This window comes from Lepisosteus oculatus, chromosome 5 (genome assembly GCF_040954835.1).
Source record: "Lepisosteus oculatus isolate fLepOcu1 chromosome 5, fLepOcu1.hap2, whole genome shotgun sequence".
In the NCBI taxonomy this organism is placed as follows: Eukaryota; Metazoa; Chordata; class Actinopteri; order Semionotiformes; family Lepisosteidae; genus Lepisosteus; species Lepisosteus oculatus.
The window spans coordinates 14,525,973-15,102,688 of record NC_090700.1 but is presented as its reverse complement, the minus strand read 5'-3'; the positions used below and the strand labels follow the sequence as shown (position 1 = coordinate 15,102,688).

Sequence of the window (576,716 nt, the reverse complement as noted above, 5' to 3'; positions counted from 1 at the left end):
ATTTACAGACTTTTTCTCTGCACTGTAGGATATGGAATAAGGCAGTATTTTGAAAGAAAAAAGACAGAACTTATAACAATATTTAAGCCCAGTCCAAGAAGGTTGTGAATATATCTGTCTGATTCATTAGTTTTGGGTTTTGATCAAATAAAAAGATGTCTTTATTAAATGGCTAAGAAATGTGGCACAACATGCACTTTCTTGTACCTGGATGTCAATGTAAATAAATAAAATAAGTTGTATTAAGTACTAAAGAGGTTGCCTGAAAAACCCCAGGCTATTTGCTCAAGTTACACTTTAAAAATTACACTTTAAAAAAATTTAAAAATGTAAACTGCATACAAACAGCCTCCTTAATCTCCCATCTACCAGCATGACGTACATTTAGATTCAACACAACAGGGCCAGAGTACGTTCTTTTTTCAGATGGCAGAGTGAGCTTTATAAGGCTGAACTTGAGCACTTGTGACATGAGGAATGTGAAACATTTCATTATCACAGCATGAAATCGGCTCTGTTCTCCTGGTCTCCTGAGTTTGCTCACAGATCATCCTGGACAGCAAGTGGGAGACTAGGGCTGTGTTAGTATTAATATTTATATGACTCTGCCATGCTTAATACGGCTGATATGATCAGTCACGATTTCTCAGGTCCAAGGGCAAATTACATCAGGGAGTGTAATGAGGTGCTGTCAGTGCAGGGTAAACTGGGAAATCCCATGTGACTTCAGGGGAACTTTACAGCGTTCAGCAAAAATGTTGTCTAATCCATTCCCCAAAGTCTACTTCCCACTAACACATTACTTGACAACCAAATGAAAAATGCCATTGTGACAGAGGTTCTGTAAACTGGACAGAATATCTTACTGAGGACATTTTAATTAGAAACAATTCAAAGGTGTTGTTTACAAATTATGCAAGAACACACATAATGCATTATGAAGGAATCTTATTCACATTAAAGAAAAAGCTAACCAATGTGTAAAGTCTGCATTTTGTGGCAAATAAAGAATAGAGTTGGCAAACAGAGAGACAGTGGTCAGTGGTACACATTTGAAGTTTCCATTTCATATTATTAAAACTTTAAAAATCAAAAATGATAAAATTCCAATTTCTAATAAAAAAAGGTTTCTGTCACCACAATCCAAGTATAACACCACATTTGATGTTGAGCCTAATGAATATTGATTTTCTTTTTATTAACTCAAGTTTGAATACTCCAGTAATTTCAAACAATGCTCTGATCCATTTATTTTCATACATCCATAACTCATATGGATCTTATATAGAAGAAGAACGGCAGCACCTCACTATCAGTCATAGACACTAATTTATTCATTCATAGGGAAGGAAATCCTTTCTAACTAGTGTGAGGAACAGCTTTGGTGTGTTGTTGAATATTTTGTAAGTTAACTGAACAGGCAGAGTTACTAGGTTATCAAAAGGCAATCTGACAATACTGAGCTTAGAATATGGTAACATTGTTCCTATAATGGGGGTAAAAGGAGAAACCAGGCTTGGGACCAGTTCATTGGCTTTGTGGTTCCAGTTGGACATTTGTCAATGTGAGTGTTGTAATGACTGAGCTGGAAAATCCAAATTGTAGGTCACAGGATCAATAAATTAGAGATCCTGTGGGTATTTTCTCTAGAGGTCTTATGGGTTCCAATAAACAGCTGGCTCCTGAGCTAAAGAGTTTATAGGGATGTCAAAGATAGAGCAGTTATACATGATTACTGTGTGAATGTGATGTTAGCGCAGGCTGTATTGTGTAAAGATGTGGGCATAGATGTGAAATAGATAGCATAGAGAGGTACTACTGGAATCTCTTCTACTTCATATCCAACCACAGCAGAAACAAACTATGTGTGGATGAAAACAAATTTGGATAATGGATTGTTCTAATTCATACTGCACCATACCTTAATAGTTGTAACAATTTAAATAAGAACTTTGTATAGCTGTATAGTATATCAAGCTTGTCTACAAAGCCTGTAGAGTTTTGAGAAGAACATCTACAGCATGTTCAGCACTCTTTATACTAACTGTAGTACAGTATACAGTAAGCATTGTGCTGATGAAATTAAATGTACAGAGAAATATTGTTTTATCTATCAGTGATGCCAAATACATTTTTCATAAGATAAACACCTTTACCTGATGACTGCTTTTACTAATCAAGGTGGATATTTTTCAAGGGGAGTATGTCAGGGTTGGACATGTTGGATCCTTAGGCGTTTTAAAAAATTCCAGGAGCTGAAGTTGTGTTTCTATCACTTTCTCCGCAGAAAATGTCCAGGGTAGCAAAGGTAAAATCAAAATTCAATGTCCAGGCGCACCTATTCCAATAATAAAAGGGTCAACTCCACGTGCGTTTTCCCCCCAGCTTCACCCAGCGCTACAGTTCTGCTTCTTCCCAACAGAGGGCACCCTAGCCATGACTTAATCCTGCTAGATTTACCACACCAACGATAGTTTAAATCCTCAACCTACAATACTGTACAGTATTTTGTACAAGAGGACTAATGACCTCTGTAACTTCACTGCTTAAAAGAAACAGATATACACGGGCAAAAATCAATAATTTGCTCATTAACTCAAAGAACAATCGAAATATTAATGCGAGTTAAGACATTTCTCTCTTTGGTTCTCCCATTTGGGTTACATGCACTCGTCAAAGACATGTCACACCACTGTAGAAATGAAAATACTTTGCTATTGTTTCAGGATCTCTAGGTTACCCAAGTTCAGTTTATTCAGACGCCATTTGATTAAATATTGATTAGTTGCCCTGCTGAAACATCGGTAGTGTGTGTACACAATATCCCTTTTGTGAGACTAGAATATACAATGAGCCAACTGTGATTAAGGTGATCTGCAATCAAAATTATTTTTTACTATAGTGACAAAATAAAACGCATCAGTCTCCCTCTTTTTAATAATATACCTCACTGCTTGCTAACAAACTGCATTCTGCGTGCTCACGGCTGTGCACAGAGCTCTGGAGGTCAGCAATGCTGAATAGAGCCTTTACTAAATTCTGGCCTTGCGTGCTTTGTATGAAATAATTTATGTTATTCATTATAAAAATATTTTTCTATTTTGTGTACTTGCTGTATTTCCAAAAGGAAAACATATTTTTATCACAAATATTTGAAAATGGCCAGAATACTAAAATTCGATATAAAAGCCGCTTCTCTACCTTTTTGGAAAACGGTGCTTAAATAATTCACGAAAAGGGGGAAAAAACGTCTTTCCGGTTCAAGAGCTTAATGTTTTAGTTACATGGATTAACAGTGACATCTGGTGGATAATGACATAATTACATTCGTTTTGTTAAGACATCTGTCAGAAAGCATTACATAAACATAATTTAAAAACATTCTTCTAAAATTAACATAAAAGAAAATGACGAAAATGACGATTACAAGTCTCTTGACTGCACTGTCAGCTATCTCCTTTCCATAAAATTCTTTTGTCTTATGTTTAAAGCTCAACAAACTCTTTAATTTGTTTCATTTAGAGGTACAGTATTCACTAGTTTGGCATAAGCTTACTCACAAAGAAATAATCACTTGTTAGCATTGAGTGAATGCTACAATAGTTCCTACTCAGTTTTCAATCTAATCCACAAACAAAAAACTGCAGTAACATTGTATTACATAATCAAAACAATTTTGTCCTTTTAGATGCAATATACTGTACAGTACGTACAGCAAAATCATAATAATGAAATGATCTTGATTGCAGAGATAATAATTCACCATGACTAACCATCAACTATACCAACCAAATAGGATAATCAGCTAGCTGCTGGTTAAAGGGAATTTAATCTCTTCTCAACAAGTGCACAATTGTTGTCATTGTTTCCATTCAAAATCTGAACTCCTTGTTGAATTTTAAAATTAACATTAATTAAGAGTTCTCTTATTATGTACTGTAAATGATGAAATAGCACAATTCTGTGTTGCCATTTAACAATTGCAAATGTATTTGTTGAGGAATAAATCTATTTTTCCATACAAAATCCCCAAATTTAAACTGACTCTTGACCTAAGCTTAAAATCATCATACTGTCAGAGCTCAGAGCCATTCGTGACTGTTATTCAATAAGTAACAGAGAAACCAGAATGGAAGGCCAGAATAAGTTTTTAATTCGGTTGCAGCAGCCGTTATCAGGGTTTATATAGTAAAGCTTGTAATTTATAAGCCACAGGCCCTGGCTCATGTATTGATATGGGTTTTTGCTGGGAGAAGTATAAATGCAAATAATATTAGAAATGTTATCTCAAATGCAGCTGTGTACAGTTACCACTGGCCAGATTCAAGGAATGCAATATGACTCAGAAAGAACTGCATAAATACACTTACATGAAGAGAATTTTTATAATGTCTTGGAAAGATGTTATAGGGATGTGCAGTATTTCTTCACAATATTTTTTGAATCATTCTTCCTTGTATTGGGATTCACTCATATTGCAGACACTAGGAAGTAACTCCTCAGATGTTTACTTTTTGTAGCCTGAAATCGCATGCTCATTTCATGGGCAAAACATAAAAGTGTCTCTGGTTATACTGTATTAGGAGATATAAACTCCACATTTAAAACATTCTTCCATCTCAGAAATATCACCAGACTATGTCCTACAAGTATGTTGTCTGAGACTGTAGCTGAAAAGCTGATCAACGGAATTGTCATCTGTAGAATTGATTACTACAATACTTATCTGCATGATGCAAATTATTGGGAAGCCAGGGGGAGCTTAGCTCCCCTGAATAAGGCACGAGCCCCCCTGAAGAGACTATTTGCAAGATTTTGGGGGGTCTCAAAAATATGGAAACTGACAATTTATTAAATATAAATCCTATTTATGTGTCACTTTTTTCCGGTATAGACTACATTTACTGTAGGTTTCTGTTGTGAGCGTGTTGTTGACATAGAAATAGCTAAGCAACTTAATGCTAATACTGATCAAGGCCATGGAGGCGCTGCTGTAAAACTAGGCAACGTTTCTAAAATTCTGTAGATTTTCACCTGAGAAGCAGACAAGCGAACAAGTCACTCTTGGTTAAGATTTCTAAAAAAAAAGGCACACAGCGAATTTGCAGAGTAAATTTCCAGTGACATTCAGTTTTTTATATATTTTACTGAAAAGCGAAGATAATGCCCAAGAGAAAACATGGCAATTTACTTGCTTATTTTGGATTTAACCGTAAAACCGTGGGTTCAAAACGTAACCCATGGCCTTTCGTTAAGAATGAAAACTTGGGATGCACAATATGCAGAGGTGTAAAGAGCCTTCTGCTGTTAGAAAAACCACTTGCCATGCATTTATTTGAGGAGTGGATTAGTGGAGATGTTAGTAGCCCTTTGCAGAACCAGTTGCGGAAAAAATATATAAACATCCTGATAGCTTATCACATAAAAAGGCTGTTGATTTTGAAGAGACAAAGCAAAAAGAAATTCTCCCTAACAAAATGAATGCTAATTTAATCCAAGACACCGCAGTTTCATTCAGATCTGCCTATATGGTGGCCAAGGAAAGACTAGCATATAAAAAGTTCACTCCTCACTCTCCCCACTTCTTTTTGTGGATCTGAATGGACCTCCTTTGGAGAGATTTGATCCTATGCCTTTAGAGTCATCTTGGAATAAACCAGGCCACCGCTTGTCCACTTCATGGGCAACAGGACGGACACCAAAGACAGCTGAGCCTTGACCTCTGTGGTCACTTCTATTTTAAGGTAAGAGTAACTCCTGTTAAATTATAACTATATAATCCAATGCTCACTTTTTCAATGTGTTAGTTGACTGGCCCTTCATGTGTAATGTGCCCCCCCCCCACCTATCTTCCTACTCCCCCCTCTCAGCCTTCGTTCATCTGACTCTGGTCTCCAGTCTGATCCCTGAGCTGGGTGACCGGGCCTTCTCTTGCTATGCCCCTAATCTTTGGAATTATATCCCTTAGGATATCAGAGAATCACCTTTCCTTAGTATTTTCAAATCCAGACCCAGAACCTTCTTCTTTAGAAAGACTCTTATTTAATTGATGTCTGTGTCTGCCCCTTTGCATACAACATCTCCACTACTACCCTTCTGTCTCTTTGTGCTAATTTGTTTTCACTGTTTTTTGCTTTTAAAGGTACTATTTAAAATAAAGTTAATCATTAAATGAAACTCAGTAACTAAACCATACTGTCAGCATCTAGAATTGTAAGTTGGAGACCGTTTCTAGAAGTGAAAAGTCCTGATAATTCAGTCACTGAAACAAGAAATGCCAAAGCACTACAGATACAGTAAGTGCACAGTTTTTAGATATAAATATATCTGCTGATTTGAATTTTTGAACAAATCTTCATCACTATCATGTCTTCGAAGCAGAATTCACAAATTAGTTTTATCCTTATCCACACTATGTTCTTTTTTTCAATATTTAGAATGCCCAATTATTTTTGTTTTCTGTGCCTCATTGCTTTGGAGTCATGAATTCTTGATGATTTGAATGCATTACGATGGCCCACTTATTAGTGCAGAAGAGATGAAGATGAGACACAATAATTTTTTTTGATATGCACAGAGTAGCTTTGTCTTTTTCATGGTGTGAGCCTACTGTGCTGACAGTATACAGTAGTTAAGGCACTGGTGGATTAAGGTGTCACCTTTATTCAGCATGGAATAAACCTATTACTTGTTCCTTTGCAGCCTACGCATGCTGACGCAGCTAACCATCTAAACTACTTTGTTTATAACTGCTGCCTTTACTAATGTATCCACCCAGGAACCATCTTCCTTTCAAATTATTTACTTGCCAATTTTGTTTCATACCACAAGTATGGCAAGATAGACATACAATAGGAGCAGCCTAGTCTTCCTGCAACACAAATGGAAAGTCCTCAGAAAATTAGGCAGTGCTCTCAAAGCGTCAACTGGCACCATGCTTGAGAGCAGCATCATTTGTCGTCACCTTTCGGAAACGGCAGAAAGATTTTTCAGAATGCGCAACTTTAATCACTTTGAGACACAGGGCAGTGTGCAAATCAACCATCTCCATGAACAGGAAAGAAAGTGCATGATACTCACGGAAATTAGCAAATGAAATATATAAAGGTGGTTTCTTTGATAAACATGGAGACAAAAACAGAACAAAACCCATCTGTGCATGACAGTCTCCAAAACAAATGTGATAGTGGACTCCTTTTATATGGAGTTAAATTAAATTACTCTTGGAGCAGTACTGTGGAAATCTGTTCTCCAAAAACATTTTGCATGCCTTCAAAAAGGATAAGCATATGTGAATAGCTCTTGTAGTTGTGAATAGTGTTCAGATCCTCCCACTTAAGAGAGCTGTCTTTCAGGGTAGCAAGACAACGTGTGTTTGAGCCACAAGACTGGAGCACTTGGATACCATGATAGCACAATTAGCACAATATCACTTCTCAGAGCTGCTGCATATCAAATGCATGGATTTTCCTCCCTTTTGTAATTTAAAAACAGAGATCATGGATCAGTACTATAATAAAGTAGGTCCAACAACACCTCAAGGTACTGACACCACTGGCCCTCTCATTAGTGCCTGACCCGTTACCAGTCCTTACGGCCTTTAATCACTTCTTGTGTCAGCAGCTGTTGACAGGCAGGAGATGTTCTGCGTTCGAAATTTAAAAAGGAAAAGCGGAGGTAGGGATGAGGAGCCACCATTTTAAAATACATGTTGGATTTGCACATTTCTTTTGCACCAAATCCCAGAACAAAATCTGACCACGGAGCACCAGCAGAGAATTAAAGACAACAACAAAAACAGTCCCAAGATTACATGGTTAATTATGAGTGTAGTGTCTTCTTGACTAGAGAAGCCATTCCAGGAAAATATGACTATTTCTTTTATATAATCAGTATTCCTTCTAAGCTTTTCAAATATGTAGATAAGGGGTAGCCAACCTGGTCTTAGAGGGACCATGGAACACATGGATTTTTATTAATTTAGTGAGTCAATTGGTTCAATTAACTTAGTTGGAGAGCTAAAATGATTTCTTATTTACATAATTGAACAAATCACTTGCTTCAGTGGTCCAAGCATAATTGTTTTGGGAAATTGATGATATCAGGGTGAGTCATGAAAACTGTGAGTCGGGGGTTCCCCTGGACCAATCCTGGCTACCCCTGTCGTAGATTGATTGACAAGTCCCTGAATTGCATCTTCTGTTTGCTTTAATTTAATTGACAGTGGCTGCAGGGTCTCCAGACATGTACAGTAATTCGTCATCACTCCTGAACTATCACACTTAAAATCTGATTAATTTGAGCAATAGGAGTCATCAAACTCCTCATTTCATCTACTGTACTTATTGTGCAGAAATGGGAAAAGACATTGATTTTAGCTTTGATGTGTTTTAAAAAATTTTGTTGCTCACTTGAAATAACAAGTACTGTATTTGATTTTCCTGTCATAAATGGTATGGGATAATACAGTAAATGCAGTATAATTAATGTTTTAAATGAGCTACTAATTATTTCAATGGCCTTGGTAGATGTATAAAAATAATAATGAATGCCGAACAAATCCAGTATTGTGTTATTATGACTCATTTTCAGTAGAATACATTTAAATGTTTACATTGAGTAAGTGTGTGGTTCACTCTCTCACACCACCATCTGAGACTCCAGCAGTTATAATTACACTGTCCTGGAATGTGCACACGAGCTTTTATTTTTAGAGTCTGCTTCTTACAACTCTCTGTCTCTCTGAAACGGGAGAGAAAAAACTACCAAACGCTTCCAAAGCTCAGGACTTCTAAAACACCACAGGCTACAAATTGCTTTTACTCTGGCTAAAAGCAGGAGTGTGCAGGAGGCAGATTCACAAGCCTATTTAACAAAACATGAACTCTGAGCTAGACGCCATGGTGTGTATTTTGAACTTCACAGGGGAGCCCTTGCCTTTAGAAGCTGAAAGGATGAGTGTTTGTACAACCATCCTTTATAAAAGGATTAAAATTGAATAAAAACCGAGCAGTTTACGCTGTACTCCGCCAGAAACTAAGTGAAAATTGCCTACCCTCTTTTAAACCGAATGAATTCTGTAGGGTGTTTTCAGCGTGGAACATGAAACTAATTATAAACTAATACATTATAAATTCCCTGTTGAAAAAAATCTATTTAATTATTCATACGAATGGTAATACGGTATTGTTACCAAGCCGTGTGTGTAGAATTAACCATCCTTGCATAGAACTGACAGATTTTCGTGTTATACTGTAAAACATAAATCTGATGCGTTTGTATTGAAAGAGCTGTGTTCTAATGTTGATCTCAGTCATTTATATAAGGGCACATTGACAGGGGTGATTGTTTTTTGTTGTTGTTGTTCATCTACACGTGGTAATAATATTTTTGTAATGTTGTAACTGTCGATCGACACCCTGGTCTTTTTTGCTTCATAATATCAAGACTGGCTATAGCCCATTAAATAAACGAGGTACAGTAACAAAGGTTGTTATACTGACGGTGGTTTACTCTGCACATTTTTATTCGCATTTATATTGATTATTGCGAGTGTTTATATACCGCGTTTAATACCGAAAGATGCCAAAACGCTTCACATACAGGAGAGGACGCACTTCAACTACCCCACTGAAGAGCAGCACCCACCTGAGTAATGTACACCAGCTATTCTACGTCAACGCCAGAAGCCCCACTACACGGTAGATCAGTTCAAGTGAGGAATTGCTTCACTTAATTAAAAGCTACGTTTGCGAAATCCTAATTGTTCATGTCCATAGTGGAATTTAGCTGAAGTACCGAAGTTAACACCTTTCCGAAAAGTCCCATAGGATCCCACAATCCTATCAGAAAAAACACTATGTCTTACAGCACAGTGCCTACCGTTACAGACATCAGTTTTAAAAATCCAATTATTTTCACTTGTAGATCATCCAATGATCTTTCTCCGTACCTTGCAACCTTCAAACCGCTATCACCAGCAATGAATATTAGGGTAATCAGCCTGTTTTTTAGAGTAATTCTCTAATAAAACTTGCACTGTACCTTTTTTTGTTTACTCTGTGAAATTTTAAGTAGGGTGGCACAATGGCACAGTGTTGCAGCCTTGCAGTGCTGGGTCCTGAGTTCAATTCCCAGGCTGCACTCTGCGTGGCGTTTGCATGTTCTCTATCTGTTGTAGTCCACCCAAAGTCTAAAGAATTGCTAGCAGGTTAAGTGGTTATTCAAAGTGATGGCAAATGTTAAGTACTTCATTACATTTTATTACATATCCCCCAGAAAATAATAGCAATACATTCATTTTAGTATACATTTAAACAAAAAATGTTACAATTTCTAGTTCATAAGTCTCAGAGGACTGAATGTATTTTGAATTAATATTTTAAAGTACCCACAATTCAGTACTACAGTATATAATTGCATTCATGTTATTTGCTTAGAAAAAGCAGTCAAAACTTTGATACAGTTCAGTAAAATAAAACAGGCTTTCCCCCTGTGTATTCAAAGTGTTTGTCTGATTAAGTCACACAGAATATATTAACAATACCATTGAATTAACATTGTGTAATTTCCTTAAGGGAAACTGCTGTATTGTTAGTGATTAGGAAGCAACAACCAAATCATTTTTGCAACAGAGACAACATGAACTAAAACAGAGTTTGGGAGAAAACAGAACATAATACAGTGTATGCCTTGAACACAAAATCCTAGTTCTAAGATCTGATTTTCATATTTATGTTTCAAAATTTTCATTCATCTGTACCACATTTTGGGACTTATGAACACTTGTTGTGGTTACTGGAACATGTACCTGGAAAATAACAGCCAACCCAGGGCAGTCACTCTTTTGAACAGCCAGTCATTTGTATTTTTCTTTGCTGTAATTGGAAAATGCTGTCAAGCATGAACACGTAGGAGACAGAAATGTTTTACTTTCTGAGCATCTGACCTTTTGAATATCAACATTTTAAGGTTTACATTTAATGTCCCTTCCTGGAAATATTTACTCAAAAAAGAAAATATCCATTTTAAACTGGAATTGGTTTCCCACAATTTCATTTTCAACAGTTCTACTCCTTTGAAACTCCCTTTTATGAAACAGCACATAAGATGGACCAGGTTTGAAGGAAAAATTAAGTGTGACTTTAACTGGAATTCAAAATCTGTAATTCTGTGATACCTTGAAGCCATATAGAAGCTTACTTTTCAGAATATACAGTATTCTATCATAAAAGGAAGTAGCAAGTCTAGTTTTATTTCTTTATTTGCCAACAAGATGAAAACAGAAATACACTGAAGGCCAGTCAATATACATCAACAGAAGAACTGTGTCTAAGAAGGTTATAAAAAATAGTTTATGATGTGACAAAATAACTGATGTGAAAATTAAGGGGCAGAAAATATCATGTAATAATAAACTGATATGCTACAATGTAATAATACTGTATACAGATGTACTTCTAAAGAAATCTGCCAGATTGTTTTTGTCAGTAACACACTCTGTATCCAGTAAATATATGTACAGTATACATCCATTTATTTGAATCACTGTAAAGAGAACCTCTTAAAACATCAAACTATAAGTAACCTATAAATAGCAAAATGACAAGCGATAACACTTGTCAGAGGCACTTTACTGAATTGCTCATGCGTTTTGAGAGAAATAAGTATTCCTGAATGCATACACTTACACTAACACTTAATGGAAAAAGCTGGTGAATTTGGTCTATTCTTGGGCTCATCTTAAGCAGACTGCATCAACAATTTTGTGGGCCTGTCATAAATCTGTGTTTACTGGTGGTGGAACATAAAAGTCAGGTTTTCACCGAGAGATTGTTATCCACTCTGCACACGTTTCTTGGCAAAAAAATATAATCACAAGATATTTGTGATGTGTAGATGTGATGTGCACCTTAGACCCAAGGATGTCTTTGTTTTCAGGCAAGAAAACAAACAAATAGGATATGAACCAGAGGGCAAGATTCTTACATTGTTCCAGCATGTACTGTATGGTAATAGCTAACTGAAGTCACACTTTTCAGTACAGTCTGGCAGGAACATTGCTGTAATTTACAGTATAAATATAAAACTGAGCTGTCTGAGTCATACTGGTCGAGGTATCTTCAAGGTATCTTACATTTGGACAATAGCCATTTCACAACCCGCGACAATCCTTTAGGATGCCAAAACTACATTACTGACCTTCAGAGCTGTCAAGGTTTTAGTGCGGCAAAATTTGACTCATCCCTGAAATATTCTTCTATTTCATAGTGTAATGCTGAAGAACAAACATGTTGTACAGTATATGCAGTTTCTAACGAGGATGGTATAATGGCACTACTGCCTCCCAGTTTCACAGTCTTGGATTCATCTCAAGCCTCAGGTTTCTGTCCATGTAGAGTTTGCATGTTCGCCCCATGTTTGAGTGGATTTTCACTGAGTGTTCTGGATTATATTTTCCTTCTGTCTGAGGTCCTGCCTCAGGTCTACAAAAATGCAATGCTGTTCAGAAGAGGTGCTACATTCTCTTAGGCCCTACCTTGTGTCCTAGGCTCCAAATAGTGTGGGACCTTACCAGGAAAAATGACTTTCTGATAATGTACAGCTACCTTATTACTTTTGGGCTCTCTGTTTGAATTTCTATGCTCAATAAAAAGGCCTACTGACTGGGAACCTTATATTTCAAACATCAACTCCACTGCTCACAAAAAGGAAAAGAAAAATACGAAGTAAAGCTGTTTGCAACAATTTAATTCAGGTTTATAGATGAGTTTTTTCTTCTTGATGTCTAGGAGGAGCTGCAAATAGTTACTGTGAAAAGATTAGTTATACAACAGGGAGTAGTTTGTGAGCAGTAGGAAAGCAGAGTTTTCAAATGACTGAAAGACGATAAGTCCCTTGAAGACTTCTTTATGATAGTAATATTGCAACAGCTGTTTTAATGCCCACTGAGTGCCCCTGTTTAGAAGAATATGTATTATTCACTATAACAAAATTATTCTAAAGCCAACCATTTGAATAACAATCATTGCTTTCATTTCTGTTAGCTCTGCTGAAACGACTTTTTTTTTAAGATGACAAATGGGGGCAATGAATCTCCCAAATCATATCTCGCCCACAGATTACAGGACGTTGCTGAGACGACCTCAGGTGATATTTTTACAGTCTCCTTAGCAACAGAAGTACTGCTTATGACTAACATTCCATTCCATTGTTGGAATGGAAAAGTGACTGCATATCAAAGGAGATAGACAGAACTGCCAAGGGGATACTTCTTTGGAAGAGAAACTAAAGCATACAACATATGAAACAACTTTGGAACCCTTTAAAATCGTATCTGATTTCCTGTGCCTGGAAATAAACATTCTCAAGGCATTTTGTGCCATATCCACACAAACATTTACCACTTTATTGACTTGCCTTATCTTTGTTCCTCTTAACCAAACAAGAAAAGATTGTACCTATGTCATTTTGTCTATTGTGTCATGAATCTCGGCTACTTCATTTAACAAAGAAAAACACTAATGTCTCACTATGACTATCACTACTTTTTAATACCTTCAAACCCATAAACCTCTCTGGCTTTAAGGACAAGGTTTGGGATAAAGAGGGACATCTTCTATTTTCTTATAACAATTATACTACAGACAATTTGATTCCTGTGTCCTAGCAAGAAATGTTCAGTTACACCATTCTTATCTAAGTGATTAGTCCATCACTCCCAACAACCAGCCAGAAATACCTGCTTCAAGCTAACAGGCAGTGGTTGAGTGGTCCCTGCCTACAGTACAACAGCACTCACAATAGTTGGCTCCAGGCAGCAACCCCACCTCTCAAGACACACACTACTGTACAGAGCCTGACTTGTTAGTGCACAGAAATAAAAGAATGGCAATATACATACAAAAATATTACATATCAACAAATACAAGCCAGTTATCAGTTCTAAGTATGCCCCTAGGCAAATAAGGTGACCAGCCTGAGGGTGCCACTGGCCCACAGCTACAATACATTATTCTGCAAACACCTCTAATGGTGTTGCAGCAACAGTGGATAAACATTAATGTGCTATCTGACCTGAAGGTTTAGATTAATTTTAAAAAATTGCAGTACGAGAGATTTTAAATGTTGATACTGTAAAAACCATTGCCTGCAAATTAAATACTTCTACAGTAAATGCTTGTAAAGTACTATTTCAGTTAGCTGACCCTACTCCTCATTAGGGTCAATACAAACTAATTTGGGTGGGGGGTGGCTTAACCCTCTGTCCTGTAAAGCTTATTCTTAAGAATATATTCATCACAGAAGAAAACAGACAACAGAACTTTACAAACTCATATTCCTAAAAGGGTTTATAAGTACACATAACACTAAAAAAACAGAAATATATATTCTACTCCGTTTAATAAAAATATTTTGTATATTTGCTATTGACACACTCACAAGAACGTGGTTTGTCCTTTCACAAACTCTCTATTATTATGATAAAGCTTAAGCACTTGACTCTTCTAGTCTTCTTTTCCCACAGCTCATCCGCCCTCTCTCTACTCAGCTATTGTATTCTTTAATGATAGTCACAGCCATAATACCCGACTCCTCGACTGTGTAGTTAACAGTAGTTGGCATCTCAAAACTGAACTCGCAGGCATGCGTGTGCATGCCTTGTGATGGACTGCTGTCCGGTCCAGGATGTGCCAATTCTCTGCCGTGTTAGGATCCAGCTCGCCGTTAGACTGTACTGGAGGAAATTGGTGAAAACGGAGAGATACAGTACTTGTTTGTGTGTTTACTGCTTTAAAAATCCTAAAAAGCAGAAAGCTCTTAAAAGCTACAACCGGCAGGTGACAGGCAACTTCCTTCCTCATGCTTGCCTCAGTTCTTGGTGTCTGGGAGTCATGTGAGCGCGCTGCCCAATGAGAGCCGTCGAGGTGTCTGCCTGCTCTTGTGTTGGCTGCGCGTTAGCTGGAAGCTGCCGATGGCTGTTACATGTCCCCACTCTTTTAATTTCATAACGTGGCTGGGAGGCAGTCGAAAGGTAGCAAAATCAATAAGATGGAAGTTGATGGAAGAAAAAATGACTGTGTGCTTCATGTAGCAGCAGTGCTTTAAAGGAAAGACCACAGGGTCGTCTGCTTCGAAGGCGTCTAGCGCTGTTCCCTCGGTGTCCGTGCGCTGGTTGCCACAGCCCGTTGTGATGGAAATGCTTTGAAATGATGCTTGGTTGAGGCTGAAGGATAGAAAGTTTTTTTTTTACAAAAAAACAAAACAAAAATGACATAAGACCGCTGCGGGTGACTTCCTATTAAATGACATGGTGAGTATATGTATCTATTTCAATTATATGTTTAAAGTGAATTTTTGAAACGAGTTGCTTTTCGGTGTTTCAGGAATAAATATCAACTTTCCAAAATAATATACATTGCATTGACCGTAGCAAGAATTCCGGGAGATTTTTACGAAGTGTGCACTGGACTGCTGTATATTGGTATTGATTGATGAACCTCGCATGTCAAAACTCCAATAACAAACATCGGGGAAGTGGTGATAAAACACAGTTGTGACATTTTTTGTAATCAAAAGCATACGATTACATAATTTTTAGACTTTATTCATTAAATAAGAAGTAGTTATAAAACTTGAACATAAGTAAAAAATCAGATTTGTATTAAGCTAAGTGAATTATGGCTGTGATGGACAGCACTTCCTATTATGAACACGTGCCTTGTCATTGATTTCCATCGCTCAAAAAATAACTCCAGTAGCGTCGTAAAGACCAAACGGCAATGAAATGTGTTGAACAGTCTCCTGTTACCTGTAATTAAGTGAACAGGTCCAATAATGACTTTTTAAATCACACAATATTATCATTTATAGCGTAATTTATTCTGTGGGGAGTACCTCTACGTTATGTTGTATTTCTGTTGAGTAGATATCCTTGAGCAGGCTATCGATTGCAGGAATAATTCTTATACAAGTACAGTACGTTTCACGGTACACTTTTTTGGTGTTTCGACCCTCGGCTTTTTCACCAAAGAAAAAAATCCTTCTAAATGTCTCCTAAATAGTTTTATAATGACTTTTACTCATTTAAATCGCAATTGAGAGCTAAATGATACAAATGCATCAACGATTTCACGAGTCCCTGTATCCTGAAGTTCCCAACCAAATTATAAAATCGCAAGTGTTGCCGTTTCATAAATCAACAGTTTACATTTGCATGTATTTCCTAATGGGTGTACACTTAAAACCTGTCCACCCTGAAATCTATGTAAATATTCTAGTAAATTTTGTTCCAGTTCTGCAGCTGACCCTTCTACCTGCACAATAGTTGGTGTCAATGAATATCTTCAGATTCACCTCAAAGGGATTGTTTTTTTTATTTTTTAAAACCAAACCGTTCCAAAATGTTTGTTTATACCGAAGCTTTAAAAAGGCAACAAATCTGTCGATTTTAACATTTTTAAATGTCACCCAGTACCCAGAATATGAAGATACCATAATATCATAAGATACTGAAGGGGTGATTTCATTTATGTGGGTTCAGAGGCTAGTGGTTCTTAGATGGTCATTACCATTCTATTAAACAATTACACTTCTGTAGTTTTAATGTGATTCTCAGAAAAAGATAAACATATCTTACAGTATATGTACTATTATCTAAATAATCGGATTCCAACTCCACTCAGTTGAGGCGGGTCTTTTGCTCACTGTACCCAGGATTAAAGTTTTGTCTGTCCCATCTCCACTGTTATAGAATGCCCTTCCTCAGACTCTATGAGAGACAAATTCTTGGAGTCTCTTTAAATCCAAACTCAAAACTCACCTTTTCACCAAGGCCTTTATCTGTTTTCTCAACATTCTGTCTATATAAATCTGTATGCTCTTGTTTATTTGTCTCTTTTACTTTTTATTGTACTTTTTTTTTCTTTATCACTGTGTACAGCATCCTTGGGTCATGGAAAGGCACTTTATAAAAAACATGAATTAATAACATTTATTATTTAGAAATAACTTTAATAATAATAACAACACACTATGTTCCATTTCTCAGTTTGAAACAAAGAGTGTACCAAGATATTTTTACATTCACCTTTGTTAATTAAAAGATTCCTTATTTTCTTCCGTAGGTTCCATGAAAACCGTCTGTGGTCTTGTGGTTTGTAGTAAAGGGCAGCTCAGTGAAACGCCACACTTTCCACTGCAGGAAATCTCATTTGTCCATGTCCTTCAGAGGACGATAAGTGATGCACCTCACTGAATAAACTAATTGTTTTGTGGTGACTATAAACAACAGCTGAGCAACAGTGGGGATCCTGCAATGACCCATCTGTTGCTGCCAGGAGACGGAGTCTCATTGTGGTTTATCTTGTGATTTTTAGGGCATCATCTAGCTTTGACACAAGCTGGTATCACGTCAGTTCTGTGCTTTATCCTCAAGCTTGTTTAATTTTTTTTATTTCCCTTGATTAGAGGTTCAGTGGTGGACAGGGCCCAGATAGCAAAGTTAGATCTGAATGGCAGTGTAACTTATTGTTCCACAGCAGCCTGCCCAGTATGGACTGTCTTCCAAAACTCCAAGGCTTAAAGTGTATTATATCAGTATATAGTAATAAGATATACAAAGTACTGACAGTGCCTCCTTGGAGATTAATGTATTTCTCAATTTCTCAATCGTATTGAAAGTGAACAGAATATGAGAAATCCTAAGCCCAACCATAATGTTCCTTGCCCATGACCATTTGGGAGTCTTGATTGCAGTATTGATGTTACACAATCTTGTTTGTTGTCCATTTGTTTCTTTTTCTGTCTCTTCTTGTTATTCCAAGCATATGTCTTTCCACAATGCTGTGGTTCAGTTGTAGCTTACTGTATATATAGTTTTTGCATTCAGGGTCACCACAGTGTGTTATTAATTGGTTGTGTTAGTCCCTGGGATGTGTTTTGGCTCATTGTTTTAAACAGGAAAGGATACCACTGACCAGGAATGCAGAACGCTGGTTCTTGGGGGGAAAAAGGCACTGTTAAAGGGGTTTTGTAGATAAGAAATCTCTTCTCTCCTTCTACCTGCAGCCTTAAAAGGGTTTTGATCTGGAAAAAGTCAAGGCTAACAGGTTTAAAGTTCTAGTGTGGTTTTGTGTTGATTGTTCTCTGAAATATGAAACCTGACATCTCTTTCAAAATCACCATATCCACCTGCCATTAGTGAGGTCTTTTTAGTTACTGGAATTTATGCATTTTTAATGTGGAAACATTCCTATGCAAAACCTGTGGGTATGTAAATGCCTTAAATGGGGGTTACCCGAGAGATGGTCACGGAATTAAAACAGGCAATTTGTGATTGCTGTTTAACTCAAAATATTTTATAGGAGAAGTGTTCACCAAGGGTCTCCAACTCTTTTCCTGGATAGCTGTCGTGTCTGAAAGTTTAGGTTCATAAATTGTCCAATCGGCCATTGACTAGCTGATTCTGTTCACTAAAAACTTCAGCAAGACTGAAACCCTACAGAACGGAGGTCCTAACAAGTCTAGTTCCACTGCTTAAAGTTAACAGTCAATGTATTTTACCTGTAACCCTTATGTGCAGATAAAATGTTAAACTGTTTTAAACAATACTGAAATGTTTAATTGGAAAGAAAAGCTCAGGGGTAAACGTTAGGTTTGTTATATTGCATAAAATGAATCTTTGATGTTTCAACTGAGTACAAAATTGACTATTGCAAGGGACACTTCATAAAAAGAGCAAAGTGGGAGCTGTATAATTTCTTCTCATCACCTGCTCTCGTCAATGGTGTAGTCAGCTGGCCCAACTGGTCCTATCAGATGGTGCAATTGAACACCTGAACCTTTTCACTGCCACCCTCCCCCATTGACAGTGAATATCTTAAGACAAAGAAAATGTTGAAGGGATACTTTCAGCTCCATAGAGCTCAACTCTCTTAAGTAACTAAAAAGCTCAACTAATCCCTTCCATTGTGATATCAGCATAACAGTTCATAATGCTGTCTGCAAAGTCCCTAGAAGAAGCATTATTTTTACAGCGACTGTATGTACTGCTGGCCTGCACTTCGTTTTCTGCAGTGACTTGAAGTCACTGTTGATTTAAATGTCCATTTTCAATACCGATGGCAGGAAATCTCAGTAGCAGTGCTCAGCTGCATGCTGGTAAGACAATATTCCTGGCTTCTTTCAAGAAAAGATTTGATGAGATCTCAAGGTCAATAAGCTAACAACCAAATGGCCCCCTCTTGTTTGCAGTTTTTCTAATGCTCTTGTGTTAATGGAAGTGAAAAATATCAGCTCCAGATACAGTGCACCTGGTGGGGGGAATCTGATTGGTTTTTTTCCATTAGTGTCTCACAAAGAGATGTTTATATATATTTATATATTTAGATTTGTATATATTATTTCAGTACTAGTGAGGTCAGAGGTAGGAGCCAAAACTGCCATTTGGGTAACCTACAAACTTGTCAGTCATCAGTAGGTCAAATAAACCAAACCTCTTATGACCACTGTTTGCAGCACCATCACCTGAATTAAGAGCTACAAGAGAAGACGTGCTCTTTATGTATATACACTATGAACTAATGTCAAAAATAGGAATGTCAGGCTTCATTTTATGTGCTTATGTGTCATTTTATAATCCATCCACAAGCAAGAATGAGTAGAATAAGACATACTGGAACTGCATTTGTTAATAATCACCATCTCTGTTTTCCCTTTGTGCTAATAATTTGTAACTTGTCCGTGTCTTTGTTAATTTTGTTGGAATTTAATATGAGATGAGATTGTTATTCAACCTGCTTCACCCTACGCCCATGACTTCAGTGACATTCTTCAAGATACACTGGCTGTTATGCAGTAAATATGAAGCTGGACAGTGATGAATGAAAAGGCCCATTTATGTCTCAAAAGCACAGTTACTGTTTATAGTCTACCAGACCCAGTAGAAACATGGTTAGGTAACAATGACATTTTTAGATGTAACATTTCATTTTTCTGAAGAAAAACACTAAACAAGCACAGAGAAATTTGCAAACAAAAAGAAGGCTGGACAGGAGGTGTCACAGAATAAAAATGAGAAACGGGGCTAAACAGAAAGGTTGTATATGAAAAATGATCTGTTAGGGCTGAGAGTTTTTGCCATAGAACAATGAAGCCTTTCTGTATTTTCCAATTCTTGTGGTAAAGTCAAGAATGTTTCACTTTTAACAGATTTAAAAATGTGCTGTTTTTTATTTGTAATAATTGTGCCCTGTTTTTTTTCTACACTCCAAGATAAAAACATTGTGCCAAATTAATTCTGGCTTAGAAAAGGTCTTGTGACTGAAATAATGCGTCGCATTTTTGAGGGAGCCCTATTTAAGCATTATTTTATAGAGAGGCAGGGTGAAAGAAGTGTGAATCTCTTGACTTGCTCAAAGAGATGTGTGTCCTTTTACAGTAGATGTAGAGTGACATTCAGCCCATGACCGCTTGACTGCTTTGATAGAATTATAGACTGAAAAACCTTACCTTAATGCTCCTTGCCAGTTTGCCGTTTCTGCAAGGCAGATCATGGATCATAACAGTAACTATGAAACTTTGCTGAGGACAGCCCCTTCTCTGGAGGTAAAGCAACCTGACAAATGAGGAACGTCACAGAGTTCTGTCTCGGGGAAAAATTAGACAAAGCATTTCGCTTTTGAAGTTAAGGAATCTGACAGAAACCCTTTGGTTAAGTTCCATCTTCTTTGTAGCCGTTATTTGCTTCTTCTGAAAAAGGCCTGAATGTCCTTATCTTAATTCCATGCCTGGAATGAGATCCAAATAATCTTTCATTACACTATTGCCACAATCTCTATGTAAGCTGACACAAAGCCTGTCTTTTGGAGTATTAGTGATACTGATAATTTGACTTCCAGGGGCAGAAAAGGCAAGATGGGACAAATGGCCTACTTGTATTACTTCTCCTTACAATAACTCTTTACCTAAAAAGGTTGTGGGCCCGTGGAACTAGCTGTCCAGCCATGTGGTTGAAGGCAATACCTTGGCTCCTTTCAGGAAACAGCTGGATGAGATCCTTGGATAGGTTATAGGGGAACACTGCAACACTATTTTTATATTTTGGGTTTAGAAAATGTCAGCAATGATGAGTGCATTTCAAACCATAGCGAAAGTAAAATGTACACAGTAACTTATAATACCTCCAATTTACATCACAAAATAGACTTAATTTCCAGTTATGCACAGCGCCATCTTCTACGTTTCAGAACAAGGTGACAAAACTTCCAGTGAAGTACAGCGGCCCTCCTACATTGTAAACAAGAAGGGTTGTGAATACATCTCTTTATATCCAATAGAAATATTGCTGTCGACTTCAAGATGGCTTTTGCTGATAAATGGAACTTATTTGTTAACTCCGCATGCAGATCATGTTGGAAACTTTCTCTGGCAAATTGTCTGTCACTCGTGCTTTGCATTACATTTGCTATTACAGATACTAGCGAGCAGGAAGGGGTTCATCATGTAACAATTCATGGGAACTCTCGCTCTTCTTTGTGTTGCTGGCGTTAATATTGACTAGGACTAGGGTTCGAAACATCTCTATAAAGCCTAGAAAAAGGCATTTTTGAAAATGATGAGCTTTCAGACTTGGAAAAAAAAGACTCCTTTCAGCTCATCTTTTATAGTGTTCTAGTACACACTTCCTGTTTACCTTAAGGATTTTAAAAAGGCTTTGGACAGATTTATTAGAAAACATATATCTCTCTGTGGCTATAAGATGTTTTACAAGACATCAGACACACATACTGTAGCTGCTAAGTCATTTAACACTGCCCACTCCTCCGACTATTCCATTGGACTAGTTTGACAGACACCATTAAGAGATCTGTGGTAAAACAGACCCTTAAATTTCAGTAAAGCTGGGACTTCAAAGAGAGTCACTCTCAGCTGCTTTTTAATAAGGCTATTGGAGAGACCAGTTAGCAGTCACACCTTGTGGTTTGGTCTTTCTTGGCCTCCAACTGTTCATGAGCCATGAAAGAATTTCATTTACTTACTCCAGTTCCTTTTACCATGTGTGCAGTTATTGTAATTGAACAAAGCTACTTGTGTGTGTACAGTATATAGATTTAAATCCATTTCAGTACAAAAGCATATAATGGGGCCTGTAAATCCTGAAAAATATTTACTCCTAATACTCTGTATGAATTGCAAACCTATGTCTATTGGTGTCTATGTATTATGGTAGGTTGTATATTGGCAAATCACAGTATCAGGTGTGGTTATGATCCTTGCTACAGCAATTTATTATTAGCAGGATCAATATAGCAATTAAGTTGTTTGTTGTGTCAGACCAACCAAAGGACAGAAGTTGAGTGGGTTGAAAGGGAATGGTGACAATACTAATAATAAAACTGCAGAGCAAATTTCCTTTATTAAGATATGAACCTTATTCAGTTGAAATATTCTGTACTCAGTTGCTTTAATGGAATTGGAAAGAAATAAAATGAACACCTCTAAATGCATTTGGATTTCTTTTTAGAATTACTCTGATTTTCCACATTTCTGGCCCAGGCCGATGCAATGAAAAACCTCTATTACAGGTGTTTCAAAATGTAGGTGCAGCATTGTTTAGTGTTTCATTCTTTAAAAGCTTCATTAAAGCATTATGATTCTAACAAGCAAGTATTGGTTAATGAATACAATAATCAGAACCTGAAGGAACGGTAAGATTGCACACTGTCCCACCACATCATTAGAGAAAAGCTTTCTGAAAACAGATAAAAGGGCCAAGATAAAGGGAATGATCCATTACTTGGTATGTTTCTTGATTCCCAAGGACTGTAAAGTAGTAACAGACCAGGCCTTTTGCTGATGCGCAGTGATAAAGAAGGCTTATGTAAGTGACCTCACAAGAGGCATGATGATTAGTGTGCTTTTCCCTTCTGCATTGCTGAAAGCAAAATCAGAGCCTGCTAATATGTCAGTTCAGACGTTCTCCTTAAGAGAGAGTTTACTGGCTGTGGATGGTGAACAAAAAAAATACCAGCAGGTACCTTCTGTACCTCTGTCCACATCTCATACAGAGATGCTGTTCTCAGCTGTCTGGCCCAATATCTTCACAGATATCTGCAATGTGCTTCAGTTGTAATTGCTGCTGGAGGTGGGCTGACATGCTCTTCGGGATTTTCTTTGATATGTATGGGTTGGAAAGTTTATTCCTGTATTTCTTTAAGCACGAGACATATGCATGATAAAAGCTGGAAAAAAAGATTAACAATAATGTTACTTTTGCACCCATTAGAAGCATCCTCATTACCTGCAATACAGTCACAGAAAGACAGATTTAGGGTGACTGTGTTTTCTGCACAGTACTTTTTTTAGCTACAGCTATTTGGTAGCCTGTCATTTTGTGATCTGGTCACAATTACCGTTTGCCTAATCGTTCTAAAACAATACGGCAGCATGTTAAATTGAAGGTAGCGCTTTGCAGTCTAATATATTCGAGCTCTCTTTGTGAGGATGACATGCAAAGAGAAGCCGGCTTCAGAGGGAATAACAAAATTTCAAAGGAAGCCGGTTGTTCATCTGTTCATTTCCCAGTCTCAGACATTTTACAGTGAGACAGTGACTCAGGGCTGCAATTTAGATTCAGTAATGATGGGAGTCCCAAGTCACGTAGTTCTAAGTGCCACTGTGTTTGGCGTGTTCCTGTAGATAATGCAGACAGCAAACCTCATGTTTCAGGTAAGACAGTACTTCACTGCCTTGTACTTTATTCATCCTGACAGGAATGTGACTGCAGACCAGGAATAAATGAGACACTGTGCTCTGTAGCGTAGCTCATTAATGCAAATGATGGTCTCATTTTACCCAAGGCGCTAGCAAGGTTCCATAAATAAAATTAGGATGTGTCAGTACTGGTCTGAATGTTATTAATATTAACTCTTTTCTAGCAGTAGCAGCTATAGATAACAAGCCAGTTTAATCCAGTTACTCAAATGAGTCAAACCAGTAACTCGATAAATGAACTACTGTACCTTCAGCTTCCTTCTCAAGTTAATGGAGTTCTTAATGGTGTTATCAGGGACTGCTCGTTATTGTTAGGTATAGGATCATCCTTGCTTAAACCTGGACTCAATTCTGTAATCTGTGTTTGTTTTGTAGTTTTGCCTTTTTTATTTTGAGGAATTTGGTCATTTCCAAATATTTATTTCTAATTTTATACCCTCCTAATTGTGTTTGGGTTTGTGAATTGTTTATTTAGTTGGCTTAGAGATACACCCCTGTACCACAGCAGAAGAATAATGACTGTGAACTCACCCGTATCGTGTTTATCATTTGAAGGCAGATCAATAATGTTTCACAGCAGAGTTAGTTTTAACTGAAGGAGCAGTATCTCTCTCTGAGAGCACTGCAAGGTCACAAACCCCCTGACATCTCTCAATGGTAACTGCTGTATGGCACTTCTAGGGAGATGTCAGTCATTGTTGGGTAATGACTTAGCTCAGGGATGAACCAGCAACCTGTGAATTCGAGAGCAGAACCTGTGTTTTGATTGAGCACCTTTACTGATTGAGACACTCAGGAGACCCTTCCTAAGTATATCTGTATATCAACTAAATATATAGTTAAAATATGATTTTTGTCAGTGTTTGCCAAACTGTTTATTGTTTCCTGTCAGTTGCAAAAATGAGTTTGTTATTCAGATAAGTTCCTCAGGGGTCTCTTACTAACCCATTAATATTTGAATGAGCTATCTCACTATTAACAGTACCTAATATAGCAGGTGTGATTCTATGGTTTTGACAGTGTCTCAGGGTATGTATAGACCTCTTTGTTAAATCTTTTGTTTTACTCTGCCAACACATTAAATCCAAATAAGATTGGATGAGGGAAGAAATCTACATTATTTTTCCTGGACTGATGGAGATTTTAAGTATGCCAAAAATTCTGTCCTCTTTCACTGAAAGGCTAATGAAAAATTAGCCCATACAGATCTACTAAACTTAGCCTTGAGTTGTTGGCTGGCATAAATTGATTGAATAGTCAGTTCCTGCCACGTGTGTAAGCAGCAAGCTAACTAGAAACCAATGCCTCCTAAGAAGAACTGAGCATATTATATGCTTTGGCATCTAATTGATAATTGTTGCTTCCATTTTTACATTGTACTTTTCTCCTATCCTCTCCCATTTCTTCAGACAGCAATATAGTACGGTTTGACCAAACAAGCATTATGTGCTGAAAATGACTTTTTCTCTAGATATTCTTACATTAACATTGGTCTGCAGCCCACAGCTGACAACCCTCAAAAGCTCAGCAGATGTGAGCCTGGTCAGTACCTGGATGAGAGACCTCCTGGGAAAAACTAAGGTTGCTGCTGGAAGAGTTGTTAGTGGGGCTAGTAAGGGGCACTCACCCTGCGGTCTGTGTGGGTCCTAATGCCCCATTATAGTGTCGGGGACACTATACTGTTAAAAGGCGCCATCCTTCAGATGAGATGTAAAATCAATGTCCTGACTCTCTGTGGTCATTAAAAATTCCAGGGTCTACATTGAAAAGAGTAGGAGTGTTACCCTGGCATCCTAGGTAAATTTCCCATTGGCCCTTACCAATCATGGCCTCCTAATCACCCCTATCTATGAATTGCCTTCCTCACTCTGTTATCCTCCCCACTGATACCAGGTGCGTAGTGAGCTTTCTGGCGCACTATGGCTGTCGCCGCATCATCAAGGTGGATGCTGCACATCGGTAGTGGTGGAGGGGAGTCCCCATTACCTGTAAAGCACAGAAAAGCTCTATAGTATATGAGTATAAGCAATTATTTTTATTATTATTACATTTATCGGGAACCAGAATGTGTTGTATACAGTATATTGTACTCTGTTCATTAACAAATCTTGAATTTTGATTAAAGCTCAGAGTGCTAGCCTCTCGTGTTTAAAACATTGGGCCCAAATCTTATGCTGGTTGGACAGTGAATGTGTGATTTGGAAAGCAAGGAGAACTGAAGGCTGAACTTTCTTCTAGTTTAAATGTTCTCATAATTGTCGTCACAACGAGAATGCATAGAACTATACAAAGTACTGGAGGCCAGAACATAGAGCTTTCTTTTACATGTAGATCTGTCAGGGATTGTGAAATTCCAACCAGAAATGGAGAATCCATCCATTTTGTAACCGCTTCATCAAGTCCAGTTCACCAATCCATCTCAGGGCAGACAAACAGACATGGACACTTGCACACATTCGCACCAGGGTCAATTTTCCCAGATACCAGTATGCTTTTGGACTGTTGGAGGAAGTCGGAGACCACGGAGGAAACGTATGCAAAGATGTGGAAAGCACACAAACTCCACTCAGGTGATATGTCCACTGCACCACTGTTACTTTCACTTGAATTCCATTACAGGGATTACTTTCCATGAAGGGATTATGTTTAAAGGTAACCCATTACAGTAACAAGTAACTGGTGTTAGGGATTCCATTTTTAAATTAAAGGGGAGCTGTAGTCACAATTTCTCAGACCAAAATAAAATTTATTTAAATAAAATAAATGAAACGGCGGTATCTCAAAATTGTTCAATTAAGCACAAAATTGTGAACGTAGTGAAAGTACTGTGTGGTCGCCACATTGTCGATATCTGCTGGTCTTGCCATGGGTGAGTGTGAGACTTCCTGCAAATTGTGATGAAAAACGTCCCTTCCTGCTCACTAGTCTCTGAAATGACTAGTGTAATGTGATGATGAAGGAATAAGTTCATGGTGCGCGGCAGACATTTCACCACAGAAATATTCCAACACGATCTTCATGGAGAGTTAATGTAGTATTTGTCGCCAAAACCTTCTCATATTGAGAGCAATATTTCTATTGGATTAAAAGATGTATTCACAAGCCTGCTTCTTTACAATGTAGTAGGGTCTCTTTGAGCTTTTGCAGGTTTTACATGTTACTGTGTACAGTACATCTTTCTTTAATTGTGATTTTACTGACTTTAATTGTGATTGCACCGAGCAATGCCGATTCTTTCTAACCCAGAAATCTAGAAATAACATTGCAGTTCCCCTTTAACAAGAAGTTGGAAAATAATTTTGAAAACATTCAATTTTGAACAATGAAGTGTGTGTATTAGTATGTAACGTCATAGAGTACATTGCTTTGTAATAGCAATTTCCCCTGAGCTTCTTACTATCTTCATGCCAGTTCTGGAAACAAACAGCACCAAGCCAAAAAGTCTCAGTTTTTTTAATCCCTTTTGTTTTCCAGCTGTAATATTCTGGAAGACAGATCGATGATTGCAACAGGGGGTCGACAATGGATAAGGAGGCCAGCCGGCTGGAGAGGGATCACGTTCACAGTGTGTATGAAAAAATAGCTCCCTACTTCAGTGATACCCGCTACAAAGCCTGGCCCAGAGTGCGCCAGTTTCTTCTGGATCAAGAGCCAGGCAGCATCATTGCTGATGTCGGTATGTCCATTTTGCTTAGCTCTTTGTCCATCTTTGCACCATGGTCATTTTTGTTAGGAGCTAGCTTATAGCCTTTTTCCACGCCATGGGTCCCTCGTTCTCAAAACACTTACTGCAATATAAGTTAAAGCCATTTCTTATTATTGGTCAACAGCACAAGTAATTTCTGAAGCCCCACTGAAATGTTCCAGGGTGTGTAGTTCTTGGAGATACTGAGTCCTAAGGTTTTCATTAAAAACCAGACTTGTCTGTGAATTACTTGAACCAATTTTAGGAGAAACTAAGATTAAAGTGCTATTTAAAGTTTGGAAGATTGATATTCTCTATGATCAAAGTTGGAGATCACTACCCTTTAGGATGTTTAAGGGATCCTTTTTTTTTTAATGCTGCTAAAGGAAAGACACACAGTTAATCTAGCTTCCATCTATCTGTGCAGCTACCTGTCTCTCTGTTTATCCCTCTGTGTGTCTTTCTGTATATCCAGTCTTAACTCGCAGGCAAGTCATTCATTTGAGTGGCATGAAAAACTATATCCCAGATTGACCAAAAATGAACAGTCACAGTTGAAAATGGCACAGTTTTTGTTTGAAATTTACTGTACTTTCAGATCAAAAGCTGTTATCAGTCCAAGCCGATGGTTGATCTTTCGAGTTGATTCAGTTTCACAGCAACCTTGCTTTCCAAGATACTACATATGGTATACGTGAAGCAAGCACCAGCAAGTCCCAACATGTTCCTGTTTTAAATACTCAAAGAAAAAAGCCCTTGTAGTTATGAGCCTAATGTTTGTCAGTTTGCTGATGTTTGTTTGGTGCTTTGGAGTGGTGGGGGTGTTCCACCTATGGAAATGTCAACAGAGGAGTACTAGGTTAGGTCCAAGAAAAAGGTCCTTCTTTACTTTTTTTAAAACATTGAGGGATGCCTATTTGTTTTTTCAGTTGGGATCTAAAAAAGATTTTAATCGCCTTCATTAAAAGCGTCCCAGGTCCAATCAAATAGTAACATTGGCTAACACCGCCAGTGCTGCAGAAGTGTGTAGTTAATCATAAACCTCACTTTATCTTCTTTATTAAGTACTTCTTGAGTAGAAGTGTCCCAAATCTTTTAAAGCTTGTATGCCAAAAGCATCTATTCAGGTTTGCAGTGGGACGAAAGCAGACATGTATGTGAGAATTAAGCTACTGCGCAGCAAACCAGTCACATTTATGGTCAGCAGCCTTTAGGGGATTCATGTCTTGACTTGTCAGGAGGCCATGATGTCACGGCACAGGGTAAGTATGGCTTAAATAAGAAATGAGCAACAGTGGGACTTTTGTTTCAGGACTTGGCAAAACTTTCCTTTCATGGCTTACCTCTTGGGTGATGACTGTATGAGGCTGAAAAAACTATAAATGTTTCTATACTTTGGTTTAATTGAATTATTTTTTAATATTACTTTATTTTTTTATTACATTATGTATAAAAAACACTTTATATGGAAACTTCTTGATTCAAACATCATAATACAAGGATGATTTTAAAATCCCACCAACCAGAACTTTGGCTACAGCAGACATTTTCTCAAGTCTGAAGTTACATCTAAAACTCTTTCTGCAAGGAATAATAAATCACACAGGCGGCACAGTGGCTGGCATCACTGCCTCGCAGTGCTGAGGCCCTGGGATGTTAGCTGTGTGGAGTCTGTATGTTCTCTCTGTTTACATTTGAGTTTCCTCTGGGTGTTCCAGTTTCCTCCCACAGTCCAAATACATACTGGTGTGTGTGCGTGTTTGTGTCTGTGTCTGCCCTGCGATAGACTGGCATCCCATCTAGGGTGTATCCTGCCTTGTGCCCGTTGCTAGCCAGAATAGGCTGAAGCTGTTAGAAAATGGGTGGATGGATGATAAATTGCACTTCCAAGCCTTTTCCTTGAAAAGACTGTGACATTCTAACTTTATTGTTAGAATTGGGTTTCCCAGATCAGCTTTTTCACTGGGAAACTATGCTTCTGATATTTCAGTCACATTGAAAAATACATTTTGTAAAACTAAAAGTAAGAGCACTTCAGTGTGGTGGTTCATGCTGCTGTCTCATAGATCTTTGGTATTGGTTTTGATATCAGTCTGGAGTTTTTTTCCCATGAGGCGTTTGCATGTTCTCATGTTTCTCCGGCTTTGTGTTACTGGACTCTTAGCAGGCATAAGCTACTTTATAAAAAAGGTGTATATATATATATCACTATATGATATATTTAAATATTTTCAAATATCATTCTATTTTTACTTTTAAATGAATAGCTTCAAATATCACTATACTCTAAAAAACACAAGTTGCACTATGTGTTTTCATGATTTGATATAAAGGCTATGGTTTCAACAGAAGAAGCTTCTGTGAACTGTGTTAGTAGGACCAATAGGGGGTGCTCACCCCATGGTCTGTGTGGGTCCTAGTGCACCAGTATGCTCTCAGTGATAGGGACACTATACTGTAAAATATGTGCCGTCCTTTCGGATGAGACGTGAAACTGAGGTCCTGACTCTCATTGGTCATTAAAAATCCCAGGGCGTTTCTCTAAAACAGTGTGTTACCCTCATTGTCCTGGCCAAAATTCCCCCTGGCCTTTACCAATCATGGCCTCCACTAGCTAATTTGTGGTGAGCACATGGGCCTACACATTTGTGGTGATGGAGGGGAGTCCCCATTACCTGTAAAGAGTATTGAGTGGAGTGTGCAGAAAAGCGCCATATAAGTGTAAGGAATTATTATTATTATTAAAATAAAGAAAATAGCTCAATGTTTGCTGCATTCTTCTCTACAGCGCTGTATTACTAACCAAATTATTTTTCTCAGTACTTCTCCCATGAGGTACTTGACAAACTAATGTCTTTCCTTCTTGTTCGATGCTGCAGGCTGCGGTAATGGGAAATACCTCCATATCAACAGCGAGACCTTCAAGCTGGGCTGTGACTGCTGTCGCCCCCTGGTGGAGGCAGCCAGGAGCCACGGTCACGAGGTGCAGGTGTGCAATGGTCTTCGGCTGCCTTACCGGGATGGCTGCTTCGATGCTGTTCTCTCCATTGCAGGTACACAGCAGTGGTATGCTTCCTCACAGTATGCCTCACAGTAAGGGCAGTGGTCCTCTAGTCTGGCCCAAGGTATTCGCGTTCTCAATAAACTGCTGGCGGGTGGGGTGGCATGGTGGCTCAGTGGTGAACATTGCTGCCTCATAGCACTGGGTTCAACTCCAGACCTATCTGGGGTGCTATCTGCCTGGAGTCTGTGTGTTCTCCCCATGTTTGCGTGGGTTTCCTCTGGGTGCTCCAGTTTCCTCCAGCAGTCCAAAGACACACAGGTAGATTAATTGGATTCTGGCAAAACTGGCACTGGTGCGAGTGTGTGTGTGTTTCTGCCCTGCTGTGGACTGCCGTCCTGTCCAGGGTGTATCCTGCCCTGCGCTCTTTGCTTGCCAAGATAGACTCTGGCTCCCCTGTGAATGAATGAAGTGGTTAGAAAATAGATTGACAGATAAACTGCTGGCCACTAAGATCTGGGTTAAACCAGGCAGACTCTTGTGGCAGTGTGTGCTTTTCATTAAATTAGGTTTTCAGGTTTCTGTTCTACTTAAGGTCTGAATTTGTTGGAGTCCTATACGGATTAGTAATACTTCATGCCATACAATATTAATTTTCAAAAAGGTTTGGGATTTACAAAGAAAGCCAAAGTGCAGAATTCAATTCATGTTTTATATGTAGATAACAGACTGCTGCGGTAAATTTCCATCCTCCATGAAGTGAGCATGCAGTGCTTTCTGTTTCCGGGGTTGCTTGTTCATTATTCATTTCACACACACGTATGCCGCATGGCTGTTGAGTATCAATTTGCCACTCATCTGTTTGCAATTGAGAAGATAATGTCCCTTTATTAAAGAATGAAGTGAATGAGGCTGCGAGTTACCAGGCTACAAATGATAAGTTATCTCTTTCAGAAGCTGATGGTCATCAGGTTTTCAGGCAGTGAGTCACCAGGCAACGCAGACCACTTTTTGTGGAGTGCAAGTGGGTTGAAAAATATACGCCACTGACGCACGAAATCTGCATATTTATTTTAGCTTTTACTGTTAATGTACAATATGTAGGAGGAGGTTTTATGACGGGCTAGACAGGAAGCATAGAAAATGTGTTGGTGTGTATCTGTATCTCATTAGATTAGATTTATTTAAGGGTCCTGGAAATATGATTTTTTTTACAAAGGTGGTATGTTGTTATTCCATAAAATGTGATGTGCATACATAATGGCTGGTATTTAGTCATGCACTACTTAAATGTTAAGTTCATTGTCTTGCTGTACCATTGAAGTAAATGATATCTCTTTCTGCAGCTTTGTTCACAGTTGCATACGAAAAGCAATTCTCGTTTTTATTTAAGTGTGCTGTGGAGTTGTTCTGACTTCCAGTCATTATCAACTGTTGCAGTATTTAACACTTGCCAGAATGACAAATTTACAAAGAATTTATCAACTGTGTACCTTAGGTAATGGGTGAATTGCTGTGTTCCATGGATTAAATAGCATTTGTATGCATAAAAAAAGAACAGTATTGTAATTTTAGAAAGCAAATACATTTCCCTGTGTGTTTCCAGTGATAATTAGCATAAGACCTACTTGTCTAAGTGTCCTTGTGTGTAGAGCATTGTACATTGAACTTAAACCCCTTTACTAATGAGGAGAATTTGCGCTGAAAAAATAGAACATAAGTTTATTTACTGTAGGTCACTATGATAGTGATACTTGCATGTCTTGATCACATGTAACAAAGGATGTAACTTATATAAAAGTGCATAAAGGTGTATATGTGTTGGAGCACCAGGGACTTTTTTTTTCTTTTATTGACAACGACAAAATGATTTTGAGAAGATCAGAGGATTTTAGAGGCAGGAACCTCAGTACACGAGAGTATTAGTGTAGCTTCTTGGTGTGCCAGGACTGTTGTATATTTGATGGTGGCACCATAATGGCCTCCCTTCTGTTTTTCAGTCATCCACCATTTCTCCACTAAAGAGCGCCGCATCCGGGCCATAAAGGAGATGGCGCGCACCTTGCGAGTTGGCGGGCGGGTGATGATCTACGTGTGGGCCATGGAACAGAAGAGGCGCAGGTTTGAGAAGCAGGACATCTTCGTCCCCTGGAACCCTCACCCCCCGTCCTCTCCCGCCACTAGGGGCTATCCAGGCAAAGCCAGGCAGGACCGGAGAGGCTCCAGTACTGGAGACTGCGCTAGCTATGGCACTGATGGCAACGACAAGCACAGGAAGACAAAAAGCACATCCTCCGTCGCGGGCGAGGAGGAAACAGCATCCACTTCCCACGGGAAATCGAAAAAGCTCTGGTTTTTCTCCAGGTCGCTGGATTCAGTATTAGATTTTGGAGGTGCCGCCAATTCTAGGTCTACCAGGGAACTGAGCACGTCCTGTGATGACAGCACCCAGATGAAAGAAGCAAATGAGACTAAGGTCTTCGGGCTCAACAGAGGCATGGGTCTGATCAAGCAGGTCTCCAGCTTCTTCTCATCGAGGCACAGCTCTGACGAGGATGTCTTTGGGTCTGTGGTAGACCAGGACCCTCCAAAGCTCTCAAGGGTTGAGAGAAATGGCAACTCTGCCACTGAACAGCGGGGCCTGTCTGCTGCTATAGTCCACACGTGCGGCGCTGTGCCCTTGCCTGACCTCGTCACACATCAGAATATTGCTGTTGCCGACAAAGAGGCATGTGACCGTGCCTACAGCAACAGACTGCCCAGTGGAGAGCAGGAAGGCAGGCCTGAAAGAGAGGTACCACAGTTCTTTAACAGCACAGAAGGCACTCAGGACAGAGAGATGAATAAGCAGAACAAAATAAAGTCAGCAGACTCCTTCCTTCGTTACTATCACGTGTTCAAGGAAGGTGAGCTTCTGGAGCTCATCGAGAGGCATGTGGAGGAGCTACATGTGCTTCAGTCGTATTTTGATCATGCCAACTGGTGCGTCATCGCTGAGAAGGTCCAGGTTTGGCAAATTTAGATTATTTGTGAAGAATGCTGTGTTTTTAAAAGCCTGTTTCGAACCAAACTGCTTTCATTTCCCCAGCACTGGTCTCAAAAGTAATTATATAACACAGTAATATGTCTTTTCTTTTTGTTTTATATACTTGAAGAAACAGTGTCAGTGTAACTGATATACTGTACTGTACTGTACGCCTCAGTGTTTTAACAAGGTATTAATTTGAAGTACTGTAGTATGATGTGGAACTCATTACTCCCTAACGAGCTGGATGATTCTGTCTGATTTTAATGCAGATGTTTTGTATTGGAGTCTATGAAACAGTTGTTTCTGTTTATAATACACTAAATGTATTTACTAAAACATCTCAAGTAGCAAGTTCTAGAATTCACTTGTTCAATAAGCCCGCAATATACATTAACATGAACATATATTTGCATGTACATCTGTTTCTCTTCAGTACTGAATAGAGTCTAAATGTGCTGTCATACGGGTCATTATACTGATCTGTTTATTTTTAAACGCTTGTCTGATTTGTAATTGTCTATTGTCATGTGCAGCCAAAGAGTATCACTTCAATGCATAGTTTAATTCAAATATTGCTCAGGATGTGTTTTGTCCCCCTGAAGAATCCTCAATATTGTTTGCATGCTTTCACTCCAAACTTGAATATTTTTTCTTGACGCTAATTGTAGTCAGTTATCAATGCCTTGAACCCATTATGTTTTTAGTATTGCAAGGTGGTTTACTGGTGTTAAATTGCCTCTAATTTGTATTTGTTAGCTTTCCAGACATTTCATAAATATTTTTAATATTTATTGAGCAAACGTGCAGTGGCATGACAAATAGTTTTAGTAAAAAATAAATTACTTTTTAATATTTTTAACTGTTCTGTGCAAACTGGTTTTGTACATTAATTTTAATATTTGTGTGTTCACAATCGAATAAATATATTTTTGTCCTTGGAAAATAAATGACCTTTGGTGATGTTTATTGCTAACACAGCATGAAGACATGCATATCTTCTTAAATAGCATATAAGCAAGTGAAATCTTACTTTTGGTTGAGGAAAGTTGGATTTCCTCCAAGGCTCACACTAATAACAAGGGCAGTTTTCCATTAACATAAGGTTTCTTTTTCTTCAGAGTTCTAACCTGTTTTAATTGAGTTTGAACAGTGTGAGAGATTCTGTTGTTTTAAAGGCCTAGAGTACAAAACTGTGATTGCCGTCATTATGGAAGTCTTCCACTGTCTGCTGTTCTCCTAAACTGACAGCTGCTTTACTTCTTCAGTCATATGCAATTATTGATATTCATATTAATGTTTATGGTATACTAAACTTGGTACCAAATAAAGAAGAAAAATACCTTTATATTGCCCTTTGCCATTCGCTGAAAAATCCAATCAAAAGTTGCAAACGCACCTCAAAGAGGTAAAAATCAAATGCTTTCCATGCTCAGTGTTGTAGCTTTTTGAATATGATTAGAAATGGGAATCCACTTTATTTTTCTTTCAACATAGTATGGTATACTTTTTGAGTACTGAAATTTTAATGCAATAACCTTTTGTCATTGCAACCACATGGCATACATTATGCACGTATTAATTGGTTAAATCAGGACGCAACTCTCTATGAATGCACCTGTTCCTGATGAACAGGTTAATCAAAAGCCTGAAAGAAGGCAGCCTGTACAATCCAGTATACACAATGTCTAGGGCATCCTGAAGATATGCGAGGCTGCAGTTCTCATTAGTCGGTTTTGTACAAACAATTTGGAGGAGCATTACAATCTGGGGTTTTTGCAGCATTTAAAGGTTTTCCCTATCTGGCTTACCATCATTGTACAGTGCACAACAGCAATCTGCTAAAGATGGGTGTTTTTTAGAACAAGCATCAGACTTGCACTCTTGAGAACTCCCATCTACTCCTCCACCAGTGCAAATGCTGTATTTAAAGGTTCACTGCACTAAACACTTTTTGTTCATTAAGCATGAGTTCATGGAAAGGTGCTTTTAAATATTTAAGACTTTTGAGACAAAAGGAGAATGAATTAAAAATGACAAATTCAGGAAACTTCTAATAAAATCTGTGTGACCTAAAATAAAACGATACTCGGAACTTTATCGCAGGGTTTAAATTAATGATGGCCTTATAGTTTATTTAATGGATCATTGCAAACTTCCATTTGGTTCCCGATACTCCACTGCCTACTTAGCACACAGGCCTCACATTTTCAAAATGTTATAATGACAATAATCTGGTTTTGATAAAGTGTCACAAAACCAAATACCACAGCAGCCTGAGAAGCTTACAGCTGTGTCAGCGGGCAAGCTGCCCAGGAACAATCAGAAGTTAACTGATGCCACACCTAAAACGTTTTTATTTCTTTCATTTTTTATTTTCAGCGTTGAATTAACTTCTTGTTGCTAAACATTTCTCTGCCAGATTGCGTGCACAAGCACCACTCAAGGATGCAGGTTCAGCACTGTACATATGAACATTTGAAAAATGCACTATAAACAGGACAATTTTATACACTTAAACATCTCAAAACACCATGCCTTCAAGCCCATCCTCCATAAATTTCTTGTAGATGGCCATGAATTTGGCCACAAAGGCTTCCAGATGATAAATGGCTTTGTTTCCAAGCTGCAGCCGGTGCTCATAGTAAGCAGCCATCTGTGCAACGTCAGCTTTCAGATGTCCATCACAGTTGCTCAGGAGCTCCGAGACCAAGCCCTGAAACAAGAGGCAAAAACGAACTGTCAAGATTCAAGACATTTGCATATATAATGGTGCAGGAACAATCAAGAACAAAATCATACTTAAAAAAAAACGAGAGAGTTCATTCGTGAAGAAGCATCTCCTCTATAGACAGTATGATGTGGTACAAATTTTAACAGATACTTCTTTGGTTTTAATCGTGGGTTTCAATCTTACGTTAAATTGGGCTTAACAATACGGAAGGACTTAATCAGGATTTACCTTGACTTCATTTTACAACAAATGCATAATAACCTCTTCTACAACATTTGGTGCCTGTATGTTCTATTGGACACTGTGTCCAGTAACTGAACTGAAGTTTAGAAAAACAGAATTTAAAGAATGTCTTTTTTTACAGACAAATGCCTCAATCACAAGGGGTCTGAGAGCCACACATGCAGAAAATGGTAGAGAACAAAGAGCCACTGAGTGGCACGGTGGCTCAGTGGTTAGCACTGCTGTCTCACACAGCTCAGGCTCTGGGTTCAATTCCTGGGGTTCTATCTGTGCAGAGTTTGCATGATCGCCCGATGTTCATGTGGGTTTCCTTCGGGTGCTTCGGTTTCCTCTCACAGTCCAAAGACATAACTGGTAAGTTTTGTGGATTCGGGAAAAACGGGCCCCATTATGAGTGCCCTCCGATGGACTAGTGTCCTGTACAGGTTGTATCCTGTTTTATGCCCACTACTTGCCGGGATGGGCTCTAGCTCTGTACTGGATAAAGTGGTTAGAAAATGGATGGATGAGCAGCCTCTACTGACTTGTTGACCTAAAGAATACTCCTAGGTAAAGCAGAGCTCTACTTGGCTGAATTGGAGCTTAAGATGGCTGCCTGCTTTTCCACTCCATTTTCTAAAGCCAAAGTGGGATTCTAAGGAGAAGCTAACATTCCAAAAATTGAGCAACACTAATTAGTATGAATGCATGACACTTTTAATGAGGTGTGTCCACCAGATCTTTTTTGCTTGAGATTAGTCACTAGTATGTTTTACTCATGCTTGAATGTTTGCTCGTTGTCAGGAAATCTTGTATATCAAATGAATTAAAACCAGAAAAAAACATCAGACAGAAGGTAAACGAAAACTGTACCTTGATGATGATTTCTGGAGGAATGCAGTGAGTGAGAAGCTCATACAGTCTTGCCCGGACTTCAAACAGTCTGAAATGAAGAGTGAAAAAAGACGTGAAGTCAAAAGACAAACCCCTTCCTCACACAGTACGTAAGGACTCTGTTCCACATGTCTTTCTGTAATATGCTTTTTACACCAGTTGGTAGACACACTTTCTGTGCTGTGCATGATCAAGAAAGATCATTCACAACCTTTCTAAACAGAAATACTTTAAGAAAAACATTTTTGAATCCTATAGTCAAATTAAACACCAAATATAGCTTACACTTTAAAATATACAGAAATAAATGAAACACTGGAGTGAATTACCTTTTAAAGAGTGTATACTGTAGGGTACACTTAATTATCATATACCATACTGCTAAGTTGTTAAAACTTCAATGTGGGTTATTCGCAGTATTCAGCAAAAAAGCATGAGGTATAACAGCCTATGCATAAGAAGTCAATACTGGGCATAAAATGGTGCCCTAGTGAAAGCTGTTGGTGACCGCATTATGCTTACTCTAAGCTTTTCTATCTGTGGATGAACTCACTACTTGTTCTTTTATATCTACTGCATATCATTTGCTGTACTTCAAAAATGTTTGGGACTTACAGGGGATTTGATGGAAAGTCAACCTTATGTCAAGACAAATGTAACCCAGTGAGCGGATGTATGCTGTATGATTAATTGAAATTTAAAATGTGAAACACCTTTTGTTCCTTTGAATGTGCCTGCTTTTTGCAAATGTTAAAGGATGAGTGGAACCACCTTAAAATGGAAATAACTATTTTCAACCTCAGACACTGTTCTGTCCACCACAGTATGTATGAAGTACAGCCAAAATGAAGTGAAAAATAGAACATGATTTGATCTAGACATCGTCTAATCAAACCACATGCCCTTGCATCAGCTGATTTTTTCTTAAATGTTTCTGAAATGCGGTTACTGTAGGTCCACTGAGGGTGCCTCTGATTTGTCATGTTGCACACACAGCTTCAGAATGTGTTTTTCCTTAAAAATTCAGGATGGGGAAAAAAACTCTCAACTTGTAGATCTCCATGCTGCAGAAACAGAAATACTAAAATTTCACCATCACCATCTCCCTTGATGATTTCTAGTCATATTAAAGTAGGTTCACAGCTTGCACGAGAGAGAACAATTCCTAACAGTCTGTACCACTCTTTCCGTTTAGGCTGTGTAACTGGGATGTGCACTGAGCCATGGAAGGTAACAGATTAGGACCAGCATTAGAATAATCTGAAAGCCTACAGTATGTTTTCCAGCCAGTTGAATGTCCAGCCCAGCGCTCACCTCTGTGGACTCTGCAAGCTGACAATGGCGTTGGCTGTCTCTCTCAGATAAACCTCCCAGTCTGTCTCAGGAATTTCCTGGTCCACAGAGAAAGGATACCTACGCAAAACACAGGAGAGGTCAGCCTTTGCGTATCTTAATATTGTGAAGCAGCGGTTGTCCCAAGCAATCGGTTACATAGTAAAGCAGGAGGTTAGGTTAATTCTAGGCAAGTCCAACTGTATAGCTTGTGTCTTCAACTCAGGAGCCTTCGGGGTCTCCTAAATTCTGTTCTACATACAGTACCGGATCTCTTAATCACCTGTTTTACACAATAAACTGAACACCCTTTCTTAAAGACACATACTGCATCCAGACTGGCACTTCTGTGCCCAAAAACCCTGTTTCGACCAGCACAAACAACTGATAAGGGAAAAATAAGAATCAAATTGGGACTTTTAAACCTTTCCCTGGGGTTTCAAGTAGTTGAAGAGACCTTCTGTACTACACAGTGCCGAAAGACCCCCCGTCATTGTAAAACTGTGAAATTATTTTAATCTACAACAGTTTAGAATAAACAGGAAACAATAAACACTCACTCAAACTCCTGCACAAGATGCTAAACATCTATAATGTAAATGTAGAACCAAGGCTACAAAGCCCATTTTCTTTTACTCGGCTTTTGGAGCATATTTGACATAATCCATTACTTCAGATCACGCTACGAAAATACCAGCTGACCATACCGTCCATCCATCTGGAAAGAAGGCAATCAACACGAAGCAAAGATTTGATGACACACTCTAATGTGCTGTAATTTAATGAACTCAATCCATTCATCCATCAAGGACAGTCAGTTCTTTAAAGCAATCTGACACGGGGTTAAAGATAAAGAGGAAGACTTGCAGTCTGAAGATTCACTACAGGAACGCTTTTGTTTCTTTCAATTAAGATTAAGAACAGGGATGTTCCATTCCACCGAGTGCTTTCATGCAAGTCAAAGGCTGCGAACCGTTTAGAATGGATCTATTTTTCCGATAACAAAAACACAGTAGACGTATTGCACTCAACAATCAGATCTATCCTGGGATCAAGAAAACTGGTTTTAGCATTCTTCTACATTCCTTTAGCATTCTAAAAGCTCACAACCTTTAATCCATTAGTTTAGAAAAATCTTAAGTGGCAGTGTTAGGTTATGGTTTTTTTTTTCCCCCACTAAATAATAACTTGATATTCCAAAACTGCAAGATTCCTATATGAAATCATGTGTCATTTTGTTTTATAACTTCTAATACATCATATGCAATAATCAATTACATCTGAATGTATTCTCGGTTCTATAATTTATTTGTCGGGTTTCTTCATAGGCTTTCCATGATGGCAGGTCTTTCTACTAAGACTATTTTGGACGTGATTGAACAGTGCCATAAAAATAACATCTGAAGCAGGTTCTCAATACATACTACTGGGACACCTTCTGCAGAACCAAGTCAGCTACACATCATGCTTTATTGTCCATAAGTTAAATCACAACGGTGCTGCACTGATCTATTTCTGCCATTTCCCTTCCTCTGCTCCAGCATCCTGGAGCTCTTTCAGAAGCCGATGTTGAAAATGGACGTTACGTCAAAAATCAAGTGAAATAACAAAAACAAAGACATACTGCAATCCAGTAGTGACCAAAATGCAAATCTAAACGAACGCAGCAGAACACCAAAATCACAGGGGAAAACCATCATATCCCTCTGGACAGAGCTGTTTTTCTTAACCATTTAGCTTATTCCAGCAAAGTCCAGAATAAAGCTTCCAACGGACCGTCAACCGGTGAAATGACCTCTCGGAGAAGCTTTCTGGTCGTCATTGGGGAGCTGTTATGAATACATTAATTCGTGGCCGATCGCTACAGGCAGCTTTTAATTAAACCCCCCTGTGAACTAACGCAGACCTCTGCATGCCAAGCTAGGTTATGAGTCAGTGGCCCCGCATATTCATGCAGAAATTAATATTTATTCTGACATCCTCTATACGCCACACGATCAGGCCCCGGTCTCCCTGGTGAGCTCGTGTATCCGTGTTCCCTCTGAGAAAATCTGCACAAAAACGTTGCTACTAATTGGATTATCTTTTATGGAAATGACATTTATCACCCCCTCTGCAGGCATGCACAGACATTGATGGGCGTAACACACACAAAAAAATCATTCTGCGAGGACACTATGGCTAATATTCAGAACACAAACTCTCAGTCTCGCCGGTCCCACACAGCTCCACAGCCACAGTGGCAAACACCTTGGAGATACAGTAGATTGCGTTGTTTACCGAAATGAACATGCATATGAAACACTGATCTCCGATGTGTCTTGGTTTAATTTTCCAAACGTCACTTCTCACTAAAGTCCCTGAGTTACAGTCCGAGTACTTCATGAATGCTGATCCTCCTGGAAAGGATGTGTGGTGTACATACTGTGTGTGCACCACCTTGTGGATACACACAAGATGTTCAGAATTTTCCTTAACTGAGGACAGCTTTTATCATTCACTTACATTCTACACAGTTTTCAAATAATTTAACACTTTGCAATAAAGATAAACTGCACCTCTGAAGTACAGTTGTATTTTGTGTCTTAACCGCGGCTAGTAAGTAAAATTAGCAATGGTCCCATGCCTTGATCTTAAATTTTAATCCCCTTCAAAAATCGCCTTATGTGGTCCCTGACATGTCAAGAAAGACTAAAGTACTTCTGTATCAAGTTAGCAGCAACACGTGTTACCTCTGCGTATATAGTAATAATTGGTTATATAATAATAATAATAATAATAATAATAATAATAATAATAATAAAAGGAACAGGTGAAGGTTCATTTCATGCTGAAAGGGAAAGAAAGGAAATCCAATGTTTGGGCTGTGAAGCCAGCATTGGAAAACAAGTTTGTGAATGTTAACTTCGGGTTGAAATGTTAACCAATATTACATTTTTGATTTCAGACAACATTTGCATTTTGTGTCTTCCTGTTTAAATATTGAAGTAGGCTTCATAGCCACGTTATTTCTCTTCTTTACATATCTGCATGTGACCAAGCTCCTTACTCGACTGCCAAGATATATAAGAGGGAGCAAACTATGTGTGCAACCCGAGATGCTGTGTGTGCATTAAGATGGGCCAAAACAGTCGACTCTGAAATCCGAATCCATCTAAAAAGCAGTGTAAAAAAGCCTGAGATGTTGTTTAACCCCCCAAATTGGATACTCTGTAGATGCCAGGTCACGTGAACAGGTATTGCTCCCCATGAACTCACTGTTGCACTCTGCAGGCTTCGCACATCAGCAGAGCTTTGCGAAGATTGCGCCCCGACTTCTCAGCAATTTGCTTTGCAAGCTCCCCAGGAAGGATCAGGCCTTCTTTCCTGCACACGCTGGTCAGAACACTGCATACCTTAAAAGAGAGAGAGTCACTCATTTAAGCTGGTATATCACCTGCAGCTGACAACTGGCAGCCCACCATAGCTACGCAGGTGTGAATCTGGCCAGTTCCTGGATGGGAGACCTCCTGGGAAAAACTAAGGTGTTAATGGGACCAGCAGGGAGTGCTCACCCTGCAGCCTGTAAGGATCCTAAGGCCCTAGTGTAGTGATGGGGATACTATACCGTAAAATGTCCTTATGATGAGATGTAAAACTAAGGTCCTGATTCTCTGTGGTCATTAAAAATCCCAGCGTCCTGGCCACATTTCTCCCTGGCCTTTACCAATCAAGGCCTCCTAATAATCTTCATCACTCCGTTATCCCACTAATTGCTGATGTGTGGTGAGCGTTCTGGCACACTTTGGCTGCTGTCACATCATCCAGATGGTGGGGGATACACATTGGTGGTGGTGGAGGGATGTCCCCATTACCTGTAAAGCGCATTAAGGGATGTGTCCAGAAAAGCGCTACATAAGTGTAAGGAACTATTATTATTATTTTTGTTAGACCATTTAAAGCAGTGGTTCCCAATCCTGGTCCTGGTTCCTGAACTGAACTCTCAGTAACACAACCAAACCCTTCATTAAATTAATAATAATAAGATTAATTTGAACTGTTTGTTCCCAGCTCTTAAACATCTTGGGGCCGAGCTTTAACTTGTAATCTGTAAGTGAAATCAAATCCCCAGCTTGTGACTAGAAACAAAATGCAAAAATTCAACTGGACCTCTTAGATCAAGTCAGGCTCCAATGATCTAATGAAGTTGTGCTGGTGTGAAAACCAGCCGTAGATGTGTGGCTCTCCAGTACCACGATTGGGAATGACTGACTTACAGCCAGACCATGGGCAACGTGATAAAGAGAGGAAGCTCAACCTCATCCTTATTTATGTTTCAAAGAACAGACATCCAAACCAAAGAACTGAACAGAGTTAGGGAGAGTGGAGAAATTCTTACAACAGAATACAACAGATATGTTTGTGGAGTGTTCTTTCATTTAAAAAAAATCATTCTGTACAGTTATGAAAGACGTAACTGGAGATGTTTTGTAGAAAAGGGGGCATGCATGCAGAACTGAGGTTTGTGATATCTGTGGTGTTCTGTAGTGTGACAGTGAAAGTGTATGAAGATCCAGACTTTACACCCCCTATTTTATTTTGTTTTATAACAACTGCTTTTCTGACTGAGAAGAAATAAAACTCGTCACTGAAACCCCTCCCACAATCCAGCCAATATTAGTGCTTCGCGATGAATCAAATCTATTACAAAGATCCCAAACAACTCCCAATAACTTCAAAATAATGTATGTCCATACTGTAAATGCATCAAATTAGGCTCTGTAAACATCTCTGCTGGCAAAAAACTAGTAACATTAGAAAGTGTTATGTAACTGTACTTTGAAGGAGGATGGCATATTGAGAAGTCCGTCACACATAAAATTGCCAGTAAGTGAATCTCTCATAAAAACAGCCTCATCGTCTTTTTGACAGCATTCATAATAAGGAAGACTAAGTGAGAAATTGAGTCTATTGAATCTGCCAAATTAAACCCTCACAAAAGCACATGTACTTATCAATACAGCATACATGTTTCCTTTCAGAATTACTACTCCTTTTATAAGGAGAAAAGGACACATACAGTACAACACTGCTTAAGGCTTTTCTCCATCTATAAAATGTAAAGGTTAAAAGCAGCAGCCTTAAGCTAAATGCTTTTCTGTCTGTTTGAATGCAGTGTGATAAGGCCACAAACCGTGTCATAGCACACAGTTTGCCAAGTCTCTCTCAGTAATTATCCACGCTACACTAACACGGCCCTGTCAGGCTGAACTGAGCTGAAATGGCACAATAAATACAAGCGTGCTACTTTAGACATTTTATACACTTATATCATAAAATATATTGTAAAATAACACATTAGAGTTTAAAACGACCAAAGAACAAAAGGTTATTCTGTGTCACCAGGCACAGTTACTGCACACAACACATCACAATATGGTGTTACAACCCAAATTTTACTGATGAAAGAAACACCAAGTTCAGTTGGCACTCTGCTATTGAATTAAAAATGTGTCTGGCGAAGCACTTTTTCAAGTTCTAAACAAGACATTGTGTTAATACTTGTTCACTGTCATGGAAATTAGAATTAAAAAAATCAGAAAGGCCTTAACATAGAGATTATTTGGCCCATTACGAGAACTAGATGTACTGGAAACAACCCTCCCCCATATCAAGAGGGACCAAACTATTTGTGCGACCCAAGATGCTGTGTGTATTAAGAAGGGCTGAAACAGTCGACTGTGAATTTCTAATCCATCTATTCAATGAAATACCATTGAATCCCTGCAAATATTCAGGAGGCAGGTGGGAAAATTCGAGTACCCCAAGGCATAGACATTACACAGTGGGAACATGCAAACTCCACACAGACAGGCACCAGAAATGAAACCTGGAGCTGTGAGACAACGCTAACCACTGACTAGAGGTCCAGTGAAGTCAGGACAAGACGGCTCAGCTTAAAATAATAGCTATTTAATTTCTTCAGAGTTCGAAAGGCTCCCTTCCTTTTTATTAGGTTACAATACCCACTCAATCAAACAGACAGCACCTGAATCTAGGATCCTGGAGCTCTGGGGAAGTAATGGTTCACCACCAAGCTATCAAGCCCAAGAAGGCGAAGTGTACTTCTGCCCCCAATTAGGCTGCGGCACAAACACCGATTTCCTACAGGCCTCGTCTCACAGGCTATAGCACGGCACCCACCTCTTCCACGCTCGGTAATGGCACTCGCACAGCCAGGCATCTACTCCTGATGGGAGCAATGACTTTAGAGGTGGAGTTGCAGCACAGTATCAGCCGGCAGGTCGCCATATACTTCTCCATCGTCCTTCGCAAAGCATGCTGGGCATCCTTTGTTAGCCTGTCCACTTCAGTCAGGAGCACCACTGTCCAAAAGATACATTTCTTGAAGTGAATTTTCGATTTTGAAAGAGAGAGGGTTTCGTTTAAAAGCTCTGATCCTTAAAACTACGATGGGTCTGCTGTAATTCTGAATTTAACCTGTCAACCACTGATAAGACCTTACAACTAATTTAATAAACTGCTTTAGAGAAGATTGCATTAAATTGTGCTATTTTTTTTAACATCAAAGTGACAGAACTCGTCACCATCTCCGCTAACCAAGCACAGGCATCTCAATTCACCTTTGAATTCTCTTTGGGTGCTGGTCTGGATCTGCTGAGACTGTGCCACTGTTTTTATCAGTTCCTGGACAACCACACGGTCACTGTTCCCTGCGTCACTGCAAGACAACGTGTTTGGAGATTCAGGAAAGCACAGACATCTTTCTGGACTTTCTAAATTGGCACCAGTAGCAAACCTGAAAGCCTAACAAGAACACAGCGAGTTCACGAAGAGCCATCACTTAGGTACAAATCAATCTCGTTAAGACAGCTGTTCCTTCATTCGAGCAATTGAGATTACTCTAGTGATTATGGACAGCAACAAGAAAAATACCACATATTATAAAATACAACATTCCGAAATTGGTTTTAAAGCTATGTCTATATTCCCTTAAGCAATTGATGGGAAGAGAACATATGCAACGCTTTACTTGTCCTCTCATTAACAATACTATTTGAAATTCACTTGCACTACACAGCAACCAATCTTCAAATACCATCAACAAACTCCTCAAAGCTACTTTAACTTCTGTTTCATGTTCCCTGCTCTCCAGATGATTTACCTGGGATTGACCTCAAGGTGATAGTTGCTTGCTATTGTGTTGATCTCAATTTTCTTTTTTGAAGGAGCCTGCAAATGAAAGGGAAAAATAATTGGTCTGTCAGAACCAACCAGGAATATTTATGCACATGGATGTTTCTGTCATAACCATTAACATCTGGCATTAGAAAGACCCACTGCACACCATTTCTAATTAAGAATGGGACACAGCTTACTTCTGCTTTACATACAGTAGATGGCATGCCTGCAATCAGACTTTCAGATCAGGTCTAGAATTGCAGAAAGGTACTTTCCTGTCTGATCCAAAAGACTTTAATATGCTGAATCAAACACAGCATGCCAATTCACAACACTCCCTATTAACTTGTGAAGAACACTGCTGTGAAGTACAATTTATCTACCCTTAGAATTCTGACTGAATTACATTCACAACGCAGTAAAATTCCTTTTGGCAATCTCACATTTTCAATTTCCCGATCGAAGAAGTATTTGGAGACTAGAAATAAATTGTACAGTGGATTAATCAATTTTAGGCTAGGAAGCTGCAACTCGCTGCCCTACAGTCCCAATAAAGTTATTATTTTAGGTCACCTTAAATCACCTTCTATTTAAAGATGAGGACCACATATTTTAGGAACAGATAATTTAAGCAATCTGTGACCCTTAAGGGATCACTGGCCCCTGAAGGCACAAGGACGTGCTGGTTTTGGTTCCAAATGAACCCTAAATTACTAAATTGAACACATACCCTGTTTGACTGATCAGTTACATTTTTTGAGGTCTTTACAACTAATGATGTAAAGGTTACTCATATGCCTAGCCGGACCGGGTCTAAGACCAGGGTTAGAGATCTGTTTATACAAAAACATAGTTTAAATGCTTCCGACCCATTACTATGGATACTAAAACATGCAAGTTTTACAATCTCAGGACTGACCTATTTTTATTGGCATAAAAGGGTGTTGCCCTTCAGTACAGTATAAAAAGGTTTTATTGGTTTTTATTGTTAATTGTAAGAAAAGTCTATTTTTAATAGTTGTCCTTACTGTGATGCACTGATGTTCAATTCGGAGCTTTTCAACCCCGGCACCGTAGAGCTCTCTCAGCAAGCACATAATCCGTGTTTTCTTTCCAGCTCCGGAGGGACCGTACACCATCAAATGGGGAAAGTCTCCCCCTTGCACCTGAAAAACACGCATAAATGGGTAAATATTCGCCAAGACCAAAGAGTGCAAGAGAACATAGATTTATTCGAAATTGTGGTTTAAAGAGCTGCTCTCAAATACTATTTATTTTTTCCCTAAATTGTTCCAGATCCTGTCATATTCTTCGCACCCTATCCGACAGTGTAGGTAAAGAATTCTTAGGAAAATGCGTGCAACTTTTCACGGTACAAAACTACAAAAAACACCCCCCAAAACACAGGAGACTCACCAAGACTCACCAGGTTTTTAAACATGTTGGCCTGATCCTTGTGAAAATCCAACTTCGACAGAGAGGTCGGTCTGTATTTATCCACCCATAAACTCATTTCGCTGTAATTTATTAAGTAGTTTTCTTAATAGTTTTTATATACTGTATATATTCAAAGCACTGTAACTCACTTGCTTATAATTACAAATACAGCTCGTCTTCCCGCGAACTAAACACAACCCGCGCTGTCAAACGCAAGCCCACAACAAGAAGCGGATTGGGACAAACAGGACGAGGGAAACGCGAGTCCCAAAATGCGATAAAACCACCGCTTGAAGACCGTTTGTGAAGGGTGAAGAAAATGTACTTCAGATTTTAAGGATTTAAAGAATAAATTGGAAAATAATTATAATCTGTTCCTTCATGCCCACATTTCAGCAATAATTTAGCACAATAATTTGGGTTAATTACTATAATAATAATAATAATAATAATAATAATAATAATAATAATAATAATAATAGGTTTAGCAATCTCCTTTATTGAACATGGTGTATGAAGGTTGTTACTAAGGCATAACATGTATGGTATTAGCGTTGATTATGTTCGGGCTATTTGCTTTACAGAAAGCGTTTCGTAACTATTGTTAAATAGACTTAGCAATTTCAGTAGTTCAATTAGGTTCACAACCTATGCTTAACATGGTCAAATCTATATACATACAATTAAGGAATGAAAATATAAAAAAATACAAATTAAATGTGTAAGCAACAGTGATGGAAATGTAACATTTATTTTAAAATGCTATTAATCAAGTTGCAAGGGTCATCCAGTATTGTGCACCTATTTTGACTGTGAGGTAGACTTAATCTTCATTACAAAACTACTGCTGCAGTAGTTCTGATATTAACACAACTTTAAAATAAGCATTTTATATATAAAAACAAGTTTTTCATAGAAACATAAAAAAGGATATTCACTTTAACCTACTACAGACACTCCAAAGCAGACCAGAATGTTACATCTGTAGATAACTATGGATATATCTCAAAAGAAAAAATGGATGATGTCTAGATAGTGTCAACATTTTCAGCTTCAAAGCAAAGGCAATGTTTTCTAAGATGTAGGGAGTCCAGACTCAGTGGTCAAAAAAGCAATCATAAAGTCTACCTTGGTTTACCTTAGTAATTAGGCTTAGTTAATTAAGTTCTGGGTAAATGATTAAGTGTCAATCAACAGTCCAGAAAGACACCGTATAAGATCAGATCAAGACAGAACAGAGAAAAAGAACAGAGACCACGTGATAGGATACAAAACATAAAGCCTGTGCCAGGCAAGAGGTCTTAAGAAAGCTTGCTATTCTGTAGTTTTTTTAGGGAACTTGGAGTTCCTGAGTTAAGAAACAGGCCCTCCTGCTTAGTGAGTGCATTTTAGAATAGGGATATAGGGAGATTCCCATTTATTCTGTGTCATTCAGGTTTGCTGATAGAGAGATTTAACCACAGGTTGTATTCTATTTAGTTTAGAAAGCAGCTTATCTCTTATTCTGATCTTTGTAGGCTTTAAGAATTGCATACTGGGTAAGAGACTGGGATTTTCTGTGTGGTTAGGATGTTAGGCCTCTGAGACACCTTGTCTGTAAACTTCTGTATTGTCATTGTTAATATTTGCTTAATCGGGTGTCCCTGAATTATTGCTCTTTTCACAAAAACTGTGCCAGAGAACAAATAATTAATGTGGTATTCTTAGGTATATTCTTGGCAGAAATCATTTACAGTACAAGTTGGGAGTTATGATTATTTAATTTACTTTTTGATTAATCTGCTCGGTCATTTCCTGATGTTCTTTCTCAATGTTCATAACCCCCCGTTTATAACAGTATGTAAACATTCAAGTTGAAGAAAAAAGCAACATGCATAATTACCCTTAATAATATGACCCCTATGTGAAAATAATAGAAGAGAATTCACAACATGTCTCTTGACAGCACAGAAACACTTCTTAACAGTAAAAAGGCATAATAATGACATGGTTTCCATAAAATTAACTGAATTTAATTTAAAATAATCGTATATTTGTCTTGTAAAATAAAATGCACTTATTGCATGCATTAATAATGCAACTTTTGAGTATCAGCAATTTGTCTCATAGAACATACTGATGTTTTCTAACTTAATTGTCCATGTACATTAGTATGTTTGTCAGTGTTTCCTCATCTTTTACAAAACTTCAATGCAAATACAAAAATGTTTTCATCCAGAATAAGAAAAATATAAAAGGTCTTCAAGTAGGCAGACATTATAAATCTTTTTCTGTGGAACAACTGGAATGATCACACATTGTAGTCACAACCCCCTGGTTTCCCACACCTGCAATATACCAGAGAAAGAAAAACTCACTTAAGTATAAAATATGTGAAATTATGTATCTACACAACTTAAAACATCTAAACTTCAACAAATTTCCCTATAATGTATGTTCAAGTTTATTATTGTGTTGGATTGCACATAACACATTATTTGGCCTCAAGAGCAAAACTTTGAACAAAGCAGTCTATACAGTATACTGTATGAATAATTACAGTACATGGCACAATTACACAAAACAATGTAAAACACTGAACCCATTTGGTTGTAAGGCTACAGATCTCCATAACAACTATAAATATGTTGTCATTTCTTTAACACCAAGTTCCTATGATGTTAAAGCTTTGTGAAATTAATTTTTCTCTTAAATGTTCACACCTTGGTTTGTGAAACAAGAATTTCCTACCAAAGATGTGTACTTCAGTTCTTCTATTTGTTTCATTCTTCTTAATACTGTAATAAGACAACTAGAGTCTGATTACATCTCACTACAAAATTTTAAGGCATATGTTAGAATTCAAAGTAATGCTTTTGTCAATATATTTTTTTATAATAAAGGACCGTTACTGGTACAGTAGATATGCATTGTGTTACCTTTACAGCAGCTCTGTGGACTATAGTATGTCTGAGAGCCAGTCTATCAATGTCTCTGGAATAACCTCCACCAATAACTGTGGCAATGGGAATGCCCCTCCTTACAACAGCATCAATAACATACATGTCCCTCTGATACAGTCCTGTGAAAAATAAAATAAACAAGCACAGACATTTTATAAACTGAATGGAAAGTAATTTTTCACAGTGAACAATAACTGTAGGAAAAAAAAGCATAACTCAAAGAAAATATTGCAGAACTACTCAAACCATTGCACTGTTTATAATCTGATGATTAATCATTACATTATTACATTACATAGTAGGATGTTCTAACTAATAGGTTAGCGTTAATAAGAATCATATTTCCGGTGTCAATCAGAAAAAGTAAATAGTAGTTTCCAGGAAAAACAGTTCCTGGGTTACAAAGCATGACTGTCAAGAGACAGAAGTACTTTTTTTCCCAATAAAGAAATAGGACTTTACCCTCATCTGTTAAGCCAAGTTTCCCCAATTCATCCTCTCTGTGGGGGTCAACACCAGCATCGTAGAGCACCACATCGGGACGAAAGCTCTCCAGCACCCAGGGGAGATGTGTCTCGACTTAGAAAGAAGGAAAGAATGCTGAAAAATTATGATTAAGACCGCATGCTTCTGAGGAACTTGAGCGCTTACCTTTACCTGAAATAATTTAACAAGATTTTCAAATGCTAATTCTCTTAACAATATTAGTGCATAACTATTACAGGGTTCCCAAACTCAGTTCTATTCTGAACATTTAAGAGTTTTGAGGCACTTTGTGTTTTACCACTGAGTCTAATTACTCTTAGCAGCTTTTCCTATGGCCTAGCAGTGAACAATTCTTGGTTAGTCTGCTATAGGAACATTCGTTTTACTGAAAATGGCTGCATAAAAACGCTAAATATAATGAATTGTTCTGACGTTATTCATCAGTATGCAAAATTCTAGAGATGCATATTGCTCTAATACACTTTCTAAAATAAAAATGAATTGTGTGCTTCACCAGTGCATATGTTAAAGCACAGGAAGTGACCAGCTGGTGGAATATTCAGTATTTTTTCTTACAATAAAAAATAAAATTGCAGGGAAGAAAGAGTTTCCAGAGAGCTACACTTTAATTGTGAGTTTTTGGGGTAACTACAGTACAGTAGGTGGTAACTATAATTATGGAACTGGCTGCCCGGTGCAGTACTTCAAGAGGGATAGTAGTAACGTAAAGGGTCATTTCTAAAATTTAGATATTGCCAAGATTGGATTTAGCCAGTTCACGAAAAGAAAAAGTATATGTAGTAACAGGTTAAAGGTTCCTTTTTCCAAAAGCCTGTACAATACCTGTATTGAGGTAATCTTTATCCATCATTCCTTCGTCAATGCTAATATCCAGGTCACTCTGTTGTTTCTGAACCGGAAAGTTCTTCCCACAATGCACAGAAAAAGTGAAAACACCTGGCTCATCTCTGAAGATATAAGCAGTGCCATCTCCCTTAAATGAGATTAAAGCAATATCAAACCGACAAAGACCTTCCGTGACACAAGTTGTGACAGCATTGAATGCATGAAAACTGAGAACCCCAGCAGGCCAGTTCAGCTGCAAATGAATTTGTCATTGTGACATTGTCATATAAATATTCCTCCCCATCCTTTACAACCATGGTACCTGGTGCACATCCAGGTCAACGATGAGGATCTTCCTCTTGGGGTGAGAGCTGTCCATCCACTGCTTGGCCGCTACCGCCAGGTCATTGAGGAGACAGTATCCTGCACCAAAGCTGGGGAAGGCATGGTGAGTGCCCCCCGCCGTGCTGCTGGCCAGTCCTCTTTGGAGTGCAATCTCGGCCGCGAGTAGTGTGCCACCTACAACACAGCCAGCCCCATGCTTGAATTTTTCCTTCACAAGGATCACAGTTTGCTAAGCCTGTATTCACCTGAGACATGTGAATTACAACATTGCTTAATGTGACAGTAATAGGTATAGAACTGTTCAGTTTGTGACTGTAAAGCCCAGTAAGTGTAAAGTGTTGAATGAGATTCTGGGATCGGATAGTTACTAGAAACCAGAAGAGAAAGAAGGGCCAGATGACCTCATTATATCTATATATTAAGTTCTGAGAGTTTTTTTTCCTTGGAGACTAAACTGTCTCATTCATGGGGTACATTTCACGTGCTATGTTTTTAAAATAGTCTTCCTGTATTCGAACCATAATTCTTGTGTGTTGACATAACTGCTGCCTAGCTTTTCTTACAATGCACAACAGAAAAGGGCTGCTTGTTCCTTTTCAAGCACTATGACTGTGTTGAAGAGTGAAGCTGTTGGACAGGGCTTCTATCCTAGGTGAAATAGTACTGGACATGTACAGTAGTTATGGCTAATCTCATGACAGCTAGTTAACATTATCCCAATAATGTATAATTAGCCTCTAAATTGCTCCAACATTGTCAATCTTTTATTAAGCAAAAATGAGGGGATTAATATGGTAGAGCTTTTCTGTTGTTAAAATAAAATCACTGAAGAATCTGATATTTCATTCTTGAATGCATGCCACTGTGGGCAACATAAATAAATTAGAAGTCAGGCAAAATGTATTCACTATATGAATACAAAACCTCAAATTTTAACTTTTATTGAGATTTGTTAGAGGATAATACATCTTCACAGGAATATAACAGTGTTATGAAACTGAAAACCTAAAAAGACAGTAGCATCCTGGAAAATGTAGTATAATGTGTGCATTAAATAAGGAAGATCAGTATGAACTGTAAAGAAATTAAATGTATTTTAAACTCTACTAACCACCTTTCCTTTCTTTTGTACCTGTTTCATATAAGCAGCGATGTACTATGCCTTTACTCCAGACAAATCCAGTCCTTTTCTGTTCCTTCTGGCTGGTCTTCCCAGTTATGAAGTTTTCCACATACTCCTCTGTGTGCACACGGCAGAGAGCCTCTTGAGACACCGGTTCGGGGATGCACACCTTGAAGATACAAGCCAGGGTGGATAGTTCCAAAAAGGTCACTGCGTCCTCTTATTGTTTAGTTTTATATACAGGACCTTCACCTCCAAAGTGCAAGGAACTATCCTTTTTTCCTTTTGTTTTCATGGCAACAAGTGTTATTATCATAGCCTCATTTCACTCAGTACATCAAAATGCAAAGCAGTAAATGAATACAAAACAATTAAATAGGGTATTTTCATCAGTTTAACAAAAACTCACATACATACTGTACAGTATGTCCTAGAAAATTAACGTTTGGATTTTTTTAACAGCTACTGTATCCCTAGCTTCACACCACAATTAAGGGTCAAATAAAGTTTTTCCTCTTCAACTTTCTTCAGGTGTTCTTCACACTTCACAGTAGACAAGAATAGTTAATGCCTTTGACAACACTAAGATGTTCACTTTGAGGTTACAAACTTCGGTGTATAGTTATTTATAACTCAGGAGCACAAGGATATGTTTTTGTTCTTACTAGGATTACACAGTACAATACCAATCTTACCTGTTTCTCTGTTATTATTTGATCTTTAAGAAGAAAGTTCAGGACCTTGGGAAATTTTCTCATTGGAAATCTGTGATTGGGTGGAAGATCACAAACATATTTACTGTGATGGACAACAGGAAGACCTCTTGCTCCTTCTTCAATCTGTGAAAGGAAAAATATCAAGTTTGTGGCAAGATTTCTTTTTAAATAAAATAATGATAATGTTATAGGTGGGAAACAACTTTTAACATTTTAATTTTAATTTTACATTATTCATTTTAATTAAAAATACGTACTACCAACAAGACCTATTTCTGAAAGAGTTAATAGGTATATCAAAGCAACAGTCATTTGTAATTTGTCATATAAATGTCTGAAAAATACCTCATGTCCACAAAACTAAGCAACTCCATGTTCGTTGCAGAGAACAAGATACAAAGTCAGACAACAAGCACTTAATACACGAATATACAGTACGAATATACTCGAAGCAAAGAATTAGACCGTCGCATTAGGGAGTCGTATTGGTCATTTCCTACCAAACCATTAGACAACAGAAGCAGCACATACTTCGTATTTGCTATGTGTGGCTCTCTTCCACTTGAAGTTATGCTGGACAATTCTTCTGCGCAAAAGGAGATCCCCAAAGACTGTCACATGCTTAGAACGAAAAAGCTGTTTATAATATGCGTTTTGTGTAGCCGATATACATACAGGTATCATTTTTGTTTGTGTTTATGTTACTATGCCTTATTACGAAACCATCCCGATCAGAAATACTGTATCAGTTATAACAACACGTATTTTAAATGCACCGGTAGCAGTGACTTTTCCGACTTTCCAAATTAGTTGCCTTGTAATACTAGAAATCACTAAATCCAATTTTAAGGAAATGCTATACTTTGTAACATCTAGACGCCATGTTTCCCTTAAAGGTTGGGAGGTACAGTAGGAACTAAAATTCAGACGCTGACGTTTCCTTCGTACTGTATGTTTCTGGTGAAACGCTGGCAGCGTGTAGGTTATTTTACCACGTGTATTGTAGTAATTATTTTAACGTAGTATACTGCGTCTTTTCAATCAGCATTGTGTAGTGGATATTTGATATTTTAAAGTGAAATACCCCAATATTTCTTAGTGTGTGGTTTATAAATGATAAAAAAGTCTAGTGTTTGAGATTGAAACAATATAAAAAGTACGACCACTTGAGGGCAGCAGGACTCAAATTGATGATTTAAACAAACATGGATGTGCAGGTACTGTATCAAGAAGCATTACACGGGAAACACAGTGTAACATAGAAATTACATATAACCATATAAATTGGTTATATATAAACTTCCACGTATGAGTCTACTAGTCACTACTCCTTCAACGTGTCAATTAAATTGGATACTTTGATAGTAATGAACTTCCAAATCTGTAATTTCCGATCCTCAGCAGAGTCTTCATTATCCCCCAGGGGGGAAAGTTGTTTTACAACAGCAGTGTTGGTGTACAGACAGAAGACGAAGAAAAAAAGACAGAAACAACAATATACATACATATACTGTATATATATATACATTGCAGGTCAAGTGTTAAGTAAGGATATGGCTACAGGTATGAATGAGAACTTAAATCTGTTGGTTTTGGATTAGGGGTCAGTATCTGAGTTTTTATGGGCTGCATTTGGTTATAAGGCAGAACTTTTCTATTATAAGTTTAAGTAAAATTCTAAAACAAAACAAAACAAATGGCTAAATCCTCCAAAAGTACTTCAAGCTTTTGCTCCATAAATAATCAAGTCTAATTCTAGAAATCCCTGTAACACTACAGTGACTTTCAGGAAAGGAACCAACGCAGAACAAGCTGTCATCTGAATCAGAAGATATTATATGTACTCTGGTTGTATTGGAAAAACAGACTGATTTCAATTGCTCTAAAAGAGCAATGCATTTCATCTGCAGTGTTGTTTTGATTTCCATGATCATAACATGGGAGTTTGTATAAACAAAGCAATTTCCTTTTAAATTGTTTCTTTATTTCTATTGATATGGTTTGTATATATCAGTTTAATACTTGGAAAATGTTAATATATCAATAACATAACATCTTTCAATGTAAATGTAAGATGTAAAATGTAAAAACATTTAAAAAGACACATTGAAAGGGAATGGATGTTGGCTTATTGGAATGTAAAAATGTTACACAGTGAAACTTTCAAACAGTTAAATTTCTAAAAAGTAATGTTAAGTTAGTACTTTTTTTGTTTTATTTTTTCTGTACAACCTTTACAAGGACAATAATAATGTTGGGCTGAAGATGCTATGGTAAAACCAATATTGTCTTAGGTTCCCAGCTGGCTGTTTAAAATAAAGTAAAATGTGCAAATTAAAAAAGGTCTCTGTAGGTCCCAACTGTAGACAGCACCAAATGTTTAATATGCATTAAAAAAAAACATAATATTGCTTAAGACTGCTTTAAATGAGGTGGGGATTTGAGCTTATCAGTACAAGTTAAAACATGAATGCTATGTTGTCTCAACATCAGTGTTAAAACTGTTCAAGGTTATCAACAAATATCCAAAAGAACATGGACAAATATTAACCATGTTCTTGAATTATTCACTTATCGCTGAAAACTGCATTCTTGTTCTTTGCATGTTACACTTTGGGCTCTGGTTTATAGAGGCCTCAACATGTTTTGGTTGGCCAGACTTTGTACTTCTTCAGGCTCTGGCCATATATGATAGTCTATCATGTGTCTATCCCAGTGGTCATGGAGTGCAAGACAGGACTACACCCTAGATGGGACGCCGGCCTATTGCATGATATAAATGTGCACACATGTATAATTTAGAGACATAAGGTAATCTAGCCATCATATCTTTGGAATGTGGGAGGAAACCAGAGCACTTGGAAGAAATGCATGCTAACAGACAGAGAACATGCAAGCTCCGCATAGAAGGCACAGCAGTGTGGGTTTGAACACAGGATCCAAAAACTTTGAATCAGTTATACTAGCCACCATGTAGTGCTATTTTATTTATTATACTATATTACATTCTTATAGTTATAATAAACACCTATATGGAGTTGCAAAACCATTTTTGAAATGGTATTGTCAGTTAATTCTAATGCACCCAAAAGCAAGTGCTATCTTACTTTCTACGTATTTAAAAATATGAACCTGTTCCCTTAAAATGTTATCCTGACGCTAATGTAGAATTCCGTGCCTTCTCTAATCCCTTGAGCAGGGGAAATGCAATGCACTTATTGTATTATTACATTACCAGGAGAAAAATGGAGACGACTGCAGCTTTGGTTTGGGGTTGTACTGACATGTATTAAGAAATAGATTTGAAGGATAGCTTTATGTTACTGCTCTTTTTTTTTGGTTGTGTTTTTTCAGGTGCAGGAAATGTTGGAAACAAATGTTGTACCTGTAAAACAGAGAGCACAGAATGCCTTAAGGCTTGAATGCAAGAAAACATTTTGCAAAAATGAAATATTGAGGACACGCAATATCAGGTTCAAGTATCAGGTTCTTCTGAAGCAACGATAAACACAGTTCCGCTTCATTTTCATTTCATGAGCAAATATCCCAGAGTCCTGTTAGCATCATTAAATCAACGTTATAAATGAATTAAAGGCCTAATTAAAACCAAGCTAAACTCTGTGCTGCATTAAAATATTTCCCTGACACCTACAGTAAACACGTTTTGTAATGAAAATAGCATTTAGCACTGATGTTTGGCTATGGATTTTTCTCCAGTTTAGAACTAGTATAAACTGTCTGCTTCTAGCATAAGTTAATTAAATAAACGGGATTATTTTCTTGCACCGTGATTAAAATATCTAAAAATTAAGGCAAATCACATCCTGTAATTACTCAGGCTAACCAAAGCATGATGCAAAAACATGGCATTATTTGGGACCGAGAGGGATGCCAGCCTATCATTCCTGTACATACCTGTAGTTTAAAACTCAATGAATCTGCACTCTGGGGCTATTTGGTAATCTATTCAAAAATGCGTAAAGGAAAAAAGACTTTTGAAAAAAATCTTTGATTTGTTTACTGAAAAGCCTGAGATCTTTTTGCATGGCTAGCCCAAGGCTGTTGATTTAGATTCGCGGATCATTCTTCGGATAGTTTCGACATTATATCACTCAACCAGCTTGTGTGCGCTACATCTGTTCAAGCAAGCTTGAAAGATTCCACAGCCACAGCCATAACGGCTCAGTTATGTCAAAGGATCTTGGAAAGGCTGATTGTTGTTGAGTGGAGCAAAGATGCAGCTGCAGTGAGAAACTGCTATAATCCCAGAGTATGAAGTTTGTCAAACTGTGATGGCAAGGCCTCAGCATCACTTGTTTAATTGATGTAAGCGAAGCTGCGGTTGCCACGGTAGCAGACCCACAAGCAGAGCACAGCTGTGCCACAACTGTGTGTTCGCTTTCAAGACTGACTAGGGCAGGCTCGGGGAAGCAGAAAGCAGGGCTCTTCCCGTTCTCTGCAGCCTCCCGGGCGCTGGCAGGTATGCAGAGGTCCCATTGAGGGACGCGCCCTTATCTCATTGGCACTGGAGCTCCAGGACGAGGCAGTGTGTAGACCGGGAGAAGAGGACAGAAGTATTAACACACTCTTCTTTGTTCTCCCCTGTGTGCGGTCATAGCTGTGAACCTATAGTAAATGTTAAAACACACAGTGGACTATTCCAGATAGGGTGGGCATACAAAAATAAGTGGAGATTATAAATTTAAAAAATTGATTTGGCATATACTGTATGGGTCCTGTACCACTGCCAAACCCTCTATTATTGGCTCATCTTGGGTGAGGTGATAGGACTGTAAACTCTTACAACACCCTTTTCTATACTTGTTGTATGGGTTTGTAAAGAATTTGAGCAACTATTTTCTTCTTTACAGCATCATCTAGATGAATTATAGACATTCATCTAGCATTCTAATTGAACATTTCTGCTAGGGTTGCCCATATCACCAGGTTTATATTGTATTCTATATTTTGTTGGACCAGTGTGCACTTTGTCTTGAACTAGATGCAGTTATTTGTGATCTTGTATAGCTGCATTTTATTTCTGCAGTTATATTATTTACTGTGACTCACCTTGGTTGCAATGTATCTGGCAAACAAATAAGTAAAACTAGAAGTTAAGATGCAAATTTTAAAGTTCTCTATGTTCAAAAGTGAGTTTTAGCAGTGGAGGGAAAACTTGGTTTTCCTTTGATCCCTGGAGTTGGACCCTGATGGTATTTATCAGTTAAATGCTGAAATTTTGGTGGTCTGTGCAATGAATAAGAGTCTGTTTTTTTTTTTAAAACATACTGTTACGTAATCAAAAACACATAACAGGAGTTTAATTGTTCTACAGCTCTGAGCTACCATTCTTAGTTCTCCAAGTACAATATATACCAGTCCCTTCTCTTCTGTCTGTGACTTTATAATCTGTACTGTGGTGTATTTCACTGAATTTAAAGACAAAACCAGTTCTTTATTTCTGGTCTGATGAGAATTAGAATTTCGTTATTCAAAAAGTAGTCAGAAAGCTTAACAAGCACAAATCAGTGAATACGAAACCTAAATTGCCTAAACAAGCACAGATTTTTTTTTACATAGACACAAACAAATGTCGTCGCCTGAAAGGCTCATGTTAAAATAAAGCTTATCATGGAAAGTTCACTTTAATCCAGGACCAGCGTCTGGAAAATACAAGTATAAAGAAAAAACTACTTACTGTATCTCAGCCGCATGATGCACTTTTTAACCCTCTGTAGGATAAGAGAACTTCATTGTTAGCAGTAAGAAGGCAGTAAGAATATTAAAGCAAATCAATCACAGCTCATGCTGTTTTTGTAATCTTTATGCTTGTTGTTTATAACCCCAGTAATAGTGTTTTTTGTCACTTATTTGGTGGGTTAGCTGACATTTGTGGAGCATTCTAATTATTCCACATTGATCTCATTGTAAATGTCATTATGTAATAAATTATTTAATATGTATATCCACTCATTTAAAAAGCTGGAGAGTCTACAGTATTTTCATCTGTAAAGGTAGCATACTGTTCACAAAGGAACATTTAATAATGGATTTTTCCTTTCACATTTTTAGCATACAGTAAGACTGTCAACACCTACAAGAGATTATTTTTTTGTGAATAACAATCAATATTCACAATACAAAAATTGTGAGTTTTACACTATAATCTACGGGGATCAAACCAGATTACAGAATGATTCCCCTAATTCTTGAATTCCGAGTTGCCAATATTGTCAGCCTGTCCCTCAAACACAAAGATGTGGATGTTTTCCAGCTCCCGTTGATCAAATCTGAGTAACACAGGCCTCGGCATCATCTGTTCAGCTGTCACTATTTGCCTTCATCTGTTTCAGATGATATCTCTCCTTTAAAGCGCAGATGAGAGCTTTTGACTGTTTTCCATAATGCTTTTTGAGACTTCATTTGCTTTCTTGCTTTTTTTGTATTCTATTGAATTCCACTAAATTAATCAATCCCACAGGCGTTAGAATTTTAGGCTCTGAGGTTGTTTTTTTCTTGTTCTCTTAGATCCCAAGATTTTGGAAATATACATAGAGCAGCAGACATTGGAACTTCAAAGTTCTCCCTGTATCAGTGTGGGTTTCCTCCAGGTGCTTTGGCTTCCCTCTTCCAAACACAATTAATTGATATCTTTCTACAGTCCCAGTGTGTGTGTTGTCCAAAATGTTGCCGTATCTTACGCGGTTCTGGGATAGTCTCTGAGTCGTTCTGACATTTCCTAGGAATTGGCAGCTTTCCGATGACGGATATGTCCTAGGATAGAATATCCTTATATGAAAGTGTTATCCGCATAGAATGTAGAAAGCTCTTAAATGACAGATCTTTATTTACAAATCATTCCCTTACTGTGCAGAAGGGAGTTAATTAACTGCATGCCCCATTACAATACTTTCAAAGCTATTTAACACCATTGGTTTAAAAGAGAAAAAATATACCTCAGTGTGACACAGCTCGAAATTGTCATCTTTATCTTCCCAGTTTTAGCTACTGTTGGCTTTGTGCTTGGTCATGTGGAAGACATAACTTAAAACTGTTTTTTTTGTCAAATTGTCAATATTTCGAAAAATCTTTAAAGTAGGGCCTCAAAAGTTCTGCTTTTTCCTACAAATGCCCTGGCATTTTGGATGCTAGAATCCATTAATGGAATTTTTATTTTTTTTTGGCAATTCAGTCTTTCCTTTAACCTACTGCTATACCTGAAAAATGTGGAGCTCAAGTGAGTATCTGAGCACTTTGCTACTTTGCTGGGCCACTTAATCCATTTCAGCTAAATTGACGACTCACTGGCTTGATTTCGCCTCTCCAAGGCTGGTGCTCGAAGGCCGGGCTAACCCACCCACTCGCCCTGGCCCGGAGTCTCACAGGCTGATTTGCTGAGGCGGGGTGGTCCTGCACAAACTGTGACAGACACTGGGTTTGAATACAGCTTTACACAGAGAATGCAAGTGACGTGCAGTTTGATTTACTGCCTGCAAATCCACCACAGACAACCAGTTCTGGGTCCTAGGTAAGCAACAATTACACATTATTACACATTTCTGGTGTTCTCATTTATTGTTAATTTTCTTCTGAAAGGTTTTCTCAAAACTTGAGATTAGGTAGGGAGCTCTGTCTCAATATATATTTTATGCAAATGTGAAGGCCTGGTTTTAATTTTGATTTGTGATTGAAATACAAGAAATTCCTTTTGCATCCTTCCTTGTTCTCTTGCCATCATGACTCTCCACAGCTGTCTTTCTTATCTTTTCAGACCGACAGCTTGTAAGTTCAAGGCTGGTCTGGCTCAGTGTGGTTTTAGCTGGAGCTCTGTGGAAATGGCAGTCTGGTGAGGGCTTTTGTGAAGAGTAACACTGTGTGGTGTTTGACTGAACAGAAGGATTAGCAGTACCCCTGCTGGGGATGTCTTGTCTGTGAGGGGACAGATAGTACAAAATGTAGCTGCTGGTCTCAGGTGTTGGGCTGTTCAAGGAAGGCGAATAAATTAATTAAGGATAGAAAAGCCTGTGTCTAGAGTTTCAATTAATAGGCTTAAACCAGTCTACAACGTTATGAGAAAGGGCACCTGCTTTTAATTAGAATGTCCATCTGTAACTGTATTTCATTAGAGTGTTTAGATTAAATATATACACATTTTATTGGTCTCTATGTAGTGGCTGTTTTTTTTAATAACAGCTATCAAAGTCTTTGAAAAGAGAAATAAACAGGATTCTGAAGAAGTGTAGAATATGTCTTTTTTAATTTCTGGAATTAAAACATGCATAAAATATGTACAGTAGTAGTCCATTGGAGAGATGTCAAATTGCAATTCCCCATGGTGCTGCAGCGCATCTGGCCATGTTCCAACCTAAAATCACTTATTTGCACATACAATATAAAATTTCCAGGTCTTTGTGCACCTAATAATGTATTTATTTCAAACAATAAAACTAGAATCAAAGCCTGGATTGTTGTCTGAAGCTGTCTGATATATATATATACCCGTAGAATAGCATTTTTTCTTTAAGTGACAAAATAGTGCAGCATGTTGATAAAAACATGAAGTTATAATGAGCTGGTGATCTAATTTACATCCATAATGTGCACCAGGTAGGAATGAACTAAATCTATCTTCTGCCTTGACACTTAAATAGAATGGGAGAACAGAGCAGCCAAATTCTGGGCTAGTTTTGTTCATGATATGTAAAACAGTGGATTGGCATTCTGGGTTTTGCTGGGCTTTGGTCTAAGTGTTTATCAAAGCGCGATTGGCATCAGCATTCTCTGACTTCTCTGATTTACTGCTATTATATCTCTATTTTATATTATATATTACATACATACAGTATATTTGGAATATAATTGCACGTTATATATGATACATTATATATTTTGAATAGCATCAAAGAACCCCCACCCCTGCCCACACACACACAGAACAGTTTCATTTTTCCTAAGAGAAGATAATGGATGGAACCAGTATCCCTGTGTTTTTTTCCCATCTGGTGTTATTCCTGTTGGCAGGTTAATGACATTTTTCTTTTAGCATGGCTGAATTGCCAGATAAACTGTAGTGGCTATGTGTTTCTGTTACAGTACATTAAAGCGACGGGTTCAAGGACGACATCAGTAAGGTATGCAGCTGTCGGAATCGGTGCAGCTGATCTCAGAGTCTTAGAATTCGGAATTCAATCTAACGCTGAAAGCAATAAAAGGAAACAGGTGGCCACTCCAGCTATAAATTGTAGCTGTTGTTTTGGCTGAGAAATGACAATTTGACACAAGGCACACTTTAATGTCTTTCCCACACTATGATGAAAGGACTTCAATGTCCGAACATCATATGAGTTTCTCTCACTCAGTTTGCTGTGCCCTGAATTCACAGGTCTTTTTTGTCTCTGAATCTCCATCATTGTTGTTGGAGAAAGGTCAAAGTACAAAAATTACCGGCCTTTTCTGAGATAGAGTAGGTTAGTATACGAATGCCAAAATCATTCCTATGACAAAAGGATTTTTTTTTAATTTGATGCAAGTTTATTGTATTTCCAGTAAATAGCAATGTGACTTGATAAATGGTTAAAATGCACTAATGTTAATTATGACTTCATTAAAAATATATATGATTCAGTCTTGAATCTTGTGATGAAAATCAAAGTTGGCTTGGCAACTTGAAATTGTAGTACTCTCCATATACTGTACATTCTTTCTTGTTCGGGACAGCAATATTCCCTTTTGTAATGCTGTGCTTTCCTTCAGCATACGCGATTGACTTTAGAGAGCTAATTAGTGGTCTTTAAAGGTCTGCTGTGAATATTTTCTATTTTATTAAATGATGATGCAAAAAATCCTGTAAGCATTAGACTGTCAAGGCATACACAAATGCTGTCATTCTTATGGGCAGAAAGCATTGTTTACACATGTCTTAATATTATTGTGGGGAAGGAAACGTGCTGATGACTTATATAGTCTGAAGTAGAAGGTGGTGAAAATGTGAACATGTTGGGGAAAAAAACAGGGAACAGAAGAAATAGGAAAAACTGTTGTTGATGATGTGGCTGAGCAAATGGTGTGACTCCTCTACTTATTGAACATATCTACTGTAATTTAAAAGTACACAGCGTGTTTCACTTTACACCTGTACAGTAGAATCAATACCTTCAATATAACACCTCCTCTCACTCTGATGTTCAATAGGCTTTTATTCCCCAAATCTAAATCTAAGGAAGAATTTGAATATTTTTTTCTCAGCTGCAGTATTTGAGAGGCATCCTCTGCCATATCAATGCAATATTTAGATACACTCAACACATTTATATTATTTTCTGACAAGAGTAGCAGCAAAAGTTGGGTACAGGGCAGGTTTATCCCTTATCTAATTATGTTTCATAGAAATATTTGTTTACATTTAAATTTACAGAGGTCATGTGCCTGCAGGTAAATGGTAATGAAAATAGTATTCGTAAGATTAGAAGGTATGAAAATGTGTACTTTTCTTTGTAGCATTTTAAATAGTGAATTTAATCTCACCTACAGTATGTGAGCACTTGTAGTGTTTAGAATATAACGTGATGAATTATTTTGTTGACAAATTCAATTATTTTACTTCATCTTCAAAATGTTCGATTTCATTATTTGTTGTCTGAAGCTCTAGCCTGTGTTATTCTTCTGCACTGCTACGGATGAAGTGTTAATACAGTCTCATATCTGACATCCCAATGGAATCATAATACAGTACTGTATACAGTATGTTCTTACAATTTCTGCAGTCTTTGTTTTTGGTGAGCAAAAGCACCAAAGAGGATTGCAAAACTTACCAGAGGTAATTCAAAAGCATGGAGAGATTTTATCTCATACATTTGTTAAAGGCTTAGACAACTTGAGGCAATTGTTGGGAACTATAGTATATTTATACAAATATGGTTGCTTGTTTACCACAGGTTGCATCTTATTAGTTGAATTATTGTCAGCTGGTTATAACTTACTTAAGGTTTAAAAGCATAAATGTTTGTCACATGTATCTCACACAGAGAAAAGGTCTTTAATTTCTCAGTTATTATAAAAATGTAAAGTGTCTGTTCATTTGTGCAGAGTTTTCTTTTGTTTTCCAAAAAAAAATTCAGTGTCTTAGTGTAAACGAGTGTCATGACAGATTTACTATATCATCATTGGTATTTTTTCTCTTCTGTTTCTTTAATATAATTTTTAGTTCACTAAACAGGCTGTGACACCATGAGCTGTCTCTTAATAAATTAGTGAAACATAAAAACAAGAAGGTATGCCAATACCATTAGGATCTAGACTAGATTTCTTTTCTGTCTCCCATTTTGGAACGTAGCCCCTCGTTGTAAAATGCTAACATGCCACAAAGTGTTGTGGTCTGAGACAGGGTAAATTCTGTTATAACCAAACAACAGTGCACTTTTTAAATATATAAAAAAACATTTTTAATAAGTTGTTTAACTTTAATGATAGAAATGTTTCAGAAACTTTCCTGTAGTGTTGAGAAGGAATACAGTTGTGCTGTTGTTGCTCACATTTCAACATCAGTTTAATTCATTCACTGTTTTTGACCTTTTCGGTCTACATGTTTTGCTAAAGGTTGCAAGGGCAGCACGTAGAGTGAGAAGGATCAGAAATCCTTTAGCTCCACAAAAGATTCCAGGTCCTCTTAATCCTAACCTTGTTCCCAGGTTAAACAAGGGATGAATTCCCTCCACTGTGTTGTGAATTAACCTTAAGGACTCTGCCAAATGGAATGTCCCCAGTTAAACTCCAATGGAACCATTTCAGATGGCTCTTCCATCCAGATGAGTAACAACTATATTCTGCTTTTTTGTGCTTAATACTGACATGGAGACCTACAGTAATGCAAAAAAAAAAACTCATTTCCACCAATTGTATCCTAATCCTACCCTTTCAGCCTTTACCCAAATTTACCCCCCACTGTAATTGATCTGAGCATACTAACGCTGCCTTCTGTAAGACGCATTCTCCTGGTTGAGGAGTTCTTCAATGTGCCTCTACCACCTCTTCTTGATCTATATAGCCTCCTCAACTCCTCAAGTCCTTCCAGAGCTGAGAGTTGAAATCCCTGTATAAAGGGTGATGTCTGTGGCCCAGTCACTAGGTGCTCTCTGTGCCTGTAACGGACCATTCTTTCCAGACCCTATGCAGACGACAGAACCCGGGGTAGAGTGAGAAGAACACGGGGAAAAGCATGCAGGAGTCGGGAATGAAAACAGGGGGCGTGTCCATGGTGCGCTGATGTTTGGGGGAGGTGTGGCCGAGGCAAACAATCCAGAACTGAGTCCAAAAGGGGAATCCAAAACGGGGCAAAAGTCCAAAGCCAGGCGATCCATCCAAGACAGACGATTAAAACAAGAACCGGGTCGGGAACGGGAACCTTGACGGGACCAGACGCTTCCAGGTCTCGGACTTGCCTGGTACGGGAACCAATGCAGAGCCTGGAACAGAGTATGCGTCTGGCTTTTAAAGGGGACTGGAACAGGGAGCAGGTGCAGGAGATGAGTGAAAAACAAGGAAGGGCTGGAGCGTCCTTAAGAGGAGGGGTTTATGATCGTGACAGTGCCTCCTGGTATCCCTGGTGTGGCTAAGGTTTTTTCTGGTCTTGGTCTGAACCATCCTGATGGTTTTATCTGGCATTTGGGATAGAAGGACCCTGCCAGGTGCAGTAAGCTCCAGATGACACAGCTTCAGGGTTTAAAGCTGTCCTGAGAGGCATTCCATGGGTCTCTGTTTTAGCCTTTTTTGTGTATCATGAGATTAGGCCTTTTCAGACCTCAAATATGTAAACTATTGGAAACAGGAGATTATGAAATAGCTCTCATTTCTTGTTTTTGTTGTTTTTATTTTTCAGCTGTGTAGATTTGTTGTCATGTCCTTTTCATTTGAATTCTCAAAACACAGACTGACTCCACTAAATGATAGCTTTGGAGGGTTTGTCATCCTCCACAGAGCCAGAGGAGAACTTTGTTTGTGTTCAGCCCACGCAAGGATCACAAACAAACATTTTAGGTCATGGTTGCTGTAAAGAGTAAAGGGTTGTTGTCTGAAAAAATATTTGAAAAATTATTGCTTTTGATTCTGCAACTGGTGAATGTTTTTTTTTATAAACAATAAAATCCATTTACAAATCAGTTTCAAATCCTGTAAAATTTCAGTTGATGGATTTATACACAGTTCAGTCCTTTTGTGCTAGGTGACTCTTCCTTTTTCTACTGTAGATAAGAATATAAATCTTAAAAAACTTTAAAAGAGATTCTCAATATTGACTGTTATTCATCTTGTAATGAAGATAGAGACTGAAGATATGTTTTTAACTATATTCAGGAGATAATGGGGAAGGACTCTAGTGCTATTCCCTGGCCACATCGTCCTTAAGCCAGATAGGCTTTGAAGCTAGAGCTAAATGTATTGTCAAGAACACATTCCTGCAGATATTGGATGTTTAAACTGATGTACAGTGATTTAAGAGCTTTAAGCTCCTCCCTTGTCAAAAACATGATTAGCTCTGATCACCTGCAACAAACACAGGTAAAGATTGATTCATCTCATGAGCCTAGTTTAATTTATTTTGTAAACCAAAGAATTTCCAGTGAACAGACAGAAAAGGCATATGGTTCAAAACCTGTCCTCTCTATAATGCTTCTCAGAACATACTGTATAACTTGGGGGCAGTCCTAAAATGTAGGGAATTAAATGTGTGCTGGTGTTGTCTTGTATTGTTTGCTTTCCTTCAGATACCTGTAGACAGCAGATACAGTACTTATTTTATTTTTTTAATCCATTTTAAATCCAAAATGATATATTCCATGAACACATTTGTTAAGATTCATACAAATGTATGTTGACATTGTGAAGGAATTCAAGATCTCTTAGTGGTGTTCCCTGTCATCACTGAGTTATCTTTTTGCTACACACATTTCATCTAAGATAGTGCTGGTGAAGTGTTTCGGATATAATTACCCGTAGTGAATCAGACCAATGATTCTTCCAGCATGCCAGGGCCCACATGAGGTTTCTAATCCGTGGGTTTATAAACCTGGCATTATTATTTGTCAATATCATAGCTTTTTTAAAGTAATTTCTTGATTTATGTCAAAGTAAACCATATTCTGTTTTCAGACCTTTGCTTTTAATGCAGAAAAAATAAACATGCTTTGAATGTTTGAAATAGTATGCCTTTATTCTACCCGAATGAAGGGCAGCAATGTCTTTGGCATGTTCTAGGGGTCTTTTTTCATCTGTTGTTCATCCATGTTCTGTAACTGCTTTATGGTTGGAGAATTGCAGTGACTTCAGCCAAGCTCAATTTGCAAAACATGACCAACACCTTGAACAGAATGCCAAGCCTTTTATCAAGCACAAACACACATTTAGGGGGCAATTTAGAGACCCTTTTAAGTAGGACAGCACTTCTATAGACCGTGTGAGAAAACTGGAGTTAGAGAAAACCTCTTGGAATGCACAGAAAACATACAGTACAGTCCCTCACAGACAAAGACAAATTTGAACTTAAGGCCTAGGAAATAAGAAGGACTAGATCTGCTGCCTATTGGGGTGTTAAAGCTGTAATTTGTTAGAGAAACCTAAAAATCGCTTTATGTCATGTTCAAACTAGTTAGGTTTGGATCGACTGACTAGATAAAGAAAAAATGTAGATGAAAAGTAGGCAAGTTACATGTAAAACCTTTTTATGTGATGTCATTATTGCTCTGAAGTCAACCCATTACAAGGCCATAAATACACCGTCACGTATTCTTTGATTTATTTTATGTCTAATTCATTTGAATGTGCAGGGGACTGACTAGTCTGTCATCCCCAGCATATTTTTGATTTACACAATAATGGCCGTTGTTAAAACTACACCAAGCTGTGTGAACAACAGGTGAAATGAAGAGTCTCTTTGTTTATTACAAAACAAGAAATGCTGCCAGGCTTTTGTTCCTCTGGGTGGCGTGGATAGATGCAATCTGTTTCAAACTAAATTGTCCATGCTTTTCCAGTTTAGCTCAACGAATGTGCAGTTTAGAATCCTATTTAATGAAGGTGTTACAGTGGAAAACAAAACACAGATGGCATGATAGCCTTTATCCATCAACACAGACAGATCAACATCATGTGCAAACGAGGAACAACAGTATGACTCTGAGTTGATGCGTCTTTCATTTCACCTTCCGATTCTTGTTCGCTAATTTATCTAGGAGATTCTCCCACTGAGATCAAGGCCTCATTTCTTCAGGTGGGACCAGGCACATGTAAACAAATAGAAAAACTGTATGCACACCACGAGTGTACTATGCAAGATTGCCAGTGTAGGAAAACATTAAACAACCCAAAAAATTGAAGCCCAGTAACTCTTATGTAACATCTTAGTAACAGTTATGCAGTGAAGTCCTATACCAAAAATCTGTTGTGTGGCTCTCATAACACGGCAGAGGAATTTAGAGGTGAAAGAATATATGTGCTGTCATTTAGGTGCTAGAAAACTAGCTTTTTGGAGGGACCTGAAAATAGCTTTATGACACATTTAGCATAGTTAAGGTTGGACTGAACTAGTAAGTTGGACAGCATATCTATAGGCTGTGGGAGCAAACTGGAGTGGCCAGAGAACTAGTAAAGAAAGAATGTGGGCAATTACAATGTATTAATGATAAAATTTGCATGTTGCATTTTTAGACAGCGTGTGCTAAATATATAGTACCCATTTGTGCGATGTCATTATCCCTGTTAACTTGATCATTACAAGTGCATAAAATACTGTCATTTCTTCTTTGACTTTGATTTATTTAAAGATGTACAGTATATTTGTTGAGCTTCGCAGGGTGATGACTAGTCTGTCATCTCAGGTATGTTTTTGTTTTACACATTCTTGGAAACCTCTGTTTTTCTGTTTGTTTTTCAACCAAGGAAAGGGGAAAAAAGACACTTGCATAATGATGTACATCTTAACATACCCAGTAATTACGGGATGATCCCTATCTATCTCGCCTCTTGTCTCAGAAAAGGAATTTGCTGTTTGATTATGAGCAGTGTCGACGCATGTTACAGCACGCAAAGGTAGTGTTTGTTGTTCGGGTGAATTAATTTCAGTTGTAGTTGGTTTCCCATCCAGCTGAAAAGTCAGCTTGGTATCCCCTGTGTAAACCTTTTGACAGCAGAGAGATGTAGAGCAGATGAAAGGGCAAGAGACCAACTTTGTGTCTGATATTATCTGAGTCTAATCATGGTCAATCGTTGACAGAGAATTGAAGATGGTACTTTTTAGAATCCTTTTCTAACTGATTCTAAAACTCTTAATTTTTAAGTACATTTAAGTAAATTTTAAGTAAAACTCTAAACTATTAAATATGCTTATGTACTTATATTTCCATGTCAAAAACTAAGAAGAGCTAATAGCCATTTGTGGACAACAAACTACATATATATCATGTATATAGTGTATATCATCTACCATGAATCTTAGTTTAAGCCCCACTTTCATTTGAAGATGTTTTTTATGGACCATCTTGTGTGTTGTTCTAGAGGTAGCCATAATTCTGTTAATATCGTTTTTTCATTCAGATATCTCAAGAAAATATGTTGTTATGCAGAGTCTCACTGCTTTTAAATTTATATACAGCAATTTTAACATTGCTGTTCCTCGTGGTTTTAATTTTTTATGTACTGGTTTATAAGAATGGATGTGATAATACAACCATTATTAATAACATAATTAAATAAGGTTGAAGAAGGGTAAACATTAGTTGCAGAAAATAATGCAAAGCTTATTGTAAATAAATCAAGGAATTTGTGGAGGCATACTGTACATACTAGTTTCTGCCACAGAAATGGGAAACTTTCTTCCTTGCCATTGTTTCAGTGAAGACATGTGCAAGACATGTGCATTGAACCCTTGTGTTTCTGCATTTTTATTGCAAATATTTTTGCAGGTTATGGTTTTGATACAATGAATATGGCACCAGCCCAATCAGAGTCAAATTACCGGAGATAAAATTAAGAGGAATTATGACATTTCGGTATTGTACAGTACAAATATGAATGGCAAAAAAGAAGTGGTTTGTTGATTAACGGCACTGGTGTCTGCATTGACCCCAAAGCCATCTACTGTACTCATTTATTTTCCTCCCTAGTCCCTCCTTAGCAAAGGCTAATGGTAATGTCTATCTTGACCTGCCTGCTAAAACTGGTAACTTACTACAGTCAAGTACTGTATATTCACAGTCAAACCATAAAATTAATTCCAGGCTTTCATTGTTTTTTGAGAACAGCAACTGTGTAACAGAAAGTAGTCATCCTTATGGTTAGAACTTCTATTTTTTGAAAATACCCACTACATTCTCAGTCATTGCCCCCGTCTTAAATCTATGACTTTAAAACAATCCTGCCCATTTGGAATTTCTTGATGATAATTCAGGTAGGGGGTGGCTATGCTTGCACATTCATCTTCGTGATTAAAGCTCTGTGGACTACATAAGGAAAAAAAGCTGGAGGAGAACAGTATTTTTAATGCAATCCATCTGTTTGAGTTGTCACCACCAATCATTGTCTGTCTGATGTTGCCCCAGGTATTGCAATGAAGTTCAAATCGTTCCTAAATCAATTGAATCACAAAGACAGCAGGAGTGATGTATCAGGAAAATATGGATAACAGGAGTGGGAGATTGTAGATACGCAGAGCCCAAGAGTTTAGACTACACCATGCCTTCATTTATGGAAAAGCGTTTAAACTAAAAAAAACTTCAAAATTGAAGTCTGAACAGTTTTATTTTGTGTTATTTGCATTGTAAAAAGTGAAATGAACAGTGACAGATTTTAATTGTTTTGACATAATGATCCTGAAAACGATGTGCACCAGATCATGCTAATTATGATTAAGTAAGCTGCATTGACTAATTGTTCATTTACATGCAGTCTGAATATGAGAAAGGCTTTAGTCAACAACAACAACAACAATAATAATAATAATAATAATAATAATAATAATAATAATAATAATAATAATAATAATAATAATTACACTTGCACATACAGTATAGTGCTTTACTGGACTGTCCACTCAAAGTGCTTTCAAGGTAATGGGGACTCCACTTCCCAACCAGCATCATAATTGATAAAGATAAGGGGAAAAATCTGGCCAGGATACCAGAGGTTAACACCCCTACTCTTTTTAGTATCCTGATATTTTTAATGGCCACGGAGAGTCAGGACATCAGCTTTATGTCTAAACCGAAGGACAGTGTCGCTATAATGAGGCATCAGGGCACACACAGACTGCAGGGTGAAAGTTCCCTACTGGTCCTACTAACAGCTCTTCCAGCAGCGAACTTAACTTTCCAAGGAGATCTCCCATCCTGGTACTGAACAGGCTCACGTCTGCCTAGCGTCAGTGGGTTGCCAGCTCTGAGTTGCAGGGAGATATAGCTGCTTTTACAGTATATCCTCTTCTAACATAACATGATACCTGACTGTTCTTGCACAAGCAGTGCTTCTTGACCGTGGCTAATCTTATCTCCGTTGACACTGAAGGCTTTGCATTATTGGGATGTCGATTTTTTTTCTTTTTCTTAAAGTTCAGCTGGATATTCAAGAATCTTACACAGTGCATTTGCACTTTCCAGCTTTCTTCATGACTGTTTCTGTCATGAAAAAGAGACACAGAAGCAGTCACTACAGCCTGACATGTAATCGAAAGCAAAAGAGAAAAAACAATGCTAAGTACAACCAGGTTTTAACTGGGATAAAAACAGAATTAAATTTTCGTGAATCTGTTATTACCTACCAGCGACTAGTATGTGCTATAAATAGTGAGGACAGCAGGTGTTGTACAGTAACTTCATTTTCTGTAAAATAAAAAAGAATAATGGTGAGGTGAGTGTTTCTCTGCAGTTTTCTGAATGGTAATTAAGATACTGGAAGGACATGTCTAAGTCTGCTGGTATGGAAACAGTCAGTGAGGTGAGCAGTTGTGAAAGGCAGTGGTTAGCACACCTGCCGCAAACTGCGCTCAAGACAAGCCTGCACTGGTCTCCAGTCAGGGAAGAAATGACAGAATAGACACGGGCAGAGATTCATCACAGCAAGTGGCATGAAGGGCTTGAGATCTGCCAAATGGAGAAATCATTGCTACACCCTCTTGGAACTGAACTCTCTTTGCATTAAAAGCTTCTTTAAAATCACCAAAAAAAGCTCCCAATAAACTAGTCCAGCTTCCTTAAATGATGCTTCTGATTTGTCATATTAAAGAATCAGTCTTAAGATGCAGTGGAACAGGATTTTTTCTGAATCTTGGAGTCCAGGCCACCCTGTCAACGATACATTCACACCGTTGCCAGTGGTTGTTAGTACTCTGATTTTATTCCACTGAAACACAGGATTTCAGATCTGATCCAAAGGTGAGACTTTTAGACCTAAAGAGGCTGAGTGCAGAAAGCTCTGTCCTAAAAAGCTTTCAAAATATTAGATTGCAATGTCAGGTTCGAGCAGGCATTTACAGTTTTGCATTGTCGTTGTCCTGGCAGAACCAATGCAGAACATATTAGAACTGCAACATTACATTTAGGTATCATACTGTCATCAGTGGTCAATCTGTTAAGATTGTTGCAAACATAGTACCAGCTCATTAGGAACAAGTAAAGGTTAATTCCACGCTTAAAAATATAAAGGAGAAATGCAAAGTTTTGGCTGTAGAATCTTCTTTTTTTACTGAAAAATAGAAATGACTTTCAACTTTAGAGCATGTTTTACATGACACAGGTGTTCTGATGTCTATTTTTTTGCTGGAAAATTAGAAAGGAGGAGCACGGTGTTTTGGCTGAAGAGCCTTTTTCAGATGTGTCCTTTTTTAAGTGTGACATTAACCTTAACTTCTTTCTTTGCAGCCAGCGCACACTGACTCAGCTCCGGACTCTAACATCTGAGGTCAACACATCATGTTCATCTCTTGTTCTTATTGTTTTGTTATATAAACTTGCTCTAGGAAATAGATGATTGATCCAGATGCTTTCCTTCTGTAGGAGAACCTAAATCAAAGCTTTAATGGTGAGTGGTCCTTTTTCTTTAAAGGGCTAGACGTAAAGAGTGTTCTTTTATAAAAGTTTGGGCAGAACAAACAGCAGAGCTATCAGGAATGGCCAGATAATGTAGAACATCTGCACAGGGGCTGTGGAATGTGTGGAACCTGCAGGAGAATAAAAACAAATGGAGAATATTGAGACAAAGAACAAGGTATTACTGGAATGTTACGCAAATTAGCAGGATCTGTTGCCATGGAACTTTATTCTTCAGCATTGTCGACTTAGATGAATAACCTGTCTCACAAAATGACCCTAGAATCTACCTAACATCATCCATCTAGTGGGAAAATTCATTTCCAGGGCTAACTGTACACGTTACAAACAGGCTTACAATCTATGCAGCATATTTTAGATTATGATTGCATTTACTATTGCAAGTTTTTTTGTTCCTCTGTACAATTGTAGTACAAAACCAGTATTAGAAGATGTGCTTGCAGTAGAAAAAACTCACAATTCTACTCCATCTTTCTGACTCAAGCTGCTGGATAACACCGCTGTCTGGCTCTCCAGACATCGCACCTTTGAGCCACCAGAGTCACACTAGATGGCTGGGATTAGGATTTCCACAAGTGACAGTGCTTTACCATGAGAGGCTAAGATTAGTCAACCAGGGCTCTGCTAGCTATCCAGCCAACTTCCCTGTCCACTATAGGTTCAGTGAGACTGTTAGAAAATGAAGGGTTCAATGGTTAAGCGGCTCAGTGGAACAATTTCCTAGTGCAGCACAGAAGTTGGTGTAGTGCAATGAAGTGTAGAGAAACAATAAGCAATTCCAGATTTTGGTTGGTGTCAATGAAAAGAAAATTGTTTTTTGTTTCAGCCAAGCCGACAACAGAAATGTACTGACTGTCAAATGTAAATGAACCCATCGATAATAGCACAACGTAAAAAAGAAACACTTTCTGGACGACAAAGATTTTTCTAACTATACCACGAACATTCGCTTTAACTCTTCCTGGAGATAACTTGCTGGAGCTCCTTGTTCCTAAACTCCCAACTCCTAAACAACCCCTTCCCTAGAGTAGGTCACAGAAATATTCTAAGCAGTTTTAATGAGCCTGAGGTTAGCTTGGACTGGCACATAGTATTAAGAAAAGTCCTTGTTCACTGGCAGATATCTGAGGTTTGTCTTCATTCAGATTCCCTCCCCAAAGACTGAAAACATGTTTGAGAATGTTGTGGCAAGCCCTTGTGTTTGGAGTGAGGTGCTTCAGTGATAAAGTTGGCCCGATTCCCTCTCAACCTAATTTGTAATTTTTAAAAAGTCATTCAGCAACAGTCACCATAATTTTCTGACAGCGAGACAGACAGTAGTGATTAACAGGGCCATCAGCAATGACACAGCGCTTAATCTCCCCCAGTTTGACAGCACTGTGTTCAAGGGAGTCTGACCTTTGACTTGTTCAAAAACATCTTACAGAATCCTAAAATAATAGTACATTTCTGTGGTTTGAATGTCTTTCCACTTAAAACCTCTACAAAGGTTCTTACTCAAAGGCAAATTAAAAGAGAGGGCAAAACACATATCTGCAGTGCTTGTCATAAGTAGTTGCCACAACTGAGCTTTAGTTCCCTAGTCTAAGACAACAGTTAGTTGTATTTTAAATGACACAGCCCTCTTGTCAGCATGTTGTCAGAAAGGGTTTGACCCTCTCTTGACCCTTTGAATGTGAACAAGGTCCGGGTTTTTGAAGCCAAGCCTGAGTTGTACAAAGTAATGATACATTTGAAGGAGCAGGATATCCTGGGAAGATAGTGTTGGCTTGGCTGGCTTAGTCTCAAAGACGTGATGAGAAATGAAAAAAAAAGAAGGACACCCTCTGAACGCCTGAAAAGCTTATTTGTGCACATCAACTGGAGCAAAGACCAACTGAGTTTCAATTTAAAAGGCAGGAGTCTTGGCAAGTAAAGTGTAAGAAAAATGTAAAAAATGACAAGTTAAATTTAAGAAAATTAAAAATCACCCTAAAACTGTACGTAATGGGGACACCATAATGTAATACCAGAACTGGGCATTGACTGCTAAAGTTAGGTTTTGACTCTGTGTTGTTAATGCCAGCGTCTTCCCATTAAATACAGTTTGGCCTCTCCCACACAAACAATGCCAATTGTAAATTCTTGTAATTACATAGTAATCAGGGCTTTAATTTCATTGATTGATAGATTCCACAATGAACTCTGCAATTAGTTTGGTATTTAAAATCTTTAGATTTTAAGTCTTTTTTCTTTAAAGTGGTTGAGGGGATGTGTCTTGTGAAACCCTGCCTTTTATACCACGACATTCTTACTCCAATTTTCATGCTGGCTGTTTTGCTCGATTTCAGTATGTGTGTGTTTTGATATAAATTTCATTTGTCATACCCCAAGTGGTGAAACAATGAAAATGTTTCTAAATGTGCTCTTTCCATTCCTCCGCACTCCTGATATCAAATTTCTAAAGATGTTTGAGAAGTGAAGATGATGAAGGTGTGGATCATTTTGAACAATCTGAATTACTAGACACAAATGGATCCTTTTTAGCCATATAAATGACAACAAATCTGATAAGGCATCTTATCTGGGCAAACCTGGTTTCTCAGGTGTATATTTTTTTCTTTCTTTGTGACAAACTGTCAAGCAGGTAAAAAAAGGTGACTAAAGCAATAGTAATTTCGCTAGGGACTGAACTGAAATGGTTCTGTATCTCAGATTGGCATGTTTGTTTATTGTCAGAACTTTAATTGCCTGTTTACTGGAACATAGGACCTGATGTATTGCAACATGAGGGGTGAGGATTTATTTCCCATTGCAGGAAGACCTAAGCGGTGATAAACAGATTTATTATTCAGAAAAAACACCGTTTTTTTAAATTTGAAGTCTCTTTCTCACCACTATTTAAAGTTTGTTCCTTCCTGAAAGTTTAATTTTATGTTATATTCAGAGGATATTTTCACTTTTTCTATGAAAAGAAATGAAGTGCTACTGCATCTTACATTGAAATGATCTCTTGCACTGTTGTGGTGTTGCCAGCAGCATTCATAAAAGCATAAGAAAAGTTTCAAAAAAGAAAAGGCCATTTGGCACATCTGCGGAAGCTCATTTAGTCTTATTTAAGTGTCGCTGTTAAGACAAAACAAAGATGTTGACACAGCTTTGAACATTCTAGTAGATAATAACGTGCAAAGGATTTGTTATGGCTTTTGTTTCAGTGTTTCAATTGACAGGCTCCCGGTAAATCATACAGTACAATTGTCGGAGATTTTGAATAGCACTGGATACATGATGGCACAAGAAAGATTACAAAAAAGTGGAGACCATCAAACTGTTAAAAACTGTAAGTATCAAAACCTGGACCCTGCATTCATTTAATGGTACAGACTCAGAATTCAGCCCTTCTGGATGGTCATGGAGCTTGCGTTGGGCACCCAAGAAAGCTGGAATAACAAGGAAGACATATAAGAAAAGATACCAAACAGTTGGAGAGACTTTCTCTGACAGAGACAGAGGGTACTAGTATTACTTCACTGTGCCTTCAGGAATGTACATTTTAAGTGCAGATCTTTCTTGCCTTCAGGGGAGTCATATTTTATGAAAAGAATGAACATTGGGAAAAGCAGGGGAGGGGATGAAAATATGTTACCTAACCAGCAGACATGAATAGAACTGCTTGTGCGAAGAGCCTTCTACTGCAGAAAAGAGTGGAGTAAAGCAAAGGGGATTGGAAGCACAGCTAACAGGTCAGCTCTGATGGACAGGACCAGTGTCACCAGACCAGGATTATTCAGCCTGGGCCAGAGCCATTTACTACCATTTACAGGAATGAACATGCGTTAAGGAAGAATATGGATATACAATATCCACAAAGGTAAATTGTGTTTGCTGTTCTCAAGTGACAACAAGAAATTTAAGAAAAATAATGTAATGATACTGTGGCATATAATGTACAAAATCAAGCAAAATACCAAACTTATCAGTAATGCAAACTTATTTTGTGAACCTGTTCATGCCAAGTGTAGAACTTCTGACCCCAAAACTTCTTGTGTGCTTATATTTACTTGACCTCTGATTACTGATTACCCAGACAGCAGCAACTCAATTGATTCCTACCTATTTAATTTGTGCTGGACAATCTTAATTTATTGGTGTGTTTCTCTGAGTAATATTATAAACAAGCATTTGAATCCCTTTCCATTTCTGAGGAAAATGCTTATAAACCAAAATTAAGTCAGAAGGATATGCAATCAATGGGTGACCTTTGGTTGCAAAAACTATTGTTTAACAAGCAAAAAATATAATGCCTAATGAAAGCATCACTCCATCTGGCCCTACAGTATATTCTCCCACACACATGCCCCGCTGTTCTGAAATGTTAGTTATCCAGATGAGCTTTTGGGGGTTTCTGTTACTGGTAATTGTTTGCTTCTGTGCTCTGTGATGTACACCATAAACCACTTTCTGGCCAATTATGATATCCCTTGTTAAAGACATAGAAACAGAAAGGGAAGGAAGTGATCAGTCCAATAATATTCAGGGAAAGAAAAACACTGATAACTTCTTAGGCTTTCATTAGGAGCACTTAAATAGTTTCAGATTGAATTATGTTAACAGTCTGAAATTGTTCCTTTCCCTAGCCTTGGCATGCTGTTCATCTGATTCAGTTTTTTTTGGCATATTTCCCAAATCCCCCAGCCCAGTCTTGACATCCCTATCGGAATGATCACCATGTCAAGCAGAGAGGAACAGCCGCTCCTTCCAACACTTAACTCTGAGCTGCTGAGCCCCAGATAAACAGATACCGCTCAAGTACCTCAGCACCACCTACTACTTTAGTACTTCATTCAGTAGCTCAGGGATCTGGGAGCCACAGTCCTGCGAGTTTAATAGGTAGCCTTAAAAGTTGAGCAAGCAGAAATCTGAAAAGCATATTATCTCCTCCTAAGTAAGCGTCCGATTGATCCAATTAAGTTACTTTGGGATCAGCTGGAATGAGAATCAGGAGGCTCTCCCATGCCTGACCTTATTCAAGATTAGTTTTCAGAGGTTCTTCTCCAGATAATTGGAATAAATACATTCCTGTAATTTTACTCTTATGCCCCACTCATACACTGTACATGGTACAAGTGGTGCAATAACTTATAAGATTGTGGACGATGTTACACAGCACATTGTAAATCAATTCTTTTTTGTTAAACTTTGGCACAGCGATGCTACTTAAACATGGGGTTTTATTCTGATTTATTGAAAACAAAAACTGAAGTAAAAAAATCTGGTTATTTTTTTACGTCAGATTTTGCCCTGAAAGGTGTTTTGAAGGTTGTTTCAAGGAAGACAGATCTTCCCTGACCTCTGTATTTTATTCATTGTTATGTTGTTGCGGCTGTTGTTGTTTTATAAATGGACTTTATGGATAAGTGCATAACTTCACTGCACACATGTACTTGTCTATGATGAAATGATGACAGTTATGTTTAGAATTACAATTTGATTTCAACAGGTGTTTAATTTTCATGACAGCTGGGAAGATAGTGAGGAACACACCAGCTTTATGTGAGCCAAAATGAAAGTAATGGACTGTTTACTTGATAGCTTGTGATGCAGTTTATGCAGGCGCGTTATCAGAATTTCTTCACTTGTAACCAAATGAGTGTAACAACAGAAGTGAGCACACGGTTCCCTTAAGTCACTTCCTAAAAATGGATACTGTTTAATGAGTGTTTCTCTTACTGGCCCAGTAACCTCACAGAATGAATCTATAATGGCTGCTTTCGTCTGTTCAATTCACCCCATTATAAGGACTGTACTTTGAGCACCACATGATATTCTAACCAGTCAGGAAGATATCCAACCAGTTCACATTTCTATCTTAACAGAGATCTTTCTATGCATTCTGTAGCATTTGACTGCATGATCTTCGTTCATTTTTGGTCATTTTCATCACTTAGCGGCTCCTATCTGTACCTCCCATTCACTTACAAAAGTCAGCTTTGAAAGCTGTCTTAATGAAGCTTTTATTGGTCCATCAGAAATCTCAATTTCAGTTTTCATAATTACAATAATATGATATGCAAACATATTGTTAATGAACTCCATACTGTCATAAATTTGAAATCAGGGAGGCATGATCAATAAATGTAGCAGGAATAAGTATTTACTATTATAGCCTTACAATTTTGAGTTTAGTGAGTGAAACATTTAGGTGCCAATGCTATTGCACTTTTATTAATGTGATCTTTGCACCCAATCAATTAAATTAGCCCTAAGACAGCATTTAGGACTCTGTAATAAATCACTATTTGACAAACAGTAGACTTATGATTTATTGCATTCCACAGCACTATTTATGCTTCATTTAATCCAAGATGCTATTTAGTTTAACAATTAATCAAACAATTTCCTAAAAATGGTATCAAAAAGGTGTTTCAAATTGTTCTGTTAATGGTTGCATTTTGAAGAAGCTTCAACACAATTCTAAGAAGATTCATATATGGAGGCACTGAAAATCATTTTTTTTAAATAATTTATTTATTAGACTATTCCTGCTTCCTGTTATTATATTATATATTATATTACAACATAGACTTCGATTCTGACATTTCAGAATGACACCAGAAAGACACTGATTGAGAAACCACATGAGATCAATTAGGTCATCTTACTCTGTGAGCCGCTGAATTTCAAGACAACTTTAAAAAAGTACAAACTTCCCTTACGGACTTAAAAGATAATTAATCTGTTATTGATTAAATATTCAATTTCTTGTTTTCTAATGGAACTAAGGCCATAAATCCCAATTCCACTGTGGAATACTAACACAACCACAGAAATACTAACATTAATTGATTTTAACATTTTTAGAAGGTCGTCTTTGTAATATGAATGCTGTGGAAGCGTCTCAGAGTAAATATTAACTCTGTTAATGCTACTGTAGTACCCAGGGTTTAATCTGCATTGCTGTGATGCGGAAGCCATTAATGATAATAAAAAAATGTATCTAAATAATTAACTACAACACCCAAGGCAGCTGTGTGTACAGGTAGTTATGACTCTGGACTTCAGGCTGGAGGGTTATACAGTAGGTTCAAAACTCTAACAGAATTCTGCTGCTATACCCCAGAGGGATATTTTTCACTCTACTAAATGCCTGTCTGCACAAATGGGTGCTCTTCATTGTAATTGAGAATTTGTTCTGAATTGACTGATTGGGTTAAATAGAAGGATTAAAACATATAAGAGAGCATTTGCACTGTGCTGTTCTGTCTGAGTGAGACATTGGCATCCTTAGGAGCACTATTAAACATATTCTGAAGATGGGTATGTACTAAGTCATAATATAAAATAAAACTTGGTGTATTCAAAATCTAGTAGCCTCATTGCTGGGTGGCTGTTTATGAATCCGATTGGCTCCTAAGGATGTAATGGAGACCTGTTTAAAAAAAAGTATTTTTCATAAATGTATTAGCTGCAGAACCACTTCTTTTAAAGAAAATCTCCATGCAGTTGCTTAGTCCTTACCAGAATAGTGTGGAGCATTGTTGATGCAAATTGGAAACAAAAAGGGCACTATTATCCTATCACTTAGATAGTGGGGAAGTATGCTTTAGATTAAACTATTCCTCTGCTCTGAGAATTTCTATTGAACTGAATGCAGTCTTTTGATGTCCTTGCTTGGTATCAGTGTTTGCACTTCCATTGCCTTAATAACAGTGTGAATGAGCACATTCATTTGGTATAAAACATATGGCTGCTTTTTTCAGATTAAAGAGAATTCATCTAGAGCCTTAAATGTACAAGGCATTCCTATAGCTGCAAGAAAGAACACAAAAAACAGAAGGATCAATAACAAAGCAGTTTTCAAAGCAATATGATTAACAGACTAACGTTACAAACTCCTTTTTGTATGGAGTGGATTATCTGTTTAAGATCTGGAGTGATGTTGTCTTATAGTAATTAACACCTGCAAAAAAATCAAGTAAATGGCGTATAAACCTCACTAAACAGTCCAAAGACTACCCGATGAAAAAGATGATTGTTACTCCTGCAGAAAAAGATCAAAGAGGTCAATATGGGGCACCCAGGTTAAAGCCAGAGGTTAAATTGTTCAAATTTCTTTCATTGCATCTCAACCTGTCTCATTCATCCCTTGTCCTTCCTTTTACAATTGCCTTGCACAAAAACCAGGTACTGTACATACATTCCTGTTTTAACTGCATTCAGAAAACAAATAAAGGCAATATCAGCTTGATCAATGTATTCTTATGAACCATTTTTGATAATTCAGAATTGTAGCTTTGCTGGAGCCCTTCCAGAACAGCTTAAGGAGCACATTGGACAATTCACTCAGTTGTTTGAATGGCAGCCTTTATGTGAACAGATGGCTAATTTCAGCTGGGGCCGTAAACGCTCTGCTAACTATGAAAGTGGACACATTTCTCTTTATACATAGTTGTTTATTTGATAGAAAAACAGGCCCAGGGAATCTGCTGAATGAAAAACATAGTCATTTGTGAAAAAGTAAAAGATAGCTCCCCTCTTTTCTGACAGCATCAGCAGCTGTAAAAAAGCCTGGCACTTACAGTAGATGCACCATTATACAAATGTTAACTGTCCCTTTATAACAGTAGGATTTCACACAACTACACTGACAACCGGGGAGGGAAACATAGATTGGAGAAACCTGCATATTCAAAATAAACTCTCTGGATTTTTTAAATGGCTGATTATCATAGATAATAAATGAACATTGTCCTTGCTACAAAGAATATACATAACATTAATTTCTTATTCAAACATAAAGTTTTAATCTGTGTTGCATTCATTTCTAAATGTTTCTTATTCTAAATAGACTTCATTTTTTCCTGCTTATAAGTAACATTCATAAAGGTTATCTTTAGCTCTTAAAGCTGAAGTATAACCCAACACTTAATTTGTTTTTACTTGAACGAATTCACGTTTTTTTTTCTGCTTCCACTATGCTTTATGTTCTGTTCTATTGTGCAAAACTTTTGATTGTTTTGAAAAAGCAAACAAAAAAGACAAATATTTTGCTGGAAACCACTCGGTTTCCGTGTGATTGCACTGCAGATAAAGTATGATTGAAAACTACACTATTCTAGCATTTGTTTATCCAAACAGTAAGTCTGTTTCAGAAACTATAGCCCTGGGCTGATACATTCTTATCTTTCACTAAGAAAGACTTTTGTTTTGCACAGCGAAACCAAAGAATTCTGTTCTGAGACTTTTCTTTTGACTGTTTTTTTTTGTTTCGCCAAACCTCAGACTTGTCTTTTGACTCTGACCTCTACTTTGGAGCGCATGCAGGCGCTACAGGGGATAACAGGTGAAGCTCGTTACTCGGGAGTTGCCGTTGAAACTGAACCGAAAGGGTTACAAGGGAGAAAATAATTGCCGGCGGCAGAAACGCACCCACACTGACGGCAGCAACCTTTCTTCACTAATCAAAGCTTAGTCTTAAGGTTGACACCAGGTGCTTCAGGTGATGAAATGAGGCCGAATGAGGGCCCTCTGTACACCCAAAATTCAAGAGCTCAATCTGTATGTATAACATTTATTTTCTCACTGGAGGAAAAGCGTGTCTTTCTCCTGCACACTGCTTCGCTCTCTCTTCCAACCCCCCGCCTTTATATTTCTCATCCACACCCCCCCCCCTCCCTTCCTCACACACTCACACTCGCACATATTCTGAATGGTTTAGTCACTCCTAGCCAACGTCTGCACTGGGCTGGCCTCTAGGGATCTCTACGCATAGTTCTGGTGACAGCCCTCTCCTGCGGTAGGAAAGCTGCTTGAAACGCGCTCAACGAGAGAAGCGCTCAGCGCATTTTGACAGAGACAGTTTTTTTTCTGGTTCTTACTGACAGCAGAAGCTGTAACCAGAAAATCCCTTTTGACGGCTTGCCTTCAACAAAAAGCACAGCAATGCATGAAGGAGATTCATGAAAAATATTCTACGCAACAGGTTTTTTTTTTCTTTTTGCTACAGCACTGTTGTGCTGTTGTGTTGTAACTCTTCTATTTTTGCGTCTTAGGACTTGTTTATCATCACAGGTGTTTTTAGTCCTTAACGCAGTAAACAGATCCCTTAGAACAAATTTCTGACAGCTGTGGTCTTGTACAAATTGATTTTTTCCTGTACATTATTTATATTGTATATTTCTGTGGATTTTGGAGCCGACAATATAATTTGAAAGCGTTCAACTTAAACTAGACTTCTTTAATGAATGCCCCCTTTTTGTCGCTAATCCTCAGAAGAAGATTGAGCAGAGCAGGTAAGAATAAAGTATTTGAATTTTAACTGTCGTAAATTCAAGGCACATGCTTCTCATATTAATTAAAAAGGTTCTTGTTTTTTTGTTGCTAATTGTTATTTATATAGACCATTGAATTTTGATATTTTACTATTTAATTTGGGATATACCCTATAGACGTGTGCATTCGTTTTCAGATTCTATGCTTTCTGCATGTTTCAGAAATGCTTAGTGTGGGGAAACAATATCGTCATCAACTCAAGTATCAAGAAGTCAATATCGATTTTCAACAAACTACGATGGGTTTAAAATACTCAAAGGCTACAGGAGAACAATTTAACAGTTTGGTGCTCCAAAAAATGCATTGGATAGCTGCTAACTCACATTTTCTAATGTTAAAAAACGTTTAAATATGAACTGAAATTGCTTTTTGTAAGTAGTTATCAGTGGGTGCCCTGGTATGAGTGTGTGTGTGTGTGTGTGTTTGTGTGTCTACCCTGCGATGTCCCATCCAGGGTGTATCATGGCTTGTGCCAGTTGCTTGCTGGGATAGGCTCCGGCTCCCCCACAACTTGGAAGAAGTGGTTAGAAAATGAATAGATGGGTGGAGATCAATGGGTTGCTGGAGATGAGTTTAGAAAGGGAAGAAAGATATAACCGCAAAGATATTGTATTTCCATCTTTTGAGGGTGTACTTGTATATTTCTAGTTTAAATAGTTTAGTTTGGCTGCAATCAATGGCCAATGTTCTTTTCAATTAATTATTGTTTTAATGTGACTAAAAGTACATCTCACCCATTTCTTCTCATGCGTTTGTTTTAATTATAGATTATCAACATAAAAAATGCAGAAATTCTATTTTATTACACAAGAAAATAATATTACTTTCTAAGTAGTAATGGAACAATCAGTACAAATATTCCAGGAAAGCAAAGGTCAGCAGTCTGCAATTTGTTTTATAAAGTTAGATATATTTTTTATAAATATATATATATTTTAAGTAAAAAAGTCCTCCTTAATACTAAAATACTTGTATTAAAAAATAATAATGATTAGGATCACATTCTAACTGTATGTTTATAACATTGAAGCTGAATTAATAATTGTAGTAAATGTCTTATTTGAAAAATGTAAACTGTTCACCAAACTAAACCATGGATAAATCAAATTTCCATTTTCTTTTTTATCGCGTTTATACGCCTATTGTTACTGTACATATTTAATAGCTCCTCTCTTTCACAGCTGATTTAAAGAAATAAGAATGAAGAGTGAGAATGTCTTTTCCCAAGAAAACTGCTTCCCAACTTTATTCTATTTCTATTAGGAAATCTCCCTGATTCCCAACCTTCCCCCTCCTCAAAGTAACTCTGATCCATCAATAAACACCTCAGCTGCCATGAGTCTGTGCATCATGACCATTTCTTTTTTCTGTGCTTCTTTATGTTTATCCATTTGGCTTTGCTCTTTAGTCGTTTAGTGTTTTAAATTTAAATAAAATGTAATAGATAACAGATCTGAGAGAATGAGAATTGAACTGTTTAATTTCCCTTTGATGTCTGCTTATTATACCTTGAAAGAGTTTGGTGGTTAACCATAGAGTTTTGGTTAATTCTGAATTTTATTTTTTCTTCCTCACAGAGATATCCTAGGAAACTGGCTTTTGTTGTGCTCTCTTACCTGTTTCAATACCTGCAGGAAAGTTATAAACAGAACGGACGAGCCTGTATTTATTTAGACCAGTTTTATCACTTCTGAAAGGAGGGCATTTGATTTCTGAAAGCATACACAAAAATGACTCTTCTTTCATAAAGAACAATATTTTACCTTGTAAGATTACACACAATTAAAGAAAATACTTTATATTATTAATAATATATATATTATAATTATAATTATAATTAGTAATATTAATTATATTATTAATAAATCATCAATAGAGATTCTTTCATCACTAAGGCTTCCAAAGCTGTTTCAGAGGCTAAAAGACTGTATTTCTTATGAAGCTGAATGATAAACCTAAAGTTGTATACTGTATGTGGCTTTGACTGTTGTGGCAGTGGGGCATAATACGGTTGTCCCTAACACTTGTGTGTTTATTTTTATGATTGCAAATCCAAACTATATAATTCAAGAATTCAAGAAGATTCTAACTAATGCAACGAGCCATGTTTCTGGTGCTGTTACTTTTTCTGTTTTAACTGCATGTGTGTGTTTTTGTAAGAAAACATAATCCCTTAATAATGACTGTGTTTCTGTCCATCTTAAATGAAGAAAATTGTCTGTAATGTTGCAGTTGATACGTTGTTTTTCTTTTCGGCTTTCAAGAAAAGGGAAAAATCCTTGAATCGTGACTAAGATTATTCTTATCATGTTCTGAAGGTTAGCGCCAATTCTTATCATTAGTACAGGTGCACGTTTTCCTTTTTTCCCTCAAGCATTCACATATCTTAACTAGAAAGTGTGTTAATTTCACGGCATAGCTAAGCACCGAGGTGAATGAGCCCTGCACCACGCACGTTAAGGGTCAAGTGCTTGATAAAAATGTGCACATTTGTTACAACAAATGAGAAATCTCACGTTGTCTTTAACACCAAGCCAGTTTTTGTTCACCATTCCTCAGCATTTAAAGACTTTTTCACAAAGATATGTGGACACAAATGTTCCTTGTAAAAAAAAAAAGGCGCTGTATAACATGCAAAACTCTTTGCAGACGTGGAGTGAATGAAGTGTGTGAGAAATGTGCGAATTAAGGTTTTGTGAATGGTACCTCTGGGGAGAATTTTCTATTACAAAACAAGCTGCTGCAATTTTGCATGTCTCCTTTAACTAAAACTTTTCATTTGTGCTATCCTGTTGTCTTTAAGAGATACCTTCTAAGGGCCATGATGGGAACATTGCCTGAGGAAAGTGATTGTTTTTGTTCCTGTAAAAAAATAATAGTTCATGTTGTAGCTTCATTTGCAACGTGCAAAAGAATGCATCAGTTTTTCCATTTCAAGGGAAGAATCAAAAGCCAAATAAACGTGGGTTCTTAAATTCAGGGTTAATGACGGGGTGAGCCGACTTTAAACACAGTATGCACGGAACACTTTTGTGACTGATGAATAGCACAGCTAAAAGTAAATCACTGACCAGTGCTGTAGTTACAGATTCTTGTGTTCAGTGATGTCAGTGAGATTGTGTCTAAAACAGATCCAGACATGACAAGGCAGACCTTAACCAGGTGTCAAAATCTCACTGTCCTTTCAGTTGAGCATCAGTATACAGGAGGTGGTGGTGATGGGGGGGGGGGGGTTTAGACAGTCAACTTACAGCACTCTTTTTTGAAGCGAGAAGAAACAGAAACACAAACCTGCTGTGCGAATGACAGTCTTGCATCTCAAGCACATGCGCTCTCCCATTCCAAAGTCTAAAGCACCATGGGCTGTGAAATAAATCAGACTTTCCAAATTCAGTTTGGTAGTGGCAGGAGCAGTTCTGTGAATGTGTTAATGAAAGCATGTGAACCTAAAAAATGCTATAGGTCTAAAATGCATTCATGTAATATAAGATCTAACAGGTCTTTGAAATTCTTGCATTTTCAAGAAAATGTTGGTACTGTAGGTTGTGTTGCTCATTTTGTGCTGCTCATCAGATGTACAAATGATGTAATAGGTGATTTAGCCAGTATTGATTCAGTTTTTGTGTTTTCTTTCAGCACTTAGCTGGTGCTGGTAAAATGAATGGGGTGAAGTAATATGAACATGCCTGAGACTCTTCAGAAACAGTGGAACATCACGGAACCTTTTAACTGAAACCAAGAAAAAGATGGCTGAGCCAAGCCTCAGGAATAGAGGGCTATGGATTCACCTTGTGATTGTAGCCAAGATCTAGACAACGGGATGGAACCTACATCTGTTCGGGAGGATTCATTGTCATCACCATCCTTGTCACCCATGACCTTCAGTGCTCAGGAATTTGGAGACAGCAGGGTAGGTCATCATTTGTCCGAAAGTGGAACAATACTAGGGGAATATGACAACCAATGCAACGCTTGTCATCTCTCTGAAAATGAGGCAGGGAGTAATGCAGGTGTTGGCTTTCACACACCTAACCTGGAGCTGAGGGAGGGTACACCATGTGTGGATTCAGATGGAAGCAACTATAAGGACCTGCTGCCCGTTCCCAGCTGTGAAAAGGAGCCGGATTGCTCCTCAGTCCATGAAGGAAGCAGTTCTCCTGCATGCGGCTCTTCAAGCAAGCCAGGGGAACAGCCCAGGATTGTCAAGCACAAACCCAGCTCCATCACCTTCTCCGATTACAAATTCCCCAGCAGCTGCTTCTCCAGCAGCAGCAACGAGCTCTTCATCAATGAGGGCTCGGACGCCGAGTCCTGTTCCTCTGAAGATGACGACAACGATGATGTTTTCCCAGAGCTCCTGCACTACAGGGAGTTTCTCGTTAGCCGATACAGGAGGTCCGTGGGACGGAGCAGGGAGAAAAAGAAGGGTGTGGATGCTGTGTATGCAGAGACTTGGCAGCACTTGGATTTGACCAGAAAAAACAGCAGCAGTCCTGAAGCAGAACACAATGTCTCAGAGGTGAGAACCTAATTTTGAGTTACGGGACAGGTGAATGATACGGTAAAAGCTCACATTGATTGGTAAAAAGCAAATAAAGAACAAGTTTTTCTCCAAATTACATTGGTCAATTGCACATAACTGATAACTAGGATTTACATAAACCCTCTTCAAAGATCTCCTGAAATGGAAGCTTTGTTGGACTAACAGTACCAGAGTGTATGGGGAAAAATGGTTCCATTTTTATGCAGGAGCTTGTAATGCTGTGGGCTGAGTATATTTATTTCTAAGATGTACATTTAAAATGAAACATATTTTACAGTGAGGAAAAATATAAGATACCATAAAGTATTCTTATGGAAGGGAAAACTACTTATTTTCAACTGTTTTTTTTGGTCACTGATGTTCATTCCTTAGTATGAAGAATACTTGACTAAAACGTCAAGTATCAAGATGAGTAGCTGCACCTGTTTGTTGTTCCATACTCTGAGGACACTATTTATTTTTTCATAAAGTCATCTTCATCTGCATGGAATATTTTTTCCTCTATTCTGGAATATCAGTGATATTGTGGAAAGACAATCGTGATGTAAGCATGTTAATGTTCCAAATGTTAAATTACACAAATGACTGTCTTGTCACGGCTGTTTTCAAGTACCTACTGTTGATCTTCTTTCAAAAGGGGAACCACTACATATTTGTTTCTCCCCCTTTCACATACCAAATTGTGTTTGGACAAAGTGTGCTTCAGGGAGCCTTGGAGCACAGAACATACTGTTCCATTAAGGAGGATACACTTTTGTCAGACAAGTCAAACAAAGTAGATTTGTGACATCTTTCCATCCCCTAATAACCCCCACATGACCTTTTCACCACCTTTGTGCAGGTCACCCCCACAGCGCAGTGGTATGAGAAATGGAGAGCAAGCCTGTACTGCTGAGTTCACTCTTTTCAGTTTAGTTCTGTGAATTTTCTCTGTGAGAGTGCTAAAATTCCAGTAAAGCTATTTCTGATTCCCATAGTGTTCAATGTTGCAAGAGATCTTGTGATTCAGATAAACTATGAACTAAAGAAAAGAAAAAGAAAGAAAAGGGACAGTGTTTACGGTACGTACAGTACAAACAAACTTATTAAAAAAAACAATATTTGGGTAAGAGGTCTAGGAATTCAAGGAATCCCAGAAGCCTGTCTTAAGACAAAAAGCTGAACATTCAACAACCAAGACTATGCTTCTGCACACAATGCTGTTATCAACTAACTCTTGGACAGGGACCTTTGTGTTAGTTAATGATGGCGTTAACACTGACCCCTAGGTTGCAGTGTGGGGGGTTAACAACTAGACATAGAACATGTGCATGTGCTGTCCCTTATGAAAGCTCACTCTGGCATATCAAGATAAGAACTACTGAGTTATGGTCTAGTACAAGAGCAGAAAAATCGAAACAGGAGCATGCTAAGGCAGAGGTATTGAACAGCATGAGGTCTGGAGAACCATGCTAAAGCAAATTAAATTTTAAAAAAGCAGCGCAATCAGTGACATAACAGGGTTATATCTGGACATTAAGAATTGACATTCTCTGTCACTCTAGGTCTACATAGAGAGTTCTGGGTATCTGGTAACACTTTTCAGACACATTGTGGAATCTGATCCCTGGGGATCCTTGAAGAAAGAACTGGGTGGGATTCTTGGATCAATGTGCCTCCTCTTCCATGTGTAATCTAAGTTTATTAGCTGTTATATTGTGATCTTGTTAAAAAAAGAGTAGTTCATTTTCTCCTGCAGCAGAACACTGCACTCATGAAGCATACCCATATTAATTGTGTCATATCTTTCAGCTTTGTTAAACCACAATGCAAATACAGCAAAACAAGAGCAGAATCATATTTGTCTCCTCTCTGTCTGGGAAGACCCCTGTAGCTTCTGATTTTCATTCTTTATGAGCTGTCGATTTATTCACTTAATGGACACTTTAGTTGAAGTAACAACGTGCTTAACCAGATCTCTTCGACTACTCTCAGCAAAAAAAATGGCAACATGGTCTAGTAGAGCAAAGGTAACCTTAATTGAGAGCTTATTAGGTATTAAATCTCTGTTCTAGCTGACGACACCAAACCAGGTAACAAGTTTATTTTTTAAATAACCGCTTTTCCTTATTGATAACCTACATCAAGCTCCCCTCTATAGTGAACAAAAACAATTTCTTAAGGCAGAGGTGAGCCACATTAGAATTTAAATCAGTAATGTGATGAAGTTCTTCTCCATTAAATGTGAAATCATATCTAAGGAAAGAAAGATACAGTATGTTTTGTTTCAGATCAGCTGTTTAGGGCATAATCTGACTTTCAGGAATAATAAATTAGTTCATGTGTGAAAAGACAAAATACTCTGAGGCTGTGCTTTTCCTTTTGATAATTGTATTTTTGCATGTGCCCATCCTACTTTATTGATAAATTGCACAAGGTTCTGTTTTACAAAGGGCATATTTCTGCAATAAGCAAACAACCACATAGATAACATGTACTTCTCCCTGGAGCAAGCCAGTATCTGGAAAATGAATGCAATGTTTGTTCAGCTGACAAATATGACTGGAGCCTTTCCCATGTCCCGCTACTGAACAGAGTTTTAATTATATGAATAATATAATAAGAAGGAAGCCTGAGAGAAGTGACTTTTAATTGTGCCAGTGTCTTTAATGGAAGACTCATCCACATGTTTCCATTTGCACTTGTGTTGGTGCTTTGTTTTAGTTCAGAGAATTTTCCAGATGAACACTCTCTGCAGGTCCTGTGTTTTGATGGGGCCTGTATAATGATAGATACACCATATCCTCTGTCGTCAAGGTCTGACACAGCACACGTGCTGTGCTATTAAACAGGAGAAAGTGATCTGAAAGTGAACCATTAACCCACAACTTACAGACCAAAAATTAGTGCACAGTGATGAAACCATGTTCTTTGTTGTCGTCTGAGAGCCTATGCTAATGCTTCTTAGTAGTAGTAGTAGTAGTGGTAGTGGTAGTAGTAGTAGAAGTAGTAGTATTAGTAGTAGTAGTCATAGTATTAATAACTGGGAGTTTCAAAGGAACAAATGGTAATTAATTCAATGCTGAAAAGGAAAAAACAACATTTTAACTGTGGACCCACACAAGAAATAATCTACATACTGTAGCTATTTTTCATTAGAACACCTGAGAAATTACTTTTTGAACACAATATCCCTTAGATGTACAGTGTATAGAGTACTGTTTATTTTATTTTTATTTAATTTCGTAAAATGTCTGGATTTTTTTTTTCACTTTGACATTATAGAGTACTTTGCGTTGATGAGTAGCAAAAATTCTCAGTTAAATACATCATGGTTCCTTGCTGTAACACAATAAAATGTGAAAAGGGGGAGTGAATACTTTTGCAAGGCACTGAATAGGAACCACATAAACAGACAGATCAGGCTGACTAGAATAGCTGGAGGCACTTGAACCAGTGCTCAGTTTGTTCTTTGCCTTGATTCTCTTTCTCTTCTAAGAGAATGGCATTCCCTATTGGCAGGGCATCTCACAGAGGTTGGGCATGATTAGGCTACGAATGGGGCATCTTTGGGATGCTATCAGGACCTATTCCTTACATTAAGTTGTAACCCAGGGTACGCAAATAACACACATTCCTTCACCTTGGATATAACAAAATATAACAAGAATCGCCACCATGGGCACAGCAGAGCTGCACAACCCGGACGAGGTAAAACAACAGATTTCCAGAATTCTGCAGCTTGTGTGCTAATTAAAACTACACTGAATTTGCATTTAATTCCCATGCTCAGTAAATGGCACTGACTTCATGTGACATTTAGGATGGACCAAAAGGCTTTTTGCTCTAGGTTATCATAAAAGCTTATTGCATGAACTTGAGATCAATTAGTTCAGGCCTTCTTATAAAGACCAGACTCTACAGAACGGGTGACAGAGATTCTTCTTGTGTGGCACCACATCTGTGAATGTGAATTTCTCTGGAACTGTGGGCACTTCTAAAACTTTCCTCAGGGCCTAACCATTTTACTTGTATCTGATAATGTATAATGTAGTGTGGTTCTCTGAAGCAGTTTACTGTTTTTTAATGAAAAATATGACATGTGCATACAGGGCATTATTGTACAGCCTCTTGAGTTTGATCTAAGAAATAAAACTGAGTTGTATTATAGAGGCATTTGAACCAATGCAGTTTCATACATACTGCAGTGTATTCCCCCTGGGAAGCTTTTTAAGCCATTGGAGAATCTTTCCGATTTCAATTGGTTTGCTACAACATTTTATATCTGAGTTCATTCTACCTTCCAATAGATGGAAAACAGCAGTCCTAGCACCTTAATCTCAATGAGGTGGTGTTAAAAACAGGAGACTAAATTCTGTGCCTTTCTGTTTCATGTGGTCCACAGCCGTTTTATAAATAATTGACTCTATAGGTGATTTTATTTGAATCAGCATGAGATGATTCTTATTATAAACGTGGAATAAAATTAAAGTAAAACCTCTTTCAAAATCATGAAAGTGAAAAACAAAGTGGAAATATTTTACTAGTCCGAATTTTGACTTGAGTTGGACTTTAAACTGGCTTTAAGCACATCCCTGCTTGTACATTCATGCTTGTCTCTAGAATAAGCGGTCTCTTGTTTTCTGGGCTGGTCCTCTCTTCCCCAGTTGAAGACCTACTAGGTAGCAGTGCAGATCATCACAAATAATGCATATGAAAAAGTTTCATTCTGAAGTAATGGAATTATATTGCTTTCTTTACATCTGAATTTGTAGGAGAGGCTGTGTCTTGATGGATTTAACAGATTAACATAATCCAGCATTAATTAGCAAATTGTTCCCCCCAAGCCTGATGTACAGTAAAACCAGAAACTGAAGTGAACCCAGCACAAACCATTTCATATTTTCTCTCCTGGGTTGGCACTTTAATGCAAGAGAAAAACTTCTGCTCACCAGTTTCTTTTAACAGTCACCTTTCAGACTCCTTGTTTTTTACATTGCTACAGGAGCTGTCACATTTTCCAAATTGCCCATAATTACCCCCTTTTCATAAACAAATGGAGGTATGTTCTTTATAAATTCATCTTGTAGGGTTCTCAAAAGCTCAGCATTCCAAAGCTGTAAATCTTCTGTCACTCTTAAGGCCCCAGCGATGATAAACTAAATTTATAGCTTTGCGTGTTTCACAGCTGCCTAAGAGGAACATTGACAAGTTTACACGAATCAGAGAGAAAACAGCCCTTAGCTAATTAATACTTGTCCACTAATCGTTCTTGCTGTTTTTTATTGTGCACATATAGTTTAGGGTATCCTGTGTTTATCTATCCCACTTATCCGACCCAAGCATCAGTGTGTTTATTCATCCCATTTATACAAATGTGCTGAAAAGCCAATCAAAATGGCAAACCACAGGCTTGAATGGGTCAAAGAAAGCACGTGGACACGAGGAAGGAAACTCCAATTTTGTTAAATTAGCTCTGGCGTGCTTTGCATTTGAAGCTTTAAGCTGTCGCTAAGGAAAATTAATAGTTTGTTCTTTTAACTGTATGTCCCCAAAGTAACGTCTGATAAAGTGGAATCCTTGCTCTAATTTTAATCTTTGATTCTCTAATTTACATTCCATGAGTTCCTAAGAAAATATTTGCTGATTTTCTTTTGCCAGCAGTTTGTCTTACTGTATGTCTTGGCGGCTTTATGGCTTTCTGAACGAAGGTTCTCCCTGCTTTCTAAATATACAGATGGAAAAAAGAAACACAACATTTTCTGGAATGATAATACTATACAGTAGTTACAGCTTATGTACTTTCACAAAAAGTTGTCAATTGGTTTTAAGCCCTCCGACCAGCAATACAGCTTGTGCAGGCAGGCATTGCAGCTTGCCAATCACACGAAAGCTCGTTAGGTGCACTTTTACCCAACGAGCTCCAGGTAGAACAATGCCTGATCAGGTCACTTTTAAATTCAGAGCTTAGGTCACTGCAAGAAAAATGCCACACTTAGTTTTCTGTACATTCCATAATGCCTTGAATGTCACCAGAAGCAATGGAGAGGGCCATTGGCATGCTGCAGGCAAGTATGTCATGTGCCAGCGTTGCCTGACACTATGGAGTAAGCCACTACACTGTGTCCCAACTGCAGAGAAGGTTTCAGCAGACCAGCAGGACGGATGATCATCTAAGATCCGGTCGCCCTTGAGTGACCACACCAGAGCAGGACTGACACATCAGACTGGTCTGATCAGAGAGATTGTTTAGATCTGCCACCTGTACTGCTGCTGAAACTGCCACCAGACACAATGCCAGCATCAGTGACAGGACAGTAAGGCTCCATGTTGCTGGCCTTAGAGCAAGGTGACCTGTCAGAGGCCCTCTGCTCCCACCTTAGACGTCACACCCGACCACAGAGGCTGCGATGGAGTTGTCAACAGTGGCATCAGGTCCTCTTCATGGCTGAGTCATTCTTCAGCCTGTTCCACGCAGACGGGAGGGCCAGAGAGTGGAGGAGGTGTTGCATTTCTTTTTTCCATCAGTATATTTTGGAAACAAACTATGTTATAGTGACAAGACAATAATGTATGTCATTTCATTCATTGTAACTGTGATTGTGTGCTCCACATACACAGACGCACTTTGTAGATTAAATCAGGAACCTAAAAGGGAAAAATGGTACATTTTATTAATGTGAACCTCTTGTAACAGAGAGGTAACAAACGTACAGAATTAAAACACGAAAAAGGGTATTTCAGTGGCAATGCAGAACATTCCAGACACAGCTATCCGTGGTCGCCACCAGATGGCGACGTTGCTGCACGGCGTTACGCGAAACCTTTGTGGATGGAAACGGGGAAAAAAGACCCTTAAAAGTGACTTGTGCCGGCTAATGAATCAATGCTTTGCTTCTCCGTGGACATCAATTTGTCAGAGGCGCAGAGGCCGAAATACTGTCCTGCTAGGTTTTTTAATAACCTCATTTGTGTGTGAAGCATAACCCATCTAAAGATTTAACAAAACAGAGAACTGGCTGTGCGCGTATTTTGTTTGGAAGACATCTACTGTCGGTGAGCGAATTGTTGCTATCCCATTGTCTACTCTCTTGCCCTTGGGAATTAACAGAATAACCCGGCTAGACTCTTCCTGTGTGTCTGAACATTCAGCGTTGACAAAGAAGGCTTCATGAAGAGCAGGCGCACTGTGTGGGTGGCATGGCAGTCACTGAAGGGATAAACGTCACTTTGCCCAAAACAGTGACTTATTCTATTTAAAATAATTAGAAAGATTAAATGCAGGGGTGTAGCCTTGTGACAAATTTAGCCTGTTACATTTAGAATCTTTTTTGCTTCTATAAATACATATTAATTTATGAATCGCATAAGCTGACTCATACAAGTGATATTGTTATGGCAGTTATTTTCATATTTTCTTCAGAAACTAAAAGGGAAGTAAACCGGGGGACATGGCCTCATACTGAGCCAGTCTTATAACCGGTAAATTCCAGACATTCCGTTTAAGAGCACATGGGTTGTAAATTTTCAGTGCTGAGCACACAGATTATTCTGAAACAGCATCATGTGGACGCACATACCTTTGCTACTTGCCAAAACAGTGGCAGTACAGTCTTCATATGACTGCATCTCTGTACCTGCACTCAAAAATATACTGTATGGGAGAGGTGCTTTACGTGTACAAATACGAGCGACTCGTTACTTTGTAGAATTATTATGCAGCTTACGTTCCTGGTCTCGTAGTCTTGCTTTATTTCATACAGCTGTAATCAGCACAGATAACACTTTTACTGATCCCAATCATGCTTCTGTTCCCATTTTGATTTCTTTTGCATCCTAAAACTGTAACTGTAAGTCTTAATCTTAAACATTAGGAAAGGTGTTAAAAAAACAATCGGGCTTTCACGTCAGCTTTATCTAAAAATCCAGCCATCCTTGTCATTGAAGTGCTTTTGGCATAAATGTGCATTCCACGTTACTGCAGCATTAATGAAGAAGAAGGGACTTTCACATTCTATATCCAATTCTGAATTGTTATTGTTATCTGATCTACTCTGTAGTGGAACTGTTGGCGCATAATAGCTGTTACCCAGGTGGCTGCTGCACTTCAGTGGAGGATGAAGTGGCATCCCCCTCCTTTATGTACTTGGCTTTGGGATTCTTTGGAATGAAAAGTGCTGTACAAATGCAGGCAGTTATCCTTAGCTTGCATCACAGCACCTACCCCTTTCACTTGTCTAGTGAACAATTGCAGTGATGTCCGAGACAGCAATATTGCCCCATCAGCTGATCATACTTTTACTTTGGTTGTGTGCTAGGCCTGAGGTGAATAAGGAATAAATGCCTCTGACAGTGGATGTGTAAGAAGACAGTGTGCATGGTCCTCCACCCTTCCTTGTACTGCTAAGGAGGGATGATTTCAAGCTAGGTTGTGATGATTATGAGAAAAGCAAGACTTTTAAGTCTGTCACACCTAAAACCAAATTAATCACTGTTTTACTCATACACAACATTAAGAGCACCATTAAGTGGGCACCATAGCACTCTAATACCTACTGTAAAAGAAGCTCTGAAGGTCCAATGTGTACTCAGCAACATCTAGACGTACTGTACATAAAAAAGATTTTAAATTATTATATTCCAGCAGAAATAATGGGAATTAGAGAGGAGTATTAAGAACTCCAAACAGCTATTTGATTTCATTATAGGCCAAATACTGCATATATAAAAAGAAACAGTTTATGAGGCTTTCTCGTTCTGAAAGAGGCAGCTGTGATATCTGGAGCTTAATTGGTGCTGGAGCACTCAGTATTTCCACATTCCAGCAATTTCAGGAGCACAGCAGATAGCGATCACACCCATTGCATCGAGCCTTATGGCTAAGTTATTAAGACAAATGTGCCTTTCTCACAGATGACATTCATCAATAGGATTATTGTATAGGAATCAGTAGGAGCTTTGATGCAGTGGAAAAAAGTCTGTCCGGCCCTGAGGCACAAATAGTCACACTGAGCGCCTGGAATATATTTACTTCAGTTTGTTCCAGGAAATGAACAAATAGCTTTGTAGTCCCTATTTTGCGAAGCACTGTGAGAAATTCAGAGCTCTTGAGATTATAAACATCTTTTCAGTAATGGCTGTGGCTTTATTTTAATGGTCTTCTAGCTGACTGCGTATCCTGAAAATGTATGACCCTAAATTTCTGGATTTTCAAACAGGGCTTATGCCTGTGTATGAGTGATCTATTTATATATGTAGCAGTTTAGGCTGCAGTGAAAGCTAATGGCTACGAATTCCTTAAGCTGGGCATCTCACACATACCACAGTTTTGGGGTCAGTGTGCTATTGCTCTATCTGCTATTGTGTAAAGCTATCGCATTGCTGTTGTAGATTGTGTTAGTTTTTGCTGGGTAGGACAATCTGTAAGAGCTTCTTCTGATAACATACTGTAATCTTGTACTTCCAAGGGTACGGATAGTAGTTTCAGATTTTCCACTCTCACTTCCCGGGAATCATTTTAGCCACTCCTGCTGTAAAAACTGCTCATTTAAACCATGAAGAATAAAAGAGAACTTTATTGAGATAGCTTAAGACTCAGTTCATGATAATGCAGTTCAAAAAGTTTTTGCCCCTCTGTTAAATACTGTTATTACTTATAATTGCTAATGCTCATAAAGCCTATACATGGTGTAAAATCTAGAGAAGGAAGGTAGTGAATGTTCTTATTCAGTAACCCCTTCTTGAATTTTTATAGTGTAAGTTTCTCACTATATGCTTAATCTTTTTTAATCTTTTTTTCATGGCAAGCTGTGAGCCACAAGGAGAACTGGTGTGAATAGTTAAAGGGGGATTTCTCTGGGCTTTTTAGTAGATGACAACAAATAACCTGAGTAATGAGAAGCAACTTGAAAAGTCACACATCTAACTCAGTATCACAGTCTCTGCTAACCTTAAAACTAGCAATGTAATTATCTTCAAAAGCATTTAGAGAGCACCCAATTGATACCCAGCTGCAGTTGTTGTACTCACACTTTGCTGTTGTTGACACATTAATAAGAAATGAGCACCTCATCATGAAGAAAAGCTTGGTTTTGATACAAATGTCCATTTGCTCAGTACACTCCTTGTTGCATTATTCACATTCAGGAAAAAAAACAGTACCAACAAGTTTAGATCAATACCTACAGTATATAAGGCCATTGTACCTATGAGACGCATCAGAAAGGAAAAGCTGCAGAACAGAATCAATGCTATTGATGTAACAACGTATTTGACTCTAGAACTTCAAATCCTGAAAATCACACCAATAAATGCTTATTTTGAATCTTACACCAATGCTGAAAAGATGTTGTGTTCAATATTGTTTTTTTTTCACTGGGATGCCTGCTGTCAGATATTCTGCAAAAGGAATCCTAGAGGAGACACATGAAAAATGAGATATTATGATCTTTAGCAGTAATATACACTGCACTGAGGGAATATCTGATGCTGAATGATTAATGTCCAAATCAGATTTTACAGATAAAAATGTAATATTTTGAACATTATAATACCACCAAGCATCACTCTGACACTGTTGTGTTCAAGCTGTATTTCTGTGATAGGGCAGAGGTTAGGTTTTATATCTCTTCATCAGCTTGGAGAGTTCTGATATACAGGTAGGTGCTATACCTGTAGGTCAGGGGCTCCAACCTTGATCCTGGAGAGCCTCGGGATTGAAATGAGGCAGCAATGTTAACTACTGGGCCACGATGCCAGCTCTATTAAAAACCACTTCAGTTCAAATTAAAACTCGTTAACGGAAAACCCATTACCAAAAACAAAACTCTTTCAGAAATACTGTGGTAAGCGTATAGAATTCCAAATCCTTCAGAGCTGTATTGGGCATGTTTACTTAAAGGTGCTTTTACTGTTTTCAGGAGTCTCCAGTCATGTCCCCATGGTCAGAGTCGATGACACAGCTCATGAAGAAGCTAGACCAGCTAAATCTGGATATTGAAGAAGCCCTGAGTAGTAACTCCTCACCGTCTGACACTCCTGGAGTTCAGCGAAAGGAGATGGTAAGTTTGACATCATATTAAGGTCTGAGACTTTGGTGATTCTGTGCCTGAGTTCACTTTATACTCTGCCTTTAAGCACATACCCTATCATTTGTTTGCGTGTTTCATGGAAATCATTCGGTTTTTCTCCCACCCTCAGTTTCTTTCATCCTCCTTATTAATAATGACAACAGAAGCAATTCCTTTCACATGTACTGTAGGTTAATTACAGTACATCCTGGCAGCACACAAGTCACGTGTGAAACATAAGACTTGATCATACTGTGTAAAGTATTGTGTAGCCCTTAGCCAAACAATTAAATTTTGAATTTAGGAAGTGCTAAATATTATTCAGTATAATAAAAGTGAATAAATACATGACTATTAAGAGTTGGAGACTGTAAATGTTATTAATAAAAGATTAGTGTATTCCACCAGCTTGTATCTTCCTTTGATATGTAATTGAATGTTTAATGGGGTCTAGATTCCTAAAACAGAACTAGTAAAGTTGTCTCCGTTGAGACAAGACTTTCAAGTACAGGACATACAGTAGATGCAGATTTTCATAGCTTGATTCCTATTATTCAGACACAAAAACTATAAATCTACAACATAGACATTGCCATTTTGATTCTCAATTATTGATTTTCTCAATTATCACCTCTTCCTCATTGAGACCTTGCTGAAATACTTCAAATTATTTTTAAGCTCTGACATGAACTAGCTTTAGTTTTTTTTTAGTTTGTTAGTTTTCATAATGTATTTTGTCAGGCTTTGTATTTTTCAGTTGAATTTGAGGTATTTCTTTCTTCAGCAGTTGTAAAGATGTCGTCTAAAATGTGATTAGCATGGGTGTTTGCCAACCATTGGAATTAAGGACTCATTTTATGTTATTTTAATTTATCTGTTGTAGTGGTTCTGTTAAATTAGGTGATGTGACTCTTCCACATTTGTTTATTCTTTAATTTGCAATTCCAAGCAACACTGAAGTTATTCTTGAAAGTTTAGAGGTTTGTAATTGGAATCGAAGAAACAGGGAAATTGATCCAGGAAGAGAAGCAGATTTTATACTCACACTCCTTTTCATAGCCTCATTTTAACTCAGGTTATAAAATGTTATGAATGTCAATATGAACTGGGCTTTGTCCACATACAGAGTTCTCATGATGAATTACTCAAAAGATATGTAGATGTTCTGCGGTTGGTCCTGTGTACAAAATACTGTGTAGGATAAAACCTGGTACAGTAAATCTTCTGACACTGCAAAACAATCACAGCAGTTTTAAAAAAATGTTATGGAGGCTTTTAGATCAACATTTATAATGCAAGTAGTTCTAAGAAAGTGAAGTTCGTGACACAGAGATTTGATTTTCCCAATTCATATATAACAGGCGCACTGACTGTGACACGAACGCCTTGATTACTCATAGTATTATGTAATGGATATGGTAGAAACATCTCGAATAAGCCCTTTTATTTAGTTGATGAAGGCTCCCAATTTGCTGGATGTGCTAAGAGAGACATTACTGGCGGACATTCCTTCTACGCTACGCAGGAACAGCTGAGACAGACCTCCATTGTGCTACACGTTTCACTAGGACTGTGAAACATGTTGTTTACAGTAAGAGTTTCTCATGATGCCTTGCGTCATGCCTCCAACAGCACTATATTGGTACCAAGGGACAATAGTGTCCTTTTTGGTGTTCAGGGCAGGAGAGCACATATATCAGTATTCATGTGGAGATTTCAGTGCCATTACAAAGGTTGTGTGGTGTAGTCAGTTGGCAGGAGTAATGTACTTTCAGGCAAATCAGACCAGCTAAACCAGGCAAACTATCAAATAGTATTGAGTGAACAGTGCAAGAAATTCATGTTAAACCTGACTCTGGAGAGTCAGGAAAGAGTATGTATCCTGAGACATAAATATGTGTATAATACTGTACTGACCAGGAAGAAACTTCTAATGTTTGAACTTAAAAGTATTTTATAATGATAATAAAAGAGAACTACAGTAAATGTGAAGAAGTAGAAAAAGCTCTGCTTTTCAAGATTTTTGGCTCTGCTTCCCTTGTTTGATTTGCCACCACTACAGTCTCCGTCCTGTCGAGATTTTCCTTCAGCGATGGGCAGCCAGTTGACTTTTCATTACTTGCTGTTTTTTTTCAGTCTGCTGCCGTTCTGGGGACGGCAACAAACCAGGCCTTGGGCGAAAAAATCAATTTTGCAAAGCAAGACGGAAAATGCAGAAACCCGGATGATTTCTCCTTTTCCTTTTACCCTTTAGCGGGATCAGGAGCGACACTGAAACAAAATAAGGTAAGTACTGGATTCACCTCTCTGAGCTTGCTTGCTTTCTTCTCTTTGTGCTTCGTTTATGTTTTCTAAAGCCAAGCTAATCTGAAATGTTAAAGGTCGTTGACAGTGATGAAGTTGCTTCTACCATGGAATGCCACACAACTTATACAACAGACCATACAACTGGAAAAAAATACCTACATAGTGTGCTGTCAATTCAAAATAACTGAAGTGCCCATCTTTAACCATGAATGTAAAATTTTACATTAAATCTTTATAATTTTACCTATGATTTTTTAAAATGATTTCCACTTCTGTCCATTCTTTGTTACTACACCCAGAGTCCGTCCAACTCCCCATCTTGTAAAACTGTAAAAATTAGTTCACTTTTTTTACTGTGAAACAAAACAGTAAGAGAAAAGTGGAGCCTCAAAAAAATCTGTGGTGAGAAGAATATGAGAACATTGTATTAAGAAAAAAAGTTACGAAAGAAAAGAAGCCACTAGATCCATCTTTCTCATCCAGTAACTATTGAGTTATTAATCCCAGAATTCCATCAAACCTTCTTTCTTGAAGGTTCCTAGTGGCTCAGCTACATAATATAGTAATTTGATCCTCCCCTATAGAGCCGATATCTGTGGATACAGAGTTGGCTACTGTTGTTAGACCTCAATCTTACTCTACTGAGACCCTATCGCTGTTCCATCACTGTCCCCTGGGTCTGGCTTCTGTGTTGACATTTAAAAACTAGATTGGATTGACATTTTCAACACTTTCAGTCAGGTTAACAGCTCAGAAGTATCTTTGATTTTTCTTTTTTACTGTCTCAAATTATTCAGTGCTTTTAATGTGTCCATTTACAGTGTAGTAGGAGCAGGACAGGCAATGGGTAGCAGCCTACCTATAACCCTGTAATGTAAAAGCATCCCATCCTGGGGTCCTCTGAGCGCTGTTAATGCTGCAGAAATTCTGACCTCTTAAGCCTTAAGTCTCCGTTATCGACTTTACTTTTTAATGCACAGGACAGCAATCCTTCTTGTTCTAGAGTTACTCGCGGTGCCCTGCATTATTCCATGTCATGCACAGCACAGATCTGCAGTTTTCAGCCCATTTAATAGCATCAGATTGATTGAAAGCACACAGACCGTGGATGTGGAACACTACTAAATGATAGACAATGCATGGAAATACCTAAATGATACTCCATTCCATGATTGTTGCAATAGTCACAAACTGACCATTAGCATGCTGTAATGGACATTTCAGTATGGCATTTTTTTTAACACCACTTTTCACCAGCTTGAAACCACAAAACAACAATTTCCCATGGTGTGCTTGTATCTTGAAAATGATTTGTGTATCGGTAAATAAGTGGTTGCTGTTAAATCACTGTTTACTGTAGTTGAAGTTATCCATATATCCATCTATTTCACTCATAGAAAGTTTTCTTTCATTAAATGTGTTCACCCACGCATTCTTATGATATTCAACATCTGTACATCTTGTGTTTCTAGAACGAATTCAGCTCTTGAAGAAACAAAATGCATAACTGAAAGCTGCACGATTCGTAATGATAAATGTATTGTGATAAGACAGAATTTGAATGAGTAATTTCCTACATACTGCATAGACATTCCAGTAATTTGAAGTGTTTCAAGGAAGACTTCTTTTTTCTTTTTCATATTTCCCAGCATCAGCTTCTTGTGTTTATTTTGGGAGCCTAACCTGTTTCCATTGGTTTTTTTGTGACCAAATGTCCAAAAGCTCTCGAAGAGGGCAGGGAAATTCATTCTGGCCCATTTCTGTACTTTCTGTTAACATTCAAATTATGTTAGAAAACCCTGTTTCAAAAACCTGTTGTGGAGAAAATGAATCAGCAGTGATAATTGAAAAAAACCTCTTAATTTGCTGTCGAGGAATAGTCAGGCTTCACGCATGCCCAGTCTTTAAAAACATTACACAAACCCGTTCTTTAAAATACTCCTCAGTACAGTTAGATTTGGCATAAACACCATAGTACACAATGTCTAATATAAATATTAAACTTCAGATCATAAACTAACTGACTTGAACCCACTGGTGTGAAAGCTTCTTCTTCTGTAAGGATACTCACTGTGCAGCTGTGAACTGTTTTTCTGGAGAAATGCCAACAATTGCATTTGAAACAGGTTTTCCGCATCAGAGAAAGTAAATTAAACAGCTTTTTTTTGCAGTAATCCAAACAAGATACTCCTTAAGTAGAGTACTGTATTTAATTCATGAACTTTGAATGACTTCAAGAAGAACTGCTTTTGGTGTTTGTGAGAACCTGTACTTTGTACAGGATCCTGATCAGAAGTGCAGTAATTTCATTGTATCAGGAAATGCAAGATATAAATGTGGGGAAAAAAGGGAAAAAGACAAAAAGATCAAATAGATGCAATAATGTAAAGAATGTCTTAAGGTTTTTGATAATTTTTAAGGGTTATTTTAATAACTAGAAAAGGCAACACTTTTTAAGTAGGCTCTTGATAGATATTGTACAGAGATATGTGGAAAGAGAGCATTTATTAGATTAATGGCTTATAGTGAAAACTGCACCCTGGAACAATGGAATGTAGTACATATGCAAATGACACATTGCATAGACAGGCACTGTACAATTCACAAAGCACTATCTCAGTAGGAGTTCTGGTGATTTAAATATCCTAGTAGCACAATGCATGCCCCCTAGTGGACACTGGTAATGTTAATATCCTTTTTTTCTGTACAGTAGAGATGGTTGACCAGGATAACTAACACTGACCCCACTGTGCATCAGTATCTTGCATTTAAAAGATTAAGATTACATTGTTTGATGTACACATAGGTGAAAAATCACATCAGTTTCATAAATTTGGAAAACCAGCATATTTTTACTTACGAATTTGGCACAATTCCAATATGATACTATGGTACTGTGCACATAGTATTAAAAGAGATAATTTGAAATAATAATTACTGTACATCCTATGCATGCATTTAAACTGTAACTCATCTCTTGGGCAGCTCCTGTTGATTATCATTTTAGTAAGCAACCAGGGCATTTTGGCGAACTTGTACACAGATTTCTGATTTTTCATGTGTCTCAATAATTTTTTATCACCCTGTTATTTTGAATTGTGAAACGATCACTGGATTAACAAAATTAGACTCTCCAGAAAAAATGCCAAAAACATATACATATTTCAGTTTCCATCGCAGGATAAACAACTTTTGAAAGCATGGCTGGAATGTGTCTTTGGTAATTCAGAAGCTTAGATGAGGAGGGTAACTTATCACTGGCCTCTTACATAGTTTGCAACCCCTGTAAATATTTGAGGTTTGCATTAGGCTTAGAGCCAGGCAAAGCATTCGCAAACAAAGATTATAAAGCATTTAACAGGATTTGGAGGATAAAACTTTGTGTCAGGTGGAACTGGAGAAATGGGTAGCCATGGGATTTATTTAAACTTGAAAAGCACAGCAAATAAAAACAATATTTTTATTTAGAAGACGCTTCTGAGTTGTCTTCAAATTCATACCTGAAAACAGGGTTATAGCAAACACATTTTCTGAACTTTTGTTAAGTTGGAAAAATGTGATTTGGATCTTGACATTCCCTCTTGCAAAATGTCTTTTCCAGCTGTTCTTTGAGCTTGGGCAATTTACTGTAAAAGCTAAATAATCCAAGAAGCAAACTGATGACTTTAAGTGCTTTACTCCTTTACTAGTTATTTAGCATTTTTATTGCATTCCTGAAAAGTTACTTTCAAATAATGAAGAGCCCTTCCTTTTTAATTGGAAGATTATTACATTATGATTTTAAGGTTTCTAAGTTTAATACAGTACTGTATCTTCTTTTTCAGTTTTAGCCTGCAAGTCAGTGAGATATTCTGAAGATATTAAAGGTTATCCATTTATCCCAGGACCCAGATCCATTTTAGCACTGGGAATAAAAAACGGCTATTTCTTAGCGTTTACCTGAACGAAACTGAAGACATTCTAAAGATTTTAAATATTTAAAATAGATCAGCAAGCCCGAGTGCTCTATTCATTAACCAACAATCTTATCATATGGCTTGGAAATCGTAGGACTCTTTGTATTTTAGCTGAACACTTGTGGATGGGGACTAGGAGTGTTCTGTGTATCTTCATCACATGGTTTCTCAAAACCAGGATTCAGGGGACTCTGTTTGGAGATTTTGTTTAGATCTTGTTGACAAGCTCTAACGAAGAAAAATGAATGTGCCTGAGACAAAATCAGGACATAATGTAAATAGATTCGCCAAAGTTGAAAACTAACTTGAGAAAATGGAGAAATTAGAAAAGCTGGTCACGTATGCACGTGCATGTGATTCTTTCAATTTTGTGCTAGAATATGTAATACATGTTTATTTTATCTTCAAATAGCTCAAGGTAGGCAGACTGAGGTACATCTATAGCTGTTGTGTAGAGTTCACATAAAACTTCCAAGTGGGACTGGAGTCAGACAGTTGAATGGGTAATTGGATTGAGGGTAATGGAATGATTGAGCTTTGTGCACTCAAACAAAATGAAGTCTGGTTCTCAGGGAAGATTATGGAGTCAAAAAGCTGCTAAGGCATTTTGAGTCTTCAGAAAGCTAAGTCAAGGGTTCAGACCACAATGTAGGGAGCCAAACACACCGTAATGATGGATTTTTTTATAATCAATGAATCTAGAAAAATATTTTCAACAACACTAACTATAAAAATACACTGTTTCTTGTTGTATGTGTGATCTTCCAGATTCTTAAACAGAATAATATATAAATAATAAAATATGACATTAAATACATAAAGGAACTTAATTAAAATACAATGTTTGTCTTAAAACTGTTCAATAAAATTAGAATGCAGAGCCTTACTCTAGTCACGATGGCTAGGAAAATACCTCAGATGTTTTATGAAGAAAAGCTAGAATCAGCTGTCTTTCATTTGTCCTTCATACTTGAATCCTATTGAAATTTGGATTTTTTAACATTAAATTTATGTTCTTAATTGAGGTTCAAGAGGGATAACAACAGATAAAACCAATTACACCCAGAAATTTTAAATCACAATCATTACTGACTGTTGCTATATATACTGTATATACTGTACACACTACTTCTTGCATTTCCACCTTTGCAGCTACTCCCAGGTTAAGTCTTCATTCTGAATGGGGGGTCTACTCCCCTCATCCGGTGGCCAGGAAGCTACCCCTTAACCAAGCAGGTTAACTCAAAACGTATTCAACTTAAATACTCAATAAACATTTCAAAAGGCATGTGATTCTTGGATGTCATTATTTCTTGTGAAATGGATATAAGGTATTCCCCTGGGCAGCAATACCTGAGTTTAATGTTCTTTTCAATTAAGTTTTCAAACTGTCTTTCTAATGCTCTGTTAATAATGCTCTCCCCATCAGAAAGAGATCCTTTGTCATTACACTCATTAATATTGCCCCTGGGGGTTAATAGCTAGCCAGGCATTACTTCTTTAGCAGGCATTTGCTGACCTCCTGCTCAAGACGAGAACAAATTTGAAAACAAGTTAAGTATTGAACAGCCCTTTCCATGGCAGTTGAGATAAAAAATGGATTTTCAAGATATTGTTCTCAAGGAAATAACAACCTCTGTTTAAAGTGGTTTGTAATGGATTCACTCGAAGTGAATTACAAATAACATTATCTGTGACCAAGACAAAAAGGGAAGCTCTGGGAAGACAATATTGTCTTTTCCAGTGACTGTAACATAGGCAGGGGAGAAAGCATATGTATTTTTTAAATATTTCTGGTATGCATTAAAACTCTTGAATGTGTGCTCTTAACCTACCCCTAAATCTGTGCTCATAAAAACAGCACTAAAATATATTCACTGCACCTGTCTGCAAAATAGAGGCAAGTCTGTCTTTTTCAAGTACACTGGCTCAACTCACCTTATTAATGTAGATTACGTACAGGACATTGGTTGTCTGCTTTAATGATATCTTAGGTAACACTTAAAAACATCTCTAAACAAAGTGTGGAATTTTAAGAACTGTTTTATGGGGTTTTCTTTCACTTCAACTTGGATGTTAATTAAACCCCCTGTGGCACTGTACGTGCCGAGGCCCCCTATAAGAAATTGTAAATACTGTAATAATCTTAGAAGGGGTCCATTTTGTTTGTTTGTTTTGAAACCTAGGTTATTGTATAGCAATATCTAAGAAAAACATTCCCGGGTGACCATGAACAAGCTCGGTTGCTGAGACCTTGTGGACCAAAAGGAGCCATCACAAGAAACACAAGCAACGCTAATCAGAAAGAGAAGGGGTGGCCTGTGTATGGAGGACCATCTGTCGGAGCTGCTTCTCTGGTTCACCTTCCACCCAACAGGTGGCTTTGTTGCTCGTAAAGCGGGTTAAATAAAATAAGAGGCTCAATGGGATCAAGACAGATTACTAGCCAAAGCCAAGCTCATGAGAGAGAGATTTGTTCTGCTTCAAGGAAGGTTAAGCTGCTGGCTGTGCCCTGTGCAAGACATGCCGCCACAGAGTGTCAAAATATAGGCAAATCTGTAGGCCAGTGCTGCCTGTGGCTTTCCAGCTGTGGCAGAGCTGTGCAACTGCACTGTTTTTCTCTTTCACCTCAAAATCCAAATGGGCTTGTGTCTTGGAAAGGAACACAGGCATAAACAGAAGGAAGACAGTTCAAATAGAAAAGGCTGAGTCCAACCCATTGCTGGATGATTTAGAATCCAAAATATCTCAGGGAAACTGAGCTCCGCAATATCAGTAACGCTAGGCTAATGTTGCCTTCAGAAAAGTTGAGCTTGATAAATTGAACATATGGTTTTGTTCAAATGCCTAATTTAATTTTTCACTTAATTAAGATTTGCAACTGTTTTAACATGCCTTTATACCGTCGTTCTTTATTACACTTCTTAGAAAAAATTGACAGCAGCAAAGTAGTAGTAGTGTAGGAAAGGACAACGGAGGAATGTTGAAACCATAGAAAACTACAGCTTAAATATTGTTAGACTACAGTAAAACCTTATCAGAGGTGTGAAAAACCTAAGACTTTTTTACATTAAATCTAATATCTTGACATTTTTTCCCAGCAATTTGGTGCCATTGGAAAATGTTACTTCCTTTTCAAAATAGTTAAGCCGTCTGCTTGAAACCATACCTCTATGGTTTTAAGAACTTTATCACACTACATAATGTTTTTCAACAGATTTGTGAAGGGAGGTCAAATTATAATTTTGCCCATTTATTATAAATATCCCACCAACTGAGACCCTTTTGAGCATCTTCCATCGTGCTTTTGTAGCAGCTGCTGGGACCACTGTCTGTGATGAATGAGGAGATGGGGTCGTCCTGTAACCCTCGTCCTTATAGTCAGGTTCCTATTTGTTCAGCCGGGCCAGTTACACGAGTTACACTACACTATCCTAATGAAATCCATTACCTGATTGAATTAGATACTGCTGAAAAGGTGGAGAATGTATTGGGCAATCCAGGGGAAAATTTGGCATGGACACCCCTACTGTTTTAGAAACATCCTGGGATTTTTAATGACCATGGAGAGTCAGGAGGTCACTATAATGAGACAGGCTGGGGACCCTACTGGTCCCACTAACACCTCTTCCAGCAGCAATCTTAGCTTTCCCAGGTTTCTCCCATCCAGGTACTGGCCTGGCTCACATCTGCTTAGCTACAGTGGGTTTGCATTTGTAAGTTGCAGGGTGATATAGCTGCTGACAAACAAACTCAAGGCATTCTGGTTTCAGTTCTGGAAGAAAACAGAAATTGTCATGATCCTAGCACCAGCATTAAGAAATCTAATTTAAGCAAATAGACTTTCACTGCTTTAGAATGTGCTGGACTGTATCCTTGTATGTTCATATTTACAGTATATGACTGTGACATTTGTATTTGTATAGTTGCCCACTATATTTCTGAGGTCTATAACAGCTTTATTGTTACTTCTTGCACTCAGAGAGCACCCTGTTGTTTTTATGATTCAGTATCTGGTGACTCTTTCTGGACTGCTTTTCTTACTGGATTTTCAGTTAAGTTTTCAGCTATCATTGGAATTGCTGTTGTGTATTTCTCAGGTGAATGTGGTGTAGTTCCTACTAGATTTATATTGTTATAACAATCATGTCATCACCTAACAAACTGACTGACCTTTGAAATGAAGTAAAAAACGAATTATTTTTTTCCCTGGTATCTTTTTTACAAACTTTGATTTGAATTTTCTGCTGCAAGAGGAATTTGGGTGCACATGTGCTTAATTGGCACCACTGCGTGTATACCTCATTCTCCTCATTTAAAAGCCATAAGACATAAGACAATGCCCATGTTTCCATAGTTTTGCATTCACTATCTGGAATGTCAGCATTATTCCATCTTCTATAAATCTATTTTGTTGGCAGAAGCAGTGGAAATCTCAGTGCCGCAGAGATGCGTGAAATGGGTTTCTCTCTCTGTGCCTCTGTTTCTCTTTCTAGCACTGTGCCTTAATTCAAGTTGTTGAAAGAGCATACCAAAGATCTTTCATATATTGTGCTAAATCTGTGAATTTTGTGGTGGGGTCTTCTCCTACCTCTCAGCACATAGAATAACAATGATAAGAACAATACGTAGTGGTTTTCTCAGACAGTATAGAACTCTGCATCCTGTGTCAAGTGAAGCAAATCTAAGCAGAGGCCTTTTTGTTTTCGTCTGTACCATACTAGTTCAGCCTGAACACACCTGAAAGTGTTCCATTATGAAGCAAAGCACTAATCCATCAGAGCAGTTTAACCAAAAGGAGATGCTGGCTGACTGCCCAGAAGCTGTCCGAAAGTCCCAACTTCCCTTCTTTTTTAAAGGGAATAGAATGGCATCAGAAAACGATGACCTTTCATCTTCCATTGCACATTACCTGTACAGTTTAGATGTGTAGCAACATGCACTTTAAATTAAATTACATCACTTTGAAAGAGCACCATATCAGGTTTAGCAATGTCGTTCACACTTCAAATGTAATTTGTGGCAATTTCTTTAGCAGAAACTTAAACTCGATTTATTTAAATCCAGGCAATCCTGAAATTTTAAATTAAAACTCTTATGAGTAACTTTCTCATAGGTTTGAAAATATTTGCTTTTTTTGTCCAACGAATGCATACATTCATTATTATACAAAAAGCAGAAATCAATAAATCGGATCTATAACTTTTGTGTTATTGTCACTTGTTACCACCCATTAGAATTCACAAGATCAATTATTATCATAATCATTATCAACCACGTATACGGTGAATCTGACATCATAATTTAATTTATATTTCCATGCAGATGTGTAAAATCAAAGTAGTTCTATCATCTAGATACAATGGCAGCATTGCTTGGTTATTTTAAACATGTCAGAAGTAAACTTTTGTGCGTACATTAAAAAACAGTTATATTATGTGTAGTCTGATTTAGGCAGTCTTATTAAGATGTGAGATTTTATCATTTATTCATAGCCATCACTTTTATAAGTAAATCAGTGCTTGGACCACTCACTGCAAATCAAAATAAAAACTGAAAATTAAAGAACAAAATATTTCTACTACATATCTAATCAGCCACTAAGATTTAATTTTAATTTTTAATAATGATTTTATAAAATGTCTTTCAAGGAAAATAACCTTCACAAAACATTGTGCATTAAAAACCCAAACTATGATTTTGTAAAGACCTCTGTCCTCAACTGTTTACAACAGAAGACCAAATTTGGTCAGTACTGTCTAATTGCCCTAACAGCCGATCTGGATAACCATTCAAATAATACATTTTTCTTCAACTGAGAATAACAAAAAGTGATTGATAACTTGGTTTCCCCTGACATAATTGTGTGTCAGTTTTATGTATGTTTGATGGACATACTAAATATAGAAAGGAGCTTTCCTGTGGTAGAGTTCTATTTAAAAAAAAAACAGATGAGTCTGTGCTCTGGGGAATACATCTGTTCTAGCAAATATCTTTGGGCCACTTTGAAACTTCACACACGTAGTTTTTCTTGGATAGAAGTGAAAAATGAGAATTTTCCCATCACGTTGAGAACAAGAAGGCTTCACATCGGTATCTAGCTCTCTACAATTAAAGGAAGTAAAGTGCAAATTGTGCAATGTGAAGAATACAGGTGTCAATCCCTCCAAGAAAAAAGACCCCCAAGAAACAAATCTCCCCATAGACCATACACAAGCTATCTCTACCATGAATTACATTACTTCATGAAAGCTGTACTGTATGTCATATCTGTCCTGCACTGGAATATACGGTGTATAATAATCATGAATGGCAATTGAGCGTTTGTGCTTTTTGGCTATTGGAATTTCCATGCAGTTTTGGAGAACAATTGTCATAATAAAAGTAATAATATAAAAACCTGGACAGGAGAATAATAGAATGGAGATGTCTGAAAAATGGTACGATCAGGGACCTGAAAAGGTTCTTAACTAGATGGTATCACCATCTTGTAGGATGTTGATACCATCTACTTGTTGATCATACCACTAGCACGAGGATCTGGAGATTGATATGAGAAGGAAGCAGAGATTCACAGAAAACCACAAGTCCCTGCCCTTCCAAAGAAACAGAGCAGAGGTCCAGGCAGTAGGTCTTTTCAGCACGACTCAACTTCTTTGCCAAGTGCCATAAAGCAGACCATGCCTAAGGCATCAGGTTATGAACTGGTCTCATTGTGAAAGCCTCTAGTGTAGCCTGCAAAAAAATAAAAATGAGAATAATAGCATCAATATCTCATAAGACTAAGAATAATATTATTCTTAAACTAGTTAGTAAAATGAGCTATTAAGTGGGAGATGTTCAAGGAACATAGGCTTGAGATCATTTGAAAAGGCATTCTTAGAGTAGAAGCTGCTCACTTTACACTCAGCAAAGTTTTTGAAATGCTGTAACTGTTGTACATTTCAATAATACAGATGGAAGTATTCAGGCACAGAGCTCTGAAGGCGTGGAGGCCTGCCGAGGTTCATGTAATCCTCACTGGACATTGCATAACCATACGCATTCCTGGCTTTCGTGGTTTGCCATGCTAATTCACAATCGCCATCTGGCAAAGATGCAGAACCATAAAGATGTAATTTATAGCTATTGCTCTTTCATGTTATTGCATTTCTGAATCATTGCAGATTCTGTAATGAGTGGTTTGATTCTCTGTCGTTATTTCTACCTCACATGCCAGCTGACTCTTAAGGCTTGGGAGAAAGCTTTTCAAAGCGGAATTAAAGGAAAATGGTCTGTTTTAGTATTTCATGTTACATGATTGTCAATGGGCCAAACAATTATTTACATACCTTAAAAAAATGATCCCCCTGATATATTGGAATGTCGCACAGCGTACTAAATAACGTTATGAATATTTGAACTGCAGCTGAATTGTGTAAAATGATTTTTACCTTGGTTGAATATTCTGAATTGTTTTTGTGCTTATGTTTTTTTGAACATGCGTACTGTGCATAGAGTTTGTACAGTATGTTATTTATTCACTAATATAATTGAATTCATAAAGACTATTGTTGCAAAGGCATTTCTTTGTCAATCTTTGTGTTTGGTAACAAAGTTAAAATAATTGTATATTGAACATTGAAAGTGTCCCTTTGCATTCATCACAAAAAGTCAGTAAATGTGTACATACTTTCCTGAAAAGTATGTTTGCTTTTGCTATGGTTGACAATCCAAACAGAAAGAATAGTGGACTGAAAAAGTAAGCAGGGAATAAAAGCTGTGTAGGTTCTATGCTGATAATAGTTTTCTATTTTTTTCTATTTGTGAAGAAATCTATTAAAGCACGGAACAAGCCTCATAAGAACATAAGAACTGTTAACAAGAGAAGGCCATTTTGGTTGCTGTTACTTTATTGATCTGAGGCTCTCATACAGCCACAAATGAAATGATCTTGGGGAACATCCTTGAACAACATGGCAGGGCAATGTGCAGACATTCACAATCATTTGTGTAAAGCAATTTCTATTTGCAGTCTTCCGTGTACACGTACACCCTCTCAGTTTCCACTCTATCCTCATTTTACTGGGTTTTCAAGCAGTTTTGTTCAAACGTATCCTTACTGTGGATTACTCATGATATGACCAAGGCTTGGTTCAACGGTGTCTAGCCCATGGAGCTAGACCTATATCCTGAACATGCACCTTCAGTGACTGAACCACTCAGGTGTCCAGATTGTGTTCAGTTTAATATTGCAGATAAAATTGATTTGAAATGACCAATTTATTGTTGGTTACCACATGCTGAACAGCCTGTCCCCTGCAGCTCATTGTATTTATAGCAAAAAGAAGGGTAGGTTAAGGATAAAAAAAATGATAGTGCAGTTTGCAGAACATTCACCCAATTATTTGAATTAAGCAATTTACGGTCTCACTAAAGCAAGTTGCCATTTATGTATTTTTGTGACATTTACTTGAGTAAATCTCTGGCTGTCAATATCTACTACAGCATTTCCAGTTGAGAGACAACAAGTAACAGAATGTGTGACTTTCTTATACATTTTCTACAGACAGATATTTCCTGTTAAATTCTATCTATTTCACGATGAAAGGATCTAATTAAAGTCTTCCCACTGTCCTCCATGGTGATTTTAATTGTTTTCCTTTTGTAAGGAAAATTAAATAGGACAGGAATCCTGATTTTTGGGATATCAGAGCTTCGATCTGAGGTGTTTTAATGCTCATTACACATGTACTGACCATGACTGAAACAACAACATTATGGTTCACAGATAAGTGCCATTCCACTGCACTAAAATTAGTGTTGCCATTTAAAGTGCTTTTTGAGGCAGTACTGTATGTCCTGTTTATTCTCCCTGGCTAGAAGGATTTGAAGGATAATTGAATCATGACTTATCATGTCTGGGCTATGGCTGGCTTGAAGACTTTATTTGCGGTGATCATTTTACATTATGTTTCAGAAGAAATGCATTCCTAAAAAGAATACTCTGTCCAGAAACCTATTAAGACAACACAAATAAATATGGCATATACAGATGAGACTCAATCCAGAATGATCTGTATGTTTTTGAATTTCACCACAATCTGACCATACCAGATAATCAAAAGAAAATAACTGGTTAAAAAAACAATATACTGTATAATTGTGATTTTACTGTAACTAATGAACAGGAAAACCACTGCCCACCCATTCTGCATGTTTCCCTTATGATTGCCCGACAGCAGACAGTCATATTAACCAAAATTAGCAGTACACTTTGCTGTCTTCTTGAGTCTTGCATTCCTTGCAATCAAACAGAAAACCTTCATACCGATGAAAATTCGGTCTCCCATTCTGTTATGGATGATCACAAGGTAAGAGCCTTTGGTTTTCAGCCTTAATCATTTTAAAACTAAGACCACAAGATAAAAACATTCCCTGAATTAGAAAAATCAGTGTTTTGATAATGAAATGACAGAAAAGACAAACTGAGTTTAATGTTTACTTTGCTTTTGTCCTGAACGAGAGATATAGTCAGATCCTTAGATCACCAAATGCTTATCGTGAAAGAAGCTGCTTTGTTTACAAAACTCTTCCAGCCCTTACAAACTACCTTAATGCACTGTTCTCATTGATTAAGATATAAATTCAGTTGTTCTGTTAACTGTGCAGATGTTTGTATTCTTTTTAAATCCATTATCCATAAGAACATAAGAAGGGATGAGAGGGCACCATTCGGTCCATTTTGTGAATATAAAACTTTGTTCAGGTAATTATTAAAAGACGTCAGAGTTTCCTGTGCCAGCAACTTCACTATGAGGCTAATCAGGTTGGAGATGTGAGAAATTATTTCACCAGCTGCATTAAGGGGAAATATATTAATCAACTCCTATAGCACCATATTGGGGCATTGGTTTGGAAATTCCGGTCTACAGCTAAAACCAGATTTTAACTGGTCTGTCTGCACCACTTACAGTACAAATGCTTTCAGATTAATAACATAAGAAACACCATTCAGGATTATAATGATTTTAAGAGCAAAATCATTTCTGAATTATTTCTGAATTTCTGAATTATGGGGTATATAAATATCATTTATCTCTGACTGTTTTACAATGTGAGAAAGCAGAGCTCTTATTGAACTTCATCCACTGAAAATAAAAAAACATTTCCAAATTTGGTCCACTTTGCTGTTTGCTGCATTTCTAAAGACATAGGTTAACTGTACCTCTGCTGTCATTCACAGCTCAGGATGCTAGGATACTGGATAGACAGATATTATGTCAGAGTAACCTCTAGGTTTCATTTGGAATAATGGGCTAAAATGTTCCAGTGCAGGTGTTCTGGTTGTATTTAAGGAAGAGGACCTCTTTAAAGAGTCTTTGTTTTTTTTTAGCTTCTATGAAGGTCATGGACAGCCTCAGAAAGAACTGAAAATGTTTTTCCTGCACTGCGGCAGTGACAAAAGCAGTTTGTCACATGATCTTAAACATGTTTTCCATCTGGTGTAGGCAGCTTCAGAGTTGATGTGGCATTACTAAGCTAAACGAACTCAGCTATCCTGAGCTTTTGTCTCAATAACACAGCAAGGACACAGCAAAAGAGAGCTGTTACTATGAGCTTTTACTATGCTAAAAAACTGCCTTGGCCAGGGGCAAATTGAGGGACATTTAGTAAATGCTAAAGAACCTGGAAGCACAAATAGATACAGACAGTAAAGATGTATATGAATTCTGTACAAAACGGGGACTTAAAATGATTGTCACTTTAAATTCTCTTTTGCTGTAATATCAATTACATTACATTGGATTAGTTTAATATGATTATTGACTTTGAATCTTGGATCAGAATGGTTATTTCCAAATAAGATGAATTTGACATGGAGCACTCCAAACATCAATTCAAGACTCCTTTATGTTCATAACCCATGTTCTGGAGTAACAAAGAAAGAAAAAATACATTGAATAAAACAAACTGTCAAACGTAAAAATGTAACAGTCAGAATTCCTGCATCAAATATCTGACCTGTTGCATTAAGCTTTTTCACACTTTTTTAAAACTATTGCTTAAATGTTAAACGTTATTGAATCTATTGTGATGTGTAGTACCAGCAAACAAACAGAGTAATAAGTCTATCCAAAAATGTATTGGTTTCTTTTTTTCTTTTTATTGTTTGGTCATCAGATTTGAAATACCACACTCAAGCATGTGAAGTATTAAACAAAAATCTAAATATAAACAGATATCCCAGATAAAGGAAGGCAAAGTTCAAACCATGCTGTTTCTAAGATTCTGTTGTTCCAGACTATCTGTGTTGGTAATTAACACCTGGCCATGAAAGTTGCATTCATGCTATCAGTAATTAACACACGAGGCTGTCGTGCTTAGACATAGCAGGAGCAGGAGCCTAGTTCACTAGGCTCTTGAGTCACTGTGCCATTAATAGAGGATTAATTTGCCTTGTGTAATTGGCTTGACTGTCAAACCTGATGCCATTTCCAATAAGCAAAACCAGCACCTAATCTCTAGTCAGTACCTCAGTGCAAATGTGTTCAGGTCTTTGGTTTGGCCTGTGATTCAGTGGGCTTGTTCTCTCAGGTTTTGAGTCTGTGGGCTGACTGAGGATTGCAATGTGATTATATTAACGTCTACATTCATGCTTGTGGTTGGGTGGAGCAAATGTACAATTGTACAGTATGAATTAAACTTTTGACGGGAAAGAAAAAGACCATTATTCTCTTTGTGTTGGAAAATTAATTGCAAAAGCAGATTGTAAATCCATGCTTAATGCTGTGGCCTGATTGAGGCTCGGTAACAAAAATACTTTTAAATCAGTTCAAGAAGATTGACTATAAAAGAGCATGTTTTATATGGTTTCCCTTCAAGGAATTATTTTCTGATTTCACAAAATTAATTAAAATCTAAATATTGATGAAGTTCTCACTTAAATGGATAGATGGCCATTTCTAAAGAACCTTCCACACAAAACCCACAGGATCAGTACTGGGTAAGAATCTAGAGCTGAACAGTGCTCACCTTACTGCACCTGATTTCACACATCTTCTTACTTGAATAGCAGATAAAATATCCCATGATATTAATATATGATAAATGAATACATCCCATTATAATACATTTCCTTATGGACTTTTTTCTAGAAAAAGCAGCATGAAAACCTTTCCTTATCAAAAGAACTGTTTACTGTATTTTCCAGTGAAAACAGATGACTCTGCAAGTCTTGAAAACAGACAATAAATTATTCAGTCCCGGCATCAACGACAGATAAAAGCAACAAATGAAATATGGGAAATTGCTTAGTACATTTATTTTGAAAGGGATGGAATAGGTGTCTTTTCTGTGCTCTTCTACAACTCCATTGAAGCAAGAACCACATATTCTGGCTACACACTGAGAGTTAGGCCATGTCAAGAGCTGATTTAGAAAAAGAAGTACTGTTTCCTTGACATCTTCATTTTTTGACTATCAAGTGCTTTAAGCGCCTACTGCTTTTAGAAGCCCAGTCATCACAGCCCAGTGAACAGGGGTGAAAAAGAAAACAAAGTCACAGTCAGGGTCCAGTCTGTTATTTGACAACTTTATCAGAGCTTTCAGGCTTACTAGTGAAGAGATTTTCAGTTTTGTGTCAGTGGCAAAAAAGCCATCAATTATTTAGGAGAAAATAGAATTCCAAGTGAAAGAGTACTATTTCACTATCTTAAAAATGAAAAACTCAAAGATATATTATAGCAAATGTCACATTTTCAAATCATATCTTGAATTATTACCTTTTATGACAGAAACAACTAAGACGAAAATGTAGCATTTCAATCAATTTTAATCTAAATTGATTTTTCAGGAAAATAAATGACAGTGACAGAAGGGTGAAAGATAATGTATAAATGATAACTGTACAATAGAACAATTGATGTACAATTCCTTGCTAATGTATTCACTCCCTGCCAGTGAAATCCCTGACTCATTTATAAGGAGAGCAATCACAAGGACATTAAAGAGACGGGTGTACAGTATTTATTTTGAGATCATACTATATGAACTACTATTATTACACACAGAGGCCATTTAACTAATCCTGTGACTTCCTAAAGTAATTCGTCAACCTGAACTAATTTAAGTTGGATGATAAACTTAATAAAAGGGGATGAATACTTATGCAATCAGTATGTTTTAGTTTTTGATTTTCCATTGACGTTTATGCTGACATTTATCTTATTTCACCCTTAAAAGGTTTGAGCATTCAAATTGTGATTAAAAGCGTACAGTACATGAAGCCATGAAAAGTGTTTTGAAACATAGCTTAAAAGAGCAGATTATACTTGCTAGGTACTTTATACTACTCTGATTCTTATTTGTTAATAAATGTGCTTCACATCATCAATGAATAAGTATCTTCAGTCAGTCATGCTATGATCAAGCCTTCATGGCTGCCAAGAAGAAAAAATCCTTCATTTTGTTGCAAAATTGTATTGTTTTTGTGTGTTTTGAAATACATTTTTAGTTGTATATGTTCTAAAGATTTTGGAAGCTGCAGATGGTTAGAGTTCAGCTGCTGAGACCACAGTTTTCTGTTTCAGAATAGCATGTTAATTACCTTTCTAGCATTTATAATAAACAGAAGAGTGTTGGGGAAATGTATTGCAAGTCAGAGTCTCATTAAAAGCCACAACATTGGGGTCTGAGAACTACACATCACAAAGCAGCATCACTGTAAGAACTTCAAACAAGTTCATCTTCCATTTGAAAGCTGTACGGATCCATGTAGTCTTGTTTTTGAGTGTGGAGCAAACACCTATAGGGGACAAAATGTAGAATTGTCTTTAAAAGGCTAGGACTCATTTTTCTATGAAATCCAACCTTGTGTCTTATCTTTCAGCACAGTGGTATTCATAACAACACTCACCTTTAATTACCAATGCCCTGATGTGCCAGCAAATGGGAAACAGCTCCAGAATAGCAAAACCTAAATAATGAATGGTTTTTCCATTAGTAAGTATTGTGCCAGTGTATAAAAAAATGTACAGTACAGTACAGTAATCGAAAAAGTAATAGATGTCATCAAGGCAGTAAAAATGTTATTTGGAATGTTAGAAATGAAGCTGATAATTCAAATCCAAAAATGTCTGGTGTGATCTAATAAAAGAAAGGCAATTCATTTGTCCTTGTTTCTTTGTAAAAGATAACAAGCCTGATTTTGCCTCAGTTTAGATTGACCATTACATTCATTTACTATAGAGTGGGCAATTTGCTTACACTGTTGATGGGAATTGTTGATGTTTGCATACAACATGGAGAGTTCAACATTGTATTTTAGGAGGCCAACATAAAATTATTTTTTCTAGGAGAAAGTGACTTCTAATAATAATTAGAATAGATACAGACTGAGTACAATAAACTGTGAATTAGTTGATATTAACATAATTAATTTGAAGGGAGTAGACATTTCGAATCCTTGACATCTTTAAAATGCACAATTTGCTATTTATAGTAAATATACAATATACTATTTCACTATGGATAATAAATAAACTCAAAATCAAAAGTAGCACCCAGTTCTACATTATTAGCTGGACTTTTTCATTACTAGAGTAAAAACAGACAAATCTTTTTGGAAAAATGTTTTAGAATTTAGACGTTTTAGTTGTTAATACTGTTCTTAAAAATGCTTGTTTCTTCAGTCTTAACTCCGTTTTAACATAAGGTCATTGAAACTAGTCCAGAGGTATAGAGGTACAGACGTTTCTCAGTAACTCATTTCTGAGAGTGTCTAACCAAATATATGGTGATCCAAAGGAAAGGCTAGGAACTATGATAATGTGTTCCGGAATGTTAAACATGATCTTTTAAAGTAGTTAACTCATAATCAAGACTCAAAGAAGTAACATATTTACATCCAGAAATCTGAGGGTACCGCAAATCAAAGAAGCCTTTCTTTTTGTCAGACTTTTTAGCTTATTTTGATTTTCAGTGAACATTCTTCAATGCTACAGCCAATGCCACAACTTCTCTACATTTCCAGAATGTGTGGAGAATCTTTGCCAAGCTTCTGCCTTATCTATAGTTTGAGACAGCTGTGTGTGTGTGCATTTTAAAATGAATCCAGAGAGAGAACAGCCCACATGGCTGAATAAATCTGTTTATTGAGGTGTATACATTGTATAAATATTTATGCACATTCCATTATAGCCTTTGTAAATCTGATCCAAGGTATCGTCAAATAGGAGTTTTTAAACAAAACTGATTTGTACCATGTCATGTAAGCATGTAAAAGTAAAAATTTGGAAGATTAAAATGTTTTAACCAAGATCATAATGTACTACCTCTAAGAGTATGTACAGTATGTTTGCCCTGATATACAGTATGTGGTCTAGAATGCTGGCTATAAATAGATATTTTTAGTACTTTTAATTGGGTAAAGATGTAGATAATGCATCTATCCTAAAAGGAAAATTAAAAGTTTAAAGCACCTCGAAAAATTTTAGTCATGTAGTTTAACTTTAGCTGAAATGTGGCTTAGCTGCAATTTGAAATTCTACATTAATTTAATTTAAATAAACATATTATTTTTGTATAAATTAAAACTAAATGATTCATATATTGTTGAGCTTGGCAGTTTCCTTATGAGAATAGCCTTTCGCAGTCCAGTATGTTGCACAGTAAGTACAGTTCATAAAATCTTTAGCTATTCCGGTACAATGTTATGTCCATTTCCATCCTGCAGCAAATGTAGCTCTGTGTACTGTATATTCTGACTAATGTAGTTATTCAACATCTCTTGAACAACCAACCCCTAATTGCCTAAATGGGGATCCAAAGAGAATTATTGTCATAAGTAGCTCAGGTGGGTAGCTGCGTCAGCATGCGTAGGCTGCAAAGGAACAAGTAATACTGTAGGTTTATTCCATGCTGAAAAGAGAAGAAAGAAAACACCACAAAGAAGACTCCACAGCCGAAACCTTGTGTTTTCTTTCTTCTCTTTTCAGCATGGAATAAACCTATTACTTGTATCATTGTCATAAGACAATTTCCCATATTTTAGGCACTCTGTTCTGACAATTGTGCATTATTTATGCTTTCCCCTTTACACGCAAGCAAGTTCTTTTGGAAAATTAATGTTTTCTCATCTACCCTTTCTTATTGCAGAATAAAATACTACAGTGATTCCACTGAAGAAATTCTATCAAAATCAGAAATCAAGGAACTCTGAAACCAATGGAATATAATTATTTCGTTTAGAATTTGTTCTCCCTTATGTCTCATACGTTCATTTACTGCAATGTGGGTCAAAGCCTTGTCTATAGATAGGTGCTAGTACTGTATGTACAGTACTTAACTGTGCATCTATGAACCATATTACTGTACAGTATGTTTGATTGTAAGAACATAGCTTATTTACTGTTTCCAGCTGGTGTATGCTGTAGGTATTCTTTTTGTTCTCTAGCTTTTCAAATTCAGACTCACTTGTTCTTGGGCATTAGACAAACCGTGTTAAATGTCAAATGTTTTGCCGCTGATAGCATCTTCTCTTGAAAGAATACAATCAATTTATATTGGAATGGAAGAGGCTATAATAGTACAAAATCCATTCTGGGTTTCTAAAATCAGCAGAATTGACTACGGTTTTTCCCATCGTGTTAAATGAGATCTTGCAAAAAGCACCACTCTGTAATGTAATAATACAGATCGTTACACCCTTTTTGTAATGTTTGGCTTTTAGCTTGTCAAGGTTGTAGCAACCTTTTTGGTGGTTTTGAATAAGTCTTAGAAAAACAATAACGTTCTACTTGGATCAAGTGTGCTCTTGTGCCCTTCACCTCTTTTTTAATATTGCTAAATCAAGGGGTGCCAAACGGAGTCTTGCTGTGATTTCAACTGTGTAAAGCAATCAGTACTGCACAGAGCAGCTCACTAAAATAGCTGGTGGTGAAACAAACACATTAGTTACTTTTCTCTCTTGTGAAAAAAATGGAAAAGGAATTTTGTTACTGAAAATTTGAAAGTAACGCTCCAGCATGATTCATTCTGTTCTCTGAATCTTTTCTTACAGGTGTCTTTGAAGATGAGCAATGAAGGAGCAGGTAAGAAGGCTCCTGTGGGTTTTTGTTATGGAGAAATCTTATGATTATGTTGAGTTAAACCCAAACCCTTTTTTAGAGTTCGACTGGATCTCATGCCCACTAAGTAAAATCTTATTGTGGAAATTTGTTTTCATTTGTGCTTTGTGTGAAGGGTTATTGATTTGTTTGTGGGGTTTCCTTGGAGATTTTACTTTTATGTCAGCTTCAATTTTAATTTACAAAATCTTGATTTTGCTGTTGTGTGACTTGTACAGTAATTTGTTATCAGAAGTAATGCAAGCATTAATTCACACCCTACAAAATTGTTTTATCCCTGTCGTATAGGTTTTGCAGCAGTAATGGGGAACGATAGCTGGATATTAATATAACTGAACAGGGTTTTATAACTGTTGTGAACATCTGATGTTTATATACCAGGGGGTCTCTAAATCTGTTTAATGCTTCTAAAAACAAAATAAGATAATCACAACTGGTTAAGGTAAACATAAGGAAAAGTTTCAAGAGATTCTGACAGAAGATTGCATATATAAAGAAGTGACTTTGTTGATCTGGCAAATTATTTTGTCTGCCTTGACATATTTCAAGCACCCGTGAGAAAACCAGCAAATCCAAAAAAGAAGTTTGCTGTGCATCTGGAACACTTCCTCAATAAACACTTTCTGGGTGCAATAAGATTGTCTTAAATGCTTTTAATCATGCCTGCTTAACTTTAAAGTAAGCCTGGCAAGGTTAAAAATAAAACAAGAAGTTTGAGGACTAAAGGCCACAATGTTAATATCATCATGAAAAAGTAACTGTTGCACTGTTGCAAAAGCAGTATGGCAGTAAAACCCCAGAAGAGGGTTATATCAGCAGCCGAACACAAACACTCAACCATGAGAAGTTAAATCCACTGCTACAGTACATCATGTTAAATGCAGATCACTCAAATATACTTTTTGTTGGCTTTTTACATAAACTACCCAATTGACTGATGATATAATCCACTTACTGGGTATTTATATTGTAAGGATTTCTTGAAGTCTCTAAGAGTGAAAGCAATATTTAAGTTTAATCAGATCAAAGTTGATATAATGCATCCTTGCATACAGTACATTTTCCAAGATTATAAACTGTGTGCATACTACTACTGTTCGATTCAGGTTTCAGTTTGCAATGAAATAAAAGGGAGTTGCTCCTTTGTCTTCAGGTATTAAGAACAACAGAGTGATTACAAAAGAGAGGAGGCCATGTGATCCACCTGTTCATTTGTGTGTTAGTATCTTATTGTGTCACTTTCTCTCTGATCTTTCTTAGACATTCACATAAACATAAGCAGCTTTTCATGTGCACAATCCTAGTCACTCCTAAGGTGATACAGGAGCTGAAGTGGTAAAGCTCGGATGATTAATAGTTTTCAGTTCCAAAAAAAGGCAATTTATACAGTACATTTATATTAATAGACGCCCATGACACCATGTTTTCATCTAGTTATTCAATTTAATTTGAAATGTTGGGGTGTATCAATGGAAACACGAGGTAAAAAACAGGTTCCATATGCATCATTGTATCTACTGTATATTAAGTGAAAAAGTTGGAGATCATGATGGAGTTGACAGTTCTTCCTAAAGTTTGCATTTGCAGTAGAATCTTTCAGTTCCATTTCTTCTTGCCTGCATCATGTCAGTGCTTCTCCAGCCAACTTTATTCCCCCCTTTCAAATACAAGTCCCCAATTCTTAATTGTAACTAATGGTAATAGTAACTTCTATTACTCTTCAAGATAACATGTAAATGTTTGTCCAAAATCAGGTAGTATTATTGTCCATGTATTAAATTGAAGATTTCAATCAAAGCACTTTTAGTTTACACTCATACAGCATATACAGTGTTGTACTGTATCTGTTTATCTAAGAACCTTCTAGGTACATGTCCTAATACTATGCTATACTGCCACCTTCATGTATATTGGTAATACAATGACAGTATTATTGTGTGGACTGGGCCAATGTTATCCCAATGCACAGCAGGCTAAAGTTGGAAAGTCATAACAAATTGTTTTCCAGTATTGGACTGACAGTGACCTAGTACACTGAGCCTGGGCCGACACCTCTCATGGGACAGTATTGGACCAGACTCAGCATATTATTCCTACAGTACCTGGAGTATGCTGAAACAGTTAGGCAGAAGAGTGGCTTGTCTGCATTGCATTGTAGTGAGCTTTCAATATCATACTTGGATTTTCAGTTTGGCATTGGGATTACATTTGCAAAGACTTTGTGGAACTCTTTTTTGTGACTGTTTCAGGGAATTTCTAAATTTTGCTTATTTTTTTCCACTTATCTTTCTTTTCCTCAGGAACTACTAGTACATTGTAATTTGTGCCCCGTGCTAAAGTAAAATTTGACCTTTAAATACTTGTTTCTAATTAGTCGATATTCAACAGTCCTCTCCTAATTTATTAAGAATCCCGTTAAAGCAGTTATCGAGCTTCAGAACCTCTTTACTCTGACAGGAATTCCTTCTAATTAATTGCTTGTTAGATAGTTCTCCTTAACCATTTTAATTTTTGTAGACACAGAGCAATTAGTTAACTACACCATGCATAAACGAGGACGACACAGTGATTTATTATATAGCACTAGAAGAGTTAGGCTACAGACTCTGGGTATTTACTCCTGTTTTTACATTTTAGATTTATGGCTGATGTATGTGTAACAGCAATGTGTTTAACAGACTGTTACTGACTTGCTTTAGAGAGTTTTTCTCTGCTCTGGTAAATCTGTTGTACTTTGGAGATTTCGTTAAAGTACCAACAAATTCTCACAGACTGCAAAAAATGTCTAAAAATCGAAGCATCTTTCACTCTTAATCTCTCTCTCGCACTCTGTTTAAATACACGTAAATAGTGTTTTTCTCCTTTGGAAGGAGTTTCTCACACCATTAGTATTCCAGAGTGGATATTCTTAAGGGAATTGGTATATACAGTATGTCCATATATGTTTTCTATTTGCCATAATTTATATACACAATATAAAATAATGCAAATGCCATCTGGAAGCAGGTAAGACATGTTATTGTTCAAAGGCTACCTTTATCCTGTAAACAAGGAGCCATAAATAGATTTCCATGTGCCCTGTACACCTGGTGTCCGTCTGTTGCAGTCTCATGGCCACTGTTTGAACAAGCTAAGCCACGTGTGCTTCCTTAGATATATGATGTATATTTATAACTATACACAGAGGGGGGAAAGGGGGAGGGTAGAGGCTCTTGTTAAACTGAGTTACTTTCCTCTGGATGCCATTTAAAATGACATCATATTTCAGTAAACGCTACTCTACAATACAAAGTCCCTTGCATCAGCTACCAGTACTTCAGACGGTCATCTTTTACTTACGCAATGTAAAAAGCTTCTGCTTCTTAAAAGCTGAAGTGTTTAATGTGTGCTAGACAAAAGATTTGTTTGGCCATGAGAGGCACATCCATAAAGAGCCATATTCTGAAACATAATGATTAATTTTTATTCTGCCTTTGTATTTTTGTTGTTAAATACCATTCAAAGGAGCCGCTGGCAACAGTAGCTTGCTAGGGTGTTACGTAACCAAGTGGAAGCCACTATAGCGTCCTCAGTCAGAAACTACAACCCTTATGTCAAAAGTAAATTATAATTAATTTACAGAGGTCATTATTACCTCTGTTTGCTATACTATTCTTAATATTCGACAAATGAAGGAGCAGTTTACCTAATGTGTACTGTATGTTGTGATTTGGGCAATAAAAAGCATTGTTAAACATGTGTCACACTTTTACATGAAAGGATATTGTCACCTCAGCAGCAATAACATAGAAGACTGCAATATTTGTTCTAAAAAATAGCCATGTGGATAACTGGCATTCAAGCCAGACAACTTCCCATTTCACTGTAAGATCTGCTCCGTTGCTGAGAGGAAGGGTCCAAATATCTTCCTGCTTCCTGTTTACTTTGCTCCTGAGTCAGGCGTTTGTTTGTTGGGCCTGCAGCACAACGCTGTACACGCAGACAATGTCACTTTGAGTGACGAGGACAGATGCTTGGTGTGATTCCATTAAATCAGTGTCCAGGGAGAACTGTAGCGGACATGTATTTTTTCTGACCTTATATTTATGAGGGAAGCACTGTGGTCTCGTGGTTAAAATTAGGAAGTTTGCCAGATCATTGTTACCGATTTGTTGTTGGGAAATATTTTTGTTGGTGCGGTGTGACCCTTTCAGGGCAGCCTAGAAATTCACAAGGATGCCATTTCGGGCTCAGGTTCCAACTCCAAATTAGGTTTCACATGACTTTTACTGGACACAATGTCCATGTATGTGCCGAGAAAAGGGCATTTATTTGTGCTTGTCCAGTTCCTGAGAGATAATTTACAGGATTCCTGTAGATCCCTGTATTATACTGTACTATAATCTTTAAAGTGATAAATTCTTTAAGTGTCATGACTTAATAATGACATTCAATTGTGCTAATACCTGTACATGCTATGTGTGAATATATGTGTAGAATACCTGCTGCTCAGAACACAAAGCAGACGATAGGTGACATTACCTCTGTTAAATATTCTACATTTACATTACTCAGTGTCACTTGAGAGCCAATCAACTGTGTAGTTTATATGATTTTACTGCATTTGCACTGAGAGCACTCCCACCTTCAAGACTGGGTGCTAGAATAGTGTTTTTTTTCTAAACTGTCCCTGTGTATGAGTGTGCCCTGCAGTGGACTGGTGTCCCACTCAGAGTGTGGTGCCTCCTTACAGTACATGGTAATTCCAGGATAGGCTATGGGCTGCAGTTACCCTGACAGGGAGCAAGATTTGGAATAATAATGGACTTACACAATTCATATCTCATTTTGGTTTTGACAGTTTTTTTGCTTTTTTTTGGCGTATCACATAAATTCCATGTCAAATTGTACCTTGTTTCCTGCCTCCTGATTTAATAACATTGATGTGCATTATTTCCTTCACAGCACAATAAGGTCTTGTTTGATGGAACATGCCACGACGTATTTGCTGTATCATAACAGTATGAAGAAAAGTTTACAGTTCCATGGACTCAGTGCCCTCTGAAAATGTTCCTTTATTGTCTATCAGACACATTTTACACTACATCAACAGTTACACAGTGCTCTCTATTTTTATGAAATATGTTGGTGATAAACAACACCAGAAAAAGCTATTAACAGAGATCAATTATATCAGCAAGGACAATATTCAAGGACTCCTTCTATGAAGCAATGAAAGATGATACGTAAAGCACAGCATTGGTATAATTTAAGCTGGGTTTACATTTTTGGAAGTTACGTAGAAATTAATTTGTTAAGAGTTGGTTTGACTACGAAATATGAGGAGGACAATGAAGGCAGAGATTCTGCCAGCATAGCTCTGCATTAGATGTCATATTTTTTTCCTCTTCTCCTTTCCCTTTGAGATATAGTAGTGACCTTGGAATACAATTTTCAGATATACTGTACTGTACAGACTGTGTGCTTTGCATTATTGCAACTCTTTGAAGAGGAGAATCAGCATTTTTAAAAATATATATAGTGTTTGCTGTGATAATCTATACTATTAACCTACAGAACAGTAACCTGAGGATACTGATTCAGAATATCGGTGAAATGCATCAAAAATACATCCTGCCAAATTGATAATCCACATGACAGGATTAGAAAAGTATATAAGGTATCTGCTGAGTTTGCATTTGCCTTGGCATCTCTCAGTAAATTTAGCCCTATCTATGGATGAAAGAATGTAAATACCCTTGGAAGACATCTTGCATTCTGATGTGCACCTCAGGCAGGTATTTCAGTTTCTCTGGCTTCCAATTGGCAATGAACGCCTGCACTGCAACCCTATTTTACTGAAGCTGCACTGTTGTATTTTTGAATACACTACTATATTCCTAGTATATGTGCTGCTAACCTACCATAAAATGTGAAGTGGCTTATAAACACAAATAAAGTCCCCAAAATGTATTGCAAATACCTTTGGGTAATCTATTTAGCCATATTTTAATGGTGTCATAAACCAGATAAAAAAAGGTAAGGATCTCTATAGTAGAGTGGGCCAAAACTTTTGATTTCAGTGATTTATGTTCTGATTCATGCACTCTCATTAGCTAATTGAAGCTGAAGTCATTGGCTGCTGATTTATTTTCACTCCAGGGGCTATTAAGATTTTGCTGCATACAGTACGTTACGTATTTGAATTTATTGGCACTGCTACTGCCACTTCTTTGCAAGCTCTAAACAAACTTGTAATTTCCCCAGGTTAAGTCCCCAGATTTAGCCTGAAGAAGTCTGCAGAACCAGAAAAGGCATGTGGTAGCTTTTTTCAGGAAAGCTCAGAAGAACCTTTGGTATAGCATTCCTTTTCTGCTTTTAGTTTGTTTGTTTGATCTTCAAGGGCTCTGGTATTTAAGGCTCTTGTGATATTTTATCTACAGATAAGATACTCATTTAGAAATCAGTGTTATGGTGTTAAGGTTTGGTACCTTACTTTGTATGGTATGTTGGCAATGAGGATTCAAATGGGACACCTGCTGTATTATTCATTTTTCAAGCTTGGTTCTTTATTCAACACTACACTAGTCCCTATGTTTTTAGTATAGCAAAAGGATATCAGGATTATTATTATTAATTTCATGAAACAAGTGCTGTATCTTCTGTCACTAACTTCTATTCACTAAATGTACTAAATAGTGTAATTCACAGTGAACAGGAAGTTAAATTATTGATTAGAGCCTCAAATATCTAGTTTAAATCAATGGCTATATATGCAAGTCTGTGTATATATTGATTCATATCCATCTGTCATTTGGTTACTTTTGTGCTCCTTAATCCGAAGAAAGGAGGCAGAAAGATACTAGTATTGTGCTTTCTGTCATGTGTCACTTGTAGTCTTTTACATAGAGTAAAGCTTCTGAGTATTATGTCATACTATTATACATCCCCCATGCTCTACCTAGTAACCCAATGTGAAAAATCTTTAGTCAATTGGCATAAAACCATTTAAGCACAAACTACTACTGATAATCATCAAGGTCATTTGTAATATAGCAGAAACAGCTGAAAGCAGAATGATGTCCACAGTGTAATGGGATATCATATTCTTCTATATAAATGCTTATGTGTTGTGTATAATGCATTTCAGGCTTAAGCAAGACACTCTTATTGTAATTTGCCATTTTGCTACCCTCCTAAAGAAATCAGTTCTGTGTGAATATTATTATGCCAGGAAAAGTTTACAGATGCAACAGTGACAAGTGGAATTAATTGAAGGCAAATAATAAACATCTGCTGGTTGCCAATTCCTGGGAAAAATGTTTAAAGAAACTAAGTGAAGCAGTTATTGTGTGTTTTATACAAAGAAAGCAAATGTAGAAATGTCATATTTAACGAACTAGAAATAAGAGCAGCTGCAGGTAAGCAGGGGCAAATGTTTTACTTCGATGGCAAATTTAAACCCAACACTGCATTGCATTACAGGGCTACACCGCCAATGCTTTTTCTACACTTGTCAATTATAATGCATTCATTAATTATGCTGACTTGTAACTGGATTTTAATTAAAAGCAATTGCATTGTAAGATAGACTTGATGAGCACGGTGTGGTTCTGATTCATTGCATTAATTTTATTTGACTGCTTGGTCATTTTATTATCTTAAAGTATCTCAGTAAACATGGATTCCTGTGGTCACCTTATGGTATGTGAAATAAAGCATAGCTCAGTGATATGGCAATCACTGTAGAGTAACAGCAGAGACAACACGTTTTAGCTGTTATAGTGCAATATGAGACTTTCAGCACAGCTGGCACACAGTGCAATTTGTGGGGCTGTGGGAGGGTCCCAATTTCTTCACATCATTGTTTAACTCACTGTCAGGGACAGAACAAGATGATTTCAGGTAGAGCAACAGATGACCACATACCTTGAACATACCATATTTAGCAGACACAGCTGCAAAAGCTGAACAGTCTGTATCATAGTGCATTCATCTGCCCACTGGGCCATATAAACCATTACAGTATTGTATCATCCACTGTGACAGTTTCCTTTACAGAGGAGAATTTTGCAAAGGTTAAAAGCCTGAAAGGCAGTTTCTTTCATAACCTGCTAGATATGAAAAGGACATTCTTTTCAGCTCTAATAACACAACACAAATGATTTCCAGAAGCTAAAAAGGAAACCTAACTGTATTTGGAAATTATTAGATAATCTGAATTTCTTAGGCTTCAGTCTTTTCCATAGTTAAAATGAAAGATTATTTTCTGTTTTTATGCTATAGCAGAGATTTGTGGTATTACCTAGCATTACCTAGAAAAGCAATAGTGACCAGAACAAGTGAGGCATAGAAAGTCATATAATCGATTTAGGAATGACACAACCAAGATATCATCTCAAAAGAAGAAAAATAAAGGCAGTATGAAAGATGTTTTAGAGTGATTCTCCAGCACATTGAGAGGGACTCATTGTGGAGGAAATCTGGTTAATAGAAGGCAGTTCATTCCCTGAGGAGGTCATTAACGTGACCTCAGGTTAGCACCCAATACTCAGTGGTTTTACAGGCAAATGAAATTGAGAGCAGGTCAGGTTTCCCTTAGACTGTATAAGATGAAGGTCATTCCATGTCTCTGCAATTTGGCAGATTTAACTGATGTAGGCCAGTCAGCATAGCCAAGCAGAGCTCTGATTATTGAGTCACCTTGTTCCCAGACTTCCTCTGCTGCCAGCTGCAGTAAATTAATAATCACATCTGAGTCACCTTAAATGCAGCTTTATGGGAAGAATAGGTGAGCTGTCTGAAATATCTTATGGTGGAAATGCACTAGAGTACACATTGTAAAGCTCCACTGTACCATTGTAAAGCCTGAATAGATCCTGTAAACTGCAATACAAGTGAGCTTGTATAATGTCGTGCACATCACATAATAATACGGGATAGACAATGCATCTGGTTCCTGACATCAAAATTCTTTGTTTTTGTTTTTTCTGTGTACAATTTTTAACAAAATCTTGCCTTCCACTCCTTAAAACACATTTTTCTTTATCTGAAATGAGGATTTTGAAAATGCACCTCCATCTCCTCCAGTGTATTTAAAAATACTTTTGTGCAACATATATGTATATACATACTGTACACATGCACACTTTTGGTCAAACTCCCCCCTTTTCAGGCATAAATGTATAGAGAGGTACTGATATTTGTAGCCCTTATGTACTGTATATGTCCTGGAACTGATAACAAAAGACACAAGGAATATACCTTCAAATGTCCTTTATGCCTTAGAGGGTACAAATAGACATCCTTAAACTTTAAATGTTAAAATAGCAGCTGAAATGTTCCATGGGTAGCTGTTTTTATGAGGAACAAATGTCTGGCAGAGGCAGTAAAAGGTATGATGGCTCCACTTATCTCCCATGTCTGTTAATATATTCTGCCAGTTGTTGTTACTCAAGGAGATGTATTTTTGTTGTCAGTGAGTTGAATTTCCTGTTGCCAAAAGGAACTAATTAGAAACAATATTGAGCTGACAGATTGTCATGATACCGTAGGGCGTTCGTCAAATGCAAGTGCTAGACAGTGATTTTTCTTTTTAATATATTCTGACACAAAGGAGCGTCTTGACAGGAGCTACCTAGTCTTCACAAACACACTGTTTGTGGATTGCCTTCATTTCACTTCATACGCCCTAGGCTACGCATCCTCAATCCCATTATATTCTACTTCTCTAAAACCATTGCTGGATCCCACTCTAACCAATTTATCCAATGAGAACAGCATTCGCACAAAGCAGAAACTCAGCATAAAACTGTATTCAGAAGATTTTAGATAGCACTAAATCTAGCACGACCTTTAGTCGGTGGCTTATTTACCAAGAGCTGGTGAGGATCTTTCCATTACACTTCTAGTTCATCAGAACTAAAGTGCTCTCCTTCTTTGCATGTAATGTGCTTCATAAATGTGAAAAGTAAACATGTAAAAGAAATGTGTGGGTAAACTATATCAGGTCTTGTAAATGCTTTCTTGCAAATGAGACTCTGGAACTGGTGTTGGTCACTCCTGCTCTGTGTTGAACACTAGCCTTGTCAAAACCACATTGTGTTAAGAATGAATATGTGTATCTGGAATCATACTATGGCCTTTCACATTGACTATAGATTTGAGCTCAAATTGTAGGGGCACTTGGATTAAGGGGAAAATCTCTAGCTAAGTAACCAATAGAAAAGCATACTTTATGGTACTTTAAAGCCTGAAGGTTGAACTCTTTAATATATACTGATGGAAAAAAGAAATGCAACACTTCCTCCTCCACACTCTGTCCCTCCTGTCTGTGTGGAACAGGCTGAAGAGTGACTCATCTGTGAAGAGGACCTGATGCCACTGCTGACGAGTCCATCGCAGCCTCTGTCTGGCCCAAGTCAGTCAGATGTGTAGTGTGAGCAGAGAGCCTCTGACAAGTCACCTTGCTCTAAGGCCAGCAGCATGGAGCCTCACTGCCCTGTCACTGATGCGGGCACTGGGTCTGCCGGCAGTTTCAGCAGCAGTATAGGTGGTAGATCTAAAACAATCTCTCAGATGGACCAGTCTGATGTGTCGGTCCTGCTCTGGTGTGGTCACTCGAGGGCGACCGGATCTCAGATGATCATCTGTCCTCCTGGTCTGCTGAAACTTTCTCTGCAGTTGGGACACAGTGGAGTGGCTTACTCCATAGTGTCAGGGAATTCTGGACATGACATGCCTGCCTGCAACATGCCAATGGCCTTCTCCCTTTCGTCTGGTGACTTTTGAGAAATTATGGAATGCACAGAAAACTAAGTGTGGCCTTTTTCTTGCAGTGACCTAAGCTTTGAATTAAGGCACTTTTAAGGGTGACCTGATCAGGCATTGTTCCACCTGGACCTCATTGGGTAAAAGTGTACCTAACGAGCTTTCGTGTGATTGGCAAGCTGCAATGCTTCACTGCACAAGCTGTATTACTGGTCAGAGGGCTTAAAACCAATGGACAACTTTTTGTGAAAGTACATAAGCTATAGCTATAGTATTCTCATTCCAGAAAAAGTTGTGTTTCTTTTTTCCATCAGTATACATGCTGAAGATTAAATCTCGCACAATTCTGGATTCCAGGGGGAAAAAATTCTGAATATGAAGCTAATTAAAATTACAGTTATATATACTATAAAATATTATATGTATATAACATTATATATTAGAATACCAGTCCATATACAAACAACAAAATGCACATAGGGAGTATATAGCGCTGATCTCTTTCCACTCTCAGTCTTAATACTCTCTCTGACTCCCACATGAGAACTTTTTTAATCAAACTCTATTCTTTGCAAACACACACATTCAAACAGAAGAACAGCTCACAAACACGACAAGTCTCTGTCCTACATACACCCCCCTATTTCTAAATAAACATCCCTCTTTCCGTCTTTCATAACAATACTGAGATGTAAGAATGAAATATCAAAAGGAAATAGTTTGTTTTTTTTCAAACAAACAACAGCCCACAAACATTATACTGTACTGTAAATCTCAGTCCATACATTACACAGGTGTGATGGACAGATGCCCATACAGTATGTCTCTCTCTGGAAAGTTCCTGTAAAAGTAATTTATGACCTGTGTGGAAGTTAGAATATTTATACACATAGTTTCAACATTGTTCATTCTTGACAACTCAAATACTGTAACAGACCTTAGCAGAATCTTTGCAAATGCCTAAACTGACTTTGCTAAACTAGGAGAATATTAATTCTCAGCTGGCTTCTCAGAAAGCCAGAGAAGGATTTATTTTCAATACATTTTCTCTAGGAATTAATATGCAATAATTTTGTATTTTTATACATACTTAAAAGCTTATCACTGCCCCATTTAGATCCCATTTTCAATTTAATCAAAATCCCTGCAATCTGTCCACCACAAAGCCATTGAGTTCGTCATTGTTGTTTTTCCAGGATTTTTCTGCCCTTGATGCCTCAGTGCAGTGTGGTGTCTGAGCGTCATCTTTCAAAGGGAATTCAAGTTCCTGATTGTGCTATTAATCAATTGCTGCTTATTAGTCATTGCTGTTTGGTCCCTATTAATTGGGTTTTGCATCCTTATCCATGGTGTGGAAATAACAGATATCTGAAATTTAAAGGCCATTAAAGAAAACAGAAATGCATTCTATTTCTCCAGTAGTGGAAATATCATTTTCAAGACAATGGATGAAGGTTTTTTACATATGTGTCTGCAATCTGCTGCCTTTTCATTGCCAGTATAAATTATGCATGTATGTTTTGTTTCTGTACACAGATGCACAATCTGTCTGCTGTTAATGGACAATATGGAACCTGAGTCAGACTGTTAGGATTAATTTAGCTAATGAGTACAGAGCAAATGATGCATTGTGGATAAAAGCATTGAACAGACATTATTCAGTCAGACATTACGTTTTGTCTGCTTTTTTAGTTTTCTTATTTCCTAAGTGTTGCTGCCTGCTTAATTTCAGCTGGAAGACATTCAGTTAAAACATTAATATGATGTAAATGAATACCATTTGTGCGGCATAGATTAATGTGTAATTATTAATAAACGTTTAAGCAGATTATATATTCAGCATATCACTTTTTACGATTCTGATATATAATATCCTGTTCTTATTAATTATTACAGTATTCATAACTCTTATTACAGTATTCAGTACAGTATAAAACAGTGAGACTCTAGAAAATGAAAAAATTGGCAAAATATTTGCAAAACCACTGAAATATCTTTGCAAACTTATCAGCTGCCATGGTAACTATGGAAGTAAGCATGTGTCTGGGTGATCTCCAGCCCTGTTGAACTTGCAGGTGAGTGGTATTTCTGTTATAAAATCTCTCTTCCACTTTCAGTTGCCTTCAGGCAGTGGTCTTTAGTTAGTTAGTGATGTAATTGTGCACCTGCTGCACGCTATTTTCCATTGCAGCTGCAGAACTTCACGTAATTCTGTATCCCTAAACAAATGTAAACATATCAACCAGGCTTCCAAATGTGCAAAAATGACTTGTGCACATCAAAGTCTTCAGTAGTCTACTGAGTTGGCTGATATGCTAGTGATGGCATATAAAATTCCTCACCTGTAAGACCTTCAAGGACACTTTCATGAAAGACAGAAAGAGACCCTTTAGTGAAATTAAAATGAGACTTGTAATACCATAGCTTTTATCCCTTGATTTGAGGGGTGACATCCTGACCCTGAGGACGAGGCAGTGAGAGCCCCTCAACTACAAGAGCTGCTGGGTTAGGAGCCAAGGGCAGTGAGGACAGGGCTGGTGGCCGAGAGTACAGTGATGAATGATTATGAATTTACACAACGTGAGAGCAGGTGATCAGCAGGTGAACAGCCTCCCAGGTGTTCATTCTGAACTCTACCAGCAAAGGAGATTAAATATGCAGACTGAGGTAAATTACTTTTTAAATCAATCTCATCGCCCACATGTTATGTGTTTTTAAGTGATGTAATGTTTATCAGATTGGATATGGATTGGAGTTGATGAAAGGCAAACTAAATATGAAATAAGTGTTTTTGGCTTAATGGAATAATTGCGGCTAACATATGTAGATTTTAAATGTATATTTTCAGTATAAGCAATTGGAAATTATACTAGGTCATTCCGAAGTTTTTACAGAATTCGAGGACAAATATTAGATAGGACAAGAATAAATTGGACAGGAATAAGGCTGCTACGTTGACATAGTGGGTGCATTTGTCCGATTTGCACTTCGCTTGTTGACAATTTGAACATTCATGGGAGTATAAATATACTCTCATTAAATAAAGTCATATTATGAGAGTATAAATTAGTCCCTTTTTTGAAACATGGTTTCTTATAACCGCTTGGTGATATTCTGACTCCCATTTGTTTGGTTTGCTAAAACATTCCATTCTGTAGGGCGTCTTGACTTCTTCAATGGTACATCCCAGCTGGTTTCCCAAACCAAAATATCTGCAAAGTGTTTTTTTTCCTATCCAGGGTCATTAGTTTCCAGTGACTAGTGGATACTGACCTCAGACAGCTGCACTCATCCTGCTTTCTAAGAGAGCAGCTCCCTCTTAAGCTAGACAGCCTTTGCAGCCTGAGGTAGTCTATAATTAAATAAAAAATTCCACATGAGTCATTGCCTCATTCTATGAATGGACACTTAATTGCTATTCTCTGATCAATTTGGTTGGCGATGTTTAGTTTTTTTTTAAGATCAACACACACACACATATATATACAACTTTAATACAGTATGTGTGCATTCATTTCAGCCTAAATATGAAAAATTGTCATTGCTTTGCAGTTTTTAACTGTCAGAATATTTAAAAAAATAGTATGTTCACATCAACTTGCATTTTAAGGGCTATTTGCAAGTTTTGTCTCCTAGCCTTTACTGTACCTACTCACCTTAGGTCATTTTGTATAGCTTGCTATTTCCCAAGCTAATTTACCTTTTCTGGTAAGAGAAGGCTTTAAGAAAGGATTTTCAAGGCTTCTTGCAGGGAGGTGTCCTGGGGAAGCAAACAAGATTTGGACAAATGTTTGCAGCCCCAATGTGTATCATTATTCATTAAAACTAGGACAGCAGTAATGGATGTCCACATATCTGTTCCTCCCACGTACTTTTTAGACTAACGTCTCTTTTGTTTTCATACAAATAAAATGGCATCAGTCAAATCTGTAGTTCTCTCTAATCTTTTGTCCCTGGGGGTGTCCCATGCAAGAAGTGAGGCCTGACAATGACCAGGCCTTCTGAGACCTGGGGTGGGGGTAGGTGCTGTCTCCCCAGAAAAGGAAGGGCCTGCTCCAAAGAAAATGAATTAAGTGAGGGGGGGGGGAAGGGGGAAAAGGCTGGAAGGAGTTACAGGGGGGTGAACTGTTTGGTGAAACTTAGGAGAGATTAAAAGGTTAAGCTCAAACACGTTTGAAAAATTCATCTAGTGTTTTGGAGACAAGTACACTTTGGTAGCCCACACATGGTGAGGTGAACAACCATGTTCACCTTTCCTGCCTCTTTGGATGTTAATCCAGATTTCTTGTGTATTTGCTTTGTTCCATCTGTGACGAATTTGGGAAAAGATCTTTTTTCACACACACAAGCATATGCTACAACTTCAACATTTTGGTGTTCATGGACTGGCATTGTATGAAAACGTTTTTTCTTATTTTCATTTTGCTTTTTTAAAACTAGTCCAGATGAATGACATCATGAGTTAAATTTATAAGGAGTCGTCATCCGCAGATACAACACTGGCTCTAAGGTCTGCTACTGGCATGGCTAGCATATGAAAAATTCCACACATGGAAAGATGGAAAATTACTTGCGGTTTCCTGGATGCTGACGGGTAGGCTTGGTGCCATTGTGCAGTGTGAAGGAAATAGAATTGGCTGTGTCTGCAGAATATGGCCTTTTTTCTCAAAACGTAAAAAGTGAAAGCCGAAGGAGAGAGTAAAGGTATATGAGCCCCATTGTTCAAAATACACCATTAAAAAGGAAGCAGAATAATTTTATATGATGTGTAACTTTGGTATTAAACTGCCTTACATTTCAACAAGACTTATTCTTTCACCATAATTTTTGGTTGTTTTAGAAATTATAAATCTTTGTGATCTATTGAGTCTCTGTACAACTCTGGAGGGCAGGTTTACCACTTCAGTCCAGACACTGCCAGTTTGAGCCTGAATTATGTCATTAATTGACTGTGGCTGGGAGTATAACACCATATGAGTAGGTTGAGCTCACATCGTCTGTGTTATACCCAGCATGCCATGCAGCACCCCTGTGGCTTGTCTAGCTCCTATGGACAATGTGGTCAAAGCCACATCTTTCGTCCACCATGCTAGAGTTAATTCTGTGTCTCCATCCACTGGCCCACAGGCTGATTGACAGATGGTGATTCACAATGAGGGAAGTATACGTTATAAATAAAATGGCACTAACAAAATTAACAATAATTCATTTCATATACTTTTTCAGACTGAAGTCACTGAGAAAAGTCTTAGCATTTTACATAGTAATTCTAATTTGAGTTATTATTTTTCAAATCTCATTGCCCACTACTCAGGAATTGACTTTTATTCCAGAAGTCGGGCACTATTGAAATGCTAAGACATATAATACATAGGGTTCAGTATTGTCAACCCACCTCAAATACCCCCAACCTGGACTGTGGGTCCCTTGGGACTGTGTCAGTTAGCTTTCTGTGGTTTCATTGGGATTTGTGATTAAAAATATATATAATTCACCATAATTTCCACAAAAGCTTGAATAAAATCCAGCTGGGGCTTGTCCTGACAGCATACCACTTGACCAAATCAGTCTCCGAATCTGTTTTACATTGTGATGCATGACAAATGCCATATAATTTTGATGTAATAAATCTCTTTTAGTGACCTGTAGAGTGCACATTCTCAAACCTGTCATTCTGGAATTGTCCACAACATGCATGGAAAATCCTATAACACATTCACTGACCCTAAACGCAGGTAGTTTTGACAGTACTGACAGTGCCAGTCTCCACTGGAAGTGCTTCATGCTTCAGTAATCTGTCTTTGTCATTTAACGCAAAGGTCATACTGTATGTGAGATGTTTTAAAAATGCAGTTCTTGGAAAGAAAGAAACTGCGGATTCTCCCTCAAATGGCCCTCCTCTGTGCTCTGCCATGGTATGAGCTCCAATAGAAATATTTAGATCATATATATCTGAAGAAATTTCAAACAAAAAATGCTAAAAAGTCATAATGTGGAATGGATGTCTGTATTGTATGTATGTGTTAACAAATAAAACATGTTCAATATTAAGATCTAATAATCAGTATATTCATGGACTATGATTTATCAAGTCCCCCTTTCAACTTAATGTTGAAAGAAATAGTTTCCTGCCAGGAAAACCTGACATTTTAAGTAGTGTCACTTTGTTTCCTTTATTTAAAACATCGAAAAAGATTTTGTTCTGGGATCCGTGACATTAAATAGGAGTAAAGGAATTCTTAGAGGTCTCAAAAGGAAATAGCAGCTAATTATAAGAGCTCTGGTCCAATCTGTGTGAGGTACAACAGAGACTGCCAGGTTGGTCTAGGCCTCAGCTGTCACTGCATGAAGAAAAGTGCATAACAGACCCGAGCTGAGGCTTAATGAGGCAGGAAGTCAACCTGCATGCTGGAGTGCATTTAATAATCTTTAAAGGCATCAATATTTACACAGCTACCAAATTTGTTCCTGCTGTTATCTTTCATTTTGCTGTGATTGTTTGTTTGCCTTTCATCAGTTTTCAGCCAAGGTTTCATCAGTTATCAGTTCAAATCGACTGTCTGTAAAGGATTTATCACTAGCCTCCAGTTAACTTCATTGCTGCGGAAACAAACATCATGGCCCAGATTAAATAATCCCAAACACCCATAACAAATGAAAAACCCACTATTTCAGAGCAAGTTTCCATTCAAGGGAAGGACCAATCCTCTGGCAGACAAAAGGCCTGCATTAAGTACAGTATGTGCAGTTGGCCAGTGGCTTGAAGTTTTGATTTAATCTCAGCCTGAATCTTCCATCATTAAAAGCCAAACACTAAGCTCTCCACTCACTTAACCAGTAAGGGAAATCTTTCCGAGTGAAGGGGGAGCCCTGTTGTCCAGATGTTGTTGGTTCAAGCAAGGACCATTATTCATGTTATTAGCTGACTGTGACTGGAATTCTCCAACTGGAGCCTGACTGGCTCTATAGAACTGCTAGTGGATGAGTGGATGGGAGTTAGTCAGCCTTGGTTCTTTGGGTTAAACAGTTCCAAGCTGAGTGGGCATAAAATAGAAAAACAATAGGCGATTCCAGATTTGAAAATGTTTTCTTCCAAAATGGACTGGTTTCCGGTTTCTTCCAAAATTGACTCCTCGACGTATTTATTGGACATATTGAACCATACTTGAATGTATTACAGAATTTAATGCCAGTTTAAAAGTAAGAATGGATGGCCTCATGCTTTAATCTATCTTGGTTCCAGTTGTTTGTAGCCCATGTACAGCTACTTTGATAAAAACATGAGCTGCTGACTGTCTAATTCCTGTGTTCCTGAGCTTGAACTTTCAGTATGCCCGAACAGTTCTACGTGGGACTTAAAGGTGCCCCAACTCTTATAATATGACCAAAAGAGTCATGCGAAACTGTTATATCAAAGTCCTGTTATATCAAAGTGCCTGTTAAACACTTGACACTTAAACATGCTGAGGATTTTCGTTTCTGTAGGAATTCCTATCTGGAAAGTACTACTCTTGCCTTTTTGCAAGTCTACAACTGGGATATTCTCTGGAAACACTGCAATGTTGGTTTCCCATTCTTACATGTCTTGGTTTCATTTCTGTTTTGGATTTGAAGGCTTTTGGGTCTTTATTTTTCAAAATGGGACAAAATTTTGACTCAATATGAAGGTCATCATGCTCTTCCAAAGCCAAATTAAGACAGCTGCAGTCAAGCAAATGTTTGCCTTTTACAGACTGCATGACTTGGTTTCGTTTTGGAATAAATGTTCTATTCTCGAATATTAGACATATATATTTAATAAAAAAGTAAATGTACGAGAAGACCATTCAACATTTTTGTGGTAATTATTTGACAAGTAAAAACCACTAATGTTGATGGCTATACCTCAGCATACTTCAGTGTGCAACATTCTTTTGAGGATATTTTAAGCCAAATGAAACACTAGACAATTCCTGTATAAAACTGATTTTCCATTTCTTTTTTTCCCATCTGTTGAGGTACAGTAGGTATGAACTATATTTGCTTACTGTGAAGATGAGAATAAATTGCTACTGTTTTTTTTTTCTTGTGGCTTCCCTAAGGAATGGTTAAGATGCCTCAGCATACTGTAGTTTAGGCATCAATATTAGAAATGTACTTCAGCAGACAGTGGCATACCAGCATAATGAAAACTACTTAAAGAAGAATCAGCTCTGAGAGACACCTATAGATCTCTTTGATTCTGAATTCACCTTAACCTTCTCCTATTTATCAGGATTGGCATTATGAACTGTCTGGATTGACCCCCAGACTGTAAAGTTCAGTAGGCTGCAAAAAGAATATTAAATCTCTGTGATGTCTTCTGCCTTGAAAATAAAAATGAATTTATAGACCCAGTCTTGCTTAGAAAACGGTCAGTCTTCTTCAATCATTTTTGTTAATCATGCCAACCCAATTAAATACAATAATATTATGAATATAGAATGGAATATTTACCAAGCATTAAACACGAAATGATGCATGAAATAATTATATTCTGCTACAGTGCTATACATTACAAAGCTTTTAATAAACAGAATTCAACTTAAGTAAAAGCATAAAACATTTATTGTCTACAACAGTGTGTTTGGATGCCATAGTTTAAGTAAACTACATATACTGTATTATTTAAACTACAGTATCTATAACATCTTAATTTTTGTTCATAAGTATCCCTTAAGTCAATTATTTAGCAAGTAGGATTTATAATGGTTCTGAAATTGCCCTTGAGAAATAGTTAAAAAAACTTAGCAGATTTTTGTTTAGATAGCTGAATTTAAGATTCCCACTCAGAAGCTGTTTTTTTTTTCTTACATGCTTTTAACACAAGAAACCATCTGATTTTTATCGCCATGCTTTTTGTACGGCTCCGATGCCTTTAACAAAGCCCGACAGCTCTCATTGCATTAGTTTAAGTCCAGACACACTTTTGTTTGTAATAAAAAAGCTAATTACACAGTGATCCCAAGCATATTTATAATGAAAGCCGCAAGAAATGAATCTAGAGTTGTCACAACAGGCTTGCTAATGCAGTGCAGACATTGACATTTCCTGGGTCTGTGTGTGCATGTATGTGTGTTAGAATTCTTGCTGTTCTAATAGAAGGCAGGTGTTGCTTAATACTATGAGAGTTTTCCCATGGTTTTTGATGGGTTGCTTGGGTTTAATAGATTCAGGCTGAACATTTAGTGATATTCAGTAGGGTCCTTTTTTTTCTGCAGCGGAAACAAAATCAGGAAAATGTATGTATAATTTTTTGTTCACCTTTATCCAAGGAGGCTCAGTTAATAATTCAATTGGTTTGGAAACAACTAAATAATACATGATAAATGAAACGTAAAAAATATGTAATAAGACCTTTCTAGAAGGCTTTATCAACTATTTTATTCATTATACAATGACAACTTGGGTGTGCTATTTTGTCTTTTAGCTTCTGCAGTCTCTCATATATTATTTTATAAATTGGTCTAATAGAGGACTGTACCTATTCTAAAAACATTACCCTGCTAAGGACGTAGACTTGCACTGTTATTTATCTTTGCTTAACCACTATACACAGTAATTATGCTATAATTTGTATTAAAAAGATCAACATTTTCTCAAGAAAGAAAACATACAATTTGATATTACACACTGGCATCTACTCAGAGTAGGTTCCTATTGTTCTAATAAAAATTATTTTAAAGTTTAAGATATACAGTATTATTTAATTTTTGAAGATACTGTACCACTAGTCTAACAAGAGCATTCAGAGATACACAAAAATACATGACACGTATTACATTAAGTCAGACACATTTCTTAACTTTGAATTGTATTTCCTGTGATGTTTCCCAGGGACAGTGCATTAATCTATTTTGCCAAAGAACCAGAACACATGTTACTTTCCTTTCAGTAAACATGTTCAGTGCTAATTCTATGCTGTTTACTGAAATGTTTTTTTTCTCCAATTATTATACACTTAACCAAGTAATCCAAAAAAATCAACAACCAAAACCAGTGTAATATTTGACAGTTTACATTTTTACAGAAATCAGTGTTTTCAAATTGTGTTTTTTTTAACTGATATTGCTTACATTTAGTCTGCACTCAAATAATATGATGACTAATGAGAAAGAGTAAAGATGTCCTTCCAGCTCAAACTTAGGTTATCTTGAAAGTAACTTACAAAATGAAGGATTGGCATAAGTAATTGGCCCGTCTAAACCATTTGATAGTTAGTAACTAACTGATGCAAAAATTTATTTTATCAATTTCTTGAAGGAATCTAGAGTATCAGCTTGAATACATGGCTGGGTATTTCTTATACATGAACTTCAGTTGTTTGGCTTGGAAGGAAAAACATTACAGTACAGCCAGAATTCAGGATAAACAACAAGTAAATAAATTGCTTGGCCTAATGTCGCCTAATGGAACATATTTCTCAGAGGAAAACATGATGAACACATCTGCAATCTGCATTTATTTCCACTTCAAAAGAAATATTTACCGCCTGTGTGGCTTCTCTGGAAAAATCTAAACGCTTCTCGGGATTCTGTGATCTAAAATGTATAACATGAGCTTCTTAGAGTTTCTCGCTCCATCATGTGATGCAAGGCTGACAGCAGTAGTTCCCTCAGTCTGTGATTGCTTCTGGCCTGCTTCTAGTCAAAGAATTTCATGAAATCAGAAGGGAGAGATTTCTTGAACAGTAGTTCAGATCATCCCACTATGAGCTGTCTACTTCTGTCAATTGAAAATAAAGAGAAAGAAATTAAGATCTGTAGTTGCTAAGACCTTTAATTATACTGAGGACAATATCACAATACAGTATGTGGGTAGCAGAGACACTGGGAAGAATTAAAATAACTTTTTAATTGCTAAATCTCTGCGGCACTAGTAATTCTTGGTGTAAAAGGAGATGGACACTACTCATTCAACTGGCTGGGGTAAATCAACAACTGAGTGAGCATTCTTAGAGCTATTCCTGTTTTCTTTTAGTCTATCAACTGTTTTTTCCTGACTTAATGTTTCTGCAAAAGAGACAGGGGTTGAGACTGAACTGTGTATTGGTCCCATCAGGAGCAATGCATAAGAATGCATAAGAACAGCAGATAAGTGGACCACCACTCCTGGGTACCTATAGAGGTGTTTCTTTTTTATCTTAGTCACATTTGTATTCATGTTTAGGTATTAATCTTGTTTAAGGCTTTTTAGTATGCAAGTACCCTTTCTGATTTATTCTTACAGTATAGTATGGTCATGATATCAGGGCTTACCTCTTGTGATTGTACATTCATATCTCCAGCAGGTATTCTGAGAAATACAGGGGCCTTAATGATGTAGATATATGAGCTGAATTATTGAATTATCACTCTAGATATCCTTTCAAAGACTCCAAAGACTAATTTATTACTAATGTATATGAGGCTCCAATTAGTGTGATTTTTTTTTATAAGCAGTGATCTGGGGATAGCTTACATTAAGGCAGCCACATAATGTAAAACCTCTGCACATCCTAAAAATATCCCAAATATCCAACAATATACAGTACCCATGAAAAAGAAGAGCAGTATTGTTTTGGATACCTAAAAAATAATTACTATAGTGCTCAGCCTTTGTTTTATACAGAAATGTTAAATCTCTCTTGTTACCTCAGCTCCACTCCTACTTATTCAAGCTTTAATGAGCTTCTTGGTACTGAAAGAGCCTTAGGAGGTTGTGACACATTGACGCAGTTATTTCTCTTAATGTATGTACATTACTGAATGTACTAAGGTGTTCAGATTATAGCCATTGTGCCATTAGTTAATTCTTCTTTTTCAAATTGCGTGGGATAGGATTTCCACTGGAGAGTATTACAGTGGAAAGAAGAAATACTGACAGAAATGCTTTCAGAAATTCACTGTTTAGACTCACTCAGTCCTGGCTGAAACCTTAGTTCAAAATGGGCTTAAAAGGGTTCCTACCGTCTTTTGTGATTTATATTATTATAATAATTTCTGATGATAGTATTGACTTGTATATTACTTATGGATATTTTTCCATGAAAAACCTGAGTTAGAAACACTAACATTTTGGAGTGTAGAATTGACAAAACGAATATGATACCATGGCCGAAACAAACGTCCTCTGGCCCACACAGTATTTTATGACTGGATATTTTACAGGAGTACTGGAAAACATCCTCCAGGCCTTAAGGGAGATGACATTTCAAGACCGGGAAAACTGTAGGAGGAGAAAAAATTAAACAAAATCTCAAACCATAAAGGGCTTTGTGAAGCCCAGTTCAGGAATGTGTCTACAAAATGAACTGTGGTGCTATGTGATTGAACGAGACAGGTTTCTCAGACAGAACACCTGAGTGTGCACTTGGGTGCTGTGCAAAAAGACTTTAACAAGTGAGACTGAAAATAGAAACCTGTTCGTAGACAGTAAAAGCTGTCAGTATGTGACCAGGCATGAGTGCTGCTGCAAATTATTCAGCTCTGTACTTAAAAAGTCTCTTTAGAAGTGAATATGGTATTTAGGGGCATCATCCACATCAACAGGGGGTGCAAAAAAGGAGTTGATAATCTCCTTTTTAAAGCATCTGCAGCTGATACTGGAGTTCTGTCAAAAGCACTATTTTTTTCACCAGAGCATTGTGAAGTATTGTGAGCACTTGTGATTCAACCTGTAAACCTTTACACTTTAACCACAAGCCCATCTCTTCCTGGTTTCACCCTTGCGACCGTCCTCTTTGTAGGCCTACACCAATCATGATAAAACATCTGTGTGGGAAGGGTTCTAAATGAGATGGATCCAGGGAGGAAAATAAAACTTCTGTAACATTCAGATGCATAACATTCTCCTCACTCATTCCAAAACTTCCAAGTTCCCTGCTTATGCATTGTGTAAATGCTAAAATATCTTATTTTCTTTAAATTATGCACATATTGAAGTGGTATGTTTAGTTAAGGCGCAAGTCAGTGTCTGTGTTTGTTGTCCTAAATGTTGAGTTCAGCCCACTGAACCTCAGTGGTGTTTTTGTTGTATTTGTGGGTGGACACAGCCCAAGAGAATCTGGAAAACAATGTACACTTCTGAGAGGAAGAATGTCCCCAAAGAATGAATGTTGAATATGTATGTCGATATTTGTGCAGCCACAGGAAAACAAAAATGTGGCTCAGTTAACACCAGGATGAAAATCTAATTTCATCTGTCTAGAAGATAACCAGACCTTGACCAAGTCTAGAAAAATAAATGTACTGTATTTAAGTGTGTGCTTGTTGTTGAAAATGTCTGATAAATTATACATAGAAAAATGTTATTTTAGCTGTTCTGCCAAGTGTAAATTTATTGTGGGAAAGTTGCCCATACTTGTGAATCATGCACATCATTACCCCATCAATCTATACACTAAATACTTGAAATGATTAATTAAACAAATGTCACCTGCATGGATGGTAAAAGAAAACATAAGCCCCTGCATATATTCTCACATGTAGGTTAAAAATCGACAGCTGCTTTAATCTCTAAATCAAGGATATCAAACATGCCATCAGAACAATGTGTGAATTAATAAACTGCTAAAAGTGAATATAGAGAAAAGTGAATTGCTTGCTTCTCACCTGTTCCCTTAGGAGCACTATGGGAATAATTCTTGAAATGTCACCTACTGTAGTCACGTCAAACTATAGCACTAAAATACACTAGCAAGGGGCCATATATCACTAGCAAGGGATCCTCCAAACCAAAGAGTTCATACAGTACATTCATGCAGGCACTCTCACATTTCATTATCCTCTTACCACAGTCACAAGCAGACCAGAAGGAGTTTCCCATTTGCTGCTCATCTTACAAGAGCATCCTGTACATTTGTTTTAGTCAAGATCAGGCTATCTTGCAAGCCAGTTCAGCTTGATAATGCTTGTTACATTTCAGGGTATGCTGTTGAGTAGCCTTGTACGGTACCTGCTCCTAGCTATGAGTCTTTTGCAGTAAAGTGATACAACCCTGCAGTCTTTTACAGTAGGTTCTGACACTCCATATGAGCAGTTTCATGATGTTATTGCATTGCCCTGAAAAGGACCATACAGAGTATTAGTCATCTTATATGTTTGATTGTGATACAGTTTTGATATGCATATCCACAAAACATCTAGTCTAAGAGTTCTGAGTGTTTTATTGTGAGATTATCATCTCCATATTGGATTTCGTAAAGCCACATTTCACATCCACATGTTTAATAATGACACATGCAGCATCGTAAATTCTTCCCACTTTTTCAACCTAATTGTCAGTGCCCATGTTTTTTGTTTGTGATTATAGCGCTTTATCATCTTGTTTCTTCTGATGAGGTAATGCAGTATGCAGATCAACCATTTCATGAGCAGGAAAGTCTAGATGTTAATACTTTGGCTTGTTATATTTATTCATATAAACGAATATGTGCAGTATAAATGGCTTTATTTAAGGGTAGACATAATAATGCGATGAAACATCACAAACTATGTATCTCAGTCTTTCTCTTCTCTAAAATTGTGTATGTAACATATTCCATTTTGGTGCTTGCGTGTTTATGTTTATTAAACCTAGCACACAGCTGTGATTTTTTCATCAAATGTATATAATGTACAATTGGCACTTTATTTCAGGTCAACTTTCAGAGCTTTTTTTTTGCAAAAAAATATTTGTTTTAAATATCAGTATAGGTGATTTTATCATGAAAAATTATGTTAAGGTTTCCTGCTTTTTTGTACTGTTTAAATCAGCTCAAAACTTTCATTTACAGTAGGATTATACATGTTAACTGGAAAAGACCAGACCAATTTTTGACAAGTAATGAAAAACCACAGGTAACTTAAACAATAAACAGTACTACAGTAAAATAGTATAGGAATAGAAAGACACCACTGAGACAATTTTAGTAACTACATGATGCCATATTTTAATTTATGACACAAAATTTCCATTACCCTTTTACATTGCCTTAATGTTATGATTTCAAAGTACTCAGTGTCGTCTTGGGGTTTGCATTTTTAGTAGTCTTGACTGACGGAAAGTACTTCTTCAAGAAGTAAGAAAGTGGTGTAGGCAGAGGCATGCAGTCCTCCTAGGATATGGATATGGTTAACCAGCTCCTGACCTGGGATGAGGCGTTTTTCTGCAATTCCCAAGCGAGGGAAATTTTTAGCCTTGACCTTTCAACTATGACATATAAACAGAGGAGTCAATGACTTCAGGAACATTCCCATTGCTCCAACTGATCTTTCTCTCAACCCCCCTTGTCTGTTTTCTTTTCTCATCCTTGACTGTCTTCTAGCTTGGCAGATGAGACCTTTTTATTGTTAATATTTGGATACCCGTCCAAAACTGATCTTGAAGTAGGACTTTCTCCCTTCTCAAGAAGGGCAAGAGTGTCACAGCTTGTTACTCTATACAAACCTTCAAGCATCCTATTAGGAAATAAGGCGGATATTGAATTCAACTTGCTGTGTTTTGGTTGCCAATGCTTCAGTGTGTTTTCTGGGAGCTAATTTTGCAGAAAGGTCATTAGTTACCATTTATATTCTTCTCTCCGGTCTTAGTGAATATAATCCTAGTTGTTTTATGTCAATATTACTGATTACCCTTATTTTCTGAAGCAAGCATTGGGGACCTCTTACTGTATTATTTCGATATTGCTGCTTCTTCATCTAATTAAAATCTGTGAAAGCATGCCTATGCCTAAGCAATCTACTATAAAGAGTGTCAGAGCACCACTACTAAGTGTATGCACTTACAAAAGGAAGGGTAATTCAGTAAACAGCCTGCTACTTGCCTGCCTGGCCATTCATCACTTCAGGCTGATTTTAATTAAGTTTGTTTGCAATTATCACACTTGTCATACTTGTCAGTATGCAGTTAATTTTGCGGGTGTCTAGGAAGAAAACAAATTACTTCCAGAGTGCTGCTTTTTTACCCAATAAAATAAAATTATAGCTAATATATGATTAATGAAGGTTTTTGAAATGCCAAGAGGCCATTCACCCTTAATATATTCACCATACTAATCCTAGAATCAATAATAGCTGTGTCTTCATGTTTTCAAGCTTCTGCCTTTTTTAAAGTTGATATATGCTCACTGGCCAAATTAGGAATATTAGGATCCCATGTTATAAATAAGAAGCTAGCCTTCCGCAAATGACTAGAACAGCTACTGTATATAGGACAGAGCATGTAGTCCATGTAGTATGTATTCCAGAAGCTTTTGAAATGTGTGCAGCACTATCCCATGTTGTCCCTTGTAGAAGGATCACTTTCTGTTCAAGTTTTAGTCGCACTGCATTTCAATAAGAGAATGTGGATTTTCTTTTTGTTCTGAACAGGATGGAAATCTGTCTCAAGATCTTCAAGCTTTCCAGACATTAGCTGCTAATATAATGTTCCTTTAGCTAGGGATTTGTAATGTTTTGGCTGGAGAGTGTCAACACAGAAACACTTAATTCTGAAGTTTAATTTCAAATTAAACACTCATTACTTTGAAAGGATATATGCTTTGATTGTAGGATGCTTTAGACTTTTGTAGGTAATTATTAGTCTTCATTAAAGGTAGAGTCTTTTGAAAATTAGTTTTGTTCCAAATGTTTGTTGTTGGCAGGTTTAAACTTTCCTTAAACTCAAAGGTGTTGTGTGGATGTTCCTTTTTAGTTCTTGTGTCTTCATCAAGGTGTGAATGTTTCATAGGGAGTTTAAGAGTACAAGTGAAAGAAACTTGAACACAAAACTCTGACCTCAGAGCAAACAAAGAAATGTCAGTGCAGGAATTTTACTTACTCCATTCTGAGACTCCAGTAGGTTACCAGCCACCTCCTGTAAGCTGCATTACACCAGACACAAAGTAAAGCAGTTATAAACGTTTTAGTGGTTTATAATTTTAATGTTTTCAGACATCCAGGCAGCATCATATGGTCCTTTTTGCATCGAAAAAGTCCTATGTACCGTATGTACTGTATGATAACCTGTTCTCATTTCTCAATACCAGTACTTTAACTGCCAATTATTAACAGTAAAAGAAGTTACATGAATGCCTTTGTGATTAAAAATTTCACTTCATTCATTGAGTAGTTTCTGAATCATGAAAAGGTTATGATGACATAATTTTAGTTTTGATTTGAGTAGCTAGCCTGCTGAACAAGTGCTTAGAACGTTTTACAGTATGTTAAGTTTAAAAAAGAAAGATATTCTAAGAAAAAAATACAAGCCAGTTAAAGAGCATTTCTATTTAAAAATTGTGTCTGGAGGGTGAATGAAATATCTGTAATAACTCAGTTTATATTCAGTGGTCAGTAGGTCACTGACCTCTTGATCTTAGACTGGACAGCTGCAAAGTTAGTAGTATTTTCTTTTGAGTGCCAACAGACATGAGGTGAAAGTAAATACTGAAAGTAAAATATTTTATATTGATTTATGCGTACTTTTTAAACTGCCATCACATATTTGCAAAACTAAGGTTCCTATGAAAAAATGAGTTTTCATAGAACATAATCCACAATATCACTTGATATGATTTGAATATCATAACTTAGTTTCATGCTTTGCAGATTTGTCTTATACCTTTAAACATATCATTGTATCGATGTTTATATTTTTAGTGAAGGACAATAGCTGAACAAGGACTGTAGTTTGTACAGTAAATATTAAGATCTGAACGAAGAATAGCACGAATACAAATATCTATAACGTTTATTTTGTTAGCAGACAATATAAAACACTTCCAGAGTTTTTGTAAACAAACAATCTTTTGCTTGTCAAGCATAAACAGGTTTTCTTTGACTTGCCGTTATGGGAAGGCGAGAGTGAGAGAGAGAGAGAGCCCCCAGCGCTCTGCAAATGTAACATGCCGAAGTGGAAACTTCAAACAGCTGCACATCTGGTCCAAGCCTAGACGTGTACAGCGAGGTCCTGCTCAAGGGACGCTGTCCGTCTGTTTTGCGGAGGACAGAGTGAAAAATCCATCAAAACCTGGAGGACGCTTTCGCAGAGTTATGCGTTTGTTTTCCGACGAGAGCTGTTTTGTGTCGCACGCGCTGCAAGGTGACGCGGCTCTGTGATTCAGGTGGAGGGGTAGTATTTGCGATACGAGAGTTACACGGTGGACGAATAGCGTATTTTGGGTGCAAAGGGGAGATCGTTATGATTCCGGATTTACGATGACAACGAAGCGAAAGTCTACGAAACTCCAGTTAAGGCGATCTTTAAGTGAACAGTTGAGAGATTCCACGTCAAAGGCTTGGGATTTATTGTGGAAAAATGTCAGAGAAAAACGACTCGCAGGTCAGTACCACTGTAAAACAAACCATGCAGTCCAATTGATCGGCTCACTGCTCTGGCATTGGGAAAAATCTGCTTTTTACTTTGTATTTACTTTATTCTGTGGAGAGATTTTTGTTGGGAAAAGAGTGGGCTATATGATATAACACTACCCAATGCATTTAGCATCTAGCTGTCATCTGTAAAGTAGAAATGTAGTGTTCAAGACCGTTTCCTTCTCAGAAGTGCGAATAAGAAAAAAATCATCTCTTTACCCTTGCCTTGTTTAACTTTCTGTGATTACAGCATTTACTAACTTTCATAAAGTTTAAGTACTCAATTTGATTAAATAATTTGTTTAATCATATTGATGACGCTAAGATTTAAAAGATCCATCTTAACATGCACATTTTAATTTGCCAAATGAAATATCAGCATTGCATGTCCTCTTTGGCGAACCCGGTTTGAGAACAACTCGCATTACACCGCTGACGAAATTGTCCACAGCAGTGAGCCAATATTTGCCCATTTGTTTATGTTTAAAATAATTATTTAAAAACAGCTGGCTCTTACTCACATTTTTTCAAGTGTTTAACATTATTGCAAACACGCTTTAAAATAATTGGAGGAGGCAATACTGTAGGCTGAATAGCTATTTTTCCAGTTCATGGTGGAAATTATCGGGCTTTTTCCAACTGCGGGTTTTCACTGAGTTGTGACTGGGCATGACAAGTACAAAATAATAATTAAAGGTGCTCTTCTACCTATTAAAATGCCATTATTATGATGTTACGTCCGAGTATACAAAGAGGTTAAAACTTACATTTCGTTTAATTTTATTATATTTTCGATTTCTTACAATCAAAATATTTAATTATTTTGTATTTAAAGTATGTACATTTTATGGATTCGTTCCAAAAGTCAGTAATTTCATTTATTTAGATAGGAACCTAAAGTCTGAGAAGGTTGAAAGGCTGAAGTGTACTTGTTGTCTGAGCAGCAGAGCATCGTGTCTGTTTGGAGTGCAATCAGAGCGCCCTAGAGATGGGCATGCAGACAGACATACTGTACTGTATGAGCCGTCTCTTCCCCTAAACTTTAGGAGCATAGTACTATGCAGTAATTTAAAGCTGATTTGTTTAAGACTCAGCTGCCTAAGATGTCATTGCAGTACCGCTCGGCAATTTCTAGTAGTGTTTTAAAAAAGGCAACGTAGGACGGTTTGGCTGTCGTTGACAGTGACTCTGGCGATGTCAGATGGTGATGACAACCAACAGATTGCCACATGGAAGTACGTCATTATGACACTTTGAGAGCTATCAGAATTTTTGTTGTAAGATGTAAAATGTTTCATTTTCCTAATGTTTTTGAAGTCTTGGGAGGCCAGTAATGTTTTATGAGTCAAAGTAATGGTAATTGCAGCAACATTAGCTTTCACAGTGCAAGGAAATCAATCAATATTGGCATTTTAGATGGAACGTGTACCGCTAGCAATAAACGTCAAGTAGGAAAATGTGTTTACAAAGTGTCGCAACCGGTGACACAATCTGTGTTTTTTTTTTCAGAAATGATGGTACAGACACTCAGCGTTTGTGATGTTTTTCATGCGTTTTGTCCCTTACATAAACGCAATTGAGCTCATTCATTGCTCATGGTGGTAGTGGAAGAAAAGGTCGTCATCTCTCCTTGACTGTTTTTGGTCGAGTACTTTTAGTGTATTGCCTGTCTGCTTATATTCTCCTCAAGTCCAGTTTATTTTTTTCTCTTGGCGTTCGACACGTATTGCAGATTGTTTTCGTATGTACGTTGTTGTTAGTGGAACAAATTTTATTAAACTGTGAATTATCACAACAGCACCTTCAAGGATCAGCAAACGCGCCTCTACCCATTGCAAACCACTCTTTTCGAGCTGAAATCGCCTGCTTTTCTTTGGCATCTGTCTTTTAAATAATTTACATACACCCCCACATATTTTGGTATGTACAGACGGTACACATGTAAAGACGTACCGTATAAACATATACAAACATGTATATGTTTTAGTAGTAGGTGCTGCATGTCAATATGCTTAATTTGATGAAAGATAAAGGCTTTGTTTTTCCAGTTATTTGAAAAGGCAGCTCTGCTGCACTTTCCAGATTTGCTCCCAGCGCTTTTCAATTACTGGGCCACCATGTATTTTCGTACTGTAGCTGTGTATTGGGATTTGTCAGCTCAATTTGCTGTAAATTGCCACTAGGTGTCAGTCAATTCAAGATACTGCAAATACGCTCTCCTGTTTTTTTTTTTTGTGCCGTTATATAAAGGCTGAATAATCTTCAGTTTACTTGGCAAATATCATCATGTTTTATTTGTAATCCGTGGTATGCATAATAAAAAGCTTTTGTAGAAAATGGATTATGATGAGCAGAAATAAATTTGCATCAGTCTGTTTTCAAAGTATCTTATGAGTCATATTGTATCCTGTTTTAAAGTAATGAGCAGGGTATACTGCACAATGAAAACAAAAGGCATAGAAAAGTGTATGATTATTCATTTCTTTAATATTACATATTAAATAATATAATATAAACTTCTTATATAATACTTCTTGCTCGATGACCTTCCACTCCTGGCAGATTGAAGGTGAGACACTGATTAGGACGAAAATGAAAATGCACAACCCACAGTCGTAACAACAGTAAAACAGGTTGTTAATTGCCAGCTGCAGACCATATTGTTAGGATTGCTGACATATTAATCCCACATTCTATTCCATATATGTATTCCAGTTATGTGCTATGGCTCTGGCAAATAACCCAAGACCTTGTGCTGATGTTTACATGCACATAAAACACTGCAGGGCCTTATTTGGGTAGCATAATTATAGCTGAATGATACAAAAGAGTTGGCAGGAGAGTTGGGCACAACCCTATCTTAAATATCCATTAATGGCTTCTTTTTCATTTGAACTACTTTCCAATAGTGCAGGTTTTCTGAATCCTGTTCACTACCATCTATCACTTGATTTCGAATTTTATATCTCCCGATGGATTTTAAAAAGTAAGGCCTGTGTGTGGGTGTTACATTTTTGTAGCAAACAATAATGTAGCCACATGTACATTATGAATGTATTATATTCATTTTTAATGTATTCCATTAAAAATAAATGGTTGCCTGCTAGATTTGCCAAATGTCCCTGCTGCGAGGTCATTAACATGGCATTCAGAATGAAGTGTAATGAACAACAATCTTTTGCATATGGAGGGAGACCTCTCTTATTATTAAACTTTTAAAAATATGATTTCTGTGGCTTAACGGCAGGTGAAATCACTAAAAGTGTTTTCTGTGATTGTGGCCATAATCCACAGGGAGAGCATTAACTTGGAATGAATGAAGGTTCAGGGAGTCAAGAAGTTAAGACTGTAGATGAAGTGGGTGGGCGGCATGGTTGTGCCATGGATAGTGTTGCAGCCATGCAACACTGGGGCTCTGGGTTCAATTCCTGGGCTCCTATCTGCTTGGAGTTTGTATGTTCTCCCCATGTTCATGTGGGTTTCCTCCAGGAACTTTGGTTTCCTCCTACAGTCCATAAATATTCTAGTAGGTTAATTGGCTTCTGGGAAAAATGGCCCTGAGTGAGTGTGTGTTTTTGTGTCAGTGTTTGTGTCTGTGTGCAGTGGACTTGCCCTGCAGTGGACTGGTGGACTCGTCCAGGGTGTATCATGCTTTGTGCCCAATGCTTGCTGGGATAGATTGCTCCAGCTCCCCCGCAACCCTGTAGTGGATAAAACACTTAGAAAATGGATGGATGGATTAAGACATGAGGGCAGCACAGTGGTATATCCAGGCACTTCCATGTTCAGTGTAGTATGTGATGCAAAATCGAATTCAACGTTTATCTTGGAGGAAAATTAAGAGGGAAAGTGTGCAGCTTTTTTTTCCCCAGAGCTTAATGGATGTTTGGAAAAAGTAATCATACTATGTTGTATGTACAGTATACCATAAGTATACCATGCTTTCTTTTGAATCTTGCAGGAACGTTCCTAAGCAAAGTCCTAAAATCTGCGAGCTGTAAAAGAACTGGATAGACATCAAAGAGCATTTTTCCTTTTCATGTATGCAGTTTTTGTTTAAGTAATCAGCTCCGGTGCTAGTTAACTGAAAAGTGCAATTGTTGCTCAGTAGACTTTTTTGGTGTTAAAGGGGAACTGCAGTCCCGATTTCTCAGACCGGTTCTTAAATCTTGGTAACAAAATAATTAATTGATGGCATTGGAAAAATATTTCCGAATTAAGGATGAAATTGTGAAATTTGTTAAAGTACTGTATGGTCACCATGTTGTCGCAAAATGCTAGTCCTGCCACGGGTGAGAGCGAGAGTTCCCCAGAATTGTGATGTAAACTGGCCCTTCCTGCTCACTAGTCACTGTAATGACTAATCTAATGCGGTGTTTGAGTGAATGAGTACAGGTTGTGCCAGCTGACATTTCACTGCAATGTGATTCGCGTTAATAAGTAGTATTTGTCTACAAAACCATTGTGAAGTCGAGGGCAATATTGCACTCCTTTCTAACTCTGAAATATACAAATAGCATTTCAGTTCTCCTTTTAAAGATAGAAAAACAATAATAGCTGATGAGAACAGAGTAAACCATTTTTCTCTTTTATTACTGGAGGGAATATTTTCACCTCTAAGAAGGTGCTTCACCATGTTGTGTAAATGGAGGTTTTAACCTGAGCAGTGTTTGGATGACAGCTGATGATGTATCTCAGGAGCAGCTGCTACATTTAGGTCAGGCTCTGTACTTGTTACAAAAGCTTTCTTCCAGTGCTTTGAGTGTAGGCTGTAATAGCCTACAATATTTTCCACTGTGTTGTTGATGTGCAGCATGTGGTACTTAATAAATGAAAATAAATTACATAAATATCCCTCCCAGTATATAACATAATGTATGCCTGTTTAAAAGAACTTTTGTTTAAAAAGCTTTCAGCTATAATTGTAGTGCTATTCTAAATTATTCTGGATTGCCTTTTTTGCTTAGAGGTAACTGCGTTTTTAGTAGACATTTCCAGTATGGGTTCTTTACACATTAGAAGGGAGATATTTCACTGCAGTTCTTGCTTTAGAACTAAATTTGGGCCCGTTTTTTCCCAAAAAGACAAATATTTATAAAAGTAAAAAGGTATTGGCTTAAGATAAAACCAAGCTGTTTCACAGTACACAGGATACAGACTAGCATAAAGAACAAGACTCATTTATTACACCAAGATAAATACCCCAAGCTCCACCCCCAGCTCCTCCTGATTGGCAGGTAAGATTCCATTTAAGGTCTCAGGGTCTATAACCTGGCATAAATAGCTGAACAACAAAGAACAAGGACAAAACACATCCACAACAAGTAATACACTTACAAATTCAGACACAGCTAATATACCCATTAACAGTACAGGGTCACAATAACAAAATGGAAATGCACGAAAATACTGGCCTTCATTTTCATTCCAAAATGATGGTCATAAATACAGAAACAAAGATTACTGTATATATAATGTACAACTTACATCGTTAAACATTATGTATAATATTGTATCTCTCTGTTCAGTTGTCAATGAACATTAGAAGAACTACAAACAAATGGAGGTCATCCAATGGACATTAGAAGAACTACAAACAAATAGAGGTCATTCAACACATATTTTAACTAGATATTAATAGTTTATAGATCTGATAATCTCCTTCCTTGAAAGATTCCTGAGAAAGAGCATTTTCCCACCAGCAATTCAATGAGCTACATGTTAATTTTTAAATGTACTGTAGGTGCTCCACAGATGTAAAGAGAGATAAAGGAACATATTTGCTTCACCCAAAATGGTTGACTGTTTTAAACATTGTGGGAACTATGAAAATTGGGGGTCCTTTTTACAGAAGGCAGAAAGCTCAGATAGCCTCCACACTCTTGCCCTCAACAAGAGCCAGCATTTCAATGTGCGCAGAGGGAGTAGTGGTGAGGACCTGCAGTGGGGCATTGCACTGAAGGATGACATTACAAATCATGATTAAGTTATTTGTAATGCTTTTAACAAAAAAAAAGACATAAGGCTATAAAAGCAATATATCTGACAGCCACTTCTGACCTTCCCCCTGGCAGGAAAACAGTGTAACTTCAGTCATCACACATTGTCCAGTGACACTCCCTGAGTCATTTGCTATGCTGAATCCTGAAGCTGTTTCTAGCAGGTTGCCAGCATATCTTTCGCTCACATTGCTACCTCTACTCCTTCATATAATTGTTTTTTCTGTAACAGCTTTATCCTGAAAATAGTTAGAAAGAGACTAACCTGACAAATACAAGGCAAGAGCATGGCAAGCAAGTCTGGATGGAATGCCAGTCCATGAGAGGACATGCACACACGCGCAAGGGAGTGACGTTTAAGAAATGCTAATCAATCTCACCAGCATGTCTTTGAACAATGGGACCAGAGCACCGAAAGAAAAGTCATGCAGACACAGGATGAATGCACAAACTCCACACAAACATCATCACAGGCCAGAACTGGACCCAGGACCTGAGAGCAGTGAGGCAGGTTTGCTGACGGTCATGCCTCTGTACCACCCCTAACTGTATGTGTAAATAAATATCCTGTTAAACTACTCCTGTTAAACCCCCTGTCATTTCCCAACTTTTAACCTACAGTATGTGACGATAAATGACCTAAAATATACAATTACAATCACAATTAGAAGGGGAATTAGAGGAAGCTTGAAAGTCCTAAGGTACTTCGATCACGTGTGCCAAGCACCTCCTGAGTACTAAAAAGCAGACAAATTATGTATAACCACTTGTTTGTGTAATGGTGTGGCAGATCACGACTCTATATCAGGAGTCAGATCTACAAAAACATGTTATTTTCAATTAACATTATTGTTCATGCTGAATCCCTGGCTATATACTGCAATATAATAATATTTAGCATCTCTTTGGTAAATCTTGCTGAAATGTGTCAGTGATTTGCATTCTCAAGCTATTTTCATACTTGTTTACCCAACATGGTTTTGTCTATCAGCTTACAAAAATCTGAGGCATGGTTTTCATTGTTGGACATGTTACCCTGGTCTCTATATAAAGATACTGTGCTTGTTAGGACAGGCCTGACTTAGAAGAATTTCACTGCACAATAGCTACAGAACGGTACAATCACATCCCTGTAAAACCTAGTTTGTACAGCGATGACTTTGTCTTATTTTCTCTTCCATAGCTCATCTAAACATAAGTTACAAAAAGGGTGTTTGGGGGAATTACAGTATGAACATATTCCCTTCTCTACTGGGTAAATAACAAGCATGCTCTTTTATTTACTGTATGTTTTAGATACAAGCTTCTTAATTAATGGGAGTAAGAAACAGTGTTTCATGGACTCCATTTAGAATTAAGACAAATTAAGAACAGACTTTCAGGTGTAGTTCCAAAGGGAGGAAGAACTCAGCTCTACAATTCTCTACAGTTCTCTCTTAGTCTGGTAGACCCATAAAGCTCCCTTTACAAACTTGTGGAATGTGAGTGGGCATGGCCAGTGGCTCTGGTTGTCCTGAAAACTGCTAATAAGCTAGTGTCAGTCCTAAAAGTCCCATGGTGTTTAATAAGGAAACCAGAAGTGAAAGAATAATCATACATGCAGCCTCACAACGAAAATGTTAAATTATTAATAGCATTATACTTGGAGAGAGTGGTAACGTGTATTTCTCTCTTTTTTTAAACATTATGAAACTTTAAGGGAATAGAGATCTAAAATAACAAACCAGACCTGACTCAGAATCATCATCGTTCCTGCCTGATCCGCAATACAACACATAAAACGTGACACAACCCACATTAAAGGGGTTTTCTCATACTTACTGCAGTGTTCTCGACAGAGTTAAACAATGCTTATTGTCACAAAAAAGAGGAGTCACCTACTTACAGGTAAGTCATTTTAACTAGTGTATAGAGTTGTATTGTAGCCAGTGACAAAATTTGCTGGATGTAAACATTTTTGCTATTTATTTTATAGCTATTTTGTCTATGTATTACTATTTAACCATTGGACCAATCTGACCTGGTCCAATCTCCAGTTCAGGTAAACGTTCATGTTCACTGAAGACTTGAAGACTGCAAAGATTTTTATGTACACATTTGTCTCTAATCTAGTGTACAAGGGTGATTCATGGCAACAGTATGTATGTAATTGTAATGAATCTAGGACTTTACAAAATTGACATTGGGCTGCATATTAAGTTAAAAAAACATTGTTTGAGGGTATTTTAGGTGTGTTCACGTTGCTTAACTGCTTCATACCTGTAAATTGTTGCCTACCTTATTTTCACCAAGTAATCTCCTTACTGCAAGCATATATATATTCCACTTTTTAGATCAATAAGAAATGTGTGAATTGTAATTTTAGATGAGGTGGAGTATATGCAACATTAGTCTCAATGTAATGCGAGTATTGTTGCACCTCAGATGCAGTGTGGGCTAATTAAGCATGACCAAGTGGGAACGGGCAGTTTTATTTACATTAGGTGTTCAAGCTACACTTGTAGCAAAGATCTGGCCCCTCAGTATACTGTAAGCCCATGCCTCTTGAATAACTAGAAACTGTTTTTCTTCAGAGCTTTTCTGTGTGTGAAAGGGCCTTTACTAGACAGGCTAGAGTTTTGATTGCAAGCTGAAACAGTACCACCCCATACCTGAGCTAACAATTTTCAAATGCAAACAGCTTTACAAAAATACGACTCCCATCCTGGGAAAACAAGGGGGGTGTTTATTTAAAATGACCAGCATTAGACCGAAGCCTGCCATTGAATTGTGGCCTTTGTTTGTTTCACCTAGAGGAGCACAGCAGCTGGGGATCAGTGGAAGATTGCTGTTTATTTAGGTCACATGCCTGCCTGTTCTGTTCAGAGGCATAGCAAGGTTCCTACACTTTAAAATTCAACAATGTGATACATAGTATTTTGGAAAAGGTGTTTTGGATACATGTTTTTTTCTTTATGCTGTACTTTACACTGAGCACTATTACACTGAACAGTCCAACATACATGAAAGAGCACAATTTCATACATTGTTATGAGAATAAAAAGATGTTAACAGTCAGAAATCTGCATTTACTGAACCGAATAAACTATCACCTAACATTGTTACCTTCTAAATCATCACCTGCAGACTTCAATCTGAATTTACATCATGCTATTTTGTTTTTCTTTAAACATATTGGGGATTTTCAAGTTAAGTTTAAAAAGATGTTAGATTTTAAAAGGTCGGCATTTTAGGGATTTTAAAAGGTAGCGTTTGTAGATTGTCATTGGGCCCAAATTGAATGCCTTCATGGACTAAATAGTAGAGTTTTTGAAGGCTATTGTATGGACAGAGGACAGAGATAAAACTTGTGTAAATTGGGGAATGACTGTACAAACTCCACACTAATAGGAGGTTAAATCTAAAATTTAAAAATCCCAGGAAACTGGTGCCTATGAGGGATCAGTGCCAACCACTAAATCACTGTGCTGCCCTGGATGAAGAAATAGACAGATTCTTTTGTCCTGTTTATCAAATTAAAATTGAGATTGAGCTTTATTGGCATGGCCAATGAATAACAGTGTTGCCACAGCAGAAATTATTAACCCATTCTGCTCACCCTTCTGATGTAAGAACTGTGCTTTCTTTCTGTGAGTCTTAGGTCAGTGGAACCTGGTGTGAAGAAGATAATTGTAGGAACTGATCTGAAAGCATAGGAATGGTAAAGCTGGTAAATGTTATCTGTGTTAGTTATACTGAAACTCAGGGCTGCCTCTATTGTGTAAACCACTATTAGTCTTTAGATTGGATTTTTTAACTTAGAAGGAGGACAATCTACAATATCTATTAAACAGCCTTAATTATTTGTTAGACTGAGCCTCAGAAATTATGATGAAAATGATTAGCATTCCGCCTCAGCACTTCGCACTGTAATGAGCAGCAGTGTGAATTCCTTAGTGACGAGCCCAGAAAACTTGGCACCTGACTGTAGCATTACAGCGCTCAGGCTGTTTCTGCACTGGGTGGGTCTTAGGAGTGATGTTTTTTCTAACCCTCCCATCTCTCTGCCTCATTGCTTAGTCAGTTCGGAGGCATGCCTTTGGTATTTATATTTCCCTCCAGCCCAGGGACAACACTTGGGAGAGACTTTGGCTTTGGCTCGGGCAGGTGGGCAGTGCATTCTTTGCCTTTGTGTCATTGGTTTGCCCTGGTCACGTGACAGAGCACCGAAGAGTGAACTGTTGGCACTCCTCCTAAGACCAGACTCTCCACCTTATTTCACTCTTGTTGTTTTGCTTCTGTCTCAACCGTTTATTACTGTGGACCAGCCAGTCCGAGAACACAAGAAGGAGAAGGGGAGCTACAGAGATGTTTAGGGAGCCCCCTGAATCACCGGGCAAGATGTGTTTGAGCAGCATGCCCCCTGAAAGCCAGGACATGTACCTCAGGTTTGACCACCGCAGAAAACGCTCAGGCTATAGACTCAGCAGGATAATAGCAAGACAGCAACTTCTGAAGAAGATTGCTCAAGGTACGAGTCTTTCATCACATCAAGGGAAACTACTGTTTACTTAATTATCTTTTTACTTCTGTCTCCCAATCTGTTGTAACCGTTTTGATAGTTCAGTTGTTATACGACTTGTTTTTAAACATTAGACATTTAAACATTACAAGTACCTTCACATTTTAAAATTATATAGGCATGTTAATATGGTTTGACTGATGTAAGTGTTGTGAAATATGTTTAACTTGTTTCTACTGTGCCGCTGTGTAGGCATAAGGAGATCAGAAGCAGCAGTTTCTTATAATGCACCATGTCCTTAAAAAGTTAGATCCAAAAGTAGTTGGTGAGCAGCATTTAGGAATAATTTTATAAAACGTTTTTCTTTCAGTCATTAGGTTTTTTTAAAACTCAGTCAAATAAACTGCATTTCGCCTTGCTCTGAGTACTTTGGTGAAATCACCAAGCTACATGTTTCACCCAGAATTGGTATGTCATGCTGAAACGTTAAAAGAAGCAAACGTGCAGATTAAGTAAAAATACTGGAGCACAGTGTTTGGAAAAAAAAACTTTGGATTTTGAGAACCAGGAGAAGGAAATAATCAGCCATTCATTTACAATAATTTTATTCCCGCTTCATTATTTTTCTTGAAGTACTACAATAGCACTGGTACAATGGTAAAAAAAATTCACCTTAGATTTACCGACAAGGTTTTTCCTAGACTTGAGATTTTCTACATTTTACTGTTACAGTTGTTCTTTTGCTGGGACTTAACAATCTTTGTTTTAAATGCCATAAATTCATATTTACAGTTTGTACTGTTCAATCTATCCTAAAACAGAATTTAGGCAAGCTGGTGGTTATGTTACATTTTCACAATCTATTATTAGTTAGGTGTTCCCAGTGCTCACAAAGAAAGTGAGTGTCTAGGCAGTGTTAATATAAATCCTTCCAGCATTTGTGTGAGCATCTTTGGTAAGAAAATAGGCACAATGCAAACTGTATTAATGTATTAATACAAACTTAAGACAGAACAAATGTAATATTTACATGTCCTTTGTTACTTAGGTACTTGGAAAGTTTCTTTAAAAATCAGCAAGAGGGGTAAAATAACAGTAAAGATTTGCCTTTCTGCTGCAGTGTCAAGTTTATGTTTTTGATGGTGCAGCTCATCCCTTAAAAAGCATTGTTTTCTTAACCATTCTTCTAAGAAACAAGAATTTGGATCTTGTTCGCATATTCTCTGCCAGGTCAAGTAAATTGGGCGAATTAATTTAAATAGACTGCTGAAGTCATTTGTGAAGTGCTTTAACAGACTTTTACAAATACTGTAATCATTATAAGATTATATAAAATTATAATTTCAGTGGAAAAGTAATTCAGACTACACATGTTGTTCTATCTTTAGTTCTGTAAATACTAAATATCTGTACATACTGTAGTTGTGTGTATGATAACCTGAGTAATGGTGCAGGAGTGTAACACTACTCATGTAACATTGGCTTTGGGCGACTTTCTGTATTACTAATGACATTCCATACCCTGAAGAAACGCCTGGACGCGCCTGGGCTGGTCTCTCACTCAGAGTGGCACCTGCTGAGTTTCTTCAGGCCATGGGCAGATCATGGAAATGAATAAGGGAAAAGCACTATCTTTAGCTGCCTTTGGGGTAATACTGCAGTGGTTCAAAGAGTGACCATGGTAAAAATTATCTTTTTATCAAATGACTGTAAAAAATTAATCAAATTTTCACAAATGGTGTGTCCTCGCTGTGTTTGTTTGGGGTACAAAAACATACTGGTGGGTTGATTGTTTTCTAGGAAAATTGGCCCTGGTGTGTCTGTGTTTGTGTTTGTCCTGCTGTGGACTGGCGTCCCATCCAGGGTGTATCCTGCCATGTACCAGATACTGGGATAGGCTCTGGCTTCCCTGCGACCTGAATTCGAAGAAGCAGTTAGAAAACAGATGGATGGAACAATACTGTATACTTCCACATATTCTAAGTAGAAGTCATACTGTATATGAATTATATTTTATGTATACATAGATACTTGTGCTCACATCTTTGTAATGCATGTTTGCAATTAATGCTTCTTGTAGATATTTTCATTCACGTGTTCAGAGGTTTCGATATTTCTTTGACACTAGACGTGCAGATTGAAGTTCTTGCACACTACATGCTGCTCGTTAGAAGTAATGAATGAGGCAGCTCATTTATCTGCAGCTATGGCAAGGAGGAGGCATGTAGGATCTTGTAATCATTTTTTGCATGCTTTACAGCTTCCCTGGTTCATTTGTCAGCAAAAAAGTCTGTGCGAAAACAGTATAATGCTGGTTTAAAAAGCAAAGAGACAAGACAAGGGACTGTCTATAATTCTTTGACTTTGGAGGCTGCTGGCAGTGAATACTGATGCAGTCTTGTACGTATAGTGTAGTTTTTCACTATACAGCGTTATACAGCATTGACCTTCTTGTTTTACAACTTCTTTAACATACAGTATACAGAGTTTCAATCTGCATCTACAGTTTGGCACATGAGAATGAGGAAGTGCTTCTTAATTATACCATGCACTGTTCTTTATTCCTACAAATCAAAAATGATACTGTGAAGAAAGCATTATTTTAAGTAAATAAATGGTATCTCAGTGTATTCTGTGTAAATCAATAATTCTTAACATGTTTCCATTTTTGAACTGCAGTTTGTTTTTGCACTTTCCCAGTAGCATTACTTTATCATTAGATTAATTATGTTGAGCCGTGCAGAAATATGAAAGCTCACAGATCAAAGTAAGTAACCAAATGTTTTATATTTTATGTGGTTATCATTTAACTACAAAGCCTATGCAGAAATTCTTTAAAAACCTATAGTGTTTAACTAGAAATTCTGAAGGACTTCATGATTTACAGTAATTTTACTTTTTAACTTAAGTACTGTTATTCCTTTTTAAGGCATGCAGTGTTTCTGTTGGTGCTTAAACTTCTTCTCACTGTCCACACCACAGCAGATATATGGTGTTTGAAATCTGACCAGTGTGAAGGTACTCTATGAGTAATCTTTCTTTCACAACATTGTATATAAAACAGAATGGTGTGTTTTCTTACTAGTGTTGAAAAACAAAGAAAAGATGTGTAAATTGTGCTGTGTATCTAGGTAAAGCTTTATACAGTTTTCTCTGCTTGTCACTGTATTTTTAATTCTTACCCTGTATATTCTGTGTGAATAGCTACAATCTGTTGTGCTTTTGTATAGACAACAGCTGTTGTGTAGACCTGTTTAGTACTTAAAGTCTGATGCTGCTTTTAAAAATGTATTTTGGGCTCTATGCTCTTAGTCTCATAACTGCTATCAATAGAAGGAGCTCAGTGTAATGGAATGCATGTTAACAGTGTGTTGCCTTATACTGGTATTATTGTGGTATAGTTTATTAAGTGAATCTTAATATAATTATTAATATGAATACTGTACAAATAGCATAGCAATGGCAACAATTTGGTTTTATTATGAATCCTCAAATTTTCTCTTCTCCTCATCTTTGGAGCTGTTTTGTAAGACGTCTCTCATGAAACAAAAATGAATGCATAGACGTTCCTCATCGGTTACATTTGTATTATGCATTAGTGAAGTAAGCCCTCACCAAAACTGAGAAGAGCTATCCCTGCATTCCAGCTTCTGTGGTATGTTGACTTACCAAAGCGAAAGTGAATTGGTTAGTCATGTTCTGTTTCATTGCAACTCCCTGTGAGTGCTGGAGAAGTGTGGCATTGCTTTCAGTTGACTCCATATGGAAGGAAAATAGAGGTATGAGTAGAGAATGAGTCCTTTGCTTTCCAGAATCTTTAAGATGGAGGGTTTTTCATGGGGGTATAAGTGAGTTATAGAGCTAGGAACATTATTTTGGGGGGATATTGTCAACTTGGTTTTTTATCTGGTCTCTGCTATTTTCTTGTTTCAAATCAGTCAGACTTAGCAAGACAATAACTCTCAAATGGTGTCGGAAGTTGTAAAAGTGAAGTTGTAAAACCCATACAGGGCTCCCCTTGGTTTGTCTAGCAAAGGGGGTTATGGGGGTTATGTTCTGCATCTCTGTGTCTCACAAAAGGAGTGTGTTTAATCAGACCTAAAAGGATGTTAAGATGTGATCATTTAATCTGTAATAGTCTGGTGTCACAAGCCCAGCAAGTGTTGTGTAGAGGAATAGAAAAAACTTCAAAATACATGGTATTCTATCTTGGTTAATATAAACCATATTTGCTCCATCCTCTTTTATTATTTGTGAAGGTTTGGGAACAGGAAATCTCACTGGTCCTTTGGGACATGTATTTGTGTAACAGATCATCTGGTCATGCTAGTACCAGATCTTCACCAGCCCTCTGTATATTCAGCTACAAACTTAGCATTTGTTAATGGTTTAAGAGAAAAGATGCAATATTGGCATGCACAAATCAAACCTTTATAGAAGGCATTTTTGTATTTGTCCCATAGAAATATACATTTATCGTTTAATGGAAGATTTAGGTTTTTGCTTTTAAATGGTTACAATCTTGTTGTGGACTAGATGATTGACACATCAGAAGTCTTCTACCTGAAGTTACAGGTGTTGTTACGAAGGATTATTTTGATTCTGTTCAAGAATGCTATGCAGTTATACTGTATTGTTCACAAGGTCTAGGAGACTTAGTGATCTTCAGTATGACATTAAATCTGTTAATCTGCTCAAAATGAACAGAACAGTCTCAGTTTAAGACAGTGATTAAGTCCTAATGATATTAGCATAAAACAGGTATTCCACAGAATGGGAAGGTTTAATCAATCCACTAAAGTATTATAGTTTCTTTCCAAAACTCTACCTACTTTGTTTGAATTGCTTTATACAGTTCCAGCTGTATGTTTCTGCTTAAACTGATATTGAACTAATATTTAATTTAAAGGCTTGCTTGGTCTTTTCTTAAAGGTTTAGTCTTAAAACCTGTTTAATAAAATATTGAATGTAATTCACTATCATTTCAGGTTGCAAACGAAAGAAGAATAGCCCATCTAAACTATTTGATAGTTCGTAACTAATTAATTCTAATTTCTTGAAAGAAGCCAGGGTATCAGCTTTTACAACATGGCCCATTCTCACTTCCACATAGATTTGTGTTTCCTTTGATTTTATGTTTCTCTGTTAATTCTGAAGAAATCAGCTGGGCTGACTTTATCATAGAGTATTTTGAACAATTGCCTCAGGTCCCCATGTAGTCTTTGTTTAAGATAAAAAAAGTTCAGCTCCTTCAGCTTGTCAGTGCTGGATATTCACTTTAGCACCAGAATGTATCTGTTTGCTCTTCTCTGGACTGATTCCAGAGTAACAATGTCTCCTCTATAACATGGTGACCGAGATTGTACACACTATTCTAAATACGTTTAACCTGCCTTGATTAAAATTCTGTGCTTTTAACTACTGTATATATCCTAACATCTTGGACATTGTATAGAAGATGTGAATGATGTGTCGAAATGAACATCAAACTCTTTTTTGTAAGCAGCCTCTTCTATCTCAATGTTTTCCGTTTTGTATTTATAGTTTTATGTTTTTGCCACGTGGATGCAAAACACTGCACTTGTGTAGATTAAACATTATCTTCCAGTCTTGCCCAGTCTTGCATTTTACATGAATCACTTTGAAATTCATTTTCTGTGTCTGCAGTGTTTGATATTCCTCTTAATTTAGTATAATCTGATTAGTTTACTAAATACCAGAATCTAGATCATTGATAGAAATTAAGAGCAGTGACCCTGATACAGATCCCTATTGTATTCCATTAATTGTTTTATCCTAATTTAAGCAATCACCCCTTATCTGTTGCAGCTACCTTAGGTGTTGTATTAGAAGTCTGATTTATTGGTTTATTAGGTGCATGATTCAGTTTTCTCACCCTTATTATGGATGGGCACTATATTACCATTTCTCCAGTCCATTTGTCATAACCCTGCCTTTACCAACTGTTGGAAGAGTTACGTCAATGGATTATAAGTAACATCTGGTTCAGCTGTTAAGATATTATCGTGCCCAGGAGATTTATGCATCTTGAGTGCTTCTAGTACCCGAAAGACTCCTGCCTCTTCTATGCTAATATTATTTAATAGAGGAGTTTGTCCTTCTGTAATAAATATAAATGATTTATGAATATAAATAATTATGAAATCCATCTTTGCCTTCAGCCAGGTGCCCATCCCTCCCACTCTTAACCTTAAGCAATAGAAAAGTTGCATATGTAAACATCTCAAAACATTAAATATATCCATGACAAATTTTCTGGGAGGAATTTCGATGATAATACTTGGAAGAATTTGGGCATATTTTTAGGGGGGTTCATGCCAGATCACATTGTGACAGCTACTTCTTTCGTCATGCTGTAATTTTAACCTCAGCATGGTTAAAAAACATGTTTGGAAAGCCTGAGATTTTGACTTTAAAGTTATTCTGGTGGACATGAAAAAATGGTAAGAGTTAGTGAAGCAGCTATTGATTTGCTTTTGTCTTTGTCTGTTTTATTGCTTATGATCATGCATCTGGAAGCCAGATTCCCAGGTTCTAGGAGATACTTACCCATCTGTTTCTGCAGCTAACAGAGCTGACTTCACCAGGGAAAGAATTCCGACAATGAAACTTTGGTCTCACAGAAAAGCAGGAAATTTCTCCACACATACACAGGCTCACCCACTCGCACACTGCCACCTCTGTACAGATATCAATGTACTATTCATGACTTCATTTAAAAGAAATTTCCTGTATGATTCTCTCATTCCCTTCACAGATTTCTTTAAACATTTTTTTCCAAGAGAGTGTTAACCAAGAGTAGGTTTATAGAGTGATGTGCAATGTTTTTCTTATAATAGAGTGATGTGCAATGTTTTCTTATTTTTTTGTAATAGAATAATGTGCAATGTTTTTCTTATAATAGAGTGATGTGTAATGTGGTTCTAATTTTTTTTGTAATAGAATAATGTGCAATGTTTTTCTTTGCTTCTTTTTTTTTGTTTGCTTTCTATTTAAATGTACAGGAGTGCTGTGTGTCCATAATAAATTTCCCTCAGGGGACAATAAATCTTATCTTCTTATATCGATCACCTGATAAGGGGTTTAGATTGCTGTGAACTAATTTTTCTTACATGTTGCATGTATTGTATTTCCATATGGGTTACAAAAATCTATTATTGTCACGTCTGTCTTTCTTGTTGTCCTGTGTAATAGCATACTGTACTAGTAAACTAGTGTCCCAAAAAAAGAGCAAAAAACAGATTTTCTTATTTTTGCTTTTAAGGCTATTGTTTTTTTTTCATCATTGGTTACTATCAAGATTGTTGAGTGAAAGATGCTCTAACCATGACTAAAAGCTCTGTGTCTGACTGAGGGCATTTGTTCTGAGTAACTTGCTTGCGTTGAAGGTGATTAATCAGATGAGTTTAAGACAGGAGGTAGCTATAAGTGACCCTTATAAGGCCACAGGAGTCACTTTTCAATGACCTTGGGCTGACAAGTGCGCTGTTTTTCTCTGCAATGATCACTAACTCATGGCTGTGTTGTGTAATCTGGAGGTGAGAACTCTTGCTCTTCACAGCTCAGATCTATAGCATTACATGATAGTGATGGTGATATCCAGAGCTACAGTGTGTAGGAGTGCAAAGTGTGCAGCTGAACATTCTTGTGGGCTGTTCTTCTGGAGTGTTTCCACAAACCTTCCTCTTCTATAAGCTTCTTATACAGAGTACTCTTCTGTCAACTGAGGACACCTGGAAGTGCCTTCAGATTGCCTTGTTGTTTCTAATAAGATTTGCTCAAAGAAAGGAAAGACATATTTTGAAACGTTCACACGGCAGATTTAAAATTATTTCTGCGAGTTTTAGGGTCATTCATTTTTTGCAATAATCAAATTGCCTTTCTTCTTTTTATTTGGCTTTTCACATTAAGCATCCAGTTTTATACATTCAGTTAAATTCACTTTAATTTCTGCCAGAGAGGTTGGTTTATGGAGTGAATGCCTACAAAAATGAGGGGACCGTTCAGCACAGGTAGTTCATTAGGTTTTTCAGTAGGTAAGTGATCCAAAGATCTATCTAGCTGTTTCTTGAAAGGCGCCATCGTAATGGCTTTAGCAACATGGCTGGACAGCATTCTCTCAAAACCCTTTGTGTAAAGAAGTGCTGCCTGTTCTTAATTCTAAATGCATATTCCTGTATGTTTTTACCTGTACCATTTTTACTGTACTTGTTTGCTTGCTATGTACTGTATAACACATACAGTATATGTATAACTTTTATTTTTGCTCAATTTCCTTCGCAGATTTCTAATTCCAGTATTAGGTTTGCTGATCTAAAATTGTTCGTCTCATAATATCATTTTCTTTCATTTTTCTCAGTTATCTTAATTCCATCTTTACATATTTTTTCCTTTCCTGATTAAAATACACCAACATTACAAGACATCTGGCTGTCTGATCATTGGGTTAAAATTCTCACATTTTAACAGTATAAAAGTTGAAAATATCGTATGTGGAATAAAGTTCAAAGTCAGAATTGTTAGCCTGTTCTTTAATATAGGAAATGACGCTGAGAATTTTTTATATTAAGAAATCAAAACCTAAGAGACTGTTCATGATACATAACTGGTTTATGTAAAGTCTCTTTAATCACAGAAAGAGCAGAAATATGTCGGCAATTAAAAGGATGAAAAGAGGGCAGATGTCAGGGCATTGTGCCATAACTTCATGGCAGATGCGCAAAACAAAATAGCTTACTCTTTTGTGCCATGCTATTTAGCAATGGTAGATTCAACTTTTTAAATTCTTCCCTTATTTTAGTTTCTGTAGCTGCTGTTTGCTACAGTAGGTGGGCTGAATGCCCTTCTCTCATTTGTAATAGTTACTGGTATTTGCACATTCTTTTTTGTATTGTTCTTTGCAATCTTGATATGAGGTTGTAATTTTAACCTCAGCACTATATCACGGGATATTTTTTTCTGTAATTGTTTGGCAGGCCTTAATAATATTGCTTCATGCCACATTGCCCTTGGCAAAGGCATAGCCCAGAGCCAGGTATAGCTTCTGTACAATTCCCTACCCACTGATCTGGGACACCGTTGCTCTGATTGCAGTTGCTCTGATTGAGACTTGTAGTCTCCAGTCTTCTTAACAGAGCAAGGAATGTCTTGTCCTGTTGAGATATGCGTACGTTTTCCTTTAGAACACCTTGCCCGCTCAGTAGCATTCATGAATAAACAAATGTTGCACCAGCATATTCATGTGTGGTTACAGTATATATGTGCATTATACAATATACAGATGTCACCACTGTGACCCTGATGTGCACTAAAGTGATGAAGTTATAAATGGAAAATTTACTCAAGAATTCAGGTGGCCAAAAGGCAAGAGCTCAATGAACTGTTTCAATCAGTATTCTTCAGCTTGAGAATTGATTTAGAGTAAAGTTTAAACTGAAGGAAAGCAGACTTTTTTCCACTTTGGCACTAGTACTGTCCATTGAAGGGTTTCAAAGTAGAGCAAGGTGGGGTGCCTTCTTTCAGGTTTTTGTCAATTTTAACTAAAACGTGGAATATGAGATTTACATCAAATTTATTGCTTCAGTGCCATCAAAACCACTAGAGACTGTGAAAGGTTTTACGACTACACATACTGTATTTCTCCTGAGTAGAGGAAATGTAAAAATATCTGGAAAACATCAGCACTTTCTGGAGTAGTTCACACTGCTACTCAAGATTAAGGCTCACAATCTTCTTTCGGATATAAATTTTATTATTATGTGAGAGTCTAATTTTACATCTACAAAGAAAAGCAGGCAACAGTGATTGAACAAATACTTCATAACAGCTGGACTATGATGATATGGTCAATTTCCTGTTAGGTGTGATTAGTTCAATGGAACTTTATTTTGACCAAAGGAAGACATCAGAAATCATGAGTATAGTACCTTTGTATCACAACTGTACGGATACAACATGAATGTCATTAAACTGACATGATAACTTAATCGTACTGGTAGGTTATCTAAATCTGTCTGATAAAATTGGTTTAAGCAGAAACAACCATTGACACTTGTTATGAATGGATATTTGACAATGAATTTGTTATCTGCCTGAGGCTCAGAGTGGAACTGAGCCCCCCATACGACACAATGCAATGCTCTGGAAGCTGATATTGATGGCAGTGTGCGAAGAGCTTTTCTTCGTCAAAGAGAGTTTTTGATCGTTGAGTAAAAGTGGAGGCATTTTAAATTGCCACCATAATAGGACGCAATGTGGATTTATGACTGGCAACATTGTAAATATAGTCTTGAGCATCATTGCCTTTTAGCATAAAAGTTTAGACTGTAACAATCTCTTTTGCTACGTGTCTACATGTTCCTCAGAGTCTGCATATGTCTTTTTAGGCATTTGATCTCTTTACCGCTCCTTCTCTGAACTCTCTTTGAAAATGTATCGTCTATTCACAGGATGTTGAATTTCAGGGGTGAAGAATACACAAGGAGTTCACACACTCACTGAAGGGAAAAGTGCTGAATGTCACAGCCCTGTTGGAATGCATCCGATGCAAACATAGAGCAGAACAGATCATCACTCCCCTGCTGGTGTAGCTTAGCTTTACTAATGTTAGCATCAGCAATATGAAATATAGTTGTCTGCAAATACTTGATTTTGGTAAAAAATTCAAAAATGGTCTCAAGTGCTTGACAAACTGGACTTCCAGTTAACTACAAAAAGAGATTTTTTTGCATTGTGGAGATTTGCATCTTTATAATGAATAAAAATAAAAATCCATTAGAATTGTCTTTAACATGAAATAACATTGCATCGTGTGTCTACTGGACTTATAGTGTCCAAATGTTGTTTGTATACTGCATATTTTACAGAATGTCATTTCTTAGTATACCTTTCTTGCCAATTACAGTAACCTTGAATTGAGTCTTTGAGAAGGCAGATAAATTTCCAAGACAGAGTCTTAAATCTTATTTGCCATAGAGACTTTTATTTATATTCTAATATGCGTTAATGTTGTTCATTACTCAGTAATTGCTGTACATTCAGGCTCATTTCAGTTTTCAAAAGCAATAATAACCTTCATATATTGATTAATCAAGGTAGCAATATGGACTGAATTAGTATTCTCACAGTATGTCTGGATTTGAGGAAGGCCTGTTGTACACAAGCTTGTCTTGCGTTGTTGTGGCAGAAAGATCTACAGTACCATGCTTGAATAGCTCTCACTATTACAGTGATGTTTCTATTTGTAGGTTAATATGCTTAATTGTTTTCACACAAGAACACTAGGATGTGGATCCTGATGTAATGTCAGGAAGGAAAGGAGAGAAGAAGGAAATTGATTAAATTCGACCAACTAAAGCAAAATAAAGTAGGGCTTAAATTTCTCTCTTTCGTCTTTGTAGGTTTTAAACTGAAAGAGCAGATAAAGCCATTGAGAGCCATCTGTTTATAGCTCTTAAGGACCAAAGGTGGTGAAGAAGATCTGGTGAAGATTGTAGTCCCCTTTAATAAGTTTCAGGAGTATAAAAGCTTAACAGCAAAAGAATATGTTTTATTTAGCTTGACCAGATTAATAGAAGACATTTTATCCATTTTCAAAAAGCTGCTTCTTCATAGTAAGGGTAGTGGCAGCCTGGAGTCACAGAAGCATGGTGACCCATTTGTATTCCTTACAATTATGTATCAGTTTATATCTATATAACAGTTTATATAATTCAAAGGATACCAAAATCCTTTTCACGTGATTGACTAACCCCAGCCAGACACTCCCTTGGCAGCAACTACCAGTTGTGTACCAAGGGAGTACACAACTACCAACTGGGGTTTCCTGGTCACCAAGTTCTTTTGACATTAACCATGTGTGAGCTTAAGAAAAGAAAAATCACCACTGTCCTTCACATTTTGTTCTATTGATTTTGACCTTCAATTCTTTTTTCGAAGGTATTTGGTAGGTAGTCCATTTTCTAACCACTTCATCCCATTCAGTTCACAGGAGAGCTGGAGTCTATCCCAGAAAGCTACTGTATGGGCTCAAGGCAGGACACACCCTGGACGGGACTCCAGTCCCTCGCAGGGGACAACACTGACAAAGATGTGCACATACTCACACTCGAGCCATTTTTTCCAAAAATCACTAATCTTTTCATAAATACATGTGTTAAGAGGGGAGAGAAGGGAACGGTTTTAGCTTTTTTTGAATGCCAACAGTGTCAGATAAATTTTGCAGTACAGAACTGAGTATAACACTGGGAATGGTGTCACATGTTGATTAATCATTGACAGAATGGAAAGTTGGTAGATAACTGTGCTTACTGTAATTGTAGCTCTAAAGTAACTTATTAACAGAGCCAAGCTGAAAAATCAGACCTGTCTCTGATTTTTATACTCTGGTTGCAGGCAGCCTTAGAGACACAAATCAATTATTATAATGAATATAAGGTCAAATATAGGCTTTGAAAGTTCGTTATACTTTTAGAAGGATTCGGCAGCAAAAAAGAAGAATGCTTCTGCATTCCCATGTCTAATCAAACATCTTGCCATGTGCTCTTTGTCTAAAGTTCAGTAACGTTAAAAGTGATGACGCATCCATTATGATGCCTTATCCAATACAAGGCTCCACTGTGAGAGCAGAATGTATCTAGAGCCTAAACAGACGCTGATCTGAATCCATGTCACCACCCCTGCGTAAACTTGCCTGTACTCACCTTGTATTGGCCATATGACCTTGTTTGTAGCCTCTCAAAAGCATATTCCCTTTTTAAATGTGTTAAAATGACATTTTTTATGGTTTGCAGTAATACTTAGGTATTAGGTATGGGTAAGCAAACAATGATCATTGTGGTGCAGAGCAGAGATGAATATATGGGTTCATCTCGGACTGGATAGGGGTTTGGTGAGGGGGGAAACAGCAGGCGTTTCTGTTGATGGTCAAAAGCTTTTCTGGGTACCAGTGAGAGCTTCTTCTGCCCCCTGGCTGACATTTCCACATTAACTGTGTGAGCAACCTGGAAATACAGCTCAGATTATGTGTCTGCCTGTAGTTTATCTCAGTGCCATGAAACAGTAAACTGGGTCAAATGGTATATTAATAATTCCAGTCTCACTGTAAAGAAATACAGTAAGTAACATGAATCATGACTGTTTCTGAGAAAAGTACCCAATATAAAAAATATCTCAAATATAACCCAAATATAAAATTTGATAAAAGAACCCAATATTTTTCATTAAAGGTGAGGACAGCTAGAATTGAGACTTGAGCTTTTGATATTTTTACTTTATTATGCCAGGATTTTCTTTACCTTAATCTTACCCCATGAAAGTCAGATTGTTTCAAGACTGGGTACACTATGTCAGGAATATGATGAAGATACAGCAGCTAGTCAGCTTTGATTTGCTATAATGTTTATTTTCTGAAATTATCTAAGGAACAGTAGACTGGGGACTGTGACTCATATTCTTATAAATGTATTTCCTGTATATCATTTAATGATAGTTCTGATTGTCCCTCAGCTGGCTAGTCAAATTTATTAATGAAAATAATACTGGTAGGGAAATTATACATGACACTTGTACATACTGTACTTTTAATCAATAATCCCTTAAAATGCTGTTTGACCCATTCAATAAAACTATAGGTTTTGTTTTCAGTGTTTTTTATCCGATATTTGTCTTTGATGTAGGAAATAAGGTGTTACAAATTTTTACAGTGAACAAGTATGTATATTAACCAGAGGGCTCTGGGGGGGCGGGAAAGGCTAATTTTTGTAAACTGACAATTTTAGTTTAATTAAGCTGAAAGCGAAGTCTAATTACTTAACCTGAATTACTGGGGATGGAATATAATAATCAATTATTAGTTTGATGAAATATGTTCTCTAAAACAAGAAAAGCAAGGCACATTAAACAAAAGTGTACATACATAAAGCAAACAATATATGATGTGCATATTTTTTTTGCAGTGTTCTATGGTACTACCTCTTTGTTTCCCTCTAGTGGTTAAAATGAAAAACTACAAACGTGTGACAAAGCCAACTGCCTGCGTTCAGTAACATAGAGATTAATGTACTGTATGTTCAGTTAAAAGGTCTTCAGAGGAAAATGTACAGTATGTGAGGCTTTTAAATAATGTTATAAACCTGTTTGTTTGATGTACCTTTTCTGTGAAAAATGAAAGATGTTAAAAGTTGAAAAGCTGAAAGTCCTTTTTTATAAACCACTTCACACATCCTTCGTCCCTTTAAAGGACAGATGTGGCTTGGAAACTGAAGGAACCTTAGGGCAAATGAGCTGCGAAAACAGTTCCTAGCCTGCCAGCAGGCATGTTTGGTGTTTCGTCAGTGTGTATTTATGGAGTAGTGTAGAGGTATCGGGCCGCCTTCCAGATATTGTACTCACATATTTGAACACCTGGCAACTGTAACACCACCCTGCGGGCTGAGAAAAGCAGTCGTTCTGGTACAGTACACTCGCAGAAATGCTCAGTACTTCAGTCTACATTGTTTGGCTGATGACTAAGATCACAATAAAGACAGTAGCTCGTTTTGTTGCTTGGAACTGCTCATGTGCGGTTGGAATGGCCGAAGAAGTGTTCCACTCATATTAATGTCTTGGTGGAGCTGTGGGAGGCAGGAGTTTCCAGACTGTAATACAGTTAATTAGCTCCTTGAGTTCCCCAGAGCTGGGCCTTAGTGTCCTGTAGGTCCTCCCTAAAGAAAGATGTAGGCTTTCTCACGCTGGGGGCCCTGTGACTCTTGCCTGCTTGGCCTCAGAGGCCTGACCTCTCCAGGGCCTTTCACATCTGAGGGGAATCCCTGCAGGGACCTTGTGCCCCAGGCTCATCATTAAGCTGAAACAACCAGTTGAGTAGCCCCTAGCGTTTTAGATTACAGTTACCCTCTTTACTGTTTTTTTTTTTCATGAAGGCCTTGATTCTCAAGCTTCACTTGGCCTTCTTTGGACATCTTTCTCAGTATCTGTGACAAAAAAAAATCATCATTTTTGATTACTAATTTATTGGGTTGATGCTTTTAGCCTTACATTTGCGCCCATTTATACAGCTGGGTATTGAACTAGAGCTGCTTGGGTGAGGTGCCTGCTTTAGGGATACAACAGCAGTGTTGCACTGGGGTTTTGAACCCACAGCCTTGCAATTACAAGCTCAGAGCCCATATCACTTCTAACCCACATCATTGCTTTGTCTAATCATCATGAATATCATTCTTCAAATGTAATTGAAAATGAGGTATGTTCAATATATATATATACTCTATATGTGTGAAACTAAATGCCCAAGCTGTATAACAAGCATGTCATTTACTGACGGTATCAGTGTCAGGCCCAGTTTTCTGATTTCAAGCTGTTGATGCTGTGTGTATCAAATAACTTGACCTTGTGAAACTGTAAGCACGTGTGTTAAATTAAAAAATCAAAAGACCAAAATGTTTGTCTTTGATTGTTACAGATCTCACGCATCATATGGGATCCAGCATTGTTAACAAAACAGAGAATTCCAGAGTACTTTTGAAGAAGTGATGAGTGCAATATAATTTAGTTGGAGACAGCATTGAAGTTTTAATAATCAAAATATTCCTTATCCAAGGAATGCCAAAGCAAATCCCAGATTTGAATATTTTTAATGGATTTTGCAGTTTACTCATTTTCTGTATATTCTTAATTTAAAATAAGTTTCCTCAAGTTAGTAGGTTGAGCAAAAAAGAACTGAGAGAAATGGTCTCTCACTTCTAAGACTTTCATGAAATGATAGATGTCGTTGTTCTGGAATCAAATGAATTAATTTTTTTTTTCATCAAGAATTTACAACCAGTAGGAAACTGCGTGATTTGAAAACTTCAAAACTGGAAAAAAACAATGTGCTTGTAAAGGCAAGTTAATTTCTCATAATTAAAATGCCAGTGTAACTACTCATCAGTGTCAGGACTTGCAGTCCGTGAGTTAAGAAGTCGTTCCTTTGACAGCGGTGTTTAATTGCTTGTTGGAAAACAAAGTTACTGTACATACAAATTCATTATCGGAGTGGAAGGCAGGCTGTACAGATCCCAGCTGTGCTTTAGATGAGGGGGAGGGGTTAGGAGCACATCTGAAAAGAGACAGACCAAAGTCTGGCTGACAGAGGAGCCAGGGCATCGGACTGAAAAAGCCAGAAGCCGAAACACACTCCAATTTACATCTGATTTTTGCGGGGAACCTTCTCATTTCTTTTGAATGGTGATGAAATGGAGGGTGGAAGTCCAGAGGTACATTGTTTTTTGTGTTTTTAATTGCAGAAAGCACTAGATGTGCTACAGTGTCATTGAGTTTGTATAGCTACTTTTTGAATGAATGGTTTTGTAGTCTTATCGATGTGTATGGTGTGCTTTCACGACAGTCATTGCCAAGAATAACAGGAAAAATTAAAGTAGGTTTTAAGATCTTGAATGTTCTTTTTTACAATCAGACTTTTTAGAAATATCATAAAACCAGTTACTCCACTTGTCGTACAGTATGTATCCCAAAACTGTGCTCTTCACTTATTTTGGATTATTGTTTCTGCGTGTAAAACATAATGGCATTCTCAGAATGTCTTCAAATAGAAACATACTCTTAATCAGTTGATGACACACTGTGTATTGATAATGCTCTCAGGTAATCAGGACTGAAGCAAATTTAACATAAATATTAGAATACAGAGAATAAAAAGAATTTGACAGATGTGTTGTTAGCTGAAAATAAGAAGAAAAGAGAATGAGGTTAGACAGAAAAAAAAGAATTGCTGGCTCCAAAAGCTAAAGTTGATGTTTTTCTCACCAAAGAAAAAAAAAAACTACACTAGCCCCCAAGATGGATGTCAAAACATTTTAGCATGTGTGGGAAAATGGCTTCTGTCCAATGTCTGGAATCGTTTATCTTCTGTGTAAGTCTTGCAAGCAACTGCTTTATGTATTTTACAGAAAGGTCTGCTGATTGATTTTGGTTTTGTTCAGGGCTGCCTTGGCCACAGGATGGGGATGCTTAGAGATTTGGAGAATTGTACTGCAGCTTTCAGAGGCTAAAGAAGCTCTAGGTGTTGTGGTGGGGGGGGGGGGCTTTCTAGACCTCTGACAAGTAGACACCTGGGTGGGTTACTCTGAGGCCGAGCTAATAGAAGTCATGTGTGCCAGCCCCTTCTGTTCCCACCCCCAGCCCCAGCGGTGACGAATCGGGAATGCACCTGCACTTGAAAAGGTGGCGGAGGAATTCGTATCCATCTGTCACTGCGAACAGTCAAGCTGGCCTTGCTGCCACATGGGTTTCATTGGAGCAGTCTTTGTGTGATGGCCTTAGAGGTGAAAAATTAGCTTTCCTGCAAATGTCCGCAAGGTCTGGTAGAGCCATAACGTTCAAATGACTTTGATGTTAAGACTCACGGAATGGGTTTTTTCTTCTTTTTTACAGCACTGGAAGGTATTATGTTGTTATGCCTGCCATGTGGAGTGTTCCCAGTCCTGTATCATTTTACAGTTCTATATGCAGTACATGACTTAGATTCTTATGATCAAACTGATGTCAATTATATATTTCGGTCTGAACAGCAGGCGTATGTTTAACTGTTTTAACAGTTAGCTTGTCATGAGACATAACAAAAATGTGCTTTTCTTTATCAAAGCGAGCACTACTTCCCCACTTCCAGTCATCCATCAAAGGCAGTTTGTGCTGTAGTCTGTTGTTTACATGGTTTTTAGACAACATGGTTGGCTCTTTCTGAAAAAGAGTAATTTTCCACTTGGAGTTATCTCCAAATATTTACAGCATGTGAAGCATCAAATATTCTTCAATTTCTGCAAGAAAGCAAATCCTGGTCAGACCGGGAAATGCCATTCGCACAGATTTCACATCTAATTCCACATAAAGTAATGAAAAAAATGTACTTATTAATACTAAATTAATTGAAACAAAAAGCATTTTGTACATTCAGATGTAATATATATTTTATAATGTTTATAACTTGCATAGAAACTGTAAAAAATAAAAAAGATGTCTTCATTCATTGAAAGAGATACGTTCCCAGAAAAATGATTCAGCTACAAACAATGATTCAAGACTTCAATTAAGAGAAAAAACATTTTATTTATGTTTGGTAAAATGCAAAAAGTTATTTTTTTCATTCATGCAAAGAAAAACTTTGCAGAGTGTGCACTTTGAATGTGGCTGAGATTCATTTTTTTTGGTGGTGCACAGTTAACATCTGGCTCACTGAGAGATGAACTCTGGCCAATGTCCACCTCCATTCCGTAGTGTAACGTCTTTTGAGAGAAGCTGGCAGCCGCACAAAGCCCAGATTTATACTTCATAGACTTCTACTGGTGGTACCATCATATTAAGAACCTCATGTCTCTGCACACTGGATAGGTGAATTGAAAGAGGATGTCAGGGCTCAACCCATTACTTTTGTGTTGCTACTGTACAGCTCAACCAAATCAGTAACACAATCAACCAGTGTAAATGTGTGTATAAAAAATGTCCAGTCATGCTAATTTCTGCTTCTCTATACTACTGATTATCTCATCATTCAGGGAATTTGGGAATGAGTAAAGATGTCAAGAATATAAATTATTCCTCTTAACCAATATAGTCCCATCTTTCAGGTGGGTATCTGCGTCAGCATGCGTAGGCTGCAAAGGAACAAGTAATAGGTTTATTCCATGCTGAAAAGAGAAGAAAGAAAACACAACGTTTCGGCTGTGGAGCCTTCTTCAGGTGTCACCTTCTCAGGCTCCACAGCCGTAACGTTGTGTTTTCTTTCTTCTGTTTTCAGCATGGAACAAACCTACTACTTGTACCTTAGTCCCTTCTTTCATCTTTAAATTCCATTGACGTTCTTGAATAAGACATCATAATGAAATGGAGAATTCTAAAGTCTGGCAACAGCTGGTCAACCGGTGGACACAAAGTGAGAGTTGGCTCTGTCTCTGTTCTGAGGACTCTGACCTGGCTCTGCAGTTGTGCTTCAGCTCAGCAAACTGCCGTGCCAGATAGTAACTACAAAACTTCTCATTTGTACTAGACTATCACGTTCTTCCAAATTAATAAAGAGTGATGGAAGCTGGCAACATTGTTTTGGTTCAATAACGCGCCAGTGTTGTAATAAGTGCAACATTAATTCAAAAGTAAGTCTTTCATAGAGGGTTTTTACTTGAGATTTTGATGCTTTTGCTTTCATTGGCTTCAGTTAGTATTGAGATTGCTTTATTTTCTTTGAGAAAAAAATGGTTCACAGCTTCTGTTGACTGATATGTAACTACAGATCTCAGAGGCCTGTTTGCCAGAGGCACCAGGTGTAACTGTAGTACAGAATAGCACAGACATTTTTCTTGGAATTCTGTTCTTGGATGTGCTCTAGCAATCTCCCCAATCTATTCTGAAAACTGCTCCCTTTTCCTCAAAGATAAATGCAAAGGTTTTTTATTACTCTGGTAAAACTTTTTCTGTCTAAATCATCTCCCAACTTGCAAATTGAGAGTGAAAAAATATTTTTTAAAATTCTGAATAAAGGCTCAAATGTCCTTTTTCTATCCAAGTCAAATTTGAAACTTCTGTGAGTTAATCTAATGAGAAAAAAATCAAGTACCCCCTGCTTCCCTCTCCACTATTTCAATAGATTGGGCCAATTCTAATTACAGTGTAGAAGAGGCGTGATTTGAAAAAAAAACATTATTTGAGCTAACTTACCTGCTTGAGGAGAATGACAGCCCATTCTTAAGGATAGGACTGTTGGAACTTTTCCCTTTAATGTAGAATGAGAATGCTTCAAGGCTGAAGATGAGGTGGAGATAGTGAGATAGGAGATATGAAAAAAACGCATAAGCAAGTATGCAAAAAGTATGATAGTTCTACATAAGTAAGATGAAGTGGTAGAGATTAGGACTTGACCTTCTCCTGAACTTTATTAGATCAGCTTTTTGTATTCCATGACAGTCCTATCCTGTACATGTGTTAAGTTTAGCTGAATGCCATAAATTCTGTTCTCGAAAACCGTGTCTTGATCCTCTGGCATCCATTTACAGGGCGTGCAAAGAATGTGTTGACTGATGGGTAGTTTGTGTAAGAATAGTTTAGGTCATCCTTAAAGTCCATTCGTTTACATTGTAGTGTCTTTCAGAATAAAACACACGGGGACAATGTGCTGGGAAGTCGTTAACTTTTAGTTCACACTTGACACCTCTAACAGATTCAAAGGGTTGAAACAAGTGCTGGGGGCACAGTGGTTACCATTGCTGTGCTGTGGCCCCGGGTTCAATTCCAGACCCAGAGTGCTATCTGTGTCAAGTTTGTTTGTAATCCCTCTGTTAACCTGGGTTTCCTCCAGTTGCTCTGGTTTCCTCCCACGTTCCAAAAACATACTGAGTAGGCTTTTGAGAAAATGACCCCTGGTGCGCATGTGTGCACGTTTGTGTCTGGCTGTCCTGCAATGGACTGGCGTGTATTGCTCCTTGCAAACCCATTGATTGGGGGGGTAGGCTCCAGCTCCCCAGTGGCGCTAAATTGGAAGAAGAGATTATAAAATGGATAGATGGATGGAACAGCTGCTCTCCGTGTTCATCATCTCTTTGAATATGCCGTCAAGACAGAGCTGAGACCTACCCAGCTTTGTAAAGCAAGCCTGTTATGGTGGTGGAATCTCCTAAGAAGATTGTCTTTCGCTATAGTGGGGAGTACCACTCTCTGAACCTGCTGGGTGGCTCGGCACTGGAAGTATGCCTGCGATGCCTCAGCCTCAGCCTGGGCTGAGGACAAGCTGCAAGCACAGCAATTATTTCCCTTCTTCAGTTCTAACTCTCTCAGTACTGTTTTATCTCTGAATCCAGCTAGCACAAGGGATTGTGTATTGTTTGAAACAGAGAACATACACTTGGTGAAAACTTCACATAAAATATTAAGGACATTATTTTTTATATGCAGTGGTTTGGGCGGCACTGTTTGCGTGTAAGTTTTTTAACTATAGTCCACTCAAGTGACTCCAGTACCCCCAAATTTCTGCCAATCAGTTGTTCCCTGATTACCGTTTAGGCCCACCAGCTTGTCTTCAAGAGAGCTGGTTTTCTGCAGCAGCCAATTGTTCCCACAACATTTCTGTTTCTTCCTGACAAAGCAAGCATCAAATACCCATGATATAAAATAGTACGTAGTAAAAATACAGAACTTAACACAAATGTAAAACGCTTGGCTTTCCATTCTCAAGGCACAAGGCCTTGTGCCACTGCTTGCCAAAAAACAGGGACACCCCCTTCCATTCAGTAACACTCAGACTGTGGTTCAAAAAGGGTGTTGCACTCCAGCAATCCCAAAACCACAGAACTAAATCATACCCTGGATTTCTTATTTTAGGAAACTTCGGCCTGGTCCCCTAGCAACCCTGTGAGTCTGCATAGATTTTTTATTTTAGCAACGATTTTAAGGCAAGGTTTTGAGTACAAGTCAGGCTGGAAATGAGAATTGTGTGTAGGGCCTGACCTACTGGCCAGATTATGTCTTTTTAATTAGGTTTTTAATAAACAGTTATGTCTATGTTAAGATGTTTATTTAAGGGAACAGACTGAATCAGTGTCAAACAAAGATCTGAAGTCTATTAATAAAGGATAATAACGTTAAGGCTATGTTACACAACTCTCCGTATTGCTTTCCCTCACTTATTACCATGTGGACTACAGATGACAAGAAAAGCAATGAGAATACATTTGAATATCAGGAAAAACCAGATTATATAAACTGCTTTTTTAAAGTTCACTGAAAAACTTTATAACGAATCATGCAGGCTAGACATTATACACTAACTAGACTAAATGCATTTCCTTTTAAATGTCCCTTTTCTCTTATAGTATGCAGATTAAGAAGATGACAGAAAATACTAGAAAAAAATTAATTAAGGACATATGTTGACTATGGTGTTCAATGGCCAGCTCTTGCTGATTGTGTGGTATTGTGTTTAGACTTCTGCCTACTAGGGGTTAGACTGAGACTGGGGCCTACATTAATTAAACCCCCCCGCCCCCGTCTCAGACGCAGGAGTGCTTTATTCCCACGAGACTGGAAAAAAATGACTCGAGGCATTCCAGCATTTACTGTAGCTTTTTCCAACACCCACCAGTGTCTCTGCTGTTCAGAAGTGCTTTAATGTACTGCAAGTTCCTGTTTTATGTGCTTTAGTGAGGCGATCTATGCATACCCATTTTTGGTGTTTAAAAAAATCACTTTTTTTAACTCGCCACATTCAATTTAAGTATTTGTGGCTGGAGAAGTTAAGAAAACATGTAGACTGTTTAAAGAATGAGCCATAGGATGCTGTGGTTTATGATGGACTAGACTAGAAAGAGTCAGCCTTAGCAATATGCAACTCTCTGTGCTTGAGTTCAAACAATGGTTTAAAAATGAAAGAGCCTTAAGACAGGGGCTTTTCTCATTTAAGCACTTGCTCCTGATGTGAAGCAGTCAGCCTTAATTGTTTTTTAATCTAAACACTTTTTACATGTTATGACAACAATCTTTTTATTTATTTGAAGATAATCAAATTTTAAAAGCTCCAAATATTCATAGCAGTGTGGTGGATGACTCACTTGGCAAGGTGATTTAAATTCAGAGGTGAGCTTGCGCAGAGAGTAGGGCAATTTCAGAAACCTATTGTCTCCAAAATGCTGTCAATGCTGTTTCAGTAGAAAACCGAGTGGGAGTGCACAGTAGATAAGTCCAATATTTTTTTTACACAAAAGTTAATGTGAACCTCTAATTTTACTTAGACAATACATGGAAGAAATTGAAAATTCAATAATTATCCTCTTACCAGAAAAATAACCTAAACAAGCTCCCTGTGACTTCTTTAGTATCAGAGTTCAACTAGATGACCTGTTGGGAACAAAGAAGAAACTGATTTCAGGGAGATTTTAGAACTTTTGCTTTTTTTTTTCTTTGTTTTGTTAAAGTTATTTTCCTGAAGTGAATCAGGATGTAGTTACAAATCAGATAAACTGCAACATTCTAAAATTTCTATAAGTCAAGATTCCAGGTGTACTAATTTATTTAATTTTATGCTTAATATATTCACATTTACTGTAGTGATACAGATAGTTGACACTTTTTCAACAATAAAGACTCCTAAAGTACCATAGAAAGGATGACAAAAACACTGTTCTCGTATGTGTACTGTAGGTAACAAGAAATTGCATTATAATAGAGCGTACAGACGTCATCACATGTGCAGTGAAATCAGATATCTGTTGAGTCTCAAGTTTATGACGTTTGAAAGGGATTCTCCAGACAGGGCAATCCATTGTTTTGTTTTGGATACCTTCTTCTATTCTCGTTCAGTGGTTTCAGAGCCTCTACCCCTGTAATTACTTATTGCACCGCAACTGTCGTCATTAACAAGGACTGTTACACAAGGCTGATCTTCATGATTCATAAGGTTATATGCACAGTTTGGATTGGTCAAAATAGACACACAAAGATTGCCTGCTTACTTGATTCATTTTTTTAACCTTTGCACAGTTTGACTCATTCAGATAAGTCTTCACGCTCAGACAAAACTTAAGATGTCGATTCTTTTTAACAAAGCATGGCTTTGTTGAAAAAAAACCTGGTCTCCATAGGGTTACATTGTCTCAGAGACATTATGTATAATGTAGTACAGTACTTCAGCTTATAAAGTAAGCAATCCTAATATGACTCACAGCTCCATAGTTTCCAACTGTTTATGTTGTGTTTTTCCCACTACAGCTGCCTACGTTTTTCCATTCCTCAGCTCAGCTAGAACATCTGGAGTTCCCAGCCCCCCAAAGAAATAACATCTCCCAGGACTCTGCCATTATCGCAGTCAGGAGGGGTTTGTGATTCCTTTCAGCTACTGCACATGAACATGCGTTAAACTGTGTATCTTAAGAAAACACAAGGAGAATTTGCTGTCTAAACTCCTCACTGGAAGCTTTGTGAGTGATTAGAGCAGAAAGTCCCAGTGTATTTGCTGGAGTTTGATTACGTCTGATAAAAATTCCTATCTCGCAAGCTTCCGGCCCCCCCACCCCCAAACTCATACCCCTAGTGATTACATGCTTCACCAGAAGTTTGCTTACGAAGAAGAGCAGACAGATGGCAGTGCGAGGAAGTATATGAAGTCACTGCTGGGAGATCCTTGTGCAGGGATTAAGCCTAGAGCCGCGCTCGCCCTCCTCACAGGCTGTCGGAATGCGAACACTGTGGGAAACAAGATGTTGAGACGTGTGTAGGATTTGTGAATCCGCTAGAGAGACTCAGACACGTTAGGAAAAGACTCAAGGATGATAATCTCAAGTGAGTAACAAAAATGTTTTAAATATCTTTAATCCTAAAATGACAAAAGCAGAAAGGTTTACAAGGCTTAATCTGTAATTTAATAATGAATTGTAGAAAGTGCGGTAGTATTTTTTTGGAACTGCCTGTCAGAGGAATCGGTTTAATTGATGGGAAGATAAGGAAACTTAATAATAAAATGACCAACTGACATTTAATTTTGCAACTCAGGTTTTAAGCAGCAAAAGTTGAAAAGGGGTATCATTAATATTCCAAACCTCATATTTACCAAAAATACATTTCCTTTGTTTTTTTTTAGCTGGTAGATTTACAAAGCTTGGTAGATTTGTAAAGCTGACTTGAGCCAAAATCAAGCTGATATTTCTATAATATTGTTAAATATTTCTATTGTATGGGTGACAGGACCTTCTCCTGTTATGCCCCCAAGCTCTGGAACTCTCTCCCCAAGGATATCAGAGAGTCACCTTCTCTAAACTCCTTAAATAAAAATGCTTTTCTTAGTACCACCATCCACGGTCTCCTCTATATATTGTTATTGTGTTTTATCTTGTGTATTCCTCTTATTTATTGTTGTTGTCATCCTGTGAAGTGCTTTGAGAAGCCACCTTTAAAGGCGCTATATAAAATAAAGTTTATTATTATTATAAATTAAGTTCTATTTAGAAAATGCTACAGATACGTATATTTCAGAAAAATATTCTGAAAATGAAAAACGTTTCATGCAGTTTTCAAGTTTAAAGTCATGGGTAATATTGGATTTTTTCCAAAAAACATAAAACACTGAAAGGGAATGTGAAATTGCCTTTTAAAGCTACTATGCGGCCAATACTCCTTTTCGCCTTTGAACAGTAGAACCATGTGTATTCAAAAACAAGCCAGACAGACTGCCTACGTACAGCTGTCAGAAGTGTCTCCTTTGGTTGCTTCAGATCTTCAGTCAGAATGCATTAAGCATTAATTACGTAACACCGATTTCATAACATGAACTGAATTATAAAAGGAAAGGAAGGTGTCAGTCATAAGAGTAGGGATGTCTTACATTCATTATTACAACACTGTTAATCCTAAGGTATGTTATTAAGGGCTGTACTGTACTGTCTCGTCTTTGTGGTAGTGGAATCCTACACGTACACCTTCTACAAGAACTAGACTCCTCCTGGCATCATATACCAGCACACTCTTTCTGTACTGTACAAAAGACTCTGTATTGCGTTACAGAATGTAAAATGCATAGGAATTCCCAGCTCACATTTCATGCTCCACAAAGTAACACCTGCAGCTGTCATACAGCACTGATGCTGACGGCATTCCCGCTGTGGGGCAGGGATGATGAGGAACAATAGAGACTCACAGAGAATCAGGGTCTCGGCCAACTGGACGGGAAATCCTAAACTGCAGATAACACAGGTAGTGCTCCAGCTTGAGTATCTGAAGTATTTTCTTCTGTCAGAGAGGCAGGTGAGACGTTCTCAGGTGTTAATTGCTTTGCTGGCTTGCCTGTTAATCAAAATGTCCTGTCACTTTGGAGAAAGCTTTGATTTGGGGGTGCGGGTGGGGGAAACAGAGGGGAGGCAAAGGCAAGTGAAATTGTTGTAATTTACTTGGCAAGCTAAATTAATCAATGTCTTCTTTTAAAGATTAGGCAGTCGCTAGCAAAAAAAAAGTCTGAGCTTTGACTTGATAGTTGAGCCAAGCTGATTAGTTTAAAAGGTAATTGGTGAGTGCTGTTATTGTTGTTGCTCTGCTGTTTCTCACCTTTTCGTGTGTGGGATAAAGAAACACAGGTGGCCAGTAGGATGTCTGCTTTGTGTCTCATCCATTACCCCTGTCAGTTGTTTTGCCCAATGTTGTGTTGGGAGGTGGGGTAAGGGGCTGTTTTCTTACTGTGTTCCTGTACTCCAGGTTTAAATACTTTCCACAGTCTGCACCACGACTAGCAATAATGTGGTCACCTTGACACGTCACAGAATGCACCTCTCCCATACAGTACCAAGAGTGATTACTTAAAGGTTAGGCTTTCCTTTCTGTGACCAGCATGACAGAAGTTGCAATGCAAAGGATCTAAAGCCCACACAAGGCTTCTGTCTCTTCATGTGAGATTTGTCTCTGTGCTGATTCAGATTCAAGTGGGATCTTTTGCCCTCTCACATTGAGGTGCTTTTAGGAGTGAACTAGTGAACAGGATTTAAATACTCTACAGACAATTGCTTGGGTATGTCTTTTTTTCTGAACATTACCAAAATGTCTTTGTGCTGTATAACACTGATTATGTTAGTGCATGCAGAAAAATGTGAATCTCATAGAGCATTAGCTTTTGTTGATAATAGGTGTTAATATTTTTGTGCTTTAATTTTGTATTTAATGTATTACTGTTCATTGAATATCTTGTGTGCAGTACAAATACTCACATAAGAGGTGTTTAAAAATATTAGAAAACTGTAACTAAGCATTAGATGTTATTAAGATGTGCATCTATAGTGCTTATCAAAGAGAGCCCCTCTTTTGCAAAGCACAAAGGTAAAGTGATTTGCGCAGTGTTAAAGGTTAACTACAGTTTAGGGTACATTTCACATTGCCTTTTCACTTCAGAAAGGAAATGCGGTCATAAAGAAAGTGTAAGAGAGGGACACATTGTTTTGCTGTCTTGTCATTTATGCAATAAAGCTGCAATAACTTGACCAATGATCCAGCACTGGTTCTCAAATGACTGGGCAACTATCCCTCCTGATCCCAGAGTGCTTCTGGTGCACTGTGGCCTGGCATAGCCCTAACATTGTATGCAAACTATTACCATTAAATGACCAGACAGAAAAAGGCTTAATTGCCTGTTTCCTTTTCTGGTTAAGTGGCAGAGGAGCCTTGTGATCACAGAGGCTGGAGCCAGGAGAGGCGGATTCAGAGTTACCAGCAATGGTTAATTTGAGTCAGAGCACGACCCTGACCACTGGGTCACCTCTGCCGGGCACTAATCAGTCCAGCTGTAAAGTGACTTTAAACAGAATGGTACTGGGAAAAAAGTGGGTCCTTAGTTTGTTTTGTCCAGGGTCAACATAACTTTTATTTATTTAAAGCCTTCTGCTTCCTTTGGGTTGTGCTCCAATCTTGATTCTTTGGAGTTTCCATGTGCTTTTGTTCACAAATTGACCCCTTTTCTAACTTAATTGTCTCAGAATCACTGGCATAATAAAATTTAAACATTTTCTGGACTGTTAAGTCCCATGCTTTGTTTAGTAAAACATTACATTCTCTCTCACTCTTTGAATACTTCCCCAGGTATTTCACATTCTTGAGTACATTTAGCACCATAAGTGGTGACATTCAAATGGTAATTTTAAAATATATTTTAAATTATTTTTAATATTTGTTTACAATGAGCTTTTATAGAGCTGATCATCTCATATTTTAAATGTGTGTGAAACAATTGCATTGTGTCTGTACAGTCTGCTGTAACTTGTAATTACTGTTACTGCAATGGGATTCCTGTCCCTTGACAATTGTGTAACTGAGTACACCTTGTTTCTCAGCTGCGTGTTCCTTCTAATCCCCTTTATCTAATGTTATGTAATCTGTCTTCATAAATTCCTTAATTGTATTTTAACTATGTTCTATGCCAAGGATATGAGGAGGTCAGGAGTATTTACTGGGCTTTAATCTAAGAGATTCTAAAGTTGAATGTTGGCGTCTGCATTAATTTAATGTTAAATATAAATGTAACATGATTGCTTGATAGAATTAATTTATTTTACAAAACCCATGTGGGATATTCTTTTTCACTCCAGTTTTATTTTACTTGGATCTGCAGATATTAAGCCAGACAGCAGTGTTGTTATGTAATGACCACAGTGATGTTAAAAGTTAAGTACAGTATGTCCAAACATAGATTTAAGTAATTAATCAAATGTTGTTTCTGTTATTGTCAGAAGAACTTGGGAAGAACATCTTTGAGTAGGATACTAGCAGAAACAGAAACATCCATCCATTTTCTAACCTCTTTATCCAGTTCAGGGTTGTGGGGAACAGGAGCTTATCCTGGAAAGCAATGGGCGCAAGGCAGGGTGCAACCTTTTAGTTATTATATGAGAATATTCACGTCTGAAATATCAAATCAGAAGAACAAAAATGAGATGGCAGCATTCAGCTTGTTGTGCTAATTTGGTTCTGTCTATAGTCTATTTGTACTGTGAAGAAGCGTTCCAAGTTTGAAATCCCCCACCTAGAAATTTACCTGCAGCTTAAAATAGCTAGTGAAATCTAATCTGCACATCTTGGGCAACAGGAAAAAGCTGCAGTTCCCACTAAACACCCACATGAACACAGGGACAGCACACAAAGGTCGTGCAGACAGGTACGCCAAGCTAGAATCAAACCCAGGACCCTGCAGCTGTGAGAAAGAGGTGCTGACCACCATGCGACCTGTAAACGAGAAAAAACAAGGAGTCTGGCATTGAAAACCTGACGAAATACGAGCCGACTTCTCTTCATTTCATTCACAGTTTCTTGCAAGTTCTCGAGTTTTACTCCATTACCCAAATCTATTCGTTGGGTGTTTGGTAGTCCTCATTTTTTTGTGGTGTATTTTCCTTATGGTTGCCCCCTTTCACTTAAAAACCCTTTACATGGCAAACCCTAAATGTTCCAGTGCTATGTTAGTTTACAAAATGTGTGCTTAACAAGAATCTCAAGAAAGAACACTATAAATCACTATTAATCTTTTGCCGTATCATTTTATTTATCAAAGAGCGATCTGAGCCACACAACTCACTTGTTCTGGTTTTGTTTCAGAGATCGAAGCGAAGGAGGCATGTGACTGGTTACGGGCAGCAGGATTTCCTCAATATGCTCAGCTTTATGAAGGTAATTCATATTTTTATTTAAATTCTTCTAATATAGACAGAAATATCAAGTGTAACTCTTAAATAACTAAACACATTAGTGTAACTAAAAATACTGATAAGGGGATTTAAGTTTTCAGATTTATATGAAATGTATTTTTTTTGTTGTTAGCAATTTTGAGCTTGTGTTGCTTATTTAATGAGGAGGTAGAAAGTATGCTTCTGTAGCTGCACCACAGCAGAATAGCCTTAATGGTTTAGTTTCTTACGGCAGTTATTCACTGTAGCTCATTCATTGACAGTTGACCTGGATACTGTGAGATTTAATCTTATTTCAATTTGATTACGGAGAATCTGTTTGGCTCTTCTCTTCCTGATACAATGAAATTATCATTGGTGTACCATGAAAGGATTCATTTACACAGCTGTCTTCAAGCTCACTGCATGAAACATGGTCCTCCTTTCAACTCCTTCTAAAGTGGAGTGGTAAATTCTGTCTGGATATTTCCCAGCTTGAGTTACTATCCAAACATGGCCTGTGTAGTTAAAATAAGGGTCATGGGAAAAGCATCTTCTTTTTAAAAATATTTCATTCACACTTCAAGGTCTCCACTGAAGATTATGAAAGATGAGTTAATTTGTTTGCCTGGGTAATGTCAAATGCAGTACCTACTGTCATCCATAAACCTACTGTATTATCACCTCTATTACCTTTGTGTCTGAGAAATGTTTGATAACTGCAGTCACTGGAGCATAGATTTGTTTTTTCCTGCAGATAAACCTTTTCATACCATGGTTGAGACATTGCTGCAAAAGCATAGCTATCAATGTGCAAGGGATCATTCTGCACATTCCTCTGTGAGCAAGCAGATTCAAACTAAACCCCAGACTAAATCCATCTTCGACACACCCTGCCTCATGCAAACCCATTTACTGTTTATGATGGCAGGTTTCTGTTTGCTGTAAGCATCTTCCTTGTCATTAATGGAAACCTACTATCAAGTACTGGGTTTTGAAAACTGGAACTGACGGGCAGACATTCTTATTTATCTAGGCCTAATCCTGACAGGGAAATGAGCACCTTTAAAGAAATTCAAATTCTTTATGCTTGTATTAAAATTACTAGGATTTACATTCACACTTTCTGAAAATACCTTTTAATCTTTTAAAAACACCTTTTAACCTTTTAAAGTGCCAGCAGCTACAGTATGTCACCCTGCAACTCAAATCTGGGAATGCACTGAAGCTCAGCAGATGTGAGCCTGGCCAGTACCTGGATAGGAGACCTCCTGGTAAAGACTAAGGATCCTGCTGGAAGGGGTGTTACCTTTCCCACTGGGGGGACTAGTAGAGGTGCTCACACTGCAGTCTGTGTGGGTTCTAAAGCCCCAGTATAATGATGGGGACACTATACTGTAAAAAGGCGCCGTCCTTCGGATGAGACGTAAAACTGAGGTCATGACTCTTCGTGGTCATAAATCTTAGGGCGTTTCTCAAAAAGACCAGGGGTTTTAACCCTAGTGTCCTGGACAAATTTCCCCCTGGCTTTTACCAATCATGGCCTCGTAATAATCCCCATCAGTGAACAAGCTTCATCACTCTACTTTCCTCCCCACTGATAACTGATGTGTGGTTAGAGTACTGGCGCACTTTGGCTGACATTACCTTTAAAGCACTTTGAGTGGAGTTTCCAGAAAAGTACTACATAAGTGTTAAGAATTAATTATTGTTAATTAATCTTCTCAATTCGCCTTTAATAGTCGCAAAGGTATAGTAAAATTAGTCCAGCCCCCCATCTGGGTCATAACATTTGCTGTTTTAAAAGCTTTTCTTCATGTTTCCTTAGCTCCAGGCACTGGGTTTGTCTAGAAGAAAATGTTCATCATATCAAGTAAAGCCAAAAGTAATGTTAGTTTTAGGAGGCCCAGATCTAGCGTTACCTGTTACATAAGCACAGAGTAATGTGATATACAGTAATAGAACTACAATTCTGAAGTGGGTATTTTACGCAGTCTTGCCACTCCTCATTAAAATCCCGATGGACACAAGTTGCTATTCTAACAGTTCTTGGAAGTAACTAGGAAAATGGAGTGCTGGACTTTGGGAATATAAAATTCCCACAAAGAATTACTTTGAATTTGTGAGTTTCACAGTTTCTCTTAAGTGCCTGATTCTTTGGCTGAGCCCTGCTGGAAATCTCATTTGCAAGCATATTCATTGGGGAAGTGTATACTTGAGGTGTAAACAAAAGATTTCCCTTCTAATCCCCTAAAAAAAAACTTCAACATTTCACAGCACTTGTCTCACACTTTGGTTTTTGGTATTGTGCTACTCCAGTGTGTACAGTTTGTCAGCATCACCTGGGCCTCTGTTAAAACTGGCGAAGCCAACAAAGTGAAACGGTCAAGGAAATAATATCTAATTAAGTTCTTTATTTTAGTGTACAAGTCCCCATGTATAAATAATTGTACGGTTTAAGTCTCATTCATTTGTCTTATTTGGTTTCTACAGTTAAAGACCTTTGTTCGGGTTTGTTAATCCTTCTGTGGGTCGGCACCAGTATACTAGAAGACCTTTGTAGACTGAATACTGGGGTTTTGACCCTGCACATGAAAGACAATCAGCCCCCTCCCTGAATGCTGAGAAGGTCAAATGTGTTAGTTGCCAGTCAGTTTTGCTTGTGAGTCGTAAAAAAAATCAAACACAGTTGTACCCATTTCTTCTTTCAGACTCTCAGTTTCCCATTGACATATCTGCTGTGAAGAAGGATCATGATTTTCTTGACAAAGATCTTGTCGAACCTCTTTGCCGGTATGTACCAATCTAGGGTTATAGGCTTCATTAGTTCATGTTGATGATGGGGCTTTAACTATAGCTTCTTTGAATTTTACGTGTGTTCTATTCAAAAGCCCTAGATTCATGACTGTTACTTGTTGTAAATGAATGTTAATTGCTGTAAAGTGATAATTGTTTTATGCTATGAAGTGTGACACTGGACTTAGTTTTTAGTTTTAAAGATTGACTATATCAGAACGGTATATCAGTTTTGTTTCTCTTAAATGCACTGATGTTCATAAAGATGAAAGTCTATAAATAAGCCTATAAATGATTTTCCATTAGAATAATAATTTAAGTGATTAGTAAAACAATTGATTCAAGGAACTAAGTATTTTCTGATAAAAGCATTTTATTGCATTAATATACCATATTTATTTAAATACTGTGGATCATTTCTTTAACATTATATGATATTGCCTTTGAGCCAGAATGTAAATTGATGAGCCATGTGACATTGCCTTCTCTTCTTCCCTATTGCAATATAGCCCCGAAGTGTGGCAAATAGCATATTTTAGAGTCCTTTTTAATACCACAACTGAGACTGAATATTATCTACAGAATTAACCTAACAAAAGTAATAAGAAAACCTCTAATTTAACGCAAAACATCAGATAATTCAACGTAATTTGATCATATTTGAGTGGATTGGTTTATTTGTAAAAGACTTTTCCACATGGTTTACTGTATGTGCTATTTTCTTATGTAGGCACTGCAGGGGTAAATCGTACCTTCTTATTTGATTTATTTTCCAAATGGATATGATCCCTTAGAGAAATGGGCTAAAAATGTTGCTTGCTTTTCTTTATTGTCCCATTTTTGCTGTTGTTTTGAAATGGTTTGAAGTGACAGTTAGACACTCAAAAGAATGGAGAACAGCACTTCACCTCCTGGAGGTTGTTATGGAGACAGTGATGGGGGTGGGAAGGGGTAAGGGGGAGGGGGTTCATGGATAACTTAAGATACTGTGGCTCGAAACAACTCTTAACCAACTGATCTACATTCAGAACTGGCTTGGTGGGAAACACTGCGGGCCAGTAAATTCTCCCATTCCAGCTTTGTCTGTACTCTGTGCGGGAACAGCCCCCCTCAAAGGGCTTCTTTCCATCAGAAGTGCAATGTGACTCCCCCCTTCACGCAAACACATGAGTGGCTGATACAGTAATGTCACGGTCACCCACTTTCACTTTGATGTTTGATGATTTACTTTGTATCGTTATCGGATACTCAAAGGTTTCTGTGCCTCGGGGGGTCATGCGCTTGTCAGTCATGGCTAACAGATGTCTGTGTGCTGAATGAGCACACACCCCCTACATGTCCACACTGTACCTGGGCCTTGAAGATTTGCAGCAGGTTCTGGCACGGGGTGGGGAGTACTTGAGGTTGCGTGAAGTAATTACAGTATTAGGGGCTTTTGCAGCCTTTGTTGTCAAAGAATAAATGGCCTATACTTCATTGAAAATAGCACAAAGAGTCACGAAAAAAGGTAATTATGACACCACAGACAAGCCAGCTTCTCTTTGTGAAGCATAACTTTGTTTTCTTATATATAATTCATTTGGAATGTCAGCCCCTCCCCCTAGTATGGCCCTTTCTCATGCTTTTCTTTTGAATTGTTTTGATAACTATTTAAAGTGCACGTTACTGCTAGTTCTAATTTCACATCTCTTGGCATAGATTTTAGTAACATTTGTGGGGGAAATAATTTGAAGAGCTTTAGGTCTTTAGCTGGAACCATCTTAAATCCAGTGAGGCAATCACAATTGCAGGATGGTAAAGATTTGTGCTTAACTTGGAGGCATCAAAAACGCAACAAATGCTAATGCTGCATGTTTAAAATCTCTTTACATGAAAGAGATTGCTTTGGCTTTTGTCACTTATATTATTTTTACTTGGAAATGTGCTTGTTCTCTTGTTTTCTTATTTATTCATGGTAACAGTAGGGACAGTAAGGACCAGGGTTAGAATGATCACACTGTATGTTTTTTCGTACTCATCTGAAAACCTAAAGTGCAGCTGTATTAATGTGTTGTGTAAATAAATTCAAACTGCCCCCCGCACCTCCCATGCCTGAATGTAACTCAGACTGACTAGAATGTTAAGTGCTGAAGTGATGACATCAAAGGGAGGAGGGGATGATTAGCTCTCCTGTTTTTGTGGGCCTGTGGAAAAACACATTGTCACTCTGTGGAGCAACGGAGTCTGACGGTGGATACAGTTACTAAGGGACATGGCTACTGTACAGAATCATGTGCCACTATCTTGGGCTTCAGCAGTCAACAAGTCCCAGTGAGTTAGGTGGAAGTCACTATAGAGAAAACAGAATCCCTCTATTTAGGTTATTAGCTTAATTAGGTGTTTTAGTGAGGGGGGATCTGGTCTGTCTATATTAGACTAGGCTTCTGCTTACTCCTGGACACAGGTTGCCCTGAGTTTGAAATGCTCTTTAGTGCTTGGGAGATCAGGCTGATTCAGGGTGGACTGCTTTGGTCTGCTGAATTTCAATCAACTATGGTTTAATCCACGAGGAGATCATATGGCTGAGTTGGGTTCCGTTTCTCCCTTTCAGGAGGCTGAACACATTGAATAAGTGTGCCTCTATGAAACTTGACGTGAACCTTCCCAAGAAGAAAGTAAGTGCTATTTTTTTTCTGTTGATTGTAAAGACTTTAGCAGTATTTATTTTACTGTAGATGTACTTGACTTGCTTGTCAGGCATTGTGTAATTATTGTTCATTTGTTTTTGTGTAAGAACGATGTTACATTCCCTAAGGTTCAATATAATTGATTTTCACCAAAGTTAACATTTTGCAGAAAAAAAAAATATTTCAATTAAATGGATTCATAATTGCACCACAAACTCTTTCTAGTGTAAAGAGCATAGTGAAATTTAAAATCCATGTGCAGATTAAAATGAATTAAAACATTTCTGTAGTCTCACATTGATGATGTGAACTTTTTGTGACTTTTGTAAATCATTTGGTCAAAATTGTGGTTTCTTACCTTTTGGTTTATCAGTACAATTGGGATATAGTTATTTTTGCATACTAGTTTTCTCCAGAATCTCTTCCTAAACTATTCCGTTTCCAATAGCTGAATGCTACAGCAATGAAATTGCCTAACAATTACTTCTTAATTCAATTAAGAGGTAATTTAAGAATTGTTAGTTGTAGCATCCAAACCTGGCATATTGTACATTGTATTGCAATGTATTCTGTTAAAATAATAATGCCTTTCAGGATTACTTAAACGAAGTGGAGTGGGTTTATTTTAAGCAGTCTTTGCCTGCTCTCAGCACAAGGCCTCTGTTTTGCAGGACTCAGCGTTGCCTGATGAGCCTGACCTGTCCTACTAATTTGTTTTCCTTCAGTAGACTTTATATACCACACTGTTGCACTTCTGAATAGATAATGACAGCATGACAAACATGACATGATAAAATGACAAATCGTGTATTGTATTGTGTATTGTGTAGTGTATAAAATTTGTTTGGACACTCTGAATAGTAAAAATGCATTGGAACAAATGAAAAGTTGCATAAAAGATATGGCCTTTTAGCCCATATAGCCAATTTGGTAGTTATTAGCTTCCACACCAACAATGTTCTCTTTAAAATGCATTTCCACATAGTTTCCACTTACAGTACATCACAATATTCATTGTCAAAGTTGCACAAATGGGGAAAGAATATATTTGTTTTAAACTTGGAATAACAATTTCTAATGAAACGCCAAAAACATTCGGATAGTGTTGGCAATTTGTTCTTAGTCCTAAAGTTTTCTAAATTGATTGTGAATGATTGTGAATGCATATTTTAAATTGATTTCGTTGCAGGTTTTTTTTTCCCCCATTTAATTCAAAACAAATGAAATATGCTGTGGAGTAGTATAATGTGTATTTTCCTTTGGCTTAGGTTAAAAAAAAAACACCAGGGAAATTTATAAAAATCCCTCATCAAGAGAGGTTTTTGAAAATTGATGAACCTTTATTGATTGAGAGGACAAGGGAGAATGTATATGGATCGTTGAGAAAAAAATCATGTAATGGAAGTATGTTTCTTATATATATATTTGACTAATAATGTCTAAGACATGTATCAGTATACTGTGAGCGGTTCCAGTTCATTTTCTCTGCTTTCCCCCTAGAGCGAAGACTCCGATGAAGAAGACTTATTTGCAATCAGTGACAAATGGACTTTCGAGTGGAGCAGCAGGCGGTGGTCGCGGCTGGAGGACATTGACTCTTTCCTGGGCCGCGCGGACAGCCAGGCCCCAGCGGGAGGTGAGCCCCTGAAGAACACGACCAGCAGCGAGAGTGTGCTGACGGACCTGAGCGAGCCCGAGGTCTCGTCCCTGCACAGCGAGAGCAGCGGGGGCGGTGAGGGCCGGAGCCTGGCCGGCACCAGAGGCCTGGTCGCCGAGGAGCGGGAGGGCGCGAGGCGGAACTGCGCGGACGTCACCGCCATGCCCGACTCCACCTCCCCGGCTCTCCCGCAGGCCCCCAAAGACATCACCAACTACTCCTCGCTCTCCGCCAAGAATGGGAAGCACAGCAGGACCCGCGCCAAGGACTTCCTGCGGCGGATGGAGACGCTGAGAACTAAAGGCACATCTGTGAAAAATAAGAAAGTCCTGGTGATTAGCGGCCCCGTGCTGCAGCAGGAGCCCGAGTCCCTAAAGACTATGCACTGCGTTGAAATTGTGAACGGGGACTTAGGTGGCCTGGAAAAACCCCGGGGCAGCTTCCCCTCCCAATCGAGCAGCGAGAGCAGTGGCCACTCGGAGACGAGCGGCAGCGCCGTCAGCACCCCCAGCCTGAAGGAGCGCAAGCCCCACCGGGCCGCCCACAAGCGCAGTGGCATGTACCTGGAGGACATGGACATCTTCGCGGGGGCCCAGGTGAAGAAGGTGGCCGAGCAGAACCGCAGGAACGAGTTCCGCTCTTACGAGAACCTGGTGGTGCACATCCCTAAGGACCACAAGCCCGGCACCTTCCCCAAAGCACTGTCCATTGAGAGCCTGTCCCCCACCGATGCTGGGGCCTCCGTCAACTGGCGTACAGGTAGCATCTGCCTGGATGCTCAGAGGCAGCCCCAGAGCTCTAAAGAGCCCAGGCCCATCACCCAGTGTTGCCCCCGTGGAAGCCGGATCAGCGTGTATGACAATGTGCCCGGCTCCCACCTGTACGCCAGCACAGGTGACCTGATGGACCTAGAGAAGGAGGACCTCTTCCCCCATCTGGACGACATCCTGCAGCACGTCAACGGGCTGCAGCAGATTGTGGACCACTGGTCCAAAAACATCCTGCCAGAGATGCAAGGCGACAACCTAGAGCGCGAGGGATCAGGGCTGCAGTCCTCCAGTCAGATCACCCTGGACTTTGAGGGCAATTCTGTTCTGGAGGGACAGACCACCCCGAGTGACGGAGATAAGGATGGCATGTCCCTCAATGAGTCTGACTCCACTGGGATGAGGGAGAGGAGGGATTCTGGTGTGGGAGCATCACTAACCAGGCCGAATCGGTGTGTATTCTCCTCCTAGTTATCCTTTTAGTGACAAAAGGGTAACTTCTATGAAATAAGTTTTATATTGTAGCAATGGCAATGCTTGCTTATGTTATGCAACATCTAAAACTAAATGATGGTATATTGTGCATTCACTAAGGAATAATTAATCATATTAATAGTATTTGAGTGCCTTGGCTTTGGAAAGGAATTTAATTCTCTTTTTAGTAATATTTTAGAGGATGCTGTACAGTTTGCTTTTATTCTACATTGATAGGCAATGGAAAGATCAGCTGTAAGAGTAAGGATAGGCTTAATTGGGTTTTTAGTGAATTTAATCGTCAAAAAACACTGTTTAACTGTAGTTCACTGGAACCTGTAAATAGCTGTAGTCATGGTTTCAGCTCAGACAAAAGAGTCTGCAGATGCAGTTTTCCTCCTCAGGGTATTGTTATATAATTCAGTTATAATGTACATTTATCTTCTTCTCAGTTCTATAGTAATAATGAAGTTTGGCTATTCTGAAGATAATAGGAGAAAAACAGATTAACCTGAAAAAGGCTACCATGCCTTGCAGTAATATGTGTTTATAAAGTTCCATGATGTATAGCAAGTACAGTATATTGCTCTGTATTCATTAGGCATGTTGCAATACTCTTTTTGCACCTTTTTGTATGAAAAATGAATCCTTGCTAGTAAATTATGTAAAGAGGAAAAACAAAATAGTGTATGGATATAAACAAATATTGAAATTGCTTAGAAAAATAATTTTAAGTCATTCCTGTTTGAGGCAGGAGTAGCTATGGCTTTTAAATATTGCTCACATAGAATTTCATGGTGTCTGATAGAAGTAAGCTTATTTTAACAATAAAGAGAAAGCTAAGCATAATTTATATGTTTATTATATATACAATGAGAGGAGGCCTATCTTGCTTCAGAAGCCGGTCTTGCTTCCTTCCCAGTGATAGTGGCAACTATTTTATGAAAGATACTCGCTTTTGTCTCCCATCTTTAGGCTGCGGTGGCCCAGCTTCCAGATCTCCACTCGCCTGAGTCACTCCATGGCCTCTCTGCAGATCACCAACCAGTCCGCTGGCCAGCTCAGCCTGCTGCAGAAGTTCTCCCTCCTCCGCCTCACGGCCATCATGGAGAAGTACTCCATGTCAAACAAGCATGGCTGGACCTGGTGAGCACGGAACGGCAACACCTGCTCTTTCAAGATTAAATTTAAACAAAAACGGTCTTACTGGGAACTGATTTACCTTAACCACAGCCCTACCATTTACAGGTGGTCATCAATGACCATGCCTGGACAGGGCCTATTACAGACCAAGTAGTTGGATCGGTACAGATTAAACACAGTCCAAGCTCTGTTATGGAATGTTAAAAGTTGTCACGCAGAAGAAAAACAAAATCACAATTATTTCTCAGGTTTATTCTAAACACAGAGGATGCAGGGCAAGACACTGATTTCCAGTAAAAGGCTTTAAAATTCATATTCTAATTTAATCTTCTGACTGCTTTCACTTCCTTGCAAGCTTTACTAAGTTCCTCCTCATAACAAATGTATTTGACCTTGTAAAATGGCACAGCCCCACTATCTTTGTTGGCCATCTCTGTTTTCCAATTTCAATAACGGTGCTGGGATATGCACAAAAGTGAAAACAGACATCTCGTAGACATCTCTAGGAAGTTGAACCAAGCTTTTCTCCTTGACTGAGCAGAAAATGTGCAATGAAGACATTACTGACATCAAAATTCCCAGTGGAGGAAGTGAGCTGTTCTGTGACCTGTGACAGCCGGTTATTTTTCTCTGTATTTCTCACATCCTGTTTGACAGAATCCCTTTTCTTCATCTGCCTGCATTTTCCTTTTTTAACTAGAACATTTTCTGAGATGCCAAAGCTATTATCTCTAAAGCAATTTACTGTAAAATTAGAACAGCCCTGACCCAGGACATCTTAGCCATCTAGTTTCTTAGCAAGGGAAACAAAATCTCATGAGGGATCAACGAGCTACGTCTGAGTGGCGAAGCACAAAACATGCAAGTTTAATTAGCAAACAGAGGCCAGTAACTGACAGAGCATCTAGTCCTGCAGTCACCCAGCCAGCTACACGGGGTTACTGTTGTTCAGCAAAAATAGAAGGATATCTCTGCCTTCTCCATCTTGTGCTGCTTCTTCATGACCTGTAAATGGAACAGTTTTGAATTCACCCAGCCATGAGACAACTGCAGAGTACATCCTATTCAATAGTCATTAGCATCTATTACCTGTTTTGAGACTTGTAAGATAATAGAGGCATGAAAATTCTGTGACCTGTAACTATAAAACATGGGGGAATGGTGTAGTTTTTTTTTTTGTGGTTCATCATTAAAAAAAACCTAGAGGGAACAATAGTTTCAGACAAGTTTTGTGCCTGGTTACTTTCAGGTCTGTGCCAAAGTTTATGAAGAGGATGAAAGTTCCAGACTACAAGGACAAGAACGTCTTTGGCGTTCCTTTGATAGTTCACGTGCAGAGATCTGGGCAGCCCCTCCCACAGAGTGTCCAGCAGGCACTACGCTACTTGAGAAGCCAGTGTTTGGATCAGGTCAGTGCTTTTATCCTGGGTACTATGAATTGCGATGGCAGTCCCATATGTTATTCTAAGAGCATGTTTTGTGTATAGCACTGGTAAATGAGCTAAGAACGCACTTTTTTGTCTATTTAACTGTTGTATCTTGACTGCTCTATTACTTTATAAGCCCACCATTTCTTGATTTCATGTACATAGCTTGTCAGTAATTGAATTTGCATTGCAAGTCATGGCTCAGTCATTGGAATTGTTTTTGTAGGTTTTCAGGAAAGTACGAACTCTGTGACTTGTGTATCAGGCAAGCCAGCTATTTGAGCAATCTAACCTTTGTACCCAAAGAGCAGTTTTTGACTGCACATAGTTTAGCTTTAAACATTTTTCCAGTATTTAAATTTCTCAAACATTGGGAATTTCAAACATTACCATTAATTTGTCTAAGAATAATTACAATTTTTTCACATCATTTTACTTTTGCACATTTTGTTGAAAACAAAATTTGATATTATTTCTGCTGAATGTTTCTCCTTTTGGCTTCTTTTAAGAATTATATTGACCCATTTTACAAAGTATGTTTTTAATCTTTCACGACAGTAAAGATTCCATTCATTTTTGTAATCTTCCATAAATATTAATGTAACGCCTTTAAATTATAAATACTGTTCTGAATATGTGTTAATAATGCAACATATTTAATGGATAAGCATGTATTAAAAGACATTCAAAGAAATTCAAAATCAAATTGTTGAAGTGCACATTACTGGTCATCTCTAACTTTCAACAAACCTTTTAACTATCTAAAAACATTTACACATTGCTAGTAAACACACGTACAGTATGCAAATGTCATGTGTAACTCGCTCAAGTAAACATGATATAAACATCTTATGCAGTATACAAATTGACTATACTTATATTTTTAAGTTTAAATGGTTTCAGTTTTATAGCCATGTCATTCCACATTTCCAAAACTGAAATCTGTGACTTTGTAACCTCTCCAAATATGCCGAGTATAGTGCTTGCCACTATAACTAAGTTGTTTCACAATTTTATTTTATCACTGAAGCATTATCAAATTGGTCATGGAAATATGAAGTAATAATTATCAAAGGAAAAACCTGCAAACCATCCAAATTAAAATATCTTTATTTTTCTGGATTATTTTCTGGAATGTGGCATTCATCAAAAAGAGATTATGATTGCACTTCAGCTGATGGTGTGGCTCATTTTCTACAATGATGAAACACTGGCTTGTAACACTGATTCCTGTTGTGTTATTATTACCCCATATCCGCTCTCTTGTGAGGGGATGAAAGCTAGCCTGCTGCTTTTTCCGTTTTCAAAAAGACTGGGGCTCCTTTTAAAGTCTATGAATGGAAACAAGATGTTTAGAAGACACTGGCCATACAGACAAGATTGAAAGCTGGGCAGTTAAGGGGGAACTGTAAAGCCATTTGTATACTTTGGGCTTAGACAGAATCTGCATTGATCAGTACATTTCAAACCACAATGAAAGTAAAATGTACACAGTAATGTCTAAAGCCTGCAATTTACATCACAAAACAGACTAAATTTACAGGTATGCACAGACTTGTGAATACATCTCTTTTAATCCAACAGAAATATTACTTTTGACTTTGACACGGTTTTGTCAACAAATACAACTTACTTGTTAACTCTGCATTCAGATCATGTTAGAACATTACTGCAGTGAAATGTCTGCGTGCACAACCTGTACTTATTCACTCGTACATTGCATTAAATTAGCTGTTACAGTGACTAGTGAGCAGGAAGGGCCGATTTTACGTCACAATTTGTGCAAACTCTTGCTCTCACCCACGGCGACACCAGCAGTTTGTGACAACATCCAGCACTTTCACAAAGTTCGTGATTTGTGCTTAATTCTGAATTTGTAAAACTTTGCAATTCCATCAATTAAATTATTTTGTTACTGAGATTTAATCACCAGTCCGAGAAATTGAGACTGTAGCTCCCCTTTAAACAAAAGTACTGCCAAATCTATAACATAATGGCATCACAGGGGGAAGAAAGAATGAGACTAAAATACAACAGATTTTGTATGATGTTGTTCATCTGCAGAATCCTAACGCTGAAAAATTAAATTCAGTAATATTTTAAGTGAATCTAAAGAGCCTCCTTTTTATGTTCAGTGTACCTCCGAGGACTGTACAGCAGTGAAAATGGTCACAGCAGTATAGGTACAGTCCTACTTATTCACTTGCAAGAAAAATCCTTTACTGTCATGAATCCAGCAGCAATTTAAATACTTAAAACATAGCTGTATTAACTAACCAAGCCTTAAATTCTAATTTAAATAATCTCACTCTCCTGGCATAATCATACCCGACTCCTTGAAATGTTGTATTTACATAAACAAAGCTTCCATTCTCATGCTTCGCACAGAAGTGTTCATTCAATTCTGGTTAATGTTTTTCACCATATTATAAAAGAATCACTAATGAGTTGTTTTTTTGGTCATTGATCATAGTGCCTGCCTGATGCCTCAGCCTGCTTGTAGCTCTAACGTCTAACCCACTTCCTGGGTGGTTGAAAGTTACTGGGTGGCAGCTCCACAACCGAAACATGCTTCCTCTCTTCTCCTTTTCTTTCAGCATGGAATAAACCTTTACTTGTTCCCTTCTGGTTTTCTTTCAAGGTGGGATTATTCCGGAAGTCTGGAGTGAAGTCCCGGATACAGGCCCTGAGGCAGATGAATGAGAGCTCCCCAGACAACGTCAACTACGAGGACCAGTCAGCCTATGATGTGGCAGACATGGTGAAGCAGTTCTTCAGAGATCTCCCTGAGCCCCTCCTCACCAGCAAACTGGGGGAGACATTTCTCCACATCTATCAATGTAAGACTCACCTTAACAACGTCACAGTGGTCCTTCCGTCACAGAGAGAGTGCCTCAATAATTCCCTTGTTAGGATTCTAAAATGCCTCCTGTGTTAAGCACATACCTGCACAGTTTTTCAAAGTTTAATTAGAATTCTCTCTTGACCATCTCTTTGATATATATTATTTTTCCACAGTGTAACCCAATTGCTTTGTTTTAATATAATCTATGGTACATTGTTACAGACAGCCCACGGCTTTGAAATGAGTGCCTGTTTTTGTTGAAGGAAGATCTATTTTAAGGGCAGATTAAGGGATTAACTATAACGGCCTCTTTTTTTATGTGCCTCTGGTGTGGTCTGAAGCCCATGTATTTGTATCTTTAAGGCTTTGCATGCTTGAGTGAGTCAAATGATTTTATCCATTCTAACATCTGTCCAGATGGTGACCAAAAATAACAAACTAGCTGTCTCCCTCAAAGGACACAATATTGCCATTCACCAAAGGTTTTAGAATGAAGGAGTGGTATGTCAGTTCCCTGCTAACTGTAGGTTTTATTATAACGTATTCCTGAAATAATTTACCTCAGAAATATTGTCATTGCAACTACATTACCTTTGGGATAAGATTGATGACAATACTTTTATATATTAAGCGCATACATTTGAAGATTTATGGAATACTCAGATCTATTAAATTATTGTGAAACAATAAGGTGTGCAATACTATAGTTCTGGTGTACTATAATATACTAAAGCTCCAGTGTTTGCATGCTAAGCATGTTGAATTTCGCTTACTGGTTATTACAGTAATTTTTTTCTTCCCCTGAAGACGTTCCTAAAGACCAGCGACTTCAGGCTGTGCAGGCAGCCATCATGCTCATGTCGGACGAGAACAGGGAGGTGTTGCAGACACTGCTGTGTTTCCTTAGCGATGTGACCTCGGTGGAGGAGAACCAGATGACTCCCATGAACATCGCTGTGTGTCTGGCACCCTCATTGTTCCACCTCAACATTCTCAAGAAGGATAACCTGTCACCAAGGTATCTTTCCACTGTCTCAATGCAGTACTTGAGTAACTACAGTATATGTGCTGTACTGTATGGTCTTTTTCTTGGGGTTACCCCGTACTTAACAGTTCTTTACTAAATAGCACAGGGTTGTTTTCCCATTAACATTATACGAAACAGAAAATGATCAAATCATACATATGGTTCAACACACAAAATGTATTTTATTTCTCGTCAAATTTCACATTAAGCATCTTCTAGCTTCCATATGGTTGTGGTAGAAATTTAAATAGTAATCTAATTTCTTAACTGAATGACTGAGCATAGACACCCCACAGTTACAGTACACATTACTTAAAGAATACTTTTCTCAATGTATAGTAACTGCTCCTTTTATGTCTACTTGAGAATAAAAAAGTAATAAAGATTTAGCATATACAGAACTGGTGCCCTTGTTCCAGTACAGTTCCGTTTCATGTTTAAAGCTTTGGAAATGAAGGCATTTTGCTGTAAAGTACCAGTACATTTCAAGTGTGCACAATTTTATGAGAGCATGTTGCGTACAAATAACTCTCCTCTATAATTAAGCTACTAATTACTGCGTCTGTATTTTGTCAAATTTAAACCTACACACCTTGTTCTGTGTTCTGAAAGAGGACACATAGGGATGCTACACACATTCATGAGAGAGGTTTCCTTCCTGTTACCAATTCACCTCCAGGGCAGCGACATTTCTCAAGTCCTCATTTCCAGTTTCCCTTTCCCCTCCACAACAGAGCCATGCAAAAAAAATACGCAACAGGGAGGCCAGACCAGAAAGACCTTAATGAAAACCTGGCTGCAACTCAGGGCCTGGCTCACATGATCTTGGAGTGCAACCGGCTATTTGAGGTGAGCGACTGAAATTTTTTCCTGAAGGCAATGCACTATGATGAGGAAGGGCAAGACATGTCAAAAAGACAGTTTGTGAAAGATTGGCCAGGAAAAAGTTGAGTCAGAACCCCCCCTTCCTGCTTTTAAGAACGTAGCGCTTTTTTCTCCCTGCTCCAGATCCCCCATGAAATGGTGACACAATCCCGCAACTCGTACGTGGAGGCAGATGTCCAAGCCCTGACGCTGGAGGAGCTGTGCAAGCAGACAGAGGAAGATGATGGCACCTACCAGACTCACGTGGAGAATCTGATTCAGTCCCTGCTGAAGGAGGCCAGGGAAAAGTCCAAATACTGGGTGTCCTGTTCCAGCACAGACAACACCGAGCTGTTCTATAAGAAGGTGGGTTTGCCACCTGGCCTCTGCTTTCACCTCCATTCCTTTATGTATTTAATGAGCAAAGCACGTAATTATTTAGATCCCTACGATGTTAAAGAGAGCAGCCTAACAACATATAAAATGGCACCATGCAAACACTAGAGGAGGCACAAACACTACAAAAGCGACAGGCTTCGTTTTTTCATAGTCCGTTGATTTGCTGGTGTTTGGTTTACTTGTTATTATTGTTACCGTTCACCGTTTGCTGGGGCTTTTGTTCGAGAGGCCAGTTGTGATCGCGTTATTAAAGGCTGTGCCACTGTCCCCAGGTGGGTGATGGCAACCCCCTACGGCGGTGGAAGGTGTCAGTGGAGGTGGAAGCGCCTCCTTCAGTGGTGCTGAACCGGGTGCTGCGAGAGCGCCACCTGTGGGATATTGACCTGCTGCAGTGGAAAGTGATGGAGACTCTGGACAAGCAGACAGAAATCTACCAGTATGTGTTGAACAGAATGCCACCACATCCAAGCAGAGACTTTGTAGTGCTGAGGTGAGTCTGGCATTCAAGTCGACACTCCGATTATGAACAGACCAGGATTTTTCTTTAAAACCAATGGTTTAGACTAGAATATAGAAAATAAGTGTGTAGAGCTTTTAAGATCAAATATGCAGTTATCTGAAAAAGTGTTTTGTAAAATTTAAACTCAACCACAATTCTAGGTATACATCTAAAGCAGGTATAGGTTTGAAAATGAATACTTGCAAAAATCTTGATATAATGCCCCTAATTTGTACAGAATAAGCTGAAAGAGGGTCTTTTAAGAATTTGTCACTTATTTTTTGCCAAAGCGTTCAGGTGTGCATCTTGAAAAGCTCTGTAACTGTGCCTATTGCTCCTGTCCAGATCTTGGAGAACAGACTTGCCGAAGGGGACATGCGCACTGGTTTCGGTATCAGTGGACCATGAAGAAGCTCCACCAATGGGAGGGGTGAGAGCGATAGTGATGGACTCACAGTACTTACTGGAGCCTTGTGGTTCAGGAAAATCCAGACTCACACACATCTGCAGGATAGACCTCAAGTGAGTAAATATTTGGCCTACCATCTGGTACACATATTCATGTGGCTTTTGAGCAAAGTGTCTCTTTTTATAGCAGTGAACATTAAGCAATACAATCATTTAAAAACAGATGTGACAGTTTTCAACTACTTGCTATATGAAAACAGGAGGTATCGCATCACAAAGAACATTAAGGAATGTATTTGTTTTTTTAATCTACCACCTACATTAGTTCTTTGCTGGAAGCATGTACTGTAGCTGCCATTAACGAGGGAAATTCAGAATCAGTATGAAGTATCTACAGGAAAATATGAGCCAGAGGCAACAAGTAGCAACTAAGGGAGGGGGAATGCACTGAAAACTGAGAACAGGAAGCATTTTTTTACTTGAAGGTTTAAGGGAAGCAGTAATGAGGTACCCAGCTATGCTGTCAAAGCATATACTCTGGCTTATTTCAAGAAATGGATGGGATCCTCAGATCAATTAGCTACTAACAACCACATGAGCTAGACTGGCCAAAAGGTTTATAGCCTTTCTGGTGTTCTTATGTTCAAAATACTAATAAAGTAAAGATCTACTCTATACTTCCTCATCATTTACATTTTATAGTGGATAGCCCCAACATTAAAAATAAAAAGCATTTTATTATTATATGTTATTATTTTGCATACAGAGGCATTACAAATTCCACTGATAAATTGTAACCATCAGCATTTGTTGCTTTTTTAATTCCTCTCATTATAGTATTAATTTGTAAAAGTAAAGTAGTTATTTTACTTATACGTAGTTTACATATAGTTATTAAAATAGGTATTCACAGCTGATGGTTTTGTCCAAAGTCTGAACACTACTCTGGCGCTGCTGAACACTTAGAACATAATATTAGGACAAATCACATAGTGAAGCACAGAGTCACAAGTCACGTAACTCTCTGTATCCAAAGGTGTCTCCCAGACTACATCTTTCTGCCATATCCAGATTCCATGTCTGTAAAAGTCATGGAACATGAGGAAAACAAACAATGTTGAGCAACAATATTGTACTAAATGAAAGGGTAAGGATATGTATTTTTGTGTTGTGAGAAGTAATCATGGGGCTGTATAGTTTAAGAGAGAATTAGGTCCAGGAATATAGCCTTAAGGGATTGTAGGAATTCTGTGTAGGCAGCGATGGAAAACAACTGATGGAGCCCATCTTCTCAAAACTCCTAGGAACTGATGTCTAGACTTTTCCTTCTTTCAGAGGAAGAATGCCAGAGTGGTACAACAAAGCTTTTGGACATCTGTGTGCTGCTGAGGCCGCCAGGATCCGGAACTCATTTCAGCCTCTGGCGACAGAAGGGCCAGAAACAAAAATCTGAACACCTGAACTCCAACTGGATGAGGATAGGAAGAGCCAGGTGGATTTTTTTTTTTTAAGGGATCATCGTCTCAGAAAACAACTACAGCTGGGACTCCACTGATCGCAGTGGAAACAGAAAATAGTTTCAGCAAAGGTTGCTGGACGGTTTTATTTGAATTTGTCCTGTGAAGCACTCAGACTTAATGGACATTCTGGAAGTGAGACTCAGCTTCTCACTGGTGCTGGAATACTTTGTCCACTGGGAACACTAAACAGCCTGCCATTGTTCTGTCGGTACCATTCATATTATTATTAATTATTATTTTTATGTATTGTACAATGTCTAGGACATCAAATATTTAAAAGCTTCTGGGAAGCATGTGTATTTTATTTTAAATACAAATCTCTATATAAATATATGTATAAATAAAAGTATATATATGTACACTGTGTATATTTAAAGCTTATTTTGCAGATTTACCTGCATCTTTGCTTATTATATTGAATCTCTCTATCGCATTGATACCATGATATTACAGATTGTAAAAAAAACGTAAGCTGGTTTTACTAAGCTTATGCAGTACTGTTTGTGCCAAAATCAGTATAATTTAAATCAAGTTCTACCCTGGCGTTTTAAGGGGTTAAATATTGTGACTCAGGTTTGATGTCCTCATACCTGCTCTAATAGTACTGGACAATTCTAAAGAGGTGATAACAGGGTGCCCAAGAGTGCATTTTTGATGAAAATATTAAAATAATTTTCATGCATACTGCTGTGGACCAGTCTTTTTTTACAGCTGTATTTAGAATGAAAAAATTGCATTCATGCCTCTCCCTCAGTTATGATAACCCTTCTCATTTCTCTGCTGTAGCATACTTTATTTTCAGCCAAGACTTTACAACCAATCCCCAAAACACATTTGAATCATTTCAAGTTATAAGTCTTTAATCAGCAACATTTTAATGGTATTGCAGTCTTAGACAAAACACAAGGTTTCAAAAATCATTCCATCTTAACCTTTGAGAATTTCCAGTCTCAGAATAATCTGTTTCACAGTGAACAGAGATTTGGACCGTGAAAACGACGATTCATGTCAGCAAAATTACTAATGTGCTCCTTGTGACCAATATAATGTGGTCACAGAAGGCTATATAAATAGATCATAATGTAAAACATCACAGATGTCAAACATAATGTTATTATCCACCCACTCCTTTTTTTTTTCCTCAATTCAAACCTAGTATAAGTATGAGAACATTTTCTTAAATACAGACACTTGCGATCATGTTGACCTATTATTGTCCTGAGAACAGACTGAGAGAGCGTGAGGTTGTATAGTCTGTATATATTGCTGTTAGCATTTATTTATTTGGTTGTGTTTAGTCAGAGAGCTGCTTTTTTGTGGTTGGTCCAGCTGGGATAAAGGGCAGTAGAGCTGCGGGTTGAGGGATTGGGGGATGGATAGAAACGGAGGATTGGAACCAGCTGTTAAGAGCAGAAAGGCTGTGGTGTATGAGAGCTGCTGAAGAGGTCACTTCCTCTCTCAGAGAAAGCCTGAGAATACCCTCCCGCCTTTCCCAGGAAAGTCTGCTGGGGACGGGAGGGGGAAAGGGAATTGCTTTACCTAAAGACTCGTTGGTTAAAAAATGGCAAAAATGTAAGAAGTGAGAGGGGTTTTTTTTCCCCTCCAGAAAGCCACATGGAAAATATTTCAGTCAAGAGAAAATTAAATGCAGTGAATTCACAGAAATCCTCTACATGGGTATTCCAACTGGAAAACAAAAGTAAAATACAGGGCTTTAAAGCAAAGGCAAGGATATTTCTTGTACCTAATACAATTAAGAACTAAAGAAAATGTGTTCAATGTCATTTTGTTATGTGGAGAATTTCTAGTTCTACTGAAATGACTTCTTAAATGGCCTGAGGTGAAGAAACATTGGCAAATGCTACCTGTTTTTATTTTAAACATGGGGTAAAGTGATGCGTTTCATCTTTGCCACTGCATAGGACAAATTTTTAATAGTGATGTACGGAAGTTATGACTTCATTCCCCTGTTCTATCATAATGCATCTCCAAATTTAATATGAAGTGCCCAACAGGGTTTTACAGTTTTAGAGCTGCTGTAAAATTAGTATAGAACCTAAGAGCAGAAGCATTGGAACTTTTATTTCACACTTAAAACATTAACTTTTCCAGATAACTCTGCTTTACCACTAGATTTACTAGCCATACATCTTGCAGCCATATCACCCTGCAACTCACAACTGGCAGCCCACTGAAGCTCAGCAGGTGAGAGTTTAGTCAGTATCTGGATGAGAGACCTCCTGAGAAAAACCAAGGTTGCTGCTGGAAGAGGTGTTAGTTGGGCCAGCAGGGGGTGCTCACCCTGTGGTCTATGTGGGTCTTAATGCTCCAATATAGCGACAGGGACACTATACTGTAAAACGGCGCTATCCTTTGGATGAGACGTAAAACCGAGGTCCTAACCCTGTGGTCATTAAAAATCCCAGGGCGTTTCACTAAAAGAGTAGGGGTGTTACCCTGGCATTCTGGCCAAATTTCCCGTTGGCCCTTACCAATCATGGCCTCCTATTAATCCCTACCTATGAATTGGCTTCATTACTCTGCTCTCCTCCCCACTGATAGCTGATGTGTGGCAAGTGTTCTGGCACACTATGACTGCTGTCGCATCATCCAGGTGGATGCTGCCCATTGGTGGTGATGGAGGGTAGTCCCCTTTACCTGTAAAGCGCTTTGAGTGGAGTGTCCAGAAAAGCACTATGCAAGTGTAACCAATTATTATAATTATTATTGAACACTTAAAATTCAGATAAATGACTTTTTGAAGTCTGTGTTGTCAATATTATACCTAAGCATTGTGATAAAGAGGGGACACTTCCCATGAGACCCCACCCTTCAAATGTGCCAACGATCTGTTGCTCCGCCCCCAGCTGGTACAGGTGAGACCAAGATGGAGGTGAGGCAATGTCATTAATGCCCAGAGGCTGGTCGTACTGCTTCCATCACCTTTTTTACCTTTAATATGAAGATGCAGTGTTTAATACAGATGTGAAAAAAATTTGATTAATTATTTGGTATTTTCCCTCCATTGTTTTTTTAACCATTTGTTTCTCTTATTTCTATTACTGATTATATTTCTTATTGTATAAATGTGCATAACAGGCGACGTTAAATGGAGAGCTTTAGTTGAAATGCTTTTGTTTTCCCAAAGGATTACAAGGTATTCATGCTCTTGGCAGCATATTTTCATTTCATTTGGGTTTTTACTTTTTTTCTGACATAAAAAAAACTAACAATAAAAGCGTCAATGAATAAAATGTTTTGCTTTATAAAGGCTCAATAGAATTTGTGCAATGGTTAGGCTTTCAAGTTAAACGAGAACACTTATTGGAACATATTTTGCTCTTTAAAATAGTTACCAATTGTTTCATCGCAATGAAACTGGATATGCTGGATATGGATATGCAAATTGATAAATGCTAGAGTTGTAAGTAGGCGATTGTTTGAGTTAAAAACGGTTAATTTTATATGTAAATAACGTCAAAAAAATCGGAACTGTGCGTTTAAACGCCGCTCTGCGAGGTTACAAACTGTGTGGCCTGGCCTTGGATTATAATGTGTATTTTTTGCACTTCATTATAAGGACGTTATTATATGGGAACTCGATCCCTTCCAAGGACGTTGTGAAAACTAAAATCCAAAGGCAAAATCGTTAGGAGAGGCTCTCATTTTACATTTCACTTTCAGGTTGATGGGATTCTTAATAATAATAATAATAATTGCTTACACTTATATAGCGCTTTTTCTGGACACTCCACCCAAAGCGCTTTACAGGTAATGGGGACTCCCCTCCACCACCACCAATGTGCAGCATCCACCTGGATTCTTAGATTCTTGTTACGTAGGGGAGCTCAATGTCATTATTTAGACCTGCCGTAGATACACACTACTGGTATAATAAACCAAATATCAGGATATAGCTTAAGGCCATTCTCGAAATGGACACATTAGTAAAAGGAAAGACAGTATTGGGCTGTATTACGAGAAACATACACGGGCTAAATAGCATTTTCTCGCAATGTAATAGAATAACAGGTTATTGACACAGAACCCCGTAAGTTGTTGGTATCGTATTATTTTTAGGGTGGTGGTGTACAGTATGCGTTTGCTTCTTTTGACTCCAGATAAAAGAAAATAGTTGTAACGGGTGGTAATATAGCTTCCTTTGCCTTGGCAGTTTAGAGAGCGAGTACTCCAGGTTGCTTTTCGCTGTGCCTTTTTACATTTGTAACTGCGCCACTTCAAATAAAATATGAAGTTAGATTCTTCAGTCGTTTTTTTGCTGCTTTTGTGTGTTGTGTGGGAGCAGGTACACACATGCATCACGTAATGAAAATGCATGGTAAAGTCACGGAATTGAAAGCCTTTTCTATCGCGTCTAGATTCTAGTCCTAATTTTAGTGAACCTACCTGATCAAAGTTTTATCACCCTTTGTGTTTTACTCATTTTAATTGTTAAATAAAAATTAAAAAGTGTACTTTTGTATTTTCGACTTGGGTTTAGATATCCCTCACTCTTCAGTACGTACTGCATTTTAGTGGTGAATGACATGGGTCCCATTTATACTTATTGCGTTCTTGCATTCTTTTGGATGAAAAGTTCTATACTGTAAATACAAAGTTTTCACTTTTTTCGAGTAGAGGCCTGTAATATGATTTTTTTGTGTTGATTTTTAAAATTATTTTTGTCTTCGTCTGTTACAAAGGAGAACAAAATTTCATTTTGATTGCAAATCAAGATCTTTTAATTACACTGCATACGTGAATTTTACGCCTGCTTGACGACGATTTCCTTTTTTCCCCCACAGATCTAAATTAATGCGAACCGCTCCATTGAAACCATCCTACATCTTTGCGAAAGACAGATTAGTTCGTTCTAATAGGTAGTCACTTTTCCTATTAGAAGTTCTTGTAGCAATTATTTATTCTTTATCAAGTAAAGGTGTCCATATTTATTATGTCTTTGTAAGGACATGCATCTTAACGTTATTGGTGTTCCCTCCTTAAAATGAAGCTTTTGAAAATATCTCGTGTGTCTCCAACTCTATGTTTGTTGAATGCCTCTGTCATTTTTTTAAATCATAATCTTACTCTGGTTGCGCTTTACGATGTATTTCTAGGAAACGAGTCCGTTTTTAACTCTGTGCTCTAGACAAGAAACAAGAGGGATAGTGCACTGTTTCTCCAAAATGACATTTTCTGGCCCCCTAATAAATATGATGCCTGGCAGCCACACCCCCTATCTCTCCTGGTCTAGACCGTTCCCCTGCACCCAGCAGGCGGAAAGATCACTGTGAAAGCTCTATGTGTCCATTAACCTTCCACTGACCGCTGTGATACAGTGGCATCCACGGAAGACATGCAGGGACCAGCCTGGTCTGGGCTTCAATTTGATTGGGATGTCCGAGTCACAGCCTCTTTCAGCATGTTATTTTCTTGATGTGGCACGGTCATTAACATTGATTCCTCACGGCACTTGAGCCAGGGGTTCAATTCAATCAGCATGGAGTTTGCATGTTTTCTCTGGGTGCTCTGGTTTCCTCCCACACTCCACACACAAAAAAACAATTGGCTTCTGGGGAAATCGACCCTGGTGTGAGCGCGTGCGTCTGTGTGTGTGTGTGCCCTCCCATGGACTGGCGCCCCGCCCAGGGTGTACCCTGCCTTGCGAAGGTTGCTTGCCGGTATAGGCTTCAGCTTCCCCACCGGCCTGAATGGGAAGAAACGGTTAGAAAACAGATGAATTATCTTGGTGTTAAAGCGAAAAAAAATGCAATCGAGTGCCCCCTTGTGGTTAGTGATCCAAAAGATACACAGATCACTCGTGTGTTCCTTCGGTACCGTCAGAAATGCTGTACAAAGAGGAGTCGAAAGATTCTTCGGCTAACGGGCTTTCTTTAATTCTTCAAATTTGATTGTACGTCAATTCTGATACGACTGCATGCATACATACTTGAAGTGTATTCATACTAGTAAGTAATGTTAATTAAGTCAACAACATGGCAGTTAATGAATCGCCTGCACATTTCGCCATGGATAATTTACATGATTGAACAGGTTGCATGTCAAAAGGTTGTGAGGGTTTAAAAAGTATTTTTCAAGAATACGCAACCAACATCAAAGGAAAGGAGTAAGAAAAACCATGGACCCGAGGTAATCAAGTAGTAACGTTCACAGACTTGGATAAATATACATTAAAATACTGTACAGCACACGTTTTGCAGGAACAAGAACTGTCGTTTTGCGTTTTAAAAACTTACAAATTCCCCAAATCAGGTACTATCCATGGACGCTCTTAGCTGCATTTTTGTCATTGGCCCAGAGTACCAGTTTGTAAGAGTAAACGCAACACAACCTGTTTCTGCACTTATTAAAATGCAGGTGAGCAAAAGCACATATTTTTGCTTTAATGGACAACGTAAAACTTAACTACACACCTCTTGCAATCTATACGACTGACTAACATCTAGAACAGACTTTGTAAGACTTGTTTACAGTTTTAGACTGTACTTCCAATAAACACGGGAAAACGTCCCGTCGAGTACAAAACGGTCGACGCTGAAATAATCAAATTTACAGAAGGAAAATGGGCAACATCAAGCTCTTACAGTAGGTCAATCTAACTTATTTTAAAACCCCATGCTCTCTCATGCGAAAACGAACCAAATATCCGTAATTGTAAATAGGAAAGGTAAATGCATCTAAAACACTATGATACAAGCAATCCAAATGAGTTACACACTGATTCACGTAGTACTACCAGGACTGAAGGCTAGTCTCTAGACTTTATTTACGGGACACTGTTATATAAAATTAATGCAAAAAAAAACGACTATACATTACGACAAGTATAAGAATTTGCGTATAAGATGACCCCTCCAAACAAAATCAATTTACTCACCGCCACTCGTTCCTTGAAACTTCAGACTCAAGGTTAGCAATAGCACTACGGAAATTTTAATTGTATAATGTTAACGTTTAGCACCATAACACATTGTTTTGCATTTAATTAACTACACACTGAAACCTCTTCACGACTGCACCTGTGAAATGACGATTCCCGTGAAGATGTTAATTACATTCTTATTATTTTATTGCACGTGTAGTTAATTAAACGAACATCTGGGAAACTCAACTGGAGAGGTGGGGTCTCTCTAGAAAGAAAGCTAATCATCTCTTGAACACTGCATGCGCGCATGTTTTTGAAATCGGCACACTCTAAATGACACCCTATATCCATACAACATTTATGTTGCTTAAGATGCCTCATGAGTGAACGCCGTCAGTCTTTTAAGACCTTACATTTCTCTGCCTAATTAGCTAGTCGAATATGCTAGAGAGACCTTCAAACAATCGCAATTAAAACTGAGAAGAACCCAGGAAGCCAGAGAGGACAACTTTTCACACCTCTAATGGCCTAAACCCATTGTTTAGTAACTTATGATTGTAGCGTGTACCGTATGTACCGTATAGCAACACAGACACAGAATAACACAAGGACTAGTTTTCCTAGAACCCAATTAACGCACCAGTATGTCTTTGGACTGTGAGGAAACCAGAGCACCTGGAGGAAACCCATGCAGACACAGAGAGAACAGACAAATACCATGCAGATACTTTCCCAGGTAAGGAATTCTTACCTCTCCTCGGCCCCACTTATTTAAGGTTTTGTCCAAATAGTGTTTTTCGGGCTGCTCTGAACAGCTGATCAACTGTGTGCGTGTGTGTGTGTATAATTTTGGGAGTGTGGTGGGGGTTCAGAGATCTATACTACTGTGAACTAGGAGGGAATGGATCCCAAAATGTTTTACATATATAGGAGGAACCTTCTTCATCTACCATTGAGGTGCAGCATGCTCATGGGTTTCACATGGCATCCTTTATACCCCAGCAGGCAGAGAAGTGAGAATTTTGGGAGGTCACGTTGTGCAACCCCAAAGTAGTATTTCGCCCGGTCACCGCAGAAGAACCCTAGGGGTGCTGTGGAATAGGTATTTATTAATATATGAAGGAGATGGACAGGAGCTCTTACAGCATAGTGTCCTCAGTCATTATACTAGGATATTTGGTTTAGAAATCGTGGTTGAGAAGGAAGAGTGCCACCTACTGGTCCTCCAACACCACTTCAACCTGATTTTCCTCAGAGGTCCTCCATCCCCACACTGCCCAGCTTGGTTTAGGTTACATAAGCCCAGGCAGTAGTATTTCTTCAGGTGCCTAAAAATCCAGGACTAGACAATTAATCTACTGCTATCATTTAGTATCTTAAAACCGTTTAGTATCTACCAAAACTACCATGGCCCTGACTAGTGCTGTTGGTAGAGCATGAGACTCCGAATCTCAAGGTAGTGGGTTCGTGGCCCATGTTGGGCGCCAGATCCTCCATGTTGGAGGTTGGGCACAAGGCAAACAGCCCTGTCCTGTAAAAAACTAATCTTATAAAAACAGCAATAGGATTTTGCTGCCCCTACATTCCAGAAGCCATAACGCGCAAACTTCCATCCACAACTACCACAAAATAAATCCGATGAAGGTTATTTTTTCGTCAAAAAATACATTTTTATTATTCTATCACGTTAATGACAAATTTTGTCAGGCGTTTATTAGAGAGACCCATTTACACATGCAGACATTAAATTAAATATTAAATGTACATTTAAGAAACAAAAATAAACAATATCAGTCTAAAAATATATTAAAACAACCAGAAATAACACAAACATTTTTTTTAAATATATACTTTATATTAGAATTTAATGTCGTAACGCAATACAAAAAAAAAACATCTAGAATCCAGCAGTTTCTTGAGCAATCAAGGGTTTGCATTGATGAATTTAAAAACGTGTCCATGATTTTTTTTCTTCTAATGCGCAGGTCTGTATCACTTCATTTAAGCCTTCTCTACATTTCATATTTTCACAGCACACTCTTCCCCAGGCCAGAACTGTGATTTGTAGTAGTAGGTAGTGCAAGCGTTGCTGCAGTGATTATTGTGCTGGTCTTTAAGCTCACTCAGTTCCTGAAAAACAACTTTGGCATGCTGCCCTATTTGTATCTTTTCGAGTAGTAGATCATGAGTCCCACTGTGATCACAAACGCTGCGCCAACGAAGGAGACGAAAGCAATTGCTGGGCGCTTTGTGAGGAAGAGACACTCGGGGCAGTAATCGTTTTTTTCCAGGCACTCCTGCTGGCCGTCCGAAGTGCTGGGGAAGCCATTGTGGTCGATGATGTTCCTGTAGTGCATGAGGGACGATTTCACGACGAGCTCATCGTGGACGACCCCGTACAATCCGAAGCCAGGGTCACTTTGATCATTGAAGGCGTAGGCAAAGTAACCTTGGAGGTTCACCCCGTCCAGCAGGTGAGCTGAAAGAGTGGACACAGTGTTCGGTGAGTCAATAACCTGAGGTGTGGTATACATTTTTCTCAGTTATTGTACTAAATTTTGTTATTATGGTTGTCTGCTCCTCTTATTTGTGATTTTTGTGAACCTGTTCCAGATTTTGTTATCAGAACAACTCCAATAAAACATATTTCTTGATTGAGAGGATGTGTAAGGATTGAAGCAGACTAACAGGATTTATTATTTGTTCTGCCTTGACACATAAGGTATTTATTACAACTCTGGTCCTATACTAATTCAGCAACTTTTTTTATTTATTTCAGCTATCAGTCCATTCTCTAACCACTTCTTCTAATTCAGGGTCACCGAGGAACTGAAGCCTACACCAGCAAGCAATGGGCACAAGCCAGAGAACAACCTGGACAGGACACCAGTCCATCGCAGGGTACACACAGCCAGAGACACACACACACTCACACTGGGGCCAATTTTTCCGGAAGCCAATTAACCTACCAGTAAGTTTTTGGACAGTGGGAGGAAAAAGGAGCACCTAGAGGAAACCTATGCAAACATAGGGACACCGTACAAAATCCACGCAGCCAGCACCCCAGGGCCGCAGCACTGAGAGATAGTAATGCTAACCACTGGGTCACTGCTCTGTCCAATAGCAGTTATATTTAGGTAATAATGAAAAACAAATAATCAAATAAAAAACAAGAAGCTAAGCCATGACACAATGCAGTAGGGATGTTAACCCCAGAATCTGGCCTGTCCAAACCCCTTAATTCAATTATTCCTCAGTTCTCCACCTGATTTGCTATACAGTGTGGCTGTTCGTGCCTAACAGCCATGCTACATGCCATCTAAGTGGGTGCTGCACTTCAGTTTGGGATGAATTGACACCTGTCCTATATATGAAGCACTCTGGCATTTATATACCACTTTTCGTCCAAAAGGATTACAGTGCTTAGTAACTATTACAATCAGGGAAGATCCTGCAGTCCTAGCAGACAACGCGTAAGGGTTTATAGCGCCATCTCCTGGAAGATGCTGGAACTCATTTGCTATTTATGTAATGTCGTACACTTGAGGTAATGACTATCATATTTATGAGCCATAGCTTTGCAACGGAGCATTACAGTCATACCATACTTCACAAAAAATAATTTTACAGTCCTATCATTTTATATATAAGTTACAAGCAAGGACCCCATGATTAACAGAAAAATGAAAACTTAAAAATGGAAATATCCCAAACACGTTTGTTTATAAACTGCATTTGGTCCCATTTCCTTTGTCAGTTCCATTGCGTTGTTCTGTGGTTTTCTTCTAAAGAAACATTGTACAGTAGATCCTTTTAGGAAGGTGAATAGCAGGGATTTCAAAAGCTTCAGGTCCCCAAAGAAACCGTGCAGGTTCGTGAGAGTCCACTCTTGGCAAGCACGTCAAACAGCTTAATGATTAAGTTGTACTTTAGGGACGTTTGTGTTTTCCGTTCAAGCAGGAATGTGCAGGTTAGCTACTGGAAAGAGTCAGAGCCCCAAAGCAAATTATAAATGAGATCTCCACACAGTTCTTAACGCTATACAATTGTGTAGGTTATCTTGCCCAGATAGTATAGAAAGTGATGGGAAAATGCAATTATAGAAAAATATTTTAAAAAACAGCTTATTTCTACAACTTAAAATCATGTACACCACGCAGTGTAATAATCAACAAGGTAGCTGTTCCAAGTGTTTCCTAAGGAGCGAAGGCTCGACTTTACACAACAATAAAAAGTAAAACATTTAAAAACATATTCAACTTTTTTTTCGTTACAAGGCTCATTTTTTGTTGTAGCCTGTGACATCTACATCAAAAAGAGGCTCCTGGAAAATAACCGGCCTGCGAGTTTCAGGTACCACTTACCCTTGAGCGCTTCGTTGATGTAGTTGTAGATGTAGTAAATGCGGAGGTTATCTTGCAGCCGGGCCTGATCCTCATCCACTCCGTTGGCCATGATGTAGATGGGCACGTTTTTATACTTTGTCTTCACCCAGTTCAACACCTTCCGCAGGCCCCAGGGCACTACAGGAACTCTCCCCCGAGACCTCACCCAGGTATTGTCCAGTAAGTAGTGCACCTCGAGCTTGTCGTCATAATGTAACTTCTCCTCCACCCTTTCAAAGACCAGCGTGGTGGTGAAATGGCTTAAGGCAAAGAAGTCATAGGTCCCTCTCACAAGCTTCTTGTCTTTCTCACTGAAAACAGGGAGGTGGTAGCCGAACAAGTCTAGGGTATTGCGCTGCTGGAGCCATTTCCTCATTCCCTCTGGGTAATCCCCGTCCCCAAATATGGGCTCTGCAAACCAGCCAATGCGGAAATCCAGGACCCTGATGGCTGGCTCTACGTCATCCCGGGAGAAGGAATAGGCCGGCTCCACCCAGTCCATGTGCAAAGTGAGGGACACCTGCCCCTTCTGGGCTTCCCGAAACTCTTTGTCATACACGTGCCAAGCCAGGGCGTGGGCCTTCAAGAGATGATGGCCAACCATGTATTCAGGGTTTCCCATGTTGGGCTCGTTCAGGGTGATCCACATCTTAACATGATCCCCTAGATGTTTAAAACATAGCCTGGCGTATTTGACAAAGGCAAGCACTGTCTCCATGCTCTGCCACCCTTTCTTGGCATCCATTGAGGCAGGCAACCCAGAGTGCTTTGCAGTACGGTGCCACAAAGTGACAACAGGAGTCACATTTCCTTGGAGGAGCTCAGCGGCAAAGCACTTATAATAGCCCAGGAGGGTTGTGTTGGCCTCGGACACTTTGCCCGTGGGGAGGATGGATGACCAGTTGAGGAAGAAGTGGAAGTGAGAGACATGCATCCTGCGTATCTGAGAGACCTGGTACCGGATAGCTGCATAGTCTGAACAGTGTGTTTTGCGACGGGATGACACCCTGGCCTCGCTTAGCTTCTTCAACTCCCCATTCCCTGATACATTCCAGATATAAACATTAGGATCAATGAACTGAGAGGGGGTCACCTCCACCTGGAAAACAAAACCAGCACAAGACACAAAAAAAAACATATTCACATGCTTCTATATTTTTTATAAACTGGAAGTGATTATATACATGCTCAATTTGTACTAGGCAGTTGTCATTTTTGTCTCAGTGACTACCCTTGTAATGATAAAAGGAACAAAGAAGGGCTGACAGCACTGACACACACTCATTTACTTATTCTTCTTTTGATATACTACAAGCTCCACAAAGATTTCCAAAAATGTCAGTGCCGACTGGAGGAGAGGCACATCCCTCACTGCTGTGAGCCAGCAGTGGCCCAGTCCATGGGATCACTGTTTCAGTGTGAACCAAAGGAACTCTGGCCAACTTACTACGATAGAAATATCCAGCAGCATCACTGGCATATATTCTGGAACTGCTCTAAAATAAGGCTTTTCTGGAAGGAGTTACATGAGGCCCTGGAAACTATATTTGAAAGGAATGTACCCTTTACATTTGAGGCTTTATATTTTGTCAAACTGGACTTTGATTGGAGGGGATCTGATATTTGTTTGGAATCCTTATATCAGCAGGGTAGAAAGCTATAACAAGAAAGTGGCTTCTCCCAGATTTACCAACAATGAATGACTGGATTGAATTGATAAAGGAAATATATATTATGGAAAAAATAACATTTTCACTAAAAGTACAAATGAAAAAAAGTGTAAAAAATTGGTCTAGATGGGTTCAATACATTAAACCTTTAAGATCGGAGTTTGTTGAGATACAAAATAACTGAAAATTAATAAGGTACGTTTATATAGTCTCCTCCCTTTTCATATTCATAAATGTATACATCTTTCTCATTTTGAATGTATATAGTTTTGTTTAAAAGTTATATAATTGTAAACTACTAGGGGAAGAAACAGGAATAGACCATTTTTGCTTGTGATGTATAGTTGAAAGTATATTGTAAAAGTAAGGCTGAATAATTGTGGTTTATTTGTAAAATGGTTTTGTTTTGTTCTCCAAAATAAAAAATAAAAAACAGCAGCACTGAGTTAAATGTGAGTCCCCACCATGGGATTCTTGTCACTGTTAACACGTGGTATGATCCAGGCTGCAGCTAATGATGTCAGGGCTGAAGTCAGAGTCAGACATAACCTGAGCTCTGAGCTAGTCCCTCTATTGCTTGTATCTCAGGGAATGGCAATTTGTCTTTTACAAATAGTTACACCTTAAATTAATGCAACAACATCCAAAAAGTGTTTGGGGCACTGTATTCTACAGCAAGCTAATTTAAATGATGTTGCATATTTCTTACAAAAGAAATGAGATACATCACTTGGAAACATGCTCAATCCAGTGAAGTTCCAAATATAAAAGTTACAGGTAAAGGGAAAATCTTTGGATCTGTACACTGTGTGATCTTCATAGACCTCTACAATATGTTTCAGGTGGGCTGTTTAACTCTCCTCCTTTTACATCTCCACGCTGAGGTAAATGAACTCAGATACACACGAGTGCAGTCAAATCAAACAGAAAGATGCTCCTGTTTTTCGATTCTGCTGGGGTCATTCAGTTTATACAAAGAAAATAAAGTTATTCAGCAGCTTCTCTCTGATTCCACAGTTTGCGATAAAAAGGGATCGAAATGTGAGTGAGAGGGGTATTAAACCTTTTCTCTCCTGGGAAAAGTTTTAAACATACCAGCAAGGTTGTGGTAAAGGTCAGGTCATTATTATCTGTGATCAATCAGATAACACATTTTTCTCTACCTGCAGCTAAAGGGATAGATAACCCTGAATCATCCACAACACTAACACAATTGCCACAGCTGTATGCTGTTCATACAGTTCTCCAGATGTAAACTGCATTTATGTTGCAGTTATGGTATGTGCATCCAGCCTATTAATTAATTACCACAACTGTACCTCACTACATTACCATAATTTCAATATGGTAGAGTGCATTGCAGATGAGTACAATTGTTTGTGTTTTAAAAGGCATCATATATATTTTCACTAAACGTCTACCGAGAAAAAAAAAGTCTGTGTGAATGATATTTTTTTCCTTCAATTAGAACAATGTGTTTTGTTATCTTTGTGAGTCTTCTTAAAAAGAGACTAATCACAGACTTACTTGTATGAAGGTAATCAGAAGCCACTTTTTAACAGCCATCAATTGATGTGAATAACTGATCTGTGTTAAATTATGTTAAAGTCAGAAATGTACATTAAGTGTAACCTAACTTTCCTGATTATTATAAAGCTGACGTACTGCAGTCACAGAATACTACAAAAAGTTATAAGTGCTGAAGTTCTAAGAAACTGAGAGATGAAGTCAGATAAGAATTTGAGATTCCAAAAGTTCAAACCCAGAGAATATTTCGGTAAATTATTTCTCAATAGCTCTATTCATGACAGCAAAGTCTCACTATATGCAAATAAAGGCTTTTGCCCTTAACGCTCTTTGCATTTGACTGAGTAAGCTAAATTTTAGTGACTCAACAAAGTATCCTTGCCCATCCCATGCTTACCGACAGTGCTGTGATGAGCTGCTATTTATTTATTTTTAATTTTCAAACAACCAGGTCATGTTCTAACCTATTACAATATGTGTTAAATTGTATTACTATATGTTTTAAATCCTCCTGTAAAACCAATGCTTAACACATTCACAGCTGTTGTTGGTAATTGTATTTTGTTTGGAACATCAATACTGAACCTGAAGGTGAGTCTAACAACTTCCTACTTTATCTGTACTATAATGTTCCACAAGACCATAAAATTTAAAAATATGCTATTTTCAAGAGCCATCTAATTATCCATGAAGGTATAATTTCTGAAGCCTTGGCAAAGAGAGTACTCATATAAGCTTGCTTACTATGAGTAAAAGAACTAAACTTTTAAATAGCATTGTTATACTTATGGTATTATCCCATTACATTATTAAAAAATTGTCTTACTCTGGTATAAAGTAATGCCAAGTTCCAAATGATTTGTTCCAAGCTCCTTTTCAAATTTATCCCAGGACCAATGAACTAAAAGACCGCATTCATCACTCATTCCTCTTAGTACACTGTAGTTGGTGAGTCAATAAAGGAAATTTCATGCATGTTTTCCGCTAAAATACCGACTTTATTCAGCTGTGGGGGAGATCATATGTTAAAAGTGTTTATCTAGATTTTCAGCATTACACACACACTCAAAACTCCTGTTAATATCTACCTACCTGTATGGAGTTGGCAGCTACACCCCAGGCAAAGTTGCAGGGAAAAACTCCTGTGGCAGGCATGTTCTCCGGCAGCAGAGGGAAGCCATTTTTCTCAATCAGTTTCTGGTAGAATAAGGCTGAGGTCTTGGGCTCTCTTTTCAAATTTGGGCTGTCAAAATCCACATAGAATAAACCCCGGCGAATGCCATACTCCCTGGACCACTCAAAGCCATCTACCAGAGACCAGGCAGTGTAGCCCATCACTCGAACGTTGTCATACGTTATTGCTACAGAAAAAGAGAAACCATGTTTTGAGTCACAATAGCTAAGACGTAGGCCCTGTATCTGCAATAAAGGTTAAGTGATAATTAAGAATAGTGATGTAGTCCCAACAGGGCATATGAATGTCTGAACTTCTCATAATTCATAAAGAAATGCTAAATAACAATTCAAAATAGCAGATTACCTCCAACAATGTTTCTCTACTGTAAAGTTTCCCACACTTTATTGAACAAACCATAGAATTCTAATTCAGTCTTCATCTAGTCATTCCTATTTGCATCTAATGTATGGTATACTGAGCATCAAAAGAAATGCAGCACTTAGAACGGCAACAGATTCATGCTGTTATCAGGAAAATCACAGAATTGTTTTTGTAGCAGAAGAACCAACGTTTTATTGAACTGACATGACATGGGTAAGTTCATTATAATGCTTCTCATCAATAGGGGTCTGCTGTGAAGGTCACAGGCAAATAACACATGGCCACAAATAACACAGTTGGGCACAGTACAAGCTGGACCTCAAGATTTCCTGATGATATTCAACAGGATACCTCACCTCAGATCCTGTTCCCAACTGTCTTACTAACAAGGTAAATTAGTGCTTATGCAACAGAGTCACTCTAGTATATTACAGTCAGTCATGGACAACCATATGACACCATACACATTCAATCAATATCCAAAATCTATTTAGTTTACTTTCGTAAAAACTTACGTGCATGAAAAAAATTCTACATTTCATTTGATGCACTGTAATATATCACTTGTTTCTCAGCAGTGAAATAAAACACCTTCCTATGTTACCTAATCAATAAGAAAAATACTAGACTGGATGAAAATGACAACTACATTTTGTAAGGAAGTCTTTTTATACTGTAGATAATTACCACAGTTCAGAAACTGAATTTACGGCATTGCTGCTATGATATTCAGCAGGTCAGGTCATTTTCCCACTGGCTATCATGTTAAAGTTATGCTTTACAACAACCATGGTGTTGAATTAACTATGATTAGGTTCAAGTAGCTCAGATGGGTGGCTGCCAAGGAACAGGTAAAAGTTAATTCTATGCTGAAAAGAGAAGAAAAACACAAGCTGTGGACCCATCTTCAGGCTCTTCACACATCACACCTGAAGAAGACTCCACAGCCGAAACATGTTTCTTTCCTTCTTTTTTCAGCATGGAATAAACCTATTACTTGTTCCTATTGCCCCTTGGACTCACATTTTAGGGTCTCCATGATAAACCTTTTCAGGTAGTACATGTGTTTGGGGTCCTCCGTCTTGGTGTTGCCATTAACAAACCAGCCATTCTCCACGATGAAGATCCTGGGGTTGTCGTACTCAGCCTTTATCCAATAGAGCAGCCTGCGCAGGTCGAGATCCTCTGTCTGCCCGAACTTGAGGCTCTCGTTAATCAGATGGAAGCTCAGAACGGGTCCGAAAGAGAGGGCGAAGAAATCCGCGGTGCCGTTTATGGCGCGCTTCTCTTCTTCGGTGAAAGAGGGCAGCCTGGAGGACAGGTTGCTCTTCATGCACAGCGGGTAGTCGCCGTCTGTGAAGATGGGCTTGGCGAACCAGCCCAGGACAAAGTTGAGAGAGCACTGGCAGGCCTGGATACTCTCTCTTCGGGTCTTGATGGGTCTTATCCAGTGGGAGGCCAGAGCGATGGAGATCTGGCCGCCCTGTTTCGGCCTGTACTGCTCATCATAAAGGTGCCAGACAGCAGCATGTGCCTGCCATGAAAGAGAAAACACCACAAGAATTACACTAATTCCTATCATGCCCTAAAACAGTACGAAATAACTTGATCATGTACTGTACTTACTGGCTATAATGTCTTTAACATACTAAAAAAATCTATTGTATACATCGATCCATTTTCTAACCACTTTATCCAATTCAGGGTCAGGGGGCAGTCAGAGCCTACCCTGGAAACAAACAGGTGCAAGACAAGGTACACCCTGGATGGGATGCCAGTCCATTGTAGGGCACACACTCGAATAAACACACTGGCAATAGGGCCAAAATTAACCCACCCCTATGTGTTTGGACTGGGAGGAAATGTGAGCACTAGGGGAAACCCCATACAAACACAGGTAGAGCACAGCACAGGTGCTATAGCTGATAGCACCCCAGATCCAGAATCATTCCAAGGCCCCAGTGCTACAGTAGAAGGAGGCAATGCAAACCATTGCGTCACCGTGCTGTCCCAAATGTATACACAATATAAAAACCTTACTTGTACATTATATTTTAGGCATACACAAAAGTAATAATGAAGGCCTACTGTTTCTATAATATGAGTCCAAGCAAGGTGAAGATACTGTCTACGCTTATTACAGATGTGAAATATAGCCTTATTGAGAGCATGCATATTATGCCTAAATCAGTTTTAGACTTTTGCCTTGTGATCATAATCTCAAATGATCAAGCGCTGCCTTTGGGACAAAGTGCAGTTTGATGGGTCTCAGTCTATCTTGCCTGCTAACCTGATCAAATTCTGAGGCACGCAGCAGGATGTGTTGCTACCTTAATACGAGGTCGAATATGACTGACTGGATAGAGAGAATATTTAATGTGATTTCAAGCAGACATCTTGCACCAGGAGAGAGAATGGAAAAGGCTCGTTTCCCTCACTGATCACTCACATCATCAACAGCTAAGGTTCCTGGCATATTCGAGTGAGTCATGTCTTCAGGCAGAGAAGACTCCGGCATGCAGAACGATCAGTGTTTAGATGAAGCATCTATATGTAAACTAAAAATGAAATGAATGATACATAATAATGTCGAGAAGTAGTGTAATGTTTTATAAATCGCATAAAACGGCCATCATTCAGCTTCTAATAATAAATGTCGTTATTACTGAGGGGTCACATTCACATCTAATTTACAGATGTAGTTTAAACAAAAGCGGCCAACATTCGGAAGGCTCTTGTGTTAGGAGGATGGCATTTTTCCAATAATGAAACTACCAGTAACTCAGATGGCGCACATTTTTTGATTATCGGTTAATTTCCAAAAACAAATAATCTACATTTAAGCAACAACAGCATGGTTCTACAATTTTCGTACTTACCTAATTACAATAACGTTTCGCTAATTGATAACACCTCTTCATATGCAGTAAGTATGTCTATAACAGGTGACCTTTCTTTGCATCTTATGTGATTTGAGGGTTTGAGGGTTTTTTTAACATGTGACTCAGCAAGCAAAAGGTTTGCAGATTTCTTAATGTCATGACTTTCTAACAAATTTTGTTAAGTTTAAATTTGTTTCAATTTTTAAATTCGACTTCCTCTAGAATCGATTTACAGTACGCTCCCGTTGGTACTGATACTTTTACTAATTGTTTACCTTATCTGGATCGTGTTTTACATTCAGTAAGAAACCTCTTTCAATGTGATCCTAGTATATTTCCTCATCTGTTTCAGCTTGTCCGGCTGCTTTTTCAAGATTCACGCTTGGGAGCTATTTGAAAACCATCTCTTGTGTAGCCGCAGTCTTTGAAAGCAAAGTAGGTGTACAGTGCCCGAGGTTTGTAATTTACAATATGTATGGTTACTACTAAAAGAAACTAAATAATGCCATACAGTAAAGGCATCTCACACATTAATAATACATTAATATATAATGTGAAATAATTAAATAATGTAATACAATTTCTCGTTGCGTTCTGTAAGCCACTACAGTTCTCTTTAAGCATTTTATAAAACTGGATCTACAAAACGCTTGTATTTTCAATTCAGTGTTTAAGCAGGAATTTATTACTACGCCACAGTCATCATAACCCCTAAGTACTTTCAAAAAAGAAAATCAGAAATACTGAATGTGTGCATTACCTTCAGGAGGTTATGACCCACTCTGAAAGGCAGCCCTGGATCACCTTTGATGCCAGGAGCAACCAAACCGGTGCCATATCCGTGCCAAGCCACAACGAAAGGATTGTCTATAGTGATCCAATATTTAACATCGTCCCCGAATTCTCTGAAGCAAAAATCGGCGAAATCTTTAAAAAAGTCCACTACAACCGGATTGATCCATCCTTGGTAAGTACGTTGTAAACTCTCCGGAAGGTCCCAGTGGTACAGTGTAACAATTGGCTGAACTCCTATTTCCTTCAGTCTTTGAATAAGGTTTCTGTAGTAACTCACCCCGGCTTCATTAAAGCTGCTGCGAGTCCCATTGGGGAATATACGTGGCCAGGAAAACGAAAATCTGTAGTGCGAAACCCCCAGTTTTTGGAGGGCACGAATGTCTCCGTGGATGTTGTGGTAACTGTCACTGCCCACGTCTCCTGTAGCTATCCTGTTGCCACCCCGGGTGAAAGTGTCCCACACGGACAGACCTTTGCCGTCTTTTTCAAAAGCCCCCTCGCTCTGATAAGCTGCGCTTCCAACGGACCACATGAAACCCTCTGGAAAGGTGCTATAAAGAAAGGCTTCATCCTCTGGAAAGGGGAGTTTGTTAAACCTTTCCCAGGTGTTTTGTCCGGCGCCTGGACCTCCAGCGACTCTCAGGACTTCGAAAGAAAGGACAAGACAGTGCAAAAAACTTAACTTCATACTTAATGGCCTTCGGTATTTTGTCAAGAGATAGACAGTTATTTCTTTATATTCAAAGAAGAGGTGATCATCTAGGTAAGACCAGGCGTGTGGCTTGCTTTCTTACGCACTCGTTCAAGCCGCAGGACGAACTGTCATGTACTTGAATGGCAGTTTACCCTAGCAGAGCCATTCGTTTGTAGACCTGGGTAATCTATCAATCATTACCCAAGAGTGCCCTAGCAGCGGAGCCGTTTTTCAGTGGTACCCATTCGTGTTCCAAAATAAGAAAATTATCTTTGAAATTAAAATTATTCTTTGTTTTTTTTTTCCTGCGGAAGTAAAAACAATAAAAGCTTAAACCTTCCAATGATAACTGTACAACTGTACACTATAGCTAGGAAGTTATTTTTTATACATCTTTATAAAACATAATAAAACCTAAATCGATTCGTTTGTGATGCCTACCCGTGATGTTTATACAAAGACGAACCCTTCCCTGGGTACCATTGTAACAAGGTGATTATCCTTGCAAATGTTAACAGTTATTAACAGTTTTATTGATTCAAGGAAATAAATTAATATTGTGAACTTTCCCTAATGGATTATTTTGCAACATTCACTTTTTTAAAAAAAGAAATTTGTTCCGACGTTCTCGTAGTGCATCACTAATGCGTCAAAAGGAAGATCTATATTAATCTCACATTTTTGTTGCAACTTTTATAAGACATAGGCCATTTGTCAAGTGTTGTGTCATAGACTGTGGTTTGTGTCAAGACAGCAAACAGCAAGATACAAAAACGAAATCAACCATAAGCAATATTTGTGCACAGACCTTGGAAATAAACAGGAATCTTTCAAACGTAAGGCGAAATATCCCGACATAGTACAGATGTTATTAATCTGTTTTTATATATAGAAAAATAATAAGTGAAGTAAAATTAATTCTGAGATGGGTTCAGGGGTTTCAATTATTTTAAATTAAAATCATATGACACGTTTCAGAGCTGGATGATGTGTTAAGATGTAAACAGTATACCCGACTACCACTTTTAGAAAGAACACTGATATCCTGGTTGAGATATCATGAGATCAATGAGATATCAAATTGTACTTTTGCCATATAGGTTTTAAGGACGTTAGACTGAAACAGAAGGAATGCTTTGGCACAGATACCGTACATTTCTGAACAGCTGTATTTTCGTCTTTTTGTACAAATTATACATATGGCAGCTCTTTAACGTATCCATTTAACACACAGTAACATTATTCGGTGTGTTTTATAACTGCTGTTGTTCCGTTGAGCAAGCATCTCGGTCCCACTGCTCCAGTAAATACCCTTCTGTATAAGTGTCTCCATGTCGTCCCTGTTAATGAAAACGTGTTCTTAATTGACCTACCTTGTTTAAAAAGGAATACGTATATTTTAATAAAACTTCATACTTTTTTTCTGTATCCATATTTAATATAAAGAAATACACAAAGGATGTGTTCCTTGAAATGTGCCATGGGAAATAAAGTTTGAAACTGAAAAATAACAGCAGAACCTTACCATGAAGAGAAGCTATTTAATTGCTAGGGCATTCACCCACACATTTCTTTTTTCGTCAGTTCTTTCAGTCATCCTAACTAGCAACACAACTAATAACGGCAATCTAAAGTTGAAAATGTACATACAGTAAATATATTTTTAAAGGAAATTTATTACCTGACCTTGACATCTGTTGCGATAAACTTTGAGGATTATTATCAGGCAGACCGAAACTAGGCTGTTACGTCTCCTAGGATACCAATCATAAATCTACAGATAAGCTATCTGCAAACAGGAAGAAGCTTTCAAATGAACCTTTTAAATTTAAGGCAAACAAGCCTAATGCATATCAGAGGCTTAGTCCAAAAGGAGAGAAGATCGTATTAATTGCATTAATCGATTCGCTAACAACCTTACATCATTTTGGGCAATGAAAATGCATTAAAAAAAACATCGTTTCATAATTCGCTAATTATCAGGGTCCTTGTGCTTACTCCTATGAAGAAGAACCCTGATTCTGAAACGGTATTTTTTCTTTAATATGATATCTGGTTCAGTTTTTTTTTTTGTTAAAGCATCACGGCAAAGCAAATTGCAGCGCTTAAAATATTAAAAAGCTTTTTGAACATTTTATAACATTTGGTACGCTGCCTTTCAGTCTGTTTCACCTAGCCATCTGTCATACATGGGCAGGTTTTCTGAACATCATAGAAGCAACTGCACAAAGCTAAATAAATCGTTTCTCCGCCACGCACCAGAGAGCTAATTATTCTGTAAATGTGGTGTTCTGTTAAGCTTTACAGGCATAAACAAAGTTATTTATACTTTGTTTATGCCTGTAAAGCTTTTGAATGTTAAAATGAGGATATGTGCTTTTGTGTAAGTGAGCTTGTTATAAAGTGATATACAGGGTAGAGGTCTAGTTTCAGAGCCTGTACTGTCAACATCGTCAACTGTGAGTTAGATGGCTCTGGCTTTTATGTGAGAACAGAGCACAGGGAAGTCTTGTCAACAATAAGGAGCAAGTAACCTGACTCACAAGAACTGGTTGTCTTTCTTGTCTTGATGAAGCGAGAAAAGGGACGAGAGAGAATGATCTCCTTGTACAGTACCAGAAAAACAGAGAAGCCTATGAGCCGACATGTTCTAAACTAAAAAAATATGTATAATTTACTCAGACCTGAGACAAACATGAGGGATGAACTGAATAGCAAGGTTAGAGCTGCTAAAAGTTTTTTAAAAATTGTAATGAATGTACCATTCAGTAAGTGGCTGCAACTAAAAAAGACACTGTTATGTTATGGTAGGGGGTTAATAATTTTTGTAAGCCCCTATGCAAAGCAAGGCAAGGTATTGTGTGAGAAGACATGACTGCTGCATCACTTAAGTTACCTGAAGGAGTGACTGAGTTATGGCAAACATTTAACATGGAAAGCAGTTGCCTCATATCCTACTAGATAAAAAAACAGTATGTACATACTGGTTAGTATCAATGGTGGTCCTAGAATGAAATAATGTCCTATTGTATTTACTAATGAAAGTAGGTTTGAGATTGAGAAGCAGAAAAATAGGAAAAGAGGAAACCCGCACATCTACACTTGTCTTACTGCTGTTTATCGCGCGCTTCTCTTCCTCTCTTACTGTTGATGGAAAAATGAGATTCCAGTCTTATCTCAAGGGCAGATAACTCTTCCTCCAGAAAAGAGTATGGGATTCAAGCTCAGAGCTGTGCAGCCTCAGTCACAGTCCACTGATGCTCGAGATGTGGATCAAGCCGATTCATTATGTGAGGAAGAATTACATCAGTTTAAGACTTGTACATATTAAAGTCATTTCAGAAACTCTCGGGAATGTTTGATGACGTAGTGCACAACCACAGAAATGTATTATTTCCTAGAGTACAATAACCTGTCTTATGACCAGGTATCCAGTGCAGTGAAGTAGGGTTCCCATACACATACAACAAAGTGAATTCTTTACAAAAAAGGCTCTCAGGAGCAACCACCTTAAATCAGATTTTCTGTAGCTCACAGAAAAATCTGCTTATACGGAAATTTTAATTGTTGAATTAAATGGAAGGAGCTAGTGACCTCACTCATAAAACAGTGGAAACAGAAAACAAAATATCTCAGATGAAACTGTCTTAGGCCTTGTCAAGGTGATTATTTTTTCTCATTCTGTGACACTTAAGAGCTGTTCTGTGACCCCTTCAGAAAGTGTGCTTCTCTGTGCTGATCACAAAAGAAAAAGTGCTCAGCAATAAATTAAATGGAACAAAAAAAAAATCGACCACAGGTACAAGGTACTCTAATGAAAAGGAAAGGTTAATTATATTTGTTTCCAGAACAAATGTAACATTTGGAGGAGGAAACATTAAGAATGTCTAGTCCACATAAATTTTAACCCTGATATCAAAACCCATTGCTTCACTTCTTGAATATTTTCAACTCATTTATTAAAAAAAAACAGCACCCATTGTATTAGAATATGCTTAATCAAAGGAAATACTATTATGCTGGTAATATTGATACTGATATTATTTTTGTTTGTTTTGGATATTAAATGTGTCCCTTTAATTAATTTCAATGTAATACCCAGTGTTTAATTTTATCTCCAAATCATGTGCTCCGTACACATTAATCAATGTAATTATTCTCTTTATCTGGCAATATTTGGAATATTATAACAAAGTAGTTTAAAAACCCTTTTTACAGATTAATGGAAGATATATGATGGACCAGGTCATCAGAAAAGGAAATTACAACATGAGAAATGAAGCAAGATAACACAAGAACATCCTTCAAAATAAAGGGATTAAGACTTGAAATGTTGATGTTTTACTAATGGATTTGCTCTAGTTTGTATTGGTAATCTGTAAAGAAGGTGTAATAAAGACGATACAACTGTTGTTGGCTTTTCCTCATGACGAAAACAGTAATGAAGTAATTCAGTTGGTAATGAAAATGTATGTACTAAGACTAAGTGGCTAAGGGATAGTGTGTCTTAATCTAGGTGCAATTTATAAGATTTAATGAACCTTTTCAGATAAATAAACCCAGCAGGCAAGGACACCTAAACAAAGTCAAAGCCATAAATCAATTAGATAAACCCCCACACAAACTCACAAAAAGAGGATGAATCATAAGACCTTACTGTCATTTTCACCATCAAATCTGTGGGAGTTTTATAACAAAATTAACCCTTTAAGATCTGAATGAATATGTTGTGTGAAAGATTGCTTGACGTTTCCATATGAAGTCAAATCGAATTCACACGTGCATGGATACAGGGAACACAAATGATACCGTTTTTAATTTACCGTTTCAGCTGACTTGTTTATTTTTTCAGGTCAGATTTTACAAACATGTGGATAACGGTCACTTACTTAGTGCTCTCTCAGACTAATGTCCCTTCTAATATTCAAGGGATTCATAAAACTGAGCTTTGTTGAAATCCAAAAAGCAAACCTAGGCAAATCTTTGGTACTGTTAGGAAATTAACTGTCATTATTGTAACACTGTAATACCATTGGCCTTTTCCTTTTCCCTGGTTGAAAAAAAGCTGTTTTTTTATTAAGTTGTTTTACTTTATCTACATTTATTACGATTACATTTGCTTTCTGTAAGGGCTCCCTGCCTGAGTTTTGTATATACGCCATCTTACCCATTGTGGTGCCTATAAATTCAGGTCTAAGTTCTACTTGAAGAGAGAAGGAAAGTACTGTGGACAAGCCAGTTTAGAGAGATATTCCCATTGTCAAAAAAACACACCAAAGCTTTAACCGATAACAGGCGCCTCAAAATGAGAGTTTGAAGATTTTCCATTGTTGTAATGAAAATGAAGACACTTCAGCACTGGCATGTATTCAGTACCGACATGACATTGAACTTTCAAGACTAAAATGAAAGCCAGTCTCTTCTCTTTCACTGCTCAGAGGGCCAAACAGCCAACATATGAAAGGACTGACAACAAATCAGAGAAAGAAAACAAAGGAAAAAGTAACAATAAGTGACGCCGTTGGATAAATCAGAGCTACAAGACCACTAACTTAGAAATGCTGATATAAACCAGTGAAGTAGCAATTATAAATGCATTGGGAGCAACCCAGGCTCATTCCAGCCTGAATCATAAATTATATCCACTTGGCTCCAATTAATCTGCTTCAATAACAACTCAAAAAGATGATAAAATAAAACACCATCCCTGTGGAACAATCGTCTGTGCCTTTTGCTGTTGTTTTTCTATTTAAGTAGAAACAAAATTGCATGCCCACAAATGGCATACACACCAAAATGTCCTTTTTATCTCCCTGCTCCTGTCCTCAATACTGTTTTTTTTTTGTTAATTAAAGCTTTATTTTCTGTCAGTTTCATCACCTATGCACTTCAAGTACCATAATTCCAAGGCCGAGCAGTGAAAAACTAAATCTTTGCTTCATATTCATCACAACTAGATTTTGGATGTGTGTCAGCTCTGCATGATGAGCTTCTGGTCGTTAGGTTACGGCTTTCTGATTATCCCATGACAAGGCTCCATATGGTAGTTCCTCACCAATATGTAACTAGCATTAATTAACCTTAAAATAAAGAAGGTATTGCTAATTAAATGACCGAAAGTATTAACTCAGTGTCCAGGAGAGGTGTCATTGGAATAGATGCAGATGACATAAAAAATGTTGTTTCCTTTGCACATATACTTCTGAGAGCTTGAGAGCTTTCATTTTAATCCTGACACCCAGGTGCCTGTATTTGCCTGGCTTCAATCCTCAGGCCAGGTTTGCCCCTTTTTTTGAATACGTTTCTACGGGAAACACAAGTTAACTTTCCAGCAAAGAGAAACATGGTCAGAGTGGATTTATTACACCCTCCTTCGCTGAGCTATAGAAGGCAGGTGTGTCTAGTTGGAGGAAACTACTGCTGCTCTTGATGCAGTGTTGCTAGGGAGCTCTGACGCTGCCATATTTTAAACCTTTTATGGCACCACAGAATGTGGATGAGAAGTCTGCGCACACAAACGCTGATGTAGCTGTTACCCGGTTACATCATTGGTTACAACTTGGTGCTATGGCTACAGTCTTTTCTGAGGAGGCAGAGATACACTTATATTTATGTTTTTGTTGGCTAAAAACTAAAAACCGCTCTCAAGTGTAACTGTCCTTTCATACTCACACCTTAGTTTCACTAGCTGCGAAGGACTCGAATGAAATATTTTTTAAATTGAAAAATAATTTCCCCATTAGCTTGCATGGAAGTTTTTTTTACACGTCATGGGCAAAAAATACACCTACTGGCCTTTGAGGAAAACTGTGCTCTATTTCAAAGTCCAACTCATCTAAGAGTTTTAAGTACTGAAGTAAGTTTTTTTAGGAACCTTGCTTGTAAATTTTAACCGTTCATTTAAATGAGAGAACAATCCTAGCATAACCGGTGTTAATAGAACTGCAGCAGTGAATATACATGCCAGTAACACAATGTTCCGGAGAATATAATTTGATTAAATACCAGCTCCCTTCAGGGAGCTTACATGTGTCATGGTAAGACAATTCACTCAGTCTAGATGGACAGAAAGCATCAACAATTAGTCATGTCAGGCCTGCCAGCACAATTTACCTGAGATTTGGAATTCAGGTTCTGAAAAAGGGCATTTGGCTTATTTAAATACCAGGGTTATTCAGAAACAGCAAGTAGAGTAATCAAAGATCTGAGTGCACAGCTCCTTTAGTCAGGAACCTTGTTGGATTTCTTCAGACTGACAGCAGTGGGTCAGTCTTGCATTTATGTCCCTTTTGAAATGTGGTGACCAAAACACAGATCTACAAATGAGGTCCTACACTTGTTAAAGCCACCCACCATGTCTCACAGTCGTCACCATCAACCAGAGGAGAGAGATGTGGTTGTCACGGACAACACTGCAAACTCACAAGTACCAAGTTTGTTCCAAGGGTTTCTGCTTCAAAAGCAGGATACCCTGGCCAGTTTGAGCTCACTCAGCACCTGGCCTGACCTGAATTCAGGCCAGTCTTCTGATGACAGGCCGAAGTCTGGACTGGAGGGTATGTAGCTTTATAAGGTGAGCCACTCAGGAGACCCCTGGAAAAACTGCACGGTAATCCCTTGTTATACAAACTTAAATTGTTCTTTGAAAACCGGTAAAAACTCATGAACCAGAGATTAAATTCCCATTACTTACTTCGTTATAATCTCTGAATGGATCCAGAACTCAAAAATGTTCCCTCAAACACACAGTAAACTTTAAAACAGCCCATAATGGTACCTAACTAACATTCCTGGTTAATTATTAAAAAAAAACAAGTTTAAAGTTGTTAGTCAATGAAGAAAAAGATAGGAAAGAAAACAATAACACTCTTGCTTATTTACAGTAGTTAGCAAATGCATAATCATTAGGTACCATCCTGTATTATATGCACTTAACCCACAAGCGTTTATTATAAAAAAGTTAAAATGTAATAAAAAAAATCCTCATCTGAGAAAGATGCCAGAAAAGAAGAATCTTGGCAATGCTTTACGAGACCCCAGCTTGTAGGGAGTTAAAATCTGATCGTTGAATGAAAAAACAGGAATTACTACCAGTACATCTCATATATCCTAAAACTTGTGTAAATGAAAAATTTCATAGTGAGGGATTAAAAATCTCAACTTTACATCTACAGTAAATGGCAGCAGATTATAGTCCTATATGGTATAAACGTTTTAAAATATTTCCAACCCACAAATGTAAGCAGTCAATACACCAGATGACTGTTTTTATTCAACTTTCCTCAGGGTTACCTGTTACTTTCCAGTGCCAGCCCACTGGTAAATAACCCCCCCCCGAAGGCAGGGTTTCAACTTTGATAAAAATCTAACTGACACGGATCAAGAGAAAAACTGCAGAGACTTCCTCAGAAGCTGTGCAGAGTACTGTTTACAGCACAGGATTGATAGGTTGTGGGTTGTCATCCCAGATGGGACAATGCTGTACAATTAAGGTATTTCACTCAGATTGCTTTCGGAAAATGCCCAGTTGTGAAGGTGCAATTGGCAGTCACTTAAAACGAATGTGCCAGCCAAATAAACGTAACCTCTTACAAGGTTTAGATGACATCTGATATATTACATTTTCAAATCCGCTACAGGACTAGAACATTACAGAGAATGATCCAGTTAATAGTCAAAACGATTTACAATGCCATTAGTGTATATACACAACCCCTCTTCTTGAGAACCACATTTTTCATGGAAATTGCAGAGATGCCGAAATGCAATAATAGATTTTTCTATTCTTATATGATGAACATTTTCCACTATATTCTGGCCTTTGGGTTTGATATTTGAACTAATTTCTTTGACCCCTTTACCTGCAGGATTCTGAAGCATATTTAATTATGCAAATAATTTAAAAAAGCTTTTTCTTCAATTACCACCTATGTATTGCATCATATCTATAGTTGCATTATGGATTATTGGGATATCTTTAACCCCTGGATTTTTTCTTGAGAGTAAACACTATATATACCAAAGATCCTTACCTCAGTCACCTTGACATTGGCATTGAACAGTCCAGGTGTGTGGGTTTGTGCTGTTAAAAGGCTCAGACTTCACCTTGGAGGGCTGCATCCCTTCAGGGCTGGAAAAACTGGAGCCATTCTCCATGGCTGGTTAGTCACAGACTATGATGCACCCTTGGGTATCGAAATTCCTAAGTGATGATTAGCCTACACTTTCCTTATTAAGTACTTAACACGAGTATGCCTTGGAGCTCATGCAAGCTTTAAAAGACACAAGAAAGAGCAATAACACCTATTTTTAACAGCAGCTGGAAGATGAAATAGCAGTTTCCTGCTTAAAAGCTCATTTTATTCAATTTTACCTTTTCATAAACAGTGAAATTCTGACCTTTTTTTCCAACTCTCAAATTTGGCCCAATAAAAAAAAAGGTTTAAATGTTTTCTTTTTTTAAGACATCATGCTCAGCAACAGGTTTTCCAGTTTCTTATGCTTCAGTGACATAACATTTTCTCCTTTACAAACAAAATTGAGTTCTCTAGAACAGGGCATTTTGAAAAGCAGTGAACCCGCATCTCCTTCCAAACTAATGAAGCCACCGTGCAGATTCCTAAGTATTTTTTCTCGCCCAAAGGACCGAAGGTCAGCAGAAATGACAATGCTGACGTGAGAGGAGATACATTTCCTGATGGTAGCAACCAAGTAACATGGTTGTGATTTTCCATTTCCTACTTGGGGAGGCCTGGAGAGAGGAATGGCAGCTGAACTCAGTAAACTGGAACAAAAACAAATTACACTAGTTGAGCTCCGCTCTTAATAGTTACCATCTATTAAACTGCAGTCACGAGTGTGGTAACATACACAGGTTGGTTGATTGGAATGCCCTTTCTGTAAGGACCCCACACCCACATGACTGAGATGGCCAGCTAAGCCCTACAGTGTATTAGTGTGAAAATACTCTAACAGAGCTCTTTAATGGAATTAAGCCATCCATCCATTTTCTAACAACTTCACCCAATACAGAGTCGTGGCAGAGCTGGAGCCTCTTCAGGCAAGCGATGGGCGCGAGGTGGGGTACACCTTGGTCAGGATGCCAGTCAATGACGGGGCACTCGGACATAAACACAGACACGCACACACCCCTACCAGGGCTGGCCAATTTTCACAAAAGCCAATTAAGCTACTGGCATACCTTTGGACTGAGGGAGGAAACCCACATGACCACAGCATGAACGTATAAACTCCAATCAGACGGCACCCCAGGAATTCAACCCAGGGCCCCAGAGCCGTGAGGCTGCAATGCTAACCACTTTGCTGCTGGTGCAGCGCAAGTAACGTTAACATTATATTTATAATTCTCGAGACTATAACCCCCTCAACTAAGCCAATACCAGTAGCTCTATGTAGAAAGGAAAGTAAAAAAGTGCTTGAGTAGGAAAGCATAAAAAAGCTTCTGAAAATAAAATATAGACGTGGAAACATGCATAACCCATAATAATAAAAAAATCAGCACGTAACAAGAGTTCAAAATAGAAAAAGAAAACTGTCATTTCAAGTCCCTGAATGAATTCTGGAACTAAAAACACCGGATGCAGTCTGCTGCATCAAATACTGCTCCAGCAAACTTAACTTACAACAACCTTCAAAATCCGTGTTCAACCCATCAATCAGAATCGTAAAAGACCCTATGTGTGTTTTTAGCATTGTCAAGAGTTACACAAGAACTGACTTTATGCCTTGCTCTGGTTCAAATTGAGGATTTTTAAATGATTTTACTAAGCATGCCTTTTACAGAATGATCGCCCAAGCCAAAACAAGCAAGCTTTAGAGCCAGTCAATGGCATCGGGCTTTGCTGGAAAACCTGACACAGCAGTCACTAGTGCATGGCACACATAATATGCTCCTACCCACTGCCACCTTACAAAATTGTGGGAATACTAAATTACTCACCCCTTAGGACCCCCCAGTAAACTAATGGTACAGATTTGATTACAAAGCACAAATTCCCAGGGTGTTGGTATTCTCTATACTGAAATGATTTTCTACAAAGCTACTGTACCTGCGGACCTCATCATAAATATTGCAGCCGTCTGCCCCTGCTTTCCTTACCCATTGACCAGTGCATAGTAAGTGCTCCTTTGTATGAACTGTACCTATTTTACTACTGGAAATTCGTCAGCCTTTCCCCTACTGTTTGATGTATGTGCATGGTGAACTGCACCTTGTTTGGCTATGGTATAATCTGATGCGTCTCATCACCACTCCATGGATGTTTGCTGCTATTTCTCCTCACATGTTGCTCCCAGAGCAACACTTTGCTCACCTTAGCGAGAGAAAGGGAAGAACAGTTGCCCCAGTGCAAAGCAAATAAGGACGTTGTATAAATGGTGTTTAGTTGGTAGTCCCCAATTTTCAAACCAATGCCCAAGTATTGTAACCAGAGAAAATGTGCTGCATGGTTTGCTGTCTTTCAGATTAAATGGTAAACCAAGGTCCTGGCTACTTAATTAAAGCTGTCCCACCACAGGTTGCAAGAACAGAGATGTTTACCCTGATATTCTGGATAAATTCCCTTTTGGGCTTGCTCTGGCCAATTTGGTGGCTCGGCAATACATGTCTTAAATCTTTCTTTGGAGAAACTTTGTTGCACCTCTCTACTCAACCCCAAGAGTTAGTGCTTTCTATTGCACTTGTAACAACAAAACTCCTCATTACCTGATGCTCTCCACAGGACCAGTTTTGATGCCTTGTGTTGTTTCAGCAAAAACCCTGAAAACCCTGTGACCTACAAACTGTAGGACAGCGATACAACAAATTTATATAGAGAATTTTATTGGTACAGCAGACTGATAAAAACTGACTGGGGAAGTTAGTAAGCAATTCTTTAATGTACTGCCAATAACGAAATATTAGAAATTAAAATTTCTATGCATTAAGTTCACTTGAAATTCTGTTACCAATACCGAAGTGTAAAATGTAACAAATACTTTGATTTTTTTACCTTTTATCTTCAAACTGGTGTTCAGCATTTTTCTTTTTTAAGCAAAAGCACCTTAGCACCTACACATTTAATGTTCACAAGAGTAAACAAATTCATGGAAAAAGGAAAATACACAGTGTCACATATAAAAAGGAAAACCCTAAAATAAGTTTTTGTTTGATCTCATTTCACAGTAAAAGTAGGTACGGAAAAAACACTTGACATATATTGCTTAAGGTCCATCATTGAGTTTCAGTTTGACAGATAAATTGGGTGTTTACTTTAAAGCTGAAAGATAAAAGCTATACAATTTCCCCCCAAATCAGAAAATAAAACAATGAAAAAAAAAATTAAAGAGATTATTTACATTTTTTTTCTCTTTAGTTTAGATCTCTACATAGCCAGCGCACATCACAATGCACAACAAACCACAAATAATGATATTATAATGTGTGTGGTAAAAGCTTGTGACATTAAAGACTGCAATAAACAGTGTCAGCAGATGCAAGGCTGTTCATAGTCTTTCACCCTCTCCGTTCTGGGCTTTTGTGAAGCTTACAGCCCAAGTGCCAATAATTATTTTCCCCAATATCCCAGCGTTCATCTTCGGTCCCTCCTGGCTGTCTTTCGCCGCACCTGAAAAGTACAATGGACTGATGATTTTATGCAGGTTTTGGTATGTGCTCTGCTGTTAAAACACCTTTTTTTAGGATGTGGTGTGCAATTCCTACATCACAAGATCCGCAGGATCTATGTTTTCTTTTCCAAATGTTTTTATCTTTACATTAGTAGGTCATCTCTAGAAATTACGGATCAATTTAATATTGATACTAAGTGGTCCAACACACAATAACTTTACTGTTGCAATGAAATGTTACAGGGAACGGCTCTGACTGGAGGTTTTTCCTGGTCGAATCCACCATTTTTAGAATCAACAACATGAAAAAACAGTTGAATTCGAGGGTTTTGATGATCTGAAATTGCCATATTTACTCAATGACAAATCATGTCTGCTAACCATGTCAGTACCAAATACATAAAGAAAATAAGACTTTTCTCCCCATTTTATAACAGATGACACTCTTTTAGATCTTGATTTCTAAGACGGAAACACATTTATTATAATAATTTCAAAGACTGTTTTCATCTAGATGAATTCTCCGAACTCTACTTAAGGATGAAGTGCAGGAATAATAATAATCGGAAATAATTTATGTCAGACTCTAAAGTAGAACCCCTCCCTAAAGTGTTATCTGCTTATGAAGAAAATGCACCTTGGGCGATCCGGTGGTTTCCTCTTCCTCCTCTGCTTCCTCGTCCTCATCTTCCTCCTCTTCCTGTGCTGTGTCCTCTATGCTTGCTTGAGACACCTCCATCTCGTCAGCCGAGTCGTTCTCTTTACTGGCTGCTGCTCTGGAGCGAGACCCCCGACTGCAGCACAGAGTGAGAGCACCTCCTTAAGAGTCTGGAGAGTCCCCGCGCTCATTCCTCAGCCTAGCAACTAACAATGCATTTTGTGACACGGTACGTGCAACTAAAGCTACCTTTTAGATTTCCTTGCTCATGCGCTCCAAAATAAATCCAACACCTTAAAATAGGTAAAACGACAACATTTGTAATTAATGTTGTTTCTAGAGTCGTGCTGAAATTCATGTACAGAACAACTGCCAAAAAGGAAGAAAAAAATGTAAGTAAATCACATATGAATATTAATGAGCTGCAATGCAGCTCTTCGGCAACAGCATTCCACCCACCTCATCTTTAATCGATTACACTGTGTGGGTACCATGCAGTAAGCTGCAGTAAGAACATTTTGTTACCCAGGACCGGTCAAACACCAATAATCCTACTCTCGCTGTGACACATAATTCCCCATACTTAATATCAAACTCTTATAATATTATGAAAAAAAAACAAATCGCAGTACAAGTCGCCAAAATGACCTATGCTACTTATGGCTTTGGCAATTTCTGTGCAAGACTGAGCTTCACACTCTCAAACGATTCCAGTTTAAGACGGACAAAAAAATGTCATTCTTAGCATGTGAAACAAAAATCTACTTTTAGGTTCTGAGAAGACGAGAGGAGAGAAAAGGTGCCAATGCACTCACGCATTTTTCTTTGGCAGGGACTGTGCTGCTTTTGGAGGTCTTCCTCTTCTTTTCTGCGGGGTGGATTCGACTGCTTCGTCCGTGGCTTCAGAAGCTTCTACCCTGCAAAGAAACAGGGAGAAAAAAAAAGTCAGTCTTCAGGCAGTCAGTCTTCAATGAATTATTCATCCATTCCTTATTAGTTAAGCCATCATCGTTTGGCTTGACTCATAAGCATACAGACCTCTGCTGTGACCTCCGAGGTGTGCGGGCCTGCCGCCCCCCCTTCTGCTTGACCTCCATGTTCTCGCTGTTGCGGTCCTCCTCTTCTTCGTCCTCCTCCGCTTCCTCTTCGGCAGGGGCTGCCGCCTTCTTGCGGCCCCTCCGCCCCTTGCTGGGCGTTTCTTCTTTGGCCGCGCCGCCGCTGGCCGACTTCGGCGGCCGGCCTCTCCGGCCCTTCTTGGGGGGGCTGTTCTGCTCGTCCTCCGTCTCCAGGGTGCCGTCCTGTATCCTCTTCTCCTCCGCCCACTGCTGCTCCTCCGCCTCCCCCGCGCTGCTGTTGGCGGGCCTCTTGCGCCCCCGTTTGGGCTTCTGCTCCTGAGCTGAATCCTCCAGCCCTGAGCGGTCATCCTGACTGGAGGCCGCGGCTCGTTTTCGGCCCCGAGGTTTTTCACCGTCCTGCAGCGGAGTATCGATGAGAACAGAAATTATCCGGCTGGCTCAAGAGGTGGTGCACAGCACTTACGAAAAAACAACAAGCCACATTACAGGTGAGCTGGCCAGGGGTTAGGATTTGTCACGAGCATCGCTGCGCAGCTCAACTACTCATAGCTAGAAACAACCGTTGATTCTGAAGTGGGTGGGTAAAAAAGAATAAAATAATCAAAAAGTAAAAAAATTATAAAGGGCTTTTCTCAGATCAAGCAGTTGCACAATGATAAAAGAACATGTAATAAACGGTTGTAGAAACGGCCATAAAAAATATTCAAAACGCTGAAATTAAGAACACTGAGACCCCTGCTAAAGGCTTGGTTAAAAATACTTCTCCAGTGAACATTTCAGACTGGACCGAATACCTGAGCGCACTGGGAAGACTGGTACAGAATGCAGACACAACCTTTTTTGGGTGTGAACTGCAATTCAACGAGAAGCAAATTATCACAACCAAAGTTCCAAGTCTAATTGTTAGTACTTGCATAATTAAGAACTCATTCATAATTTTGTTATACTTTGCTTAAACATGGGCCAATGTCTGTAGCTGCATCTACACCCACCTTCAATTTAACAAAATAAATACCAAGAAATGTATATTTTTCTGATGTTTCAGTAGACTCCAGAAAGGGCACTTTTCAATTTCATATTGTTTTAAATCACAGGCAATTACATTTTAACTGGCCCTTGTGTTTTTCTCAATTATTACAAGAAATGAGCTTAACCAGCTGTCAATAATTCACCATGACTTTATACTTAAATAAAGCTCAATCATTAATCCACAAGTCGGAATCACTTTGAACGCTTCAGTTAGACAGAATTGTATATTTTGTAAGCTATGAATTAAACATCAAAAATATAAAATGTGGCAAAGAGCTGCTGAATGCCTTTGTAATTTCCTTTAAAATCTGATTAGGACTTCAAAAAAAAAGGGTAAGGATAGACACGTACAGGACAGTTTTATGCAAAGAGAATAAAAATGCATAAGGAGGGTGTTTTTTTAACACGTAATCCGTTTTAGGTACATGTTTTTTATGCTGGCGTGTACTTTCACAAGCACCCTGCCAGGGGCTGTATTTTCAAAACACCCCGTGGGAATCTGGTTACAACCCATGAAACGGGAAAACAAGAACAAATCCAGAATCTGAAGTGCACAGTTGCAAACTGCAAATCACAATTTCAATGGAACCCTGGGTAAGCTTTACTGTCAACACCTTACCCGAAGAGCTAATGTACTAATATGTGTCTTCACTGGTCAAGTGTTTAAATGCAACTTTTCTGGATAGATTCTCACTTTAAACATGCCCAATCCTCTGAAAAGTAAGACCATCAGGGGCTTTTCAACACCAGGGTACACAAATGCTGGGTTGTGGGAAGAAAAAGTATTTTCTTTCAGTTTTGTTTTTGCTAAATTTAGACACGATTGAGGCATATAATTTTGTTTACCTGGCTTATCTTTTTTGTGGAGTTTGAGCTTGAAAGTGAAGTCAAAGGTCAAACAAGTCAGAAGCAGTAAAAAGGGAGTTCAATGAATCTTAGAATCAAAATGATGGAAATAGAAAGATAAGCTAAGTTAAAATGAAGAAATAAAGAAATATTCCTATAATTAGATTTTATTTTTTTTTGCTCCAAAAACAATTGTACGAGGTCTCTTGATTTTCAGTATATATGTGTATGAAATTCAAACGAGGCACCATATTACTCTTCACAACTGTACTTAAAAAATCAGAACTTTATTACCCTTTATGCAGAACTCTTTTCAGCGTGGGAATGCTTTTCATTTTCATGTTAGTCATGTTCTCTGAAAAGAAATGACTCACCTGAAGATGAAAAAGTAGAACTAATAAGGTTTTAGTCCTTCTACACCAGGGAGTGAAGGAAAAGAATTTCGCAAACACTATCCGAACTGCTTGAAGGACATTTACACTTATTTGGCAGACAACTGCACTGCTGTATAGTATCACGACTTAAGGTTATACCTTAATAATAGAGCAAACCAGCAGGTGATTAAACAGAACTACTACCTGAGCAGAGGGACAACACTGTGGCATGTGATTAACTCTCAGACCCTTGGGATTACAAGGCAAGAAATAAACTAGTCATTTTAGAGATGGGACTTGATTCTAGAATACAGATCCTACAAGACATTTACAGAGTTAACGCAGAGGGACTATGGCACACTCAGGAGAGAAACAAGTACACTTTGGATGTGTGTGTATTTCATTTAGGATGGAGACTAGAACACTTTTCTTCACAGAAGGAGTTGTTGCACCTGGAACAGGCTTCCTAGCACGATGTCTGAGCCCCAAAGGTGAGGCAGATTTAAAAATTGGCAGGAAGAAATTCTAGTTTCACTTAGCAGTTAACAACCAAATGTGTAAGACTGCACTGTGACTTTATACACTAAGTTAGAAGTTTGCATTTTAAAAATAAATTTACAAAGCTTTTTAGAAGCCAGCTGCAATATTATATTTTGTCTTTCTGCCTATTGTCTAGATTGGAATAAGTAAAGGTTTATTCCATGCTTTACTCCAAGAAAAGAAAAGAGACATTTCAGCTGGGGAGCCTTCTTCAGGTGTCTGAAGAAGGCTCCACTGCCGAAATATTGTGTCTCTTCTTTTTTCAGCATGGAGTAAACCTTTACTCGTTCCTTTACTGCCTACGCAGGCTGACACAACTACCTACTTGAACTTCTATTCCCTGGTCTGCCAAGCTTCCCACGTTTGAGTAACACAATCCTGGGCCATTTTTAAGAGGTTAAAATACCATACCCTCAGGAGATCCGAGTCGTCACGCTTGTCATTCTTCTTCCCTGGCATCGGAGAGCTTTTCATTATCGTGATGTCTTCATTTTCACTGTGATCCATTTCTGTGCTGTCAAGCCTGAAGGAGGTCATACAAGACGAGTACTTTTTTAGATAAACACTTGCTCACTGACCAAGGTCTTGACTTGTAGTTTCAAAGGTGGACAAAAGGTTATTTTTGTACATAACAGCCGACATTTTTAGAAATACTTTGTAATAAGGGGCACACGCTGAGAATGAAATTTAACAGCACAGAACATGGATACCATGTACATAACTCCTCACTGAATTACCTGCTAACTATAATTTGCTATTTCAAGACATTCATGTCATATGCAAATTCAGTATAATCTAAAACAAATATAAATAACAATAACATGCTTATTAGCTTGGAAAATGCTTTCCAGATTCTGATTTGATGTTTGCTTAGAATGAGCACAAATTCTGAATTCACACTGACTTGCAACATAATGCATGAGGACATTCATACAGTATTCAAGAGTTTCTGAAATCATTAAGAATTCCAAAATGCACCAGGAATGTGTGTGATTACACAGAAACCTGACACAGAAATGACCTCTTTCTGAAAGAGAAAAACTGTTCTGGGTTTGTATATGATAAGTGTTTACATACTGAGGGGCACCAAAAATACAACAAATACTATTGGTTTCAGTAGTTATTTGTTGCCATTTTTAATGCCTTTCAGTATATGTGTGCCGCCACATTTCTCTTATGGCACCTGGGACACATCCTTACACACAATATCAATATATTGTGAACAATATCCTGGCTTTTGGAAATACAGTTGATGCCTTTCAGAGTCCATATGTTATAGTTCTAACAAAAGAAAATACAAGGAAGCTTCACAAGGATGGCTATATATGTTATATGAAGTAATAAGTTAAACTGATGTTATTTGTGGGTATGTACACTTATTAAATATTTATATATATATAAACATAAGACTTGAGAATAGCAAGTGAAAGAGAAATAAAATTACAATATTCAAAGTAATTGTATAAATAACTGATAAAGTATTATAATTTAAAGCTTAAAAAATAAGACCTAATAAACAGCTCTCTGCCTGCATCATTGCATACATGAAAACCAGCCCTCATTGTGACCTCAAACATAGCTTCAGGAATGCAATCTCTTTTTTTAAATGATAATTCCTCCCCTAATCTACACAGTAGCTAATCTCAAAGTTTTAGAAACCTACAACATACTGCAAGAGTCCAGACAATGCACAACTATGACCTCTTGAAATAAAAACAATGCATGTGTCTCATACATTTTTTAGAATATTTTTAAAGTTTTTTCTGCCTACAGAAAGCGATGGTAATAAACTAAGGAAATCTTGTCTTTAGCAGTTCTGGTGTAAAACCATCGTTAGTGGAATATAAGAAACCGGAACCCTCATAAAATAGTTCAACCATTTCACACAGAATATGATTTTTATGGGGGAGGAGGTGTGACAAGAGAAGAAAGATCTTTTTCCCCAGTGTCATGTGCTCAGTTACCTTCCTTTACTCCTTCCAGGAGAGCTGGGGTTGGAGTTGCTGCTGGCGTTGCTGATCGTCTCCATGCGGGACGACTTGGTCTGGGACTGCTTCCCTGCTGTTGACAGGGGCTTGTTTACAGCCCCCAGGACATTTGCTGCTTTAGGCTGCAGGAGTATCAACAACAGCAAAATTCACAATCTGACCTGCAGGGGTGTGCTGGGGGCCCAGCCAGCACACTAGGGCCCTTTAAAGGCTCGTTCCTGACTCTCCTGCAGCTCATTTCAATGACAAGTGTATGTGGGAGACTATGACAGCTGCATTTTCTGCCTTTTGGCTCAACTGACCTTGGAAAAGTGTGAGGTTTTTTTAAAGACATTAACTGACTATTTTGACTATTTTGAAACTTTTAAAAATAAAATTAATTACAATTTCAAAAATAAATCAAGGAGTCACAACTGTACTGATAACAAGAAGTGATTTAACGTCAACTGAATGCACTATAAAGCTGCGAGGGAGCAGTTGAAAAGTCCATGGTAACAAGCTCTCAGGCTTTTAAAATGAAACATTATTAGAATACCACCTTAAGGAAACTTGAAAAAAAAAATTCAATTGTTATGGCTTGGTCTTTTGGGGACCCTTAGTGTCAAATGGAGTATTTTTAAAATACATATTCTAGACAAGAAAATAAAAACAAATTGGTCGGTTTCCTCCAATTCATTTAAGTCGCAAATTTCTCAGAAGCCATGATCAATATAACACTGAAAATAAAAAAAAATGTGTAGTGTATTATTTACCATCTACATGTAGTTTTAACTCCTGAGCAATATTCCAATTATGGCTACAAAATAACAAATATTATAGAACTAGACATTAAACAACAAATATGATTTGGTAAGAAACAGTGAAGTCCAAGGGAGATCCAACTACACATTAGGTCTGGACAAAATTATGAGACTGTTTCTCAGTGTGACATCTATAGTCTTGGAAAGAGTTCCTGCTGCTAAGTTTGTTCAGAGTCCTTATGTTCAAGACATCCTTGGCAAAACAGAAATATACATTTTTAACACAGTGGTATGGTTTAAAGGTCTTACCTTTCCTGGGGTGAAAAAGGATTTCATTTCTGGAGGGAGATAATTTTTTGTATTGCTGAAATTCTGCAACAAAATAAGAAAGGATATTTCAAATTCATTAATGAGTTAAGATATCTCAGGATCCTCAAAACGATCCTGCTACTACTACTACTACAATATCTTCATCTGATACCACAACACTGACCTTGAATTATGTGTGCCAATTGCTCTAATTATGTGTGATATGATTCTATGCTCAGGCATAAAATCACTCTATTAAAGCAGCAAGATCCTGCATATCAAGAAAGGAGATTTAAGATGGTTACCACATTCTCTTCCACTGATTTTCATCCCTTAAGCAGAGGTTATTATGAATTACCTTGGAATAACAGAAATTTGCACATTTGGCTGAGCTGTTTGCAACCTATTACAGATACGTCCTCGCTGTTTTTAACCTTCTATTGTTATTATAGCTATCCTTTGTAATTTAAATTAAAAACACAGTGCGAGAAAACATGCACATTTCTGATAGTAGACTGGCAAATATGTTTGATAAAAACTCAAAACATAAGCACATGAATCAACAAGAGACATCTTTTCAGTGTGAACTGTGCCCCCTCTGCTGATGTGCACTCACTCCAAGCACCTCTGAGGAACACACTGGGCTGAATGAGAGGAGCTTACTTGAAAGACACACCTTGTCAGGCTGAGTGAAGAATCTAGCTGGGAGCACAGGGTCCTTAGGAGACTCTAAGCTGTATGTAGTACTCTTGGAAATGATGATGTTCATAGCCACATCACACACTGTGTAAAGTTTCTGGACAAAAAAGAAAAATGAAGATGCAAGTTGTGAAATGTACAGAAAACCCCCAATAACGCAACATAAAGCACCAGAAGGGTGGTTTCGTCTTAAAAAAGTGCTGTGAGCTGGAAGCTCTAAATTGATTGTTTGAACCGATTATGTCTGCGAAGTGAGGGCAAGTAATCAAAAATGAAATAGGGACTGAGGAAAGTGCCCAGTGATTGAAAATTAGACTTCAAATGCATATGTTTTGAATCGATATTAGTCTGAAAGCTAAAACAATGCACATACCTCATTTAACTTGGAATCATCCGGCCCCTGGGCATCTTTTGTCTGTTTAATGTTTTCTACCATTTTTCTAATGAATGCATGGCTATTATTCTCGTTTTTTGCCATTAGGATTTCTAAAACAAACCACAAACACCTGGGGATAAAAGGAAACAAGAAAAGGGGAAATAAATGAATGTTAATTCTGTAGAAGCACAGGTCATGGATAATAATCTTTCTTCGAGATTCGCAGATGTAATCAATGGTATCCTTTGCTCCTAAAATGTGCAGAATCTACAGTAGGTGTAAATCTAAATACATCTAAATTTACATCTGTGAAATATAATTTAAGAACACTTGTTTAAAAAATGAATTGCAATGAATATCTTTATACGTAATGGTTTTGTAGCATCTCAACCCCACCTTCACTCACTTCTCTTTGGCTCATACATTTTTCATTCTTCGGCTACATGATCATTATTTTTAAGCAAATGCTAAAACAGCAATAACATTTTAGATAGTGGATAAATTATTTTTTGCAGACCAGGAATCATCAAGAAAATAAAAACATTCAGGCACAACTTGACATAAATCCCTGTATTAATGTGACAAAAAAAAGCAGAGGTTGTCTGCAATCCAACTCACTCTTTGATGTCTTTAAGCTGCTCAATGTCTTGCACTTTGACATAATCAGGATCATGCACAAGGAGATGGATTGTATATGGGACCACATATTCTGGCAAGAGTGAGAATAACTTTTCTAAAAGTAACAAAAATGGGAAACAAAGGAAATTAGAAAAAAAATGAGCCCAAAACAGAATTCTAAAAAGGCTGGCGCTTTGTTATTTGACTTTTTTACTGGTAATTTTGCAAACTACAACAATTGTTATGTTAACAATCTCCTTGACAGACTTTTATAACAATGACAAGAGGTACTCTGCGATTCCCCAGTGCATTAATACCCTGGAAGAGTATCCTGACATTGTTTGCTCCTTTAAATTCAATTCTTGTTATATAATTTTTTCCCCCATTTTCAGACCTGTTTCTCAGAGTCTACTCAAACATTATTTTTAAATCATGGTAAATTTTGAGGACACAAAACCTTCTCTGTCGTGTTTTGTGCACCCACATCATTCACGACAGATAAGATACATTTTTGAGGGACTAGCTGACGGCACAGATGGTGAACCAATCCAGGACACAGCGCTAAGACTGTGTATTTGACACGTCCAAGTTCTATGAAGTTTCAAGCTCAGAATAACCGAATGACTACAAAAAGAAAGCCACCGCACACGAAGGCAGAGGGAGCAAGTGATTATTTTTTTCAGTTCTTACCACGGACAGCTGCATGCTGTTTCAGGTACTCTCTTCGGATGTTGATGTTCTTCACCAGGCACTGCCTGGCGTGGGCTCTTCTTTCCTTCATGGGGTCTTTGGCACACAGAGCAAATATCGCCAGGTACTCCAGGGGCAGCCGTAACCGGCACAGGCCTTTGTGCAGCTTCTGAGCAAAAGCTTGTCTTACCTGGTAGCACTCATCCTACAGAAAAAAAGAACGGCAAACACAAAGTCTAGCTACATCAGAAAGGGGGAGTGAGGAGCCGAGCTGTTTCAAGTGTTTTATCCTTCTGAAAGTTCCCCACAGTAAACTTGCTGGTTTCTTTATAATTTTCCCTAGGGCTTATATCATACAAAAATTTCAGAGTCTGTATCATGTATCACTACACTTCAGTATAATGATTTCTATATATATATATGTGCTATGTACTTTGCCGGCATATCACTTTTCTAATGGACAGCTTTTCTCTTTAGACCACTAAGTCAATACACCCGTAACTCATTTTACGAATCTATTTTCTTCCCAGAAAACGTTTCGCATAGCGAAAACTCACACAAGAAAAAACTAATTCCATTATGTCTTAAGGACAAACATTAAAATTCATTCTGGACCCCAAAAATGTCACCCCTACTATAACGTCTCACCAAAATTTGCCAAAAGGAAACAATAACTAACTTTCAGTGTGGCTTGTTTTTCTGTAATAAAAAACACTGCTTACCTAGTTAGACATCATTAATCATACCTAACTACAGTAGTGTAGAGTAACCACTTCGTTTGCTTTTTGTGCAAGTACACAATTTTCATTTTCATAACATCTTTCGGGTTCATGATGAAGTCTGAACCACAAATTGTCTTACGCGAAAAGAAACATTTTTGGATCAGATGCCGTTATAGGAGTGGGAGAAGAAGAAAAAAAACAAGCACATTTAACATGAGAGTAATGCATCAAGAGCCAGCATGTAGAAAAAAAGCCACCTGCTGCATCCTTACATTGATGACTAAAGCACACAACTGGTACTGCTCCAGGGTTATGATTTCATGATAACAGGGCTCCTGCGCTAGCTTGAGGATCGCACACCCTGCTGCCAGCCGCAGACGTGACATATCAGGCTTCCTGCAAGACACAGAGGCGTAGCGAGACGGGCAGGTCAGTCTACCGCACAACCTCATGCTGCGAGGCTCTGACAACAGGTGGAGAAGAATGTGCCAAGTTATCGCTCTGCGCTGAAGAAAAAACGGGGAATCCTGCAGCACACTTGACAGGAGGGAAGCATGTGGAGTCAATCTCTTGCCAGGCAGGGTGAGCTTTTAATGATTCTGATTGTTACAGACAGAGATCATGTTTTTTTCGATATCATTCCAAGCATGTGATTTATATCTCTGTTCAGCAAAACACTAAAGGACATCTGTAATCACACAGCAGAAAAGCAAGGCACAAACTTTTTTGTCAGAGATAATGGTGTACATAAAGTGATAATCTTGTTCCTATGAAGCTGATGTAATTTGTCAGAACCTCAATGTACCGATTATTTGCCCTGGGGCTCAAACTATCAAAGAGCCAAAGATTTCACTTCCATTGCATCCTGAATATAAAACACATACCCCATTTTTCCCTGCTCTGTCAAGTCTCCATCGCTGTGCAGTATAGCCGTGAGCATTCTCAATGTGGAGTTCCCCGACTTGCTTGAATTGTTTTTCACTCCTAGCAGCCATCTTACCATTAGCTTGATGCCCTGAATCTGGAACAGAACAGAAACCACCCACTAAAGAACAGCCAAAGTAGAAAAGGTCTTTGGGCATAAATAACCAGTTTGTATGAATTTATTATGAAGCAGGCCCCTCTCATCTGCTTCATGTGCAAGTAACCCTTGTTACCCCAGCGAGATTCTGGGACACTGTCCCTACAACACAGCTGAACAAATACAAAGCACAGCTGCACAAAAGTTTCAGGCACATCGCATTGTTCATCTCTTTTCATTTTTTCTTCTTTATGCAGAAACACTGTTCTGTGTTGATCTTTGCTGAAATTTAAAACAAATGTGTTTTTTGTTACCAGCCAATTAGTTTTTCCATCCATTCATTTTCTAACTGCTTCTTCCAGTCCCCGAGTGCTGAAGCCTATCAAAGCAAGCTTATCTGTATTTTATAGTCCAAAATTAGTCTTTTCGGTTTACAGCCATGATGACAGGAACCCAAGATGGATTGATGAGGAACTCCCTTTGATTTGGCTGGTAAACAGAATGGATTAACTACTACCACACTTGACTTTGTTAACAACAAATTATAACTTTTCATGAAGTTTACCCTTTTATATTTCTGAAGATCCTGATGAATGTGAACTAAACTAAATGTGAACCTGATGAATGTGAACATTGCTAAATGGCCAGCTTGCATTCTCCTCACTCAAAAAAAGTTGTAATAACATTAAAATTGTTATCATCTTTAGTGGAGGTTTGAGTAAATTATTGATTCTCATAGTACACCTTTATTGTTAATCCTGATTCTGCCTAAGTAAATCTATCTAAAAATCTTTGCACAGCAGTGTCGGTGACTTCAGGTACTCTGGACACCACATTAGCTTAATGAGAACAATGCAGGTGGATACAGTAATCACCAGAAGTGCCCTTGAGGCAGGAAGTGATACCTTACAGGTTTATTCTGTGAGGCACGAACACAGAACTTGAAGATTTAGAAAAATTATTAGGTTTAATTTTAAATTTAGAATAGGTCACACCAAGGAATGGAAAGGCTATGTTCCTGAAGTCTTAAATGCAAAACAACATAAAAATTGAAAGGCTATTCACTCTCAACATATTGAGATTATAATTATACTGTTTTTGCCGTTTAAACAATTAAACAATGTAGCTTTTCACAAGTACGCCCTATCGTACAGTTAAACCTTGCCTTTAAGAACTAATGTTTAACCTTTTTTTTAAGAAAATAAAAAAAAAAATCCTCAGGGAGATATGCATGCGACTACTGGGTTTGCCACTACTGCTGTGAATAATTTTGGATCCATCCTTAAGTGAGACTGCAAAAAAGAAGAATTAACACTTCATACACTGCTCATGCTGAATGGAAAATTACCTTCGCAAGTGTTTCTGGAGAGACCTCATCATCCGGCACCCAGAGCTTTGTCGTCTTTTTACCAGGGATCTTTGCAGAAAAATAGGTACATAAGAATGAATTTTACACACCACACGTCATTCTGCAACTTACTCAAACTTCAATCACAAATTTCTTTTAACCAAATGCTTTAAAGAAAGAACACTTTTGTTACTATTTATTTTTTTCCATTCTTACTATTATTTTTACTATTAGCTCTACGAAAAGCTTGTTCACACACCTTTATTATTTGCTTTTTATATGCTTTATTTATTATTATTATTATTATATATATTATTTATTATTTGCTTTTAGTTAGAACAGAATGTAGTAAACTACATTAACTGCATCTGAAGCAAATTAAAGAGTTTGGTGAAAAACAGACTGATTGTACTTAGCTATTTCATGCATTTTGTCTGAAACTACTGAATTTAAACAGTAAATTCACTTATTTTTAAACACTATTAAAAAATACCAACAATACTGAACAATGTCTGAAAATCTGCAAATTACCACACAAATCTTTGTTTTTTTATCAGTGTGATAGCAGAGAATGCCCTAACTTTTATCTGATGTTTAAACTTGGTCTAAAGCAAAACAATGTTAGTGATGATTAAGTCTCTTCCACTCTTTAAACTTACCCGATCATTCATTAATAAGTCCTTTACGATGAAATTTGCTACCAGTGATTTCAATGGACTTGCAAACTGCTCAGGAGCCAACATTGCCAGGTGTCCAATCGTTGTTAAAGGAGTGATAAGCTGCTCAGGATTAGCTGGGTCCAAACTCTTGTGAAGTGGCTTAAAAAGAAGATCTTAAATTAACTGAAATGCATAAATACATGCATTTTCTTTTTTTAAAAAAGGGCATTGCCTTGCTAATTACCTCAAATATCTGTGCAAACTGAGTGTCTCTGTTGGAAAAGATGGCATGGATGCAGTGGATAGCATACTTGGCCTGGCGCTGTGGACCCTTTTTAGCCTTGTGCTGAAGAACTGGCAACAGTACCCTGGAGGATTAAAGGGCAAGCATTTTAACAGAGCCACACCAAAGACATTTAACTACATTCCCTCTACCGCATTACAAACCACCTGCATAAGACAACAAAGGAAGCAACTGAGCTTTACAGCACCGCCACGCTACTGTGTGTCCATGAAGCTTTTGGAGAGATCGGCTGGTGGAGAAGTCCACTGAGGACTCCTGTTCACTGACTTCCCCAGCTGCCCGTTTCCTCCCCAAAATGGAACAAAAAAAAAAAAACAACCAACCACTCACCCATTAAAACAGGCAGCACACACTTTGTGGTCATCAAGACAGTGGGCTTGACTGCGACCATTCACGACAGGTTTAGGAGAGTGCTGTACAGTACCCATGCTCTGGTGCTGAATGCGATTTTATACCACTTACGATTTGATATGGGGAAAACTCTCTTCCATCTTGCTCCCAGTGTTCTTAAAAATCTGCAGCGCTGCTTCTGCCACCTTCTCGTCATCCATCTTCAGGCAGCCCAGAAGAGACTCAAAGGTTTCCGCGGAATGGAATGAAACAGGATGAGTGAACGAGAGCACCTGAAAAAATGCAGAAGAATCTTACTTTGCTCTTGCCCAGTTGCTAAATTGCCCAATTTGCCAATTGCTTTTTTGTAAGTTGCTAATGTGATTCCGCCAAGTGGCTTGAGTGCTGCTGAGGGTGAGGAGGTATTAGTCAACCAGAGCCTTTCAGAAGAAAGAGTACTTGCAGAAACGCAGTGCTATTAATGATGGATGTGCTTCTCCTTCAATCAGTGCTAAATCTCCAGTATGGGCCTGTGATACCCGAGACATGTTAAAGGAAGAAGCTCTCGAAGGAGTCTGCCTATACTTCGTTGGTCTCCAGTGTATGGTCTCAGGGTCATGCCTGCAAGCCAAGGTATGAAAAATCTGTCTGCTCGATTTGGAACAGCCAATTATACAACACAAATAACTGACGATTTTCAGCTTAAAAAATAAGATGAGGTTTTTGCTTCTATGACAGCCAGGTTAATATATTTTCCAGAAATATTTAAAGAAAAAAACAAAATGGATATTTCCAGAAAAATTAGTCCATTTTCAAATGGTGGATTTGCACTATGAAGGATACAGTGCAAAATTACTTATACTGGCAGAGTTCAGGTTTCTGCTGCAAACGCATATTTGGTTTTGAATAGGGCATTGTGAAGGTCAGGAAAGCACACTGGTGCTCTGAATCCCCGTGGAATTGCTTGTGAATCAGTGCTGTGTGTGTTTACCTTCAGCAGTTCCAGGCCAGCCCTAATGGCCTGCTCTGTAGGCACCCCTTCATCCTCGTCATCGGCAGTGCCATCAATGGACTTGTTGACTTGTTTTATGAGGGCACTGAAGTCAGAGAAAGAGAGAGACCATGTCTGAGCACAGATATGAGATCAGCAGAAAACAAAACAGACAAGTCAGTCAGTCCCAAGCGCAGTCAAAGTACCTGATGGATTCAGTGTCTATGTGAACTGGAGCAATTCTTTCCAGGAGAAACTTCACCATTTCCAGGAATGGGTTGCTTGGCTGTTTGGGACTTCCAAGTTTTTTTGTGATTTCCCTCTGGAAAAACAAAACAAATCTTACTTAATCCAAACATTAATCTAAATTATTTAAATTATTTTTTGAGCACAGAATGATTCCTCATGATAAATTAATAAAAGGAATTTTCTTATCTGCATGCAGTTAATACAGTGCATAACTGTCTCAAACAGTTTGCGGCATGTTGTTGAAACGCAGGATCTTCGAATACAGGTATGTAACGCAAAGAGTCCAACTTGTTTACTTTGCCGTATTCCATTTTTATTGTGCATCTGTTGATGTAATTAATGAGAATTCCATCTACAGCAAAAACTTACCACACAGCCTTCAGCTTGTTTACAGGAGCAGGTCGGACTGACCAGCGTCTCCAGGTGGTTCCGGATCCTCTCGTCCTCTTCTAGAACCTGGGCTAACTTCTTCACAAAGTCCTGGGCTTTCCCGGGATCTGGCAGGTTCCCTGTTGGAGCAATGCATTCAGTTATGTTCCGTACCAGGCTGGGAAGTGCAGTTGAGAAACCTCGCAAGAAAAAGATTTGTGCAAACAACTCACTTGTTATGACCATCACTTTGGAGAATACAGCCTTGCTGGAAGCTTCCGACTAAAAAAAGTAGAAAAAATATGATGCATTATTTTGTTTATGCCAACTGTCTTGAGATACGTAAGAAGCGACTTCAAGACTGACACACAAATAATTTCACACAAAGATCCTATGGCATCTGGGTGCATGTCTGGTTTGTCTATCAAATGCACCTAATGCACTTAAAAAGGACACTAATACAAAAGGTGACTACTCTTCAACACATGAGGTGAATATACAGTAATGTATTATGGATTGTCAATGACATTCTTTTTCATATAATTAATCAGATCCATTAACATTTTAAATGAAAGAGAAATATTTCAAAAGTGTTGTTTTTCCAGAGTTACTCTAAAGTAACCAAGAAAATTATACCTCAAGCAGTCAGGAAAAGTAAAAAAAACTAAAAACTTTAAATGATGGATGAATAATAAACACAAATTGTACAGTTCAGATGAAGTATTAAATGATATGAACATGTATTCTGAGATGCTTCCACACCTCTGCAATAAAACCTAAATAAAAATGAATTGTTCATTTTTATTTAGTGGAATTTAAAAACTACAGCTGTTTACAAGTCTATTCAACTTACTTTTGGCTGTTTTATTAAATCAAGCAGGTCTTTAACATGGTGCCTCAACATGTTCTGACATTTCCACATTTCATTCAAAGCTCTGTGTGAAACAGAAAAACTGAAAATGAATGTCTTATTCAAGAAGAAGCAAATAAAGACACAATTTTATTCAATATTACTGTAAAATACAAATTAAAAAAGTACAGTCTTCTCAGATTGTTTCAAGTTTTCAGAAGTAAATTTGTAAATAAGGAATGAGAAACAAAATGGGAATCACAAATATGGGAAAATACCATTCAAATATCTTAAGCTGACAGGGATTTATCTGTGAATGAGGCAATGATATCTAAACCTGAACTTACTTTACAGCATTGAAGTCTAGTGTTGCGTAAAGGTAATACAGACATTTCATCCTCTCCGCAGTTTCCAAGTTATGAGGAACCATATACTGAGCAAATATCCGTTCAACTAGCAACCTAAAAAAAAGCAAAGAATTCTGAGAAAACAAAATAGGACTAACACAGAACCTGGATAGAGTTCAACAATGGTGTCTCAAGTCAACATCGATGACTCAGCACTTAAAAGACATTAAACGTAAAGAGACCGATATTGCTTTAACATCCAAAATGTCTCTTTTCTTTTATAAAAACAAATTATTTGCTGTGCAGTGGTCCTGCTAGGTACTTCAGCAGTGGATAACGTGGATCCATTCCTTTATATGTAAAACTCTTTTGGGATTAAATGAGTTATACAAATCCAATTAATTATAAACTTAAAACATTGTTCTACACATAACTCACCTAATGGAATGTAAATTTAAAATTGGAAGCCAACGCCTTTACTGCAACTATTGAGAAATGACAAACCTTAGGTAATTCTATCTTGACAAACTATTTTCTCTTCTGATATCAATCAGTATCAACTGTAGCTGACAGAAATAGAGTCGACATATGTTTCTCTAAATTACAAAATGATTTAACTGGAAAATCATGCTCTTTACAATACTTTCTATAAATAGGTTTTATATTACTGACACATCTTAAATATGCAGAGATCTTGAGTAACCTAATGCCAACCACTCCCTCTGCATCCCACCCCAAATATCTGCTGTGTTAATTCCCTCAAGTTCTATTCAGTTGTGCATTAAGGACCTATTAAACATGACAGGTTGGTTAAGATCTTTCACTTTTTTCAAACATTCAGCCATCCTCGCTAAAGCTCTCCTCACTGTCATCAGGATCTTTAACACTCTAGGCATTTAATCTCTTGTTTAGACCAATTTAAAAAGGCTTATCCTCTTAATCTACAAAAGCAAAGGATTACAAATGTTTTATCAGTCTGCCAGTCCTAAACCTATAATCTTATCAACCTGAGGTGTTTGCTTTTTCTTCTGTGCTTTTAGCCTTAAGCAATACGCAAACCTGACAAAACCATAACCAACAGAGTGAGGAAGAAAATCAAGAGGTGGTCAGAAACAATCTTGTCATGTTCACATCTTGTCCTTCACATTACTGGTTCTTGGTTAAAACTGAGTTTTAATCATACAATAGTGTCTATCAATGATGAGTGAACTTTAATACAGATTATTTTAATTTGGTTATTCCTGTTTATGGATGTCATTCGTCACTCGGTTTGTAGGCTAGGCAGACGTTTGCTGAGCTGTAGTGACACAAACAAAATAGCTGTGTTGGCCTAATTTTATTTGGTGACAATACGTTTTAGAACAGGAAGTGACTAACAGTGGAAATCTAAAATTAATTCAAATGGCAAGAATTGCTTAACAAATATCTCAGAGCTTTATGCAATTGCTATTTTTCTTTTGTTGCCTTGTCTCAGTATGTAAAATTGAGTTTTAAAGTGGTTATTTATTTCTCTGTAAACTCAACACTTTGTTGGGATTGTGGGATTATATCAAATAGAATTCATTTTTAAATCAAAATGTTACCTTTCAGATATACTACTTAATGAACAACAGATTTCTTTCTCACCAGAACACAATTTTTCTCCACAACTGACAATGTAATAAAAGCCATTTCCACATGGCAGCAAGTCATGCAGTGAAAGATGAACAATCCTTCAGTATGTTCACTGCAAATAGAAAGAGAATTTGCAGGTTTCCTGGAGGTGTGTGGTAGCCACTAATCACATCAATCTACAAGTAACGTGTGAAGGGAAATCTATTGTCAGCTGTACATTGTGGAAGCTGAAAACACCCATAGAAAAATGCAAAGGCAACAATATGAATCATATCAAACCCGATTCTTGCTCCTCTATTCTACTGTATGGTTAAGGTTATAAAAAGAGTCTTGCAAGTTTGGTATGTGAGGCGAACAGTTTGATTCAAAGCTCCAATTTAGCCACCGCCCCACCCTGCTATAACCATAAATGCAGTTATAAACGAGAGGACGCCATTTGGCACATCAAGATGATCCATGGATCTCATCTAGCTTTTTCCCCGAAAGAAGGCAGGGAATCGGTTTTACAACACAGCTGGAGAGCTTTACCATACTGTCGCAACCCTATAGACAAGTAAATGCCTCCTGTAAGAGTAGTTAGACTGTAAGGAATCGGCTTCATTGGGCAATAAGCATGACAGGGAAAGTGAAAGCCCTTGTCGAAATGTGGACCTCTGGAGTTAAAAGAACGCCGGATTCTTTATTCAATGAGTGCACTCACCTGTCATCAATGCTGTTCTGATAATATATATGTAGTAGTTTATCTTTTATCCATGATATCTGTTTGGTAGCTTCTTTTCCTGCCTCTCCTTGCAAAGAATATTTTTTATAGATCTGGGCCAACCCCATCATCGCTTCCTTTCGGACCCTCCACTGGGAGAAATAGAAAAAGCACATACAGCATGCCAATGTAATCGACATTTCAAAACCAGAGAGAGAGCCTTCATCCACTTGGGGAAGTAACAAGCACAAACAACAATAACATATTCCTACACTAAACCAGGAGCATAAAAACCAAAGTGTGCTTCACTGGCAAATACTTTGAAAAGTCCTTTTTTGAATCCATAAAACGTTTAACAAGTTCAGTGATCCATTATTTCTTACAGTATATAGATTTTTCTCAGAGATGTCGAATTGAAGAAACCTAAGATAAAGCCACAGCTCTCTGATTCACATCTATCAAGTGTGCTCAATTAGATTTTTCTCTGTGTCTCCCTTGGGAGCACATGAAAACTGGTGCAGATGTGAATTATAGTCCAATTTATTTATTCCTTCCTTTTCTGTGCCTCTGAAGTCTGAAGCATGACTGCTCCCAGAAACTGACAAAATAAATAAATGTAAAGTGTCAATCAAGACAGTGGAGCAATGACTTATTTTAAGCGTGTCTTATTCAGGAATAATTTGACAAGAAACCTCAATTTCTTTGATATAAAGGGTAAAAGAAATTTCCTGTAATGTCTATTTTTCATGTCGGAGATGAAATACAATGAAAGCTAAAGAGCTAAAGATCAATCAATTTCATAAAAGACAGAAGGCAGAGAAGCATGGATGCATACTTCTCCTGTAAGTTGAAGACAATAGAAAATGTGATCACTCAAAAAAAACATATTGTGTATTCCATAGTGATCAGTCAGTCGTGATACAAATTGGAACAAAAGGGCTATGACTTACAGCACATGGCAATGTCTTCATATAAATCTTAACTAGTATCAAACAGACTAAATTCCAAATGTAAATGTTCCTTTTAGACAGAAGTGCCGTGTTGATATAATTCTGTGGTTACATATGTCCAAACATACATATTGATTATCAGGGATGTTCATTTTCCACCTGCCACTTCTTGTTAAGCAACAGACAATATTACTCACAGAAAGTGCAAAAAATGAAATTAACAGCTGCTTCCAAACCTACAAAAATATCTCTTAAGGGAGAATGTACCATGTCCCCATTTATTTCATAATACAAACATTTCACCCCAAGCATACTTGCAATCACAGTATACAAAGCACCATACTTTTAGTTAAAAATAATGTTTACCTTGGTTTTTATCTACTTTTTAACTACACTTTTTTATATTACTCTTAGTGAGAGGGGTCTGCTTTGCACTTTTGAATCCTGTCATGTATATATACAGGAAAAATGAATATATTAAGAAAAGAATCTCATCTGTTTTTGTCTATTACTATGTTTTACTTTGACTCATTAACATTCAAAAATAGGTGGACATAAAACAACACATTAATTAGCCATCATTATTTTAAGAGGTCTTACCCGTTTATCTAATGTTCTTTCTCTGACAAAATTAAGCAAGTGGTCATTGACGAGGGACAGGTCCTTTTTAGCAGCTGTTACAATGGACACAATCACATCATGCCTGATGGCTTCTTCGGGGTCATGTGACCTCACTTTTAAATACTCTGGAAGACATTAACATATTGTAATAAGTGTACATACAAAGGCAAAACCACATGGACTACAGCTCTGACACTATTCTTTATGCATTACTTGACACCTCTCCTTTCAGCTGTTTGACAATATTGCTAAAGTCAATATTTAACAAAGATAAACCATTTTGTAGAAAGTACAGACTTCAGCATGAACAAATGGAAAGCTGATGAACACAGGCCCTGGCTTTGAGTCTGGCTTTTGTATGGTCCCAAGGCTTGGCAAGAAATAAAGACATCTTAACAGTGTCTATTAACCTTTTCGTAGAAGATCCAACTTAATAGCAATTTTTGTTATTTGTTCTAAGTGTTAATGGATTCATGGATTACTTTTATTCATGAAATATGGTTAAAAAAAAGAGTAATGTAGTATCTAAGCTCTTCCAAAACAATGTACTGTACCCATTATCAGGAACAAATTATAAGAATTTAATATTAAGAGTTCAGAAAAACATTTTAGAAAAGTGGATATTGAACTAGTGCTACGCTTTACCAGACAGCATGTACCTATGTACCGAAAATAGCACATATCTTGTCGTCTTCCTTGATATTTAAAGACAGCGATTTACTGCAATACCTGTTAGGTCTTTGGCTAAATCTGGGTGGTTCATAAGGCAGTGGCTTGCAAACTTTACACACTCTAGGCGTATAGGGACATGGATATCATTGAACCTGAAACAGATAGGAAAAAAAAACACTGTCATCAATTCTGAAAGAATAGAATACATTAATATAAACTGCTACAAATGTATGTGCAAAAGTTTGCTATGTGTAATAAAGTTTAATATGGATCACAGAAATAAAACACCACTTAACTAATTCAGCTCTTAGTAAATTTGGAGGTGAGCTACATTTCTGACTAGTGCACTGCTTTCAGTGCCAGTCTACTATGAAACTATTATCTACACTGCATACCATCATTACATAATAATGATTAAACTATGGTTGTACTAGATTTAAGATGGAAATTTGAAGTCAACTGAGTAGTTCACCCACATTTAACTACTGTCAATAGGTAACTCTTCAACCCTTTCTTGAACGATTAACTTCTACTCACACATTCAAAGTGGGAATTTGTACTACACATAGACATTCAAGAATACAAAGGTTTTGAACAGTACTTCATGAGTGAGCGATCGAAGGTTTCATACCAGACCCAACATCATATCAAAGGCAGAATACAATTGGCCACATACAACTATGGATCACATGTCTGAATAATCTATATCAGCATTACAGTAAAATCAAAGTACTTTTTGCTTCCCAAATGAGTTTATGCAGCTATGTAAAGGTCTTATATTATTCTATCAAGATCACGATCCACAGGAAATGTAAATTATAACCACACCTTCCCAGGTAACACTGCCAAAGGGGTTTGTTCTGAGCTGCCAGTTCGGAATCCTTCACCCCAAACATTTTGGCCAGCAGCTTTACAACCTGCAAGCGCTCGTCATTATCATTGCTCTGCAAAGAGACAGTATTTCTGAAATTTTCAAAGTCCAGAGTGTAATTTTAACATACTACATTGACAGGTAACAAAACTAAGAAAATAAAATTTAGTTTCAACAAGCAAAGAAGGTTTACTATCTGACTTTACGCTCAGCCTCACACAGATACTACAGTGCTATTCTTTTGAAAACCCAGTATAAACTGGAGACATATCTAGCTTTTGTACCTGCTCATGAAATAAACTACATTTTATGAACTACTACTTTCTGTAACCCAGTTCCAGATGCAGTAAAAGTGTCTATCTTGTCCCTGTTGGGGAATGACTGCACTTATCACATAGAATTTGTGCAATCAGGTCATTCAGGCACACGGCCTTCGGACTGAAGTAACATACTGCTCTCTTCTTCCTTAAATTACACAACCAGAATTTAACAATTTAATTTAATTTTACTTTACAAAGTGTTTATGTATTTATTTATGGGGAAGGAATTAAAACATCTTTATATTCCAAATGAAATGCAGAAGTGGAAATTAAATAAATAAATGAAAAACAAAAAGATGTGTCCTTGTTACCAGCACTTTCATCATTCTAGAAAAGCATGTCAGTATTGTCCACTATAGTAATAAACCAAACAGCTCTAAATCTTAGCCAGTTAGAAGACAGCAGCAATTACCTTAAGTTTAAACTCCAATTGCGGCAGGACAGACAACAGCAGATGGCTGTCTATGTTGTATAGCTCCAGAATCAGATCAAAGACGTGCTCTGACAGATCACTGACAGATGTCTTCCCAAGCATCAACACCTGGTTGAAGAACTACAAAAGCAGAAAGGTAGCACGGTCACATTCATGAATACAGGACATTAAACCGCAGCATATACTTAATCACAGCTCCTTGGAAACAAAGGATGCAGATTGCTCTACTCACAGCCAAGCACATCCAAAAGTTTTTTTTTATTATAATTAGATCAAGTGCAGCCTCACCATTGCCATGAAGAGACTGTGCCTCCTGTGTAATAATGAAAACCCTCCATGTACAGAGGCTTTAATTGACACTGCTGGGAGCATTTGAAGCAAAAACATGAGGCATTTCCCAGCTTCCCTCGAGACCAGAGTTAAAATGATAAATTTGTCCAGGCAGGATTAACAACAGCATTGCTTTTAAAGGCTACAACGAGTCCTGCCAGCACAATTCCCCATATCATCCTTGGCAACGCAATGGCTCCTGAGTTCATGGAGAAAAGGCAACGTCTCGTCTGAACTCCTCACATTATGAAACAAAACTGTACCTCGGCACCATGAAAACTGAACTTTTATAAAAACCCTTATCAAACATTTCTGTATCTGTTTTAAATGTTATATGCACAAAAGGAATGTGTGAGGGAAAAATAGAACATTTAGAATTTAAAAAGAAACTTAGTCAATGTTATTTTACCTTTCTCTGAATTTAAGGATCTGGGTCTCATGGAATAGAATTGGTAACATTTGACAACATACATTATTGTTCTATTTATCTGGAGCACAAGATTGTTTTGCATTATTGTGGCGTACTGAATGTTTCAGAGTTAGGAACTGAACTGAGCTTAGAACTAATATTGTACATGTAACATAATTAAATATACACTTCAAGATCCACAGTTTTATCTATAATTAATTTAGAGACTAGGACAAGGGCTTCCAGGCTTTATAAGGCTTTACCAAATGACTTAATTGAGACACTGATTTACAGGCATACTTGTACTCGAATACCTATACTGGTTAAATTATCTATCCACCACTTCTGGTATAGAACAAGAGACTTACAGCATAGTCCTGAATAAGAGCACAATCATAAAAAGGCTTTCTTTGATCTCTTCCACGAAGGATTAACATATTCCCGAATGCCAACATGAAAAGGCTACAATAGAAAGCAGCTAAAAAGAGTTTCAGCTATTCACCTCTGGTCTGAACAGCAAACCAGCTGTACTTTCAAAGAAAGTATCAATTCTCACTTACATTAGTGATGTATGGTTCAATGGCCTGCGCTGTCCTCTTCAGCAGAGCTTTGGCCAGGTCATAAGCCTGTTTATTTAAATTCTGCACAGAGAAAATAAAAAAAAACAATTAACAAAACAATACCTTGTAAGGCGTGTCTAATTCTAATCTTCCATAATTGTAGGTCTTTTGAAAATAATAAAGTAATTATAATGCTTACAAATAACCCCCTTCATATGGATTAGACTTAATGCGAAAGACATCAAATGTGGCTTAATATGCATAAAATCAAACCAAATTAGAACAAAGTTACATTCAATTCTCATGTATGATAAGAAGTTATATCTGTAAATTTGGGGTGTAAAAGGATGGTTGTGTAATGGTTAAAATGGTTTTATCCATTTTCTAAAATAAAAAAAAAATCAAACCAATGTTGTATTAAATGCATTAAGCATCTTATGAATGTTCCTGTGGCACCTACAAATCACAAAGCAACTGTATTTACCTTATGCGCAGGTACCAGATTCACTAAAACAGTGTCCAACAGCTCCTGAGACACAGTATCCCCTTCACAAATAATGGAACCCATCAGATCCACCATGTGCATATGGACCTTCTGGTTGTGGCCATTGCTGAGGAGTTAAAATTAATTGTTGAAAATCCCTTCCAAGTCTGAAATCACCTAAACCATAAATTTGTAACCTTTCCCAAATGTTCATTAGGCATTTGCCTTATGTGGGCACACGCAGGGTAAAGAAGCAGGAATTAACAAAGTTAAAGGAAAACAAACGTGGAAATGTGCTCAGTGCAAATGAATAACAAAAACCTTTTCCCCTGTGTAATGCCATTAAAAATATACAGATCAAAACATGTTAGACATTATGTAACTGTTAAAGAAATGGGAGATAACAGATATTGATTTTAGGCACCCTGAAATATTTTGCACTTTAAAAAACTTTTTTTTTTTGGTACTTGCTTTATCACTTGAAACAGTGTTCTGTAGAGCTGTGTGAAGATCTCATTGCTGTCCTCCAGCTCAAAGCAGATATTGTACGACTTCACCCAGGCAATATTCTACAAAAATAATACAGTGTCATTGATAGCGTGTTTTCTGAGCTGCTACTCAAGGTCTTCATTACTTGTTTCATCTTCTAGCTAACAACAGTCTGCATCACCTCAGACTGTCACAAATTATTCACATTTAAAAAATGAGAGAGTGAATTTTAGCAGCTGCTAGTTCCTTGGAGAAACAAATTCTAAAGACTCCTTACAGCATCAAGCATAGACACAAGGAATACATTTGTCTTAAACAAAAGGAAACAAAAATACTTATCTTCTAACGTAAACTTAATGGGAAGTCTGGACCCAACATAAAACTTGACAGAAACATGTAAACTTACCTCAAGCAAATAAAAGTATCTGTTGAACTGTGCGCTTTTTGTGTCTTCTAGTCCCTTCAGCTGCCTTGTAATAAACATAAATATATCCTGAATCGCAAAAGAAAGAATACAGACACAGAGTCTTAGACCTGGTGCTGTAACAGAAGATAAAGACAATGCTTTTTCATCCTCCGAAAATGTGTTTTTCTCTCGGCGTGTCTGAGAGAATCAGGTTTGGACTGGCATTCTGAAACCGAGCAGAAGAACTGTACCTTCAGTTTGTCTGGCGATGTGTACGGAGCCTCTGGAGCGTAAATCCTGAAGATATCGGCCAAGCAGCAAGCCACAAGCAAGCGGACATCTTTATCGGGGTGCTTGAGGAAGAAATCGGAGGCCAAGTGCAGGGCCAGGTTGAGGTAGAGCTCCTTCTCCTCCTCTGAGTCCTGGTCCATGTCCATAAAGGTTTTCACAACCATCTAAAGGAAACAAAGAGATACCTCTAAGTATCAAATAAGGCAGAATGAACTCTGCTGACAGAGATTCCAGCAGCCAGCAGCCAGCAGCCAGCAGCCATGTCACCCTGCAACTCACAACTGGCAACCCACTGAAGCTCAGCAGGTGTGAGCAAGGTCAGTACCTGGATGGGAGACCTCCTGGGAAAAAACTAAGGTTGCTGCTGGAACAGGTGTTAGTGGGGCCAGCAGAGGGCGATCACTCTGCGGTCCATGTGGGTCCTAATGCCCCAGTATAGTGATGGGGACACTACACTGTAAACAGGCAACGTCCTTCGCATGAGACGTAAAACCGAGGTCCTGACTCTCTGTGGTCATTAAAAATCCCAGGGCATTTCTCGAAAAGAGTAGGGGTGTAACCCCGGTGTCCTGGCCAAATTTCCCATGCCTCCTAATAATCCCCCTCTATGAATTGGCTTCATTACTCTGCTCTCCTCCCCACTGATAGCTGATGTGTGGTGAGTGTTCTGGTGCACTATGGCTGCCGTCACATCATCCAGGTGGATGCTGCACATTGGTGGTGGTGGAGGGGAGTCCCCATTACCTGTAAAGTGCTTTGAGTGGAGTGTCCAGAAACGTGCTATATAAGTGTAAGCAATTATTATTATTATTATTATTATTCCACTGAGCAGCAGGGAAGCGGGTCAGTTCCCATGAGTCTTCAAACTTCTTCATCCTCCAGGGGGCAGCACAGTATCCTCTAACAGGCACTGGGACACAGGTCAGAAACAGGCCAGACACACTTTCTTCTACCTGGCCACTGTAGAAAAACACCTGATGACCTTGTTTTCACCATCATTCTCATTAACAAAGTCTTTAAAAAAGCCAAGCTTTACCTTTGTTAGAAATTAATAATCACAAAAATACATCAATGTTTTGTTATGTATATTTTAAGTACTGTCTAAACGAAAAGTGTCACCCATAAGAGGACGTAAACATCACATCATTTTAGTCCTTTTTCAAACTGCAACATCTGAGCTTTTGAAATTGCCTGTGAATATGAGTAATGAATAAAAATGATGGAAGGAACCAACATAATGATGAAACAGTAAGATAACGTTGAGGACCGTGAACATGGTGATCTAGAAATGCGTAAATTACACCCACGGCTAAAAGCGACTCCTCCGAGCCATAACATTAAGTATCACAGGAAAGGGGTCTTTCCTTCTGTGCAAATCATAGCAGAGACAGGATTCCTCTCAATGTAATGTAACAAAGCCCACAGCTCTATAAACAACAAAGGGCATCCTTGGAAGAACATTATGACTGTGAGAACTAATGAGAACAGGATATTTGGTTCTGGATGTTCGATAACTATTTTCCAAGGATCTCACTCAGCCTTAAATGAACCTAGGATACATTCATTTCTAGGATACAGGCTAAATAATAAAGCTAGATAGGAAGTTACAGACTCTCACCAATGTTAAAAAAGTGCTCCATTTGGTCTAAAACATTTTGTTTCAGTTTTTCTCCAGTGGTTTGCGTTTCACTGTTGATTCTGAAAACTTGCAATACGTTGCTTCTATTTATTTGCCTATGAAGATTTTTAATCAGACCCTCTCATAATGATGAGATGACTGCAGCATCCTACAGAGATGTGTTAAATGAATTCTACAATAAGAGGCAGAAGGGTGAGGAGGTAAAAGCTACTTTATGCTGTTACCTTCAAGGATACACTTACAAAAACTTTATATCAGCCTTTTTTTGTGGATTCAAAAGATGTTTGGATGGAGCAGAAAATGGTTTTTGTGACACCAGGATTTACAGGTTGTACAAGAAGCTGTAAAATAACCTCAGACTGAGAACTACCATTATTCCTTTTATTTTCTAGTTAATCAGTAAGCTCAATGGGGTTGGCAGCAGATGTTGCATGACTGATTTACCTTAAGTGAATCTTCTTGAGCTATGCATGCCTTCAGCAGTGATCATTTAGTATGACTATTATTCACTTGGTTAATAAATAATATCAAGTGGAACTTACAATACAGATCGCTGACATTAAGCACACACAATAAAGCTGCCACTAGCTGGAAGAGTTACACTTGTATCACCTAAGTAGAATGAAACAGCAAGCAATCAAACAGTAAACACTGCAGATACCAATGAGTGAACAGCCTGTTAGTATTCCATGTTTATAATTAGCACCTAATACTAGCAATTTGAGACTATAAAGAATGAGTGCAATGCTGTGATGACCAGCTGAGAGATCATGAGTCTAAGCAGGAGAACGTTGGGCAGGTACAGGGAGGTCGTCAGGAACTGAGCAGTTCTTATTTCTGTGGGAAGGTTTTTTCATATCGAGGAGTGAAGGTGGATACTGAACAGGATCTAGACGTGGGAGAAAAGAGGAGGCACATAACGTCTGTTGGAGAAGGGACAGAGAGGGAAAGAAGGCAGTAGGGGAAAGACCAGAGACTGAAGATGGACAGGAGCAAGAGAGGTGGAGACAAAAAGTAGATTTGAATCGTATGGGAGCAGCAATAGGAAGCCAGAGGAAGGACTAGAGACCTGGAACTGCATGAGAAAACCATCACTTTAGCAGCACTGCAGTGTGCAGCTCTTACACAATGGTGTCCTCCACTGCAAGGATGCGGTCAGACTCACCTTTAATCTCCGAACCATCTCTTCTTTGGAGATCTTGTCAGAGATCTCCTTGACCCCCGGCGGGTAGGTGATCTTGCCATCAGTGGCTCTGGCCTTGGAGTGAGCCATGGTCTCAGCTCAGTGCTCCCTGGAGAGACAGAGAGAGCAGGGCTACCGGTCAGTCCACAGTCACAACATAACGGCTGCACCTTTGTCCACCTCAAACCCTGCAAGCAGGTTTTAGTTTAACCAGGCATGGTTGATAAAAAGAACAGTAAACTGTCTATGATGTTCTTAGTTCAAGCGCTGGTATAACTATGGGCTCGACGCTCCAAGAGAGAAGAGAGGTTAGGTTCTGTTCTAGATGTTGTTACTTATCAAACTACTATACATAAGTAAATCTGTTAAATAGCTTCCCGATCTAAATATTCAAACAGAAAAGGTTAAACTCAAATACAAATACTGAAGTTCGATGATTAGATGCGCTGGAAGTGCAGTGGCAATCGATTTGAGGGGGCTGACAAAAAACGAAAACAAATTCATTCTAACAGCTTATCTTTTTGAATCTTATGCACCAGTCAAATTTATTGACTTCACAAATCCTTACTAGTCACAATAAAAAAAAAAGAAAAAATGTGGGCTTGGGCTTCTTCCCTCGTCACAGCTTGTAAAAAATTAAAGGGACTGCAATCAGAATGAAGCTTTCAGAGTCTGGTTTTGGAGCAGCCGTTTGCAGATAATTGCCTAATAGGCAAAATAATAAGACCAAGAAAAAGCAAAGTCAAACAGATTTCTTACTAAGATGTACAAAGGGACCATGAGTCACACAGAGTGTACAAATCACTCTTGGCAGGGGTTCCCAAATCTAGATCTCAAGGGTTTTTTATGACTTGGCAAATCGGCAACAACTGAAGGATGTGAGGAATGGACAAACTGGATCACTTTCAAACTTTTCCCAGGCAATGAACTGTCTAAAAAGAAAGAAGACACTGGAAGCCTGCTGGAGTCCAGACACTAAAGACAGGTGTTTTGAATCCCTGGTCTAGCAGCGCAATGTAACAGACTGCAGTGCCACCACTCTCCTCAAGGTGTCACTCCAGCACATGGATACTGTAAAGTGTTCAGTGTCCAAATTGCCCTTTTTTTTTACTGCACACATGAAACAATCCCTCAAGCTTTCATATGACCACATGCCAATTTTACCCACTCTAAATTTAAAAGATGGTCTTTCATTACAAGCCCATTTCTACTTGTATTGCATAGTGCTTTTCACAACTCAAAATCTCATATACCCTCTAGTCAAATAGCTACAGTGGACTCTAAAAATGAAACTTTAAAAAATTAGGTATAACAGAGATGTTGGAGAAATAATGAAGCTGAAGGCACTGCAATCATAAAGAGGACAAGAGCTTACTGGGGAAAGTCCATCTCTGACACAATCTGGACATAGTTCAATGTCAATCAGGGACAATGTCAATCTGGACAATCTGACATTGGCACAATGGTGTGGTGGCTCTGTGGCTAAGGATCTGCGCCTACGCCTGGAAGGTTGTCGATTCGTATCCTGTGGCCAGCAGAGCAATCCTACTCTGTTGGGTCCCTGAGCAAGGCCCTTAACCCCAACTGCTCCAGGGGTGTCGTGTAAATGGCTGATCCTGCGCTCTGACCCCAAGCTTCCCTCCCTGTCTGTGTGTCTCATGGAGAGCAAGTTGGGGTATGTGAAAAGACAAATTCCTAATACAAGAAATTGTATATGGCCTATTAAATGATCTTATCTTACATGCCTGCATGCCCCAGACCTGTTATGTGGACATGGTTCTCCATCTGGGCAGCATGATGGCACAGTCGTTAGCACCTGGGCTCTGGGTTCAATTCTGGATGAGAGGTGCTCTCTGGGTGGCGTTTGTGTGTTCTCCCCGTGTTCACATGGGGTGTGCCGGTTCTTTCCCCACAGTCCAAAGACATACTGGTAGGTTAACTGCCTTCTGGGAAACTGGCCCTAGGGGTGGGTGTGGGTGTGTGTGTGTGTTTGTGAGTGTCTGCCCTGCGATGGCCTACCCTGCCTCACACCTGCTGCTTGCAGAATAAGCTCTGGCTCCTCCACAACACAACTGAACTGGAAGAAACAGTCAGAAACCGGATGGATGGAATTTCCACTGAAATGAACAAACACCAGCAACAATAAAATATATAGATATGAATGCAGAGGCATTTCTGATGGGCTTAAAAGACTGACCTAAATTTCCTAATCATTAAAATACGAATTTTGTACAACCCTTTAAAAATATAATGTACCAATCACCACCCATTGGAGAGAATGTGTTTATCAGACGGTGGTAAACACCTGATATTCCAGCATCGGCTAACCCCCATGAACATGAAAGTCTCCCAGCAATCATTTCAGGCACCTGTACAACACTCTGAGGTTAACAGCAATCAATGCAAGAGCTGCTGTTGGTGAAAATGAGTTGGTATTCTAAAATGATTAAAGAGAACTTAGTGGAGAGACACCCCTGCACACTGACAGTGTCACTTCAAACAGGATATAAGATCCCTGGAGGCCTGGCTTTCTTCCTTCCTAGGGTCACTCTTTGAGGAATTTATCATGATCTGTGATTCTTAAAAAATCCATTCAACAGACAACGCAAGTGAAAAACAGTACTGTTTGATACGACTGTAGGACATCTTTTAACAGCTCCAGAAACTGCAAAGCAATCTAACGGACAGGCCTAATGCTTTTTATTTCTATTTTTCTAAAGAGCCACAAAAGCACGCTTTTGTGTTATTAAAGGGGAACAAAGGGTTAATTTAATAAGATGAATAAAAACCAGGCTCAGAATGTACCCTGAGCGTAAAAAAAAAAAGCTGAAATAAAATCTCCTTCTCTATTTCTGTTTCAGACCCGCTTTCCCAAGAGCGCCACATGCCAAGCTAGGGGCTCATTTCTTCTGCAAGAAAATAAAATTTATTGGGGCATTAACTTCTGTGGTGCAGCAGTCAAGGAGACTCTGGGAAACCCAGAACACACAGCGCAATGTTGCAGTCCTGCTCTAGCGGAGCTAGAGGCTATTCGGAAAACAACCCAAAAAAAGAATGCGCTTCTTTGAACAGGGTGCAGACAGGGTCATCAGTATTGCAGCTCCCCCTTTGCAAACACTGAAAAATGAGCCATGTGGCTCATCCTCACTTTTGCCACGAGGACGAGCACATCTGCTAAAGAAAGGGGATTGCAAACATCAATTTCACTTTTTTCCCCCCCAACGCTGCATCTCTTAAATATTTATGCGAGGAGACAAATTTACCGCGCGCTGTGTGGCAAATGCAATCCGAGTCCCCACAGGAGCCCGGGTGGATGGATGGGACCGAGCAGAGGCGACTGCTGACGTCTCTCCTGCTCAGCACATCTGCCAGACGGGCTCGCAGCTCATCTATCGCCTGCCTCTGCCTGCGCAGGCCGGGAGAGCGCAGAGAAGGAGCTTTGGCACACGCGGCAAAGGCAAAGACGTGCTGGATGTGAAATCTTGGACCCCACCCGAAGGCTACACCTCTGATGGAAGGGGAACTGCGACGCTAATTTTTAGATTCTGGGGTTAGAAAGAGTCGCCAATGAGCGCATTTCAAACCGCAATGAGGGTAAAATGTACACATTAGAGTGTAAAACCTCCATATTCTGTCATATTATTATTACAACCTGCCATATTCTGCCCTTCTGAATGAGGCAAAATCTCCCTATTACATTGTAAACAAACACAGTTGAAAATACATCTCTTTCAATCCTATAGACTTCGAGACTGTTTTGCTGACAAATACAACTTTCATTACAAGCCCATTTCTACTTGTATTGCATAGTGCTTTTCACAACTCAAAATCTCATATACCCTCTAGTCAAATAGCTACACAGTGGACTCTAAAAATGAAACTTTAAAAAATTAGGTATAACAGAGATGTTGGAGAAATAATGAAGCTGAAGGCACTGCAATCATAAAGAGGACAAGAGCTTACTGGGGACTTGCACGAAGGTCACGCTGAAGATTTATGTGGCAAAATGCACGACATGTACTTATTTGCTTGTACATCACGGAACATTAGTCATTACAGTGACTAGCGAGCAGGAAGGGCCGCTTCACGGCACAATTCGCGTGAACCCTCCCTCCTGCCCCTGGCGAGAGCAACAGTTTGCGACAAACATGGCGACCATACAGTATTTTCACAAAGTTCACGATTTTGTGCTTAATTCGGAATATGTAAAAAAAAATTCTATAACTTCAATGAATTTACTGTTATCGAGACTTAATAACCCAAGAAACTGGGTCTGAGACATTGGGACTGCGATTCCCCTTTAAACAGCTGTCTCTCGGACTGAAATTTAGAAAAATCAGCCCATGGAACCTTTAACATATTTGAGAAAAGGAATGGCAGAAACACCATTTTTTCCCCAGGGTAACAGTGAAGAACAACTTCCAAGTGATTTCCAGTCTACTAGACAATGCATTTTGGGCCCTACTGGACCTTGGTCACTATTTTGGTCAAAAATAGAACTCTTGTTTGCAGCAATTTCTGGGGCTTAGAAAATAAACATCAACTCTCCATATTTCCAACGCCAACATAGTTTAACAGTTTAAACTATTCGCTTTAAAGATGAATCATGAAAGTTATTAAATATTGAGGCACTACACTTTAACTATGAACATGAAAGGAATGAGACACAAAAGACCATCGCAGGAGTTTCGATACTTAGGGTTCTTCACTTAAAAGCCACATCAGCCTATGAGCTTGTTCCACTGCTCTTCTTCTGTTCTATATTTTTGGCTGTGAAAAGCTTATGCTTCAGTAGGTTTTTCTAACACTGAGACCCAGCAGAAAGGGCTGCGGTCCACTCCTCCCAGCAATGACCTCTGTTCTTTCCAACAAAGAAAAGCGCCCAGATCCATTTTCTTAAGTGGCCTGTCAACCAGCTGTGTCCTCATTCTTCAGCAGTCTGACCCACCTATCAAAATAGCGTTGATGCTCAGAACTAGAGGCCTTCCAATTTTCTCATCACTCTAGACCTCATTCATTCAGCTAATGGTTTCATCAACTTTGTTCCAAATCTGGAGCAGCTGATGATTTAAACATGGACTGCTATGGAAAGGGTCACAACTACGACCGAATAATACATCCAGCAATTGTCTTTCGGGGGTGTCGTTACTGGCACCTGCAACATAGTAAGAGCGCTGGGCTAAAAGCCCAAATAAAACACAGGAGCATCAACTACACGCATTGCTAAGATGAATAATCTTCCCAGTGGCACGAAATGAGCAAGGTGAAACTCTGCATGTCCTCACCCCACAAGAGAAAATGAGAAAAAAAGGACAGGCAAAAATTCCCTAAGTGATGCATTCTGAACCCCTATATCAGAAGTGGTTTGAAATGTTTGATCCAAGAGTCCACAGCTCCTTGGGGAAAAGAAGTTGGTTTTGGAGAACTGAAACATCACATGCAGAGAATCCCAAGATCTTTTTGTCTCTCGCAGAGTCAGAGGGCATCAGTAATGAGCCTCTTGACAGACTTTTATTCCATCCCGAAAGTCTGGAAAACCCGCAGAAACGATACAGCTCTTCCTCGATTGTGGAATCAGCCCAAGATTCTACTGCATTGCCAATGCTGCAGAATAAAATAACTGGGGCAGTAATGAAACGAAGAGTAGGAATTAATGGGGCTGTTCTGTCATTCTGCCTGATGAGAAGTTTCTGACGAGTCTGGACGTTAACTGGTGGGAAACAGACAGCGAGCTACACACCCCTCTTTTATATGCTCAGCCTTCAAACGCCTCGGCCAAACATTTAGCAGGGTTTGCACCACTGTTTTGTCTCTGGGATGTAGTGCTGCCATCGTCTGCTGAAACCATGACAAACCAGAGTTTCACTGCCAAATTATTCTTATCAAGCAGAGCAAACCTAATATCAGTGCGCAAGGGAACGGAGCCAGATACGGCAGTGCTGATCTCTTTAAAACCTCCAGCTGCACATGTAATTAAAAACCAAAATGCTGAAAAAACAGAAAGATTAAAAATGGCCCAATAAAAAAGAAATAATTAAAGACGCATGAAAAATGCATCATTTTCTATTTAAAGTATATAAGTCAATTTCAGATTTAATGATGTGCACTGAGCAGTTTTCTAGAGAACCGTTTATTTGAGCACATCCATTGTTTGAGTCTGAATCAATTAATCAGTCTCTTTTCATTGATCAGTTCATGACTTCAGTCACTCACACTGGCATGTGTTTCTCTAGGCCATTTCTTACACATTGGAATTGGCCTTACCCGAAAGGACAAAATTACTCAGTTTATTTTCCCCTCCAAACTAAGCGTATTTAAACCCCCTCTTGCTCCAATCTTCAACAAATCAAACAAATCACCCTTCTTCTTTTGCAAAACACTGTATTTGTTGAGACTGGACAAACCACATGAAAAGCAGAGCCTAAACCAGACAGTATTACTTGTACATGGAGATAACCAGCAGTTCATTAGCAAAGTGTCCCCGTTTTCTAACCTCTCAAAGGCAGGCAGGTTAGGTCTGACTACCAATTCTTAGCTGCCCCATTCATTGGGTGTGTTCAAGGGGATTTCATGCAAATCACTAAATAAAAACAGCTAAGCCATTAACACATAAACGCTTATCTAACATTCCAATGGAGGAGAAGTATAATGTGAAAACATTTTAATTGGGTGGATCATAAATAGGTCACTGCCTCCCACTGAATTTCCAACTAAACTGAGGAACCTGGGGGTGATACACGATTCAGCCTTGTAGTTTGACCCACATGTGCAAAACTTTGTAAAAACATAATTCTTCCACTTCAGAAATAACAGCAGAGTATGTCCCACGTTGTCTCTGACTGCAGCTGAAAAGCTGGTCTTTTCCAGAAGTGATGACTGCAATGCCCTACTCGCCGGGGTATCTAAATTCACACTAAAACAAACGTTGGTATGTCCAGAATTCAGAGCCAGAATACTGACCAGGTCATGTGCAAGTGATCACATTACTGCTGAAATCCTTTCACAGGCTTCCTATGAGCTTCGGTGTTGACCATCCTCATGGCTCTAGATGGCTTGGCACCTGGGCACCTATCTGATTTATTATCTTCCTACCACTCACCTCGTAACCATCGTTCACCTGACTCGTCTGTCCTCCAAGCCTGTCTACACTCTATGTCTGACAGGGCTTCCTCTCGCTATGGACCAAACCTCCAGAACTCCATCCTCAAGGATCCCAGAGAGTCAGCTTCCCTGAGCATTTTCAAACCAAATTCAAACCTTCTGCTTCAGAAAGGCTTTTACCAGTTGGCTCTTTGTATCTTCTATCTACTGCATTCAAAACCTTTGTTTAAAATGATCCTAGTTGTAGAAACGCCTAGATTTAACTTTTATTACTGTAAAGAAAAGCTCCTTTTAAAGGTTCTATGTAAACTCATTATTATTACTTGATGAACTGATGCTTCTAAATTGTCCCTGTGTGTGAGCACCATGCAAGAGTCTAATAGTTTTTCTGTTGGAACCTCGAAGGGAATAAGCAGCTTTCTACTGGTATGGATGGAGGGCAATATTTCACAAAAATCAAATTAACATCACTGGGAGTTTCAGTCTTTTCAGAGAATAATAAATTGCAGGTACATAGAAGTGCAAGAACAGATTACTAGGTTTTCAGGTAAACACGTTCCAGAATGTTTGAGCATTTTTTATGTGTGTTACAATGTGTAAATAAAGGATACAATAAATTCAGACTGGGTGTTTCTTGATTTCAAAATGTGTTACTTTAGAAAACACGCTTACACCTTCTACAGGCACTGTAAATGTGAAGGCTCTCATTTAACGCTCGACATCAATGCCAAGTAAGAACTAGATTAGAGATGAGCCTCTTGCTGTAAAAAAAAAAAATGTCTGCTCTTTATCCATTTTCTGCTCATCGCTCTTCATTTTCAAAGCTGCTGCCCTGATAATTACAGACTGCGGCTCAACTTTTATTAGGGCCGCTCTGGGCGCAAGATGCTGGGCAGTGGAGTATTCAGCTAATGTAATAAAATGATAAAGCAGAGGTCCACCTCCAGTTCCCATGGAAACGGAATTTGCAAACAATTCCACACTCAGCAAGCCCTGAAGATCAGCACATGAAAGTAGAACAACTATAAATAAGGGCCTGGCCAAGTACAGAGCTAATCAAGTATTCATTATGCTCCGCTCCCCCTGCGCTCCCCTAAATGAAAAATGCAAGGCGAGAGCAAGCTGAATTACAACGAGACGGGGACTTCTGTACCTGTGCTGATATTTAATATGCTTTACATCTTCCCGAGAGAAACGAACCGAAATTCTGAAACCTCTGAATTGTGCTCGCCAGGCCTACGTATCAAAGCAATGCTAACGTACCTGAATAAAACATGAGGACAAAAAAGGGTATAGAAATGCAATAAACTATATAACTAAGGGTAGATAGAATGCTTATTAATATAGCACTATTTAAGATTTGAAGTAACAGAAAACCGGTTTCCCTAGTTTTAAAAATCTGATCAGTCTTTTTAATACAGGACCGAACAGAATGGCAGGACACTTGAGGAATCACATTTTAACCAGTACTGAGAGACAGATGAGCTCTATTTACATATCGGCTCATTAGACACTCTGACATTCACTTTATCTCATTTGGAAACAACTTACAAAATCAGACTCCAGTGCCTTCTTGACATGACCTTGCTACAGGAAAGTCAGTGTAAAAAGGAATGGAAAACCAAACTCGCCAAACAGAACAAAACAAGAAACAAATTCTCATTTGTCCACTCAGTTTCTCCTTGAACAACTCCCAGTAGCCCAGCACTCAGTCCTCTGAGCATCTGCAGCTGTACTTTCTCACCGCCGGAGAGCAGGGATCTGACAAGCCAGTGTCTGAAAGGGAGCAGATTAATCCGTTTCAAGGGAAGCACAGAACAGCTTTGAAGCAACTGGGGTTTCAGGAACAAGCTCTCTAAGACTGCAGCTGCTGCAATTCTCCTATAATGCAGAATACAACATAACGTCTGTCAAATTACGCTTCACAAACCAGTCCATTTTTCATATTAAGTAATTTCTTTGAACATTCCACAAATATGTATCGGTAGTGAGAGCTTTCTTTGGAAGATGACATAAATACTTTATTACAAAGCACATCAGCTGCACTGGAACAGTGTCGGCTATGTAGGGTTAGGGTTCATCCACTCAAAATAAAACTGGCCTTTGGTCAGTTCTCCTTTGTTTTCCACTTAAGTGTCCCTTGACAAACATACTGCTATTCCCAATAAGTGGTTACTGCCGACAAATTCAAAATTCCAGCACAATAATATCTCTGCATTTACCAGACCCAGTCACTTTTAAAATAGGCCATTTTCTGAGAAAGCGCCCATCCATTTTACACTTGAGAATCATACATCATGCGGTTCGTTTCGAAAGGACATGACACAGCCTTCATGGACGTGTGAACACCAGAGACCACATTCATAAATGCCCTCACTTCAAGTCCTCTTAAATGTCTGGCGCATCACTAAGTTAAGTGATTCACTTGATCTGGTATTCCGAAACATTTCAAAGTGCTCGCTTTCCTGAGCGGAGAACCCAGTAACCTGTTTCGTCTGTTGCCAAGTTTCACGACCACGACTGCGCTGCAATTTGATATGTTGCTAAGGTGCCAGACTTCCTCTGGGAACTCAGATTTCATTATGTTCAAAATCAAAGCCCGAAAACAAAACCCATCTTTTCCTTTACACTAAATAAATCCAGCCAATGGAGTTTTCTGTTCAGAAGGGCATTTTTTGGAACTTCAATGAAAAAAACAAAACAAAGCTGATGTGTTTAGGTTTACCATATGTCGCAGTACCAGGGAATGTACCGATATTAGTCTACATTTTATTTTGATAAGGTAAAACACTTTGTTGATACCAGTGCAAGCAGATGAGTAATGCAAAAAAGAGATGGATGGAGTCTGAAATTGAAAGTGGTCTCGATCTCATTTTATTGTTTTTTTCCTTGAAAATAAACATTTTCAAAACATTGTCCGTTCAAAGACTACTTTTCTGCTTCTAACAGTTGCAAATTATTTATCTTTTAGCCCTGTCTGCAATCGCTTGCCCTGGACTATCCGCATGTTTTCTCGCTCCAATAAGAAGCTCCCACCAAACATCATAATTATCTACCCCCGCAAAATGTACTGTGTTCCCGGCTTAATAAGAATGCACTGTTGTGAACTAATGGCACTCTCAAATGTTTTTTTTGTTAGGTTTTTAAAAGCACATTGGTTTTGATTTATAAAGCTCTCTTATGTGACTGCATATACAAATCTGTCAGGGATTTATTTATGTCCCCAAGGGACCTGAGCCACTGGGCACACACGAGTGCAGCACACAGAGACAAAAACACATTACTTCTGCAGCCCAGATGAGTCGCATCTGATGAACCAACTAGGGGGCTGGGGAGAAACCTTCTCTCGGACAGTTCACCAGAATTACCTTTTTAACAGCCTGACATACTCAAGTTAGTTGGGTTTAGTTAGATTTCTGACTACATGGGTCAAGAATCCACCGGTTTTAATTCACCTTTCTTTACCGAATATCTCCTATTCGGTAAAGGAATGTAAATGTGAAAAGTAAATGTCAGATACAGCAGTTCCAACACATCTACAGGAGGCTATGGGAGTGTGCTTGGTAAACCCACATCAACAAACCTCTATGGAAATGTATTCTGAATTACCAACTTGTAGCTGCACTGGAATACACAATTAGACCCAAATAAAAGAGTCTCTAACTACCCAGATTCAATGGGGCAAATTTAGAAAGGAAGCTAATCTCCTTTCAAAGCTGTATTTAAATTTATTATTCCAATTCAATAATCTCATGTTGTCAGAAAGCCTTGACAATCTTTAGAACTCCCACTTAAATCCCTGGCTGAAAACAAATAATGGTGTTAAATCTCAAAAACATTCTGTGATGCCTACCTGTAACAGCACTCACCTTTGTAAAGAAACCAGATTCATCCCTGGCTATTTCATTGAGTTAAGCATCACAAACTTGTTTTTGTTTCAGGGGAACAAAAAGTGCCAAGGGACAAGGCCTTTCTGTGACACGAGAATTCTCTTTCACAAAAGAGACACAAATAAAATAACCACGTAACCCCCTTATTTTATTGGTGAGGCTGAAGGCCACAGTGTTGTGACAAGAAACAAAAGGGCTCAGGCTGTAGCAATTTGAAAGAACCGCCACCTCTAAATGAGAAAATAAAAATTGACCAACTTGGGTGACGTCACCAAGCCGTAGCAAACGCCAGAAATGCCCCTGACATTCAGATGCTAAGGACTCAAACCCTTCAATTTTATAATGAAAGCTTTTGAACACACCGGTTCAGAGCTTCAGATTTTGAACATGCGTATTGCTGCCTTCACTAAGAGTGCCCTTTGCATTTTGTTTTACTTGTGTCTACAAAAGCAAATACACTGAAATAACTGCAATGAAAATAATCCAGCAGCTTAGAATTGAACCTCAATTTCGAAACCACACTCTCCCCAGCACTGGCCTGGGAATGATGTTATAATGCGGTGCTGTGGTCAGTTAACGATTCAGGTAAACTTCGAGGTCTAACATCAGCTCTTCCAAAGCACCAGTATTAAGTGGTCAAATAGCTTTTAAAAAGGTGCACCCATGAATTCTGTTGCTTTTTCCCCCCATAAAACATACAGAATAACACATACATAATCAATGTCCTGCTTACTTTTATGTCGGGTTTTTTTCTTCTCATTCCGAATTGTCTGCAAATCAAAGTTGTTTGCATGAAGAATTGCCAGAGGATCCGTTTAAAGTGAGAGAGAGCCGGTGGAACACACCAGTGTTGCTGCCAACCCAAATGCCTCGTAGGGGTAAATGCTGGTTACTGCTTTATTCATCACAGTGTAAACTTTGTCTGAATGTTTCTTCACCAACACGAACGCAGTTGTACCTCTTTCTATAATGCTAGCAACAGTGCTGAAATATACAAAGAGAAAAGGCGAGGCTGAGAATAAATAAGAACCTCCGCTTGCTTTGGTCAAATTCCAAAAGGAAAGAGAGGACAGCAGAAGGCTAAAATAGTAAATGGATAAACAATACAAGACAACAGTTCAAACACAATGGAGAATAAGAAGCAAAAGCTGCTCACATGTGGAAGAAGGAATTAGGATACACAGCAAAATGTTCCAAAAAAGATCAATAATGCTAATGTGATTCAGTTTTGTTCAGTGATGTACTAATGTTTCACTCACTGTTGTACTCTAGGGTGTCAGAAAAACCCCTGATCTTTACCTCCAGGAAAATTCTGCTGGAGCCAGGGGATACAGAGTTCGGTTATTGGAACCTAAGGTTCTGTAAATCACTGTTTGAAAGAAAAAAAAATACACCAATCAAATCAAATCGGAGCAGGTTTTGGCACATTGCAGGTCGAAAAATCTCGGACACACGCTGTGCTCGTGGGCGCGCCGACTCGGCAGCCTTCCTCGCAGGAGAATGGAAGTGCTCAGGATCCAATCATCAAAAGCAACCCTCTTCGGCTTCCACGTACTCCGGCGTACTCAGGCAGCGGAGCATCAGAATTCAAATCAGAAGGGAGAGAAATGTCACCACCACCCAAAAAACATACTTACACAGGACAAAGGCACGATTTACTTCAACGTTCAGTTCCAATAGAACTGTACCTTGGTACACTAACGCTTTCTGTTCCAAAGACGGAACTGATGGGGTCAAAAGCCAAGCGATGTGTCGACAAAGAATGAGAAATCTGTGAAGACTCAGGGGGTTAGAGGCTGACCCCACAGTGCCCTGCCTAGGGAGACCACTGGGAAGAAATTAAACACCAGAGCAACCAGCAGGGTAGAATCATCTCCCTGATCATCTTTTCACTCCCTTTCCTCCTTTAATGTATTCTTCACCTGGTGTTTCTCTCTATGGGTTTGTCTCCTTTAGTGGGTGGGCTGGCACAGTCTCCACACTGTTAGCAGAGTCATGACGAGAGAGTGCCCTCTTGGGTGCTGAAGATGTTGAAGACACTCAGACAGAACCTCATTTGGTTCTAGACTGGCATGTCACGGATTTAATTAAAAGATATATCAAAAGCAGATTTTTTCCAGTCACCTACTTTCACGTGAAAACTCCACTAATAGACAGCACGTTATCAATGTCTGTGGGCGATATATACTCCTAAATATTGATATTTAACTACTTTCAGGAAAATGAAATGTGTGCACTTGTTATAAATTAACGTTTTAAATAATGTTGCATATAGCCACATTTAAGTAATTAGTTAAGCTTGAGTCGCTTTACTGTCAAACAAAATCCCTGAACATTTGACAGACCTGCTGCAGTCAATTATAATGATCCTCCGAAGTCATAGAAACGCACCATTCGCATAGTTACGCGGCTACACCTGCCGTCTGACAAGCCACAAACACAGCAAATATGCAGGTGCTGCACCCGAATTTCCAAAAGCACCCTCCACTACCTTTAAAAAAAAACGCCATTTGGACTTTTCTCCCTGTCTCCGGTGGTCTCCCATTACTGGAAACAATTTGTTTTCTCTATTCTGCACCAAATATCTTCCAATGAGCACCTGAGGTCTTGTTGGCACACAGAACAGGGAGGCGGGATATATGGTTTTCAGTGTGTTTGTGCCCAGGGCAAAACTGAAACACTGCATGCTCAGAGGATAACAAATGGAAACTGAATTGACAATTGGGTGAGAGGATTCCCCTCCCCACTTCGAGTGCACCACACAATCTTTAGCCAAGTAGGCCCTCAAAACCGGCTCACTGTGGAGCCCGGACCAGCCTGACTAGTCTTTGAAATTGAGGAATCAGAAAAGGCCTGTTTCTGTTTAGACTCCTCTACTGTTCTGCTGCAGCACAAAAACCTATAAGGCAACAGATAAAGGAGAAGAGCTCCTGCTGATTTCTCATCAGAAGGACATAAATCAGAGCTCGAGCACTGCAAGTGAAGTGTCATGAAAATAAAATACAACCATTCTATAAAGTAAGTGGCAATTCCTGCCATGAAGAGAAATACATCATGAGCACTGAAGAGAATTATTATGACTCGCTCTATAGTTTGGTAGCAAATGTAAGTATTTTAAGATAAGCCTGAACTATATATATATATTAAAGTGAGTCAAGATAAAGGTTTGAAACAATCAAGGACTAACACCCCCCACCCCTGTCCCAGTGGTGGGTCATTCCAGCAAGGTACTGACCAAGTCATGGTGCTTTGAGACGTTTCCTAAAGAAACTATAAATGCTGAGAGTCCAGCAAGGGTTTCAATGTTTTAATCTGCGCCATGTTTCCTCAGTTTGTGCTTTCTAACATCACTTTCCTTTATTCAGCCACGGTGATTTATGCTTCTTCAGCTTTACCCAGCAAGGCTGGTAGCTGCTGCTTTGCACACATAGCAATCAAGACGGAGAGCTTTTGAAGCCAGCAAAATGGATGGTTGTGCCTGCGAGGCTGAAGGTAGGCTTGCAGGAAAGGCGCCTGTCACAACACCAGATGATCATGGCCATTTCTTCACAACCGCTTTCATCTGAATACTGGAACAGCAGATTGATTAGTACACTGCAGGAAAATACAGATTTTTTTTTTTTGGTGGGGGAAGGTTACAGCTTCTAATGATGTAGTGAATCAGAACTCCCACTGCATAGCAGCTACGTTTCTCAGGGGAGTACCAGGTGTTGGATATTTTTCAGCCCCAGCATTTGCGTGGACAGATAGCTGCAGATTACATTTTCAAGTATGGATTATACTACTCACTTTGCAGCTAATGGTAACAATTTTCCAATTCATGGATCAAGCTGCGACACAAAGAGAATCTTTATTTCCATGCTGGTAATAAAGATGGATTTCCACTAAAGGCTGGAGGCCAGCAATGTGGCACAGTGGTTAGCATTGCTGCCTCGCAGTGCTGTGGCCCTGGGGTGCTATGTGGGTGGAGTTTGCATGTTCTCTACATGTCCATATGGGTTTCTTCAGAATGCTGCACTTTTCTTCCAAGTCCAAAGCCAAGCTGGAAGGTTTGCTGGCTTCTGAGATAACCGGCCCTGGTGTGAGGGCGAACGTGTGCCCTGTGATTGGCTGGTGTCCCGTCCAGGGTGTACCCTGTGCTCTTTGCTTGCTGTGGGAGGGTCTAACTCCATCGGGACCTTGGATTGGAAGAAGCAGTTCGAAAGTGGACCGTTCCCATGGAAACTGCTAATGCAGTTCAAGGAAGAAAACGGCAATATGCCCCTAGTGAAGGAATGTCAACTGATTTATCCGACTGACTACATCTACATCCACAGAGCCAGAGCACTGTCTGAAATGCCGTCACTAAAACAGAAGAGAACAGGAGGTTAGTTGTGGGGATGCCTGCTTAGACACCCACCCATCAACCCTAGTCATTGAGCTGATGATGGATTTAGAAATTAATCTGTACAGAAGGGTATTTCTATAGCCGGGAAGGACAATTTCTTCCCAGGAGTCAGAGTGCTCAGAGACTTTCATTCCACCTGGGACCTGAATTACCGAGCCAAAACTGATCTCCTGGATAACGTGTCATTTTTGGTTTTTCATCAGTTGCTAATTGTGTAAAACCTAAAGGGGACTAAAGAGACTCCGCCCCTTCAGGAATGGAGCTGGCCCAGCTGTTTCAGACATCACAAACTCACCGTCCACTGGGGCAGAAAGCCCAGACTGGCACATTTCCGGGGGACGCGCCTTCAGGGAGACCCTGAGAGTTACATCACCAAGCTGCCTGATCACAATACCCCAGTGGAAAGCGCAGTGTGACGACCTGCTAAAGCCCAGTGCAGTCAGAACGCAGTAGAGCCTGAAAGAATTAATAAGGGCACAGAAACACGAGGGAGCAAAGGCATAAAGCCAAATAAAACATTAACTGCTAATTAAGTCTTATTCCTGAGCTGTAATTTTCTTTTCTGGAGATATAAAGCCGCATTGTATAGCACTTGGAGTATTTTCTATGGTAAAATCAAACTGAACTAGATATTGGGAACAAAATCACAGAAATCAGAACTGTGCTGGGTGTCAAAACGGAAAAAAGAGCATTTTTTTAAAGTAACCACCTTCCTTTGCTCTGTTAATACACACGCACACGGTCTGCAGTTTCTAGGACCTTTACCTAGTCAGCAAAGCGACTGCTTGCTTCTCCGTTGAGACATTTCTAACTGCAGTGCTGTACAGCCTCTGCTGCAACTGACAAGATAAGCCCACCAACATCTTCCCACTAATGCGAAAATGAGCTTTTTTCATCTCGCCTGCAAACTGAAACTGACTGGCACATGTTTAATAGAAGAAAACGGCTTCCAGTCATAATTCCTCACTCAAGCGATCTTCTTCATGAGCACGGCCCGTTAAGCTGTGTGTATTGCGCACATTGGTCAAAAGGAGACCTGCCTTCTGACATTGGTTATCACAGATTCACAAACAGCTACAAAAACTGAAGTTGTAGGAACGCAGGGGACTGATAAAAGTCTCCACTATTTTTTTGACTCCAACTAAAAACCTTAAGACCCTATGTCTTACATTGGCCAATTTCTTTTACAGTGGTGGGGAGACTTAAAGGGGATAAAAACCAGTTCCAAGATATATAAATAACAATAATATCTTAAACACATATATAGCACTGTTCTGGACACTCCACTCAAAGTGCTTTATGGGTAATGTGGACTCCCCTCCACCACCACCGATGTACAGCCCCCACCTGGATGATGTGAGGGCAGCCACAGTGCACCAGTACACTCACCACACATTAGCACTCACTGTAGAGGAGAACAGAGTCATGAAGCCAGTTCAAAGATGGGGATTATTAGGAAGATATGATTGGTAAAGGCCACCAGGAAGTATGGCCAGGACACCAGGGTTAACACCCCTATTGTTTCTCAGACAAGTCCTGGGATTTTTAATGACCACAGAAAATCTGGACCTCAGTTTTGTCTCATCCGAAGGACAGCACCATTTGTTTTGCAGCATAGTGTCCCTGTCACTATACTGGGGCATTAGGACCAACACAGACCGCAGGGTGAGCACCCCCTACTGCCCCCACTAACAGCTCTTCCAGTGGCAAACTCAGCACAGCCAGGTACTGTCCAGGCTCACACCTCCTTAGCTTCAGTGGGTTGCCAGTTGTGAGTAGATAAATGGTAATAAATCTACTGGCTATCAGGGACCACACGTGAGGTATTGTGTGACTTATACGGATGCTCGGTAGTTTCATTTTTTGCTGTGCAAAAAGGAAGATGTTATTTATATACAGTAGTTGTAATTTTGGAAAGACTGACCACATTTCAGTAAGTCAAATAAAAAATACAGGACAAAGAGCTCCACTGTTCAAATGGGTCCCAACTAACAAGCAGGTGCTTAGGGTCCAGAGAGAACAACAAAAGGCATGTAACAGAGTCCCTGCCAATGCAGCCAGGCTAGCAGCAGATGAATGTCTCGTGGCCGTTCCTGCACTATACAGTCAAAACCTTAACCTAAACTATCTACTTAAAGGATTTTACTAACAATTAACTCAAGTCTAAAAAAAAAAAAATGTACAAGGCAAGGAATTTACATACAATAAATCTAAGCCCTCACCTTCAGACCATTGTTCATTCAAACCAGAAATGTTTAATGTTTTTCTACGTGCTGTTATCTTGATCATATGTACTGAAAATATCAATAGTGTCAAACTGAGATTTAAAATATTAATTTACATTATCCTTAATTTGACCTTTTGCAATTTTGAAAATTATGTTGTAAACTCTTTTCACATCAATTTGCTTCAGGCTCAAATGTTCTGTTCTTAAACAGAAAACTGATCTTCGAGAAATGGGCTGTTAACATCACGCTTTGCGCACCGATCAAAGCTGTGTAGCTAAGACTATGAGACTTGGGATACTCCAGGGACACTGTGCTTCAGGAGGTGTCACCCTTCAGAAGTGAACAGAATTCCTGACTACTCGGTCATTAAAAATCCCTTATCACCCGTAATCAAAGACTATGGATATTAACCAAGTCATCCCGGCTCATTTTCACTTTGAAACTGAACAATCCAGCCAAAACATGGATTATGGAAACATTTCCTTAATTCAACCAGTGAAGTAATTTCTCACTTCTCCACCTGAAATGCAATTCAAAGGTGAATGAATTGGGTCTCCTCCTAGACGCAAGTGCCTTTAGCATACTAAATGCTTTTTAAATTCAAGGCATCATCAGAATTAACACATCACTGTAGGACTCAACCAGCGATTTCAGCTAATTTTTTTTAACAGCGTCAAAATCTCCAGCCATCAACATCACTGTGCATCTGTTGTCTACACAGAATTAAGGCCATCAATTCACAAAGTGATTTAATAGGCAAATGGAAAAAAAAGGCAAAGATAATAGATTTCAGTACAGAACCACCAAGACTGCAAAAATTCATATCCCAGTTACTGTGAGCAAAATATTGTGAATGATATGCAAACATAGAGGTGCAATAACAATTAATATTTTAAAAAATTATATTTTAAATACTAATTTCCTAGTGTTAAAAAAATGCTGCAAAACTACTGTTCAGTAAATTAGCATGCCTTCTTCAAAGATGTTTTAGAAAATTAAGCATATTTTAGAAATACTTTAAAAGCACAGAAACAGTGAATACATAATACAACTTTATCCTCCTTAATGAACTCTCATAGGAAAATACAAAACCATGCTCATATCACAACCTGCTTTGTATATAATGAATTTGAATTGCTCAACAATCATGACTTAAAATGGATTTTTAAAACTTTATTTCAATGCTGCAACCAACTACATGATAAAAATACAGTACAAACCACCAACCGGCAGAGCTTCTTATACAGAAGTGAAGGAATTTTTCGTTTGTGTTGGTGCTCGTTTCCCAAGATTTTGCAGCAAAAGCACACATTGCAAAATGCCATGAAAGCACAGCTCCAAAAAAAGCAGATAATCTGTCTGGGAAATGAATCACTGTGACACCCAGCACTGAATCAGAACTTCCAGACTTCGTTTCTCCTCATCAAGGTGACTTAGACCAGGAACTCTATGGAGATATGTACGAGGAGCGGACGACATTACATTTTTCTTCAATCTGAACACCTACATTTTTCCCCAGCTGCAAATGTGGGCAAGGCAGCAACAAAAAAAGCAATGCTAGAACAGCAAATGATAAAGAATACTTTGTCCAAAAATTACGCACAAACTGCAGCAATCCTAAATTTTATCTACCACTGCAACTATTACACCCCCTGTAACGATAAGGCTATAGGCAGTGGATGAGTTTCCAAAATTCCAAAACTTGAAACCACAGTGACACTATTCCCTTTGGCGCTCAACTCAGAACGAGCAAAAATGCAGCATTCCAATATGTTCTGTTAACGAAAGCTTGATATTATCATGTACCTTTTAAAATCTGACCTCTTTCTTACTACAAAACAACAACAGAATACTGCAGTTATCTGTCCAAGCTGGGAATGACACTGTTTGATTAAAACACTTTAAGCCCTGAAACACTCAGACATAATGCTTCTCTTCTTGGCAATCAGAATTATTAGCAATGTAGGCAGTGAATTTGCTTTTTTTATTCACTGCACAAGTCTCCCCGTACTAACCTGGAAGTGAAAAAGTGCATCGTATTAACCAGAAGTGCTCTATTCCTTCTCAACATAGAGAGCAACTGCAAAATCTATTTCTGTTGCCAGGGCTCACGAGACATGTGCCTGGGTTCACAAAGCAATCTAAAGGTATTTACACATCTGTAGCTACTAGTGTTCAAGATCTGCTGCATTCTTACTTCCCGGATGAGGTAGCTGTTTCACAGTTCAAGACAGCAAAGCACAGCAAGGAGAACAATCATAAGGATGGCCAACTTCAGCCCTTTGTCTGCTGGTCTTTACTACACTTCTGATCTTACTTTCTTAATTCACCTGATGATTCAGCTAAAGGGTCAAGCCATCTGTGACCGGAATACACTGCTTGACACCCGCAGGACGCCAGCCTTTGAGGATAGACGGAAGTAGTGAGACAGTTAACTTACTTCCCGGTCAACACTGAAACATGGACATAGGGTCACACCTGACAACTAAAAATGAAGAGCACTGAGGATGGAAACCAGGAAGAGCATCTTTACACCAAGCGTAGTAAGGGTCTTGAACAAACTATGCAGCTAATATCCAGAAGCTACGCAGGTTTTCAAGAAACAAGCTGAGGTGATTTTTGGATTAACAAATATCAAGCAACCACATAAGCAAGAGTTTCTCAATGGAAACCTCTTGTCGTCGAACAGTTCAACAAAATGGGATCACAACTCAAATTATCCACTTGTACCATTATTAAATTGGCTGATATACACATCCAAAGAGGTAGATTTGTATTCGAGTGGCTGATCATTCAACAGAAGCAACCAGAGTGAATTATCTTACCCAAGGATACAACAGTACTGGCTAACCCAGGACTTTTAACTCAATTTGCTATTATGAGTTGTGAGAACAGGGTACTAACTACGACTGTCGTTTCCCTGGCTGCTATCCTGCAGAAGCCATACAGCTGGTCAATCACAATCCTCGCACACCATTTATGATGATCACCACTTTATACAAAATATATTTCTGAGGGAATTTTTAACACTATTCTCGGGTTCAAAACAGGGATCCTCAGTTTTGGTCCCAGAGGGCTGGTATATGTCTTTGGGGAAAAAAAAACAGTTAAACAGAAGGGAGAAGCTGTCAAACTGGTGCAGTTATGAGCCACTGATGAGCTGGTTCAAGTCCTAACAAGCCCATCTGGACTGAAAACCTGTTAACAACCTATATCACACTTTTGATCAGGAAACAAGACAAACTGGTGGACACCGACAAAAGCTATTACTTTGTCTTTCATAGACGAAGCGCCTTGATGGACCCCCTAAGCTTTTAAACAAAATATCAACGTGCAAACTAACGTTAAAAAGCCAAACAACAAGAGCTTAGGGGTTTAACTTCGAGAAAATGTAGACGTTACTGTTACCTCCACGTTTCAAGTGGCGAATCCGGAATCCCCCCCTCCGACACCGGCAAAGGAGAAGACAGGTCAAAGCAGAATACACGGAGCAACGCCTTGCAAAGCCAAACACCACATAGAGCAACAGCCTTCGTTCGGATAAAAACAAAACCTTTACGGTTGGTCACTCTGTCGAGTCGAGCATAAGGTCGGCGGATTGTACACGGCGGTGAGAAAAGACACCTGAACACCGCGCTCTGGCGTCGCAGGAACGGCAGGCTACACTCCCGCTTCACCGGGTCGCCACGCAGAGCTCCCGCACCGCACCGACTTCACTTGTGGGGTCGTGCTCTCGAAAGGCGCAAAACACCGTCCCAGCGGAAATACGGAGGGGTGGGCGCCTTTCATCTGCCGAAAAACGACCCCCCCAAAAAAAAGAACGGTGCAGCGAGCGAGGTGACACAAATGCAACCCCGTCGCGTTACGTAATCTCCCCGGAGCCCGGCTTGGTTTCGAGAGAGGGGCTGGCGGTCGCGTTTCAAAACAAAGTTTTGGCGAGCTCTCCCGCACCACCCCGCCCCCAGCCTGTGCTACACGGACCGCCAAAACCACGCAAATTCCCTCCCTGCGTGCGAGACGCGTGGACCTTTCCGGGAGCGGGGGGGGCACTGCGTTCCAAAAGACGGGACAACCCGTCGCGTATTTCCACCCGATGAAAGCAATCGCCGTCCAGCCCAATCGTGTAGCTTCACGGGCACCAACAACGTGTGTAGCAGCAGGCAGCCGTGGCAGCCGATGGCTTCCCGGAGACCTACCGGACCGTCACAATGCCAAGATTAACCCAAACAACTGATCATATTTTCACACGGCCGTGCCGCTGCTGCTGCTTCTTGGTTTGGGGGGGCTGGGGGGGATTTGAGTTTTTCTTTTGCCACACCGCTAAATCCAGGGACTCGGTCAATGAAGACAAAAAAAAAACCCAAAACAAAACATGCACCAGCTTATCATCAACCGGATTCCGGTCGAAATCAAACTACCGCGAAACGCGCCACCGTGAAAACCGGGTCTTGAGGAGATTGTTATTGCCAGTGTTCAGTGCGACTGAAGCAGGCAAGCGCTAATTAAGGAAAACACACTGTCGTGGTACGGACACCTCTCACCAGGCCAGCTCTCATACACACGAGCACCGTCAAAACCGCAATACAATCACACGTTCAGGGAGAAATATACATGTCAAAGAGCATGCACGGAGCCCACATATGAAGTCCCGTCCTAAATGCAAAAACTATGTTTGCGAAATAAACATATTTCACATTTAGAGGCGGGGGGGAGGTGAACCCGTGGAGTCTCTTTCTCTTCCCCGGTGCTGCAAGCACCATACAGGCAGGAAAAGCGGACAGCAGCCGCCAGACAACAAACGCTTCTTTTAACAGTCTTTCACGCACTATTCTTTGCACTTCTAAGCACCCCTGCGTGACCATTGTTGTTATACACCTTTTGATTTGAAATTTGCAGCATTTGGTGTTAATTAATCCTACCTAGTTTGATGAATAACAGCCAATCGTGTCTTCTTGCAGCTCTGATCCTCCTCCTGGCTTCAAAATGGCGCCAATTTGTCTCCGGCTGCACCAATCGAGCCACCGAGAACAGACAGTCGCGGAGGCACAGCGCCACCTAGGGGAAGATGTCCAACAGAGCGCAGCCCCAAGTTCTTTCACAGACCCACAGCGCCGCCTGCAAGACTCTCTCCTTTTGCAGTGAGATAAATATTCCGTCCCTCTCACTTGACACACACCTTGCACATAAATTAATTCCAATTTCAGTGAAGGTTTTCACCTCGGGTTACACAGTGACTACTCCAGCATCTTCCAGACACAAAATGAAATTCACACCGTGTGTAGTTGCGTATTGTCACATTAATCAATCTTGCACAATTGTTTCATTTTGACCTGCAGCTCTGTATAACGTATTTTATGATGAAGAGTCACACTTCACATAATGATCATATACTTACATTTTATGTCTAAATTGGGGGGGCTTACTGACAGGTATTTCTTGGAAAGGTGTTCATCACGATAGGCTAAAAATCCCATTGGTTAAATGTTTTGCTTTAATCGTCTTTCAATGTATGCAACCATTACGTGTTGTTCTTTTCCATACATAGTGCATTCGTAGTATTTAAGAAATTCTGTTTTAAAAATACTTTCATTAAATCTATGTTGTTCAGACCTGTGATGATTCAGAATACTGAACTACTTGATAACAGAGTGCATTTATCCCAGTACCTTTATTAATACCCTTCTGGCCGATTTGCTCCATTCCATTATCTCTTTGCTTGTTATTTATTACAAATGGTTTAGCCCTCGTTCACAACCAGTACTTGTTAATTAACTGGATTTGACTTAAGTGCCTAAATGACTAAATAAGAAGCAGAAGTGCCATATAGTAATGGTTAAAAATACATTCATTTTTTTGTAAAATTGTTAAATTCACCTTTGAATGGCGTTTAATTCATTGTTTTATTCAGCTATATGTGTTTTGTATTAAAAAAAACAGACATGGAAACAATAATTATTCTTGACTGGCAGCAAGAATGCGTGGCTCAGAGCAGGAAAGCAGAGGTCCCAAATTGGTCCGATCTGTGAAGTCGGAAAATATTCATCAATGTATTCGTAATATATTGCATGCAAAAAAATCTATTAGGATTCTCAAAAGCGAAAAGGCTGTGTTCATTTTAAAATATAAACTTTAATGTCAATGCGTTTTTAAAAAGTGATTTAACAAACCTTTGAAAGCCTGGGACTATTTCATGTCATTGCTCCTGTTTTAAAACATTGGTTTGTATTGGCTCTTAATTTGCAGGAACCTCTTCAACCTTTTCTTTAGGACACAGGCAGCCTTTACTTCCTGTGCTCTGCTTTCCAACTTTCTCCTGGATTCATGTGGCAGTAAACTGCCTTTGATGCATCTGAATAGATTTAGGTTTGCTTCGGTTTTGACCGGCGGTTTAAATATTATTACGTTCGAAAATAAATCCCTGGACAAAACAAGAAAAACGTATAAAATATTTGCCTTCAAGAAAGTTCAAAAATGTCGTCTCATGTCATTTGTCAAAGCCGCTTTATACCATACGGTGTCGGGGGAAGCCGGAGCCTACCCGGCAAGGAACGAGCGCAAGGCAGGGTACACCCTGGACAGGACACCAGTCCATCGCAGGGCAACTTCAAGCCAATCATACAGGGGGACAATTTGGAGGCCACGGTAAAGGCCGAGGGGGGGAATTTGGCCCCGACACCGGGATAACTCCCTACTCTTAACGAGAAATGCTCGGGGATCTTTAATGACCACTGAGAATCAGGACCTCGGTTTAACGTCTCGCCCGAAAGACGCAGTGCAAGAATGTACTTGTGAAAATGTTACAAAATTATTTGTTTTTATCCGAGGAACAGAATGACTCTGGAATCAGAATCATACATTAAAATAACGTGATGTATTTATGTAAATTGGTAAAATACTTAAATACTTAAAACTTTTAAAACAGTGTGAGCTACTGTACTTCCATTCATTAATAAAAATCTTTTTTATTTCTTTTAGGGTTTATTATGCCACTGACTGCAATAAACAGGTTTTCAGAAAGGCTTACTTGAGAGTCTGTCTTCACCATTTTCTAATGACCATGTTTCTAGTTCAGCACTTCTAACTTCCTGTGTTTCTAATATGTGTTCACTTTGTAAATTGCTGTCTTTATAACTTTTGTTTTACACCTAGTGCACAGCTCTTTGACATGCTACGTTTATAGGAAGTACATAAAAATGTTTATTATTATGTTACTGTGCAATAAACATTACTTAAACATTTCAGAAACACAAAACAAACAACAAAACTCCAAGTATTAATGGTGTATTTAATCTTAGAATTCTTGAAATTACTGTATTTTAAAATAATTTATCAAAAGAATTGATCATTTTTTTTAGTAGGACTTTATTTAACAGTAACAAACTGGTCAAAATATTCCAAGAGTACAAAAATGCAATATAAAACATGAATAAATGGGTTAATACTGGTAGCTCCTGCAGACTAAAAACAGTTGAAAAATATATAACCTAAAAGGAAAAATCAATGTATTGGAATGAGAAAAGTCTTTCACATAATACTGAAATTAACCAAATGGTTCCACATTAGAAGGTTCTTTTATATCACAGCTGTAATAAATAATAAAAAAAATAATTTTTTAAAATAATTAGAATTTCCAATGGTAGATCTGACATATTGAAACAGGCAACAACTCAGAACAGGACAGTATCTCAAGTTTAGTTTACACCTGTTAGCCTTCCAGTCTACTACAAAAAATAAAATCTACCAAACTGTTTTCTATGCATCAGATTTGTAATGCCTAAGAATTCTAGTGAAACTTATTTCAAGAACATCAGAAATCAGATTATCTTCTATGTTTTTTGTTTGTGTAAAAGAACAAAACTTTACCTGCATAATTAAAACTCCCTTTCATTTCCACACTTAAAACCCATTGCAAATACTGCAAATACTCAAAGTTGTTATATTTAACATAATCTGAAGAAAGAAATATTCAAAATTGTACTTTTCTGTGCCGATGTATTAAAAACATCCAGCATCTAACACATTAGCCAGAGGACAGCGTGGCAAAGCCTTGCTGCTATACTGAAGGTTTTTAATCGGATTTCAATCCTGACATTTCCAGGGCTCCTCGGAATTCAGCACTTGCCATTGTGATCTGACCATTTTGAACTTCTCCACCATGTTCCCTATGACCCTTTCTGGCACTCTGCAGCCGGATCTTCTGTTTCAATGAAAAATTGAAATGCTTCACAAAACCAGCATGATTTCCAAGTATCCTGGCATACCCACTGCCTCTCACGTGCACAAACACAAATGCATTGAAGCTGGAGTGCAGAAGATGGATAATGTTCAACACAAAGACATATCTGATTCCGTTCAAGGCTTTCTAAGTCAACGATACGTGCAGTTGACCTACATAAGCAACATTAAACCAGGAAATAAGACAGCATGACCCTCAGGCCTGACTTTGATAACCTGGCAGCAATGACTATCTCTGTAGTGGATGGCTTTTGTACCAAGAGTGATTCTGAAGAAAAGCAGCACACTTGTACAAACACGGAAAGAGCTTATACGAAAGCAATACTGGTACTGGAAATTCCGGTGTTTCATCAATTTTAGCAAAATAAGAGACTGTTCATTACTGTGATTGGTTGCTGAGTAACTATGAATTGGATGGAAGGAGCAGAATGTTCCTGGTACTGGGACAGGAGACTTCTAAGGAAAATGAGGTTGTTGCTCTAACTGGTGTAGGTGGCACTCTTGGATGAGAACGTCCAAACGAATGCACCAGAATGGCGACTAGGGACACAGCTTGAGTAGATGCTGTCTTTCAGACAAGCCAGAAATCTTGGCTACATGTTCCCATTAAGGATCCCATGACAAGCAGGGGTGTTAGCCTTAATATTCTGACTGCATCCCAATTAAAGTTTGTTCAATCTGGCCTAACTACATCTCCTCCTTTAATTCACTTGACCTGCTGTGTAGTGGGACAGCTGGCGCATAATGGGTGCTGCAATATAGGAGGGATAAATGGCCCCCCTTCTGCATGCAAAGCATTTTAGGATATCTTGGACTTCATTAATATTAATTATATCTATAATTAATTATAATATATCTATAACCACCTACAACAGTCAAGCCACTCAGAAGCCCCACATGTTATGTTAAAGAAGGCCAGTGTAAATTGCCAATCAATGCAAGAAATGTTTAGAAAGATTAGGTTTTCTGCATTATGAATCACTCAAGTGAACAGCATCAAATTCATATGATTCAAAATCAAAATAGAAAGCCATATCAGCTTTCTTTATTTTAGATCTGGAGCCTCTTAAATTAGGTAAATTAGAAGATAATTTGTGCAGTTAATCTACCTGTACAATTCCGAAGCATCCTGCTCACTGTTGCCTTCCGGTTCTTTAAAAATGACTTTATAATAATACTGAAGAGCCTGAAAGAAAATATCAATAAGAAATAATCAGCAACACAGCTTCTTCTGTATTTTAAGTCGTAACATTTAGATTAAACACAAATAAAATGAACCAAATAGATCACACTAAGTAATGCCATTAACCACAACTGAAATAAAACAAGAATTGTTTATAATTCAAGACAACTTTCATAACAAGATCAAACATTATGAATCAGAAAAGGCACAACTACAACAAAGCATCGAATAACTGGTGATCATCAGTGTAACTAAACAAAACAAAACAGAATACAGATTGGTATGCTTTGCTCAATTAAAATAAATTAAAACAATTTACAACACACAACAAACAATACAAATCTGGCGGTGTTAATTAGAGGACTGAAAATAAAACAACAACAACACACCCTACACAGTACTGGGTGTCTAAAATAGAATAATCCTAAATTATCCTGAAGTTGAAGCATGCCCCCACACCAGTGGAGTACACAGAAGAGGTGGAGCCCTTCAACACTGATCCATCAGAGACTGTCTAACATGGGCTCACCACTGGGAACACAAGGTCAAGACTAATTCAAGAACAAAGCGTGAGCACCCAGCAAAATCCATCCTTGAAAGAGGCTTCACACCTCAGCCACAACTGCTATAATAACAGCCAATAATGTCTGGGATTCAAAGTGGTAGTGCCAACTGAATAATTTTTCAATATTGGGTCAACCTGATGGTCCAACTCTGTAAGGTCATCTGCCCAAAAAATTGAAGTATTGATCCACCGGTGTCTGCTGCTACTTGACAACATTCCACCTCAAAAGGCCAGAACTGACAAGGCCAGCACTACCCCTTGTGGGTTTGAACAGTTAGACCATCCATTCTGCATGGTAGATACTGGACCTGAGAGACTTGATACACTGTTCCCAAGTCTGTCAGTGCTAAAGGATAAATGGGCTAGGTTCTATACAACAAAGGGTGATTACTTAGTAATGCTGAGACATGTTAAGTTGTGCTGCTACATAAATGAGCTGCACAACTTTCTCCCCTGATGACCTATTTTACAAAAAGTTCTATTTAATAAAATGACATCAACTGTAGGCTAGAAAGAAAATTTATATGACCACATTGTGTACATTATTTGTTGTTTGGCTATAAATATGTTCTGATAATGACACAATATTTTTAAATCACTCTCACTTACCATTTGAACATATGGTTTCATGTGCCAGAGAAGGACATTGGTGGTATCAATGATAACTGGTGAAATTCCAACCTTCATGGCCTTTTTAGCTGTAAAGGTTTTAACACTTTAAAAAAACTTCAATCCACATTGATCTTGCACGCTACTTTAGAAATACAGTATGGCAGGGTTTTATCTGTATAAAATCCTACTATTCTAACGAAGAAATTCACATTACCTCTAAAGTACAAGCCAGACGGTCCTTTGTTTGAATTGAAAATAACATCATAAAATTATTCCATTAAATAAAAATTTAAGTTAAAAAACAAAAAACTTTGGTAGGCCTTAGAGTAATACAGGTGGGTAGCTGCATCAGCATGCGTAAGCTGCAAAGGAACAAGTAATAGGTTTATTCCCTGCTGAAAAGAGAAGAAAGAAAACACAACATTTCGGCAGTGGAGCCTTCTTCAGATGACACCTTCTTGACACCTGAAGAAGGCTCCAAGGCCAAAACGTTGTGTTTTCTTTTTTCTCTTTTCAGCATGGAATAAACCTATTACTTGTTCCATTAGAGTAATACTACCTCTTCTTATAATCCATTCGTGTGCTTTTGGCAATAAATCAGGACGAAAGCGATAGACTCCATCTCTGCCGGTGAAATACGTGCGAGTGTTGATTATTACTCCACCAATATCTTTCTTTATCTTCCTGACAGAAGAATAAAGATAAAATTAAACAAAGCACATTTAAATTATTTATTGGCTTGTGCAAGGCAGGAACAAATTGCCCAGCCAAATGGTTGAAGCTGATTTCTTAGGATCCTCCAAGATGAGAAACATCGCAGGCTCTTTGCAACTAGTCCTTTCATTGTGTAACATATTTACCAGTCTTTTTATACTTTATACCAGTCTTGTTAAAATTAAAAATCAAATTAAAACATTAATCCAGGTTTCATGTGTCCTTTTGATCCTATGTTTCTTAACAACATGACCATTTTCTACATATATTGATTATATATAATTATATTAATAGGATAACATTCAATGTTACTGTTAAATAACTAAAGCAATAATTGTATGTTTTCATAACTATTTAAAAAATGTTAATAACTGGACTGCATATTTACAAAATGGATAAGTTAAATAGCACAGAAACCAGGCTGGTACAGACTGGAAACAGCACATCTATCATAGAATTAGGAATTAAAATAACATTTCTTAAGTCCGTTTATGTAAACGCTAAAACTTTCTCCTTACATTAAGTAATATATATTTTACATAACTGCTATACTATAAACTATAAATTTCACGGTTACCAGCATGATTGCTCACTACAGTTTTCTTAGAATACAATGTGAAAATTCACTAAACACGTTTATCTGAAGGTTCCCGTTTATCAAAGATAAAATCTTTGAATGTAACAATATGAACAAGTCACCACTGCAGCTAACATCTGATACATAAGCTCTGATACATTCTAGTGAACGTATTCTAACCATAACACTGTTTCAGCAGAAAAGCACAGAATAAATTTTAGAAAGTATATATCCTAGTAGACATCAGGATTTAATCAACACAGGACACTGATAAGGCTTAAATGTTTCAATTAGTTTAGACATGAGGAGTTAGAACCATGTTTAGCATACATGTGCATGCATGTGGGTAGGTGGATGTTCATCACATTTTAAGATTTAAGATCTTAAGATCTTACCCTGCTAGAGCTGCTCTTCCTGATCCTGGAACACCCCTCATGAGAAAGAGCTTCGGGATGTGGTCTCTGTCATTGGATTGCAAATTTAATGTTCCAGTGGACATCAAGAAAACAATCAGTCATAGCCTCCCCATTCACTGATTTCCAGGTGGCAGAAATATTCATGTGTAAGAGTGATATATGCAAATGAATATATCATCTCAAAATTAGTTCGTATTTTTTTTTCTTTATACCTAAGGCAATGTCAGAAAACTTTCCACAAGAATGTATTTGAGGCACACAACAAACACATGTACTGTACAGCTATGGGTTGAATGAAAGGCATAGAATACATTTTAGAAATGCACTTATCCTAATGGACATCAGGTTTTAATCAATGCAAGGCAATGATAAAGGTTTAATGTTTCAATCAGTTCAGATGTGAAAAGTTAGAACCAGATTTACATATGTGTCAGCCAATTTCATTTTAGATTAGGTTTGGTTCAGAAGCTGTGTTTTTGTGTACTGGGCTTCAAAGCACATATTAAAGGTTAATCCCACACTGAAAGAAGAAACATAGCATTTCAGCTGTCAAGCCTTTGCATGCTTCTTGTGATAGCAAGAACCTGAAGAAGGTTCAATTGCCAAAAGATGTGTTTCTTCTTCCTACTTTCCAGCGTGGATTTAACCTGTGTTTGCTCCATTTTAGATTATGCCCATCAGATAATGATAATGCTAACACATTTTTTTCTAACTCTTTTGATTTAGATGCGACATTTTTTATTGCAGAGGGAGTAAGAGACTAGGACAGACTAAACGGGAAAAAAAATCTTTGAATAAGAGTAAATGGTCAGGTATACAGTACATATTGTGTGCCCAACCCCCTCCCTCTTAAAGAGTAAGGGAAGATAATTTAACATGGTCTTTTACAACAGCTACTTTGTATCATTGAATCTATCAATGAGGATTTTGTTACAATTTAATTGGACATGGAACTGCCACAGGAGCTGAAACAGGAAAGTGTGTCTGACATGCCTACATTTTTTTGTCAAACTCAGTCTTTTTTTCTTGTCAATTATATTTCCTAGTTCTGGGCTATTTCTGGTTCAAACTCCTTTGAGATGTACCTTTCTTTAAAACAATTCTGTCAGTTTCAGTTCTACTCAAAGCTATTGTCAGCCTGGTCAGTATCATGGTCTGCTGCATATCTATTACCCATATACATATTTAGTACTATGACATTTCATGGAAAGATTTTTCTTAAAAACTCTAATCTTCCAATGTATTGTTTTTTTTTTCTTCTACTATGCTTTATCAGTTTGCCCAAAATATTTATCATGAAAAAATAATCTTGTCCAGTAATTATTTGGATTGTATCTGCTGCTGAAGACAGAACATGGGAAAACCGTTTGATCTGTTGTCCAAAAAAATTAGACATTAGCCATCTAGATAAAAACAGCATTAGCGGAACATCATCTATAAGTTAAGCAGATATGGAAAAATTATATCTTTTTAAAGATGTGAACCTTCACCTGTCAACATAAATAAAATCAATTTCAGTTTAGATTATTCCAAATGTTGATACCTGAAACAATAATATTCAATTCCTATTATTCAGGATAATATATCCAAATTCAGATATAGTCTACGCAAACATACATTACAAATTGTTAGCATATCTACAGTGTGTCTAGTGCAAGATATTTATTTCTGAAATGAATTTAAATACCTCCAGGGCTCCTTCGCATTTCGTATATCATCCACAGTTTCATATTCCTCAAAAGTATCCCGCATTGTCTGCAGCTTATCCATTGGTATAGTGCCTTTTGTTCTCCTATTAAGGATATATATATTAAAAAAGGGCAATAAATCTAGTTTCAACTACTTGCAGCCACCCATGCATTTCCAATTCATGTAATTGTGGAACGAATTATCTCAACGGAAGTGAGCATTAATCTGTGCTAATTGAATTTGGGTCTGTTAAGACCCCACCATCAAAACAAATGCAAGAGCACACAATGCAGTACATATAATGCACAGCACACAGCAAGACCCCATTTCCCAATTATGCAAAGTTTGGAACTTCTATATTCTCTATTCCTGGCATTGGAAATAGCAGGTGGAGTTTGGCTGGGTAGCCTCAGGGCATGCTCCTGTGATTAACAGGTACCTCGTGTCTTCGGATAGTTTTAGTTTAAGCTGAATCACTTATCCAGAGGATGTCAACACTCCTGTTGAAATGTAACAGTACACAGAGTGAGGAACAATCAATAGCTATGACTTTATTTCAACTATATGACAGCATCCATCCATTTTCTAACCACTTTATCCAATACAGGTTCAGGGGAGAGCTGGGGACCCAGAGCCTATCCCAGCCATCAACAGGCACAGGACAAGATATAATGTGCCTTGGATGGCAGACAGGGCACACACTAACAAAAGGACCAATTTTCCCAGAAGCCAATTAACATACCAGTATGTCTTTGGATTGTGGAAAGGAACCAGAGCACCTGGAGGAAACCAGTGTGAACATGGGGAGAACCTACTGTACAAAAATCACACAGATAGCACCAGAGGAGTCAAACTCAGGGTCCCAGCTCTTCGACGGAGCAGTGTTAACCACTGCCATTGTCCCGCCACTCTTATGACAACATTCAACATTATGCCTTTGATGAGAAAACGTCTGGTGTGTAATGCCCACATACATTAAAATTTGTATACCTGTTTGCCTATGATGAGAGCTCTGCAGGGTAATTAAGGCATCAATATTTAGCAAAGGTTTAAAGCTGCGCTTTGTAAAAGGTTTTGGATGCTGCCAACCTTGTATCTTGGGAGCTATAATACAAAAATTCAAACAATGCAATATTGTTGTTGTTTTTTAAAGGAAAGGTTGAAATAAATCACAACTTTGCATATTAAAAGAAGGTTCCATGACCTAGTAAGGGAAAAACAATGTATTCTTTATCTGAGCTAGAGAGGTCAAAATATTTTAGTTTACCTTGTGAATTATTTGGTTTTGGAGGGTAACCTGAACCTCCAGTGGATCATGTACATATTCTGAGAGAATAGCACATGTGACTAAACCTTAGATCCTTTTGTAATCACTTTTTGACCACAAGACCCAAAGCACATGTCCCTGGATTCTGAAATACCAAGAGCAGGTATAAAACAGGTGTTGTGATCTAGTGATTATCACCACACCAACCCTTATACGACCATGTCCTCTGAAAACATGGCCAGATTCATGTGATAATTAACACAATGCTTAACGACCCAAATTCAAGATAGCGGTGAGGATGATCTGTGTGAATTCAAATCAGAACTGCTTCTGTTGATTAAAAAGGGTGAGTTCATATCGTATTTGATACATAGCTGTGTTACCTACTGCTGGATGTGTAGCCTCAGACAGCTGTGGAATTGATGCTGTTATGTGCTGAAGCTGTAATTACAGGTACAAGTGGACATTCCTACTTTGAGAGGTATTCTCTTCTTGTTTTGCTGAGAATTGTATGTTTCCAATATTGTATAGACTCAAGTATAATGTTCCAAACTAGCCAGATTAGTTTTGTAATAATCTTGATCTGTAATAACAAGATATCCTCCTAGAATATTCCTCCGACATAAAAGCACAGGTGGAAAATACCAGTACAAAGTTAATTTTTAATTTTGGTAGGAAATACAGATAATTTTCACAGAGGAATGAGAAACTGAGAAGCAAAGACAGATTATTTTGTACCTGTATAATTCCTCAATACTACATTTTTTGTTGTCTTTTTGTTCGACGATCTCGATTGTATAATGCAACTCATCAGCCTGCAATAAAAAAAAATACAGAAAACCTTAGATTATCAATACTGTTATTAGGCCATGGAAGCCCTACAGCACATTCCATCTTAAAAGTAAGGTATTAAGCCTATACAAAGAAATGCAATGTTTGAGTACCTCATGTTGTTTCACATCTGGAGAAGAAGCTCTAAAGTATTAAGAAAGTGTAATTGATGGGACAATATGATGGAAGTAGTATATAATCTCCCACCACAGAAGCTTTAGCAAGCACAGACTTGTTTTAAGAATCTCCAAAGATTAATTCAGGCACTCCTTCGATCAGGTAGTACAGTAAAAATGCAAATTGTACTCAGTACCAAATAATAATAATAATAATAATAATAATAATAATAATAATAATAATAAAAAACTGTATTTTATATAGCGCCTTTAAAGGTGACTTCTCAAAGCGCTTTACAGGATGACAATAACAATAAATAAGAAGACTACAACAATAATTAAGAGGATTTCACAAGATAGGACACAATTATAATTACAACAATACACCAATAACAATAGAGGAGACCATGGAAGGTGGTATTAAGAAGAGCAGAGGGGTGAAGAGTGGAACCAGTTAAGTAAAGGCTTTTCTGAAGAAGAAGGTTTTGAGTCTAGATTTGAAGGAGTTTAGAGAAGGTGACTCTCTAATATCCTTGGGCAAAGAGTTCCAGAGCTTGGGGGCATAGCAGGAGAAGGCCCTGTCGCCCATACAATGTAGACGGGCTTGGGGGACAGTAAGGAGGTTCCGAGGTGGGGAGTAGGGCGATAAAAGTTCAGACAGGAATTGAGGTGTTGACAGAAAAGTACTGAGCACTGATACATTTTCCTTGCCTCTTAAACAAGTCACTGCTCTATTTGTTGAGTATTCTATGGACAAACCTCAATAAGAAAACAGCATCATCTTCCACCACAGAATCTTAGGTAACCAGGGCTTATTTTTTTCTGGGCACCTGCTTGGTCAACATACTGCCTGTACATTTTCAGAGACGTTTTATGAGTCATACAGATTTTTAAAAACTATTGTGAGGTAATTTTTACTAGTTTCTCTGAGGATTGTCAGATGAGTCATTACCAATGTTTATTGCATTATTGTTTTCCGTTCAGGCCTTACTTTAACAGACAATAAAATACCTTAAAGTTTGCACCCTTCCAAAACACATGCTGTACAATAAAAGAGTGCTATCCCTGGTGTACCTGCAAGTCTTCAGCTTTTATCTGTACACCGGATTTTAAAAATGTAAGAGAAAAATATGTATCTGCACCTCACGATACAGCCTTTAAAAACTCCAGTGTAATTAAAAAAGTCCCATTTTTATGAAATCAATGCTTAGTAATTTAACTGCCATTTGAGCTCCTTAATCACTTCCAGTTGTGACTTTGTTTTGATAAGAACTCTGAAGCGGAACTCTGGGTTGACCTTATCTGTACCCTTTGAATTTTATTTACAAAATACATACTATGATGACAGCACACCTTGAAGGTGTTTTAAAGATGCCCCTGTATGAAACATTTTCCTAGTTAAGTGAGTAACAATTACTAGTCTTGCCACTAACTGGACTGAATGAAAAGCTGTTTGGTTCATCCTTCATGATGTGTCTAAGTCAAGCTAGGCAAGTTTTAATCCTCTAAAAAATGTTCCTGGGTGTCATGCAGAGAATACTGCTGTGTCATTGTAAAACTAAGTTATTTATTCTGACCAGCTTAGCACAGATCTGTAAAAATTCTGTTATGGAGTTGAATCAGTTATGGTTAAAATGTGTTTTTCAACCAGTTCAGTAATACAAAATGCAGACTGAAAATGTCTGACTTCCGGTTCTTTTTTTTATCGATATCAGACATCGGAAATCCCCTTGAGAAGCCAAAAAACTGCCTAACAATTGCCACACCCGAAGAAGGCTCCACAGCGGCAAGGTTTCTTTTCGTCTCTTTTCAGCATGGAATAAACCTTTACGGGCTCCTTAATAATCGCCACTGCTTGTGTTCCATTTTCATTTAAAAAACACACAAATACTTCAGCTGCATTCCATCTGTTTTCATTGTTTAAAAACTCTGCTTAAAAAAAAGAACAGACTAGAAAATGTCAAGTGTATTCACACAATTACACTTCAGAACTCTCTTTTCCATCAGTCTTCCTTACCATTTCAACATATGACTTCATATACCACAGGCGGATGTTGGTGTTGTCAATGATTACAGGGGATATCCCTCTTTTCATGGCTTTCCATGCTGTTTATTTGAAAAAAATGTAAGACCACAATTAAAGACTGCATATACACTAGCAAAGATGTTCCAATTCTATAAATGTTTTAAAATTCCAGCAAACGTTTACGTATACCTTTTCTCTCATTCTCCCGGTGTGCCTTGTCCTGATCTTGTTCATTGTAGTCAAATTTTCCATTTCTCTTGAAGTAGTCATCACTGCTCAGTACCTTTCCATTCTCACCCTTTAATTGTCTGATAAAAGAAAATCATTTAAATTACATACATCTTTCTTCCAAACCACTCTAACCAGTACTGTTGCGGGTGAAGCCATGGCTAAGGATGAAAGAAAGGACACACAAGTCCACAGCAGGGCAAACACACATACTGTACCAGGGCCACTTTTTTCCCAGAAGCCAATTAACCTAACAGTACAGTATGTCTTTGGACACACTGCCTGATCAATCTTTTGAGGTTACTATACTCATTGCCTTATTTGAGGTTTCAAAGAGCTTTCCCCAGAGTTTATCAATGGCTTAAATACTGCAATAACTACTGTACACTGCTCATTCAAGCATTAGATGTAAAAACATTAAAGATACACAGACATTTAGAATCCTTTATATAATGCATATGAGTTTAGTTCACCAGCAATGTAAAGCTTTCCCCTTTTTACACAGAAACGCTGAATTGTAAATACATTTAAGAAATAAAATACAATAAAAATCAAAATATTGTTCGAAACATGACTTTTATTTTATACTGTATTTGCTGGTAGATATATAAAAAATACTCATGGCAGAACTTAATTGTAAAACACAAATTATAAAAATAAACAAATAGAGCTAAAGTTATTGTACATGACATCACTTTTTGATTAGGAAATGAATTTGTAATTATATTTTCCCAAATTTTAATTCTAATGACAACATAATCAACACAGAAGTAGCTTTCGAAGTACTGTACTGCAGCCTAGAATCCTATACTAAATTTCTAGGAAATTTAAGGAGTCATATACAGTACATACATACTGTATACATTTGTACATAAACATTTGAGAAAACACTAAGCACTCTTATGTACACTGTAGTTTTCTTATTAAAACAACACTTCAGGAAATGGCGCATTATGTGAAGATTACAGTCCTTTAAAATGCATTTTTAAGAAAAACATCATAGTAGGCTTACGTTTAAATATGGTGATGCATAAAAAGGAAAGTTGTATAATATTTTATTTAGTTTTTTGAATGTAAGAATCATGAATGAATCACCGCACACAAATAGCAAGCAATTGTAGATTTACAACTACAGAATCTTTCGAGGGTATGAAAATTACATCACTGTATTATTTCATTTAATTAAGTCCCAGCGAGGAAACATTAATTCGGTAAACAAGAACCACCGTCTTGTTCAAATTTCAAAATCCATAGTACCACTTTTCTAAGTGCAATGATTGCTCTAAAATGAGTGAGGACTGGACTACCATATATTGGTAGTAAGCTTCTGACACTGCATTCCTGGTTTAAATTGTACGCAGAATAGAAAAAAATACACATTCGGGTAACAGAAGACAGTATTTTATTACTTACTCAGCACGTTGAGATTTAAATGTCCCTGGCAAACCCCTCAGAATATAAAGTTTAAGCGACAGATCATCACCCATTACTTTGTCTTCGGATAGCGGACATGCAGATCTTCAGCTGTGCTATCTGAACAGCAGGCACGGTTAACTTTCGTTTCCCTTGATATTTTATACGATAAGCTGAAGATTTTAATATCACATGATCAATGCGCGCACTTTGGGGAGTAACTTGCAGCACACACTATTCAGGCTTATTTAATCTGTGACTAACAGATGTGTGACTAACGTTACGATTTTAAGGTGCGTAAATAACCAAACTTTCCGGCCCAACTTTTATGATGGTTAAATACACGTTACTATTGAAAGAGAAAAAAATCGTGCCAGTGTAGTCTACTGCAAATTACAATTTTACCTCTAGTTATGTGAATGCCTTTACTGCCTTAAGTGTATGGCTTTAGGCACTGTTTCACTTTTAGAGGTAATTTAGATTGAAAGTCAATACTGCAAATAAAATGCAACTGTATTATTATTGTTTATACATTAAGGAAATTATAACTATGGAGTGGAATTCTATCATAATAAAGAAAACCCCAAATCTTGCCAGAATTATATAAATATGACCGATAAATAACTAGTAACGAGTTATTTTAACAACAGTACCTCACAAACAATCGATGTACTGTACATAAAGCTGACAATAGTTCAGGTGGGTAGCTGCGTCAGCATGCGTAGTTTGCAAAGGAACAAGTAATACTGTAGGTTTATTCCATGCTGAAAAAAGGAAACAACGTTTCTGCTGTAAAACCTTCTTCTAGTGTGAGCTGACAATGTTATCAGTGATGCTGTCTGTACAAGACGACCGAAACGAGTTAATTGTATACCATAAAAGGGTGTGGGGCAGACGAAACTGGGAGGAAAAGACAGAAGAGGAAGCACTGTGCAAACCAGATTGGTACCAAAGCGAGCAGAAAATTAATACGTCTGAAAGCTCATGTTTTGCATTTTATTTTTAATAAAGGTTTTCTGAGCTTTACTATTAACTGTGTCCGTGCAATGGATTTGTATCTAATATAACCGATTTCTAAAATCTCTATTAAAATGAAATTCCTAAAATCAAGCAAAAAAGAAAAGCTGTATATAATAACCGAACGGTGTATCTGTAAGGTTTTAATGGTGGAAAAAAAAAGATTAATATGCACATTAGGTTGACAGTTGTACTTTTTATATTTACTGATTAATTTGGCTGTTAAAAATAAAGCAGATGAAGCTAAATTTTTTGCACTAAGTGCTACAGCTTATGGTTAGCAATATATTTACATAGCGCAGTAGATTATAGTTTATGATTGTGGGGTAAGGATTACAAGGATTACAAGGATTTTTAAAACTAAAAATTGCAATTCTCTCTTTACAACAGGACCTGTCGTTTCTTGTTAAAGAAAAAAAAGATAAAATAAATGAGCGCAAGAAAAGAATGAACGAATCCGAAACAAAACCGTTATCTTGGGTTTTTTAACGAAAGGGCCAGGTGGCACTCATGATACACGTTTTAAAATGGACCTTTACTTTCTTCCTTTCGGAAAACGTAAAAAACGTATTGAGAGTTAAATTACTTCAAAAGCAAGATATTAGTGATCAACTGGTATCTTTATTGGCTTTTTTTTCAGCATACTTAACAAGCACAAATCACTCCTACAACTTCAAATTAAGCACCAGTCTTCTTAGGTACTCCAGGGATGGCAGTTATTCCAGAAAATATGTTCTTCAAAACAAGATGAAATTAAATTAACCTTAATTCATTTGACAGGACAGTTTAGTATTTCAAAGAACTACAGAAAAAACAGAAAACAGAAAAACAGAAACAAAGCAAATTGCTAAACACAGAACAATTAAGTAAAGTACAATCAAGACAAGAATTAAATATAAAAGCAGTAAAAGAAGTATTATATTGGAATGTAAAACATCTGCAAAACATATTTTCTCAAGAATAGACAAGAAATGAATGAACATTTAATACTTTCTGTTCTAAGGAGGAATTGATTTACACTTGCCTTTATGTAGTCTAACTCAGCCTTCATTAAGCAGCTTTGTTTAGTTTAAGGACTGTAAATTGCTTTTGGGGTTAGTGTGGCAGAGATTTGTATCTCCTAGCTCAGTGGTTCTCAAACTGTGGTACGCGTACCAGCAGTGGTACTTGAAGTGCCGCCAAGTGGTACGCCAAATGACCCTGGAACTGTGTCATGTGCGCTGAAAAATCGGGACGGGTTTTCATATTTTGTATTTTAATACGTGTCTAATACGCAGCCTACGTACTACGATACAGTGCGTGCTAACACTTCAGTGGACACAAGAGATACTCTGTAATTCTATACCACTCTATAGGAATGCGTGCTACGGACGCAAGTGACCAATTGTATTTAAAAAAAGCTACTGTACCTCCAGCAAATAGGGAGAAAGGAGAATGTGCGTGATTTTGGAACAATGCCAACGTTGTAAACACAGGAATGCATAGAAATACATGCTACGAACGCAGGTAATCTCGTGAGCACACGAAAGCGTGATAACAGAAAACTATTTAAGAACTGTTCTAATTTGAGAAAAATACGCCGAGCGTCTTTGTTTCGCTCCCATGCGCATGAAATAAAAACTTTAAGTAAATACGGAAATAAAAACGGAAACGCGTATTGCTAAAGCAGGTAAGCTACACTATTTTTGAAGAACCTTATTTACCGTTGGCAAAAGGGCTGACACGTATTATGTGTAGAGAAAAAGCTGCTTAACAGCTCGACCTGCTGCCCCCCTCCCCCTGAAAGACACAGTCATTCATAGAATTATTTAAATGAAGGATTATATCAAAAGTACACTGATAGAGCACGTTAAGATGAGCAGATGTTTTTCACTGCAATTAGATGAGTCTGTAGTCGATTTGGCCATTTTGCTCGTTTACGTTAGATACGAGTTTGAGGGCATGTCCCATGAAGACTTTCTGTTCTGTAAACCGCTACCAACAGGAACTACAGAAGAGCACATATTTCAGCTTCTGAATGAATTTATCCAAGAGAATGGCCTCGACTGGATAAAATGCGTCTGAGTTTGTACAGACGGTGCTAGAGCAATGACAAGCTGACATAACGGTGTAGTTGCACGAATTAGATAGGTTTCTCCAGAAATTAATGTACGCACTACAACATCCACCGCAAGACCTTTGCCGTCAAGAAAATGCCTGACGATTTAATATCTGTTAGACTCTGTTGTGAATTGTATCAAAAATTAATTCACATCTGCTATGCTCAACTAAACAGGCTCTCGCTGAAATGGTGCTTTTTTATTAGTTGTTGTTAGTTTTTTTTTCCTGTAAAACACTTTTACACCTTTAAAGGCACTATATCAAATAAAGTTTATTATTATATTTATTATATGTATGTGTGAGTGTGTGTGCAGGTGTGCTCATGTTGGTCATTGAGAATTTCTGGGGTTCCTATGAGATGATGACTTGTAGGTGATACTTGGATGCTTTGGTTAGATTAGGGGTGGTACTTGGTCCAAAAAGTTTGAGAACCACTGTCCGAGCTGGACAGACAATGAATGACATTGACAACTTAAAATTTCTGTGGTGTCGTTAAAATGTATAAGGACAGACTGTCAGAATTCTCCTTGGAGCTCCATTCTCTAACCACTTTACCCAATACAGAGATGTGTATCACAGCAAGCATTGGGCACAAGGGAGAAAACACCCTGGACAGGACGACAGTCAACTGCAGACACAGTTGCACACACTCTCAGCTGGGCTGGTTTTCACAAAAGCCAGTTAACCCACCCGTATTCTTTTAGACTGTGCCATCTGTAACTGAAATCCAAATAAAAAGAATTTAAAGAAGCTTAGTCCCCAGTATAACACATAAATCCACCTTGATTTACATCTAGAGAAACTAATTTAATTAAGACACGAAACGCTTTTCCAAAGGAAATTTTAAAGACTTAAAACTCTGTAGCTTAATTATATGACTGATACCGGATACCTACTGTTTTTTTTGTATTTGTATAATTGGGCAATAGCTATACTATTAACAAGCTGTCTGAAAACCACAGCAGGAAGAAGACATTGGTTTGTTTCTTGTAATTACTAAGGCGTCACTGTCTAATGTCACATCATGATGGCTGGCTTCCTTTCAGTGAAAGAGGACAGTCTCCCTTTTTGTACCCTAAGGGACCGTCAGCATGATGTTGGCATGATGTGTACATAACTTGGTATTATTAACTGTAGAATAATTCTGTGGTATAGATAGTAAGTACTGTATATACTATCAGATGAACTGAGTATTATGTGTTCAATTCCCCTACAAACATTTACGTTTCAACAGAATTTATGTTTGATTAGCAGCGCTATCTGAGCTAATTAAAATAATACAACTGACAGGATACCACTACAAGGATAAAATGAAAGTAACAACATTAAATGATCACTTTATATTGTGAAGAGTGTATTTTATATCAGTAGCACTGGTAACAATAGGTAGACATTATAATGCCTAAAAACATTAATAAAAATAAATGGAATTTGTTTTGTTAGATGCTTTATATTAAGTACAGACTAATGTTTCCATGATTAAAAACATTTAAAAAATGTCAGAAAATTCGGACTATCAAGACATGTATAATAAAAAAACTCTCATAGAGCAAGTAAGCACAAATATAATTAGGTTTAGAAATATAAAAGGCTGTTTTCTTCCATAAAATGTCCTACTGTATCTTTCATTTCTGAGATAAAAATTAGAACTATTATCCACAGCTGTGTTTTTCTAAAAAATATATTTGTAAATGTTTCATGGAAAGGTTCATTAAGGCTCTTCGGTATCTTGAGTATCGCTATCTTGTATCTGCAGCCAGCTCAGGGGAGGATTCATGCTGTCTGATGTTTGTGTGCAAACTGCATTTCAGTATCTCCGAGGTTTCTCTGACTGGAGTACATCATGAATGCTGTAGACTTGCTCAAACTCATCCTTCATGCGCTGAATTGTTTCCTCTGGAACTCCGTAGTTGGTTTTACTGGGAAAGGAAGATACTTTAATAAAGCACTGCCTTCGACTTACGAATGAGGGAGCCGTCAGTTACATTTTACCTTTGCAATTTGTACACGTTGTTCTTCCAGCTGGTTTCAGGTTCTTTAAAATTGACATAATACCCAAACTCGAGAGCCTGTGATAAGAAGACAAAGAGCAGCGATTATTAAGTCATTAATAAGGCACATCTCTTATTTTTGTTAAAACACTGGACTGAAAATAAATTCTATGAAAGTCAATACTAATTTTAAATACATCCGTTCTTGAAGAGGATCAAATACAGCGCATTTTAAAAACATAATTGTTTCCAGTACACAGTGCAGGAATGATACCATTAAAAATTCTGTAAATTACACAGTTCAAGTTAATAATGCACTGCTCAAACCCAAAAATTTTCTTACAGTTAAATCAGGTGTTCTTTCATACTCTTGTGACTCTTGCAGTGTTTGAAGAAGAGAGGATCTTGATTACAGATGTACTGTCAAAGGCACTGTTCACCTATAGAACCATGAAACACCCAAAATGGAGAAAATAGAGACAACCCAAACCCAAAATAGAGAAAACATTTCCACTGTCCATATCCCATTTGGACTTATGCAGAATTGTGATTTCAAACAGAAACTTTCCTGATGCAGTTTCCACAGCCTTGCAACCCAGCTGAACTTTTGGAAGTTATGAACCATCCATTACAATTCATGAATTTTCCTTACCTGACAATATTTCCTTTGTGCTTTTAGAACTCTACTGTGCACTAGAAATAGCTGAAGGATGTTCATTGTATTGTAATCTGGTCTAGACAGTTCTTCAATGTTTTATGTTGTTTATGTTGTTTTAAAATGTAGCCATTTCAGCACTTAATTCAGTGTTAGAATACAGCAATTGGGCAATTCATATACTGTCTTTCAAATCTTATCATTTGTAGACTTTCTTTTCTCCTGTTTATAATATTTCTGACGATGCTGATCAATACACATAATAATCAATACACATACCTGCACTTAGATGTACAGTACATTGAAAATAATACTTAAAACAAATAACTGCTCTTTGAATTGAACCATGAAACACTCTTCAAGCTGAAGGAAATCTAACCTATTCAAAATGTTTTGCCATCCTTAATTAATACCAGTAACATTTTTATGAAACACTTGAAAGATCATGGTTTCGTAGGCATCATAACATATATATCCTCTTTGGAAAGTTTAGGAAGGGACTTGACAATACCAGGCTGGAACTTTCCTTCTTTATGTATTTCTTTTTAAATATATATCTTTATTGTTTGGTAGTCTGGCTCACATTAGTGAAATTCACCAAAACATGGGGGCAGCCCATGAGGTGGAACCTATCGTCCTCTACTTCAGCTAACAACATGCATGAGCTGCATGATCTTGCAATCCAGCAATGCGAGCTGTTTAAGGAGCTTGACAAGCTTTCACTCAGGAAATTCAGTATAAGAAAGTCAGTCTGAGTCATGCTTATTCCCTGCACCTGGCACATAGCTCATCCTGTCTCATCTCTTCCACTCCCTAAGACGTTTCCCTTACCATGAAAAACTGCAATGATGTCCCCCCACAGTTTTTTTCAAGTAAACCCTTTCTTTCCACATACAGTAGGTTAAACTTTGACATTGTGCAGACTTTAACAGAAAACATACTACAAAAAGGTTATAGTTGAAGGGTCCCTAAAAATTAACTGAGACAAAAAATTCACAGATCTCACCAATTTTAAAATAATGTTCAAAATGTGTAGGTTTTAGCATGTTGTGAACTGGGCTTTAACGTGAATGTGCTCGCCACTGGATAGTTAAACTAAAAAAAAAACAACAAGAAACTCCCCAATAGAAAAAATTGTCTAAACTAAAGTGTTATCTCCTACCAGGGAAATGATTCACAGCCATTCATTTTTTGCTACTGTAGGTTGTTTTTTTCCAAGTGGAACAATGCATCCAATCAGACACTTATTCAGTCACAAAAGGCTGAACTTTGCATGTCATACTTTGTGCGGTTTGTTGCAAACTCAACCACTAAGCACAGAAAAGATGAGTCACCATTAATGCATTTTGTGTCCTCATCTTCATAGGAGCTAATAAAAAGTCTAAATCTTATAACATTTGGGGAGGAGCTCACTGAGTACTCACCTGGGTTTCTGTGACAGTTTTACCCAGCCTGATTATTAACAAATACCTAGGTCTAATGACGAGAAGTCACTAGATCACTTTCATAAAGATGTCAGTGTCGTGTGGTTCAGACGTGAAAAAAGTGTCAATTGCATTGGGTTTTGATTTGAATTGCAATACTGGTGTTTGCAGTAATATTGAAGATTTATAGTTTGCAACAGTTGCTTTTACAGCTTGGCATTTTGCACTGTCACTTTGGATTCGTATCTTAGTGCAGATAAATTATCTTGGTTACTGTACATAGTGAAGTCCACAGCTTTTTATAATTTCTTTGCATTCCCTGTAACCACAGGATATCTCTGTGTGATTTGTCAAGATGTACTATACTGTATGTTACTTAGGATAGCCTGAACACAAACTCCCCTGTCAGAGGACTATTTTTACACTTTTAATTTTTCATAATCCATTTTGATTGATTCTTAAACCATCAGTTCTCTGAATTTGTTTTTTTTAAGTTAGGCAAAATGTTTGAAATGCACCGATGCAGCAGCCACAATTAACAATCTGCAAGTTTGAAAAGCAGACTGAACACCCTGTTAGAGTTTTGCTATTCTTTTCCCCATCATTGGCATGGCAATGAGATAAATAATGAGTAAATATGCTAGAAAGGGACCTAGAGAACATAATTTGTGAACTAAACCGTGCAAGTATAAACATATCAGAATTTAACTTTTTTTTTTGCTGTTGGGAACAATACCTTTTAAAGATGAAAAGCAGTGCAGTTATTAAATTTAATTTGTATTTCACTAGAGACTTTAGTTTAATACTGATTGACCTGTACAACCAAATCAAGTTTCATGTTATTACTAATCATGTCTCCACGTACTGTATATAATAACTGAATTTTTTACATGATTTTTTTAAACTTCCTCCTTTGAAAAAAGGTGTATATGAGAGGAAAATAATAATTTAACTGTTCTAGACTTTATTACAATTTAAAAATAATCTTCCTTACCATTTCAACATATGGCTTCATTTCCCAGAGGTGAATGTTGGTGTTATCGATGATAACAGGAGACTCTCCATTTTCCAAAGCTTCTCTTGCTTAAAGTTTTTAAAAACAAGTCAGGAAGATTATAAAAACATTTAATTATATACTATTAAATATGTAAAATAATTCAAATTTGTTTGACAAAATTGTGATTTTAAACATACCCCTTTTTTGATTCCACTTGTGGGCTGTTTTCAGTAAATAAGCCTTAAACTTATACTCTCCATTTCTATCTCTGAAAAAGTCATCGGTGCTGAATATGGACGCATTGCCATGAGTATTTTTTATTTGTCTTAAAAAGGAAAACAAGATGGAACAGCAAATATTACTGTACGATAAATCTTTACTGCGACACACTAAGTTAAACTGGACTTTCAAGTGTTTATTCTCCGTAATACTTGTACTTAAACGTTCTCTTTTCCACTCATAATGGCGACGAAATAAACTTTTTTAAATGGTTGGTAATAGCACCTCTTAAAGCAGTTTATTACACAGTGGTAACATTAATAGTTTAGTTTACATAACACGAAAAATAAAGCGTATTTAATAATATGCTGAATTGAGAAACCTCCAAAATAACTTATTTTTAAAGACAACGGAAAACATCTTCATGTAACATTCTAAACAGAAACAAAATGGAAACAATGAGGCTAGAATTTCAAAAACACGGAAACAGCCAAAAAGCGCCTTAAAGCTTTAGCTCTAATTGAGATCTGTTATTCCAACTTTTTTTAAAAAGGGACATTTATTTCCTCTGATGGAATGAAAGAAAACAATCTAGGTTGCGTACTGAGTAAATCAGCTTTATGTAAAATACAATAGTCTGAATTATGGCCACCTGTCTTGTGACAAGAATGTTAACGCGGACTGGATCTCTCACAAAATGATCATGAACTCACTGGTGTTATAGCCACGGTTATGTTTCTTTATACGCGGTTACCTAGCAAGAGTTGACTTTCCCGATCCTGGCAAACCTCTCAAGATATACATCTGTGGTCGAGGACGTCGTCGTCGGCGTCGTCTGCCATTCGACCCCAAATCGAGGTGGTCAAATGCACGAACAAAATCATCGCCCATTGCCACTCTGATCTATGGTTCATCGGATGTAATTCCTTGCAATTATATCCAGTACGTCTTAAGTTTCGTTTTCCTTGCTGTTACACATCAGATGCGTCAGAATGTATTTTCTGCATCATGTGACCTCAGTAGAATTCAGTACTGCGAAGATCGATCACATTGCAAGTGCTCGGGATGAATAAACCACTTTGCAAACATTAAAAGTCGGTTATCCAAAGGAGGTACTTATCTACATTTTAATGCCGAGCGAACCACGTGTGAAACCCAGCTGCAAAAAAACAAAGGATCTCGGTATAATGTCTTTATCAGAGACAAAATATGGACACCAGGGTTAATGAGCAAATCAGACAAGATTTCAGAAAATAGCTGCACTGCACAAGAATAAACCGATCAACTACGCTATTGAACCGTTATGCTGTTTTCTCATCTTCTGTAGTGAATACTTTGTCCTGTTTACCGTCACGTTTGACAGGAACTTTTAATATCCTAATGCAACTAAATATTGAAGTCAAAGCCAGTAATTTAACATTTAGAAAACCACCACCACAAATAAGGGTAAGTTCATATAAATCACCCTCAAAAGCCTTTAAAATTACCTTCGGTGCTCCTGGAATTTCCACATCACTGCCTGTTATTTTCAGGAAACAACCAGCAGTTAATTAACCCTTATTTATGGTGGAAGTGTTCTAGACAGTTCAGCAGTTGAGATTGGAGTATAGGTGCATTCAAGTATATCAGGAGCTCAGCCTGCATCTGAGGGTGCAAGAAAAAAAGCCGTTACTCAAAAATCCATCTGGAGCACAAGATTCGGGAAAAGGTTTTGTGGATGAGACCGCGATAGAGCTGTTTGGCCAAAAGTCACTGCCCATGTCCCAGGAAACACAATGAAGTCCCAGTGAAGTGGTCGAAGCATCATGCTGTGATGATTCTTCTCATCAGCAGGGACTGTGAATCTCGTTAGAAGTGGAGAGAAATGCATGGAGTAAAGAACAGGCAAGGGGACTTGTTTCAGTGATGGACACCTACCCCAAAAGATTGCTTTTTAAAGCTGTTTTTGTGGCAAAGGTGGTCCTACCAAATACTGATGTGGTGGGTCTGAATACTTCCAAAATCCTATATCTCAGTGACACTCACTCCTGATCCTGAAGAGTCACAGCCCATTGGGTTTTATACTGCAGGCAATTACAATGCTCATAAGATCAATTTATTCAAATATAGTCATTAAGAGCCCCTGGATGAATAAAGCCATGGGTGACAGTGATTCCCCGGAACAAGGAGTGTATATCAGTGCTAGTGTTCTTTTGACTTTTTTTTACAAAACTTTCAATGGAGACTAACTTCGTGTTATCCATGATAAATTGAAACATGTTTAAATGCACCTACTCACAAGCAAGGGAAAGCACACAAAACAAGGCAAGAGAACAAGGTTAGAAAAGCAGAACTCCCACAATTTGAGAAAAGGGGAAGCCTGATCACAGGTAACACAAAAGAAAAATAGCAATGGATTTGTGAGTCCTTCCAGACTCACAGAAGTGAGCCAAGACAGCAGCCAATGAGCATCGCCATGCCACACAAAACCTTGTCCCTGCAGAGGGAAATGGGTTGTGTGGTGCAACAGGAGAAGAAAAGTGAACAAGTATTTTCAGACACACAACATTTCAGTCATACATATAGTCACTTGGTAGGTGTGAATACACTTTGCTGTTCTGTATAGAAAATAGGAAACAGACCTGCGTGCTTGCAATGCCTTTATTTTCTCAGAAAAATTGCAATGCGTGGTAATACATGGCAGAGGAACAGCCATAACACAAGGTGAATCACAGAACATGTATCTGTCCAGCAACAATATGTAAACAGTCATGTTACGGTACAGCACTGCATTTTTAATTTGGCAATCTTCTTTTTTAAACTAATCCGTGCAATTCTCTCTTTGCTCCTTAGGTCTGATGCTAAAAAAATCATATATAAATAATTAAATGAAAATCAGCAAAACAATGGGGTGTCTGTGTAGATGGCTTGTTGTGTTCTAAAATGCTTTAATCTTTCAAAGGCTCTTGTCCGGAGTAACCCAGACAGAGCCAGTTTACTGAAAAATCAGACCAAGTCTTCTGAAGATTGTATGAAACAAAAAATCTCCAATACAAGAAACAAATAAAAGACAAGCGAGTCACTGTGATAAATAGTGTATTCCTTAATTTGTTATTTTACAGCGAACACTTCTTTAATATACACACACAATCTTTAAATATACTTGGTGCAACTCATAAGGCTTCTTGAAAAAAAATTATGCAAGGTGTAATTTGTTTGAAAGAACTGTGTGCAATAAAAGAAGAGTGTGCTATTATGCATTTATGCAGGTGCATTTACAACAAGTGATATACTGTGAGACACCCAAGCCATCACCCAGTGTAGTCAAGACTTTAGGAGCTTTTCCTGGAGTGCTCTTTAATCCTTTTGGGCTGAGCGCTCAGTTTGCTCCTCTCCTCAGATCCATCTTGAATCTCTTCACTGATGAGCCACTTTCATGCTCCTGAAAAAAGCACAAAGCCCAATACTTCCACCATTCACTGTGTGAACAATTCATGTGTCACCCCAACTCCCTTAAGAAGATGGTGATTAACAGTGGAGATTTATCCCTTATACTGCATGCAACTCATACAGTATATTCTAAAAGCTACAGGAAGAAACTCTTCTTTTATCCTATCCTGCCAAGAACAGGTTTTGATTTTTTTTTTGCTGAAAACATCTGCCTGCTCAGTGCTAAACGTCTTTGACCATTTTATCGATACTTTGGTTAGACATACACTGTACATGGGGAGGCCCTCCAAGAGCTCAGATGAGGTAGATTGTTTGGGAAGAGGGGTAAAAAATATTTTAATGTCAAGAACAGCATGATGGGAAGATTAAGGCAGGCATTTCAAAACTCCTAAAGAAGAGTAGATTCAGCAGCGAAAGGGGGACGTTTTTCCACAGCTGTGGACTTTAGTCAAACATCGCAGTATATGGTAAAAGTTCCAAATTCGACTCAAGTCGGGAAACAGCCAAAGGGTTAAAGTGGAGGACCACCCACCCTTGGCTGAGGTGAGGCCCGGGCCCAATGGCCCTGCTGGCCTCCCCTCTTGTAGGGCCTGTACATGGGAGCTCATTACGCAGTCATAGAAAATTGCTATTGAGACATTCACACATGCATGCTTTGTTCTTCTGCATCTTTGTTCCCTTGTTATATAGATTCATAGCTACAGTACATAGATTCTCATTCTAAATAGCTATTATGTGCTGTTTGCATAAATTAAACAGATAGCGAGGAAACCCTGAATGTGTATTTTACTATTCGAGTTTAAAAGATTAAAAGCAAAAAAGGCTAAAGAAGTACAGGCAAGTATACTGGAAGGTAATGAGCAGGATTTAAATGGGGAAAAAAATCAAAAATAAAAAAATACCTGTCTGGAAGTTGTCACTTTGTAACGGTATATTTCCGTCTTTCCTAAAACACAAACAACAGATAGGTAATTGAATACATTTTTTTTTCATATTTTGCTTATGATATGTGTCATCTTAAATCTCACTTTTCAAACAGTCAAACAGAAGGTGACATGTTTATTCAGCGTTTTGCTTTCAGAGTATGAATGGAATTTATTTTGACAATAGGTACTTTCTGACATGACTGTGTAATAATTCTGCTTAAACATGACATCTCCAGTTTACAGTCTGAAATGAAGAGTCCTTTTAAAATGTAGCCCTTTTCTTTAATCGACATTATATGTTCATTAATAATGACATACCTCTAATGTGTTCTTCCACTGTAAATGAATCATCTGTGACAATTTCCAATCCAAAGGCACAATATAATCTTCAGGCAGCAAGGAATCTGTATTTACATATACATAAGGTCCAATTATAGTTTGCAGAATGTATTTAGCAAAAGTATCTTCACTTGTGGAGTATTTATCCAGTATTATATTCTCACACATAAACTTAACCCAGATTAGTGTCGATTTGTGTTTTAAAAGGGGAATTCCACATCTTGAGAGAAATACCCATCATTTGAAATGGTATCACTTTTATAACTATTTTTTAATACTATTACTTTACTAACAATAACCCATACAAGTTGTTTCATCTATGGTTAGCTAGTTAATGCTTTATTCTGTGCTTTTGTGTAGTCCCAGGAAGAAAGCTTACATGAACATAGCTACAGGAGTAGGGGGAAAATGAAGTAAATAATATGATTTAGAAACAGGGGAAGAAATAAATGACACTTTTCCCTTATCCAGGTTCTGTTTACCAGTTGTTGTTGGAAGTCTTTAGATATTATGGGGATAACAGTTAGACTAGACATTTATCTAGATTAATAGGTATCTTGCATCTATTGCAATACAAAGTAAAACATTTCCGCTAGGTGAAATGGAAAGGGGGACCAACGTTTCTTCACAACACCAAGATGCAGAGGTCATATGATTATGCTGATTTCTGACAAACCACTGACAGGCTGCCCATAGTGAAGATGCTTAATCACAGCAGGCTTGTGATATCTGCACAGTGTGGTTTCACGCCAGTAAGAACAGAAAGCCTCAATTCACTGCCATCTCAAAACATTAAGTTGCTGCAAATTTGCTGACACTACCCAGTCCCATTTAATGCGATATTTAAAGGTTTTTATCAATGTGATTAATAAACTTTGAATTTTAAATTGGGAAAATCCAAAGATAAATTTACATATTTAACAGTTATCCTTGTATTCGAGAACTAGTTGGTTCAATGGCCCCTACAGAAGACAAACTGCAGAAGGCCGCAGACTTACCCAGCTCCACACCAATGGGTCCAAACAATTCCTCGAGCTGCAAAGCCAGCTCCAGTGACAAACAGATTCCTAGCAATCCTCCCGAGGTGGAGGCAGCTCTCTGGCGTTCACTGTGTCCAAATGTGTGGTGTTCAGAATCTCTTTCTGCTGTTCCAAAACACGGATCACCTGGGACTGCAGGTTCACACATCTCCTTAGAAGAAGATTCGAAAACTGAGGATAAAACGTCTGGCTCACCTGGAGCCAAGTCTGAAGATGAGTCCGTTTTTCTCATTCCCTCAGTGTCTCTGTAATCAAAGTGGATCTCATCATAAACGTTCTGAGAAGCTGCAGTCCCGTTCTCTTTGACCGACTGACAACGCTCTGTGCTTTCTGCAAGAGATCCTGCAGACTGCGCTGTGAAATCCTCTTCCCCATCTTTAACGCAGATGGTATCGTGGTTTTCACCTGCTGTTGGATGTACGTCTCGACAGATCTCACTCCCTCCTGTAAATCTGCTTCTCACCTGGAGGTTGGCTATAGGTATTTGCAATTGACGTTTTTGTTCCCCATCTTCAAAATGGGGATTTTCTTCTGCATCAATCACCCTGCAGATAGTGTTCCTCTCCTGTGCGAAATGAAACATTGGAGCAATATTGTAAGGCCGCCTGAATTTCTGTAGAGCTAAAGCTCTTGCATTGATCATCGTATTGCTTCTCCTTTGTTCTGACACCACTGTAGAATGATCATCTCCTTGTGAATGGCAAGGCTTCTCTTCCTGTACTTGTGTATGTGAGCATTCTTTTATGTGCAACTGAGCACAGTCATTGTTTGAGGATATGGCTTCCTGCAATGTATAATCTTCAGAGCTGTCTGGGTGTTTTTCAGAATGGACAACTCCTTTGGTCTTTGGGTGTGCAGAAGCATTTGTAGCCGATGAATCTTCATGACACATATCAGACAAAATAAATTGCTCCAGTTTTTTGGATTTTTTCAAAACTGCTACTCTATCTCTTTCATTTTGAATGCCAGTGCAACCACCGCAATGTTTCGTAAAAGGCACTTCCGCGGCAAAGCTGACCTTGACTTGTTCGGTATAAGAACCTGAACCTTTGGTTTCATTTTCTTCAAACGTTTTGAATTCTTTATCCTGATTCATGCTTGTTGAAGTCCATTTAAAATCGCTTATATGAACCGAATCATGATCTTCTGCCTTTGACTCTTCTATGACGGCATTATTCCCAGTAGAATTGCCACGTCTTTTGTCAGCTTCTTCTGAATTTTGTGCTACAGGTTTCCCAAAATAGCTGTACAGTTTTGCAAAGATTCGATCAAGCCTCCATGAAAAATATCGGTCTTTAGCATAGCTTTCCTCCGTGGCCATCTGTGCAGTGTTAGGATCATGACATACAGCACTGCTTTGTACTCCCTGGCTGTTAAAGTTTACATGGGGTACTTCACAAGACAGTTCTACAAGTGCGGCACCCCCTGAAGGTTCACCACAACTAGTAGCAAGTAACCCTTCTTCTTCAGAACTGGCAGAGGCTGAGCTGCTGTGGGTCCTTCTCCGTAGCCCCACTTCTGAGCCGGCAGCGATTTCCGATTTCCGCTGCCCTTTCCGTTTGGGATTTCTTCTTCTTCTCCTAGACCTCGGTTTTTGCACTCTATTCCTACAGACAAGAAGATAAGTGAACGTTAACCCCTCAGTCCTGAAATTAAAGCAGCCTGCACACGTCTGGACCAGATAACTTCTCTGCCAATAAGAAATTACAAATATAGCCCATGGATGGCAGATTTATGTGCCCAAAATCTCAATTTCTAGCTTGAGCAGATTGTTGATTGGAGGGTGGGTTCTATATGTATCCCCGCGGGATTCAGTTATTTTTTTTGAGGGGGAGGTAGTAAGAGTGTCCTAGAATTCCATCAGCAGCGGCAGCAGCTAATAACTTTACAGATCAAAGATTACATTTGTATGGTTATCTGTAGTCACATCTTTATAGCAAATAATGCAGCTTAATTCATGGACTACAAAGCCATGCCCACATCAAGGGTCTCCCACCCTGGCCTGAGAGACACCCAATCCAGCAGGTTTTATAGGTGACCATAAAACTCTCAACTTCTTAAGGCTTGGAACAATTTGTGATTAAGCAGATATTTAGAGAGAATTTAAAGTATCTGATACCAAAATCATAATACTCTTCAGTCCTAAAGGATCTATTCATCCAATTAAGGATGAGGTCTCTTAATTGAATAACTACTTGAGTGTTCCCCATCTTTTCAAATTAGTGATTAAAAGACTAACTGCAGTGGGATAATCCCTATGAACTTTTCTTATTTACATTAATAACAAACATCAGGTCTAATAACCCAGGTGAATCTTAAACTGTCTGCTAAAATGTTACCAACTTTAAGTCATTGACATTGTCAAAGTCACAATTGACATTCTTTTTCTACATGTTATTTCTACATTCCAGACATGTTAATGTAGATTAGTCTTTTTAAAAACCTTTCCATTGCATTCCTCCTATGAAAACAAAGGATATATATATATTTACCACAGTCATATCAACGACCTATTTCTAAACAAGATATAACATAAAAATCATGCAAAACATTTTAAAATAGGTTTTTGGTATTATTCGTACAAGCTGATGAAATTTTCAGACAGCATTCCTGTTTGTTCACACAAGCTGGTTACCACAGGAGACTTGGGAAGTTATCTCGCCCACTGGCATTATTAATTAAACAAAAAGTAAATGCAGTTAAACTGGTGTTTAAATAAAACAATTCATCCGACCAAGTGATGAAAGAAACTGTCAAAACCTGATAGGTGCATTCAAAGCCTAGATACTACCTACTCCTTCCACATACCAATTATTTCTGTGCAAGGTCTTATTCTTTGAACACTCTAAATGTTGTCCAGTAAATGCCCCTAAAGAGAGTGCAGAACAGTATTCTTGTCTTGTAAGCCCATCTCTATTACCACTGAGCTCCCTTACAAATAAGATGAATATACAAACCTTGGTAGCATGTAGGTAGCTGTATCAGGAGATATGTACTGCAGCTCCATGTCTTGCCGTGCAATAGAGTCTTATTAAACTGTGCTTTTGTCTTATTTATTCTTGTAATGTTGTGTAACATTTTGCAATACACAGTTATAAAAACAATACATTTTAAAGTTAGTATGTGAATCCATTCAAGTGTGGTCTGTTGTAAAAGTTCCTGTTGCAATAAATATTTACACAGGACATCCAGGAAACTTGTAATATTGTGAAAAACTAAACAAAATACAAATTGAAGAAATTGTTTTACCATTTTTACTTGGGGAAAAAATTAAAATAGGTTACAATGTAAAAGAGAGCAAATTACTGCAACTGAAGCCCTTAAAGAGCTTCTACTTAGAAGATCAAGTTGAAAATCTATAGTTCTTAACATTTGTGCTGTAAAACTCCTGTAAGGGAATTTACTCATATTTACTTCCTAAAAGTACTAATACGCTTTTAACAGTTACTACAATCTGGAAACATTGTAAATAAAAAAAAACTGAAAAACATTCAGAATGACTACAAAAGATTACAGAGCTCCTCTTGACAGCTAACCTTTACAATTATAACACCCGTCAAGTTTGTGACACTAATATTCAGAAGTTCAAACAATAAATAAAATGTTTTGTAAAGCTACCACAGTAACAGTATTTTTAAATTGCAAATTTTTTCCTGAGAGAAATATGAACTAAATGTTTTTGATTAACATAAAAACCCAAATCAAAAAATACAAATTTGCGTTTCACTACTGCACTAGCAGACATCCACAGCTTAATTCCACCTACATCATAAAAATAAAAAAAATAATATCTAATCCCAAATACACACAAACTTAGAAACTTTAAGAATGAAGATTTGTTTTAAATTTACTATGAGTTGTAAGTGTTAAGGGAAAACAGGATATATACTTCAATTGAAATTTAAATCTTATTATTTGATGTTTAATTTTAAATTACATAAAACACAGAATGCCACGTACAAAAGAGATTTCCATTACACAATAAAATACTACTGGTTATGAATATTCTAAGTAGATTGTATCTGTTGATCTTCTTTGATTCTGAGGATTGTGCTTCTTTTTCAGTCTTCAACCCATTATAAACAGCTAGTATAGTACTCGAGTACAGATCACCTCCTATAGGATATTTATCTACATTTATCACCAACCCCAAGGACAAGGAAGTGTTGTGACACCCAGATACAAAACCTTCCATTACAGCTACAGAAAATACAAGAAAAGCAGTTTATTTTGACACCGAACAAAAATATCTGTTAGCAAAGTCAAGAAATAAGCATTCCTGGTTAAAAAAACACATTCCAACCAGAGTGAATATCCTAGTGGACATGACTCTGATTGTTTAATCCCTGTCAAACATTAGCGAGACTGAAAAAAACCTGAAAATTAAGTAAAAGAAATCTGCACTGCCATCAGAACACTCGTAATAAGTCAAAGTGTGAGCATCTGATCACACATCATGCCACCTGATTCAAGGCAGGGAGAATGTGGTCTATAACTGTAGATGTAGTATTAAATTTGACATACACCAGATTTATTTTAATTAGTCTTAGAACTGATTTGACAAACGATTTTAAGTTTGGCAAGTACCCAAAAGGTAAATATCACCATGCTTTCCTAGAAGTAGATTTTTTGTTATAAAGCAGGTACTAGAACAAAAACATGCAAAATGTTACAGGTAGTAAAGTGAATAATCAAGCTCCATATAAATATGACGGCACGGATTAAAATGCAAAGCCTGGTGGGACAGAGTCAACAAAACAGGACTGTGATCCCTAAGGTGACCTACTCTGCTGGAAAAGAATGAGGCATTCTCTCAGATGACTACTTTGATGTGGTCTGCTATTGGTTCTGCTCTTCAAATGAAAAAAAAAAACAACTTTGCAATATTCAAACTCGGGAATACAGTATGTGATTGAAGGAATCATGGAGGAGGTAAGTGGGTAAATTACACCTCCTCACAGAATGTTAATCTTTATTAATATTTCACACAGAAGAACAGTCCTTCTCCAAGGAGAGAGTAAGGAAACTTTTACTATTTACTAAACTCTTAATATTTTTAAAGTCGTAAACGAACACAAGTGTTAACAGCACAATAATGGTGGAATCCTTCAGAAGAACTATCTTTAGTGCCGTTTCAGTTCAAGATTTCCCAACTAAGTCGTCAGCAATGCTGAAATCAACTGATCAGTAGACTGATTATTCTTAGTGGGGGGGAATAAAATACACATCAAAATGTTAAAAAAGTTCAAGCTGTAAAACTGATGTTCAAGTCTCCAGGACAACTACAGCTCATTTTTAAAACACCAACTACAGATTTATGCTGTTCCACATTTAAAGTGTCTTGAATTCTGCACTTAAACTGCAGTACTGTATGAATGTGTCCATTCTGCTCTGGAGATACTGTATTGCTGTACATATATACAAAAAGATAAATATCAAACCTTGCAGTAATATATACATATAAAACTTGAGCTTGACAAACCCTGAAATATTTTTCTGCAAATAAAACAATAGGAATATATCTTTTGTATCCACAGCAGAACGGGATCTACGACAAAAAATAGTGCAAATTTATATTGTTCTTCTAAAAAATTCTCTTTAGTATTAAGTCTAAGTACTGAAAATAAAAACAAATACTAACAGAGTGGTGTATTAAAATACTGGAAGTTCATAAAATTAAGATGTGTTTTAACCATCCAGATGTAAAAAACTTAAGATTTTCTTAAATTTCCATTACAAAATACATTTTCAAAAATATTTCTGCTTGTGTTAGGATTTTGAATACAGTATTACTTTAAAGGACATGTGTCCACTGTCTTTCATAGAGACATTTACAACTTTTTCTCCTATTTCTTGAATTCCACAGCTGCCCAAGACACTAGTACATATTTCAACACAGGACTGACAGACTATCAGGAAATTGCAGCAATGGAAGAAAACATGAAAAGGACACCTCCGTGAACAGACTCATATGAGTATTGCTTAGAAATGTCAAGATGTTTGGTTAAAATGGTTAAAATATAATCACAATTATGGATCTTCACCAGCGCAGAAGTGAAAATACTTTTTGGAGGGGGTATAGCAACAAAGAATAGAAAAGATCACCACGAAAATCCACTGGTTACTGAAAGATGGATCTCAGCTGTATGTGTTAGGCTGTATGTGTTTGTGCTCATGTGATAAGAAACACGTCAGGGCTCTCAGGGGTCTGCTGTGCCACCCCACCTCTGTCTGTGATGCGATGAGGTTTTATGAGTGGGCTCCTGCGAGTTCAGTACAATATCTACAGACACGGGCCGTTCGAATCGCTCCAGCATATGCGAAATCTTCTCTCCGGGCACTCCATGCTTGTTCCTCCTGCAGAGGAAGAAGAATGAAGTCAGACACTGTATGGAGTGCGCTGAATCCTCACCAGCCCATCACGCTACAATCCGTCAAGTCACTGGATATAGATAGATAGATAAGACTTTATTAATCCCGTAGGGAAATTGATGTGTTACAGCAGTCCAGCCCAGGACAAACAAAAACAGACATCAGAATAGTTATAAAACAAAAGACAACAAAATAAATATAAAAATAAATACACAGGTGTGTGCAAAATGTGATTATCATAGTCACTGTAAAAACAATAAAATAGGTGCAAAGTGTGCATAGGTTTATACAGACTGATTGTCCAAATCCATAGACAGCAAATGAAGGGCTAACAGTCCTAGCCTAGGGCAGCATTATACACCCTGACAGCCGCCGGGAGGAAAGACCTGCGGAAATGTTCCCTTGAACACCGTAGCTGGAGCAGTCTGTTGCCAAAAGTGCTCCGCTCACAAGTGATCTACCCTTCAAAAGCTCTTGGACAAAACACCACCAACCAAAATAAAATAAAACTTCAATAACTTCTTACTCTTTCTTAGAAATCAATTTCTGATTGAAGCAAAGAGTGTCTAAAGATCTGAATTCCTTCAAAACCTGAAATGAATGAGAATTTAAAGGCATGCTTTCAATTCATTGACAGCTGCATATTTTTCTGTGTGAGTTGAAAGATTGCATTTACTATTATGGACATTTATTCCTTCCATGGCTGTTGTAGCACTCAAATTAGTACATTAGTAATAAAATCCTCAAATGTGACCATCTGCAGTTGCAAAGGCAGATGAACAACTGAAACTAATTTCAATCTGAAAATAGGAAGTTCAATTAAGATTACAAGCTATCTTCAGAAAGGGGACCAACAATGGGTTGCATTGGGTAACATTACTTACTTTTCCAGCTCCAAAGGATCTGATTTCCAACTTGTATCTGGTTCCTGAAATTCTACTCTGTACCCTCTTTCCAATGCCTGCAAAAAGAAAGACTGTCAATCATCTAAAAGAGAGAAAAAATGATTCTGCAAGTCTGTCTTTGCTTACAGTGGTCTGATGTGTAAAATCTACCCAACACTTGCGAATACATTGACGAGGCTTGTCACAGCTTAAAAACACCTCGAGCAATAAGAAAAGCTTACCAGTTCCACATACGGCTTCATTTCCCAAGCTTGTAAGTTAGTATTATCTATTATTACAGGTGAACGGCCTTGATCCAGAGCTTCTCTAGCTGCAATGATACAAAATGATACATTTGGATTTAGCAGCCAGCACTTGCTCATATCTGCAAAAAGTGCTAGGGACATTTGAAGGTGAAGAGATTGTAAAATGTAAGATGTTTCTATTAATTTAAAAAAATAGCTGTAAATAAAATGAATGCCAGTTATTTCAGAAACATTTGATCCTTGTACTATGCAGACTTTATGTCACCACTAACTGTAAAACCTGTTTACAAACAGTTATGCAACACCGAGGCAAAGTCTCGGTCCACAGCATCAGCAGAAGATATGTGCTAGCTTGCGGTTTAAAAAGCACAGATTCTGGAGGTCACATATGCAAGGGCACAAATGCCATTGCTTTAGAAGACAAACTGACTGTGCAAACTTGGAAAGACTTCATAAAGCAGAAACCAGATGTTTATTCATGTCAAGTGCGATGCCTGCAGTTAGATCCTATACCTCTGTTGTGATTCCAGTCGTGGGCTTCCCCGAGTAAGGCAGAGTCATAAGTGTATCCCTTCTCCTTACTGAAATAGTCATCTGTGCTTAAAACAATCCCTTCAGGACCAGAAGACAGCAGCTCCCTGCAAAGTAGGAACACAATGTGTCAGGACTTAAAAAATGAATTGACGCCGATTAGAATCATTAATCTTCTTATGCTATAGTGTTGCAAACCCAACTTCAAGTACAAGTATGAAGCTTCTTTTAAAATATTATGATCAAGTGCTGCTAAACATGTCAACTGCAGTCCATTCCAGTGCAGTACCTTAGCGCAACCAGTGCCAGCAATTCCAAATGAAAGAGGTGGAGCTAACACATGATACAACAGAGTGGACGGGAAGAGCTGAATCAACAGTGAATCATGAATCGGTGGTTCCAAGTGAAACTACGAAGAGCTGTTTTTAAAATTGAACATTAGGCACTTCTTTATGCAAAGTTAAAGCCCTGGCTTGTTTCAAAAAGCAGTTGGAGAAGCATGTCTCAAAGGGCAAAGGGCCTCTTCTTCTGTGTAATTCTTTTAAGCCCACTGCAGAGGCATGAATCAAGACAGCACACAACCATCAACACACTGTTTGCAATATACATTAGCACGAACAATAAAAAGCCATTATCTGATAACTAGTTTCCCCAATGCTTGTCCATCTCTTTTAGTTACTTCTGGTAATTCAGAAATGAGGATCAATACAAACAATTTATCAAAAGCCCATCTCAATACCACTACGACACCTGGAACAATCCCGTTTCCTTTTCTTTTTTATCAGTGAGAAATATCACTCCCGCCCCACTCTCTCCAAGTACTCACTGTGCTCGTGTTGATTTCCCAGATCCAGGAAGGCCCCTCATCAGAATCAAAACGGGGGATGACTCGGAGTGCCCATCGTATTCCGGGCCTGGGTATCTTTCCTCCTGACGCTGGCCGGACTGGAAGCCATCAGAGGCTCCAGGTTCAGGAGGATGAGACCACGCTTCTTCTCCACAGTACGAGAAACCATTGCCATTGCTGCTGGGGTAGTTCCTGTACCCATGAGGACGGCAGGCACTACCAACGAACCTTTGGGAACCATCATAATAGACATCCTGGCCATCATAGCCAGAAGCCGAGGGGAACTCCCTACCCTCCCACTGCCAAGAGCCGTCATTCCGAGAATAGTCATAGTAGGAGTTCATAGGCGATGTATAACCTGGGGGATAGAAAGGCCCAGGAGGCTGAGGGGGGAAGTTTGGAGGGCCACAATAAGGCGACTTCTGAAATCTTGGATAAAGGGGGCCCTGAGGAACAATGAACAACGGGGCCTGTTCCCACTGAGGCTGGTGGTAAGGAGGCTCTGGGCTGTCCCAGCTGGGAAACCGACCAGGCCCATAATCATTAGGTCTGTATCTCTGGTCTTGCCACTGGTCCCGATATGGACGAGACCGACGGTGCGCGCTGGGTTTGTGGTTCTTGTGAGCGTTCGGCTGGCCGTCTGCCCTGGGCCCTCTCTGGCGTTGCGGTCTTCTGGAGCTACCGTCCGAGGCGCGCACATCCTCACTGGTGCTGGAATCGCCAGGTTCAATCTGCTCCAGCTCTCGGTAGAACTCGCTCAGCTTGTCCTCAAAGTCCGTCTTCGGTGCATCATATTCACTTCGGCACTTGGGGCCAATAAAGGCAGTGCTACTCGTACCGCACTTGCCCGGGAGGGTAACGCGTCGAGCCGAGGCAGAGGTTTCACTGACAGGCCCTGACGCCTCCCCACCTACATTTTTAATAGCTGCCATGCCCCCTGTGAGCCCCTCAGGATCGTGCTCCTCTTTGATTTCACCCTCTGGGGAGCTGACATCTGTGCTGCCGCGGGCCCCACTGCCCTCTGTAACCCAGCTCGAAACCCCATCTTCTGCCTCCACGACCTCCTGCAACTCATCACCTTCAGTGGTCGAGGTGCCCAAAGCCTCATCCTCCTGGGATTCCTCGGTGGGAGAGAAATCGAGAAGCCCCTGGCTTAGACCCTCTACATCAAGATCGCGTCTGAGGTTTTGCGCCTCCGGCTCGGGATCTGCGTCTGCCGATTTAAGCTTTTTCAGGGAAGGCTCCTTCGGTTCTCTGTCATCATGCTCCGAAGGGGAAACACTGTCATCATTGTTAGGCATCTGGGGAGCAAGCAAGAGAAATCAGGAGCGGAAAAGGGCAAACCTGACAACCACAAAATAGTATCTTATCATTTCTCAATAACAGCAGTATACATCGATAAAAAACGATACCAAGCTTAAAAAGGCGCAGGCACTAAAAGTGCAATAAAAATAACAAACTGCAAGATAAATCATGTAGCTACAAATCTCCCCAGGTGCACTCCTAAATAAAATCTGAAGCAACGGACTGACTTGCAAAACGTTCTTGTTTGCAATCTACTAAAATGCACACCACAAGCAGGACAAGCAAGAGCCTTCTAAGCGGAGCACGTTTGTAATGTTTCAAGTAGGAACAAGTAAAGGTTTATTTCATGCTGAAATGAGAAGAAAGGAAACAACGTTTCGGCTGTGGCGCCTTCTTCGGGCGTCAAACCTTTAGAAGGCTCCACAGCCGAAACGCTGTTTCCTTCTCTTTTCAGCATGGAATAAACCCTTACTTGTTCCATATTTCGTTAATGCCTATCATCCAGCTTTTTGCGACGCCATCATGTAAAATACAATTCATCGTGTGAAGGTGACTTACAAGCGAAACAGTACAACCCGACTGAGCAGACACACATTTCAATCTATATGTACTGATGCAGTAATAAATGTGAACCATTAAACGCTTAGTCACAAAAATAAATGACTATTTCTGCTTGGGAATTTCAACCGGGCTAGAAAATGATGATGCGCGCTAAATTCTCCTAGAAAACGATCAAATATTTTTTAGCAATAAAGTTTAACCGTTGATAATTCGAGCTTTTTTCAGGGATAGAAACAAGACCAAGTTGTGGTGGATTTCAGAATAATTAGGCCAAAAATATACAAACAAAAAACGACAGCAGTGGAGTTCATACACATGTCGTTATCTAACTTTTCAGTACTCTGCTCTCAACCGAGTCATTCAGCGCAACAGCCACCGCAGCGATTCCAGATCGTCATCCTGTCTATCGATCATTTTTACTTTCCTATTCACCGTCAGACACTCAGACTTCAGATATTTCAGATATTTTAGTTTGACATATAAAGAGAAAAAACACAATAAACTGTCAACAGTTGCCGTATTACGAATTTTTGGCCTATCAAGACGTTACCTAAACGACTACCGCTCTTAGTAAGTTAAATAAACTCGCTATTTCACACGCAGTAAGCTTTTAAAGACTGCACGCTGGGTTAAATGTATTTTTTTTAATCCATACTTACCCTATATTACGATGAAAAAACGGGACCATTACCATTCCCACATTACTCAATCGTTTTACAAGGCTATATCACGCCGAGCAGCCATTTTCCATAACAGGAAATACCTCTACGTCACTGGCGAAGTGTACACTGGGAATTGTAGTTTGCAAAGGTTAATCAACAATAATTGACGTTAGCAACTGAGATTAACCTGGAAGTAGCTGAATGTCTTCCGCTGTATTGCGTTTTGTAGCATACTGATTATGCTATATTCACCGACTGCCACAAACGCGAAAATAAAACGTTCATTACTTGTAAAATTAAATTTTCAAATAAATCTGTTTTTATCTTGAACTAAATCTCAAGCAAAGATCTATTCCATATAAAATTAAGAAATTGCCATCCTATAAAGCAAGTATTTTTTTTAATTGACTAAAAAAAGCGACAATTATACAAAAATGGACCTCATAATATAAATCCCACTGTATGGGCATATAATATTAACAAAGCATAATTAGACTAACTTAAAAATAATTAAGCAGGGATTATACCTGGCGCAGGTTTATTTATTTGGGAATAAAAAACCAAAGAACTTCACAGAACACATGACATTTAATGTGAAATAAACCAGAAACTATTCATGGAGCACAATACACACAGAACTGTGAAGTATGTGGATTAAAAGCAGCAGTGGCTTGACTGTCCTGCCCTCTTCTGTGGAGCCTCCTGCATGCTAGTGTCTTTTTGGCCTTATGTTGTTCCCACGGCCGCGTCCAAGTCCATTTTGAAGAAAAAAGGCGCCGCTCTTCGCTCCAGTCGCGTCGTACCCCTGGTCCAGTCTCTTTGGCTCCCCCAGCGCCTCATTCTCACAGGGCGTCTTTCCCTCCCCCCTCGCCCCTGGCGTCGTCCCCCGAGCCGGCGAGCAGGTCCTGGGTGTTGATCTGCGCCAGCTCCTCGTCCTTCACCCACTCACCCCCCGCCTCCGGCGCCGGGCCCGGACTTCGGCACTCCTCTTTCCCCCTCGCCGCCGCCAGGGGGCTCGCGCACCTCCTCGGGGGCTGGAAGGTCTTGTTCACACAGGGGCTCCTCAGTGGGGCGAGCGGGGGAGGGGACGGGATTCGGGACAGATAGATTAGGCCCCTCTTCCTCTTCAAGCTTTTAGGGCCCTTGTCGTCCGAGCGGCCAGCGTGCAGGGGTGGTTTGCCACATGTGGGAGTCAGGTGCTCAAAAGCACAGAGCGACTGCTGTGGAGATCTTCCCGGGACCTGTGGAGAAGGTAAAAGTAGACTTAAAGGAACAAAACTACCAGCGAAACTACCAACTCTGGATTTTGATAATGTACTTTCCACTGAAAACTACTGAAGAGACAATGGTTGAGAAAATCCTGAAAAATTCAGTAAACATAATTGAATTCTTATTTGACATCAATTAAAAGGCCTTAATTAACTTTCTCTACCCATTTGAACTGTTTTGAACCTAATTAAGCTTTTGTTTTACTTAAATGAAACTAATCATCAGGGAACAAAAATTACTAACAAACTTGCAAAGAAAAGCCTTTACACAGGAGGGATTGGGTAAACTTTCGTCATCTTGTTTTCACTCTGAAATGGAGAAGACTGAATCGATACATATACGACCCTATAAACATCACTCAAGTATCACATGAGAAAGCAGTGCTTACAAGATTGCTGCTCTCCCGTTGTACATCAGGCTTCATAATAGGCGTTTTGGGGATGGAACTGAGGTCTTTTAGCGACTGACATGGGAAGTCTTCTTTGATTAACTTGCTGAGCTTCTCTTCAGCGGCCTCAAAAAAGCATTCAATACCCTGTTTTAAAGGAAAGAATAAAGCAGCGATGGTGATTTTAGCAGTTAAAATCAGAAAAGCAGCACATTCAGTAGCTTCTAAGACATCCTTATCATGGTCTTGTGCACACCCTTAAAGTTACACAACACTAAAGAACTCCAGGATCCAGATGTCGCCAGCCAGCTACTGGTACTACTGGTATTCCTCAAGCAGAGGCACACAACTGGCAGAGTGCTGTCAGGGTGGGGTTGGATTTGCTTGGCCTATGTCATCTTATTTCTTAATACTGATTATTTGTTTTGCAGGGATCTTATTTGCAGGGATAAAAATAGTTACTTCTTAATATTAATGCTTATTTTGCTCATTCCCTCCATTGAAGCCTGTTACAGTTTTATGTTTAGGCATTCATTCATTGCTCTAGCTTCCCTCCCTCTCCAATGGTGTTTCTTCTTCCGTTTTTCAGGACTGAAACTAAGGCATCTGGCAGAACAAAGCAAGCATGATTAGCAATTCCAGCTGGCATGACAGCGATCCATGCCATAGACGTTTGGCTAGTTTTACCTGGGCCGCGCTCCTTAGCAGGGTGCAAGCCGCTTGCAGATGCGTTTCTTTAGGGTTTGCGGAGAAAACTGAAAGCTCTGCAGCATAGGCAGTGGGGACAGCTGCAGCTGGGCTGGGTCGCGCTTGCACGTTGCTCACTGCAAGCAGGGCGCGTGGCTGTACAATATCCTCCAATGCCAGCTGGCTCAGGCCGGCCCAGCACTTCACCGCCACAAAATCCCGGTTCTCATTGACCAGGTACACCACTGGAGCACCACCTAAGCAGAAAGGCGGGGGAAGATAGTTTTCTGATGTTACTAAACCTGTCCTGCTTTGTTGACTGTGTTGTTAGAAAGTCCTGGTATCCAATTCTCTCAAAATATTCATATAAAAGTGTTTTAGCTTGTGATAGGTATATTATACCATCTGTTTCACTTCGCTGTTATGCCTGTGTCTCTTTTCTATTATTTAGTTTAACTCTCCAAACATAATGGGCTTGACCTATGCCAATTCTCAACGACTAAAGACATGCAAGACATGAGAATGAGCTCCTCTTGTTTGTAAGCACTCAGACCACCCTGCCTGTTTGGACCTACCTTGCTTTCCTGTAATGGAGATGACATAACCCACCAAATCCACCTCTCCACAAACGGGCTGGAACCGCGGACTCAACAAGCTCCTGAAACTAACGGCCTCTCTGGATGCATACAGCTGACACAGCAATTCCGGGGGTACCTGAAAAAATTTATTTTTTTGCTTATTTCTCTGGCAGCTGCGCAGTTTTATCCTTTCCTTCAGAATCTATTCTGGCAGGACACTTCAACACACCGGAGCGTGACAAACCTTTCATTTTCAAAGCTGGGAGATGACACTGGACAGGCGGAGGAAGGTTGGAGGGCAAAAAATGGAACTCTGCCCATTGCCCACCAGTTTGACAGGATGTAAACTGATTCAGTCTAGACAAAGTGCTTGACATTTGCAAGCACACTTACGATGTAACATATGATGATTCTAAAATACAAAAGAAAAGAAAAAAGGCTCAGCAGGTTTCCCTACCTGCAACTGCTCAAACTGTGTTTTCTTCATAGCTGTGAGCTGAACTGCTGCGTTGCCGATACGCCTCTTGGTCTCAGATGTTGCCAGCTGGTATATCTTGTACCTGCAGCCTTCTTTCAGCAGGGAACAGACTTCTGTTGACGGGCGCCAGATATTCAAAAAGTAAGCTGGAGAAATGGGCAGAAGAAACAATTATATTATTACAGACCCATGACTTGACACCCAAAACAAATTCAACAAAGCATTCAGTAGACATTGCAATCAACATACAAAAAGATACATATTCCTAAAAAGTGACGTTTTACATCATTTTGGCAATGATGGAAAAAAAAATGGGTCTTACCAGTGTTATTTTGCAGATTCTTACAGTCAACAACTAATAATTTCCACACAGGAGTGACATCTCTTTCAGGACAGCTGTTCTCCCTGTCCTGGGCTGACCGTATGGCTTTTTGAAACTCCTCCTGCAGTTTTGTCTGTTTTCTCTCATTCAGAGCCCGTCGGTAGTTGTTCAGTGTCATCAGCTGCTGCTCACTTAAACAAGCCTGTCAAACACAAGGAGCTAAGCCATCAGTTTGGTAATTTCAGAATGTTTTCCATTTGTTTTATTTAATCAGGACCCCAAGTACAATGTTTCTCCTCCTTCAAATGCAAAGCGCCTCAGACTACGATGTAAATGAACCACTAGACACACAGTAGGATAAGGGTTTAGAACACTGAGTATAAATTACACTAAAAGCTTAGAGATAAAGGCTGAGACTATGTTCATTACATATTGGGGCGGAGCAGTGGCTCTGTGGCTAAGGATCTGCGCCTGTGGCTGGAAGGTTGCTGGTTCAAATCCCGCAGCCAGCAGAGGAATCCTACTCCGTTGGGCTCCTGAGCAAGGCCCTTAACCCAAACTGCTCCAGGTGCGCTGTACAATGGCTGACCCTGCGCTCTGACCCCAGGCTCTCTCCCTGTCTGTCTGTGTGTCTCATGGAGAGCAAGCTGGGGTATGCGAAAAGATAATTCCTAATGCAAGAAATTGTAAAGGGTTAATAAAGTAATGTTGTTTGTTATATCCCCAATATGTTTCTACATATCTATATACAGTACTGTAGGTTGTAAAAGAACAAGTAAAAGTTTATTCCATGCTGAAAGGAGAAGAAGGCTCCACACCTGACACCCGAAGAAGGCTCCACAACTGAAACATTGCGTTTCCTTTCTTCTCTTTTCAGCATGGAATAAACCTTTACTTGTTCCTTTGCAGCCTACGGATGTTGACGAAGCTACCTACTTAAACTATATAGTTTGTATAGTTATACAACTGTTCAAATTAATTAAAAAAGTGTCAATTTGCTTCCTTACATTTGCAAATTAAGGTTCAATTTAGAATCATTACCTCAAGGCATACTGGATCACTTTCAGTGGCCTCATAAAGCTCCTCGCCCTCCTGCAGTGCTTGGATCTCCTGATGACTAAACCTCTGCCTTCTGTTCCTGATTTCACTTGTTTCTGCTGCAGTGGAAGCAAAAAACCCCATAATTTTTTAACAATCCATAATTCTGTGCTCTCCTCACTCACATTTCAAGGATTTTGAATTATTTAAGTTTCACATTATACAGTCTGAGGCTCACTGCCCCTCGAAATAAATACACTAGCAAAATTGTTTAGCTAGCCTGGCAGCTACTGTACTTCTTTACTGATCTCAGTCACTCACCGTCTCTTTCCTAAAAAAATAAATAAAGGTACACCTATGAAAAGCAGACAGAACAAAATGCGGACATGTGCTAATTAAAACAGGAAAAAAAAATGCACAATCCATTATTGTGGCTTGAAAACACTGGACGTAGGGGGAAAAGACTCCAGACCAGTCATTCTACATCTCAGAGGGCTGCAGTCTCCAGTTTCTACGGATACCTTCTCATAATCTCAATGAGTAAAAACCTGGAAACTGGTGCAACAATCCAATTAAAATAATTACCCTTAACAATATAATTATAAATATCACAGAAATGGTTGTTTTCCAGGGCCTGGAATGAATATCAGTGGTTAAGACTTTTTTTTACCTTCTTGCTCCTTCTCAAATTCAGACTGAATCTTAGCAAACAAAGCTTCCATAGTTTTCTGCTTGTTTTCGTTGTGCCTTCGAGCCTCTCTTTCTTCAGCACGATCACCACGAAACACAAAGACTCCATCTGCCTTCTTTTCCATCCACTGTCAACAGGAAATAAAACTGTGAACACTGCTCTTCTAATTAACCTCTGGCTTTCCAGACAGTCATGGGGATCTGCCAGATTGCTATAGTAGTCCTGTTAGGGAGCTGACAAGGTTTGTACAAACGCAGAGCAGTTGCAAGTCTGTGGAGAGGTTGCAAGCTTATCCCATTAAGAGATGTTTCCTTAACTTCATACAATAAAAACTCAACGGCTTAATTTAATCTTCATTTGTGAAGATACTGCTCTTAATTGCTTGGGCATCTTAAGAGAGAAAATAGTACTATAGGAACAAATTTCCTGAAAGGTATACATTTTAAAACCTACCTTCATTTAACTAACATACCTGTATCGGGTAAGTTCTGAGCACCACTACATCAACACATCCCACTCTACCGCCATTACTGAAGAGGGAGGACAGCGGGACATGGAAGGGACGGGGGTCTCGGTGAAAACCAAGCTTGGTATCCCAGCGGGCTAGTCTAGTGCTGTTGGCACAAATCTGAAATCAGGAGAGCACAGATGGTTAAATACAATGATTTAATCAAACACGCTGCTAGTTCCTTCTAATAAGGCTTTACAGAAGGAGGGAATAACATTTGCAAATCCATATCGCACTGACAACTAATTTAATCAAAACCTTCAATATTTTTACATGAAAGCCCTTGTCTTGTTTGCATCTTTCAGGGATGCTAATTTTAACAATGATTCTGTGAGAGAGTTTGCAAAGTGTGTGTGTGGGGGGTGAATACGGTGAAAAGCTGAATAAAAACAATCATGTCCGCCCAGATAAAAACACAGAACTAAGAAACACTGCATTTTCTCTCTCAGGCCAAAACATTCTGTTGAGTGTCAAAATGCTCTTTAAACGTAGTTTCCCTGGCTCTCCTCTAGGACAACTTCTCTTGAACAACTATTTTACTAGGACAAGTGCTAACACACCTACAAGTGAAATACCTGCAAGCCTTGCTTTAACCTTGAATGGCTACAAATGTACCTAATAATGCTAGCAGGAAGATGTTGTCCTCACCCACTCACCTTCAGCATGAGGGCCTCAGGTGCCTCCAGGGGCGAGCAGGCGTCCTGACAGCCTATCAGATCAGCTCCATGAGTCACGATTTTGCCACCGACAGCGAGTCTTCCTTTCCGCAGAATGGCTGTGAGCGGGGCGTCTAGCAAGGCCTTAATGGCGTACCACCCATCGGTGACTTCAATGACCCCCACCGGCCCGTCTGTCTTGGCCTTGGCGTACGGCAGGGCTTTGTTTCCAGGCGTATCGTGCGTCTGGAGTGACCCCATTGAGACGATTCTGCAGACGCAGAGCACCAGGGTTTTCGCAGGTGTGTCATCCCTTTCCATGATCTTCCTGAGGGCCGACCTCTGGCTGTTATCAATTTCCAAGTCATACCTGACCAAAAAAAAACACAGACGCACAAATCCCACAAATTAGTAAGGAATCCTCACACAAGTGTAGGATCTTTGCTGTAGTGTTTTTGGATACTTTCTATGGCAGTACTGCAGAAGCAATGACAAATTTTAAAATATGAATGAAAATTAAATGAAAAATTGACCAACAATTGTACATCATCAAGGTAAATAAAGTGCATATCATTCTCCAATGCCAAATATAAATGACAACGAGAGAATGTTGGGTACTGTTTAACTACTTTCCACGCTCAAGATTCCAAACTTATTTTGCGTTACTTTAGAAAGAGACATAGTCAACATACCTGTATTTCAGCTGAAGGAGAACCTGCTCAGGAGTTAGACATCGGCTTCCCATCTCCAGCGGAAAGGCTCTTTCCATGGCTGCCCTCTTCCACACGATCCACCGGTAGTGATTGTAAACCCAGCTCTCGCTGATCAGTTTGGGGTCCACGCCTGGCGTGTCGCACAAAGCCCTGGAAGACATCCCAGGCTTTAGGCCCACTTTGTAATGGCTCAAAATGGTAGACGACTTGTCAGAGGAACCAAAGACATGTTATCTGAAGAAAGAACATTTTTAAATGACTCTTCATGGTTTATCATTAGAAGAGCTCTCAAAGGTTACTGAAATTCAGGGAAGCAAGATGATGTAGCAATTCGAACCGTAGCCTCAGAGCAAGAGTCCTAGATTTGATACCAGCCTTCGGTATCTGTCTGTGTGGAGTCTGCATGTTCTCCCTTGGTCATGTGGGTTTTTTACCAAATGAAATAGTTACCTCCCTATATATATATATCCTTCCAGCACAGAGATTTTGACTAAACTTATTTGATTATTCTAAACTGTCCTTTGATCTGTGACCCTGCAATGAACTGGCATCTGAGCCAGTTGTGCTTCCACAGTCCTGCCTTCTGCTCAACATTTGTGAGACTTGCTGAGACTCTCACCAGTATATGGATTACCAGTAAAGAGATAAGGTGACACCTGGGAAGTGAGATAATATCATTTTTTGTTTTTGTATTTTTGCAAACTATGCAGTTTAGTGGCTTGAAGTTGGCTTTGTGCTCAAATATATAAAGATGCTGCCTGTTCTTGGTCACTAAGATAAAGGGCATGTATTTGGTAAGCTGGCTGTATGCCCAGAACACATGAAAAGAACTAACTGTTGTCTAGTCTGCAACTTAGATATAATTAATAACAATATTGTTATGTGTTGTTGTCTTATTTGTTTAGAATGTGTCATGTAACTTGGTTGCTTGGTATAAAAGACCATCTTTAGCTACTGTACTTATTTTTAAGTCCGGTGGTTGCAGGCCGGACATCCATTTGCATATGAAATAAAGAGACTTCTGCTTCACAGACACCTGAACTTTGTCAGTTGTATGTCACAACACCAGCAATGGAGTGATATTTATAAGTCCACTTTCACTGTTTTAGAGACAAAAAACTAGTTTTGCTTCGAACAAAAGAAACACAAATCTACAACTAGACCTGAACAGTCCACTGATCTCTACTTTGTGTTTGACTAGGAACTAAACCACATTATGACAGGCCTAATGGGCCTGACGGAGCCGTGCTGTATGTCACACCTCACTATTTTATACTATTTATATGTCAGCATGATCATGAATATTGTATCCGCATTTTAACTCCAACCATCTACCACTACCACGTGATATAAATAGGGCTTTACTTAAAAGGAGATTCTGTCTGTAGTACCTGTAAAACTCTTCTTTCCCTGCTGTGCCTTTGTTGTCAGGTATAAGGCAGCCTCCATCAGCAAGCTGCACCCCATTACCAGCCGAGAAGAACTCGATTCCAAAGTGATCTCTGCAGCTGAACCTGAACGACTCGGCGTTTTCACTGCTTATCTCCAACACACACCTATTGACCCCACACACGTACAACTGCAAAGGAAGACACATATGTAGAAAGAGTCTCATCATCTACGCGAGATTGACAAATTTACTTGAAAAAAGCAGATCCAAAAGAAAGGGACGGTTCTTATGCAGGGTTTGGAAGAAATAAAAAAGGACCATGTACAAAGGAACAAATTACAGAAAACACTTGGGAATGGTAAACGGGACCTAAAGGACTGAAAGGGAACATCTATGCTCATTACTGGATATGTTCATATCAAGACCGCTCGAAGGTAGGAAATCCCTTATTTTTCAACTTACCTTAAAACGGGCAGAAGGAAACATAGGTAAAATTTAATTTTACATTACAAAAATCTGTGATGTCCAAAAGGAAAGAGACCTGCAAATCCAGCTGTTTAACAGCAAGCAGGAGTCTGCCTAGGTGTGATGGAAGACAGGGAGATGTCGTGTACCTGCTGCTGTGTGTGCTGAGCGGGGCTCTTTCCTCCCACCGCAGCGCGGAGCGACACTCTGGACACCCCGGAGGTCTTCGTCAGGCACAGGCTCCCCGGAAGAGGCTTAATGGTTTGCCGCTTTTTTTTCCGAATCCTCATTTCTTGCATGCCTCGGGCGAAGTCCAGATTCTGAATCATTAGATGATCTGCCAAGACATGGAATAGCTCCTCATAATGATGTTTAACATTCGTCTTTTGGCTTCTCCATCACCACTGTTCAATTTCAATCAGAATGACTTCAAGGACAAGCAGTGAATTTAGGACCAAATGCTGACAAAACCCAAGATCTGCATTTGGTTCTGCAGTAATGGTGAACACAGAGATTGTACACTAGGACAGCTGTTATTTTATGACAGCATATTCACAAGGCTGACAAATGAGCAGATCCCTCCACTATTTCTATAAGTACTCTTTGCTGTAAACCACAGTTATATGCATCTTACAAAATAACATCTGTCACCCAAAAATAAACAAATATTTATTCACATCTCTGTGGTTAGAATTTTGTCAATCTTCCTCTGGCAGGGATGGCAACAACTAGACACCTTATATGGTGAACTGAAAAATGTTTCTTGCTCAACAAATTCCAAACCTTATGTAGTTATCGCAATATCACTACATAGAGCAAAGTCCCATTGACATAACTTAAGTTCAGAAAACACAAAGAGTCACATTTATTCACACCTCTGTAGAATTTGGTAAAACCTCCAAAGATATTCAAACTAGACACCAGTTGTTTTCTGTGAGGTTCTGGCACTTCAGAGGGGAAGTTTATAAATATTATTTCATGTACAATTTCTCACTGTCCTTCAGACTGTTTGGTTTTCATTAAGGAACAGCATTGGAGTTAGAATCACAAATGGTCAGTCAGACTGAGGTCTGGAAATTCAGATGACTTGGGAGTGTGAAGGCTACCTGAACTATTGGCGTTGTGTTCTTCAGGGGAAGACACTGCTTGCCCGGAGCAGGGGCTCTCTGGCCTCCCAGAATCCACACTCCTCACACTGAGTATGGCTACTTCCTGTCTCCGGACACTATCGCTTGGGTGGGATAAGGGTGTGCTGCCGTCTCCTAACTCCCGGCTGGCTGCACTTTCGTTATGTCCAGAGTCTCTGGTAACAGCCTGCTCCGTTTCACAAGGAGGGACAGACGGACTGCACCCTTCGCCAGTCTCACGCAAGGGGGTGGATTTAGGGGCCGTCTGAACCAGCCTCTCCAGCTGCACTTCTTCCGCGTCTTTAAGGGAGCTCGGTGCCTTTTTAAAGGGAGGAACAAAAACACTGGGAGGTCTGCTTGGCTCAGGTGGCGCGCTGCCATTCTGCGACCCGGAGCTCGAGCGCTTTTGAAATGGCGGCACAAAGATCCCGGTTTTGACCTTAGCCGGAGGTGCTTCTTGGGATTCCAAGCCCGGGCGAGCTTTCTGCGGCTCTGCTCTCTTCAGCACCTGGGTGATGTCCCAAACTCTCTTTTTATCGCTAGAGCAAGGCATAGAACAGTAAAACAAGTTTAAAACTGCAGAACTCCTTGTGTTTTTCATTTTCTTAAATTTTCTGAAAAGTAAATGAGTGAAAAAAGCTATTAACACCAAGGTCTTCTATAAATTACTGGGGCAATTTACATTACACATTGTACTATAAGGCTTAAAAATTAGTATTGTGCCCTGAACTTTATATAGCCCGATTCTACTTTTAAGCTAAATAATAACAGTGGGTGCCACTGGACAGTTACGAGCCATATGCTCCAAATCTTACTAAAACTTACCCGAAGGGAAGAGAAATCATACTTTCTAGGGGGATGCTATATCTGCCCTGTCCTCGGTCTGTTAGAACACCTGCAACAAAATAATTAACAGCAATATGTTTATAACACAAGAGGGAGTATGTCACATTGCCAAATCACATGCCATTGTCCTGAATTAACATGCAGGGAAAGCAGAAGTCCAAAATGTAAGGTATATAATTGTTTCCTTTGGACATTTTATTTAGCACGAAAGCTAAAACTATGCCTTTATCTGGAATAACTCAGACAGGTATTTATTCTGAGGAAGGCACTTTCATTATTTTTTTCTGCAAGATAAAATGCTTTTCACTCACAAACGTATGCATCAGTCAAAAATTAAGACTGACAACTTGTTTCTTACTGCAGAAGAGAAACTGACAACTAGGAGAACATTTTCCCAGAAGGAAACTTTGTTTTGCAGATAGGCAAAGATACAACACATTTATTTAATATACATAATAAAATAAATAAATATAGACAAAATATACTGTCAATTGTCCAAATTGAGCAGGTTAGTAGTTGTGGGAATAAAAGATGGCTTAGTTCTATTGCTTTTAAATCTAGGAAGTCTAAATTTATGCCCAGATGGAAGGAGATCAAATTCTCTGTGCATAGGATTGGTGAAATACTACAGAGGTATGAATACTGTAAATGTGACTCTTGTGTTTTCTGAACTTAAATTATGTTAAATGGGACTTTGCTCTATGCAGTTCTATTATGATTACTACATCAGGCTTGGAATCTTTTGAGGAAGCAACTTTAATCACTCTATAAATCAGTGGTGCTCTATGAATATATTTGGTTGGCACAGTCTTAACAAAAAGTACTCTATTTATGCCAAACCATGATAGACATGTTGCTTCTGTAGTATTTTTGAAAAGGGCCTTGTTCACTATTAACTAAGTAGATACCATAATGGGCTCACAGATATTTCTAACTTCTATGTAGATACATGGATATTTATCTTAGTATTTAAAAATATATTAGATATATTAAAATATATATTAAAATATATTAGATATTATACCATCTGCAAAAATAAAAAGCAAGGTTATTTTTGGACAGCTGCTTACTGTTTGGGCAGGTTTTACAAGGCTTGAGCGCAGGGTGTTTGAAACGATCCAAGGTCCTGTCAAATTCTGCCAAGAGCTGCCTTTTAAGAGGAGGTTCCTCTGTGGAGAAAGGTCACCAAATAATACCTTAAAAAGGTTTTTTTCCTCCCAATAACAATAAGAAGTAAAATAGCCAAACTAAAGACTACATTGTCTTTTAGGTAATGTCTAACCTTTTAAATCAAGATCTTGGGGTCGAAGTCTTTTTCCACCTCTAAAGCCCTTTTCCAAAGAGTCTTGCGGGTCTGGAACACGAGGAAGACTATTCGTCTTCAGAGACTCCTGAAAGCTCTCCTCAGTGAGATCCTCATCTTCCAAAAAAGCCTTGGTAGATTCCATGGCCTCCTGCTCCAAGTACCTTTGCTGAGTGTCTGTGCAGTCCCCAAAGTTGTGAGAATTAAAGTTGAGGAGAGAAGCCCCTTCTTGAATGGTTTCTAACTTTCCTTTTCCACCCTCCAATACAAATGCAGCTGATGAGTCAGCCCTTGTAGAAGAGTCCAATTCTTTCGTGGATGTCTTTAAAGTGGTCGGCCCTGTAAGAGTTTTCCTATTCTTGTAAGATTCTGTACATTCTGAACTCGGCTCCTCCCTTTGTTTTCCATGTATGTCCTTCACACAGAGGGCTGGAGAGCTAGTATTGGGGTCATTGTTTTCATCTTCACTGTAGTTCTCAAGCTTTGCTTTGGCATTCTGAAGGGCCTTCTCACAAACGGAAACAGTCTTGCCGCTAGCAGTGCTGAAACCACAACTGACTTTTCCTAGATTATTCTGGACAATACTACTTTTTCGTCGCACAGTTTCTCCTTTAATTTCTGCACCGACATTGCTATCTGGAGTGTCATCATATTCTTTTAGCACAGTCTTAGCTTTTTGAAGACCTTTTTCAGACACAGGAATCCTTGCGCCACTAGCTGTACTGAAGCCACAGCTACTTTTCACTTGAAGATTCTCAGCAGAACTTGTAGCTTTTACATCAGAGTTTGTATTTTCAATTTCATTAAACTCATTTAGCAAATTCCTGGCCTCCTGAAGAGCCTTTTCAGACACGGAAACCTTGTTGCCACTGGCTGTGCTGAAACCACAACTGAATTTTTCAAGTTTCTTCTGGGCAACACTGTTTTTGAATTCCACAGTCTCTCCTTTTATTTCTGCACCGACATTGCTATCTGGAGTGTCATCATATTCTTTTAGCACAGTCTTAGCTTTTTGAAGACCTTTTTCAGACACAGGAATCCTTGTGCCACTAGCTGTACTGAAGCCACAGCTACTTTTCACTTGAAGATTCTCAGCAGAACTTGTAGCTTTTACATCAGGCTTTGTATTTTCAATTTCATCAATATTATTTAGCAAATTCCTGGCCTCCTGAAGAGCCTTTTCAGACACGGAAACCTTGTTGCCACTGGCTGTGCTGAAACCACAACTGAATTTTTCAAGTTTCTTCTGGGCAACACTGTTTTTGAATTCCACAGTCTCTCCTTTTATTTCTGCACCGACATTGCTATCTGGAGTGTCATCATATTCTTTTAGCACAGTCTTAGCTTTTTGAAGACCTTTTTCAGACACAGGAATCCTTGTGCCACTAGCTGTACTGAAGCCACAGCTACTTTTCACTTGAAGATTCTCAGCAGAACTTGTAGCTTTTACATCAGAGTTTGCATTTTCAATATCATTAAACTCATTTAGCCAACTCCTAGCCTCTTGAAGAGCCTTTTCAGACACAGAAACCTTTTTTCCACCGGCTGTGCTGAAACCAAAACTGAAATTTTCAAGATTTTTCTGGACAGTATTACAATTTGGTTCCACAATCTTTCCTTTACATTTTGCATACAAATCACTCCCTGGAGAGTCATCATATTCATTTAGCACAGTCTTAGCTTTCTGAAGAGCTTTTTCCGAAACGGAAATCCTTGTGCCACTAGCTGTACTGAAGCCACAGCTACTTTTCACTTGAAGATTCTCAGCAGAACTTGTAGCTTTTACATCAGAGTTTGTATTTTCAATTTCATTAAACTCATTTAGCAAATTCCTGGCCTCCTGAAGAGCCTTTTCAGACACAGAAACCTTTTTTCCACCGGCTGTGCTGAAACCACAACTGACTTTTTCAATATTTTTCTGGGCAACACTGTTTTTGATTTTTACGGTTTCTCCTTTTATTTCTGCACTGACATCACTATCTGGAGTGTCGTCGTATTCTTTTAGCACAGTCTTAGCTTTCTGAAGAGCTTTTTCAGACACAGGAATCCTTGTACCACTAGCTGTACTGAAGCCACAGCTACTTTTCACTTGAAGATTCTCAGCAGAACTTGTAGCTTTTACATCGCGCTTTGTATTTTCAATTTCATTAAACTCATTTAGCAAATTCCTAGCCTCTTGAAGAGCCTTTTCAGACACAGAAACCTTGTTGCCCCTGGCCGTACGGAAACCACAACTGAATTTTCCAACATTTTTCTGGACAACACCGTTTTCCAATTTCACAGTCTCTCCTGTTTCTACACTGACATCACTATCTGGATTGCCATCACATTCTTCTAGCACAGTCCTATCCTTATGAAGGGCCTTTTCAGAAACAGACATTTGTATGCCATAAACTGTACCTTTCCCTTGAAAATTCTTATAATCTTTTGCCACAGGTTCTACAGTCTCAGTCTTATCACACTCATGTGAAGTCACACCTTCCTGAAGACTATCTTTAGACATAGAAACCTCCTTACCACTACCTGTGCTAAAGATCCACCCGTCTTCTCCCAGAGGGAATCCAGTTGAAACATTTTTCACTTCTGATTCCCTATCAGTTGCACATTCGAGCATTGCAATTTCATCACATTCTTTAAACACTGCTTTAGCCTCCTTTATTGCTTTTTCAGATACAAAAATATTCTTCCCACTGGCTGTGCTAAACCTTGAATTGTTGTTCACAGTTCCAACACATTTGTTTGCAGGTCTTGAACTTTCTCCTTCACTTTTTGCATGCTTTTCCAGAACTGATATCCCCTTATTGTCTCCTATTATACTTTTAAATCCCTCAAGTCCTTCCTCATAAACAGAAGCTCTTTTCCCTCTAGTTATGCTGAATTTACCACTGGATTTACTGGCTTCGGAAATTCCAAAATATTCCTTAGTTCCAGTCCTAGATGTTTCAGGACATTCTTCCCCACTTTCCGTCTTCTCCTCTAAATCAGAAAACATGTCCTTTGCTTTTTTCAAAAACTTTTCGGAAATTCTTACAGCAGTTCCTCTGGCAGTCTGGAAACCCAGGTTGGCTTTGAATCCATGAGCATTTGAAGACACAGCTGGCACTTTGGCAAAAGATTGTTCCTGGAACCTAACCCTCTTCCCACTTGTGGACCGATAAGAATCCTTTCCATCTCCTATCTGCTCTTGGGGAGTCTGTAATTTTTTATCCACATCATCCTCCAACTGAAATGAAAACTGCAAAGGCTGCAAAACACCTTCTGACTGATTGTTCCTGGGGCTTTCAGAGCTTTTCCTAGTCTCCAGACCACTACCCTTGAAGGGAAAAGGGTCCAAAGCCTTAGGCTTTTCAAATCTCAATTGTTCTTCAGACTCTCCACAAGACAGTTGTTGTTCAAGATTGGAAAAGCTTTTGCTATTTGATGAGGAACCATTACCTGCTTGAAACAGCTTTTCCCTGGTCCCATCGTCATGGCTGAGATTCTTACCACTAGACTGAGAGACTCCACTAGCTCTCTCAGTATAAAACTGTGCTTCAGTTTGGTTGCATGTGTTCACATTAGGACGCCTACTATAATGTGTCGTTCTGATAGCAGTTTTACCCTGAAAATCCAAAAAGGGAATTGGAGACTTTAAACCTAAGGAGTCCTGTGATTGCACACAACCAACATCTAAATCAAGGAGCTGTGATGCCTTTTTTAGACTCTCTTTAGATATTTCGATTTTCACCCCTCTAGCCGAGCAAAAGCCTTCAAACCGTGCCAAACTGGAAGTACAACCAGTGGCCAGAGCTGATTCTGAGGATTCTTGATCAAGAGTCATCATCATATCCATGTTTGCTAAATTCTTTTCCACTAATTCATTATCTCTAGTTCCCATGGAATTACAGATCGAAATGGATACATTTCCCCCCTTTTCTTCGTTTCCGTTACATTGTTCCTCTGCCTTATCGGATGTGTCATTTTTCATCAGCTGCAGTTTCTGTATTTCTCTATTGGAGTCAGTGTTTCCATTGCCATCACAACTGATGACTGTTAACATATCTGACACAAGTGCTGGGGCATGTTCTGTATCTTTATCATGTGACTCACGAAATAGCACATCCTCAGTACCAGCTGAAGTTTCCTTATAAAGTTTGAACTGTGTGAATTCGTATTGGGTGTCAGCTTCTTCTAGGATATTGCACAGTTCAATAACATCTGCCCTTTGACTTTCTGTCAAAGAGCTGTAAGTGTCTGGCATTTTCTGGCAAGACAGCTGTCCAGAAGGTGATCCTGTACAGAAGGGTTTTACAGCGGGCCCTGTCTGCAGAATTTCAACTGCAGTTTCTCTGTCATCCTCTACATCAACACAGCCACTAGAGATACATTTCTGCAGAAGCTTTTCATCCACATCCTCAAACAAACACCTGGCTCGCTCAAGGTTTCCTGAGGACACTTGTATAGGATTTTCAGAGGCAGTTTTAAAGCCCGGAAAACTTAACTTTGAAGATCTGCTAATAGCAAAGGTATTGCACCCCCTGTCAAGAGCACCATCTTGCATCCAATCGTGTTTCATCGTGTCTGTAGTGCTCTCTGGGTTCTTGGAAATCTTATCCTGTTGCAAGATTTTTGCACTTTCTGTGGTAACATGAGTAACTGCAGGACCTACAAAATCCTTGGCAGTGTCTGAGATAGAAGAAACATTTTCTTTGTATAATGTTTGGTGCTGTGAATGCCATAAACTCTTTTTCTTAGGAGAGGTGTTACTCATATCATTTTCGTACGTCTCATCTAGAATGGCTTTTGCCTTCTCTATTGCCTCATGGGAAAGAGAAATAGTTTTATTGCTTGCTGTTCTAAAACCAAGCTGCAAACAATTCTCAGACTCTTCATTTGAAAAGGATACATCCCTTGATGATTTGGTAGGTTGGTAACTTTGCTTTGGGCTTTTAAGTGTTCCATTTAAATGATCAGATATATCCTTACTGTTGTTTAATTCTTGAGGCAAATCACTGATTCTGCTTGCAACCTGGGAAGGTCTTACAAGGTTGCTTTCTTGTACAACAGTAAGGTCTGACAACTGCTGTTGGCTGTTCAATGCTGCACAGCTTGCTTTAGGCGCATAATTATTTTGCAAATGATTTATCGCTATCTTTTTGTTCCCCTGCCCGAGTGTAGCACTACAAGTTTTTGCTGGTTTTTGCTTTAGAATGTCATTGTAAGCAGGACCTACACTATTGGAAGGGGTCATACAATCATTTAGTTCCTGACTAAAATTATCTGCAAAGATTGTGGAAAGTTGTGACAGCCCATACTCCTTAGCTGACTGCGAGCAATCTGTTTTCTTTTCAGCCATAGCTCTTTCACTGGAAGGGGTTGCGCTTCCAGCCGTCTCATTCCGTAAGGTTCCTGAAAAAAAACTCAGAAAAATTACTCCCTCTACCAAAATAGAATACAATCTTAACCCCTTATTTTCCCTTTATCAAAACTTCAGAAACCTAAATGACTGCAACTATAGTTTAAATGTAAATGTTTTATAATTTTTAAAAAAGAAATTACTACACTGCACACACATTTGCAAAAGGTCAAAATATATGATTCTGGAAGCATGATGCACCAAATTTACCACTTCACATAAAATGGAGATAGTTTTTGATCAAGTTTGTTATTCATTTAAACACACAAAGCATTATCTTACTGAACTTTCAAACGGACACTTTATTTAAAAATGATTATCAAACTTACTTAAACAGTGGATCATGCATACAATGTGAAACAGCAAAGCAGAGACCAATAAAACAGATCCTACCTGAATGGGAAACAACAGGTTGCAAGTTTCCTACACTCTTTTGCTTTGCAATACATTTTGGTTCACCGGAGAGGGGACAGCCTTGCAAAGAGTACACAAACTTCCTGGGCTTTTTTGTGCTAGAAGACAATGCTAAACAGCCTCCTGGTGAAGGCTCCAGTAACAGAGATCCCGCTGGACTGCTTCTCCTTGGACCCTTTAAGGATGCTGGGTCGTTCTTTGAGGACTGAGATACGGCAAGACAGACCAGCTGACTGTCAGAAATATCGGGAAAGCTGATCTGAGACCACTGTGAATTCCCGCAGTCCGTGATTTCTGGCTGAGCTTCTGACTCAACAACTGGGATAGAGGAATGTGTCGGTTTTTCAGTTTTGTCCTTTTCTCTGGCCAGTTCAGAATTCTGAACTTTATTACTAGGGCCAGGTACAAGTGCTGGGGGTGCCATCAATGAACAGTCCTTGACAGGACTGGTGTCCGGTGTCCCTCTGTCTCCGTCTTTGGTTTTAGCCCTCCTTACTGATGAGCTGCTGCTGAAAAAGACAGACAGGACATCTTCAGCTCCATCCAGCACGCTAGCCACTACTTTCCGCACTTCTGGGTCTTGAAGGGCATCTGGCAATGTTTGCTTCCAAGGACTACTCATCTCATCCGCTAATTCATCTTGAAAGCTGCCATTCTTTAGCACGGGATCATCCGTCTCATTGTTCACATCTATTTACAAAAAAAAAAGACTAATTTAGATTTTGGCTGAATGAGTTTAATTGTACCACCATCAAGATGGGATATAGAAGCCTAAAGCATCCATTTATATCAAACAATGTTGCTGAGCACATTCAAAAATGTCATTCTGGATTACTAAAGTACCTAGAAATCTCCTCTAATGCGCAACCTTACATATTTGTAACAAGCCTCAGATATTTATATAAGTGCTCTACCAATGCAGGAAAGAAGTGAAACTGGTTTATCTCTCAGCTTTGAAAGCAGACACTCACCTGGTAGTTGAGCTCTTGTGGAATCGTCATTTTCCGATGCAAGCTCACCTAATTTAAGATCAGTCTCCTTGGCCACTGAAGGAAAGAGTTTGCGCACAATCTGCAAAACATTTCACTAGAACTCTTAGAAGGTGCATAAATGTGAAGCTGTGAATGTGAGACAGGAAGGGTATACCTTCTTCTGTATCGGACAAATGTACACCAGTTTTAGACAAAGTGTTCACAACAAAGAATTACCAAATTCAATAAACAAAGTCATTTCGCTTCATCGACAAACACAATTTCTGCATAATTAGAATGTTTTTTTCAGTAATTTGCACAAATATAAACATTCATGCTAGACTACTACTTACGATGCCACTTTTCTGCGCAGACAGCCCTTTGGGGCAACTTTTCTCTTCTGTCTTGGCTGAAAAAGAAGGTTATATTTTATATTTTAACCCTCAATCAACCTGTTACAGGCCAGATTCTCAACAGAAACTCAATGCAGGAGGCTGTGTTCATCTTACATAGTATAAGCGTTGGTGTAATAGCTGGGGGGGTGTTCAGGGAGCTACTCCATGACATATCGGGGTCCACTTGAGCTCCAAGGCTTTCTGAAATGCGCTTTTTGGAGAAATCCTGCAAACAAATACATTATTAGCTCTAAGTACCCGGTTTTATGCTATTCCATTATTTCATACTGAGGAAAGGGACTTGTTAGGTCTAGATTTAGCTGTACCAAGAAAAACAATTTTGTAAAGAAACATATACAAGTATTTATGTATTAAAAACATCTCATAAAAGAGGAACTGTGATTTAGTAAATGCACTGATAATTTTATGAAATTCCCAAGTCTTAAAACACTGCCCAGGAATGATAAAAACATGAAATTAGCATCAGCATTAATGACCAAATTGGAATAAAGCCTAAAATGATGTTTGGAACTATACAATTATCACATGCTTACCACATAGCCCTTTGGTGTGTCAAATAAGTCTCCAACTAGAAGAAAAACAAGAGTGGAAGAGATTTGGAATAAGTTCAGTTTCCTGATCAATGTGTTTCACGTGTGTAACCATTAACTACAGGTATATACCAAAGATACGGACAGACAGGACTCAAAGGTTTTATACCACCTAGCATGCGTTTTTAATCATTAAATATGCTGATTCAGGGCAGTACTGTAGATGTTCTTAATAATGATATTACATGGATGCATACATATTATGTAGTTTGATAACATAAGATTTAACTTAATTGTCCATCCAAGAGGGGGGAAATTTGTCTTTGGGATCACAATACAAAACTACAAAAAACACTCAACATAAAATAAATATACATAAAAAACAAACAATATTCCTAGACAGGAAACAGTCATTTAGCTGTGTTTAATATACCAACTGTAGAGAGAACAAAGGATTTCTTGAATAAGTTTTTCTTGGCCACTGGCATTCTAAAACGCCTCCTTGAAGGTACCAGCTGGAAAGGGATTGAAGCAGGTAACAGGAGTCATCAATGATAACTGAGTTTTTCTTGTGAACTGCAATATAATATAGCTCTTCAAGCTGCTTCTGTGATTGACCAATTATTTCACTAGCAATATTAACAATTTTCCCTTACTCTCAGGCTACCATACCACACAGTGATACCAAAAGTAAGGATTCTTTCTACTAGCATTCTATAAACCCTCCCTAAAATATTTTCTCTCATCCAAAACCCTTTCAGCTTCCTGATCAAAAATGTATGCTGACTAGCCTCCTTAAAAACGAAATTGGTATTCTCTGGAGAGTTTATTTTTATTTATTACTAAGTATTTGAAACACTGAACAAACTCCACAGGCAGATTAATATGGGCAAGATGTATCATTAATACAGCTCAATGACACTTTATTACCCTAATGAATAAGATGCATCACCATATCTTGCTTTTTTGTGATACTGTTTAAAAATGTTTTTTTTTACTATCATTAATGATCTTGGAGCTTCACAATTCAAGCCACAATTTCATTCTGGGCAATACATATCCATTTAAATGTCTTCTCACTGAATTATGTGCATTTATGGTCAAGGGACTAAAACCCTGGTCCTGGAGAACCAAGGCACCTTATTTATTCTTCTGTCTATTAAGTTTGTTACCTTGCACAAACTTAACTGTACTTTGTAGGTCCTCATTAATTTATCATTTCACCTGAAGCACTGTGATTCTCCAAGACTAGGGTTACAGACTTCTATGAGAGGCGACTATAAAATCTGCATGACAAAATGTCAAATCATCTTTTGACTGACATTTTCTGAAATTTCTAAATTAGGAAAAGAAAAATCTTCTTAGAAACATAAGTATTTAAATACACTGGTGATACCCAGTATGAAAAGCCTCAGAATATCCTTCGTAACAGCCAGTCCTGCAGGCATCTATCCTTCTTTTTGCACTGCAAAACAATATGGTCAACTGGAACCCGCATGAACTTAGCCACTGAAACGAAAGCACAAGCTTACCATAATTTTCTGTAGGAAGAGGTCTTCTGTAAAAATGACTTATTTCTGGGCTGAAATGTAAAATAATGCATTTTAGAGAAAACCACGTATTGCAGTTGAATACCCTACAGTATCTAGCACTCTAATACAAAGCAAAATTACAACAGTAACTAAATAAAAATAGGTTAACTTTTATTGCCAGTTATCCACAAACTTTATCTCTATATAGAACATGCACTGCTTAAAACTTTCACATGGGCCAAAAACCAAACGTATGTTGCGATCTTTCGACATGCAGTTGCTTCTTATCTTAAAGCAGAATTAGTAACATGTGGGGACACGCAATGACAGACAATGGTACCTGTCCTTTGACAATCCAAATAAACCGGGGCTGGAATCGAACCAAGGCTCTCTTTTAGACCCTTCAGCAGTCCCTGTGTAACCAAGGGAAGAAACATGACAAAATACTGTAAAGTCTCATGTTTTAAAATGGATATTTTACTTACACCCTACAGCACTGAAGTAGGAAAACACTTATATTATTGATGGAAAATATATATATAATTTATCTGTATTCAACACTACAGTGTTGGTTCAGGCACATTGTGTAATATGTCGGCTGTTTTAACACATCTTAAGCAGCTAACAATTACAGCAACACATCAAAGGACAGGACTTGAGACAGGACCAACCGGTCATCTCATGCTACATATCAAAGGGCAAGACGAATACACATGAAGCTGTGAAACAAAACAACTTCCTGAGATCATACTGTATATAAGAGCTGGGAAACCCTTGCGGTTTGTCAGTTCTGCGGGGCAGACCCAACGCACGTTGATGTCATTATTGAGCTCAACAAAACAACTGAATCCACAAAGATTGTGTCCTGCTCCTTGGGTGAGGGATTTCCCACAACAGCACCTTGCCTTGACTAAGACTATACAGCACAATCAGTGAGTGTAGCTGATAGGCTTTGTATTATCCAGTTAAACACAGCATAGCGACTGCGATGTCTTACCAAACCCACCAGCTCTCGCCTGCGAGACAGGCCTCTGCTCGGGGGTTAATGCTTCGGGGGACCGAAAGCCCTGCTCCCCGAGGATCTTCGGCGTGGAGGCCGCCTGGCTGTGCACCTCTGCCCTCTCCATCGGCGAGCCGGAACAGCTGCCCGGGACGCAGTGGGACACGGAGCTCCTGCACACTCCATTCCCATCCTCCACTGCGCCCAGGGCTGTCGCCTCAGCGGTGAGATCCTCAAACCAGTGCGGGTGCAGGGGGCCCAACTCTTCATAAGGAGAAAAGGGTTTAGTAATGCCGTATAATGAAGAGATCAGAAAGACACTCCATCCATCCATTTTCTAATGCGTCACCCAATATGGGGTCGCAGGGGAGCCTATTCCAGCAAGCAATGGCAAGAGGCAAGGCAGGGCACAAACTGCCCGGAATGCCAGTCCATTGCAGGGCAGACACAGACACAAACATGCAAACACACTCACACCAGGGCCCAATTTTCTCAGAAGCTAGTTAACCTACCAGTACACAGTCTTTGGACTGTGGGAGGTAATCGGGGCAACTGGAAGAAACCCAAGCAAACTCAGAGAAAATATACACTACACATTCCACACAGAGAGCACCCCAGGAATTGAACCCAGGGCCCCAGTGCTGTAAGGCAGCAGTGCTAACCACTGTGCCACCCCATTAATAAAATCAATACTGATAATGTCAATACTCTCATAACAGATTAACTGCAGTAACGATGAAACCAGAAATCAAAAAGTCTGATTTTTTAGATTTAGAAATACTTTTTTTGATGGCTCCTTTAGTGTTAACAACAGTGTTTGTTACTCATGTGGAGTTTGTATAGATGAACGTCCCAGTTAGAGACATACTGTAAGGTTGTCATATTCTGGGGCTGTCTGGTTATCAAGGTCACGTCACTGGACATTTGTTAGGACTACCCTAGTGTCACACCAGAAAGGGAACTGTCAGGGTGATGTCAAAGCTTTATTTCTCTCTAAAGCAGACGTCGCTCCCTAAATTCACTTCCGAACTGGGGTGTACATCTGGAGAAGCAAACTGCTTTGTTTGCTCGTGATGTTATCTTGAATTCGTGAATTTAAAAAGAATGAAAGCGGACTACATTTCGCACTGAAAAAGTCGCCCCGGGTTTTGAAACAGCATCAATCCTGGTCTGCTGCACATCCAAAAAGGAATATAATAAATATCCTTATTTAATTAAAGCTATGAGTACTTATAGACTCGCTTGTCGGAAACACGCAGTCCTACATAAGGATCAAACATTTGAAAGCACAACGTGTGGTCTGTTGTTTGTCTTTGGCCACATGGATTGCAGAATCGTTTACCTGCACTGACGCGGTGGGTGAACAATTCAAAAATGTTTCTTCTTGAATTTGCTTCCACTTCATTATTTAGAGAAAGTCTTGTCATGGTTGCCTAAGCATCGGACCTTCAAAGGAAACAATGTGCATGATCAGGTTTTCTTAGAGACTGCTTAGAGAGCACAGTTACAGTTACACGTTACAGAGCACAGCATTACACCACAACATTTAAAAAGCTCGACTTACAGATAGCAAGCAGTATTTTTGTTTACCAAACGTTAAGTATAACACAGGCAAAGAGTTGAAATACCGGAGGGAAATTTATATTTAACTTTCTGATTCGCATTAATTTTGATAGCGTTTGGCTTGGTTAAGAACAGTTCCGTAGTTGTACTACACAGTACGTTTTAAACTAATGCTTAAGTTTCTCTATCACTTAAAACGGCACATCTTATTCGAATCCCCGAACCAACAAACCGATTAAAAAGGGAAACCAGATGTTGTTAAGACACCAAAATACTCACCAATTAAATTTCTAGCGAAAAACGTCGATGACAAACATTACCGTGGAACCATCACCGCAATCACAGGTCCCAAAAGCTCAAGTTTAATACATTCCTCTGCTGCCGCTGTGCCTCCCAAAAACAAACTGCGCCGCAGCGGTCTCAGACCGCGCGCCACAGCCTCACACGGAAGGTGTTCCTTGTAGCCAATCGCAGCTCGGCCTTGCGGCAGTGGGCGGGACAAGAAACGTGAACAGGCGCGCCGTGAACAGCAGCCCAGAGAACTCAATTCAATAAATTAGCACCTGATGGGACAAGCACCTAGAGATAAACTACCCACCAAGTGAAAGCAAAGCACATTCTAAAAACGCCCATGCAGTGACATAATTAATGTTCACAACAGAATTTGCGTCCTAAGGAGAGAAGCGTAAAGGTTGGTGAGGGCGATCAAGCGGGATTATTAATATGATGATCAATCTTTTGATTTTTGGTCAGATTTTTTATTGTAACCTTTAACTTTCTATCCTCTGTGGAATACACCTGGGTTATTTACTTCAGTTAAATTAATTATGAATAAAAATGGATACTGGATGTAGGAAAACTGAGCGAATTGTGAAACTGCTTTTCTAAGTATTATAAAGAAGGCAGAGTGCGTTGTGGTATGGACATACAGTACCTATTCATGAACAACTTGTATCACAACATTATAGATTCAGCCTTACCGTCTTTTTTACTACCGGTGATATCTTTGCCGAAATAAAATCCAGGCACTTGAATATTTAATCAGACAATACTTATTAGATCATCAGATAAATAGTTATCAGAGATATGTGCAATTCATATCCGATTAACTGTTGTAAGTCTGTGAGTGATCCACTGTTAACAAGAAGCTTTGTCTTACTGTTATTATTTGACATTGTATCGTTTCAAAATGATTTTCCGGGAAGAAATATTGTATCTCTTCAATATTAAAATTGATTACTGAAACCAATATTTAGCACAACTAATAATAAGAGTATGTTCATTTCATTTTCTATTTCCGTTGACCAATCCACACTCTACATCTAGCTAACACGTCACGCAATTATATTGTGATTTAGTAACTAATGTGATTACCTCAATTAGCACGTCACAAATCACAAATGCTCATCGAACGCCTTATTTAAACCGGCTGGCGAATCACTCTGTATCTGAGTGCGATGGAAGGGTTCCTACTGCCGCCATATAACTATAATGTTTATCCAGGATATGGCCCGTATACCCACTACAACCAGAAACCAAAGCACCAGAACTGGAATAAAAAGGGCGAAACCTACATCGCCCCCGAAGCTGTGGATTATCTGGATATTTGCAAAAGAGCTCAACTGAAAGCAATCCTCTCTCAGGTAAACCCGAACCTCACGCCTCGGCTGAGGAAAGCCAATACAAAGGAGATCGGGGTCCAAGTTAACCCTAAGGTAGATGCTATTGTGCAGTGCTCTCTCGGACCCAAGACGCTCTTCTACCGCCAGAGAAAATGGGTTCCCCCGAGGAGCCCAGCTATGAGCCCTTCGCTAATGAAAAGCAAATTCATGCCCAGCACTCCTGTGAACAACGTCCGTTTTTCACGACCTATTGCGATCTACTCGCCGGTGTTTGACAGGAGGTTCTTTACTCTGGCTGATAAAGAAAACAAGGAAAACGACTTCTCTTCGGATTCGGATGCCGACGAGCGAGACGAAGGCGCAAAGACTCTCCCACCGACCAAGGAGGGTGGACATGAATTTCAGCCGAAGCACGATGAGGGGCAGCAGGTCGATAAAGTGTACAGTACCTCCCAAGAGCAAAGGAAATTCAGATTCCAGGTGAGCTGCCCCGCCCCCTTCTCGGTTTTGGTGGTTTTTGTTTTCAGAGAAATTAACCGGCTTCTGCTTGTAGTTTCTGGAACAGAAGTATGGGTTCTTCCACTGCAGCCAGTGTAATATCCGATGGGAAAGCGCTTATGTGTGGTGCATCTCAGGAACCAATAAGGTAAATTGGCGTGCGGTAATGTCGCTAGCCCAGTCCTAGTTAATTTGCGTTAATGGTACTAACGATCTCTACAACAGGTGTACTTCAAGCAACTGTGCCGCAAGTGTCAGAAGGGCTATAATCCCTACAAAGTGGAATCTATCCTTTGCCAGGTACGCTGTCTGTAGCCATCAATCGGTTTATCAAATGCACAACGGTTCAGCATGCAGCAGTAGTTGCCGGGAATGGCCTTTCTACGAGCTCACCGGGGGTTAAATTGTTCCATATGGCGCAGACCGGGAAGGCTGCTGTCCTGCGAGCTCCCATTCGTCCTTCTCTTTGTTCTTGTTTTTTTTTTCATACTGCTAATCCATTCTACTAAACCTTCCACTGCGTGACTTGTTTCAGCTCCATCTGTGGCAGTAAAGAGTCCAACTACTGGATTCATGTCTAGTGTAGATTAGAGTATATTTAGCTGCCCCTGTCTTACAGCAGTGCTTGAAGATCTTTTACTAAGCCTGAGGCTGCTATGTGCTTCTATGAACCTGGATGGTACCTTGTAGCTTCTGTAAATGGGACAAGTGTATAATGATGGCTACTGCTTCAACTTGATGTCCTCCTGCAGACCTGCTCCAAGAATCGCTGCTCTTGTGTGCTGAAGAAGAGGCACATTGACATCAAGAGGCCTCACCGCCAGGATCTGTGTGGCCGTTGCAAGGGAAAGAGGCTGTCCTGCGACACCACTTACAGCTTCAAGTACATTGTCTAAGACCTACCAACCCACTTGTACACGGGCACTTTCCAGACTGGCTTTTTATAACCTGATTGTTGGCTATGCTGAGATTGATTCTATTTTTGTATCTTTAAATGCAGAGTGTAAATAAAATGTGCAATAAACTACAGCAAACTTAAGCTTCTTTATATGAGGCCTGGGGGGGGGGAATCTTATCTACTGTGGGGATGTGAAATTTCCAGTTAAGCCATGTGGAGACCAATTTAGCAATTTTAGATGCCTCTTTCATTTTAAGTGATATTACAGTAGTACTTAAACATTTTATTCTTTGGACAGCTCTTATACAGGTGCTTAAGATCCGAATCGAAAGGAGGCTATGAGACTGACTTTTCCTGTTTTTCCATGTCCCATCTAGTTTGGATACTGAAGGACTGGGTTGCCCATAACACTTGCTTCTTGTACTCGGTGGCTTTTGTTCCAAAACCTTTTAATTTGTAGAAACGGTTAGCTGTAACTCAAAATATTAAGAGCTGGTGTTAAGCTTGTGGCTTTGGTGAAGGCTTCCAACCTTTTGCCCTGGAGAGACCTACTAAAGCAGGTTTTGAGTAGTCCCAAACTTCTAAGAAATTGAAACCAGTTTAGTGTAATTTAAGATCATTCAGCACCAGTAGCCGAGCAGCCTTTCAGTTGTTGAGTAGAGTTCTTAGGCTTGGAGTGTCTCGTGTAATTCATCAATTAATGTTCCCAGGTTCTAGAAAAACTTTTTTTGTGATCTACACATGGGGGCTCTCCAGGCCATGCGGTCACTATTGAATGGAGCAAATTGGTAATCTTTAAATGAGGATATTCTTTGTCTTAACCTACAAGAGTTATTTGTGAACAACCAACATTCATGTTACTGAGGTAGCATGGAAGCCAGCCCTTCTGCCTCAAACCTCTTGAGACTGTGGCACCCCCTTCTTGGTGGAGTTTGCATGCTGTTAAGCCTGTAGCCCCTTCATGTCCATCATGCTTCTGGGATAGGAATTGGGTGGGCTAGGACCAGGAATAAGTGGCTTTCTGAGGGAAGGTGGAGGGCTTTTACTGCAAGGGTTTTCTAAAGCTAAAGCACGTGCTTTTCTTTTGTTTTAAAAGAAGCTATTAGAACAGTAGATCTGTTGCTTTTTCGCTTCCAAATACAGGTCTGATTTTAGTGTTTTTTTCCAAGTAAATATGACCCTTGAGGTTGGAAAATGAGTTGAACATTTAAACATTCAAAACTTATTTGTGATCTTTTTACTTTGTTACATAAGTGTACAGAACAACCCAAATTACTTCACAAAAGCTGTAAAAGTATTTACAAGGTGAAAAACATACATAAATACTCTTCCTAATGGAAGCTTTTTTTAATGTGCAACATTTCTTTACATGCACACATTTCTGTATTTTTACTGCACAAATTAAAAAATAAAATCTTACCAGCTTGAGCAAAGCTCCTTTTGTACTATATACAGATGCATCTTTCCGTTAAAATGAGAATTTCTGAATAACTTTCATAAATATTCAAATACAATTCGTAATACATAAAGTATGCATGCTTGGCAGTTTAAGTAGACTGGACATGAACAATTGTTTTCATTCTAGAAATCTACTTTTAAGTTAAATGCATTTTGCTTTTTAGTAATGCAAATGAAAACCTAGGAGCAACTGACTACACAGTAGAAAGCAAACAACACCTGTATAAAATATGAGGATCAGTCTTTTAAGTGATGAAAGACTAACAGAATAGTATGCACATGTAGAACAGTAGCTCTCCACTATTGATTTGTTTTGGAGTAGTTCATGTATTTTGATGCATTACAGTGTTCACTAATTGCGAGTCTGGTTAACAGTTCGTTCCACACACACACACAGTCTCTCAGGATTAACCAAGCAGTGAAAAAATATTTCGTGTCATTCTGTCTGTTAATACAGTTCTTCAGTTTCAAGTAGCCAAAAGCATTAGAATTCCAAAACACATTCTTTCAATTGTATAGTAAAAGTCTTTCACTTGAGAGAAGCATTGCACATTTTCCCCAGACAAATAAAATAGTAAATATCTGCAGAAGAATAAGTTAATAGAACTTTGGTATATCCTTGTTAGGTGCGGAAGTCATTCATCTCAGTAACAAGTGGTAGCCTCCGCTCTGTGACGCAATAAATAACATTAGTGCAATAAAAGCCAAGTTTAGGTTGTGAAGGGTTTCACACTGCTTTTGCTCACACAGTATTGCTGCACATCCGACGACTTTGCATTAGAAAATCCGAAATCAGCGGTGATCAGACTCTGGACAGCTTGTCCGATTTTTTCCAGAAGCGAAGAGACTTTACGGGGCATCTCTCCACAGCAGCAGCAATTCCAGGTGGGAACGAAAGCTGGGCACTCCACTCCTCCTGTCAGAGACTCGTGCCGGACACGTTGCAGTCTGGGAGGAAGGTTGTGATGACTTTGTAGCCCTGAGCCCTGCGGATCATGTCCCGAATCTCTCCATTCAGCTCCATCAGCCTCATGCAGATCTCAGACAGGTCCTGTTTGGAGCCCACTAGTGCAAACGTGCCTGTCTGTCCCAGGGTTTGGTGTCTGAAGTAAATATTCAGTAGTGTCTGGACCTCGTCTTCTGTGGTGCTTCCAAAGATGTCATTGGGCCACACACTCCTGCCATTAAAAAGGAACAAACATGGAGTCAGAGTATGCTAAATCCCGTGGGTACAGATACCACGAATTTCGATGTGATAATCTGCTAATGCCATTCCACACTTTTCTGACAGAAGTCTAAATTTTGAGAGGAGTGTTAAAAAAGGATTCCCGATAAAATGAAAGTTGAATATTCCTACTTCCATGAACACAAGTTATGTTGGCTTTTGGATTAATGGGTTAAACTGAATTTAATTCCAGTTCAGACAATTGTAATTTCGACATCTGGATTAACAAGTCTGAATAACAGAGACATAAAATCTCATTGGATTGTATTCTCAGGGAGAGAGCACTCCTAGTTCAGATGTGATATAACAACCTTGTATCTTGGAAAAGGACAAACATTTTATTTTCACCTTGCAGCACTGAGGATATACTCTTTTTATTTGTAATTTTTGCTGTGTTCTTTGAGGCTTTCCAAATGAATTATTACTTTAAGATTTTTGGCAGCAGCATACAAAGGGCATGGGCTCTCTTTGTTGTGCCAAAGGTCCAGAACCCTTCTTTTAATTTAACCAAATGAGTTGAATCGATATTCCTACAAGTTGTTCTTTTTTTACCTTTTTTTGAAAGTGGGTGAAAATGCCTTTCTGATTAAGGCTATTTTAAATTATGTACTTTGAGTGATATTGAAAAGTTGTGAATTCCCAGAAGCCTTCGATTTATTAGGGCTATCATGAAAAAACACACTCAGACTTTTTGCTGTTAAGGTTCCAGCAGTACAGAACATTTGTGGTCAGGTAAATGTTGAGACTGCTTTTGTAACATAAAGGTTCAACCAATGTAGTTAAAGTAACTTACTGTATATGACCGTTAGATCATATACAGATGACAGAGCTTTGTTTGTCAAATGGACACTGTGTGCCTGCAAGCACACGTGAAGCTGTCTCTGTGTCTTAATGAAATGAGAATGAAAGCGTGTCTGTCTAAGTAAAGAAGCTCTCACCGACACTCCCTGATGTAGCGGATGGCTGTGGTGAACTCGTTATTCTTCAGGCACTCCAACACAGCCTGGACAGCGGTCTCGGAGGAGCTGAATGTAGGCTGGGTGCGAGGGCTCTCCTGGGCCGCCAGGTCACTGGCCATAGAGACAGCCGCGGACCTCAGACTGCTCTTCAGGTCACTCAGCTCTTTGGACATGTTTAACAGCTGGTGTCGACACAGAGAGCAGGGACACAGGTTAGTAAATCACTATACAAGCAACATTTGAAGTGCAAAACTTTTTTCCTGGAAGCATGACTGCCCTTTGGCGACATCTTGTCACTTCTTTACTCTGACGGAAAAAGCATAGTATTTTAATTAGGGGACCCTGGATATACTGTACCTTTCCCAACACTTTCTCAACATTGCACTGTGACAGAAATGTCCACCACCTGTGTGGGTATTCTCTGAGAGCTCGAGTATGATCCCACAGTCCAAAGACATGCTGACTCTGCTAAGTGTTGTCTCTAAATTCTCCCCCATACATATGGCCTACAATGGACTGGCGTTTCATCCAGGGTTCATCCTACCTTGTCTGCATCGCCTAGTAAGTTAGAAACCATAACCAGGTCATGGACTAAGCAGTTGCCATAAATTGAAGGAACTGAAAATGCTATTCATGTAGTATGGTTTAGAATTACACCATAATTATAACGTCTATTGTAGGTCAAGCACACCTAATCAATTCATATACTAAACAATTTACAAGTGTCTGGAAGAGTACTGTGGAAGGATAAGTAAGCAGTCAGTTTCTCTGAGCACTGTACCTTTTACCACCCTGGATGTTTTCCCCTGTTCAGCACAGCTCAGAGGATCTAAAAGTGTGCTTTAATTTATCTTACTAGGAAATAATGGTTGCTTTTGATTTTAAATAATGAAATGTATGTCAGAAAAAAACAAGTACTTTCGTTTGGTTCAATGCCTACAGTTTGTCAATGTGAAAAACAGTATGCCAAGCTCAACTCCACCTTCAAAATGTATTTTTCTATGCAGTAACCAGCAAAAGAAATAAGCCTTCATTTTTGGTGAGCGCATTTTTGTTCTTAAGGTTTAAAGCCTCACAGCAGAGTTCATATGCCTAATTCTAATGTAGTATATGAACTAACTGATAAGATCATTTTATTGTTTGAAACAAAATAAAAATCGAATGGTAGAGTTCATCCTGTCAGAGTAGCTGACAGTTCATTCTGGATGGGATGGCAGTCTACTGAGTGACTGAGGAAGGACCCCCCACAATGCTGGTCTCCACTCATACAGCGTGGGTGTATTCAAGCAACAGGAGTAAAGTACCTCACTCAATATACAACAGGAGTGTCTGCAGCAGGGACTTGAACCCACAACCTACTTGTTACCCACTATGCTGAAAATTTAATGAAACAGAAAAAAATAAAGACAAAAGCAAAAAATTGCTTATAGACCCAACTGGCCACATACTGTAGGATATCAAGACAATTTTGGAAAGACTTATAAAGAGAGTATTCAGTTGTTCTCTCAATCTAAATCATTCATGCTCCTATATCAGGAAGCAACTTACTCCTGACAAAGGTCACTGTGAAAAGTAAATAATTGTGTTTAGAATTGAAAATCTCTGTATACCTGAGGTACGTGTAAAAAAAAGAAAAAATTCTCAACAGAACTCTTTGAATATCACTATTTATTAAATCCTTAAAGCATGAACTTTTGGGGAAAAAAGTATTCAGGACTTTAAACCAATTCAACCCCCCCCGTAACTTTCAATGAAAAATAATGAACGGGGTGTTTCATGCAGAATACTGCGCCTTGTTCTGGCTGAGCCGTAGTAATGATTTCTTTGTTCACCCAGTGAGCAAGTATGTGAGGAAGGAGAATAATGAAGTCAGCCTACCTCTGGTACAGAGCTTATGGCGTGGACCTGTCCAATGAGTTTACAGTAGGATTGAAAAAGCAGCAGCAGCTGAAAGTGGAGTTTGTATAACCGCTGACACAGCTCCAGTTGCTGGTTGGACAACAAATAAAAAGGCCTTTCTTACAAACAGGAATTAAACATAGAAGTACAGTTAATACTCCAAACATTTATTTCTATGAACAATAAAAACGAATGTTTCTATTATATTTTTAGGTATAACTTCTACACACAACAATGTTTGGTGCATGACAGATATACTTTTTATCCTCTTTGAGGCAGATTAAATGCTTTTAAATCCCTTTCTCAGAGAAGCACGCTACCGATATTAATATGCTAAATGAAGTACAGGCAGTTAAATATCTCTGAGTGTTTTTTTCACTATGCTTGATTTAAAATAAGAAAAGTATAAAAAAATATGCCCTATAATAGATTCATTTTATTTATTTTAGGAAAATAAAGCTATTGACATGTCAGATTCAAATTTGAACCACATTTGAAATGAAGGCATTAGAAAAAGTGCAAGACATTTGAAAAACATTTGTCCCGGTGTGTTTCTGTAAATGTGCTGTTTTATACAAAAAAGCAAACTGTCGGACCTTGAACTCAAGGTTTTGAACATACTACTTGAATTCTCCCTTCAGAACTAGAGAAGTCAGGAACTTCTTGGAAGCCAGAATTTTTGTGACACCATTTTTATTTGAGGAGCAATAACTCAAACAGCACAAGAAGGTTTTTTAAAAGAAAACGTAGCAGGACGTCAATAATCGTCTGAAAAGGCAATCTTTTCTTTATCCCACCAAAAAAGATTGCCTGGAAAGATTGAAAAACTGTTCTTGAACTTACTGCCAGAGATTCCATTTGCTACACAGCAAGCATGTGATAGGATACAAAAAGGTGAGAGGAAGAAAATATAGAAAATCAATGAAGAGCATGCACAGTTTAGCACAATCCCATTCAGATGACAACAGTATTAGCAGTAATCATAATGTTTTGATTTCATAGAACATGCAAGGAAAGAGAAGCTGTTGGTGTAAACAGAGCTTTCCAAACAGCTACATCAAAACAGTCACAGAGGGAGCATTGCCCTCACGGTTGTCTTTCTCAAGCAAAGCAGGAAAGCAGTCGTGCCTTTTATATGAACAGGTACTCTGCTGGGAAAACCTAGTTCAGATTATTTCTACTAACCCGATGGGGAAAATCAGGTTTTAAATCTCACAGATTTCTTCTAAATGTTTAGAAGGAGGACTGATTATTTGTGCGTGTCCTCTCTTGGCCACCTTAATTCAAACTTAAAATGATACACTGTGGATTTCTTACAAGAATTGAAGTGGAGGGATTTTACTGCACCTGCCTGGGAGGTGCATTTGCTTGAAAATCCATTTTCTGCCCAGCAGAGTTCAGATGTCACACTGTCAAACTGATCAGAGCAGAATGAAGGAATCAATGTAATGCTTGGCAGCTAGGGTTATCCAGACAAGCTCATAGCCAAGTAGACAGATACAAGGAAAAATGAAAGTATTTCACTCACAGAACTACTCAAGAGTTATTGTAATCATCATAGAAAAAAGTAGGGGAAACGTAGAAGATCAATTTAGATAGCAATACAGTCTTTAATGAACCAAATTACATTGTTATTTTTTTATATAGGAACATGGAGAGTTTGCCATTTAATGAAATTATACATTAGACATCAGGAAGGCTTTCTGTCATTTTTTTGTTAGTCAAATTATATGGAATTTTAGCTGCTCCTTCTTGCATTTATCCTTGTTAATTTACACATGATATCAACTTAGCTCAAAAAGTTAAATAATGTTCAAGGAAAGTAAAAGTATCAGTACGTTAGCTGCACAAATGGGTAAAAATATACTGGAAGTCATTTTGGATTAGTAATAACAGAATTGAACCCAGAACCCTTTGGACAGGACACAAAAACTCTAATACTCCGCACTGTGGCATGAGTGATAGAAAATACAGATCATGTTTCATTAGCAGCATTTTCTTAATCAATACTAAAACACAAACTACTAGTTCTCAAGTTGTTGCACCATTTATCAAACTAGGATGAAAGCAGATTAGCGTTAGGGGAAACAAGTTTCTTTTAGCTTGTTTTGCTGTTTTTAGTAACATTTAATAAGATTACCAACCCCACGTGCTTATCTGTAGTACTCTTCATATTGATATATTGTAAATCATCCTCCTTGCTAAGCATGTGTTGTAATTACCTCATCATCAGACACCTGCATTCATCTTTTTCTGATTGTTATGATATGTGTTTATAAATCGTAAGCTTGTGTTTTATTATCATTTTCTGTGCTTTACTTTGAGGCAATATACAATTATAATTCACTGTGAATAAGAGTATATCCAAAGCAAATAAACAATGAAAACTACAATTTTCTTCAACCATCTCCGACAGAAAGTAGCTGTTTTTCCATTTATCCCTTTTCCTCATCTCACAATTCACTTTTATTTGACATTGGAACTACAAAGTAATGAAATTGGGCTTTGTTTTAAAATAAATGGAAATCTGTTAGGTTCCAGGTACACAATGTGTAAACTCAGTATGAGAAATAATTAAATGAATTGGTGCATATTTCAGACAATCATTCCAAATTACCACAGGAATACGTTAGTATTACATTTTCCTATCACCTGAAATATGTAATCTGTAAGCATTATTCCACCATAAAAACAATAAAAATAAGCTTGGGCAGAAGGACAGAGTGCCAGATTTCCTAGGAATTGTGTCAACAGTAGTTAGTTCTTTCTAAAAATAATTCAAGCTTAATAATGCTTTGATGACTGACACAATGTGCAGTATTTAAAATGGGGATGGTTTCTTCCCAATATATTTTGAATTGGTTGAATTCAGAAGCAAGTTGAGTGAATCGTTATTCTGCTAAAATACTCTGTACACAACATTTACTGTTTCCAGGCTTCAGGTATAGTCAATACCATGCTCTAAAAACTGCACAATAACCATCAAACTAAGCTCCAGTTACCTGAATTCTTCAATGTCAATGTCAAATGTTATCAATGTTAACATTTACTCAGCTAGTGTCATCATAAATTGTGCAGTGATTTTAAAATTTGCAGAGTGCTTCAGGTACACATCACTATTTTTATAACAAGATCACATTTCCTACCTTTTCCTCTGAGTCTCCTGGCTGATAAGTAATAACTCCATCCCCCGAGCCCTTGGGAAAGCTTGCCTTGCAATTTCTCAACCACTGTGAAAACAAGGAAGCTGCAAATCAGTACATTTCTAGAGAAACCTATGGGTCATCTAAAGGTTATTTTTATCAGGGTGTTTAATCAAAAGAGATGAACAGACTGATTTCCATGACCTTTTTTTAATAATTAAAATGCCTTTTTCTTTATCAATAAATGTCTTATTTCATAATCGATAAATGTCTTTTGACATCCTGGCCGCAATTATTAGATGTATTTTGATTTGCCAATAAAGCAAGGATCAGTAGCTCTTCCTTCATAATCATGAGGTGATTGACATGAGTTGTTATGGGAGATAATCTGTTCCTTACTGGGAATGGAAAACAGTTGTGTGTTACATCTTTAATAGCGAAGAATCTTTAGCACGCCCTTTTCCAAACATATTTTGACAGAATGCCATAGACACCAAGATAGTAGTGTTTTTCTGCTGCAGCCATGATCTGCTAGGAAAGCAATTACAGGTGGTATATCTTGTTCTGCTTGTACTGGCATTGAAGACTTGGTTGCCAGAGCATTGTTTGCTCAGTATGTAGGAATCCCAACAGGCTTTCATGGTAACTGAAGTGGCTTCAGGACTGAAGGAGTCCTTCGGAATGTCACCACATCAATGCCAACTCTAAATTTCTCATTGCTCAGTAAGGTTTCAATAGAGGAAGTTTGTCCTTGGACCAGTAAAATAGCAAAGCAAAGTGCTGACAGCTATAGTCAGTCAGTCTGAAAGGCTCCTTTTCTGCAAAACCTTGAGAAATCACTGTGGTAAATGAGCAGGCCTTACTGAAATGGCTGCTTCTTTCCTGTTGTTGTAGGTGTCCAAATATTCTTGGAGCTCAAGTACGCTAAACTTCATCTTCTCTAATAACCCGTAAGAGATGATCTGGAAGAAAAATATAGCAAAAAAAGAAAACAACAAAAATAAATCCTCAAATCTTTACAATGAGAGAGAAGACGGTCCCATTAATGTCAAAATATGTTTTATAATGAGCAACCTTCTAAATGATTCCTTCATTACTACATTTTAATTTACAACATTTTAAAGTTTTAGCATTGTCCCTTAAAAATAATACAGATCAAAAGACAGAGGGCATTATTTTTCATTCAGGAATAGCTATACTACAGTAGTTATCTGATAAGAGCCAACAATGCCAGACCTGGTGAATGAGTGAACTTTTTCAATGTTTTCAGATAGCAATGAAGATTTACAATGAAGGGCAGACAATTAAAAAAGACCCTGACTGAGGTATTTCTTTAATTGGCATACACAATACTCACAGTATCTGCATCTACAAAGAGTGTGGGGCACTCTGAGCATGATGTCAGCATTTGGGAAGACCTCACGAACTTTGACCCTATCCCACGAAGGCCATCTCCAAGGTAACCAGCAGCATCACAGGTTAAGGAGCAGAACTTGTTTTGTATATTCTGGGAAGCACAATATTTTTTACACGTTTACATTTCAAGACCAGCTGGGGCAAGTGTTATCATTCATCATATCACAGGCCAACTCGGGCTACACAGAAGGTTTTCTAAACTATTGTCTGTCAATAAACACTAATTTGTACATAGAAAAGCCTTGATATTCTTTTCAGTCTTGCTAAAATAACTGAAAACAAACTGTTGAATAAAGAAGATGAAAGAAATCGAAATACCATTATTTCACTGGAGTAACATAAGTGCTCACTAAAATTTTCAAATACTTCTAAATATTTATTTTTTAAATTAAAATTGACAATGGAAAAGTAGCTTCTAGCCTTCTGGTCTAAATTTAAACTAAAACCTTGGGCCCAGTACTGAAGTAGTTCTTAAGTACCAGACACTATTGCTCTTCTACAGATTTTAGGATAAGGTGTCTGGAGTTCGCCTGAAGAATAAGTTTCCACAGTTGCCTAAAAACAGGATTGAACTACACCACTCCATGAAGTGGGGATGCCGTCTTATTCCTCACCTGGAACAAGGAGGAAAAGACGTGAAATGTGTAGACGGCACAGGAGCCGTCGGAATCGGACACCAGCTGGTTGATGTGGTTGCGCCAGGCCTCCTCGGCGTCGTCACAGACTGCGGGCTGGAAGGCAGCCAGGATGGCAGAGAAGAAGGGGGAGGGCAGTGGAGAGGCCCGGGCTTCTTGTGTGTCCTCCCTCTCCTCTCTGAAACTGACCATACAAATCGCTGCTCGCTTAGCAGGGGACTTACAGTACCATGCTGCATAACCTACTTTAAACCTACTATCTCTGCGGTCAGTTGGTTCTTGTATTTGACAATACATAACGCCAATACAGGAATTCCAGGTGTCTCTGCTATAATGCGATAGATGCGTTCCTGTAAAACCTCGCTTTTTGCAACATCGCGCAATGGAAATAACAGGGCTTATGGGAAAAATAGGGTTAGGGGCAGACCACTCAAAACCTAACCAAAGCTTTACCACATGTAATAATTATCCTAATAAAAATGTTAACGCAGTTTAAATACATGTTAAATTCATAATAAAGAAAGAAATACTACAGTAAATTTAGGACTTCATCTTGAAAAAAAGTGATGTTCACCACCTGAAATTTTATCACCAGCACGCTTCTTAGAAACATTCTTGTCACCTTATCCACTCATATTTACAGCAATGCAGAAGATTTAGTGAAAATAGCACAACAACTGATGAGCATCTCCCAATTAGCACTTCCAAAACAAAGCACATGAGGGAACTGAGCATCATTCCTCCACGGACCACCTCGTTCGGTTGTGTAACTCCACGACGCAAAACGTAAACATCGGGGATGAAATCGTGTAGAACCCAACGTGAGTTTCGTGTAATACAGACATCTTTCCCCTATTTATCAATCGCGTATGAGGCAATTCGCGGTTTGGCAACTCGCATAATAGCAGAGATCACTGCACTGAGTTAGAACTGAGAACATGGTGACAAAGCCATCATGTCAGCCTCTTCAAAACAGGATGTTTTAGTCTGTGAAGGCAGTCTGTAGCTCCACTACAAAACGAGCCCGTTTCAGAACTGAAAGTAAGTAGAAACTGCTATGAAAATACACTAAATAAAAAGGTTTTAATTTATTCTTACCTGTCTGCTCTTTATCAATATATTAATAAATTGTATAGGTTATCAAATTGTCCTAGTTTCCAGATGATTTTGTGGCAAAGCAAATGCTTTGTGAATCACTCTAATGCTCATGTCTGAATCATTTCTGGCAATGTCAAAAACGCATTGAGATGTAGTGCAGTTTACAGACGAAACACGCTCAAGTGCAAGTAGCTATGAAGCTGTGTACCTTGGGAGGCCTGTGTGCTCAAGATCCACATCCCCTTTGTCTTCTCCCTGAGCCATTTCTAATGGGAAACTGTCGCTGCCTTCAAAGCCAGGTGGCACTTCGCTGACGGACAGAGAGAGGTCATCCTCGTGGACATTGGTATCTTCGTCCTCGGCTGAGACTTCAACCTGATGGTGAGGGATGCTGGCTCAGTCTTGGAAGAGGCACTGCTTACAATCCACAGCACTATGGCTTTTTAACTGATCCACTAGCATCTCTAATAACTTAAGGTGGTAGTCACCTCTGCCAGTTACAGTAGGTGTTACAGGAAAGCACTTTACAAAGCAGTAAAGTGGTCTGATGCACTAAAAAACACTAATAAATAAGAGTTATATAATTGAAACAGTGCTTTTTTATACTGCTCATTAAGCATTACAAATAAACATTTACATTGCATTTCTGGCTTAAGGTTTTTAGTACTAATTGAAAGGATTAATGGTTTCACTGACCTTTTCCAAAGGACAGAGTCAATCCATGTGGCTTTTTATGCCCCCAGGAGTGGTGAAATGATACCAATTCAGCAAAGATTCAAGACCAGAACTTCATATTGTGGTACAAAAATGTACGACAAGGCAATGTGTACAACTCCTGTATTTGTTTTCCAAGAAACCAGCAGATTCTTTTCCCTTTCATGCAGCTGCCCACAGAATAGTTGTGCACATTGCCTTATTCAAAGAGTAAGCAAGAATCCCTCCCTGTAGCTACCGTACCCAGACCCCAGTCGGCCCAGAGAATGCAAAGGAAAGCAGCGCTTAGCCTAAAGAAAAGGATTTAGAGAGCAAAGCGTGACGTGCAAATGCTTATTTAAAGTGCTTAAGCTTTTGTTTTACATGCAGATATTACAGACACTTGAAAGGTAAGACCCTATTTGACCTGGCATGTCATTTCTAAGGAGACCGCACAGAAATTTACCCACCTCCACCCCCATCAACCACACAACCCCCCACCAAACCTTCAACTCCCCCTGTGCCAAACCCTGCCCCACACAGACGCCGGCATTACAACATGTCCTGTTCAGCAGCATCAGGAAATATGGCAAAGATGGGAGTGCGACAGAAATTAGCATTCCCCCACAGATCTTTCCCAATCAACCCCTTAGTCACCCGCTGATTAGAGTCTTCAGGGAGAGAGACTTCGAAACTAGGAGTTCTGGTGTTCAGGGAGTGTGGATCAGCAGAGGTGGTGTCAAAGGAGGTGGACAGGGAGTCTGTGTGGTTCGTCTCCTCAGAGGGAGAGAGGTTCATGGTCTGCAATGACACAAATCAAGCAAGCCAAGCCATAGGTCATCATTTGTAGTTCAGTGTGGCAACATTTTAATCCAATGTTTTGCTGATAATTTGATTTTAATCAGACGTTTTAATGATAAAAGCAATATTGTACTTGGACTCTTGAGATTACAGAGCCCTGGCAAAAGAACAACAGTACTGTAACATGATGGAAAAAACACACACACAAAACACCTGCTAAGATGGCAGGAACCTGACCTGAAAATTAAGGTTCTGCCACCCTTTAACCCAGTCAATTCTACTATCCAGCAATTAACCAGAACGCACTGTCAAAACGACTGAGACATTTCTACTCCTAAAACCTAAAGCTTATTATACCATTCAGTATATGCAGAGACAGGGAAAGTGCAAGAGAAGTATTTTCCTTGCCACAATGCATTTTAGACTAATTGCCCACACAGGGAGCTCATACTAGGCACACTGCAGTATTTAAATCAGTTGGAGAATGGCACTGTTAGCACAATGAAAGCAAACAGCCAGCTTCTGGAATCAGCCAGTGAGTAATGGAGGAAGGGACTAAGTGTGTGCTGATTGGACATCAAGGAACAGGTGGGGCCACAGGAATGTGTGGTCTTTATTTTTAACTTTGGGTGTCAAGACAGACACATTAATGCAAACATGTTTCACCACAACACACCAAAGATTATGACAATCCAGTTAAAAAAAAGAAGCCATACTTATGATATCTCTTCTCCTATGCTTTATAGCATTACGTTCACGAATGCTGTGAGAAACACTACACGTGACTCTCCCCTTTTTTGCAATTTTTCTAAAATACAAGGGTAAAAAAGGAAAACAGCGACTTACCAGCTGCGAACGCGTGAGTATCTGACTGGCGGTGAGGGACTCTTCTTCGGAGGACTCGTCCGAGTCCTCGTGGTTGATCTTGCCCAGGCTGGGCGTACTGCCGGAATACTGGCTCTCCTCCAGGAGCTGCAGGTCCCCCTTGTCCAGGCTGTCCAACGAGCGGCGCCGCACTCCCCAGTTGAAGTTGTCCACACTCTCGCCCTGCAAAACAGCGCACCTTTCAGCACCGACCCCACGACACGGGTTTCCTGACTTTCCGCAGTCTGCATGAAAAAAGGCGCTCGGGCACACAGTCTACCAAGAATGTTTCAAGGTAAGCCGATCAAGCAGCATAACAAAAAATGGCAGTAGGTCCATTAAGCCTTTGCCATTCTGATTAAATATTTGCATTTTTTCTAACCCCAGTAGTCTATCTGCAGTACTCCCTGATTCGATTCGGTCCCATGTCACTTTTGGTAAGGACATAAACCGTGGCTGTCAGTAGCTGTCCAAATTCAGCAAAGTTCCAGCTCAAGCTGCAAGGCGCATCTTCCTTTTGATAGTTATTTTAAGAGAAAAACTTCTTTTTTGAAGAAAAACGCAGGTGCTGTACATTAACTGGATTTAATACCTGATAATTACGAAAGTCCAGACTTTTGTCAAGAAATTCAAGCACACTGTTAAATTTATTCAAGCAGCATGAAGTAGGAGCTTTAGTAAACTTTAAAAAGCTCAGATTCAATAAAAAAGAATGTTCTGCTGGTTAATACAGAACTTTGTACTGGAAATGCATGCTGACTTGATTTTGGATTAGCAATTTATTTTTTAAGTGTGTCATTAAAATAGCATAAAAAAATGAATGCAGCACAATTTAGGTTTCAGTGGTTCGGTACATGTTGGCTATAGGTAATTGATGCCAAACCTGAAATCTGAGTGAAAATGTATGTTTATGCTGCTTTGTCGTGATTTCACTAGATGACTGATTCAATCAGCTTAGCCTACAACGCATCTAAATGACAAAGAACATTTCTACTGCTCAGACTGGGATTACTCGACCATATGGTTATTGCAGCCTGTGCATGTTTGATTTTAAGTGCATTAAGTCACTACAACCAGATTTGTTAAACTAACTGCATGATGTTAGCAAAAGCATTCATTGAGATAGCTCTATTATTGCATATTATTATGTCATGTTAAAAGTCTCCACAAGTAAATTGTTTTTTACTTCAAAGATTTTGTATAAATGTTTCCATCAAGCTGTTAACAATACTTTTTTGTATTTTCTGAGATGGTACTGTCTATATATTAATGATGACTTATTTGTGTGAGCTATCCTACATCTGATTGAGAAAAAAACTCTGAAAAGTAAAAAGTAAATTCCTTCAGATATTTACCCTTTCGCTATAAATTAAAATAAATGGTTAAATCTGATCCTGCGGTGACCATGTTATATGAAGATCAATATTCAGTATATTTCACTGCAGCCTCAGGATCTCTTCTTGAAATTAAGTTTCATAGGTAAATGACCTTATAGTAAATAAAACAATCCACTAAAAATCACAAACAAGCACACATACACCTGAAATTAAAATATACAAGCTGGAAGGCAGACTGCATAGATGTTAAAAAGGGCCTAGTGCTGGCATGCATTTTTCCTGTGACTATTAGTTCTTAATCATCATTGTAATGCTCAGTCATTATTAAATTATTCTTACTTTTGTTAAGCAAAAAGAAAAACATATTGGCAATGTCCAAAGCAATCATAATCAGACACTGGATGAGCATGCACTGAATGCGAGAGCTGCACTGTCCTATACATATGATGTACATAAACAGAGTAACCTACAAATGTGATACAAGACTACTGTATGTCTGACACACACTCTCCCTGCTCCAGCACACAACTCCAGCACTGCACAATACTCAACTTACCTGAAGCTCCTGGATGGCACAAACAAAAAACAGAAAAAGAAACCACATTACAGAGAATTACAGAATGGCAGTTAGAGCAGAATTTAAAAAAAATCATTAACTCCATTTGCACTGTCAGTTGTAAAGTGAAATATGACAAAAACATAGTGTGCCAACACAAAACATGAACATAAACATAGTCTGCTCTTTCTCCTGTTTTCTAAGGTACGTTCTTGTTGCACTGCATGCTGTTCTTATATTCTTCAAAATCAAAACCACTGACGAAGGCTATTGCATTTAAACTCAATGCAACTTACACTATGTCCTGAAGTGTGCAATAACTGTATCCAAATGTTGTTCCAGAAGTCACCTATTGCACAAGGGCTAAATACTTTCAGTATTTTAAAGATGCTATAGCTCAAAAGCAAAGGAAAATTATATTTTGGAGTCTTGTCAGATTTTCATTTCTAAATAGTTTCTAGTAAAAATATTACTTTAATACAAATGTTCTGTATTAAAAGGTTAGAAATGTTATTGTATCTTCCTCGTTTTGTCAAAATCAAGCTGAATTATTCAGCTCATTCATTCAATAAATTCCAAACAGTCCAAAGTTTTCATGTAGAAAAGCCGGAAGAGAACATCGGTCACAGAGCTCTCAGAACGACGGGCCTACCTCGCCATCCTCGAGCTCCACATCCAGGAAGTCGAAGTCTCTGAAGACCCTGAACTGCTGCTCGCTGGTGGTGTCGTCCATGTTGTCCTGGTCCCGGGTACCGTCCTCAGAGGGCACCAGGCTGGGCTGGTGCTCAATCAGGTCCAGGTCCCCACAGGAAGAAAAAATGACCTGAAACCAAGGAGCTCATTCATTGAAGGTCTGCACGAGAGTCTGCATACTTCACACACAGAAAATAAACCAGCTCTGGAGCTAACAACAACCTTTTGTGTGACTGTTTAGTTGCAAGGACAGAGAAATAGAGTGTGGTAATATGACAACAGCCAGAATCAAATAAGGTGTTCCCTCTTATTAGAATGATAATGTGATAATGTTGCTTTATTAGCCCTATACAATTTCTTGCATTAGGAATTCGTCTTTTCACATACCCCAGCTTGCTATCCATGAGACACAGACAGGGAGACAAGCTTGGGGTCAGAGCACATTATACAGCACCCCTGGAGCAGTTGGGGTTAAGGGCCTTGCTCAGGGGTCCAACAGAGTAGGATTTCCCTGCCGGCTGCGGGATTTGAACCGGCAACCTTCCAGCTCCGCCACCGCTCCGCCAAGTTCTCTAATGTATGGTCACTTCATTCAGTTTATATTCACATGTTAAATGCATTGGGACTTTCACCTTCCAATTGAGTTTGAAATCAATTGAACACATTTTAGAAAAAATATAACCTGTAAAAATACAGATTAGTTTTGGAAATACTGTTAATGGCAAAACTAAGTTAAACTGAAGTGATATATCTCATTACACTATACATGGATTTTTCTGGGAATTAACTGCTTCTTTTTAACATAAGTATATACAGTAACTATTAACTTTTTAACATTAACAGAACTATATTTCAAATGCCGGTAACAGATATTAGCAAATTTTATTTTTATCTGTTGCCCTCGGCCTTTGATGAAAATCATTTTGGCAATTACTGTACAAATTAAAGTTCAGCTAAAAAGAAACAATATATAATAGTTTTAGTAAAATGAGTGCAGTTTTCAAGTTTAAAAAGAAAACCCTCAAGGTATCATGTCCTCACCGAAGGGTTTTTGGTGAGTCCGACTTCCTGTCCGCACAGGGAAAGCACAGTAACAATCTTTTCCCGGGTTCTCTTCTAGAAACCAAAGAAACTTACAAATTAAAATGCAAGAACTCCAAGGGTTTGAAAACCACTCATACACAACTCAATTTCCACAATAAAGCCTCAGAGCTTCTGCATACAGTACATAATCTCAGTTTATTCCTCCTTCAGGGTAAAGGTTCATATTGGATTAACAGGAAATACCTCACATGTCAACACACAAACACAATTTATATCCCACATAATAAGGCATTTCCTGTGTGCACTGACTTCCATGGCATGTTAAAAGGTTTTAATATCAGCAGACCTGAACTTTCCCACCTCTGTGTTTTCGAATTACAGACACAGATTATTATAAGACATTTCACAGAGTTTAAATAGGTTATCTGGCAGTGACTCTAGTAGAGGCATATCACATGAGTCAAATGAGCAAACACTAGTTGAATATGCTCCGGCTGTACAGTGAGGGGGAGAGAGAATTTGGTATTTAATTTCAAGTGGTTGCAATGGCATCTGTCGGCCTTCACGCCTCAGAACACTGATCTCCTCATCCCCTCCCTCCTTGGTTCTCCCTTACCTGTGAAGACTGCGGCCTCTTCCAGCTGACGGGCACCAGCACATTGGAATTGGACCCTGAGGAAGTAGAGGAGGTGCTGCGGGTCACAGCTATGACCCGGTTTTTTCCATCCCGGCCCGATGACCCTTGCAGATCATCGTACCTCCGGCCAATTACGGGAGTCTGCCAGGGGGGACAGACAACAGGTGCTCAGACTCAGTGGCCCTGCGCAGAAGTCACTCCAAAAGCAGAACGCAGAACAATTATTCGTCTCAATCTGCAGCAGTGCTAAACAGGGCTAATTACTGAGCAGCTCATCAATTTTTTTTTTAATCCCCAGAGGAAGGCAGCACTCCATCACTGTCCCTGTAGCAGCAATTGTCAGTGAAGGTGCTGGAATGAACGAGAAAAAGGAGCCTGGCAGAAGGGCTCAGAAGTGCCTGCACATTTTTGGTTGGTGCCACCTGCCGTTAAATTAAGTTGATTTCCACTCACCCTACAAGTCATGTACTAAAAAAAAAAAATCTTAAAAAAGGATCAACACATTTGCACAACAGAACACAAAATCCATTCTGGCTTCCTGCGTACAGTAGCTGTACTGGTCTGCAGCTTTTTCTTCCAGCACAGCTGAACATTCGACTGACTTTTACTTAGTCAGATACAAAGGGCTGCAGAGGGTTGACATCATTTCCTGGAATTCTTAAGCCACACAAATAGCCTCAGTTTGGTTCCCACACATTACTAAGCTTGTATCTTCATGATCTCTTTCGATGTTAGACTGTTTTATATTCCCTCCATTCCCCTTACGTTTAGGCAGAAATTGTGATCTGTCAGTTTTGTCTGAATCCTGAACATGAAGCTGCAGGAAAGAAACACTTCCTTTTGTATAACTGATTAAAGAACTAGGCAAGGCAAAACAAGCGGTGTCATGCCCACTAAGAAAAGTTAAAGCAAAATACAGATACATTGCTCAGTGGTATGCTTGCCAAGTTTAATTTTTTCATTCTAAACATTATTTTCTGTGTACACTGAGGAGCTCATGCTCTGCTCCGAATAGGCTCTCTGGAGTAACAGAGGAAGAGTTTTTACACGAGCTTGATGGCTCGGGAAACAGGTGCCAGGGTACCTCAGAAATATCAAAGTGAAAGTCCAGAGTCTTCCCTGGCAAGGCTTTGGAAGAGCTATCCCACTCCCGGCTCATGTCCTTGTTGGAGAGCCTGGCGCAGCGAGACACCACCAGCTTCAGAATGTTGAGGGCTTCCTTCCAGTGGACACTCTGAGAGACCAACACAAGCCAGGCAGTAAAGGAGCTGTTTTCCAGAATGGAACAACATCATTTCCTTCATTTTAGCTTGAATGCTTCACTGATAAGCCTACAGCAATTAGAATGAGTGTTTGGAAAGCTGCAGTTTGAGTTTATGTTTATATTTTTGCTTCAAATGCCATTTGGACAGAAAATACTACAAATAATATCATTCTTCAAGCTTCCTGAACATTCTTTTACTTAATTGCAAAATTACTGTTACATACTGTATATAACCTCAAACCACCAAATTTAATAGCATATATGAAATATTACCATTGGCTGTATATATCATGCTTTTATATCCAGTATATATGTTTCATTTTTAACAAATATAAAATTAGGTCTCTTCCATTTCATCATAGCATTGCAAACATTCATTCTGAGGCAAAGCACTCAGGATAAAAGACAAGAAGAGTGCAGTGTGGGAGCCTGCCAACTAGTCGGGCAGTGTGTTTATAGTTGTGCTGGGTGGTGCTGTTGAATTTATTGCTCGTGTACAAGGTCATGTACACTCCTGAAAATGCTAATTGTCTTTGCTGAAACGGGGCTTCTGTTACTTTCTGACTCATTTGCCAGATTTGAAGGCCGTTGCAGGTCCAGACAAAAAAAAAACAGCAGCTGAGGATCACTGAAGACTATGCTACTGAAATGTCCTCAACTGTTTTTGGCCACCACTTCCACAACTGTTAATTCATTCAAGTCAAACTGTGTTCAATTTTAATGTCCATAAACAAATTAATCAGTGTTAAATGCCCTTCTGATACAATCATTTCTAGGACCTGTAAAAATATTTCTTCAATTCTTTAACAGATTTTTCTTTAACTTTCATTTTAAGAAAGGAGCTGATTATGAGTGAGCACAGAAGAGTGCAAGTCACAAAATAGGAAGCAGTTGAGCTGCACTGCATACTGTATTACCTGATAACACTTGTAATCTATACAGTATTTTAAATTAACAACGGGAGAGTTTTCCCCATGTATAATCTATGTTTATGAGAGAATATATGCCTATGTTGTAATTTAAATCACTTAATACTTAACTTCTATCTTTAGTTACTACAACTTAAGTACTGTGACCTATTAGCTAGTTTGTCTTCAAAACATGCAACAGTGTGTAAATAATCAGCAAGGCTGTGTCCTTCCTGTATCACAACTTCCTTTGACTGCTGTCTTCAAGAGAAGATTATGGCATAGCTGGGTCTTTCATAAATCTCTACTCAGCTGGACATTAACTCCCTCATTTTATCTGAGAGTTTCACCTTCATGAATTTCAAACAAACCAACTCCTAATAGTATTTGGGGAACTCTGCCTCGTAATCCATTTATAATTCAACAGTCAATTAGTTTAAAAAGTTTAACTCTTCTCACATGCTGTTCTTTGTTAATGCACAGTGCTTAAGTGAAAACATTTCATTTACTGAAGTAAGTTTTTGCAGTTTCTACAGATAAATATAACTGGCATTCTATTTAAAATCCTGTCATTCTGGCTGTTTAGATCATTGCAAAAACATGTCAACACACTGAAAGACTAATTCTTTTTTCAAAATAAGGACTCCAAAACTGCTTATGTACCATATTGATAATATAGGTAATAATACAGAATGATAATCACGATTAATATATACAGTTGATATATTAAATCAAATAGTTTTCTACAAATGCTATTTAATAGTCACACATGGGTTTCTAAACTAAAATTAGTTTTAAACCAACTGACTTTAAGTGAAGCTGACGTGCAGGTGGTGTTTTGTAATAGCCCCTATTTTAAATGTTTACCTGAACAAACTTCTCTATAGTCTTCAGCACCTCCATGTTGAACTGCTTGACAGGAATCCCCTTGTAGTCCATGTGATTGAGGAGACTGTAGATGATCTGCAGAAGGCACTGCTGCATGCTGGGAAGGCCCTTCTCCAGCAACTGCAATCAGCAAAGTCAAACATTTACAGGAAACCTACAGGCTGTTCTACCGACAACAGTGGACCTTGACAGAACTAGAGCAGCAAATGCCACTGGACGTTTGAATGCTCATAATTTACAGCCAAGATTTGAGCTTTAAAACAGTATTTTGATTAATTCCACCTATCCGTACAACAACAAGAAGAAATTCATACACCTAATCAATTTTTCCCTCTCCATGTCTATAAAAATGAAAATTTAAATGTCACTGATGACAACAAGTCATAAAAAATGGAAATCAAAGAAGTACAAACCTCTGCCATGTAGGTGACCATATTCAAGGTGATGTCAGAAAAAGCTTCATGTAGGTACCGGCACACTACACTGACCCAGATGGAACAGTCCCTGGTGTAAGTGTGGGTCTTGTACAGGGTCATGACATGAGCCAGGTTGGTTAGCTTGGTATTCTTCTCTTCTAAGCAGACCTAGGGTTTGGCATGCCAAAAAAATTGCACCAGTTTGCTATTAACAGTTTGGAGTTATTTTATCAATGAATATTTAATCATTTTACAGCCCTTAGTTTTACAGCCTTTCAATACATGTTGCTGGAGCTGTGTGGATTGCAGTGCTCTTTGTGATAGTGTAGTATTGCATCAGGCTGCATGAGGTGGATGTGCTGTAAAAACAACCTCCTTCGTAAGTAGCATGGAGATACCGGACTGCTGTAAGGTTCTGAAAGAAATCTCAGGGCGACTTACCCCAGCCAAGACAAGGTGGATGAAAACACTGCTTTACATGATATTTAACAAGGCTTGATTTATCATAAATCATTAATCATTTATCGGCAATTTATCATTACATAAACAGGAATGTTTCTGTCTATAAAAACCTGTAATAAAACCAGTATTAACCAGTCACAAGAATTGTAATATAATTATAATGAAGAAGAAGACCTTTCAGCTTGGAGTACAGACCTGGGCTATTCTTTCAGCAATGTCCTTACAGAACTGAGTCGGGCTGTCAAAGTTCTGAACCAAATGAGGAAGGAGACACAATACATTCAAGGGGAAACCTGTAAGAAAGCAATAGACGAAGACAAATTGGTATTACAATCTCTCTAAAGGGACATGCTAATAAATAAGTGTGCATAGTATGTATTTAACCTGTCCCACCATGCATTTCTACCGGGGCAGTCTGTCCTTTTTTCCACAAGTCGAGTTTTATTTTTTGGCCTTGCACTCCCTGCCTGCTCTCCCAGACTGGACCCCCTTAAATAGGGTAAGTCCAGCCTGGGTACCGCTCTACATGCCGGTGCAGTGTCAGAACGGGGCGGCCTGTGGTTACCTATGGCTTGAGAGGTGTCCACCACTGGGACCCTGGAGATGGGGGTGAGCTGGCTGAGGAGCTGCAGGGTGAGGTCCGTGGTGGAGAGGGACGTGAAGCCTTTGAGCAGCAGCTGCTGCAGTCCTGAGAAGTTGGCCCACTTCAACTGCGCCAGCAGTTTCTCCAGCTTCTCCCGGTTCTCCGCCTTGTCCAGGGGGAGGTGCACCAGCAGCTTGTTCAGCAGCCTGAGCGCCATCTGGTACTCAAACTCGAAATCCGACTCCATGAGCGAGACGGCCACCCAGAAGATGGTGGCCAGCAGGTTGGCAGGGTGGTTGACGTTGGTGGGGTCCGCCATGTTGTCCTTGGAGAAGGAGGAGGAGCTGCGGGTCTTGCTCAGGACACCCTGCTGTGTGCAGGCCTGGATCCTGTCCAGTGTGGCGCTCCGGGGGGGGTCTGACAACCGGTCCACCTCGCCAAACTTCTTGGGCACTGAGTAGCTCCTCTGGTGCCGGCTGCGTTCTGCCGTGCCCATGCCAGCCCCACTCTGCCCAGGGATTAGGTTCAGCTGCCCAGTGCTCTTGCGGTTTGAAGTCAGCTTGCCATTGGTTAGGAAATCAGGTGAAGATGACCTGCTTTTAACACCATCACCAACAATAAAACACATCAAGCTAGCTATGCACTGTGACACCAGTCTAACATAGCCATCCACCTTTACAAGATCACCCTTGTCTTTTGCCACTTTTTCATTGAAAGGTTCTGAACCAATTTACAGTTTTTTTAAATACCATTTTTGCTGCCTTTCCAAGACTTTCTAAAGTATAGATGTTCTGTATTATTTAAATAATAAAGGAGGATCATTGAGATGATATGTTAACATTGGATTTGATCTTTTTTTTTAATTGTCACACTTATTTTACAGGCGAGCTGCATTTTAATACACCTTTTCATGTTAAAAAAGTAAATAAGAAGAAGTAAGAAGTAAATATGTTATGCACTACTTTAGTGACAGTGTGCTTTGCAGGAAAATGGCTAGAAAGAAACTTTAGAAAATGTAAGAAATCACCTTTCACAAGACACTTCTGACCTTTTAGTTCTAAAATCAGACGTACCTCGTCAGGACTGCCATTAATTCATTATTCTTCAGACATTCAGCCAAATTATCCACGACAGACTCCAGGGTAAGCAGAACTTCCATTACATAACCCTGGATTAATGAAATGTAACAGAGTCATCAGACAACTGCTGAGCACAGGCACTATGAAAAAGGCTCAGAGCTTTGCTTCTCTGGAGTCAAACAGCCGACAAATTGCAAGGGAAAACATACAAATTATGACCAAAAAATACTTTAAAAAATTAGAATTAGAATTAGAATTTTGCTTTAGCCCATACAGAAATCTCAATTTCTGTTTTCTAGGAATGCAAGTTTGAAAACATTTTCCATGTAGGAAAATCAGAAGACACACCCAGCTGATCTCATGAACTGAGAAAAAAATAAGTTGAAAGCATGATGTTTATATAATAACAGTCAGGAATTTAGGTCTATGCAATCAACATCATCCATCACAATAAGCAACCCATTCCTTTAGCATTGGCAAACCACACAAATGTGATCAGATCCAGCCTGCATCTTTGATATACAGTATAAGAAGTCACATCTAATGTGTTGTTAAAAGGGTCGACCCATTTTGACAACAAAATAAGAAAACTGAATGCATATTCACAAAGTCCTATAACATCTTTATTTCTATATAACATTAATAAATGTCAAAATCTACCACAAACTGAAGGCATACATTGTTATTTATATTCATGCTAGAATAATAAAATTTTCAGCAGTCATGGCTGTCACAGACACGAAAATAAAGTTCTATCCTACATGTAATACATGACATGTTGTCCGTTTACACTATCAATCCCAGAGGGGAGGAGCCTGCTGCCACTGACCAGCCAATTGTACGAAGCCACTCTCTGGTACCATTCCAAGCCCCTCCCCTCTGCTCTTCTATGATTGGACATGGGAGAGGTGGCGCAAAAGAAGCTTTTGTTACGAAAATGTGGAGTGAAAAAATCCAAATAAAAAAAGTTAGGGTTAGGGTGTCAACTGTTGTCCATTTACACTAACTGTGAGAACCATTTCAAATACAGCTTCATGACTCTCAATGAACAGGGAACGGCCTGAATGGATGGATGGGAGGAGGCAGACAACAGGCCGGAAGGAAGTACCTGCACTTCGTCTCCGTGTTCCCCTACCACCTCCACCAGCCGGGAGAGCAGATCGGACACGGCGTGAGAGGACAGGGGCTGCTTGAGGGCCCGGAAGATCTGGAAGGAGCGGCCCGCGTAGTGCCGCGAGGAGCTGGACAGCGCCGTCTGCAGGGCCACATCGCTCAGCTGCTGCTCGAGATGACAATCTGCACAGACAACGGGCTTTGTTCAAAGGCTGGAAGCAAGCTGCGCACCAATCTCAGTGAAGGTGCCCATGACAGACATCTCAGTTAACGGCAGCGCCATTTTTATATTTCGGGGTTAGAAAGAATCGACAACAATGAGTATATTTTAACCTGCAATAACAGTAAAATGTACACAGTAACTTTTAAAACCTCCAATTTACATCACAAAATTGAGGAAATTTCCAGGTATGTGCAGAGCCATGTTCTGTGATTCAGAATGAGGCAACCAAACTTCTGGTGACGTGGTGCACCCTTGTAAAGGTGACATTGTAAAGAAGCAGGCTTGTGAATACATTGCTTTTAATCCAATAGAAATTTTGTTCCCGACCCTTTTCAAAGCTCTATCAATGACAAGAGTAAGACATTAATAATTAGCTCTGTGTTACAATGCTTTAATTTACAGTTCAAACAAATGCCTTTCTATAAATTTAAAGAAGGAAGTCTTTTCTCTGTGATAGAGAAAATGGAAAGGTCCTTATACCTTATACCTTCCAGAAGAATTCCACCTCCAGTATATCAAATTCATCGTCATTTCCAAGGTATTATACATATATATTGATTCATACATGCCTTTATTCATGCCTTGCTTCCAAATTCACAATGTGTTCCCTGCCTCTGCCTGCTGCTTTTCTGAAACATCCTGACAAATATTCTGAATCTTTGACCTCTGTTGACTCATGAGCAGGTATTCAGGAACAACAATGCACAAATGACAATCTACCTTCGATTTGAGCTGACTTTCAGCTGACACAAACGGAAATATCCCAGTGGTAGGCTAAATACACACTGCAAGATTAATGCTTAGGGAGTCAGCCCGCAATGTCCTAAATTAACATGATCAAACTGAGTTTGTTCTAATGGAACAATGTATTTTGCAACAAAAGCAAACTTTATGTTCTAATGCCAACATTGAGTTTAGAAGCTTTTGTCAAATGATGAGAACTAACCTCAGCATTCACAGATGACAGTATCATATTTACTATCTATAAACCACTAATGTAACACTAGTATAATTCAAATAGGGCAGCTGTACATGTAGGTTGTAAATAGAGTTTATGTTAGATCGCTGTTATGAAATATTGTAATCTTGTCAGAAATGACTGGCAGTAAGATAAGGTTAATGGCACATATGGAGCCTTTTAACTAACCATTGGCAACCACTGGCAGGAAACAGTTTTATTCTCACCTGACTTGGACTCCTTGAAAACTGACACCACGTGCCGGAGAAAGTTTGCCAGCTGCTCGGCACTCTTTGAGTTCTGGTTCTTTGGGGTGATGTCTTCATGGCACCACAGAGGTCCAAATGCTCTGTTATTTATTAAAAAAGAAACCGGTCATATTGTGCTTGTTTAAACATTAAATTGCCCTTTCAATCTTGAAAAAAGACATACAGCAATTACTACCATATACATGTAATTCTAAAACAGAAAAGGGAATACTTATTAATACTACTAACAGCATTTTATCAATCCTATAGCATCTTAATCACGTCATCAACTTCATTTCCCACTTATGACACTAGATGGCAATATAGAAACTGAAGTAACTGCTATGAGGAACTTAAAGATAAAATACTTAAAGTGACATTTAAATAAGGGGTTTGTGTTGCATGACTTAGCATTCAAGCCACATACCTCTGCTTTAGCACTGATTTTCCTAACACACAAAGAGCTTTCACTTACATTAGGTTATGTGAAACCCTATAATACCTGAAGTAAAACGTGTGAAGACTGCGTTAGCCTGATACCCACAGCGGACCTGCAGCATCCTGGCTTGTTTTTTAAAGTGCAGAGTGAACCACAACATTTCTTATAATGTAAGAAAAAAAAAGTAGTTCAAGTGGATTAGTACCGGGTAGTGAGGAACTCAATGAGCTTATTGGTCTTCTCATCGGCCTCAGTGGAGGTGTCCAGCTCGTCCATGTCCTGGGAGATTTGGGGCAGATTGCTGCTGCTGCCCCCGAGGCTGATGCTGGAGGAGGTTGAAGAGGAGCTTAGGCCAGAGTCCGGTACCGGGGAGGCCTGGCATTCTCGCAGGAAGTCAAAACCACCTGGCCGGAGAGAGGATAAGACACCATGTGATCGATGGGGGTTACAGTTCAGGGGCTGCTGATGGTATGGCCACTATACAGTTAGGGTCAGGACAAATCTCAAGCAGTGGGGACATCCCAGACTATAGCAAATTGAGGTCATGGATGCAATACGTACACCTACTCAACAGCAAAGGGGTAAAAATGCCCATGTAAATGTGTGCCTTTCATTATAGTATTATATCAAGGCTGCAAATGTTGTTGAAATAGTGAGAGAGAGCAAGAATGGCTTAGAAAATAAGAATTAGCCAGAAATGTGGTACGACAAATTAAATACCAACAACACTGCTGCCAGCAAACCCTACGCCTTTGCATATGGCTTCTTCTGAGCAAGATAATAAAAATAGCTGACTGGAATGCTTTAATCAAGACCTCTAATGTGTTCCGTACATATGATTGTTTTTGGCAAAGCTCTCGAATGTTTACTTTGAGATAACAAATCACCCGTTGCCTGAGAAGTCTCAGCAGCCCGGGATGTTGTAACAGAGCTGTACAAGAAAAGACAGAATGTGTCGGAACAGTATGTCCAACACAGACCCATGTTTTATAGTTCTCGGTAAGACTTTTTAAATGATGTTTTAATTCTTCTTTGGAATTAAGAATTATCTTTATTTTTTACAGTTTTGGAAGCCTAGGAATTCACAAATGAAAAGCATATCTATTCTTTCTTTGTGAAAATCATTAAGGACATATGTAACTTCTTCAGCATTTTGTAACCTCTGAAACAGATGTCTCTTAGGATTAATGAAGTTTAAGTCTTTGTTGTGAAGGCAAGAAGAAGTGAAAGTGATGGGAATATGATCACCGGTGCTCCATACCTGTGTAGAGGTATTCTGGCTGGTAGTTAGCCTTCACTGTTAGGGTTTTACTCTCACACATCTCCCTGGTAAGGAGCAGCACAGAGGCAATGACTTGGAAGTTGTTGTTGCAAGACAGTGCAATCAGCAGGTGAAGAAGAAGGCGCTTGCTGTGCTCAAACACCTCTGGGCGATAGTGATCCAGTCCTGTCCAAAAAGAAGTGAAAAAAAAATAAATGTCCAGATCAAGAATATTATTGTTTATGCCAGATCAGCCTGTTGCTTGGCGTGACAGTAAACAAAAAGCCTTTGGTTCACACAGATCAGAGATAAGATATTTTTGTATCAAGTTCAATTTCAAGCGACCTTTGCAAACGCAAAGGTGACAATTAAATGTCATTCAAGGAAGATGAAGAAAACAGTCTCAGAGAGATAAGCTCAGCTGTACAGGTGGTTTTCCGTAATGTGTGGATGGTATTAGTCATTGCATTTTCCAGATGTTTTAAATATTTTGCAGGAGTGTTTTACATGTTAGGCAGCAATAATAAGAAGCCTCCAATACAAGAAGAGATTTGAGAATCTGACAGTCATCTACTGAGGAGCTATGATTCACATGCAGTAGGAATCACATTAGCTAAGCTGACATCTGGAATTTAGCATTCCCTTCTGGCAATCAATGATTTTAATTTAATTATACAATGAACAAATTAACCATTCAGATTTAGAAAATCTCTCTGCCTGACATGCTGTTGGAATTTAAGAATTTCCTCTGGGTGTGTACAAATATAGGTTCTAAGTGTCAGTCAAGTATCTACTGTACAATTTATACGTCTCCCTAATAGAAAGAAAGTTTAACCTATTATTTGCAGTGACTCAACAAATGTTTTATTTTATAGTCAGTTCAGATGTTCTTTCACAAATTTTATGTTGTTTTTTTTTTTCGTTTTCAGAAAGCAAGAAAAGCAAGCCGCCACAGTTCAAGTTCTTTAGTGCTGGCCAGATGCACTGCAGCCACACTGTCTAGCAAACACAGGAGCAGCTGCATTGTAGTCAACAACTCAACTATTGCTGCTTGTAGAAAACTTTAAAACATCCAAATGAATAAAGAATTCATAAAGAGTTTTTCCAACTCTCTGGAGTGAAGGAAAATGTAAGCCAAAAGTCCATCAATGGAAGTTGTTTTTCATTTCTCTCCTATGGCTCTTTATATTTCCAAGAGTTACTGTTTTGGACTGCTTTTAATGTAGGGTTGCCTGCAGAGCTAGGCTGGACTTGTTAAAATTGTGGCTGCTATTAACTGCCCTCAATGTCGGACGTATCTACTTTTTCTTTTCCCAGGACCAAGTAAGAAAGGGGAGTGTACCCAAAAACAAAGCATGAAGAAGCAGAGGCAGATGGAGAGCCCAGTCCTCTCTGACACTGTGGTCAACCACCATCTCGGTCATGAAGATCACAGCTATGTTACACCTGAAACACAAAGAACATCGTCACCTCCATACACGGGAAAATACAAATCTGTTTGTTAACGAGAAACAAATCCAGTCTAGCTGTGTAGATTCTCGGCTCTGTCTTTCAAAGAGCATACAGTATTTACAAGGATACTGAGGTGTCTGCCCTTCAGTACATAGCAATACACTTCTGCCCTTGTCTCAGTCTCTTCTGAGCAACAAGTGCTTTGTGTTTTCTTGAATAGACTACTGCAGTGCTATCTTCACGTAAAAAAAGTCCTCAGTAAGTTGTAACATGGTCAGAATCAGATAGCCATAATTTAAAAAAATGCTATTAACACATAATTTCAGCCTCGATGAACCTGATTCCTGTGGAATTCATTAATACATTCTGCCTGCCATGAATACCATGGATATATTGCATGTGTTTCTTTGTACATAGGTCACAAGGGTCACAAAGGACAGCACTTTTACAATCCAAATACTAGATAAAGTAAATAAAGTAGAAAACATTTTTCTACTTTAGTTTTTGTTGTAAAATCTATTTTAATTGCTGTAAGCTATTTTTTATTTTCATATGATTATTTTATCCCTTTTATGGATGCAAAGGGATTTGGAACACTTTTTCTTTCCAAAAGGCACTACATAAAACAAAGATATTTTTTCTGCACCAAAACACACCAGACTATCCCTGCAATAAGTAGTGTATGAGGACATGTAATAAAGCCATCATGATTTGCAGATCTGCTTCTGCATAAAAATAAGAATCCAATGAATTTTAGGTATGAATGCTGAAAATATTGACCCTTATTTTTTGTGACTTTAAAACTTTTAGATGAATTTGAGAAGTTTTAGGATGACATTTTAGTTTCAAGGTTATTTTTTTTGCTTTTTGATTTAAACAACTCAAAACGGTACAATAAACAATTACTCTATTTAAGTTTTTCAAGACAGATGGTTCCCTCTTTCTGGACCTACGATTTGCATAGGTCCGTTGCAGTTAAGGTCTTGAATAAACACTGCATTATAAACAAAATGTGGTCTGTGAATAGAGCGTTCACTCAGAGCATTCCCACAAGGTTTCCCACAAAGGCTCGTATAAGGTCTCACGCAAGGTTTCAACAAGGTTTTTTTCAACAGAATTCAGGAGGAATGAGGATCCTGCTCTCTAAATGGTTAAAGGGTCATTTTAAAGGCACAGCCCTTAATGAAGAGACACAACAGGGAAATACTAACCACTCCTTCATGACAGGGCTATATTGCAGAGAAGTTTACTTAAACTGAAAATCAAATATTGTTTTTTAATGAAGGCAGGAAGGGGAAATAGTAAGGGAAAGGTCTGGAGTCATAGTGTTTTTATTGTCTCACAAGAGGGCATTCTGCTCATGCCAGGGAGTGTTTTAAGTAGACGTTAGTCTGAGATCAATGGCAGCACAGAATTCAGGCCTCACAAGAGAAAAAGCCTTACAGCAGGAATACCTTTAACAGAGCAACTCAGAGAACTCTTCAAAGAAAAAAAAAACAGGAATTACTCTTCAATGGTTAAAATTTGCGTACTGTATGTTCAATAAAGAGTATGTCCGCCATGAATATTTTCTTTAATCTCACTTTTTTAAACTACAATTTCCCTCTTCAGATGGCTTAGGAGAGGAATGTATGTGAACACCTGATCAAATAAGGATGTACAGTAGTAGTTTCCCATGTTCAATAGCATTCAAGAAAGAGTTACTAGATAAAGATATCAGCAGGATATAACGTTTTCACATTTTGTTACTCATGGTCAAGCAAAGTTAAAAACAAGGTGTACACGAGAATCCAAACATTGTCACTTTCAACAATGGAAAGAAATATTCTAAACTTGAACTGCTCTTCTTTCTAGACACAAGGCAAAAGAAAAAAAAAAACATAGTGACACAATAACAGTATCAGTATCAAACTGACATTCAGGGATGCTTTCTTAAGCAGCTTATCCTGAAGCCGCAATTTACAATAGGTTTCCTTTACAATGACAGCTAACATAAAATTGCTGAATGAATTCAAACTAAATGTTTGAAGTTCCTTTAAAAGAGGAAATCTGCTCTTTCTAGCATTTTTCTCTACATCTGCATGCTGGGAACGTTTTCCTCTGACACAGGTATTGGACATTTTGAGTGCCTGGCAGGCAGTGGGCGAAAGCAAAGAGGTCTGTGCGCTAACCTGTGAAGAGGGCCCCGCGTGGTGATGGTTTCAGGAAGATAGTCCACAAGGGGAGCCCAGCAGCCACCATTAACAGGCATGGGCAGAGGCTGCGGCTGATTGGTTTCCAGCACGTTCATCAACCACCCAGCGTAAGGAGGCAACGGGTCACCTAAGAAGGAGGCAACAGAAAAAATGTGAAAGGTGTGGACACAGCACATGGAGACACCAAGAATCCTGTGAATGCAGGACACTCCTTTTCTATATTTAACAGCAGCCAGCAGCCATATCACCGTGCAACTCACAACTGGTGACATACTGAAGCTCAGCAGGTGTGAGCCTGGCCAGTACCTGAATGGGAGACCTCTTGGGAAAAACTAAGATTCCTGCTGGAAGTGATGTTATTGGGGCCAGCAGGAGGTGCTCACCCTGCAGTCTGTTTGAGTCCTAATGCCCCAGTATAGTGACAGGGACACTATACTGTAAAAAGGCGCCATCCTTTGAGATGTGAGATGTAAAACCAAGTTCCTGACTCTCTCTGGTCAAAAGAGTAGGGGTGTTACCCCAGCATCCTGGCTAAATTTCCCATTGGCCTCTTAATAATCCCCATCTATGAATTGCCTTCATCACTTTGTTCTCCTAACCACTGATAGCTGATGTGTGGTGAATGTACTGGTGCACTATGGCTGCCATCACATCATCCAGGTGGGGGCTACACATTGCTGGTGGTGGTGGTGAGTTGCCATTACCTGTGTAGCGGCAATGCTTGTTAATAAGACAGAATTAAGTGTTGCTGTGCTTTCCCAAATGAGGCCTCATCTCTCTGTTCATCTCTGTGGTGCAGCCACAGAGAAACTATTCATGCAGGCTGATTTAAAGATGTTTTCTTTTGATAAGGGACAGCTCCCAAATGAGGATGCACTTAGCTAAGCCTGGCTATCATGATCAATGGTCAACCATTGGCGCCTATCTGTCTAGGGAGTGCCAGATGGACATCTGGACTGCATTCCTTAGTGTCAGGAGTAAGTGACTAATATCTCACCTTGATCAACCAATCAGGGACTGGTAGGGCCGAGTAAGCCACGTGGGACTCTGATGCCCATGGAACTTTCAGTCAATGAACGAGCTGAAGTTCCTCCAGGTAAAAACAGGCAACACAGAGGGCCTGAGAGACTATTGTGGACTTTTCTAAAGGGAATTCAAAGGAGAATTCCAGGGCAGGACGGCCCAGGAGCAGAAGGCTCCCAAGGGCAGGACATTCTCGCAGTGCGCCTCCTGAACATCCTGAGACTCAGCCCGGACAACCACAGAACGGCCAGTGTGTCCAGGTGCCAGAACTTTCTTTTGTTCTAAGAGTCGAGAGCGGAGGTTGCCAGAGAGTAACCAGAGGATCCACCCGAGGTTAGCATCAGCAGCAAGCCTCGTGAACAGGTCGGAACTGTGGACAGCTGAATCACTATTCAGAACTAGCGCTTCATCAGGAACGAACCGGCCCTCTTCCTGACTTACTGGGATCCACAGTCATCTTTTCTCCTGAGCACAACTTTGCTAGTTAAAGCCAACACTAACTAGCCGGTCAGTGAGCATCAGCAGCGTACCGTCACAAGCTGCACAGCACAGCCTGGCACGGAGCCAGAGAGCCCGCAGGAGATCTGAATCCCCAGAGATTGGATGAGTATTCAACTTCAATGCATTACAGCTCGAGAATTCAATTGTTATCCCAACCAGTTGATATCAATTTAATTCCTAAGAGTTATGTACTTGTTTTGAGTATCTAATGTAGAAGTTTTAACCAAGTTCAATTACGAAACGGTCTAAATGAATGATATACTGAACGTATGTCCTCTTGATATATGTAACACTTCGTAACTGATTGAATATATATCTTTTTTATTCTGATAACCCTCTCGATAAGATCTGTTAGGTTTACATGCATATTCTATTTATTAATAAATGTATCCTCGTGTATTAGTACCTGTGTGTATGAGTTATATCGCATGGTTGGATTCTAAAGCCATCAAAAGAATCATTTTGTGATTTACAGCTACAATTACTTTTTGTCCCCTTAAATGCCCAAACCCTACAGAACTCCAGAGAGCACACTACAACTGTAAAGCACTTTGTGTGGAGTGGACAAAAAAGCACTATATAAGTGTAAGGAATTATTATTAAATTTAATAAGTGCCAGACTGTTTTTTATTCAGAAAGGAAGCGAACGAGTATCCTCCCAAAATGGACACATTTGGCCTGTAAACTAAAAAGCTTCAATAGTCATGGCTCTCTAAGAAACATTTGGCATGCACTGGGCTTCTTTCTCAGCGTAGCATGCAGTTACAACAAAACGCATTCCAGTCTCTTAAAAAGGTAGGCTGTCACTGTTCACTTCAGTGTGCTCTATAATTAATGCGAGCAATATCTCGGACAATCTGTATTTTTGCCAACACTTAGACATATCGGAGCTGTTCTGTTTTTAGCGGAATGACTCCTCAGCACCAATAAAGCAAAGCTGTTTTGGGGTCGCTGGCACTGATACCACAGGGGCACATGCCAAAATTCTCTTTTTAGTCCTGCCAGTTCTCACAGTCGATCTAGATTCTTAGAAGAGGGGGTGGGAGAATGTTAACAGTTTGAAGGCCAGCTTCTCAGGAATCAAACCAACATGGCTCCCTTGACAGAGGTAAACAGGACTCTACATTAAATAAATGTCAAGTCAGTGGAGTTCATTCGACAAACAAAGGCGTGGAGGAGCTTCTCCAACAGCACAGTGACACTTCCAAAAACAGTCAAGAATAAAGGGTAATTACCTCATCGGGTAAGCACACAGAGTACTTTGCCTTAGCAGTTACATTTCTAAGATTTCAAATGTTTGTGCAAGACTGCTACAGCAGAACATTTTGTATGGACATTATTCATTTTCCCTCAAACACATACAATCTGTCTGAGACCCTCCTTTCAAATGACAGGATTCTTAAGTAATGATAAAAAAGGGCTAATACCCAATTAAATCTAATCGGGTAAAGAAAGCAGTTTTCTTATTTTATAAGACAAAGCCACAAATCTACTGTTTAATTTTTTGTGTTAAAAACTAAAACTTCCTCAAGTTATTTAGCTCTCCACAGACATCAATTGAAAACAAAAAAAAGCTCACGAATAAGAAGAAAATACTTACTTTTTTCCTCGTCGTAGGAGCCTCCTGAGCTGTTACTGTACCGTGATTCCAGCCTCGTGTGTGCCCTGATCACATTACTGAACCTTGTACAGAAAACATGAAAATAAAACAACATAGACACATATGAACAACAGCATACTGTTGCTAAAATTACCTTATAATTTGCTCACCAGAAGGAAATATGCCTTTTGTAAAGTGTTAAGAGCTGTAACAATATTATTATTAACTCTATTCTATTTTTTTCTAAATGCAGCAAATAGGCTCTTAAGTATAACAGAAGTAACATTAAAGTAAGTTAAACCTTTGAGAATTAAATTCAGGCTTTTATGGTTTCTTGTAACATTGAGTCTGGGCTTCCAAGAGCAATAAGATTTTAAGTGAGCAATCATATTTACTCTGCAGAACTGAGGTAGATACTAGACAGTGTTTGTCTCCAAAATGTCAGATGTAACATGTTGAGCACTTTAATTATAATACAGCTTTAAAAAAAAATAATTAGGTTTTAGAGTATATAAGTCTTTGTTTATCTTGCAGGTTAATATGAGTTATTGTTATTAGTATATAAGTAGAAAGGGCATTTTGAATCCTGCTAATTAAATAATTACTAGTTCTCTAAAAGTTAATACATGAAAAAATAACATTTACAGGCAGAAGCAAATCAGGCAAAATATACAGGGATTTAGGCAGATTGTGTATGGGGTTTTATAATCAGCATTACTACACATTTTATATTTTAATGTAAAATGTTTGGGTTGATTGTACAGTATATTGGTGCATTGTGCCAGTAGTAAGTTCTTGTTTCCTGATAATGCTAAGAAAAATGATCAGAGGTACAGTAATACCAATAAAAATGCCCACCTGTCTTCGTTGTCTTTTGCTAGTTTGGTTTCATCTGTATCAGGGAAACTTTCATGGCCTGCAACTACTGTATTGCTACTGGATGTTGTTCCTAAGCACAAAAAATAAAATAATACAATTATACTTATTTTATGCATTTACAGTATCATGGTGAGATTTACAAACAGATTTCCTTTAAAAACAGAAGAATTTAAGTAACACAATTTCTAAAAAAGGCACACAAACAAAAACTCTGAATTATTACAAATGTGGCAGGTGTAAAACAAAAAAGTGATGTGAAAAACTGCGACACCAATATAGCAAGTGCTGTAAAAACAGATTGGTGATCACCTCAACCCACAGACTACTGATGTCCGTGTGTAGCTGAATTAACATCTGTCTTGGGCACCCATACCAGTTTTAAAAATCAAAACATTGCTGATTCATCTTCAAAGTTGAATTGTTATCCTCCAATGTACTGTAAGTACTGTACATGTACAGCAAAGCCTCGCTTAGTATTGAAAGGAGAGAGAATCAGCATTAATAGATACCATTATAGCCTGAGTTCATAAAGGATGGGCTCCCAGGAGTGTTATTAAATAAGTATGAGCCTTGGTAATTGGTAATTGGCATGTCTGATATTTTTGACACATGATATGCTTTAAAATCCATTTCATACAGAAAGCTTTTTTCCTGAATGATGGTTGCACAGGAAATACAGAAAAGTAGCCTCTGCACCAGTACATTCAGTCAGAGTTTAAGTAGATTAACCACCATCTGCCTTCACTCGTCCAGCTTGGCAGCAGTGGGAGACTACATCTGCCAAGAAAGCCAGGGCTATGGCTCATCCTGGGCGCCTTGAGACTTCTCTTTGCTGAAACGGGCTTTGCGACTTCTTTTAATGAGCCTTTACTAATGGTACTGGCTATACAACAAACATACGTTACCATGCCACACGCTCAGTGGCTGAGAGCTGGCATGCAATTTTTCACTGCGTTTTGCCTTTAGCAGGAATTGTAGATAATCAGCTAAAGCCTGAATGTGATCTACAGTAGGTGCTTCTGCCAGGACCATATAAAATAAAAGCCATTTTTCTTTTATACAGGTGGATTTCAAGTCATTAAAAATGGCCAGGACAAAGAGCACCATGGTGAATCAGTGCTAAGCGAGGCTTTGTTGTAGTTCCATAAACAGTACAGCTCACTGGGAAGAGAAGTACAGGAGCCCCTCTTATAATGGACTGAGCATGAAGCAAGATGCCAGACTCCTTTCTTCACTATGAGCAGACAGATCCTGGTGGTGACCCATGAATCCACACACTATATCCAAAATGGATTCAAGCTTGAATTGCTAGGTCTGTGCAAAACTGTGTGTGCTGGATTGTAATGTTCTGCTTTTGTCAAATCATATTAAAAGGTGCTATCTGGCCGTCAAATCACAATGGCAGTGATTGGAGGAACGGTGTCTGACCAGAAGCAGCAGCAGAAGTCTTGTTGCTGGCAGCGAATCTGTAGAAGGGCGGGTTATCACAGTGCAGCACCACAGGGTTCACTGGGTCAGTCTGCTGAAGCTCGAACAGGAGCTCCTCCATGGTCTGGATGGTATTATTCCGGCAAAGGTAGATCACGACCTTCTTAATCTGCAAGAAACAGGGACAGGATCAGGATCTGACCCAGGTGGAACAGTCACAGGTCCTTGACATTACAAGATACTACATGGATTCCCATTTTAAGGTATATTTAAAGTATAATCTTTTGCTCCTTTTCTAACTTTTAACTAAAGCTCTCAACAATAATTTGTTGTTTCTCACTTTTTTAGTTGGAATATAATTAATGAAAAACTTGACAAACCACAAGATTAATGTATACATTTTGGGAATAAAATCTATGAACTGGAAATGAAAAGTAACATCTCTTGATCCTATCTATTCCCTTTGCATCCCTTTTGTTTACTAAATACTGCCTGTGGAGGATTTAAAATTAATTAGAAATGTTTATGAGGGATGTAAAAAGTTTGATTTTATGATATTACTTTTACTAAGCATAAAATGTATTCTTCAGTTTCTATTCTTAAAGCAATATGACTTAGAATTTCAAAAGTTAATGAGTGAAAACATTTTTATGATAAGTATAAAAACACAAAGTTGTAATTAGCACTGTGGCCTTTCTGTGTTGGAGCCACACAATGAGGTCTATTGTAACAGAATGTTCCCATAAATATAGATGCTACACTTACGTATGGCAGAAGAGAAGTGTCACTGCTCACACCACACAAGCTGATGAGGAACTGGAGTGTGGTTCTCAGGTTGTTGCTCCACTTGTCGTTGCTTACAAGGGCATTCCAAGCATTCTCCATTTCAGGCCCAGGCACCTCGTCTCCGTACTGTGAAGAGGCCAAAATAAACAGAAGTAAGCAGGAAGAAGCTGCCCGCTCCGTACGTTTTTCAACTTCAAGATAGGAAAGATGCTTTAAAAAAAAGAAAGTTCTAAATGCCAACAGTAACTTGCCATCGACAGAAAAAGGGAGTTCAGCCGTTTAGTTTTACAGCAGAAAGAAGAAGAAAAGAACAGGAAGAGGGGAGAGCCTGGGAAATTACCAAAAGAGAGGAAAAACAGCACGGAGAACAGTTGCAAGCGGGAATAAAGAGAACTGGAAGAAAGATGAAAGACACATAAGAAACTGAACAGGAAAGAAGAAAAAAATGAGCAGCGAGAGCAATGCATTGTTGTAAAGTACCTTAGCAGTCATGAACATGAGGTTGTTGAGCACCAGCGAGGTAGCCTGCAGAGAGCCCCAGCCAGTGCCCTTGAGTGTGTGGGAGAGACCCAGGCTGTCAGCCCTCTCCTTGGCCTCCTCTTCTGGGGTGCAGGGGCTGGAGACTGGGGGCAGCAGCCCACTGTCCACCAGCTCAATGTTGTGCAGCCAGGGCAGCAGGTAGGTGAGCATGATCTGACGTCCATTGGGATGGGTGGTTGGGAATCTTTGGCTGACCTCTTTGACATGAAAGGCAAACCAGTGAAAATGGCCACAACCTTTTAGAAGTAAGGCAAGTCTAAAATAACACTCTACATTGGGGCAAAAGGATTAAAAGGATTTTTGCACTACTAAAACAGTAAAATTGACAAAAATTCTTTATGAGATAATGGGGGATTAATACATTGTCCCATGTGCTACAATATACAGAATGAGCTCTGGTACTGAGTATTTCTGGTACTGAGGTTCTACAGGGTCTACCGCAACCTAAAACTCTTAAATAAACTGGGGATGGATGGTATTCTTCAGTATTCTTCTACTGAGGAAAATAAGGCGTGTTTTTTTCACAGCCATAACGAGGATACTTCAACTCTCAAATCTCCCAAGATGGGAGATCAGCCAATATATAACACACATTCATAAAAAGGAAGACCAACTTGTATCAGAAAACTATGGGTCAGTATCTCTTACATCTGTTATTAGTAAAGTTATAATAAACTAGAAGAATGCAAACAAAACAAGGGGAGATTTTAAGACATATTTAATATGAATGTAGGAAGTGAAGGTTTTGTTGAACTAACCAAGCGTCAGCGACAATAGTTACAATGCTTACAACATGCTCCATTGTATGTGGATTTCCAAAATATTTTGTTAGGTTATTTTTCAAATTAAAAGCCATAGAAATCCTGGACAATGTCTACATATGGATTGAAACTGATTAATGATCAGCAAACTGTAGGTAAGGAGGAGTCTTAAGGGGCATAACCTCAAATTATGTAAGCAGTGATGAGCCACAGGGATCTGTTTTTAGGCCTACTGTATGGCCCTTCCTGATCTATATCAATGATTTAGATCCTGGAAAGTTTAGAAATTTATCAAAAAATGAGGGAATGGTGAAAACTGAAATAGCCAATTACAAAATGACTCTGATAAAATCAGGCAGTCATATATCAAATGAAATTTCACAAGTGCAAAGTGATGTGCACAGAAAGTATGAATGTTTACTGTGCATAACACGTGGTTGATTCAAATTTGCAGGAAGCTACACAAGAAAGGGATTCCAGTATTCATGCAGAGTCCAGTATGCCTGTCAGGGGCTTAAGGCCCAAACTCTGGGCTTCTTTAGGGAACAGCTGGAGAAAATGTTAGGTTCACTTAGGTTCTAAACTACCAAATGAGAAAAGTAGGCTGACTGGGATTCTCTCATTTGCAGCATATTTTTTGCAACATCCTCCCTGTTCAGTGAACATATTGTTTTGTTGTCCATTAAAAATATCTCTTTCCTACAAGGATCCTTTCGTTAAATATTATTTGACAGGTATACAAAATAAGAAATTAACTTATTTTTAAATGAACTGGTTTTACCGTATTCAAGACTTAAGAAATGCTCATTGAAATGTTCACATTTAATATACAATATTGACATAAATATAAACAAACACGCTCAGTAAAAACTTATTGTGCTAAATTACAAAATTCTGTTTAATTTAAATACCATATACCATTTTGTATCAGTTTTTGAGGTCTTTTCACTTTTGTAAAACCTCATATCCGATACCACTTATAAGGTATTGCCAGAGTTTCTGTCTGAAAGACTGGCAGAGCTAGTCACTAAAACATACTATGACCTCAAGTGTTTGACCTGTGTTTGATCATCAGTAGAATTACTGGATGAATAAAATGTTTCATACTCCTCATTTTAGATAACAGTACACTGGGCCCCACTTCAGAGATTCCCAGTACCATAGCAACGGCCAGTGGGTAGACGAGACTGAGAGAGCTCTCCCTCCCTAATTGGCTGCTCATCCATGTGAGTGGGAGACTACAGACAACATTAACCACCCTTCACGTACTGTACTGTACTTGAGTCTTTAAAGCAAATGAGTTACAAATGTACTAAAGGTATTTTTTGTGTTCCCACACTCAATATACAAACCTAACTGGAGGCTAAAGTTAGCATATATTAGCATATTCACACACAATTTATGGAAAAATATAGATGATGCCATTCTTACTACCATGTAAATCAGTACTGTGTTTGGGTTTCCTCTTTGTGTTCCAGTTTTCAGTCCAAAGACATTCTGGTAGGTTAATTGGCAAAACTGGCCCTGGTGTGAGTGTACACCTGTTTGTGTCTGTGTGTGCCCCGTGATGGACTGCTGTCCCTTCCACGGTTATACTCCCTTGTGCCCGTTGCGCGCCGAGATAATCTCTGGCCCCCCCACGACCAATAATTTAAGTCTTGCGAAGCACATCTGGTGTGTACACACAAGACACAGGTCACACTCTTAGACTGTGCAGGCAGGAATTACGTGCAGGACGAGAGAAGTTTATCAAGTTTTACGGACACAAAAAACAAAACCAGCGAACCTCACAGTGTCACTTTCATCAGTTCTTCGCAGAACAAGGAAACTACTGTATGCACTTTGAGACAAACCCAGGTTAAACACTGAAATAGGTTTTGTTTTTTAATACCAATAACAGTGTAGTGTGTGAAATAATAATAAGGTTGAGAAACAGTGCACCATACAGATTGCTGGCTGAGTGCGGCTCACCTGAAAACAGAGGGAGAGTGAGCTCTGGGTACATCCTGGCCAGCTGGTTAGATAGCTGGGAGAGGGAAACGCTGTAGAGAGGAGGCAGGGGCCCGTGAGTACCATACAGTATGCTGCCTGGTTTCTGTTCAGCAGTCTTCTTCGAATACACAAAAAGTTTGGCTTCAAGGATCTGTTTTGTCAAAGAAATAGAATTCAAGTAAGATTGGATCAGTAATAGCAGATTCTCGAGTTCGTGAAATGAATTTTAGTATGGATACCTGAAACATTTCTCACACATCATGGTATTCACAGCTCAATCAGACACTGTCTTGGACTTTTTTTATTTTCTGGATTTAGATATTTAGAAAAAAGTGTGAATACTTAAAGACACAGTCACAGTAAACTTCAAATTTGTTATTTTTCATAGCAAAGTATTGTGTTCAGTCTCTTGTAAATTGAAATTCTTTCTCGAGAGCTTTTACTGTCCAACCCTAGGAAAAAGGACAAAAAACTACAATAAAAGCCCTTGTCTTACCTGCATTAGCTGCATGGAAATTTCATATATTTCCCTGTTGGTGTCAGAGGACTTAAAGAGTACCAAATTCAGTAGTGTTACTATGTCACATGGGTAATTTCTGAAAACAAGATTTAAAAGAAAAAAATGTACAATACACTTTAACGACATCTGGAGTTACTTACACAACCATGCAAGTTAATTACATAAACATTATTGTGCAATAAATTGCTCTAAATTAAATGTAAGGCCAACACAATATAACAGCGCAAATACGTAAGAAGACATTTTTCTCAGCACAGACAGCAATTATAAGCAAAAGAAAGCTGTTTGTACATTGGAACACAGAAATGAGAAACATTTCTGATACCTAACTCCCTAGTGGATACTGCATTATCTCCCCAAAACTGATTACCAGACAGAACGTTTTGAAGTCTGATATTCTAATCAGGCATTACTTACTAAAGTCGTAATTAAAAGAAGAAATAATTAATCTCAAAGCAGGTTTGTTGCTTATTTCAAATGTTAATAAGTAGCAAAAATGTTCTCTCAAGAGCCTCAACGTCTCAGTGGTGTGAATGGAAAATGTATAATCTGGGCAAGTGAAAAACTATATTATATGGGCATCTACACTGGAGAATAATGAGTGTGATTTTTCAAAAGATCAGACTGGCGAGAAGCTATAGTTTAAGGACATAATGTACCTTACCCATATTATATGTTCAGGGTAGTCTGTGAGACTAATGAAGAAACATTCGAAGGTGATTGTTAAATTTGAGTGCTGGACCGACAGTCAAAGTCAATACCTGCTTCCACAGACAGTGGCAATAGCTTTGAAACAGCCTGAGGCCAGCTGGTAGGAGCCGGTGAAGCAGCGGTCCACAGCCCAGTTGAAGAGGTTGACCTGGTCAGGGTTCAACTCTAGCAGCAAGATGACTACCTCACAGCCAAGCTGATGCACCTGTGTTGGTGGACGGACAAATGCAAGAAGGGGAAAAATATACTTAAAAAACATAACCTCTGCCAGTACTGACTAAGATGCAAAAATAGATTTCTAAGACCTTTTACCCAAATTATTCAGCACTATGAGAAAAGATAAAAGCACAAAATCCTGTGAACTTATTTTAACATTTATTTTGAGTAATGGATTTTTGTAAAGAAGAAAAATATGTACAGTAAATGAAAAATGTGTGCATTCAAAATACATATTATAGGTAATGTCTAATTCATTGTGTGTGAGCAAAAATAAGAAAGTATAGAAAAAGAAGAAATATGCCTCTATTTGTATAAGGTTAAATATCTGTACAAGATTTCTTGAAAATTTCTGATAGCAGTAACTTTGCAGGTGTTTATTATGAGTACGTCAGTTTTGAAAGCTTCATCGCTGGTTCTAAGGGCTCTGTTTTCTGCCAAGCCAGGCCAATTTAAGCTACAGTGCTTTGTCTCATCTTTTTCCTGCTCCTCTAGAAGTATTAATGGTGCTCATAGAAAGTGTGCTAGACAACAGATGGTGAGATAACTTTAATCAAAGAGTCCTATTTCCTGTTCCACGGTTAAGGCTTTTTAAACTCTTTCATATCCAAGGTAATTGTTTTCACACAATTCCAGACTCAGAAGGGATATGTGGTGCATTAAAAAAATGGAATCAGCAATTATCTGTCAATTTCACATTTGACCTATCCAATTTGGAATCATCAATTCACCTGCACAGGGAAAATGAGGACCTGTGCACACACTCCTCCATAATCCCAAGAGCCTTGCAGAAGAGTTAGCATTGATCGGAGCACACAGTTGAGAATCTCAGTAGCTGTCACCTAATTTCTTAGCTAGACTGGAACCAGCAATACCTGCTATATAGGGCTAAAAAAGAGCTCTGAACACTGGTTTCTACTGGGGAAGCAACACGGGAATCTGGAAAAGAACCTTTTAAGTTACAAAAGTCCGTCAAAGTATAATTTAAGAAACTCAGGAAGGCAAAATGTACTTTGACAATTGCTAATTCCATTTTTCATGCTTTCTAAGCCATTGCTGAGCCATGGCACACATCCGGAAGGAACTGTTATGGTTAAGGTATCTTGAGGCTGCAAATGATAAGCACAAGTTCCTTAAGTGAAGGGCAGCAGAGCATAGTGAAAGCGTGACACACAGGGCAATCCAGTAAACTATAGGACTGGTGCTTTGGCCATGCAGGAACACAGGTTTACTGTGAAACTGCAGACTAAATTTGCTTAGACAAAGACACCCCGAACCTATTATTAATTTCAGTAAGGAAATAAATAATAATAATGAAAGAATTTGGCAGAATTCAAAAAGCTTCAGAACCAATATTTCTCTTATTTTAATTTTATCAGCAATTAATCATAAATCACATACCCGTAAGTCCTGGCATGCTAAAATATTATCCAGCCATTTGTAAAGGTACCCATCTGGAGAGAGGCCAACGTTGTCAAACACTGGGCCGCAGCACAGCACTGCTGACATTGCCTGGATATAAATAACACATGTCAGCTACAGCAGGCAAATCAAGACATGGTGAAAGACAAAGGCTTTAGACTTCAAGTACAGGTTAGATTCTGGGGCTTGAGATCTGACTTCACATTTAAGATTTCCTATGTGCAGCAGACCGATTTTTGTACAATTCCCTAACATTTCTGTGAGACAGAGACTGACGTCACGCACAGGTTTATCACGTTCATTTAAATCAAAGGCCAGATGATGTCATTGCTAGAATATCCAACAATTAAATTTTTTCTCCTTTGTTACTTCCTTTGTAGGTGATACAAATGTGTACACAGTTGTGCTCCAATAATACCTACAGTGTCTGGGTTACAAGTAAAAGGTGGTTTCCTAACACAGTTTCTGCATTTTAATAATTTGAAAAATGCAGACATTTTATTTGTTGAGAAGCAAAATATCACTCCAGACCAAATGTAAAAAAATAATAATTTTAAACTACAGGTGGTAAGAACGTGCAATAGGGACAGAGGTTAAGCTCAATTCCAGCTCAAAACCAGTCTTGACAGGATAAAAGCCAGTCACATTTTTTAAACCGACCTTAATGGATTTTTTTGTTATTCAAATAAACTTCCTGCAGCAAAATATTTTGTTTTTAAACAGGGCCTTGCAGTGTTTTTCTTCTAAAAGGCTGTCTGCTTTCCTTTCACAGGGGACTGATTAGGTAAGACATGCAAATTAGGTTGTTGCAAAAAAGTCAACATTCCAGTTCTTCTTGGGACTCTCTTGTGCAACCCATAGCTTGTGCTAGACTTTTATACTAACAGAGCTTCCTGGATATAATGTGATTCACCTTTAGGGCACAGTACTGGTATCTAGTTATCTGGTGGTTCCTGTCACTGTAGCGGTCCAATGGGGTGAACATCACGCTGAATGGACCGGCCCACTGACTGAAGAGGATGAACAGATGGTGCCTCAGACTCTGCTGAGGGAAAAGGAACCTGCGATGGTGGACTGAGGAGACAAAAAGAGCAAGTGGGCCATATGGAAAGAGCCAGAAAAACAGACCAGGAGAAAGAGGGGAGAAGGAGAGAAAGACTCAGTTATGGCATAACATTAGGGTAAAGAAAATACCTCCAAAAATAAAGACCACTTTAAAATGCTCATTATTTCAGACCGGCTTCCCTCAGAAAATGACATCATTATTCATTTTTCATCAGGTACAGAGTCTAACAATAGCACTACCACCTACCACTCTTCATGAGTCATCACCTGGTTTCAGAAAGTTAATTATCTGTAACATTTCTTCCCTTGAAAAAGGTCTCTATCAAGATCACTGTCAACACATCATATACCTAATGTATCCTAACATTGAGCTACGTTGTGGTGACAATAAAGCAAATGATAATTTCTTATGTATCAGAATATACAACATGATTTGTAAGCATTTCTTTAAACTTGGGACAAAGGAATTGCTTGTCGTCAGGCAAAGAGCCAAGAGTTAATTCTGAACAATTCAAATTTTGATCTTAACGGCTGAACACAGCCTCGCCAAGAAAAACTGTGTCTTGTGATCTGTAACTAGTAGAAAAAAAATGAAACCACTGTATCCCAGACTGCTTGTTTTGTCAGCCTTCTTTACCTCAGCAATTCAATTTTACTTTGATGACATCAATGATATGATATCAAAATATGGATTCTAGGTACAACAGAAGAACAGAGAAAATGGCTATAGGAACTTGATGTCTCAGTACCAGGAACACACTGGATGAGGTTGGCCACCATGGCACTGAAATGGGCCCGAATGTCTTTCAGAATTTCGACTTCTTTGTCGTTTTCAGCTTCCAGCAGCATCCGAGTGAGGTCCACATACTCCAGGAAGAGTGCTCCAAGGGCCAGTGTGTCCCTCTCCAGAGCCCCATTAGTGCTGTCAGAGACAGAACAGGAAGAGTAAGGCAGGATTGAAGGCCATAACAAAATATAACAGATCTAAAATTAATTGCTACTGCTACAGTTGGCTACAGCCAGCAGCCAGATCACCCTGCAACTCACAACTGGCAGCCCACTGAAGCTCAGAAGGTGTGAGCCCGGTCCGTACCTGGATGGGAGACGTTCTGGGAAAATCTAAGTTTGCAGCTGGAAGAGGTACACTATTAGAGGAGCCAGCAGGGGGCACTCACCCTGCATCTGTGTGGGTCCTAATGCCCCAGTATGTTGACAGAGACACTGTACTATAAAAAGGTGCTGTCCTTGGATAAGACATAAAACCAAGGTCCTGACTCTATGTGGTCAGTAAAAATCCCAGGGTTTGTCTCAAAAAGAGTAGGGGTGTTACTTGGCATCCTGGCCAAATTTCCCATTGGCCCTTACCAACCATGGCCTCCTAATAATCCCCATCTTGAATTGGCTTCATTACTCTGCTCTCCTCCCCACTGATAGCTGATGTGTGGTGAGTGTACAGGTGCACTATGGCTGCCGTCGCATCTCCAGGTGGATGCTACACATTGGAGGTGGTGGAAGGGAGTTCCCATTGCCTGTAAAGCGCTTTCAGTGGAGTGTCCAGAAAAGCCCTAAATAAGTGTAAGGAATTAATTACAGTTCATTCTTTCTCATTTTTCCTCCATTCTCACATGTGACAGACCAGAAAAGGAAACAAAACTTGTTTTTTTATCCCAAGATGAAGCTCTAAGAAATCGTCCGAGCACTGTGTTCGCTTTCCTTTACTATTTACCAACAAAAGGAAGAGCTGCATTGAGACGTCATCGCACTTACTTGTCACTGATGACACCGGCATCAGCCAGCAGCTCAAAGATTCTCAGTAGCTGAAGCCGGAGCAAATCTCTGCGTTCACGCCGTTTCTTGTTCTGTGACAGAGTGAGTAAGTCATTTGTAACTGGGCATTCTCTAATAATGATGATGACTATGATGCAAATACACTAAGCTAATGATAAGGCACAGATCTTACTGAACATGATACAGCTTTAATCGTCTACACATTACTATAATATTCAACACATGGACCTCACCTCTGGTCTTCTTTCCAATGCTTCCTTCATTAGGGGATGAAGCTCTTCCACAAGTTCCCTGCCAAAACATACCCGAGAGGCAGCCATTAGCTTAAAGGGCATTTTTGTGTCACAGCTGTCACCATGCCCCTCATTGATATTTAGCGTTGGGAATTTACCACATTCATTTTTAGCAAATGTGATTCATGGATTAACCAGGCACCTTCAGGTTTGGATCACACGTGGTTAAAAAAAAAAAGCTTTCTGGACATTTACTGTATGAGATGATGAGACACCAGGAATCATTTACCAGGAGCCCTAACAAACTAAATGTTAGCATGGACACAAGTGAAATATAGGGACAGGATGGACAAATAAGAGGACACTGCAAGGCAATACATTTAAAGCTAAAGGAAAGAAGGCATTTGTTTACTCAAAGCGTCAGCCATGTTCTCAAAACTGACACCTTGATCCTTAAATAATTAGTAGCATCTAACCAAGCCTAATGGGCTGAATGGCCTCTTCATGTCTGAAACTTTATTTACTTATGTTATTATGTTACAAGATTAAAAAAAATGATTTAGTAATTACAAAAAATTCAGCTCATGTCTTAAGAAGAGATTATTGCTGAGACTAAAGACACAACTCAACTGTGAGCAGAAGAATGGAAAATTCTTAAGACAAAACGCTGATCATGTGAAATATCCTGTTTTTCCTGAATTTAAAATTATAGTCTGCATGAGACCTTGATTTTTATTTTGCTACTCTGTTGCAGGTAAACGTGCATTTGAAAGGCACCTCTTTCTTTTGGAAAACATTTTGAATATACTTTAATTTTCAGAAAAAAGTATGTTTTGGTGAGCTGGTACGCACGTTATGACGTCTGTTTGAATTATCTAAAGAATGCCTGAAATGTGTGGAACGTATAATTCTCACTTTTTAGAAGAAGACTCAGATTCCGGTAATCAGTTCAAATTAGCTGCAGCTAAGTATGTAAGCTTAACTCATGTGCTCATACAAATCATCAATTTTTCAATAACATCTTCCTGAAAACTAAAGATTCCCTATTGGGCAAATACCTCATATCTTCTGTCTAAGCCACTCATTTTACATAATCTGATCTACCTATTAGATTACATGAACCCATATGGAAAATGCATTTAAAGAAAACAGAACTGCACAGAGGTATTCCTTATCTCACCAGTCAGGCATGTCATTTTGGGCATGGAAACGCACACCTACTGTGGTACATTGGACAGGGCTGGAATGCATATTCAAAGGGAGAATACCGCTAACGAAATACCGGACGGTTTGCCAGGTTAGGTTATTTTCCTAATCACTCAAAGCTTCACAAGCAGCACAAGGATTTCTTATAGTCCAAATTACAAAAGAGGAACAGGTCAGACATTTTTCTCAAACACTGCTTATCAAAACACATTAGAGTGATTAACCCACAGGCATTCATGATTTACTAAGACATTAAACATGTTTTCTGGATCTGAGAGGAGAGAGGTTTCCAGATTCTTACCCTTCCACGCCCACTGTTCACACACCATACTAGGACCATGCTCCTTCGTGAGAACAAGTGAGCTGCTAACTACCCTTACATATTAACAGATCCTTGTTGCTCTTGTACTGGTGCAATACAAACAAGTAGTTCTTGAGAAGAAATCAAGAGATCCTTGGTACATGAAGGAATTATAATGGCTACTCAAATTTAGTCCAGAAAGGGCCTTGATTTACTATTAATCTTTTTGTTTATGTACACCACAAGAGACTAATCAGCATTTGATCCGATAAGAAAGAAGCACAGCTGTTTTAAAAAATTGAAAAAAATTACTCGTTTTGTAGGGTCTTCCTACTGCACCACAAAGCTCCGAAAAGAAAATTCTATGTTAAATCCAAATCACTTCCATTAACTTGTCTTTTTTGTAACATGTGGGATTTAAGATTTTAACGGCAATGTCACTTTTAAGACATTTAATGCTTCCATGTATTAGACCTAAATCTCGAAAGCAGATGGGGGTGGTTTTCTTTTTCATCACTGTGAAACAACGAACAAGAAAAAAAACCCCAACAACACCAGAAATGTTTCCCAATACCTGAAAACCAAAGAGTTAGTCCTTCCAAACCCCAAGACGAGAGACTCTGTAGTTTCAATGCTCTCAACCCTCATCAGAGGAACCAGCTGCTTCAGGAGTACTGCCACAGACGGGGTACCGATCACCTGTAAAATTTCCAGCAAGACATGAACAAGGAGGAGCGTTAGTCTCCCTTCTGGCTCATGGCACTGAGATTGGGCTGGATTATTAAACAAATCAAAGTACACAATCTAATGCACCCTACCCATGTTAAAAGGTATTGTCCTGTTATTATAGCCCCCCGTACAGAACCGCTGTACACATGCCATGTGTAAAGAGAGTCAGCCAGGACAGGAAGTCACCTTGTTGTCATAGCTCACGCTGCCATCAGGGGTGGTGGCCATGATCTCAGGAGTCGAGGCTCTCAAGTGTCCGGGGCTCATGATGCTGGGCTTTGCGACACCGAAGCAAAGGATGAGATAGTTCCTCCAGAGGGTCACGTAGTTGTCTCCGCTGCTCGCTGTGCTCATTTTCTTCGCATAAATTGGACTGCTGCTCACGTAACAAAAAATAAACCGTAAGATATTGTCAATTTAAGTATTCAGTCATAAAGGCCAGACTCCATCCTCTATAACAGCTACAGTTTTAAAGAAATGTGGACACAATAAATAATGGAACACATCCCAGCATATTAATTTGGTCATCGCTGCTTGTCAGATTAGTCCATTACGGTATTTATAGTCAATCACATTACTGAAACATGCATGAGGTTTACTGCCTACATGAGGTACAAGGAATCAACCTTTACCCCAATGTCTAATACTGATGCTCTTCACTGAACAGTTTACATTTAATCTAGTGAATAAAGCCTTCATTACAAACAAAGCACTTCCTTCTGCTAGTAAGTACTGGGACAACAGATTAACTTCTACAGTTCTTCCCACGGTGATCTTTGCTTATCCACTTCTGAAGAAGGATACCTTGCTTCAGTTGGAAGGTACCATATTTTGTAGTGTACTTGCCATGGCCTTTTTTTTTTACTTACAGACACAAGTCCTAGTGTGTTTGCATCTTTGGTCAATCAGGCCATATTAATGTGATCATACAAAATTAGAAACAGAAACTAAACCAGTAATGATTTTAAATATGAATACAAATCTAGCAAATCAGGGCTAATAAAACAATACTTTTCACACTTCTTTATGCAAATCTGTAATGTTGTTTTTACTGTCAAATTTCCCAACTAATTAAAGCACTTTTAAAATCATTTAAATGCACATACTGCCAGTCAAAGATACTGTATCTATACCAAGGTCACGTGGTCTCAGTATCAATAGCTGTGATGGACGCTGAAAGACGATCAGAGAAAATGACTGAATACACTTACGTAGGGTCGACCAGAGGCATGAGCAGCTGCAGTCTGGTGAAGGCATAGGGCCAGGCGTAGCTTAGGGCAGTGGGGCAGTGCTTGGGCAGATTCTCCTGTTTCAGAAAACTGTACAGGCACAGGACCCAGGGGTCCTTCACAGACTGGGCAAATATCCACACATGAGAAGGGCTCTTCACATCATAATGGCTGTTCACCAGCACAGCATTCCACTCCACCAACCACTGTAGGTCCACATGGTGGCCCAGAGGGAGGGCAGTCTGTTGAAATTAAACACACCCAGGTGTTAGAGCTCAGGTGCCACCCAGCTGTCCACATGATTGAAGAGCTACGCTGTTCCGGACATCTTCCATCTACCTGAATCTGAGATATAAACAGGGGCAGTTTTGCCAGGCATGGCTTCTGACGGTATGGCAGTGAAGCTGGAGTCCCAGAATTAGAAAGGAATGCAAATTTAAAGCTTGCACATTAACCTCTGTCTAACTATCAATTTCTTTTTAACTAATGAATTCCCCCTGTATATTTAACCAGGATATGCCATGTTTTAAATGCATAACAAGTTACATATATATATACATATATGGTGAGTGAGCACATTGTTAATAGCACAGATCTATCAGAATCTCAGCTGGTGCTGACATGATCCATCTTTGCTCAGAACATTTGTGTTTGTTCTTGCACGCTCTTGGAATTTGACATGTACAATACAGCACTGAATCAAATAGAATGGAGGGGGGCATCTTTTAGGGTGTTCTTTAAAATGTCATCTCTAAGAGTAACTTGAGTAAGTCTTGAGAAATTTCTCTGATGGCAGGCTAGGCAGAAGAGTAGTTTGCCACGTGTTGTGTTCCCAGGAAATATTGGCAGCTTGAGTGGAATGTAAATGAAATCATTTTTAGAGGACAGCAACTGTCCAGTATCGCACACTAATTTCTTTTCCCACTTTAAAACGAGCCGTCAAAATTTTGTTCTCACAGCAATGGCAATTTATACTAAGGTAGATATTAATTACAAGATTGCTTTTGTAATAAATGAAATGTGATGGGGTTAATTTACAGCACTGTAAGGCCACAGGCACACTATCTAATTAAAAGACATTGCTCTTGAGTAATCTTGCAGTTTGAGATCAGGGCTAAACCTTACACTGCACAGCAAAGAAAAGATGATCATTTGACTATAAAAAATAGTTTTAAGGGGGAGACACACAACCCCCTTTTAAGGAGGAAAGGAACATGTCAGAATCTGACCTATTCATCTAAAATAAATTTGTAAGAGCTTAGGAATGCATTCATTCCTATTTTTGAGCATGAAAAGGCACTTTTTTATTTTTTTTTCAAAATCCATCCAATTTGGAATTGCAGATTTCTTTTTTCAAGACTTTGGTTCATGGTATGGACTTCCACACATGCTCAAGAGAGAATCTGACACAAAGACACTCTCCCCCGATGTGCCAGCTTGCAGAGACACTGTCCACTGACACACCGCACACTGCACAGCTCCTGACAGGGGTGTCTGTGCCAAATACTCTAAAGGACCCGCCTGTCTCTCACTGACATCACTGCAAGTCTCCCAGAGAGTTGTTGTTCAACGAAAAGCTGTGAAAACCCTTCCTGACTAATCCCAGCCTGTCCCTCTTGCTGCAAATTGCTATAATGGGGGAATCCTAGCCATATCAGCTAGTTGATATGACCCAGGTTCAAACTACTGATGGATTCAAGACACCATTCTCTGGCTGACCCCAGCAAAGCCATTTTATTATCAGATTTTGGCATTACTAGGTTTGCCCTCATGTATACTGATACAATGGAAGAGCTGGCATGCTGGAGAAAGTGGAGGCAGTGACGTTATACCCAGGAGAATTGATTTCTGTATATTTTAAAGTGGTTTGCATAGACTCTACAATCACAAAAAATGGTTGCAATACTGTAGTTTCAAAAGAGCAACTAACAGAATCATGTTGAACCCTTTCCATGTTGTATGGACAACATGGACAAATTTTATTTTAATAAATAGAAGAATAATATTCAACAAAAATGAATTATAATAAATGTTGCACAATACTGGGATTTATGTTGGTGTAAAACCTTTAAATAACAACAAATCACCAACATTTACATTGAATTTTGAGACACCAACTAACCTACTCAGTATGCCTGTGGAACGAACAACTAAAACCACTCTTCTATCAAAGATAAAAAATACTAAAAAAAAACAACCCCCTTCAACACACATGATAATTTGATGTAATATCCTTTTGGAAAAAAAAACTATTACAGACCTCTGGCAGCCTCTACAGAACAGAAAGCCCCACAGTCTAGAATCAAGCTCAGCATCCTAGAGCAATAAGGATGCAGCACAAACCACTAACACCACCATGCCTTGCTCAGTGTTCATAATGACATTTATAAGCTTTATGACCAACCTTTATTGTGTAAAAGCATTTCTTATAGATTTTTATAATTAATTCTATTTAGACACCTTCCTTCAACAGAAGCGATGCCGTTTTCAGACATTGTCTCCTATAAATGTTTCAGCCCAAGCAAACCTATTTCCTTTAAGAGGGTACACTGCACCTTGTAAAAAAGCAACGTGTGTTAAGAAAAGCAAGTTTGCTATACATACCGAGTCTGACACTGCTACGTGGACAAAGCTCTCCAACACGGCGGAGCTCAGCTGATCCATCACTTCTATCATGGGCTTGTCATCATCCTGTTGAAACACATTTTTAAACACTGATCAAATTTCCTATTAATCTTTTTGTTTGTCTGTCGTGCAATTTTTTCAGTCTCCCGCTTTTTCTACCAGGGTAATATCATCAGCATACAATATCTCAGGTTGTTTAATACCATCCTAAGCCTTTCTAATCACCTTTTCATCGCTATCAATTAAGTCCAGTGACACTACACAACCTTGTCTCATGTTTGGGCTACCCTCACTCTTGTCTTCTGTTTTTTTTTCCTGTACTGTAGAGACAACGTTTGTGCCAAGAGATCTCTGAAATATTTAACTGAACTGCTCACCACCTATTTCTTCATCTTGGTTAACTGTCTCAGGCTATGCTGAGAGTATGCTAACTTATGATAGTGTATGGCTGTAGGATCAAAGTTGCATATTATCAAGACATTCTGACGTTAACTGCAATTAACCAGATCTAAAAAAACAAATTGTGGATTGTGAACCATCATGAGCGTGTGATCTTTATGTCCTAATTCTAGATCTGTACATACAGTACAAAAGTTTCCCAAACACACTGTAACATCTACAGACATTTTCCAACATTTACCAATTCAAATCAAACTAAGATCCGAATAGCTTCACATGGAAGGTGCAGGGAAGGTCAGAAAAGAACTGATCTTGTTCATTTTAACATAAAAACTAGAAAATGTTCCGTTTATATGTGCTGGAAGCTCAACTGTGTAGCATCCAGAAGCTTGGCCACGCCTTACCTCACTTTGTCCTATTGATGTAAAGAGCGCTCGAATCTCCTTTAGGATGGACACGGCTAATTTGTGGGTGGCGACCTGGCAGTTGCAGAGCAGCACCAGCGCGAACCCCTCCACGGCATGCAGCACGCTGCAGTGGGGGCTCCTCTCCGGCTGCAGCCTGTGACCGGAGCCGTTCTGTATCAGCTGCAACACAGCAAGGGAGCCCAGTGGATATCCGCACTGACTACCCAACTCGCTCCCAGTGAAAATAAGTAACCAAAGGAACTGCATTGCTTTGTTAATGCTTTAGAGGATATCATGAATCAGTGAGGAAATAAATGTCACGGTTTCGGTTTGGACTTCTAAAACCATTAAAAGAAATGACGGGATGTGATCCTCAAATCGGTAAGCAGCTAGCAACCAAACACGCTAGATAGGTTCCAAAGGAGAGGAGGCAATTTAACCATTCTTATAGCCTGATGTTTTTAATTATCCATCTAATCCTCCATTCATCCATCCATTTTCTCTCCACTGCATCCAATACAGGGTCGCGTGGGAGCCAGAGCCTATCCTGGCAAGCAACAGGTGCTAGGCAGGTCACACCTTGGATGGGACACCTGTCCACTGCAGGGCATACACAGACACAAACTCACACACAGGGCCAACTTCTTCCAGAAGCCAATTAACTTACCAGTATATCTTTGGACTATGCAAGGAAAATCACACAAACACGAGTGGAATATCTAAACTCCATTTTGTTTTAATGCGCTTACAAAATTCACAAAGAGGTAGATAAAAATAAATCAAAATTAATGCAAAAAACTATTTTAGCATCAATTCACCCATTCCCATATCTGCTAGAAACACTGGCAGTACCTCAGAAGCTCTGATCTTGGTTGGGTCTTGGCCTTTCCCCTGAGCCTGAATGGCCAGTTTCCACTGAGTCAGCAGCTGAAGCAGCAGCTTCAAGGAGGTGTCCAGAAGGCCTTGGTGGGTGTCATGGACTTCTCTGAGGAGGAAGTTGGTGAAGCCGAACAGCACATCCTCCCTCCAGTCGACAAAGTCCACCAGCAGACTCTGGAGGGAGTTCTGGGCTATGAGCCGCAGTTCATCATCCATGTGGATTGTCAGCCTTGGAAAGCACACAAGCTTTGTGAGCACCTTCTAATGTCACATGTGCAAACTAATGACAGCAAACAATATCAGTCTTCTTATGTGGCCCTCCTCATTCCAAACTTTCCCATCTCATCAGTCAATGAGAGACAAACAAGGCTGGTGGGAATATCAACTACATGAAGACAGAATTACAATACTGCAATTCAAAACTAGGCTTTATATCATTTCATTTTAAAGAAACAATTAAGAATTTGATGGGAAACAATAACAAGGTTAATCCAACGTAATAATTCTCTATCTGCTTGACTTCAGCATTCACTGATGTTGAGTATAAGAAACTACGTTTTCAAGATGCCAATGAAATAGCTACATAGCTACAAATCAAACACTAAGATAATCTTAGCTTTCAGCTTAGCCTACAAACTGCTTCACTTCCCAATTTGTTAATAATATTATTTAACAGCATCAGTACTTTTTTAATAACTGAAAACCTATTTGTTTCATTAATATCACAGATTTCTCTTACAAGGTAGTAAACTAGAACAGGCCACAGATACAATCAACCTTTTCCATAAGAGACAAAGAAACAATGATTTATTTAAAAAAAAGAATCCCTTTCACTGCCACTAGTAACTGCTAGCTAGAAGAAAATGCATTTGACAAATATGTTCTGGTACTTTGTACTGAGAAAAAAATAATGCATGTTCATAACGACAGGAAAAAAAAAAGTTCCTCGACTCTACAAGCTTAGGGTCGAGCTATAAAATCTAATTAGTACAGTCCACCCTTGTCAAATTACAGTCCTAAACTGAAGATGAAGCTTAAAAGGTATCAGATGTATGGGAAACCTGATGTAAGGTACATTCCTCAGATCGCGTTTCCGACAGAAACGTACCGAGCCAGCAAGTCTATCAGCTCCTGCTTTGACATGCCATCAGGCAGTATGCGTGGAATAGCAGCTACACAGGTCCTGAAAAGATCAATCTTTGGCTTCCTTTCACCCCTGGAATAAACACAGGCAAGGTTATACTTGAGGAAATACATTGAGATGTTTATCAGGTGTCCTATTAAAGACAGAAGAAGACTGGAGTCATAAATTACCACTTACAAAATACAGGTGAAAGCCATTTAAGTCAGATGTTTGTAATGTTTTAGATTAGGCCCTATAAAAATTCAAAGATTATATGCTTCACTATCATCGAGTTATCATTAAGCAGACTTTTCTAAACTTGAATCTGTACAATTCTTTATTGAAAGATTAATGTTAAATTAAAGGTCCTTACGTTATCATATCTTCAGGTTCTTTGTTCAGCATTTGTGCGTTTGTCATCATCATGCATCTTCCAACTTCTTTATCCAGCTGTCTGAGGATGTTGTCTATGGCTTTTCTCACCTGGGAGTAATATAATACCATACCTGAAAGGAAAAAACAAAACACAAGAACATAAGACATGAGTGCAGGTCATTTACCCCGTTTGGTAGTTAGTAGCTACTGTAGTAGGTAGCTAATGGATCCAAGGATCTCATACAGCTATTTCTCGAAAGAAGCCAGGGCCTAGCCTTCTCCAACAAGAATGAGCAGTTTCCAGTTGTGACTTACTTTTGAAACTGAAGGGGTCAATTGAGATTGTTTTGCCACTGTCTTTGAGGATTTTAAATACTTGGATCATTTCCCCAGATAGTCTTCTCTGTTTGAGATTAAAAAAAGGTTCAGTTCTTCTAGCCTGTCAGTGTAAGACATTTCTTTAAGGTCCAGAATGTATCTGGCTGCTCTACACTTATTCCAGAGCAGCATTTATTGTAATGTGGTGACCAAAATTGCACACAATATTCTAAATGAAATCATACTAATATAACATCCCTTGATTTAAATGCTGTAGTTTTAACTGCATTCTGTTTGACTTTTTTATACCTTCCCTATACTAATTGTGGCAGTTTGATCAACTATTTCAATTATTATCAATTGTGATTGCTGGTAAGGAGGTCTGGTAGGTTTTAAGACTTGGTGGGGAGTCCAAATAAAAAAACAACACTTGGGCCACTGCTCCAGTGATACTGGTTCCTACTAGACTTAAAAATAACTTGGCTCATTTATTCATTTTCCATGTGTGTCTTTTCCAAACTTCTGCAAAAAAGTAAACTCTTTACTCAGATTTCCCTTAAAGGTGTAAAACATGCTCGTTTATATGTATGTACTTCATCAAATTCTAAATGGTATTGATAAACAAGTAACATGAAAATGATATTTTTTGTGTTTTACCTCCCTAAACTGAGCCTTATGGATAAACTGAGTAAATCAGTGGAGATTTCTTGGCCTTTGAACCACGTTCTAAAGCTGCAGCGATGGACTGATATTTCCAAAAACAGACCAGAAAAAAGACATACAACACTAATAAATTATTGTTTTGCAGATTCACAGAGAAAGAGTGAGCCCTTCTGAAAGCTGCCAAAGAGGGCAGCCAGACAGACCTTTATTCCTGATTATCTACGTGGTGCTTGCAGGGAAGTGTTCTTGGAAAATAAAAGCTGTGCAGCTATCACTAACCAATCAGTTTGGCCTCCTCCTCTGTCAGCGTTTTGCTCAGGTAGGTCTTCTTGACCCTCAGAGTGTTGCCTGACGGCAGCACAGCTCCGGTGTTTGGCATTGGGGGCTCTCCATCTTTCTGCTGGAGGTTATCAGCAATCACCAGGAAAGCCCTCAGACCAATGTTCATTCTCTGGACAACACAAAGGAAAAAAAGCCTTTAAGCCCAGCAAGCCCCAAAAGCCAAGTTGTGAATTATGAATTATTTCATTGACGAGAGCAACCATCAAACATATAACAATGGGATAATTTTCATCTGAATATGAATCTCATAAACATTATGGAAGATTTCAGATATTTCTACAATTATGCTTTCACAAGAAATAACAACACCCAAGAATTAAACGTATTGAATGGCTTATCGAGTGTTTTCGTTAAACTGCTTGGCTGAGGGCCAACCTCCTGGCCATAGGACGAGGAGGCTGGGACTCCCATGCAGAGAGATTAGTGACCAAGGGGCAGCTGCAGAGGTGGAGATGGGGTGAAGGAGGGATGCAAAGAGATGTATGTAAAGGAGAGAAGGGGCTTACGTATAGTATTTATAATTCTGTATGTGCAGAAATGACACCAGGAATGATTACAATTCACTGACGGCTTAGGTTGAACTTGTCTGTTATCATCCCTCTTGAACTTGAAAACTCATTATAAAGTCCATTTAAGGAGACAGCAAAGATGAGCTCTGTTGTAATTCTAAGGCTGCAGAAACAGCCTTTACTGTTAATGGAATCGCATTTTGATCTTTGAAAAGAACAGCAATATGGAATATCAAACAAATAACATAATTACTCCTTATTTTCATCATTTTGTATAGATATGCACAGCAAATAAACATAATACCAATATGGTATCAGACATTATTTCCTGTCAATGAACGAGTAAAACTCGTACAGAAAGAATTATAGAAAGAACACAAACTATACTTTCTATATACAGTACTTACTATACTTACTAAAGTAAGCAAAACAGAAAATCAAGTAAACAGTGAAACATCACACAACACATAATGCAGTACAATTAAATCTATCCATGACTACGTTTTACATACCTCAGGGTTAAGACTAAAGGCTCTTGCTGGTTTCCCCACACTGAGAAGATCAAAGATGATTTCTTTCATTGCGAAATCAAGTCTTTCCTATGTAAGGCAATGAAGACAGCAAAAGACACTACATCATATTTCTTCACTTCACAATCAAGAACCTTGGAAAAGGATTGTGGTTAAAAAAAAGATGCAAAAACCAACACGCTTCACTGGTTTTATCATCTTTATTTGGGGGTTATGAATAATTATTTCACTGATTGACTAAACCGCTCGGTCAAATCCAGATTTTCACCAGTTTCGTAACCCCCCATTTGTAACAATATATTGTATGACACTTCAGATTTCTAATTTGAGGCTGAGTGATATTAGCGGCATCCACTCTGCCACTTAGCACAAGTGTCCAGTCACCATCAACCCTCAGGCTGTTGTTAAGGTTGACCTGTGTTCGCGAAACCCTTCGTGTACCTGCGCTATGAACTGGATGATCTTGACGAAGATGTTGAGAGGCATGTCCCTGGGTACTACACTGCGGGAGCCCTTGGGGAAGAGCGTGGTGATGATAGAGGTGAGGCGGCTGCACAGACAAAATCAAAAGGTAAGTCCTCCACCCCAACCCACCCCTCTGGAGAACCCGACAGCTCCGTTCACTAAAGCACAACCTCGGCACTCTCAACGTGTTTTATGAATGACGCAAGTTTTAGAAAAAACAACAAATTCACGTTTTGCATTCTTCTTTAAGAGAACAGATATCAGGTTGTAAAGTGAGATAGGAGGTACATCAGTATGGAGCTCCGGCTCAAACAACAGTCTCAATAGCATTCTGTTCCAATGTAGTGTGATTTTGGGAAACTATAACCAGACTATACACATTCAGAGTTGCTCAGTTTTTACATTTTTTTTCTGCTAGAGAGCAAATTATCTATTATCTATACAGATTGAATCTATTTATTACTATGCTATTCTAAGAAATCCCTTACAAGGGCTGTTTGTTGCTGGACCACTCTGCAAACTCTACAGCAGAAGTAAATTATTGATGTAGAGAACTGGGTCATTGTCTATTAAACTGACTTCCATCAATCTATATTCAGTACAGTGCACTACACATTTAGACTTCTACTCTCTTTTGAACTTCAAGCCTTAAAACAGTGTGTTCCCATACAAAGACTGTCCCCTTGTCAGATTTCTTCATCAAAAATAACTCATACACATGTACAGGTAAAGGAATATTTTTAGCACCCAAATGGTCTTTATTGTCAATAATATGACACTTCAAATCTGGGAACTATTTATTTTTGATGCATGTATCTTAACATAATAAGGCTTCCTCGATATCAAGTTGTAATTTAAAACCACTATGTGAGTATATAGTCACCATACTTTATTTTAAATGAGAATTTAAACAGAAAAAAGAGGCTTTAAAATAACAACCTTGCTGATTTTCAGACTTTTGACTAGACGTCAGGGCACCTTAATTAATACTGGGCTCAGATTCAAGAAAACAGATTTATTTCTTCACTAAGTGTTTATCACTGCCTTAAAATCTGTTTCATGTTCCTGTCTTTAAGCTTTTGGTAGTCCCCAAGCAGTTGGGCCTTTGTATCTATGCAACTGTAATGTTCTGTTACTGATCACACATGTAAACACTTTCTGCTTTTATCTCACAATGAAATACGGCAGTAATGTTCCTCATATTTCTAATGGGAGAGCTTTGTCTCCAAAATGTGGCCAGCCATATTGATATCCACTAACAAGTAGAACATGTACTTATTTAAGAATTTTAAAACAAAAAAATACAGAAATAACAATGCATTAAGACACAAATGCACTGAGAGCTTGGCCAAAGATTGTATTTGTTTTCAAATAACAAAAGAAAAAGAATAACATGGCATGAAGCAATTTCATAAACAAGGAAACCCGAAAAGTAAAAAAACGGAACCTCTGTAGGAACATATCTTCTGGCAAAGTTTAATATTTTGGTACTGTACGTAAAAGTTTGGCTCCACGGTGAAATTCATTTAAACATAAAGGAGCTACATGGTCAATGTGACACAGGTGATTATACATTTGGAAAAAAAGGATTTACCTCTGTGTTGCAGTATTGCTTTCACATTTGATTCTGATCATATAAACCCACAGCAGTCTGTATAGTGATTCCAGAGCAACACGGGCCATTTTGAGATCCTTATTCTGCAAACATAGTTAAAAGTTGGATTTTTAACACACTCAACAAGACTTAATGAGTTCATTATTTTCACCTTTCATAGTAAAAACTAATTTAGGGAGAAAAATGCAAATACCATTCAGGTTAAAATCTTTTGCAACGGTAATCATTCCAAAATAGTACCGCAAATAGTCCAAGCGCAGAAAATATTTTTATTTCTGTATTTCTGCTTTTCCTCTTGCATGTGAAAAGAAAATTCTACACGTAAAGAACAGAACTACCATTAAAGAAGAACAATAGCTCTAAGGCAAATATACTCTGAAATACAAAAACATTACTTTCATTAAGGTAATCTGATAAAGCACCACATAAACTAAAAAAAAAATAGTTACTGCAAATAAATCATAATGTCCTCAATAGTCCTGTCAGACCACATTCTTGAACACTCTACCACGCCAGTTTGATTTTATTGAGGAAGATGGTTATTCCCTCAAGCTATGATGAATCATAGTGAAGGCAAATAAACAACTCGAATGAAAATATAAGTTGTCCACTTAAAGTTTCTCTGTTCTTCAAAAACACAAAAACATTTCTCACAGCTCCAATTATCCTGCTCAACACTTCAGTGCTTTGCTTTATAAAAAACATAATACTGTCTAGTATATACTAGCTCGAGTTCATAAATACTGAGACCTCACGAGACATCATTATATTTAAAGGATGTACAGCACTGATGTTGAACAACCTGAATCGTTTCGAGTAACATTAAAACGGATGAGTCACAGTTATAAGGCACATAAGAAGAGGAGTCCTTAAATATAACTGTAGCTCTATCAATAATGTTATGTATCAAAACATAGCTTAACAGGATGAAGTGAGTAAGACATCACCGCAGGTAATGTCTAGAGACTCACTACAGGTATTGTGAAATGGAAGGAAACACACAGAAAATCCTCTTGTTCATTTTTCCTTAAGAAATGTTTCTGGTATACAAACTGTATTTGTTGTACGATTCTCTCTTTCAGAGTTAATACTTTTTACCTTGACAGTATTTACCTTGAGATTAGACAGGCAGGTGTTCAGAAAAACATGCCATCTGTTGAGAAAGAACTGTTTCTGGCTGACACAGAGGAGACATGTCACCAATGGGTACAATGCCTGGGGACAGACAGGAAATGAAAAGGTCAGAAAACTGAAATCCGTCATTGTCTTCCTAAAAGCTCATGTGTCAAAAGAAAACAAAAAACATAATGTTTGGGTGAAAAGTCAACCCCAGATTATGATTCCATACCATTCCTATATCACGTGTCACAGAGCATCATGTCTTTTCAGCAAAAAGAGAAAACAGCATTGTCTATTATACTTTTTATACATGCACTTCATCAGTAGTTTTTATTTTTTCACTAGTATTTTTATTTAGTGTTTCACCAACTCATTTTTTATTATGTAGGTGTCTTTCTGGAAGTTCAGCCTTTTCCAGATAATTATTTCTTTACACAACCTGATCAGCTGGGACTTTTCTTCACCTTTCTATTCTTGTCTGATTCACTGATTTTGGCATGGTTTAATGTGTTCTCTATTCTGGAATGAATATTCATGATTTACTGCAGATCTACTCTGGAACAGATAGTCATGGTTTACTGCAGATCACTATTCTGGAATAGATATTTATAGTTTACTGCAGATTTCTATTATGGATTGGAGATTCATGGTTTACTGCAGATCTTCTCTGGAATAGAAATTCATGGATACTGCAGATTACTATTCTGGAATAGACATTTATAGTTTACTGCAGATTTCTATTCTGGATTGGAAATTCATGGTTTACTGCAGATCTGATCTGGAATAGACATTCATGGATACTGCAGATTACTATTTTGGAATAGACATTTATAGTTTACCGGATATTTCTATTCTGGATTGGATATTCATAGTTTACTGGAGATATCTATTCTGGAATGGATATTCTTGGTTAACTGCAGATCTCTATGTTCTGGTATGATTAGCCCAGTCTAGTTAAGACTGTCAATTGTCTCCATACTTAGCACTATTGGATTCTGATATTGCTGCAGTCCACATCAAAGTTTGCGTCACTGCCTTGGTGCTGCAAATACCTTCTGCCTGCTGCAAGGGTCTATGGTGGAGTGTATTAATCCAGCCGGGGATAGCTACTGTTTTTGCCAGTGCTACTACTGTTAACAGGGTTGGCTTCTTTCAGTCTCTGTCTTTGCTGCTGATTCTAGATGACTGCAGAGGTTTCTGTGTGTTGGATATGGACTGGCTGTGAGACTTCAAGGTACTGGCAGTATTTTTAAAGATTTATACTGTGTTTGGTTCAATAATCAGTTTCTTATTCTGTTTAAGATGATTGGGTATACACCCCCTCACATCCTTTTGTCACTGAAGAGAGTGGACTAGATGATCATTGCCGTAGTGTGTGAACTCTGTACAGACATCCATATTATCCATATGTGTTCAAGAAGAAGTTTGGTTTATAGTAATACCTATGGCAATTAGTTGCAAATGTGCCCCCTTCAATGTTGATATGCAAAGCTGTGGCATTGATAGTGGCTATCTAGCCTATCTTTTCAAAACTGCAACGTGTGCTGTCACTAAAGCTAAGCTGTCTTTCGTAAAAGATCGCAATTTGCCCTCTTTAATATCTAATTGTTAAAAAACAAGGCCCCGGTAAGTTTATTATTATGTAAAATGTGGATTTCTCCTGTCTAACTGAAACGCAACACTAACCAAATGATTACCAATTACTGTTGACTGGCAATAGTCCCACTATCCAGGATATGGCTATGTTGAAATATGTCATAGCTCTGGAATGGGCGGTGGTTCAGCAGTCATTCAACACTTAACATACTGGTCTAAAAATAGTTTTCTGCAGACATGTTACGTCTTTTGAAAGCTTAGTTTTTAATACAAATGAATGTTAGCCTCTGCTGGCAGTCCTGGTTCACTGGGCTCCCTGAGCTGGAAACCATGTGGACCTCACGGTTTAAATCCATTAGAGACTCTGCGACTGTTAACATTTTCTAAACTTTTAATATCTAATTTAGCCTAACTCTTGGTTTAACTGGGTCAATCTATTGTGCATTTCTGTCTTTCACATTTTACTCATGTGTTATGTGCAATTTGTGGCACCACCGTTCAGTGCTTTGAGTTTTTTGAGAAGCACTTATAAATAAAACTGTGTTATTCTTTAGTTTAAATTCTGCCTATGGTAGAATTCTGATATGGATTAATGGTACAAAGAGTGTTTTTTATATATTTAGATATACTTTACATTTTAAAGAGTGCTGATAGTTTCAAATCGAATCATTATCTTTGTCATTTTGCTGTCATTGATTTGCTTCTTTTTTAGTGTTTCCTTTTGCCATATAAGTTTTTAGCCATGAAGCTCGAGCATAAGACGATTTTACAGATCCCAGCTTTAGTGTTTAGAAAAGTCATTAACAAAACACATACTGTAGCAAGAACAGACAGCTGAAACATTTCTGAGGTCTAAGTAAGGTGAATGTGGTTAAGTAATGTAGCCAGCATAACTAGAGCTAACTAGGTCTTATTTGTTTAAGATATGCCTGGAACAGATGTTCCTCTATCTTGCAGAACAAGAGAAACAGGACAGATCTTTTCCAAATCATCCTTAACAAAACACCATCCACAGAATTATTATTAGGGTAGGAGTGCCAGTATTGGAAAACTGAATCTATATCTATAATAATTTACAGGGTTATATCTATAATAATTTACAGGGTACGATATTTAGACATAAAATGGGTCTAGTTCACAAGTATTTCCAAGTTACTTACTAGTGAGTGTTTCTTCCTTGAGGACAGATCCAGTGTTGTGTCATACAGACTCTCAACAAAGTTCCTAAGACAGGGGACGTTTACTTCGTTTTTGACTGCCTGAAAGTTTAAAAACAGTGTGAGGAGGCAGCACCCATGAAAAACAGGCTAATAAATATAATAACATAATAAAGCCTTACAAAACTAGAAAACAAGAAACTAGAAAATATGTGAGAGAGTTAAAAGCAAAAGATAGGATTCACAATAAGATTTAAGTCAGGCTGGTATACACTGCAGGTACATCACAAATAAAGGAGAAGAGTTATTTCCAGTTGTATGGTTCAGTTGTAACAGAAATGTTTAAGGAAAATTGCTCACCGCAGCTACTGGAACTAAGATTTCTACAAACAGTCCAGCCAGGGCATGCTTAATGTCTTTGTCCTTTACTTCAAGGAAATACTGGGCACATTCCTGTCATTAAAAAAGGAACATCACAACTGCTACTTTAGAATGAAAACAAACTCCAGTGCATTAAAACAGGTCTTCTTTATAATCATGCATTGTACAATACAGCATTTCAAGCATTTTCAAAGAACCTGATTAGTGAGCTACATGCAAATGCTTCAAAAACAGAGTAACAAATAACTATAGTAATTATTATCTTTCTGTCTAAAAGATCAGTCAGTGCTATAGGCAATATTTATGTGCTCTATAATATGCTGTTGTTTCACATAACCTGTTAACTTTACTTTGACTACAGGCTATGTTCCAGATCTGCTCGTTAAATAATACGTTCTTGCTTATTTTAAAAGCCCAACTCTGGATCCAGTGCTACCACTATGATGCACTTTCTCAGTGTCTGTCATACTGTATCAAATTAAAGAGATCTCAATTTCAAAGATCTAGATCTTAACTTAAAGGGATGAGTAAAAATGAAAGAGTTTAAGTGAGGTTAACACTGAAACCAAATGCAGTCTTTATTCAGTAGATTTGTGTTATTCCACATGAAAGACATCAGTGCTTAGAGGGATTTACCTGCATAAACTGAAATGAAGCTTCAAAGTCCTCCACAGGGTACATCTTAATGCGGAAGAATTTGACTCCCATTATTAGACTAATAGTGCTTTGAACTACATACGGACTCTGTTCTTTCTGACGAAGCTCTTTCAACTCAGCCATGAATTTCTTCCTCACAGCAGGGAACCTGAGGGAAAACACAATGTCCAATTAGTGAACAATAGCTTCCACAAGATTTCTTTTGTGAAGCATGGAACTAGAAGAGGAGACAAAATCTAAATCCAGTGTTCAAGTGTATTAAAGCTCCGTGGATGGACTGGATATATATCCAAAATAAAACAAATCAAAAATGTTTTCGATATTTTACAATTTCTACACAACTATTGTGCTTGGATGATCTATTTTCTTTAACAACAGGAAAAAAATTGCAGTCAACCACTGATAATAACAGGAGTGACATGGAACTGCTGTTTCATGACTTGTTTCACAGGTTAGAGTTTTATTATGGAAGATACTGTTCGAATGTAAGCATTATAGCAAAAGCTACAGCTGAATCCTTTAAAATGTGCTCTGCTTTTTGGCTTTTGATTAAAGTCCCAGCTACCGATAGCAGTGGAATCCTGAAATCATCCAGCGGAATTGATATTAAGATGGAATTTTTCAGTGTTCCTATATTTAGAATAGCATTTGGCAGAAGTTCAAAACAGGGTGACTTTGTCCCTCTTTTTCCTATTTATTGCAGGATGTTTGTGCTGTTTGTGGGGCTTAGTACTGAGCCTGGGAGAATTAAGCCTGCCTTCACTATGGTGCTCCTCCAGACCTCATAACCAATAACCATCTGTGTAGGGGGATTCATAGACATAGCACTTGCTTCGGCTCCTGTGTCAGTTCTATCAAGCTTTGGGGGCATCTGTTTCATAGAATGTGAAAGCTAATTACTCCAGGAGTGTAAAAATTAATTCTGCTGGACAGGCTGTTGCATATGCTATAAATAGAAACCACTTTTAATTTTCTTGCTTCATCTCTGGGGGATCTGATGCATTTCGGATAATAATGCAAATACTGTTAGTACTCAGCAGTATGCAATCAAGAGAAACTAAAGTTATCCCAGGATCTAATGTTTGACTGTCCCAGTACATTCTTTTCCTACACCAAAAAGACAAAGATGATTTCAATAGTCAGACCGAAACGGGGAAACTAAGCCTGATCCTCATGTACTGTAGGCCACAACGAAGGGTGTAAGACCCCCACTTTTAAAGGCCTCCATTTTTGTGTTCCATATGGTATCATATCTAACAAGCAAAACATCTAAATCTGAATCCTTCTTGTAGGACCGATTACGAGCTATTAATATTTCAGTGATTGTTAAAGAAATTGGAAGTGACGATTCTTAATCTTACAAAGAACAATAAGATGGAAAAAAAGGATTATCATTTCCACATTTTTTAAAAGGAAGAAGCAGATGAAATGGTTAAAAATGGGCTTAGTACTTTCTATAATCTACCAAGATGTCAGCTCCTAATACATCCTATTTCATCTGATTTCATCAGAATGACAAGCAACAAAAAAGTTCATCCTAGCTAAGAAATGATTTTGGCACTGAACAAAACAGATATTGTTGAAGAGTACTGGTATGCAGGATGCTAACCAACCAGGTCTCTATTTTAAGGATTCACACAATGCTGGGGGAATCTGGAAACTTCACATAAACAGAAACCAATTTCCATTCCTATTATGGAAAGAGAAGGACTCATCCAAAACAAACCTCTCATAATTTACTTATAGTCCCAGTTCAACCTCAATCTTTCATTCGCACCTCTTTCTAGTTCATTACCATGAACAATTGATTTTGTTATAATTCAAATATGTAAACATCCAGAATCACCAAACAAAGCTCATCATGATTTTGTAATGAACATCAAAATGCACCATCAAAATTAAATATGTACAGTATGTGTGAAAAGAGAAAAAAACCCAACTTACAGTATGTATCATTCATGCTAATCGTGGAATTGACTGTATTTCCCAAGTAACAACTAAAACACATGATGAATTAGATCTTTTCATAAGAGCATAATTAAAGAAACAGAACCTTTTAAAGACAAAGACTTTTTAAGTAAATTAACCAAATGGTTGAGCTCCATTTTTCACTGTTCTTTCCAATACAAAAATCTGTAATCTCCCACTTTAATACCTAGATAAAAAAATCCTTCCTATCAGTTGAACATTTAATTATTATACTATATTATACAACTTACTTAGACTGGGCTAAGACTCCAATTACTTCTGCATATAGATCTGCTACAATGTGCATGTTTCCAGTGTTAGGACCGAGGTACCTAAAAACAGAAAGAAACATTACTTACGATTCAATCGCATAAAGCCGAAAGTCTGAATTAAAATCAATAAAATGGTGTATTACCCTTCTTTGTATTTAAAGTGCTTGAATGCCAAGTTAATAACTTCATGGATCAAACCATCCAGTAAGGGATGAAGTGGAATCTAATCATTGATAAGAAAAAACAGTCAGTTATAACAGGATTTTTAAAGAGAATAAAAAATTATACAATAATAAGTCCTAATCAAAACAAAGATATAGTGTATTGCCATGAAAAAAATGAGTTACATTTTGGCTTTTAAAACTTTATTAGATACTTCAAGATGATTTCCTGTTTTGGAAACTAAGTCTAAATCAATAAACTTCGACCTACAAACATTAATGCTACTAAACCAGAGGCAATGAATAATTCCAAGTAGCTAAGAGCAGAAACATGAATCTTAAACAGGGTATCCAAGCTCTTGGCACCAGAAATGAGAAACCAGAATACACCCAATGGAAAAAGTCTAACTACAGCTTGTGTTTGTTTGATGAAGTTTCACAGGCAAGAAAGAAAATATATTTTTGCAGGTCTCTTGTCTATAAACCACAATATGTGGATTAGGTACAATTGCAAATCTTGCCTAAATTAAACTCAATCTGTTGAAGGCCTTCTCATAAAATTACTGAAGCAATTTCTATTTTGCACAAAGAAATCACTTAAATAAAAGGACAAACGCACAGTATGTAAAGAGGAAAAATCAGGATACATAAAATTTAAAGTAAAAAAACAGACACATACTGTACCTGTTTTAAAACTTCTATAAGTACTAAAGAGAAAATAAAATCAATTGCCAAATCTCTCCTTTCAAGTAAGTAATCCTTCTGTTGCTCATCACTGTAACAGAAATGTAGAAAAATTATTAACATTTATAATTTAAACACAAGCAACCAGTGAGGAAAAATCTCCATTACAATTAGTATATCTAGACAAGAAATTTGGAAGAATTACCACCATAATGCAGTAAAGTTGGTACTTCAGAGGAATGATTTTGTTTGCTAAGAGCTCACTGAACTGTATATGCATTTGTAAATTCTAAGGTAATACCATTACCAGTAAAAAGACAAGATATAAACATTTATCAGGAATAAGTAAGGTAAATCACAGAAATATATTGTATTTCATTATTACTTACAATCCTTTCCTACTGTACAGCAAAGACCTACTGTATAGAAAAATGCTGAACTTTTAATGTGAACCAAAGGAAAAGAGAGCAGATACTAAAAAGGACCTACAAAATTATTAGAAATAGTATAAATTCCAAATATGTTCAAATAAAGATGTTTAGCAATAAATGTGGGACACTGTACAGTAGTGGTTAAGGCTTGGCCTCCTAACCAGGAGTCTGTGGGTTCAAGTCACCTTTGACTTCAATTGCTCCAGTTCACCCAGTTCGTGTCCCATCTAGGGCAGAGCCATTACTCTTTGCACTGCTGTCACTACAGAAATTGTGATACACCCAGGCCTGATAACTCTCACAGGGCTAAGTATGAATATTTAATTAATCAATAAATTATAATAGCTTTCACTTATCATTTAATATTTCTTTTTTCTAAAACAATACTTTTTTGTCTTATATATCAATAAAAATACTCAACACATACTGTAGGTACCTACAGTAAAACAGCAGTAAGGCATTGCAGAGGTGAAAAATATGTGGTTATTACGTTTAAAATTAACGTGGCCACACACCTGTGTAAAATATGGGCCGTTACCCAAATTATATTCTTGTGTCTGAATCACAATCACAGAGAATGAAGTAAAATGTGCTTGGAACACTGAACTGCCAAATAATGTACTACTCCCATTTCAGGTTCAGGTAAAACTGAGATACATTATCTGATTTACCTAATGAGTTCGCTGCACAATGTAATGCAGAATATTACTGATACTCAGTATGTATCTTTTAATACGTTTATTAGATAATTAATAATTTGAATCACGGAAATCATTCAAAACAATATTCAATTAGATGGCAATATTAAGGGAAGAAAGTGTTTGAAAATATTTATTTTAATTGCCCTGTTATTCAGTATTTTGGGATTTATCTAATGTTAACTATATCGTTAAGGAAACTGACACCAACCAATAACTGCCCTCACTAGTTAGCTGTTGGATGTTTGGGTCTTTTTGAGCGATACCATCAAAGATGAAGCCTTGAACATAGTTCTTAACCAGTCCTGGACTAACAGCATCATGTGCTCACAGTGTGATTGACATGGACCACCCAACAATCATCTTTGATATGATGTTACTATTGAATCAAGATAACAGTTCCTCTGCAGCTAAAAATCTCCGGACGGAGAATAAATAATCAATCAGACACAATAGCTGGATGTAGTTTTAATATTAAAGGATTTATGTTAAAAGCCCATGCCTTCCCAACTCATTCAATATAACAACTACTCTAACATAAAAATGATCTCAGCAAAACATGTGCTGCCCTTATATTGTGTCATGTTAAAGAGTTTTGGAAAAAGCCTACCTGAATTAAAAAATAAAATTAAATAAGTGGTGAAAACCTTACTTTTTAGACTTAGTGTTGGCTCTTGGTCTGTATTCGTGCGACTCATCTTCTAGTCCATTCTGTCGTTTATACCAATCAAACAAAGTGCGCAGGATGGAAGGCAGACAGTATTCTGCCAGGGAACTCATGGTGCTGATGAGCTACATAACAAGACAAAACAAACACAAGAAATTCAATGTTGGGGTAAAACAGATGGCTCCAGTATCCTCCCACTGTCCAAAAACATACTGGTAGGCCTATTGGCTTCTGGGAAAATTGACTGTGGTGTGTGTGTGTCTGCCCTGCAACAGACTGGCTTCCTATCCAGGGGGTACCCTGCCTTGCTACCATTGCTTGCTAGGATAGACTCTTTGGCTGAACTCTAAACAGTTAATAAATCCTCCTAATCATCCTTGTAATTCCTAATTCAAAAGCCTGTGTTTCCTAAATTTTACCATGTTTACGAGGTACGAAATCTTTCTGAGATATTAATTTTTAAAGAACACTCTTTAATGTAAACATGCTAGTATGACTACCTACGCTTACTTTGTGCTTTCATTTTACTCACTTGTGCTTACTTCCTTCACTAAAAAACTGAGTCAGGTTTCTACTGGCAAGCACATGTTGCAGAACCAGAAGTATTTAAGTTTAATAGAGATGTGTGAGTCTTTGGCAAGTGAAGGAAGCAACAGAAATGTAGACATGTAGAGCGTTGTGGGCTATGCCAGCTGCAGGCATGAGGCTAAAACAGCAACAGTCAGACTTACAGTTGGATAGGTAACAGAAGTGCATAGAGGAAGACATACAGTACTGTACAAACACAGCCAGACAGAAGAATCATTTTGTGGATACTGAAACTGTTAAGCCTTCAGGTCCCCTCCACAAGGTCTAGCAGTGAGTATGACTATGAAGGGTGCTCATGAGGTGGCCTGTGTGTTCTTTAAGTCAAGGCAGGAAGGAAGGGTGGGTAGAGACAGGGATCCAGAGCAGCGAACAGGAAGGGAGGGGAGTCTGGCCAGACCGTGCTCCAAACAGCGGACCCTTCATTCTGCACAGCACAGGGGATGAATCCTGGCTCTGTGCTGCAGCTGAAAAGGCAGCAGACATACGCACACATACACCCCTGCTGCCATGAATGATCATTTTCTTTTCTCATCAATGAGCTCCATACACCCAGAGCATATCAGGTCTCTAAAACCAGGTCTCCTTGCTCTAGCCATGTCTCAAAGGTCTTTTCTGTGTGCACAAACTATTGACTTATAAGTATGCTTTTTAAAATATATATGTACATACAGTATGAACATTTATTCATACAGAGCACATATGCTTACCCCACCTGTCACTAAAAGTCACTATGTGTATTTGTGAAAGCCTTAAACATATTGCCCCAATCTTCTTTCAGGAATATCAAGAGAGCAGTTTAATTCTGATTAGTAACATTAATGGCTACACACTAATTCACTGTCAATGGATCTGTTGAGCCGTATACCATTAGATGGTGAAATTTAATATTATTTCTTTATTGTATTCACAGACAATGAGGTAAAGAAACAATATTTGCTCCTCTCTTTAAATGTGAAAAAGCAATGGGATTCTAAAATGTACAGCAAACCTTTTAGTAGAAAAGTAGACACCCTTATCTGATGAACTGATTTGGAAAGCTAAAATTTAGCCCATTGCAAGAGATTCACTTTCACCCAAGAGGCAAACTGTCTGTGAAAGGAAATTTCCCCAATTTTTATGTTAGCTAGGGTTGCTCTGGGAGATCTACACACACAGGGATGAATCAGGATGCACATTCTGTTGCAAATCTGATTCGGGAGTATATCTGTCAGCCAGTGAAATTTAGCAGAAATGGAAAATTACATTTTTTACAGTGAAAAAATGTCAGATTGGACTCAGATCCAGCCAGGGCTGTAAAGCTTCAGAAATAGTTCATTTTATAGTTAAAGTGCTAGAACATTGGGCAATTAATATTAGACATATAAAACAGCTAACACTAACCTGTTCCTTAGAGCTGTAACTCAAATGCCTAAGTATAAAAGCCCATTGTGGTTTGACTACTCAGTATTCTAACACTGGGTTTTATTGAGGGAAAGAGACAACAACAAGAGGATTTGTTGATCACTCTTGCAATTCAGCCAGAACACCAAAAGTATCATAATTTGTTTAGTCAATAAAGTATAATAATTGCAAAATAAAATATCATCTCAGGCATGAAACAACACTTAAAGCTGAAAGGTGAACTTTGGAAATGTAACACCTACAACCGAATTCTGCACATCTTTAGCTCTTGTGTTTTGGGATCTGTTCAGTCATGTTAAGTAAAACACAAAGATTACTTCAAGTAAATTGAGTCTTACTTGGTCAAACTGTGGATCCTCTCCTCTCTGCAGGGATTTTGTCAATGTTTTTTCCTAAAAAAAACAATATATAATAAATAGAACATAGAATGTTAGATATTATATATAATATGTTATTAGAATTAGATTAGATTAGAAAACCTTTATTATTCCAAACTTGGGAAATTCATTTGCCAATATTGCATCACAACCATCACCAATTTAAAGACAAGCTTAGACAAAACACATGCATAGAAGTAGAAAAATACAATAAAAACAAAATGATATTCCAACAAGACAGTACGTATAATAGTACAATGATTCAGTACACTTAAAAAAGTACTGTATGTACTGCTGCTATAAAGGATGTAACTTCCATTGCTCATTATCTGTTTTCCTTCATAATAGTTTTATAGAGCTCCAAAACAGTCACTTGGGTATTGCCAATATATCTATTGGCTTATCTGACAGCTTTCTCCAGTTTATTCCAATCTCTAATTCGCATATTACCATATACTGTACACTAAAGAGGCAAAAGAAGAGACTACTCTGGGCCATAGTGTTGTAAAACAGAGTAATCAAAGTGTGGTCAACAGTAAAAGAGTTCAACTTCCTCATGCAATATACATAAGTGCAGCTGTATGTTTTTAAATGTAGCTGAAGCACAGGCATTAAAGCTCAATTTATTATCAATAATAAATATAAATTATTGTGATTATTAGAATATATAGCACATAATAAATAGCAAAACATTCTCACTTCTAATAATATCTCTGGCTAACCTCTAACCTTTTTTCCATCAAGTTACCTATTACTTTTCAAATACCTGTTGAAAATTAAGTTGCAAAAGACAGACTACAGCTAACGCCCATAGCACTTTCATAGTTAGTCTGTATCATAAGTGGCATGACATTAATGGTGTCATGTACTGTAACTACCTGTCTTTAGTAAAAGGAAGTGTTCTGCACTTTAGCAAGTAATCATTACCAAAGACCACAGTTCAGAATTAATTACTTGAATTGTTTTAAAACCCAATATATTTGGTTATACTGTAGCAGGCATTACAACTAATAACCAAGTCCTGTGAAAAAAGAAAGTCTTCCGTTTAGAATAAGTGGAATGTCATCTGTCCAAGCATTATTGTTCCAGTACGCTTATGTACTCAACGATAGGATTCAGAAAATGGAGTGACCCTGAATTTGTCACTATGCACATGTTCCTAACTACCTTTCCAATTTGTTCTGCTACTGTTGCATTGTCACACAGCTACCAATAAAATTACTTTACAGAAAATATACAATTTACTGTATATCACTAGGAAATAATTGCAGTTCTATTCAAGACATAGATTTTAAAAACAGTTTCTAAAATGAACTTTTATTAGTTAACTCTATTAATTGTAATTTATTACAAATTACCTATTTACATAAAATAACCAACTCTTATTTCAGTTGTTTGGAAAAATATTTTAAGTCCCTAGCCCTGCATACTGCTGGGTCAGTTCTGAGTTTATAACATAAAAAATAAATCATGAATTAAAGTATATTTCAGGATTAGTTTGTACTACAATCAGTAGCATGCACAAGATCCTATTAATGCTGTAACAGTAATCACCAGTGATTAAATACCTATTTACTTATAAAGCTGTCCTTGAGAGGCACTAGTGGAGTAGTTGTTAGGGCTCCAAACATATGACTGTGAAGCTGTGGGTTTGAATTCCAAGTGGGTCATTAGTGTTGTACCCTTAAGCGACATGCTTCATTCAAATTGCTTCAGTTAAAAGTCCAGCTGTATACATTAGGACAAATGGATGTTGCTTTTCAAGCATCAACCAAATTCATTAATATAAAAAACCTGCATTTACAATGCTTTTTGAGTTTGGAAGCAGCAACTAGAATTCAACATTTCTCAGTTACAATTGAAACTTATGTAGCTTTTCATCTGAAACTTCTTGTTATTAACAATCTATTGGTAAATTTCTATCCAATGCATGTATCAACATTTTAAAGAACTAGCTGTTCTGTGTACTTGACTTTGAATTGTCCGATACAGTGGCATAATTGAAACAAAGCCATTTGTCTTCATCTCAGTCTCCTTACAGTGACTGTATGCTAGCCCAGATCTATCAATTGAACTGTATTTCACACCCTCAGCAAAAGCATAGCTTTTAATTTTGACTCCTCAATATTCTCTTGGGATTTATTTTCAACTCCAAAAAATGAGAAAGCTTTCATCCTAAGAGAATGCTGGAAAAATATTGATTAAGGACATTTTTGAGTTACAGAGCATTGCAAAATGCTGTGTCATTTTCAAATAAAGTTACCTGATACAATACATTCAATAACTTTATTGAGATTCTTTACAATAGGTATATATTTTAGAAAGTTTTTTTTATAAAGGAAAGGGCCACCTTAATATTCTTAGCGATCATTTGGATAGAACAATATCTAGAGCATTAATTTTTTAAGTGTGCGCAGTTCTGGGCAAACAATTCTTTGTGTGGGACAAACAAAACAGACAGTTGTTGTCTATCTAGAATCCTCACAAAGCAGTGTAAAGTAAGAGTTTTTTTCTGTTTTAATTGGCAAACCCTTAATATGCAATAGCAGTAACTATCAATCCCCGCAACCACAATAATTTAGCATTCAAATGCAATTAAATTGACAAAATATGTACAACATGGTCTGTTAGTCACAGTTCCAACTATTGGATTAATTGTAACAGGGGACTTCTTCAGGCTCAGGGAGAACTTTCCTAGCACATCACAAGAATGTACTAAATGCTTCAGGGAACATTTCCTCATGCCTTGCAACACAAAACAAATATGTCTGCATAACAGGAAATGCTTTGCTGTAGAGGAGGCCAGACACCTGCTTGAATAGGATAATAAAGGTTGGCATTGAAATATACCAATTTATGGGCCTCTTCCTTGCACACTTTGTCCTGTGGAAAGCAATGGTTTCTTAGGCGTTTCTTTTATTGAAAAATTGCATCATTGTAATTTCAAAATAAACATTTATACTTTAACACACCCAGACTGAGATCCCTCCCTACTATCAAGCTTCTCAAGCTTCTATCAGAAGCTAAAAGCCTGGACTCAGAACAGCCCCTAGTTTCCACTGGAGGAAGGAACAGGACACAGTCTGATTGGTTTATGCTTCTTTCATAGGGTAGTGGCGACGCTTTGCTGACGGCTGATCTTTCCGAATTCAACCAACACCACCCATCACAGATTTTAGTGCCTAAGTTTGTCCTCTCCCCCATTCACTGAATCAACCAGTCTCCAGTGACAGCTAACTAACCAACTACCTAAAACATGGCCTTCCCAAAAGACAGGAACAAACCTTTGTACTACTCTACAAGTAATATATGAAGCTTGCAGGACCACACATCGTTACATTCTGCTCACTAAGACTGTACATTACCAATTGAAAACATTACCATAAAGCATCATGATAGCAAACAAATGTGTCACATTATGATTTTTTCATCATTTCTAAAGTGCCTAAGTTTGGCATTTTTAGGTGAAATGGATCTTAATGGCTTAGAAAACCTTTACAGTTTAAGGTTGAGTAGACTAAATAAAACATCTCGGCAGCCTTCAGGTCAAGTGGTCTTACGAGACTAACTGACACTTTAAACAAAATGTTGAACCCTTCCACAAATCCTGCTTTATCGTTAGCAGCTGCAGGGGAGGGAGGGAGTCAGAAGTTTCAGCTAAATTGAACTTGAGAACAAGTAGGCAACATTACAGTTTCGTTGCCTACCAAGCCTTTTCTTGTCCTGAACACAGCAGACAGCCCAGTCATTAAGGAGGGAAACAGGTTTCTTTAGTATTCTACTATGTTTAAGGAAGAAGGGAGTTTAAGGAAGGGTGCACACAGGCAAATGGATAGGGTTTGCATCTCTCAAGTGTTGTTGGCTTCATTGTTTGGTAGTTAAACATTTTAACTAAATTAATCTTTTACTTATCTTTTTTATGTTTTCCTGCACAAACTGCAGATTCAAAATCTAAATCAACTGCTCCCTTTATTACAAACACTGTTAAGAGAATTTAATTTAAAAATTCTCTGAACATCTATCCTGCTTAGCAGCCAGAAATCAATATGAAGTGACATTTTGTTTCTTGCATTTCTCCATGTCTCATGTCTGTCTCATCTAGACTGTTTATTTCCACCAAATGAAAAACAAATCTGCCTCCTCATGATGAAACACTAGGCACAGCACAACTGGTACTCCAGACTGAACAAAAACAATGCTAAGATGTCTCTTTATGATAAAGTGCTGAGTGCCAACAAGAGTTGTTTTTATATTGATTTTTAAAAGATTAAAAGATTGCTTTACATCTGAGAAACAGCCTAACAAATTCCATGCCCCATGATGCATTAATCACCCAAGCTACTGTATATTATGATTTTTTTCTTTCTAAACTTCCTAAATCAAAGAACAATACAGCCCTACACAATCACAAATCCCTGCTACAGATTAGCCAATTGAAGACAAAAAGAAGAAACCTGAATACAAGCGATGGGAACTAAATTGATTGTTCATTGTCAATTTCATGTTCTGCATTCTAGTGATATTAATGTATAGAGTATTTCTATGTTGACTGTATCTGTGAAGACCTAAAGGTTTTAGGGGTTTAACAGGCGTGAGAGCAGCTGTAAAGTGATAGGACATGAAAAAGTGAACAGATAGCTCATGGTCAATGCTGTCATGTGATTCTGATACCATCAAACAGCTGAACAGCTGATCCCTGGTGGAAGTTCATTAATGGCTTTCAGCCTAATGTGTTTTCTATGATTATTTATAACCTAATAAATCAGTCATGATTCTATGTAGTTCTTTTGCAAGCTTTCTGAATGAGGAACACAGCAAATTGATCGTGAACATTCTCTTAACAGAAATCAATACTGGTGCTATATGAGAAATATTCTGAAATAAAACTGATTTAACAGATTGAATGGCAAAATGAACAATAAACCAAAATAAAAAAAAACTGGCCTTCAAGATTCGATGTATGCAGCTTATAATAAGATTTAATAGACTGAAGAGACTAGCAAGGGCTGGTGTATTTCCAGTCTGTCGGTTTGGAGTTTGTCAGCTGATACAAGAAGTGAAATTAATCCCATTTTTTTCCATACATAGGTGAATTGGGTTTGGAACACTTTGGGCACTCTGTCCTGTTTTCACACAAACGGAGAAAAAACCACAGACCAATTGACATGGAGGGTCACATTTAATAGCCTGTGCTCAAAACACATTTGTTCTGTATCACTACAACTGCAATTTGGAAACAAAAACTATGGCCTACACTTGTTCAAACTCCACCTGTGCATGAATCAATCCAATGAAATCTAACAAATGTCTGAGTATGATTATAATCATAAAATCAGACTACATATCCCTTACAAGCCATAGTTATTTATAGTCAAAATATTACAAAGCAATTGTTTAATTCACACACATTCTGTATACACACAGTATATAAACCACATTTAAAGAAATGGCAGTGACTTATCTTGCATGACTGTACTGCAAAGCAAGCCAAAAATCTGAAATCATGGGTTGCAAATTGGTTGCAAATCCACCTTTGAGGAAAATGTTCTGAAGCCGAGAAGGTTAACTTGCAAAACAAAGGCAGTATCTGCACATGAAGAGAGACTCAGTGGGTTGACAGGTTGTATAAGTCTGCTGTCAATATAAGGAAGCATCTGTCATTGTTCTGATGATAATCCAGCAAATATTTAAATATATATTAATATTTTAATTTTTCTTTTTTGCATTTTTGCAAAGTCTATAGTTAAGATGGGTGCTCCCGGCATTTAAAAACATAATTTAGAGGTGACACTAACAAACTGACTGGTAACACTGTCTGTCTACAATCCATCATAACATATAAACCATTAAATAAATAAATGCTTTATTAAGTCATTATAAACCACTGTTTCCTTAACTGTTACATTTCAAACAGTAACAGAATTGTTTAAGTCAAGGTAAAATGTAATGAGCTGGTCTAGCCAGGATCTTTTTTAACAGTTTTTAAGAATAATGCAAAAATATTCTTTATATGTATCCCAAAGGCACCTGAACCTTTGACTACTCCTGAACATCTGTCAAAAAATTATATGCAGGGAAAAGTTTACAGTAAACCCCTAATCCTTAAAAAATAACTGCACTAGAAGCTAACAGTTTATGACTGATATCTTAGAGTTATTAAATATACATGATATAAATCAGATGTCTAACCATTTGTGAAAGAAAAGTGTTATTAATCACTAAGTTATTCTTTTTATTGAAATTATGTGGCAATGATCCATGAAAGTAATACAATAAATCTAAAGCATTCCAAGAAGGTTTGTTAAGTTTTAACTTAAGGTTATTACAGTACTTCTCAGAAACTGAAACACTTTTGCAAGAGAATTTCCCTTTTAGTATAAAGCTTATCAACCCCAGGCAAAAAAATTACACAAAAAAACAAATCTTGTAGCATGGCACTTAATTTCCAGCTATGCCTTATTAAACACAAACCTTCCTTTGATTATTAAGGTATTTTGTGTCCTCTCAATCCATAGAACATGTATTTTTTTCTTTTTCTGCTTCAGTCTGCATTTCTCTTAATAGAAATAAGTAGCAACTGTAAAGGACAGTGAATCCTGTAATGTATTAGCATCACTTCTCAGTACTCATTTGGTTCCTGGGTTTTCTGATGTATCTGCTATGGAACCTAATAACCTTGATATTGCTTTCTTCTACATTTATTTTTAACATGCGTGCTTGCCAGAAAGTTGAATTGAGCTGTACAAGAAAGAAATTTGTTTTTCTGTACAGATTAAAATAAGATTCATGACAGAAACTCACTAGGTTTGGAGAAGCACTTAAAGAAGCACCCATAAGTCTTTGTAAGCTATCGGCTAGATTTGAGAGATACTCAGGGTGGTCCTGTCATTCTGAAAAGCAGCGGCTACTGAGAAGTCTGATTCGGCCCCGTGCTCACCAGGGGTTCGGCCATGATGATGCGGATCTTGCGTTCGGAGACCGTGGTGAAGTTGGCGAAGAGGCTCTTGAGGATGTACTCTCCCGGCTTGCTCTCCGGGTCGATGCTGATGGGCATCATGGCTGGAGGTCCCTTCTCGCCCTGCGTGCTGGAGGCTGGAGGAATGGGCGGCTTGCTGTATCCGTTACCTACCGGCGAGGCTAACGGGACAGAAAGACAAATTCACCGTGAGTGCTGCACTACAAACACGGAAATATTAGCGTTCGCCGTTTATTTGGCTTTTCTGTATCTCACTTTGCTATTTGTATTGCTTGCATTTCATTCATACTGTAAATGTTTTTTATCACCACTTGATCCAATACAGAGTCACGGGGGCAGCTGGAGTCTGTCCAGTTAAGCAACGGGAGCAAGGTGGGAGTCCATCTTAGGTCAGACGCACAGACGCAAGAACACAGACACACTCACACCAGGGCCAGCTTTCCCAGACGCCAATTATCCTGCCAGTATGTTTTTAGATTTTAGGAGCAAACCCTGGAGCAGCCAGAGGACACCCACGTGACCACGGGAAGAAGATACAAGCTCCATGCAGCTAGCACCTCAAAAATTGAACTCTAGGCCCCAGCGCTGCAAGGAAACAATGCAAACATCTATGCCACTGAGCGATCTGCTTGCATTTCAGCTTTGTGTAACTTTTGCAGGCTCCTTGTCACATCAAGATCTGAGTCAAACCAAAGCTCATTTCCACTGGCTGATGGCTGAGCTCTTTTCTCTTTTGCCACAATGAAAAAGAATCTTTTAAACAAAAACATTCATCATGTACTAGGCTTACAATTTGGGCAACAGTTAAATCTTCAGCAGTCTTATGTCAACGTTTTGGTAGTTCTTTATTCTTTATATTATCTGAGATAGCTCCAAATCAGTTTGCTTACCAGTTTCTAAAACATAGATCAGCCTTTTATTTACAAAATAGTCTATGTTACCACACTGATATTAGTGATAGTGTTTGCTCTACTAGTCTACTTGTTTGACTTAACCTCCGTTTGGGCAAGAAAATGAAATAAGCACTAGCTGGTCATTCACTTTTTTCTGCTTTAAAATGAAGATGTCATTGGCTTTCAAAGTGTATTTACAGTCTACAGCCATTTGATCAGGTTCATTTCCAATGTACATATGGCAATAAATTCCTCTACTCTTTCCTGTGCATAAGCTGCTTTTTGTATTTTACTTACAGTTACAAAAATAGAAACTGAACATATCTACAGATACTCTTAAGCTATTTTTGAAAACTTGAAATGGTTATTGACCATTTTAAATTTGTCTAATGTTTAAAAATACAGAATAAGCTAAAACAGCTCAATAAATATAAATATACATTTTAAATGTTTATGGTATAAAATAAGATACTGACACTGAAATCTATACCACCCATGCAGTGCTTCGATGCTTAAAAATACAGTATAATAACTGAAATTAAATGTCTGAAACATAAAACAAGATATAAATAACATTTATATGTTAAGAGCGTATGATAAAATATATTTTTTTAAGTTGTGGAGTGACTAATTAACAATTTGGAATTTTTAAAAGCTAATTACATGTGAGTTTACAGTTGAACTGATGGATCTTCACTTATGCATATGAATAAATCCCTCTCCAAGCAAAAGTGAATCAAGTGCTAGATTTCTACTTTCCCTTTGGCACCTCTGCTTGTGTGTTTTCGCACTGTGCAAAGCTGAACTTCAACACTTTTTTAGTTCAATACTCAATCATATGAATTCAAACCAGACAGCCTAAAAAATGGACGAGAACAAACCATTTATCATTTTATAGTGTAAAGGGTCGCAGTGAAAAACAAACTTACAACTTTACCACTGGTTTCTATTTTCTACTTAAAATGACAAAATGATACTATGGGACTGATTTCTGCAACGTAAAAAAAATGTAATAATAGTAATAAAATCTGACAACCAAAATCAGAAAAATAAGACAATGCTATATCCTAGAAAGTTCAGAAAAGAGGAAAAATAGTCAAGTTTTCTTAATTTATTTATCAGATTAGCACTTGCTTTTATTTCACACAAACAAAACTAACAACACAAGCTACAAATTTACATCTGGTTTACTGAAAACGGCTTTTGTGTTAACCATAGGACTTGCAGCATTGGAGACCAAGGCAATCAGACCCACTTCTCAGCAACGAATCCCAATTTAAAGCACACTGGATCACAGAACCTCAAAAGCTGTGATTATTTTGCAGTATGTTTTAAAAGTAGGATTACAGTCTTCTGGATGTATTTACATCCAACACTTCACTGTGCTGTGGTGTTAAATCTAAAATTTGGTCATTCTTATTCTACAAAATGAGGAATAGCATTTCTGCTTATAACAAGAAGAATTCCTCTATTAGACCTGCCTATGCTTTGTCACTGGCAGCTAATGGCCCTTCCACTGTAATCCTCTGTGACAGCAGTGAAGGTGACATCATCACCTTCGGGACAAATAATAAGTCTTAATTTCCCTAGTGATAGCAGCGGCTCCTATTGTGCAGGTGAGCGATTCCAAGGGTTTAGGATGACTTGTCATATCACGCTCGTTCTGGTTCAGCTAATCTCCTGACGTTCTACAACCTCACCAATTTCCATATATAATTACTGACACTGACAACGAGAAAGAGTTCTAGTTTATTACTTACATGCCTTTAATAACACAGTGGAAAAAAATCACCCGGTTACCTGCACTAATTTAAAACCTTGCCTATGATGAAGATGGAATTTTAAACGAATAACTACTATTCTAATGTACTAATGCTAACTATCTTTAAGCTGCTAAGCAAATGGGCTCAATGGGCTGAGTGGCTTCCTCTTGTTAGTAACCGTTCTTATATTTTACAATATCTGTACAAACAATGGACTACAGCCCTCAAGGATCAGGGAATTATTCTATTGTCTACACCCATCCTTTTCAGAGCGACCTGCAGTATGAGAAAATGAATTAATTCTGGTTTCTGAGAAGCCACTAGGTACAGCATAAACTTTATTTTGTTATAGCTGCAACAGTTTGTAAAACTCAGTGGATGAGAAGTAGCAGCAAACTTCCGCTGCGAAGAAATGTGCTCAAGTCTTCTAAATGAAGCACTTGTTCGAGTCCTGCAAAGGTTTGGCTGTTAACTCTTTTCACTTTCCGCATCTGAATTCACCTTGGCGCTGCCGAAGAAAGGCAGTAAACAATGATTTACAGTGTGTAAAAAATGGACTTAAAAGATCCCAAGTGTAATTCCGCAAAATCTGAACAAACTAGACCTACATAACAAACATACAGATTTTTTAACCAGAAATCTGAACTCATTACAAAGAAAATAAAATTAACCTTGCTCTTGCTTGTTATTCACACATTTTGTCTACTTTTACTGTAGTTATAAATAAAAGCTACATTAGTAACACAAACAACCAACCTTACATAAACGTAGGGGCTTTAAAGTACCACAAATAAGTATTAGACCAAACACCATTTTATTTTTAATGGTACTCAGTGTAGTTTAAAAGTATCAGACACATTAAAGTACCTAGACAGTTTACTAATAAATATCTAGACCTTATTGCTTTTAATTTGGCCTATAAATTGATTTCATTTAATCTTTTAATTTGCTGTTCTTATTTCTGTGTGAGACAGGAAAACAATAATTTATTTGATCTTAAATCATATGTTGTAGATGAGGAACTTTCACAAATGAAGTCTGGTCCTTTCAAAGTTCTTAAAAATGTAGAAAATAGAACATTGAATCAGCACTGCATTTAACTCATCATTGCGTGAATGTCAAATATGCAGAAAACCTTCTGAGTTAATTTATGTTCCTCATACTACTATAATTTCTTAATTTAACAGCCTACGCTGGAAACAATACCAGAAACGAATCTAAAAATAAACTGGCTTATTTCACATTTGACTCTCCACAACAGAAAACAGACCAGGGAATTCCAAAAATACCATCCTTGCAAAATAAACACACTGCAATACATGAGAACATCGTGGGCTGTTCTACAGAATTTAACCAAAATTTGTAGCAAATGAGCGCAGACAGAGCTGTTCCCCACGGTACAGTATATTGCAATATAACCTCTGTGGAATCCCCAAAGTGTGAACTCCCTCACTCAGTTAGGAGGGAGAATAGTGTAGAACACAAGCTCTGTACCTACCCAGCCCTTTTATAAAGCTGATAACACTGGCCTTGCTCCAACAGGCTGCAGTAACCTCCATTTGATACAGTATCCAATAAGTCCCAAGCACTACTGTTCCATACGGTCTTCCTCCTCAATTGCCGTTAGCCTTTTCTTTAGGAAATCCATTTGTATCTTAGCAAGAAAGCTCTGAGCATTCTTGTATAAGCACGGCCAATGCAAACCTCTGTTAAAGTAACAGGCTGGTGCCTTAGCTCACTTTGCCTTGTGATCAGCCTATGTCTTCCAAGAGTGAAGGTCAGGGAAGAATTTTTAGCTGAGGCACCACAGTGTGACGAGGTACAACATGCACACTGGCATAGTTACGGTACTATATTTATCCACAAGTACACACTATACTGACAGATTAGCCCAACCACTCTGAGCACCCCAAGCATGAGGCACACTATTACAGTGTGAAAACCCTCAGCCAAACGCCTTGCTCAGCCTCCACAGCACAAGGGCTACAAGGGTTTTCCACAGGGACACCAAGCCATTATTCAGCACCTTCACAGAAAACTTTGTTTAATCCTGGTCCTGAAAGCTGAACATGTTCCCTGGACTCTAATACCAAAAGAAAAAAAAATCTGAAAACCTGAGAAAAAAATGAAGTGGGGAGGGAATGGTACTGTACATACTTTGGTACAGTATATGAGCTCTGATGATATGCTTTAAACAGCATTTTGACCTGTTAACACTAATCAAACTAGCTTTGCTGCCACACTTCTGAATGAAAATACACAACTGAACACTAGAATTCACTCAGAGAATAACCTTTTGACAGGGAATAAAACATGCTTGCAGCATTCATCTGTAATTAGAGGTTCTCAGAAGGAAAAAACAGGAATACAAAACTGTCTCTCAAAGATTACAGGCTAGGTACAGGTGGGTATTTCACCATGAAACGTAAGCGAGGATACTGATATAATTAATCAACTGACACATTTACTGTATGCACAAAGACTTACATTTGTACTCTTTTAAACCGCTGAGTATTTTACTGGAGTAACCTGGAGAAACCTAGGCGATAAGCCTGAGTTTAGGGTCCAGAAATGCTAATCACAGCTCCCATCAGCATAACAGCCAAAATAATTACTTCTGCCTTGTACCATAACAATAGTTCATGCTGCGATTGCGGTATAAAGAAGGAGTACTGTATTTCTTCTGTGGATCAGGAAGTTTTGTGCCAAAACCATCTGAAGATATTCTTCACTGTGTACTGGACTCAAAAGTAAATTCAGGTACAACCACAATTCATTTAGTTCCCCTGCTGTGCTCATCTCTTTGCCCTGTTTAATTTCAAAGGCATGGAACTTCACACCTCTTTTTGTGTTTGTTTTTGTGAACCTGCACAATGTTACAGTATGAGTCAACAAAGTGGCCTTTTGTTGCAACAAAAGTTTCAACTGCTCACCAAAAAAACTTCAGAACTTTTCAGAATGTTTTCACGTGCAAACCAGGCAACTTGAAAAGACTTATGCTCAAACATACTGTAAAGTGAGCTTTGAAGAGCCCTGCTCTTTTATCTACTTCTGGTTGGGTAGTACTAAAAAGGAAAAGGAAAGAAATCTTTAGAGGCTAATGAGAAAGTTGCTTTATATTTATTGCAAATGACTTCAGCCTTTAAAACATTTCCTCTTTTTCATAGCAGTAGCACCCATAAAGCCTTTTCTTTTTATTGAGAATAGTTTCACAATTTTATGTGGAACTATTGGACTTCAAATGGCTAATGAGGAATTCAACTTGTTTCCTAATAATCACAAAATAAAGTTGTGCTTATTCTGCGTTGCCTTATCATATTTTATTAAAGCTGTATCCCTTGATTTTTGCTTGTTATTGTCTTTTTGTCACATCACTATGTAACATTAAAATAAGGTGTCAACAGAGGCATAATGATTTCGATATTTTTAACTACATATAAGTTAATAAAATCTAAACTTATTTTTAAAGACCAGAGTACATTAGACACAATTATTTCTAGAATTTATGGATTTTTGTCAATTGTTTTTTGTTAAACATCTGTGCAGTAGAACAGTCTGAATTTAATTTAACCTGAGCAACCAGTTAATTATCTGCAGTGTTTGTCCGAATGGTCAAAACAAAGATTGTTTGCCTTGATATAAACCCTGCAGGACTAGGTCTCCCCAGTTCCAAGCTCTTTAAGGATTACCTGCCATCAACAAGGGACACGCCTGTAAAATTCAAATTAAAGATGAGTGCAGCCTTAAATAACCACAGTGATGGGGAAGTCAAATTCTGTATGGTTTAAGAAGCAGCTTTTATAGCATTCTATCTCTCGATATCCTTTTAAAAATTGGATACTGATCTGAGTAACTGAGAGTAATATTTATAGGCAGAACAATCCCTCCATGGATTTCAAGAAAAATAAGGATTTCAAGACAAGAAGAGATGCTATTTGTTTTTTTCTCATGCAAAAAGCTTACATCGTGAAAGAGCAAGCCGCAGCCGAATACAAGCCAGGTCTATCAAGTCACATGCTGGACAGCTTTACTTTCACTGAAGGTCTTGTATGTTTAGAAGTCTTCATTAATTTTCAATACCAAGCAGATATTTAAACTGATTCTCTCCCTGTCCTACTGTGTACAGTCTAGGGTTTAATAGCACAAAGCACAGCACGAAGAGCACCGTGGAAATGAAAAGCCAGGCACAGGAGTTAGGAAATGTCAGGCTACACTGCAGCATGACTCAGGGTTCAGTTCTAGCTTGGGGCACCTGACTGCGGGGCCAGTATGTTTTTCCAGCTTTTGCACGGGGCTTCCTCCTACTTCCCAAAGACACAAAGGTTAGATCTCTCTAAACTGTCCTTTTCCAAGGGAGGTTCAAGAAGTCTGCACACCCCAGGAGGTCTGTCACCAGTAAAACCAGCAGCACAATGGCTGCTTTGTCGGCTTTGAAGCCGTTGATGTCATCCTGGCACACGTGGTGCAGCTCGCTGGGGAATCCCCAGGGTGAAAGTGGTGTGTGTGAGTGTCAAGCACTCATGGACTACAAGGCTTGACCCCAAGGTGTGTGGAAAAAAATTCAGGCAGCCATTGAGGACAGCCACCAGTACTGGCTATGGGACAGCAGAGAAACAGAACTAAATGAGCATGAGGGGCAGAATGGACTCGTCTCCTTAGTGGCTTTTCTGATACTTAAGAAACATAAGCAACAGGACTGCCAGGGTGTGAGTTGTGGAGGTTTCTAGGAGTTAGTTTTGGAGGCCAAGAAAGTAAGGTGCAAGACAGAACACTACAGAATTATTCAACTAATCAATCACTGGTTTAGCAATTTCAAAAAATCCTTCACATCCTTCACAGCACAGCCGATTATTTTCAAAAGCATTCAGAAAAGCAAATATTTGTATAAAATAAAAAAAGCAATCCCTTTTTTTACTTTCAGAAAAGCTGCACAAGCCAGTTGTGGCTGTACAAAATTAGTCGTGGTTCAAAAGATCTTGAGGGGCCTTTCAGTGTTTTTAATGTCAAAGAAAAAATATTTATTGTATTAATTTAATTTAAATTAATTTATGTGATATGAAACGGAATAATAAAAATAATAATAACCATCATCATCATCATTAGTTGGTATTAATTCAAGAAAAGGTCCTGATCACTACACTGTACAAGATCCCATGATGCTTTTCAAAATAGTAGGGATGTCAATCCCAGTGTCCTCATAAATTGTACTTTGAGTTTGTACAATCTTACCTTCCTAAAATTTCCCCTTCATTTCATTGGTGAGGATGCGTGTGAAACCAGTGTTTCTGCGTCGTGGGGCTGCTGGCACATAATGACAGCCTCACATCACCTGTGCAAGTGCTGCATTTCAGTGGTGGATGAAGTGTTTCTCCTTCCTACTGTCTATGTAAAGTGCTTTCAGATCCTTTGGGATGAAACGTTCTATAGAAATTCAAGAAACTATTAAATAATAAATGAATATGGTTCTGTGGCCAGGTACAGAACAGCTACAGTATAATAACATTTCCATTTGAGAACTCAATAAAATCTGCTTCCTTCCCATGACTGGCACTGTAGACACAAAAGTCTGAAAAAAATTGCACAGTACGTGATTCTGGATGACTATGCACATGTGCTCTGTCTCTTGGAACTTAATTACGCATTTACATCCCTCAAAATGGCCCAATTCATGATGCTCCGATAAAACAAGTGACACATTCTGTAATTTCCATGCATTCTTTACATTCCTGAGTCCTTCGGTGAGGAATGACAGAAATGATGATGCACGCTCACTTCTGCCTTGTTAGAATCCGGACAAATGAGCAAGTAATCTGAACACATCAGTACTGTAGGTACACTGTGTTTGGACAATGGTGAATTTTTCAAAACAAGTTTAACATGGTGTTAAAATACTGATTAGGCGCAAACTTGAATTCTACCTCAAAATTGCTTAAGAACAAAAAGAGTGGGGAAAGCAGGCCAGAAGTGAAACAGAGAGCCTCACTGTATGCTTTGATCCCAGAACACTAAAACATTACACTCTTGTCCATACAGAAAACGTGACTGCAATCGCAAAAGAAGAGCTTGATGCCCTGATAACCCAAAAAAGATTATTTGCCTCCTATTTCACATATCAAAGGAAAATCTTATTTCACTCCCTTTAGTTTGCATTCCAATTAGAATGCTCAGACTATTAAAAGATTTTTCAAAGTACTGAATATGATTTGCCTTTGGCTAGAATTCAGCTTTCAGGCATCAACTATTATCGTGAGATCTGTTCTAGGTACATTTTTTACATCTTTCAAAATGTTAAGATCATTCAGATGATATTGCACATGAAACTCTTAAAAATAGCTGAAAAATAATCATTTGTTTAATTAAATGAGGGCTTGAAATGGTGTTAAAATCTATGGACTGTGAAGCATCCTGCTTATTTTTTATTACAATGACTCCCTGTTCTACTTATATACTACTTACATACTACTACATAAAAATAACCTAAAATAATCAAGAGCTAAATAGTAATTACTACGCCCCAGGTAGTGAATCACAGAGACCTGCTTTAGTGTTTCAAACAAGAGATGTCTAAGCATGAGAATATATACTTAAATTTCTTTCTTTCGTTTATTCAGATCAATATTTTGAGAGGAAGCATTTACTCTTGGTTAACAGCAAGTTTCAGGTCTATCTCCTCCAAGGATTTTTGCGAAAAAGAATCTATGTCAGGACCGAGAATCCTGCCAGAAATAAATAGCGTGATAATGTGTGAAACAACTCCCTGTCCCATCCCTCAACCCACTCCAAATCGCTGTGAGAATGAAGCTGAGAAGCTGTTTACAAAGACTGTAGGTGTCAAGAAGACAGCATGGCTAACAGGCTCGCTTTCAGCACTAGGCACTGGATTATACTGAGAAACCACATGTGACACTGGAAACAAGAGGTTTGCTCAGTCGCAAGGAACATTACATCATCACCCTCTTAAAGGCCTGTGAATACTGTGCTGCTCCCTAGAGGACAATATTGTAGGAATAACACCCTGTACATCTTGTGGTCTATGTCTTCCCCCATCCACAGATGACACCACCCTGGGAAAACAACAACGTCCTGCTCAATACTAAATAAGAAACAAGGTGGAATTTGAGTGTTCACCTGTTTTAACACACAGATTTTAACATATTTAACTGGGTTTCTTTGTTTATTCCGCATTTTACAAGGGATAAAGATAAATTACATGCATTCTTAAGCAAGGGAAATTAAGGTCAAAGAAAACACAGACAAAATTAAGGATGTACCCATATTTCATACAGTATATACTGTATTTTAACCTGGTAAGAAACAATTAATCAGTAAAGACGACATGAGCTGCCAAACTCAAACTGCATTTATTTACAATTATTACAAGAAGGGGTGTAACCCCCCGTTAAAAGGCTGTAAGTATATTTCTTATTACTGTTCAAAAAGGAAAGTAACATATTCTTGTCTATACCTTAACCTTTTAGAAATCTCTTCACTCTGTTATGTTCCACATCTATAGGAAAAGAAATTAAAAAAAAAGATTTATGATAGAGGGGCAGCTTTCAAGGGATATTTTTATCCTCTCAGTCATTAAGTAGTATAAGCCTTCACAATTTTAATAAGCTACTTTGTGGAAAACTGGTGGAACCCAAAACACAAGCTGAAGTACTGTTTGAGCCTACAGCCAGATGTTCTCAGCTGAATAAATTGTTTGTATAAGTTTATGGGAGGATCACTACTGAATTGGCTGGCTCTGTTTTCAGGACTTCTGAAGTCATTAACACTGCTGCACAGAACAGACTGGAACTGTATGTCTTAAGAAAAAACAATCACATGGGTTTGAATTTCCAGTTGGAGGTGGCGCAGGCAAGGAAAGAACCAAGCACAATAGAATCTGGAGATTAAGATCAACAGCCTCAGTACACAAAAAGGTGAAAGAGCTATTCCAGGTACAGTATTTCGTTGCTGAGTAATGCACTGAGATTTTGATCTTAATGGCACTTGGCATTAAGTCGTGAGGTGTTAGTGCACCTGCATGATGTGAAAACCAGTTAAAAATCTAAAAGCATTACAAAACCACTGATCAAATCAACATCTTAATCACAGTGCTCCAACCAGGTTTACGATTCATACTGCACAAGTTTCGGTATTTGTCCTAACATAAGAGTCTAATGATACAGATCTAACCAAACTGCACATCTGTTCTGGCAATCAATGTTTTAAGATCTTTCAAATAACCATTAATGTCATTCCAGACAATTTTCATATGTCATGTGAGGATGCGGATGGCTACATTTGTTTGACAACATGTAATTTTCAGTACTGATAATACAAGAATAAAACACAGAACAATATTAAAAGGAAAAGGTGCCTCATTTAAAAAAAAAAAATCCTTCACTAATTCCTAATTCTATTGTGTTGCATAATGCACTTGGCTATTATTCCACTTTAAACCTTTGTCTGGGAGAGAGGTGAAAACACAAACACTAATCTTTCTGTGCAGCTCACCCACTGAGCCTATGGGCTGCGAGGAAAACTGTCATCAAAGCGCTTCAGAAAAGAGAAATCCAATCACTCAATAGGCTGAGTCCTTTGGGAAATATGAATGAAGATCATCTCAGTTCAAGGTGAAAATGGATAATTGAAATATTCCTAGAGATGGTAAGCAACAGATTTGTTCTAGTTCTCTACATGAATGTTCAGAAAATACACAAGAAGCACTACTGTATACTGCGTGCTTCCCTTTATCATAACAACAGACTGTCATTTTAGCACTGCAACAATTCTTTGAACGTCAGCATGTGTCATTTGTGCTGTACTACTTTCTTCAGATTGCAGTATGTTAAATAGAAGCTATTAAAATTAAGTTCTATCATTCATTGACAATGCATAAAACACGTTAAATTTAGTTTCTAAATGAGTCATCAATAAAATAGTAAAATATACTGTATATATATATGAGAATGAATTTTAGGCATGCAATATACATTTGTGCATAGAATGAATAAACACATGGAAAAAGACAGAATGACAGTGAAACAGATAGTTGTTTCAACACATCCACAGCTAAAAAGATCTTCTTCCTTGCCCTTCTCGTTAGGTAAAACCACCATTTTCAATGACGATCACTAGGTCACAGAAATGTAAACAAAACAATCGTCCTCCAACAGGAAATAATTCACAAACACCTACACAGTGTGCACTTAAGAAATCATACCTGCCATGCAGCTCTCCACGTAACTTTCATGTTATTATGATTATTTTGCCCTCTATGTTAATCCTGATAACATCAGAAAAGGAAATACTGGATTCTGGACTAGGGTATTACACAAGGGTCAGCTACGCAGAGTGCTCTGTATGTAATCAAGCCGAATTTAGTTTAATCCCATTACTCAGTCTTTGCACGTAATAAGAGCTATTTACATCTACTGTATGACATTCGGATGTGGTAGAAGCAGACGGAAGCAAAAAAAAAAAATTCAATTTAATGATCACATGCAGTGGTCATCAATTCCTTTATTTTAAAACACACAGTAATGTTTTTTTTTCCTTAGTGCTAATGTTAAAATGAAAAACGAAAAGCAAAGCCACCCATGAACTGAAGAGCCTTGCAGTTTACTCACTAGTGCTCCAGGATTTTAGCAGGGATTTGATGCTGATTTCAAAGAAGCCTGAATCTTGCTGGCTGGCCATGTCTGCAGCATACAAAGACGCTTCTGTGCTCCTCCAGCGGTGCGAGAGGCAGGTAGCGTGGGCACGTCTGTGCTGGTGTCACTGCTGACTGATGAGAGGATCAGGAAGGGAAGAGGTAGCCCTGCCTTGCAGAGCCCCTGTACTGGTCCCCTGGCGGTCAGTCCCCTCCTGCAGCAGCAGCGATGTGCTCCCCTTTAAATATCTCGCGCCAGCTCGGGCGAGGAACCAATCCTCTTAATGCAGGCTCTTAATAAGCAATGCAATTTGTCTGTGGCCTGGGCTGGTCAGGAGGTCCTCCATCTCCAAGCATGCTCTTGTTCACGGTTCCGCGCCCCGGCAGAATAACGGGGTGTTAGGTCCGCTCCTTGAAGTGGATCAGAACTGACAAGTTCACTGCATGCCAGCAGCTCGGCCGCAGCAATCAGAGAAGGAGCTGAGCTGCGCGGGATGATTTCACAAACCTGCTCTGACAGATACTCAGGCACTAGCTCGGATTCCACACTGAGAAAGGCACCGGTGAATGGCTGATATGCTGTTGTTGTTGGTGGTGGTGGTGGTGGTGGTGGGTTTTTTTTTCTGCTGTTGCAGGAATTTCACAGGTTCTGTCTCTCTCTGCCACCCCCCTCCCCAAATGAATACAGTGTGTGTGTGCACTGTGGTCTGCCCCTTCCTCTCACAGCCTGTCTCCAAGCACAACATGCTGAATTATACACAACTGCATCATGCTGCAGTAAAGCTGAGCTGCACCCATATATCTGCTTGCAGTGACGTTAAAAAGCCCATCACTCAGCCCAGTCCCTTGAGAGAAAGAGAGAGAGAGAAAGAAAGAGACGGAAACACGGAGAGAGAGCACTTACAGCAACAACATTCTGTTAAGCTTTACTCCCCTTTTTTTCCCGTCCTTGTTATTCCACTGCTACTGTAAATATCTCAGCCTCGTTAAAATACACCGGAGCCAAGCTTGTTTTTTCTGCATGAGCTATTGTGGAGGCGGGGATGCAGTACAGTATTAAACAAAAAACCGAAGGCAGCAAAAAACAGCAGGCAGAACCAGATAAAATAACGCTCTTTTTTTTCAATTTACACATCTCCTACCTCAAGTACTCATCCTGGTGGATGGTAGAGCTGTAGTAAACACCACATTTCATGCATTCAAAATAGGAGCTGGGGCATTTTTGTTTTACGAATTTGGTATATGACATCTTCTTTTCACAGTGTTTGTTAAGCTCCAAAAAAACTGGGACTGGATCATGACATCATTTTTTTAGATACACTAACTGACTCATCAACCTCCAGCAGATTTCTTTTATCGGGAAACATTAATAAAAGTATGTTTCAATAGTACATGCAAGCAAGCTGGTGATGATATCATTCACCTCTGAGGGAATGGCATTGCTTCTGCAAAGAAAGTTCTCTCAGGTACTGCTGACACCCCTGTTTCAGGTAAACAAATTCTAGCGAGCAAATGTGAGATCAGCAATCTAGCAAGCAGCACTAAAGAGTACACAATTCTCATAAAGAGAAAAGGCAATTTGATTTTTTTGTGGTGACACCTATTCAAATACCTCAAGGAGAAACACAATCGTTGACACACTCCTTTGTCACACAGCTGCCTGTGTAAAATACACTCTTGTCTATTGTTACTGAGGTGTATCTGCTACACCTTACATTAAACCACAATAGCATGCCTTTTTTTTGAGCATGTGACTGGGAAATGAATCAGGGGATAAAAAAAAAATTCTGAGCCTTGCCTTGGCCAGCTGTGCCATGAACAAAGACAGATCTCTAGTGTGATGCATTTGTGAGACTCTTCAGCATTCGGCTCACAAGAACAACACAATACCAACTTCATCCTCCACAGTATCACAAAGCACTGCACCAGTCTCTGTCCTGACTGCCTTATGACAATGCAGGTGACCTCTCAAGGCAGCTACGTAGACTTTCATTACATAATCTCCTTGAATTTCTTTATTGTGCTGCAGTAAAAAAAAAGCAATCTCTGCTGGGCTGGTTGTCATTAAATTAGTATTCATGATTTCTGAGAACACGATACCAAATATACAGTACAAAACTTATCGCATTAATCTTGCATTTAATCTTAAATGATTAATTTGTACATCAAACAGCAGACAATGTGCTCCACTGTAACTGAGAGAATAAGCTACAGGACAAAAGCGAAATGAATAGTAAAGGTCACATAACTCCAATACACAGAAAATCCAGACTACAAGTAAATATTCCTTAAATAAGGTGTAAAAATGTATGGAACGCAGTTGTTCTTTCTATACTGTGTTCTGTATGCTCCACCATACTCTGTGAAAGTTAAAGCTATGTCTCTGTAAACAGATTCTATTGATTATTTAAGAATTCACAGACAAAAGCAGTTTACAAGGTTAATCAACAATTACAAGCAGGGCAATCGATATAAATCAAAAATATGTGGCCAACGTAAGGCTAATAAGTCCAGCCACAGTAACGTCAATGGTAGCATCCTGAAGAGTTCAAAAACTGAGTCTAGGACACAATGTGCTGAACCCATCCATCCATTTTCTGAGCACTTCTTCTGATTCAGGGTAACAAGGCAGCCACAGCCTAACCCGGCAAGCAACAGGTACAAGGCAGGATATACCCAGGAGGGGACACCAGTCCATCGCAGGGCAGAAAGACACAGGCACACGCATTCACACCTCGCGTCAATTTTCCCAGAAGCCAATAAACCAGTAGGTTTGTGGACTATGGGAGGAAACTGGGGCCTCTGTAGGAAACCCCATGCGGACATAGGGAGAACATACAAACTCCCTGCAAATAGCAGATGGACAGTGAGGCGGAAATGCAAATCACAGCACCGCCACGCTGCCCCATTTGCTAAACATGGGGTCAAAAACTTTGGGATTTAGAAAGCCTTTTCTCAGTGAAGCAAACAAATTAGAGATTTTACCCCCAAAGCTGTCACACAGCTTTAATGAGCTGTCTCTGCTCACAAAGATGCTCCATTACTTCCCCGAAGCATTTCATTCTGCTAGTCTTTTAGAAGACACACCTATTGCACATGCAGGCTAGGAAAATATAGGCCCCACAATGTGGTGTGAAAGGCAGTGATGAAAAGTGATTAAATGCTCTTGAGAAATCAAAGGATAGAACTCTGCTACAGTCATCTGATCACAATACAGCCAAACTGCACTACAGAACTGCCAACCTGACAGCAGTAAAATACCACACAGGGTTCACATTTATATACTGGATCATCGGGATGCCATGTTTAAATCCCTCATCAGAGATAAACCAAAATCAGCATTCCTGCCAAAATCAAAATGTAAAGAAGAATATAAAACTAACCTAAAACACATATACTATACATATATTTATGTTACAGTGGACAATGCTCCCAGCTCACATTTCTTGGCTGATATAATACATTTAATGTGTACCAACATGAAGCAGTTGTTGAGATAGTGCTTTATATCTAATATGCTCAGGGAGCAATTACGTTTCTATTGCATTTGAAACTGGGTGCCCTGGACTGCATCACTGTACGCAACAGACAGAAAGCAGCTGACACCAGCTTTGCAGTGGCATTTGGATCTGCTGCAATAGAGATATCAGAATCACTCAAGCGGCTGCATAAAGTATTGGTCCAGCAAAAACCCTGTGTTTTCTCTCTGATTGAAAGGTCTCCAGACAAAGGCTACAGAGTTCTTGCAGTCAGATTCTGTTACTTAAACTGCAGTCTTTTTCTCCAGAATTTAAGCTTGCATTTCTGTTTTATTGAATGAATCCACTTGTACCACATAAGAAACAAATGCAATTACTGCGAAAACGTCCCCAGATCATTTTTAGAAGATGCCAGCATTGCACTACAGTTAAAACTGTTCAAAGGGGAACTGCAGTCCCAATTTCTCAGACCAGTTAATAAATCTTGGTACCAAAATAAATTCATTGACAGTACAAGAAAATTACAATTGTCAAATTAAGCATAAATTGGGAACTTTGTGAAAGTACTGTACAGGGGCCATGTTTTCGCAAAACCTTGGTCTTCCCATGGGCGAGAGCGAGACTTCCCATTAACTGCGACAAGACACAGCCCTTCCTGTTCACTAGTCACTTTAATGACTGGTGTAATGCGATGAACGAGAGGATAAGTACAGGTTGTGCAACAGACGTTTCACCGCAGAAATGTTCCAAAGCGATCCGCATACAGAGTTAACAAGTATTATTTGTTGGCTAAACACTTAAAATCTGAAAGTTAAGAGCTATATTTCTATTGGATTTAAAGAGATATATTCACAAGTTTGCTTGTTTACAATGTAATAAGGCTGCAACACGTCACTGGAAGTTTTGTTGCCTCGATCTGAATCGCACAATATGGCGCTGTGCAATATAAATAAATTTCACCTATTATGTGATGTAAATTGGAGGTTTTACAAGTTACTATGTACATTTAACTTCATTGTGGCTTGAAATGCACTTACCAATGTTGATTCTTTTTAACCCCAAAATATACATTGCATTGCAGTTACCCTTTAAGACATTTCGTTCTATTCACTAGCTGGGTATACTGTTGTATTGTACATATAGTGTGTGTATTACTTTATATCCAGTACATACTTTCTCATGAAAATGTGTCTCATCCAAAGTATCAAAGAGCTGACAAAGATTCTTCTTCGTCACTCAATTGCCTTGACTTCTGCATTAACCCAAATGCATTAACGACCTGCAATTCGATAGCTTGTTAACGGTGATCTGGGGGACTCTTGTACACAGAGATAGCAAAGCTATAGTTCTCCAGCAGGCCATTAGGAACCATTACAATCAGGCACACACAAGCAGCAGGTCAGGAAGCTAAAGTCTCAACCATGTGACCAACAAGGCAGGAATTCCACTCTCACCAGGGGGCAGTCCAAATGATCTACACTTGCCCTGCATTTTCTCCAGTGAGTCCATAGCTGACCTTTGGACCCTGAACATGCAAGAGCTTTCAAGACAACAGCTATATTTAGGCAAAGCTGCTATTCCAGGTAGTAGTCCATACAGTACATATCCACAGGAGACTAGTTTGCATTGATAAAGGCAAAATAAACATCACACCCAGAGAACAGCTGATTCTGTGAAGGTACTGTACTGTATCACCCATCCGTTCTTTATTAGAAAACCTCCTGTTTCTAGTAAGTGTCAGGGTAACACGGAAGCACGTACTGTAAGCCAGGATACAAGTCCATCCCTGGGTACACACATAAGTACACAGGGAGAGATTAAACTACCCAGTCTGGCTTTGAAAGGTGGAAGGAAGCCAGAACACCTGGCAAAAACCCAACAGGGGGAAGATCATGTAAATTCCACACATAAGGTGTTCCAGAGATGGAAACAAACCCAGGGTCAAAGAGTTACGAGGCAGCAGTGCTAACCACCAGTCCTCCCAGCACCAACACATCACTCCTTAACATCCCAACCCAGAAAACATGTAGTTCCATAAAATAAAAAAAACCCGAAGACTGGGTGTTTAGACATGACAAAACAAGCTTTCTCTGGCAAGGTATAATACAGAAAAATATTATTAGAAGCCAAGACTATATGTAATTGGATGCAGAAACAGAGGAAAAGCTCATTCCAAAAATAGAATTACGAGTTAGGAGCGCACTACTTATGCTAAAAACGAGTTAATGATTAGCAACAATTGTTTGCGTCTGTGCGGTAATTTTGCAGCTTGTGTTTCACATACAGCATAAGAGGTGACTCACTTCATTCATCACCAGCACACACCTGGCGACGCAGCAGCCCCACCACACAGCGGATCAGGCGCAGAAATAGGAAATGACTTCACCAATTCAACCAAAGGGAAATTCAGATAATGCAGGCACCACCGTGGAATTTAAACAGGACGTCGGGATGAATTCCTCTCTTATTGGACGACTGACTGGATGAGATGTAGCTGCAAATCAGTAACACTGCCACCAAACTGAACTGCAGATTGCAAAAGATACGTTCTGCCTCACAGTCAGAAGAAAGACATCCATTTGTAGCCCTCAAAATTACATCTGTCAGACATTATTGAAGAACTAGGAGACAAGCTTATCTTAGGGGCTACAGAGCACCCTAAGAGACTTATAAATGAAAAAAGGGTATCCAAAAATCAGCAGAGTGGTACAAACACCTAGTTATGAATTTATTAATTTCCTTTTATATAATAAATCTTGTATCCGCTGCACTGGCTTGGCCTATTACACTGTTAAATAAACCCCTTAAATAATTAGGTGTTAAAGGCAGACATGCCTTGCCTCTTCTTGCTTTCTACTGGGTTTAATGACAAAGGAAAGAAAAAATCTGGAGAACCTGTATCACAGGTCTTGTGATTTCCCCTCCAGTATTTGGAGAGTTAACACAAGTAAACAAGATGCATGTTCTGGAAAAAATGTGATATTACCATATTAACATTGCAAAGCATCAAAGCTGGATTAATAAAACATACTGTATGCTTTTATATCAATATTATAATTTTACAGATGCAAAGCTTCTATGGGCAAAACCTTTTAATCCTTTAAATTAGATGAGAACATTTCGTTGAATTCAATCACAGTACAGGCACTGCAATATATGTTGCATTTTATATAAAGGAAGATCTACTTGACTGATAGAACCATCAGAAGCTTTACAATTTTATAAAACTGTGTGTTTACTATAAAATGATGTGACTGCTTCCCAGCACAAGATGTAATGTATCCCGTCAATAAGGTGGGCAGAAAGCATCTGCCTTTTCTCCTAGTAATGAACTAAAGGATGCTTTTATACGGATGCATTTTAAATGTATTAAGCTAAATGCAATTTTAATCCTTTTTGTACTATTGTTCACATCAATAGATTCTCACTGTATTACTTTCTAGCACAGCAGAAACAGCAGCATAAATGTGAACATTTTTCACTTTCAGTACATAGATGCTATGCCGTCAAACCAAATTTATAAAAGCTGAAACCGAAGGATATTTCTGTTGCACCTACTTTTTTAGATTTGTGTCAGGCAACAGACAAATATGATTTGATTATCCAACACTCATCTAAAGCATGACATATTAAGCAGACTATAAAGCAGAAAAAAGCCAGAGGCTGTGTGTAACATGATTAGCAATAATAGTAGAACAGTTGTTTTTTTTATTTTTGTTATACTGTATACTGCTAACATCCAAATCACAATGAAACAAACAAAAAACCCAGCATCCAATCCAAACACTGAGATTCACTAAGTCACTGTGCTCTTCTGGGGAAAAAAAAATGACCTAGTTTTCAAGAAGTAGTACAGGACTTCTCAGGACAACATAAACTAAAAACTTACACAGTTCTTGGTTTACATAATTCCAAAACTCAATAAAACTTAACTGAAAAAAATAACAACAGGTTATCATCTCTACAAAAAATCTAAATCTTGCAGATGTTTGGAGAAATTAAATGATATTTGTAAATGATCTGGTTTGCAAAAAAATTGAAATACTTCCCAGTGTGCTGAGGAAATTCAAATTTAAAACCATCAAAAAGTCTTAATATCTTAACATAACAATGTCACACTATATATGATCCTGTAGTTTTCATATAAACAAGGTCCAATGAAACAGGTACTGTATAAATGAAAAAAGAGCCTGAATAAAATGAAATTGGTCTGTGGAAGCAAACGATGAGTCTTAGTCAGACAAAGACTGAGGAGGGTTAACGGCTTATTTAATTGTTCTGTCCTTTGGCCTAAATCTGGAGCAGACTGATATTAAATGTCGAAAGAAAATGTAAGTTTAGAAATATTACAGCTGTCTTGGCTTATCTGCAGTTTGATGTGAAACTCTGCATCTGTGTCCAGGGCAGCTGCAGAAAACGCCCTTAGCAGTCCACATTACAAAACATTAGCGCATGAGGCTTTCTTATTTATTAGAGACTAAACCACACAAAAAAATTCCATTGGCCATGGTGAGACATTATTCTAATTACTCAGCATTTCAAGTCACTTAGTGGCATGACTTCTCCCAGGAAATAATTTGAGTGGCTTTGACTGCAGGGGTGCTTTACTGTTTATTTCAGTAATTCACTGCAGCATCCTGGATGTGGAAATGCATAAAATGTATAGGTTTTTCAAACTATTTTTCTTTTATACACTTAAAAAGTTGCTCTCCACTGCCCACTGAGGTATACTGAATTTGAATGCAAAGGCCGTGCTGCACTTGTTGCTATGTTCATACATACTGTTGCCTATCCTGCTTCTTGAAAAGCTTTTCCCGCAATGCCAGTTGTGCATGAATAATCTTTGCAGGAATCTTCCAGAATTCCTAATGTGTTGTAAAAGGAGTGCAGATGCCAGCTGTTAAAAGCTGGCTGGAAGAACACAACAAATTGCAAATCGAGTCTGCACATGAACACCGGTTACCAACAGCAAAAAAAAGTCTTGGAAGCTGAAACATGCCCTTTCTATTCCCGATCATTAACGATTTGTTAACGTGAGAAAATAAACTTTTGCTTTCCTGTCAGCCTTATCATTGTGACAAAACTAAATATCAGATTTTTTACCCAATAGTCTCCTTAAGATTTCAGAAAGAAAGAGCCTTTGTTGTTCCAAACTTGCTATAGTGGCAGATATCCCCATGAGATATTTTGTTTGAGAGGCTTATATCCGCACTTTTGCAGTGTGTACGTTTGAATATACAGTACCAACAACATTTAGAATAACAGAATGAAAATAACTGAATCACACCAAGAGACAGAACACCTCTATACTCTATACTTGAGCACTGTTTTAAGTACAGTAACAGAAGCAATAAACAGGCACACAATTTTTTTCACCCATTATTTGATCAACCACTCTACAGATGGAAAGGACTGGAAATGTGGATGTGTGCAGTCCTTTCTCTTTAAAGGATCTCAGTTTTTTAAAGACAGGAACATAAGGGGAAGAATTAAATGGTTAAATTAACTGCTTATTACAAACGTTTTCAAGCTCTGATGAAGGGAAGGAATTTGAAGCATGTCCCTAGAATTCTGTAGCAATGGTTTCCATCCCTGCAAAACATCAGCTTGAAGCTCGGAGTACTCTCACAGTTATCTTTATGGCTTGCAGTGCTCAAGCTTAAATATGAAGAGCATCTGAAGGCTGAAACGAAAAAAAAAAATGTGCTGGACGCTTCAGTGAAACCCTTTCATGCTTATGACCATGGTACCATCTGATATGTTGCACCTGGCATTGGCACAAATAGAGCTGAGGCTGCAAATAGTTTGTGAATTGCGGGGTAGCTACAGAGAAGTCAAGGGAAAAATACCAGCAGAATGAACTGCAAACCAGTTCATTTATGAAGAGAAAAGAAAAGACAGTGTTGTACAGTATGACAGGACATTAAAGGCGGGTCTCCTTTAGGTTTATCTTTATGTATCTTTCATTTTTACATGTTTACCTACCACTGTAAACCTTTAGCAAACTGAAATACTAGCTTAAGTCTAGCTGGAACTAGCACTAACCTGACTCCTTGGAGTAATGAGCAAGATAATCACTGCTACACCTCCGGCTACTCCAGAGCTACACTGTATTATTTGATTTAGAGGTCAGTATTATATTAACTCTAAAACATTACACACTGTTTAAGTTTAGGATGACTCCAAAATTCCACCTTCCATCTCAATACAATCAATAAGATTGTAGAATTAAGCGGTAAAATGAAAACTGGTGACTTTCAGGCCAACAGACATTTGTGAGGGAAATTAGCCCACCATGTGTAGCCAGATGCTGTGGCATGTCAGAAACTAAGAAATTAAGAAAATAAGTTTGGAGGGAACTAATAATATTTGACACCTTTTTTAAAATGAAAAGAGAGAAGCTAAAATGTCTAAGAGAAGGCTGATTCCAGTCTAGAGCTAAGCTGCTAAGATTCACGTCAAGCACAGAACGTTTCACTTTGAATCAACTTCAGTTCTTAGCGCAGAGATTCTACCAAACTACTGTACATCAACTCCCCCCTCCAAATCAAGCAACTTTTCCTACCTTCAAGAATGGAAGGCCTTTTCTTAGAGCGCATCCTCCTGACTATTCCTCTAAAATCGTTCCCTGCGAGCATCCCCTCAGGTAAATTGGCCATCTGAGCCAAGACGATACCATCTTGTTCCCCGTTCTGCTCCCCATCAGCCTCAGCAATGTCCAAATTGTTCTCCTCGAAAGACATTTTGAAATGGCACAAAGCATTCCAGTCTCAAGTCGTCTTATGCTGCTGCATCGAGGCAGATTTGGTGGGTTTTTTTGTTTTCGCTTTCTGTCCGGCCCCACAGCCCTGTGAAGCTCTCCAGCAGGCAGATGCAATGTGAGTGTCTGGAGTTTGCTCCTGTTGGTATGTTTAAACCACCGCACTTGTCAGGGCAGTTTAGCAAGTTACAGTAACATGCGTGAACTGGGCAGGTGTAGGATTACTGAGCGGCCCCTCCTCCTTTCAGCAGGCTGGAGAGAGTAGAGCAGAAAGGCAGCAAAACAGACAAACGCTGCAATTTGCTGCAGAGCTCCACACAAGGCAATCCAGCGTGCCTACCGAGGAAGACACTTCTAATCTTTACTGGGGAAAACATTACTCAATCAGTGCTCATGCATCAAATCCTCCCATTCTTTTGTATGGAACTGCCTGAGCCTTCCTGAGCTTGACCTTTCAAAAGCATGACTTGTGTCAAGGATGAATGCCAGATTGTCATTTACCAGCACTCTAATTCTCCGTTAATCCCCCAACATACACACACATACATTTTTTTTTCATTTGCTCCATTGTCCCCATTCGCTCTGGTAAAAATCACAATGCAATGACATAATAATCTCACATACAGGCGATCATCTAAGTCTAATAGTGAGGCAACCACTGCAAACAGAACCAGGGAGACACATTCTGAGATATGTGCTACAGGGCATCGTACTGGCCTCTCTGATCTTAAAATAAAAGAATTCATATTTAAAAAAAAAGATCTGAACAGAAAAAAATAAATAAATGGAAACCTGTACTTTATAAATAATTCAAAGACCTAAGAAACAAAATATATTTTCTCTTATTTTGTACATTTTAAGCCTAATATGTTCTCTCATTGTTTCTTGGCAGGCTGTAGGATCTTGGACAGTTAAGGGTTAGTGTGCTGTATGTTAAATTGAGCAATTTGCGGCTAGTGACAGACTGGTCACTCCCTAAAAAACAAGAACAACAACAAAGGAAAAAGCTAAGCACTTTTCTGCACTAGTTTTGATCCACCAAACAGGAAATCATGATTAAACTTTAATGAGCAACTGAGATACAAATCACAACAGACAGACTCTGCTGGGTCACTCTCATTGCCTTAAAGGACAACCGAGTTATGTTGAAGCTGATTTCAAAAGAGCTTGAGAAAGGAATCTAAAATGAAAACAAACCACTCGGAAATGGAATGTAAAATTGTGTAATTTTGACCATGCCAGACACAGGTTTTGCCCTTCATTTTAAATAGTCTACTCCTTTCCAACCCATCCACTCTTGTTACGTCCTCAATGTGGTGCCTTCACTGTTAAACACTGGGTGTACTTCTACTTCAACAATGAGATAAATCATAAAGAAGAATAGTTGTCAGTGTTACAAAATGGCAGTTTGAATTACCAAGCCGTCAGAGAAACCAGTGTTTAGTTTTAATGATACATTGTGGCATTTATATCACCTCACAAATGGCATCTGACAGTGTTAGGAATCACAAAAACCAAGCAGTTCCCAGTTTCAATGTATTGACTATGTATTCCAATGCTGGTCCTACAGGTATATCTACACAAGATCTGCGAGAAGCTGTTAAATTGCTCTGCTTAAGCCAGTAACCAGGTTGGAATAAGAACCCACATTAATATCAGCTCTCTGGGATCTCAACTGGACATGCTATTTCATTGTTTCCAATTTGAAATCTCTCCTGTGTTGAACTGTCATATGTATTCCTTAGTGTTTCTTTGTGGTTATTTTATACCTCTGTTGACTGCCTTTATTCAAATAAACTGCCAAGAAAATTTCATTTCAAAGGACAGAAGACTAGTGCATGCCTTTGTAACACTACTGTACATTTTGAGCCAAGTAGAAAGTCCACTCTCTCAAATCTAAGCACAATTCACAGAACTATGTTGTTTGAAATGCTATTGTATACATTTATGCTACGTTATCTACCATAGATAAGAAGTTAATATGTAAATAAAATATGACAAATGAGAAAAGGGCATTTTGCCTAGACTGCAGATGCATGTAAAACCTTCTTTTTGTAGTAGCATTGTACAGTAGTTGCCATTATTTTCCTCCTTTTATATGCCAGTTTGGAATCCCCATTCAAACTGGCACAGACTAGAACCAGTACCAAACATTGCCAGACCAAAAGTACTGACACTGAAGGTTCTCAGACTACATACTTCTATTTAGATTCTGAAATCGGAACAGGAGAGCTTTGATGTTTGCTGTATTATTCTTGAATGCAATCTGAAAAGGTCAAATCTGGTCTAAATATTCCATACTATCACTGCCTTTAACCCCACACACATAAAATATCACAAGCATAAAGTATGTTAAATTCAGAAAACATCCACACTGATATCCCAGCAATTGTAGACAAGTAACGCTGAATCCCAGAAGACAATATAAACACAGAAAGAGCTTAAATTTGGGATTTCACAATAACCAATACAAGATTCTCTTATAACTTTGTAGCCTGGGACAAGACTATTAGCATATTGTAGATAAGCTGTATGTGTAACATGACCACAACAGGAAACAAACAGCTGAAAAGAGCTTAGGAATCACTGGCTTTTTCCACTGACAACAGATCTGCAGTATGCACTAATGAATAAATTGCACAACCACTAACAATCTAAACTTGTTGGGTAACTACAGAGCATTGACTGCTCTCAAGTGAACAAGTTTGCTGTGCATGTGAGCTGGCATGTCAAAAAAAGCTATAATCTCAATGCAATGATCAGACAGTCACCTAATTAACTATTATTATTTTACTGGTCCTGCTCAGTCCATTATATGTTTTCTATTTTTACTATGCCATATTCAGAACCTTCTAACTGCTTTTGAAAACCACCTTCCCAAGGTAGACATCTTAACTACTTGCTTACTTTCTTCTGGTATGATCAGAGGATGGTGTTTTTACACATCATGGGTTGGTACTGTACCTGTTACAAGGCACCACACCCCTCTGCACAAACAAACTCACACTTGTAACCCTTGTAACACTGACAGTTACAAGATCAGTTGATCACTTCATTGTTTCGTATTGTAACCGTGCATTATATTTACTCAGAATTGCAACAGACCATTTTTATTTCATTTTGCACCAGGAGCAAAAATGAAAGCAAAGATTCAACTGCTTTGTAAACACCTTCAAAGTTTTTTTGAAACATGCATTCACAGTTCTTCTCCTGTCCTTTAGGTACAGAACCTTTGTTTGTTCATTTGCTTTTTACTTACATAGGTATTTCATGTTTTAATTTTATTTACCAGTGTCCTGTTATTGCTTAGAAATAAGGGATTTTGCAGGTTTTAAAAAGCAAGATTATGTATCAAAGTCCACAACTGCAACCATGTAAAAATCTATACAACTGTACATATTACTGTGAGTGTAATAATACAAAAGCCTATTTTAAAGGAATTTTACTAATATGATACTGGTGATCTAGTAAGAAAAGAGCTGACAATGTGAGAGATCAGTTAGATGTAGCATATACTGTACACAACTCGCCAGGAAAATTACAAATAACTAAAAATATTAAATAAACACAGCTTCTGCCATGAGAAATATCAAAGAAGTTACTTTTTTTAAGGGAAGGAAAAGGGCATTCCTACCTATTTACAAATAGCCAGAGAGCAGAATGTGGTTATCAATAAAGACATCAGGCCTCATTTTAAGACTAATACACTGTATAACAGTAGTATACCTACTGTACAGTATATACAGGTACTGTATATACAGGTCCTACCTAAAACTATAATAACTATATCTCTATTACATTGTTGCAGATGTAAACACAAGCAATTGCAATAACAAAGTTATTTTTCTGGTTAATAATGAGGTGACATTAAAAAATGCTTTTTGTCATCAGTTTTAATTTCCTCTTGCAACACAAGCCTTCATACTTCAGATGGAATATCTACAAATCACGTGCAACATCTTGCCCTTTTTCTTCTCCCTATCAATACTTGTGTTTTCTAATAAGCAGGGAGTCTAACTAATGTCAGAATGGGTAACTGCCTGATAACTGCAAGAAACAAGCAGTTATGGCCAACTTGGAAATGGAAGAAACAGCCATGTCACAAACTTACAGAGAGGGGGAATTAATTAATCCATTACATTGGAACTGAAGAGGATTTTGCCATTTCATCTACTGAATTTCAATAAAATAATTTATCTGACTGCTTTTTAGATAATCTCGGCACCAATTCAGACAACTATAGGTAAAAAAATGTGATCAGATATTCAAATTGTAAAAAAAAAATGAGCATTCATAATAAAGACAGCTTTTCTGGTTTTAGTTACATTTATATTCGATATTGAAAATCTAAATGAATAGTTTAACTCATAACTATTTTCTAGGTGAACCTTGCAGAGTAAAACAAGAATTCAATATAAAGCTCAATCTCTCACATATAATAATACCACAAAATATATAATAACAAACAATAACTTTGGCTGTATTTTAAAATTTCGACTTTTTAGAAAATGAATTATGAGAAAACGTATTTGCTTATTTTCCACAACCCACAGCACAGTGGACAAGGTCTATTATTTCTTGTAAAATTAATGTGATTTACTCAGCACCAGATAAATCAGTGTAGTATCCCCCCCTCCTCAGACATTTTAGAAAGGTTGTCCTCTCACACTGTAAACAACTATGCTGCTGTACTGTGCAAAACGTGCCCAGAATTTTCTACATCTACAACCTGCAAAACCTAATTCACACTACAGCCCTTAACAAAGTCATTATTCAGCACACAGATCCTCATTTCCGGTATGAATCATCCAGCCTACCGTAATCACTCCGTTCCATCGCCCTTTAAAGTGCTCTTTGAGTCCCTCATAATTTGATTGTTCCATCTATGGCACAGCAGCCTATTTTAATTGCCTCAGATTATAATAGGAACGTCTAACCCATTGTTAAGGCCTCATCTCTTCATCTTTCAGTGAACAACTCTGAGACACTGGCTCCCTCTAATGTTCCAGGTCTGAATAGATTCCAAATAAGAAACATAACACTGCCAGAAAAGAAAACAATGTCTCACAAATGTGTGAAAGAAAACATATTCATGCAATGTCAACTTTAAGATTAAGCCCAGAAACTGTTTTCTTTTGTCAAATAAATGAGTGATTTTAACAAACTTAAGAACTGTACTCTAGCACAGCTCTGCAGGCTGTGGTCCCTGACAATAGTTCAAACATCTAAAGATTGGTTTCTCCTGTTCAGTGTTTAACAATTCAATGACAAACAAGCTGATCAAGTTTCAGGAAAGCAGAGCATCCAATTTAGGTACACTACAGTATTTGTTCTATGTGACATTATATTTGAAAAGAAGAACTGGAACAACATGATTTATTTATAGGTTGACTCTGCAAAGTATAATGTACTGTAGCTTAAATCCTGCAAGTATTGAATTATGGTCTGAGTCATCTAAATTCAATTTGTAAACACATAGTCTATATACAGTAATAGGCTACTGTATTCATATTTCAAAATCAGAAAATATTTGAAGTTGTGCAGTTCAATCCAAAACCCCTATTTTCCATTTAAAGGCATGAGACATATGTTGACAAATTCCATCTAATTGCTGCTTTCAGTGCTTTTTCTCTGGGAGAATTGTATGTTCTCCCATAAAAACAACAAAAGGAAATTAATCCTAAAATATTATTGAAGATTAATCTTATGAATTTTTTGCCCCAGAGCACATTTGTAAAATACATTTGTCCATATTTAAATCTAATCACTGTTATCCTCTGAATTTTTATGATTCTAAGGTCTGTGTTTTCCCACTAGCTAAACAAAGCCTATAGAGCCTACTGTACTGTATACAGCCTATACTATATATTCTTTAATTACATAAACAAGTGAAGATCATTAACTTCTACATTGAAGCTCTTAAATTGCAGCATAAAAGACTTCAACTAGCCACATTATTTTGTACAGTCAGCAACCAACGTATTATTTCAGTGCATTAAATTTGAGGAAATCCTGATATCCCTGTAAGAGATGAATATTAAGAGATTCTGTCCCTTAAATTAATATTCCATCCAGGTAGTTTTGTTTGAAGCACAATCTGTCCTAATGCCAATTATAATAACAAAACAATCAATATTGTGTGGGGCAGTGCAGTGGCTCTGTGGCTAAGGATCCGCGCCTGTGGCTGGAAGGTTTCCAGTTTGTATCCTGTGGCCGGCAGAGGAATCCTACTCTGTTGGGCACCTGAGCAAGGCCCTTAACCCCAGCCGCTCCAGGAGTGCTGTATAAATGGCTGACCCTGCATTCTGACCCCAAGCTTCTCTCCCTGTGTGCCTGTGTCTCATGGAGAGCAAGTTGGGGTATTAAAAAAGTCAAATTCCTAATAGAAGAAATTGTACAGTATATGGCCAATAAAGTAGTCTGAACTTAATAAGGTTTTCTCCTGTTGCAAACGTAAACCCACCAACAGAAAATAAGCAAAACTTGCTTTTATTGTTAGTGTACGACCTGCACTAATACTGTACCTTTCAGCACTTGAGCTAAACCAGTGATGATACGGAACAACCATTAAAGGTTTCACACTGGCTTCTTCAGCTGCTCTTCTTCTACTGTAGCATATCCCATGAGATCCCAGTTCTTGACATACTGACCTTTGGCCAAACAATTTTATATCCAGGTCTTCTAGTGTTTCCATGTGAAGTCTTATTTTCCATTTATATTCCAACAACATAAATTGTATAATATGTCACATTGAGTCCAAGGTCTCGACTTTCTCTTTAGGCCCACTGTGGGAAAACTGCCCACATTATTTTCAATGGAGTGTGCACTATATTCTCTGTTTAGCTAGTGGGAAAACAAAGACCTCAGAATCATGAAAATTCAGAGGATATCAGTGGGTAGAATCAAATTTGGACAAATATATTTAAAAAATGTGCTCTGGGACAAACATCAATATAATTTTAGGATTAATTTCCTTTCTTTGTTTTTATTGGAGAACATAAAATTCTCCCAGAGAAAAAGCACTGAAAGCAGCAATTGGATTGAATTTGTCAAAATATGTCTCATGCCCTTAAATAGAAAGTGAGGTGGTTTTAGATTGAACTGTACAATTTCAAACATATTCTTGAAACAATTCTGGAATAATAGAGGATAGCAATATTCTTTCATAAAATTAAAGATCTCATCAGATTCATATTTATTGTGGATACAGGATAATCCGTATTCCCAAACTTTTTTTTTCTTTTCACTGCTTTATGAATCTAGCTTCTGCTCTGTAACAAATATCCTCATTCATTAAAGCAATGCAGGCTACAAGAATACAACATACTGTACACTTTAAAAAAAGTGGCATTCAGATATTGCAGTAATGTTAGCATCAATAAACATCAATATTTGATATGAATAATATTTAATAAATCACCCATTGAAGCTTTTAATTCACCTTTTTTGTTACTGTGATGAAGGGTTAGTGGGATAAGAAGTTGCTTTCTCACTTGAATGTAAACAACTTCATTGTATGAAATAATACTTACCAGGTTTTTTACCCTTTAATTCTGGCAATTGTCCATAGAAATCTGAAAATCAACTAAAAGCTGAATTTATGAGCTGCTGAGCTCTTTAGACAAAGAGTAAAGAAGGGGCCATCATAAAATTGACCTCAATTACATTTAAGACAAAGTTTCACATAAAGTACTTTTTCTTAAGACCTAAACGTATTGATCAACAGTGATTTAGCCCATGTACTGTACACCATATCAAACTATCAAATCACACAATATCATGTTTACGCATACATGCTATCAAATCATTTTTTTCACTGTAGTCAGAAAATAACACTGCATAACTGCAGGATACCCAATTTTACTTAAGTTAATGAAGTGGAAGAAGAAGGAGACACTGGTTTGTTGCTATGGTAATTGTTTAACCTTCACTTGCTTTTTTCATATTATAATTATCTTCCTTTGTGAACGCACTGTCATTTCCAAAGTGAAGAAACTCACTGTCGTAGTGAATAGCAACTAAACCCTTCCTCTCAGATGCTTTCTGTAAATGTCAAAAAGCACACTGCGGCCTATGAAAATTTAACAAGGTTCTTATGTTACTTATCTGTGTTTGTGTTGCTCACATTTTGTGCCCAAAACTAAGTGGTGCAGAATGGCTTTTTCTATCACATTAGAGAAAATAAACTAGGCTTCCAGACTTCACAAGGTAGGCAACCTATTACAAATAGAAGGCCAACATCTAACTCTCCAAGCAGAGAAAAAATCAGCAAGCTGTTGCCATGGTAAAGATCAGTATGTCGGTTAACACAGGCACAGCTAAGACTGCTGAATAATTGACAAGTTTCTAATATTAGGGAAGCTCATTTAAAGTTAATTTGACATCGTCATCATACAGTCCATATTTTACACATTAAATGTTTTAAAATGACAGATAAAAAAGCAGAGAATATTAGAAAGATGTGGGGTTTCACATCTATATTCATGGGCAGAAAAGCTACAGTATGTATGACAAGTACAAAGTGGAGTGAATGACTTGAGTTACAGTAGTTTTCCACATCATTTTTTTTTAACTCCGGTTTTACTGTGTGTTCACAGCTGTTACAAACGCGTCATATCTTTCCCACTACGGCCCAGAAAAACACGGACACTGTAAATGAAGCAAACTGTATGAATGACAGACAAATTACAGCAAACATACTAAAAAATAAATAGCAGTAATTGCAGGCAATGGTAAACACTTCGCTTGTACGGTTTTTGGTTCAGCAGTGTTTCTGGTCCCACTCCAGACATACTGTAATTAAAGTCCTTATCGAGTCGTTCAACAAGAATGGCCTTTCACTTCTTCCACTTGAGGCAAACCGCAGCTGCTGACAAGCTGAGCTCCAGGAGCCCACCTACCATATGGGCACTTCCCTTCAACTCTCCCCGCTGAGCCATCTGCTCAACGCGAATAAATCTGACCTTCATCAGGACATGACAGCATCATTTCGGCAGGGAGCATCCAACAACGCGTTTGACAGAAACACAGCACTGCAAATGTGTACAGAGACAATTACAAAAAAAGGACACTGGGCCAAAAATGCGTGCCTTTAAATGGAACGTAGTCTAGGCCTTTACATTATCACAAGTGGTGAAACTCATTCAATCTAAACTCTACCCTGAGTCATTATGAAGGCCAAAGGAATATGAAGCAGACTTTTTTTCCCCAAAACAGCTTAAATAAGCTTGACATTGGAATTGATGCATTTTTTACAGAATATACTTAATCAGAAACAGTGTCCCTGGTAATGAAATTAATTTACCAGCTGCCGGAATACATGGTAGCTTTGTTGTTTGCATTTTACAATTTTAAAGATGCATAAACTCCTACACGTAAATGCAAATAAGACAGAGCTTTTAATATTGTTCTCTGAACACTAACACCCTTTCTTCTGGAGTCTCTTAAATAAGTTTATTATACCTTCTAAAGTATATTAATTATCCAAAATGATGCTCAAGCTATTTCTTTCTTAATGAAACCAATCTTTTGTTTTTTAGAAAAAGATGACTTTGGAAATATCTGATTTTTGTAATGGGTTTTATTAGGTTAAACTGGATCCCCATTGCTCAAGCAGCAAAAGTAACACAAAGAAAAAATTAACACAAAGCATTGCATGAATGAATGAATAATGTACTGTAATGATAGTAAATTAAATTTTACAAAACATTTATAAATAAGATTTGTTAGCCCCAGCAGAGAAAGGCTTAATACAGTACATGTGCTAAGGTCTCTGAATAATGTTTCTCTGGCAGTTGTTCATAGCAAAGTCTTTAATTGCTCAATGTCCTCAGTGCAGCTCTAAAATAGCATCAGCCTCCCAAATCACCTTACCAGCACAAAAGAGAAACAAATGTGGTTAATGTAAATGTGCCTCACTGAGCACCGGTCCATTCCACTGGTGATGTTGCATCAGACATATTAAATTACAGAAAAGCCATTATGCTCTCTAATATAATAAGAGCATTGAACTTAAATATCGTGTGCATTATCTAAGAGTTTCAAAAGGAGCAGTCTAATAACAAAGGATACAGTCTAGGTGTTGGCCGTATCAAGTAACACAAATGACCAATTATTATCCTAATGAGTAAACGGAAGAATACTGTATTCTTCTTTGTGAGGCGTGGTATCTGAACCTCAGGTAAAGGCAGTTGTTGTTTTCAGCATTGCCTGAAGTAGAATAAAAAAATTGATAACTTTCTTTAAAACCCTCTGCTGATAGCGTGAAGGTCTTCGGACAATGTCCCATTTCTTTATATACCCGAGTCTAACTAAATGTATATGGCATTGTGAGTAAAAAATAAGAGCAATAAAGAAAGATAAATTGATCAACACATAAACATACATTTAGCAAGTTATAGAAAAGCATACTGTATTTAACTGCAGCTAGGCCCAGTTTATTTCAGATTGTTGATTTACCCAACTGCAGTAACACCAACAATTTCAAGTCTGCTATAAGATACAGAAGTACTGAATTGTTTTATTTACAGTAAATACAAACCCACAAAAATAAAAACATATTGATATAAACATAACATAACTTTTTAAATGAAAAAGATTGCTGTAATTTGCTATCAGCTTTCACAGCAAATCTGTACGCTGGAAATGCACTCCCAGCTGTGATATTGTTTTAAAAAGCAGTTACTGTATGTCATATTGCCTCACTGTTGTAGTGGGATGTGTTGCCATAGAAACCAAAATGGAGTAGTCCTTGTAACACAGCAAAGAGCTAAAAGAAAGTGTGATAAAAATGACTTACTTTTTTCTGTTTGCCAACTACCAATACGAAATGTTTTTTTTTTTTTTTCAAAAAATGGCAATGACCATCTACAGTATCTGCAAACAAATAAGTATAGTACAGGCCAATTCCAATTCCAACTAAAAAGTGATAAACAAAGAGTAAAACATATCTGCTGCAGAGCCTTATTTGTGTGATTGTAGGAGAGAAAGCAGGAATATGAGAAAAAGAGGTGGGTTGGAGAAAACAAAGAAACAAGAAAGATCTGTGAGATCTGGGTTGGCGGTAGATAAAAAAACAGGATAAAGAGATGGAATTCTGGAGAGCTATATCTATGTACCACTGGAAGGTGTATGACAAAAAATGAATACAGCTGGAGAACATACAGTATGAATGACATGCCACCTGTGTGAAGAGGCCACCAGTCCATTGTTGTTAGAAAAAAGATATTTCAGTTTCAGCCAGCATACGCAGCACAATTTAGAAAACTACAGCATTTTTAGGAAAATTTTTAGGAACAAGTAAGGGTTTATTCCATGCTGAAAGAGAACAAAAGAAACACAACGTTTCGGTTGTGGAGCCTTCTTTGGGAGTGTGGCCTGAAAAAGGCTCCACAGCCAAAACGTTGTGATTGTTTTCTTCTTTTTACAGCCTGGAATAAACCTTTACTTGTTCCTTTGCATCCTACGCAATGCTGACAGAGCTACTGTACCTACTGTACGTGAACTACAACAGCATTTTTATACACTGAAGCAAAATAAAATGTTACCATTGCATTGTCAAAGATTTTCAGATTCTCTAGACCTGCAACCTGTAAGTCAATTTATGACGCTTGTAAAACTTTTACTTACTGAATAAAAAACACAATCTCTGAAAGTTTTATGACAAAGAACATAACTTTTAAATGTTGCTGATTGTTCACAGCAGAACATCCAATCTAGCATCTTTCTACAACATTACATTTATGTCTATAAAATAAAAAAAGTCTCCGTCAATGGACTGATATTTTAATCTTAATGGACACTCATGTTACTAGAAACATGGCACATGATACGGACCTTCTGGTGCGCGTCATAAAATATTTAGTTGTGAGCCTTATAAATTACTTTTTTTTGCCGATGTCAAAAGGCAGACATGCAAACAGTACAGCATACAGATAAAGGTGCTGTAGAAGTTACCTTAGCATTCAGTAACTCCTCAGAAGGAAAGGAACAATGCTTAATAGTCAATAATTAGCACATTGTCCCATTTTTAAAAAATAAATTTAAAATGTAAAATATTGCTGTAGACCACAACAGTTGACAGGAGTATCATATTCTTTACACATGACATCTACAGCTGAAGTCCCGAAATAACAACTTCTCTTTTTGCCAATTTCATGTAGAAATGTATTGGTTTTCCACACTGCCTCTTTACAGTATTTGTTTACGGTACTAACAATTATTAGTGCCCTTGGGAGTATTTTTATAAACAACTGCCACAAGTTTGTCTCATTAACAAATACTGGTACAAATTTGAGGCTTCAAATGATTCATTGTTCACAAAGACAAATTACAAAAGCATGGATATACAGTTATACTGTATACTGTACAATATGTAAGTACTGTATAGTGTTTTAAAATACAAGCAAATGCTATTGTTATGGCTTTTGCTGATATTTTAAAACAATATACTGAGCCGATAAAAAATGTGTTTAGATTTTCTGTAGTTGAGCCTATGAAAATACTGCCCATTGTTTATTCACAGGTTACACATACTGGTACATTATCAACACAAACTGTACATACAGTACTGTAGGACAGAATAAGATTGATACGTTTGACTGTACTGTACATCTGTCCATGACACCATGCTATTTGTACTGTTTATCATATGGAAATAATACTGATTTAGAGTGTCTTCAAAGTTTACCAATAATAACTTTTCACGTTTATGTTAAAATTAGTACCTTGTCTTACTTAACAATGAATTGCTTTACCGTGATCGAAGGTAAACAGGTGTGTTAAACAGGCCAAAAAAAGCTGTACTCTGGAAGTCTACAGTGCATACAGTATATAGTACGTTTCCATAAGAGCACTAGCAGATTTTACAAGCCCAAAATAACACCCACGCAAATGTTTAGCCTTTTTTTAAAAACAGAAACATAAATTGACTTTAGTATGATAATGAATTTTCGTCTTGGTGTAATACATCAGCGCACAATTCATTCCTGTGACTGGTTAAAGCTACACTGGTAGTACCAGACAAAGAATCTACCTCATTCCACGCCGAATAAAGCGTCAGGTAAAATAATAATCATGCGTGGTTTTGTTTCTTCGTTAAACTGTGGATCCAATGACCGTTTGTGTGAGTAACAAATCTGGATTATTTCGGTTCATAAAAATATGCCAGAGAAAAAAGAAACACGTCAATCATTCGCTGATACAAAAGCATTTGTTTCGACTCGTTTTTCTCGAAAACCAACTCGCTTTGTGATGACTACCATTCAAATAGTGTAAATACATCTAACTGCACGTATAAAATATGTAAGTATATCTAATTTCATATACATAAACGTGTGATATTGTTTAGCTCTTCAATTTTGTATAAATACAGTATATTAAGAGCTAATCTGCGTATTTATGGCATACGTATTGCCGGTGACAGACTGACACACAGTACCTCTTGAAAAGCAGCACATTGTTCAATACGCAAAAGGGGTACAGTATATTACCGTATATATTCTGAATTCCTTCCTATTTGTCCATCTCGTCTCCAAACATTTCTTCGAAAACGCGTTTTTAAGCAGCTCCTTTTTGTACTTGCTTTGACAAGCGGCTTTTTTTTCTTCAGTAGACCTGGAGGACTCAAATCCCACCCCTAGCAACGAATCAAAAGCAGTCCACTGTAAGAAAGAGGACATATCGTTTTTCCATTCGCCAGTAGCCACACCAATCACTGGAAACTTAACATCTCAGTTCAGTTTGAACACCTGATGTAAGATGCAAAACCTTTTATATACTGTATAGTAAGTTCTTTAAAAACGTTTTCATTATTCCAAATGTCTGCTGAGGCGCGAATTAACAAATACAAAACAAATTATTGGCACATTTTTGGCAACTAGCAAAATTCAATCCAGGCTCTTGGGGCCTGACACAAGTTAGGCGATTTTGAACTTCACCTACAGGTGAAAACAAACTCACAAGCAATTGACAAAATATGCAAAAACGTTATTTTTATCTCCTGGATAAATATTTAGTTCAATTAAGCAACGAAAGCATGAAAAGTAAAGATGCCGTTGCCCATAATTGACTACGTTTCCAGTCGTATTAATAACACTTCACTGCAATCTGCGAAACACTTACTGTAGATGCATCCACGCCAGATTAATGCTACACGTATTTCATGCACTTTTCACGACTAGATGATGATAAATTTATAAAAACACTTTGTGGAAATTCATTACAGGAGTTCAATCTTAAAATGAGCAGTATTTCTTATTTCAGAACATCTCAGAAAAAGTTTGAATTCGTCTCCCGTACAACTGATTTTAAATATTTAATGTAGGGTGTCCGAGCAACCAGAGCAGGGAGAGCTGTAAGTAAATATAATGTCTAGAGCTGGCATTACTATCAATTTATCCTTCGAATATAGACCTCTATTCATTTTCCATATTAGAGAACTTTAGAACTTTAGTCGTGAGACCAGTCAATTATGTTACTGTACTGTATGTTACACATGACTGCGAAATTCATCAAGCAACAAGCTGGATAGGTACGCTTTTAGCTATACTTTTAGCTACACTTTTAGCAATGATGAACAAAAACTGGTTTTCAGTCTCCCCTGTTAATGAGATGTGCCCTTGTCGCATTTTTGGCCACATTCAGAATACACGAGCGAGCATTTTCAAAGCCTCTGTGTCACTACTTCTAGAGGACATGTGCTCCCTTTGAATAATGAACGCAAGTTTTAGGAAATGTGAGAGGCTTTTAACACAAATCACATCATATATTATATCACGTTTGTCAGAACATTATTACAGTATATAGCAGTCAAATGCAAGAGTAAACGAAGGATTTGATGCATTTTCACACAAAATTCAATTGTATTCTCAATTAAGCTTACCGAGATTCCTAATTAACAAGGACATATGGTTTACTTGTAATCATTTTTAACTTTTTGCGTTTTCTTTGCTATGATTAATTGTTGGTTGTAGGTAGCATCTGTCTGTTAAGTACTCTTTAAAAGTGTCTTTCTTACGGGAATTCCGTACAAGCGATCCGAAACACCTGAATAAAGAAGTCAAGAGGAAGTAGCCGGGAGAAAGCCGCACGCACAAAGCTGACGCATTAAACTGACGAGGGCGTAGGAGACTGTGCTAGATGATCCGTATTGAGTCGCAGGAGACTCTAAAACCAGGGGTCGACTTCAAAAATGATGTTTATTCAGTGGAACAGGTGCACAGCTACAGTACCGTATGGCAATGGCCGAAATTTGACAAAGGTCTTTTCTTACAAGAGGACACTAATGGAAAATAAGCTTATTTAAAACGTTTTCGTATTCTGAAATTCCATGTTTACGGTTCTGGAAGTTTCATCACTTATGTTTTTTTAATGCGGAGGACGTTCGTCGGTAGAGCATTCCGTGTTCACTAAGCAGGTGCGGGAAAAGAAATGGCAGGTGCCATCGACGCTAGTAGTGGCGTCCCACTCACACCACGCTAAAGCATAGAAGGGAGAGGGCTCAATGCCAGTGACTGGTTTTCGATAGTTTGTTAAATTAATTTTTGGTTCTGGGAATGTGCCTCTGAGAAGTAATGTACAGTATGATGAATGCATAGATAACTGTAACAAGTGACTAGTAATCTATTGCATAGATCACTGTAACAAATGACGCTTTAAAAATATGTTCCACAAGTTGGAAGTTGTGGTATAATGATTTACCTTTTAAAAGTAACAATTCAGCGTCACCGGATATAAAACATAGGTATGTTATATAAATAAGGGCAGCATGGCTAGATTAAAGCGCAAAACAAACAGAATATTTTGGAAACAAACACGGAAATAAAATAGTTTGAAATCACAAAGGCCCAGAAGTGCATAACGCAAGAAAAGTGCTCTTTTGAGTGCTCGTCTGGAAATGTACAGTAGGTGGTTTTTACCATAGATGTAATTTCGGAATGTAAACGCCTGAGGGCGTTACACGCTCAGTAATGATTATGACAAGGAAAATCCTAAAGTGCTCCAATAAACACCGGATTAAATGAAAAAAAAAACTAATTTAAAACAATCTAAATCCGTCTGATGTTGCCCAATTTTAATAGCTTTTCTTTAGAGTCGCAAGCCCTCAGAGAAATCCATGTGTTAACTGTTTGAAAACTGCGATAAAAACATCACTAGCTAACAACTGTGGTAAACAGTACCATTGACTCCACAGATGGGCTTGGTCAAGAGCGATAATCTAACAGTAATTTGTGGTTGGCAGTCACCAGAGGGTTAATAGACTCTATTCTCCCAGAGAGATAATACATGATGTCTCCACACGTGATGATTAACTATTCAAATTCCAATATATTTTTTCCATGATGATGCTGCATCTGCTACAGTTATTTACCATCTTGAGAAAAATACACAGTATTGAACTTGTAGTGAACAGAAAAGCACTTATTTACTTTGTAATTGTATATGAATGTTCAAAAGCATCTCCACTGTGAATCATTAATACATACAGTATAATTAACAGAAATTGATCATGGCAGACATGTACATGACCACTTGTATTTATTCTACTTCAGTCCCAATTTAGTTTAGGTCTGCCTAAATCACTGTTTTTTTAAAGATTAGGAACACTTGAAAGTTATTGTTCAATTAAGTAAGACATGTGTTCAATTAAGGGAACTGGTTCTTAAGAGCTGAGGGCTATCAGACCTGTGTTCTAAATGATGTCTAAATTATTTTATTTAAGCAATCAACCCTTAAATTTAGCATAATTTAAATGACCAATATAGATCTTTAGAAATTGAGGTTACCCATAAAACCTAGTGGACCAGGGCTAGAGACCTAGTCCTTTGATTTTTAAGTCAATGTTGAGGATAAATAATGAAAGACTGATCATTATTTGTATGGACAGATTTCAAAGTTCTAAAATTGAATGCACAGAGCCACGTCTTTGAGAAAACATAATGCCAGGACCTCAGTTGTTAAAATTTTAATTACTTGCAGTAACTGGTCACATTAACCATCTGCTGCAGATGCCCATCAGGTGACAGATTAAAGAGACCCATACAAAAATTCTAGTCCTCCAGGACCAGATTTCTGGCAATTCTGCAGTATTAATACATTGCATTTCCAACCCATCCAATCCACCTGTTTTCTAACCAATTCAAGGTTACAGGGGAACTGGAGCCTGTCTTGGCAAGCAAGGTGAGCAAGGCAGGGTAAACCCTGGACAGGTCATCAGTCCATTGCAGGACAGACACATAAATGTACAGTACACATTCACACCAGGGCCAGTTTTCTCAAAAGACAATTCACCCATCAGTATGTTTTTGGACCGTGGGAGGACGTCTATGTGAACATGGAAGAACATACAAACTCCACGCTACAGATCTGAGGCACGCTCCACGATAGTGCCTCAGATCTGTAACTCTGGTCCTGGAATAATTTGCTTAATAATCAAAAGTGTCAGAAAGAGATTTGTGTGAGGAATGCTGTAATTGTGCTTCTTCAAGGGAACTGAAGATTTTCTACTTCATTCTGGATTTTTTCTGAGATTTCCTTTGCCAGCAACTGCTGTCACATTATTCAAGAGAACCTGGTTCAGAGGAAATAAAAAAAGCTCATAGTCATATTTCACAGATATCACTTATTCCTTACAAATCAACACTTTCTTAGAGAGGGGTTCTTCAGATGATATGCAGCTTGTGCTTGATGGCAGACCCTCATATTAGAACGAACTGTTACCAAAAAGCACTTTAGGGCACATAGAAAAGTCTCAGTTTTGACCTTAAGAAGAAATTCAAGACACGGTGTGTTCTCTTTCATGAGACAATGTTCAACATTTTCATGTGCTTTTTTACAGGCTCAACAATTGATTTAGTTAATCAATAGCCAGATCAATGTGAATCAATAGTAAATTATAGATGAAATATATATTATTTAAGCAGTGAAAGATTGTCACTTTGTAGTGCGGGTGAAATAATGCAATAAAATACAATCATTTAGAGATTAGTTTTATGTATTTTCTATGAAGGTCTTAACAAGAAGGCTAGTGTTCAATTTTTATTATGATATTTTTCACGATGTTATTTTACATTTAGTTATTTAGCTTTCAATGTTCATATAGGTGTTTCAGTGAGGGTTTGTAGAAGTCTCCTGCTTTCTAAAAATAGTATGAACTAATAGAAAACAATGACAAAATGGGAAAAGAAAATAAAGGGTTGCAGAATACTGTAATTACACAGTAGATTACATCAAATAATATTTTAAAAATATATTGACTCTTAGGAATACAAGTGTTCTTTCTGGAATCTGAGGTACCAGGAGCTCTAAGGAGGGAACTGCATATAGGTCAATTTTATCATTTATTCTGAGAACACTGTAAATTCAGGTTTGGAGATTTCTGTTTCAGTTTATTGTAAATTGTTAATCTCTCTAACTCTTAAAAACTGCCTGATTTTTCATTAGATAATTAATGATATAGAAAGAACATTTTGTATGATAAAAATTGTTCACATACAAAAAAAGTTCTGTAACATTAAATTACATAGGTGCAAAATATATTAGACTATAATCTGCACTGGGTTTTGAGAAACAATATGTAAATAGAAGAGGTGGAAGAGGGTACTGAAAGCATTTCCTCAGGAACTCCTTCAATGGATTAAAATGCATTATACCAACAGTCTTTCACTATGGACAGAGAAAAGGGGTTTATAATGAAACTTTAGGAAAGAGACAGATCCCAGCTAGATCCAATCACTGGTTCGCTAGGGGGCCTCAAATAAGTATGGGACCTTCCATCCCAGCATTCCATGCGCAGACACACCTCCACCAACCCAATGAAGGTTGCGATACTTTGCCTATTTTCTAGGGAGTTTGGGACTATCATCCTTCAAGCCAAGACTCAAGGTTAAAGCACAAATACATCCGCAAATGCCTTTTTTTCTTTTTCTCTCAGTTAGGTACTGTACATTGATTGGGGTTTCTCTAAAACTCCTGAGCTGTTGGCTGCATTTTTGAAACCCAATCACAACAAAAATAGGTCACTATTAATTCTTATTTTTTGTCAATCATTTTATAAAGCAGGTTACCTGTAGGTAAATCTCCATTGTAAAAGCCTTGAAAAAAGAGAACTGCGAACCATTAATCAAAATAAAAGAACAATGTAAACAAGAACACACACACAAAAAAACTGCATTGGGAAAATACTATTTTCATGGAAAAGCAAATATTTTGGGAGATTTTTTCAGTGCTGGTGGATTGGCATGACCTAAGTTATTAGGAATTCCACAGGTAAAGGATTCCAACAAACTGCAAAATAGCCAAAGAATTTATAATTCATTTAAAAAAACAAACACAAACAACCTGGAGCCTAAATAATTCACACTTGTAAAGATGACAAGTATATCCATCTCAGGCAATTGTTGGGCTTTCAAAACCATAGTTTGAGTCACACGACATGTTTGCTTGTACAAATGAAGCACTTTGTCTTTTATTTACTGTACATTCGTCTAGATACTGTACACATTCTAAAATGTAAAACGTTTTCAGACTGTACACAATCTGAAATAGAACAAGTTTTGGTTTTTAGATGAGAGTCCCTCACATGTGGAGAATGCTCAAGATTTTCCTTCACGGGGACACCCCCCGCCTTTTTAAAAAAAAACAAAAATTCATACAAAACCTTGCTTGTAAACAATACAGTCATTAGTCTGTTGTTGAGTCTCAGAAGCACTGAAAATGAAACAATGAAATGCACCTCCTCTCCACAATTATATACATTTTCGGCACTCGGGTAATGTCTGCCTGGAGTGGACGGTATCAAATTATAATGGGAAAGGTCTTCATCATCGATGAAATTCACACAGAGAGTGTCAGGGGTGCCAGTTGAAAAGTGAGCCTGCTGTCTGTATAATTCTGCAGGCACGCAAGGAAAAGTAATCCTTGGAAAACAATATTGTTGGTTCATTCTTAAGGACTATGATAATACTCCTTACTCATAATCCATACTTGGCATTCATCTCCCCAATAGAGATCTGCTGTAGGAGTCCTTGGTGGTAGTAGGGTTGTTTGCAGGGATCCATGTATATGACAGAGGTGGTCAGGCTCTTCCTGTCCTTTTTGTGTTCAGCATTTCTCTGCCACCTGCAGAGCAACACTTCCACTTGCTCTCTGAAGAAGCTGGTGGTGAGTGTGTAGAGGATGGGATTCAAGGCGCTGTTGATGGGCAGAATGAATATCACCACCCACGAGGTTATGGTTCCTGTGAGAACACATACATAGAACTGTCACAGATAATTTATGGAAGCCCAAGGCTGACATCCAATGAAATAAAAATAAATCACGCCGGTATGTCACTTTAATATGCAATAATTAATACCATAATGTATTTGTAATATACTGCGTCAATGCAAAGCACTAGCTATTACGTGAACTGTAGAAAGCTTTTTTTGTTTGTGTGTGAGAGGAGGAAGCTGCAGAATCATTTTAAAAGCCCTTCAAGACTGATTCTCCACTAAATAATCCTGATACCCTTAGCCCCACAACTCGTAAATAAGCGCATTTTGCAGTATTCTCACAATGGCTCCGCAGAACTAATTTAAACATTTACTGTACACTCCTACTTTCAAATGTCACATATGAGGAATGTGTGGCTACAACTATATACTGTATATAACATTCATATAATGTAGATATTAAACAAACAGTTAGGTACTGTACCTTGCTTGTTCAGTTAAAAAATCTAAAATTGTCTTTCATTTTGACAAATCCCTCAAAAAACATTTACAGGAAGACAAATAGTAACCTTTTCTTCCACATTATTTTTTCCCATTTTAAATGAATTAAAACATCCTGTCATGTGGCCAGTTTTTCTTGACAGGCTAGTCTTTTTTCTAGTATTGCGCATCCTGTAATCAAACTCCAGAACAGATGTTCCATTGTGGGAAAATATCTACCAAAAAATGCGGGAATGATGTCAGGCGTCTACCAGAGGTTTTTTGTGTTTGTTTCCTAATAAATAATGGGATTAGGGAGGACATGTTCATTTTCCTTCAAGCTGGAAGAAATGTGCAAAGATGTACTATAAATGGTCTGGAAAAAAATGTAAATCTTTCCACCCTCTTCTTATCTTTCTAGCTTCTTCCTGGTCTTTGAAATTGTGGGGAGCTTTCTTGTGGAACAGAAAGACCCAGTTGTCAACAGGAAGAGAAAGAGCTTTAAGCCCTGCAAGGCTTTTATCTGGAAAGGCCTGACACCAAATCGCTGTCTCTAAGAATTCCTTATATTTCAAACTGTGTGATGCTTCACAGAAATCACTGCTGAGATGGGATTTTCTAACAATGGCATGATTTTAAAAATCTGCATTGATTTAGTTGTTGTTTTTCAGATAAACACTGGAGATTCTGTCTCACTATATTACATTTCAGGCGGTTCAAAATCTAAAGACAAAGTCCTGTTTGAGAAAGGATCATCTCATAAAGATAATATAGGTGACAGGTACTGTATATACTGTACTGTTGATTTATGGTTTGTTTGTGGAGGAATGTCTTACAGAAAATGCGTTGGACACTTGTTATACCATTTTCATGAAGCTTTGTATTACGGTGTTACTCAAAAGTGACTTTTGGGCATAAACGGACCAGTCCTGTTAATTTAGCAAACAGCCAGTTCAGCCTCAACGCTGATACAGTATACTGTATGTGAAGCAGTAACTTGAATGTGTGGTATCTTAGGACAATGTCACTGTTTGCTGTTGGAAATAAAATAATTCTCTCTTTGATCAGTTCAGAAAACCTAAAATAGTCTTCCTTTCTGTCAACTTATTATCTTATAAACAATTATAGGAAATGGTTGTACATTTGTCAAGGTGAAAAAATGCAATTTAATAATTTATTTACACTACTTTGTGTACAAATTCCCAGTGAGGAAAGGCTGTTGCTAGTGGGAGTCTGCTTGTACTGATACAAAGAATTGAGTACATTAATCAAATGCTTGTTATGTGATTACTAGGATTACACTTTCCCTGAGGGCATTAAGAATGACTGCTTTTAATTCACAATAATTCAGCCTTTTGACTGAATAATGGCTGCTTTCCTATACGCACTTAACTCTTTTCCAATGCTTTTAAAATACATTATATTTAATTGAGCTGGATTCGACATGAGAAACATTATTGTGGTTGACATATTTCAGGAAGATGCAGGCATTTGTACTGCACATGCACAAGTATTTTTTTTTTGTGGCTGCTTTTTAGCATGAAGCTCCCTGCAATGTAAATCACCCAATGGTACTTTATTCAGCCACATTACTCATGCTGCATATTCAGCTATATAACACATTCACGAATCCCAAGGCAAGACAAAGTGTATTGGACTCCATATTTCATAGGTCATACTGCCCTATGTTTTCATTTCCTCTCAGGTACTACATTTATCACATTATTTAAGTATTAAAAAAAACATTTTTTTGGGAAAGTTTTATAACTGCCAACCATAAAATGACATAATTGTTTCCTAAATAGCACAAAATTAAATGTCAATTGTAACAGATTGAGAATATAACTAGATTTGTGTAGCTACTATACACCTAAAATGAAATAGATGGTTCTTCCTGTGAATAAATAGCACTGCATTTTATTGCTCTCTATATCAGAGCACTTAAGGTCACACGTGTGGTGAGAAATACTGCGAGCGGTTTGATTAATCGGCCAGGTTTCATCTGAACTACCTCAGAGTGCACTCTCTGGAGGAGCAGAAGGAGTTTTACTGACCTGGAATCTCCACCTTCAACAGAGACAGGAGTTTCACTAGGAAAATAGGAATCCAACAGAGGGCGTCAGAGAACACAATGAAAAAAAATCTGTTGGCAACCGCTACGTCCTTGTGGAGGCGACTCCGTGTGTCTGTGGTGTTCAGGCCCGTCGTGTAGATGGAGTAGAACATGCTTGTGTAGGAGAAGACTATGATGAGGAAGGCAACCAGGTTGAGCCCTAAATAGACAGGAGGAAGAGCAACATGAGGTCCCTGCTGGTCTTGACTGACTTTTACTCTCTGGTTTTAAAGGAATGCAGGAACCATGTATTTTACACAAAGCTCTATGTACAAAAATCCTCCAATCAATCCAAACTGTTTATCCTGGTAGTGGTCACAAAGTACACAAAAATACCAAAGTGCAAAATAGGACTGAAAGTTTCAAAGAAAAAAATCAAGGCAAAGATTTGTGAACACCTGGTTATCTAACTATACAGCTAGATATCATATTTATTTACATATTAAATGTCTTCATTTTAGGGCTTCATTTATTGCTTTATTCAAGCACAATGCAATTACCACATGCTGTACAGTTTCATTCAGAAAATGAAATAATAGAGGCTTTTAGTCCCAATCTGTTTTCCAGTTAAAGAGACTTCAATAAATTAATCCTTCTGATGGCTGTTATCTTTTCCCCCATTATACCACCCAGCAAGCAGGTAGACTATTGTTCAGTTTTGAAATTTTTCTATCATTAATATGAAAGGCAGTGTTAGGTGGTAGAAACCAATTTTAAAGGCAGCTTTTGGTTTTTAATTTCTATTCTAATCAAATTGAAAAAGTTTTAAGTTCTACTTTCACCATAAAATGATTTTTTATCTCTTTATACAGTATGCAGTATATCAAGTTTATATAATTAATTACTGTTTCATCTGCCCATGCACAGTCCATGCAATTTGCTTCAAACTGCAGGAGTGCTATTGTAAGTAGAATTACTTCAAATTCCATGTAAATACAGACAAGGAAAACAATTGATTCTTTATGCAAATTAAATTAAATATACAATTCTGCCCGTGACTTGGACCTGATTTCAAAACATCATATTTTGCATTACTGAAAGAAAATCTGTTCGAGGACTAATTTTATTTGGGCCAGTAATGGTGTGACACAATTGTCAGACCATAGAAATCCTAGCTAGTGTTCTGCAAAAAGTATAAAACAGTACTGAAAGTTTTTAAAGTGTTTTTGCAAAAGATGGTCAGAAAAAGGTGGAATTTTAAAAATGTAGTCATTTGGTTTGGTGTTTCCCTACATAATGCTGGTGTATCCTTTTGGCACTTATGCTGCCTGCGGGGCAAACACTTTCATTATAATCACCAAAGCAATTGTAGTTAAGAACCACAAAGTCACTTTACACCACACAAAGAAACTGTGGTAGGTAAAGCACATTTAAAACATTTGTACCTGCTTCAACTGACATTATTTATTCACCTGTTTAGGATCATACTCACCCAGGAATATTCCTGTAGAATACCCTTTGGCTGTAGGCTTTTCCAGACTGTCTAAATGAAGAGGGAAACAGACCCCATTCCGACCATAATAGTTGCCAAACAGATCCTCATTCAGCAGAGGGACTGCAGCAATGAAAAACCCAATGAGCCATATGGATGCCAGCATGATCAGAGTCTGGCATTTTCCCGGGCGAGTGTTGTTGAAAGGGAAGACAATGACTAAGTACTTCTCCAGCGTCAGGTACGTTAGGAGCATCACAGACACCTCAGAGGAGAGCATAGCCAAAAATCCTATTGTGCGGCACTCAAGGCTTTCCATCCACTGCTCAGCATTTCGATTGTACTCTCCCCTGAATTTCAGGTCGAATACCCCAACAAAGAATAGATATACTCCCATCAAGCAGTCAGCACCTGCAAGTCAGTTTAAAACAATTCAGTATTTTGCCGTATGAAAAGCAAATCCAATAATATGTATTAGAAGAAGACTGTATATTGTAAGAGCTGCAAAGTGTTATATCAATTAATGTTTTTAGTATGCTCTTTTTTCTTCAATGTTCCTAACATCACTGCAAACCGATTTATCAAAGAGCTGTGCAGCATTTTTTTTAGAAATAATTTTGCCAAAGAATTGTTTATACCGGAGAGTGGTAGCAAGTCCTATCGTCCGACGCTTATTTCCAAAATTTGTAAAGAAAATGAATCTTGAAAATAATGTGGAACTTGCAATGAGCCATTTCCTGGCTGCAATGTCAGCTGCTACGTACTTATCAGTGACCCTTTGAAATGGCAAAGAGAGAACTGTTTTTGCACAGGGTTTGCATTTTAGTTATCCAATATATTCTAGCAGCGCTAGGTAATGAGCTACCGCTCACACTTTAAACATTTTCGTTTCAAAGAGGTATGTTTATAGGCAACTAGTGTCACAGTTGTTTCTAATATTACTCTTGCTCACATATTAATACTTGCTGTTTGTCTCCCTGCATGTTTTTAGTTCCCCTCCTTCATTCTAGCTTCACTACTGCTTCCTGTCTCCCTGGTTCATTCCTTGCGAAGGGGGTTGTGACAGTGCTGATCTTCAACCAGCACTGTCATTTTCTCAGCCAGATGACTTAATGCCAATGAATTAAGTACATGTGCCATCCTTTATATTCATCAGCTTATTTCTTCATTTCTTCAAGTTCAGGTAGGTAGCTGCGTCAGCATGCGTAGGCTGCAAAGGAACAAGTAATAGGTTTATTCCATGCTGAAAAGAGAAGAAAGAAAACGCAATGTTTCGGCCGTGGAGCCTTCTTCAGGTGAGGGTGCTCACACCTGAAGAAGGCTCCACGGCTGAAACGTTGTGTTTTCTTTCTTCTCTTTTCAGCTTGGAATAAACCTTTTACTTGTTACTTGAAAGAATGTTGTAGTTTGTGTATTTCATCATTTATTCAATTCAATTTAGTGGAACAGAAGAGACACATTTTCTATAGTAATGACAAGTACTTACAGCACAAAACCTTAATGCACATGGCGTGGAGGTTGTTCTCAGCTCTTATCAGGGTCCTCATGCAGATGACAAAGACATTGCCAAAGCAGGTGATGAAAGCGATGACCCAGACAGAAACTCTGAGGATAATATTTGCTAGAAGGTCCTCAAAGGAAGAAATCCCATCAGAATTCGGCTTGCACATCCGTACATGAGGGGCTCTGGAGCAGTACTGAAACTCTTTAAAATATCTGAAACACATATAATAATGAGAAGCAACATAACCCTTAACTGAACTAGAAATAAATGAAGAACAATTAAAGGTGAGGTTTGTCATTCATTCTAGCAATGTTCTTTTAGGTTAAAAACCTGACTATGGATCAGATGCAATCTGTGCCAAATAAGCTTTTATCAGTTCCCTAATACCTCCACTGCAATGCATTAAACACTTTTCCGTGTATTCACAAACACAGATTTAAAGATTTTTATATTCAAGCTGCTCCTGGAGCTTTCTCAAACATATAATCTCATACTGTATATTTCTATTTAAGCTGTTCTTGGAGCTTTCTCAAACATATAATCTCATATATTTCGCTTAACTTGTCTGGTTAAAGTAATATTTTACACTATACCTACACCGTTAAAAACCTCTGAGAAAACAATTCTGTTTAAGGGGAACCAATTTTTAAATCTAACTATCCACTGAAATCACACTTTTAATCAATGAATTAAAAGCAACTCTCCTCATGGTCTGAGATTTTCTAAACCCCTCAGGAAGATGTCAGTACATACATGTGAGATAGGTTTCTCATGGGCTGGAACATTCTGCTGTGTATGTTTGGGATTTCTATGCCCTCCATTACTCTGAGGAATAAGCACAATTTAAAATTAATGACTTGCCACTGCGTGATGGAAATTCATCACCTCCCTGCTAAGTAGTGCAGTGCCTTATTGGGCACAACCGTTCTTTGCAAAAGTAAATAAATGCAAGGACATCTTTACTCCTCTTATAAAATGTAACTTGTTTTGCTTGCAAGCAGATTTGTTGCTTTCTCCAAAAGAAAATTACATGCTACATCACATTGAATAAACACATTACACTGGAGCCTCTAACACTTACATCACATTAACTGCTGAGACAGCCTCCAGGTTTGCTACATCATTTCTACAGATTTTAAAAAAATACACTAATAGCATAAAATGCGCAGCTACAGTATTAAATTTTTGTTTCTTAATATACAGTACAACATAACAGTTGCATTTTGGCACCTACTGGTTATTAGTAACACCTACTGTACATTTTGTCTGAAACAAAAAATAATTACTGTCAGTTAATATGAACATATAAAGATAATGTAATTTTTTTACTTACAAGGATTTGAGCTGGTAAAGATGATCAAACTGACCAATATGTATGTGACTGAGTGGATTATGTGACATATTTCTGTAATGTTAAAAAAAATGGTTTTACTGCTATTACCATATTTTTCTAAGCCATATTTTGGTTTAGAAAAAAAAACTAAGAAGCATTCCTGTTTAAAAAAACCACTAAAGCCAAAATAATTTGTAGAATAATTTGTTCAGTTATGTGGAAGTATGTAGATGTCTTTCCTGAATTCCTCTAAAATTCTTTGTGCTGGTCACATCGGAGGCACCGTGTAAGAAATACTGAAATGGTATTGCTTCACTGCCAAAACTGAATGGAAACTGGAAGCTAAGTAGATATTTTCATTCTGAAAAAGGTCAACATGCTGTGTTTAGCAAAACTAGTGTTGACAAATTTGGATGAACACCCATACTTACATATTACATTCTATTCCTCTCTCTGTTAATGTTAGATGGCAATCCCCAAAAACTGGCAGTTGATTTCATTTTATTTTCGGTGTACCAACCTAAATAATGCTAATGCTAATTTGTACTGTACTTACATTGAATAAAAAGAATTAAAGAAGGTAGTTTGCTTTCTCTTTGAATATACCACAGTTTATATACAGTATACAGTACACACATTTCCAATTAATAAATATGTATGTAACACACAGACCTGAGACATAGCTTATGAAACTTACAGTTTCTGTAGGGATTTTAAGTCCTTATAGATATTGTATGGTAGTTCTGTAATCCTATTGCTTGATATATCTCTGGATAATAAAGGAAAGAAGATAAACAGGAACAGCATGAGAAACACATAACAAAAAAAAACAGAAATCCTTTATGGAAGTTTCAAACACCTTTTGGGGATTTGCAAGGGACTATTTCAAGAGCAAACGCAAATTTGCTAATTTTCCACTTCACCTGTCCAGTAAGTTTAGATGTATTGGTAGCCTTCAGAATGATTAAAGTTCTGTCTAAAAACATATGCAGTTCTGATATGCTGATCGTTAGATTATACAGTATAAGAAGAATAAGAATTAAACAGAATAAACAATAACTATATATAGCTCATTGAATAATAAAATAATCCTATTCCTGATTTTCTGATATAAAATAACACAAAACAACAGTTTTCAAGAACGGAAGCAGTCAAAAAACATCTTCCGTCAACAGCAGATTTTCATTCTAATACAACAGCTTTCCAATGCATTATCGAAAAAGTGAGTATTTACAGTTCTTCGAGTCTTCTGAGTGGCTGGAATGTATTTTCTTGAAGAAATTCTATTTTATTGCCATGTAGCGATCTGTAAAATAAAATCACATGAATTTGACTTAGTACAGTAGTTAGTAGAAATTACATTAGGTACAGTACTAATGCTGCTTTTCAGTAAATCTTACAGAAATATTACAAACTGAAAACTTAGAAAAGTTAGTGTTTCCCAAACACTTTCAGTGCTTTCAGACGTCATCAGGATTTTCAGAGAACCAGTAAAGAAAAATATAAAATGGATCAGGCAATTAATTTAAGATGTTGTGAGAAACTGCAGTTTCATCGTACGATATTTGTTTTTTTAAGTTTATCGCATGCACATTACTGTACAAAATTTCTGCACTGTGAACTTATTTGACAGTTAACCAGCAAAGAGAAACAAACAAGACACTTGATAACCATTATACAAACAGAAAAATAGGAAAATGTTTCCTTTCATGCTTCGAAATACAAATGTGTTTCAACGCTGATGCTCTGATTGACGTGTTTGAATTAGTAATGACACTATCTGTGAGGCTCATGTATTTGGTTAATTATCTGCTTTGCTGGTAGTGGTTCAGAAAGACTGAAGTGGAACTAACATAAAACTTCTCTCCAGTCTAGTAACTCACAGGCAGCATCTGATTAATGGCAACCTACAGTAGTTCAGTGTGATATACAAGAAAGTTTAACCTTTTAACCCCTGTTGTTTTAAAATACAGATTTTTAAGTGCATTTTCACAGTACACTGAGTTGACATTCCAAAATACACTGAAGACTAGAATGAATTGCTAACCTGGTATAAAAGGAAAAAAAAACTATAGCATCTGGCCTCATTTGGAAACATGATCCATCATTTAACTTCATTTCGAAACATTGCTGTTGGAAATGCTCTGTATTTTCCAAAAATATTTTTTCCTGTCATGTTACTGTACATGAAGGACACAGGGAAGAATGTGGAACAGAAATTTTAGTCTTTTATCACACCTAAAGTGAAGAGCTCAACTGAATCTTGTTTATAAAGTATTAACAACAATAAGACAAAATGGGGCTTTGAAGATTTTAGGAATGCGGAAAGCACAGTTTACCTAAGAGGACAGTCAAAGGCTACAGGTACTCAATTCTACAACAGTTTGTGAAGATAAATATTTTAACATTGTTATCTCCACAAGAGATCCTGGGTGTCTTTTTCTGAAACTTAAAGTAACAAATTCCATATTATAAAAGCTGCCTAAAAAATCTTAGTTTGCAGTTTGGCAAATTTCCTTCTTTTTAAAAAGATTACAACCCACCCCCCTTTTAACTGACTGAATTCTTATTTTAAATTCATATTATGTTCAAAATAAAACATAATACAGTACCACTAACCCTTTGGATTAAGCTTCAAGTGGGTTGAAAAAGGTTTAAGAAGAGTTGTATTTCAATGTAATTTTTAAGCTGCTTAGTTAATTTTAATCTTAGTCGATCTAATTTTAAAACTGAAGGTGAAACACAGCACCATAACAGAATTGTTTTCTAAAAAAAAAACAAAATAACCTATACAGTACCTGTTTTAAGGTGAATTACAAACAATTCCAATATGATGCCTATAAACAGGGTATAATCTCAGTGTCTGTCCTGATACTGTATATACAGTAGATATATTTTTATTTATGGTACTGTAAGAACAGATGTCTACTCACAAAACAGTAAGTTCATTGCACATCATGAGCGTGGAAAAATTGATCGTTTTGACATTGTTCCCCGAAAAGTCCCTAGAATACAAAGAAAAGCAGAGATAAGAACTTAAAAGATGCGGCAAACCAGCACAGATACTATTTTGAAATATTACCAGAACAAAATGAAGCCAAGGTGCATGAATGTGAGTGCCAGATTGTGCCGAGACTAAATTAAGGTCTCATTCAATCCACCCAGTCCTTCAGTTCCTTCGGTCTTTCTTTGGGAGATGCTGCAGCACCTAAGAGCTCGCTTTCAAACAAGCCCAACAATGGGCCAGTGCCAACGTGTCTGCACAACCTGTTCTTGAAGAACACAATCGAGACAATAATAAGGGTGGCAGGGTTGCATTTTCAAAGAGCTCCTGTCCTGAGAGGTTTGAGTGACATGTTCTTCCTTCCTCAGTTGCTAGCTGAACAAGAAATGTCTGTTCCTGTACGAACAAACATTAATATGAAAAGACTAGTGTAGCAAAGACAAGTCATTGGTAACATTTCAGAACATGAGGTACCTGGAAGGCATGTATTACTGTGTAGGATTTCCCTACACAATTTGTACGGCCTACGAAGGAGGGAAACACTAGTAACGAACGAAAAACGAGCTGAAACAACATGCTTGCGATCGACTCTAGGTATGTATATTCATGTAGACACAAGGCTTACTAGGTGTGGCATAGCATAATTCTTTGGCCTCCCGACTAACAGGCTGTTAGTTTGGGGACTGCAGACACTGCTGTTGTACCTGGAGTGCAGTACGGTATTTTTCCCCAGTTGACCCAGTCCATCTAGCTGTATAAGTTAGGACCAGCAATGCTGGGGGGTGATTCCTGCGACAGACTGGTGTCCCATCCAGTGGGGAATGGGGAAGGGGTTGGGGGAGTCCAGGAAATGGAATGGAAACTGGGATGAGCTCTGACCCAATGAGCTGGGCTTCTGGTATTGACTCTACTTCTTTATACAGAAGAATTACACCATGTCTGCTAATGTGTAGGAAAACATTTCAATTGGAACATTACAACTTATTTAAAATGTTCATAAGCCATCAAATATAACTTAATATGAATTAATACTATATGCCTTTTGATTTTAATTTTGTTCCTACCAGAGGAAAATTATTTAACTGTTACCTGATTAATAGAGTCAAAAGTCTCTTTTTACAGTTGGAATATCATATAATTTTTTGAGTCATTGAGGAATTTGGATCCTTAAATCAAGCTTTATTCTTTGGGTGGTTATAGTTTCCGCCTCACTCTTCCTTACTGGTTGGCCTTATAATAGCAGTATTACTTTAAAATGAGTGCTTTCCTTCTCATTTGGTCATAAACACACATGTGGCATTTAAAATAAGGAGGTACACTTTATAATCTAAGTAAATTGATGCAGTTTCATTGGACTACATTTTATGATTCAATTCAATTGGCAGAGACATACAGTATACTGTATGCCTGGGAAGGCTGCCTGAATCAATACACATACTGTATATCTAAAGTACTCTTAAAACTCTCACCTGTTTTATTGCAGATGGTTGACATGATTTTTTGGAACTTTGGGAAAACATAACACAGCTAAGAAACTATAAAACACATTGCTTATATCAAAGCTGTTTCACTTCATTATGTTACAAATCACTTCTGCCCTGGGGCTGAAATTGTGCCAGGTAGATGACAGCACATGTTGTTATCAAATTCCAGCATTACTACAGCATTTTAAAGTGTGCTGCCCATTTGTATGTAGATCACATGAAATTATCAATATCTTTGTGCACTCTTTTGTTTCTCTCTTTATTCAAGAAAAAATACTTCTCATAATGTAGACACCAGTTATAATTAAATTTAGTGAGTCCTGGATTTTGTTTTGGCTATTTCTGATTTTCTGTCTTCCTGGTGTATTATGGGTGTCCAGCATTATTATTCTTGACAGATGTTTCTGGACAGATTGTTATTTGCAGTGAACACAAGCTGACAGTGCAAAAATAAAACAACAAAAAAGATTAATCAAATGTCAAGGAAGGGAAAAGATCCAGGATGATGATTATCACAGTGGTACGGGTCTGAGTGTGTAGTTCCTGGCATTCCAGCGCTGGGAAGTACTTTCAGGAATTATGTTTGTTGTAATAATTAATTTACAGTACATTTGCAAACAGCCAAAACAGAAAAACAACATACCTGCTAATTCTCCCTATTTAGAGCAGGTTTGCTGTATGCTTCACCCCAGATTCTACAGTACTTATATTGTGACACTATATTTATTTGTGAACCTCGACATTGAAGTTGTATGCCTTTAACTTCTCAATATATATTCGTACCTTCTCATAAATTGAAAGAGACTTAAGCTTAAAAACCTTTACTGAAAACAAAGACTACTTATTGACATTGCTAAGTGACACCCCTTATTTAAAAAGGATATAGCTGATGTGAAATGTTAAAAATGTATAGCAACATCAAAAGATAAGGAAAATGCATAACATTTCAAGTGCTGCTCTTAAATGTCAGTTCATAAAGGCCCCTCCAAGTGAAAAGCTGTCTTTTCTTACTGTATTGTGACACCTAGAATTCTGGAACTGGCAACATCTGCCTCGGTAGTTAATCCACATGTCAGGGTTCTCAGCTGTAGTGAATTGCAAAATGCCATACACCTCAAAATGCTAAAAAAAAAACATTCAAACTAATTAGCTACAAAGCAGCCAATGTTGTACAGTATACTTACAGCCAGTTAAGAAGCATCATCTCTGAGCACAGTTTTGCTTTGGGAAGCTGCTCCAGTGAGTTATTTACCATGGACCTGCAAAACCGGGAGAACCCATTTAAATCTGCTTAATCCCTGAATATAGAATGAAGAAAAAAAGGCAGCCTGCCTGCTCCCTGCTGTGTTTTAGCAACTGTGACAGATGCAGTTCCATCCCTGCCAGGATTCGATCACAGTTACCTGAGAACTAAGAGTATACTGTACAAACGGCCAGATCCCTGCTGAGCGAATTCTACACTGTGTAGATTTCAAGGGGGTGATGCCATCTTCTGTAACAGGCTCTTGTGCACTGAGCCCTATTATGGAAGTGCGCCTGTAATCGTGGATTTTCCCAACATAAAACAGATTACAAAGCACGGCCAGAGCAATTTATGCGCTTGCGAGCAACAAGGTGGCAAGTGTGTATGAGTCTGAACATCTGTTTAAAACTCCTGCTGAGGCACAGCATCTCCTATTCCATTGCTTAAGCTACCATGTCATGTATGTACTGTAGCTGCCACAGAATATTATATAATTCTGCTTACTAAGTGTTAAAGAACAAACACAGCACTTTCAGAACCAATAAATCAGTCCTGGAAAACTTCACGTCTACAAATGAGACAGTTACTAATTGCAGAAGTAAGTGGCTGAAGCTTTGCTCACTGTGTGGAAGGAGCAGAAATCACACTAGTTTTAAGTCTGCCAGTACCATCAATGTACTGTAGAGAAGAGAGATAACACCATGGTTTTGTGGTACATAGAAGAATATGAATGCTAATGATTGGCTTAAAGGTATGGTTGTGTGCAACATTTCTTGTGGTCAAAGTATTAAAGGTTATTATTTCTTATGAGATTTCTTATGCTTAACCTTGTAATTCTGCACAAACTTGCTTGCATTAATCTTTGATTGGTTGGTTAAGTAACCAGATAGATAAAAGTAAATGCAGACAGAAGAAGGAGATGATAATTTTCCATACAGTGTATATTATACTTACAATAAACTGTACTGTATGTGTATAACTAAAAAAGCAATAGTTTCCATTCAGAAAGACTAACAAAGTTCTTCAAACATGCCTAGTCATTTTAATAATACATAGAATTAGCAGCAGTAGTTTAAAATACAGTAATAAGGTAATTCTCTGATACATCAATTAGCAGGCTCTGATATACAGTACAGGACACAAACACATCATAGACTCCTCAACTAAGGCAGCTACTAAAATGATCCAGCAATTGAGGCACACAGATCTGGGCAAATCACATCTAAAAGAATATCTTGGAAAAATTAAGCACTGTTGTTTATTTATAAATATATGTTTGGCTTCAGTACATAATTTAATCTGTTTTGCTACAGAGCTACAGAACACAATCTGGGTAATTTTCAAAGCAATACTAAATAACAAAAAAGAAGATTTATTTTCAAAAAGCTAATAATTGGAAAAAGGCAAATGTGTTATGTTTTATTCTGAACTGTAACGAACCTTTCAGAACGAACAAAGGTAGGAGATGTGTGTGATTCTAAAGGACCAGCAGTTAAGATAAATTACATATTAAAGAGCTACCTTCACTTCCTCATATTCATTGACAGACACTTCTGAGGTCTCTAAAGACTTGTGCAGTTGGATACAATAGTAGACGGCACTCAGTACAAACATCAGCAGAAATGACAGAAAACCACATGACGGTCTAACGACATAAAATAGACAAAAGGAGTATATATAGTAAAGCAAAACTGAATCTAGGAAACAAGAAAAAACAGGACAGAATGCTCATAGTGAAAACCAATGAGAGAGAAAGAGAAGAGCTTCTACAATATGGACAAAAAGACAAGAAACATGCAAAGAACAATGCAGATACAGTTCCAAGAACAAAGGTGCAATGGCTTTTTGCTTTGTTTTTATTCCCTCAATAAGAGATCATAAATATGTTCTAGTTACATAGTTTTTAGATGAATAACTGTAATGAAATACTTCTTTTGAGGTAATCAAGATGATGAATGGAGATATTCCTGAATACACTATAACAAGCGCAGACATAATGAAAACATATTCATAAAACTTTCAGAACCACAGTACACATATTTTTCACGATAAGAAAGGTAGACAATTGATCTGGAAAGTGCCAAGCATAATACTTACAAGAAAAATAAGGACTTTAACCCAGCAAATGTTTGCTGACTAATGCTCTTTATTGGATTATCATCAAGGATTCTGGGTTTGAAAAGAAGAAAAATTGATTAATGATTATGTCAATAAAGTGCATGGTGAACTCCAGTTCGTCACACTTTGCAAAGTGGAAAATAAGTTCACAAAAAATAATAATTCAGTACAGACCAAACTCTTTCTTAAAATTTACTTTAACCGTGGATCAGCTGAGTCTCATTAGTTATATCTCCTACAAATCCTTTGTCTGACTAGTACAAATTGTATGTGACTAGATTTATAGTATGGGACTTGATTTATCATGATAATTTTGGATCTGCATAATGTGCACTTAATGCATATTCTTAATTTTAAAACATGCTTTAATAATGTACAATAATAATACTGACAAACAGACTTCAAGCATAGTTTTAAACTACACAGGACAAAGAATATAAAAACACTATGTTAATATTTAAAATAAATGCATACAGTATATACAAAAGTGTAAATGATTGGTGTTTTGAATTTCTACACCTTCATAGGAAGATGCACATACTGTATCCTGCTATTCTGAACAATGCCCAAGTTAAAAAAAAAATTGGAGATACTATTTCTTGCTTTGTTTTAAATCAAAGCTAAAATTATTCTAGTATTACCCTAATTATGTATCTGACAATTAAAATGTCTAGGCCTTTCCTTCCATTATGTAAAGCCTTTATATGATACATTGGCACAGTCAAACACCATGTAAGATGAAACTGCTGTTGATTCTAAACAAACAAAGAATATCAGTTAGACACTGCTGTTGTTAAGCACGCAGTGATAGTGAGAAAGCTGGGTCAATGGACGGCTTCCATTCGAGATACACATTGTGTTCTCCTACCAACCTCACTGGAAATACACATTCATTTTAGCTTCACAGAAGAGAAAATAACTTAATCCAACCTTAAATACCAAGGCTATTAACTACCGCATTCTAAAAGCTAACACTCCCACGCCATGAGCTAATACAGTATCTTTCCTTTAGCTTCATGTACTGCCCTTACAAAAGAAAAGATAAACATATTTATAAATAGGACAATTAATCAAGCACTGAATCATTAAAGTGAAAAGTTTTCGGCTTTTATATTTGCAGTAATTATTACGGTTTAAACACTGCTGCCAAAGCGGTCTCTCATTAAAAGGTTGCAAATATGTCACTTAATATAATATGCTCCAGTTTCTCTTCAGCATACTTACAGCCATTGTAATTTAGGCAGATCACTGAAAACTCCAGGCTTCAATAATGTGATGCAGTTTTGACTGAGAGACCTATAAAATAAACAGTTTTTATGTCACCAATGAATGAGCATTAAATCTTCCAAACAATGGATTAATGATCATTTGTCACCCATGAGCCTTCTGAAATAATAAGTAGTGATCCTCTGGGAAACACTAGTGTAGCTTGAGAAAGCATAGGGAGTTATTCATAAAATAGAAAACACTATGACAGTCTTCTACTTTATTAATAGACCCACTTCCGGGAAAAACGCAGATAATTACTGGCATGTCAAAGCAACTAGTAGAAGTCAACACGCAAAATAAGAGTCAACGCTTTGAAGAGTTCAAATTAGCAAGACAGAAGGTCTAAGAAAACCGAAAGTCTTATTCTAAAAGAGGAAATTGTGCAAAAGACATATATTTGTGATGTGTTCATAAAAGAGAGCAGTTGATCAGTGCTGAGAGGTTCACAATTAGCCATCTTCTCAAGGTTTGAAAAAAAAATTGATTGACATCAATTCTTAATTATCCTTTTTCATTGTAAGGACAAATAACATTTTTTGCTAGGGCTAAGTTAATTTTCTGAATTATTGATAATCAAGGTCTAAATCTAATCTAAAAACCTGTGGAAGGTTGCAGACAAAAGGGGTCATTTAGCTCCTGCAGCTTGTTTGATTGCAAGGATCTAATTGATATATGGGTTTCATTCAGGCAGTTCTTGAAATAAGCCACATTATCAGCTTCAACAGCATGGTTGTTTCTGTGCAAAGCTTGCTGTGCATAAACATAAGCCTTTGTGTAAAAAAGTGCTTAAAGATTCTCAGCGCAGAAATTAAAAATGTAAACAATTTCTTATTCCATGAAAAATAAAAGAGTTACAGACACATGGCTGTTTTATAGGAATGTTTAAGGAAGCATTTTGATAGGACAGAAGCTACATCTGGAGGTAAATAGAGGGGACATGCTCATCCATACACATTAGGAATCGCTGAATCTGAAATGGAAGATGCAGTATAAACTAGGCAACACAATGGGTAATCAATTACAAAAAATAATAAAAATGTGATTTTCAAAACCATAACACGAGGTCATAAAGGATGCCTTCTCAGGTAGCCATTATAAGCAACGAAATAATATAGAAAGGGCCAAGTCTTCCTGAAAGACTTTGAAACTGTACTGTCAATAGCTACTATTTAAAATCAGCACAAAGTATTTTATGTAAACATTAACAATGGCCTCCAATATTCAACTAGAGGCACTGGACAGTTCATCCAAAGAGAAACGAAATGAATGATTAGAAAGCAGATGCATAAATGTCCTAATAAATAAATCCAAATAAAAAATAAAGGGAAAAAGAGAGCACTTTCTAAAAAAGAGCATGGGCTCTGGTGCACAAGCAAAGAGGGATATTGGAATTGTCAAGAGACAGGAAAAAATACAAAAAAGGCTAAAATATATAACACAAACTTTCTTAGCATCGTAACAGGAAAACAACAGTTCCCTAGGTAAAGCAACATCGAGAACTGAATGCTTTGTGAATATTTGGTGAGATAGGTTTGGCTTAACCCACTTGGTTAATGGGTAGCCTCCTGGCCATTGGACGAGCAGGCTCGAACCCAATTCAATGCAGACTGAACCAGAGGGAAGCAGTGAGGTGGAGATGGGGTGGAGGAGGAAAGTTGAGGAGATGAATGCAAAGGGTTTGAGTTTAATAAACAGTGTATAGAGCTAATTTCTGTAATGATGGTGATTAGGAACAGCTGTTTGAGATTGACTTGATGTTGCTATCGCCCCAAACTTCAATTAATTACTTCCATTAAACGGATTGTCAAAGATAAAAAACTTGATTTTTTAAGATAACAAGAAAATATTGGAAGTATTAAGTTAATATCTTGCTCAGGCATTCATCAAGAAATACATCAACACAATGCGTAAGATTGTGGAAGTTCTCTAACACTGTCATAGAAGAGGTGGAATTGTTAAAAAGATGTAAGACAAATTTCCAGGAGCTCCAGTGGCCACAAAGGAAAACTAAAAAGATTTAGAATACTTAATTTCATAACCTAATAAACAGTTAGGTGGTGATATTTAATGTACATGTGCAAAATGTTACATGAAAGATATGTATAAGATAAGATACGTATAGATATGTAAGATATAGATATGTATAACTACATAAATGTGTATAAATATAAAATGACAATACTGTACGTACAGTAGGTGTAATGTGATACACTACCAAGGAACTATTGTATACAGTGTGATTTTGCAAACGCTGTAACTGTACAATTCCATGAGGATCTCTTTTTGTCTCCGTTCAGCTGATCATAAAGATTTTAAAGCTTTTCCATCTGTTTAGCTGAAGCCTTTGTCTTATATTATGATAAAAAACAGAGGAACAACGACTTTGTTCTGTAGTTTAAAATCTGACAAAATTAAGATAAAATATTTGATAAATCCCCTTCAATAGAACCTTAAATATCTCAAAGTTGATTTGTACGTACTGTACTATAACTCACAGAAATAAAATTTAATTCCAAATGTCACTACAGTGCTTTGCTGACACAACATTAAATAACTGTACCATTGATAAACTAAAATGTCCTGAAAGACACAAAAATATCAATTCCAAATGAAATAAACAAAAACTTTTCCAAACGATAAGCCTAAACTGTTACTTCCAGGAGATGTTTTATGTACAGTAACTACTCTACACAAATTTTGTATGAACAAGTATGTGTTTTCATGGTATTGCTTTTTCTCACAATAGTGCACCTGCCATGTAAATAAACCCTGTTCATGAAGTAGAAAACTTTGAGACAGTAATAGCTTTAGCCACCCAGGTAGAACAGATAGTAAGTTTTATGAATAACACCCACAGCATAAACATCATCAGGTGAAACAATGTACTAAATTGCTGAACTATAAATAATAAAAATACTGAATTTTACTCAGTCACAAAATGTCAGAAATATATTAATTAAATCATGTATATAATTCATATAATTTCTACAGTGCACCTCTAGATGTTCTATACTGTAAATACAAACATTGTAAAGACAAAACAGATAAGCAAACAGAAAAACAGATTTAATAGAAATAGGTTTTAAGTAGGTACTGTAGGTTGCAGTGTACAAATAAAGGACTGAAAAGGAAATGTTTTTACGTTGTACACAGATTTTATTTCTTTTAAAATAACTTGCTCCAGGATGTTTCAAAGCCAAGCCCTTCTGCAGTTTAGAAATAAATTCAACAGTACAGCAGCAAACATGTACCAACAATAACAAGGTTACTGGAATCAGTTTATATTTATTAAATATTTTCCAGAAAATGTAAAGCAGAACTTTTGCTTGAAATGTCAAGAAACACTCATTTAAACCTACTCAATTAAACAACAGGAAAAACTACAGTATACCCATTTTCAGAGATATGCAAAAGAGATAGAAGCTTCCTTTCCAGTTTAATTTGATTTCTTCCACATCTGTCAGGAAAACATAACTTGGAAAATATGCGTTTTGTGGATGTGGAGGTTTGGACTTTCTTCTAAAGTATTATGATAATGGCTGGTTTACAGTTGTTGATACCAATTCAACTTTTTAATCATCCAGCTAGCTTCTGGGTTTTTAACACTGGGCTTTTCCAAATTCAGTATTATTTACCAGATGCTATGACCACTTTATTACACCTATAAAGAATAGTTGCAGTTTAATAACTTTTCTATTTTGCACCAAGATATTTCAGGGATAAAAATGTTACTATACAAAAGAAAAAAAAAGAAAAATATGTGTACTGAAGGACTAAGTATTTTCTTTTTTGGGAGACACATCAATATGAAAATGAAAAAAAACTAGATACTGTACAGTTTTGGGTGACAATAATGCTCTTATATATTGCAAAATAAATTATACTGATAACCTTTCTTTTCCAATTGTTTTTGAATTTTCTGAAAACTGTAAGGCAAGAAAGTGATTTGTTTTTCAGTTTCTTACAATGACAGAAATGAGAAAAGAAAACACAATCTGTTTTGGTATTTCATTGTTCAAAATTAAAAAATGCAGAAAAACTCAATTCAATGTTTTAACTAAATTATAGAAACAAATAATCCTCAGTTTGGTAAGACTATTTAAAATATTCAGACATACAGTAAATGGGAAGCATCTTTCCAAAATGCTGCAAACAGATTTAAAAATATTGTATCTTTATTATCACAAAACACAAAAGTGACATTTATACTATTCCTGTATTTGTGTAATTTGATTATTAATAGGTTATACATTGTGAAAGATTCTAAAAATTATTTCCCTAAATTTATTTGGGTTTCAGTTTGGTTTAAAAATAAAGAAGGTTTTAGTTTAATAGCTGAAACTTTAAGAATAATTTAATTTTATACATGTTTCCCAAACATAAACATTAGGAAATATACAATAATACATATTTAGCTTTAAGACATATTTTTAAATTGCATATATTGGTAAATTGTATTGTTATTGAATAAAATATTTATTAGGTAATCAAACAAACCTTTTCTTTCTTTGGGTAATAGATAATTTTTCTTCTTCCTTTTTAAGGACTGTAAAATTATTTCACATTAAGTTTTTTTTTGTGAAATTTAATGCACACAAGATAATGTTCACTTAGTACTTGAGGATACATTTAATAGAATGTTATTTGAAGCTTCTCAAGGGAAAAGTTACAAATTAATAGGAATGTTATATCTTCTAATTTATTCAACATAAATGTAGGTATAATACAACTAAATTGACCTACTGGATGAATGAGGTGTTTATAAACACTTATTTTTCAACATGCTTCCTTGATGTGTTCTTTTGCCAGTTAAAATAATTAACTCTCCTGAGGTTTAGTTTCCAAACTAAATTACATGTACATTAAAAATTGCAAATATGATTAATAGCTTTGTGGGAAATAATATCAGGTACTTCTCGAGAAATCCCTTCTCTTTAGGAAGTACAATCGTTTCAAAACTTGATACATATCTTTGCAATTCTATGTCTGTATCTACAGTGTAAGACCTACAAGGGTATTTGGTACAATTTGTTACAAACAATAACCCCTTGCATTTGGAGAGAAATGCATAGCAAAATGGTTTTTATTCTGCAAACATACTACCATTACTCATTTTTGGAGGAAAAATATTAAACTGAAGCTTTACTCACAGTTTTCGAAGCTTATACAGCCCACTAAATGCTCTGCTTGATACTGATCTGATGCAGTTATTTTGAAGGAATCTGTTCAAAGGGAAAAACATAATGATTACATTCAGTAATTAATCTAATGCTATTCATTGCAGGCAGATATTAATTAATCACACTCTAATTTTTATATGTTCATCAATATTTGTCTAGATTTAATTGCATTGTTCCTTCAGCTGTTCTACAGCTTTGTTAAAATTTGAGTTAAACTGTTCAACTGAGTTTCTGCCCCAGAGAATTGAAGTTGCTATGATGAAAAATGCTGGGCTAACTCTCATGCTCCAAAAAAAGTTTTTAATAATTAATAAGAGGCACTCCTAACGTACTGTCTGCATAAATTAAGTGTTAATATTGTTGCCATGCTCTGTACCAATATCTGCTTAACAAATCACCTTTTTTCTTCTATTTTCATTAGACCTGTTTCTAATTATAACCTAACTAGAGATGTACTGTAAGTGTGAATCTAGGACTGACTAACATTGAATATTGGACTCAATCTGGGTAACACAACAGTTCAACGATTCAAGATGGTAGACCACACCTGAGAAAACTACAGGGAGCACAATAAAACACTTCTGCAGGTGGTAACAGTTTTCAGGTGACTAGTCTGAGATTCACTTTTAGATTACAATCGCAAGTTATTTTTTAATATGCCAGCTCTTCACAGAAGGCACCCAATCTAGAAACAAACACAGGTCAAGAAGCTGTGAGACAGCAATTCTATGACTTCAATTGCACTGTGTCACTATGCAGTTTGTAACATAAACATCATGAGGTATGAAGTATACTGTATAACTACAACAATGTATGGAAAATATGTATCACACATTTACGTTCTTGTATTATTCAGATGTACATGTTTGTTCTACACAGGTTTAATTAAAAAAGTAATTAGCTATATTGCCATTGACATTTTCCAGTGTCATTGTATTGCACTGAAATAAAATGTTAACGAACACAATTATCTTGTTTTGCATAAGAAGAAAAGGCCAAGCCTGTTCACTTTTTTTTCTCCCAACAGAGGGTATATTCAGAATTCTTTAATAAAGAAATACTTGATCCAAACAACATAAATGTACATAAACAGCTCTTTAAATAACATATGAGGTTTATTTGATCTAAAGCTTTGACAATAAAAATGTCTGCTTTTCATTTATATTTTAAAATAAGGTAGAAATGCAAGACTAACCATTCTCTTTAATTCCCCAAGGTGAGCACAACAAAAGTGGGCATTTTGATAATAATATGAAATTATATGAACTCACAGCCAAAAAAAGAATGTCATCAAGGGAGTGTTAAAAATGAGACTGGATAATTCTGACATTTCTCAGTGACATACTGTAAGTAGGACATACTGTAACAAGAGGAATAAAAAAGCAAGGATTTTGATGTTTCAGCCACACAAAGCCTCTGATACAGGCCATTTATTTGTGAAAATCGGCTGACTTCTCTTGCCCTGATTTTTAATGCAGACTACTCAGGTAACGTTTACAATACTGAGCAAGTGATGCACACACGTTTTCGATTTGGGAGAAACAACTATTTGCGTTGCACTAATGAGAATTGAGAAATAAATTGTTATTCTAGTTTATAGAAATGTAAATTAACCTAAACAATGAGCACACAATGGCACCGCAGTATAATGTAGCAATAAGATGGAGCTTATCAAACCCATGCTTGCTTTGTGCATTTTTCCATCATGAATTACTTTCCTAGTCTGTAATGTACTCTCCAAAAGTGATTAACTGTTCCACAGATATTTCCATAGAGAAACAAAGCTTTTCTTTTGCAAGCATGTTTTTGGCTTATGTTTTTTTCAAGGGGTATCTCCATGGAGTTGTGAAATAGCCTGCTTTCCATTTCTACAGTTCAGGATCCTGAAGATGGTTCCTAAAGGAGAAACTCAACCATGTGGATACTTTTTTAATGGTTTGCTAGAAAGCACAAAATCACTCACAGTTGTGCTTACCATTGCACAATTAAAACAAAACAGAGTTGTGTAATACATCATGTACTGCATGCTAATGCATACTAATACTGCTAAATAGTTAAGAAACAATATTGCTTTCATTTTATACACAGCCTCTGGCATTTTACCAGAACAGATGAATGTTAAAAGAAAACGTGATGTAATTTTTGCTCTCACAGTTTATAAGGCTATTGACATTTAACTGTACTACAGTACATGCACCAGTCATGGTCCCACAAATAGTGTGAAACTTAAAAAACCATGCAGCTCCTCCAGTATAATTTTCCAGTTAGTTTCCCAGTAAAGTATGTGATAAAGCACTCTTCTGAAATGACAGAATGCTTGTTCTTCGCAATAGATCTATTCCTACTTTATATCAGTGACAATAAAACACACTATATAGCTGTCTATGATCAGATACTGTAAGACCTCACAAAATACAGTAACTCACTGTCCTTTCATAGTTTTTCTATCCAGGGAGGACTTTTCTATCAACTGTAGTAACCTACTATTCTCTCACACTCTAGATGTCGGAACTCACACACAATGATATGGTGCTCCAGCAGGAAATACGTGTTACAGCAAAAAAGACAGATTAGCACTTGTCTCTGTGCCAGTGTTCAAACAAAGAAAATGGTGAAGTTCCATTCAGTACCCTAGAGAGGTACTACCTCGAGCTAGGATAAGTACTTAACTCAAGTTTCTTCAGGTGTGGGTTCACTTCAGGTGGAGCCAACTATGAGTTGGGAGCTCAATTTTGGGTGGATATTCCTGTGCTGAACTTGCATCTTCTTCTCTCAATTCACTTTACTATAAGCAGGATGGGTTCTGGCCTGATGAGTCACTGTGCCCTGGTATGATCTTTACCTTTTCCTTTATACCATACTCCCTCACAGACAACATCCCATGAGTATCATCCCAAACACATACATTAAAGTAGAAATTCAGGAAATGAATCAAATACTTACACAGAATTATTCAAGAGAATTTTAAAAAGGCACAAATCATATATGCTGTACAATTGAAAGTATATGGATAACATGCTTCTACTCTCAATCTTGCATCTTCACTGTAATGATACTCACAGTTTCTGTAGCTCTGAGTACTTTGAAAAAACATCTTCAGGAAGCTTTTCTATTTCATTGCCATTGAGGGACCTGTTTAAAAATAACATAACAGACCAAAGGTCAAGTTACAGCATATTGTATCAGTTCAGAAAGGATTCACTTCTTAATGCTTCGAACATAGCAATGTTTTGTCAATGCTAGAATTTCACTGCAATTATGTAAATTTGTTACATGTGGGTGGTGATGTTATCAGAGATCATGGTGCCTGCTTCAATGTACAAAAAGCACATGAAAACGAGGCCACCTTTTTTCAATTGAGAATTGTTTCTCTTACTTTGCACCAAATAAAAAAAGTGACGAATTTCTGAATTTCTCTGAAGTCCTTCCAAGGCCAAATCTAATAAAAACCATTCAAAATCACATTGTATTGGATGTTTGGTCTGAAGAGGTTTATTTGTCTGGCACAGAAAGGTACAGATGAGGGAGAAAATACTTAAAATCTATCAAAAAATAATTATAAAATGAAAATAATCTACAGTACTTACAGAACAGTCACATTTGTTGAAACCAGTGGCACAGAATTTAAATTTTCTTGCACGCATTTCACCTCTGTTTCTATGCATTCACAGCAATCAGGATATTCTTGTAGAACTGAAAAAAAGGTTTGTTACAAAGATAAAATGACTAAGCAAACAAAATTTATACTCAAACAGAACAGTGGTTTGATACACAAAAGTGTTAAACTTCCTAGAACTGCCAGTTTCTGCAGTCTTTCAGTCTGCATGTTTTCAACACCCAAAACACCCCCTCTGACATAGAGCTCTGTGCATTGTAAAATTTATGGCAATGATTGCTTTCACAGGGAGAACATTAAAAGCATTGAAACATAGCTTTGGCACAAAGCTAAACAAGTTACGTTTGTGAAAACTTTGAATACTTACCCAAAAATATAAAGCACAGAAAAACAAGGTCAACACAACTAGACTCACAGATGGAAAAAAAAGGTTGTTAGTAATACCCTATATTATTCAGTAATGTCACTGAACTCTTTTGCCAAATTTCAGGATTGTCAAAGTTTACTTTATATGAGCTGTCTACACTATAATATTCCATATGTGTGCAAGTATGAGAGCTGGATCGTCATGCAGAACGTATTTCTTATTGACATCAAAAGGAATACTTTAGAACTTAATGGATGTCTTGTGCCTATTATTGTGTTCTAAAATATAAATACACTGTCATAACAAGACACATAGGGAAAGAGGATTTTGGATGCTATCTCCACAATGTCTTGTGTGTAACTAAGAAACATCAACAACAAAGTTAGATAACCATGTAGTCATCTTGGGTTAAGACCGTCACCACCATCAACTCTAAAGCTAAACCAGTGGCAGATACAGAGATGCCAGTCTTCTGGTTTTCTGCAAAGAATTTTTCCTTTCAGGTGGTCTTTTTCTATGAGCATACTACATATTTGAAAATTTGATTTTTTTCTATATGAAAATATAGAATGAAAATTAAATTATTTAAACATATAGTTTAGTCTTGAGGCTCCTCCCATGAGAGAACTAATTAATGATTTATTATTTGTTGACAGAGGGCAGGGATCCTCAATCCTGGTCCTAGAGAACCTCACAATCTAGTTAGTTTTACAGGCCACCCATTTTTAAAGATTAACCACACCTGTAAACTGTTGATAAATCTGTTCAATTAAGATAATTAAGAGGATTCTATTTTAATCCTTACTGATCTCTAAATTACTTAACAAAGTAACCTGTGTAATTGATTTCAAATCCCACCTACCGTATAAATCTAAAAGTTTAGTTACTGTACTTTAAAATACAGCACTTACTGCATAGTTGGATCTCAGTACAGGATCATCATAGTTTTTGATAATGATGGAAAAACATTTGAGTGGAAAGAATTGAGTGTAAAAGGTCACAGGGTTTGGCAGAGCTGTGTACCTGTGTATATGTGCAAGCACAAAAGCTACACATTCATGTTTTATTACCGAAAAGCTACAGTATATGTGTGAATGAAGTTAAAATGTAATCCAATTTCTGAGGATTTGTTTCACATCTACAGTGCCTTGCGAAAGTATTCGGCCCCCTTGAACTTTTCAACCTTTTGCCACATTTCAGGCTTCAAACATAAAGATATAAATTTTTTATTTTATGTGAAGAATCACCAACAAGTGGGCCACAATTGTGAAGTGGAACGAAATCTATTGGATTTTTGAAACTTTTTTAACTAATAAAAAAATGAAAAGTGGGGCGTGCAAAATTATTCGGCCCCCTTGCGTTAATACTTTGTAGAGCCACCTTTTGCTGCGATTACAGCTGCAAGTCGCTTGGGGTATGTCTCTATCAGTTTTGCACATCGAGAGACTGAAATTCTTGCCCATTCTTCCTTGCAAAACAGCTCAAGCTCAGTGAGGTTGGATGGAGAGCGTTTGTGAACAGCAGTTTTCAGCTTTTTCCACAGATTCTCGATTGGATTCAGGTCTGGACTTTGACTTGGCCATTCAAACACCTGGATACGTTTATTTGTGAACCATTCCTTTGTAGATTTTGCTGTATGTTTGGGATCATTGTCTTGTTGGAAGATAAATCTCCGTCCCAGTTTCAGGTCTTTTGCAGACTCCAACAGGTTTTCATCCAGAATGGTCCTGTATTTGGCTGCATCCATCTTCCCCTCAATTTTAACCATCTTCCCTGTCCCTGCTGAAGAAAAGCAGGCCCAAACCATGATGCTGCCACCACCATGTTTGACAGTGGGGATGGTGTGTTGAGGGTGATGAGCTGTGTTGCTTTTACGCCAAACATATCGTTTTGCATTGTGGCCAAAAAGTTCAATTTTGGTTTCATCTGACCAGAGCACCTTCTTCCACATGTTTGGGGTGTCTACCAGGTGGCTTGTGGCAAACTTTAGACGAGACTTTTTATGGATATCTTTGAGAAATGGCTTTCTTCTTGCCACTCTTCCATAAAGGCCAGATTTGTGCAGTGTAAGACTGATTGTTGTCCTATGGACAGACTCTCCCACCTCAGCTGTAGTTCTCTGCAGTTCATCCAGAGTGATCATGGGCCTCTTGGCTGCATCTCTGATCAGTCTTCTCCTTGTCTGATCTGAAAGTTTAGAGGGACGGCCAGGTCTTGGTAGATTTGCAGTGGTCTGATACTCCTTCCATTTCAAGATGATCGCTTGCACAGTGCTCCTTGGGATGTTTGAAGCTTGGGAAAATCTTTTTGTATCCAAATCCGGCTTTAAACTTCTCCACAACAATATTACGGACCTCCCTGGTGTGTTCCTTGGTCTTCATGATGCTCTCTGCGCTTTCAACAGAACCTTGAGACTATCACAGAGCAGGTGCATTTATACAGAGACTTGATTACACACAGGTGGATTCTATTTATCACCATCAGTCATTTAGGACAACATTGGATCATTCAGAGATCCTCGCTGAACTTCTGGAGTGAGTTTGCTGCACTGAAAGTAAAGGGGCCGAATAATTTGGCACGCCCCACTTTTCATTTTTTTATTAGTTAAAAAAGTTTCAAAAATCCAATAGATTTCGTTCCACTTCACAATTGTGTCACACTTGTTGGTGATTCTTCACATAAAATAAAACATTTATATCTTTATGTTTGAAGCCTGAAATGTGGCAAAAGGTTGAAAAGTTCAAGGGGGCCGAATACTTTCGCAAGGCACTGTACTAAAGGTATACTGTACATTAGAGAAGTTAATGATTGGAAGGTGTCACTCCTGTACTGTATCTTCGCATGTAATCTAAACGTTCGTCCTAACACAAACCAACAAAGATACTTGAATTCCCGTCCACTTACAGCAGTGCTTGGGTTGGCTTTGCTGATGTAACGTTCCGACAGTACGGTCAAAAAGGTCAGCCCACCCACTGTTATCTCCTGCAGAGAGACAACAGAACATTTCACAGTATGGATTTTACTTGTGATATTTAACTCAAGAAAGCTGTTCTGAAAAATATAAGGATCTGACATTTTTTATAAACACGTTCTTAGGATGCCCCAATACAGTGGATATTTTTAATCACAGTTATGGATGAAAGAATTTCACAATAAGATCAGAGGAGTGCAGGAAGTCACATTTTGTGACAAACAAGTCTTTAAATGTAGGGAAATGGCTTGAATCTACGACAGTTATTAAGATGGCTCAGGAGAAACTGTTCAGGTTAACCTGTAAAGCTATTTAAAAAATAAAGTATTGCATAAAACAACTGTTTGTTGAAGAACAAGAATGAGAACTGGGAAGCATGAATAGGGTTAATACTATGAGGAGCTGTCATTTGCGTTGTGCAAGAAAAACACATTGCACTAACAGAAACAACAATCTTGGTCTCTGGGGTCATATCCTAGAAATGGTATAACATCTGTACAAGGGTGTCCCAGAAACTGGGTTTACCATAACACATTTTGCAGTGATTAATCATGATAGCCCACACATGCTCACTGGGGATTGTGCCAAGTGCCAGGTGACTAGCCTGGTCACAGCAGGGTGCTGAGTAGGATGCCCAGACTCTTTCTCCATCAGAGCTTTGCACTTCTAATGAAATTCTTACACCTTGGAACCTGACACTGAATACCATCTGCTTTTTGTAAAACACCCCAAAATAGCCTTTTAGTCCTGATAATGTGACTCAGTCATGTATATCTACTTATAGATTAACACACATTACCTTATTCTTAAATCAAAAATATAACTCCCTCTAAAGACACAAAAATACAGTATTCTCTCATGAAAGGAAAATGTACAATCTGTTATGTCAAGGATGCATTTATCCTATACCATGTGCTCTTACCAGCCCATAATCTTCTTAGATAAACCCATCCTTCTCTTGGTATTACCCTGAACCCCTAAGAATTGATTGTGTGGTGCATTTAATGAAAGCTGTCTTCCCTTACCACAGTTCTCTTCATCGGCACCATTTTCACACTCTTTAATGCCATTGCAGTGCAACTTCTGAGGCAAACAATCTGTTAGATTTCCACAGGGAAAATGGCCAATGGGACAGTCAGCAATGACTGGGCTGCTTGCCACCATTGTAGCTACTGGAAGAAGAAAAGTGTAGTTAAGATAGTAGTTCCACATGAAGCAGTGCACCCATTTCTAAAAACACAGTTATCAAATTAAGAGTAAAGATGAATAAAATGGAGATGGTGAAGAAGAGACTTGAAGGAAGATGCTGTTGCCCAAATAATGACATTTATAATTCAAACTCTGTTGATTGATAGTGTACTACCAAGCACATGCCTGAGCCAAACACTTGCTCAGAGAAGATAGCTCGTTTGGAAGCAGAACCATCACAGGTTGGACCTAAGCCAAATGAGGAACATAATTGAAAGCGACTCATTGAAATAGTCATCTTTACAAGAACCCTTTGAAAATTTCACAAGACAAATACTTCTGGTTCAACGTGAACATACTTTGAATCGTTTTTTTTTTTTAAAGTCACCTGTGGAATTTCTGTGTTCAGAAAAAAATGTGAATAGTTCCTCCAGGAGCCTTTTGTTATTCAGGGGCTTAAACCATCACCGAAGATGGGAAAAACATTCAAACGCAATGCGATTCAAGAATAATATGACCCTCATAGATGAACAATAAATACTTTCTTTTTAATGACTTCTAAATAGCACCAGTCATCTGCAGATAGACAATAAAATCCCTCTTGGGAAAGATCAACTGGAAATTTACTCAATGCCAGTGCCAGAATTTTAACATACCTCATGTATCACAAAACTGGCAAAAAGCTAAATAATTACTTGAAGTCATTAAATTGCATCCAAAGGTTTTTGGGGGCATTTATTTGAGTTTTTATTTCTCACTGGATAATTTTATAAGCATCAGATATCATTTTATTGTATCCTGGAACACAGAATCTTGCCCTTAAAAAAAGCTGTTTTCAACTACACAGTGCTATAAATCTGATTGCACTGTCTCTAACAATACGGAAATGACATGATGGAAAAAAATATTTAGAACATAGCTACAGCATTCTCTAATCAGGGCTCACTGAGCAAACATTTCTAACAATTCATCAGAGTATTAGGCTATATAGTGTACACAGATGGCATTTCTGAAAAATCACCTGAGGCCACTTAAAAGATATATTTCAATGCCTGTGCCCCAGCTCTCAGTTATTGTTTATATTTAGCAGTGTTCATGCACTTTATCACACTTAGGAGCCAAACAAACAACTGCAGGATTAGGCATGTTATGTAAGTTAAAGAGTAACATTTCTGTTACTGTATAACCCAATGAAAACTGAGCAGCAGAGCACAGTAAAGTGAAAAAGTGATATGGGACATGACAAATTAAGGGGGAAGTGGGATAAACGTTTTTACTTTGTCCTTACGTGTTAAAGTTACAGAAGAATTTAATGTATTTAGTTGCAGTAAAAGCTATAACCTAACCATTAAGCTAACAGTAACATATCTATTAATACAGTATAAAAATGATGTCCTTTACCATTAAATATCATGTTATAATCATCTTAATCACCTTTAGTATTACATTCCGTATAAAATTGTAAGGAAAAATATTGTGAAATTTCATACATCAAAATGTGGCAGAATGTTATTTGCTTAAAAAGGCTTTGTAATTTATGATACACTTGAAGAATGAATTTATGTTGTTTATACATAATCAGATGCTTATATCCATCCTGTACCAGGTTAGAACATTGCAGTACATCCTGAAATGTGATTAACATGGATTTGGATTACGGCAAACATCATGTGAGCTGGAAAAATAGTTCTGGATGAATAGTGGTTTAGTGTGTTTGTTAGGGCTCAAACTGAAACCAAGATTTGTTGACTCTGTGTGACTGGATCTCTTTCCACTGTATATACAGTATACTTTCCCCTGCCTATTCTCTACACATCTTTGTTCGTTTTTTTTAACTTTTATTTTATTAGTTATCTTTTTTTTTACATACAAAACTACCAAGAACAAAGCTGCCGGATCGTGACAGTAGCATTTTATAGACACTGAACTGCCTCTGGTTTCTTTATGTCTCAATGTCTGTACTGCCAAATGGAAATGAGGATAGGCAGACAAGGCTCTCTAACCTGCACCACCCACTGCACTGCACTGAAACAGCCTAGCTCCACAGCATCATACAGGAGAGTTAGCTGCAACTGGAGGACTGGGTTTCACAAGCCACAGTGATATCACTGCAAGACAGCAGGAAGTGAAGTCATACGAGCCCCTTCTTTGCTAAGAGTTGAGAGGGCCCTGTTTGAATAATCCCAATCCCACTTTAATTGGGCTCTGCCACTGCTTGTAGAATTTCCTGTCACTGTAAGATACTGACATGACTCAAAATCTAACTGTGTGGTTGACACTGATTACTGAAAACTTTCAACCTCTAATGAAGAGTACATCCTGTCAGGAAAACCTTTTGTTTTTAATTTTTTCTCATAGCAAAGATTGCCAGGATGAGATCTCTCCTAGCTGAGGAACATCTTGAAGGTTAACTATAGTAAAGGCTGTCTTAGAACCTGATTTATGCATATTACTCAACATGCACAGGTGCAGGAATCGAGTTATGTGGAAGTCAGTGATCTCCAGTGATTAATTAACCTGTTCCTCAGTGCCCTAATTTCATATATATGAGAAGCATACCGCATTGCCACATACAGTACACATACATACAGTACAGAGTATACAGTGATTCTAATTAAATATGTACTAAGTTAGTAGATCTGTTGATAATGCTTAAAAAACAGACATCAAAGAAATTTAAAGTCATGCTTTAAAAACAGAATGGTAATTGATTCTCTCACTTCTAACATCCAAAGTAGTGTGTCAACAGCAGACATACCGAAGATTAAGAAAGACAAGTTGAGACATGATGCTGCTGATTTAAAAAAAACATATAATTTAAAAGGAAAGAATCCCTTTTTCCTTGACTCAACTGAGAATCCACAAAGCAAAACAGTGACATTTAAACGGAGAGTATTTAATAATGTTTACTGGATTTCTGTGCTCATTAAAAAATAAACTCTAAAAGAAACAAGGCTTAATGTAAAGTATACAGTATATATTTTAACACTGTCAAGATTTTAAGATTTAAGACTGTAAGAGAAGGCGATGTCAGTATATAGCACTGAATTCACACTAGGAAGTCTGGACATTTGGCTTAGCCAGATTGCTCATTGTCTGGAAAGGGGCGCTGCATGTTTTTCTCCTTTCTAATGATATCATTAAAACACTGTTTTTTTTCAAAAACATTAATTTAAAACTGAAAGATTTCTACATTTTTAATTCAGAACCAATAAGGTTAAATTAGACTCTTCAGAATAATTGTCTTATTTTTCACTTCTTTTCAGATGTTATATTTTTTAACAAAGCAAAGTGTGGGGCTGTCTAATGCTGATTCTAGAGAGCCAGCCTGTATGCTCTTTAAAGCTGCAGTCCTTGAAGAGCTGGGAGAAGGTGTTAAACTATTCCAGTTAAACCAGTAAGTAGAATGAAATTCTGCAAACACCAGCCCTTCAAGACAATGATGTGACAACCTTCCTTTTGTGGGTAAACTTAAGACTTAGGGGAAGCTTGAAATGCAGACTGAGAAAATACACTACTCCAAAAACGTGCAGGCAGGAAGCACAAAAGCACAAAGGTTATTTGAAGTTATTCTGAACTCTGGAGAAATTTGCAAATTTGTGCTTTAAATCCCTCAATAGGGATTATAAATGTAAATATAATGCAGAGTTACCATCATTTGTACTTCTAAGTTCAGTGACATGCACCTGCTGAGTTAGGAGCAAAAAACAAAATCAACAAAAAATTGTCAAGTCAGCATACAATAAAGCTCAACTAGGTCCCTTTCTAGTAACTTTTTAGGTCTTGTCGCTTGGTTTCCAGGATGCCAGCCAAGGAAAGAGAAGAGACCAATCGTTTTCTCTGCAGGGGTGTCCCTAGAGTCTAGTCACCCTTCAACCTTTTGTTTCACATCATGGTAAAACCATCAAGACACAGTCTACAATGGTGAACAGAACAGGCTCATCCACCCTCTTATTTTCTCACACTCCTTTAATCTGGGGTAAAAATACAACTGATGTAAAATGAGTAATCCCTACATGCTATGCTTCCGCATCACGGGTCACTTTCCCTGTATCTGGAAAAGATCTAGCTGTCATAGTATCCTTGTGATTTTCAATTTAATGCTGCAGAAGGGAATTTACATGCTGCTCAGCCCACATCAGTGCTCAAGCTAGTGTATTCTACTTTGTGCCTTGTGAGAACATTATCAGAGCTCTCACGTTCCCCACTCCCAGTTCAATAACTGAAGGTGGACAAAAACCTGGTGTTTTAGTCATAAATGAAGTCAGGACCTGATACAACTATCAGAGTGTAATTTTCTCATTTAAAAGCAGTCCCTTACTCTTGTTTGCTAGGCTAAACAAGTAATAAAAGTATCATTCCATCACGAATGCTATGTTATTTGGCCTACTATGCTTTTTTTCATATGAAAGTTATAATCCTTGACTAATCAACTGCAAGCTCGTAAGCAAATGGCAAATTACTTTAATCGATGTTTTGCCAATGTTTCAAACTGCCAATCTTTAAGAAAGTTGGAAAAACAAGGAAAACAATGTGGTGCAGAAGCACAATGAGGAATCATGTCCACCAAAAGAATACCATCCCATTTCAGCATCAACGACCAGGGCATACAAGAATTACTTCCATGAAAAAAATGGAAAGGATAAAAAATGGAACAGGGCTGGGAGTTTCGATGCATATTTGTAGCTTAGCTCTCATTTTCAGACCCCTCTCTACAGTTTCCGCTTGTTCCCTTTTAAGGTAGAACAACTGAATTAATCCAAATAATAAAGCTTTCCTTAAAGTATTCATGAAGAATTTTGTATTGAAATAGCACAAATGTCCTTTTACAGTAACATACAATGATTTTGAGTAATACATTTGGGGATTCATCCATCCATTTTCTAAACACTTCATTCAATTCAGGGACTTGGCGAAGTTGGGGCCTATCCCAGCAAGCAATGAGTGGAAGGCAGGGTACGCCCTGGATGGGATGCCAAGATTTGTGGATCTTACAGTAATTGCTCAAAGTAAATCAGACATTTTCAAGCACATAACTGAAAATATTATCATTATTAACTTCCCCATATTATTATGCTAGTCATGAGAAGTTATATGCTAGTACATAAAAAAATGAATAAAAGGGAAGCTAATGTTCAGATTAGGCAACCATTGGCACCCTTACTTTGGATACAAACAAGATTTATGTTATATGAAGAATGTCTCTACTGTATACACAAATTCACTAACCACAAAAAAGTGATTCATTAACTGGGGATGAAGTGTTTTTGCAAGTTGTGGCACTAGTAGACATTTTTCAGCTTTTAACACATACATACCCTGTATACAGTTTCAGGCCTTTCCAAGGAGGAAAAAGGATTAAACAGCAACAACAAAAGAGATATTTGCAAACTCAAAAAATGAGAACTGTATTCTAATCACAGTCAGACCTGTTTAAACTGTGACCGAATTAAAGCAAACAAATGTTATAATGATATTCATTTTGTTTAATTTTGATCTATCACGTTCTGCAACAGATAGCTATATCTTTGAAGAATGACCACCATTGGGCACACACAACCTTTCAAGTAGCTTATCTTCAGTTTCAATGAGATTGTGAAACTCTAAACAAGGTTTTCTGCTATTTCAAACTTAAACCTTTATCATACAGTACCTGTGATCCAGAATGAAGTGCGATAATGTCACAAGACAAAATTATCTCAAGCTCTCCAATATTTTACAATACGTGTTAACTTAGAAAAACTACTCTGCTAAACAAGATAGTGTAAAACACCTTGTATAAACAGCCAATATATGTAATGCAAGAATATTAAGTGGCCACCTTCAACCAAACCTGCCACTTGTCCTAAGTAAAAGTTAAGAATCTGATGAAAGGTCCTGTCTGTTTCAAAAGTTTAACATTTGACCAAGGCACAATCAGAAAGAAAATTACAAAAGCAGGAAAAATTATTTCAGTACCCTTTAACACTGGTGTAAGACTGTTTCTATAGAAAACTATAATTACAGTAGCTATGCATATTCCAGCAATATAGCTTACTTGCAAAAAGTTCAAGTGTAAATGGAGAAGAGCCAGAACGTAATCCACATCCTTTAACGCTTCTGTTTGTGTGTTATTAACGTCAATATGTTGTTGATAGCATAGGAGCCAATTCTACTTACCTGGCTACCATTTAAAGGTATACAGTAACTTGTTTTAGGATGATGGTGTGGAAGTTACAGTTAGGGAAAGGTTTAGGTTTAAAGTTAGGGAGCACAGCAATTGAAAAGATACCAACAACACCGACATCATTAATATAGTAGTTTAATACATTGCATGATGTGCCCACATCTAGAAATTGTACTGTATATGTAGTAGTGGTTAGTTTTAGAATGTTCCTTATTTTAGTTTTAGCTTTCATAATATAAGGCACTATTCACATGAAGTCTGATGCTTGTAGACAGACTTACAAAGGGTTACAAAGTTTCGAAAAGTACTCCTCTTCCTGGGTTCAAGTCCAAATGTTACCTCCCTTCTAAAATACATTCCGTTCACATTGTGTGGAATGTACTGATCTGTGAATAATGCTATCTGCTTGCCAGTTTTTAATTAATTCCAATACAGTTGAAAAGCCAACAGGCAATGGGGCAGGTGAACTGCGAGAGAAAAAGACTGTCTAACAGTTGACATTCTTCACAGCTTCTGTTTTACTAACACAACCTCACCATAATCTTTTGTTTGCTAAAACAGAATTAAAAATATAAAGATATAATATATATATATACTGTATGTTTTCTCCTATAAATTTGACCATTTCCCCTTTCAAAGGTACTGATATTTTACCTTATGTGGCAACGTCCTGGTACTCTTTGGGGAGTTCTTGGTTACTCAGCACAAACTGGAGTGATGGTCGGGGATTGTGTTTGAGTAATATGCTCCAGGGAGCTGTCTGGGGTGCTGAATCACGTGGACTTTAAAAAAGCCGGAACCACTGTTGTATCAAATGAAGCGCTATCCATACTATTGACGGGAACCATCAATATGCCTAAGACCTCCAGCTTAGGCACAGCCTCCCTCTCTCACTCACAGCTGTTGTGATGGTGAGATACACCCAAGCAATTACTCTTCAGCTCGCTATGCCTGTCCCTGAGGCAGTTTGGGTCAGGTCTCATTGCTTGCCAGTACTTGCACCTTATCATTATATTGTTGGTTAAAGGTACACATGATGCTTGGGGCGGAAAAATAGTGAAACAATACCCACTACAGCAACATAAAAATAGCATATACACCCTTCTTGACGATAAATGCTAGGACAAATAGAGTGACAAGAAGTTTCTATAAGATCCAATTTGTAAGTCATTGCTTCTCCTGGTGTCTGCAACAATAGTCTTTCCTGGTTGTGATTCCAGCTGAGCTTTCAATTAAACTAGCAATTTGCTTAATTGATCCTTTTCAATTGATTTAATATACCCCAAAAACACTGAGTATTTCCAGAAAGCTATACAAAATTGACAAAGTACTAACAATCAGAAACGTTTTAAGAGCCGTAAAAAGCTTAAACATTTCGAATTGACATGCTATAGCTCAAATATTCTTTCAATAACATAATTGAGAGATACAATGAAAAAAATAAAACAGATGATACTAATCCACCAATCCAAATGAAAGAAAATGATGTGACATCAGGATGATTAACCGAACAGAAAATGTTTCATTATTTAGGTCCAATACTACTGTAGGAGCACAAAACTCCAATGCCAAACCAATGCACAAAACTACTGTATCATTCCTTTAGACAACTGTAATAGATATTTGGAACAAAAGTTTTACAGATATCAACTATCTAACAAGCAACAACCACATGTTACACATATCTGCTAATTGTAAATGTGAAACTCTCACACTGTATACAGTATATTTTGCTTATGAGGTATTGTAAAAAGTGACCAACATTGTGACCCAAGCTTACTTTTTGCTTTTGTTGCATTACCTCAAGCTATGGGGAGCTTCCTGCATTTTTTTTCACCACCTAATTCCTAAATTGATAAAGTATTTATTTTAGTTTAAACTTGATATTTATATATTTTTTTTGCATTTTGGAACAACATCTGTAAAGCACTTTCAGATCTTTCTTTACCCCAGAAAATCATTTAGAGAAATAAGCACTATTAATTAGGACTGCATTTAAGTAGATTTCCTGTATGCTCTTTACAATGTCCTAGCATAGTTGCACTGGGTGCCCGATGGTTGTTTTATTGTTATACAATATATTATTCTGTGTAGTGGGGCAGCTAGCGCATAATTCTTGCCACTCAGTGTTTTTTCGTGGTACAGTAGGTACAGTTCCTGAAATAGTACCTTCATAACAGATGTAGAGAACATTTCCGACTTTATTTTGACATGTTCAGCCTTATGTTATGTTTATGGTATCAAAATATACTGTACTGTCTCAAAATCTACGGATCACGAATCACCTCATAACAACTTTTAATCCTTCATCCTTGAAACCCGTCCGTTCGTGACACTGCTATTGCTATCCGCATCATACTGGACATGAGCGTCCATCTACAGCATAGCGACACACCGTTCACCAAACCTTTGTCTGTTTTATATTAACAGAAACAATCTTCGCTTAAAATGTCAGTTCAGTTCTCTGCGCAAAAATTTACATTTATCAGGATAGATTAGCATTCTATGTTGATTTTCATCATAGATTTACATTTTACATTGGAAAGATGTTTAGTTTGCTTTGTCAAAATGTAGTGGAAATTATTTTTACTTTAAATCAAGCATTTGATAGTCAAATACTTGATCAGATAAATAAGTTTTGGAAAAGACAGGAATCGGGAGTTCACAAGCGTTGTGGATAAAGCGTCAGATATCAAATAAGTAATCAATCTTATAAATCATGTTTATCTTTGTTAAAATTTAAACTGCTTTTATCTCTTTTTTTCTTTGAACCAAGGAATGACTTTTTTTCATGGCAAAAATATTTAAGAAGATTGTATACTGTTTCCAAGAATTCCTTGCAAGTAGTAGTTTCTTTTATACCATGAAAAGTAATGTGCCCATAAAAAGTCAAAATTACAGTTACAGTTTTTCTCATGGCTCCCGAAAGTTATTCAAAAGATACATATAAAAAATGTTGTTTCATTAGTTTTTTAAAAAAAAAACAAATTAACGCTGAAGGTTACTAATATTTGGTTTCCACATTAAACAGAATTAAATTAGCTGACATTAAAATCACTCTGGTAGTCTTTGTTCATAATACTCCTTTTAAAAAAGTTTTATTTATTCAAAACTATGGTACTACATGCAGTACTCTGCTTGAATAAAGTATTTTGAATTGAACTGAATACTTTGTCGCGCATTTTATGTTGTGTAGAATAATAGTTAATGTTATTTACAATGTATTCTTCTGTTTGAATTATCCCTGAACTGCTCTTAGCAAGGAGTACATTCCGGAACATTAAAATCAGCTATAACATGACATAATATATTATTATCATGACTTAGAAAGTAAAAAGTTGGCAACAAGTAGTAAGTACTGTACTGTAGTTAGATCATTTGAACTTCAAAGAACATCCACTTTAACCGGACTGGAAACATGCATACAGGATTTGCCACAATAAAACTTTTCCTCTGTCCAAACATAACGTGATTAATGCAGTAGTAGATATTACAGTTCTTACCTTTGATCAAGGCAAAAATCAAGTGATGAAACACCAGAATCGCAGGTGGGTCCAAGCTGGAGTGTAACAGTCCGAATGTAGTGCGTCCCATTGTCCGTTTCTTCATCTTCTAATTGCTGTACGACAGAGTGAATGCGCTACCCATTGCTGGGAACGGCCACACAGCGCACACTTTTCAGTTTCACCTAAAATTAAAACGGGGAATTACACAAAAAAAGCCGAAAAAATCTTACACACGGGAAGTCATCTGACTAATTCTTTACTGCGTCAGCCACAAAAGGCCAAGAGTCGTAGTAAACAAGAGGAAAACTTAAGTTATCCACCGGAGCTCCTCCAATGAAAGGCAAAGCACACCGCGGTTTGGTCTTATGTACAGTATTAGTGATTTTGTCACCGCCGTTCACCCGCTATTGTGAAGAACCTGAATACAGGTAGCTAGAGGTCGTTGTTTTCTTAAAATAAGAGACAGTGTAGTTAGCACAGCATATATCTCCTATCTCGGAAACAATAAATGAATGCACATTCATATTTCATGAATTATGTTATACCAATAATTTAAAAACTGAATATGGGAAAAGGCATGACCGTAACAAGAATCAAGTGCCATTTTTCGTTCTGAGTGAAAACTGCAATTAAAACCGGATTTTAAAATTTCATCTCACATATGCTCAAATATGTGCTTGTGTACTTTCTACAACCAGATCATTTTTTTCGGTGGGCTACTAATTATTTTAGTTTCGCTTATATTGTTTTTTGGAATTATTTTAGTTTTATAGAGAATAAAAAAGCAATTAGTTCTATTTTATTTTCACCTTTTTGGTTGATTTCATATTATCGAAAGAATATTGGGGGAAAAAAACGGGCCACCAGGGGACACCAGAGGTAGCCTTTATAAATGAACGTATAATTTACAGATTTCAAGATTTATCTATGATGTTTACACAGAGAGTTAATGGATTAAAATAGACTCGTTGTCACCTGAAAACTTTAGTTTTATTAATAACAGTACATTTAAAATATTGTAAAAACAGGATCTGTTTAATTCGCGATTAGAGATGCTTAGGGTTTATATCGTTAGACTGAGATTTACCATTATAAAACACGGGATTCTAAGATTTTACTTGTATTTGGTTTGTAAAGCACTGCCTGGAGACTGGAAATTAATCCAGTTTGTGCCAGATCTGAATTCCACTAGGCAGCTCTCCTACAGTTTGTCTGATCAATAGCAGCTCGACACGTTTTTAAATCCTTGTAGTGTACACGTGTTATATTAATTTGGTTATTCAGTTTTTAATACAAATGTAATTCCTATAACCGTATCATACTGTACGTGCACATGGTAACGGCAATTCCAGTTTCTGATTGTCAGACGCACCCCTCCTATTTTTTCCAGTTCAGTTTAATCAGAGGCAGGGGCGGTGTTTGAAGTCAGGGAATAGATATAATAATAGAAACGCTTTCATTCCTTCACTTACATTGCTTATACTCTAAATACACAAACAAAACTAAACGGTAGCATACAGTAACAACAATAAAATAAGGTTAAATAGACGATAGATTTTAATAAAAAAACATATAAAATTCGTGCTAGCATTCTACTATAAGTTACAATTAAGGTATGCATAATAGACAACTGACAACATTAAAGGGACGCCGTTTAAATAAAACAACAGATATTAATTACATGTGTTAGTAGAAGTGTTTTGATAGCACCATTACCATCTTGCTGGCAGTTCTTGAGCACTCAGAAGCCAAGGCTGTTCCTAGTCAGTCCTGGAAGATCAAGTTGCTGTTGTCCCCTTAATTGGTGATTTTTCACTTCTCTACCTGATCTGCTGGATATTGAGGCTGGTGGACCATAAGGGCAGCTGCACATCACCCACAGTAGATGGAGGCTACAGTTGAGGATGAAGTGGGTCTATTCCTATGTAATGTGTATGTAAATGATTTGGGATCTGTTGGGATGACAAATGCAATAGAAATGCAAGATATTATTATTATTATTATTATTATTATTATTATTATTATTATTATTATTATTATTATTATTATTATGGAACGGTAATACTTGTTCTCAAAGCTGAGGTAATGAAAGACACTGGTGTCACTCTCTTTGCTGTTATTGCCATTCATTTAGTTTCAACATCCAACACCAGGTATAGGCCTCACTGTTGAAAGGTTGGTTGAAAAGTACACAAAATTACAGCAGGGATAATTTAGGGTAGCTTATCTCTAATTACCACATTTTCAGAAGGAATCTCTATTTAAATTGAAAATCTACAGTATAAAACACATTTTAAGGGAGGAATATTCAAAATTTCTTTCAAAGTAGCCTTGCCACTTTTAATCTTCTTGTTTGCCTTCCCTGGAGGGATGGATAAGAGAACTTTTTTTTTTCTTTTCCAGTTGTGTTGTGAATTGGGAGCATGTGAGGGGGAGATGATATCAGTTTACATGAGACCTTTCTGATTTATACATCGCTGGCATATAATGTTGCCAAATATGTTTATTCAGTGCAGATGGATACCAAAGAGTCTACAAAAGCCCATATTTTAGTAGCGCTATTTGCACATCACCTAGTACTAAGTTAAACATAACCCTAAAATATACTGAGTAAGGATTATAAATGGTACAATGAGTATTGAAATGTATAGCATTTATTGCACGTATACTTTCAAACTTTAAATTAATTGTTAAATTAGTGTTTACATACAATTAACAAGGGCAAGAGTTTAAAAATTGAGTGACACACGTCTCTTTTGTTTTCATTTTGCAGCCCATCTATATTGTTGTTTAAAGAACACAAAGAAAGATTAGTCTTTAGACTTTCAACTCAGTAACCCTGTGATCAAAATCATGTCACTTTTAAATAAAATTATGCTCCGTAATGAAAGTGCCATGTTAAACATTAAACCAAGAAGATATGTTAATCTTGAAGATTTAAGATAATTATATTTTCAATTCTGATATGTGTTGCTATTATGAGATCAATTTTACAGACAGCTGGTGCTATACCAAAGGAGACCACAGATCAGAAGAGCAGAGAACTACACGCAGAGTGAAATAACAACATAAGAATACTAGAAAAGAGATACAGATAGAGAGATTAGCTGCCATCTGGACATCACAGTAGGTACTGCAAACAATTATAAAACCCTTTTCTCTCTATTATTGTCTTTTATGAATTTTCATCTTTAGTTGTTAAACTCTTTGTATCTTACTATTAAATATCAACTTAACTGCTGTTATTACTTTAATGAGGGTTTTCGAACTGCTCCCTGTGGTGCTTTCGTTTAGAACAGCTGAACTTAATCCTTGAGCTACTGTTCATGACAGTCTGCTCTCTTCACCGATTTGTCAGTCATAAAATTATCTTGTGACTGAAAACAGCTTTTTTTATTCATTTACTGTATATTTTATTTGAAAATTGTTCAACAGTTCCCTTCCTCACATTTTGTTTATATAATATTCTAAAATTCTCTTAATCAAGTAGATCAATGTTCAGTAAATTTTTATTTTTTTAAGGCATTTTTAGTTATGCTTTCCATAACTAACATCCCCTCAAAGTAATTGGGTGAAGATTAAATCTGTTTCAGATGATATTGGGATAACAGCAGCTCAGGACTCAGAACAAACAAATACGAAGCTAATAAAAGCAAGAGAGTTAAGATACCGAAGTGTAATCACTCATCATTTGGATCACAGTTAAAGAGATATCACCCAGATAAGATTAAATTCTACATGTTACTGTAGGAGATTAACAGGGCTTTGAGTCATATATGAATATAATTATATCGTTATTAATTTCTTTAAGATATGCGATTCCATATTATATTCCCTTTTAATCAAATTCTAAAAAGTATGCTTGTTGACTCCGGTATCACGTTAGTTAAAGACTTCAATGCTTAAAATGTTTAGGGAGAAATGTAATACTGGTGTGTATGTTTTCTTTAAAGTACCGAGACCAGCCATATACTGTATGTTTAAGTTCCAAAATTAATATCGTTTATGGCCTTACGCGTTACAGTATGCTCCTATTCTTTTTATGCTCAGGTACTAAGATTTCCCTTCAGTGGTAAAATTCCAAATATTCAATCCTTAAACGGGCACAGTTAAGACATTAAATATACATATACATACTGTATACAGTACAGTTTGCATACGGTAATATGTTTATGTTCCCAAATCAATCTCTTTTATGAGCATGTGAAAGGCATGGTGAATCGATTCTCAAAAATTACTGTACTTTGCATGATTGGAAACAAATGCGTGATTGCGAAAAGCTCTATAAAAATTTACTCTATTACAAATTTACAATTTGTTGATAATAGAAATGTTAGGTTCTCTAAAGCTTTGTGATAGTTGACCCACCCAGGCAGCAAAAGATCAGCTGCACTGGTAAGATGCGACACCAAAAATATGATTAATAACCTTTTAAATCTGAAAATAGATCTGAAGGGACCCCCCCACACACACACACACAATAGAAGCAGGAAGCAGAAGCAGAGACCGTTGTCAGAAGGGAAGAAGGTGACTATTCATTGTTATCAAAAATGACTTAGATTCGATCATGTTGTGATATTTTGAAATATAAAAGTCAATTGATTGTCCATAATATTGCTATTCTATTTTTTTGAAGAAATGTTTGTTAAAAGAAAAGTCACAGCACCAGCTGGATTTAAACACACAACCCGTGAGTTAATAATCAGGCATGTAGACCAGTGGGCTACAAGGAAAGTCATATGAAGAGAGAGGTGAAACAGCCCTACACAGTCCTGTCGTAGTACACGAATATAATCATATCGTTATTAATTTCTTTAGATACGCGATTCCATATTATATTCGCAGAAAAGCTTAAAACTACCACTTTTTCACACGCTATTTCACATGTTAGTTAAATACTTCGATGCTTAAAATGTTTAGGGAGAAAAATGGGTTTGTATTTTTTCTTTAAAGTACAGATTCCTGGAATCGTACTGGCTGACACCCTTCTGAAGTGGTTCCATAATATCTGGTATACGGAAAAGAAAGCGTTGATAAAAAACCTGGATTCTCATGTATCTGATACAAGTATCTTTTAATACAGTCTTTGCTGTGCTCTTGAGGATCCTTGTGATATTTTGAGCTCTAGTTGAATGATAAGTGTCGCATTTTAAATAATATTCATAGTTAGAAATTATGAAACGCCCTGTTATAAGTATACAGCTTGTCCAAAGTCATTCATTATTAATACTATTAGTAATATCTTCGGTAAAGGCTTTGATGCATACATATTTCTGATAAAGGTAGGTTGTGTACTTTTGTCCAACTGAGCAATCTTGCTTTCATAAAATATACCAACATTTTAATGACTGATGATTAACATGCTGTAATACACAGTTCAAATTTAAAAGCTCAAATGCTGTACATGGGAGGTTAAGCTCCCCCTGGTGGTTTTACAAGGTGATGCCGGATACTTTCCGGCATGACGTCAAATGACGCGATTAACCCCGTGATACTGCGTGATACCGCGACACGCCCACCAGGGTATGCCGCGAAATACCCCACCCATTTTGAATGGCTGCGTCTGTAGAATCAATTTATGTCCCTGTGTGTTTCAATATACTGTATATTTTACAACATGTTTTTCTTCAGGGACAGTGACAACCTAATGCGAGTTGTTCAACCCTCAGAACTGGACAGTCACTGTCCAGCAGATTACTCCAAACTGTCAATCTATAAAGACAATGAATATCAGATTGTTTAAGCAAGCAAAGTTTAACTTAAACTAACACCTGCTTAAAACTGTGGTCGGAGACTTACCAAGATGTGAAGTTTTTATCTTGAATGATCTAGAGATTACTTTGATGACCAGTCTACTCGCTATAGTGGTCCAAATTGAATTTTTCCAAGTGTTGACAAAGCCTGGTTGTTGTCTAAACTGTAGGCATGTTGGCTACACTCATGTAGTCTCTATGTTAAATACAACTGTCCTGCCCCTAGGTGTTGTGTATGAAACTGGATAAAGAGTGAGATCAATTTAATGTTAGTCATGTGATTTAAGAAAGTTAAAATACGTCTTTTTTTTACTGTGGATTTGTGATATTTATCAAAAATGAAAAAGTGAAAAAGGTTCAGCACTACAACTGAAGCTACCTTTGTAGCCACGTATACTGTATATTTTCTAAATTCAAGAAAAATTATAGCTGGTGGGATATCCATGCAGCAGTTAGAGAAATCTTTTATTCATTCAAACAAATAACATCTTTACCCAGATATTTTTGCTTATGTAACTTTTTTTTATTGGAGAAAAGAAAAGAGACTGTGCATCTGAAAGCATTTTACCCTTCTGGCCTGGAAATCACTTTTGGATATCAGAAGGCACTGAATAAACAGCATTGTTATTTTTTTTATTCTAGTGGTATATTTCCTCACGATAAAGGGAAGTCTTGCCTACAGCCTAAAATACTGGCACTGTCAATGTCCTTTCTTTTCCAAATGACAGAGAAAGTAACTCAGATACTGAGTTATTTGTTACATAAATATTAAATATATATATTAATATATATTTATTCACTTTTTCTTCTTTGGGGAAGAGCTGGAAGTAACATATTAAGACAGGCATGACTGTAATTTAAAATATATCCATTGGTAGAGGATCTAGAACATATGTTGTTGAAAAATATTATAATAATAACATTCTAATTATACTGGAGTGAAGTGGATCAAAATAGTAATGTATGAAGTAGTTCTCTCTTGAGTTAAAATAACTACTTCTTTTGCTACTATTCCTTACTTTATTTCACAGTTCTCTTGATAAATATAACTGCAAGTTTTTAAAGTGAAATGACGTGCATCTTTTAAGTTACATTAAGATAAAGGAAATCTTTTAAATAGAAAAAAAACATTTTCTCCATCTGTGTTATGCAGCAGTCCAAAAATGAAAAACCTTTTTATCATAATGGATTCCCTGCACACAGGAATATTACATTATGGCATACTGTACATGAACATATGGTAGAAAATGAACGCATATTACAATGGACATCTTCATCAGATAGTAGAATCCATTGGTTCTTGTAGAAGTTGTAGATGGGGAAATTACGCAAAGCTCTTTTAATGGAAGTTAATACTAAATACATGGAATGGAGTAGTTAAGGGACTAAGAAACTTGAGGGATGAGGGAAAAACAACTATGTTCATTTTCTACATGTCAGAACAAATATTCTATTAACTCAAATAACTATCTAAATTCTAAAAATCCACCTTCTCTGTGTCTGCAATATCTTATTTTGTTACTCCAAACTCTCAGGACTTTTGGCTCTCAGGAATATTTCTCAATCCCAAGAAGCCATGTTAACCTGATCTACAGTAACACTTTGACACCAGACAACGATATCTTTTTGACTTAAGGTAGGGCTGCATTTTCCAGCTCAAATGTCTGTTCATTTCAGATAAAACAAATGGGTTTTGAACCTCTTCACAAAGCATTCTTCATCAAATCCATCATTTTATTTAATTCCGTGAACTGTGAGGTTCTTTTTGTCTTAGCTTTAGGCTAGATTTCAAACTCGTCCAATCTACAGTACGGCAAGTTAAGTGCTTTGTAATTATAGACACTCTCATTTGAAAAGAGCATATGAATGGATATAAATCACCAGCAAATTGCTGATGGAATCCTCAAAATACTGAATAAATAAAGGTAGATTCGGTAAGAAGTGAAAAATATGTAACACAGCAGGCACAATTAGCAGCATAAACACGTTGACAAGATTTCAATCTCATGGACTCAGGTGGTCTTGAAGCGAGGAAATAAAAAAAAACAGTGAATGTCAATAATCGTTTACAGCTATAACAGTGAGGTAGAAATTTGTCCACATTATCTGTTCAAAATGTACACTGTTTTAAAAGACAGCATGGATGCACATATGGTTAGATGCTTGGCTGCAGTTTTTAATTGAACCTTTCTGGTTTGTTCTAACTGTTCCCTTTTGCAGTAACGATTTATCAGGTTAACATAATGCAGTACATAATGTACAATATGTATTTACTGGACATACACATACTGCTACAGTTGGTAGCTTTTACTGCAAACTGTCAGGTACCACTTTTAAATAGCTGTTATGCAAAAACATAAAAAATCTATAGGAGCACATCTGAAGTATTTGGTGTTTAAGAAGGCTTATATCATTAGCACTGCATTCAAAACAGGCTAAATTAACTTTAATTCTGGATCAAAACCCTGCCATCTGTAATGGATTATGCATGCATAATTGTATTCACCAACAGGCAGATGGAGAAGCACACTAATTGGAGCTAAAGACTGTAAAGAATGGAACAAAGATAATACAGTGCTCTGTATGCAAGCTCACACAATAGGACATTGGTAGGAAGAAGGAAAAAATATATGCAAAAGAAGAAATTGAATTTGCAAAAGAAAGGAATAATAATACAAATAATATTGTTTCAGTAAGAGTGTCTCTGAAGTTCCTGAAGGGTGCTCACTATCTAAAATTGTGTTGCTCATCCCCCATGTTTGTAATGGCAAAGAGATTTATTATCACTTAAAGGACCAATGAAATTCTGCTTTAAAATTACTAAATAGAGTAGCAAATAAAAGCTCTTGGACATCAATGGCAGGGAAGTACAGATAGCAAATCATTGTAATTAATCATACTGAACTATGCTTAAGGTGTCTAAGGGGGCACTAAAATAACTGGTCACTTTAGAAAATAAAGTGAAGTGAAGTAAAGAAAGTAAAAACACAATAAGAATAGTTTCTTTGTTATTCTAGCTTTAGCTATTGCTCTGCAAAAATCGATTATTAAATTCACGGGCCAGAAATTGACATGAACACTCTTGTTCAGATGTTTTTAACCCTGTTAGTCATTGAAGTGTCTCTCTTTCCAGCTTTTAAAGTTACCAACAGTGCCTTAGAAACACACCAGCAATCAAGTAGCACAACTGTCAGACAAGTGATTTGTTCTTTAGAAGTTGCACAGTATTGAGTTGTCACTGAAAGAAGCGATTTCACAAATATACAACAGAACAAAGTGTGTTAAGTTTATAGCTAGGAACTAATTAAAGGAGTATAATGTAGCATCTGTCAAACTGTTGTTTATGTGATGTCTATCTTATTGTCTATGTTGTGAATAAATGTCTATAGTTATTATGCAAAGATTGTTGTTTCTTACAAAAGCCAGCTGTCTCATCACCTTCAGAAGATATGGGTAAGTTTATCACTGCTGCACAGATACATTCTTGTTCCTAGTTTTTAGTATAGTGCACCTGATAAAACAATTTGATATCACATATTTGTTAATCAGACTGACAGAAGCTACCAAATAGGTAGCTTATGATCTCATCTGAACAAAAGCATCAACATGTGTCTGTCCATGTGACAATGACAAGCAAGATACTTTTGTTCACACTTATTAGTGAGCTTCCCCCAACATTTCAGGGTACTAGAGCCTTCTGCCCCTTCAAAACTGTGATCTTAGCCCATGAAAACAAACTTTTTTCCACAGTACTGTGTACACCAGCTGTCCACAACTATTTCTTTGGATGAGGAAGTCTTGTTGTACAAAGGAGCATTTTATCACTGAGACTCTGAAAATCTTAAGAAAATTGTCCTGGTTCCCCAAATGAAGAACATTAAGATGCAGGTTACTTATAGCAAAGGGCTACAGTGAAGATGAAGTTCTGTGGGTAAACGTCTGATTCTCTCTCCCTGTCTGAACTTCAGGTGACCTTCAGTAAAGAAACATGATGTGAGGCTTTTCTTTTCTCAGTGCCCAGTTGGAGAGGAGGAGAGAGAAGAATACAGTACATTCTTAATTAGTCAGTTCTACTCAAAGCGCAGGTGGATTCAATAACCTTGCATCGCGTCCACTTTCTGAAAGTTGAATTCATATTTACTGGACTCTTATGGACTTGAAATAAAAAGGACCACTGGATTTCTGTATTCAGTTATTGCCTGCCAGTCTCACATTTTGCAGCTATTTGTTAGAAACTCTTGTCCCTTTCACTGAAATAGTTCCTTGCATTTTTATAGCTCTTTTTATGTCCAAGAATCTCAGAAATCTTTACATATCGGAGGGGAAAAACGTCATCCACCTAGCAGGGTGATACATGACAGCCATTCTTTGGCTGAAAAGCTGATAAACACATTTGTGTTTTCTCGAATTGACTACTGTAATGCTCTATTCGCTGGGGTATCTAAATCTACTTTGAACAAACTGCAGTATGTCCAAAACTCAGCAGCTACTATAGAATCCTGACCAGGTCTAGTGCAAATGATCACATTAATCCTATCCTGTAGTCCTTGCACTGACTTCCCGTCAAATTCCATGTAGATTTTAAAATCCTCATGCTCATCTATAAGGCTCTGCATGGCTTGGCACTTCAGTACCTGTCTGAACTATTATCGCCCTACTCCCCACCTCGCAACCTTCGCTCTTCTAATTCTGCTCTCCTTACTGTCCCCCAAGCCCGTCGACATTGTATGGGTGACAGGGCCTTCTCCTGTTATGCCCCCAAGCTCTGGAACTATCTTCCCCAAGGATATCAGAGAGTCACTCTAAACTCCTTCAAATCCAGATTCAAAACCCTCTGCTTTCGAAAAGCCTTTACTTAACTGGTTCCATTCTTCACCCCTCTGCTTTACTTAGTACCACCATCCACAGTCTCCTCTGTATATTGTAATTGTGTTTTATCTTGTGTATTCTTTTTATTTATTGTTGTTGTCATTCTGTAAAGTGCTTTGAGAAGCCTTTAAAGGCGCTATATAAATTAAAGTTTATTATTATTATTCTGCACCAGAAGCCCCACTGCACAACAGGTCAGGAAGAGAACTAAAAAAATGATTCACCCACTGAACTTTAAGAAAAGCAGACTATGCAAGACCAGACTAATTTACCCACACACATCACTTAAGTACGTGGCGTACTGCTTCATAAGCAACAGAAAATGTCATGCAAACTAATGCTCATAATTTATACTGTATCACTAACTAGTCAATATTAGCTTACCAACTGTACAGAAAATAGTCTGGTCCACAATACTAGATCCATGATAGCTCAAGATGTGACAAAAAAAGAGTGTTTTTGAAACCATGCTGATTCAAAAATTTCAAAAGTCTGTGCAGAGACATCTTCCACAGTGTAACCATTTCTCTAGGCAAGGCTTGATGAGAAATAGTGTTACAGAAATATCAACACAGCAGCTACTCCTGTATTCTTCTAATCATCCTAGAAAACAATGAAGAAATATTGTGATGCAAGCACACTGATAAATGCAAATTTAGTCATAAACTTTAGCTGATGGGAAAGTGGATAGCAGTCTGCTAATGACATATTTTATAGCATAAGCCATTCAAAATTGTAGACTAAGATGAAAAGCAGTATACACAGCATAAGATATGACATAAAGAGTAGAAGCAGAACCATACAGTATATTAACTTTTTCATTTACACCTTTTATTATTTGGTATTTAAGAACACAATCATATTTACACAATACTTTTTAAAGTCAAATGATTACTGAAGGCCAATTTAATACCTCATTATTTTCTTGATCTAGGAGAGCTTATTTTTTAAAATAATAACAGCTTTGATTTAATTAGCTCTTTTTAGTATTAAAAGGTGTTTCACCATAATGTTAAAGCTGCCATGAATCTTCTTATTTATTCCATCTTAGAGAGAGATGCAATTTGTAATCTTTTGATGTGTTTTGTTATAGTTGTATTAAAGGAAACTGATTATTAAATAATTATCAGTGTGAAGTATATTTAATAGTATTAAACCTATTAAAGTAGCAAACCTCTAGTATGCTGTATATTCTGAGTGTCCTAGTTAGTTTTTAATAACTGAAATGTATTAAGTTGGGGACTAAAAAACAAAAATTAACAAAGCCAATGCAACATTTAAATTGTAGTATTTTGAGTATTCTAAAACATAAAAACACAAATTTAAAAGGAATACACACATAATAAACTATATGTTGTACTTTGGATGTAGGTCTTTTCAGTACAAGATGCTTGGCTAACAGGAGGAATCAGCTATCCAGTGATTTGATCAATCATGCACAATACATTGGCATATACATTAACAAAAATAATTTTCTTTTGATTTAATCTGTTGGAATTTAATTGGATTGTCTGCTATTGTTCTACATTATGGTTTACACAAGGTTTTGCTGGTGTTGAACAACTCAGCTGTTAAATCTAAAATGTAATAATGTTGTATGGGTTTTAAATAAGCCTCTGCTACGAATGTACCTGTACGTGTCAAATCTAATAAAAATTAACTTTAGCATATAATACTTTGTAGCTGATTTGAAAATAGAGCTGATGATTTCCAAATCCATTTGGAAATCAAAACTCATGATCCTTAAATTTCTGTACATCTTCTCAGGAGCGTCTTTTAATCAAAACATAGCAGTTACCGTAACTGCTTAAAACACAAATAATGGAGAAAATCTCATTTTAATTTACACAAACCATCAGGAAGTTACTGATGAACTGAATGTAAAATGTAAGAAATAAAATAGGGATGTAAATGGCTCCATTAAAAGAAGTTGATCCCAAATAGTTTCTTGTGCTGTAGGTCACATTGTGCTGATTTACACATACAGCATACACATATATTTTAGGAAAACCTAATGAGAAATGCAACATCTGCTTTGACAGGTTGATTTAAAAATAGTGCAGCATCCCATTAATCATTGGATTTTACAGGAGAGGGGAAAAAGCTTGTGCTTTATCATCACTGAAAGCTTAGAATACTGTAGTAACCATCTAAGGCAGGTAATGTGAGTTCTTACACATTACACCAACCACAAGTACACATACTGTATGTTATTACTATAAGAAGTAGGATGAACAAAAGGGTAAAAGAAGTAATTATTTCAGCTATTACTATCCTTGTAGGAATTTAATGAGAAATAGCTCAAAAATGTCCTCAAAGATGTGGCAAGATGACAAGTATTTCCTGAAACATCTGTAAGGATGCTATTAGAGTAATCTAACCATTACCTGACTGTAAAGCTAGCCACAGCCATTATGAGCTACCATACTGAGTTAATGGATAAGCTACAGTATGAGTCCACCCAGACTTCACAGTTTTGAACTAAAGGTTTTAAATTACATTAGTATGCTATAGCCATTCTGGCTTGTGAGTTGAGTTACAGTAGCATGCTTGCAGCCTGTTTCAGAAAGTTTTTTTCGCAACAGTGTATTCATTTCCAATCTTTCCTGCTAGAGTGGTTTAGGAAGGTGAATAATTAACCTGCTTGTGCCCCTTCCTTCTTTCAGTTTTCCATGGTCTGAATATTAACACGCTCAGCAATTGCATAATACCCGTCCATCATTGGAAAAGCCCCTTATGCCCAGTAAGATCTTTTAAGCATAAGCCACAATGTGAGACTTCACGCTAGTCCATCACTTTTTAGACACCAATTAACCTAGACAGTCTTTGGACAGTGGGAAGAGGCTAGAACAGACAGGGAAAACCTATTAAAAAACTGAAAACATGTCAGATCCCCTCAGGACCTTCAGGCACACAAATGCACCTGGGTAGTGTAGCTCTTCCCTCTAGTGGAGGAGAGGTCAATTTTTGGGGTGTCATTTTAGAATGATGATGTCAGGCTCAGCCCCCAGCTGGGACAGAACTCCCCTCTGCAGGACAAGGAGCCACACACTACTGTTAGATGAAACAAAAGCTGGCTCGGTGATGAAGCTGTAGTTATGTGCTTAAAGCTGCATGTGTAGTATTTCAACAGTCACGTGTGCCAGATGAAATGGCAGTTGATTTCAAGAAGAAAACAGGCTATACATGGGTGAGGTATTTTCACAGCAGCCAGCTAATAACCAGATGAAGGCTGCCATCCTAAGTAGCTATTTTTCCTATTTCATTATTTCTTCTTTATCTGATGCTGTATATAGGGGCAAAATAAAGCTTTCACTGAAAACAATAAAAATACATTTTAACAGATAATGTGACAGCATAAAAAGCCCACTACATGATAATTAAAGAGAAGTAAAGTTGGTGAATAACATATTTTTGTTTCACAAAACAATTATTCTGCATAATAATGCTTTCAAATGTAATTTTATGTGTAATATTTCTGACAGCACACTCCCTGGCTCCCTCAGTTACCTGTATTGATTTTGTAATATTGTGTACATACACACAACATTATTTAGAGTATTTGCTCGTTTGGCTCAATTAATAAGTTAAAATGAGAATTAAAAGCAAATTTGAGTTGCCACTGAGCAACACACTTTTCTCAATACTCTTTTCTTGGCTCTTCTGTTGCTATGTTCAGTCTTTTGTCACATACTGTAGCTTTTTTCCTTTGGTTTCTGCCTAACCTTTCCCTTTCCAAGACCCTAGTGCATCCCTGCTGCTTTCAAAATAGGTGAGGCCTGTCAGATCTCAAGTTAGAGCATGATTTCTAGGGTAAGGTTTAGTGTCCCTGTTTGCTATTTTAAACTTGCATACGCATTACACAACTGTTTTTTGTCAGCAAAATTGTATTTTTGCGTACTTTTCATTGTAATTTAAGTGCTTTAAAAATGATTCTGCTTATTATATCAGAATAACGTATTTACAAAACTTAACAGTTAAACCAATGTTAGTCATATGACAAATAATGCTAATATTGTTATATGAATGATGTTCTTTAACCAAGCAGCGACACAAACTTCCACACAAAAAAAGCACCATGGATATACAGTATGACACAAGTGCAGGTCATGTCGAAAATATTACAGTATATACAGTAGTTAAAAACAGAGAAACCTCACTTACCTGGCCTTCCAAGTAGCTGTATAACTAATAATACTAACAAAACACTCTACAGTTTGCCAACATTCTCTTTTTGCTTTGAATCTTGGATAAGGTCAGCACTCTGGAAAGCTGGCACTGGATTTTTTCCTGGAGTATGTCCATTTAGATGCCAACCTTTCTTGGCACACATTGGTTCAGACCTCTCTGCCCTTCTGAAGAGAGGATTTGCATGATGTAATAAACTATCCTGTATGTTATGATCTGTCTCCTGAGATCATGTGTTCTGTATCTGTAAAATAAACAAATGTGTACTTGAGCCAAGTTTCTTATTTGTTTCTGTCTCTTTTTATTTAGTGTATCTGTTGTTATGAAAGGAGAAAACTCAGTTTAGAAAAAAGAAAAGCATTTGGTCTTGAGCCCTTTGCCTGAGCAAGAAACTTTTTAATGGTATACTGTATTACTGAGTACAGTGGCTAGTGGCTTCTATCAGCTTGTGTTTCTTGAGTGTGTGCCTTTTGGTGTGCTGTGAAAAAGACTGTAATTTTACTAATTCTTACTCATACATTTACCCTGTGAGTCTCAGGCATAATGTTCTCTATTGGATGAATTATTATTGTTGAGTATATCCAATATAGATTAGGTATTATTTGGACATTCAACCGCTTGAATCTGATGTTGATTGTGGAAAAAAACAATGTTATTAATAATATTCACATCTGAACATTAGACAAATACATAAAAATAACAACTGTGGTGCATTCCTCAAAGATGTGCAGAGTACCATTTATTTTGCTTTGGCAGTGGCCCCCAGGTAAAAATACAGAAATGAATGTAGTACCCCAAAAGAAAAATGTAATTATTCACAGATCAGTGACTAAACCATAAAGCTGAAAATTACTTGCAGCTTCATTCTTTGTTTCTGATTCAACACCAGTAACAACTACAGAGAAAAAAAAGAGCAGAATATTAATAGCCGTTCTTTACAGAACATCTGCTGAAAGACAAGCACAAACAGAAAGATTAGAATGAATTATCTCCTATCATCTGTACACTTGTGTTTCAGCTCCTAGCATGTGTAAGACTTTGTTATTTGATTATTATGCTGTAAGTGAAGAATCTTAGTCTCATAAATCGAAGTATTTAGCACTAAGACCTGATGAAATATATATGCATGTACCGTACAAACATCAAATATCTCTTTGTATAGTAAAATGCTTGTAATAATTACAGATAATCTTTTCACAGTTTTGAATAGCCAATCAGTTAATCTTCAGGTACATGTACAGTATGCATAACAAAATAGAATAAATATGAGAATTAATGTTAAGGAGAATTCCTAGATAACATGTGGCCTATACAGTTTGAGCCACCAGCTATCAGTCATGAGAGCTACAGTTTCATGTTATACAGACTAATTATATTGTAATGGTAACTTTTATTTAGTATTGTCCATCAAAGTGAATTCAACAACTTTGCCATTACTAACACTGACCAAGATTGGAAATGTTATTTTACCATGAACTATGTGTTATATTCAGAAAACACAGATCTAAAGCTAGGTTTTTCATACAGTATATGACTCAACTCTATATCGGCCCCATGTCAGCCAATTGCAGCTCTCTGCAAACCAGGTGGCCTCCGGTGATCTGGATTAATTGAGCCGACACTTCTCTGCTAAGAAAAAGTTGAGCAAACACAGCAGGAAAAACGTTCAGAAGGTTTTTATTCAGGTATTTTATTGCCTGGCTCTTTGGAGTGGAGAGTTTACCCCAAAGCAAGAACAGCTTTTTGGACAATGTACTTGAGCCACCCCCTGTGACTGTATCAAAAACACATTTCAGGAGGTAATTCACATCCTGACACCGAGGTTAAAGAACATTCCGTCAGCCAGAGGAAAGAATTAAAAAGCAGCTTGTTGAATAAGATCGGCATAGTACACGCTGAACACTTAATATAACAATAGGTTTATGATTAATGATAAAACACATCCCTAGAGCCCCTACTGAAAGCCATCATTCTGCAAAATCCATTTAAATGACAAAATCACACTAAAGAAAGGAAACCTAATCCAACAATGTCTTACAGTATGAGCAGGGAGCTGTGTCAGTGTGTGCTAGCTGCAATGGAACAAGTAAAGGTGAATTCCATACTGAAAAATAGAAAGAAGAAACACATTTTTATGTTCAGCCTTCAAGTGTGAGGAAGACAGAGGAAGGTCTATGGTGCTATAATGCAGAGGAGGACAAAGGACAGAGCAGGTGAGAATAGGCACAGAGGAGGGGAAGAACAATGTATAAATGAGGGAAGATCTGTGGAAGTGGTGTGAAAAGCTGAAATCTGTAAAATAATGGAGAAGCTGTTGAAAGAAGCAAGTATTTCATTGAGAGAAGGGTGTGATCCAAGTTTAAGAATAATCTTGGCTTCTTGCAGTATGTTTTCTCTGGAGCAGTCCTGAATTCTCAGGAGAAGGATGCAGACAGACAGGTTCGTGAAATATTGTCTGGGAGAGGTGAAATGGTGACCTATCGGCTCAAAGATCTTTGATCCTCACTGCTCTGACATGTTTCTTGAAAGAGTCAGTCAGTCTCCTTCCTGTCTCACCGATGTACATGGCAGAGCATTTCGTGCTGAGATGCAGTTAATAAGATTACTAGACACACACAATGTTCTCTGGGTGATTTTGAAATGACCCAAGGGGACATGTACTGTACTGTTTAAGTGTGATATTGGATACATACTGTATTTGCAATGTCTTACAGATTTGTAAAGTTGCATAACTTTGGCAGAGTTCTACTCTTTGAAACTCTCTTTGTTCTGTTTTTCTCTGCTGTGGGTTAGAATGGGATACTGTAACTTGTCTGTACTTATTTGCAGATATACTGTAAGTACTTGTACAAAACAGCCATGACAGGTCATTCACATAATAAAGAGCAAACTTTAAACACCAGCAGTCCTCCACTCTGCCATAATATTGTCTGTATTTTTGTCGTTTCACACAACTAGTTAAGAAAATGGACTTAAAAAACTAACAAAGTCCATCTGCACTTATTTCTGACACGGCAATCTTGTAGTACAGTACATTATAAATCAGTATAGAGTAAATAAAAGAATCCTTTTTTTTTCTTTAATGACTTGCTGTAACTAGTTGACACATTTTATAACACACTTTGTAGTTTTGAAAGAATTCTCATTACTTGATGATGACGATCAAAAATGGATTGTATCTTTTTTTTAAATATGGCAACTTACAAGGGTTTGTTTTTACAGTGTGTAAAGCTTGCCTCATTTTATTGTAAGTACTGCATATGCAAACACCATATCTGGTAAAAATATATAACAAACTAACCACTGACAATAGGATAAGGAACTTAAAAGTACAATTGTCAAACAAATCATGATAATAATAATCTTGACTAAACTGATTTTGTTTGGAGGATTGCATCTCTTTTTAAGTAAAATGTTATTGGAACAAACAAATGCAATATCATTTGTACTGATTCCTACGCTGCACAGAGGGAGACTTGAGGAATTCTCCAAAAAACGTTTGGCATTGATAGGGACAAAAAAACTGATTTAGTGAAAACCACCTGTTACTTGGGACATTGCTGCTTTAGACAAGGCACTGGAAGGCACTGATGAGAACTATACTAACTCCACTCATAATTTGCCAACACTCTACAGGTATATGGTTGTCCAAAATGGATTAAGAACACAAAACTCTTTCCAAATTTAAGAGAGTCTGCATTTACATCCTGTCCAGTTTTTGTATCTTGTTTGCATCTCCAAAAGTACAGTATGCTTTGATAGTAGACCATCTATAGTAAGAAAGCAGACAGGTGAATGCTCTAAGGACTTTGAAAAAGCACACATACTATAACTTTTTCATTTTTTCATATTTTGTACTGTCGCAAACCTGATAACTTGATCCATCTTACAGAAAGGCAGAAAAAAGGTACTGCATGATAACATGATGTGTTTATTGTAACATTAGACACTAAAACAATAATCTGCTGTGAAAACAAATTAATATTAACATTATGTCTTAAATACCTGCAATATACATAATCTTGAACTTGTTGTCATGATTTGATAGTCAGTACTATTATGAATTCCCACAAATAATTATCAATAAGAAAAATCACTGAAATTGAGAATTGTTTGATATGTTTTGGGGTAGTCCAATCCTTTTCTTGAAATGAATGCATTAACATTGGGCAATAGTGCTACATTGAATAAAAATTAAAGTATATTACATTTTCATAAACTAATAAAATTATAATCTGAATTTCACTGTACGTGAATAAACACATTTTCACTGGAGACAGAAGAAACGCATACATTCTCACTTGCAGTAGATGAACACAAATATTATGTTAACCAAATTTAAATTAAATATTTGAATATGAAAAAAATGTGACTTAATTGCTTCAATTTTCACATTAAAAATATTCTCAGAAACCATAATGACTACCGCCGCCAAAACCACAAAACATTCATCTCGGAATTTTATCTTATCTAAATAGGGACACTTACAAAATAACCAATTTAAAATGCCAAAAAAGAAATGGTTTAAAGTTCTGCAGAATGTTTTAGATTGTTTTTAGAAAATGGAGGAAATTAAGGCATTAGTTTTTAATGTCACCCAGATGATCATGCAATAGATAAAATAACTACAGTATATTGGTTTTAGTTCCCTATTACAGTTTTGTCTCCTGCAAAACAAAATCTTTCTGTTTCTTTCAGATTAAGTATTCATGGACATTTTAAAGATATTAAATATTGGGCTGGAAATCAAATTGTTTTTTTTGTAGGCTTCTTAATTTCACAAGCTGTGTTTCTGTCAAAAAAAAAATCACTTTGATTGTAATCCTGTATATACTGCTCCCATGGTCTTCATATCACTACACAGCTGGTGGATCTTTACAGTATACTGTATAGTACATAAAAAGAGCTACAATGCTATAATGTTGAAAAAAAGCAATAAACCAAATAAAAAAGGCAAAATAAACTTTTTAACTGCCCTAGACCCTTTTAGGTGATTGAGTTTAACAGTGCTATATAAAATAAGGTTTATTATAAACTAAGGAAACCTACTGTATAATAGTGATAAAAAGAGTTTGATCTTTTCTACACACTTATATACAGTAGAACCCCACTGGGGATTGTTTTTGACATGGAACAATATGTCAAAAACATAGCCCTTGTGTTCTTTTTACCAGTACCCAAGACAGGGATTGAAATTTTAACTACAAAGGAATGAATCAGGCTGAAAATAAAAGTCTGTTCAATAGGTTTGGTTCGTTTTATTTGGCGTTAAAACCTGCACCTCAATAGGCCCTGGCTCCTGCATGACCCTGTACTGGATAAAGTGGTTAGAAAACGAATGCATGGATGAACCTACAGTACCTAAGGACACATGATAGTAAATTCAGCTGAAGTAAAGAAGTTTTAATATTCCATGAATGTGTATATAAGTATATTTTGTAAGGCATAAAGTTCTTCATGGGTAATAGAAAATATTTTAATGTTATTAATACACATGCTCAAGACCTTAAAAGTTACTGTTAGGCCATGTATGAGCACAGACTTAGAAGGAACACAGACCACATAGAACAGAAGGCCTTTCAAAGGCATATAGCGAAGGACCCCAGAAAATAAACCTTGTGTCAGAGTTCCCTGTAATCCGAAACAAGTCTCTTCCAATTTCAAAACACACCGGCATCAGAACTAATTATCCAATCACTCTCCCCCGTTCACCACTACTCCTCCTGGTTTCAGACTACTTAACGGCTCTTCACCACTACAATGGTGCTCAGTATTGTGTATACCAGTAGAGCTCCTCCTTTAAGTCTTTGTAATGACTCACTAGTTCTCTCTCTCTCAAACCTTTGGCTTCCTGATCTGCGCTTCCCTTTGACTACGATTTGGATTCCACATTGTGGCTACTGTAAGTACACCCGGCTCTCTCGATCCCTGCTCTCTAACCTACTACCGCATAGGGTCCTAACTTCCTACAGCACCGGCCAGCGTAGCTGTAACACCTTGACAGCATGGCTGAGTTACTTGTTCTGGACTCCCACATACCTATTCTCAGTTTTAAATGTACTTTCCTGTAGCTTCCACTGGTGTACTCTGGTTCGTGTTTCAGTGTTGATTCTGAAGAAGTCTTTTCTTTTTAATCTGAGCTTGCAATTCATTGCAGTGCTTTTCTTTCACTGGATGTGGTTCTTTTCTAAGCAAATTTATTTCTTTTAAACTATATTTTTCTTAATTGATTTATTAAACCATTTGGGCCACTGCTTTCTAGACTTTGATTTACTTACTCCTGGGATGATTCTGTTGGAAACAACTTTGCAGGAATACAACTGTGCAAAAGTTCCCAGCAAGTAGGAGTTTTGCTGGAAGGCTAAAACAGAGCTCGTCTCTTGAAAGACAAGAAGAGGAAATAGACCTCACATTCACTGCCAGACAAGAGGTGATGTTTCTCAAAGTAAAGGCCAGGAGGTGCTTAGTTGTTCTGAAATTAAAAATTATATATTAAAAAAGTGGAAAAGGCACTTATTATATGTTAATATAAAGGGAATGGTAACAAAACCATCACATTTAAAAAACGACATATACTCTGCAAAAGTATAAACATGTTACAACTGCAACAAATTCAAGTTCTTATTGGGATCTTTGATATATTCTTTAACATACATGACACAAATATATTTGATAGTTTTATAATTTTTGTCCTGAAAAAGACAGATCAATAGGGGTTTTACTGTAAAAATCAGTAGTATCATATGTGGTCATTGTTGGAAGGAATGACATACTGTATAACACTTTGCACTAGGTTGCGTAAGCATGGAGCATTATTTTTCTCTCTCATTCCTCCCTGATCATTCACAAGCTGTTACACTGATCTCTGAGCTCAAAAACCACACATTATCTACGCTCAACCCAAAACTGTTTAATGAGGCTCCAGTCTAGATCAGTAGGTAACTGAGTAACTCAATAACAAAACTGGTGCTACGGAGCTCATGTGCTGTTCTGCTGGAACAACATCATACCAGGATGAGCCTACAGACAGGGCAAGAGGTTAGGTTCGAGGACTTGGTAAATGTTGCGTCTTGCAGTGAGGTTGTTATCAGTCGCTGCAAGAAGAGTTCCGGAGAGATTAGCCAATTGGTCTGTTGTACACAACAGTTAGTGTATAATTCAGTCAGTCCGTATCAAGCTTGCTCATATCCAAAAGGATATGTCAGGACAAACCTTGACTCCCTCACACAAAAAGGACTTGGCTTCATTGCTTGCAAAACCACTTGAGAATGTTGCTTCAGTGACACTAAAACCTTTACTCGTTAAGCAGTACTCTGTGTTTTCCTTTCTTAATTTAACATTCAAAGGGTTGAATCACTGGGCCCAATTAATTTTCCCACTAATGAGATGATTTAGTGCCTCATTCATGTGTGTAAAGCCATGAATAATCAATTAATCAAAATCATACTAAAACATTAAATCAATCGCCAAAATCCATTCTATTTTCTGAAAACATAAAGTACATGCATAAAAGCATGTACAGTAAAATATGTCAATATCATTTCCTTTTTTGTCAACAAGTCATTTGAGGATGAGGTGACAAGTGTCCCTTCTGTGCATTTTCCTGGATGATATAGAAAATAAATCTAGATCCTTGTGTTTAAAACAGCAATTAATTTATATGACTGTTAAAATCCAATGCCAGGTTTTTCTTTAATCAGATGCAAACCAGATGGTATCAGCAGAATGTTCTGTAGCTGTTCTTTTAACACAATGTCCTTCCCACTTAAATGTCAGTCTTAGTACTTAAACACTGTGGCATGTAACTCAGGGGTGACTTTATTATGCCTCTTCTAGACAATGTGGGGAAGCAATTAAAAAAGACAAACAATATGTTAATATATATAGTTAAATGCATAGATTTTAAATCAGTTTCAATCTATTCTCAGGTTCCATATACAGTACTTGCAGGTGAATCACAAAGCTGTGAGACTCCGAATGTTTAAAGTTCAAGTTGAATTCAGACAATGGTGACAAGAGTAAATCACATAAGTATTTAGCAAACAGATCCATCACAACAGGTGACAATTTTGCCTAATTCATTATCTGGGATTTTTCTGATTAAATTATCTAGTTGAGTATGTAAAACAATAACAGGTACTACATTTCAAACAGTATTTCAGTCTGCCAAAGGAATGCATACTGTATACATCTATCACTGAATCCTTAAGAGAATACTAGCATTAACGCATTTCATGAGTTACAGATAAAAAGGAAATACTAAGGTAGCATCTGCTGTAATTGCATTAAAATAAGGTCCTTCTCTGTAATACAATAAGTTATCATAATTTATAATAATATTCTCTTAGTTGGAACTTGAATGAAGGGGTCTGACATTCCTTTGAATGCAGTGTTTAGCAGTAAGTGTCAAGCCTAGACCTGAATTATGATTTTTTCCTGAAATTCCCTTCAAACTTAAGCATACTGTACAGCTCTCATAATAATATGCTGCTTATCACTTTTTATCAACACAAATATCCAGAAATGATCAAAGATGACCAGAATCCATTGGGTTATAAGATCCTTTATGATAATAGAAAAGTGGCATAACATTTTCATTTTCACTAGTTTGCAATCTAAAATCGTATTCCTTTCAACGCCAGTGTTCATTACTATCCAGCTAATTCTCCCAGAACCCTCATGACTACTAACATTCTCTTAAAAGACTGATCCAGCCTCTTCACAGCAAGCACTCAGACAAGAACAAATCAAATCAATGTCTAATGTAACTAATCAAACCTCAGAATGTAGTTCAGTCTTACAGAGACACAAAAGACTATTTGTATGACTTCGCTTCTGTCTTAAAACAAGGAAAGGCACACTCCAATGTGGTGAAAAAGTTTAGATTTCAGAAAAAAATCAAAGCTAAAGAGATGTACTGAACTATACCTCTAAGCTGCCACTACTACAATATTGAGACATCTACTCCTACTGACTGACAAGACAAAATCATCAGACATATAAATGCATCTAAGGAACTGTCTTCAAATAAAGGTCTCTGCAATTCTTATATTTGGGATTGTGTCTCAACACCCAAACATAAGAATCTATTTTGTACAGTATCTATTTTTCAAGCAAGAAAAGTCCAAATGTACACAATATTTGACTACCAGATTGAATTGTGGAGGACTATCTGCATTGTATTCACATTTCATGACAGAATCACCTCTCCATATCTCATTACTGAAAAGGAGAAAAACATATTTCAAAGACAAGGCAGCTGAAAAAGAACCTTATATGAAAAGCAATCTTAACAGAATTCAATAGAAATATAGGACTTCAGCATATTATACAATATACTGTATAAATACAGATGTGATTGTAAAGCCTACCGCTGATATTAACGTTTATTTGATCTTGTTTAGCTCCTCATCACATTCTTGAAAATGTTAAGTTTCCAAGCATTATTATTTTAATCCACTCTAATATACTTAACTGTCCTGTTATGGCCAGCATTCTATCAACCTGCACAAAATCCCTTGTGTATGTAAGATAAGAAAAGAGATCTATGAAGCCCTGTGGCTGTCAAAGAAGTAAAAAGATAGCATCTAAAATCTCTGAAGGATAAATGCAGTAACATCACTCTTTCAGAAACCCAGGTTCAGAACAGAAATAAGATCTTACAGATTTTCAAAAAGAAGTTTTTCAAAAACTGTTCTTTTGCTTTTCCTGAGAAGAAACACAGTGATCTATATTAGTGTAATTACATAAAAAATCTATGTTATACAAATTAATGTACTCTATAGGGAATTTAGAGTTTAAATGGGAAATGATGCTGTCTAAATAACACTGTAAAGCCGCAGCTCCACAGGTTTAAGAGAGGCCTTTCTACATAGCTTTTGGAGCAGAAAACTTAGGAATATAAAGTACATTACATTATACTAATCAATCACTTTGTTGGTCTAATGCAGTGATTCAGGTGTGTACCTGCGTCAGCATGTGTAGTCTGCAAATGAACAACAGGTTTATTCCATGCTGAAAAGAGAAGAGAGTCACACCTGAAGAAGGCTTCACAGCCGAAACGTTGGGTTTTATCTCTTCTCTTTTCAGCATGGAAGAAACCTATTACTTGTTTTAGTGCAGTGAATGTAAGCATGGCAGGATCTTTCACTATTACCAACTCTATCAGACCGACACATTGCAATTTGCATTTTTGTAATAATAGAAGTCTGCACAATATATTGTTCTCATAAAAAGCTTAGCTGTACCCTGGGGAGTTTGGATTAAGCAGTCAAGGCTCCAATTGCTTAATAAACACTTCACAACTGTTTTCTTTTTGTTGCACATTGTAGCAAGCTTTGGGTGACTTTGTGGCCCAATGCCTAGTATTGCTGCCTTGCAATGCTGAGGACCTGGTTTCAATTCCTGGGGTGCTATCTGCATGTTTGAACAGGTTTTCCCTATGTTCATGTGGATTTTATCTAGAGGCTACAGTTTCCTTCCACAGTCCAAAAACGGGTAGATTATTTGGCTCTGGTAATAATTGGCCCAGGTGTGTATGTGTGTGTCTGTCTGTGTATGTGCGATTAGCTGGCATCCCACCCAGGGTGTATCCCCTTGTGCCCGGTGATTGCTGGGTTAGTCTCCGGGGTCCACCACAACCCACTACTGGATAAAGCAGTTAGAAAATGGATGGATGGATTTTAGTTACTTCTGACTTTCATTAGTGATTATTATTCTGTGATCCTCTGTGCTACATCTGTCCTATACAGTATATTACATTTTTCTAGAGTAATTTTACTGAAATCGTAAGTAAAACCTTCCTGATCTATGTCCTTTTCTAAAAAAAATCACTACAGGTATTTTTAAGAAATGCAGGCAAAACATCCAAAGGAGGAACTGCAAACAACAATACCTCATATACTGATTCTATCTAAGCTACTTTATTAAAAGCAAATGGACATTTAAGATGATTATCACCTGGATGGCATGGAGGCAGAGTGGTTTGCAAGGTTTTGGGTTCGCTTCCAACCTGGTACATGTTCTTCATGTCCTCTTTGTGGCCTTGTGGGTGTTTGCCTTATGCTCCAGTTTTCACCCACATTTCAAAGTCATGTACTGTAGGCAGTGCAGGTGTGTACGTGCCCCCCTCCCATCCCACTGCAACACTGTACTGGACTAAGAAGGTATAAAATATGGATTATTTTCACCTATCTGAACACAGTGATCTAATGCAGGAGAACAGGATTACATGGAAGACTTAATGGCAAAGCCTAATAGCTAATGATTCTGAAATGTGCTTGGTCAAAAAGGTAGGTTATACAAAAGCCACCAATTCTAAACAAAAAGGCCATTTAAGCAAGTGGTTCATGTTTCCAGGAGACTTACAGACCTGCCTCATCCACTTACCTTTTGTGTATTATCAGGTGTTGCTTATTATAGTTTTGCTTGTATATCTTTCAGACTTGGTCTTGTTCTAACAACTGTTGATGAAGCATACTGTAGCTAAAGTAATACATACATAATTGTCTGTAAAATGTCAAATAGTCAGCTAAATGGTAATTGACTGATCTTCAATTCGATTTAATAATAACAATGGCATAAAACAATTTGAATTTGAGATCTAAACCAGACAGAGGTCATTGCAAAAGGTTGTACTCAGCAATACATTCAGTGGGTGGGTTGATGATCCTAGCCATTCCTCCTGGAGTGTGAGAAAGAGCTTAGGGCTACTCAGCAAAGCCTCTGCTGTCAGCAAGGTACGATTTAATTGGTCTTACTGAAGTAAGACTCCAGCTGCTATACACTATAAAATGATACATTGATCAAGACAATATCAATATCTGCTTCAAAATGCAAGGAATGATCCCTCCACAAATATAATACGCTTTGTGTTTAATGTGTTTGTGCTTCAAAAGTGAAAGGTCATCTAACATTCATAGCAAACCACCATTTCCCACAAAATTATGATACTTGCTATTTTTACCAAGGTATAAAAATTGCCACTTCACATGACAACTACATAGCTCTTCTTTACTTATTTACTGAAATAATATTTCCAACAATATTTACTGTACGGCATATGCTCAAAACAATGCCAACAAGATATTGGTAAGTTCTAAGCTTTGAAACTGTTATGATGACATAAATATCATTAGGTGCATTTGAAGTAGTTGTACTATGTTGTCAAGGCAACTGATAAATCAGGAACTGGCCATGGTTTCCATAGTAACAGATGTCATTATGACATACATTTTGTTCAGTACTGTGAGATACTCATCCTGCTATAACAGAGTGTGTATTACTGTACATCTATACAGTAAGCACCTAGACTGTGGCTCTGAAATGGATATATGTTGCCTTTTTAATTGGTAGTCTTTAATATATTTGAGGTTCATGCAAAAAGACAAGCAAGGCTTATTTTTAAAACACAAAATACTTCACCTCACCATGATCTTTAAACAAAAGGTTTTCACCACATGATATTTTTAAAAATAAATCCTCTGCAAACTGTCAAAACACTTATCACAAATTTGATTGTCTAGACACCTATCAAAACAAATTGCTCTCTGATATCCTATTCAATTAATCAAGTAAGAAATCAATTGCTTAAAAATAAATTTAAAGAAGAAAATAATTTGTATGACAAAAAGTTCCCCGACAATTCAATTTGTCTACAGAGTGCTGGAAAAGCCAGGTTTATTGAAGAGTCTAGAAAAATTAAGAATAACTATGTAGTAATTAACGCTTTCTTGAATTGTCACGCAGTTCCTTGAAGACCTGGTAAGGCAATAGTCATCTTTGTCTTTTCTGATGCGTGAGGCAGTAAGGGACAGCTTCAGATGTTATAATGCAAGTTTTGAAAGGCATGTTTGCATATTGTGACAACTGAGGTAAGCCAGATATGTGTCCAGCATTCTTCCAATCCAGTTCAAACCAGTTCTAAATGTCCACCTCATAAAATATTGCAGCTTCAGCAGAAAAAGTGTGTACACAATTCATAGAGACCCTGTCAACACATGCTTGACCTGACTGCAGGGGGAAAGGGTCAGCCACTGCCACAGTTGTGCCAGCAAAAGAAGGTTTTTCTTCCCCTGTTTTGCTACCCAAAAGGCAAGCAAGAGGAGCCTGGGCTTATCATCCCTAGAGAGGACAGAGAATACTACCCCTCCCCAAGAGGATTTCCCCCTGCTGAGGACTACTGTAGATACACGGGTTCCTGAAAGAAAACTTCAAGATGAAAGGAAGGGTCCAATACATACAATATGGACAGTTATTTCCCTGATACGCCATACTGACAAACAGGAAAAGGAGCAAATCTACCATGTAAATCATGTAAAGGCCTGGATTATGAAAAGGTCTGAAGTCGAGAGTTCCATCTGCAATATATTAGTGCCATATTAGTTGGTGATTTGCTTCAGCCAGGGCTTAAACTCACTGCAAAGCGGCAGGCTGACTTGCAAGGTTTAAAAGGTTTAAAAAAATTCAGCCCACCAATATTTTTCTAGTGGAGCCCCAAGACAAAGCAGGACTTTAGGTTTTGAAACTAGAGATGTATAGTGATCGACTCCGACATGTGCAGCCCAGCTGACCACAGTGTTTACGGACATCTTTAACTCCTCCCTGTCACAGTCCATGGTCCCCACCTGTTTTAAAAAAAAACACTATTGTTCCAACCCCCAGAAAGACAAAAGTGACATGCCTGAATGATTACCGCCCAGTAGCATTAACATCTGTGGTGATGAAATGCCTGGAGAAGCTGGTGTTGTCACACATCAACTCCTCCATCACAGAGTCCCTGGACCCCTTGCAGTTCACCTACCAGAACAACAGATCAGTGGATGATGCTGTCCAAGGGTGTACTCCGCTGCCGTGGTAGAATTCTGGCCTTCACAGAGGACAGTCACCACCCCGGGCATGAGCTCTTCACCCCACTGCCCTCAGGCAAGAGATATAAGAGCATATGGACACTTACCACTAGATTCTTCAATAGCTTCTATCCACAAGCAGTGAGACTGGCGAACACATTTAGCCATCCCCCTCGGCCCACACCTACAACAGCACCATTCACCTCTTTATGATTTCTTATCTATTGCACATCTCCAGTCATTGTTTACATGTCTGTATTGCTTACATTCAAACTGTCTACATGTTTACTTGCACATTGTCTATTGTTTGTTTGTACATTGTCTTGATGCACTGTTTACACTTTGTTTTGTTTTTTACACTTGTTTTACAATCGAGAGACTTTCTGTAAATAAGAATTTCAATGTACCAGTACCGGTTACATATGGCAATAAAGTTCAAGTTCAAGTTCCTAATGGTACTGAACTTTCTATCCTGCAGACCGAGTGCTTGGAAACTGTGCCTTGTTGTCTCAACAGGATGCAGTGAATGCGTCCTGATCAGGAAGCTACAGAATCAGTGCAGGAGTCTTGGAAATGGATAATCTGGTTGTGAAAGTGGCTGACAGGGGACATCATCTGAAGTTTGCTTCCCGATGTCTGGATGGTTGAAAAAATGTCTTGAAGTAATACTTTATGGCTATCCAGTCTTTCAAATTCATAGTGGCTCACTGTCCAGGGAAACAGCATGGGAATGGTGATGCCTGTCATGATTGATGCTCTGCCCCATGGACAGAGCTTGATGAGCAGGGAATGCAATGTACTGGCCAGTATTTATAGCAAATAGCCAATATAGCTACTAAAGCATGTACAGTATAAAATCTACTAGAATCAGAACTTAAATCTTAATTTTTTTTTACAGATTTCTGAAATGCTACAAAGTGGGAAAATTATATTAAGGAAATCCACAAACCAACAGTTTTATTCCAGGCACAAAATCAAATGTTTTGATCGTGAGGCTCTGCTTTAATTGGTAGTGACGTTTTAATATGAAAAACAAATAGTAAATAAGAAAAGCCAAAGATTACTTATTTCATGCATGTTTTGAAAAGATACATGCTGAGAAGAAGATTTTGATATAATTTGCTCTTGATCATACCATAGTTCATTTTGCAGCAGATGCTTTTCTCAGATTCCTGAAAAACTACAGTCTGATACCATTTTGACATTGTTTACATATTGCTAGTGCAACAAAATCAGGGGAACGTAGAATAACATAGAACATCAATCAAAAAATCATTGTGAATGTGAATACTGCAATCTTCTTCCAACTAATAATTTTAAAATTTCACAGCATATCTCTTAAAGTAATGTAAATTAGCCTGTGTTGATGAGGTTAACTTCCATAATTTTACAGTTTACAGTACAGTTGAATCCTCACAGAAATCTGAATGTCATCTGACAATAAGACCAAAATGAATGAGACATTCACCAGTTGAGCACTCAAAATCAACATTCTATGTATTGTTTGTTTTATATTAACTGTCAAATATTTTTTGTGTTTTTCAAAAGGCCTCATACCTACAGTAAATCACTCACTTGAACTCTTAAAATCAGTTTCATCATTGTCCTCTTTATGGGTTAAGCAATCTGAGAAAGAAATAAAAAAGCCAAAATATAAAACAACAGGTTATTCAGAATTAAAATGAAAGAAGTTTGTTAAAATTGTAAAAAAAAAAAAGTACTTGATGTACATTCTGACAACAATGAATTTCTCCTCTTTAATCCATTCAAAAAGAGCAATCAGGCTAATTCATAGACATATGCTGGAAGGCAAGAGAGAGTACACTTAAAACTGAGAACAAGGGGCACATCTTAAAGTATGGGGTTGTGGAAGTCTGGTGCATGCGGCACAGTTTAGCTGTTGAAGCCGTCCCCCTGAGATTATTCAGATGAATGGGAAAATTAAATCAGTAAGATATAGGCAATAGCAACCAGTCTTCCTATTATATAGATATTAACAAAAAGAATGTAAGACTTCATTGTAATATTAGCAGATAGAAGGTATGTTTGAAAAATATTTAACACACTGAAACTGAGAATAAACCTGTTTGGTATCCCAAGAAAGAATTGACAATGCTCTATACATTTTAGACTACTCAAAAGACAGTATACTGTAGTATCAATATTAAAGTCAGAGATGCAAATCCTTATCAAAAATAAAAATCAAACTGTTTTCTAATATTTTAAACTATATAAATTCTCCAGTGCTATAGTGCATGGGGAAAATAATATAGGTAGCACGTACCTTAATTTTTTGGGGGGTTTGGTGAGGTGACTGCAGACAAATATCTTGATTCAGTGAAGTATATTCTCGACTCAGATCAGTGGAATATTATGAAAACTGGATTGAAGAAAGTTTTGACCCTAACCTATGCCAAAAGTACACACAGAAGCTAGGAATAGGGTTAGGATTCCCACAAAATGTACGCAATTTTTGAATGCATGGCTGTGTTCTTGGGCAGGAATTACATTTAGGAATCAAATTTGTTCAATCATATCGTATTTGTTTCTCCCCTATAAGCCCATATACAGTACGTTGCATAGGGAATGTAGTCAAAATTGACCAATAGGAATCATATATTTTCAATGTTATCTTCACATTTTTTTTCTCCCCTATATGGCCATATAAAGTACACTGCATTGTCCTATAAAGGAATGTAGTCAAACTTGCCCAAAAAGCAAAAGCTTCAAATAGAGTGATTATTGCTTTTAAACTCTTGCATTTGCTTTGAATTCACAGGCATACTATCAAATGAAGCCAAAACTGATCGAGTATTCCTGACTCTTAGCCGAGTTAAGCCTGAATTCACGCTAATTGAGAACACCATTGAACATGAAATCTTCCACAGTAGAGTACTTCTCAAAAGTAGACTTTAACCATTAGTGATACATTCTGTGTGGTTTGGTAAGGTGGCTTCAGACTAATATATTGATTCAATGAAGTATATTTTCCAATCAGATCACTGGAATATTATGGAAACTCTTTTGAAGAAAGTTTTAACCCTAACCCTAAACTATGCAAAATGCAGAGCTAGGGTTAGGGTTAGGATTCAACAAAACGTAGGCAATTTTTAAATGCATGGCTGTGTTATTGGGCAGGAATTACATTCAGGAATCATATTTTTTCAATGTTATCTTCACATTTTTTTTCTCCCCTATATGGCCATATACAGTCCACTGCATTGTCCTATAAGGGAATGTAGTCAAACTTGCCCAAAAAGCAAAGGCTTCATAAAGAGTGATTATTGCTTTTTAACTCTTGCATTTGCTTTGAATTCACAGGCATACTATCAAATGAAGCCAAAACTGATCGAGTATTCCTGACTCTTAGCCGAGTAAAGCCTGAATTCACGCTCAGTTAGAACACTATTGAACATGAAATCTTCCACAGCAGAGTACTTCTCAAAAGCAGACTTTAACCATTAGTGATACATTCTGTTTGGTTTGGTAAGGTGGCTTCATACTAATATCTTGATTCAGTGAAGTATATTTTCCACTCAGATCACTGGAATATTATGGAAACTCTTTTGAAGAAAGTTTTAACCCTAACATAACCTATGCAAAATGCAGAGCTAGGGTTAGGGTTAGGATTCCAAAAAACGTATGTAATTTTTAAATGCATGGCTGTGTTCTTGGGCAGGAATTACATTTAGGAATCATATTTTATCATTGTTATCTTCACATTTTTTCTCTCCTATATGGCCATATACAGTCCACTGCATTGTCCTATAAGGGAATGTTGTCAAACTTGCCCAAAAAGCAAATGCTTCAAAAAGAGTGATGATTGCTTTTAAACTCTTGCATTTGCTTTGAATTCACAGGCATACTATCAAATGAAGTCAAAACTGATCGAGTATTCCTGACTCTTAACCGAGTTACGCCTGAATTCATGCTCATTGAGAACACCATTGAACATGAAATCTTCCACAGTGGAGTACTTCTCAAAAGTAGACTTTAACCATGAGTAATACATTCTGTTTGGTTTGGTAAGGTGGGTTCAGACTAATATATTGATTCAATGAAGTATATTTTCCACTCAGATCACTGGAATGGTATGGAAACTCTTTGAAGAAGGTTTTAACCCTAACCCTAACCTATGCAAAATCCAGAGCTAGGGTTAGGGTTTGGATTCCACAAAATGTAGGCAATTTTTAAATGCATGACTGTGTTCTTGGGCAGGAATTACATTCAGGAATCATATTTTTTCAATGCTATCTTCACATTTTTTTCTCCCCTATATGGCCATATACAGTACACTGCATTGTCCTATAAGGGAATGTAGTCAAACTTGCCCAAAAAGCAAAAGCTTCAAAAAGAGTGATAATTGCTTTTAAACTCTTGCATTTGCTTTGAATTCACAGGCATACTATCAAATGAAGCCAAAACTGATCGAGTATTCCTGACTCTTAGCCGAGTTAAGCCTGAATTCACGCTCATTGAGAACACCATTGAACATGAAATCTTCCACAGTAGAGTACTTTTCAAAAGTAGAAGTTAACCATTAGTGATACAGTCTGTTTGGTTTAGTAAGCGTGCTTCATACTAATATCTTGATTCAATTAAGTATATTTACGGCTCAGATGACTGGAATGTTATGGAAACTCTTTTGAAGAAGGTTTTAATCCTAACCCTAACCTATGCAAAATGCAGAGCTAGGGTTAGGGTTAGGATTCCAAAAAACGTATGTAATTTTTAAATGCATGGCTGTGTTCTTGGGCAGGAATTACATTTAGGAATCATATTTTTTCATTGTTATCTTCACATTTTTTCTCTCCTATATGGCCATATACAGTCCACTGCATTGTCCTATAAGGGAATGTTGTCAAACTTGCCCAAAAAGCAAAAGCTTCAAAAAGAGTGATTATTGCTTTTAAACTCTTGCATTTGCTTTGAATTCACAGGCATACTATCAAATGAAGCCAAAACTGATCGAGTATTCCTGACTCTTAGCCGAGTAAAGCCTTAATTCACGCTCATTGAGAAAACCATTGAACATGAAATCTTCCACAGTAGAGTACTTCTCAAAAGAAGACTTTAACCATTAGTGATACATTCTGTTTGGTTTGGTAAGGTGGCTTCAGACTAATATCTTGATTCAATGAAGTATATTTTCCACTCAGATCACTGGAATGTTATGGAAACTCTTTTTAAGAAAGTTTTAACCCTAACCCTAACCTATGCAAAATGCAGAGCTAGGGTTAGGGTTAGGATTCCACAAAATGTAGGCAATTTTTAAATGCATGGCTGTGTTCTTGGGCAGGAATTACATTTAGGAATCATATTTTTTCAATGTTATCTTCACATTTTTATTCATCCCTATATGGCCATATACAGTACACAGCATTTTCCTATAAGGGAATGTAGTCCAACTTGCCCAAAAAGCAAAAGCTTCAAAAAGAGTGATTATTGCTTTTAAACTCTTGCATTTGCTTTGAATTCACAGGCATACTATCAAATGAAGCCAAAACTGATCGTATTCCTGACTCTTAGCCGAGTAAAGCCTTAATTCACGCTCATTGAGAACACCATTGAACATGAAATCTTCCACAGTAGAGTACTTCTCTAAAGTAGACTTTAACCATTAGTGATACATTCTGTTTGGTTTGGTAAGGTGGCTTCAGACTAATATCTTGATTCAATGAAGTATATTTTCCACTAAGATCACTGGAATGTTATGGAAAGTCTTTTGAAGAAGGTTTTAACCCTAACCATAACCTATGCAAAATGCAGAGCTAGGGTTAGGGTTAGGATTCCAGAAAATGTAGGCAATTTTTAAATGCATGGCTGTGTTCTCGGGCAGGAATTACATTTAGGAATCATATTTTTTCAATGTTATCTTCACATTTTTTTTCTCCCCTATATGGCCATATACAGTACACTGCATTGTCCTATAAGGGAATGTAGTCAAACTTGCCCAAAAAGCAAAAGCTTCAAAAAGAGTGATTATTGCTTTTAAACTCTTGCATTTGCTTTGAATTCACAGGCATACTATCAAATAAAGCCAAAACTGATCGAGTATTCCTGACTCTTAGCCGACTAAAGCCTTAATTCACGCTCATTGAGAACACCATTGAACATGAAATCTTCCACAGTAGAGTACTTCTCAAAAGTAGACTTTAACCATTAGTGATACATTCTGTTTGGTTTGGTAAGGTGGCTTCAGACTAATATCTTGATTCAATGAAGTATATTTTCCACTCAGATCACTGGAATGTTATGGAAATTTTTTTTGAAGAAAGTTTTAACCCTAACCCTAACCTATGCAAAATGCAGAGCTAGGGTTAGGGTTAGGATTCCACAAAATGTAGGCACTTTTTAAATGCATGACTGTGTTCTTGGGCAGGAAATACATTTAGGAATCATATTTTTTCAATGTTATCTTCACATTTTTTTTTCCCCCTATATGGCCATATCCAGTACACAGCATTTTCCTATAAGGGAATCTAGTCAAACTAGCCCCAAAAGCAAAAGCTTCAAAAAGAGTGATTATTGCTTTTAAATTCTTGAACTTGCTTTGAATTCACAGGCATACTATCAAATGAAGCCAAAACTGATCGAGTATTCCTGACTCTTAGCCGAGTTACGCCTGAATTCACGCTCATTGAGAACACCGTTGAACATGAAATCTTCCACAGTAGAGTACTTCTCAAAAGTAGACTTTAACCATTAGTGATACATTCTGTTTGGTTTAGTAAGGTTGCTTCATACTAATATCTTGATTCAATGAAGTATATTTTCCGCTCAGATCACTGGAATGTTATGGAAACTCTTTTGAAGAAGTTTTAAACCCTAACCCTAACCTATGCAAAATGCAGAGCTAGGGTTAGGGTTAGGATTCCACAAAATGTAGGCAATTTTTAAATGCATGGCTGTGTTCTTGGGCAGGAATTATATTTAGGAATTATATTTTTTCAATGCTATCTTCACATTTTTTTTCTCCCCTATATGGCCATATACAGTACACAGCATTTTCCTATAAGGGAATGTAGTCCAACTTGCCCAAAAAGCAAAAGCTTCAAAAAGAGTGATTATTGCTTTTAAACTCTTGCATTTGCTTTGAATTCACAGGCATACTATCAAATAAAGCCAAAACTGATCGAGTATTCCTGACTCTGAGCCGAGTAAAGCCTTAATTCACGCTCATTGAGAACACCATTGAACATGAAATCTTCCACAGTAGAGTACTTCTCAAAAGTAGACTTTAACCATTAGTGATACATTCTGTTTGGTTTGGTAAGGTGGCTTCAGACTAATATCTTGATTCAATGAAGTATATTTTCCACTCAGATCACTGGAATGTTATGGAAACTCTTTTGAAGAAAGTTTTAACCCTAACCCTAACCTATGCAAAATGCAGAGCTAGGGTTAGGGTTAGGATTCCACAAAATGTAGGCAATTTTGTAAATGCATGGCTGTGTTCTTGGGCAGGAATAATATTTAGGAATCATATTTTTTCAATGCTATCTTCACATTTTTTTTCTCCCCTATATGGCCATATACAGTACACAGCATTTTCCTATAAGGGAATGTAGTCAAACTTGCCCAAAAAGCAAAAGCTTCAAAAAGAGTGATTATTGCTTTTAAACTCTTGCATTTGCTTTGAATTCAAAGGCATACTATCAAATGAAGCCAAAACTGATGGAGTATTCCTGACTCTTAGCCGAGTTACGCCTGAATTCACGCTCATTGAGAACACCATTGAACATGAAATCTTCCACAGTAGAGTACTTCTCAAAAGTAGACTTTAACCATTAGTGATACATTCTGTTTGGTTTGGTAAGGTGGCTTCAGACTAATATCTTGATTCAATGAAGTATATTTTCCACTCAGATCACTGGAATATTATGGAAACTCTTTTGAAGAAAGTTTTAACCCTAACATAACCTATGCAAAATGCAGAGCTAGGGTTAGGGTTAGGATTCCACAAAATGTAGGCAATTTTTAAATGCATGGCTGTGTTATTGGGCAGGAATTACATTCAGGAATCATATTTTTTCAATGCTATCTTCACATTTTTTTCTCCCCTATATGGACATATACAGTACACTGCATTGTCCTATAAGGGAATGTAGTCAAACTTGCCCAAAAAGCAAAAGCTTCAAAAAGAGTGATTATTGCTTTTAAACTCTTGCATTTGCTTTGAATTCACAGGCATACTATCAAATGAAGCAAAAACTGATCGAGTATTCCTGACTCTTAGCCGAGTTAAGCCTGAATTAATGCTAATTGAGAACACCATTGAACATAAAATCTTCCGCAGTAGAGTACTTCTCAAAAGTAGAAGTTGACCATTAGTGATACAGTCTGTTTGGTTTAGTAAGGTTGTTTCATACTAATATCTTGATTCAATGAAGTATATTTTCCACTCAGATCACTGGAATGTTATGGAAACTCTTTTGAAGAAAGTTTTAACCCTAACCCTAACCTATGCAAAATGCAGAGCTAGGGTTAGGGTTAGGATTCCACAAAATGTAGGCAATTTTGTAAATGCATGGCTATGTTCTTGGGCAGGAATTATATTTAGGAATCATATTTTTTCAATGCTATCTTCACATTTTTTTTCTCCCCTATATGGCCATATACAGTACAGAGCATTTTCCTATAAGGGAATGTAGTCAAACTTGCCCAAAAAGCAAAAGCTTCAAAAAGAGTGATTATTGCTTTTAAACTCTTGCATTTGCTTTGAATTCACAGGCATACTATCAAATGAAGCCAAAACTGATCGTATTCCTGACTCTTAGCCGAGTAAAGCCTTAATTCACGCTCATTGAGAACACCATTGAACATGAAATCTTCCACAGTAGAGTACTTCTCAAAAGTAGACTTTAACAATTAGTGATACATTCTATTTGGTTTGGTAAGGTGGCTTCAGACTAATATCTTGATTCAATGAAGTATATTTTCCCCTCAGATCACTGGAATGTTACGGAAACTCTTTTGAAGAAGGTTTTAACCCTAACCCTAACCTATGCAAAATGCAGAGCTAGGGTTAGGGTTAGGATTCCACAAAATGTAGGCAATTTTTAAATGCATGGCTGTGTTCTTGGGCAGGAATTACATTTAGGAATCATATTTTTTCAATGTTATCTTCACATTTTTTTTCTCCCCTATATGGCCATATACAGTACACTGCATTGTCCTATAAGGGAATGTAGTCAAACTTGCCCAAAAAGCCAAAGCTTCAAAAAGAGTGATTATTGCTTTTAAACTCTTGCATTTGCTTTGAATTCACAGGCATACTATCAAATGAAGCCAAAACTGATCGTATTCCTGACTCTTAGCCGAGTTAAGCCTGAATTCACGCTCATTAAGAACACCATTGAACATGAAATCTTCCACAGTAGAGTACTTCTCAAAAGTAGAAGTTAACCATTAGTGATACAGTCTGTTTGGTTTAGTAAGGTTGCTTCATACTAATATCTTGATTCAATGAAGTATATTTTCCGCTCAGATCACTGGAATGTTATGGAAACTCTTTTGAAGAAGGTTTAAACCCTAACCCTAACCTATGCAAAATGCAGAGCTAGGGTTAGGGTTAGGATTCCACAAAATATAGGCAATTTTGTAAATGCATGGCTGTGTTCTTGGGCAGGAATTATATTTAGGAATCATATTTTTTCAATGTTATCTTCACATTTTTTTTCTCTCCTATATGGACATATACAGTACACTGCATTGTCCTATAAGGGAATGTAGTCAAACTTGCCCAAAAAGCAAAAGCTTCAAAAAGAGTGATTATTGCTTTTAAACTCTTGCATTTGCTTTGAATTCACAGGCATACTATCAAATGAAGCAAAAACTGATCGAGTATTCCTGACTCTTAGCCGAGTAAAGCCTTAATTCATGCTATTTGAGAACACCATTGAACATGAAATCTTCCACAGTAGAGTACTTCTCAAAAGTAGACTTTAACCATTAGTGATACATTCTGTTTGGTTTGGTAAGGTGGCTTCAGACTAATATCTTGATTCAATGAAGTATATTTTCCACTCAGATCACTGGAATGTTATGGGAACTCTTTTGAAGAAAGTTTTAACCCTAACCCTAACCTATGCAAAATGCAGAGCTAGGGTTAGGGTTAGGATTCCACAAAATGTAGGCAATTTTGTAAATGCATGGCTGTGTTCTTGGGCAGGAATAATATTTAGGAATCATATTTTTTCAATGCTATCTTCACATTTTTTTTCTCCCCTATATGGCCATATACAGTACACAGCATTTTCCTATAAGGGAATGTAGTCAAACTTGCCCAAAAAGCAAAAGCTTCAAAAAGAGTGATTATTGCTTTTAAACTCTTGCATTTGCTTTGAATTCAAAGGCATACTATCAAATGAAGCCAAAACTGATGGAGTATTCCTGACTCTTAGCCGAGTTACGCCTGAATTCACGCTCATTGAGAACACCATTGAACATGAAATCTTCCACAGTAGAGTACTTCTCAAAAGTAGACTTTAACCATTAGTGATACATTCTGTTTGGTTTGGTAAGGTGGCTTCAGACTAATATCTTGATTCAATGAAGTATATTTTCCACTCAGATCACTGGAATATTATGGAAACTCTTTTGAAGAAAGTTTTAACCCTAACATAACCTATGCAAAATGCAGAGCTAGGGTTAGGGTTAGGATTCCACAAAATGTAGGCAATTTTTAAATGCATGGCTGTGTTATTGGGCAGGAATTACATTCAGGAATCATATTTTTTCAATGCTATCTTCACATTTTTTTTCTCCCCTATATGGCCATATACAGTACACAGCATTTTCCTATAAGGGAATGTAGTCAAACTTGCCCAAAAAGCAAAAGCTTCAAAAAGAGTGATTATTGCTTTTAAACTCTTGCATTTGCTTTGAATTCACAGGCATACTATCAAATGAAGCCAAAACTGATCGAGTATTCCTGACTCTTAGCCGAGTTAAGCCTGAATTCACGCTCATTGAGAACACCATTGAACATGAAATCTTCCACAGTAGAGTACTTCTCAAAAGTAGACGTTAACCATTAGTAATACAGTCTGTTTGGTTTAGTAAGGTTGCTTCATACTAATATCTTGATTCAATGAAGTATATTTTCCGCTCAGATCACTGGAATGTTTTGGAAACTCTTTTGAAGAAGGTTTAAACCCTAACCCTAACCTATGCAAAATGCAGAGCTAGGGTTAGGGTTAGGATTAAACAAAATATAGGCAATTTTTAAATGCATGGCTGTGTTCTTGGGCAGGAATTACATTTAGGATTCATATTTTTTCAATGTTATCTTCACATTTTTTTTCTCTCCTATATGGCCATATACAGTACACTGCATTGTCCTATAAGGGAATGTAGTCAAACTTGCCCAAAAAGCAAAAGCTTCAAAAAGAGTGATTATTGCTTTTAAACTCTTGCATTTGCTTTGAATTCACAGGCATACTATCAAATGAAGCCAAAACTGATCAAGTATTCCTGTCTCTTAGCCGAGTAAAGCCTTAATTCACGCTCATTGAGAACACCATTGAACATTAAATCTTCCACAGTAGAGTACTTCTCAAAAGTAGACTTTAACCATTAGTGATACATTCTGTTTGGTTTGGTAAGGTGGCTTCAGACTAATATCTTGATTCAATGAAGTATATTTTCCACTCAGATCACTGGAATGTTATGTGAAACTCTTTTGAAGAAAGTTTTAACCCTAACCCTAACCTATGCAAAATGCAGAGCTAGGGTTAGGGTTAGGATTCCACAAAATGTAGGCACTTTTTAAATGCATGACTGTGTTCTTGGGCAGGAAATACATTTAGGAATCTTATTTTTTCAATGTTATCTTCACATTTTTTTTTCCCCCTATATGGCCATATCCAGTACACAGCATTTTCCTATAAGGGAATTTAGTCAAACTAGCCCCAAAAGCAAAAGCTTCAGAAAGAGTGATTATTGCTTTTAAATTTTTGCACTTGCTTTGAATTCACAGGCATACTATCAAATGAAGCCAAAACTGATCGAGTATTCCTGACTCTTAGCCGAGTTACGCCTGAATTCACGCTCATTGAGAACACCATTGAACATGAAATCTTCCACAGTAGAGTACTTCTCAAAAGTAGACTTTAACCATTAGTGATACATTCTGTTTGGTTTGGTAAGGTGGCTTCAGACTAATATCTTGATTCAATGAAGTATATTTTCCACTCAGATCACTGGAATGTTATGGAAACTCTTTTGAAGAAAGTTTTAACCCTAACCCTAACCTATGCAAAATGCAGAGCTAGGGTTAGGGTTAGGATTCCACAAAATGTAGGCAATTTTGTAAATGCATGGCTGTGTTCTTGGGCAGGAATAATATTTAGGAATCATATTTTTTCAATGCTATCTTCACATTTTTTTTCTCCCCTATATGGCCATATACAGAACACAGCATTTTCCTATAAGGGAATGTAGTCAAACTTGCCCAAAAAGCAAAAGCTTCAAAAAGAGTGATTATTGCTTTTAAACTCTTGCATTTGCTTTGAATTCAAAGGCATACTTTCAAATGAAGCCAAAACTGATCGAGTATTCCTGACTCTTAGCCGAGTTACGCCTGAATTCACGCTCATTGAGAACACCATTGAACATGAAATCTTCCACAGTAGAGTACTTCTCAAAAGTAGACTTTAACCATTAGTGATACATTCTGTTTGGTTTGGTAAGGTGGCTTCAGACTAATATCTTGATTCAATGAAGTATATTTTCCACTCAGATCACTGGAATATTATGGAAACTCTTTTGAAGAAAGTTTTAACCCTAACATAACCTATGCAAAATGCAGAGCTAGGGTTAGGGTTAGGATTCCACAAAATGTAGGCAATTTTTAAATGCATGGCTGTGTTATTGGGCAGGAATTACATTCAGGAATCATATTTTTTCAATGCTATCTTCACATTTTTTTTCTCCCCTATATGGACATATACAGTACACTGCATTGTCCTATAAGGGAATGTAGTCAAACTTGCCCAAAAAGCAAAAGCTTCAAAAAGAGTGATTATTGCTTTTAAACTCTTGCATTTGCTTTGAATTCACAGGCATACTATCAAATGAAGCCAAAAGTGATCGAGTATTCCTGACTCTTAGCCGAGTAAAGCCTTAATTCACGCTCATTGAGAACACCATTGAACATGAAATCTTCCACAGTAGAGTACTTCTCAAAAGTAGACTTTAACCATTAGTGATACATTCTGTTTGGTTTGGTAAGGTGGCTTCAGACTAATATCTTGATTCAATGAAGTATATTTTCCACTCAGATCACTGGAATGTTATGGAAACTCTTTTGAAGAAAGTTTTAACCCTAACCCTAACCTATGCAAAATGCAGAGCTAGGGTTAGGGTTAGGATTCCACAAAATGTAGGCAATTTTGTAAATGCATGGCTATGTTCTTGGGCAGGAATTATATTTAGGAATCATATTTTTTCAATGCTATCTTCACATTTTTTTTCTCCCCTATATGGCCATATACAGTACAGAGCATTTTCCTATAAGGGAATGTAGTCAAACTTGCCCAAAAAGCAAAAGCTTCAAAAAGAGTGATTATTGCTTTTAAACTCTTGCATTTGCTTTTAATTCACAGGCATACTATCAAATGAAGCCAAAACTGATCGTATTCCTGACTCTTAGCCGAGTAAAGCCTTAATTCACGCTCATTGAGAACACCATTGAACATGAAATCTTCCACAGTAGAGTACTTCTCAAAAGTAGACTTTAACAATTAGTGATACATTCTGTTTGGTTTGGTAAGGTGGCTTCAGACTAATATCTTGATTCAATGAAGTATATTTTCCCCTCAGATCACTGGAATGTTACAGAAACTCTTTTGAAGAAGGTTTTAACCCTAACCCTAACCTATGCAAAATGCAGAGCTAGGGTTAGGGTTAGGATTCCACAAAATGTAGGCAATTTTTAAATGCATGGCTGTGTTATTGGGCAGGAATTACATTCAGGAATCATATTTTTTCAATGCTATCTTCACATTTTTTTTCTCCCCTATATGGCCATATACAGTACACAGCATTTTCCTATAAGGGAATGTAGTCAAACTTGCCCAAAAAGCAAAAGCTTCAAAAAGAGTGATTATTGCTTTTAAACTCTTGCATTTGCTTTGAATTCACAGGCATACTATCAAATGAAGCCAAAACTGATCAAGTATTCCTGTCTCTTAGCCGAGTAAAGCCTTAATTCACGCTCATTGAGAACACCATTGAACATGAAATCTTCCACAGTAGAGTACTTCTCAAAAGTAGACTTTAACCATTAGTGATACATTCTGTTTGGTTTGGTAAGGTGTCTTCAGACTAATATCTTGATTCAATGAAGTATATTTTCCACTCAGATCACTGGAATGTTATGTGAAACTCTTTTGAAGAAAGTTTTAACCCTAACCCTAACCTATGCAAAATGCAGAGCTAGGGTTAGGGTTAGGATTCCACAAAATGTAGGCACTTTTTAAATGCATGACTGTGTTCTTGGGCAGGAAATACATTTAGGAATCTTATTTTTTCAATGTTATCTTCACATTTTTTTTTCCCCCTATATGGCCATATCCAGTACACAGCATTTTCCTATAAGGGAATTTAGTCAAACTAGCCCCAAAAGCAAAAGCTTCAGAAAGAGTGATTATTGCTTTTAAACTCTTGCATTTGCTTTGAATTCACAGGCATACTATCAAATGAAGCCAAAACTGATCGAGTATTCCTGACTCTTAGCCGAGTAAAGCCTTAATTCACGCTCATTGAGAACACCATTGAACATGAAATCTTCCACAGTAGAGTACTTCTCAAAAGTAGACTTTAACAATTAGTGATACATTCTGTTTGGTTTGGTAAGGTGGCTTCAGACTAATATCTTGATTCAATGAAGTATATTTTCCCCTCAGATCACTGGAATGTTACAGAAACTCTTTTGAAGAAGGTTTTAACCCTAACCCTAACCTATGCAAAATGCAGAGCTAGGGTTAGGGTTAGGATTCCACAAAATGTAGGCAATTTTTAAATGCATGACTGTGTTCTTGGGCAGGAAATACATTTAGGAATATTATTTTTTCAATGTTATCTTCACATTTTTTTTTCCCCCTATATGCCCATATCCAGTACACAGCATTTTCCTATAAGGGAATTTAGTCAAACTAGCCCCAAAAGCAAAAGCTTCAGAAAGAGTGATTATTGCTTTTAAATTCTTGCACTTGCTTTGAATTCACAGGCATACTATCAAATGAAGCCAAAACTGATCGAGTATTCCTGACTCTTAGCCGAGTTACGCCTGAATTCACGCTCATTGAGAACACCATTGAACATGAAATCTTCCACAGTAGAGTACTTCTCAAAAGTAGAAGTTAACCATTAGTGATACATTCTGTTTGGTTTGATAAGGTGGCTTCAGACTAATATGTTGATTCAATGAAGTATATTTTCCACTCAGATCACTGGAATGTTATGGAAACTCTTTTGAAGAAGTTTTAAACCCTAACCCTAACCTATGCAAAATGCAGAGCTAGGGTTAGGGTTAGGATTCCGCAAAATGTAGGCAATTTTTAAATGCATGGTTGTGTTCTTGGGCAGGAATAACATTTAGGAATCATATTTTTTCAATGTTATCTTCACATTTTTATTCTCCCCTATATGGCCATATACAGTCCACTGCATTGTCCTATAAGGGAATGTAGTCAAACTTGCCCAAAAAGCAAAAGCTTCAAAAAGAGTGATTATTGCTTTTAAACTCTTGCATTTGCTTTGAATTCACAGGCATACTATCAAATAAAGCCAAATCTGATCGAGTATTCCTGACTCTTAGCCGAGTAAAGCCTTAATTCACGCTCATTGAGAACACCATTGAACATTAAATCTTCCACAGTAGATTACTTCTCAAAAGTAGACTTTAACCATTAGTGATACATTCTGTTTGGTTTGGTAAGGTGGCTTCAGACTAATATCTTGATTCAATGAAGTATATTTTCCACTCAGATCACTGGAATGTTATGTGAAACTCTTTTGAAGAAAGTTTTAACCCTAACCCTAACCTATGCAAAATGCAGAGCTAGGGTTAGGGTTAGGATTCCACAAAATGTAGGCACTTTTTAAATGCATGACTGTGTTCTTGGGCAGGAAATACATTTAGGAATCTTATTTTTTCAATGTTATCTTCACATTTTTTTTTCCCCCTATATGGCCATATCCAGTACACAGCATTTTCCTATAAGGGAATTTAGTCAAACTAGCCCCAAAAGCAAAAGCTTCAGAAAGAGTGATTATTGCTTTTAAACTCTTGCATTTGCTTTGAATTCACAGGCATACTATCAAATGAAGCCAAAACTGATCGAGTATTCCTGACTCTTAGCCGAGTTAAGCCTGAATTCACGCTCATTGAGAACACCATTGAACATGAAATCTTCCACAGTAGAGTACTTCTCAAAAGTAGACTTTAACCATTAGTGATACATTCTGTTTGGTTTGGTAAGGTGGCTTCAGACTAATATCTTGATTCAATGAAGTATATTTTCCACTCAGATCACTGGAATATTATGGAAACTCTTTTGAAGAAAGTTTTAACCCTAGCATAACCTATGCAAAATGCAGAGCTAGGGTTAGAGTGGGAATTCCACAAAATGTAGGCAATTTTTAAATGCATGGCTGTGTTATTGGGCAGGAAATACATTTAGGAATCATATTTTTTCAATGTTATCTTCACATTTTTTTTCTCTTCTATATGGCCATATACAGTACACAGCATTTTCCTATAAGGGAATGTAGTCAAACTTGCCCAAAAAGCAAAAGCTTCAAAAAGAGTGATTATTGCTTTTAAACTTTTGCATTTGCTTTGAATTCACAGGCATACTATCAAATGAAGCCAAAACTGATCGTATTCCTGACTCTTAGCCGAGTAAAGCCTTAATTCACGCTCATTGAGAACACCATTGAACATGAAATCTTCCACAGTAGAGTACTTCTCAAAAGTAGACTTTAACCATAAGTGATACATTCTGTTTGGTTTGGTAAGGTGGCTTCAGACTAATATCTTGATTCAATGAAGTATATTTTCCACTCAGATCACTGGAATGTTATGGAAACTCTTTTTAAGAAAGTTTTAACCCTAACCCTAACCTATGCAGAATGCAGAGCTAGGGTTAGGGTTAGGATTCCACAAAATGTAGGCAATTTTTAAATGAATGGCTGTGTTCTTGGGCAGGAATTATATTTAAGAATCATATTTTTTCAATGCTATCTTCACATTTTTTTTCTCCCCTATATGGCCAAATACAGTACACAGCATTTGCCTTTAAGGGAATGTAGTCAAACTTGCCCAAAAAGCAAAAGCTTCAAAAAGAGTGATGATTGCTTTTAAACTCTTGTATTTGCTTTGAATTCACAGGCATAATATCAAATGAAGCCAAAACTGATCGAGTATTCCTGACTCTTAGCCGAGTTAAGCCTGAATTCACGCTCATTGAGAACACCATTGAACATGAAATCTTCCACAGTAGAGTACTTCTCAAAAGTAGAAGTTGACCATTAGTGATACAGTCTGTTTGGTTTAGTAAGGTTGTTTCAGACTAATATCTTGATTCAATGAAGTATATTTTCCACTCAGATCACTGGAATATTATGGAAACTCTTTTGAAGAAAGTTTTAACCCTAGCATAACCTATGCAAAATGCAGAGCTAGGGTTAGGGTTAGGATTCCACAAAATGTAGGCAATTTTTAAATGCATGGCTGTGTTCTTGGGCCGGAAATACATTTAGGAATCATATTTTTTCAATGTTATCTTCACATTTTTTTTCTCCCCTATATGGACATATACAGTACACTGCATTGTCCTATAAGGGAATTTAGTCAAACTAGCCCCAAAAGCAAAAGCTTCAAAAAGAGTGATTATTGCTTTTAAATTCTTGCACTTGCTTTGAATTCACAGGCATACTATCAAATGAAGCCAAAACTGATCGAGTATTCCTGACTCTTAGCCGAGTTACGCCTGAATTCACGCTCATTGAGAACACCATTGAACATGAAATCTTCCACAGTAGAGTACTTCTCAAAAGTAGACTTTAACCATTAGTGATACATGTTATGGAAACTCTTTTGAAGAAAGTTTTAACCCTAGCATAACCTATGCAAAATGCAGAGCTAGGGTTAGGGTTAGGGTTAGGATTCCACAAAATGTAGGCAATTTTTAAATGCATGGCTTTGTTATTGGGCAGGAATTACATTCAGGAATCATATTTTTTCAATGCTATCTTCACATTTTTTTTCTCCCCTATATGGCCATATACAGTACACAGCATTTTCCTATAAGGGAATTTAGTCAAACTAGCCCCAAAAGCAAAAGCTTCAAAAAGAGTGATTATTGCTTTTAAACTCTTGCATTTGCTTTGAATTCACAGGCATACTATCAAATGAAGCAAAAACTGATCGAGTATTCCTGACTCTTAGCCGAGTTAAGCCTGAATTCATGCTAATTGTGAACACCATTGAACATGAAATCTTCCGCAGTAGAGTACTTCTCAAAAGTAGACTTTAACCATTAGTGATACATTCTGTTTGGTTTAGTAAGGTGGCCTCAGACTAATATCTTGATTCAATGAAGTATATTTTCCCCTCAGATCACTGGAATGTTATGGAAACTCTTTTGAAGAAGGTTTTAACCCTAACCCTAACCTATGCAAAATGCAGAGCTAGGTTTAGGGTTAGGATTCCACAAAATGTAGGCAATTTTTAAATGCATGGCTGTGTTCTTGGGCAGGAATTACATTTAGGAATCATATTTTTTCAATGTTATCTTCACATTTTTTTTCTCCCCTATATGGACATATACAGTACACTGCATTGTCCTATAAGGGAATGTAGTCAAACTTGCCCAAAAAGCAAAAGCTTCAAAAAGAGTGATTATTGCTTTTAAACTCTTGCACTTGCTTTGAATTCACAGGCATACTATCAAATGAAGCCAAAACTGATCGAGCATTCCTGACTCTTAACCGAGTTAAGCCTGAATTCACGCTCATTGAGAACACTATTGAACATGAAATCTTCCACAGTAGAGTACTTCTCAAAAGTAGACTTTATCCATTAGTGATACATTCTGTTTGGTTTGGTAAGGTGGCTTCAGACTAATATCTTGATTCAATGAAGTATATTTTCCGCTCAGATCACTGGAATGTTATGGAAACTCTTTTGAAGAAGGTTTAAACCCTAACCCTAACCTATGCAAAATGCAGAGCTAGGGTTAGGGTTAGGATTCCACAAAATGTAGGCAATTTTTAAATGCATGGCTGTGTTCTTGGGCAGGAATTACATTTAGGAATCATATTTTTTCAATGTTATCTTCACATTTTTTTTCTCCCCTATATGGCCATATACAGTACACTGCATTGTCCTATAAGGGAATGTAGTCAAACTTGCCCAAAAAGCAAAAGCTTCAAAAAGAGTGATTATTGCTTTTAAACTCTTGCATTTGCTTTGAATTCACAGGCATACTATCAAATGAAACAAAAACTGATCGAGTATTCCTGACTCTTAGCCGAGTAAAGCCTTAATTCACGCTCATTGAGAACACCATTGAACATGAAATCTTCCACAGTAGAGTACTTCTCAAAAGTAGACTTTAACCATTAGTGATACATTCTGTTTGGTTTGGTAAGGTGGCTTCAGACTAATATCTTGATTCAATGAAGTATATTTTCAACTCAGATCACTGGAATGTTATGGAAACTCTTTTGAAGAAAGTTTTAACCCTAACCCTAACCTATGCAAAATGCAGAGCTAGGGTTAGGGTTAGGATTCCACAAAATGTAGGCAATTTTTAAATGCATGGCTGTGTTCTTGGGCAGGAATTATATTTAGGAATCATATTTTTTCAATCCTATCTTCACATTTTTTTTCTCCCCTATATGGCCATATACAGTACACAGCATTTTCCTATAAGGGAATGTAGTCAAACTTGCCCAAAAAGCAAAAACTTCAAAAAGAGTGATTATTGCTTTTAAACTCTTGCATTTGCTTTGAATTCACAGGCATAATATCAAATGAAGCCAAAACTGATCGAGTATTCCTGACTCTTAGCCGAGTTAAGCCTGAATTCACGCTCATTGAGAACACCATTGAACATGAAATCTTCCACAGTAGAGTACTTCTCAAAAGTAGAAGTTAACCATTAGTGATACAGTCTGTTTGGTTTAGTAAGGTTGCTTCATACTAATATCTTGATTCAATGAAGTATATTTTCCACTCAGATCACTGGAATGTTATGGAAACTCTTTTGAAGAAGTTTTAAACCCTAACCCTAACCTATGCAAAATGCAGAGCTAGGGTTAGGGTTAGGATTCCGCAAAATGTAGGCAATTTTTAAATGCATGGTTGTGTTCTTGGGCAGGAATTACATTTAGGAATCATATTTTTTCAATGTTATCTTCACATTTTTATTCTCCCCTATATGGCCATATACAGTCCACTGCATTGTCCTATAAGGGAATGTAGTCAAACTTGCCCAAAAAGCAAAAGCTTCAAAAAGAGTGATTATTGCTTTTAAACTCTTGCATTTGCTTTGAATTCACAGGCATACTATCAAATGAAGCCAAAACTGATCGAGTATTCCTGACTCTTAGCCGAGTTACGCCTGAATTCACGCTCATTGAGAACACCATTGAACATGAAATCTTCCACAGTAGAGTACTTCTCAAAAGTAGAAGTTAACCATTAGTGATACATTCTGTTTGGTTTGATAAGGTGGCTTCAGACTAATATGTTGATTCAATGAAGTATATTTTCCACTCAGATCACTGGAATGTTATGGAAACTCTTTTGAAGAAGTTTTAAACCCTAACCCTAACCTATGCAAAATGCAGAGCTAGGGTTAGGGTTAGGATTCCGCAAAATGTAGGCAATTTTTAAATGCATGGTTGTGTTCTTGGTCAGGAATTACATTTAGGAATCATATTTTTTCAATGTTATCTTCACATTTTTATTCTCCCCTATATGGCCATATACAGTCCACTGCATTGTCCTATAAGGGAATGTAGTCAAACTTGCCCAAAAAGCAAAAGCTTCAAAAAGAGTGATTATTGCTTTTAAACTCTTGCATTTGCTTTGAATTCACAGGCATACTATCAAATAAAGCCAAATCTGATCGAGTATTCCTGACTCTTAGCCGAGTAAAGCCTTAATTCACGCTCATTGAGAACACCATTGAACATTAAATCTTCCACAGTAGATTACTTCTCAAAAGTAGACTTTAACCATTAGTGATACATTCTGTTTGGTTTGGTAAGGTGGCTTCAGACTAATATCTTGATTCAATGAAGTATATTTTCCACTCAGATCACTGGAATGCTATGTGAAACTCTTTTGAAGAAAGTTTTAACCCTAACCCTAACCTATGCAAAATGCAGAGCTAGGGTTAGGGTTAGGATTCCACAAAATGTAGGCAATTTTTAAATGCATGACTGTGTTCTTGGGCAGGAAATACATTTAGGAATATTATTTTTTCAATGTTATCTTCACATTTTTTTTTCCCCCTATATGCCCATATCCAGTACACAGCATTTTCCTATAAGGGAATTTAGTCAAACTAGCCCCAAAAGCAAAAGCTTCAGAAAGAGTGATTATTGCTTTTAAATTCTTGCACTTGCTTTGAATTCACAGGCATACTATCAAATGAAGCCAAAACTGATCGAGTATTCCTGACTCTTAGCCGAGTTACGCCTGAATTCACGCTCATTGAGAACACCATTGAACATGAAATCTTCCACAGTAGAGTACTTCTCAAAAGTAGACTTTAACCATTAGTGATACATTCTGTTTGGTTTGATAAGGTGGCTTCAGACTAATATGTTGATTCAATGAAGTATATTTTCCACTCAGATCACTGGAATGTTATGGAAACTCTTTTGAAGAAGGTTTTAACCCTAACCCTAACCTATGCAAAATGCAGAGCTAGGGTTAGGGTTAGGATTCCACAAAATGTAGGCAATTTTTAAATGCATGGTTGTGTTCTTGGGCAGGAATTACATTTAGGAATCATATTTTTTCAATGTTATCTTCACATTTTTTTTCTCCCCTATATGGCCATATACAGACCACTGCATTGTCCTATAAGGGAATGTAGTCAAAGTTGCCCAAAAAGCAAAAGCTTCAAAAAGAGTGATTATTGCTTTTAAACTCTTGCATTTGCTTTGAATTCACAGGCATACTATCAAATGAAGCCAAAACTGATCGAGTATTCCTGACTCTTAGCCGAGTTACGCCTGAATTCACGCTCATTGAGAACACCATTGAACATGAAATCTTCCACAGTAGAGTACTTCTCAAAAGTAGACTTTAACCATTAGTGATACATTCTGTTTGGTTTGGTAAGGTGGCTTCAGACTAATATCTTGATTCAATGAAGTATATTTTCCACTCAGATCACTGGAATATTATGGAAACTCTTTTGAAGAAAGTTTTAACCCTAACATAACCTATGCAAAATGCAGAGCTAGGGTTAGGGTTAGGATTCCACAAAATGTAGGCAATTTTTAAATGCATGGCTGTGTTATTGGGCAGGAATTACATTCAGGAATCATATTTTTTCAATGCTATCTTCACATTTCTTTTCTCTTCTATATGGCCATATACAGTACACAGCATTTTCCTATAAGGGAATGTAGTCAAACTTGCCCAAAAAGCAAAAGCTTCAAAAAGAGTGATTATTGCTTTTAAACTTTTGCATTTGCTTTGAATTCACAGGCATACTATCAAATGAAGCCAAAACTGATCGTATTCCTGACTCTTAGCCGAGTAAAGCCTTAATTCACGCTCATTGAGAACACCATTGAACATGAAATCTTCCACAGTAGAGTACTTCTCAAAAGTAGACTTTAACCATAAGTGATACATTCTGTTTGGTTTGGTAAGGTGGCTTCAGACTAATATCTTGATTCAATGAAGTATATTTTCCACTCAGATCACTGGAATGTTATGGAAACTCTTTTTAAGAAAGTTTTAACCCTAACCCTAACCTATGCAGAATGCAGAGCTAGGGTTAGGGTTAGGATTCCACAAAATGTAGGCAATTTTTAAATGAATGGCTGTGTTCTTGGGCAGGAATTATATTTAAGAATCATATTTTTTCAATGCTATCTTCACATTTTTTTTCTCCCCTATATGGCCAAATACAGTACACAGCATTTGCCTATAAGGGAATGTAGTCAAACTTGCCCAAAAAGCAAAAGCTTCAAAAAGAGTGATGATTGCT

General features: G+C 37.9%; 12 protein-coding genes and 3 long non-coding RNA genes across 38 annotated transcripts; 5 read left to right on the top strand and 10 right to left on the bottom strand.

The window, feature by feature from the left end:
• Positions 1-14,666: 14,666 nt before the first annotated feature.
• trmt9b (tRNA methyltransferase 9B) lies at positions 14,667-34,445 on the top strand. Of its 2 annotated transcripts, none has more exons than XM_015341811.2 (4): positions 14,667-15,313; positions 27,250-27,451; positions 30,340-30,513; positions 32,462-34,445. In XM_015341811.2, exons 2-4 carry the CDS (start codon positions 27,298-27,300, stop codon positions 33,481-33,483), a joined length of 1,350 nt encoding a protein of 449 aa, XP_015197297.2. In that variant the 5' UTR covers positions 14,667-15,313; positions 27,250-27,297; the 3' UTR covers positions 33,484-34,445. The 2 variants fall into 2 exon arrangements, with proteins under 2 accessions (XP_015197297.2, XP_069046256.1); XM_069190155.1 differs by lacking the exon at positions 14,667-15,313 and adding an exon at positions 26,102-26,345.
• Positions 34,446-35,839: 1,394 nt separating this feature from the next.
• Positions 35,840-47,528, bottom strand: rfc3 (replication factor C (activator 1) 3). The gene is made up of 9 exons (XM_006628168.3): positions 47,277-47,528; positions 46,879-47,016; positions 45,834-45,901; positions 45,292-45,389; positions 44,852-45,033; positions 41,927-42,063; positions 38,651-38,749; positions 37,316-37,385; positions 35,840-36,202 (listed from the first exon to the last, which is right to left on the bottom strand). The coding sequence occupies exons 1-9, from the start codon at positions 47,361-47,363 to the stop codon at positions 36,011-36,013; spliced, it is 1,071 nt and encodes a 356-aa protein (XP_006628231.2). The 5' UTR covers positions 47,364-47,528; the 3' UTR covers positions 35,840-36,010.
• Positions 47,529-48,976: 1,448 nt separating this feature from the next.
• Positions 48,977-54,765, bottom strand: hdac12 (histone deacetylase 12). Its single transcript, XM_006628215.3, has 8 exons — positions 54,277-54,765; positions 53,725-53,868; positions 53,039-53,198; positions 51,884-52,080; positions 51,559-51,709; positions 50,692-50,808; positions 50,206-50,348; positions 48,977-49,614 (listed from the first exon to the last, which is right to left on the bottom strand). Exons 1-8 carry the CDS (start codon positions 54,427-54,429, stop codon positions 49,591-49,593), a joined length of 1,089 nt encoding a protein of 362 aa, XP_006628278.3. The 5' UTR covers positions 54,430-54,765; the 3' UTR covers positions 48,977-49,590.
• Positions 54,766-83,526: 28,761 nt separating this feature from the next.
• Positions 83,527-211,037, top strand: LOC102697796 (stAR-related lipid transfer protein 13). 7 transcript variants are annotated; one of them, XM_015342004.2, is made up of 18 exons: positions 83,527-84,103; positions 87,780-88,662; positions 99,585-99,725; positions 101,871-102,020; positions 123,039-123,069; positions 191,796-191,867; positions 194,575-194,656; positions 197,250-197,313; positions 198,826-200,201; positions 201,199-201,369; positions 202,616-202,775; positions 205,435-205,633; positions 206,446-206,656; positions 207,400-207,514; positions 207,674-207,895; positions 208,201-208,418; positions 208,773-208,949; positions 210,171-211,037. In XM_015342004.2, the coding sequence occupies exons 2-18, from the start codon at positions 87,922-87,924 to the stop codon at positions 210,286-210,288; spliced, it is 4,248 nt and encodes a 1,415-aa protein (XP_015197490.2). In that variant the 5' UTR covers positions 83,527-84,103; positions 87,780-87,921; the 3' UTR covers positions 210,289-211,037. The 7 variants fall into 7 exon arrangements, with proteins under 7 accessions (XP_015197490.2, XP_015197491.2, XP_015197493.2 ...); XM_015342005.2 differs by lacking the exons at positions 83,527-84,103; positions 87,780-88,662; positions 99,585-99,725 and adding an exon at positions 101,493-101,607; XM_015342006.2 differs by lacking the exons at positions 83,527-84,103; positions 87,780-88,662; positions 99,585-99,725; positions 101,871-102,020; positions 123,039-123,069 and adding exons at positions 152,096-152,151; positions 162,490-162,692.
• A 7,861-nt stretch (positions 211,038-218,898) lies between these two features.
• On the bottom strand, positions 218,899-230,912 carry kl (klotho). Its single transcript, XM_006628214.3, has 5 exons — positions 230,024-230,912; positions 227,405-227,915; positions 225,916-226,184; positions 221,606-222,725; positions 218,899-219,720 (listed from the first exon to the last, which is right to left on the bottom strand). Exons 1-5 carry the CDS (start codon positions 230,744-230,746, stop codon positions 219,398-219,400), a joined length of 2,946 nt encoding a protein of 981 aa, XP_006628277.2. The 5' UTR covers positions 230,747-230,912; the 3' UTR covers positions 218,899-219,397.
• Positions 229,096-235,164, top strand: LOC138239184 (uncharacterized). Of its 2 annotated transcripts, none has more exons than XR_011189631.1 (4): positions 229,096-229,307; positions 229,616-229,698; positions 230,030-230,230; positions 234,971-235,164. It is a non-coding gene; the product is annotated as an uncharacterized lncRNA (long non-coding RNA). The 2 variants fall into 2 exon arrangements; XR_011189632.1 differs by having other exon boundaries at positions 229,616-229,718.
• On the bottom strand, positions 231,904-232,654 carry LOC138239130 (uncharacterized). Its single transcript, XR_011189551.1, has 2 exons — positions 232,434-232,654; positions 231,904-232,092 (listed from the first exon to the last, which is right to left on the bottom strand). It is a non-coding gene; the product is annotated as an uncharacterized lncRNA (long non-coding RNA).
• A 7,413-nt stretch (positions 235,165-242,577) lies between the features above and the next one.
• Positions 242,578-295,091, bottom strand: pds5b (PDS5 cohesin associated factor B). Of its 5 annotated transcripts, none has more exons than XM_069190148.1 (35): positions 295,010-295,091; positions 272,467-272,593; positions 269,623-269,826; positions 269,372-269,458; positions 268,948-269,045; positions 268,477-268,603; positions 267,993-268,073; positions 266,673-266,813; positions 265,898-266,013; positions 265,127-265,221; positions 264,377-264,522; positions 262,827-262,978; positions 260,513-260,626; positions 260,169-260,250; positions 259,549-259,597; positions 259,316-259,455; positions 258,904-259,019; positions 258,698-258,803; positions 257,839-257,999; positions 257,317-257,440; positions 257,073-257,231; positions 256,414-256,482; positions 254,929-255,065; positions 254,317-254,440; positions 253,323-253,527; positions 252,633-252,747; positions 252,012-252,144; positions 251,616-251,735; positions 250,940-251,002; positions 249,867-250,012; positions 248,314-248,425; positions 245,076-245,509; positions 244,853-244,954; positions 244,017-244,173; positions 242,578-243,378 (listed from the first exon to the last, which is right to left on the bottom strand). In XM_069190148.1, the coding sequence occupies exons 2-35, from the start codon at positions 272,572-272,574 to the stop codon at positions 243,343-243,345; spliced, it is 4,359 nt and encodes a 1,452-aa protein (XP_069046249.1). In that variant the 5' UTR covers positions 272,575-272,593; positions 295,010-295,091; the 3' UTR covers positions 242,578-243,342. The 5 variants fall into 5 exon arrangements, with proteins under 5 accessions (XP_069046249.1, XP_069046252.1, XP_069046250.1 ...); XM_069190151.1 differs by lacking the exon at positions 295,010-295,091 and adding an exon at positions 293,715-294,134; XM_069190149.1 differs by lacking the exon at positions 295,010-295,091 and adding an exon at positions 293,499-293,697.
• LOC107076749 (uncharacterized) lies at positions 294,131-297,011 on the top strand. Its single transcript, XR_011189630.1, has 3 exons — positions 294,131-294,581; positions 295,049-295,228; positions 296,588-297,011. It is a non-coding gene; the product is annotated as an uncharacterized lncRNA (long non-coding RNA).
• A 412-nt stretch (positions 297,012-297,423) lies between these two features.
• On the bottom strand, positions 297,424-319,446 carry LOC102689043 (NEDD4 binding protein 2 like 1). The gene is made up of 13 exons (XM_015341872.2): positions 319,120-319,446; positions 318,344-318,471; positions 318,144-318,232; positions 315,072-315,148; positions 308,511-308,629; positions 308,313-308,401; positions 306,087-306,163; positions 304,080-304,184; positions 302,372-302,437; positions 301,245-301,369; positions 300,683-300,771; positions 299,435-299,511; positions 297,424-298,287 (listed from the first exon to the last, which is right to left on the bottom strand). The coding sequence occupies exons 1-13, from the start codon at positions 319,254-319,256 to the stop codon at positions 298,170-298,172; spliced, it is 1,296 nt and encodes a 431-aa protein (XP_015197358.2). The 5' UTR covers positions 319,257-319,446; the 3' UTR covers positions 297,424-298,169.
• A 1,545-nt stretch (positions 319,447-320,991) lies between these two features.
• Positions 320,992-335,641, bottom strand: n4bp2l2 (NEDD4 binding protein 2-like 2). The gene is made up of 10 exons (XM_015341999.2): positions 335,525-335,641; positions 332,979-334,300; positions 332,135-332,259; positions 331,598-331,686; positions 331,356-331,432; positions 330,325-330,456; positions 324,058-325,706; positions 323,039-323,124; positions 322,697-322,740; positions 320,992-321,786 (listed from the first exon to the last, which is right to left on the bottom strand). Exons 2-9 carry the CDS (start codon positions 334,298-334,300, stop codon positions 322,711-322,713), a joined length of 3,510 nt encoding a protein of 1,169 aa, XP_015197485.1. The 5' UTR covers positions 335,525-335,641; the 3' UTR covers positions 320,992-321,786; positions 322,697-322,710.
• A 383-nt stretch (positions 335,642-336,024) lies between these two features.
• brca2 (BRCA2 DNA repair associated) lies at positions 336,025-360,504 on the bottom strand. Of its 2 annotated transcripts, none has more exons than XM_069190146.1 (27): positions 360,087-360,504; positions 359,587-359,690; positions 358,242-358,508; positions 357,585-357,657; positions 357,245-357,294; positions 355,716-355,750; positions 355,276-355,387; positions 355,120-355,175; positions 354,767-354,866; positions 353,775-354,485; positions 347,966-353,374; positions 347,754-347,852; positions 346,663-346,732; positions 345,817-346,376; positions 344,860-345,047; positions 344,247-344,434; positions 342,835-343,005; positions 342,143-342,512; positions 341,451-341,606; positions 340,958-341,105; positions 340,291-340,406; positions 339,250-339,451; positions 338,907-339,073; positions 338,447-338,585; positions 337,872-338,128; positions 337,185-337,331; positions 336,025-336,768 (listed from the first exon to the last, which is right to left on the bottom strand). In XM_069190146.1, the coding sequence occupies exons 2-27, from the start codon at positions 359,669-359,671 to the stop codon at positions 336,370-336,372; spliced, it is 10,275 nt and encodes a 3,424-aa protein (XP_069046247.1). In that variant the 5' UTR covers positions 359,672-359,690; positions 360,087-360,504; the 3' UTR covers positions 336,025-336,369. The 2 variants fall into 2 exon arrangements, with proteins under 2 accessions (XP_069046247.1, XP_069046248.1); XM_069190147.1 differs by having other exon boundaries at positions 358,251-358,508.
• A 738-nt stretch (positions 360,505-361,242) lies between these two features.
• zar1l (zygote arrest 1-like) lies at positions 361,243-362,966 on the top strand. Its single transcript, XM_006628166.3, has 4 exons — positions 361,243-361,909; positions 361,983-362,075; positions 362,153-362,227; positions 362,680-362,966. Exons 1-4 carry the CDS (start codon positions 361,265-361,267, stop codon positions 362,821-362,823), a joined length of 957 nt encoding a protein of 318 aa, XP_006628229.1. The 5' UTR covers positions 361,243-361,264; the 3' UTR covers positions 362,824-362,966.
• Positions 362,967-364,047: 1,081 nt separating this feature from the next.
• On the bottom strand, positions 364,048-479,233 carry fryb (furry homolog b (Drosophila)). Of its 10 annotated transcripts, none has more exons than XM_069190145.1 (62): positions 479,111-479,233; positions 443,047-443,246; positions 436,071-436,124; positions 433,729-433,868; positions 431,948-432,038; positions 431,246-431,325; positions 431,082-431,162; positions 428,842-429,010; positions 428,185-428,277; positions 427,828-427,926; positions 425,066-425,167; positions 423,932-424,035; positions 422,314-422,422; positions 421,855-421,941; positions 420,771-420,942; positions 419,509-419,641; positions 419,121-419,228; positions 417,986-418,241; positions 417,131-417,313; positions 416,307-416,393; positions 413,685-413,944; positions 412,660-412,849; positions 412,319-412,443; positions 410,238-410,295; positions 409,984-410,075; positions 408,966-409,138; positions 408,065-408,225; positions 407,131-407,241; positions 405,564-405,718; positions 404,779-404,878; positions 404,262-404,433; positions 401,470-401,726; positions 400,969-401,115; positions 400,204-400,372; positions 398,755-398,845; positions 397,897-397,979; positions 394,749-394,899; positions 392,468-392,571; positions 391,126-391,311; positions 390,070-390,268; positions 389,405-389,526; positions 387,992-388,179; positions 386,878-386,972; positions 385,787-386,400; positions 385,417-385,514; positions 384,757-384,927; positions 384,323-384,463; positions 382,368-382,517; positions 381,263-381,424; positions 380,644-380,718; positions 379,562-379,732; positions 376,999-377,199; positions 376,009-376,152; positions 374,867-375,033; positions 373,540-373,744; positions 372,867-373,016; positions 372,373-372,471; positions 371,513-371,596; positions 369,210-369,227; positions 368,346-368,456; positions 366,447-366,649; positions 364,048-365,461 (listed from the first exon to the last, which is right to left on the bottom strand). In XM_069190145.1, exons 2-62 carry the CDS (start codon positions 443,164-443,166, stop codon positions 365,203-365,205), a joined length of 8,880 nt encoding a protein of 2,959 aa, XP_069046246.1. In that variant the 5' UTR covers positions 443,167-443,246; positions 479,111-479,233; the 3' UTR covers positions 364,048-365,202. The 10 variants fall into 10 exon arrangements, 9 of the variants coding, with proteins under 9 accessions (XP_069046246.1, XP_015197347.2, XP_069046242.1 ...); XM_015341861.2 differs by lacking the exon at positions 479,111-479,233 and adding an exon at positions 465,426-465,787; XM_069190141.1 differs by lacking the exon at positions 479,111-479,233 and adding an exon at positions 465,426-465,787 and having other exon boundaries at positions 397,897-397,973.
• A 3,773-nt stretch (positions 479,234-483,006) lies between these two features.
• On the bottom strand, positions 483,007-526,602 carry LOC102688434 (relaxin family peptide receptor 2). 2 transcript variants are annotated; one of them, XM_015341871.2, is made up of 19 exons: positions 526,521-526,602; positions 524,802-524,986; positions 514,970-515,116; positions 513,878-513,955; positions 510,578-510,683; positions 510,051-510,122; positions 506,961-507,032; positions 501,766-501,837; positions 500,521-500,592; positions 498,365-498,439; positions 495,626-495,697; positions 493,927-493,998; positions 493,390-493,461; positions 492,693-492,764; positions 492,113-492,184; positions 491,342-491,571; positions 489,856-490,266; positions 488,365-488,583; positions 483,007-485,856 (listed from the first exon to the last, which is right to left on the bottom strand). In XM_015341871.2, exons 2-19 carry the CDS (start codon positions 524,905-524,907, stop codon positions 485,591-485,593), a joined length of 2,286 nt encoding a protein of 761 aa, XP_015197357.2. In that variant the 5' UTR covers positions 524,908-524,986; positions 526,521-526,602; the 3' UTR covers positions 483,007-485,590. The 2 variants fall into 2 exon arrangements, with proteins under 2 accessions (XP_015197357.2, XP_006628272.3); XM_006628209.3 differs by lacking the exon at positions 526,521-526,602 and having other exon boundaries at positions 514,970-515,113; positions 524,802-525,241.
• Between the last annotated feature and the right edge of the window lie 50,114 nt (positions 526,603-576,716).

Bases quoted from the DNA above. Each gene is read 5' to 3' on its own strand.
- trmt9b (XM_015341811.2), top strand. From the start codon at position 27,298: ATGGATAAGGAGGCCAGCCGGCTGGAGAGGGATCACGTTCACAGTGTG. The intron at 27,452-30,339 runs GTATGTCCATTT...TCGATGCTGCAG, and splicing joins CAGCATCATTGCTGATGTCG to GCTGCGGTAATGGGAAATAC. The intron at 30,514-32,461 runs GTACACAGCAGT...TCTGTTTTTCAG, and splicing joins TGCTGTTCTCTCCATTGCAG to TCATCCACCATTTCTCCACT.
- rfc3 (XM_006628168.3), bottom strand. From the start codon at position 47,363: ATGAGTTTATGGGTGGATAAATACAGACCGACCTCTCTGTCGAAGTTG. The intron at 45,902-46,878 runs GTAAGGACAACT...TTTCATTTGCAG, and splicing joins TTGAACATCAGTGCATCACA to GCTCCTTCAAAAAAGAAAAT. The intron at 36,203-37,315 runs GTACAGTTTTCG...CTCTTGTTTCAG, and splicing joins CTCCAGAAATCATCATCAAG to GGCTTGGTCTCGGAGCTCCT.
- hdac12 (XM_006628215.3), bottom strand. From the start codon at position 54,429: ATGATACCTGTATGTATATCGGCTACACAAAACGCATATTATAAACAG. The intron at 53,869-54,276 runs GTATGTGCTGCT...TTCCTTTCACAG, and splicing joins CCACACATAGCAAATACGAA to ATTGAAGAAGGAGCAAGAGG. The intron at 53,199-53,724 runs GTAAGATTGGTA...TGTATCTTCAAG, and splicing joins AAATAATAACAGAGAAACAG to GTGTGCATCCCCGAACCGGT.
- LOC102697796 (XM_015342004.2), top strand. From the start codon at position 87,922: ATGGATTCACCTTGTGATTGTAGCCAAGATCTAGACAACGGGATGGAA. The intron at 102,021-123,038 runs GTAAGTACTGGA...CTTTTCTTACAG, and splicing joins CGACACTGAAACAAAATAAG to GTGTCTTTGAAGATGAGCAA. The intron at 208,419-208,772 runs GTGAGTCTGGCA...GCTCCTGTCCAG, and splicing joins AGAGACTTTGTAGTGCTGAG to ATCTTGGAGAACAGACTTGC.
- kl (XM_006628214.3), bottom strand. From the start codon at position 230,746: ATGAAGTTAAGTTTTTTGCACTGTCTTGTCCTTTCTTTCGAAGTCCTG. The intron at 226,185-227,404 runs GTGAGTCCAAGG...CTTTTTCTGTAG, and splicing joins TATCATGGAGACCCTAAAAT to CAATAACGTATGACAACGTT. The intron at 222,726-225,915 runs GTAGGTAGATAT...TTTGTTTTCCAG, and splicing joins TAGCTGCCAACTCCATACAG to GTGGAGGTGACCCCCTCTCA.
- pds5b (XM_069190148.1), bottom strand. From the start codon at position 272,574: ATGGCTCACTCCAAGGCCAGAGCCACTGATGGCAAGATCACCTACCCG. The intron at 259,456-259,548 runs GTGAGTTGTTTG...TTGCTCCAACAG, and splicing joins CAAAGTGATGGTCATAACAA to GGAACCTGCCAGATCCCGGG. The intron at 243,379-244,016 runs GTGCATTTTCTT...TGTACTTTTCAG, and splicing joins AAACCACCGGATCGCCCAAG to GTGCGGCGAAAGACAGCCAG.
- LOC102689043 (XM_015341872.2), bottom strand. From the start codon at position 319,256: ATGGGCGATGATTTTGTTCGTGCATTTGACCACCTCGATTTGGGGTCG. The intron at 315,149-318,143 runs GTAAGGAAGATT...TTCTTATCACAG, and splicing joins TGAAGCCATATGTTGAAATG to GCTCTCGAGTTTGGGTATTA. The intron at 298,288-299,434 runs GTAGATTAACTG...TCATTGAAACAG, and splicing joins GATGCTTCGGAATTGTACAG to AAGATCCGGCTGCAGAGTGC.
- n4bp2l2 (XM_015341999.2), bottom strand. From the start codon at position 334,300: ATGCCTAACAATGATGACAGTGTTTCCCCTTCGGAGCATGATGACAGA. The intron at 325,707-330,324 runs GTGGGGTGGCAC...TCTTGTCTGTAG, and splicing joins TCATCGCATCACAGACAGAG to GAATAGAGTGCAAAAACCGA. The intron at 322,741-323,038 runs GTATGTCATTAT...TTTGTGTTTTAG, and splicing joins AGTGGAAGAACACATTAGAG to GAAAGACGGAAATATACCGT.
- brca2 (XM_069190146.1), bottom strand. From the start codon at position 359,671: ATGACAAGACTTTCTCTAAATAATGAAGTGGAAGCAAATTCAAGAAGA. The intron at 346,733-347,753 runs GTAAGCAGCTGT...ATTTTGTTGCAG, and splicing joins TTGTAAAACCTGCCCAAACA to GTGTTCTAACAGACCGAGGA. The intron at 344,435-344,859 runs GTACACGACATC...CTTCCTTTGCAG, and splicing joins CTCAGCACACACAGCAGCAG to TTGTACGTGTGTGGGGTCAA.
- zar1l (XM_006628166.3), top strand. From the start codon at position 361,265: ATGGAAGGGTTCCTACTGCCGCCATATAACTATAATGTTTATCCAGGA. The intron at 362,076-362,152 runs GTAAATTGGCGT...TCTCTACAACAG, and splicing joins GCATCTCAGGAACCAATAAG to GTGTACTTCAAGCAACTGTG. The intron at 362,228-362,679 runs GTACGCTGTCTG...GTCCTCCTGCAG, and splicing joins TGGAATCTATCCTTTGCCAG to ACCTGCTCCAAGAATCGCTG.
- fryb (XM_015341861.2), bottom strand. From the start codon at position 465,603: ATGTCTTTCGAGGAGAACAATTTGGACATTGCTGAGGCTGATGGGGAG. The intron at 410,076-410,237 runs GTGAGGTCCATG...ACTCTGTCACAG, and splicing joins CATTGGAAAGAAGACCAGAG to AACAAGAAACGGCGTGAACG. The intron at 397,980-398,754 runs GTGGGCATTTTT...TTTCTGTACAAG, and splicing joins GCAAAAGACAACGAAGACAG to GTTCAGTAATGTGATCAGGG.
- LOC102688434 (XM_015341871.2), bottom strand. From the start codon at position 524,907: ATGAAGAAACGGACAATGGGACGCACTACATTCGGACTGTTACACTCC. The intron at 510,123-510,577 runs GTAAGTACTGTA...ATTTTTAAACAG, and splicing joins TCAACAAATGTGACTGTTCT to GTCCCTCAATGGCAATGAAA. The intron at 492,765-493,389 runs GTAAGTTTCATA...TTAACATTACAG, and splicing joins TTAAAATCCCTACAGAAACT to AAATATGTCACATAATCCAC.